The 576,716-nt window shown below is 41.9% G+C and overlaps 1 protein-coding gene across 4 annotated transcripts; it reads right to left on the bottom strand.

Moving 5' to 3' along the window:
• Positions 1-5,207: 5,207 nt before the first annotated feature.
• LOC138755087 (ephrin type-A receptor 5-like) lies at positions 5,208-311,570 on the bottom strand. Of its 4 annotated transcripts, XM_069920384.1 has the most exons (17): positions 311,392-311,570; positions 296,406-296,470; positions 242,698-243,361; positions 145,742-145,897; positions 143,583-143,918; positions 73,176-73,300; positions 69,536-69,695; positions 66,543-66,645; positions 62,485-62,552; positions 48,051-48,176; positions 47,764-47,949; positions 37,736-37,797; positions 35,392-35,601; positions 25,226-25,375; positions 20,334-20,527; positions 10,319-10,474; positions 5,208-5,714 (listed from the first exon to the last, which is right to left on the bottom strand). In XM_069920384.1, exons 1-17 carry the CDS (start codon positions 311,516-311,518, stop codon positions 5,609-5,611), a joined length of 2,994 nt encoding a protein of 997 aa, XP_069776485.1. In that variant the 5' UTR covers positions 311,519-311,570; the 3' UTR covers positions 5,208-5,608. The 4 variants fall into 4 exon arrangements, with proteins under 4 accessions (XP_069776485.1, XP_069776458.1, XP_069776469.1 ...); XM_069920357.1 differs by lacking the exon at positions 311,392-311,570 and having other exon boundaries at positions 296,406-296,466; XM_069920368.1 differs by lacking the exons at positions 242,698-243,361; positions 296,406-296,470; positions 311,392-311,570 and adding an exon at positions 175,450-175,526.
• Between the last annotated feature and the right edge of the window lie 265,146 nt (positions 311,571-576,716).

Genomic DNA, 576,716 nt, shown 5'->3' on the forward strand with positions numbered 1-576,716 from the left:
TACCATCTGCAATGAAAGTTTCCCTCCACTAACCATTAAAAATACAGTAGGTCAAACATCAGAGGGGTGGCCCAGAAGAGCCATGGAGAGGTTTTTGTAGCATCTCTGCTTTATCTCATTTAAACCACTCATATTTCTGTGAGGATCTACATACTGCAGCTAGAGCCAATGTATAACCATAGATCACCATGATCCATCTTGTGCAATTATTTCACTCTCTCACTTTCACTCACTTTCTCACTTTACGTCTCTCTCACGCTCGCAGACACATTCCCACTCTTTGTTTCTCTATAATAATCTTTAGAATTCTTTATTCCTTGGATCCTGGAACCTAGTTCCCTGTGGCTCTTCAAGAGGGGCCAGACACATTTTGAAAGAGAGGCAGTCTTGGTTAGATCAGCCATGGGGCAGGATTGAGGAGTCATGGCCTCCTCCTGCTTCTATTTCCTTGCTGTCTTGTGATGCTGCACTGATTTATCTTCCAATCTCAACCCGAACCCACACTTCCAATCCACACTATTTGCCCAGTCGAGGAACTTTTGTGCATTACTCTAATAACTGCAGCAGCTGCAGACTTTCCTGTCTAACTGATGGTATGTTATTATGTTTCCTAGTTAGGGAAGTGAAAAGTATTATCTTGCTTATTTTTTCTATTGATAAACACATTGAGATTCACAAATGCTGATATAAAAATTTATTTTTTTTATGAAAATATAAAATTTCATATCTTACACTACAAAAAACATGTACACACACACAAATACACCCACAATGTCAGGATACAGCTCTGAAAATAAATAAAGCGTGCTAACGGTTGTTAAAGTTTCACTTATTGTAAACAGCTGAAAGCAATATGTTAACTTTCATAGCATTTGTGTGCTTGCTTATTACCCAGTAACAGGAAGCTTCAGGTGTTTTTGATTGGATTACTAGGCCCCATTCTTAACACTTCTGCTGAATGCGAATCTGCTCTGTAGATAGTTTCAGTTCACATGTTCTCTAAAATAGTAACCTACATTTCATTAAAAATCCCTGGACTTCTCCAGTAACATTGACATAAACTTAATGCACAATTCAAAATGATCACGTCAGCATTAGATGTAGTTTCACATTAAACAGCAGGAAATCTCCCAATAATCAAACACAACATCCTTTTCCCACATCAGTCTCACAATCTGCTTTCATTACAAATGCATATCTTGTTGATTGTAAACTGGATAATTTCTACCAAATTGCCATTGATCAGGGTTATGGGTTTGAGGCTGAGAAAAACAGCTTGTTGTGGAGTAGGTCGACAGAGATTGGTACATCATGGGCTGAACGGCATGACTGTGGCCATGTTCTATATTTTAATTGAACTGAATGGTGCGCATTACACCATGACAAACTGCACCAGCCTTCTCCAGGTGGCTGGACCACTTGCATTATGGAGACGGCAGTGCTGGTTGGACCCTGGGAAAACATTTTCCTGGTTGACCCACCACTCCCAATGTGGACAAATAGCCCTTCCAATTTCAAGCTTTCTCTCCAGAGGTACATTTGTCTGCAGATGAAGTGCCAACCTTCCAAACCTGTGACCAGATGCAGTCATGTCCTTTGGACTGAACAAAGAAGACAGGAAACTCCACCGGATCAAACATTTTGGTTATCATATAAATTGTGAATTACAAATGGAATCTTGGAATTTGAAATGCCCTTCAGCTTTCTCCACCTGGAACTAGTATTAATTTACACAGGCTCAATAGGGTTAATGTAGGCATAGTTGCTTGAACAGGTGCTCATATGAAGGAAAGGTTTGTGTGTTTTTAATGAAGAATAAGGGATAAGGACCAAATGAACTTGCCTAAAACATATTTTTCAGATGATGATAAATTGGGTCAACCAATTTACTACCCACGATATGGTTGGTCTGGTGTTACACTGACAAGTAGATACATGCCTGCCTGTGTTAGATGTGCCATACACAATTCAAAGGTCCGCAATCTACACAGGACCAGGAATGTCATGTCAGCTGCTCGTGGCACTATCTCCCTTCTGGTGAACTTCAGTGGCAATAAAGTGGCAACAGAGGCTTTGTAAGGACAAGTTTTTAATTACTTTTTTGTTAAAGTTGGTGGACCATAACAATATCTGAGTAACTCATAGCTCCTTACAAAAAAAAAACTTGCCAACCGCTATGCCATCGTTGGATATTGAATGCAGACCCTAACCTGCATTTGGTCGGTTGTCCATCCTGACCCACAGCTGGATGGTTGTATTAAATGGGGCTCCTAAGTCCTTTACTGATGAAAGGGCTAGATTTCCAGCATGCCCCTTCAGTGATCCCTTAGAAAGGTCAAAGCAACCTCAGTGCTAATGGCTGAAAATGTAAACTACTTTGAATCGTACCTCTGACAATACAGGCAGTTGGACATATTGAAACTTCTCTGTCACTAATCTGGCCTATTTTTTAATTATAAATCTTGCCAGCATATCTGTATACGTTTAGTAGGAAAGAATGTTCAAAAGCATGTTTAGTATAATATCAGTGGTGAACATAAATGCTTGCTTTGCAAAATAAGGTGAAAACAGAGGCAACTTTGATCATGCTTGAGTTCTTTCAATTCATTTTAGTTGAAAATCAATGCTAATAAACTGTCTTTGCTTTCTTTAATTAGATGTTGTCTTTTTTACAGTAAGTCAAGAATTAACTAATAGCCTACTTATTGTTCTTCAGGAGCCTCTGGACAGCCAACCTGTTTTGGCAGAAATTAATTAAATGATTTTTGCAATTTCAAATTTCTAGTCAATAATTTATACAATCATTAAATAAAGACAATCATTCTACATGTAGATGGATAAACACAGAAACAAGAGCAGGTTGTCTAATCCCTTGAGTTTGTTCTGCAAACCAATGCCATAATGGCTGATTTGTACTTTAAATTCATCTGGCTGTCTCATTCTATACTACTTAATAATCGTGAGCAACAAAAGCTATTGATCTTGCATTTAAAGTGATTAATTGAAATAGTATTAGCAGAAAGTTCCACATCTTGAACTTCCTTTGAAAGTTAACTTTTCCTTCAATGCTGTGATGTTAAGGTGTGTTCCTTTATTCCAGAATACGCAGAGCAGAAACTTACTGTCTCTCTGCCAATCTGATCAAATTCTAGAAAAATCGCTAGAATAAATCTAGCACAATCTAACTTCAATATCAGGGAATGATTTTACTTGAATTCTTTCAATTCATTTTAGTTGAAAACCAGGTTATGATCTAAACCTTAGAACTTTGATAGGTTTCTGCTGAATCTGTTCTACATCCTTTCAAAGGCCTGAATCATTCATGATCTTACAGAGTGAGAGAGCCAGCTTGAAGGAGTGAAACCTTCCTCATTGTTAGAATTCTCTGTTCTTATGCTCAAAGCTGCAATACCCAGAACTACACATAAATCTGAAATAGAAGCAGAAAATACTGGAAACACTAAGCAGGTCAGGCAGCATCTGCGGAGAGAGAAACACAATGTTTCAGAGCATGAAAAACAAGTGAGCTGATGAAGGGCCCAACATTCTCCAGCATTTTCTGGGTTTTTTTTAATTTCATATTTCCAATATATAACCATATAACCATATAACCGTTTACAGCACGGAAACAGGCCATGTCGGCCCTTCAAGTCCGTACCGGTTCACTTGAACAACTCCACTAGCTCCTCCGCAAATTCCTGAAGAAGGTGCAGTTTGTTACTGATTGACATCTATTTGAAACAGGAGGGTACCATGCCCTGCCAGAGTGAGATATTGAAGATATCCATGAATACATTGGTAAGTATGCAGCAGTTTGATTTTCATTTACTGTACTCCAAAGTGGTCGAGTCTGGATTTTATCGGGAAAGTTACCCACTGTTGGGGAGATTGCATAACCTAGGTTGCTGTACGTGGAAACAAAATAAATGTTGCTGAAGATTAAATCTTGTCAATTTCAGTCCGGGTGTCACTTTAACAGTGTAGGAAGTACTGCCACACTAACCCTCTGGTTTCAAAGAATTATTGCAGGTCAGACAGCACCCTTGGGTTAAATGGACAGTCAGAATTTTGAGTCAAAATCCTTTAAGAATCGTGGATAGGTTTGGACTCAAAATGTTACGATGATGTCTACCCATGTATGCTATCTGACCTGCTGAGTTCCTTCAGCAATTGTTGGCCTGCAGCTTTTGTGTTTCTCTAAACCCCCTTATTTATTTGCAAGTAATTTCCACTTTTGAAGTGACACAAACATAATGCCATAAAGTTGCAAATACAATGTCCCATGGAGATTTTTTTAAAAATTTATATATGTGTTTTCTATCTTTAATAAACCAATATTTTATTCTAACTCTTCATTTCTCATTCTGTACTTGCATTGTTTGAAATTAGCCAGACTAACGTGCATGTCCTTCCCAGTCCATGCCTATTTAAGGTTTCACTCCTTCAATCTCCTTGGATAATAAATACAAAGTAATTTGACCGATTCCCTGAATGCCCATGTGCTGCTCTCTGCACCATGCTTCGACCATGTATTCAGCAACCTGGCATGTTCAAAACTAAGGTGCAAGCCCTCCTGGAGGAGGCAGTGTTACTTCAGGGCTCATCTCTCTACAATGCACTCTATCACCAGCCCAGATTACACAACACTATTTCATAAAGGCAAAGGAGGAAAAACCCAACACCCAACCCAAACCAACCAATTTTCCCCTGCAACCGCTGCAACCGTGTCTGCCTGTCCCGCATCGGACTTGTCAGCCACAAACGAGCCTGCAGCTGACGTGGACATTTACCCCCTCCATAAATCTTCGTCCGCGAAGCCAAGCCAAAGAAGAATTTCATAACAGCTTCACACCATGGAAAACCAAAGCAGGGTTGTCAAGTCAAAATATTAAAGAAATGTCACTCATTTTAGTCATATTATACAGTTAATTTGTTACACAGATAAAATACAATACCCTGCAGTAGCAAACTGTACATTATATACACATGAAAATTCAAATATAACAAGAGCAAAGTGAATGTTTTCAAATAACTTTTCATTAAGCGCTAACTTTTTTAATTAATAAATACATACTGATCAAGACGGTCAAGCAAAGACTTTATATACTACGTACTATATAACTTATTAAATATAGCATATTATAAATGCACTTATAATTTACAAAACAACTTACTACAAAGTAGTAAACTTAATGATATTGCTCTTCAATACATAACTCTTGGTCATTAAAATTGATACAGGAAATGTACGTAAACTATTATGGATCTACCATCATTTTTTGATCAATTTTCAAGAATTAGAGTCTGGAAATGCAGGAAATATGTTAATAATCCCAATGCCACCTGAAAGGGAACAACTGTGCCAAGGTGTTCAGTACTACTTGGTGTGGGAGTAAGGGGATGCATAATACCCCTTTCTGCATGTGTCATTTTCAGTGATGATGGTGTAGTGATTTGTGCATTCAAACACAGAACTAGTCGAGGTGAGCATTGATTCTTTTTCTCCTGCTCCAGGTGCTTCCCCCTCCCCCACCCTTTTACACATTGGAATAAACCCAGGAGAAACCAAAGTGCTGAATAGCTGGTGGCTACTCCAGCAGTTACAGTGTCACACAGGCATCATGCTGTTCACACACTGAACCCGCAGCTCCTGAATGCTGTTCATTATCTTCTTCTGGTGACCAGCAAGACACACCCCGATTCTCTTCAAATCTCTGCAGGAACAGAAACCACCGATTTTTCAAGTAAAATGCAAAGTGTATGTTCAACTGTCACCACCTAAAATAGACACCAAAGGAAAGGATGGAAAGCATCAAAATCAGGACTGTCAGGCTGGGGATCAGCTTCTTCTCGCAAGCTGTGATATTGATGAACAGTATCTTGTAGCCGTGTAAATCATCCCAAGTGTGTGTGTGTGTGTGTGTGTGTGTGTGTGTGTGTGTGTGTGTGTGTGTGTGTGTGTGTGTGTGTGTGTGTGTGTGTGTGTGTGTTTTGATTATTTATGTGATCATAATGTACTGTGTATTGTGTGTTTTTGTCCATGGTCCAGAGAGAAGCTGTTTCATCATGTTGTACAAATACAATCAGATGATAATGAACATGAACCTGATTTATCCCTGAAGGTTATTCCAGTACAGTAGTGAGATAACTAGCTACCAATCTTTGATAAGTAACTCCAAGTTAATAACAGCCAGCCAGCTTACATTTTATAAATTACCAGTTTTATTGTCAAGTTACCAGAAGGCTTAAAAGTGTGAAAGAATGCAACAGCTTGAAGACATTTTATTCCCTTCACTGAATGAACAGTGCTCTCATGCTGCCCTTACTTGGTACTAATTTGTTCTTTCTTTTTATTGTAATCCTAACTCTGTAAATTGTGCTCTTTAAGGATCTGATTGAATGTTAGAGAGAGCCTGCTAGTTTGCTAGCAGAGTAACTTTCTCACTATGCTAGGTACATTTTGAGAAGGGTGGAGCAGTTAGTGCCACATTATTACAGTGCCAGTGACCCTGGTTCAAATCTGGTGCTGTCGGTAAAGAGTTGGTACATTCTCCTCATGACCTATGTGGGTTTTTTTCCCAGATGCTCCAGCTTCCTTTCACACCCTCCAAAAACTTGCAGGGTTGCAGATTAATTGGGTGTAATGGGTGGCACGGGTCTCAATGGCCGGAATCCACTTCTACCGTGTTGTAAATAAAAACAATAAGTAAACTTGAACTTAAAGAAAATTTTGCAAATGTGTAATCATATGGCAAAACACTTCTCATTATAATCAGACATGCTTGGTCCACGTTGTTGCCAAAATTAGCTTTCCTGTAATTCCAGTAGCCCCTAGAGGAGCTGTGAAGGTGGAGAGTGCAGGTAGACTTAATAGGGTGGGGGTAATGTTTGTGCTTGGTACCACTGATAACCCATCCTTGGCCAGAATCTGCATGAGAATGGAGAGGTTCAAGGGTTCATCCATGGTGTAGTAAGGAGATCAGCTCCGAGTGGGGCCAAAAGGACAGGATCACCTCTCTACTTCATCTTCTTGGTGCTATCAATTTGGAAAGTAGAGAACAGTCAAGCCAAAGTTTAGCCTTCATGGGAGGAAATTGAATCAGTCTCAGTGATAATAAATTCAAGGGAGCTGGTAATTAGTGCAAACATGGCAATATTACAGCATGGTCTTTGAATGTGACATTAGAATGACATTGAACACCTCTGATTTGAAAGAAAGCTGTCCACAAATATTTGCTACTCTCATGATCTTCATAGAAAGGATTCCATCAGTAGCTGTCAGACACCAACTCCAAAGCATTTCTGGCCCACAAGCTCAGCGATGACACTAAGTAGGTGGACTACCAATTGAACTATAGAACATTACAGCGCAGAAAACAAGCTCATTAGCCCTTCTAGTCTGTGGCAAACTATTTTTCTGCCTTATCCCACTGGCCTGCACCTGGAACATATCCCTCCATACCCTTCCCAACTTTTCTTAAATGTCAAAATTGAGCCCATATTTACCACTTCAATTGACTTCTTGTACCATACACTCACCACTCTCTGGGTGCAGAAATTTTCCCTAATGTTCCCCTGAAACTTCTTCCTTTCACCCTTAACCCATGTCCTCTGGTTTGCATCCCACCTAACCTAAGTGGAGAAAGCCTACTAGCATTTGCTCCATCTATATCCATCATAATTTCAAATACATCTATCAAATCTCCCCTCATTCTTCTATGTTTCAGTGAATAAAGTCTCAAGCTAGTTAACCTTTCCCTGAAACTCAGTTCCTCATGTTCTGGCAACATCTTTGTAAATCTTCTCTGCACTCTTTCAATTTAATTGGTATTATGCCTGTCATTAAGTGGTGAAAACTGCACACATTACTCCAAATTTAGCCCTATCAATGTTTTATACAACTTCACCACAACATCATCATTCCTATTCTCAGTACTTTGATTTATGAAGGCCAATGTGCCATAACCAATCTATCTGTGACGTCACTTTCAGCCATTTTGCATTGAAGAATTCCCACAAACAAACCAGAGATAAAAAGCACAATTTGTAACTAATCTTTCAAATATTTTACAGAACATAAATTAAAAGCACATGTGGCATTTTGAGTTTGAAATATCAACACTTTTGAAAAGGCATGTAAATTTTAAAATGATTGAGTGATGTTTGATCATGAGTCAGTGCAGTTAAGAAATGCCAATGGCTTAGGATGGCTTCGAAAACACACTTAAATTTTGTAAAAAAAATATAATTTCTTACAGAATTTTTTTTTCAGTGAGGACAGTTGAAAATAGATATTTGGACAAGCATTCTAAATTATGCATACATTGGCATTTGGATAATGTATTCTGCTTCTAAAATTCAGCTCCATATTGTTTATATTACAACTACATTTCAGATGCAGATTACAAAACATATATCTTGCTGTTTAGGGCATACAGTAAAAACATTTGGAGGTTACAAGTCTACCTCTTACATTCTCCAATTTCACTGATTTATATTGGATCATATCAAACGACATGAATCACTGTCCACTACTTGTGGGCTTCTACATTTACCTACATGTGTGTACTTCTGAACTAGCTGTCATCTATCCTGGATTATTAATAGTGAATGCTGATAGCCTCAGGCATTGACTATCTACAGCATAATGGTAAATCAATGACCCACTAGCTACGCTGGGAGTTGAAAACCCAAAGAATGGGCAATTGGACAAATCTCAATTGCATAACGTGTTCCTTTGAGTAGGGCGACTCAAAGAATCAAGGTACAGGAATCATACACTAATCCCATGGTCAAACATCAACTCTTTATGTAGCTGAGTTACAGGGAGGTTAAACAGGTTAGGACTTTCTTCCCTGAAGCAGAGAATGAGGGGAGGTTTGATAGAAGTAAACAAACAATTATGATGGGTAGAAATAGAGTAAATGAAAGCAGGCATTTTCCACTGAGGTTGGTGAGACAAGAACTAGAGGACATGGGTTAAGGATGAAAGGAGAGATGTTCAGGGGAACGTTAGAGGAAACTTCTTCACACAGAAAGTGGTGAGAGTATGGAAAGAGCTTCCAGCTGAATTAGTAAATGTGGGCATAATTTTGACATTTAAGAAAAATTTAGACAAGTACATGGATGGGAGGGGTATGGAGGGCTATGGTTCGGATGCACATCAATAGGACTATGTGGAATAATAATTTGGCAGAACGAGATGGGCCAAAGAGCCCATTTCTGTGTTGCGCTGTTCTATGGTTTTCCGACATAGTAATACAATCCCAAAATCTAAATTTAGAATTCTATAAACTGAACAGCACTTGAGCAAGGGAAAGAGGAGAAATGTCGGAGGGGAAGGACACAACTTCACTGCAGAACTTCACTGTGAAACAATTACTCCACCATCTGCTTGTGTGCACCTTGATAAATGCTTCACAAACTGTTTGGTAGGATTCAGGAGTCCAGGAGTATTCACTGATAACTTTTTTTTAGCAGGACTTGTGTGCAACTGCCTGTCCTTGACAATGAATGTGAAAGAGTTTGTGATTAAGATATGTCATGAGTTAATCCACATGTGGTCCATAATACAGAACCAAAATCCTGCAGGTAAATCCAGAGCACTATGGTGGGACATTCATACTAAAGACTCCAAGTAGACCTGTGAAGGCTGTACAGCAAAAAACATTTTGCATTTCCTAAAGATTACATCTGATGGGCATGAATGCAAATATTTGAGTTGGTTATGTAGATATGAGAATGGGTACTACACTTAAAATGTTGATGATCAAATAAACCATCTCTTATGGACAAAGGCAATGAGATTGCTAAATGGGTATTCCTAGTTCTTCAACCTACCTTGACAAAGGGCTCAGGCCCAAAACATTGGTTACATATCTTTGCCTCCCATGGACGCTGCAGGACCTGCTGAGTTTCTCTTGCAATTCTGTGTTTTTTTATCCTTGGTTCTACGCCTTATATTCTGATGAAAAGTCACATACCTGAAGCATTAACTGTGTCTCCCTCTCCACGGGTGTTGCCTCACCTGCACCATTGCATGTGTGTTATTTCTTTAACTGCAGTCATTAGTGTTAAAATAATGTTTTGAGAGATGCATGACAATTGACTCGACTGTATGAAATGCAGGGGGGGGCGGGATATAGGTTCAGTGTAATTAGTATGACAATCAGTTAGGAACGCGGGTTGAACTTAACTCCTTGTTCAATGGATTGCACTTTCCTGAAGTCAGGAAGTAATCTGTGAACACGTGACAAGGGGTAACACCAAGCCTATTCATTAGGGCATAAGCAGCATCACTGAATAGGAAGTTACTTACTCCAAAGTTACTTTGGTAACCACATCCAATGAAGTGTATCCGCTTTCATTGAAGTTTTCCGTGTACTGACCCATCTTCAGTGACTCCAGCCATTCTCCCACAGACCGGTACGCACCGAGACCCATTGTGTTGTGCTCCACTAGCAGATTAGACCCTCTAGAACAAAGAAGAACTGTGTAAATGTCCTTGTAAAGCTGAAGTCTTTGAAAAACTAATTTGCTTCTTAGTGTACCAATGTAAAGTGCAATGAAGTTAATTTCTTCCATTTATGTTGGAGGGAATCCTTGGATATTCAAGTTCAAGTTGATAATAGTACAATAAACACTTGAAATACTCCTCAGTTTAGTCAACTGCATTTGATTTTTTTTAGGCGTACACCACGTTAACAGGCACTTGCGGCCCATGAGCCCAATTGACCTACAACCCTGGTATGTTTTTCGAATGTGCAGAGGAAACCGGAGCCCCTGGGGAAAGCTCACACAGACACGGGGATAATGTGTGAACTCCTTACATACAGCGTGGGATACAAACCCTGCTCTCGATCAGCGTTAACAGCGTTACGCTAACCCCTGCCAACCTGTATCTATCCATACTTCAGATAAGGACTCACCAGAAAATCATTCTGACTTTGAAGCTTGCTTATTTTCTTTCACAGATGAGTTCATTATTTCACTTTATTCCCAGGACATTCTGCAGAACCTGCTTCAACACTTTATCATCTCTTCAGCAACCCCCCCCCCCCACTTCTTCGATGTTAAACGTCTGTCATCAGCAAAGGTCTTGCCTTCATATCATTATGTTCACACTTCAACAAATTCCATGGCTGCATGATGCTGAAGACCTGTCCTACTGCCTGGTTCTTTAAATAAGATTTCCAACACCCACCCTTCTCCCTCGCCAACCACTAATGATTCTTTTATTTGTCTCCAATTGTCCACCTTCTCTTGAACAACCCCTCCAACAAGTTTCCTGCACTTGATCTTTTCATCCCCTGTTGCCAATGGGACATTCTCCACCCACTCACCCCCCCTAACCTCAGCACCCTGTCCCCCTGATCTTGCTGTTCTCCACTCTCTCCGTATCAACCCCAACCTCACCACCAATCCGACAGACTAGGGAGGCGTATTTGTGGCCGGGCACGCTGACCTCTATGTCACTGAAGCCAGACGTCAGATCTTGGTTGCCTTCTCAGACCTACCCCTAGATGAAGACCCCCACCAACCACCGTCCATTATCATGGGAGGCCAAACATAAACACAAGGAATAACACATCATATTCCTCTGAACCTGTGTGAACCAACCGGTTGTATATTTTGCAGATATTTCCAACCCCTTGTTTCAGAGGTCAAAGGCCATTCGGTAATGGCGGTGTGCAAGAAGAGCAAAGTGACCTGCCTCAATGACTGTTGGCCAGTGGCTCTGACGTCTACCCTGATGAAGTGCTGTTACGGGTTGGTTATGAAGCAAATTAACTCCTGCCTCAGGTGGGACTTGGACCCACTTCAAGTCACCTATGATCACAATAGGTCAACAGGAGGCCTCCCCTTGCTGGCTTCAAGGACTGGAGTCAGTGGACTGGGCCAGATTCTAGGAACCAGTAGCAGATCTGAATGAAGGTGTCACAGTGATCACCAAATTTAACAGAAAATGCATGGATGAGTGTGCCCCAACTGAGACTGTCTGGGTATATTCAAATTAGAAACCACGGATAAACCAAGAAATCTGTTATCTTTGAAAGACCAGGTCTGTGGTATTTAGGTCTGGAGATTCAGGAACATTCAGAAAGACCAGGTACAACTTGTGCAGCATGGTTAGTGCAAAGCTATTTCAGCGCCAGTGTCCTGGGTTCGAATCTGCTGTTATCTGTAAGGAGTTTGTATGTTTTCCCCGCGTCTGCGTAGGCTCCCTAAGTGCTCTGGTTTTCTCCCTCCCTTCAAAACGTACAGGGATTGTAGGTTAAATGGGGCAGCACGGGGTCATGGGCTGGAAAGGCCTGTTACTGTGCTGGATGTCTACATTTTAAAATTTTGAAGGCCAATACCAACACAAAGAGACAATTCCGGATTAAGCTGGAGTATTGGACCGGCACTTGACAGCGGTGGTAGGGCTTGCAGCCCATCACATCCATCAAAAGGGAAAATGATGAACCCTCATCTGTCTCCACAGCCCCCAGTCTCCGAGGCAGAGGGAAACATAACCTTCAGGAGTGTGAGTCCTCAGAGGGAATCCAGTCCAGAGCATCTGGCTGTGCCTCCGCTACGATTATTGTGAAAATTTATTATACACATATACCTTTTTTTTATTTATTGTACCTATTTAATTCAAATTATGTCTACTATTGTAGCCTTTCTTATGAAGTACCTGTTCAGCTGCAGAAAGTAAGAATTTTGCTTCATATGAATATTGAAAAATGGGTATGACAATGAACTCATTGTGTGGTGGTTTTTATCCCAGCGAGCATTAAACCAAATAATATAAAGATTGATGTTTTCTAAGTGTAGTTATCTCCCACCTCTATCTGGTTGCACTGTTTCCATTGTTTCTTCAACTCCTTCCATTCTTCCTTTCCTCTCTAACATTCCCAGCGCTCTCTCCCTTTACTTGTCTGTCTGCTCCCCAATACTGTTTCACTTCAGATCACACACACACACACACACACACACACACACACACACACACACACACACACACACACACACACACACACACACACACACACACACACACACACACAGAGATTGACTGACCATGTCTGACCAGCTGGGTTCCTCCAGCAGTTCATTGTTTGCTTGAGATACATCATGCTGCAGGTTTTCTAATAGATTCAACAATCAATGGAGACATTACTAACTCCAAGTCCAACCAATATCAAGGGGAGTATTCGATATTCAGAATGGTTTAGCTGGGAATTCCAAGATTTATTGAGATATTTAAATCTTAAGAATTCAATGAGATTTAATGTCAAGAATAATGTTCTCCCATTCGAAAACCTTCTCATGGTATTGAGTATTTTCATAATATTTAATTGAGAGATTTATTAATGAACATGACAGAAAAATAGTTGCTGCTTTTTGCAATTATGATACAGTGTGAAAGGAGAGCCTGACTATTTTTCATCTGGTTTGTCGTCCAAGAGTTGTTGCACATTTTGAAGGCAGCATCAGTGGAACTTTTGTGACCAGCCTCATTGTTCTGTTGGCAGGAGCTACAGAGGTGGACAGTGAGGTCACATTTGTCAGCCTGCCATCTGGCCAAATACCCACTGTTCCTGAAAACAAGCTGCAATTACTGCATTACTTGATAACATTAATTAATGTATGCAGAGAATGAGTTATTGATGCCAAACAACTTAGGACCAGAAACAACTTCTATAGGCAAGTTTTGGAGAAGGAGGCAGAGATTTTCGCCAGATGCATCTATCTGACCACTTGAATTGCCAACTTGTTGAAGGCTGTGGACTTAGTACCAGTAATGGGATTAGTGTAGATAGGTACTTGATGATCAAAATGGGCATGAAAAACATGCATGACTCTATGATTTGTTGTGCCCCAACAAAAGATACAGACCACCTCCTGTAGCAACACATAATATAGTTTTGTGTATAAGTATGAGACTGGTTTGTAAGTGCCTGGTACTTTAATCATTGATTAGGCCACACAACCTCTGGAGACTTTTGAATTACTGATAGCAGCCTTGGAATTTTAATGCTGTATTATACATGTGTGGAAGCCCCAAAGTAATTGCCAGCTTCACCTCGTAATGACAGCAAATGCTGATGGTTTTACTATTACCACTTGGGCTTTAAGACAAGGTCTTTATTTAAAGAACAGCCTTTGAACTTTCAGTCTCTAATTTTAATTTAGATTCTGTCTCACCTTTTCTCTCTATGAAAAGGCTCATGGGCTGAAATGCATTCATGCTGTTATGCATTCCAACTATATATAGAGTGGTGTGGACGGACAGTGGAATTCATTGGATTGCGTCTCCATTACCCATAAAAACACATTCTTCCAGAATAAAGGGAACAATTATCAATTTCATGATGAAGAGATGTCAAGGAAATCTTACAACACTCACATAATAGCAGATAGGCAGAACACAAGGGTGTGAAGTTAATTAGAAAGGGATTTGGGAAAAATGTAATCGGGTAAAACCAGTACAATGATTTTATCTGTTCTCCTCTCCCTTCACAGGATCAGTGATCTTGAAGAAATGGTTTTATTCTATCCAGAAATAAAATTAATTCATAGTAAAAATATATACAAAGGAAAATAGTGCAAAGTCTTTTCACATTATTTGTGTCATATTGGTTTATATTTCATTCTTGCAAGTTGTAGTGTTAACCATTATTTTTACTACATAGCGCCATTACAACAAATATTCCATGAAGTAACTCCCCCCACCCCGTCGTTTGAGGGGCTTCCCTTCAATCTCAACCCCTCAATGCTCTGTAGCAGAAGGACTCTAGACTGTGGTCCTTCCACACAACACACTTGCATTGGTTGCACCAAGCATCAACGCATCCTTCAGCCCATAAATCAGAGAGTTCTCTGTCATGCTGCTGTTGATGAACCTCACCGCATACTCCTATACCGTGCAATGTGCCAATCAGCACCATTCCCTCACTGATGTCATGGTGTTCTGAAAGAGCAACACATTTTGGCAGACCAAATGGCATCTTTCACTAAGTAGATGATCTTCGAGCAGCTCTGGATGTCAATCTCTGCATGGATCCTGGAAAGAGCTCATAAATCATCACACAGTTGCTGGGGATGAACCATGACAAGGTCTCTTGCATCCTTCTCCACACATCTCAGCAAATCCACATTCTGCAAAGAGGCCAACAATTGTCTCCATTGCACCATGGTCATCTCATGAACAATATACATCATGGGTGATGTTTCAGTTGTAAAGGAAGCATCGGACTGGGATGGTTCCTCTCACTGCCAGCTAGGCTGGTGCTTAGCATTGAGCACCGGCAATGAGGCATTCTGCCAGATAACATGGACGGTTGACTTCGGGAACCACCTCACCGTGTTCATCAAATCCTTGACTCTCGGTGTTTTCTGACCACAACTTGATCACCTTGTGGTCAAAGATGTTGGACTGGAAAAATTGTTCCATGAAGGATAGGTAATGTGGCACTGTCTTGCTTCCTGGGACCTTGTGTGGCAACGGGGCCCGGCCCATCCTTCACAACATGTGGGACAGGTAAAACATTAGCACATAGCAGCATTTGCTGCCATCATACCTTGATTCTAAGCACAGCCTGATGCAGACTCATGAAGGCAGTCATCAGGATGCGGGCCACATTGGGTACGTCCTTTCCCCTGAGGTCAGGTGGCTTATACCCTCATGTATAATTACTCTGCAATTATCTGATGAAATTTTGGAAAATGTTGAGAAGGCCACAGGGAACCAAGTACAAGGCTCAATAATGAGTTGAGCAGGTAGACACTAAGAGAATGATATGTTTTCCTCTCCCTTTACTCATGACAAATAAAACGTAAAACATTATAGCACACTACAGGTCCTTCGGCCAATGATGTTGTGCCAACCTATATAAAACTACTCCACAACAATCTAATCCTTCCCTATCTCACACCGATGCCCCTCTATTTTTCTTACATCCTGATCCACTCAAGAGTCTTTCAAATGCCCTATTGTACCAGCCTCCATCACCATCCCTGTCAATGCATTCCAGGCACCCACCACTCTATGTGTAAAATAACTACCCCTGCACTTTCCTCCACAGATGTCTTGCCCTGGGAAAAAGATTTTGTTTGTCCACCCTATCTAAGTCTAACGTAATCTTAAAGACCTTTATTAGGTCACCTTTCATGCTTCGCCAATCCAAAGAGAAAAGTTCACGGTTTGTTAACCTTGCTCCATATGGCATGTTCTCCATTCCAGGCAATGTGAGATTGACATTAAGTATTTTCATGCACAGTCCCAACAACGCTATGTAACTCTCAACTATTTATGATTTCTGAATACTTATCAACATTTTTTGAGTTTATTCATTTGTTTACAGCAATACATTCATCATGTTTGCTTTCATTAGTGATCACCCTTTCTAAAAAAAATTGTTCAGCATAAGGAAAATAGAAATAACACAATTAAAATGGTATATCCAAGTCTACAAAGTACAAGTATCATATATAAATTCTAAAGAGTGAAAATGTTAGAAATAATTCTCCTAACAAAGAAAAGGGATCACCCTTTGTTGCCGGGAATACAAATGACATTTGGACACATGAAGGTAAAGGAAGATGTGGGAACTGTAACAGGATACAGATAGGCCTTTTATTTAGTTGTTGTACAGACCTCTTTGATGCAATCAGCCCTTTGCTGGAACTGGACAGTTGGACCTAATGCCCAGATTCAGTTTTATTGTCATAGTACATACATGATATCACATACAACCCTGAGATTCTTTTTTCCTGAAGTCCAGGCATTATTAACACTTATTGGTAGTGCAAAAAAAACTGTACTCAACGTGCACATGTAAACAAATAAACAAATGTAAACAACTGGCTGTGCAATTGAGAGAGAAAAAAATGAAATAAACAATAAAGTGCAAAAGTAAGAATCCTTCAATGTGTCCCCTCATTGAGCTAGTTACTGAGGAGTCTGATGGTGGAGGGGTAGCAGCTGTTCCTGAACCAGGTGGCGCAAGTCTTGTGACCCCTATACCTGTTTCCTGATGGCAGCAGCGAGAACAGAGTGTGTGCTGGGTGGTGTGGATCCTTGATGATTGCTGCTGCTCTCCAACGGTAGTGTTCCCTGTGGACACTGATGCTGGGGATGGCTGTGTCCACTACATTTTATGGGGCTTTGATGTCCCCATACAAGCAGCCAGTCAGCACACTTTCACCACACATCTGTTGAAATTTGCCGAGGTTTCCGATGCTATACCAAACCTCAGCAAACTCCTGAGGAAGTAAGGTGCTGACCTGATTTCTTCACGATGCCATTGGTGTGTTGGGTCCAGGAAAGATCCTCTGAGGTTATGATTCCCAATAACTTAAATTTGCCCACCCTCTCCACCTTGGATCCTACACCTCTGGTTTTCCCCTCCTGAAGGCAACAATGATTTTGGTGAAATTGAGTGCAAGGCTGTTGGGGCACTATTCAGCCAAGTTTTCAGTCTCCATCCTGATTGATTACTTATTGCCTCTTTTTTATATTTTATTTATGATTTTCCAGACTCAAACTCAGTTATCAACATTATCAGTATCAACTTTAACATAATCAGCATTGATGACAATTTACAATTGTCCCTTTTATACAATTTGTGCAGTTTTATCTCCCTTCCTCCACAACCCCCATATTCAACAATAGATGTTTAACTAATCACAATTACACTGGACACTAAAGTCATTCACAACAAAGGGGCAAAACATATGTGAAGTAGACAAAGACGATGTGGTCAAACAATAATCATGGCTTTTATTAGCAGAAACTCATGGTACAATAATGAAAGACAATAGGTGCATATACAGTTATATCCAAGGGGAGTGTCCTTAACTGTAGAGATAATGCACAGCCAATGTTAGTATAGCAAGGCTCGCCAGAGGGGAGACAGGCAGCTTGGCTGACATTCACCACAATATGTCAAGATTTTGTGGGATTGTCACAGCATGACAGGCTGTTTTCTTTACTTGACTTTACTTTGTTGGGATGAGTTGGGCCCCCCATTCTCCTCCCCCCCACAAATGACTGAGGAGTAGGTAGCTAAGGCAGGGCAGCGAGACATGAAATTTAAATATGGTTGCCAAATTTTTTTGAAAATATTGGTTTTTTTTTCCACCCTTTTAGGTAGGTCAAGTCCTAGGGAAAAAAAATCACAGACAAAGTATTTCCACAAGACCCTGAGTGGTTCCTGTTGGGAAACATAATGGACATAAGACTTACAAAGAAGCTGTCCAAATTCCAAATTCAATTTGTGATGATCTCTTTGGCAGTGGCCAGGAAGGGTATAGCAGTTACCTGGAAATCTGACTCCTGCCTGAGCATTATGGGTCAGAACACGGAGGAGCAAAGTTGTGTTCCCTGGTGAAAATCACTTACAACTTCTTGCCTCTTTTTATACAACCCATTACCCTGGTATCGTCTGCAAACTTGTAGATCGTGTTTTTGTTATCACACCGAGCCACACAGTCATAGATGTAAAGTGAGTAGAGCAGGGGGCTAAGAACACAGCCTGTGGTCCTCTGATACTGATGGACATTGTGGCGGTGATGTTTTACCAGTCTTCACTTGTGATCTGTAGATGAGAAAATCAAAGATCCAATTACACAGTGGGGCGTTGAGTCACAGGTCTTGGAGTTTTGAGGGGTTGATGGTGTTAACTGCTGAACTGTAGTTGATAAAGAGCATCCTGATGTATGCAGCTTTATTGTCCAGGTGTTCCAGGGCTTTGTGTTGAGCCAGTGAGAAGGCATCCACTGTAGACCTGTAGCTACAATAGACAAACTGGAATGTATCCATGTTGTCGCTCAGACAGGAGCTGATATGCTTTAACCATAGCCTTTCATGACTGTTGATGTGAGTGCCACTGGTCAATAGTCATTTAGGTAGGTTACCACATTTTTCTTGGGCACCGGTATGATTGACATCTATTTGAAACAGGAGGGTACCATGCCCTGCCAGAGTGAGATATTGAAGATATCCGTGAATACATTGGTAAGTTGGTCAGCACAGAGTTTTAATACTCAGCTGGGTACTTCATCCAGACTAGAAACTTTCCTCGAATTCACTCTCCTAAAGGCAGCCTGCGCATCATCCTTGGAAACAGACAGGATGGGGACATCAGGGGACTTGGGGGTGTGCAGTGGTCTTGGCCTTTCCTTGTGATTGGATCAATCTTGCAAGTACCAAGGGTACGTTTGTATCCCCGTTGACCAGCTGTGCAAGTCAGGAAGCTACAGTGGTCCTCTCAACAAAAGGTCATCGTCTAAAGGGTGAGTAGCAGTACACCTGCCATAGATAAGGCACAGGGAATAGATGATGCTTCCCAACTGAACTTGATGACCTTGAGTTAAGTGATGGTGTATTTTCTCGGCAAAGGCGCGATGGGTTCTTTTTCGGACTCCTGAAACATACTTGTAAGAGGTGAGACAATGGAAGTTGTTGGTGCTCAATAATCAGGCAGATTATTAAGGAATCACTATGAGATTAGTGGTTAGCACAATGCTATTATAGAACCAGTGACCCAGGTTCTATTCTGCTGCTGTCTCTACGGAGTTTGTACATTTTCCCCGTGTCCTGCTTGGATTTTCCCCAGTGCTCCGGTTTCCTCCCATATTCCAAAACGTACAGGATTGGGTAGGTTAATTGGGTGTAATTGGTCTGCACTGTGTTCATGGGCCAGAGAGCCTTCTACTGTGTCTGTATAATTTTCATTTGTTAAAAAATTAAGAATCAGCTGAAAACAGCATTGTGTACTACAGCATTTAATGTACTCTCGCTGGACAATTTATTGAAAGAAAACTTGGAACAATAACATTCACAAAATGGGACAGATCTCGAAACAGCATTTGAAAGGAAGTACTGTAGTCCTCTCTCTCACACTTTCTCCTGAAACCTGTAATTATTGACGACACAGTTAGCACAGCTCCGCGAAGCCAAGCCAAAGAAAAAAAAAGAAAAAAATTGCAGTGCTGGCCACCTGGGTTTGAATCTGCTGCTGTCTGTTAGAGTTTGTATGTTTTCCCTATGACCGTGGGTTTTTACCAGTGTTCCAGTTTCCTCTCAGGTTCCAAAGATATACGTTATTAGTTGGTTAATTGGTCATATGGGTGTAATTGGCCTGTGTAGGCTCATAGGGCCTGTGACCGTGCTGTATTTCTAGATTTTGACAAGAATAGCAGCCACATCCCTTTAAAATGGAACAAGCTTCAATAAGGTAATTCAGATCAGATAAAAAGAACTCCTCTCCATAAACAGCCACCCACCCCTCCTTTAGCCAGTTAGTCCTGAAGTAATTGGAAATGAACAGTGTTCAACAAACCTTGTGGAGGCGTTCACCAACATCTTCAAGCTGCATGGATTGCGAATCATTTTATCCAAGATGCTAACTATTTCTTCAAATTTGGGCCTGCTGTTGCGATCCTTCTGCCAACAGTCCAGCATTAACTGGTAAAGGGTGACAGGACAGTCCATGGGAGTTGGCAAGCGGTAGCCTTCATCCACAGCCTTGATCACCTGCTCCAAACAAAAGCCACACTGATCGAGTGCCAGCAGGAGATTCCAACTCAGTCTTCCTCTAATTCCAGGGATATTCACCTCATCTCCAGCCAAACTTTGTCACACCTCTGGATCAGACACCATCAAAAGATATCATGCTGCCCTTGTTTGGTGCTAATTGATCCTTCTTTTCAATTAATTGCACTTTTTGCACATCTCTATGAAGGCTGGAGACAACCTGTTGGTTTGCTCACAGAAGAACCTTTCTCATTCTGGGAGGATTAAAGCTCTCAGACTTTAAAAAATATTTATTGGGTAACCCAAATGAAGTTTGTCACTTCCCTCTTTGACGGAGGAGACAAGTCTTCTTGGGTAAAATTGGAACTGGTTGGTGGGAAGATGGTAGAACATTTTCTATATTAATGGAATTCTAAATTACTACCTCGTCCTAAGGAAGCCCCCTAACTAAAACATACTATTACCATTTGGAATAAACTCAATGGTATTTCAAAGTAAATTGGGCTAAAGTGAAATTTTGCCAATTTGTAAAGGTGATTATTCAGTATATAAAAATATTACAAAATTGAAGTGGACTACACAAATTAAATATTTAGGAATTAATGTTAATACGGAATTTCAAGAATTATATTCAATTAATTATTTTCCTTTAATAAAAAGGATTAAATTAGATTTGATTAGGTGGATGGATCTACCTTTGGGTTTACTAGGGAGGATTAATACCATAAAAATGAATATTTTTCCTAGAATACAATATTTGTTTCAATCAATTCCTTTTATTTTTAAAGTTTTTTTAAGGACTTATATAAAGCGATTAGAAAATTCTTATGGAAGGGAAAATTTCGGAGAGTGGCAATGAGAAAATTGATGTGGGATTTTCAATTTGGAGGTTTAAGATTACCGAATTTTCAGCATTATTATGAAGCAGCTCAATTCAAATTTCTTAGTGCATTAATGAATATGGACGACCCACCTAGTTGGGTAAAAATAGAAATGGCGGTTATTTTAGAAAAATTTCCTAATGAGTTTTTGTTTCGATGGAATAAAAATTTATTACGAACTTATGATGTGCCAATATTGAAACATTTATTGAATTTATGGACAAGTAAACTTAAAAAATTGGGACTTAAAAATATATATTCTGGAAGATTGCCATTATATAATAATCAACTTGTTCCTTTTATGGTCTCCAATGCCACTTTGAAACAATTGGAAAAGAAGGGAATAAAAAATTTATCTGATTGTTTTTCTGAGGGTTGTTTTTGTTCCTTTGACGAATTACAAAGGAAATATGGTATTAGTGCAAATTCCATATTTGAATATTATCAATTAAGATCTTTTGTAAAACAGTTATGTGGTCGACATATGATTTTATTGCCTGAATCTAGTTTTGAAGAATATGTACTTTCAATACCAAAAAAGGGATATATATCTGATTTGTATTGTATTTTACAAGAAATTGATAGTAAAAAAGACTGGGATAAAGATAAGTTGAAATGGGAAAAAAGATTTAGGACATAAAATAGCTGAAGAAGCTTGGATGGAAATTTGTCAGAATAGTATTCGGAAATTAATTAATGCTAGACTAGCGATGATTAATTATAATTTTATTCATCAGCTATATTTAATGCCGGAGAAATTAAAAAAATTTGGTCTTAGTAAGTTGGATTCTTGTTTTCGATGTGATCAGACGGCCAATACTTTTTTGCATACTGTTTGGCTTTGTGATCGATTGCAACAGTTTTGGAAAGGTATTCAATCTGTTTTTAACAGTTTATATAATATCCATCTTGTATTAGATCCCGATATATTTTTATTAGGGAACATGCAATCATTAATTGATTTAGGTTTAGAGGATTATCAGATTTCATTTATCTATTTAGCTTTAATTGTGGCTAAGAAATGTATAGCACTTACTTGGAAAGATAGAGATATACTAACTTTAGATAAGTGGTATTTGGAAATGAAATTTTGTTTGACTATGGAAAGGATATCTTTTTCAATTCAGGATAAGATGTATTTTTATAAGTTAAAGTGGACTCCGTTTGCTAATTATATGCATTTAAGTTTGATTTAAATATATGTTTAAGCGTGATATTTTAGTATTGACAATTTTTTTTTGTTGTTGTTAGAATTTTTTTTAGGTTAAGTTTTATCTCTTTTTTTTGTAAGTGGGTATTTTTTTCTATATATAATATTGTCAATTTTATTAACTCTTCACTCTTTATTTTGGGGGGAGGGTTAGACTAATTTTAAGTTAGACTATTAATATTGTGTTACAATTAACGGGGGGGTTATTTTGTGTAATTTTCTGATGTAATATTGTAATCATACCTTTTTTTATTTTTTTTCTATTTTTATTTAAATGTAATTCTCTATTGTATTCATGTTATAAAATTTTAAATAAAGTCTTCAAAAAAAAAGGAATAAACTCAATAGTCAAATTGGTGTTGGGGGGGACCTCTCACCCAAAACACCCCGGGCTCAAAATAAATTCATTCCATTAATAATTGATAATAAAATTCTAGAAACTTGGTCCCAGGGTGGGATCAAATATATCGAAGATTGTTTTGAGCAGGGAAAATTTATGACATTTGAACAAATCAGGAATAAATTTGGAGTTTTAAATACATAATTTTTTATGCTATCTTCAGCTAAGATCTTATTTAAGGGATAAATTAGGTCCAGCACTGGACTTACCGCAATGTACTGAAATAGAGTCTCTGGTTCAAAAGGGGATTACAAGTAAATTTATCTCTAAAAAGTATTTTTTACTTCAGGCAGAAGCCCCTAAACAAGGGATTGATAAGTCAGGAGAGATGGGACTATGTCGGGATAGCATGAACAATACAATTAATTTAAGGTATTGGCTGTTGCAATATAATATTTTCCATCAACTGTACCTTACTCTGCAAAAATCAATTAAATTGAAATCTGAATTATCCAATTTATGTTTTGGATGTGGTCAAGATATAGGGACCATTTTGTATTCGACCTGGTCATGCCTTAAAGTGAGATCCTTCTGGGAAGATTTGGGGAATCTCCTGGAACAAATTACCAGAATTCAATACCCTCAGGTGTCAGAATTGTTTTTATTGAGGAAATTAGCATAGGAAGGGAATTGAGGTCTATGGTCCGGATACTGGTCAATGGGACAAGACAGAACATAGTTCAGCACAGACTAGATGGTTCTAAAATTGGAATCTGGAACACACTTCCTGAGTGGGCAGTGAAGGCAGGGACTCCACAAGATGAGTACGAACCACCAACGGGTAGAAGTCTATGGCCCAAGTTCTACTAAATGGGATTAAGAGAGATGGGCACTTTACAGGCAGCAAGATTGATGGATCAAAGTCTTTGTTCTTGTGTTGTACGATTGTATGAGGCATTCGAACATATTGTTTCATAACAACTCTCTGCTCTACAAAATGTTAAACAAGGAAGTGTGCAGATGCTTGAGTCAAGGGTAATACACACATGTACTGGAGATTGCTGCTGAGTTTCTCCAGCACATTCAAGGTCCCTGGAGTGTATTTAACTTTGCCATGATTGGCTGATTGTGCACTGTTCCTGTCACCCACTCATCAGTTAAACAGGAAAGTCTGCAGACGCTGGGGTCAAATGCAATGCACAAATATGCGGGAGGAACTCAGCAGGCCATGCAGCATTTATTGGAAATAAAGGGCGACAAAGGGCCCAGGCCTTTACTTCCTATGGAGGCTGTGCAACCTGCTGAGTTTCTCCCACATATTTTTATGTTGCACTTCAAGCTTTCTTCAGTGCATTCAACTTTGCTTCCATGTACTGATTTCGTACTGATCAAGTGACCTGCCCCTATTACCCAGTGACCATCTACATCAGCATGTCGCTGGCTGGCATCTCACTGACGAACCAGCCACCAAGGCTCACTTAAGTGTCTGCTCCTCAAGCAACAGTGAGGAACCACCAGTTCCTCAACTGGCCTCCTTGGCTGACACAAAAGAAGAATTTAAGAGGCTTCTATATAGAAACAAGGATATGCAAGAGATAGATGAATAGGGATCATGTGCTGGCAGCAGAATTTTAGTCTAATTTGTTCAGTGTAAACATTGTGGACCAGTACTGTTCTATGTTCTGTGTTCTAAACTAAGATCAGAAATCTGCTGGTTCCAACAGCTGTAAATGAGTTTAATTATTTTGAACTGTCATTTACATAAAACATCTATGGGACATTGAAATAAATAGTGAAAGTAATAAAATATATATTTTAAAAATCTAACTCAACTTTGCTGTTGTCTCCCTAATTTTCAATTGCGGTTGAAATCAACATGGTCTCTCATTGGGTGTTGGGTCTGACTTGGTGCGAGATCCACGGAATGGAAAAACCTCAGCAGGTGTGTGGGCATACGGGGCATCTGTGCAACACTGACACATGCAGTGGTCCCATCATGATATAAGATTGGGTGCCGATAATGTTTGAAATCCTTTTCTTTGTTCCAGAACTGAATCCCAGATGGCTTGCCTTCTTAACCAATGCCAAAGCATTGAAATGTAAATTTTGCTCCATTCACTTTTTCATTTTGTCATATCAGCCACGATCTTATTGAATGGCAGAGCAGGCTCTCATTTCTTGTGTTCTATTATTGATTGAGGAGGCTTAACTTTTGATAGACACGTTATAAACTCAGCTCAAAACTTCTGGTGCTCAAGAGTACTTACATCTTGATTAGTCATTTCCCAGTAAGGTCGCTCTCCGTATGACATCACCTCCCACATGACAATTCCATAACTCCAAACATCACTGGCGGAGGTGAACTTTCGGTACGCAATCGCCTCAGGAGCCGTCCACCTGATTGGGATCTTCCCTCCCTATCCAGAACATGGGAAGAAATTATTATCAGTGTCTTAGAATATTGGCCTTTTCATAAGCGGCACGGAATTAAAATGTAGGACCTGCAGCTAAATGGAACTGACAGAAACCAGATGAACTCCAGAGCAAAGCCCTCAGATGGCTGACTGACTGCTAATTGGCTGCCTGATTCTGTGCTCTTATCCCCAGCCTATGAGAGTTTACACATTGATTAACCTAACTCAAGATAAGCCTAGAACAGGGCACACAGAAATATACTTTTCTCATTCAAAATCCACGTTTGTAACATTGTGTGAAAGGCCAAAACAACAGAAAGCCATGGAAGGATACAGTCCAAAACCATATAACCATAAAACCAAAAGTCAAATGGGATGAATGTGTTGGCTAATGACTATAGCACTTGAGTCCTGAAGCAACTGCAAAATTGGATGACAGTATCTCGACACGTGGTCCTGTTTCCCCAATGAGTTGATAGAGTTAATTTTAAAAAATTTAGACATACAGCACAGTAACAGGCCATTTCAGCCCAGGAGTCCATGCCTCCCAATTTACACCCCATTAACCTTCTCCCCTTGTATGCTTTGAATGGTGGGAGGAAACCGGAGCCCCCAGAGAAAACCCATGCAGACATTGGGAGAATATACAAATTCCTTACAGACTGCTTGGAATTCAAATCCCGGTCCACTCCCAATTGCTTGCGCTGTAAAGGCGTTGTGCTAATCTCTACATCCAAATAAAGTCTATAAGCAAATTCCTCAATCCACATATGGCAAACGCTCAAGGTTGTGTTTCAAAAATGGATCCAATATTTGTGTAGCATTTCTTAATGCATTCAAAAATGGCATTGCCTGTTAAAAGTTTGATTTTCCATGAGATAGGATGGAAAATCCTATTTAGTCGTCATATTTTTGTGTATTTCACATTACGAAGAAACACAGGGGTCTTGGAGCTCAGGTCCACAGATCCATCAAGATTGCTGGGCCAGTTGACAGGGTGGTTAAAAAGGCCTTTAGTATGCTGACCCTCATTAGTTGGGAGATTGGACATGTTGGATTGGAGAAGCAAGGCTGACAGAGCTGGTGTTTCTCTTTATGGAGCGATGAACCATGAGAGATGACTTAATAGAGGTCGAGTAAAGCCCCTGGAATTGGTAGATGCCGGATAAGGGAATTTTCTAGTTGCTTGAGATTGCGTGTTGTGTGAAACGGCAAGGCATGCCAACTTTAAACTTGTTCATTTTTTACCTATTTATTTTTCTTGATTTTCTGGCCAGTTGCTTGAATTCTGGATACCAGGGGCATAGATAGGGTGAACAGTCAAACCTTTTTCCTAGATCAACAATAGCAAATACCAGAGGTCATCTAGGTAAGGTGTAAGGAGATAAGTTTTGGGGAGACATCAGAAGTAAGTTTTTACACAGAGAGTGGTGGGTGCCTGGAATGCATTGCCAGAGATGGTGGTGGAGGTGGGTACAATAGGGATATTCAAAAGACTCTGAGACAGACACATGGATGGATTAAAAAAAATAGGGTTATGGGTATGAAGAAAGAATTAGATTATTGTGGAATTGGTCTTCACAATTCATAGGCTGAAGGGCCTGTACTGTGCTGTAATGTTCTATGCTTCATGAAATTGCTTTTCATTAAATAATTAAAGTCTAACCCTTAATGTAAAAGCAATGGAGCAGTTAGTGCTGTGTGCAGCACGCAGATGTTAAATTGTATGAGGTTATGAAGAAACTCTCTGATCTGCCATGGTACCTTTTCTGCCAAGCTGAGATGATAGACAGAGCCTTGGTTCAATATAATATCTGAAAGTCTCTCCACAGTCTTCCTTGCTCCAAAACATCAACCCAGATAATGAGAGATCAGCTCAGCTGTAAGTCTAATTAGCAGCAGACCCAAAATTTGGAGTCAAGCCTTTTGTCGACTCCTGTGGTTCTGCTAATGTGTGGTCCGTGTGTGAATTTATGAACAATGAGGTTTCCTCTTGCAGATATTTATCAAGGCTGACATCCACACAGAAGTGAAAAAATGTCTGATTCATCTCCAATACAGCCTTGAGCACAAAGATCTAAGCTGACCATTATATACATTGCTGGTGAATTGCTGCCCTCATGGAGAGACAGCCTTCTGAGGAAATGCTGAACCAAAATTCTTCTGCTCTTTGCATTAGATGTAATAGATTGCTTGGGACTACTTTGAGAAACAATAGCAGAGATATCCATACCTGTTATGCCTTGCTCAATCAACATTATGAAAATAAATTATCTGGTCATTATCTTGGTGCTGGGAAGTGCTATGAGAATTGGGTCTGGTTTTCTATGATATTACATTGCTTACATTTCTAAAATATTTCAGGAATTACAAAAGGGTTTGGCCAATCCAATGTGAAACATTGAAATCTAAAATCTTGTTTTCTTTCAAATTGCACCCAGGGAATGTTCCATTAATCCTTCAGATGTCATTGAGGGGATGTGTATAATAAACGGAAGCAGGTCACTGGGAATAAATCAACGTTCCTTGCCAATGTTAAAATGCAGCATCGGTGACAAATGCAAATATAACTTATTTTGAGAAACATGGTGGAACCTCTGGAGACAGTTAAAGGGGGTGGAACCAGATCTGCAAATGCTGACGGCAAGTACAATGCACAAATGTGTCGGAGAAACTCAGCAGGTCACACAGCATCCATGGGAAGTAAAGGATAATCAACATTTCGGGCCTGAGCTCTTCATCAGGTATACGCTAAAACATGCTCCCCACCCCTTTCCTTTCTTTCCCCTATCGGAAAGCTGTCCATTTGTATTCCTTTTCCCTCTCCTCTTCACCTCACCCTCTTTCTCTCCTATCATCTCACCTTTATCCACCTATGACCTGTTAGCCTGTGCTCCTCCCCCTACCCTTCCTCCCTCTCCCCACCATTCTCCCACTTTTTTAATTCAGGTGCCTACTTGCTATTCCTTAGACCCGAGGAAGGGCTCAGGCCCAAAACTCTACTTTCCATGGTTCCTGCATGACCTGCTGAGTCTCCTCAGGACCTTTATATATTGGAATTAGATTGAATAGAGCTCCTTCTCATTTCCATAATACATTTTTAAATGAAGCCTAAAGACTCCAGCCTCTTCTCCGAAATCATCAGACAGGGAAAAAATAATTTTTAAGTGAAGAAAATATTTACATACATGACATTGCATTTTTAATTCTGGAACACAAATTTATAACTTTCCTTTTGGATTAACATAGTGACAAATAATTGTATCAGCATCTGATACATATCCAGTCAGGCTATCCATAAGGGTGAAGCCTTTGTGGATTTATACAATTCACTGTGAGTGAACAATTGAAAAATATTGCACAGGTTCTTCATGATGTCTCAGTAAAAAACAGTTGGTAATTATGTCCACCCACTTACTTACAGATCTCAGTCCCCTCTCCAAAGAAAACTTATCCAAGAAATCAAGGTTGTCTTATCAATGTCAATGTCAATAGACCATGGAGCATTACAACATAGACCAGTGAGGCATGGTCAGTACAGCAGTTAGCACAACGCCGTTACAACGCATCGAATCCAGTGCTGCCTGCAAGGAGTTTGTATGTTTTCCATGTCTGCATGGGTTTCCTCTGGCTTCTCCAGTTTCCTCCCATCTTCCAGAAAAATTTATGGCATTTGTAGGTTATTTTGGCATCGCAGGCTTGTAGGTGGGAAGGGCTTATATGTCTAAATTTTTTAAAACAGGACTTTCGGCCAATGTTGCTATTCCAATCCATGCAAGCCTATTCCACGACTGCCTCAACCTTCCCTACCTTACACCAATTGCTCTATTTTCCTCAAATCTATGTGTTTATTGAAGTCTTCTGAATGACCCAATTGTATCAGACTCCACCACTACCCCCGGCAATTCATTCCATGCACCCATCATTCTCTGTGTTGAAATCTTACCTTTGACATTTCCTCTAAACTTTCTTCCACTCACCTTAAAAGGATACCTCTGGTAATTACTATTGCTGCCCCGGGAAAATGGTGCTGGCTGTCCACCCTGTCTAGGTCCTCATAATCTTGTATATTAATTAACCTCTCATCCTTCATCGCTCCAATGAGTAAAGCCCTAGCTCTGTCCACCATTCTTCATGAGACACGTTCTCTAATCCTGGAAAAGCTCTTCTGCACCAGCTCTAAAGCATCTATATCCTTCCTGTAATAAGGCCACCAGAACTGAACATTATATTCTAATTGTGGGCTAACCAGAGTTTTATCGATCTGCAACATTACCTCACGGCTTTTGAACTTAATTCCCTGGCTAATGAAGCTAGCACACAATATGCCTTCTTATTCATCCTATTAACTTATGCGGCAAACTTGAGAGACTTGTGGGCCTCGACTCCAAACTCTCTCTGTTCCTCCACACTGTTAAGAATCCTGCCATTAACTATGTACTGCACCTTCAAGTTCAATCTTTCAAAGGGCATCAGCACACTAATCCAGATTGAACTCCATCTGCCACTTCTCTGCCCAACTCTGTTTTCTGTTGTAGCCTACGACAATGGAGCTATCTCCCACATTTCCTCCATCTCTTGGAGATATGCTCTTACCTCCCTCCCTCCAGACAGAACAGGAATCTAATTCCTCTTCTCCTCACCTTTCACTCCACCAACCTCCTTATTCAGTATATATCGTCCATCGTTATTGTAGCCTGACACATCGGGATCCCACCACCAGATACATATCTGCCTTCCACAAGGATCACTTTTCCCTTGTCCACTCATCCCTCCCCCACCCCACCTTTCTTTGATTCCGGGTACTTTCCCTTGCAAGCACAAGAAGTGAACATTTGCTCTTACACCTCCTTCCTCACCACCATCCAGGGTCCCGATCACCCCCTTCCTCATGAGGCAATGATTCATATGCACTTTCTCCAACCTCCTCTACATTTATGAGACCAAACACAGACTTGAGCGCCTTACAGTCTGTCTGCAGTGACCATCCTGCATTCCTGGTCACAGCCATATCAACTTCCGTTCTCATTCCCACCCCAACCTATCTGTCTGGGACTTCTCCACTGCCAGAGTGAAGTCCAATGTGAACCAGAGGAACAACACCTCCTATTCCTCCTGGGTAGTCTATAGCCCAATGATTTGTATTGAATTTTTAAATTTCAGGTAACATGTCCCCTCTACCTCTATTATTTCCCCCAATTCCCTCACTTACACTGGAGCCGTTTTGTTATAATAATTGAAGAAGTGCAAAACCTTCATTGTCATTAAAATGGAAAATGCTGGAAATTATCAGCAGGTATAGACCAAGAGCCAGAGATAAGATTCTAAGACCTTAAATGTTAACTCAGTTTCCCTCTCCTCTGATGCACCTGACCCACTGAGAGCTACCAGCAGTGAAAATTATTTCAGACTTCCAAAATCTGCACGTCATTGCATTCCTTCTCCACTGCCATTGGTGCCCTTTGTCATCAGAAAGGTGGAGAGCCAAGGATATAAATCATTTTATTTCCTCTATGCTGTACAACAGAATATCACAGTCAAATTTTGTTTACAAAATCTACAAAAAAATTACAGAACACTAACTAGATATATTCACCATTAAAGCGGATCAACCTTCCAAATTTTCATAGAAAATAAACATCATTATTCTTTCTTGTAATGCTTTGTTGTAAAAGAGGTTAGTTATACAGTAGTGATTATATTGTCAGCATTCCTTCCTGGCAATAGGCTGAGATTCAGACTCATGAGGATGAAGGTCAGCAAATGTCTATTTAAATCAGCAACATGTGTGCTGTGCATGGAATGGATTAATGCAAAAGAAATGTCCCCTGTGAGGCAATGAAAAACGCTGTACACGGGTATCACTGCTGAATGCTTCCCTTCAATGGATGGAATTAGCTGCTGGCCACTGAGGTGGTACCAACAGATGAGAAATAGCGATAGGTACATTAGGCATCCATGATTGCGGAAGCGGTAGGTGATCATGAGGCGAGCCCTGTTCTTATGGTGCCTCGGTGTGATTGGGGGATCAGGGCAGATGAGGGGGGGAACGGGGAAATACAGGAGATGCAGGTGAGGCCTGAGTCAATGGCAGTGGAGGGGAAGCCATGTTTCTGAAGGAGAACATCTCAGATGATCTCCCTGTCCTGGGAGAAGATGTATTGGAGTCGAAGGAATTGAGAGAAAGGAAAACAGGGTGGGAAGAGGTATAGTCGGGTAACTGTGGGAGTTAGTGGGTTTGTAAAAGACAGATTGCAGTATGGTAGTGGATTTCAGTATGGTAGACTACCATAATGCAATCCACTGAAGAGGTACTGGGCTTCTCCTCCAGGAAAAACAAGGACTGGTTTGACGAAAACAGCCAGGAAATCCAGGAGCTGCTGGCAAAGAAGCGAGCTGCCCACCAGGCTCACCTTACAAAGCCGTCCTGTCCAGAGAAGAAACAAGCCTTCCGTCGCGCATGCAGCCATCTTCAGCGCAAACTCCGGGAGATCCAAAATGAGTGGTGGACTAGCCTCGCCAAACGAACCCAGCTCAGCGCGGACTTTGGCGACTTCAGGCGTTTCTACGAGGCTCTAAAGGCTGTGTACGGCCCCTCACCCCAAGTCCAAAGCCCGCTGCGCAGCTCAGACGGAAAAGTCCTCCTCAGCGACAAGATCTCCATCCTCAACCGATGGTCAGAACACTTCCAATCTCTTTTCAGTGCCAACCGCTCAGTCCATGATTCCGCCCTGCTCCAGCTCCCTCAACAGCCCCTAAGGCTAGAGCTGGATGAGGTTCCCACCCTGGATGAGACATATAAGGCAATCGAACAACTGAAAAGTGGCAAAGCAGCAGGTATGGATGGAATCCCCCCAGAAGTCTGGAAGGCTGGCGGCAAAACTCTGCATGCCAAACTGCATGAGTTTTTCAAGCTTTGTTGGGACCAAGGTAAACTGCCTCAGGATCTTCGTGATGCCACCATCATCACCCTGTACAAAAACAAAGGCGAGAAATCAGACTGCTCAAACTACAGGGGAATCACGTTGCTCTCCATTGCAGGCAAAATCTTCGCTAGGATTCTACTAAATAGAATAATACCTAGTGTCGCCGAGAATATTCACCCAGAATCACAGTGCGGCTTTCGCGCAAACAGAGGAACCACTGACATGGTCTTTGCCCTCAGACAGCTCCAAGAAAAGTGCAGAGAACAAAACAAAGGACTCTACATCACCTTTGTTGACCTCACCAAAGCCTTCGACACCGTGAGCAGGAAAGGGCTTTGGCAAATACTAGAGCGCATCGGATGTCCCCCAAAGTTCCTCAACATGATTATCCAACTGCACGAAAACCAACAAGGTTGGGTCAGATACAGCAATGAGCTCTCTGAACCCTTCTCCATTAACAATGGCGTGAAGCAAGGCTGTGTTCTCGCACCAACCCTCTTTTCAATCTTCTTCAGCATGATGCTGAACCAAGCCATGAAAGACCCCAACAATGAAGACGCTGTTTACATCCGGTACCGCACGGATGGCAGTCTCTTCAATCTGAGGCGCCTGCAAGCTCACACCAAGACACAAGAGAAACTTGTCCGTGAACTACTCTTTGCAGATGATGCCGCTTTAGTTGCCCATTCAGAGCCAGCTCTTCAGCGCTTGATGTCCTGTTTTGCGGAAACTGCCAAAATGTTTGGCCTGGAAGTCAGCCTGAAGAAAACTGAGGTCCGCCATCAGCCAGCTCCCCACCATGACTACCAGCCCCCCCACATCTCCATCGGGCACACAAAACTCAAAACGGTCAACCAGTTTACCTATCTCGGCTGCACCATTTCATCAGATGCAAGGATCGACAATGAGCTAGACAACAGACTCGCCAAGGCAAATAGCGCCTTTGGAAGACTACACAAAAGAGTCTTGAAAAACAACCAACTGAAAAACCTCACAAAGATAAGCGTATACAGAGCCGTTGTCATACCCACACTCCTGTTTGGCACCGAATCATGGGTCCTCTACCGGCACCACCTACGGCTCCTAGAACGCTTCCACCAGCGTTGTCTCCGCTCCATCCTCAACATCCATTGGAGCGCTTACACCCCTAACGTCGAAGTACTCGAGATGGCAGAGGTCGACAGCATCGAGTCCACGCTGCTGAAGATCCAGCTGCGCTGGATGGGTCACGTCTCCAGAATGGAGGACCATCGCCTTCCCAAGATCGTGTTATATGGCGAGCTCTCCACTGGCCACCGTGACAGAGGTGCACCAAAGAAAAGGTACAAGGACTGCCTAAAGAAATCTCTTGGTGCCTGCCACATTGACCACCGCCAGTGGGCTGATAACGCCTCAAACCGTGCATCTTGGCGCCTCACAGTTTGGCGGGCAGCAACCTCCTTTGAAGAAGACCGCAGAGCCAACCTCACTGACAAAAGGCAAAGGAGGAAAAACCCAACACCCAACCCCAACCAACCAATTGCAACCGCTGCAATCGTGTCTGCCTGTCCCGCATCGGACTTGTCAGCCACAAACGAGCCTGCAGCTGACGTGGACTTTTTACCCCCTCCATAAATCTTCGTCCGCGAAGCCAAGCCAAAGAAGAAAAAAAGACAGATTACACAAAAATACTGGAGAAACCCAGCATTCTTCATATAAAGATACACAACCTGAGGCCTTCATCGTTACTACATAAAGGATGCTGTGTGACTTGATGAGTTTTTTCAGAATTTTTGTGCAGAATTTCTAGTTTAACTCAGCAAAGAGTTTGTTTCCCAAGATGGAGACTGAGATCAAGAATGGAAAGAATGTTGCCAGAGATAGGCAAAGTGAATCTAATGTCTAGGTGAAAGTTGGAAGGAAAGTTAATGAAGTCCACAAGCTCATCATGGTTGCAGGAGACAGCAACAATGTAGTCTTTGAAGTAGTGGAGGAACAGTTGAGGAGCCTTGTCTCTGTCAGCTTGTAGCACAGATTGCTCCACATAAACAACAAAAAGGCAGGCACAGCTGGGACACATAAGGGTACCCATGGCTACCCATTTGAATTGGAGAAAGTGAGATGGGTCAAAGGAGAAGTTATTGAGAGTAGAAACAAATTCTGGCAGATGGTGGAGGAGAGTGGTGGAGGGGGCAGAGTGCATGGATTACAAAGTCAAAACAGCCTTCCAAGCTCCATCTTATCTCAGGTCAACTTCATCCTTGGTTATGTCATATTTTTGACTAGACTCTTGTGCGATGTTAGCTGACCATGTCATATAACTGCAAATCCTTGTTATAAGCACTGTTTCAAAACAATCTTGGCAAATTTTCCACTTCTGTACTTGCTAAATTCACTTGCCTCCCAAACTACTGGAACACTACTAGTGAAATCTAAGTTCCTGTTTTCATTTCTTGACTCGATCTTAAACCTCCATCTTATTACTAGGAACTAAGGAAAATAATCTAACTTTCTTCTGCCTTACCATAAACAACTAAGAATATTTATTTATCATTTAATAATGATTCTCTTTTTATGATAATTTGATTTTCACTATTGTAGTTGATGTATCTTACATGCCTGTTTGGCTGAAGCGAGTAAGAATTTCATTGCATCTGTACATTGTACTGACGTTTATGATAATAAATTTAAATTGAACAATTATCTTTTCTCCCTCCCTGACCAGTAGGTGAAGCAGAATGCATGAAAAGTAAATACAGAACGATGTCAGCCATAGGCAAATTCCAATATGTATCCCATCTATGCTGTTGCAATTTTTGTCATGCTCTATAGCGAGGGCAGTACAGCTACTGCAACACTATTATAGCTCCAGTGACCTGGGGTGAAATCTACTGCTGTTTGTAATGAGCTTGTATATTCTCCCCATGTTTGCGTGGGTTTTCTCCTGGTGCTCCAGTTTCCTCCTACATTCCAAGGATACACGGGGTTCATAGGTTAACTGGACACATGGATGTATTTCGATGCCATGGGCCAGAAGGGCCTGTTACCATGCTGTATCTCTAAATGTGAAAAAAATTAAACTATGAAGACAGAGAACACAGTAGTCCCACACACCTTTGTTGTATAAGCAGCTTCTGGATCATCCTCCAGCACTCTGGAAAGACCGAAATCAGAAACCTTACTGACCAGGTTACTGTTAACCAAGATGTTTCGAGCAGCCAGATCTCGGTGGACGTAACCCATGTCTGAAAGATACCTCATTCCTGAGGCAATTCCTCTCAACATTCCCACCAGCTGGATCACTGTAAATTTCCCGTCGTTCTTCTAAAGGAAGATTAAAGAATTGGTCAGGTGGTATCCTCAGCAACAAAATGCAATTTCATAGAGAAAAGCAAAGTTCAGTAATATTTCAGAGACCAGCATGAAATGACTATTTATATCACAAAACCTAAGGTAGGGTTGGGGAGATTTAAAGAGGACATTTTTTTTGCATGTGCATACACATAGACTCCTTGAAAATCAGCCAAAGCTCATTTATTGCTTCACGGCAACTAGCAATATCGCTCCCCTCAAAAAATTATCATTTGTGCAGACCTTATCATTTCTCTTGAAAGCACTTCACTTGGAGCAGGAAAGAACACCATGCTATGAAGGATTAAAAGAACCACTGAATGTTGAAAGTGCACCATTTGTGCAGCATCTGGGATGAACTTCTCATAATAAAGTTGACATCTACAGTGGCCTATTCAAATGAATGCTAACCTATTTGCTCCATTACCATGAACAAATCTTCCATCTGAGTTTCAGAGCATGTGAGTTAAGAAGTTGACTAATGCTGCCATTCATTCTCCTACCTTCCTATTCTCCCCACTGGTGAGTTCACAGAGATGTCACTCATCCCTCACATCCATAGCCAATCAGCATGTTTCCTTAGCTCTCAGCTGAAACAGCCACTTTCATCCTTAATCAAATTGGGACTACTTTGCTTCACTGAACACACTCCAATGAACAACTGCCACGTCCCAACTCCCACTAAAGCACAGAACTCACATGCTTTGCAAATAACCTGTTTCAATTCAAATACATCATTCACATAAGCTGGACAAATAAAGAGGAGTAGATTGTTTTCCACTCTCTCAAGAACCTGATTTACTAAGGAAGAATTACACGGGCATAATAAATATTCCAGTTTCACACCTTATCTGACCATGTCAGGATACACTGACATGCTTTCACTTTCTCGACCTTTGACACAGTTGACCACCATCTCCTTCCCCATCATCCAGGTGAGGGGATGAAAGTTTAGGGGAAACATCGGGGGTAAGTGGTTAACACAGACAGTAGTAGGTGCCTGGAATAGTACGTTGAGTAGGTTCATGTAGATCGGCGCAACATTGTGGGCCGAAGATGCCTGTACTGTACTGTAATGTTCTCGGTTCAGATCAGCACACAGTCACACAACCAGAGCTACTCGAGCAGTTGCAGATCAGTGTATGGGTTGATGATGGACTAAACCATAGCTTTTCTTAATCCCATAATTTGAACGGATTGAAATTTGTGGATTGCCTGCTGTTTTTCAATATGTACTGCTAAGATTTTCTTACATCAAGCTCATTAGGAACTCTCAGCGCTTTGGAAGAATTGTCATATTTTCATTATTGGTGCCATTCCTTCAACACGATGAATTAGTTCACTTGGAATGAAAGCCTGCACATTACACCTTGTGCACCAATTTATGAGAAGGACTTATGTTTGAAGTTGGCACTCCGCTGATACAATTTAAAAATATACTTTAAAGCTGGGAGCAACACACCAAGTGCTTGAGGAACTCAGAGGGTCAGGTAACATCCGTGGAAGCCAGTAAGCAGTCAACATTTTGAGACAAAACCCTTTATCAGGAACGATAGTTGACATTTCGGGATGAAAACCCTTCATCAGGAATCCATTGCTTGCCACGGATGATGCCTGACCTGCTTAGTTCTTCCAGCACATTGAATGTTGCTCCAATTTTCCAACATCTGAAGACTTCTTGTTTATCTTTGAAGCTAAGATTCGATTTTTGTCTGCCTTGTGGAAGACAAAGGTTGAAGTGTAGCATGCAGATAACATTTTTAATAAAAGGTGACAGTCAAGGAACCTTGATTTAAAACACTATTACAATGTAAAGCACATGGAATAAGGGAGCAGAAAACCATGTGCATTGATTGGTCTTTTAATATCTGTGATTGTCCTGTCATCATTTCAAACATATGCTCCATGTAGAAAGCACTAATAGATCAATAATCTGTAGTGAACTGCATCTTAAACCTGAAAACCATGAATAAAGTTTGATATGACATCATATTATATCATATCATATTACATCATTCAATATTACATCCATTAATAATTTGAAATATTTAAACATATGAATTACCAATTGATTAATAAACTAATTTCTGAAATATGAAAAATTTACCTTTAAAAAAGTATCAAGAGAGCCATTCTCCATATATTCTGTCACTATCATAACTGGTTTACCTTAAAATATATATAAGAAGGAAGTTATTTATTCAAATTGTTGCAGAAATATTAAGCATGTAGAAATGTTAAACAATTGCAGGGAACAAATATCAAGAAACAGACAATTTGCAGGTTGTGGAGTTTAATCGATGAATTTTAATTTACAGAAAATCATTTGCTCACCGTGGGAGTTCTGGGCAATAAATCAGATCAATAATTTCCAATGAAAGTGTGACACCCTAACAGGTACAATGCAATTGTGATCAGCAAGAAAATCTGTTTAAAATGTTTTTAAAATCCAACTGTACTTTTAGCTACTTCCATGGGTTTGTTCGTAACTTGCATTATATTAAGGCAGTGACTTTCAATTTTTTTATTTCCACTCACATACCACCTTAAGCAATCCCTTACTAATGACTGTGGCATAGGTGCTCTGTGATTAGTAACGGATTGCTTAAGGTGGTATGTGGGTGTAAAGAAAAAATTTGCAAACCATTGTTTTAATTGTACCCAATTGACTCGCTATGTGCACAGTTTCATAACTCCAATGGAAATGGGTCTTTTCTTTTCCAATCTTTTTATTATTATTATAATTTATAAACACATACAGTTCAAAGAGATATGAAAAATACATAGTAAATAACGAATTAATACAGAGATATTAAACAATAATATTGCAGAATAAAAATATATCATAAAAACATTTTTTTAGATCAGTTTAGAGTATGAACTATCTCTAAAAAAAGATGATATAATTCATAAAAATATATATAAAAAAGAGAGAAAAAAAAGTCCCAAAAAGGAAGAAAAAACAAATCTGAATTAAAAACTTAAAAAACCTACCGATATAGCTAAACCACGCCGATCACTCCGATCTCATCTAACAGCCCAATTATCATACATAAAGTTGTTCATAGAGCTCATATGTCTAAAGATAAACTCCATCGCTTTTATTTTCATATCGATCCTATATGTGATAAATGTCAATTGGAAATAGCTTCCCTTACACATATGTTTTGGTCCTGTCCCTCTTTACAGAATTATTGGAAGGAAATTTTTTCCATTATATCTACCATTTTGAATATTGATTTACAATGGAAATGGGTCAATGACAATTTTTCTCAAACAAAATATTTCAGTAACAATTGGGTCTAGAACAGTGGTTCTCAATCTTTTTTCCCCACTCACATATCACTTTATGCAATCCCTTACTAACCACAGAGCACTTACTGGCATAGGGATTACTTAAGGTGGTACATAAGTAGAATGAAAAAGTTTGAAAATCACTGCATTAGGAGATACTTGTAACTATAACCAACCAGCTTCTGTTGAGATTTACCTTGATTTGCAAAGGTTAGCAAGAAATACTTGAGAATGTCTATTTATTTACTTCCCAGATTCCACAACAATTTTGTGCATTTGTTTGTGTGGTGATTGGCTTTCAGAGTGCATTTTCACAAAGGAATTAATTATGGACTCACTGAACACATAACAACCTAGTGTTTCGGATCAACACCACCAACGTTTGACACAAACACTGCTGAAAATGACCTTGTGGACAAAAATCAAGTCCTCCTTCAGGAAGAGTTTCTGTTCTGTTGACCCAATGTTGCCTGTGAGTAACATAAATTCTGCACCAGCTGATACATCCCTGGAAGCTTTAAACCCTAAAATGATGGGCAATACTGATACATGCTTCATGTGAAGTGAGGCATTCCATTGTGCTGTACCTTGACACAATATTTCACCCCTCAGTGCTCGAATTATTAATTCAGAAAATCAACACATAATTTTATTATAATCACATCAGATGCATAATCTTTAAATGAAAAATTAATTTGGTCATAACAATTATTTTTTCCATATTTATTAGGCAAATATAAGTGCTAACCATTCAATTGTTTCATATGAGCCTAACTGTAGTCTTATTATATTATATTATCGTATTATATGGCGAGCTCTCCACTGGCCACCGTGACAGAGGTGCACCAAAGAAAAGGTACAAGGACTGCCTAAAGAAATCTCTTGGTGCCTGCCACATTGACCACCGCCAGTGGGCTGATAACGCCTCAAACCGTGCATCTTGGCGCCTCACAGTTCGGCGGGCAGCAGCCTCCTTTGAAGAAGACCGCAGAGCCCACCTCACTGACAAAAGGCAAAGGAGGAAAAACCCAACACCCAACCCCAACCCACCAATTTTCCCTTGCAACCGCTGCAATCGTGTCTGCCTGTCCCGCATCGGACTGGTCAGCCACAAACGAGCCTGCAGCTGACGTGGACTTTTTACCCCCTCCATAAATCTTCGTCCGCGAAGCCAAGCCAAAGAAAAGAAACTGTAGTCTTCACCTGAAGCCAGATAAAAAGCTTGGGTATTTTAAAGTCACACATTAAGTGCTTAACTGCAAATAATGCTTATATAAAAGTGAGGATTTGGGAGGCAAGAAAGAAAAATGCTGAGCAAGACTGATATACAGACCGTAGAACCAGGGGAACAAAACGGGACCCCTCAGGAATGTGTAGATCCACAAGAGATGGGCAAGGTCCGCAGAGAGTACTTCTGTGCTTTTACTGTGAGAAAGACAATGAGGGCTGGGGAACTTGGGGCAGTCAATAGTATTGTCTTCAGATTAGCTAGTATTACAGTTGAGGAGGTGCTGAAGGTTCAGATGCATATGAAGGAAGGCAGATCTCCCAAGGCTGATCAGATATATACAAGGACACCTTAGGAAACTAGAGAGGAAATTGCAGGTGCCCTGTCTGAGATTTTTGAGTCATTATTAAGTCCAGGTGAGGTACATGAACACTGAAGTGTAGCAAATGTTGTGCCTCTATCTATTTAAGAAAGGCTACAGTGAAAAGCCTGGGAACTACAGGTCAATGAGCCTAAGATCCGTGGTTGGTATACTGTAGAGTATTCTGAGGGAGAAGATATACCTGCACATGGTTGGACAAAAAGTGATTTTGGAGAGCATGGTTTTGTAGTTGGGCCATTATGACAAATCTGATTGAGTATTTTCAAGATGTGATGAAAAGGTTAATGAGGAAGAAAGATATTTGATAAGGCTCCGCATGGTAGGTTGCTCTGGGAGGTTAGATCGCATTGGATCCAAGGAGATACAGCAGAATGAGTAGAACATTAGCTTAATGGTAGAGAGCAGGGGGTAATGGTGGAAAGTTATTTTTTTGTTCTGGGGACCTGTGAATAGTGGTGTACCATGGATTTCAGTAATTAGACCCATTGCTGTTTGTCATCTATATCAATGATTTAGATAAAAAAACATAGATGGCATGATTAGCAAGTTTGCAGATGACACTAAAGTGTCTGTTATTGTAGACAGTGAAGAATGTTGCCAAAGATTGCAGCCAGATCTTAATCAGTTGAGCAGGTGGGCAGAGGAATGGTTAGATATACAGCACAGTAACGGGTCCTTTGGGCACACGATCCCCACAAATATACCAATTAACCTACAATCCCCATATATTTTTGAAAGGTAGAAGGAAACCAAAGCATCTGTAGGAAATCCATCCAACATGGGGGAACGTACAAAATCCTTACAGACAACACGGGATTCGAACCATGGTCACTGTTGCTATAATAGCGATGCACTATTTTAATACAGAAAAATTGAGGTGTTGCATTTTTAGAGGTCTAACATGGGTAGGACCAATAGAGAGAATGGTAGGGATTTGGGGAGTGTTGTAGAGCAGAGGGATCAAGGAGTACAGATTCAGAGTCCCTTGGAAGTGATATCACAAATAGGTAGGATGGTCAAAAGGCTTTCAGCATATTGGCCTTCGTCAGTCAGAGTATTGAGTGTAGAGTTCAGAGATAATGTTGCAGTTATATAAGACATTGATGACACCCCATTTGGAGTATTGTATTCAGTTTAAGTCACCATGCTCTTGAAAAAATGTTCTCAAGCTGGAGAGGGCGCAGAGAAGATGCACAAGGATGTTGATGTAGGAAGAGGACAATTTTTTTAGTGAGGGTAAGTTGGGCCAAAGTGCCAGTTCCATGCCATATGATTGCTAAACTTCGCCACTACATTCCTGTAACTGTTGATAGAGAGTGTGAAAATCTTTCTTTGGTCATTTTTGTAATAAATGCCGAAATATCTGTCAATAGATTTTAATGGAAAAGTAAATAATTTGGGTTTAAAAAATCCAGTTCTAAATACAGGAATTGCAATTATCACCTCTGCAGATAGTCAGTGGTTCAGAAGCAAAAAGTATTTTGAAAGGGAAAGGGACATTGTTGTGGGAACTAAGATATAAGCCAATATTAACAGATTGTGAATTGGCTGGTGCTATATTTCTGTCAACTTTTTATATTCATTTTTTTGATTAAGCTTTAAGATGAACACAATGACATATCAAAAGAAAGGATGTAAATGCAAGTTGTATAAAAAACGTATTATTTAATAAAATATAAAAACCTGAATGAGGGACATGACCATTTTGCCCTTACTTGGTGCTAACTGATCATCTTATCCATTGTAATCTATACTCTGAATGAATAGAATCACAGAACCATAGAACACTACAGCACTTTGGCTCATCTAGTCTGTGTTAATCTGTTATTCTGCTGACTCCCATTGACCATATCTGGACCCGAGCCCTCCACACCCCTTTCATCCATGTGCCTATCCAATTTTTTTTAAATGTCAAAATGGAGCCTGGAAGCCAGTTCCACACTCTCTGCATGTAGTTCCCCCTAATGTTCCCCTTTAACATTTCACCCTTAACTCATGTCCTCTAGTTCCTGGCTTACCCAACCTCACTGGAAAAATTCTGCTTACATTTACTCTATTCATACCCCTCATGCTAGAGATATGTACAGAATGTTAGCGATAACCTATCGATACCCCTCATAATTTTATATACATACCTCTATCAAATTTCCCTTCATTCACTTGCACTCCAGTGAATAAAGTCCTAACTTGTTTAACCTTTCTCAGCAGCTCTGTTTCTCAAATCCCAGTAACATGCTTGTAAATCTTCTTTGCACCTTTTCAATCTTATTGATATTTTTCCTGTGGTTCAGTGACCAAAATTGCACACAATACTCCAAATTTGGCCTCATCAATGTCTTGGACAACTTCAACATAGCATCCCAACTCCTGCATGCAAATGACATTAATGTGCTCAAAGCTTTCCTCTACCTGTGACGCCACTTTCAAGGAATTATATATCTGTATTCCCAGATCCCTCTGTTGTACTGTGTTACTCAGTGCCCTGCCATTTACTGTGTATGTCCTACCTTGGATAGTCTTCCTAAGATGCAACATCTCACTCATATTCGCATTAAATTCCATCTGCCATTTTGCAGACCATTTTTCTAGCTGTTCCAGATCCTGCTGCAAGTTTTGAATGCTTTCCTCATGCACTACACCTCCAATTTTTGTCTCATCTACAAACTTGCTGATCCAGTTTGCCATATTATCATCTAGATCGTTGATAGATTTCTTGTGAAAGACCAATCACAGCCATTTGCCGATGAAGTATTTTCAACAGCTTAGTTCTATGCCATTGATGTGGCGTGAATTCAGACTCCAACCCCCAACCTCAGAGATTAACCTTGTTAATAAAATTACAAAATAATAATTTCACAGAGGAATTATTTTACAGAACTGGAAAAGGGGGTAGAAAAAGCAAGAAGAGGAAAACAAAACATGAAAATGAGAGTGTTTGATAAAATAGTGAAAGGTTCGCTGTAACCATTGTCATTTTCTGTGTCACGCACAATGATGAATTGTTTATTGTTTAAAGAACCATGGCAGCAGTTGACTGCTTCTGTGTCACCCTCAATGGTAACACTCGGAGAAAGTAAATCAAAGTTCAGTTACAGGAAGGAAAATTAACCTGTCACTGAGCTACCTGTATCAGTTAACAAACTGCATCTGCTGGAGCTATTAACACAGAGTCAGACAACTTTTATTTTTACAAATCCAACAATTTTCTCATCATTCCAAGACACTTCAATAGACAAGATCCCTCATATTTTTTATTCCTGTCTCACTACACCTTATAGACGACACTTTCCAAGTTCTAATATTTCCCAATTTCAAAACGTGTCATCTTCAAGGAAATGTGAACAATGATATTCTGAATTTCTATCTTATTAATCCAATAAACCAAACTTTGTTGTGATGAAGCATTAAGTGTAGCGGTGTGAGCAGTGGAAGAAACATATACACCACATTGAGGGTCGTTAACGACTGTTTTTGTTCATATTCAGCGTGCCCCTTTAAGGGCAGCATGAGCTCAGTCACCTGGTGCATTGTTGCATCATAATCGCTGCACAGGGTGCGCGCTGGAACCACAGAAAGATGCACCAGATCTGATGTTATCCCCGCACGAAGTTCACTTTGGAGAAAACTCGTGCAGTGTGGAGGTTGGCAGAGAAGTCCTGTATGTGGGGCATCGGGTACCTGTTGGGGGTGGTTGCATCGTTCAACCGACGGTAATCCCCGCACGGTCTACAGCCCCCGGACGATTTTGGGACCATATGGAGCGGCAATGCCCAGGTGCTGTCTGAGCGCTGGATGATTCCCAGTTCCTTGAGCCTGGAGAACTCCTCCTTTGCCTCCTGGAGCTTCTCAGGCAGCAGCTGTCTGGGTCTAGCATGCAGTGGGGGGCCCTGTGTGGCAATGTGGTAGAAAACCCCATGCTGGGGCTGGGCACCATTGAACCGTGGCTCTAAAATGGTGGGGAATTCATGGAGGATCTCGTCGAACTCGTCCCTGGTGGCGGCTACGGTGGCGATTTCAGGTCTGCAGGCTTCTGCTGTGTCCAGTCGGATGGAGTGGAACATTTGGGTGTTGACCAGCCTTTTGTCCTTCATGTCAACCAGTAGGCCGTGAGCTCTGAGGAAGTCAGCCCCTAACAGCGCGGTGCCCACTGAGGCTAGGACGAACCTCCAGTGGAACTTCTCCTTCCCGATCTGGATCTGTACCCTGTGGGTGCTGTAGGTCCTGAGGGTGGAGCCATTGGCCGCCCGCAGGGTTGGACCTAGAGATCGGGTGTGAGTCTCTAATGCTGTGGCGGGAAGGACGCTGAGCTCAGCCCGTGCCCACCACGAATCGGCAGCCGGTGGATCTATCCGTCACATGAGGAGACTGTTTGTGTGGCCAGCCATCACAGCCATCAACGGCGGCTGGCCTGGTCGTTTCCCTGAAACCCAGAGGGCTGGCGGCACTTACGGGCTTGCGCTCCCCAGCGCTGGTGGTAGAAACACCAGGTTGACTGGCCATCCTCTGGCTTGGTCTTAGGAGCGGCTTCCAGTTGGCTGGCTCCTGGTCATGTCACCTGGTTGAAGGCTGCCTCATTCTCCCTCTTCGAGCACCAGAGGGCATCCGCATGGGCTGCTGTTCTTCTCGGGCTTGAGAAGTCTTCATCTGTGAGGAGCAGCTGGATGTCCTTCAGCATCTGTTCCAGGAATATCTGGCAGAAGAGAAAACAAAGCTTGTGGTCTTGCGCCAGGGCCACCATTTCTTCCATCAGCACCGATGGACTACGGTCCCCAAGCCCATCTAGGTGAAGGAGCCTGGAAGCCCGTTGCTGGGGAGTTAGCCTGAAAGTTTCAAGCAGCAGGTCTTTGTACTTGCCCGTAGCCGGGGGGGGGGGGGGGTTGTGGATGATGTCAGCCTCCCTCGCTGCCGTATCTTGGTCTAGAGCGCTCACGACATGATAGAACATCGTGGCATCTGAGGAGATGTTGCGGAGTTGAAATTGTGCTTCCGCCTGCCCGAACCATGTTCTCGGTCGGTGGATCCAAAAGGGGAGAAGCTTGATGGAGACTGCATTAACCTCTGCTGAATCCATGGTGGTTTGAGTCCAGAAAAAAATCTGGGCTTGCCGGGGTCACCACTGTGGCGATGTGAGTAGTGGAAGAAACACAGCCACCACGTTGAGGGTCGTAAACGACTGTTTTTATTCAAATTCAGCGTACCCCTTTAAGAGCAGCATGAACTCAGTCACCTGGTGCATTGTGACGACATAATCACTGCCCAGGGTGCGCGCTGGAAGGGATGCTGAAGTCAGAGAGAAACCTCTGTCGACACCATTTCCCCATGGCTGCCCCCCCCCCCCCCCCCCCCCCAACCATGTAGCGATACAAGCGGGGCTGGTTCACCATGAGGATGTGCACCGCCACATAAATAGCTTTAATTTGTTGATAAAATAAATGTCCGATTTCTTGCATAACTTCACACTGAGATTTTCATAATGATGAATAAACAAAGCATACTGTATAATAATATAATTATATTCAACTTTAAACAGATAAAAGAAATAAGATAATAAGAAGAATTAAGATGAATTGAAAGAAAATATCAAGAGCTTATGTCTCCTTCATTATTCTTTGAAGAATGAGATGCAAGCTCTTGCTCCACTCGGATATCATGACATATGATGTCATAGTCACTATGGTAACACCACGAACAATGCTTTCCTAAAGGGATAGGCACAAAATTAACTACAAATCAAAAACACAAGATTTTAACCTTCACACACCCTTCAGAACAAAAACAATGCTGTGATTCACTTTCTTTATAAAGGGTGGCCAGTTACATTCCATAAAATAAAGGACTGCAGAGTCCCCAGAAAATGTGTAAGAGTGTGGTACATGGATAATGCAAGCAGTTCAGTTTGGCTGGATTGTACGTCATGACCATTTACTTGTCTACCCGGTCTAACCCCAAACCCTAAATCTAATCTTACCCAGATAACGATGAACTCCCCACCCCTCCAAAACCCCCACCTACAAGCATTGCTTGGGGCTCAGAAGGCAGGTCCTGATGCTCCATCTCCTGGAACATGCTGATGGTCTTTTAACAGCTTAGGTGTGCAGGGCTCTGACCCTAAATTGCTGACCATCCCACCGGCTTCATGGATATTTCCTGACCCACAGAGTTCCTCCATTAGTTTAGCTTCTTTCCAGATCCCACCATCTGCAGTCTTTCATATCTTTGTTCATTGATTCCTCCAACAATATTGTATGTAAAGCAAAGGCCCAGGATGCACGATGCAGCTAGAACTCCAGCCAAACATTCCACACTCAGCTGTTGGACTCGAGTTTGAGAACAAAATGTAAGACACATCTGCATTCAACCTTCAGCTCTTCCCTGACTCCCATGATGGGACGAGTGGATTTGCAAGTTAAACTTAAGCCAATGGAACAGCTCAGTTTTCAACGGGTCTACCACGCTCCATGTCAGTTCAATTCCATCCATTGACACTTGTACAGAACATTTCTGTGTATAAAATGCCAACCCAAGACAATGGAAGGATGTGTCTTCATTTATGGCTGGCAGCAAAATTTGCTGGTGGATCAGTTTAAGGACAATAATTTCCAAACATGTGGCTTTGAGGATGATATGAAGAACACTCTACAAAATACTTTGGACGTGAAATTTGTTCCTCAAAAGCCTATACTTCAAGCAGAAGGACAGCAACACTGGTGTATCACAATGCCATTTCATAACTAACAGAGATCCAATCAGAATCCTTTTTGATTTAAATAAAATCATGCAATGTTTGTTAATCTGTATGATGTCTAATTTCTTGTCTTACAAAGGTTCAGCAATGCGAACACAGACCCAGGGTTTTACTTGATAATTCATACTTTATTGAAAAGCAGTCATCATTAACACACCTGACGGTTTTGTCAGAAGTATTGATTTCAACACACAGGATTGTTAGTGAGAACCAAAAAATAAAATTTATTTATATAAAGAATACCTGATTCTTCTATGGAAATATATTAATGTTTTGAATGAAAATAGGCTTTAAACATAATAGTTAATGATTTACATTTATAACAGCTTCAAATCTACAACTTTTCCACATGGATATATTTGGGTGGTGTGGACTTGTCAGCCAGAAGTGCCTTTTACTGTGCTGTATCTCTAAATGAAAATGTTAACTTCCTAGTACTACATCCAACTCACTTGTTTAACAAATAAAATATGGAAGGTTACGTACTTTTAGTGACTACTCCCTCAAGGTGGATGATGTTTGGATGGTCAAACTGTCCCATAATACTGGCCTCACTGAGGAAATCCCTGCGCTGCTTGTCCGTATACCCAACTTTGAGGGTTTTGATGGCAACTGGAAATTCTCTTTTCCCGGGTAACTTCAGTCGGCCACTGCATACCTCACCAAATTCACCTTTAACAAGGAAGAAGATATTGCGACGTTAACTGTCTCTAGTCTTCACCATCGCACGTGAACTAACCAAGGAGCAGGGGTTTTTTTATCATTTAACTCACCTGCTCCAATGACTCTTTCAATTGTTATGCAAGAGGCATCAATTTCCTTGGCAAACTCATGAACAGCTTGGCTTGGATCTTCATAGGTATGAGGGTCAATGTATGTTCTTATACCTGGCAACTTAACTGTTTGATAAAAATAAATGATGAAGATGTTAGTTTTGTTTAATGTCACTGCTCTGAAAAGTACTGTCGAGACAGACACAATCTATTTTTAAAAATTTCTACGCACGATCTGTCCTGGAAAAGCAGACCAGTGCAAGAAATTTCTCTTCATATTTTTGGTGAATTGTTTTCCACAATTTAATGGTAATTTATCCTTTTGGAGCTTCACCCTATCTCCATCATCCACAACACCCAACAAATTCGAATGGTAGTGGAAAACCAGTTGCTATTGCAATCCTAAAATGATTGCAGCTGTGGTATCAGCCATTGGCTCTGGGATCTATTGGCTACTGTGCAAACGCTAAGCATCTTCCCCTCTATCAGTGATCACGTTGGTCCCAATGGTTTGTCCCAAAGCCTTTCTTGGTGATGTTTGAGAGATTGCACCCAGCAAAGACTCAAGGAACTGTATGGAGGAAGACCTTGCAAACATTTGTCCTCCTCACCAGTTTGGCACTTCCATCCTTCCATCCAAGCAAGTCACCATTTCTCTGGAGCAAAGTACTGCCATTTTAAAATTAAGAATCACATACTGTGGTAAAGTATGCTGTTCAGACACAAAATACTCAGCAAGTCAGGCAGCACGTGTGAAGAAAGACAAGTACCATTGCATTTCAGTGACCAAAAATCAGCTCTGATGAAAGGACCACACATCAAAACATTTGCAAGGTTTCTCCCTCCACAGATGCTGCCTGACCAGCTGAGTTTTTTTCATCATATGATGCCAAAATCCCTTGTAGTTTTATTTCACCTTCTCTCAACTTTGATCCTTTGAGATATGGAACCTCCAAATTCTTCTCCCCAGAATAACAATCTGCTGAAATCAAGGACAATTGATCCACTTATTCTTATTATTCTCATGATGTTACAAGTCTGGAGTTAAATAAATATGTCTGCAGATGCTGGATTCGAGTGCTGGAGATACTCAGCAGATTCCACAGCAACCATAGGAAATAACAGGTAATCAAGGTTTTGGGCCTGGGCCCTTTGACAGGGTTAAGAGAAAAAACAGACAAGTGTCTGAATAAAAAGATGTGGAGAGGTGGAGGAGGAGAAGACAGGAGGGAGGAGAGGGGAGGAGCAGGATCACAGGCTAACAGGTAAGAGGTCACAGGTGGATACAGGTGGGAGGGTAGAAGAGAAAGAAGCTTTGGGGGAGAGAGCAAAGGGCTACAAAGGGTACCTCTCATGGGAGAAGGAAGGGAAGGGAGTGGAGAGCTGGTGGAAGTGAGATAGAGGGATAGGGAAATGGAAATTGGAGGTTGATATTTCTTCAACTAGACAGCATTGCTATCCACCTTTTTATTCATGTGTTTGCCTTTCTTTTTCTTATCCCTGGTGAAGGGCCCAGGCCCGAAACTTTGGTTACTCTTTACTTCTTGATGCTACGTGACCTGCTGAGTTTCTCCTGCACTTTTGTGTGTTACAGTATGGAACTATCTTTTTTTTTTCATTAGATTTGGGTGTCTTTAAAACCTTGGTTAGTCATGGTCTGAATGTTACTTCTTGGTATAAAACAATCTGATGTAGAAAAATATTGTGAGATAGGTCACCAAGAAATTATCCAATTAAAACAGAGGAAAATCAAAGGAAAAAATGTTAAGTAAGTGTAGCATCACAAACATGGTTTTACAATGTGTTTTGTCAGAGAGGTTAAAGAATTTAAAGAGGTGTAATCCTTTTCCCAAGCAGGCCCTTAAGATGAAAGATCATTTCTTCCACCCAAGATTGTGGGTTCTTAGGTGGCCATTGTGGCCAGTACAGGAACCAGAGACCCTTACCCAGATGGGGCAAGAAGTGCCTGTTGTGTGGGTAGAGGTGCTATCTGTCTGCCATCCACTGCTTGTTCTGCTCCTGATGTATGGCTTCCAGGATCTCAATAGCATCCTGAATTGCATCTATTCTAGGAAGCTTTCAACATTCCCTTCTCTTGGAGTTGGCCAGGCTGGTGATTCCACCCAGCAAAGACAGGAACTGTAAGGAGGAAGATATTGCAAACTTTTCTCCACCTCACCTCTTTGGCATTTCCATCCTACTGTCTAAGCAGGTCACCGTTTCTCTGGAGAAAAGTCCTGCTGTTTTAAAATCACCGAGACTCACATACCGTGGTTAAATATGAACTGTTCAGACACAAAATACTTAGCAGGTCATGCAGCGACCGTAGGAATGAAAAGGTAACCAACATTTTGGGTCTGGATCCTTCATCAGGAATCAATCAGGCATCTGAATAAAAAGGTGGGGAGAGGGGGTAGAGAAGAAGAGAGGAGGGAGGAAGGGGAAAGGGGAAGGAACAAAGGCTAACAGGTGAGAGGTCATACAGGTGGGAAGGTAGAAGCTAAGAAGTAGCTAAGAAGTGATGGACTTTGCCCACCTGGCAATCTTCTCCAGATGCTGCTCAACTTGCTGACTTCCCAGGCAGCTTGTTTTTCTTTAGCTCCAGATTCCAGCATCTGTAGCCTCTTGTGCTCCAAAGCTTGACCAGTGTCTGTTTCACAAGTCTGGTGATATTCCAGGACGTGTAGAAGCAAACAGTTAGCATAGCGGATAGCGCAACACCATTACAGCACCAGTGACCCAGGTTTGATTCCAATGCTGTCTGTAAAGAGTTTGTACGTTTCCCCCGTGACCTGTATGGGTTTCCTCCAGGTGCTCCATGTTCCAAAGATGAACAGGGTTGGTAGGTTAATTGGAGACATGGGTGTAGTTGGGCAGCGCATGCTCATGGGCTGGAAGGGCCTATTCACGTGCTGTATCCCTACAACTAAAGAAATTAAAACAAAATGACTGGCGGTGGGGTAGAAGTGATGGTGTACATTGATCTAAGGACATTATTGGTTGGGAGAGGATCACAGAGAGCATAGGAATTCTCGTGTCTGGAAACAAATCTAGAAACAGAAAGACTTTCAGTGGTTGAAATCTAGCTTCATGACCAATACAACCTGATCTTGTGATAACATTCAATGTAATAAGTAAAAGAAGCCACCTGTGGAGAAATCAATCAATGCACTAAACATGCAATATCATGTTTCATGATAACTGCGAATATTTATCTTTTGCACTCATTGTCTCTTTTTAATTTAATTATGTACACTATTGTAGTTGATTTATTTTTAAATAAAGTACCTTTGCAGCTGCAGCAAGTAAGAATCTTGGTGCACATGCACATTGTGCAATGTGCATGACAATAAACTAAATTTTTTTCACCTGCATTAAATTCTGAATTGAATTGATTTCATTGGATCTGCTTGTGCAGACTTGGATAATTTAATTCTTATTGAAGACATTGAGCTTGTTGGCGCATTGTGTTTTTATTATTAAGAACAATTTTGTCCAAAGTTGCTATTGAATTTAAAAGGAGGTAAAAATACAAAGCTGGAGAAACTCAGCAGGACAAACATTGTTACCTTATGTAGCAAAGATAATGATACATAACCAATGCTTCTAGCTTGAGCCCTTCAACAAGGCATGAAAAATTGTAGGCAGGCACCAGAACAAAATGGTGGGGGTGGCGGGGGGGAAGAAGAACATGGTCCCACAGGCAGAAGGTAATAGATAGATAAGGGAGGGAGGAGACATCAGCAAGTAGGAGAGGAGGGATGGCTCTGTGAATGGAGAGGGAAGGGATGGAGAGCTAGAGGGAAGAAGACAAAGGGAAAGGGGAGGGAGGGCGAACACATCAGCAAGTAGGGGAGGAGGGATGGCTCTGTGAATGGAGAGAGACGGGGTGGAGAGCTAGAGGGAAGAAGACAAAGGGAAAGGGGAGGGAGGGCGAACACATCAGCAAGTAGGGGAGGAGGGATGGCTCTGTGAATGGAGAGGGAAGGGATGGAGAGCTAGAGGGAAGAAGACAAAGGGAAAGGGGAGGGAGGGCGAACACATCAGCAAGTAGGGGAGGAGGGATGGCTCTGTGAATGGAGAGGGAAGGGGTGGAGAGCTAGAGGGAAGAAGACAAAGGGAAAGGGGAGGGAGGGCGAACACATCAGCAAGGAGGGGAGGAGGGATGGCTCTGTGAATGGAGAGGGAAGGGGTGGAGAGCTAGAGGGAAGAAGACAAAGGGAAAGGGGAGGGAGGGAGAACAGTGAGCATGTTCGCATAAAACCGGAGAAGTCGAAGCTAATGCGTCCAGTTGGAGTGTGCCCAGATGGAAAATCAGCTGTTGCTCCTCCAATTTACGGATGGTTTTCATTTGACTGTACATGAGGCCTTGGACAGACAAGTAAGCATGGGATTGGCGGTAATTTAATCACAGTTTCCCTGAGGTTTGCAATAGATGCAGACTTGGTACAATCATAAATTGTGCCTAAGGGGGAATTAGAAAAAAAATGGCAGCACTGCTGGAGCTGCTACAATGACAGCATTGCCACTGAGGCAGATCTGGGAAAGCAGGAAGTGGAGATAAGGCACTGTATCACAGGGCTCTACTGCTCAGTCCTGATGCTAATGGCTCCATACAAGCTCTAAATGACCTGTTAAACCATACAAGGCTTTTTTTTTTAAAAATACTGCAACTACAAGTCTATGCCCAAGATAGAGGCAGCTGTGCTTGGCAGTGAACCTTGAGGGGTTGCATACTCTGGGGAGCAGTGGACTGGCACAGGGAACAAGAAATGGGGAGAACAGCCCCTGTTGAAAAGAAGAAACATGGGAGACAACTCCGCAGGAAGGTGACCACTGCAGTGGACCAGGTTAAAGGCTGTTGCCAACTTGTAGGCAAGGGAGTCAGCAGGATGCAGGCTGCAGGCTAATTGCTGTCAAAGGATTTACACAGGCTGTGGGCAGCTGGAGACTGCCTCACAGGAACCAGGATTAAAAAGGGTGCATGTGGACAAGAAGGGTTCCCGAAGGGCCTTGGGCTCTGAAAATTTACTGATCGTATCAAAAGTTTGGATCTGCAGTTTGGGCTGCCAATGGTTTGAACTGGACTCTCTGTGGTTTAGAGTCTGTGGGAGTGCTGGAGATTAATCCATGTACACTCAGGGTCTCTGAAGGGGCTCTCTTTTGTTTCTCTTTTTTACAGCAGACAAAAGTTGAAGTAGATCATGTATATTACATTTCAATGTATATTTCAACCTTTTAACTACAAGGCACTGTGGACTTGTAGAAAATGTACTTTAATCTTGACTCCAAAGGATTAGGCCAAAAAATTTAAAAGTTCATAAGTTTGGAAAGAGAAGTCAGGCTTTTTGGATTTGCTGGATCATCCATCATGGACAGATTTGGAATTGAAATCTATACAGCTGTATTCAGTGGCCTCTTTATCAGGTACCTCTCTTCCATTTAGTTTTTCAAAGATCAATAAAGATATATCTAATCCAAAACTCAAAACATACATTGCAAATCTGGTTCTAATTTAGGATTATTTTAAATGTAAAATAACTGTATTATCTAGTGATATCTCTATTTTTGACCATCAATACTTGATCAATCATTCTCTATATGGAAAATCAAAGTTACTATTTATTTTGCAAATTTATTTAAGAAAGGTTGTTTAATGTGTTCTGCACAGCTGGCAAGTAAATATGACTCTCCAAATATTCATTTTTTAGATATTTACAGATTAGAAGTTTCTTGAATACCATATTACCGGACTTTCCATTTGTATATCCACCAAATCTAGTTGATAATATTTTTGAATTTAATCCTTCTCAGAAAGGATTAATTGGAATTATATATGATAGATTATTGAAATTATGTCCATTACTTCATGACTCGACAGGCTTGGGAATTGGAACTTGCAAGACCCTTCCTTATTGGAGGATCTATGGGATAAGTTTCTTAAATTAGTTAATACATTTTCAATATGCGCCTGACATTCATTACTCCAATTCAAAGTGGTGTATTGTGTCCAAAGATAAACTGGCTTGTATCTTTTCTAATATTAACCCTACTTGTGACAGATGCAAATCTGATATTGCTTCATTGACACAAATATTTTGATCTTGTCCATGTTTAGAAATCTATTGGAAAGAATTTTTAATATCTTTTTGGTAATATTGAACTAGATGTAGAGCGTTTTCCTGTACCTGTGCAAAGGGTTGTGGCCTTCTCTAAGTTATTAACTAGAAGAGCCATCTTATTCAAATGGAAAGACTCTAGATCTCCAACAGTGTTTTAATGGTTCTCTCATATTATGTCCTGTTTAAGTTAAAAAAAAATAGTTTCATGTATTTGATTCATTGGTGAAATGTGAAGATACATGGTGACCTTTCACGGTATGAATCAAAAGCTACAAAATATATGTAACCCTTAGGATAAGCTGCTCAGTTTTTTTTGGTTACTTTTCTTTTTTTTTAATAGAGTAGGTTAGGAGTGGGTATATATATATTTTTGTGACTTTTCTGTCTTCACCCAGTGCAGTTGGAGTGGTGGGGGGTGGGGTGGGGGGGGGGGGGGGGGTGGCGCGGACTGAGTTAATACAATTTGCAGTTTTATTTTGATATATGTGACATTGTATTTTCAGTTTCATTCCCTGTTCTGTATTTATTATAAAAACCAATAAAACAGATTGAAAAAGAGCAGTCAGCCAAAGCAATTCAACCCAAAGGAGGATTTTATTTGAGGAAGAAATTTTGAAGTGATGGTTCCTGACTTGGAATGTAAATGGCGAGAAGGCATGATTCTATAAATGGCCTAAGTTTAAATAATGAGACACCAAACAGGCAAAATGTAATCCTACTGAGCCCCATTAATGAACAAGGGCCAGGAAAACTATGGTAGGACACAGAGCCTATTGGAAAGGTTGCTGAATAGCCTGGATAAAAGGGAAATTGGCAAAATCCTGAAAAGAGCAAAGAATCACATTTGTTGCTGGTTAGTATCTATCTATTTAGGGACAGAAGCAGTAAATTGCTTCTGTCTTGCTTTACTCTGTTATTCCCATTGGCTCGTGGTCCTCTGTGTAGAGTCCTCTCTTGTTGCCGCAACATATAGTGTCCAAGGTGGTTTCTGTGTCAGATCCCCCACACTAACACCGTGCCACGTTTCAGAATTTGATATTTTAGTGGAATGGGAGCAAGGAGAGTTTATAGGAACAGGAGAGTAAAGATCTCCCACACCTTCAGTGGCTGCTGTCCATTCACTGGCAGTATGTGAATTCAACCAGAATGAGGACAGTTAGAACTTGAAAGGGCTGTTTGAGGGCAATTTACACAGTCTTGGTACTACCATATATATCATACACAGACTTGGTACTACCATATATATCAAAGGATCCAAAAGCACAAACTTCACAGTCTGGTACAAGGTTATTGATGGACAGAGTGCAATTCAAAAAGAACATGGAACCTTGGCCTACATATTTTGTTCAACCAACTGAACCAACACTATATCCAATGACCTATCACTTTACTCCTTCCTTATTGCATTTCAGGCAATCCACAGGCAAGTTATCCTTCCACACTTTCACGTGTGTCCACCCTGTTTCCTTTGTTCAACCCCCTCCCCCACAACCTGGTTCCATCTGCCCATCATATCCTACCCCATCTGGTTCCCCCAATCACCTACTTGCCTCCATTCCACCTTCCCCACCATGTGCTGCTATCTCCTGGCAATCTGTCCTCTTACCTCTCAGCCATGTTGTATCATCTTTCATCCTTTGCCTCCACAGATGCTGTTGTCCATTTGCCACCCACTGTTGCCATTTATTTGGGTGCTGTTGGATCTGACGAGACTAAAGAACTTTAATCCTCAGCCCTGTCACTGTGGCTACTGGGTCATCATAGCATGGTATTTCCACAGCTGAGCTATTTTCCCAACAGATCTCCTTTAAATCTCCCTCCTCTTTATTTAAGCCAACCTTCTCTAGCTTAAGCCATCTCTATGATCCCATTAATTCTGTTGGAATACTGGTTCATCAATGATAAGGGAACAACAGTCGGTTACAACCAACTTTGATCTGAACATATGAAACTGTGCATTTTGGAAAGACAAGCCAAGAAAGAACATACACGGTAAATGGTACATAATTCCCTGAAAGTGGTGTTCCAGGTGGACAGGGTTGTAATGAGAGCTTTTGTCATATTGGACTTCATAAATCAAAGTATTGAATATAGGAGTTGGGATGTCATGGTAGGGTCGCTGCCAAGTGGTGGGGGGAGCATCTGCAGGCATTGACCCCCAAATGAGGTGGTTTCCCCCCCTCCATATGGTCAAGAACATCCCTGGCCTTCAGACCTAACCCACTCCCTCCCACGTCAGTAGTGTCTATAGTGTCTAGGTTGATGCATGCGAGCAACTCCTCCCATCCCCAACCACGTCACTAGCGTGTGTCAAGCGCCAATAGCATCTAGTGATGCTTGATGCAATCAAAAGAGCACACTCCTATCTTACATTGGAGGGATGACATCAAAGTCAGGTATATTCCTGCCCCCCCCCCCCCACCCTGTTGACAGGTCAGATCCAGCCAGCAATCCCCCACCATGTCACAAGTCGGATCCTCCCAGAAAGCCCCCCCACCCCACAACAAGTTGATCCTCCCAGCACTCCTGCTCTAACTTACTAATGCTCCCCTCTAAAATAAGTTCTGGCGCTGTCCCTGTGTTATGGTAAATTTGCATAAGACATTGGTGAGGCCAAATGTGCAATGAGATAGAGTATGGAGAAGATTTACTAGAATGCTGCCCAGACTTTAGGAATTGAGCTACAGAGAAAGAGTAAACAGGTTAGGACTTTATTCCCTGGAATGCAGAAGAATGAGGGGAGATTTGAAAGAGGTATTTAAAATTATGAGGGGGATAGACAGAGTAAATGTTGATAGGGTTTTTCCATTGTGGGTATGTGAGATATAAACCAGAGGACATGGTTTAAAGAGTGAAAGGGGTAAAGTTTACAGGGAACATGAGGGGGGAACCTCTTCACACAGAGAGTGGTGGGAGTGTGGAATGAGCTGTCAGCTGAAGTGATGAATGTGGGTTTGATTTTAACATTTAAGAAAAATTTGGACAAGTACATGGACGGAAACGGTATGGAGGACTATGGACTGGGTGCAGGTCAGTGGGACTAGGCAAAACAATGGTTTGGCACAGACAAGAACAGTGGTTTTCAAACATTTCTTCCACTCACCTACCACTTTAAGTAATCCCTATGCCATAGGTGCTCTGTGATTAGTAAGGTGGTATGTGGGTGAAAAAATAAGGTTGAACACCACTGTTTTAATCATACCTAATTGACTCGTTATGTGCATGGTTTCATAACTCCAAAGAAAATAGGCCAATGACAATTTTTCTCAAGCAAAATATTTCAATAACAATTGGGTCTAGAGCAGCGATTCTCAACCTTCCTTTCCCACTCACATACTACCTCAAGTAATCCCTTAATAATCACAGAGCACCGATGGTATAGAGATTACTTAAGGTGGTATGTGAGTGGAAAGAAAATGTTCAAAATCCACTGGACTAGAAGGTCCGAAGGGCCTGTTTCTGTGCTGTTATGTTCTATGGTACTGGAGTCAATACTGAGTTGTCCCATGCCATCAATGAGGCACAATCTCAATCCACTCAAGATACAGGGCTTATCAAGGGTTCGCAATGAGATTCAAATGTTCAAAATTTCCTCAGAGAGAGAGTATGCATAAGTGTGTGCGTATTGGGAGTGAGGATAACGTCAGGATGGAGTTGCTCAGGTAACCTCCTGAAAGCACCGTTTCCAATATTTGAAGGAGCCAGGAGAAGAATTATAAAATGCAAAGATAATCTTATGAAAGGTTGAACTAACCAACATTTATTGAAAAGTAGTTAAATTACATTCAACTAAGAGATCATATTTTTCATTTTAAATTGGGCAATGCAGATTTTAGAATGACTGATTAGTAATTAGGTTCAAGGATAATCGTCCAGTTATGAATGCTGGGTATCTGAAATGCTGAAGGAAGGGGGTAACACACATTTGAAGGAGATCAAAACAAGAGCAGATCATGTTGCAAATATGTTGCGTGGCCAGCAACTTAAAGTGCGTCCTTGGCAATGTGTGTGTGAAGTTGAGGAGTTCTGAAATTAAGAATAACACACAGAGGATTCTAAAAAAAAGAGATTTATGTTTTCAATGCCCTGCATTAGACGAGGGTTGAGAGAACATTTAGGATGATACATCAGGAGACAGTACGAGAACAAGGGGTTATTACAGATGCCCATCCTACACTAATTTAAAAAATAAAGTTAAAAAAACTAAATATTCAGTCAATATCAGATTTGTACTTGTGAGGGACCCCTGAGTGGTGGCCATATTTCCAACAGTATTTCATGGAAGTTGCTCTTTGAATGTAAAGTGCTTCAGAATGCCCTCAGTGTGAAGGTAGGACGTGAAACAATCATCTCTCTCTCTCAGTCTAAATTCAGACTCTGGCCTTGATGGAAGCAAAGCACCAGCTTGCTTGAGTATGTTTAGAATTTTCTCATCACTCATTTAGAATACGTTTTCTCCCGGACAACATTGAACTTCTTAAAACATATGTTTACATTAAAGCTGAAAATTGAGAACAAAATTTTACCAGCAGGTGATTTGGACAAAAGAGGTTGTGCCTGTCAGGTGATCTTAGTCTCCAGATCAGCACTTTGCAATGAAACAGGAGCACTCACATCTGGTTTGTCCACAACAAGGTCTCACACACAGCAAAATGAATTAACGATCAGAAATTCTAGACCGAAAGTGAAAGAAATAAAGATTGACCAGAGCCCAGGAGAACTTGGTGGGATATTTTCCATCCACCTGAGAAAGCAAAAGAAACTTTATCTGAACTAGCACCACACTCTCATTACTGCGGTGAATTACTGTCCTGGATTTCCTGCAGCAGGCATTATCTACAAACAGATGAACATATGGATTAGAAGTAGAGGAGACCTCCCAGACTCTCTAACCTGTACTACCATGATTATGGCTGATCTGATTGAATCCACATTCTCCACATTCCCACCTACAGTATGTTCAATAACCTTTGCCCAATAACTTTGTAGCACACAAATGAATCAAGGCGAGAACCCCAATCAATATTTTCCTTAACTCGTGCAAAAATAAGGACAAATTACAATCAGAGAGTAATCCATTTTATTTCATGTTTTTGTTGAGTGTTGGCAATAACATTAGACTGCAGATAAAAATAAACTTAATCAGAGTTTGATATTTTTGAAAGGAAGGAAAGAGGCTGCAACAATAAATTGAGAGAGAAAGAGAAGGAGAGAGAAAGAGAGAAGACACATTTCCACAGGATATCAGACTGGGAAATTCCCAGATAGCAAACAAAACAGGATTACATCATCATATATGATTCAATCAAATCATTGTTTGATGAATGGAGATATAGCTAGATGCGAAAATAGATCAGGGAACATAAGATCATGGCTTGCCTCAGCATCACATTTTTTGTGAAAGTCTATAAACACCAGTAAAATGAAAAGTGAGTATCTAAGTGGATAAAATAAAAGGAATTTTAGCATGAAAGGTGAAATATCTTTATGACTGCACCATTGACCTTGTACTCAGTTGGTGCTGTCTCATAGACCCATGATAAGCTCGTCAACTTCATTCACTTAGTTGCCAACTTTCACCTAGACCTCAAATTCACTTAGTCCACCTCCAGTGACCATCTCCCCTTTCTTGATCTCTCTGTCTCCATTTGGGAGACAAGCTTTCCACAGACATTTTTTATAAATCTATCAACACACACAACTACCTCGACTACCCTTCTTTACACCCTGCAAGGATTCTGTCCCTTTCTCTCAATTTCTCCATCTCTGTCACATCTGTTCCCAAGGTGAGGTCTAGATAATCTGGCATGTTCTCCTTTTTCCAAAAATGTGGCTTCCCCTCCACCACCATCAACTCAGCCTTCACCCACATCTCCTCCATCTCCCATTCATCTGCCCTGGCCCCCTCTGCCCCCATATGCAACAAAAACAGATTCCCCTTATCCTCACCTACCACCAAACCAGGCTCTGCATCCAATAATTTCTGCCACCTGCAAAGTGTTCCCACCACCAGAAATATCTTCCCTTCTCCTCCCCTCTCCACCTTCCCCGGAGACCGCTTCCTCTGTGACTCCATCATCTACTCATCCCTTCCTATTAATCACCCCCTTGGCACCTTTCCTTGCACCCACAGGAAGTGCCTCCACCCTCACCACCATTCAGGGCCCCAAACAGTCATTTCAAATGAGGCCACACCTGTGTATCCGCAGGAGTCACCTAATGCATCCAGTGCTCCTGTAGTGGCCTCCTCTACATCGGAGAGATTGGGTGCAGACTGGGAGATTGCTGAACCCTTTCACTCTGTCTGCATCAGTGACAGGGATCTCCCAGTGGCCAACCATTTCAATTCTGCGCCTCACTCCCATGCTGACATGTCCATCCATGGCCTCGTGTACTTTCAAATGAAGAGCACCTGTAAATTGGAGGAGCACACCTAATTTTCTAACTGGGCACACTCCAACCAGATGGCAATACCATCGACTTCTATGATTTCTGCTAGCCTACTCCCCATTCTCCCTCCCTTCTCTTTTCCTGTGCCCTTCCTCCAGCTCTCCACCCCTTCCCTCTCCATTCACAGAGCCATCTCCCTCCTCCTATTTACTGGTGTGCCCTCCCTCCCTTATCCACCTATTACCTCCTGCCTGCGACATCTGTGTTTCTCCCTCTGCCCCTTACCCTATCATTTTTTTAAAGCACCTGCCTACATTTTGTCCATACCTTGATGAAGGGCTCAAGCCCAAAACATTGGTTTGTACCTTTATCTTTGCTGTATAAAGGACACTGTTTTTCCTGTTGAGTTTCACTAGCATTCTGTTTTCACTCAGTAATCATGAATGAGTGGTTTAAACTGCAAACAGTGCTTATGCATTTTATATAGCCTCTGCACATCAGAAAAACCAAACAACCTCACTGGGAACCCCTCTGCACTCAGTCTTCAGGAGTGACCCTAAGTTTCCTGCTGCCCATCTCCTCGGTTCTCCACTCCCACTTCCACTCTGATCTCTTTGTCCTTGCCCCTGCACAATGAGGACCAATATAAGCTCGAGGACCAACACCTCATCTTCCATATGGGCCTGTGGCAGCCTTCCACACTCAATTCTCCAGCTAACTCACTCTTTCTTTCTGACTGTATCACTGACTGCCATTTCTGCCAGTTGTTATCTGTTCCAGATGTATAGCTATCTGCTATAGCTAAAAAACAGAGTCATGGGAAAGTGTACCTGTTCATTCGGGACCTGGAACATCTGGTGCTGATATATCCAAAAGGGAGATAACCATAATCATTATTTTTTTTCTTAATTGAGAAATACATCATGGTAACAGGCTCTTCTGGCCCACGAGCCTGTGCCACCCAAGTACACCAATTAACCTACAAGCCCCGAAAGTCTTTGAAGGTTGGGAGGAAACTGGAGCACCCAGAGGAAACCCATGCAGACACAGGTAGAACGTACAAGCTCCTTACAGACAGTGACGGATTTGAATCCGGGACACTGGTGCTGTAACTGCCGCATTAACCGTGCTTCCCCGTTTATTTGTTGGTATTAATAAACACGCCTTTATTTAAGGGCCTTAACAGTCTATTGGATATGTGTTAGGTGCAGAGCATGGTATCTCATCCCAGTTTTCTGCCCTCCAGAAGATGGTTAAAGATGTAGATCATAAAGAGCAATGCTTAAAAACACAATGAGACACTTTTTCAGAAGTCTACTCCTGGATCCAGTGCCTTATTTGGAGTTGCAGCATACATTGTCTGGTGTTCGATGAGAAAGGACCTCCATGGAAGCTCAGGCAATAAACCTTCTTGCAAAACTACTCTCATCTTATTTGGGATTGTTTTCAAGCAAATTGTTGCTATTGTGGCAGCAAGATTTATGTTGGAACTGCTAACAGTATTTCAGAGTTTATGAGTTGAAGCCTCAGCTTGACTTTTGACTGTGACACATGCATTGGAATTGGAATTAAGCCCGCATCTTTGTAGCTGGAGAACCAAACTTCAGTCACACAAGCACACCCTGAATAGAATATGCTTTACCAGCACTGCAGCTCCTGATTTGCTCACTATAAAGATTTCAGTACCACACCAGGATAGGATTATTCTGTGACACAAGAATTATTCTGACATGCCATCCACAAGCTGTTAAAAAAAAATCCTTTTAAAGTCAGCAGATACTCTGAAAGAATAGAACTGTTTCTTTCATTTGAAGCCAAATGCATGGTGTTGAACTTTAAATGAACTTCTCCAGATGTCATTTTTTTTCTCTCTCTCCCTCAGCCCTGTAATTCACACTGTAGCTAGCTAATATTTGACTCACTGTGACCATTGTGGAAGTGCATCTTCTCCTCTTCCGGATCCTGCTTTGCTTTACTGTACCCACATCGCCTGGTTTAAAGCAAACAACATTCATCAATTATCCATTTCGCAGTTCCATTCCTACTTCGGACAAAAACTAGATGCGGGTAGCATTTGCAATCAAACCCCTTCTCGTTTTATCAATCTGGATTTTAATGTCAAAGTCAGCCACAGAGGGGTCTCAGGAGATCCTTCTGTGTAAAAAGCTGCAGCTGTTTAAGAAATCATAGCCACACTCGAAACATATCCTCACCAGTAAAATTCATGTCAGTGAGCACACACAACAAAATCTTTACAGCAACATAAACTCACAGCAGAGATGGAATGTCGCTGCTCTCTGTTTAGTCTTTATTCACAGAGCATGGACCAAACATTTCACTTGAAGGTCAAACACTGAGGTTCTCTCCTGTTTCAAATCAATTATTTTGGGACTTCTTTTATTTCTGAGGTTTCAGAGAATAAGGATGATTTTATTGCCTATCCATATATGAAATTATAATTAGAACCATTGAACCACAGAGCACTACAGCTAAGAAGCAGGCCCTTCAGCCCATCAAGTCTGTGCTGAGCTATTATCCCGCTGTCCTATTGCCCCTAAATCGAGCTCGCTGACAGCTCATTAAAAATGTGAACTACATTTTTATAAAAGGCCTTGTTATATGAGATGATCAAATAGAAATGTCAATGTGGTATTATTTCTTCAAAAGTTGCAAAGATGTAGGTTTTATAAACCATACAGTAAAGCTGGTCGATATCACATATTTGTTTCTATTATAATTACATGCATGAGATTTTTTTTTCCCCACAGGCTTAATGAAGTTGGCAATTAGATAGCATAGAAGATAATAAGAGAAGTAAAGCCATTCGAAACAAACTTTATTGGACCAGGTGTATGATGAATTACCACCTGAACCTTTCATTTCTAATCCAACAAGATAAATGACTCTTCTGAATTATTTCACTTCATTTATCACAGTGATTCATGATTACATATTACTTGGTGCATTCTATATTACATTGGAAGGCAGCAAAAGTTTAAAAAGGCTAAATTAGTTCATTGAGGATCATTAATATCTGTTCCATTAAATCTATTATTAATTATTGGAAGAGGAGAGAGGGAGAGTGGATCATAAGCCATCAGTCACTCTGCAGACAAAGGTCAGAGACACTTAGGGAAAAGGATACATGATGAGCTCCCCCTCTCCCTTCCCCACCCACAAAGGAAAACTTTTAAAAGATAAGCACCACGTTAAAAAACATTTGTCGCTGCAATACCGTGCTCATAAAAGATTTGTTTAGAATGTCGAAACAATGAAACACAAGATTCATATGTCTGGTGAATCAGTCAAATTTATTCTATAGGCAGGGCATCAATTAAAGTCAACATCCTGTTCCTGCAAAAGGAAAACCATTTCAGTGGGAAGTTTTCGGATATCATCAGTGTTTCTGGGTACAGCCACAGGAAAGGCTTGCAATCTGTAAGTGCAAAATTACCCACAAATCAATCCATCTGTCACTCAACCATCTTAACATTCCAGTTCAGTATCCACTGCATTGCATGAAGGACAACAACTAAGCTCACATTTTTCTGCGTAACCTATATTTTGGGAATTGTTAGTCCATCTGTTTTATTCCATTTTCCTGTAATCAACACCTGGTGCACTTTTGTTTTATTGCTTCTTTGCTCTCTGTTATTGGATTGCAAAAAAACACTCTCAGAAATGAACCGTTTCAATGAGTCTCTCTGAGATCATAAATGGATATTTCGTTGTGTCTCGAAGCATTCACTTCTGCAGTTTTATGATCAGCCCACAATAAACCAAGCTGATGGACAGTTGAGATGCAGAAAGAAAGACATAGCACAGGATTAATTGGAAATAGACCTGCTCGAAAGATGGAGAAGGAATACTGCTGCTACATTGCTGTTGAGAAATAGAAATATTTAAAATTTTAGCTGATAAATATGCAATGTTTTGGCATTAACTTAATGAACCAACATTCTTCTATCTTATACATGGCAGGGATAAAAAGACATGCCTCAGAAGTTTCAGTCACTGAACATGGGAGAAATGTGGTATTCATTATCACAAGGATTAACTCCCAAGCAGAAGAGATTAATAAGTGTACAAGGTATTCAACATCAGCAGTCAACCATGCAGGTGTAGAGATTATCATTTAAAGGGTCAAAAATTGATGTTGGATTACAATGTGTGGCTAACTCCCTCCGATTGAAAGAAATGCAGTACACCAGCCTTGAGCTGCCTGAATATTTCAATTCTTGCAGTAACCAGAGAGTATGAATCCAAATATTCTTTAGCTAAACATACCAACAGAGTGCAAACATCATAAATAAGCGTGTGTCTGCTGGAAATAATGCGCTCCAGGAAATAATGTCCAGTTAGCGCCCATTATAAGGGAGGTAGACGGTGGCTGGGGCAGTGCTTGTGTAGTGCAAGAGCCCTGTTTGTATCGTTAAGTGGATCCTCCAGTCTCTTCTCCTTGCTCAAATCTCCAGCAATTTTGCAAGAAAATCATGGGACACATAGGAGACTCCAGACGCTGGAATCTGAATCCAAACACACTCTGTCGGAGGAACTCAGCAGGTCGAGCAGCACCAGAGGGAGAAAAAGGAAGGTCTTGATGAAGGGTCCGGACCCAAATGGTCAACCATTCATTTTGGTCGCTGATGCTGCTCGACCGGCTGAGATCCTCCCATAGATTGCTTAATTGCAGGAGAATCAACTATTTTTACCAACTTAGAGAAAGGGAACTAACATTCCATCTTACATCTGGGTTTTAAGATCAGGGTCCCTGTGATCACTGGCATCAGCTTGAATGGAGCACAACCACGGGCACACAGCACTACCTCCTGTAGTGTGTGTGAATGATATCGCTGCTCACTTTGCAGTTCAGCAGTGAATTTTAGAAATAATAAGTCCTTAATTGAGTGCCTGTATCAGCATCTAATTTAACTTGTTGCATGCACCTTACTCTATTGAGCATTTCTCAATGTAATTTTCTCCAGTTATAAGTCTTTTCATGAAGGTTTATATCGGTTACATCACCACAGCTGTATGTAACATTTATTGACCTATGCCCTTTGGTTTCCATGAATGGTGAGATCAAGCAGAATGACAGTGCGGAGGTGATTTGGGAAAACATTTGACAAATACTCTGGCTGACCAATGCAAATATTGGAACTAATATTCTGTCCGTTTTCAGATCACGAGTTTCCTAGAACCAAAGTAAATCTCAATTTGGATTCCTAAACATGTATTGATCATACCACTCTCTGTCTGTGGCCTTCTCCACTGAGATGATGAGAGCTAACACAAGCTCAAGGAGCAGCACACTCTGAACACTTTGCAACCTTCTTGAATTCTGCCACTTCAGGTAACTTGATTTCTCGGAGTGTATCAGTCGTCCATCCTGGGTTATTGGCTCAGCTTGTTGATTTCCCCCATTTCTTTTCCTGGAGGATTTCCATCATTGCTCATACATCCAGCATGTTGAAGTGCTTGCAGTTGAAACCAGTCAATAACTAGTCCAAATGCACAACCTGTTTGGAGAGGCGATCCATTGAACAGTTATAAGTTAGACTCAGTGCAGTGGGGACCGAAGTCAATGCATTTGGGAAACCCAAACTTTCTTGCTCTTCATGTTAATTTGAGGAACTGAATCACCAGCAGGACGATTATGTGGAAGACTTTGGTTATCATAGGAAGTATAACAGTGTGGAAACAGGTGCTCAACTAGAATCCACCCATACAAACATTAATCTGTTCCTTTTGTGAGTGGAATCTCAAAAAAAAGGCAAATACATTTCAGGGTAATTACTTTTCTTTGAAATTGGTCATTGGCAACATTTTTTCCTCAAAATAAACTTAAGCAACAAAGATATTTGATAGAGAAACACAAAGACTGCAGATGCTTGATAGGTGTTTGATAATTTTTCAGCTATGCTTGGTAAATGTCAACTATGTTCACTTTGGTCAGGGATGAATGAGATCATTTCCATACCTTCCACTGAGCAGCAGGCCAGACACCACAGCCACCAGGATCATACCCACTGTCACAGAAACCCCAATGATCGGCATCTGACTCTGGTCACCCGCAGGCAAGGCTGAAAACATCACAGAACACAGCAAATCTCACAAGACCAATCTTGCCTCTCAACCACCATCACCTTCTTGAACCCACCCCCCCCCCCCCACATACCTTGATACATTAATCAAGGACTGTTCCATCCCCACAAAAGAACTGCCTCTACTATTGTGAGGCCACATTTTTTTTGCACTGGAGTTACTGTTAATATTTATTATCAATCTATTTTCTGTACTTATTGCCTTTCTAATTCAATTAAGCAGTGTATTATACTGTACTTTTACAAATACTTGTTCAGCTGTGGCAAGGAAAAATGTTGGTACATTTGTGCTTTGTGCAACATATATGACAATAAACTCACTATTATGAGAATGTGGATACAGTTTGGACATGCTCAAAGCTATGAAGATTTGTAGGGAATAGAATAATTTACACTCTTGCCAGAAGAAAATTCTAGATCATGGATAAGATGTATACATTTTAGACACATCACAGAGTACTTGATTGCAATGGTGGTGGTGTGTTATATCTGAGAGAGATTTATCACAGAAACAGGCTCTTTAGGCCATTGAGACCATCATCTACCATTAACATTGTTCCTACATTCATTCCTTCTTTTATTCTTCATCAAATAATCATTTGGTTTCCAGACATGAGGCTTGAAATCCCAAGCATTCACAATGTCATAATTTTTTTTTTTAATTTAGGCATACAGGCCAATTCGGCCCTATGGGTCCATGCCACCCAACTTACACCCCATTAAACTATACTCCGGTATATTTTTGAAGGGAGGCCCTGGAGAAAACCCACGCAGACATGGGGAGAACATACAAACTCCTTACAGACAGCGTGGGACCATGCCACCCAATTTACACTCCATTAAACTAAACTCCGGTATATTTTTGAAGGGAGCCCCCAGAAAAAACCACACAGACACGGGGAGAACATACAAACTCTTTACAGACAGTGTGGGATTCAATCCCACGTCCAGTCCTGATTGCTGACGCTGTAAAGGTGTTGTGCTAACCACGAAGCCAACTGTGCTGCCCTGTGTATTACATCTAGATGTGTGCAGGTGATTCAGTTTTGCAAGCTTGCACAACATAGGCTATCCACTTGAATGCAGGAGAAAAAATGGGACTGAACAACTTAAAAGAGAATTGAATGTAATATAGTCATAGCTCTCAGCCTAAAATGGCAGTGTCTGTGCTCTGAAGTTGCTATAAGGGGTTGCAGACTCCGAGGAGCAGCAGAAACAGGGAGATCAGCCTACCCCTCCATCCCCCAAGTTGAGGAGAAGCAGGGAAGATGAGCCTACAGGATGGTAACCATGGCGGAAGAGCAGCATAGGGCTCAGCAGCTGAGGGACACACACAGGCTGCGCGTGACTTTCTATCATGCAAGGGTTGCTGGAGACTGGCTCATGGGAACCAGGCATCAGAGCTGGGATTTGAGAGGGTGGAGACAGCTAGGAGGGCTTCCAGAGGACCCAATGCACTGAACACTTCCTGATTGTGTTGAAGATTTGGATTCTGAGCTCAGGTTGCTGAAGGATCGAACAGGAGTCTGTGCTGCTTCTGAGGCAACAGGAGCGCTGGACGTGAATCCACGAACATTCAGTGACTTTAAGGATCCCTCTTTTGCTTCTCTTTTTCATGTACTGTAAGGGATGCTGGGTAACACCAATGGTGACTCTTTGTCTGCCATACAGCAGCCAGAAGGCAATTTTGAGTAATATGTTCCGTACAATAAAGGAATCTTGAATCCTCTTATAGATTACCCACCTTCAGAGTTTCTGCTTGCCCTTGTTATGACTCTAAAAGCAACTGTAAGACTTAATCTGATGCACATGATGCCTAGGGTATCTTGAACAATCGAAGTATCGCTGCATGTGTCCCCTCCACAACAAATGGCCATGAGTCCCCGATGCGCCACTGGCTTGATTAATCTTTTGTGTGAGGACCTATTTATCTCCCACCTGCTGTCCCTAACATGAAGCAGAGCACCAGGACCCTAGACAGCTGTGACTGAAGCTAGGTCTCTCTCCACCATGCACAAGCACCCAACAGTGTCTTTGTGTACCCTAAAACTGACCGATCACTAGAATACCTGGATTCTGATGCACTTGAGCAAAATGAAATTCTCAGTTGAATAAGGTGATTGGAATGATCCCAAACATACTCACTTGGACTTGTTTTCACAGCCAAATGCTAACATTAACTTCTGCTGTTTCCATTAGCCCCCAACCCTCATTTATCATCTTTATTTCTCCTTTCCTCTAGCTCTGTCTGTTTCTCTCTCTTGCTCTCTTTCCTTTTACCTCCAGTTCCTTTCCTCCAGAATTCAGTGCCACCCCCTCCCACAATCAATTCTCACAATTCCTCTCTGGTCTTCCCACCCATCTAATGATCCCCTTTCTGACTGTGCTCCTCTCCCTCCCCTTTCTTTCCTTCTTTTAATTCAGATGCATGCTGCCTTTTCACTCATAGCTTGAAGGGCTCAAATCTAGAAATTTGGTTACATATCTTTACCTCCCATGGATTCTCTGAGAACAGCAATTTTGTGTTTTGACTTTAACACAACTTGACATGAAGCCTTATATAAATAGCCCCATTTCTCAGTTCTCATTGGAGGAACCACTTTTGTCTATTTATTACCACCCTCACATTTCTCTCACCAATTAGTAAATGAATGTTTAAAGTGACAATCTCCTTAGGTTAGATATTTAATCTTTGTACCTGGGCTTTTGTTCAACAGTGGATGATTTCACTGTCCATTTATAGTCCAGGAAGGGATTTCCTGAATGTTAAGAGAACACCAGAGACTGCAGAGAATACCCAGTCTACATTCATCAGCAAAGATTTTATTTTGGGAACTGTCAAGCTTAACAGAAAGTTAAAATAACTTACAGACAGGGCTGGTTTCAAATTCAAATTTCCGACTATAGCCCCCATATCCTGCGGCAGTGCGTGCTCGGATCTGGAAGATGTATACTGTGGTGGGTTTCAGACCATCAACCACTATCTCGGTCTCTTTGGATTTAATGATGGTGTAGCTGATCTCCTGGTCCTTGGGAGGTAATGGAATACACAAGTGATGACATAATGGGATGCACAATGAACACAGAATCTGCTGTAACTTTATACTGACATTGAGCTTGCTGAATGCTATTCTAATTAGTACACCAGCAAAGCTTCCAAACTCACTGGAGAACAATAGCATTGCGGAGAACATTTCTTTAACAGTAATTGAGTAGGTATTTTCTTCACAGCACCGACTATTCCTTCAGGGCTCTTTATTATATTCAAAACAATTTTTGGTCTCCTCAACATGGCACGGTTGGCGTAGCAGTTAGCGCAATGCTATTTCAGTGCCAGCGACCCGGGTTCGTATCTGCCACTGTCTGTCAAGACTTTGTACATTCTCCTCGTCTCTGTGTAGGTTTTCCTAAGGTGTTCTGGTTTCCTCCCACGTTTTAAAACATATGGGGTTGGTAGGTTAGTTGGGTGGATTGGGCAGCGCGGGTTTCATGCACCAGAAGGGCCTTCTACTGTGGTGTGTTGTGAAAATTTAAAAAATAAATCAACAATACAGGTACACAATCCTTTATCCGGACATCTAAAATCCAGAAAGCTCCAAAATCTGGCAAGTGGGGCGAGAGACCGGCAGCACGAGTCGGGTGGGCAAGGGGGAGAGACTGGCAGTGCGAGTTGGGCGGGCGAGGGGGAGAGACCAGCAGCGGGAGTCGGGCGGGCAAGGGGGGGACCAGCAGCTCAACTCGGGCGGCCAAGGGGGTTGGGGGGAGATGGCAGCGCGTTGGAAGGGGGGTGGGAAGTAGAGACGGCAGCACAATTCAGGTGGGCTTAAATCTGACTTTCCAAAATCTGGAAAAATCTGAAATTCAGAACACACTGTTCCCTAAGGAACAATCCCTAAGGATTGTGTACCTGTAATAAATAATTGATGGCATATCAAGAAGCAATCACACCCCAGTCAACACCATTCCTGGTAATCATTTCTTCTTCCTCATTTATCTTTCATGAGGTAGCTTGGTTGCCACATGCTAATTCCTCATTTTCTGTCCCCAATCCTACTGCTGATTTATGACCCTCTCCCAAGGAACTTCCCTGTGCCTTGCTTCACTGTGACCTGTCCCTGCCTTCTGATCACAAGGCCAAAGGCCCAGACTCAGCAGGCACACTGTGCAAAGAGTTTAGTTCATTGTCACCTATACTAAGACACAGTGAAAAGCTTATTTTTCCGTGCTATCCAGGCATCGCAAAGAAAATTCATTGCACTTCTGCGCAGTTTTGGATTTTAAATTCATGGAAGACCATTCAGTAAAAGTATGATGAACGAGATGAATTGAGACACTGGTCAAACTGAGATTTTGGTGTTTTAACAAAACCAGCAAATATCTTTTTTTCCCACAAGATATAGGAGCCATTCAGCCCATCGAGTCTGTTCAACCATTCAAATTATAGCTGATGTATTTTATTCTTTCAATCTCATTCTCCTGCCTCTCCCTCTATCATTTGATACCATTCCCAATCAAGAATCTATCAACCTTTGCTGTAAATCTACCCAATGATGGCCTCCACAGCCATCCGTGGCAATGAATTCCAGAGGTTCACCACCCTCTGGCTGAAGAAATTTCTCCTCATCTCTGTTTTAAAGGGACATCCTTTGATGTTCCATGAAGCTGCTATGCTCAATAGTGTATCCTGATCCCACTGATCCAATGGGAGTACACATTCACTCCTCTTGTATTTAATTAGCAACTCGCACTATAGTTTATTTTACTGGATGTTACATGAAAACTGGGGACACACAGGAGAGACTGCAGATGTGGGAATGTGGAACAAAAAGCAATCTGCTGGATGAACTCAACAGGTCGAGCAGCATCAGGGCGAGAATAAGTTTTGTCAATGTTATGGGCTGGAACCCTTCATCAGGACTGAGAGTGGGGAGGAGAGAGAGAGTTGGTGTAATGTCAGGGTAGGAGAGAGGTCCTTTTATTCTGAGGTTGTGCCCTATGGTCCCAGTCTCTCCCATTTACTCCCATTGCAGGAGTCGCATGTGGGGATACCACTTGATCTATCTCTCCATCCCGGTGAGAGTGGCCCCAGTATCACCCCAGCTCCAGTACAACCTGAGTATTTGTGAACGTCCTTCCATAATGCTCTGCTGGTTCAATTTTATTCCTGCCACAAGGCAGATTTTCCATATGGCATGTCAGTGATCTAAGCAGCTGTTGCCGGATGTGGATGCCCTTCCAAAGAGGAGGGCTATCAGCCTCCATTTTGATTATATTTTACAAGACCATAAACGAGAGTGTCCTGTCTGGCTGCACACTGTGTGGTATGGAAGCTGCAAAACGTCGGACCAGTCAATACAAAGGATCATCAAATGGCAAAGAAGATCAGTGGGGTCTCCCTTTCCTCTAATAATGACATTCTCTGGGAGTGTTGCTTAAATAGGGCTCAAAGAATTATTGAGGATCCTTTCCATCCAGCACACATTACCTTTGACCCACATCTTTATGCTGCATAATGTGTGTGTGATGGTGAACACTGTGGTCTGGAGAAACACACTTTCAACTGGTTGTACAAGTACAGTCAGATGATAATAAACATCAACTTGGTATCTTGTTGCTCTGTCCATCCATAATCTACAAACAGTGCCCATCCAGACAAAGACCACCACCCAATGACAATAGGAGAGGGGGGTGCTCAGGATTCTGAGTGGCGGCAGTGAAGACAGATATTGACTCTTTGATCTTTTGACCCTGTTCAAAACTGGGTCCTGTTGATGGGCAGCTGGTGTTTCATTCACCCATTTTATGAATTAATATTGCTCAGTGATTAGTGATATGGAGAAGCACATGCTATTAATCAAGAAGGCTGACCTGAGCTATGCTGAGATTAATTCAAATGTAAAACAAGAGAAATACTGATGTTTATTTTTTATTATCTACAGCAGCAGTGAAAGGTAGTCTTGAATTTTTTTTCTAAAGCCTTGTCTCAATTTTGACCCTGTTGTCAGAGTATGTGGGATGGGAGGGATATGTTTGATGGGTGAGTCAAACATTTTTGTAAGAAAACTCCAAGTGATGGAATCTTAAGTAAACTAGAGGGACTCAATAGGTCAGGCATAGTCCTTGGAGAGAGATGGGTTTTGGGTTGGGACCCTTTCTTGCAGTGGAGGTGGGAATGGGAGATGGAAAACACAAAAAAAGGAAGGGTGTGGGAGGTGCCCGAGAAGAGATGGAACACTTGATAAATGAATGTGGTAGGAGGGGCAGAGTGGAGAGGACATCACAGCAGGGAATAAGATGTACAGGCTGAAATGGGATGGGAAAACAGGGAAAGGTAAAGGATAGATAGAAACAGTGGAACCAGATCAGAATGGGAAAATTCAATGCTCATGACATTGAGTTGGAGTCTACCCAGGTGAAATATGATCACTATTTCAAAAAATCCACACTAGCATTCTCAATGAAGGTAACAGCAGTGAAGAGCCAGGTTTATTTCAGTCATCAGTCATTACCTTTTCAAAATACTTGATCTCATACTCCAATATAATGCCATTAGGTCGGTTTGGTTCCTCCCATGTCAAGGAGATGGTATTTTTGGCTATTTTCTTCTTTTTGACCACGCTGATTGGTGAAGGCGCTGCAAAAACGAAAGTGCATCAGTGTTGAAAGAATAGAGTTCCAAGCAAAATCAAACAAGAGAGACCACAGATGTTGTAAAATTGGAGCAACACATAAAGTGCTGGTGGAACAGGAGGGGTAGTGTGGTTAGTAGAGTGGTTTGAATCTGGTGCCATAAGTTTGTACAGGTACACAATCCTTGATCTAGACATCTAAAATCCGGAAAGCACCAAAAACCGGCATTTTTTTCCTGATGCTGGTACAGCGGAGGGAGAGAGAGAGAGAGAGAGAGAGAGAGAGAGAGAGAGAGAGAGAGAGAGAGAGAGAGAGAGAGAGAATAACAGCAGCACGACTAGGTTGGGCGGGGGGAGCGAGTGAAGAGACAGCAGCGCGACTTGGGTGGGCGAGAGGGGAGATAGACAGCAGCGTGGCTTGGGCAGGCGGGGGGTGGAGAGAGACGGCAGTACAACTTGTGTGGGCGAGTGGGGAGAGAGATGGCATCACGACTCAGGTGGGTGAAGGGGGAGAGATCGCAGCACGACTCAGGTGGGGGTGGGGGAGAGAAACACCAGCGCAACTGGAAGGGGGTGGATACGGCAGCACAATTCGGGTGGGCTTAAATCTGGGGCAGCTGGCTTTTGTTCTGAAATCTGGAAAAATCCAAAATTCGGAACACACTGTCCCCCAGGGGTTCAAGATAAACGATTATGTACCTGCACATCCTCCCCATGATCTGGGTGGGTTTCCTACCACCCTTAAAAGATGTGTGGGGTTTGTAGGTTAATTAATATGCTTGACCTGTTGCCAAGCTGAATAACAAAAATTGTTTTAAGGATCACGCAACATCCATGGAAGGCAATAAATAGGTTGTCGACATTTGAAGCCAATGACAAACCCTGGTAGAATGCTTTGGCCCAAAACACCGAATGTCTATTGCCATCCATGGATGATGCCTGACCCGCTGAGTTCCTCACAAAGCTAAGGGTCTGATTGTTTTCAATTCATCACTTTCCCTCAACAGCACAATGTACCTACTGAAGTAACAAAAGGTCAGGTCCACACTCCGCTCTGAAATATGAGCAAATAAATATATTTGCAGTAACTATTATCTATATTAAATGACAAAATTGTATTTATTCTCAGAATATAATGAGAATAATCCTGTAACAATCTTTTTTGTGCACATAGTAACATCTGGAGTGGTGTGTGGTGGAATATTGGTCAATTCCTGAAAGGAGAAAGGAACAGTAAAAGTCCTGTAAGCTTTTAAAGTGTGGACCATGGCAGGCCATGTGACCCAGTGAGCTTGTGGAGGGCCTCTGAACCTCTCTGCCTGGAATCTAGTCGTCACATCATCTGCAAATCAAAGTTGGACTCTACCCACCCATTCATGCACATGTGACCATTGTCCCCTTTAATCACCTAGTGATTGTCTGGACCACACCCTCCATTTTACTGAAGTATAAAGCCAACCATGTGCAGTAGCTCTTCCTGTTTTGATCTTCAGCTCTTAGTGGATAATGCTGGAAGAGTTATTGGTAAGTTAAGCACTACATTGGGATTGTTGTAGCTATTCCTAATATTTGAGCTATGCCAATGTTAAACAAGGAATGGTAGGTAGTGTATTGTAGTCTTTGGTTGTGATAAGTCTGTATAAAGAATTGCTTGTATCAGTAGTTTTAAGTCTGATGTGACTGGGTTGTTCTGTGCTTGTAAGAGTAAATAGTTGTTGCTATCAGTAGTGTTAAGTTTGATGTGACTGCTTGCACTTTGTTGTGTGATTGAGAATATGTGTTTGTCATCCCCTGTTGTAATCCCTTGTGCATCTTTCAATAAAGATTTCTGCATTCAGCTTGTGCCCAGACCTGCTATTCTTTGAACCCATTGAACTTGTTTTGCTTCTCACAGCAGCTTTCCTCTGTAACTGCAAAGTGAACCCCATATGCATGTCACATGGGAGGGAATGCTCTGGATGTGTGCTGGTGGGTTGAATGTCAAGACAAACACTGATTGGAACGAATACACCATATAAAATAAGTGGAAATTCAGCCTGGCCTGCAGGAAAAAGAATCCCTCGGGGGTTTTAGCTAATATCATACTGACCATAAATTTGACTTTTGACTATCCAAGAACTGTGATACCAGTAGCCACAATCAAAGCTTCAAGCAAGAATCAAAGGATCCATCTTATCATCCCTTTTATCCTCAGCATCTAGACTGCAAAACTAATCCAACAAAATATCAACATGCATGAACATATGCTTAAATTTGTCTTTTTGCTACGGCATGGTAGAAGGCCCATAAAACCAGTGCTGCCCAATCTCATCCAATTAATGTAATAACCTTGTACATCTTTAGAATATGGGAGGAAAATGGAGCACCTGGAGGGAACCCATGCAGACACTAGGAGAATGCTGCTGGTTGGGTCTGTGGTGACCTGCTGACCATTCCACCCAACATGTTGCAGAGTAGTGCCTCATCTCCACTTCCATTGCTTTGTACTTGAGGGAAACCAATCAGGAAATAAATAATGAATGCTTGATGCCTGCTGTGTGGGAACCCAGAGATGAGTCTTGAGTCAAATCCTATAATACAAGAGAGCTAGTGATTCCCTAGAAAACTCAAGCCAACTGCATGCTAGTTATTGTTGACCTGCAGCTTGGGATCATGGAACATACCCCATGCAAATGCTTCAGAACTCCTCCTCTCTTCCTAGGATTACCACTGAGCTTAAGGAAATTGTGTAACTTAATGAGCTGACCAACTTGGCCACACATCATTGCTGGCACCTCAGCTGAAGGCTAGGTATAGGACCCAGCTTGGTCAAACTCATTGGAATCAGTCACTGATTTTCATTGGAAATGCTAAGTTTACTTGCCACCAAAAGAGATCACTGATAGACCATATCTCTACTGTATGGTGATGAGGGGGGAAATCTCATTGAGGTGTAAAACATCAACTGATCTATTCCTCCCATGATATTGTACACACTCTGAGATCACAGGCAGAGAATCTTTTGCCTAGAGTAGGGGAATTGGTAATCCAAGACATGGGTTTAAGGTGTGGGGGGGGGGGGGGGGGGGGCCAGAGGTAGAAAAAGAAAAGTTTTCACCAGAACCTGAACTTTTTACACACAGGAGGGTGTATGGAACAGGCTGGCAGAGGTACCCTTTTAATCTTTAAGAAAATAATTGGATGGGTTCAGAGAGATATGGACCAAATGCAGGTTGGAGTGGACAAGTTGAGCCAAAGGGCCTGTTTCTCCAATAATCTTATAAATTGTTCACATTTTACCAGTTTAAAGCACTAATTGAGAGTGAGAATAATAGCTGATGAAAAGATCAAAGAAATTGTTTTTTTAAAATGTTTGCATTCAACTGTAATTGTGCTTGAGTGTCATGGGAAGCAGGAATCAGTCGAGATTGATCATGCTTTCACACATTGGGGGGGAGGATCTAGAGAAGTGGTTTTCAAACTTTTCCCTACTCAATAACTTAAGTAATCCCTATGCCAGAACCACTGCTTGAGACCTAATTGTTACTGAAATATTTTCCTTGAGAAAAATGATCCTTTGGCGATATGAAATGGTGCCCATAACGAGTCAATTAGGTACAATGAAAGCAATGGTTTCCAAACATTTTCTTTCAAGATTAAAATGATTGTCATAGTAATAAAACAATGTCATATTACATGAAATGTCTTTTTGCCTGCTGCAAGGCAGGGAGGCTGGCATCATAGATTTAGTTCCAGTGTTCCTTTAGCCACACAGTCCAGTCCAAATCTTTGGCAACCCAGGCTCCAGATCCGAACCTCTGACGTGGTCAGGCAACCTTGGCACCTCCTTGCATCCCAGTTCTGATTCCTGATACCCCTCCAGCCAGTCTCCAGCAGCCTACAGCTTCCACTCACATACCACCTTAAGTAATGCCTTACTAATCACAGGGCACCTATGGCAGGGATTACTTAAGGTGGTATGTGAGTGAAAAAGTTTGAAAACCACTGATCGAGAGGAAACTGCAGCCATATTGCAGTTTAACATCCTGCAAGGTGACCCTGAGAAACAGCTTAGTTTGCAGCTGCCTTGGTACTCACTGATACTTGTGCTGTGTAAAGGCAGTGTCACTCCTCAAACAACAAAGGGAAGAAGACTGGTCTTATTTTGCAGCGTTTACAGGCACATTCTCTGTCACAGACTGGGACATGGAAATGGGATACAGGCATGCTCAAGGTCGTTACACAAAACAATGAGCAAGGCTGTTAGCATATTGTAGAGCAGCTGGTCAAAGAGAAAGAAAAGTGTGTCCTCAAGCCTCTTAAATAACTAATTAGAGTTTCAATTACACTGCATTTTCACTTCATTGGCTTTCACTGACTAATTACAATTAGTAGGGCAGCACCAATCCAACAGAATTATGTGCTTAAAGCTATTTTAATTCTTAATTTGTGTACCTTCTAAATAAATGAAGTCACACAAGAGGGTGCACCACAGTGCTGCACATATTTTGCTTGTTCTGCCATGTACATCACAATTTTATTGCATTGGAGATTTCTGCATTTGTCCTGACAAAAATATCATGACCAGCCCTGAGATGGGTTGAGGTTGGTTGCCTGAATTATAATTGTCCAATTTCATGCTTCATTGGGAAGTAATGGGAGAGGGGGCGAGGGTTAATAAGGTGTGTGTCTGTCTGGAAATGTGGAGTGCCTGTCACTTGGGAGTTGGAGTACTTACTACTGCTTTCTCTTGATCACAAAAAGCAGGGTTGAGAGTTTGAGACCAGGACTTTATTTTGTTGCCAAACTGTTAACCCAGTGTTAAGTAGCTCCCCAACACTTGGTGGAAGTCCCATAAACAGCAGGGCCTTTAATCGCAGAAGCCCTATATTTGTAATGCCAGGATTTTCTGTCCAAATCTGTATTGGGGGACAATGCAACATACAAACTTGCTGGAGAAACTCAGCTGGTCACACAGCATCCATGGGAAGTAAAGGGTAACCAAAGTTTTGGACATTCCAGCTCACACTTCTTGTTTGACCTTATCTTCTTTGGCTTGGCTTCGCGGACGAAGATTTATGGAAGGGGTGAAAAGTCCACGTCAGCTGCAGGCTCGTTTGTGGCTGACAAGTCCGATGCGGGACAGGCAGACACGATTGCAGCGGTTGCAGGGGAAAATTGGTTGGTTGGGGTTGGGTGTTGGGTTTTTCCTCCTTTGCCTTTTGTCAGTGAGGTGGGCTCTGCGGTCTTCTTCAAAGTTTGACCTTGTAACCATATAACAATTACAGCATGGAAACAGGCCAATTTAGCCCTTCTAGTCTGCACTGATCCAAGTACCCTCCTCTAATCCCACTTACCAGCACTCTGCCCATATCCCTCCACCCCCTCCCCTCCATATACTTATCCAACTCTTTCTTAATTGACAAAATTGACCCTGTCTCCACCACCTTTCCCGGAAACCCATTCCACACAGTAACCACTCTCCGAATAAAGAAGTTCCCCCTCATGTTACTCCTAAACCTTTGCCTGTCAACTCTCAACCCATGACCTCTTGTATCCATCTCTCCTACTCTCAATGGGAAAAGCCTTTCCACATCAACTCTATCTATCCCACTCATTATCTTAAACACCTCTATCAAATCCCCTCTCAGCTTTCTACATTCCAAGGAATAAAGACCTAATTTGCTCACTCTTTCCTTGTATTCCAGATGCTGAAACCCAGGCAACATTTTTGTAAATCTTCTCTGTACTCTCTCTAACTTGTTAATATCTTTCCTATAAATCAGTGACCAGAACTGCACACATTACTCGAAATTTGGCCTCACCAATGCCTTGTACAGTTTCATCATTACTTCCCAAATATAGAGTATAGGCAAGCATACTAAAGGCCTGATTTATAGGCAAGCATACTTAAGGCCTTCTTCACCACCCTATCCACATACGCTCCTACCTTTAGGGAACAATGCACTGTTATTCCTAGATCTTTCTGCTCCATTGCATTCGTCAATGCCCTCACATTTACCATGTCTTGCTTTGATTATTCTTTCCAAAATGAAGCACCTCATACTTATCAGCATTAAACTCCATCTGCCATCATTCCTCCCACTCCTCTAAGCAGTTTAAATTCCTCTGCAATCTTTGAAAACCCTCTTCTTCATCCACAATTCCTTCTATTTTAGTATCCTCTGCATTTTTACTAATCTAATTTACCACCCCATCCTCCAGATCATTAATATATGTGACAAAGAGCAACATTCCCAATACTGAACCCTGAGGTACACCATTTGTCACTGGCCTCCATCCTGACAAACAATGATCTACTACTACTACTCTCTGGCACCTTCCTTCCAGCCACTGTTGAATCCATTTGACTATCTTCAAATTAATACCCAAGGACTTGGCCTTTCTAACTAATCTCCCATGTGGAATCTTATTGAAGGCCTTACAGAAGTCCATATAGACAACATCCACTGCTCTACCCTCATCAACATTCCTAGTCACCTCTTCAAAAAATTCAACAAGATTGGTCAAACACGACCTTCCATGCACAAATCTGTGTTAAGTATCCCTGATCAGACCCTGTCCCTCCATACATTTATATATACTATCTCTAAGAATCCTTTCCATCAATTTACCTCCCACTTGCAGGCTCATAATTGCTAGGTTTGCACCTCAACCCTTTTTAAACAAAGGAACCACATGCGCAACACGCCAATCCTCCAGCACTATACCCATCTCTAATGACATTTGAAAAATCACTGCCAGAGCCTCCTCTATTTCCTCACTAACTTCTCTCAAGGTCCTGGGGAAAATCCTGTCAGGACCTTGATCTCTTCAATTAGAAAATTGGTTTTGTTATTCCATTCTACAGGCTTGTGTTTGAAATAATTATTTTGAGTTACAAAAAAGGATATACAGAACTTTGAGAAACCAAAACTATTAGTATATATTCTTTGGCTTGGCTTCGCGGACGAAGATTTATGGAGGGGGTAAAAAGTCCACGTCAGCTGCAGGCTCGTTTGTGGCTGACAAGTCCGACGCGGGACAGGCGGACACGGTTGCAGCGGTTGCAGGGGAAAATTGGTGGGTTGGGGTTGGGTGTTGGGTTTTTCCTCCTTTGCCTTTTGTCAACCTGAATAAATAGCATGAGCCTGGCTAGACATTCTGGGAGAATGCTATAAGCAAACAGCGGGCACAGTTTATGATTCACCTAATGAATGAGTCATGTTTGAATGCAAGCAGCAGGAGGCAACATTTGTGCTAATATTATTCAAGTTCTTAAGTTGACCCTGATAAAATTATCAATTTGTTTGACTGCCCAACCCATTATTGTTGCTCAATGATATTGTAACCTATTGTATTTAACGGGGTCCCAGAAATTGCAGGAAAATCAAAGGATCAAAAGAGAATAATAGTTGTAAAATATATAGCGTATAACCATATAACAATTTACAATTACGGAAACAGGCCATATCGGCTCTTCTAGTCTGCACCGATTTACATAAAGTCCACTAGTTCCACTTACCCACTCCCATAACTCTCCAACCCCTTTACATCCATGTACTCATCCAGCCTCCTCTTAAATAACAGAATTGACCCAGCCGCAACTACTTCTTCTGGTAGATCATTTCACTCAGCCACTACTTTCTGAGTGAAGGGGCATCCTCTTGTATTACTCCTAAAGTTTTGCCCCCTAACCCTTAACTTATGACCCCTTGTTCCAATCTCACCTACCCTCAGGGGAAAGAGCCTATTCACATCTACTCTATCTATTCCCTTCATAATTTTAAATACCTCTATCAAATCCCCTCTCCACCTTCTATGCTCTAATGAATAAAGTCTCAATCTACTCAGTCTTTCTCTGTATTCAAGATACTGCAATCCAGGCGACATTTCTGTAAGCCTTCTTTGCACCCTCTCTACCTTATTTATATCATTCCTATAATTTGGAGTTCAGAACTGCACACAATACTCCAAATGTGGCCTCACCAATGCCATAAACCAGGGGTGTCAAACTCAAATTCACAGAGGGCCAAAATTAAAAACTTGGACTAAGTCGTGGGCCAAACTAAATATTTATTGAAAATTTTCAACAACATCTGCATGTTTTCTCTTCTTTCAACATATGTAATGTTAAACTTTTTCTTATTAAAATAAATGTTTAATAATAGTTTTGGTTAAACTCTTTCCAGAAGAAGCATTAACAAATGAGAAATAAATTATTCAATAAATAATATTTCTCTATAGCCTTTAAGCTCCTTTTAAATGTTTTTTTTCACAAGCCAACAAGTTTAAAAAAAAATAACAACTTGCTTCAATGAAAATCCAATCTTTCAACTATGAACAGTCCAAAGTTGACCAAAGAAAATATGAATCCAAGCTTAGCTTGCAACACTGATTTACTCTGATGCACCTGGGACTAAACCAGATACTTGGCATCTTTTCTTAGATGCAAGTTCATCAAACTCTGGGGTCAGAGTTTGCCTCCCACCTGTCTTGAAAGGTCCTGTTTTCTGTCTTTCGTTTGGCCATTTTTCGTAAGGGGTTTATGTGAGTTAGGCAACAGGTCGCAGATTCTAATGAAAGTAAAGAGAGGAGGTGGGGGTGATTAACGCAGCCCCAATGCATTTGCAAACATTCTGGGATTTGTAGTATTAGCTGTGCATGCGCTATACTGGGGCGGCGGCCAGCGGGCCAGCTCTAATACAAATTTGATATGATCTTGCAGGCCAAATATAATTTATATCACGGGCCAAATTTGGCCCGCGGGCCTGAGTTTGATGTGTGCTTTAAACAGTCTCAACATCACCTTGCAGCTCCTATATTCTATGTTATGATTTATAAAGGTCAGTATACCAAAAGCCTTCTTCACCACCCTATCTACATGGGAATCAACCTTCAAGAAACCATTATTCCAAGATCCCTCTGTTCCTCTTCATTCCTCAATGCCTTCCCCTTCACTGCATATGTCCTATTTTGGTTATTCCTCCCAAAATGAAGCATCTCACACTTATCTACATTAAACTCCATCTACCACCTTTCAGCCCACCTTTCCAAATAGTCCAAATCCTTCTGTAGTCCAAAAAAACACTCCTCACTATCCACAACTCCCCCTCCCAACTCCTGCATATTTTGTGGAGGTTTTCAGTTGCCAGCACTGAATGAGGCAGCAGTAATCTCAGTAGAGTGTTTTTAAGGGACGGAAAGCAATGTGCTGAAAGAACTCAATCTAACAGCATCAGTGGGGAAGGGGGGGGGGGGGGGAAGGAGGAGGAACAGTTGATGTTTCAGGCCAGAACTCCTCATTGAGATAATGAGCATGGAGGAGAGATGCTCAGTAAAATGAGGACAGGGTGGGAAGGATTGGACAAAGGGCACTAGGGGATCAGTGAACCAGGGAGAGGTGAAGGACGATGGACAGAGGCAATCTACATTTTTACATTTGCATTTTTAAACATTTATTTACCACATGGTAGAAGCTGATTCTGGCCATTTAAATCTGTGCTGCCTAATTACACCCAAATTAACCAGCATCCCATATGTTTTGAAGGGGGAGGGGGGGAGAAACTGGAGCACTTGAGAAAACCCACATACAGGGAGAACATACAAACTCCTTAGTGGTGGATTCTAATCTGGGTTGCTGGTATTGTAATAGCGTTATACTGATTGCTACACTAACTGTAGGCTCTTTCAGGTGGCCAGAATACCCCAATGTAAAGCCGCATATTCTACCCCATGTGGCTCTTGGGGTACCCAGTAGAAGGTGCCTCTGAGGCGCACTTCTTGCATATTTTTACACTTCCACTTCTCAGATCTCATCCCACTGGAGAAATATGCCTCCAATCATTTGCTCTCCCTGTGTGGCTCATCTTCCTTCACCTCACCCCTTTGTTCTCCTTGCTGCTTTCACTTTTTGACTATCAACTCCCCTTCTAGGAAGGGTTGCAGCCTGAAACGCTCACCATATTTATTCTCTCACTGATGCTGCTCGACCTGTTGAGTTCCTCCAGCAGATTGTTTTTTGCTCCACATTCCCACATCTGCAGTCTCTCTTGTGTCCCCAGTTTTCGTGTGACATCCAGTAAAATGAACAGTGGTGTGACATGCTAATGAAATACTGTATAACAGGAGGAGTGGGTGCATGTGCTCCCATAGGATTAGAGGGATCTCGATACACTGTTCAGCACAAAGCCTTAATGGAATGGTGTTCACAGATATCCTGTCTTAACTCAGAAGGGTGAAAGAGCATAAGACTACAAGATATTGGAGCAGAATTGGCCCATTCAGCCCTTCTTTTCTGCTCTGCCATCCAAATCTTGGCTGATGCATTTTTTATCTCAACCCAATTTTTCTGTCTTCTCCACATAACTACTAATATTCTTACTAATAAAGAACCTATCAATCTCCACTTTAACTATACCTAATAACCTGGCCTCTACAAGCATTCCACAGATTTGCCACCCTCTGGCTGAAGAAATTTCTTTGCATCTCTGTTCTAAGCAGATGTCCTTCAATCCTGAAGTTGTGCCCTCTTGTCCCAGTCTCTTTCCCCCAGGAACCCATATTCCTATATTTTTACTGTCCATTCTTTTCAACATTAAAAATCTTTTAATGAAATTCTCTGCTCATTTTCCTAAATTTCAATGAGTACAGACCAAGCTGTCAAATGCTCCTTGTATGATAACCATTTCATTTCCAGAATCATCCTTGTGAACCTTCTCTGAACCCTTTCAAATATCAGCACAGTTTCTTAAATTGGAGCCCAAAACTGTTCATAATTATGGATTTATCTTCAATTAGCTGGCTCACAAAGTGACAAGGTGGTTATAAGTTCACAGGAAAGCTGATGTTTGCTCAGATTAGCTAGGCACATGGTTCTGACTTGTGAATGATGCACATTTCCCAACCATCGCAATCCTTAATTATATGGAAGACTAATTATAAGAAACACTTGACAAGATATTTTCTCCGCATAAATCAAGTAGGTGCTGTGGAAAAGTATAAGGGGAGACCTAAGTAGTAGGATGACCAGAAATATATGGAGAGACAGATTCCTCAAATGAGTCTTAATTTTTTTATTTAAAAAAAAAAATCAGACATGCAGCATGGTAATGGGCTCTTCTGTCCCATGAGCCCATGCGACTCAATTACATTAATTGACCTAAAAACCCTGTACGTTTTTGGAGGGTGGGATCTCCCAGAGGAAACCCATACAGATACAGAAGAACAAACAAAATCCTTATGGACAACATCAGATTCAACCCTGGGTTACTGATGCAGCAATTGTGTTGTGCTAACTGCTATATTATATTGAGTCAATGCAACAACATTGTTGCTCAAAGGACAAGATATCTCTTCTGACATGCAAAATATGATTTAATTTTGCCCCACTGCCAACATCCCAAGTTTTATTTTCCATTTCTCTCACTTTTGTTTTCCTTCATTGCTTTGTGCATGGAGTCGTCTTCCTGACATTCAGCATCTGGAGCTGGGCATAGATAGAAGTAAAGAGGTTCTCAAAAGGGAATATAGGGAGTTGGGTAGAAAGTTGAGACAGGACCTGGAGGGTGGTAATCCCTGGATTGCTGCCTGTGCCATGAGCTAGAAGGTACAATAGGAAGTTATGGCAGATGAATGTGTAGCTAAAAAAAATTGGTGTGGGGGCAGGGATTTATATTCTTAGATCATTGGGATCACTTCTGGGGAAGGTCAGACCTCTTTAAAAGGGATGGGCTGCACTTGAACTGGAAAGGACCAATATCCTGGCAGGAAGGTAGGAAATCAAAATGAAAGCAAAGAGAATAGGATAATAGCAAGGCAGGGAGTTGGAACGCAGGTAGAAATTGATAGTAAAGAAGTGGTCAATAATGACATGAATGAATGGCAGATGAGCAGATGGGAGAAAGATGTTCAAAAGGAATATAGCACAAACATCGATAACGGGCTTATGGACACTATACTTTAATGTATGTAGCATCAGAAACAAAGTAGATGACCTGGTCACTCAGATTCAACAAAAAAGGTATGACATTGTAGCCATTACTGAAACATGGCTCAATAAGATGTGCGATTGGGAGCTCAATATCCAAGGATACAGTCTATAGGAAAGATAGGCAGGAGGATAGAGGTGGAGGGGTGGCTCTGATGAGTAATGACATTAAATCCTTAAAAAGAAAGGACATGGGGTCTAAAGCAATAAAATCAGTATGGGTTGAATTAATAAATGCTAAGAGCAAAAAACATTATATTGGCAGTTATATACAGGCCCCCAAACACCAGCCAAGAAGTGGACTATGACTTACAGAAATGCAATGGGCATGTCGCAAAGATAATATCAAAATAATTGTGGGAGATTTTAACATGGCAGGGGATTGGGAAAAACAGGAATTTACTAGAACGCAGGAGAGTGAGTTTGTGGAAAACCTAAGAGATGGATTTTTTTTTGAACAGCTTAAGAAGCCCACCAGGAGATCCACAGTTCTTGATTGGGTCATGTGCAATGAACCTGAGGTCGTTAGGGAGTTGAAGGTTTTAAAACCTCAAAGAGGCAGTGACCATAACATGGTCAAATTCAATTTCAAATGTGAAAAGGAAAAAATGTTATCAGATGTATAAATTTTTCAGTGGAATAAAATGAACTATGATGGTACGAAGAAAGAACTGGCTCAGGTCGACTGGAAAAGCAAACTAGTCGGAGGAACAGAGCAGGATTGGAAGATATTTTTGCAAATAATAAAAGGCATGTAGGATCAATATTTTCCAAGGAAAAGGAAATTAGTCAAAGGAAAGGTGATGCCAATATGTCTAACAAAAGAAATCAAGGCCAAGATGAAAGCAAAGAGGAGGGTATACAAGGAAGCTAAATCAGAGGACTGGGTTTCCTTTAGAAACTTGTAGAAAGAAAGTCATAAGGAAAGAGGAGTTATGAAAGGAGATTGGTAAACAATATAGAAAAATATAGTTTTTAAAATATATAAAGAATAAAAGAAACATGTGTTGACAGGACTGAGGAAAACAATGATGGGAAAATTATAATGGGTTACAAAGATAGGGCAGAAGAATTAAATTAATATTTTGCATCTGTATTCACTGTGGAAGACATTGGTGATATCCCTGTCAGACAGGGGCTTCAGGGAGTAGAGTTGGATACAGTTAAGATTACTTGAGAAATTGTGCGAGGTAAATTGAATGGATTAAAGATAGTTAAATCTCCACATCCGTATGAGGTACACTCACGGGTTTTGAAAGAGGTGGTTTTGGAGATCGTAGATCCATTGGTGACAATCTTCCAGAAATCAATGGTCTCTGGTGTGGTTCCATTGAATAAGAAAGGTGGGAAACAGAAAAAAGGAAGGAAACTATAGATCTACAAGTCTGATGTTTATGGTTGGGAAAATATTAAGAATCAATCCTTAAGGATGAAGTTATGAAATACCTGGAATTGCATGACAGGATTTATCCCAGTCAGCATGCCTGACTAACCTATTAGTTTTTTTGAAGAAATCTCAGTAGGATAGACAAAGGGGAGGCTGTAGATGTTATATATTTGGATTTTCAAAAGTCTTTCAATAAGGTGCAGCATGTTAGGCTGATAAATAAGATGAAGGTCCATGGAATTACAGGGTTGCTATTTGACTGGATAGAAAATTGGCTGATAGACAGAAAGCAAAGTGTTGAAATTAAGGGATCCCATTCAGGATGGCATCCCATTCAGGATGGCTGCCTGTAACAAGTGGTGGTCTGTAGGGGTTGGTCTTGGGGCCACTGTTTACAATTTATATTAACAATTTGGATTGTAGAATGAATGGTTTTGTAGCCAAATTTGCGGATGACACTAAGATGGGTGGCGGAGCAGGAACTGTTGAAGAAACTAAAATTGCAGAAGGATACAGACAGATTGGGAGACTATACTTCATCTGTCATATTTTTGCCCAATTTGAGAAGTGTTCGGTTCTACATTTTGGCAGTGGAAATAAACAGGCAGAGTACTCTCTGGATGGAGAGAAAATTCAATCCTCAGAGATGCAAAGAGACCTGAGCATCCTTGTGCAGTGTGTTCCAAAAGTTAATACCCAGGTGGAATTGGTAGTGAAGGTGAATGCTATGCTAGAATTAATTTTAATAATAGTGTGTGATAGTGTGTGTGTGGGGGGTGAGGGGGCGTGGTGGGGGGGGGGCGGGTGCGGAATGAGAGTGTGTGTGTGATAAGACTATGGGGCACATTTTTGCTCCCCCATCTTAGAAAAGATGTGATGTTGCTGGAGAGGGTGCAGAGGAGATTTACTAGGATGATTTCTGGAATGCAAGGGCTGGCGATTGGGGAGTGTTTGACGGCGATTGGAGAGCATTTGATAGCTCTTGCGTTGTATTTGTTGGGGTATTGGAGAATGGGGGGGGGAATCTCATAGAGACCTTTCAAATATTGAGAGGTTTCTTGATAGTGAATGTGGATAAGATGTTTCCCTTGATGAAGTTGTCCAATTAGAATAGAGAGAAGGAAGAACTTCTTTACTCAGGGGGTCATGGATCTGTGGAACTCACTACTGCACAAAGCAGTGAAGGCCAGATTACTGGGAGTATTGAAACAGGAAATTGATAAGTATCTTATTAAGGATATCAAGGGATTTGGGGGAAAAGGCTGGAAATTGGAATAAGGTGTGAGCATAATTTAGCTTGGTGTAGAATCCTGGAACAGACTGAGTGAGGACCTTGTGCAGAGTGTATATATTTTGGGCATGGAGAGAATAAGTTCAACCAAAGGATCAGTCCTCATCACTGATCAAGTATTTGCCTCTTTATTCTCTCACTGTACATCTGGGTTACCTCTCTTGTGCAGAGTGTATATATTTTGGGCATGGAGAGAATAAGTTCAACCAAAGGATCATTCCTCATCACTGATCAAGTATTTGCCTCTTTATTCTCTCGCTGTACATCTGTGTTACCTCTCTAGTGCAGCCACGTGGGGGAGATACACTGTCCAAGATAGTCAGAATACCTTTTTACATTGAAAGCCATGTTATTGCCATGTACATGATCCATCTCTGGTAGCTGGCTTGTTCACACAGAACAGAAGAAAATCAGAGTTGGTGAATTCTTTTACACAGCAAGCAGACATCCTGAAGCAAAAGGTGAGACAGGTAGTACAGCCCTGCTTAGCAATGCTCCACCTCTGAGACTATCTACTTTAGTGGATAAAAGCTGGGTAAGTTCAGACTCTTGGCCCAGCCCACAAATCCACCTTCAATGCATTCACACAGGTAGGCAAAGCATTTGAAAGGCAGATAATACCCAGCTTGAATCCTTTGTGGGGGGGGGGAAAAATGGGTAAGAGTTCTTCAGCATGCAAACAGGCCCTTTGGTCCACCTTGTCCATGAACACCAAACTTATCCCATTTGCTTGTGTTTAGCCCAAATTTCTCTCAACCTCTCCCATCCATGCACCAGTCTTATGAATATCCCTGCTTCTACCCTACACTGGCAGCTCATTCCATATACCCACCACTCTCTGTGACAAAGGTACCCTCATGATTTTATCAACTTCTAAAGTCACCTCCACTCCAAGGTAAAATGTCCCAGCCTATCTATCATCTCTTTATAACTCAATTCCTCTAGACCCAGCAAGATCCCAATGGATCTCCTCTGCACCCTTCCATATTATTACCATCTGTCTTCTAGCTGTGCAACAGAGTTGCTAAGTTTGGTCTCATTAATGCCTTACACAGCTGCATCAAAATGTCCCAATGTTTGCACATGATACTCCACCCAATGAAGACAAACATGCCAAATCCTTTCTTCACCATCCTGTTCCTCTGTCACTACTTCCTGGTTCCTGCATCAGGGACACAAGAGGTCCTGCATGAGTTTAGAAGGATGGTACTGGCTCTAAACATCCAGCTGACTGCAGTAGAGGATAGTGGGTCCCAAACTGGCCTCCTTAATAATCTCCAAAGCCAAAGGCCTGGAGTAGAAACAAAACTGCAGAAACCAAGAATGAATTGCAAACACCTAAATAATGCACACAATATTTTTTTCATAAAGCTGATGATTTAATTTCACACTCATGTTCAGATTCTTTCACTTTTTAAAGGTATTTCTGCAGATGGAAAAAGAGGCTTTTCAAATCTTGGAAGAGCAAGTCCTGACTTGAATTTTGTAATGGTGCTTTGGGCAAAATTCAGGGACAAATGATTCTCAATCCAACTTTCTCTCTCAACCTAGTAACTAGCATCAGCCACACACTTACTGTGTCAAAGTAAGGTGGATTGACCCATTTATGTTCATGGATAAAGCATTTGATTGACATTTTGAGTTGTACCTTGGGTCACTGGCAGACTTCAGTCCATAAAGTCCAACTCCCACTGATGGCTGATTTATTTTAGACCGGTCTCTCATGTACTTTCACAGTTAAGTGTGGAGGGTAGATGATATGTCCCTGAAAGTACTTCTGAAGACCACTTCAACTCAAATATTCAAAGACCCATGAAATATTCTTTACCTAGAATCCAGTTAACATTGTGCCTTGAATATGTGAATGATAAAATGTGAAATGGAGGTTAATACTTCCTGACATGTAAAGGGAAGAAAATTTTGTTAACCGTCTTGGAGATTCATCCTTCATTGGAACTGGCCTAGTTACAAACATCCATAACAAACAAAGAAACTGGAGGGACTTGATGAGTCAGACAGCATCTGTGGGGAGAAATGGTCAGTTAACATTTCATGTGGGGACTCTTTCTCAAGATGCAAGTCCTAACCCAAAATATTGACTGGTGCTTCCTGACTCACCAAGTTATTCTAGTTTTTCATTGCTCATAGATTCCAACATCTACAATATTTGTTTCTCTAACTCTGCTTGTGTCCACTGACTCCCACAACGACAGAACTCAACTATGCCCTATTCTGCCTCCAATAAGGGACTCTAGTCCATTCTCATTGCAGGATGAGAATCCACTTTGTGACAAAAGCAAGAAGACAGATACTTAACAGAAAGGTAACAAATTAGGAAAAGGGGAGTTGCAACAAGATCAGTCATTGAAGGTTGAAATGCAGGTACAACAGGCGGTGAGGAAAGCAAATGGCATGTTGGCTTTTATTGAGAGGTTTTAAATGTGGAAGCAGGAAGATCTCACTGCAGTTGTGTAGGGCCTTAGGGAGGCCACACCTTAAGTATTGTATTTTTGGTTGAAACTGAGGAAGGGCATTCTTGCTATTGACGAAGCACACCAAAGGCTCACCAGACTGGTTCCTGGGCTGACAGGACTGATGTATGAAGAAAGATTGGATAGACAAGGTTATATTCATTAGAATGAGAGAGGATTTCACAGAAACGTGCAAAATTCTGACAGTTCTAGAGAAGTTGGATGCAGGAAGAATGTTCCCAATATTGGGGAAGTCCACAAAAAGGGATCTCTATAAAAGGATAAGTGGTATTCCATTTAGGGCAGATGAGGAGCATTTGGGAGGCAGAGGGTGTGAGTGACACTCTCACCTAGGATGCAGGTGGAGGGTATATGGATAACAGTCAGAAAAGGCAAGGGGAACAGGCAGGGCACCCCTGTGGGCATTCCCCTGAATAACAAATATACCATTTTGGATGCTGTTTGGTGGGTGGGGGGGGGGGTGGGGGGGGGGTGGGTGGGTGGGTGGGGGGGGGGGGCGGTTGCTGACCTACCAGGCACAAGCCACAGAGATCATTCTGGCACAGTGTCCCTTCCCAAGAAGGGAAAGGAGAAGATGCAAGCTGTAGTGTAGGGAATTCAATAGCTAAGGAGACAGATGAGATGTGGCAGAGATAGTATCCTAGATAGTATGTTGCCTCCCTGGTGCCAGGGTCCAAGATAACTCCAAGTTCAAGGCATCCTCAGGAGAAAAGGTGAGCTGCCAGATGTTGTAGTCCATGTAGGGACAAATTATGTGAGTAGGAAAGGTGAGGAGTTCCTGCAAGGAGAGCTCAGGGAGTTAACCATATAACCACTTAGAACAGGCCAGTTCGGCCCTACTAGTCCATGCCATAACAAATCTCCACCCTCCTAGTCCCACTGACCTCCACCTGGTCCATACCCCTCCAGTCCTCTCCTCTCCATGTAACTATCCAGTCTATCCTTAAATGTAACCAATGATCCCGCCTCAACTACGTCTGCAGGAAGCTCATTCCACATCCCTACCACCCTTTGCGTAAAGAAATTTCCCCTCATGTTCTCCTTATAATTTTCCCCCTTCAATCTTAAACCATGCCCTCTAGTTTGAATCTCCCCCACTCTTAATTGAAAAAGCCTATCTGCATTTACTCTGTCCCTTTTAAAATCTTAACACCTCTATCAAGTCTCCCCTCAATCTTCTATGCTCCAGAGAAAAAAGCCCTAGTCTGCATAACCTTTCCCTATAACTCAAACCTTGAAATCCTGTCAACATTCTCGTGAACCTCCTGTGGGGAACTTTGTCAAAAGCTTTACTAAAGTCTAAATAGACAACATCCACAGCTTTCCCTTCAACCTTTTTTGTAACCCCCTCGAAAAACTCAATCAGGTTTGTCAAGCATGATCTACCCCTGACAAAACCATGCTGATTACACCCTATCAATCCCTGTACCTCCAAATATTTGTAAATACCATCCCTCAGAACACTTTCCATCAACTTACCCACCACAGACGTCAGACTCACGGGCTTATAATTCTCAAGTTTACATTTGGACCCTTTCTTAAACAGCGGAACGACATGCGCCACCCTCCAATCCTTTGGCACTACCCCTGTGACCAGTGACATTCTAAATATCTCTGTTAATGGCCCCACTATCTGTCCACAAGCCTCCCTCAGTGTCCTTTGGCATATTTTGTCTGGTCCTGGAGATTTATCCACCTTTATCTTTTTCAACAGAGTCATCACTACCTCCCCAGTTATCCTTATGCTTCATGACCTCCCCACTATTTTTCTTTACTTCAACTGGTTCACTATTTTTTCCCTAGTGAATACTGGGGCAAAGAAATCATTCAAAATTTCCCCCATTTCCTTTGACTTCTCACTCAGCCTACCTTTGCTATCTACAAGGTGTCCAATTTTATCCTTCACTAATCTTTTACTTTTAATGTACCTATAGAAACCCTTTGGATTTATTTTTACTCTGTCTGCCAAAGCCTCTTCATGCCTTTTTTGGCCTTTCTACTTTCTTTCTTAAGATTCCTTTTACACTCCTTGTAGTCCTCCTTCAAACTCTCAGCTCCCTGCTCTTTATACCTCTTGTACATCTCCTTTTTTCTCCTAACCAAATTTTCAATATTCCTCGAAAACCAAGCCTCCCTATGACTTCCAGCCTTTCCTTTGATCCTCACTGGGACATATCTACTCTGTACCCTCAAAATTTCTTTTTTGAATATCCTCCATTTTTCATTTACATCCTTACCTGAAAATATCCTGTCCCACTCAATACTCCCCAAATCCCTTCTTATTCCTTCAAAATTTGCTCTTCTCCAATCCAGAATCTCAATTTTAGGCCCCTCCTTGCTCTTCCATAAAACTACCCGAAAACTAACAGAGTTATGATCACTAGACCCAATTTGTTCACCAGCATTAATGTCTGATACCTGACCTAGCTCATTCCCCAACAGGAGATCTAGTATTACACCTTCCCGAGTTGGTTCTTCTACTAATCGATTTAGAAAACAATCTTGAACACCTTTAACGAACTCTAGCCCATCCAGCCCTCTAACTGTATGGGTATCCCAATCAATGTGAGGGAAGTTAAAATCTCCCATGATCACTACCTTATGATTCTCACACATATACGTTATCTCCCTACAAATTTGTTCCTCTAATTTTCTTGGCCCATTTGGTGATCTGTAATACATCCCTATTAGCACCCTCATGCCTCCTTCACCCCTCAATTCCACCCAAACAGCCTCACTGGATGATCCCTCCAGACCATCCTGCCACCTCACGGCAGTAATGTCCTCCTTAACAAGCAGAGCAACTCCCTTTTTTTTACCCCCTGCTCTATCACATCTGAAACAAATGTATCCTGGAATATTAAGTTGCCAGTCCTGCCCCTCCTGTAGCCAGGTCTCACTAATTGCCACAATATCATGACCTCAAGTATCTGTCCATGCTCTAAGCTCATCTACCTTGTTCACTATGCTTCTTGCATTAAAATATATGCATTTCAGAGAATGACCCTCACCTATATTCTCTTTTTTACCTTTTACCCTAATCTCCATCCTACGTTTGTTATCATTATTCCTATCTAGGTGGCCATGCTCCCTTGACACTGGATTCACACTGTTTCCCACGATAAGTTGAAGGAAAAGACCTCCAGGGTAGTGATCTCAGGATTTTTACCCATGCTACATGTTGGTGAGGGTAGAAAGAGCAGGATAATGCAGGTTAACATGTGGCTAAAGACATGGTGCAGGAGGGAGACCTTCAGGTTTCTGGATCATTGGGCTCTCTTCCAGGGAAGGTAGGACATGTTCTGACAGAAAGGTTTGCATCTGAACTGAAACGCAACTAATATCCTTGCTGATGCTGCTTCAGTGGGTTTAAAATAGATTTGTAGGGGAGGGGAACCAGAGTGCCAAAGCAGATGGAGGAGGGAAATTATGTGAAAATTGGATGCACTATTAGAAGTCAACAGGTTAAACATGGTGGAAATGTTCTCTGGTAGATCTATTTCAATGCAAGGAGTATTGAAGGAAAGGCAGATAAGCTTAGAGTGTGGATTGGCATATGGGATTTTGACACTGGCATTAGTGAAACTTGGTTGTAGGAGGGTCAAAACTGCAGCTCAATTTTCTGGGCTTCTGTTGCTTTGGATGTGATTGAAAGGGGGAAGAATGGGATTGCTCATCAGGGAAAATATCACAGCTGTGATTGGGCAGGACAGACCAGAGGGGTTGTCCACTGAGGCTATATGGGGTGGAATTGAGGAATAGAAAAGGTATAACCACATTAATGGGGTTGTATTATCAATGGCACAATAGTCAACTGGAATTGGAGGAGCAAATCTGTAGAGAGCTAGCAGACTGTTGCAGGAAATAGTGTGATGGGAGACTAACTTTCCACATATTGACTGGGACTCCCATACTGTGAAAGGGCTGCATGGATTGAAGTTTGTAAAATGTGTTCAGGCAAGTTTTCTACATCAATATATAGAGGTATCAACTAGAGAGAGTGGAATACTGGATCTTGTATTGGGGAAATGAGACTGGATGGGTGACAGAAGTATGATTATGGGAACATGTTAGCTCCAATGATCATAATGCCATTAGTTTCATTAATTATGGAAAATGTTATGTCTGTGCCTCAGGTTGAGATTCTAAATTGGAGGAAGGCTAATTTTGAGGAAATGAGAAAGGATCTAGAATATGTAGAATGGGATAAGTTGTTTTCCAGCAATGATGTGCAAGGCAAGTTCATCTTCTAAGGAGAAATGTTGAGAGTTTCTATGTTCCTGTTAAGATCAAAGGCAAGATTTGGAAGGTTTTGGTAACCTTTGTTTTTGAGGGATATTTGGGATCTGGTTTGAAAGAAGAGGCGTCTAGCAGGTAGAGGCAACATGGAGCAGATAAGGTACTTGAGATCCATTAGTTTGCACACCACTGACGTAAGACTCACTGGTCTATAATTCCTTGGATTCTCCCTGTTATCTTTTTAAATAAGCAGTCTACATTTTCCATTCTCCCATCCTCCAGCACCTCTCTTGCAGCTAAAGAGGATTCAAAGATCATATTTACTGTCCCAGCTACCTCCTTCCTCATTTCCCAAAGAAACATGGGTATTTTCTTTTTTTTTTTGTTTGAACAAGCCTTTCCTATGGAACTAATTTTTCTCTCATATAGCAGGGTATTTTTTTTTGTTTACAGCTTCCAAGAGAAATGTATGAACTTCTTTAATCACTGAATTTCTTAATACAATTCAAACCTTCTCTTTAAAGGAACAATCACATCCTTCCCCATAGTTCTTGGTGCCCATGAGCCTTGTAGCTGGTGTGGGAAATATTCTTCCTTGCCAAAGCATGGTAAAGCAATTATAGGCTCTGATATTTTTTTTGCAGAGTGGCCTAGATTTAGACAAAATACCACAAACTATTACTTGATGGTCTTTTAAGTTACCATTCACTAATAGGGAAAGTTTGCTGAACATCTATTTCAGTGATGTGGACAAGTATTGAAAGGGATACAAGGAATGCCTCAAAAGACCTGAGAAAGGACAGCTTCTTGGTCTCCTCCTTTCCCTTCTCTCCTCTCCTCCATTTCACTCCTCCACTCCCCTTGAATCCCTGCTCCCTTCCTCCCCTTCACTCTCACACCTGTAAAATAGGTGATGCACAACTAATTGCAACTGAAGTTTCTTTACCAGGCACCTGCTTAATTGTACCTCAGGAATGATGTTTACATTTGGCTCCAGCATCATTGAAGTAGATTCTTGAGGTAACTGGAGATTCCATGTCAGTTCAAAAGATTTCTGTTGGGTCAAGATACCAAGAAATGTGGAGCAAGGCTTCAGTAATCACATGAAGTCGAGGTTCAACTCATCCTTATTCAGAGTTGGTTGGTTACTCTTTTAATGACTCCTTTGCAGAGTACATGTGATAGAACAGAACAGCACAGGATTGGTCCTTTGGCACACCATGCCTGCACCAAATACAGTGCTAAATTCAAACTAAATCCCTTCTGTCTGTGTATGATCCATATCCCTTCACTTCCTGCAGATTTGTGTATCTGTCTTGCAGCCTTTTCAATGCTATTGTTGTATCTGCCTGCATTGCTACTCCTGTTTCAGGCATTCACCACTCTATTTATATATTTTTTAAAAACTCCTTTAAATTCTCCTTTCTCACCTTCAATGCATGTCGTCTAGTTCTCGACAATTTACTTGTGGTGGGGAAGAGGGAGAAAGATTCTGCCTGTCTACAATAGCTATTCCTCTCATAATTATTTCCTAAATCTCTCAGGTCTTCCCTCAAACCTCATATGCTCTAGAAAAAACAACCCAAGTTTGTCCAGCCTCTCCCCATTGCTTATACCAGTGGTTCTCAACCTTTGTCTTTCTATTCACATACCACTTTGTTATCCCTATGCCAGAAGTGCTCTGTGATAAGGGACTGCTTAAAATGGTATGTGAAGGGAAGGTTGAGAATCACTGCTCTAGACCCAATTGTTACTGAAATATTTTGCTTGAGAAAAATGGTCATTGGCCCATTTCCTTTGGAGTTATGAAACTGTGCACCGAATGAGTCAATAGGTATGATTAAAACAGTGGTTTTCAAACTTTTTATTTCCACCTACAGAGCACCTATGGCATAGGGAATACTTAGTGGTATGTGAGTGGAAAGAAAAAGTTAAAAACCACTGGCTTATACCCTCTAATTCAAGAAGCATCCTAGTAAATCTCTTCTGTGGCCTTTCCAAAGCCTATAAATCCTTCCTGTAATGGGGTGACCAAAAATGCACACAACACTCTCAAGTGTAGTCTATCCAAAGTTTTGTATAGCTCCAATATGACTTCCTCACTCTTATGCTCAATACCCTGTGTGGTCATTCAGTTGTTAACATTCAGTCAAGTTAAGAATCTTAAAAATGGTATCATTCTTGCTGTTTACATGCTCAACATTTATAGTAGATGAGTCAAGTATTCATGATTCTGTAAATGCTCTCTTTGAACAAGCGTCTTTTCTTCCATTAACCAATTCTTTGGATTGTGAGGACAGTGCTCCCTTCTCCAGGGGTGTGGCTCCTCACACACACTTTACATGATTTTGGTTGAGAAATCCTCCAAAGTTGTGCAGGCTCCATCACTAAGTACCCCAATACACTACTGAGAAGACTTGCCTGAGGTCACATCTGTAGGATGAGGGCAGAGCTCAGGGTGTTTTGGCCTGCACTCCACTTCTACTCACTTCAGCTCAGAGATCTCTGCTTCATGGAAGGAAGGGAAAGAGGAACATTCACACAGCACTGATCATATCCTTAAGGTCTCAAAAGCTAGCAAGTACTTTGAAAGCATTGTCAGCACTGCAATGGAGGAAACTCCTGGTGCACAAAAGTCCCTACAGTCAACAAATAAATACCACTGTCAACAAATAAATATTGTGGGATACAATTTATCCCTTGTCATTTGAGGATTAACAGTTCTTCAACTGTTGCTAAGGAATTTTTCACTGAATGCAGATTCAAACTGATTTACCAATTTATGCTCAGAAATTCAGATGAGGCTGCAAAGCCATCCTGCGCATCTCGCAGCCAAGAAAGTATAATCGTATCTTTACCTCTTTAGCCAGCTTCTGAGGCAGAAGCAAAAGTACTTTTCTTAACTTGTATAACTAAAGCAGAGTTGAAGATTCAAGGTTCCTTTACTCTCATAAACAAATGCAGAAGATTTGTTTCCCATGTTTGCCCTACACAGGCACACAGAGGTGCTGCTAATCAAGTTCCTCTATCAAGATAAGAAGCAAAAGAATCTCTTCAGAGACATCAGATATCTATGGATTCTGCCATCTCTGATGCTGCTGCCTCTCTCCTCTGTTCTAGTAACCTCCCTAGCTGCATGACCTCCTATCCATTCCACCGGTGAACTCAAGCTCCAGGCATTTGAATCTTCTCTGCCACTCGTTCTCAACCACCCGATATGATCAGGGAACTGTTGATGCCCAAGGTCATTCAAAACCTGTGCTCACCATCAGCACCCTCAGATTCTGGTCTCTACCTGTTTGCCATGAGCCAATCTCCAGTTGCCCACATCCTGGGTTGAGTCCCTCGCCTTCTATTTCCCTTGCTGGTATGCTGTTTTGGTCTCCCACCCTGTAGGCTCCACTCCCAGGCTTCTCCTGGGTGGGTGGGGGGGGGGGGGGGGGGGTGGTGGTGTTCTGCTCTGGTGTCCTGCGCCAATCTGCTGCTTACCCCAGAGCCAGCAACCATTGTGGTCTGGGCTGTTGAGTATGGGTGCTGCTATCTTAGGCACAAACATCTGTGTTTTAAGATATAAATAGGACTGCTGCCCACCCATTCTGCACAAAACTTTTTTATGCTTTTGTTCATTGCCATAGATCTGGTTCCCAACCTTTTACTTCCTACTCATACCACTTGAAGTATCCCCTATGCCTTAAGTCTTCTGTGATTAGTAGGGGATTCCTTAAGGTGATATGTGAGTAGGAAGGGAAGGTTGAGAACCACTGCTCTAGACCCAATTATTACTGAAATATTTTGCTTGAGAAAAATTGTCATTGACCCATTTCCTTTGGAGTTCTGAAAATGTGCACGCGCCGCTTGTGCACGCACCGCATCACATCACATTCAACCCCTCAAGGTCCACACAACCCACGAGATATGTCCGGTGATTCAAATGTTTGGAAAGCAAGCAGCTCCAGTGCAGTGAAAACCACTGTTTTAACAATTCCGTGCACGCGCCGCGTTCGCACGTGCCGCGTGTGCACGGAATTGTTAAAACAGTGGTTTTCAACCTTTCTTTCCACCCACATACCACCTTAAGCAATCCCTTATTAAAGTGGTATGTGAGTGGAAAGTGAAAGGTTGAGAACCACTGCCATAGATTCTCAGAATGTACCTGACCCAGGAATGGATCTGTCCACCTGCATATCCAAGCATCATTTTAAAAGCCAACTGCATGATTAAGTGCTTGGCATCCTCTGCTCTAATTCAAGTTTCCCCTTTGGCTTGGCTTCGCGGACGAAGATTTATGGAGGGGGTGAAAAGTCCACGTCAGCTGCAGGCTCGTTTGTGGCTGACAAGTCCGATGCGGGACAGGCAGACACGATTGCAGCGGTTGCAGGGGAAAATTGGTTGGTTGGGGTTGGGTGTTGGGTTTTTCCTCCTTGGCCTTTTGTCAGTGAGGTGGGCTCTGCGGCCTTCTTCAAAGGAGGTTGCTGCCCGCCAAACTGTGAGGCGCCAAGATGCACGGTTTGAGGCGTTATCAGCCCACTGGCGGTGGTCAATGTGGCAGGCACCAAGAGATTTCTTTAGGCAGTCCTTGTACCTTTTCTTTGGTGCACCTCTCTCACGGTGGCCAGTGGAGAGCTCGCCATATAACACAATCTTGGGAAGGCGATGGTCCTCCATTCTGGAGACGTGACCCATCCAGCGCAGCTGGATCTTCAGCAGCGTGGACTCGATGCTGTCGACCTCTGCCATCTCGAGTACTTCGACGTTAGGGATGTAAGCGCTCCAATGGATGTTGAGGATGGAGCGGAGACAACGCTGGTGGAAGCGTTCTAGGAGCCGTAGGTGGTGCCGGTAGAGGACCCATGATTCGGAGCCGAACAGGAGTGTGGGTATGACAACGGCTCTGTATACGCTTATCTTTGTGAGGTTTTTCAGTTGGTTGTTTTTCCAGACTCTTTTGTGTAGTCTTCCAAAGGTGCTATTTGCCTTGGCGAGTCTGTTGTCTATCTCATTGTCGATCCTTGCATCTGATGAAATGGTGCAGCCGAGATAGGTAAACTGGTTGACCGTTTTGAGTTTTGTGTGCCCGATGGAGATGTGGGGGGGCTGGTAATCATGGTGGGGAGCTGGCTGATGGAGGACCTCAGTTTTCTTCAGGCTGACTTCCAGGCCAAACATTTTGGCAGTTTCCGCAAAGCAGGACGTCAAGCGCTGAAGAGCTGGCTCTGAATGGGCAACTAAAGCGGCATCGTCTGCAAAGAGTAGTTCACGGATAAGTTTCTCTTGTGTCTTGGTGTGAGCTTGCAGGCGCCTCAGATTGAAGAGACTGCCATCCGTGCGGTACCGGATGTAAACAGCGTCTTCATTGTTGGGGTCTTTCATGGCTTGGTTCAGCATCATGCTGAAGAAGATTGAAAAGAGGGTTGGTGCGAGAACACAGCCTTGCTTCTCTCCATTGCAGGCAAAATCTTCGCTAGGATTCTACTAAATAGAATAATACCTAGTGTCGCCGAGAATATTCTCCCAGAATCACAGTGCGGCTTTCGCGCAAACAGAGGAACTACTGACATGGTCTTTGCCCTCAGACAGCTCCAAGAAAAGTGCAGAGAACAAAACGAAGGACTCTACATCACCTTTGTTGACCTCACCAAAGCCTTCGACACCGTGAGCAGGAAAGGGCTTTGGCAAATACTAGAGCGCATCGGATGTCCCCCAAAGTTCCTCAACATGATTATCCAACTGCACGAAAACCAACAAGGTCGGGTCAGATACAGCAATGAGCTCTCTGAACCCTTCTCCAATTCAAGTTTACAGCACAGGAAAACCACTTCAACAGGCAAAGTAAATTCAAATGCACACCCTGTTAGTTTACTTCCCTCCTCCCCACAAATCCACAAGGTGCTGAAATATCTCCATCAGAGTACTTTCTGGAATCCTACCATGTTTATGTTCATGTTGGCAAGGTTCAGTAACTAAAATGTTCATTATAATTTGCCACTTCATAATTTAAGATAATGCAATGGGCTAGTGTGGAGGAAGAGTGCAAAGATTCAACCTCTGAGATTAAATTGATAAATACTCAGTTACTCTAGGTGGGGCACAAGGTCTCATTTGCATTACAAATACAGTCAATCCTTCCTCTGCTTTATGTCAGACATTAGGATCTAGAGCCCTGCAATCTTTACAAATTATAGGTCTTCTGTGAAAGCTGTGTGAATCTGACAGAGTTCACTTGCAATAGGGTCGGGAGCCACTAATGTTGTTTGTTGCATAGCCATAGAGGGCACCAGAGAGACATTTGTTGCTCCTGACACAGACGGCAGGTATTTTTTAAGACTTGTTCTTGCAAAGATGGTCACATGAGAATCTGCTCAAATAAATGCTTGTCAATTGAGTTTCAATATATGGCATTTAAATCAGTCAGAATATTATGATTATAAGGCATGGAAGAAATGGTTGAAAATGACAAGAATAAATGTAAAATAAAAGAGGGTTAGGGGTGTGAGGTCAGAAAATTAGGTTGTTGATGACCAGGTTTACATAGGTTGGCACCAAATGTACTGTGCTGTAATCTATAAATACAGATGTCTGTGCTGCATTTTAAACATTAAGACTTTGAATCTTAAGAGGTAGCTAAATCTAGAGGCTAATATGGCAAACTTGATACTGTTGTTTGGAAGTAGTAAAAATAGAACAATGAACATTACAGCATGGTACAGGCCATTTGGCCCACAAATATGTGCTGACCTATATAAATCTCAACAATCTAAATCTTCCTTACCACATACCATAACCCTCTATTTTTCTTGCATCTATGTGCCTGCCTAAGTGATACCCTTATTGTACCAGCTTCCACCACCCCTGGCGACACATTCCAAGCAATCACTATAACTATATATATATTTTTAAATATATTTTTATATTTATATTTTTATATATTTTTATTTTTAAAAACACCCTTGATGTCTGCCCTATACTTTCCTCCCTCACCTTGTATCGGTGTCCTCTGTTATTTGTTACTGTTACCTGGGAAAAACTGGCTGTCCATTCTAACTATACCTCTCACCCTGGATTTGATCCAATAAAGGAACAACCTGCTCAACTGGTGTTGAAGGTGCTCTTCACAGGTTTTTCAAAACTAAGCCATTCTGGAGTGAAAGCACTTAAAAAAAAAAAAGGCATAAATGGTTAGCACAACACTATTATAGCACTAACAATCCTGGTTCAAATCCAGCACTGTCTGTAAGGAGATTGTACGTTCTCCCTGCAATCTGTGTGGATTTCCTCCAGGTGCTCTGGTTTCTTCCCACATTCAAACATGAGGAGTTAGCAAATTGATTGGTTCTACAGGTGTATTTGGGTGGTGTGGGCTGGAAGGGCATGTTACTGCACTCTCTAAAGGGCTGAAGCATTTCACCTATGGTTCCCAAATTAGGATTGCTATGGCGACTAGAAGTACAACAAACTAGAGGGTTAGTAAGAAAACCTTTGAGGCCCTTTATATTCAGATCTTTTAGCTTCAGGTCAAATCAAAACACTTCTTGCTAAAATCACTCATTACACCATTCAGCTGGTGAATCAATAATCTACCATGGAAGAAGTGGAGAGCATAGTAAAGGCACAGAACTTCCTGGGCAATAAGTTATAACTTTATAACATTGCCATTAAAGGCTGGAACATGAACAGCATGACTATTAGACTGTCTGAACCAAGTGGTGAAGGAATTGAGTCAGCCCAAAGTTTACTTCCAAGACAATATTGGCAGAAGAGACCATCACACAGTCCTTGTGGAGATTAATTTCTATCCTTGTAATGCTAACACTTTCCCCCCACTGTGGGATTAACACCAGCCTAAACAGGACAGATTTGGATCAGATTTGGCAACTCAAAACTGAGCATTTAGAAGCATCAGATGATGGAGGATTGTGTTGCCACAATTTGCAATTTAATTGGCCAGCACATCTGGCACCAATCCATTCACATCAACCCAGGTCACCAAGAGAATGTGGGCTGTGAGTTACTGCCCCTGTCTAAAGCAACAGCTGGCATTGAGGACTCCCAGTAAAATTGGTGCCAAAAAGTAATTGGAGGGAACATTTCTTGGCTTGATTATTTCCCTACACAATAAAATATGTCCATGACTGTGAGAAGCCAGTCATCCTTATTCCAGATCATCACTGCAGAAGTTTCTCAGCACACTGTCTTCCAATGCTTCCTCAGTGCAAATGAATGATCACCATTCTCGATATTCACTTCCATGCAGAACACCTTGCATGAAATAAGCTGTCTGTGTCTGTATTTTAATTTTAACACTACAGCATGCAAGAAGGCCCTTTTGGTCCCTGAAACCCATGTCAGCTAATTATACCCAATTAATCTACCAACCCTGTACATCTTTAGAATATGGGAGAAAACTGGAACACCCGGAGGAAACCCACATGGTCCCGGGGAAATCAGACAAACTCCTTACAGATTTGAAACTGGGTCGCTGGGGCTGTAATAGCATTGCAATAACTGCTACACTGATTCCCTGCTTGCAACTTTACTACCTATCCAACACCTGCATTTCTTCTATTTCCTGTTTACATGAGTTCAACTCTAACGTGTTCATTGATTATAACAGATTTTCAATTAGCTCTATTTTGGGAGCTGCTCTCCCTTTTACTCTTACTAAATTATATCAACAAATTGATAATCCAATGGCTAAACATACACTACGTATATGGTTTCAATTCCAGAGATTTTTTGGCCTAACTCATTTTATCTTGGAAACTCCTATTGTACTAAATTTCCTTTTTCATCCCTCTCTAATTGATCAAGCCTTTTTACTCTGGAAAGTTAGGTATAACATGCTTTTCGGATTTATTCTTGGATAACTCTTTCATGTCATTTGAACAATTATCCATGAAATATGATTTACCTCGATCTCATTTCTTTTGATATTTGCAGATTAGGAGTTTCTTAGTTTCGACTTTACCCTCTTTTCCCAATCGGGAGACTACGACTGTTTTAGAGGATATACTATATTCAAAATTCCCTCCAAAAGGTGAGATATCTGATTATAACAGATTAGAACAAAGTAGCCCACCACCCACTTAATATTCATTCCATTCATTCCTGCAGCACAACTGCAGGATGTACAACATACAAGAAATCACACCAACTCTGCGCTGTCACCAGTAAGGGTCATACAAGAGATGCAAGATGCTGGAATCTGGAGCAACAAACTATCTGGTGGAGTAGCATCAGATCCTTGGCCATACGAGTATAATGTTGCTTATAGATAGCTAACGCTACAAGGTACAATAACAATGTACAAACAAACGTGCCACTATGAATGAGGCCCTAATTATGAGCCCTGAGATATTCCCATGTTATATTTCGCTCTGGTTTGAGTCATTCGTCCATTCTTTGCTACCTGTCCCTTGTTCATACTGACATTGCAGTTTCTTCAATCCTAAAGGTTCTAGTTTTCCAAATGAATCTATTATGTGGTGATCTATGCATTTCCATGACGCATTTGAGAAACCATATCTGCGTATGAAGGCTAACCGTACACTTCCTGCAGGTAAATGTTGCCCATATTAAGATGATTAAATCTGACAAAAGCTAAAATAGTAATTTTCCATGTTTTACAAGAATGTCGCACCACTTTTAAGTTGTTCTCAAACAACATTTAATGGGTTATGCTAGCAAAGCGATTAGCACCACGCTATTACAACATCAGCAACCCAAGTTCGAATCTGCTGCTGTCTGTAAGGAGTTTGTACGTTCTCCCTGTGCCTGTGTGTCTTCTGTGTGTCGCTCTCCTGATATCATGTGGATTTCCTCTGTGTGGTCTGAGGGGCGCACAGTGATAGATTGCTTCATGACGGGGGGGGGGGGGGGGGTGTTTGGATGACAAGCTCATGGGCCAGAAGGGCCTGCCATGCTATGCCATTTTAAAAAAAAATCCATTATTCTGTCTAATTTTTGCATCTCACTTTGGTCCTGGGTTCCACAGCATGAAATAGGTCAGGAAGCCTATGGTCTCAGTCCTAGATCTTTGAAGTAATCCCTCTCCCTGAACTATCTGCTGAGTGCTGCAAATACAAACTGCTTTCATGAACTATATCAGACAGGAAATTTTGGATCACAAGATTTAGTGGCAAAAGCATCTACCTCTGGAATAACTCCTAAATTGAGGACATTTTGGCCATAAGCCATCTCAAATGCAGTCGCTGGAGGAAAACAAGCTAGCTATTCAAACCATACAAATATGGCCTATCAGTTGTCAGGTCACTCCAATGTTTTTTGTTTAAACACTGTTGGCATAGCAGTTAGCGCAACGCCAACAATTGGGACTGGACCGGGGTTTGAATTCCACACTGTCTGGAAGGAGTTTGTATGTTCTCCCTGTGCCTGTGTGTGTCTTCTCTGGGGACTTCAGTTTCCTCCTAGCGTTCAAAATTTACTGGGGTGTAAATTGGGTGGCACAGACTCGTGGGCTCAAATGGCATGTTGCTGTGCTGTTTTTAAAAAAAAAAAAAACAACAGCTTCTTTAGGGCAGGTGTATGCCATTTCAATTGGAGATCATGTCATCTCTTTATGGATTTTGCAATAAAGGTTAACCTGTAAAAAGTTAATATTTTATCCAGACCTTGCCTCAAGTTATTAATTTAGAAGCTTCCTATTTCTGTGTGGCTTTATTATTGCGAGGAGTTTCTATTTAAAACACTGGATTTCTGCCAGACACACAAAATTACATCTGAGGTCAGGGTTTCAATACAGTAATGGCACTATGCCACATAGATCCAAGGGACCAGACAAGAATGTTGATCTTGACCAACAGAGAAAAGAAATCAGCCCAGGAGGTCCAATGTCTGGAAAAGTGACTGACAGTTCCTGTAAAGGGATGTCATCCCTGTTTTCTCATCCTTTACTCCTTATTCTCTCTTCCTTTAGTTCTCCTTGATTTTGGAATTTTACAAAGTTTATAAACCTGCCAATCATGCCTTTTACAAGATTAATGGTTTCAGGGTAGTGATTTAACTTTCAAAATGTAATATGTGCTACACAAATTCCTACATACTGTAAAAGTTGCCAGTTTTTAGCTTGGAACTGATAAAAATAAATGAGGCAATATGAATTGTTCTTTCCCATTTTATATTCTGATCCATGAACAGGTTATTAATTACGCAAAAGTACATGTGCTATTTGTTTTGCACTGAGATGGCAACCTGAGTTTGAAATTCACTGGTGTCATCGTTTACCAATCACTTAACATGTCACCTGGTATACTTGAATTGGGATCACTTTATACATGCCTGCAATTTTTTTCCAAAATTCACCCCTTTGCCTCCTGTACTCCAGGGACAAAAATGTCTTCGCCTGTCTTTTTCTATAATTCAACGTCTCCAGTTCTGATAACATCCTTGAGCATTCCTTTTGTACCTTTTCTATTTAATGACTCTTTTCTTGCAACAAGACGACCAAAACAGTGTACAGTATTTCAAATATGGCCTTATGAAATTCTTTACAGCTTCTTTAAAAAAAATCAATTTGTGTTCAATGCTCAAGTGTGCCAAACTACACCCTGTCCACGTGCTTTGCTCCCTTCAGGGAATTATGGTCCTGGATTTCTCTCTCTCCTACAATACATCCCAGGAATTTGCCATTTACTGTTCAAGTCCTGCCCTGGTTTAGCCTTCAAAAATGCTACACTTTGCACTCATCCAAATTAAACTGTCTGCATTTCTCAGCCCACTAACTCATTTGAATGAAATCCCATTTGAACTTTTGTCATTGTCCACTATACCAGCATTCTCAACAATTTTTGGCTATGATCCCCTTAGGACTCTGTACAAAGTTTACGGGCCCCTTCCCTGTGAAGCAATCATTTATTTGCTTGCTTCCATACTTGAACTGACTACACATCAAAAAAAATTGATTTCAGTCTGTGGTCCCCAGGTGAGGCTGTATGGCCCCCATTGAAAATGGCTACACTACACTATCAATTATAGTTATCTGCAAACTTACTAACCATACTCATCAAGATCACAAATATAGATGACAAACAATACCAGACCTAGCACCGAATGCTGGTCGTAGGCCTCCATCTGCAAAACAATCCTCCAGCGCCAGGTTCTAAAGTAATTTAGTATCCAATTGATCAGCCTATCTTGGATGGTATATGATCTGACCTTGCAGACAAGCCTACCCTGTGGAACCCTGTCAAAGGGCTCTGCACTGGAGCTGCTTGCTTTCCAAACATTTGAATCACCGGACATATCTCGTGGGTTGTGTGGACCTTGAGGGGTTGAATGTGATACTGCAAAAAAAATCAATGATCTCACACACGTGGTCAAGTTTAGTGGATCAGCCTTCAAATGCTATCCCACCAATTGCCTCATACACATTCGAAGGAATAAGATAAACTGGACCACGCTATCAAAGGTGAAATCCGAAAATGTGGCAGTCTCAGGAGTTCACGAGCAAAGAGGTCACACTTCAAGCCTTTCATTAGTAATGGAAGGCCTTCACACCAGGCCATAGGCTATTGGAGACTAGCTCGTGGGAACCAGGTATCAGAACTGGGATTCGTCGGATGCCGATGTCGAACAGGGCTTCTGAATGGCCTCAGGCCCTGACCTAATTGCATCAGGGGTTCAAATCCAAGGGTGAAGGGTCACTTGGATGCCTGGAGCTCAGGTTCACAGCTAGACTGGACAGGACATTCCACGTCTCTTAAGGGACTCCCTTTTGCTTCTCTTCTGGCCTTGATAGGGGTGCTGAAATAGTGGCATTTCTTTGTGTCTTTACAGACAAATAATGGAAAGCAAATGTTGTGTATTGTGTACATCTCAACAAAGGAATATTAATATTGAGAGATATTGGTCTGAATGTTTAAAGCCGTTTATCTTGTCAATAGCACCACTTGATCTGTGGAGTTTTTTTTATCAACTTTTATCTCATTTCCAAAGTCCTTGGTATTTTGCATTCACTCTCCTGTAGGGCAGGCAAGGCCACAATGAACTGAATAACTTCCTCTTGTTTCTGACCATTCAAATGATTCTCAGCATGAACCACTCTGTCATCATGGAATTTCTCCAAGGGATATTTGTTATCATAAATTCTGGCAATTCTTTGAACTGCTTAGTGAACAACCATCCTCTTAAGTATTTTCTATATTTGTTTTAGAAGTTCAAGGGAAATATTAGGGGGAATTATTTGCCACAGATTGGTGGGAGTGGGGAACCTAAGAAAAATATGCACTGGTACTTGGATGGGAGGTATATGGAATGGGTGCAGGTCTGTGGGATGAGGCAGAATAATATTTTGGTACAGACTAGAAGGGCCAAAGGCCCTGTCTCTGTGCAGTAATGTTCTCTGGTTCTATTATCCCAAGGTGAGCAAAAAAATGTTAACAGTGGAGTTTATTGCAATTCTATAAAACTCCACCTGATGTGAAATGGCTAACACAAGGTCAGTTGAGCATGTACACTCTTCAAGTTGTCTCAGACAGACAACTCTGTGAAAAAAAAAAAAAAAAAATCTGACTTCCTTTCCATTGTCTGGGTCTCAGATGGGCTGCTCAATGCATCTTTGCTCTTTTCTCAACCATAAACCAGTTTGACCACCAAATTCGTTATCTCTTTTTGGCCTAGTGGAGATTGCATTGAGAATGAATTGCTGAAGCAAACCCAGGATTCTGGCATGTGATCTATTGGCCTCTGAGCCAGAAGAGGAGAAAGGCTAAACTGGAAAATTTCTTTCCGTTCAACTCTTCATCCTGGGGGAGATGATCGAGGAAGCTGCTTCCCACCTGAGAGGTCAAGCTCAGCATGTTGCAGGATCTCGCCAGTCACCAATCCCACAAGAAGCTTTGACAGATACTGCAGCCACACATCCAAAATGAAACAGCTGTGTAAGCTATCAAACAATTCTTGTGATCTTCACCAACCATCAACTCCTGACACTCACAAATATTCGCAAGCAATGACAAAAGTTAAAGCATGTTTTAATGTTCATTTTTAAATAAAAGTTAAAATATTCTTAAAACTTAAATGTACGAAAACACATTTAAAAAAAACAAAAACAACCCATAAAATTAAGGAATGGGAAATGGAATTTCACTCTGAGAAATGAGGGGTTGCACTTTGGTAGGTTAAACAAGGATTAAACAATGAATGATAGGGAACTGGGGTCTCTTGCAGAACAAAATATCTGGGGTAGTTCTATGAACACAGTGACACAAGTTGGAGAAGAATGTCCTTGACACACTTGCCTTCATTGGTCAGGGTACTGAGTATCAGAGCAGGGACATCAGGATACAGCAGTACAAGAAATCTGTGGCCATATTTGGAGTATTGTGCGTGGTTTTGGTTACCCATCCACAGGAAGGATATCAAGTTCTAATTTATTGTAACATTGACCAAATGTAGCGATCAAAATTGTTTTGTGATCAGACCAGTAGACATCTCATTCGAAGTACAAGTACAATATATATTGCAGTGACAGAGATCAGTTCATATGGTGTAAAGGTAAATTAATTTTACTGTTTTGAAGTTCAATCAGGAGTCAGTTAATAGCAGGAAAGAAACTGTCCTTAAACCTGTTGGTGTGTAATCTCATGCTTAGGAATTTTCTTCCTGATGGGAGGGGGAGAAGAGAGTGTGGCCAGGTGGGACGAGTCTTTAAATATGTTGACTGCTTTTCCAAAGCAGTAGGAGTTATGAATGGAGTCAATAGAGGGGAAGGGATGTGTGTGATGCTTTGAGCCATGTTCACAGCACTCTGCAGTTTCTTGCAGTCTTGGGTGGAGCAGGTCCTGTACCACAGTGATGCACCCAGACAGAATTCTTTCAGTCGAAGTTTGCTGATGAGTGGAAAAGCATGCTGTGTAGAGGATGCAGAGAATCTGCAGAAGGATAGTGTACATGCAAACATCTGGCAGATGGAGAACGATGTTGGTAAATGCGAGGTCATCCACTTTGGAGGAAAAAATAGGTGATCCGATTAATATTTAAATGATGAAAACTACAGCTCATTGCCTCTCTATTCTGGAGAGTGCAGGTGCATGAATCACAAATGGTTGATTTGCAGGTGCAACAGTTAATCAAGAAGGCAAATGGAATGTTGGCCTTCATTGCTGGAAGGATTGAATTTAAAAGCAGGCTTTTCTCTGGGTGCACTGGTTTCCTCTCACCCTTCAAAACGTACTGGTGGTTGTAGGTTAATTGGGCAGCAAGGACTTGTGGGCCAAATTGGCCTATTACCATGTTAAATTTAAATAGATTCAGGTAGATCATATGATTTCATCTTATTTTTTAATGTTTGAATGATTATTAGTTTTTATTTAAACCATTATATTTCCAAGCTCTGAATCCAGTCACATGTTGAAGCTCTGACACTTTTCCCTGGTGACAATGCTGATATCAAGGATTTCCAGCAAAGGATACTTGGCCCAGCTCATTGATTCACCCATGTCATTCAATCCCACTGTCCCAGGTCATGGCAGAGCTGGTTAGCTCTGGGGCAGCATGGAATGCTTTATGGACCAGGTAAAGCTTTTCCAGTTTAAAAAAAAACTAACAATGTTGGTACAGGCTACAGTGAAAAATCTGGTCCATAAATCAGAACAAAATTTCTCTCGCCATGCCACGTGGCAGCACGGATAGCCCAGTGGTTGGTGCAACACTATTACAGCACGAGCAACCTGGGTTCAAATTTGGTGCAGCCTGAAAGATGTTTGAACACTCTTCCTCCCCATCTCTGGTTTCCAATGGGTGCTCCGGTTTCCTCTCTCACATCAATAATGTACAGAGATTGTAGGTTAACTGGTGTATTTGTGGGAGGCAAAAGCTCATAGGGAAGAAGGTCCTGTTAATGTGCTGTATTTCTAATTTTAAATTTAAAACAGAAGTTAAACAAAAAATGTTTTCTGATTTCATTGTGCTTATGCATGATTGCTCTGAGTGGCTTCCCTCAACTAAAAGAGCCAGGGAAATGGGGCAGTCCCCCTCAGGAAGGTAGTTTCAAGGCTGGTAATAGATGGGCTTGAGGCAGACTTGCCCTCACTCGTGGCCTGCCCTGCAAAGTGTCTTTAAAAATCTAACGCTGTGACAAAATAATTAAGAGCTTCTACATCATATTAAAATTGAATATTAATGGGAATACCAACCTCCCTTAATCCCCACACTAATTAAGTACAAAAACATTCAAAGCTGATGTGATGAGCCTCAAGGGCAAAGTTCATGGTGAACCCATATCTGGGGTATCTTGTGTCAAATCCATTATCCAGGTACCTCAATGACGTTGGCTCAGAAAATGCAGAAAATACACAGGAGGTGAGGTGGCATCTGTCTCCCCAGAATAGGAATGTCACATAATGGAGGATGTGCTCTTGGGGGCAGTTTAAAGATATGTGGGGAAAATTTTAATGCAGAGATTGGTGGGTGCCTGGAATGGGCTGCCAGGAAGCAGATACAACAGTAGCATTTAAGTGACTTCTACAGAGGACATTCCTCTAGAACGGAGGAGGAAAAATTTCTTTAGCCAGAGGGCAGTGTATCTGTGGGATTCATTGCCACGGCCTCCTCTGGAGGCCAAGACATTGGGTATATTTAAAGAAGAGTTTGATAGGTTCGTGATTAGTAAGGGAGTCAAATGTTATGGGGAGAAAACAAGAGAACGGGGTTGAGAAGAACAAGCATCAGCAAATGGCAGATGAGACCCGATGGGTTGAATGGCTGAATTCTGCTCCTACATCTTATGGTCTTGATGAAATACTCAGCCAGTCAGGCAGCACCTGCGGAAGGAGAAACCTAGCAAATGTTTCAAAGCATGGACTTTTCGTCAGAGCAAATGTTTGGTCATTGAACTGCAATGTTGATTGTTTTTCTTCCATTACATATGCTACCGGGCATGCTGATTATTTTCTATTTCAAATGACTGACAACTGCAGTATTTTGTGTCTGGACAGTATTTATTTTATCACAGTATGGGAGTCTCAATGATTTTAATGTGGCAGGACTTCACTCCAGAGAAATTATAACCTGCTTAGTTGAACATCTCCCTCCGTACAGTTCCTTCAGTCTTTACTGGGTGGAATCCCTCGACATCACCAGCCTGCACAACTCCAAGGATACTTTGGGGTAAACCATGGGACCAATTTGATCAGTGATAGATGGGAAGATGCTTAGTGTTTGCCCAGCAACCAGTAGATCCCAGACACTGTTGCAGGTATGCTGGCACTTCATGGTCTTCTTGATACAAGAATATTCAGGTACTGGAGAGATGCACACCAGGTTCAAGCAGCAAATAGCTTGAGTAAAACAGGCACCTGTCTACATTTTGCTCAAGCCTTGAAGAGGCAGGCCCGAAACTATGGTTATGCATCTTTGTTTGCTATATAAAGTATACTGTTTGACCTGCTGAGCTTTTCCAGAATTATGTTTTTACTTAAAGTAATAGCTTGAATTGGGCATCATATTCAGAATGGACATGTGTGCCAAAGGGCCAGTTTCTATGCTGTATTGTTCAGTGTTTCATATTCTGCCTGTGAGAAGAAAAAAAAGTATATATAAAAAAAACTGGAGGATCTCACCCAATCTCTCAGCCTCCCTAGGAGGTAAAGATTTATTTCTAAGCCTGACCCCTCCTTCAAGGTATAAGTAGGAAGGCATCTGAATAAAGACTGAAGAATGGGAGGGGGAGGAGTCCAGACTAATGGCCAAAAGGTGTTAATTGGATAGGATGAGATGAAAGGTGAGAATGGATTTTGTCTCTGAAAGGAGACACAGAAGGGAAAAGGAAAGAGACACAGCTGGGAGAATGCTGGAGCAGTCGATGTTAATGTCATAGTTTCAGGCCAAGGACCCTTCAGTAGAATATCGCCAGTAAGACCTTCGACCAGAAACATTAATTCTGTTTCTCTACCTATCAAAACTGCCTGATGAGTTTAGTATTCCAGGGATTTGGTGTTTTTATTTTTTTGTTTCCTGTACCTGTTGTTGCTTATTTTCACTTGCCTCAATATCAAATGCATTAGCACAGCAAATATTTTGTATGCTCAGAGCCGGTTTTCTTTAAAGTATCAATTGAGAGCAGCGATATAGACAAAAGTCACGCCATGAGGTATTCATGAAATTCTTCAACCTCTCCCTTTCTTATTAAACTTATCTCAGGCACAGTTAGTGTTGGGCTTCATCACTATGCCTAGTACAACACCAGTGACCCAGGTTCAAAGCTGCCAGTATCTCACAGATGTTCTCCCTGTGCCTGCGTGGGTTTCCTCTGAGAGCTCCAACTTCCACCCACTTTACAAAAACGTGAGGGGGTTAAGTCCGATAATTGGTCATATAGGTGTAATTGGGCACCACAGGCTCGTGGGCCAGAAGGGCTGTTACCGTGCTGTAACTTTAATTAAATTAAAATTAAATACTGAAGTTTAAGTAAAAGTTACTGCAGCATGAAGACTTGAGAAATTTATCCTGTCATAAAGATAATACGTGCCTAATAACAAATCAAGTGGGCCAGCTCTATTCAGGAGTTGATCTGCTTTGCACGTCTTTCAGCTCCATAGAAAGTCAAACAAAAATGTGCCATTCCTGAAATTCAAACCAAGCAATTAAATCTAAGCTGGATCCAATCTCTTGAATGATTTATTAGACACTGCTGGCCTTTTATCCTGCAGCATCATGAATATGTGACTTAAGTGAGTGGGCAGACTCTAAATGATGTTCAAGTGTTTGCACCACTCTCAGTTATTAGCAAGGTGGAGGTAATTCTGGGTTAGCTTGGGTTTCCTGGTTACAAGTGTTTCTGTTACAGGAGCTTAACATTTGACGGGCATGTGTTAAGCTTGCCATGGCTCTAACTAAATGAGATTTTTCTTGCCTTTTATTCGCTGGTGTTTCAACATTGTTTCACACTGTCTTTGTGCTAGAAAGACTTACTGATGTAATGCCATTGCTGTTAAACAATGTCAAGCAGTAATGATGGAGGATTTTCCAAACTCCTTTTATTCTTTTGTTGGTCTATGCTTCTGTAGTTTTCTGTGGAATAGTCAAATATAGCAAAATCTTGTTGTATCTTTCAATATTTTCTGCTGTCACATAGCTGTATGGCTGAGTACCCCATCATATGCAGATTTTCTTGTTTAACTCCATTGACTGTGCACAAGGTCTGTTCAAGGTTTATTACACCTTCAATCATTGCCTCTCTGAATAGAATCACAAAAACGTGAATACAGTCACTTTTACAGCACGGAAACAGCTTCTTCAGCCCAACTTCTTTGTGCCCCATCTCCCTGCATTTGGACCATATCTCTAAACTTTTCCAATCCATGTACCTGTCAAAATGTCTTTCAAATGTTAAAATTATTCTCTCCTCTTCCAGTCACACCATTTCACCATCACCCTCTGTGCAATGAGTGTGCCCCTCAGTTCCCCTTTTAATTCTTTCCCCTCTCACCTTAAATCTATGCCTGCTTGTTTTAGATTGCCCTACACTGGCAAAGAGACTGACAAATTGGGTCATGGAGGAAGCGGTTATCGTCAGAGTGGTAGGGCTTTGGCTCAACAGGCTTCGGTGAGAACAGGTAAGGGGCAAGAGATGGCAAGAGTTGAAGTAAGAAAGGGACATCCTATTCAAGGAGCAAAAAGGTAAGGGCAGGTTTTGTTCCTCTAACCATACAGTGGAATGAGCAGCCAAGGCAGGGTCATCAGGGAAGTCAGAAGTATCCCTGATGACTTTATCTGCAAGAAGAGCATCCAGCTGCAGCTCCCAACAAGCTGAATTAAGGAATTGGTCCTGGAGTTGGATAAGTCCTGGATCAATCAGAAGGTTGAGGGGTGATACAAGAGTTGCAGGGATGCTATCACATCTAGGAAGCAAGTGGAGGGTTGATGGATGACAGTCAGGAGAGGGAAAGGGAATGGGCAGGTAGTGCCCTTCCCCTCAATAATAAGTATTGTGGGGGGGGGGGGGGGAAGAAGAGAGATGACCTACCAGGGACAAGCCACAGGAAATTGGTCTCTGGTACGGAGTCTGGTCCTGTTGTTAGGAAGGGAGACAAGGTGAGCTGTAGTGATAGACAATCCCATAGATGGTGGGGGAGGGGGAGAGGGGAGAGAGATAAAATCTTCTGGTGCCAGGATCCAAGATATCTCCAACTAAGTTCATGGCATTCTCAGGAGGGAGGATGACCAGTCAGATGTCTTGGTCCATGTAGAGACCAATGACAAGGGTGAGAAGGATGAGGAGGTCCTGCAAGGAGATTTAAAGGAGCTGATGCTAGGTTGAAGGTTGGAACCTACAGGATTGCTTCCCATGCCACATGCTAGTGAGGTTAGAATTGGGAGGATAATGCAGCTTGGCTAAAGACTTGGTACAGGAGGGAGGTCTTCAGGTTTCTGGATCATTGGCCTCTCTTCCAGGGAAGATGGATCTGTTCAGAAGGAACAGGATATTCAGAAATATCCTTGCAGGTAGATTTGCTAGAGCTGCTCCAGTAGGTTTAAACTAGATTTGCAAGACATAGGAATCAGAGTGCCTGAGCAGATAGAGGAGTGGAGGAGGGAAAGAATGATGTGATAATTGCATGCACCATCAGAAGTCTATGGATTATACATGGTGGAAATTTTATAAGATGCATCTATTTCAATGCAAGGAGTATTGTGGGAAAAAAGACTAATTTAGAGGGTGGATTGGCACATGGAATTATGATGTGGCCATTAGTGAAACTTGGACACAGGAGGGGCAGGGCTGGCAGCTCAATGTTCCAGGCTTCTTTTGCTTCAGATGCGATAGAAAGAGGGCGGGGGAGTAAAAGGGGAGGAGTAGCATTACTCATCAAGGAAAATGGCAAAGCTGTGCTAAGGTAGGATAGATCTTGTCTACTGAGGCTATATGGGAGGAGCTGGGAACAGGAAAGGTGTGCCAAATAGGTCAATGAGAATTGGAGGAGCAAATCTGTAGAGAGACAGCAAACAGCTCTAGGAAACATAAGGTTGTGATAGGAGATTTTAACTTTCCACATATTGACTGGGACTCTCATAATGCAAAAGGGCTGGATGGATTGGAGTTTATCAAATGTGTTCAGGAAAACTTTCTAAATCAATATATAGAGTTTAAAATTAGAGAGTGCAATACTGGATTTCCTATTAGGGAACAAGACAAGACAGGTGACAGAAGTGTGTGTAGAGAAATATTTTGGGTCCAATGATCACGATGCCATTAGTTTCAAGTTAATTATGGAGAAGGATAGATTTGGGCCTTGGGTTGAAATTCTAAATTAGAGAGAGGCTAATTTTGAGGAAATTAGAATCTTGAATGCATGGATTGGGATAAGTTGTTTTCAGCAAAGACGTGTGAGGTATGTGGAGGACATTTAAAGGTAAAATCTTGTATGTTTGTATGTTCCTGTCAGGATTAAAGGCAAGGTTAGCAGGAATAGGGAATATTGGTTTTCAAAGGAAATTGGGGATCTGGTTCAGAAGAAGAGAGAAGTGTATAACTGGTATAGGGAACATGGAGCAAATGAGGTTCTTGAGGAGTATAAAAAATGCAAGAAAAAACTCAAAGAAATCATGAAGGCCAAAAGAAGACATGAGGTTGCTTTGGTAGACAATGTGAAGGAAAATCCTAAGGGTTTCTACAGATATATTAAGAGCAAAGGGAGAGCAAGGGACAAAATTAGTCCCATTGAAGATGAGTGGTTGGCTTTGTATGGAGCTGAAGGAGATGGGGGAGATCTTAAATGGTATGTTTCATCAGTATTTACTCAGGAAACTGGCACAGTCATGGGATGCAAGGAAAACAAGCAGTGAGGTCATGGAACCAATACAGTTTAAAGAGGAGGAGGTGCTTGCTGTCTTAAAGCAAATAACGGTGGATAAATCCCAAAGGCCTGACAAGATTTTCCGATGGACCTTGAGAAAGGCTAGTGTAGAAATTGCAGGGGTTCTCACAGAAATGTTTAAAATGTCCTTAGCCGTGGGTGTGGTGGCAGAGGATTGAAGGGTAACTCTTGTTGTCCCTTTTTTAAAAAATAAAAAATAAAAAAATCCAGAAGTAACCCTGCAATTTATAGGCTGGTGAGCCTGACATCAGTCATGGGTAAATTATTGGGAAGTGTTCTACGAGATCAGAAATACAATTATTTGGATAGCCAGAAACTGATTAGGGATAGTCAACATGGCTTTGTGCAAGGTAGGTCATGTTTAACCAAGTTTTTTGAGGAGATTACCAGGAAAGTTGATGAAGAAAAATAGACTATGGATGTTGTCTACATGGAACTTAGTAAAGCTTCTGACAAGGACTAACATGGGAGGTTAGTCATGAAAGTTCAAATGCTGGGTATCCATGGTGAAGTACTGAACTGGACTGGACAAGGGCTGGACAGGAGAAGCCAGAGTAGTGGTGGATGATTGCTTCTCAGACTGGAGGACTGTGACTAATGGCGGTGCCTCAAGGATTGGTGCTGAGATCATTGTTGTTTGTCATCTACATCAATGATCTGGATGATAATATGGTAAATTGGACCAGCAAGTTTGCAGATGCAACTAAGATTGGAGGTGTTGTGGACAGCAAAGAATGCTTTCAAAGCTTGCAGAGAGATCTGGATCAGCTGGAAAAATGAAGTAGAAAAATGGCAGATGGATTTTAATGTAGGCAAGAGTGAGATGTGGCATTTTGAAAGGATAAACCAAGAAGGGACTCTGGGGAGTATGGTAGAACAGAGGTATCTGGGAATGCATATACATAATTGCCCGAAAGTTGTGTCACGGGTATATAGGGTTGTAAAGGGAGCTTTTGCATATCAGCCTTCATAAATCTAAGTATTGAGTAGAGGGGTTGTTGGGATGTAATGGTAAAGTTGAATTAGACATTGGTGAGGCCAAACTTGGAGTATTATATGCAGTTTTGGACACCGTAAAGATATCAATAGGATAGAAAGAGTGCAGAAAAGATTTACTAGGTTGTTGACTGGACTTAGAGTGAAAGATTACATAGGTTAGGATTTTATTCCCTGGAGCATTGAAGAATGAGGGGAGATTTGATAAGATAATTAAAATTAAGGGGGATAGACAGAGTGGATGTAGATAGGTTTTTTCAACTGAGAAACCAGAAAGCATGGGTTATGAGTGAAAGGGAAAATGTTTATGGGAACTTCACACAGAGTGTTGTATAAGCTGCCATCTGAGCTGGTGGATGCAGACTCCATTTTAACATTTAAGAAGAATTTGGACAGGTTCATGAATGGGTGAGGTATTGAGGGCTATGGACTGGATGTAGGTCAGTGGTATTAGACAAAAAATGGTTTGGCATAGACTAGAAGGGCCAAAAGGGCTTGTTTCTGTGCTGTAGTGTTCTATTGTACTTGTCTATTTCCCTCATGATTTTATAAACCTTAACAAGCCTCCCCTCCCCCCCACCCCCCAGGTTTCCAGTACTTATGTGAGAAAAGTCCCATCTTATCATGCCTTATAATTCAAGCTCTCCAGTTGTGGAACATAAGAGAGCACACATCTGTCTGTACTGAACAGGATGCCTCGATTAATCTAAAATTCTGCTGCCTGCAAATATCCATATCCCTCCATCCCCTGCACATCCACATGTCTATCTGGAGACCTTTTAAATGCTACTAATGTATCTGCTTCCACACTACCCCAGCAGCATGTTCCAGACCCCACACATCTCCCTTAAACTCCCCTCCCCCGCACCTTGAACACTGCCTGGCTACTGTACCAGTTAGCACAATGCTATTACAGGACCTGGGTTCAAATCCTCCGCTGACTGTAGGGAGTTTGGATGTTCTCCCTGTGACCTCCAGTTTTCTCCCACCCTTCAAAATCACATGGAGTTTCAGAATCCAGTTTATTGTACCATGAAATTTGTTTTGTGGTAGCTGAATTGTGCATTTACAGATGCAAAATTGTTATAAATTACAATTACATAAATTTGTAGGTTAATTTGTCACATGGATGGCGCAGGATCATGGGCTGGAAGGACTTGTTTTTTTCTAAATTAATTAAAAATAAATTGTCATTTTTATCCTGGGATACAGATGCTGATTCTCCACTTAGTCAGTGCCTCTCAGTTTCATAAACTTTTATCAGGTCTCCCCTCAGCCTCTGACGCTCCAGAGAAAACTACCCAAGTTAGTCTAACCTCTCCCCGTAGTTCATACCCTCTAATCCAGGTAACATCTGGATATCCAGTGTGTTGAGGGGGCCCTGAATGGAGGCAAGCCCTCAGCAACCAGTTCCTGACAACCAACCACCACTTTCCATTGCTCAAAATAACTTTGGATCTCATTCTAAATGTTTCTGATAATGACTGGACATTTAAAAATAAATGCACCAATAGCATTAATTCTGGAGACTTCCCCCCCCCGCCCCCCGCCACCTTCAAATAACTGGAACCTTGTTGGATACACTATCTGACCTGGCCATAAAGCCAGATGTGAAGTGGTGATTGGAACCCATCAAGACCGGCCACTGATTGACAGCACATCTCCAGCTTTCACTGCTGGTGATCAAATCACACTACCTCCTCATTGCTTGTGAAGAACCCAACCATCTATGTCTCCTGCGATAATTTTTTAAATGATAACCAGCTCATTATTGTTGGGATTCTGAAAATTCTGGCTTGCTGAATAAACCCAGAAAGTTACCAATCAGTCAGACTCTGAGCTATGTTGAATGGTTTGTCGTGACCTTAAAACAAATGAGGCAGTGAATCTCTCTGTCAAGCTATCGGCAATTTTTTCCTCACCCATCTTCTTCAGTATGCTTCTGTCAACAGTTTGAGATTGGACTACAGCGGACGATCTATCAGCTAATCTGTCAGCTCAAAAGGTCCCACGAGCATTCTCGCCTTCAATTCCTGCTGCCTGACCAGAAGCTGAACAAATCTACCAGCAACCACATTAGCCAGCATGCCCCAGCCCCCAACCCTGCTCACCTCATCATTCCAAGGGGAGTTCCCAGGGGAGTTCTCCTGGCAAACTCGAAGGAACTGCCGACTTGAAAAACATGATAAAGGAAATCTGCAGACAGTGGTGTATAATGCAAGATGCAAAAGTGCTGGAAATACTCCAGCAGGTCCTGCTGTATCCATAGGAAGTAAAAGGAGGTCATGTTTTGGGCCTGAGGTTTAGGTAGATGCCTGAATAAAAATGTGGGGTAAGGGGAGGAAAGATGGGAAGAAGAGGTAGGGGGAGGAGCAGAGGCTAACAGGTCAGAGGTGGATGCAGGATGGAAAGCTGAAGAGAAAAGTTGAGAAGAGATAGGAGAAGGCAGAAGACAAAGAAGGGAAATTCTCTGGTAGGAGAATAAAGGGAAAAGGGGAAATGGTCCTGGTGTAGGTCAATTGGACTATGCAGAAAAATAGTTCAGTACAGACTAGAAGAGCCTGCTTCTGTGCTGTGACCTGCAGTTCTACAGGTGGGGAGCTAGAGAAAAGGAGACCAGAAAAGGGGCTCAACAGAAATGGAGAGGTCGATATTAACTTTAAGTTGGAAACTGCTGAGAAAGAGGATGTAAGGTACTGTTCCTCCAATTTGTGGATGACCTCAGTACATGAGGCCATGGTCAAACTTAAGAGTGTGGCAATTGGGTTGTGGAATTAATTCAATGCACCACGATGACATGAGGACACAACTGTTCTGATAAAGCATTTGTGCCTCTCTCTAGAGAGAGCATGAAAGTTAAAATGATAACATGAAGATCTAGAATGTGATTGTAATGCAATGTAAAATGTGCTGTCCTTCATCTGAAAATGATGATGTATGCGAACAGCCCCCCACCCACCCCCCAAGTTGTAGATAGTGGTATTTCACATTTTGTTCAGTAAAGTTAATTTTGCAAATATATTTTTGATTTTTTTCTTGCAATCTGATTATTTCAAAATGTTGAGGCCCAAAATTTCTGTTGAGTAATATGTGATGGAATTTCTAAAAGATGGAGAGAAGATAACTAGTGCATTCAAAATCATGAGAGGAATAGATAAGGTGAATCTTTTTCCCCAGCAGAGGGTGAGGGGGAGAGATTTAACAACAACTTGAGGTAATTTTTTTATATAGAGGGTGGTGGATATATCAATTGGGCTCTTAGATGAGGTGATACTCATTGGAAGATTAACTACCACCCAGGCCCTAGGCTGATCTTTAGAAAGGGCCCCCAACCTCATGGGCTCCACCTTTTGTCATGGTGTTGAAACAGACTGGCCTTGGCAAGAATGGAGAGATAATAAGGGGTTACAAGCTGTAATTTAACGAGCGGTCATTTCACTGGCGATAAGAATTTTCTATAAAGAATGTAGTAAATAGTTATCGCAGTTCATTGTTATTTCCCAGGTCTTGGCCTATAACTACAGAAAGTTTAGGGTTTATTCCAGTCCCATCACAGTGCCCTCGAAGAATGGAAAAGTAATCTCTGTTCTCTCTGTGACTGCAAGATTATGCCCCACCATTGTAACCGACTCTGTCCCTCCCACCTCACATGGACCTCTCAACATTGTGCACAAATGTTGAATTAAACAAAGTGCTGGAAATGCCCAAAAGCTCCTGTGAAGAGAAGGATAAAGGGGAGAGGAGGGAGAGAAAGTTGACGTTTGCTCCAAACTAACTGTTGCACCTTGATAACACTCCTGCTTTGATGCTTCCCTTTACTGGTAGGCACTGCAATGCCACAAATTCCAAGGTTTGGTCACTTTCCTGATAAAAGATGCCTCTTCATCTTCCCAACAAAGATTGCCTCTCCTCCTCTTGCCCTTGACCCCATCCCACTTGGCAGGGAGAGGACGTCATCCCCTGCCATTCTGCTGAGCCGCAGTTATTACAGCGACAGTGTCCCAGGTTTGCACCCAGTACTCTCTGCAAGGGGTATGTTCGTTCTCCCCATGTCTACATAGGTGTTCTCTGGGTGCTCCAATTTCCTCCCAACTTTCAAAACTAACTGGGTTCTTGGTTAATTGTGTGGCACTGGCTCAAGGACTGGAAGGGACTTTTACTGTGTTGTGTGTCTACATTTTAAACTTTGTTTTTAAAAAAAAAAATTAAAAATTGAATTAACTTCGATGGAAAACAAATCTCTCTCATACAATTATTCCAAGGACAGAGAACAAAATATCTCTCACACTCTGCCCACATTCACAGACAATGGTTTGTATTTTGCATCTATCTGTTCAAAATGTAAATGACTCCTTGTGCAATGGTGATAACCATCCCCTCTGTTAATGTGAAGGATTTATGGTTGTTCCAATTGATATTAGTTAAAAGCTTGCCACACAAAACCACATGAGCTGAATGAGCCTGCATCATTGATCTTTCTCCAAGACATTTGAAATGCCTGACTGATGGTTAGCTCCTTCTTGTCAATGGCAAACCTGGGAGAGGTCATCCATAGTACCAATTAACCCCCAATGGTTCTCATCCAATTTTGCACAGTCGACCAATGTCTCAGAGCTGCTGGGCCATTGGTCTTGTTGACTTGTGCTCACCAGCTCTTGTATCTTATACAGCAAATCTAAATGATACCAACGTCTCTGGATTTAACTGTCCTTCAGCTCAGATCCACAGGCACTGAAACCATAGGATTTTATTTGTAGATGGAGGGATGGTTGATATGGAAAGGAAATAAAATCCAGTTATTTCCTTTAATCCTTCTGAATGATGTTCCATATAACAAAATCATTGCATTGTACGTTATCATGACTAGGCACTCTACAACTGTACAAAACTAAATAATGAAGAAAGGAAGATAAGATTATTTGTGTGCATTTTTAATATCAAAATATATATATATGGTGGTGAAGCAGTTAGCACAGCACCTTTACAGTGCCAGCAATCAGGAATGGGATTCTAATCCCACGGCTCCACGGGTTTTCCCCGGAGGCTCCGGTTTCCTCCCACCATTTGTAGGTTAATTGGGCAACCTGGAATTGTGTGCTGAATTGGCCTGTACTGTGCTATATGTCTAAATTTGAAAGATTTACATGATAATGCACATTTGCTCTTAATAACCTTAGTTATAAAAGTATACAATTTTCTTTAGGTCATACAATGAGAACCATTATCTTAAACAATCACCCCAGATTTTCAAGTGATGTTTCGATCCTTGTATTATCATCCATAGCACTGGCTTTTTAACCATGTAATGGCATGTGTATCATCATTTTAACAGGCAAGGACAATATTGGAGGGAGAGGATAATCCAGTGTAACTATTCCCTGCTTCACAACTAGTGATGCTTTTGCCTGTACAGTGTCAAACCTATTCTGGTGATAGTGTGATAAATAGTGATTAACCTAACAAAGTGGTGAACTGCAACTCACAAATCCCTGACAGAGGAGGTGAACAAGGGCAGAAAGCACTGGGGCTACTTCCTAGTGCACTGACAATAGAAGTGTGGATGCTAGGTTATTAAGCTTAACAGCGATGGTCTGAGTTCATAGCCCAAAGTGTGTCCAACACCAAGGTCAGAAAAAGGTAATCAATTAGATTTTTCAGGGAAGAACATGTGAGATACTGCCAAAGCTTTGCCCATCAAGGGGATTCCCACCTGATGTGTGAGTTCACATTCCCAGTGTGGAAATAGAGGTTGCAGGCATTTCTTGCCTCTCATTACCAGGCAACAAGCATGAACTGCATTCCACAGGAACTGTTCCCATTCATTGCAGAGGTTTACGTACCTAGCAAGTTGAGAAGGGGGGTTCTGCAAGCAGACTAAAAGATCATCTCTAACATTCATACAGCTATGTAAAGAGCACAATTTAAAGAGTGTAGGATCAGAATGAAAATAAAAATCGGTTCCTACCAAACAAGGGCAGCATGATAGCACTGTTATGGGGATCATTCAGGAGCCTGATGGCTGTGGGGAAGAAACTGTCTTTAAGCCTGTTGGTGTTTACTTTCACTCTCTAAGCCTTCTCCCTGACTGGAGGAGGGACAAGAGAGTGTGTCCAGGATATGATGCGTCCTTCAGTATGTTGGCTGCCTTTCCTGCAGAGATTGCAAGGGACCAAGGTCAGCAATGCAAAATTTATAGCATTCTGAACTGTGCATTTAAATGGTTCCATCTCTGTACATTGTTACATTCATTTCTATTTACACCATTCCCAGCACTATGGCATCTTGTTACTACACCCCCTGCCTCTGTTGTTAAGGGGCATTCCCTCAGTCTCAGCCCCTCAATGCCCAGTAATGGAAGGACTCTACACTGTGGTCTTGCTCCACAGAGCCATCACGTTGGCTGTGCCAAGCTTCAGTGCATTCCTCAGCATGTATTCCTGCAACCTGGAAAGTGCCAGACGGCAGCATTCCCACAATGACATCTCCATATGCTGAAAGACCAATAGGTTTCAAGCAGACCAAAGTGTCTTTCCGACAACAGGTGGAAAGAGAGTTTCCTAGGAGTCCAAGGTGTTCAGTTTTTTGGTGAGCACCAGCCCTCTCAACGGTGACACAGAAACTTTGACCACAGGTTAACCTTTGTCCTGGTGGTATGGTAAGCCTCTCAAGCCATTTCCCACTGTTTATTGGAGCAAAGCAAAACATTGTTCATATCGTTATGTTTCAAAAACCAGAAATGATTTTCTTTTCAAGATTTGACAAGTGCACGTGATTGCCATTATAATGATTTCATTATACCTTTTTTGTGAAATTTCTTTGTTCCATTTTGGAGTTGTGGCCTCTCTCATTGTTGTACGCAACCAAACAAGATCCCCTCTGGGCATTTCTTTCTTGCTGTAATGCCCAGAGGAAATCAGAAATACTGATTCTATTATTACCCTTCAGGAGAACAGGAGGCTGCATGAACAGACGTATGATGCAAAGGAATTTGATCTTTACAAACCAAGGAAACAGATGAAATTGAACAATGTGTCAGAGATTATAAATAAAGCCTGCATTTATATGAATCACCTTGCATATCTTCAGGTATCTTAAATAACCTCAATTCCCAATCTATTCCAGTTTCCACCTCAACTTCACCTACCAGGAGTCATTTTTTCACTCATTCTCAACTTTTCTTCCCCATCCCCCACCACTTGTATGTCTCTTCACCTCTCACACTTTCTGTCCTATCACCTTTGGGTCCTTCCCCCAGCTTCTTTCTTTCTTCCTTTTACATATGTAATTTTACCCATTGCATCTTGGTTCTGATGAGAGTTAAAAACCCAAATATTGACTAACCCTTTCTATTCACGGATGCTGTCTGATCTGAATCCCTCCAGCAGTATCTTTGTCTGCTCAAGATTCCAGCATTTGCTGATTTTTGTGTTCCTCAATTGTAGATGCCATATGGCCTATTGAGTTCCTCCAGTTCTGTGTACTGCACTTCAGGGGAGGGTCCTTGGAAGCCTTTCTGCTACTTCAGACTGACAGTGGATAATTCAGGAAGCCATGGGGAGATTGCCCATGGAAGAAGGGAGCGAGAGCTCAACCAAGAGGAGCAAGAGTTCATCCAAGAAGAGATTAAGTATTGGAATAAGTAATAAAATTAGAATAAGGTTTGCTGGTAGTGTATCACAAATTTTAGAGATCTCCTGGAGCTCTGCTTGACTGCAATTAGGGAGTCGAGGAGGAATTTTGTAGTTTTTTTCTGCAATTGGCCAAAACAGGTTTTTTTTTCTTGTTTCCCCCCCACCTTTCCCCCCCTCCCCCTGATCTATATTACCAGCATACTAGGGCAGAGAATTGTAGTAAATTCATAAGGAACAATGATATGAAGATAATTAGATAATTGGATATGGCAGCCAAGGCAGGGGAATTGCTCCTCTTGCAGGATGTGGGTTGTCAGGGAAGCCAGCAATATCCCTTACAACTTCATCTGTGAAAAGTGCATATGAATTGGAGTTGGAGTTAGTTATACTCCGGAACATTCGGGAGGCAGAGGGGATGACTGATTGGAGTTATAGGGACATTACTACATCTGGGAGGCAAGAGGAGGGTAGATGGGTAACGGTCAGGAGAGGGAATGGGAACAGGCAGGCAATACAGGGCACCCCTGTGGGCATTCCCCTGAAAACAAGAATACCATTTTGGATACTGTTAAGGGGGAAGACCTACCAGGCACAAGCCACGAGCAGTCAAGTCTTTTGCATGGAGACTGGTTCTGTGGCTAAGAACAGAAGACATGAGAAGAGGTGAGCTGCAGTGAAAGGGGAATTCCATAGTTTGGGGGACGGATGAGAGGTTCTGTGGATGGGATAAAGTATCCCAAAAGGAATGTTGCTTCCCTAATGCCAGCATCCAAGATGGCTCAGATAGAGTTCACGGTGTTCTCGGGAGGGTGAGGAGGTCTTGAAAGGAGAGGTCAGGGAGTTAGGGACAAGGTTGAAGGTCAGGACTTCCAAGGTAGTGATCTAAGGAATGCTACCCATGTCACGTGCTAATGAGTCTAGAAATAGGAGGATAATGCAGTTAACATGTGACTAAAGACATGGTGTAGGAAAGAGGGATTCAGTTTTCTGGATCTTTGGGCTCTCTTCCAGGGAATATGGGACCTATTCTGACAGGAAGGTTTGCATCTGAACTGGAGGGGGACAAATATCCTTGCAGGCAGGTTTGCTAGTGCTGTTCTGGTGGGTTATAGGGGGAAGAAAACTAGAGTGTTAGACCAGATAGAGAGATGGAGGAGAATAAACGTCAACCAATGACTGCATGTTTAGACAAAACCAAAGGTTTGTGAGTGATAGAAATGTTCTTGAGTGTATTTATTTCAATGCAAGGAGTATTGTCAGGAAAGCAGATAAGCTCAGGGTATGGATTGGCATGTGGGATTACGGCATTATTGCTATTAGTGAGACTTGTTTGCAGGAGGGTCATGATTGGCATCTTCGTTTTCTCAGTTCTGTTGCTTCATATGTGATACAGGGGGCGGGAAGGGAGGGGGCGGGAAGGGAGGGGGCGGGAAGGGAGGGGGCGGGAAGGGAGGGGGCGGGAAGGGAGGGGGCGGGAAGGGAGGGGGCGGGAAGGGAGGGGGCGGGAAGGGAGGGGGCGGGAAGGGAGGGGGCGGGAAGGGAGGGGGCGGGAAGGGAGGGGGCGGGAAGGGAGGGGGCGGGAAGGGAGGGGGCGGGAAGGGAGGGGGCGGGAAGGGAGGGGGCGGGAAGGGAGGGGGCGGGAAGGGAGGGGGCGGGAAGGGAGGGGGCGGGAAGGGAGGGGGCGGGAAGGGAGGGGGCGGGAAGGGAGGGGGCGGGAAGGGAGGGGGCGGGAAGGGAGGGGGCGGGAAGGGAGGGGGCGGGAAGGGAGGGGGCGGGAAGGGAGGGGGCGGGAAGGGAGGGGGCGGGAAGGGAGGGGGCGGGAAGGGAGGGGGCGGGAAGGGAGGGGGCGGGAAGGGAGGGGGCGGGAAGGGAGGGGGCGGGAAGGGAGGGGGCGGGAAGGGAGGGGGCGGGAAGGGAGGGGGCGGGAAGGGAGGGGGCGGGAAGGGAGGGGGCGGGAAGGGAGGGGGCGGGAAGGGAGGGGGCGGGAAGGGAGGGGGCGGGAAGGGAGGGGGCGGGAAGGGAGGGGGCGGGAAGGGAGGGGGCGGGAAGGGAGGGGGCGGGAAGGGAGGGGGCGGGAAGGGAGGGGGCGGGAAGGGAGGGGGCGGGAAGGGAGGGGGCGGGAAGGGAGGGGGCGGGAAGGGAGGGGGCGGGAAGGGAGGGGGCGGGAAGGGAGGGGGCGGGAAGGGAGGGGGCGGGAAGGGAGGGGGCGGGAAGGGAGGGGGCGGGAAGGGAGGGGGCGGGAAGGGAGGGGGCGGGAAGGGAGGGGGCGGGAAGGGAGGGGGCGGGAAGGGAGGGGGCGGGAAGGGAGGGGGCGGGAAGGGAGGGGGCGGGAAGGGAGGGGGCGGGAAGGGAGGGGGCGGGAAGGGAGGGGGCGGGAAGGGAGGGGGCGGGAAGGGAGGGGGCGGGAAGGGAGGGGGCGGGAAGGGAGGGGGCGGGAAGGGAGGGGGCGGGAAGGGAGGGGGCGGGAAGGGAGGGGGCGGGAAGGGAGGGGGCGGGAAGGGAGGGGGCGGGAAGGGAGGGGGCGGGAAGGGAGGGGGCGGGAAGGGAGGGGGCGGGAAGGGAGGGGGCGGGAAGGGAGGGGGCGGGAAGGGAGGGGGCGGGAAGGGAGGGGGCGGGAAGGGAGGGGGCGGGAAGGGAGGGGGCGGGAAGGGAGGGGGCGGGAAGGGAGGGGGCGGGAAGGGAGGGGGCGGGAAAATATCACAATTGCACTTAGATGGGACAGCCCAGAAGGCTTGGCTAGAGGCCATATGGATGGAGCTCAGGAACAGGAAAGGTGTGATCAGACTAATACAGTTGTATTACAGACCGCCCAATAGTCAGAGGGAATTGGAGGAATAAATCTGTAGAGAGATTGCAGATTGATATAAGAAACAAAGTTGTGATAGTAGGAGATTATAACTTTCCATATATTGACTGGGACTCCCATACTGTAAAAGGTCTGGATGGATTGGAATTTGTAAAATGTGTTCAGGAAGGATTTCTAAATCAATAAATAGAGGTACCAATGAGGGATGATGCAATACTCGATCTCCTATTAGTGAACCAGACAGGTCAGGTGACAGAAGTGTGTGTAGGTGAACATTTTGGGTCCAAAGACCAGAATGTCATTAGTTTAAAGTTAATTATGGATAAGGATAGGTCTGGACCTCAATTTGAGATTCTAAATTGGAGAAAGGCCAATTTTGTGGAAATGAGAAAGGATCTAGGAAGAGTGGATTGGGTTAAGTTGTTTTCTGGCAAGGATGTGTTCAGTAAGTGGATGGCCTTCAAATGTGATATTTTGAGAGTGCAGAGTTTGCACGTTTCTATCAGGATTAAAGGCAAAGTTAACAGCCATATAGAACCTTGGCTTTCAAGGGATACTGGTGATCTGGTTAAGGGGCGGGGGGAAGAGGGGGAGAGTGTATAGGTAACAAGGAGAAAATGAGGTACTAAAAGTGTATAAAAATTTAAGAAAATACTTAAAGGAAATCTGGAAGGAAAATAGATAAGGTTGCTTTGACAGATAATGTGAAGGTCAACTCAGAATTTCAAGTACGTTAAGAGTAAAAGATAGTAAGGGACAAAATTGGTCCCTAAGAAGATCCGAGTGGTTATCTGTGTGAAGCCTCATGAGATGGGGGTAGATATTAAACAGTATTTTTGCATCAGTATTTATTCAGGAAACTGGCATAATGTATAAGGAAGGGAAACAAGCAGCAGTAGCATGGAACATATAGAGATTAAAGAAAAGAAGGTGCTTGCTGCACTACAGCGAATAAAGGTAGATAAATCCCCCAGGCTGGACATGATATTCCCCAGACCTTGAGTGAGTGAGAGAGACTAGTGTAGAAAATTGCAGGGGCTCTGGCAGAAATATTTAAAATATCCTTATCCATGGGCGAGGTACTGGAGGATTGGAAGGAAACTCATGTTGCTTAAAATAGGCTCCAAAAGTAAAGCAGGAAATTACAGGCCAGTGAGCCTGACATCAGTAGTAGGTAAATTATTGGAGGGTGTTCAACGATCAGGTTTGCAAGTATTTGGACAGCCAAAGGCTGATTAAGGATAGTCACCATGGTTTTGTGCGTGGTAAGTCATGTTTAATTAATTATAGTTTTTTGAGGAAGTTATCAAGAAAGTAGATGAAGGAAAGGCCGTGGATGTTGTCTTCATTGACTTTAGTAAAGCCTTGGACAAGGTCCCAGACAGGATAGGTTGTAAACTGGATTTGAAATTGGCTGAATGGGAGAAGACAGAAGTGGTAATGGATGATTCCTTTTTAGATTGGAGGCCTCTGACTCAGGGATTGGTGCTGGGACCATTGTTATTTGTGGTCTATATCAATGATCTGGATGATAATGTAGTAAATGGGATTAGCAAGAAGGATCTGAACCAACTGTAAAAATGAGTTAGAAAGTAGAAAATTGAATTTAATGCAGAAAAATGTGAGGTGTTGCATTTTGGAAGTATAAACCAAAGTTGGACATGCACAGTAAATGGTAAGACACTGAGGAGTGCAGAGGAACAAAGGGATCTAGGAATACAGATAGATAATTCCCTGAAAGTGGCATCACAGGAAGAAAGGGTTGGAAAGAAAGCTTTTGTCATCTGGGCCTTCATAAATCAAAGTATTGAGTACAGGAATTTGAATATTATGGCCAGGTTGCAGAATGCATTAGTAAGGCTAAATTTGGATTATTGCTTGCAGTTCTGGTTGCCAAATTACAAGGATATCAATAAGATTGAAAGAGTGCAGAGAAGATTTACAAGGATGCTGCTGGGTCTTCAGGAATTGAGTTATAGTGAAAGCCTAAACAGGTTAAAACTTTATTCCTTGCAGCTTGGAAGATTTGATAGAGGTTTACAAAATCATGAAGTATAAACAGAATAAATACAAGTAGTCTCTTTCCACTTGGATTGGGAGAGATAAATATGAGAGGACATGGCTTTAGGGGGAAAGGAGAAAGGTTTAGGGGAACTTCTTCACTCAGAGCGGTGGGAGTGTGGAACCAGCTGTCACTTGCATGGTAAATGTGGGCTCACTCTTAAGTTCTAAAAATAGGATAGATATATGGATGGGAGAGGTCTGGAGGGTTATGGAATTGGTGCAGGTCAGTGGGACGAATGGTATGATGCTTTTGGCATGGACCAGATTGGCTTGTTTTCTGTTCTGTATTATTCTTTGGTTCTATGGCTCTCTGAACCCTTCTCCATTAACAATGGCGTGAAGCAAGGCTGCGTTCTCGCACCAACCCTCTTTACAATCTTCTTCAGCATGATGCTGAACCAAGCCATGAAAGACCTCAACAATGAAGATGCTGTTACATCCGGTACCGTACGGATGGCAGTCTCTTCAATCTGAGGCGTCTGCAAGCTCACACCAAGACACAAGAGAAACTTGTCCGTGAACTACTCTTTGCAGACGATGCCGCTTTAGTTGCCCATTCAGAGCCAGCTCTTCAGCGCTTGACGTCCTGTTTTGCGGAAACTGCCAAAATGTTTGGCCTGGAAGTCAGCCTGAAGAAGACTGAGGTCCTCCATCAGCCAGCTCCCCACCATGACTACCAGCCCCCCAACATCTCCATCGGGCACACAAAACTCAAAACGGTCAACCAGTTTACCTATCTCGGCTGCACCATTTCATCAGATGCAAGGATCGACAATGAGTTAGACAACAGACTCGCCAAGGCAAATAGCGCCTTTGGAAGACTACACAAAAGAGTCTGGAAAAACAACCAACTGAAAAACCTCACAAAGATAAGCGTATACAGAGCCGTTGTCATACCCACACTCCTGTTCGGCTCCGAATCATGGGTCCTCTACCGGCATCACCTACGGCTCCTAGAACGCTTCCACCAGCGTTGTCTCCGCTCCATCCTCAACATTCATTGGAGCGACTTCATCCCTAACATCGAGGTACTCGAGATGGCAGAGGCCGACAGCATTAAATCCACGTTGTTGAATATCCAACTGCGCTGGGTAGGTCACGTCTCCAGAATGGAGGACCATCGCCTTCCCAAGATCGTGTTATATGGCGAGCTCTCCACTGGCCATCATGTCAGAGGTGCACCAAAGAAGAGGTACAAGGACTGCCTAAAGAAATCTCTTGGTGCCTGCCACATTGACCACCGCCAGTGGGCTGATATCGCCTCAAACCGTGCATCTTGGCGCCTCACAGTTCGGCGGGCAGCAACCTCCTTTGAAGAAGACCGCAGAGCCCAACTCACTGACAAAAGACAAAGGAGGAAAAACCCAACACCCAACCCCAACCAACAAATTTTTCCCTGCAACCTTGTCTGCCTGTCCCGCATCGGACTTGTCAGCCACAAACGAGCCTGCAGCTGACGTGGACATTTACTCCTCCATAAATCTTCATCCGCGAAGCCAAGCCAAAGAAGAATAAAAGATTATTCTATGGTTCTACATTAATAGTTTTGAAAAATGAGCAATGTTTCAATGCAGGATTTGGCTGAAAATAGTTCAGAGCCTTGGTAAATTAATGGTAAATAGAGAGAAAATTGTAATTCATAATATTTAAAAAAAAAAATCTCACTGATACAGTACAAAACTGTGCCACCCAGTTACATTCAATTAACCTATCAGCCCCCTTGATTTTTGGAGGGAGGGAGAAAATTGGAGCACCCAGGGAAAACTCACATGATCATAGGGAGGTTGTACAAATTCCTTACAGCACTAGATTCATACCCAGGTTGCTCACCCGGGTAGTGGTTACACTAGCCATACCATCCAATGATTGGTGTTGAAAACCAAAATTGTTGATGAATTGTTTGTTACTGCATGTTGTTAAAGGTTCAGGGTAGGTCAAAAACAATGACTAATGATTCATCCAGGAATTAAAGAACAGAATTACTGGGGTATTTTGCATGTAACATGCTTACTGCTGGTCAGTCAGACCAGAACTTCAAATGTGGGCAAATTGAACTGTTTACTGTTTCACCTCTGTTAAGTGATAACAGTTTATTAACAGGAATGTTCAACTGTTTGCCTTGAGCTCGGTGCAAATGAGAGTAAAAACCTGAGGAACATCAAATGACCTGGATGAAGAAAGAATGAAATGCCACACAGGTCACAGCTACATTCAGAAGCCCCATTAGAAATTAAACCATCATTTATACTTTGGAATTATTTGTAGAAATGATCAATTGAGTTTTAACATTATATCATTAGCTTCTATTGATTGAGCCTTTCACTTTGAGGTAATTGAACAATATACTTCTTGGGAACCATTAACTTTGTCCTTGAAAGCTAGGAGAAAAAAAAACGAGAAATTGAAATCCACTCAATGGGCTGAATGGCCCAGCTCTGCTCCTATGTCTTGTGGTTTTTACAACAGTTCAATGCCCACTGTTGAAGTCATCTAAATATTATTGAAGTCATTGGGTATACTTTGAGGAGGTTGAGAGGTTCTTGATGAGTAAGGGTGTCAAAAGTTATGGGGAGAAGGCAGGAGAATAGGGTTGAGAGGAGACCTACATTAGCCATGATTTGAATGACAGAACAGACTCCATAGGCTGAATGGCCTAATTCTATTCGTTTGTCAAATGAAGAAATGTGGACCAACCAAATGTTTTCATTCATTACATAGACTATGTCCATGAAATGTTGGATAACTGGGTAACAGGTCAATTATATATCTGACTGAGAAACAGAGAGTGCAAGTGCATTATGCCTCCAAATTGTGTTGATGCAAATGACCACACCATTTTAAAACTGTCTGTCTCTCTTTCCCACCCGCCCCCCCCCCCCCCCCCCACTACAAAACCAAATCTTGGACCGTTAATCTGAGCTTCAGGTTAAGACCTCAAGTATGCAATTCTGTTGGTTCAATTCAATTCAGATGTAAAATTAAACTCAGAACTTTGAACAGAGCATGAAAAAAAGATTGTGATTGTGGTGTTCCAATCCAAATTATGAGAAGATTTTGTCTTAATTCTCAAGAGTCCTGTATTTTCATTTTTTAAATGATTTTTTTATCTCACTAATATAAGCTACAGTAAAAATTGAAATTGTCCCACAGGTACTTGTTTGGTAACTCACCATCTGTATATGACTTGCATCTAATGGGACTTCCTTGATTCCGACACCTATTTAAGCACAACATGGGGGAGTCCAGCAAAGCAAAGTTGTGAGAAATGCCAAGTTGGTCTCACAGGTGAGGCAGATACCTGCCTCTCACCTTGGCCCTCATCCCCCAACAACCATCTCCAACCCACAACCTGCTCAAGGCCTTTGCTTGAATTGCATTCCTGATCTCTGATTGAACCCACCCAGCAACCACTAATTTCCCTTCTCAGACATCAAACTTCAGACACAGCCTGATCCTCAGCAGTTGAACATCACCATTGGCACTCTCCAGACCTTTGCCCTAACCCCTCCATCCACCAAACCTGTCTATGTATCACATTAATGATCAAGTTTTTCATCTCTTCCTAGTTTCTCTCCCCATGCATTTCCCAGCACAATGTCTTGGGTTCAGCTTCTTCATCATGCCTTTTGATATTGGGGAGGCTTGCAGAAGCAAAATTTTTTTCCTCTTGAAAGATGTTAGTAAAGGACTGTCAAAAGCAACTTTCATTCTGAAACAACACAACCAAATGAACATTTTTCAAATTCAAAACAAAATTCTTTAATTCCAGAAGGGAAAAAAAATCCAATTGCATTTCCCCTGAAATGTCAGCTCATTTGGAAATAGCTCTAAGGAAAAAATTCAAAAATTTTCCACTGACCCTTGTGTGTCTGGAGCAGAGGTTTCATCTGCAAATTGGACAACACAGCCCAAGCATTGATTAAAAAGTGTCAAAGAAATGGAAGTCCTTTGTCCTTAATGGCAACTCCTGCATACAGATATGGATCACAATGAGCACTGAACCCAGACTCAGATATTGCATTGCAGCAATATGTTGGGTACATGGAACCTTTCCTTTTCATAGTTTCCCCTGCAGCTAGTATAGTATCCTGGTCCTTTAATGGCAATGCATTGGCTCAGACTAGACGTAAGTGACTTGTGTTATATGAAAGGGATGTGAAAATGGGGGAACATTTTGAAAAATAGAATCTGGGTTGGAACACTGAGGAGTGGCTACTGATCTGAAAGAATGAGCACCAGGAATCTCTGACATTGCACTGGGAGTCTTGGTTGAAAGAGGAAGTCATATTTCACAGGTTAAGGTAAGTCTGGTTCACCACTCATTACAATCAAGTCTGATCATATGGTGTCAGTACCCAATTCCTGCTTTCTCTCCATGATCTTTAATCCCTTTATCCACAAAAGGCCTCATCCAACTGCCTTTTCAGTCTATCTAATGAATTGGCTTCAACTTTCTGTGAGAAGATATTCCACAAGTTCACTATGCTCTGAGTGAAGAAGTTTTCCATCATTTCAGTCCAAAATTGCTTAACTCTGATGCTTATACCCCCTTATTCTGGACTTCCCCAACGTCAGAAACATTCTTCGTGCATCTAGCCTATCTAGTCCTGTCAGTATGTCTCAATGAGATCTTCTCTCATTCTTCTGAACTCCAATGAGTATAACCCTGGTCTATCCAGTCTTTCTTCATCTGTCAGTCCTGCCACTGCAGGATTCAGTTTGGCGAACCTTTCATTTACCGCCTCAACAGGATTGATTTCATATTCCTCTATTGCTTGTCCATTCAAGTACTTGTCCAGCTGCCCCTTAAGTATTGTTCTTGTACCTGTTCCTGCCTCCAGCATCACCCCTGGCAGTTCACTTCAGATATCACCTACTCTTTCAATGAAAACATCAGCCCTTTGATTCCTTTAAATCCTCCTGCATCTCACCTCAAACTGATGCCTTGTAGATTTAACTGCTCTGTGCAAAACAAACTGTGGCTTTCTTCCCTATCTATGCCTCTCATCATTGGATATACCAATTTCATGTCACCTCTCAAGCTCCTTCATTCCATGGAAAACAGACCCAGCCCACCAATCCCTCTTGATATTTAAGTCCTTTAATTCAAGTAACATCCAGATGAAGACATAAATGCATGCAGATACTGAAATCTCGAGCAAAAGACAATGATCTAGTGGAACTCAGAGTCCAGAAGCATTAGTGAGGAAAGGAATGAATTAGTGAGGTTTCAGGTTTTTTAAAAAATCTTCACTAACTTAATCCCATCCTTCTATCATGTGGCACCCAAAACTGCACTCATTATTTCTGGTGCATTCAAAAAAGCATTTTCTCTAACTGTAACAGGATCTCCCACTTTTGTGCTTGATGCCTTGTACGAGGAAGGCAGCATGCTATCTATCTTACCACCTGTCTCTATTTGTGTTCCCATGTACCTGAGGTCTCGCTATTCAACAATATTCTCCAAGGCTCTGCCATTCACTGTATGTCCATCCAAAAACTTCCCATTTGTCCACCATTCCTTGGCCAACCTCTCAAATTGATCTGAATCCTGTTGTAAACTTAGATAATCTTCTTCACTGTCCACTGTATCACCAGTTTCACACAGCAACTTGCTCATCAGGAAGGCCTAACAGTGACTTGGAAATCTGAGTCGGGCAAGGCTACTGGCCTCCATTCTATCAACTTTCTACAGGAGCTCTACTGAACGCGTCCAGGCCGGCTGCATCACAATGTGGTACGGTGGCTGTGGAGCATTGGATCGGAGGTCAAAGCATCAGAGAGAAAATACTGAGGTCTCCCTCCCCACCCTCCACCAATCAATATGATTTACTAGGATTGTTGGTTAAAGAGGGCTCATAAAGTCAGTGAGGACCCCAACCACTCCATATGTGGCACCTTCCAGCTACTCTCATCAGGAAAGAGATACAGAAGTATTAGAGCAAGAACCATCAGGCTAAGGAACATCTTCCCATGGGCAGTGAGATTTACTGCAGAACTGCTAAAACAACTGAGACTCCACTATTTAATAATAGTATTTATTTGAAATAGATATTAATAAGTATATATGTACTGTACATGTCTGTGTGCCCAGTTTTGCACTGTGGACTGCAGAATGCTGATTCATTGGGTTCTACTGGTACAATCAGATGATACTTACTAACAACATCACTTACCTTCTCATCCTGTTCATTAATAAGTTCAAACAACAGTGGTCCCAGAACCAATTGCTGTGGCACTCCACTGGTCACAACCCTCCAATTTGGAAAACAACCTCTGGGTCCTACAACTAAGCCTCTTCTGATTGTAATTTGCCAGCTCATCCTAGATCCCATGTGATCTGACTTTCGAGGTCAGTCTACCATGTGGGACCTTGTCAATGACCTTGCTAAAGTCCGTGTGGACAACCTCTATTTAACTGCTCTCATCAATCTGCTTGGGGATGCCTTCAAATTCAAAATAAATCCAATTTTATTCTCCCAACTTCTCAGCAACCCATTTACCCCAGGTTCTATCATACATCTACCAATGGGTGGGGTGGGGGGGGGGGGGTGCAATTTATAATTAAACTGCATATCTTTCTGGTACAAGAAGAGACTGCAGGGCCTGGAGAGACCCACTGGGTGACAGAGAATAAGCAAACTCGAGACCAACAATACCAGAGATGAGGATCGGACATATTTTACTATGGCAGTGAGGCAACAGCTAAGCCAGGGTGATGTCCAAAAGGCATGTACACTCCATTGCACCTCAGTCCACTTAAAGCCTTAATGTATAGCATATGACTAAGTGCATACAGCACATCATCAAAGTTTGTGCTTTCCTGGAACCACATATTGCAATGTTTTGCTGAGAGTAAAAAGCCTGGAATGGGAGAACAGTGCCCAATTTGACTCACTCTTCTAACCAGAAAAATGACATGGATCAGAATGTCTGCAAGTCAGCTTCACACAAGTCAACCCAACAAGTGTTCCAGTCTCTAAGATTTTCTCAATTGCTTTTAAAAGAGTTTTCTTTCATGATTATCAGAACTGGAAAAATTATCTTTGAAAACATAACATTCTGCATGAAATTTCTTGTGGACATTGATCAATTTGAGTGATGTATTTACAGGATAAGTGGAACATTTAAATGCAAGTAGACTTTTTCCACTGAGCTTGGGTTTGACAATGAGGCAGAGAGGACAAGGGTTTTATTTTAGGAATCTTTACCATTTAATCTATTGAGCTGTTTTTGCAAATCCTTTTGCTTGACAAATGATCTCCAGGCGATGAAATCAGACTGCTGCAAGTGTGAGCCACAAGGTGATGGGTTCTACACCAGCTTCTTGGATTGGAGTGGGTTATTTTTGTAATTTTTTTTATTTATGAGCGGACAAGGGATGAAGATTAAATGTTTAAGGTGAACATTGGGGGGACCTTCACACAGATGATGGTGAGAGTGTGGAACAAGCTGCCAGCTGAGGTGGTGGATGCAGGTTCAATTTCAACACTTAACAGGAAGCTTGGATAGATGTATGGATGGGAGGGGTATGGAGGGCTATGGATTGGGTGCAGGCCAATGGAGGTAGGAGGAATAAACAGCTTATCATATGCTAGATGGACTGAAGGGCCTGTTTCAATGTTCTATGGTTCTAGCCCATTTATTAATTTGATTTTTCAAAACAACAATTATGTTTATTCAGTATTTTACAACATTTTATTGATAACTGTGTTAAGATGTGTCAAGCTGACGATATATATCGTAGATCATTATCCACCTTTGGAATAACTTCCTTTCCCCTTGCTGACTGTCCAAGAACTGAATGTTACACAAAGAATGTCATCAGAAGGGCCTTCATTCACCAGATGTGCAGCACGTATGATTTATTTAAATAGACTGTTCTACTGTGCCAGTCAAGGATGCATTTTATACAAACTTCGACACATGGCCTAATCATGGTTTTGAATAAATAAAGTAAGTGGGGTTTCTGCTTGATGTTCTGTAGACCAATTCATAAGATTATACAGTAACTGAATATGTTTGACCAGGAATTAAAAATATATATATATATACTAGACCCCAGCATCTGCTGATTTTTTTATCTGATAAGATTATAAGAAGTTATCAAAGTTGCACCAATAGATCGACAAAGCAATCTGTAACTTTAATTAAATAAATAAACCTCTGGAGAAACTCAGCGGGTCAGGTAGCATTCCTGGAAGGAAATGAGCAGTCGATGTTTTGGGTCAAGACCCTTCAACTGCTGCCGTCTCACCAGAGATTTAAGGAGCTGCAACATTACCTCACAACTCCTGACTAATGAAGTCCAGTGTACCATAGACATCCTTAACTAACCTATCAACCTGCGTGGCAATCTTGAGACATCCATGGATTTCGACCCCATGTTCCCCTCTGTTCTTCCACAATGTTAAGTTGTTCATCTAGAGCAGGGGTGTCAAACTCAAATTCACGGAGGGCCAAAATTAAAAACTTGGACTAAGTCGAGGGCCGAACTAAATATTTATTGAAAATTTTCAACAACTTCTGCATGTTTTCTCTTCTTTCAACATATGTAATGTTAAACATTTCTTATTAAAATAAATGTTTAATAATAGTTTTGGATAAACTCTTTCCAGAAGCATTAACAAATGAGAAATAAAATATTCAATAAATAATATTTCTCTATAGAGGATTTGTCAAATGTTGCTAGTGTGCTGCCGAATAGTAAAATCTGAGGGCTATTGAGAATGTGGGAGAATAACATGATTCCTGAAACAATCAAATGGGTGACTGATTGTGGGTATGAACTCTAGCAGGGTTATTTGCCATGCCCTTTTTCCAGTGGTACAGATATCCTTTGATTTACACACTTTTCAAGTTTTATGCCTAATGAGCTTGCATCCAGGTGCAGGACCATTTTTAACCAGGAATATATTTATCACTGTGACATGAAACTATTGGAAGATCGTTTTATCCTGAGATTAAAGTTCATAATACTTACTCAGGCCTGTGTGCGGGAGGGCGGGGTTTGCGGGCAATCGGGTTGGAAAACGACAGTGCGGGGGCATCGGCTCTCGCTGCAGGGCGGCATCTCGGCGGATCAGCGGCCCCGTCACCGTGAGTCGCAGGTCGGCCTGCGGCAGGGAGGGTGAGTGGGCAATGGTCCTGGCGAGGTCAGGCCCCCCCCTGAGTTTCTCCCGGACCCCCCTTGACCTGCTGAGTTTCTCCCGGACCTCCCTTGACCTACTGAGTTTCTCCCGGACCCCCCTTGACCTGCTGAGTTTCTCCCAGACCCCCTTTGACCTGCTGAGTTTCTCCCGGACCTCCCTTGACCTGCTGAGTTTCTCCCGGACTTCCCTTGACCTGCTGAGTTTCTCCCGGACCCCCTTTGACCTGCTGAGTTTCTCCCGGACCCCCTTTGACCTGCTGAGTTTCTCCCTTCTGGTGTTTTTACGAGAACCACAGACTTTCACTCATACATTGATGAGGGGGATCAAGGGCCAAATATTGTCAGGTACCTCTCTGCTGGATAAAGGATACGGTTTAACCCGCTGAGTTTCTCCAGTGTTGGGTTTTCACGAGGTAGAGTCAAAGGGCCGAAGGGCCTGTTTCTGATCTGTAATGTTCTACGGACCCTGCTCTTCTTTCCGTGCCGGTGTCCCAGGACCTTTCCAGGGCAGTCTCCGCGCTCAGGACCGCGCTGGGATCCCGGTCAGCGGTGGAGGAGCAGGTGAGCACGGCTAATCCCAATCCAGCCCACGCCACTCCCGAGATTGGCGGGGGGTTCCACCCTACCTGCCCGACCAGCCTCGCTCTCCACGTGTACTCCGGGCACCCACCGCTGGTCCGGTGGGAAGGCGCAGAGCAGCAGGCGGCCGGCGCCCCCATCGCCCGGTGGGGAGCCCCAATCTTCCCTCCAGCGTCCCGACTCCATCTGCAGCTCCAAGAAACGCTGTGCCACTGGGGTTCCGGGCGCTGGGAAGCGGCCTTGGCTTTCCTTGACACCGGCCAGGCCATGCTGCGGTGGGGGGGTGGGCGGGGGGACACCACAGCGTGATTATAAAACCACCCACCACTACTTTTCAAGGACCAGGATTTTTCTCTCTCTCTCTCACCCTGGGACACAGCAGTTACTGTGCATGCGCTATACTGACGCGGTGGCCAGCGGGCCACCTCTAATACATTTTTGATATGATCTTGCGGGCCAAATATAATTATATCATGGGCCAAATTTGGCCCGCGGGCCAGAGTTTGACATGTGTGATCTAGAGGATCCAATGGTAAGATACAGCAGTGCACTTTCATGTTTACAACCTTGGAATTATATCCCAAAGATCCCAATTACCCAGAAATTTGTCCAGAAAATTAGGAGGGGATGTTAGAGTGTGGCTGACCGATAGGTTGCTTTCCTATTAGGGCAGGGTTGTTCAAGTTAGGCTTAGCCTTAGGGTTAGGGTGAATTTGGGAACTGCTTGACTGGATGAAGTGGCCAGGTATCGCACTTCCAGGTAGCAGACTCTGGGGAACTGAAGTAAAGCAGCACAGGATTAGAAGCACTGTTTCTGTGCTCCACACACAAACTTTTGCTCCTATCCAGATTGCCAAATGAGTCTCAATTTAGGATGAAAACACTCTGCCGGTGCCAATTAGCAATCAACATTAGACAAGTTGGTTATCTCCCTGCAGGCTCATGTAGTGAGAACTGCATTTTATACCACATTGTTTTCCTTCTCATTTCATGTGAATGATGACAGAACTGAGAACAGATGGCAGGCTTTAAAAAAAATCACACCATCAAAACCATCTGCAAAGCATACATCAATCTAGCCCCCATTGCAAAGTAGAATCTGCATCTAATTTTTGGTTTCATTCTTATTTGGCATGTGCCAGCAAGAAATTTCATAATATTGTTGCCCATGGATTAAAGCCCACTTGGAGATCGTAGCCCTGGGGATATTCTTTACCTTGCAGGATCTATCCTTGAATTTTCTTTGAGAATGCATCACCACATCTTCTCAGCAGTCTTTACGGTTTTAGTAATAGAGAATTTGTTTTCAGTTTCAATGATTGCATGTTTAAAATTAATCTAAAGGGTTTTATTCAGTTTGCATTAATATACTGGATATCCATGTTCTGAGGAAATTGATATTTGAAAAACTGAATATTATGAGAAGCAAAACTAATTTGTGTTACCATTTAAAAACAAACATTAAAAATTTTGGAAATATTCCTGTCTTATTTGGTATTACTTTTGGCTGGGTCTGTTTGTATCTCTTGGCCTATTAGTCCTTGTAATTATTTCAACAGAACACAATTTAGTCTTTACTAGTCGAGTGCAGGGTAGCACATAGATACACAATCACACATTTGATTTATTGGAAAGGACTGATTCTTAAAATTTGTGGGTTCCTTTTGGTGAAAGGGGCAACTTCATGCAGTTACTGGAATGCCAGGAGAATACATAACAAAATAAATCACTGCTTCAATTTCTTTTCTCTAAGGGGATGAAGAAAAGAGAGCAAATGGAAATGGATACAATAATCCAAAAGAAAATTGCATGTGTGCATGTATGAAATAAAAATATTAGACTACAGACCAAGTGCCAGTAGATACAGATGGTTGGAACAGGCAGGGTGGACTGAATGGGGGCAAACAAGAGAGAATGCAGAGGCTGGAAAACTGGAACAACATACAAAGTGCTGAAGGAACCCTGGGGGCAGGCAGCATCTGTGGAGGGTGAATGATCGTCAGGGCTGAGAAGAAAGAGGGGAGATGCCTGAATAAAGGGACTGTTTCTGTCCTGTATAACATTTCAAGTGAAAAGCTTTCATCATGAAACATTGACTTACTTACTCTCCACATAGTTCTCATCTGCCCTGCTGAATTCATTGTGCATTTACTGTTTTTGATTGAAGAATTTATACAGTTTTTTGGGATGTATGACTATATTTTCTTGTAAAACTGTAATCCTACCTCAACTTTATTGGGTAAGGAGTTCCTGATACTGGGAACACATCAAGTGTGCTGATATGCATTTAGATGAAGTGACTTCTATGGATAGCATGCAAGACGATACTTTTACTGTTCCTCAGTACATGTAACAATAGACAACTCAATTCAATTCAGATTAATTTCACACATGACATAGTTTTACCCGTTTACTGTGGTTAATATGACTTTGGACAATACTGAAGAAAGTGTGCAATGTAGTCCTATTAAAAGGCAACAGATTGTTTTGATCCCACTTCACATGGCAGCAGTTAGATTGTAACATTTCACAAGTGTGCACAGATTTTCACATTTGAATAGTTAGGAATCAGACAATCACATGTAGCTCTGGTGAAGCAAATACACTTTGGACATTTCAGGCATTGTAAAAGGAAAGAGCTCAATATCTCATCCTCATCCTTCCAACGACACGGCACACCTTCACCATTTGTTAAATCAGCGTTAGAGTAATCCTTGCCAAAATATTAGCAGTTTGATGCTGGGAAATACCCTATTAATATAATGACTACATTTCAGTCGAAACTGGTTATAATTGAACTGGACAATTAAGATTTTGGTTCCTGAACACTTTTGGGTGTATTTTATGGACTTTGGGCTATGGATCATAAAAATCACCTTAAAAATTTCCTATCATATAACCTATTTTTGTAATTTCTTGTCATATTTTATGTCTACTTCAAGCAAGCCATGAAGTTCAACATGTCACTGAAAACGTATTTTCTGCATTCGCACTTGGATTTCTTCCCTGCTTATCTTGGTGCAGTCAGTGTTGAATATAGTGAAATGTTTCACCAGGACATTATGACCGTGGAAAAGAAGTATCAGGGCAACTGGAATCCATCAATGCTGCCTGACAATGACACAAGAGGCATCAGATGCTGAGTACGAACAAAAATCAGCGGTAAAATTTTTTAGGTAGGTTAAACTAATGCAACGTGTCAGAATCATTACGTGAGTAAACATGCTAAATTCAATAAAAGTTAATGTTTCTCCAACTTCCTATGTGATTCAGCAAATCATGAAATTATCTTTGTATTCAGTGCAAACCTTTTGAAAAAAAATTGTTGTCCAGTGTTACCAGATATCTTGCATCTTAAGATATTTTCAGTTCAATGTAATTAAAACCATGAACAATGAACTCTGATGAGCAATGCAGCATTTATCGTGCTTCATCTGCCACATCAAACCTCTCTCCTCTGATTTTCTCTTACATCAACCTACAACAGATTTCTCACAGAATCCCTGGAGTTCATTCAAGAATTGTTGAAGGGAAGTAGGCATATCCCAGTTCTCTGTGACCTGTTCCAGACCCCAATGAGCTATTCCTGAAGTTCATTGTCAAGGAAGATCATTTTTAAAGCCAAAAAATACAATAAAACCATGAGTTCCATCCTAACTGCACAAAAGCAAATGCACATATTTTCAATCACACTGCTTTTCAACTGATGTGATCATTTGAAATCTAAATGATCTTTAGATATATTTTATATATTTTGAAATTGATTTGTGTTCCTTTTGTGATGAAAACTAAAAATCTCATTTCAAGCTCGAGAGGTCAATCTCAATCCATCTTCCCTAAGGGCACTTACCTGCTTGATTTGTCGTGACATTTACGGACACAAACTGCCTGGGGATGGGACTGAGCTCTGACACTCCATTCACTGCTTCAATCTCAAAGGTGTAATTGGTGTGAGCTAGGAGATCCACCACCATCACTGAAGTGTTCTTGAGTCCCGTCTCCTGTGGGATATATCGGACACCGCTGCCACACTCATCGCATTCAATCAAGTCCACGCTGCACCTCTTGCAGACCACCAGGTACATCACGTCCTTCCTTCCTCCAGCATCAGCAGGGGGACTCCAATCAAGGATCACACTGGTGTTGTTGATGTTGGAGATGACATTTTGTGGGGCTGTGGGTGGTCCTGGAATCAATGACAAGAACAATGAAACTTGGACATGGTGTGTACATTCTTCAGCCAAAAGTTGAATTTAGATTAACATCTTACGTGGAATTCCCTCTTCTCGTACATCTGGCAACACATCTCAAATCTCAAAACTCCTCTTGATTTTACCTGCAGCAGAAACCCATTGGAATAGAGAACCACAGGAAAGGTTCTTAATACATCCACAAGATTCTTGAGCAGAAAAAGAAGTAATTTTAGTTTATCACTGCCTCATCCCCCCCAATTATAGTGCACAGTTATATCTGTGTCATTGTATCAGCTGGATCATCACCTCACAATTAACAAAACACACTAATTGCTTTAAAGTCTTGGAACTTAACCTTTTCGCATTCATAACATTCAATGATGACTTGCCTATTTAATTTGCCTTTCCTTTATCAGTCAGTAGCAGTGCTGTTTGGGCAGTAGCTCTTGCCATGGATAAGGTAGGATATGGTTGGAGACAAATCATGAGTAGTTTCAGACTTGGAAGGCCTGGTCGGAGCTGTCCAATCATAGACTCAGAGTCATACAGCACGGGAACAGGCCACCCAGGCCGCAAATTCTGTACAAACCCACCAGCAGCCATCCAAGTTTATTGTCATCTGATTGTACATTAAATGTACATATGCATATAACCCAATGAAACTGCGCATCTCCGGACTGCAGTACACACACACACACACACACACACACATACACAGCCACCCACCCACCATATATACATAGTGATCCAAAATGCTAATCCCATCTCCCAGAACTTGGCCTGCAGCAAAACTTGAGCTGGGTGACTCGTGTTTGCCAAGACAACTCTTAAATGCTGTCATAGACCCAACTTCAACCATTCTCTCTGGCAGCATACTCACCATTAACTGGGTAAATACCCCTTACCCTAAATTCTACTTTTTCTGCTTTTATCCACTGCAGAAAAGGAGAAAAGATTCCTACAGTCTCCCTTATCATGACTCCTCTTACAGACCTCTACTCCAGGGACAACAGACTTGATTTCTCCATTCTTTGTCTTCACTAAAATGCTTTATCACAAGCAACATCCTGGTGAATCTCCTTTGCTACCTCTCCAATGTTATTACATTTGTTCTACACTGTGGTGACTGCATCTGCATGCAGTATTCCAGCTGGGGTCTGTCCAAGGTTTTATAAATTTGAAGCATTACCTCCCAGTCCTTGTAATCTGACTAGTGAAGGCCAGTGTCCCATATACCTCCTTAGCCATGTTATACTGCTCTACCACCTTCAAAGACCTTTGGATGCACACCAAGGTCCACCTGTTCCTCAATGATCCCCTACATTCAACCATTCATGGCCTATGCCTGAGGCTCATCAGCTCTCCCAAAAAGCATCACTTCATAATTACCTGGATTAAACTCCACTCCAGCCCCCATTTCACCACTTCATTATCACCCTGTTCCCACAGACCACCGTCCACACCATCAGCAACTCCCCCATTCCTCAAGTCATCTGTGTCCATTCATAAGTGATCAGCATCTTGATCAGTGAACTGTGGGGTAAGTGTTACATAGAGAATGCCAAGGGTGAAGGAGAGGTTATTACTCTATACTTGTGTTGCCAATCCCCTGGGCACAAGCAGAAACGGCTTGAAACCTGGCAGAGGTATGATTGGTGAGTTGTTGTTCATGTCTCCAGTCCACTAATCTCAGGTTGCAACCCATTTGCAGCAATCTGCAGCCTGCGGTTTGTTCAGTGATTTCCTCTCTTGTTCCATTTTAGGCTGTAAAATAACTAACTGTGGAATAATTTCACTGGAAGCAATGTTGACTTACTTGTGCAGGCCATCGAAGGCGGGTCATTGTCTCTTCTGAAGTAGTTGTCCAGACATTGACACAAAGCGGATCCCTTGTCATAGGTATAACTGTAAGGAGGACACTTACTGCAGTAACGACTGTACGGAGAAGCCTTAAAGAATCCTGGTTGGCAAACTGCAGAAGTGAAACAAAAAATCCACATTTCAATGAGCTGAACCAGACCTTTACCTAAAACAATAAATGGATCAATTCCATCTCGTTTTAAATGGTTGCTATATCTGGTATCTGTACTGTTGCTGTATCGTAACATTTGTAAAATGATGCCTGGTTTCTGAAACGCTGACAAAGCTCTGATTAGCTAGTTCACCCTGACGCTCAAGGTTACATTGGATGGGATACAGGGTAAGCTGATCAATTGGATACCAAATTGGCTTGGTGAAAGGAGTCAGGGGTAGGAGGGAGGGGGGATTTTTTTTTTTCTGATTCGTGGCCAGTGGTGTGTGTGTGTGGCAGGGATCGGTGTTCTTGGCTGTTTGTCATAAAGCTTGACAACCTGGATGAGAATGTTTTTTTTTATTTTTCACACTGTGAACCATATCAATCAGATGAGAATGTTGATGATGTGATAAACAGCGAAGATGTGCAGCCAGACAAACAATAGTACCCCAGCCCGCCCTGCGGATTTTGACTGATTATGTAAAATTTTACAAGTAAAACAATCAGATCTGTATTATTTGGGGCCAATTTAAAGTAAAATGGTTAGCGTAGTGGTTTGCGCAAAGCTATTACAGTGACGCAGGTTCGAATCCACCACTGTCTGTAAGGAGTTTGTACGTTCTCTCCGTGTGTTTCCTCTGGGTGCTCCAGTTTTCACCATTCAAAATGTACAGGGGTTGTAGGTTAATTGGGGTATTTATTAGGTAGCACAAACGTGTGAGCGGAAGGGCCTGTTACTGTGCTCTATGTCCAAATTAAAAATATTTAAAAATTGACATGTATTCCAGGTTGTTACTTTAATTTTTGCAACCCCTGAATTTGAGAATACACAAATTTCAAAAACATGTAAAACTCATGAATAGAAGATGAAATCTAACATTTTATCCTCTGACACAGAGCATTTTAATTCATATCTAGTACAAAGTGAACAAACCTAGTCTTCCTATACGCTACTCCAGCTACATTAACTCGCAAACCACAAATAGATTCCAAGTACTACCACCATGGAGGTGCCCCCTCCCCACCTCAACACGGAGGAACTTTCATCCCTATTTTAATGCCACCTGTTCTTCTATCCTGATTGCTCTTTTCTCAAAGAGAGAAAACATAAAATCAAGACTGCACCTTGGCTCAATAATACCACCAAAGCCCTGAGGAGGGAGTGCAGGATAGCCAAACTTACGACGAAGTGAGGCAAACTACAAATTTCCCTCAAAATTCTGAAAAACAACCTGCACATATACCAAGAAACAGGAAAGGCCGAAGGAACTCCCCTCCTAAGGGTCAACGACAATGGCACGACCCTGAACTGGTTTAAATCTTATCTTACTAATAGGAATTTCTCTGTCAACATGGATGAATTTTCATCCTCCTCTGCTACCCTTTCCTGTAGGGTCTGACAAGGGTCTATTCTGGGCACCATTCTCTTCTCCTTGTATATGCTTCTCCTCGGCCATATCATCCAAAAGTACAGCATCTCCTTCCATTGCTACACTGATGATACTCAGCTCTATCTCCCCCTGAAGCTCAACGATCAAGCAAAGGTAACCAGCCTCAACGACTGTCTGGAGGATATGAAGTGTTGGATGGCTCCAAAGTTCCTGCAGCTAAATGAAGGCAAATCCAAAATTATCCTATTTGGCCCCCTAGCTCCACCAAAATTATCTCCAATACCTTTGGTAATTGATCCACCCTCATCAAACCTCAAGTCAAATCCCTTGGTGTTATATTCAATTGCACTTTCAAGTTTGATGAACAAGTCGATGCAGTAGTAAAACCTTTTTCCAGCTCCGCACTATTGCCAAATCGAATCATTCCTGTCACTGAAAGACCTCGAGAAAGTTATTAACACCCTCATTTTTTTCCCATTTGGACAACTCTAACTCTCTCTATATGGGAATTAGTCAGTCATCTTTATCCTGTCTGCAACTTATGCAGAATGCTGCAGCAATGCTCCTGACAGGAGCCAAGAAGAGGGAACATACCAGCCCTATTCTGGACTCCCTTCACTGGCTGCCAGTACAGCTCAGGATAGATTTTAAAGTTCTCCAGTTTATTTACAAAGCCATTAATGGACTAGCCCCCTCCAACATCACCGATCTCCTAACACCCTTCTCCACATCAAGACCTTCAGATCGACCAATTTAGGGTGCTTGGTTGCTCTGCGTTCAAACCGCAAACTCAAGGGAGATTGTGCCTTCGTTATTGCACCCGCCCGCCCCCCCCCCCCCCAAACTGTGGAGCAACATTCCTCCCTCCATCAAATCCAGGCTGAAGTTTTATTTGTACTCACAAGTGTTTTGAGGTGATTACTGATTGTTACCATGTTGTAGGTACAATTCTAAATTTCGGGTACTGCACTTTAAATAGCTGCTTAAGTTAAGATGTAATTTATGATCTGTACAACACTTTAGTCAATGTGAGTTATTTTAAATGTACTATATAAATAAAATTAACTAAACAAAACTAAATATGACAGTTACTTTGAACAAGTACTTATGATATTCTTTCCTTGCAGCATTATTTGTTTTGGTAACGAAAGCTTAATAGATAATGCAGAAGTGGCCAAGGCTCTGAACAACTATTTTGTGTCAATCTTCAGACCAGATGTTAAGGAGGCCATGAGAGGCAAGTACCTCAACACAATCACTATTACTAAAGAGAAAGGGCGGATCAAGATTTTTACAAGATGTCCAGGTACGATCTGTTGAAGGCCATCTCTGATGGAAAGTGGCAATTCCAGAAGAAGCTAGAGACAAATACATGCTAGCTATGGCAGGGAGTGCAGGTCATTCAGCCGACAAAGCAAAGGCAAACACTATAGATGGCTTTTAACTACCTGATGAGTTGAACACCTCTATGTCTGCTTCGAGAAGAACCAAAGAGTGCCTACTAGAATCCCTGAAAAGGCTGAGGACCCTGTGATATCTGTCTCAGAAGATGAGGTCAAGAGGGTGAAACCTTGCGAGGTGTCAGGCCCTGATGGCATACCAGGCAGGATAACCAACTAGCCGGAGCGTTCAAGGACATTTTCAACCTCTTATTGTGACAGTCAGAGGTTCCCATCTACTTCAAAAGGGCATCAACACAAGAATAGTAGCGTGGGCTGCCTCAACGACTACCATACAATACCACTAACTTCTACTGTGATGAAATGCTTCAAATGGATGGTCATGGCCAGAATTAACATGTACCTAAGTAAAGGATCTGGAACCACTGCAATTCACCCATCATCACAATCGCTCCACAGCAGATGTAATATCACTGGCTTGCCACTCAGCTCTGGATCACCTCAAAAACAGCAACTCATACATACAGCTGCTCTTCATAGTCTACAGTTCGGCCTTCAATACCATTATTCCCTCTGCAACTGCATACTTGACTTTCTCATTGGAAAATTATAGTCAGTATGAATTGGAAGCAATGTCTCCTCCTCACAGATCATCAACACAGGTGCACCCCAAGGACGCATGCTTAGCCCATTGCTCTACTTGTTATACACCTATGACTGTGTGGCCAGGCACAATTCCAATGCCATCTACAAGTTTTTGTCGGCAGAATCACAAATGGCAATGAAGAAGCGTGCAGGAGGGAGATAGATCAGCTCGTTGAATGATGTAACAACAACAACCTTGCGCTCAATGTCAGCAAAACCAAGGAGATGGTCATAGGAAAATTAAGGGTTATGGAGAAAAAGAAGGCAAATCCATGTCCAGATCAGGCATGATCGTATTGAATGGCGGGGGAGGCTCAACAGACCAGAAGGCCAATTCCTGCTTCTATTTCTTATGTTTGTATTTGTTGAAAAATAAGAGGAATTTCTCAAAAGGTTTCAGCCTTATTGGTTGCTTCCCATTGTCTATCATTAAAGTACATACAAGGTGCATCCTGGTAGTAAATTAATAGTTCTATTGCAGTATGGAATCGTAGTAGAGAAATACAGCAGGTGACAGAGCATCCATAGGAAATAAAGGACAACCAAAGCTTTGGGCCTGGGCCCCTCATCAGGAATAGGCAAAAACAGGCGGGCACCTGAGTAAAAAGGTGGGGGGGGGGGAGGGGGAGGAAAAGAAGGGAGAAAGGGGAGATAGGAGCAAAGGCTAACAGGTAAGAGGTCACAAGTAGATGCAGATGGAAGGGGAGAAGAGAAAAAAGCTGAGAAATGATAGGCGGAGAGGGAAGAGAAGGAAGAAAGGAGACAATGGGAGAGGGTAAAACAGTGACCCGGGAGAGAGAGGATTCACGGAAACTGGTGAATTTGATGTTAGTACCATCTGGCTGCAGGGTGACCAGACGGAATTTAAGATGGTGTTTCTCCAATTTGTGGGAAGCCTCAGTTTGTCAGTGCGAGACCATAGACAGACACGCCAGTATGACATTTGGGTGTGGATTTGAAACAGTTGGTCACTGAGATGTCTTTGTTATTGTGTCACCTGGATCTGTCCGTACGGAAACTACTTTTGAAAGTGGGGGAAAATAAATGAATGACAAGTACAGCAGTCAAGTAAATCTGTTCCTTTAAATTATAGCAATGCCTGCCTTTTGATAAGCATTCACACTGAAAAAAATCTATTGTGAAAGCTGTTCACCCATTGAAACAAAAAGTCCAGGAACATCTTACTTTTCCTGAACAGACACAGGTTGGCCTTCACATACATCCAGCACAGAAACGAACTTATTTTGAAAAATTCTGCAGTGAACTCTCTCCTGAGTATACTTATAAAATCCACTGTTGCCTCAAGGTCCACACTCAAGACTTATTCAGATCAATATTAACCTGTTTGAAAGGAAGGCCAGACTCAAGCCTTTGACTAAAAGGAAGAGCTATTGACTGTCCTGTGCCTCACATTAAGACAAGTCCATAATGGTGAATTAAACCACATGACTTCATAGCTGACCTGTAACTTAGATTAGACTGGCAAGCACATTATTTTTTAATTACAATCCTGGGGGAAAAATGAATCAGTGTATTAAAGCCAATGCTGAAGAGATATTGTATTTTGATGAGTTACATAATTAGAAATAGCTCAGCCATTTAGGTTCATTGAAGAGGTCATTTAATTAGACTTCATTCATTTGATGCTGCATTCCTGCAAGCCTCCATATTCATTGTAATCCGTCTGTAGACTCTTTCAATTGCCAGAAATGGTACATAATTTGGGTAATTTATCAGATGGTTTCATGTGCCGTTTGCACCAACACCAATGGTCTGAAGTAACAACAAGCAGAGATCTTTACACTCTCAGAGCTTTGATACCACGGCTATAAGGGCATCATACATAAAGGAATAAAGACACAAAAATCATTGGAAAAACTCAGCCCATCTTGCAGCTTTCATAGGAGGTAACGATATATAACCAAAGTTTTGGGCCTGAGCCCTTCATCAGGGGATGATTTAAAAAGCAGACAGGCTCAAGCCCAAAATATTGGTTATATATCTTTGCCTCATATGGATGTTGAGGGAGCTGTTGGGTTCCTCCCGCATTTCTGTGTATTTACTACATTCACATCATCTGCACATTTTCTAATTTCATTGCATAAAGGGAAGATTTGATTGAATTATTCTCAATTTACTGTTGAGAATGGTATCAATTGAACAAAGTCACAATCCTGAAATTCTGCTGAACATTTCCAAAATATGGCATCTGTTGCGTTATATAAAGTTTAGTGAGTCATAAAATATGTTTGACTTCAGGTAACTCAAGGATGAAAGATCATTTTAATGCCAACTATAACACAGAAACTTAGTTATTAAGTTATTATGAAAGCCTTGGCTTCAAATATATCATCCCACTCAAATAGATCACGTAATTCCCATTGGAAAAATTGTCATTTCTGTCTTATTGTCGGAGGTTTGGATCTAGGGTTGTTGATTGAATTGAACAGGAGTCGTGAGACTGAAGAGGCTGTGGGAGCACTAGATACAAATCCACAGACACTCAGTGACTCTGAAGGTATTCTCTTTTGCTTCTTATTGCAACTGCAAGGGGTGCCAGGTGACACTAATGGTGACTCTCTGCCTTACGGCAAGCAGAGGACATTTTCATGTAATATTACATGTTCTGTATTACATGACAATAAAGGATCTTAAAGCACAATTTGTTGTCATGAGATATAGTCGAACAAAGAGAACAATGAATGCTGAGTTTTCACACCCAACCTCTTTTCTTCCACCCCACTCCAATTTCCTAGCTAAATATGTTTCATTATTTTAATAGTGATTAACACCAAATATTCTTGTAAAATTTAATCTGAAAGTTAACTCAGTAAGTGGTAGGTGTCAGAATCATTCCGGAGAGAGGTGGAGTGATGACTCGGCAATTAGAGGGTGTCAGGACTGGGGCTTTGTCCAACTAGGTTAATAAAAGAAGCAGAGCAGGGAATTGGCCACTGGTAAATATCAGGACCACGGCAGAGAAAGGACTCAGCAACGAGAGAGTGTCAGGACCAGGGCTTTGTCCAAGTAAGTTATAAAAGAATGGAGGACAGTTTTAATGTTAAACAGAGCAGTGATTGGTTGAGGTAAGTGCTACAGATAAAGGGCAGTAACAAATAAAATGAAGGGAAGCTCAAGTGGAGCGCCAGTGCAGAGCACCCAGTGTGTGAGAGCAGGAGTGCGACTTTGTGGCTTTGGCTCAAGAGGCTTCTGCGAGGAGACACAAGTGAAGAACAAGTAAGGCTTTTTTTTGTAGTGGTTATATAAAAGTCACCAAGCTAGAGGTAATTAAATAAAGTAGGCATACAGGATCAGGTGATGTGTTGCAGCTGAATGATGTGAAAGCAGCTGGACCCCATTGTGCATGACTAGCCTCAGTCCATGATCTTGCCTGACAAGACCATTATCCTTACTTCTTGTGTGGTTACAAATGGGGGCAGCAGGAAGAATGACCAATCCAACCATAGCACCGTGGTTCAGGAAGCAATTCAAATAGGGGGGAGAGAAGGGATATGTAGTGGTAATCAGGGATAGTTTAGTTAGATCAATAGGCAAAGTTCTCTGTCGCAGGGATAGAGCATCGTGAAGACTGTGTGGCCTGCCTTGTGCCTGAATTCGGGACATTTTATCTGACCTGCAGAGGAAGAGGAAAGAGCCAGTTGTCGTGGTACATGTGTCTACCAATGACGTAGGTGAAACCAGGAGAGAAGGTCTGCTAAGGGAATTTGAGGTCTCGGGACCAAATTAAAAATTAGAACCAAAAAGGTGGATTACTTTGTGAACTATGTGCAAATTAGCACCGGGTCTGGAAGATTAGAGAGCAAAAATGAGTGACTCAAGGATTGATGTTGGAGAATTGGGTTCCGATTCATAGGAAATTGGCACCAGTATTGGGGAAGGAAGGAACTATTCAAAGGCCACAGGTTCCATCTGAAATATGATGGGACTTGGATCCTGGCGAATCACATAACTAGGACAGGACTTTAAACTGAATAGTGGCGGGGGCGGGGGGGGGGGGTGGTTCAAAAGATTGGAGAGGTTTGGATAGAGTGTGAATAAAGTAAAAGCAAAAGTTAAAAAAAAAGAGAAAGCTAAGAGTGCAGGAGATAAAAGTTAAGTGTAAAAGAGGCAAAGGTTTACTGGATTTTTAAATGCACAATGGGTATAAGAGCAATTTATCTCAATGCCCAAGAGCATTTCAGCTGAATGCCGTAGTATTCGAAACAAGGTTAGTGAACTTGTAGCACAAATCAATACAAAGGGGTATGATGTAGTGGTCATTACAGAAATGTGGTTACAGGCTAGAGGATTGGGAATTAAATATCCAAGGATATTAGATCATTAGGAAGGAAAGGCAGGAAGGTAAGGGAGATGGGGTAGCACTCTTAGTTAAGGATGAGATCAAGTCAATAGTGAGAGATGATGTAAGATCTAAGGAGCAAAAATGTTGAGTCCATTTGGGTAGAGTTTAGGAATAGTAAAGTGAAAAAAAATTACTAGTGGGATTTGTCTATAGGCTATCCATTAATAACATTACACTGGCATAGGCAATAAACCGAGAAATTTCAGAAGCACGTCAGGATAGAACAGCAGTTATCATGGATTACTTTAACATGCACACAGACCGGGTAAAACAGGTTGGTAGAGGTAACGTTGAAGAGGACTTCAGAGAACGCATATTTGATGGCTACCTTGATCAAGCATGTTACTGAAACTAAAAGGGAACATGCTATCTTGGATCTGGTCCTGTAAAATGAGACAGGAAAAATTAGCCATCTTGTAGTTAGGGATCCTCTTGGAAAGAGTGATCACTGTACGATCGAGTTTATCATACAAATGGAGGGTACAATAGCTCGAACAAAACAAAGTGTGTTTTGTCTAACCAAGGGAAACCATGAGCGGATGAGGGAGGAGTTGGCCAGGGTAGTTTGGGAATGCAGGCTAGATGGAGGGATGCTTGAGGAACAGTGGAGGGCTTTCAGATTTTCACAGTGCTCACAAAAGTATACGCCAGTTAAAAGCAAGGTCAGTGAGGGTGGGGACAACCAACCTTGGATAACAAAGGAAATAGAGAAAGGCAATAACTCAAAATGCTAAGAGCAGTGGGAAAATAGAAGATTGTGAAAACTTTGAAAGGCAACAAAAAAAAATACAAAGCGAGCAATAAATGGATGATGAGAAAAGATTACCACAAAATATAAAAACGTAATTTTTTTGTAATCATATAAAGTGGCTAAAGGGAAGGTTGATGCCTTGGAAGATGTGAAGGGGGTATTGATATTGGGTAATGAGGAAATGACTAAGGCTCTGAATGACTATTTTGTGTCTGTCTTCACAGTGAAGGACATGTCAAACATGCCAAAGACATATGGATGTGATGGAAGATGAAGAACTGGATGTAATAGCTATCACTAAAGAGGTTGTACTCCCAAAACTTGATAGATAAATCCCCTCCATCCCATGGTACTGAAAGAAATGGCAGAAGTTATGGTCAAGGCTTTGGTGATAATTTGCCAACATTCCATGGTGTCTGGGTAGGTCCTGGTGAATTGGAAGCTGGCAAATGTCACACCACTATTCAAAAAAGGATGTAGTCAAAAGGCAGGGAAATATAAGCCAATTGATTTAAGTCAAATCAACTCAAGTTTATTGACATCTGATTGTACAAGCACAACATGACAAAACAGCGTTCTCAGGTCCTCGGTACAAAACATGTAGATGCATAACCAGACGTAGCACACACTTAGACAAATAATATATATGCAGGACAAGTATTTTATCTATAAAATTAAATATTGTTTTTTTACAAATGAGAGGCTTGGATATTTAGTGTGAGTAGGTCTTTAGGTCGTGCCAGTGGGAAGTAGCTGTTCCTCAGCCTGGTGGTGCTGGCTCTGATACTCATGTATCTCTTCCCCGATGGGAGCAGCTGAAAGATGCTGTGTGCAGGGTGGAAGGGGTCCTCAATGATTTTGCATGCCTTCTTCAGACAATTATCGCAGTAGATTATGTTGATGATTGGCGGGGGGGGGGGGGGGGGGGGAGGTGGGGGGTGGGGAGAGAGACTCCAGTGATTCTCTCTGCCACTCATTGGACTGACCTCCAATCCATTTCTCTGCAGCAACATACCACACTGTGATGCAGCCAGCCAGGATACTTTGATAGAGTTTCTGTAGAAGGTTGACATAATGGTGGCTGGTAACCTTGCTCGATTCAATCTTCTCAGGAAGTGCAGTTGCTGTTGTGCCTTCCTGACAAGTGAAGAGATATTGAGTGTCCGTGATAGGTCACTAGTTAAGTGAACTCCAAGGAACTTGGCGCTCTCCACTCTCTCTACTACAGAGTTGTTGATGAGTAGTGAAGGATGGTCGTTCCTGATCCTCCTGAAGTCCATGAATATCTCCTTCATCTTATCCATTTTGACACTCAGGATGTTACTCTCAAACCATTTCACAAGATTTTCCATCTCTTCTCTGTAATGTGACTTATCATTGTTGCTGATGAGGCCGCCTACTATTGTCTTATCTGCAAACTTGATGACACTGCTAGAGCTGGATCTGGCGATGTAGTCGTGGGTCTGTAATATGAACAGGAGTGGGCAGAGCACACAGCCTGAGGTGTGCCAGTGCACAGCATGATGGTGCTCGATATTCTCCTATTGACCTGGAGAGATTATAGACATTCTGTTAGGAAGTCCAGGATCCAGTTACAGAGAGGGGTGTTGAGTCCCAGCGAGGACAGCTTCTCCACCAGCCTCTGGGGAATGACAGTATTAAATGTAGGTTGGGGTTTTTTTTTAAACTGAGGGTAGGCCAGATTCAAACCAGAGGACATGGCTTAAGGGTGAAAGGGGAAAGATTTAGGGGGAACTTCTTCACACAGAGAGTGGTGGGAATGTGGAATGAGCTGCCAGCTGGAGTGGTGAATGTGGGCTCAATTTTAACATTTAAGAAGGATTTGGACAGGTAACTGGATGAGAGAGGTATGGAGGGCTATGGACTGGGTGCAGGACAGTGGGACTAGGCCAAAAAAATGGTTCAGAACAGACTACAAGGACCACAGGATCCTGTTTCTGTGCTGTAATGTTTTATGGTTGTAGAGGGGATACAGAGCTGTTTTTTATTTTGGTTGGCAATCAGTGGTGAGCAGGGTGCCGCAGTGGCCGGTGCTGGGCCCACAACTGTTCATGATGCATAAATGATCTGGTAGAAGGGACAGAGTGTTGTGTATCTAAATTTGCTGATGACACAAAATTGAGTGGAAAAGCAAATTGTGCAGAGGATACGGAGAGTCTGCAGAGAAATATAGATCGGTTAAATAAGTGGGCAGTGGTCTGGCAGATGGAGTACAATGTCGGTAAAAGTGAGCTTATCCACTTTGGAAGGAAAAATGGCAAGCAATTGCAACAGGCTGCCATGCAAAAGGCCTTGTGCATGAATCACAAAAGGATGTTTTACAGGTGCAGCAGCTATCAAGAAGGCAAATGGAATGCTAGCCTTCATTGCTAGAGGGATTGAGTTTAGAAGCAGGGAGGTTATGCTGCACCTGTACATGGTACTTGTGAGGCCACATCTGGTGTACTGTGTGCAGTTCTGATCTCCTTACTAGAGGAAGGATGTATGCTTTGGATACCGGGCAGAGCACGTTCACAGGTTGATTCCAGAGATGAGGGGGTTACCAATGAGGAGAGATTGAGTCATCTGGGACTGCTCACTGGAATTTAGCCAAATGAGAGGGCATGTTATAGAAACATATAAAATTATGAAAGGCATAGATAAGACAGAGATGTAAGTTGTTACCACTGGAAGGTAAGACTAGAACTAAGGGGCATTGCCTTGTTAGTAGATTTAGGATGGAGATGAGGCAGAACTACTTTTCCCAGAGAATGGTGAATCTATGGAATTCTTTGTCCATTGAAGCAGTGGAGGCTACCTAAGTAAATATATTTAAGATTTTTTTTCATCGTAGAAGAATTAAGAGGTATGGTGAAAAGGCGCGAAGGTGGAGATGAGCCTATCATCAGTTGAGCCATGATCACATTGAATGACAGAGCAGGCTTGATGGGCCAGATGGGCTCCTCCTGCTCCTATTTCTTATGTTCTTATATACCTGATATGTATATCAAGTGATAATGGATCCATGATTTGGGCTGGAGGACGCCACTAGTTGTTGATTTTATGCAAATACCACATAGGAGATTTGACCACAGTCACAAGAAGGCAGAAAGTGTGATGTTATTTGGCCTCTGAATTTCAAAACCATTGATTTTAATTGAACTACCTTATGGAAGTAGGAAAGAGCGTCAGTGCCCCACTATATCTATGTAGCCGTGTGGAATGATCTTCCGGGAGAAATAGTGGCGGCGGAGTCAATTGTATTATTTAAGAAAAGGTTGGACAGGTATATGGATGAGAAGAAGATGGAGGGTTATGGGCATTGTGCAGGGAGGTGGGACTAGAAAGGGGTGTTTGGTTCGGTGCGGACTAGAAGGGCCTAATGGCCTGTTTCCGTGCTGTAATTGTTATGTTATGTTATGTTATGTTTAGTATGTCACTAAAGGCAAATCTCTGTCTTAAGAGGAGAACAGCAGTGTATGTACATATTCAGAAGAATGTGATTGTGCAGTTATACCATCAGAGTTAGTAATTGAAGCAGGCACCACATTGTTAGCCTAGTGCAGACATTCTCAACCTTTTCTTGGTTATGCTCCCCTTCGGACTCCACTCAAAGTCTATGGGCCCTTTTCCTTGTAAAACTATCAAGTTTAGTTGATTTCTTCCATACTTCTCTCCATAATTTTTTTTAAATTATGATTTCCGTATCTTCCCCCCCCCCAAAAAAAAATGTGCCATGGCCCCCAAGGTAACAGTGAAGCCCCTGTTGAGAATTGCTTTTGTAAAACATAGGAAATTAAAAGACACGAGACCAGAATCCACAGATATATTTATGAATACTGTTTGTGTTTAGCATAACCACTGATGTAGGCTGGTTAAAGATACTGGATGTGGCCCTAATGGTTCACATTGTCATGGAGCATGAAGAGAATGCAGGAATAGGGTAGCGAGGTCACATAATCAGCCATGAATGTTTTGAATGGGATGACAAAATGAAGGGCTGAATGGCCTCCTCCTGCATCTAAATTCTATGATTCCATGAAGCAGGCTGCTCCATTTTCATTCAATTCCCTTCTCAACATGAAGAACTTTTCCAGCACACAAAGCGCCATGTTTTAAAGCTTGCTTCCTTAACCTTGCTTCTTCATCACCTCCATTTACTCCTTCATGACCTTCCCACTGTTGTATCTCCATTGCCAAGTGTTTGGTTATCTTCCCATTTATTCCCTCTGAAACTCAGTCACATCCTGCTCCATAACACCATGGGGAAATTAGTTTGAACATGCTGTTCAATTAAAGATGCAGTGACTGGCCATCCAATCACCACAACCATCCACCATAGGACCAAAAGATATAGGAGCAGAATTAGGCTATTTAGTCCATCAAATCCACCCAGCTATTTCATCATGGCTGATTTACTACCCTTCTCAACCCCAATCTTCTGCTTTTTCCCTGTGACCCTTGATTCGCTTCCTGATCAACAATGTATCAACCTCCTTCTTAGATCCGCCCAATGACTTGGCCTCCACAGGCAACGAATTCCACAATCACCACCCCTCTGGGTAAAGAAATTCCTCCTCATCTCTGTTGTAAAGGGACATGTTTGTATTCTGAGGCTGAGCCTTCTGGTCCCAGAATCCTTCACCATAGGAAACATTGTCTCCACATCCACTCTATTCAGGCTTTTCAATATTTGAAAGGTTTCAATGAGATCTCCGCTCATTCTTCTAAACTCTAGTGAATACAGTCCCGGAGCCATTAAATGCTCCTCCTGTGATAACCCTTTTGTCCAGGAATCAAACTTGTGAACCTCCTCTGTACCCTATCCAATGCCAACACATCCTTCCCGAGATGAGGGCCAAAAACTGCTCCCATTACTCCAGATGAAGTCTGACCAATGCCTTATAAGGCCTCAACATTACATCCCTGCTTTTAGATTTGATCCCTCTCAACCTAACCATAGCTCTGCTTAAATTAGCCACTCACCTTTGTAAGGTAAAACATCATGAGATGGGAATGTGTAGGGAGTTACCCGGTACAGGGCTGTAACAAGAAGGGGAGGTGTCCTTGTACTCCTGTTAGGTAAAACATCATGAGATGGGAATGTGCAGGGCTGTAACAAGATGTGAATGCATCCTTGTACTTACAAGATAAGAGAGACATTGATGGATTGAGAGGCAGGAAGCTAGCAGGGAAAGGATAGCAACAGTTTTAGTCATTGGACAAGTAATGATATGATGATGTTCTAAGCACATATCCAAGGGTATAAAAAATCACCATTTTGCTGATAACGGCAGAATGCATTCTCCGACTAACATGTTTAGTCGCAAGTGTTACAATCCGGTAATAAAGAACAAAGAACCCTGATTTCGACTCAGCCTGGTGTTTGTCTCACTCATTCATGAACAAAGCAGACCTAACACCTTGGGAGATTATTTTGACCTTGAAGGAAATTCTAAATGATTTTTTTGGCTGAAAACTACCAACAAAATATCCTACCAGATGCATCCTAGAAACTTTAAGAAGAAAATAGATGCAGGAAACTCCATAAATCCTGATGTGTAAGCAGAGGCAAACAGGAAATGTTTATCTCAAGTCAAAGAGGAGCAAGGTTAGAACCCAAGTAGTTGGCCTGACACTAACATGGGGAAAAAAATACTTGATAACAATGCAAAAGAAATGTTAAAGTTGACAAGGATTTCCCAAAGTGATTCAAAGAGAAATCACAATATGTGTTGAAATGTTTTGAAAAGAGCTAAATAAATCTACAGATAATAAGTGGCCTTGTTTACATGTAAACATTAAATGTAAGTAGATAAGTTATTAATTAGGAAGGGAATCAAGGGTTCGAGGGAGAAGGCAGGAGAATGGGGTAGAAAATAATAGATAGTAAATTAGCCAAGATGGAATGGCAAGTGATCTTGATGGGCCAAATGGTCTAATTCTGTTCCAAAGTCTTTGTGTAAGTTTGTAAAATTCCTTGTACAATTCTTTTGTAGAAAAGTAAAGTCTGTACACCAAAATGCAGAGTGAAGTGGCAAAGATAATGACATAAAATTGTCCAGAGGAAATTGCAGCTGGAAGACTAAGGATTCTACCATGGTATTCATTACAATGACACAAAGAGATATTTTTCCTTGGAAGTAAATTTGATTTTTGACCCTCTCATTGAAAGTGTCCTGTCAGCAAACAAATGTGTTCAGCTAAGTTTTAAAAAATGCTAGAGGAATTTTTATGGCATTTAACTGAACAAATTCCTCTAAACTTCGGTATGTCACTGAAATCTCTGGAAAATGTCTACAGGTGGACCGTGGAAAGGATTCTGGCTGGTTGCATATGGAACCGGTATGGTCTTGTATGGAGGTGCCAATCCTCAGGGCAAGAAAAAACTCCAGATGGTGTTAACTCAGCCTGCAACACTTGGCTTCACTCCATCAAGAACATCTACAAGAGGATTGTGCCTTAAGAAAATAGCCTCTATCCCCAACACCCAGGCCATGCCCTATTCACTCTGCTAACATCAGGAAAAAGGTACAGGAGCCTAAAGATGAGCACTTAGCGGCACAAGGACAGCTTCTTCCCCACCGCCTGAATGATCAATGAGCAAAAGACACTGCCTTACTTTGACATTTTGTGCACTCTTTTTATTTTTTTTGTAAGGTGGTTTACATGAATGTTTCCACTATCGTGCTGGCACAAAACAATGGATTTGGTAACTTGTTCATGACAATAAATTCTGATTCTTATTCTAAACTATAAAATCAGGTTTCAAGCTTGGATCATATATTTTATCAGAATTCTTCTGCCAACCTTGTAACTGAAATCCAACCAAGTAGAGTAACTTAGTATCTATTACCGTGTCTTAACAATACGAAATTGCAAAGAGTGTCAGACCATGATTATTGGCTGATCATACCAAGTAACATGGTCCATGAAAAAAAAGACTGTGCAGATGAGTAGAATTCATTATGTTCTTCACAATAAAGCAGATAGATTTTAATATCAACATTCAAAGACATTCAAATTATGGAATGATTTGAAAATGTTTGCAGATTCTAAAGATCTGGCCTTTTAGAAAGAGAAGAAACAGTAAGAACCTGAATGTGAATATTGATCATTCAGAGAAAGCCACCAATCAATACAAAGCTATTTGTAATAAAGCTAATAAAATGCTTAGATTTATCTTCAGGGCAATTATCCAAATTTCAAGTACACTGTTCTAACCCAAGAGAGGTCATCGGCAGAGACATTATTTGGAATATTTTGCACAACGTGCACAATGACGGAGAAGACCATCTTAAAACTCTCAGAACAGAAAAGGGGCACAAATTATTCTTAAAAATGATGAGAAGATCAGATCAAGCCAACCCAAGCTGTGGTAGAAAATGAGTTTGGCTATTCAACATGAAATGAAATTTATTTTGCACTTTTCTGCAGCCTAATTAATGTATGAATTTAAAATTAAAGTAAATAGTTGTTGCTATCATGCACAGTAAACAAAATACAATTTGGATATAAATTACGTTCTTATGTAGCAAAGCACAATACTCCAACACTTGAGGAAGATGGTGGATTATCTGTTTTCTTGATGATTGGATTTTGCTCACATTTTAATGATTCCACAAGTCTAAGATGAAATATTATCTCCATGTCCACCCATGTGTGTGCAAGATCAATCTCACTTTTCTAAGTTTCATCAGACACAATCGTAGCCTGCCTGACCTTTCTTCATAAGAATGCCCGGCTACCAGGTGTTTCTCCAGTGAACCATCATCTAATGAATGTACATCCTTCCTTAAATAACATCAACACACTACACATTACTCCACATAGGATCTCACTGATGGCCTGTGTAAATGAAGCATAATCTTCCTACTTCAAATCTCCCAGCAATAAACAATAATACATATTTACAAATGTGATTAGCTTCATTCTGTTCCTTTGTCATCCTTTATTAATCTTTCTTTGTTGTTTTATTTCACATATTCTGTCCAATCTTCCAAAATGCCATAGATGTAACTTCCATTTAGTGAACTTCATTTAGACATTTCAATTCAATTAGCATTATGGCTTATTTCCAAGAAACAGAAATGGGAAGAGATGTTCTACTAGAACAGTTGATTAATCCATGAATTTGACCAACATGTCAGATTTCTTGAGACCAGGAGTATTAACCAGAAGTATTGTGGGCAATTTTGATCTCTGTAACAGGCAAAAATTAAACCTGCAATGGATAGAGTGTAGCAGAGATTCACTGGGTCATTTCCAGGGATGGTGGGTTGCAAATAAGGAGAGATTGAATAAACAACATTTCATTGAAGCTTTATAAACTTCTGACAGGGTCTCACAGGCTGTATAAATGGAGGATATATCCCCTGGTTCTAGGCTCAAGAGTCTAGAGCTTAGGGTTGTATTCTAGCAGTAGAATATAGGACAGCGCAGGAAGAGGCCCTTCACTTCTTGGCTGCACCATACCCAATGCCCAAATTAAACTAAGACTCTGGTTGCATTCTATATGAAACCCCTATTCCCTGCATTGTCATATCTAGAAGTCTCTGAAACATTATTATTGTATCTGCTCCCACCATGACTCCTGACAGCCCATTCAAGGCACCCAGCACTCTCAGTGTAAAAAAAACAATTCCCTTCCTCACCTTAAATGCATGTCCTTTTGTAAGTTATTTTTTTACCCTGGGAAAAGCAATGATTCAGACTGTCTACCTTATCTACGTTTTTTATCATTTTATAGACTTCAGATCATTTGGAGCTGAGTTGTGGAGATATTTATTTATGCAGAGGTTGGTGAATATTTGGAGTTCCCCAGCAGAGAGGATGGTGAAGGTTGAGTTATTGAGTTCATTCAAGTCAGAGATCAAAATCTATCTATTAAGAGAATCAGGGGAAAATGGGACAGTAAAGAAAAAGGGTGTTAAGAGTGGAAGATCACCTGATCTTGATGATTGCAAAGCAAGTTATTAAACCATTCAGACCTTACATATATCAATTAAGTGACTTCTCATTATAGTGTACACAAGCCAAGCTTGTCCAACGTTTCCTCATAAAACATTCCACCTCTATCAGTTATCACTCCAGTGGACCTTCTCTGAGATGCTTCCAATGAATTCACATTCTTCCTTAAATAAGAAGACCACATGCACCCATTTTTTTAATTTTTATGGATCCAATCCACCTTTTATTTTATTTATAAATTTAGAACCACACAAATAATACACATAATTAAAAATAATACAAATGCATGCAGCATATAAAAAGATAAAAGAGGAAAAAGACCATATACCACCCTCTCCCCCCTTGTAAAGAAGAAAATGAAAGGGACAAGAGACCCTCAACAGAAGTACCTACTGCTTTAAAGTTTCTTATAGTATGCTGAGACCTTAATGAGAATGGGAATGTCAGAATTTCATTTAAATATTTACACCCATATTTTGTAAATATGGGCTCCATATCTTGCAAAATATATAGTGTTTGTCTGTTAAATTATAAGTAATTTTCTCAAGTGGTATACAACTCCAAACTTCAGCATGCCATCATTCTATACCAAAATCCATGTCAGACTTCCAAGTTATGGCAATACATTTTCTTCCTATTGCTAAAGCAGTTTGAATAAACTTCTTTTGATACATACTTAATTTCAACGTGTGTTCAACACCCTTAACATCACTCAGTAAAAATAACACTGGATCTGGTGGGAACTTGATACCCATTATTCATTCCAATAAGTTACTGATTTCTAACCAAAAAAGTTTAATTTTAGGACACTTCCAAGTAGAATATAAAAATGTACCAATTTGCTGTCCACATTTAAAACATAAATCCAATAGCATATAATTGATTTTTTTAAAACTTAGATGGTGTTAAATATAATTGATGAATAAAGTTATATTGAACCATTCTATTTCTCACATTTATTGTACTTTTCATATTTTCTGTACATATCCCAATCCAATCATGTTCATCTATTTGTTTATTCAAGTCTACTTCCCATCTTTGTCTAGATTTAGTTAAATTCAAAGCACCTGAAAATACTAGATTTTGTCACAATCAGGTTAACCTATGTGACTGTCATGAACAGTTTGAGACAGAATTAGAATTATTGTTATGTAATGGAAATATAAAGAAACTTATTTCAATGATATATAGGTTAATACAAAAGAGAACACAAAAAATGGGTTTTCATAAATCAAGTCCACAACCTTGATGAAAACTTAGCTTTAACAGTGCTCTGGTGAGAAGACGGAAATGAATCATGAACATGTGTCGCTTCCCATTTTTGTTTGCTTATCAGTAATCATTCCACTACAACTTCTATTTCTGACTCAAAGCTTGGCATAAGATAAAATGCTGTGTTGCTTTATTGAATGGGTAAGGAATATCAGTCAGAATTCAGCTATTCAAATGCATGCATGAAGGTTGCATCACATGAGACAAACGATAATATTTTCTTATTCACTTATAGAATCTTAAAATGTAGACTTCTAATTAGAGGAGAGTAAAAATATAGCCCTGGCAAGTAGCCAAAATCTAACTGAAAACTAATCCTAATGATCTCCTCAATCATATTTAGTATCTGTAAACAAAATTACTTTAAATGCAATGCCTTTTGAACCCATAGCAGCCAAAATAACAGAAGGTATACCATTAATAGCCACATGCTGGTTCACATCACTGACATAGAATTCCTTGCATGTCATCCAAGTCACATGTATTCTGGGGAGGTTTGGAAGTAATAAACTACTGTGGTCAATAAAATAGTCTGTGGTGTGACACATTTAGTATCGAAGTTAGTGCAACACTATTAGAGCACGAGCAACACAGTTTGATTCCATTGCTGTCTGTAAGGAGTTTGTTGGACTGTTATTTTGCTATTATTTTATATCATCTATCATTCCCTCACTAATAATGTCTAGCTTTGATGTTACTGGAATTGCAAATGTTCAACGGTTTTCTAAATTAAATCCACAATTTACTGCAATTTTTGAATGAAATCTCACACACTTGCTCGTAATTTTCAGCATCGGTCATAGTAAATCTGCCTAAGTGCAAGAATGATGGTAAAATGGCTTGAATATTTATCCTTGTAATTCAAGGGGTGTATTTGTATTTCAGGAGATATGGAGATTGTGGATTTCATAGGATAGTTGGGTGCTTCCTTGGTCATGATTTACTTCTACTCTTTCTTTCTGATTTCGGCTGACGTTAAACTCAGAAAAAGGCACCGTGCAGTTGGTAGAATGTGTACATTCTTACTGTGACCAAACGAGTTGCTCTGGTTTCCTCCCACATTTCAAAGATGGTTAATCAGAACACAGGGTGAAGGAGGGTGGCAAAAGCTAGGAGGACTGATGAGAATGTAGGGAGAGTAAAGCATGGTTTTAGATGCAAGGAGATTAGTTGAGGCAGATGCTTGATGGTTAGTGTGGACAAGAAAGGCCAGTTTCTGTGCTGTTTTGGCATCTGGAAGGGTGCTGGGATACAGCAGGTCCAAGTAAAAACCTTTATAAACAAGAGAGGAAGGACAAAATTGTCATTAGAACAAGATACATTTTGGAAGATTTGATTGATTTTGGATTTAAATCATTTTAGACAGTGCCTGATGAAGCCAGAAAGCAAATTGAAAGTCTCTGGCTGAACTGGGAGAATATCCTCCCTCACTTTCCAACAACTGCAAAATTGCATTGTGAGACAGAACTCTGAAACCTATCCAGTGAGGGGAAATTGCGCACATCATTTCAAGCAGAGGAAGCTCACAAACTGTACATTAGGCTTCCCTAAGTATGGTACAGCATTCTGTGAGTCATTTGAAATATAGGCACCAACAGCCTGTCAGTGCACACCAACTGTTGTCTGATTAAGCACTCTGGAAGCTCAACTTCAGCAAGAAAAGACACTTCCAACTTATTTGTAATACTCCAAAATGCTGTCTATACAGGACTTTAAAAAGATCAACTGAAGGTAAATAGTTAACTTTAAGTTCATTGTCACATGCATGTACCAAGGTGCTGTGAAAAAGTGTGTTTTACGAGCAGTCCAGCTATACACAGTACAAGTAAAACACAGCACAGAAGTGAACTGTTACAGAAAGAGGTAACTTAGTACAGAACAAAGGCAACATAAATTTGCTTGTGTGAGGTTCATTCAGGAGTTTGATAATGGCAGGAATGAAACTATTCTTGGATCTGGTAATGCATGATCTCACACTCATTAATCTTCTTCCTGATGGCAATGGGATGAAGAGAGTGTGGCTGGGGTAGGATGAGGCTTTGAAATATTGGATGATTTTCCAAAGCAGCAGGATATATACAGATGATCCTCAACATACAATCGGGTTAATCCCAGCAAACCCATCGTAAGTCGAAAAAAATTGTAAGTTAAAAAAGAGTACAGGTAACACCGACAGCGATGTGTCAGTCTTCATACTGATCCCATAGCCCCGCTCTCCCCACAACCCTTTATCATTCTCAACACTGATCCCACTGCCCAGCTCTCCCCTGACAGTGCTACATCAGTTCCCACACTGATCCTACTGCGCCGGTCTCTCCCCACAGTCCTGTATCAGTCCCTGAAAGTTTTCCGACAGAACTAAAAGTGATTAACCAAGGAGGCTACAAAAAATTCACCTTGGAGGAATTATCAACTTTAATTGGAAAAATCAACGATGCTTGAAAATAAATAATGAGGGTCATGCCATTGTACCATCGTAACTTCAAAAAGTCATAAGTCAGACCTTCATAAGTAGGGGAGCACCTGTAGATGGAGTTGATGGAGTGTGTGAGATGGCCTGAAGTTCACCTGCAGGTTCTTACAGTCGAGGGCGGAGCAGTTCCCGTCCCACACAGTGATGCACCCTGACAGGATGCATTCATTGGTGCACCTGTAGATATTATTGAAGACAATCACCTCGAGGTTCAAGAACATTTTTTTTCTCAGTAACTACCAGGCTCTTGAATCTCCCCCTACTTCTCTAACCATAGCCATAAACTATTCTGGGTCCATCTGCTGCCTTTCTGCTTTTCCACCAAAAGGCGTTTGCATTATTGAAACATCACTTTTCTTCCTGCACTCACTGCAACTGTGAATATTTATTGATCGACCTTTATTATTTATTATCTATTTTACTCTCTTGGCATATTGTAATTTAACTAATGTACCTGTGTGGCCACAGCAAGTAAGAATTTCAGTGCACCTGAACTTATGACAATACACACTTATCATCATCACAATTTGTTGGTCTCGATAAAGGGTCCTGACCCAAGGCATTGACTCTTTCCCCCCACAGATGCTGCCTGACCCACTGAGTCCCTCTACCTTCTCTTTATACATTTAAGATTCCAGCATCAGCAGACTTTTGCGTTTCTCCATTATTTGTTGTTGTTTTGTGCGATCTGTGAAAGGAGTTTTTGCAATTGAAAATTTATTTTAATCAAATCCTTGAATCACTGAATTTCACTTACTCTCTACCTCTCAGTTGTATACATCACTCTGGCTGCCCATCACACGGGCCATCTGAGGTTAATGCAGAACCGTAAGCAATGAGGGCCATAGGTAATTAATAGTCCTGGCTAGAGTTACCACAACCTGTTGTTTTCTCCTGCTGTTGTTTTAGATTGCTGTATTCCCTTGTCTTGTTTCAGATTTCTTTATTTAAAACAAACTCACCCCATGTCTGCAATGTAACATCGTTATCACCTCTAATGAAGACTTCTAGGTCAGCGAGACTAATTTAGTGGGGCTAAAGCTTCATCCTGGCTGATCCCAAAAGGTCAATCAGTTCCATGGCCAACACATGGAACCATTGAAGGTGAGGAAGAGATAAATCCCAGCCACTGCACCCCAGCTGCCACGAGACCACATCTCAGCAACCTCCTCATAACCCAAGCAGGATTATGGAAAATCTGAAATCTTTTTACATATAAAGTGCAGGAGGGTGTTCAGGAATCTTTGGAAACAAAGAGCATAGAGCCAAAGCACATCGGCGAGGGCTTAAAGGGACATTCTTGTATGCAGTGAAGAGAGACGTAACTGGAGAAGGTGTGGGAGCATTGGGAAGGGGTGGAGTGGATAGGTTGGAGTTATCATTGCAAAATTAAAGGTGCATAGACCCCCAAGGACCTTAGCAGATAAAGCTCAGGACATCATGAGAGGCAGGTGTAGAGCATTGTGTTCAGACCTCAATGCCTCCCTATGGGAAAGATGTGGTAGTTTTAGAGAGGGTACAGAGGAGATTTACCAAGATGCTGCCTGGATCGGAGAATATCCAGTGAAGGTTGAAATCTGGGGAATTTCTCTTTGGAATGATGAAGGATAAGAGGTGACTTAACAGAGATGCATAAGAGAGGCATAGATCAGGTGGACAGCCAGCAACTTTTCCCAGGGTGGAAATGTCCAACACTAGATGACAGGTGAGGGGAGGAAAATTTAGGGGAGTCATTAGAGGTAGGTGTTTTACATAGAGAGTGGTGGGTGCTGGAAATGCATTGCTGGTGTTGGTGGTAAAGGCTCATTCAGGAGAGGCATTTAAAAAAACTGTTAGTTATATAGATGTAAGAAAAATGAAGGTTATGGACCATGAGGAAGGGAAGGATTAGATGGATGTAGAGTGGGTTTATATTGGTCAACACATTGTGGGATGAACTGTACTGTAATGCTCTATATTCAAGGGAGAAGATTACTGGTGCCTTGATAAGGGCGGAAAATATGATATCTTTATTCAAGAAAGAGATCAGGAATTAGCCAGATAACCACAGGCAAGCAAGTCTGATGTTGGTGGTGAGGAAGTTAGGCAGTGCAATGGCAGATAATCCTGGTAAGTGTGAGATGGTGCACCTTGGGAGGATTAACACATGCAGAACATAAGCATAAATATGAGGGCTTTGGAACATATCGAGAAACAAAAGTATCTTTTGGTACAAGTCCAAGTGTCTCTGAAGTTGGGGTAAGATGACAAAAAGTATACTTGCCTTCATTATCTGGGATACAGAATAGAGGAGCAGGAAGATTCGGGTGCAACTTTATAAGATTTTGTTTAGGCCACAGTTAGAGCACTACATTCAGTTCTGGTCACAGTACTATGCTTGCAAGAATATGTGCAGAAGAGATTCATCAGAATCTCAGGTGCCTGAGAGAGGGCCTCGAGGTTATGAGGAAAGAACTGATAGGGTTTGGTTGTGTTCCTTGGACTGGATCAAGATCAGGAGGGACCTGAATGAGGTGCACCTTCCCTCATCACCCAGGGTTTAGGGCTTGGGGAAGGAGATTTGGTGTGGGTGTGAGGAAGAATCTTTTATACCCAGAGGGTGATTGGAAACTGGAGCATCCTGCTAGACAGGATGTTAGAGGGCAAGAGTCTTGCAACATTTAAGAGGTATCAGGACAACCACTTGAATCAGCAAGATGAAGAAGACCATACACCAAGGGCTGGTAAATGGGATTAGTATAGCTATGTATTTGATGGTTGTTGTGGACATTATGGTTGAAAAGGATTGTTTCCATGCTGTTTCGATTTTACTCATTAGGCCCTTTTGTACAGCCTCTTCAAGGTGGGAATATTGCACTTTTATTGCGCCACGATATTCTGTGTAAAAGGTACGAATACGGAATGGGGGAGGGGGGGTTCATTGTAGTCCCATCTGTAAGCTGGCAGCGGAGGTAGTCACGGCACAGAATCGCATTATGCTGCCGTTGTTTGATTCAGTATAAAAAAGCAAAGCTGGCTTAATGATGGGCCTTCTTTACGACAGTATTGCAGTGTAAAAAGGACTATTGTCTCTTTTTAATTCAATTAAGTGGATTACTATAATTTTTAAAACAGACTTATTGCATGAGCAGCATCCTCAGTCTTACAGTTGTAAGTAAAAATGTTTTCAGTGACGTGCGAAAGATTGCAGATGCTGGAATCTGGAGCAACAAAATCTGCTGAAGGAACTCAGCAGATCAAGCAGCATCAAGAATGGCTAATACTGTGGGCCAGAGCCCTTCATCATGAACGCATTAATTCCTGCCTTCCTGTCATCATAGAACCATAGAAAATTACACCACAGAAAACAGACCCTTTTGCCCTTTTAGTCTGTGCCAAACTATTATTCTGCCTAGCCCTTCAGACCTGCACCCTTGAGAATTTTTTTCAGACTGCAATTCGGCTGAACTTCACCTACAATTTCGACAAATGCGTCTTCCGGACCACTCGGCTCGCAATTCTAGGTTGCGTTGTGGAGAACACGGTTGTCATGCTGACCGCATGTGTCCCCTCATGGACTACCCCCTCCCCACCCCCCACACCCAGAAGGCACTCAGACACTGCCTGGGCTTTTTCGTCTACTATGCCCAATAGGTTCCACACTATGCCGACAAGGCACAGCCTCTCATCAAGACCCCCTCCTTCCCCCTGTCAACCGAAGCCAGAGCGGCCTTCAGCCATATCAAATCAGACATCGCCGCTGCAACACTGCATGCCATCGACGAGTCCATCCTGTTCCAAGTCGAGGGTGATGCATCCGACTTTACACTGGCAGCCACTTTGAACCAGGCTGGATGGCCGGTTGCCTTCTTCTCCAGAACCCTCCAGGGTCCTGAGAGCCAACACTCCTCTGTCGAGAAGGAGGCCAGGCCATAGTTGAAGGAGTACATCATTGGAGACAATACCTCACTGGCAGGTGCTTTACACTGCTGACCAACCAACGCACGGTCACCTTCATGTTTAGCAATACCCAGCGAGGTAAGATAAAGTATGACAAAATCACCAGGTGGAGAATCGAACTCTCCACCTTTAATTATGACATACTGTATTGGCCTGGTAAACTCAACGACCCGCCAGATGCGCTCTCCAGGTGGACTTGCGCCAACATATAACTGGACAGGCTGCAGACACTTCACGAGGAGCTCTGTCATCCAGGGGTCACTAGGTTCGCACACTTTGTCAAAGCTCACAACCTGCCCTACACGGTCTCTGCACCCCTACCATCCATCCACCTGTCCAAAAATCACCTTAACTGCTAAAATTGAGCTGCATTTACCACTTCAGCTGGCAGCTCATTACATATTCCCTCTGCTCTTTGGGTGAAGATGTTCCCCAAAACTTTTCCCTTTTGACCCTTAACCCATTACCTCTAGTTTGTATCTCACCTCACCTCAGTGGGAAAAAGCTTAGTTGTATTTACTTGGTCTATACCCCTGTAATTGTGAATCACAAAGGTCTGCAGAGACTGTGATTGTAGTAGAAACACACAGAAATATATTTTACAGGGCACAGTCAAGACTGTCCTGTCTGGCTGCATCGTTGCATGGTATGATAGCTGCAAAGCTAAATGGCTGAGAAGATCACAAGGGTTTCACTTTCCTCTATTGACAACATTCACCAGGACCATTGCTTAAATAGGGCTCAAAGAATTATTGAGAATCCTTTCCATCTAGTACAAAGTATCATTGACCCATACCATTCAGAAAGAGGTACAGTCCATTAAAATCAGGCTGGGAAATAGCTTCTTCCCACAGACTGTAAGATTAATGAACAGTATCCTGTGATAGAGTAAATCATTCTAAAATATATATATACATATATAAATATATTTATTTTAAATTATATCTTTATTTATCAATATGATTATTATATACTGTATATGTGCATCCAGCATGGTCTGGAGAAACGCCGTTTCATCAGGTTGTATATGTACAGTCATATGATCATATCTTGAACTTGATAGCATGGAAAAGAGAGATGGTACAATGAGGTCATGGTGGGAGAGGTGGGATCAGGGACAGTGGGGGAATTGGTGAACCAGGGAGGGGAGAGAGCTGTGAGAAAATATTTTCACTCTCAGGACTGAAAAGCTCCTTTGTTGATGACCACACAGAGCCAGCATCATTGTTTGATCATTAAAGTCACCTTCTCTCCTATCCCAGCAAGATCAGTACTTTGAAATTTGACATGTCTAAAGACAGCAAGTTTACACAAAGAGCTATTTTCCTTATCCCAGCAGATGAACAGTCAGACCTTTCTGACCATTCGAGAGTAAAATCCTCTTTGGCAATTGATTTTGCAGTTGTGCCAAAAAAAAAAGTGATAGAAGTCCAGTGAAAAATTATGATCTTTCACCACCTGATCTGGTGTTCAATCATCCACATTGCCTGCTGAATTCTATAAACTTCCACATAATTGCAATTATTTTCTCAAAAATATATTTTGACACATGCATTCGTTGAAGACAATCTTTTTTCTTTGGCTTGGCTTCGCGGACGAAGATTTATGGAGGGGGTAAAAAGTCCACGTCAGCTGCAGGCTCGTTTGTGGCTGACCAGTCCGATGCGGGACAGGCAGACACGATTGCAGCGGTTGCAAGGGAAAATTGGTTGGTTGGGGTTGGGTGTTGGGTTTTTCCTCCTTTGCCTTTTGTCAGTGAGGTGGGCTCTGCGGTCTTCTTCAAAGGAGGCTGCTGCCCGCCAAACTGTGAGGCGCCAAGATGCACGGTTTGAGGCGTTATCAGCCCACTGGCGGTGGTCAATGTGGCAGGCACCAAGAGATTTCTTTAGGCAGTCCTTGTACCTTTTCTTTGGTGCACCTCTGTCACGGTGGCCAGTGGAGAGCTCGCCATATAATACGATCTTGGGAAGGCGATGGTCCTCCATTCTGGAGACGTGACCCATCCAGCGCAGCTGGATCTTCAGCAGCGTGGACTCGATGCTGTCGACCTCTGCCATCTCGAGTACCTCGACGTTAGGGGTGTGAGCGCTCCAATGGATGTTGAGGATGGAGCGGAGACAACGCTGGTGGAAGCGTTCTAGGAGCCGTAGGTGGTGCCGGTAGAGGACCCATGATTCGGAGCCGAACAGGAGTGTGGGTATGACAACGGCTCTGTATACGCTTATCTTTGTGAGGTTTTTCAGTTGGTTGTTTTTCCAGACTCTTTTGTGTAGTCTTCCAAAGGCGCTATTTGCCTTGGCGAGTCTGTTGTCTATCTCATTGTAAATCAATGAGAATGAGATTGAAGACAATCATTGAGTGGATAAATATAGTGATCAGCTTCCAGGCCACTTGAGTCATTGATCTTATTGGAGATCCAGCAGAGTAGCAGGCCCTTCTGGCCCATGAGGTTACGCCACTCAAATACACACATGTGACCAATTAACCTACTAACCCCCATACCTCTTTGGAACGTGGGAGGAAACCAGAGCACTCAGAGGAAACTTATACAGTCAATGGTGAATTCGAACACGGCTTGTTGGTGCTGCTATAGTGTGGTGCTAACCATTACGTTAACTACGCCATCTTGTGCAGTGGTGTGACTTTTCAATGGAGAGTGGTCTTACACAACCCATACTTTATGATGCTGAAAACTATCATTCCTTGCAAGTTTCAAAGAAAGTAGTTTGCTAGCTAATGTCAATTACATTTAGGTTGTTAAATATTTCTGTGTTATTTTAGGGAATCCTTGCTGTCAGAACTTTGTAGGGAATTTTATATTTGAGCACAAAGAAGATGACCTTAGTGGAATCCACATTTTGTTATCCATAGGTCAACCATGTGAATGAAGAAGGATATCTAAGTTTAGAGCAGGATCTAGATCAGCTGACTTGGTGGACCAATGAGTGGAAAATGGAATTTAACTCTGACGTGTGTGAGATGTTGTATTTTGGTCAGTTAAACCATGGCAGGCCTTGGATTGTGAATGTTATGGCCCAGGAGAGTGTTGTGGAATAGAGTCCAATGGGCACAGGTACATCATTCCATGAAAGTGAATAGTTCAACTCAGATAAATAACTTAGTGAAGAAAGCTTGGCTTCATTGGGCAGGTATGAGTAGATAAGTTGGGGCCTCTTGATTCAGCTATGCAAGATGTTGGTGAAACTACACAGAGTACAGTGTGCAGTTCTAGTTGCCCAGCAATAAATTGGAAGGGGTACAGATCAGATTCGCCGAGATGTTGCCAGGACTAGAGAGGTTGAGTTACTGGTATAAATTCAGTAGGCTGGGTCTTTATTCCTTGGAACGAAGGGGTCTGAGCAGAGATCTCATCGAGGTTAGAAAATCAAGAGCAGCATCAAGAAAGTTAATGCTCAGTCTTTTTTTCCCCAGGGTAGGTGATTCTAGAACTGAAGTGTATAGGTTTAAGTTGAGAGGGGAAAGATTTAAGAGGGGCACCTTTTTCATTCAGAGGGTGGTCCATATCTGGAAGGAGCTGCTGAGGAAACTGTAGAAGATGGTGCAATTACAACATTCGAAAGACATTTGGACAGATTTATAGGCAGGAGGAGCTTAGATGGATATGGACCAAATGCATGCAAATAGGTTCAGCACAGTTGGTTGGCATGAACCAGTTGGGCCAAAGGACTCTACATCACTGTCCCCCATGGATAACAGGGATTGAGTGCTTTCAACATTTGGATTTGTTGTTGATACAAGTTTAAAAAGGAAATGAAGAGGGAAATGGGATTACTCTTTGGCTGCCTCAAACAATTGATTTATATTTATATTTCAAATTCAGAAATATTTGCCATCTCAATTTTGGCCCAACTAGGAGGCCATTCCAAATCCATCAATGAACTAATAAATTTAAGTTGGGCTGCTTCATAATAATTTTGAAAATGTGGTAAACATAATCCCCCTAACTCATATTTCCAAGTTAATTTATTCAAAGGATTTATATGTTTTTTTTTGGTTTTTTTTAAATTTTGAACTCCAAAGGGGTGGACAGAAGAAATGATGATGAAAACTTTTGCAGATAACTAACAGCCCTATATTTACTGTCCGCAGGGACCTAATTATACATGTGAATGTCATTAATTATGAAGCCCAGGGCTGCAGCCTCTTTTCACCAATGAAGCCTGCTTCATGTACTAAAAGCCCAGCAATGATGCAAATACCTCATTTGTATCATGATAGTTCAGCAACATGGTTAGCGTAACACTATTCCAGTGAATCTGGCACTGTCTGTATAAGGAATTTGTACCTTCTCCCTGTGTCTGCATGTGTTTCCTCCAGGTGCTCCTGTTTCCTCCCACCCTTCAAAACATACGGGGTTTGTAGGTTAATTGGGTATAATTGGGCGACATGGGTGCTATATGTCTAAAAAAAAACAAGATGTATTTATCTTGCATGTCATCCAAGTGAGGTCACAGAGGAATATTCAGTGAAAAATGGACCTGAGCCAAAAATCAAAGCTTGCTCAGGGCAACTAGTTTTCAGTAAAATATGAAAGGAGGAAGGGGGCTTTATAGATGATAATGTATGGTCCTAGACAATTAAAGCACATCCACAAATGGTGATTGAAGGATGAGAAGAGATTTCACATGAGGAGAATAGGGATAAACCATAGTGAACGTAAAATAATGACTTTTCATTACCAGTTTTGGAGAGTTGTTTAGGCAAGGTAAAGGGAACTTGGTCATGTGATGCCCATAGAATTTTGAATTAGCTGAAGTTAAAGAATTTTGCTGATGGTTGGCCAGCCAGGAGTACAATGACAAAATTCCTCCCAGATTGGCTGGACTTGGGTCTCTTATTAAAGAAAATGGGTAAATTATTCCTGAATATTTATAATTATTATATTTCTTTGTCTGTATGTGATTATTATGTGTGCTGTGAGAGAAATATATTGTGTGTGTTAGGCACCATAATCTGCAGAAACACTGTTTCATCTAGTTGTAAATGTAGTTAGATGATGAATTTGAATTATGCCCACATAATTGGCATCATTGCACTAAAGCAAAACTGAGCAATTTGACCAGAAGCAAGGATAACCAGGAAGTTTAGGTAAGACTGTCCCTTATAATCCACACCTTACAACTGACTGTGCTACATCTACCTTGTAAACAGCAGAAAGATAGCTTGAAGGTACAACAGTTCATTTGTTTTGCAGAAGTGAGAGTAAATTTTCAGAGGCAGGTGATGGGGATGGGGATTTAGAAAGAGAACATTCAATGTTTTTTTAGCATAAGCCAGGAAGCATAGTTTGATGGTGAGCATTTAGATAGGATTCTGGAGACCTTGACAAACAACAGGGCTCTCAAGGCACGGGTCAGATCCCACCAATATAGTCTCCAAAAATATCTGCCAAATCTATTGGAAATTGAAGAGAAACACCATCAATGTCCTCTCCCAGTCTAATATCCCCAGCATAGGGACAAGGTCAGCTTCATGAACAGTCCAGTTCCAGTGAAGGGGCTTTTGAACGAGCATAGGGAGGCATAGCGGTTAGAGTAACACTGTTACAGTTCCAGCGGCCTGTGTTCAAATTCGCCCTCTCTCTAAGGAGTTTGTACATTCTCCCATGTCTGCGTGGGTTTCCTCTGGTTCTCTCCCACCCTTCAAAATGTATAGGGGTTTTATGTTGGGCGGGCCAAGCTTGACAGAAGGGCCTATTACCATGCTGCATGTCTAAATTTTAAAAATAATAATTTAATTTAAAAATAGCATGGATTCTTCATCCTACCAGTCATTGCAACCATATTGATCATTTAAACTTTTCAAGCTTAAGCACCATATCGTCATAGTCCACCCAGATTCAGTTGTTTATATGAGCAGAAATCTTGAGGCATCCCCAGATCTTGATTAAATGCAATGCTGCAGGGACTTATGGAAAGGAACCTCGCAACTGTAAGTCAGTCCAGACACACAGGACAAAGCTATCACATCCTAATAGCATCTGAATGAAGCAGCAACAGTGATTTCTATGCTCACTGCAATCAAATAGATGTCAAATTATTACTCCAAACACAACCAAAAATAGTCTGAGGCTTCCAGTAAGAAGGAGATAAAGCTAAACCCCATGCTCTGGCAAACTTTGATGGCCTTTGATTATCTGGAATCTGGCATCTCCAGCTGCCCTTGAACAACGAGTCAGTTCCAGATGCTGAGATGGTTCAGCACTGTTGAAAGAAGTTAAGGAAAGCATAATGACCCACAGGAAGTATCCAGCGATAAAACCTGCAATTTGAGCTGACTTTGATACTCTTAGCAGACTTGAATACAGCCAACAAGTCTTGCAGCTTACAGTGTCTGATTGCACCCTTAGTGTCATATCCACATCATCCATTACTCCACATTGTTGCATTCATTCTCCATTTAATATTCAGCCCTATTGTCACCACTGTCACCCCCTGTAGTTTCTCTTATTTCCATTGTTTGAAGGGCTTCCTCTCCAGTCTCAGCCCCTCAGTGCTGGGTATCAGGACTCCAGACTGTGGCCTTCCCCTCAAAGCCTTCACAAAGGCTGTGCCAAGCCTCAGTGCATCCCTCAGCATGGAATGTGCCAGTTGGCAGCATTGCCTCACCAATTTCTCCATGTGCTGGAAGATCAACAAAAGGCCTCTTTCACTGAGTTGATGATCTTCCAGCAGCTCTGGGTGTCTGTCTCTGCATGCAAACTGGGAACAGCTCATAAATCAGAGAGTCCTCTATTATGCTGCTACTGGAGATGAATTGTGACAAGGACCCTTGCATCCTTCTCCCCACACTCTCAGCGAATCCCTATTCTGAAAAGAGGTGGGCGATTGTCTCCTCTCCTCCAGTCATGTTGGATGTAATCTTTCACAACTCAGCTTCTGTCAAATAGACTTGCTTCATTTGTTCATGAAATGGTGACCAGAAGTTTGGGTGACTGGTTATGGCATTTTAATGTTTCTTTCAATTTCAGGTGGATAACTATTACCATTCTTCTTCAGTAATAATTCCATCAACACAATCCACAATTAAAATACCTCTTGGAGGAAGATGCTTAATGTTATTGTTCTCAACAATTGAGTCATCCTCATCCCGACTCATTAATGGTCCACAGTGGCCTGCTCAAACTTATGAGCAAACAAAGAACTACTGGAGGAACTCAATAGATCAGACAGCATCCATGCGTAGAAATGATAGTTCAACGTTTTGGGTCTTGACCCCTTCATGGCTCTGTCTCAATAAAGGGTTCCAACTCAAAATGCTGACTGACCATTGGATCCTGACTGACCTGCTGAGTTCCTCCCACAATTCTTTGTTTGCTCAGGATTCCACCATTGGCTACCTTCCTGGTTCCCTATTGCTCAACTTTAATCTGGTTATTTCATTTTGAGGCAGAAGGTGGATGGACTTTCCCATTTGGGACATCCAACTGCTTAAATGATGGCATTTTATTATTGCATTGTGTAGTTCGCCAACAAATGTGCCTTTCAATCTGATCACATGAACATTCTTCCAAAGGGATTGAAAGAAATAGACTGAGAAAATAAAAAGCAATTTCTGAGGTTTTAATGAATTTATTCAGCATTTGAGGATGTGTACATCATTGAAAAAGCTATCAATCTGTCCAAATTGGCTGTGAGATGGTGGTGGTGAGAAACTTTAAAAAAAAATGCTCCAATGCTTTTTATGATCATTTTATAATGCCACAGTGTTCAGACTTCCTGGAATTTGAACCAACAGGAATGGTCAACACCATAGTTCCAAGAAAACAGCACTCAGGAAGTTTGATTCCCTACCTCTTGCACTCACTCCACCACCAAAGCACAGTCGAAGCAGCATGTACTACCGACAGGACGCACTGCAACATGGCTCAGTTAGTGTAGTAGTTAGCACCATGCTATTACAGTGCAAGCGACCTGGGTTCAAATCCAGCGCTAAAGAGTCTGTAAAGAGTTTGTCTGTTTTCTCCTGTCCATGTGGGTTTCCTCCAGGTGCTCTGGTTTGCTCTCACCCTTCAAAAACCTACAGGGTTAATAGGTTCAAAGTTCAAATGTATTGTCAGAGTACATACATTACATGAGAGATTTTTTTTTCCTGTGGGCCAGTAACTGTAAATTGTACTCAAAGAAAGAAAGAATTGTAAACCAAGAAATGTAGGCAAGCTAACTGTGCAAATACAGAAATAAATAATGAGCAAAGAGTGATTTAATTGGCCATATGGCTTAGGGGCCAGAAGGATCAGTTATTCTTCTGTAGCTCAAAGTTAACATTAAATTAACTCACCAAACAGCATAAACTAGTGGTTCTCAACCGTTTTCTTTCCACTCACATACCACTTTAAGTATTCCCTATGCCATCAGTGCTCTGTGGTTAGTAAGGGATCGCTTAAGGTGGCATGTGGGTGGAAAGAATAAGTTTGAAAACCACTGTTTTAATTGTACCTAATTGACTCGTTATGTGCATGGTTTCATAACTTCAAAGGAAATGGGCCAAAGACAACTTTTCTCAAGCAAAATATTTCAGTACCATTGGGTCTAGAAAAATGATTTCCTTGCCTTCCCACTCACCTACCACCTTAAGCAACCACCTTAACAACACTGTGGTAACACTCACACCTCAATGCCCATTCAAAGAGACAGCTCACGGGATAGGCGATTATGCACTGGCCCAGCCCAGCATTCTTATCCCTTCAATGAATGAAAAATATACCAAGATAATGCGTAACAGAGGGTAACCAGCAGGTAGTGAGAAAACATAGAACTTCACTGCAAAGTACAAGCCCATCAGCCCATGATGTTGCGCCGGCTTATGTAAACCTATTCAACAAATTAAACTTGCCCTACCTCACACCCGTAACCTTCTATTTTTATTGCACCCACATGCCTGACTAAGGGTATTTTAAGTGTCCCAGGACACCAGCCTCCACCACCATCACTGGCAATGCATTCCAGGCACCCACAACTGTGCGTAAAAAAAACACTCCTGTTGTTTCCCCTAAACTTTTATCCTCTCAACTAGTACAGATGTCCTCTGGTGTTTGCTAGTCTTGCCCCAGGAAAAAGCTGCTGGCTGTCTACCCTGTCCATGCTTCTTATCATCTTGTAGTCCTCTTTTAAGTCACCTCTCATCCTTCTCCACGAGAAAAGCACTAGCTATGTCAACCTCCAATCCAGGCAACATCCTTAAATCTCCTCTCCAAAGTTTCCACAGAGGTGATGTTCCTTCCTGCCCTTGTCATTCATGCTGGTGGGTTTGGAAGGTGTTCCTGGAGCAGCCAAGGGAAGTAACTGAAGTTGTCAGTGGTTCTCTCCACAATGAAGAGGATCAAGGTTCAAGGTCAACAGGGACAAGTTGGGCTGAAGGGCCTGTTCTATGCTGTATGACACTATAACATAAAAAGTTATGCAACATTACAATGCTCTTCTGTTGATTTTTTTAATGTTCGAAGATAACAAAATCATCAATAATATAAACAACAGTGTTTTTCCACTTAAACTCCAATGTGGCACCACACAGGAATAATTTTTACTTGAAGAAAAACACCAACACTAGTGACCTTGTGGAATTAATACATTTTAAAATTTATTTCCTCCAATGGAAAGGATGAATTCTAACCAAGGTGTAACCAAGGTGTAACAGGTGTAACAAGGGCAATGGGGGAAGAAGACATGGGTCTTCTTTCAAGTCAAAAGTGAAAAATCAACCTCCTTCTTGTGAATCTTTCCTTTGACTAGTGCAATGCCATGCTGAAGAAATAACCTCCGAAATATCCTGAAGCAGGCACGGCCCATTCATCATAAGGGAAAGGACCACAAGTGCAAAAGGCCTGCCTCAAGCCCAGGCATTCACTTTGTATCGTCCTGCCCTGTGGTCTTACCATATCGAACAGACATTCAAATGGGATTTAAACCTCATGGTTCCCTCTCAGAATCATGAACATCTAGCATAAGGTGACATAGAAAGTAAGGAATGAGCAAACAGAGCAAAGCTGGAGTGACAAAGTAAATCCATGGAGAGAAATGAACAGTCAGCACTATGGGCCTGAACCCTCTTAAATCAGCCCTTCTCAACAGAGGCCATATGGCCACCCTGGGGATCAAAACACATTGAAGGAGATCATAAAATAATTTTTATGTAGTCAACAGGAGAGAGCTGCAAAGAAACCAAATGAACTTGACTACTTCACAGGCAAGGGGACCCATAAACTGATCAGAGTTCTAAGAGATCATAGCCATAAAAGAGTTGAGAATAATTGCTCTAGAGCACACATGTGAAACTCAGGCCTACGTGCCAAATTTAGCCCATGATATAATTATATTTGGCCCGCAAGATCAGATCAAATATGTATTAGAGCTTTGCAAATGCATTGGCGCCGGACCGTCAGCCCACTAATCGCCCCCACCTCCTCTCTTTACTTTCATTAGCATCTGCGACCTGTCGCCCAACTCACATGTAATAAACCCCTTACGAAAAATGGCAAATGAAAGACAGAAAACAGGACCTTTCAAGACAGGTGGGAGACAAACTCTGACCCCAGAGTTTGATGAACTTGCATCTAAGAAGAGATGCCAAGTATCTCGTTTAGACCCAGGTGCATCAGAGTAAATCACAGTGGACTTGAGCAAAATCAAGTTAAGATTGGATTAATATTTTCTTTGGTTTACTTTGGACTGTTCATAGTTGAAAGATTGGATTTTCATTGAAGCAAGTTGTTATTTTTTTGACTTGTTGGCTTGTGAAAAAAAAACATTTAAAAGGAGCTTAAAGGCTATAGAGAAATATTATTTATTGAATATTTTATTTCTCATTTGTTAATGCTTCTTCTGGAAAGAGTTTAACCAAAACTATTATTAAACATTTATTTTAATAAGAAAAAGTTTAACATTACATATGTTGTAAGAAGAGAAAACATGCAGATGTTGTTGAAAATTTTCAATAAATATTTAGTTTGGCCCACGACTTAGTCCAAGTTTTTAATTTTGGCCCTCTGTGAATTTGAGTTTGACACCCCTGCTCTAGAGCCTCAAAAAATGGTTCCATCAGGAAATGTTGACTCTCCAAGAAAATTCCCTGAACTAAGTCCCTGCAACTTCTCGTTGTCTGCTCTAAATCCCAGCATCTGCAGTTCATGTGTTTCTTCAGAAAGCAAATTCACAAATATTAATTAACCTTTGCTTGTAAACAAGTTCAATAGTCAATTCAGCAATTTGAATTACAAAGAACCAGAGGAGACATTAACTTGCACAAATTAAATTCAATTCAATCTGACAGATCAAGTGAACATTCTGTGCATTGTTAACTGAAACGGTTTGGACATGAAACATGTTTTGCACACTCCTAAATGTTTCTTTATTCTACTCATTTGTGGGTGTGATGTGCCCTCACCTACCCATTGAAATGAATCCCAATGACTAGCATTCGTATAGGTCCATACAATTTTGCATGTATATACATCATGCAGATCTGACAGAAGAGCAAGAATGTGATACTGAGACTTTATAAGGCTGTAAGGTCTCACTTGGGTACAGTTTGAATCCACAGAGGCTCTAGGCTGCAGGAGACTGCACTTAAGGGTTTCACACCAAGCTGCAGACTTCTGGAGACTAGCTGAAGGGGTAGCATATATTGGAACTGGGATGCAAGAGGATGTCGAGGGCACTAAAGGGTTCCTGATTGTGCCAGAGGTTCGGATCTTGAGCTTGGGGTGCTTATGGTTTGGACTGGACTCTGTGTGTCTCCGGAAGCAGTAGGGGCGCATCCACAGACACTCTCTCTTGCTTCTTTTTCTCTGATTGTAAGAGGCACTTCAGGCCATTTCTGCTTATGGAGAATCTGTCTGCTTTATGGAAGACAAAAACAAATTTTGTGTAGTATTGCACTATCTTTATTACATGTCAATAAATTGAACCCTGAATCCTAAATCCTGAGTTATGGGCTCTTTGTTTAAGAAAGGATGGGAGGATTCAAAGAATGGTTCCAGGAATGAACAGATCAGCATATGAGGAATATTTGATGGCTCTTGGACTGCAAACCTGGAAGCTCAGAAGAATAAGAACATTTTGAATGTTGAAAGGCCTGGACAGAATAGATGTGGCAAAGTTGTTTTCCACGGTAGGGGAGTCTTAGATAAGACGGCACAACTTCAGGATTGAAGGGTGTCCATTTAAAACAGAAATACAGAGGAATTTCTTTAGCCAGAGAATGGTGAACCTGTGGAATTTGCTACCACAGGCAGATGTGGAGCCCAAGTCATTGTGTGTATTTAAAGAAGAGATGATAGTTATCCGAGTAGTCAGGGTATCAAAGGCTATTGGAGAGGCAGGGGAGTGGGGTTGAGTGGGAGAATGGATCAGCTCATGATGGAATGGTGGAGCAGACTTGATGGGCCAAATGGCCTACTTCTGCTACTACTTATATCTTATAGCTAAAGATGCAAATTCAAGACCAAGAATTGTGCAGCTATTCCAGAGATGAGAAAAATTGTCATAACCTTCTAATGAATTTGTAAACTATAAATAGAGTTAGGATCATTATGGCTTTTTCATTGGAGAATAATAAATACCTGATAATCATTTAGTTCCTGTCATGTAGTTTTGCACAGAGGACCAAAGAATATTGTTTCATCCAGTTGTTCGTGTACAATTATATGACAATAATAAACTTGAACTTGTCAAATATGTTCATGAAAATTTCTGAAATCCATATGGAGGTCTCAATTAGAGAAAGTGCATTACTGGATGAGACAGGGCCGGCGTCAGAAGTTTAAGTAAGTGGTCATAATGCCATTAATTTCAAGACAATTATGAAAATGGATGGATCTGGTTGAAATTCTAAATTGGAGAAAGGCCAAATTTGAGAATCTTGAAATGGAACTGGCAAGTGTGGATTGGCACAGGCTGTTTTGTGGCAAAGATATGATTGGTAAGGGGAAGGTTGAATAGGTTAAGAATTTATACCCTGCAGTTTCAGAGAATGAGGGGAGATTTGATATGCACAATTATGAGGGCCACAGGCGGGATAAATGCAAACAGGCTTTTCTCGCTGAGGTTAGGTGAGATAAAACTAGGTTTTTCACCGATGGGTTATGGGTGAATTGTTTAAAGGGAACATTAGAGGGAATGCCGTCACCTAGCAGAAGTGGTGGGTTTCGACATTAAAGAAAAATTTGGATAGGTACATGGGAAGGAGTGTATGGAAGACTACAGTCTGGGTGTAGGTCAATGGGACTAATATGTATAGAAGGGCCGAAAAGTCTATTTCTGGGCTATAGTGGTTCTATGATTTTAATAACTAAGCCACCTGTCAGAGCTGAGGGAACATTTCAAATATTACAGTAAATGACAATCAACAAAAAACCTGCAAGTGCTAGAATTCTAGCATAAAGATTTTTTTTAATGTAGAGATACAGCACAGTAACAGGACCTTCCAATCTACAAGCTCATGACACCAAATACACCCACAATGTATAGATTAACCCACAAACCCTGCACTTCTATGGAATGTGGGAAGAAACCTGGACACACAGAGGAAACCCACGCAGTCATAGGGTGAATGTACAAACTCCTTGCAGACAGCAGCAGTTTTGATCCTGGGTCACTGAACCTGAAGTATTGTTTATTTCCTCTCCACAGATGCTGCCTGACCTGCTGAGTGTTTTCCGCACTTATTGTTTCTGCTCTCCTACTGTCTGTGACACAGGGAGCTGATCACTTCCAACAGTGAGATCTTTGCACAGTTACAACTAAAGTACTAAAACCTCAGTTGTTCAATTTCATGTCTGTTCAATTCTCGGGCATGTTGCCGATCTCATAATTTCTGGACCATACAAAAAGGGTCAATCAGTCAACTGGTGAAGCAAGGAAATGCTGAACCCACTCTGTAATATTGAGAAAGCAAGTGTTTATACATTAGATCTTAATTCACTGTTGACATCCACTGAAATACTAGCTTGTGAAAATACCACAGCAGCAATTGAATGAATATATCCAGAGCTGTTAATATGACTTTCTCCACTTGGTATTTAGAACTCCAACACTGTAGTGTCAACTGACAATTTCTTTGCTCTTCAATGTAATATTTATTTTGTGCAGAATTTGAAATCCATCAAAATTCAGCTGTCGTCAATGCAAACCATTGCTGACTGATATGCTTGGTTAAGAATAGGAACAAAGTCATTGGATTCCTGAATGGTTCCAAGGAAACAAAGATTATCCTTGGTTTTTGATCCAGCTGATTAACTGGTGATTACAGATACAGGTTGTTTAGAAAAGTCTACTATGGTTTTGACAAATTTATAAAAGGAGAAACTTGCTTCTGTATCCTCCTTCCTCCGGGTAACATCTACTACATAGGGATCACCTTGTCTTGCAAGAGAGAAGGTTGTGAGTAAATGCCATCCAACCTAACATAACAGTCTAGCAGCAGAGATGAGAAAAAGAAGTGGGGCAATGCGGATGTCAGCTATATCTAAACTGATAGCAATCATTGCTGTTTCAGCAATGGGCATGTGGTATACTGTACAGTGCCCTATTTCACAACTGGTGAGGGAAGGCTACAGAGCTGTTGACATATATTATTCATGGCAGATCACTAGATCTGCCTCCATCCCTTCAGAGATCCTCAGCGTGTATGCATGCACTGCGAACGTACCGGATTGGCCTTTTCATCTCCTGAAGAGATGGAAGGATTTTGCCAATCCTTCGTAAGTGTTTCAGAAGAGTGATAAAATCCCTCCATAATAATGGCACAATGTCCACAGTGAGATCGATGACCAGGGTTAATACACATCAAAATCTTTGTGCTTATAATTAGACACTGAAGAATTTTTCAACATAGACTGAAAATAAATGATCTCAATATTTTAAGATAGGGTATCAGAACCTTTTGTCAAGGTATCCAAGGTTATGGGGAGAAGGCAGGGGAGTGAGGCTGAGTGGGAGAATGGATCAGCTCATGATGGAATGGTGGAGCTGGTTCAATGGGCCAAATGGCCCACTTCTGATCTTATATCACAGAAGAGGGTGTCTAAAAAATACTGATACTAAATTTGAAACAGACAAATTTCTAGAAAACTCCAATGGCAGGCAGTTATTTGTGGAAAGAGGAATGTTTAATAGATTGTCCGTGAAGTCTAGAAGAAGTTGCAAGGTCCAACATGATGGTACTATTTAGAAACACGGTTGACCTTTAGAGGTAGTTTAATGTAAATGTAATCTGTTGGCCAGCATGTTCTCATCACAGACATTAAGTCTCTCAACATTCAATGATAGCACTCAGCAAAGCATCACTTCTCTTAAGCGACTCACTTTTTGGGAATTGGGATAGCAACTTCCTCTTATCCTTGCCTTAACTCGGTGACTCTATCTTGTGTGAAAACATCAAAAACAGAACTGGTCCTTCAGCCTCGTGGATGCTCCTCCATTCGATAGATTGGGGCACTATATCATATCTTGACTAAGAGCTTAGACCCAAAAGGTTGATTATATATCTTTGCCTCCTATGGATGTTGCAAGACCTGCTGAGTTTCTCCAGCACTTTTGTATATTAACTACAATCACGTCTGCAGACTTTCTTGTTTCACTCTATCACTTCAGTGTGTGTTTCCTACTCTCACCACATATCCTTCATTCCGTTAAACTGTGCAACGCATATTCTGGGTGGTTCTTGTAAACTGATTCATGAGTTACCAACCAGTGCCATCCAAGCATATGTTAAAATGCCAATCTAATTCTCACAGCCCAGAAATCAGTTTAGGCATTTTTTGGTGTGAAATATATGCTGCCTATAGATTTGTGGATTGTTACAACAGGGAAGTGAGCAATTTGGTCTCCCACATCCATGACACCCATCTGTATTGATCCTCTCTTCCAGCACCCGATCACTACATTAATGCGTACCTGATTCAGTGGCTGTTCCAACACCTCTTCGATGCTATTGGAGACTCTACTTCTACTGCTCCCTCTGTCCAAGGCATATTGATGCTGAATTTGCAGCCATTAAACAAATTATGAAACTGAAAATGTCTCCATTTTGAAGTTGTTAACATCATTAGGTTCTTCTTGGGGGTATTCAAATCAGTCTTGATGAAGGGTCCTGATTCGACATGTTGACTGATCATTTCTCTCCACGGATGCTGCCTGATCTAAGGAGTCCCTCCACCTTCTCATTGTTTGTTTATACATTCCAGCATCTCCAGTTCTAGTGCTTTTCTGACCACACATTACAATGGGACATGCAATTCACGAGCTTGCCAAAGGCAGCTGGGTCATTGATTTTCAAGGGATCTCCCCTGCTGGGTGAATGGAAAAACAGTATTGGTATTGGATAATAATGCATTGCTCTCCTGGCACAGACTTCCTCCTGACTATGGTATGGACTCAATCGCACCCAGTGGCTCTGCAATCAGTGGCCATGTTGAGTTCACAATCCGAGTGGTCTGTGCTTACGAGTTCATTCTGCATGATCTTCACAGCGAGCTGTTGATATCAGTAATTATTACAAGGGACACTACTGTCTTAGTTCATTCCTTATTTCAGTCTATTATGCATGGTCATAAGTCATAACCTCTTCATTAATTAAAAAGACCTTGTACACTGATGACATAATCATATGCAAAAGACAGAACTTAATCTGACATTAGGCTGAATTGCAATACAAAGTACCCTGTCTAAGCATCCCATTTAAAAAAAATGTTAACAGCACGATAACACTCTTCTGGCCCACAAACTTGAGCCACCCAAATGCACTCATATGATTTATTAACCTACCAACCCTGTTGCTTTGAACGGTGGGAGGAAACCCACACAAACAGAGAGAATGGGGAGAATGTACTAATTCCCTACACAATGGCAGATCTGAACCCCAGGAACTGGTGCTGTAATAGTGTTGCACCAAGCACGCTGCCTTCGCTAACTGCTTCAACAGGAAATGGGTAAGAACATTTCAAAACAGGTGGCAAATTGTTTATGCATCATTCCCAGAAGAATGGGCATGAATGACTCCAACTTCCACATCATTATCTATGATGATCTAATTTTTCAACTCGACATTGAATTAGTTTGAAAGCAGCCGTCCCTTTCCACATCTTATAACCATATAACAATTACAACATCCAATCAGGCTAACTTGGCTCTTCTAAGTGTCCATGCTGAACACTTACTCTCACATCCTCCACTCTTCTAAATCTAGTCTGTTTTTCCAAGTATCACCTTCCTTCTTAGCATAACCTGTCTCCATGACCAACAGAGCACTCCTTAAATAATTGGAATAGCCACTTCTCTTTCAGTATCTGAAAGCTGTGCCAAGTTACGTCGGTTAATTTGTAAATTTTTAACTTCACGTCCTTTGGAAAAATTCATTGCATTATGCCCACCGTATTAGAATGGCTGCAATCTAATCACAGAGGAACATTGCTTACCTCTGAACTTAATGGTTGATATTTTTGGTTATATCTCTAATTCTTGAATCACTAATCCAAGTCTATTTTAATCCTTCAGAACGCTAACATTTTTTACTCATAGATCTCCCATGCACCACATTATCTAAACCAGCCATTCTCAACCTTTTTTCGCCTCTGCCCCCCAGCACCCGCCCCCCCCCCCCCCCCATCCCCACTCAACTCAAGGGCCCCTTTCAAACCAGCTACAAAAAAAGAAGTTACATGAGGTGAATAGAAGACCTATTTAAATGTGCTGTGTCTCCTGCATTGTTCTAGGGAACCCTCACTGAGAATGGCAGATCTACATTTTCCAGAGGGTGTTTTCAAGCCAACATGATCTTTAAACAGACCACTCATCTTTTCTTATGATTCCTTACACATTGAAGAGCTTTAAATCCACTATATGCTGATGTGCTGCTCAGAGATTCTTGCTGGTGGTGAACATGGCTGAAGTTTCTGTTTGTTAAAGATCTATTGGTTTGGCAAGTATAGATCTTGACTCTTCAAGTTATGCTCATCATTTTGCACACACCCTATATTTTAAGATTAATTAGTTATAAGATTGTTAGATAAGATCCCAGAGATTCAGAGGCAAATAACCATGTGAGGGAACTGAGTTAACTTTAAACTTAGGTCACCAATTGCTGATGTATCTTTCCCTTGCTTATTGCATGACTTCTTTTTGAAATATCCAGTCCAGTGTACACCCCTACCCAGTTTGTCTTGAACACATTCATCGGTACATCAGTAAAATATCATATTACAAATCTGTACATGGAATCTTTTGTCTTGAATTCTCATTTTGAACCAGGACACTGATATTGAGATCACCTTTTATAAAAACCCATTCATTCATAATTGCTCAGATTTAAAATGATTAGTGCAAATCATAATGAACTATTTATATTAATTTCTTTCACATCAATTTATTATATTTTATCTCTTTTGCAGCCAGAGAGTTATGAAAGCAGTAACTAAAAACACACATTTCTACTGAGTGACAGAAAGACAGGAAACATTCCACAACTGGGCAATTATTTGACCAACCTCGAGAAATTTCTATTCCTCTTGTTAGTTTTTTTATGCCACCCAACTCCTCCAATTTACTCACAACTCCTATAGATCTTCAAGGGTCGGAGAAAACAGGAGCACCCAGAGAAAATCTTTGCAGACACGGGGAGAAGGTGCAAACTCCTTGAAGACTGTGGCGGATTCAAATCAAGGTCATTGGCGCTGTACTAGTGTTGTGCTGTCCGCTACTCGAATCGTGTCGCCCTGACGTCAAACCTTTATCAGTTTTATTTCAATATATCAAACTCTGGATCATCCCTCAAATATGGATGTCACCACAGCCATTCAAACAGAAGATGTTGTAAGAGATTTTTCTGATAGAGCAAATAATAGAAAATGTACTTGTTCATTATAATCATTTGTCAATAGCTGACAGATCAATTACTGACAAGATTTATAGTTTTTCAAAATTATGAAAGAATAACAGACCAAAGGTAGTTTGTTTTTAAAATATCACATCTTGAAACTCCTGCACCATCTTTGGTTCAAGGGCAGAGAGAAGGATCAGAGTTTAGACAGAAATGTTCTAAAATGCACGGTGAGGAATCTCCACCTTGCATCACATGATCAATTAATCCTCTGCTGACTGTTGGACATGAATGACAGCTTCAGAAAATCTGCTGTTGATACAGAAAGAGCTTTGTGATCTGTGTGCTGCAAGCTTTGAGTGAAGATGATTCCAAAGTAAATCTGAATAAATATAATGAAGTAAATGGGAAAGATTAAATTGTCCAACCTTGCTGAAAACTCATCCTGAGCAATGAGCAGAGACACTGAGACAGTTGGTGGAACCACATTGTGTAAGGTGTGTTGCTCGGCAGTCAATTGCAATTTTTTTCAGTTCCTGTCCATCAAAATGCTCTGTCATTTTTAAACACATTATTAGTTGGGGGATTCCTTTGACAAGCACCTTCTTTCCATCCACTGCAACAACCAGGATCTCCTGGCAGCCAGCCACTTTAGTTCCACTTCCCATTCCCACACTAATATGTCTGTCATAGCCTACTGTGCTGCAAAGTTGAGGCCACACACAAAATGGAGGAACAGCCCATTGTATTCTATCTGGCAGTCTCCAACCAGAGAGCAGGAACTTCTCCAGTTTCTGGTAGCCTCCCCCCTTTTTTCTCCTATCCCCTCCCTTTCCCTTGATCGCTCTGGCCCCACTCTCCTTCACTGCTTTCCCGCCCTCTAGACCTGACGGTCACCCACACTTCCTTCCTTCCCCACCTCTTTTCTGTGATCTAATGTCCTCCTAACAGAGTGGATCTTCCTCAATCCTCTTGCTTACTTTTTCCCCCATCTTCTTTCCCCTTCCCATCTATTGTCGCTTGTCAGTTCCTTCCCCCACCCCTCCCCTTTATTTAGTCTTCCACCCTCTTTCTTGCCAGTCCTGACATAGAATTTTGACCTGATTATCCATTGCCTTCCACAGACGCTGCTTGACCTGTTGAGTTCCTCCCGCACTTTGTGTTGCTCATTTCATACGTTACCCATGATTCTTATAAAAAGTCTAATCTGCCAAATCCATATTATTAATGATCAATTAAAGTGGATTAATTTTACATTAAGGAAACTTCTGTCATAAATTTCTCCCTGCTTTTCATTAGCTTGATCAATGACTGATAATTAATCAGCTCATCATTCTCAGGAGGAAAACTCACATGATCAGCAAACCCGCAGCCAACAGATTACATAATTCCATCCATTAACTTCAACATGATGAACCAAATTCAAGGAAATATATGTACCTTCTGAGTACTATGAAGAGAGAAACATGGTTAATGGTTTACACCAAGGATCTTTCCTAAAAATTGCAATATATGGTAAATATAAAATATATTAAAATTCAGAGAAAGTGGGAAAAGACAAAAAAAATGGTAGGATGGGATACAGAAAAAATGAATTGAAAACTGAGGTGGTAATGCAATGACAAAGTAAATGTTAATGGTGCAAGTAATGAAACACAAGATGGGTCCAGATAGGTGAAAAAGCAAGAGTAATACTGTATGCAGCAGCTGGTGTCTGAATATTTGGAGCCAACAATCCGGATCGATGTCAGAGAAAGACCAAAGCTGTAGATGTGGGAGGAACTCATCAGGTCAGAGAGCATCCATGGGTAGAAAAAGTCAGTCAGTGTTTTAGGTCTGAGTCCTTTATCTAAATTAATAGACAACAGTGAAATTACATGTATAAATGGGGGAAAAAGCTGGGGGAGAGGCCCAGAGGTGATGGGGCAGAAGGTGTGAGAGGTGGAGTGAGAGGTAGAGGAAGAGATCACGATAAGATGGGGGAGAGGGAACAAAAGCTAGAGAGAGAAAATAATTGATCCCAGGATGAGCCTAACACTGGTGGTTGGGAAGTTGTTGGACTTAGTTATCAAAGACGACAAGATAGGACAAAGGCACCATGATTTCCTTAAGGGAAGATCTTGCCCGACAAACCTACTGCAAATTTTTAAGCATGCTAGACAAAGGAGATGATGCGCAAGCTGTGTATTTGGACTTTCAGAAGGTCATTGACAAGGTTCCACACATGAGACTTCCGAACAAGATAAAAGCGCATGGAATTACAGGAAAGCTATTAGCAAGGGTAAAGCATTGGCTGAGTGACAGGAAACAGAGAGTGGGAATAAAGGGGTCCTATTCTGGTTGGTTACTAATGGTGTTCCACGGGGGTCAGTATTGGGGCCACCTCTTTTTACCTTAAATGTTAATGTTTGGATTGTGGAATAAATGGCTTTGTGGTATAAATGGCTAAGTTGGTAAATGATACAAAGATAGGTGGAGGGGCAGGTAGCGATGAGGAAATGGAAAAGCTGCAGAGAATTTTGAATATATTAGGATAATAGAAAAAGAAGAGGTAAATGAAATATAATGTTAGAAAGTTTACGGTTATGCACTTTGGTAGAAGGAATAAAAGGGAAGACTATTATTTGAATGGGAGAAAATTAAAAATTCAGAGGTGCAAAGGGACTTGGGAGACCTTGTGCAGGATACCTTAAAGGTTAACTTCCATATTAAGTCAGTGGTGAAGAAGACAAGTGCAATGCTGGCATTAATATCTAGAGGAATAGGATACAAGAGCAGGGATGTGATGTTCAGGCTTCATAATGTGAGGCTACATTTGGAGTACAGGTTCAATTTTGGGCTTGTTATTTATGGATGGATGTGCTGGCATTGGAGAAGATTTTAAGAATATTCTCAATAATTATTTCTGGAATAAAGGGATTAGAAAATGAGGAATGATTGACAGCTCTTGGACTATAAAGGCAGTCCCCGAGTTATGAACATCCAAGTTATGAACAACTCGTACTTACGAACAGGCTGTTCCCTAATTCACACATGTGCATAATGTTACTTCACAAATGCTAAATAATAACCATAAGTACCTGTTCCGCCTTATGTATAAGTTCAACTTACGGAATTCACTCATAACCTGTGGACTTCCTGTACTCCTTGAAGGGTTTCAGTTTCTGGTTCTCTTCCAGGAAACATGGGACCTGCTCTGATGGGACAGTTTGCATCTGAACTAGAGGGGGACCAATATCCTTGCAGGAAGGTTACCTGGTGGTGCTCAGGGGGATTTTGAAGGAGGATGTGAACCAGAGTGGCAGACTAGATAGGGAAGTACAGGAGGGAAAGAGATAATGTGAAAATTGCATGTAATATTAGAAGTCAATAGGTTGTACATGGTGGAAATTTTCTCAGGCGCACCTATTTCAAAGCAAGAAGTATTACAGGAAAGCCAGATGGGCCTAGAGCATGGATTGGGATGTGGAATTACGACACTGTGGTCATCAGTGGAACTTGGTCCCAGGAGGGGCAGGACTGGCAGTTCAATGTCCTGGGCTTTCACTGCTATAGAAGAAATGGTGGGGAGTTGGGGGTAGGGGGGGTGGTGCAGTGGGATGAAAGGGAAAGCAATGGCATTGCTCAGTCAGGTCAGATGAGAGGGCTCGTCTACTGAGGCTATATGGGTGGAGGTGAGGAACGGGAAAGGTAAGAGCACACTCATGGGGTTATATTATGGACTGCCCAATAGTCAACAAGAATTGGAGGAGCAAATAGAGAGATAGCAGACAGATTCAGGAAACAAAAAGGTTGTGAGAGTAGGAGATTTTACTTTCCACAAATTGACTGGGACTTCCATATCGTAAAAGGGCTGGATGACTTGGAGTTTGTCAAATAAGTTCAGGAAAGTTTTCTAAATCAATATAAAGTTGTCCCAACTAGAAATAATGCAATAGTGGATCTCCTATCAGGGAATGAGACAGGACAGGACAGTGTGTGTATGGGAACATTTTGGGTCCAGTGATCATAATGTCAAATTAATTATGGAGAAGAATAGGTCTGGGCCTCGGGTTGAGGTTCTCAATTGGAGAAAGGGCAATTTTGAGGAAATGAGAATGTGTGGATTGGGATAAGTCATTTTCTGGCAAGGATATGCAAAATAAGTAGGAGACCTTCAAAGGTGAAATGTTGAGAGTTCAAAATTTGTTTGCTACTGTCAGGTTTGAAGGCAAAGTTGGGAACATTGGTTTTTTGAGGGATATTGGGGATCTGGTTCGGAAGAAGAGAGAGGTACATAGCAGGTATAAGCAACACAGCAATTGAGGTACTTGAGGAGTGTAGAAAATGCAAGAAAAATCTTAAGAAAGAAATCAGAAAGGATAAAGACATGAGGTTGCTTTGGCAGATGAGGTGAAGGAAAATCTGAAGGGTTTTTACAGGTATATTAAAAGCAAAAGGATGGTAAGGGACAAAATTGGTTCCCTTAGAGATCAGAGTGGTCAGCCAAATGGAGCCAAAAGAGATAGATCTTGTATGGATTTTTTGCATCAGAATTTATTCAGGAAACTGGCACAGAGTCAAGGGAAATTAGGAAAATAAGCAGTGAGGTCATGGAAACTGATTGAGGAGGAGGTGCTTGCTGTCTTAAAGCAAATAAGAGTGGATGAATCCATAAGGCCTGACAAGATATTCCCTCAGTCCCTGAGGAAGGCAAGTGTAGAAATTGCAGGGGCTCTGGCAGAATATTTGAAATTTTGTTAGCCACAGGTGTGGTGCAAAAGGATTGGCGTGTAGCTCATTTTGTTCCATTGTTTTAAAAAAGGCTCCAAAGTAATCCTGTAAATTATAAACTGGTGAGCTTGACATCAATAGTGGGTAAATTATTGGAAGGTGTTTTAAGAGGTCAGATGTACAAGTATTTGGATACCCAAGGTTTAGGATAGTTAAAATAGTTTTGTGCATGGTAGGTCATGTTTAACCAATCTGATATAGTTTTTGTGAAGGTTACCAGGAAAGTTGATGAAGGAAAGGCTGTGGATCTTTAGGAAAGCCTTTGACAAGGACCCACATGGGAGGATAGTCAGGAAGGTTCAGACCCTAGGTATTCATGGTGAAGTCTTCTTTCTTTCTTTGGCTTGGCTTCGCGGACGAAGATTTATGGAGGGGTAATGTCCATGTCAGCTGCAGGCTCGTTTATGGCTGACAAGTCCGATGCGGGACAGGCAAACGGGAAGTAGCAAACTGGATTTAGCATTGGTCCTGCAGGAGAAGCCGGAGAGTGGTGGGGGATGATTGGTTCTCAGATTGCAGACCTGTGACTAATGTCGGTGCTGGGAAAATTGTTGTTTGTTATCTATATCAAAGATCTGGATGATAATGTAGTAAATTGGATCAGCAAGTTTGCAGATGACACAAAGATTGGAGGTGGTCTGGACAGCGAGGAATGTTTTCAAAGCTTGCTGTTGAATCTGGACCATCTGGAAAAATAGACTGAAAAATGGCAGATTGAGTTTAATGCAGGCAAGTGTGACATGTTGTATTTTGAAAGGATATACCAGGAAAGGACATACACACTAAATAGTCAGTCACTGAGGAGTGTGGTAGAAGAGGGACCTCGGAATACAGATACATAGTTCCCTGAATGTGGTGTCACAGGTATATCAGATTGCAAAGAGAGTTTTTAGCATATTGGCCTTCATAAATCAAAGTATATGAGTTGGGATGTTATGGTAAAGCTGTATAAGGCATTGGTAAAACTAAATTTGTGGTAATGGTCACCTAACTACAGGAAAGATATCTGTAAGATAGAAAGAGTGCAGAGAAGATTTACTAGCATGCTGCCTGTATTTCTCAACTGAGTTACAGAGAAAAGTTAAACAGATTAGGACATTTTTCCCTTGACCTTAGAAGAATGAGGGGAGATTTTATAGAGGTATTTAAATTCATGAGAGAGATAGACAGATTAAATGTAGATAGGCTCTTTCCACTGAGGGTAGGTGTGATAGAAACCAGATGACATGGATGTAGAGCTCGTCGAAAGAACCAAAGACTTGTTGATCCAAACCAAGGCTTTTATTAGCAAAAGACCGGAGCTCTTCACAGGTGGCCGACCAGTCCGGAATGATCCGACCTGGCTAGGGACACAACCCTTTAAGGCCCAAACAATAGGTGTGGCTTAGCTCTCAGCCAATCGCTGTAAGCACAGTCTAGATACAGTAACTATATACACTATGTACATTGGTGATAGATCTGTACTATCACATTCACCCCTTCTTGGAGAATTGACCCTGGGAAAAAAAAAACAAAAACGAGGGAGAAAATGAAAAGGAAGGGGTAGGTCAAGGACTGTAGCGGTCAGGGGGTCTGACCATCCGGCGTGACCGCCGTGGTGCCGGGATTGGGGTCGCTGGAGTGGTGTCGCCAGCAGGCTCATCAGGTGCGACTGCTCCGTCGCTCAATTCCCCAGTCGTTTTGTCGGCAGGGTGGCCCGAGTCATTGGGGTGCTGTTGGTCCTTCTGTTGCGGCACGGGGCCTGGAGCATAAGGAGTTGGGGGGTTTGCTGGGTCTACCGCGTCCTGAGCTAGGTCCCGCACCGAAACAGTGTCCTCCCGCCCGTCTGGGAACTCCACGTATGCGTAATGTGGGTTCGCGTGGAGTAGAGTCACTCGGTCGACCAAGGGGTCGTTCTTTGAGTGCCGGACGTGGCGTCGCAAAAGGACGGGGCCAGGGACGGTGAGCCATGCCGGTACAGTGGTTCCCGATTCGGATTTCCTCGGGAAAAGGAACATCCTTTCGTGGGGGGTGGCATTTGTTGCAGTACATAGGAGGGAGCGGATGGAGTGTAAGGCACTAGTGAGAACCTCCTGCCAGTGAGAGGTGGGGAGACCTTTAGACCGGAGAGCCAGTGTAACCGCTCTCCATATGGTGGCATTCTCCCTCTCGACCTGGCCATTACCGCGTGGGTTATAGCTCGTGGTCCTGCTTGAAGCAATACCACACTCCAGAAGGTACTGTTGCAGCTCTGCACTCATGAATGAGGACCCCCTATCACTGTGGATGGAATTGGGGTACCCGAAGATGGTGAAAATACTGTGAAGGGCCTGTATCACTGAGGTGGCAGTGGTGTCTGGGCAGGCCACAGCGAATGGGAAGCGGGAGTATTCGTCGATGTCCGTAAGGATGTAGGTATTACGGTTGGTCGACGGTAGGGCTTGGTTTGGATCAACAAGTCTTTGGTTCTTTCGACGAGCTCTACAATTTTATTAGCAAAAGACCGGAGCTCTTCACAGGTGGCCGACCAGTCCGGAATGATCCGACCTGGCTAGGGACACAACCCTTTAAGGCCCAAACAATAGGTGTGGCTTAGCTCTCAGCCAATCGCTGTAAGCACAGTCTAGATACAGTAACTATATACACTATGTACATTGGTGATAGATCTGTACTATCACAATGGATTAAGGGTGAAAGGGGAAAAGTTTGGGGGGAACATGAGGGGAAAGTTCTTGACACAGAATGGTGGGGGTGTGGAACAAGCTGCCAGCTGAAGTGGTGAATTTGGGCTCAATTTTAACATTTAAGAATAATTGGACAAGTACATGGATGGGAAGGTTATGAAGGCTATGGACTGGATGTAGGTCAGTGGGACTAGGTAGAAAAATAGTTCAGCACACAAGAAGAGCAATAAGGCCTGTTTCTGTGCTGTAATGTCCTGTAGTTCTATGCTTCTATTCAGAAGAATAAGGTGGGGGCGGGGGGTCCTCATAGAGCCATGTTGAATGTTGAAAGGTCAGGACAGAGTAGATATAGAAAAGTTGTTTCCCATGGTAGAGGAGTCAAGGACAAGAGGACACAACTTCAGAATTGAAGGGTGCCCATTTAAAACAGAGATGCAGAGGAATTTTTTGCCAGAGAATGGTGAATCTCTGTAATTTGCTTCCATGGGTGGCTGTGGAGACCTTTGTTGGATGTATTTAAGGCAGAGATTGATAGATATCTAAATAGGGTTTCAAATGCTAGGGGAACTGCTGGTGAGTGGGAGAATGGATCAGCTCATGACAGAATGGCATGCAGACTCAATGGGCTGAATGGCCTGCTTCTACTCCTATATCTGGTCTTACTGTCTTTCCCTTTGGAACTTCAAGAAATATCTTCATGTAACTCCCAAACTTTCCCAAAATTTGCTTGACAAATTGTCCTAATGGCTTTTGATCACAACATCCCTCATCTCTTAATTCCCACAAAGCTTCAGCAATCAAACTATTTTCCTCCTTTTCAGCCACATCTTTGATGAATTCTGGACAATTGCTCTTAGGTTGGATATGTCAAATTTTTGTTTAATAAATTCCTGTGAGGTCTATTGCTGTTGGCTGTTTTGTGTAACGTACGTTGTTACAACAATAACTATACTTAAAGCTTTGATGCTTTGAATTGTCCTGGGCTAGAGAAAAGCACAATTTAAACAGAAGCTATTTCTTTATCTTCAAGACCCTTTTATATCCTAATTTTATTCCATCTGCGTATAATTAGAGACTCTTTTTGCTCTCTATGCAATATTTCACATTTTTTTGGTATTAAATTCTAGTTACAATACATAATTTCATAACTGATTTAAATCCTTTCATAAATCATTAACTGCATCAATTACATTTTTGCTTCAATGTCAAAGATAGAAGGAAGAAGAATTAATTTAATCTGCATTACCCTTCCATAATTGAGTTTAACATTAATTTTTAAGAATACGGTCTTATCCTGTTGCATACAGTGGCCCACTGCAGTCTTGCCCTAGAGATTCCATATTCAACTGTCCAACGAATTCCCTTCCAAATCACAGAAATGCAATTCCAATGAGAAATCTTCCTGAATGCAAGCACCTTCAGGCACTTACCACAATGCTGGTGTTTATCATTTCTCTTCAAACAATATCTCCATGATGTACATGACTGTTTTACTTCCAAATCAGTCACCATGCATTCACTGTGCAGTCGCAGACCAGAAGACATGGCCTTTGAGGACCACGGCTGCTATTTCCTTTTGATTTACCAAGGGTGCTCCTATTTTAGCTGAGAGTCTTAGAGTCACAGAATTATGAGGTGTTTTTTTTAAATATAGACATATAGCACAGTAACAGGTCCTTCCAGATCACAAGCCCATGCTGCCCACATAAATAAATTAACCTGCCTGCTAACCTCGTATGACTGTGTAAATTGGCAGGAAACCCACGCAGGCATGGGAAGAACATACAAACTCCTTACAAGTAGTGCCGGATTCAAACCCAGGTCACGATTGTGCTAGCCAGTGCATTAACTGTGCTGCCCTATGTACAGCAAGGATGTGGGTCCTTCGGCCTACCAAGTTGATGTAGACCTTTGTGCACATCTGCACAAATCCCTATTGCCCACGATAGGACTACACCCTTCTCTGCCTTGCCTTTTTACCTGAATGGTAACAAGGTAATTCTACCTGATTCAACTGTCTCCTCTGGCAGCAAGTTCAAGATATCATCTTCTCTCTGTGTAAAAAGATTCCCTTTTCATTTCCTTCTTCTCACCTTAAAAGTATCCCCTCTTGATTTTGATACCCCGTCCATGGCAAAATGATTTTGACTGAACACTGGTTAATTTCTGTTACAATTTGGCAGGAAGAATGATCCTGATTTTGCACAAGTCAAGAACAAGGGGGTCACAGTCTAAGGAAGGTCATTTATGACTAAGATGAGGAGAAACTTCTTTATTCAGAGTGTAGTAAACTTGTGGAACTTCCTCCCACAGAAACAGGCTGATGCATTAGATACATTCAAAAAGGAGTTAGATGTGGTTCTTGTCGCCATTATCTTGGTGAATTTCTTTTGTTGCTGGGGTTTCTTTTGTCCTTTGGGCTCATAACAGAAAGGTGTCAGTGGTAAGCTTTTGACTCAGAGACTGGTGGATGCCTAGAATGCATTGTTGTGGTGGTGGAGACTGGTGCAATAGGGCCATTCAAAAGACTCTTACATAGATGTAAGAAAAATAGAGGGTTATGGGTGTGAAGGAGAGAAAGGTTGGATTAATGGTGGAATAGCTTTAAAAAGGTCAGCACAACACTATGGGCTGAAAGGCCTGTTCTGTGCCATTCTATTTCCTATCATCCTATACATTTTTCAAGGCACCATCTGTCTCCCTCAATCCAGGGAATTAAAGCCCAACCTTTCCACTATCTCTCTATAACCAAATAGCTCCAGTTTCGAAGACATCCTAGTGAATCCTCTCCTTCTACAAGCAGTCTGGCACCTACAGCTGCATAGAAAAGCTTCAAAATGGTTATCAAGTGAAGCACTTGAGTTGCACTTCTAATCTGGGACTTTTCCAAATTTCTATCATCAGTCTAAGTCCATGGCTCTCTTTTATTTCAATCACAGGGAGAGAGGAAAAAGGTCTGCATTTGGAAGGCCCACAATTCACAAAAGCCTCACTGGCAGATCATTTCGGCCTTGACAAAAGTATTTTACTGCAATGCATGCGCTGCATGTCAAAACTCTGGAGGTTCCCCTATTATCAGTCCACCCCCAGCAATTTACATCTAATCTTAATGCTGACCTTCAGCAGCAGCGGGAAAACTTTTCCAGACAGTCCCTGCAAAATAAGGAGGTGAATGGAGGGTAATTGTGGTGGAGAGTGAAATATCAGAGAATATGTGACCTTTCTGACATTTGTGACAAAGCCTTGGCCTTGCTTGCATTCCAATCTTCAGCATCAAACGTACAAATGTGTTTGTCATATATCCAATCCACATTTTCATTACAAACCCTGTTGCCTCTTTATGCACGAGGACAGAGGCATCTCATAAGGTAGCAGTGATCAGCTGCACTCCAGGCAGTCAATTGCCCTCCTTCACCCCTTCAGGGAAAAAAAAGGCAAGCAATCTATCATTTTAATCCAACTTCTTCAGATCCTCTGCAGGAGAAAAGTCTTTCACCAGCACTCCCACTCATCATTCTTTACTGACTGATAATCCAGCAACTGCTCTGAACTTCCCAGGGAAAAAAAAATTGATCTGCAACTTTTTTTGCAAAAAAATACTCCTTTTGAGGAAATAACTGGAATTAATGTTGATAATAGTAACCCAATTGTAAATTTTAGGAGATACCCATCAAGGAGTGATGAATGACTCAATTAGGAATTATGTCAATAGACAGGGTTAATGAGTGTCACAGGCATCAATGAGCTACGTGCCCTGTGTCATGACTGGTTATTCTTTCATGGTGGACTGTTTAAATTAGTCATATCAGATATTTAAACAGAGCATCCAACCTACCCCATTAAAGCTGTTGCTTCAGGATAACATTACAGGTGATAATATCAAGCACCATGCCCCCAAAGCTGAGTAAACTCAGCATTCTATGCAATTCCATTCACTTTTTCTTTGAGGATTATCTCCTAAAATTTAATCAAGCATCGCAGAATCTCCTTCCAGAACAAAATTTGAAAAACACACAGCTTGAAAACAGAAGACTAGATTCAAGAAAACTTTCTTGAACAGGCTCTTGAACTTCCCCTTGTTACACTAATTAGGGATGGCTCTGACACCACAAAAGAACTTGTCCACATTATTGTAACAATTTATTTTCTTACACTGGTAACTGGAAATTTTTATTATCTATCTTTTGTATTTCTTTATCTATTCTTAAGGTATACTAATTTGTCACACTTTTACCTAAAGCATCTGGTTAGCTGCAGCGTAAGAATTTCACTCCATATGTACGTTGTTCAACTTATATGACAATAAACTCGTTTTTGCTATCATTATTTTTTTTTGGTGGTAGGATAATGAGATGTGAAGGAAAGAGAAAAGAAGAATGAACAAAACTATCTGTATTTATTTAACAACTTGCTCTTCCTTGTTCGGAAACCTCATACCCAATGAAGCACTTTGCCAGCTCCCACAAGCAATGTTAAAGTAATGCTGCACCTCCATACAACTCTAGTTAGCCCACGCTTGGAATATTGTGTTCACTTTTGGTCGTCTCGTTACATGAAGGATGTGGAAGCTTCACAGAAGGGTGTAGAGGAGATTGACCAGGATGTTGCCTGGATTGAAAGAATGCGAGAGAATTAACAGAGCTAAGGCTTTTCTCTGTGGATCGAAAAAGGATGCGAGGCAACTTAATAGAGGTTTAAAAGATTATGAGAGGCATAGATAGCATGGACAGCTATCTGAGAAAGGGAGAAAGAAAAAGGAGTGGGGGGCTGGGTAAGGGCTAAATTATGATAGGGTATTGGACAGACAGTGGGAAAGGTGGAGAGACAGGTAGAGGGAGGGATAGAGTGAAATGTTAGAGTGGGTATAGGTTAAGAAGAGATGGAAACCATAGAACCAGATAGAGGTCGGGGGTGGTGGGGGGGGGGTTCCAAAAATTAGAAAAATCTATGTTCATACCTTTGGGTTTAAGGCTCCCTGGAGGAATATGATGTGTGAATCTTCAAGTTTATGTTTGGCCTCACCCTGGTGATAGAAAAGGCCAGGAACAGTCATGTCTGTGTGGGATTGGTGAGGGGAATTTAAATAGTTGGCTTCTGCTCAAATCTATAGAGGGATGCTTGGTCCTTTAACCTTCTGTCTCATCACCAAATCACAGCTGACAAAGCTGGCAAAGAAAGGAAGGGGTTAAATTGAGCTGACAAAGGCCATGCATGAGACAAGGAACAAATTATGACAAGATGATAGATAGATTGATAGATTCAGAAAGAAGTCAGGGGAACATGACCCAGTCCTCACTGAGGGCTCAGTCGTGGAGAGGGTCAAGAACTTAAAATTCCTGGGTGTCAAAATCTCTGAGCATCTGTCCTGGAGCCTCCATGTTGATGCAATCATAAAGAAGGCTCGCCAGCAGCTATACTTTGTGAGCTGTCTGAGGAGATTCAGTATGTCACTGAAGACTCTTGTAAACTTCTACAGGTGTACCATGGAGAGCATTCTGGCTGTTTGTATCACTGCCTGGTATGAAAGTGCCAACTCTCAGACAAGAATAAACTCCAGAAGGTTGTTAACTCAGCCTGTGGCATCACAGACTTCACTCCCATCGAGGACACCTACACTGAGGCAGCCGCTTTCCTCAAAGACCTCCACCACCCAGGCCATGCCCTCTTTAATCTGCTACCATTGGGGAAAAGGAGCCTAAAGACAAGCACTCGGTAGCACAAGGACAGCTTCTTTCCCACCGCCATCAGATTCCTGAATAATCAATGAACCAAAGGCACTGCCTCACTTTTCGTGCGCTATTATTTTTATTATCGTAATGTCGTAAGATGGTTATAATATATATATGTTTACTCTATGAAGCTACTGCACAACACTGAATTTCATGACCTGTTCATGACAATAAATCCTGATTCTGATAATGGGAACATTGCAAGAACCTATAAATTGCTTTATCGACAGAATTGTGTCTCAAGTATAATTGGCAAATCGATCAGGAGGGATACAATTTGCAAAAGGAATTCTTTTCAAGCCTTCACAATTATTATTACCCATTTAACATAGGTGACACAGTTGGTGTAGTGGTTAGCACAATGCTATTACACCGCCAGTTACCTGGATTTGAAACCGTTATCTCGGGCGCTGTCAGTAAGGTGTTTGTACACATATCTATCTGTGTCCTCCAGGTGGTTTAGTTTCCCCCCCACCTTCCAAACACATAATGGGGTTTGTAGGTCAATTGGTGTATTTGGCTGGCACAGGCTCATAGGCCAGAGGTGCCTGTTGACCATGCTAAATGTCAGGAAAAAAAAAGCATCAGCTTCATTTTTGTTCCATTCAGTTCCTTTCCAATTGCCCTGGTATATATTTTCTGAGATGTAGTTTGAATTGGCTAAGAGCAGTTTTGATGAAGGGACCCGAAAATTCAACAATTCTCCCCTAATGCTGCTCGACCTGCTGATTCCTCCAGCTCATTGTTTGTTTTTTTTTGCTTGAGAACAGTTCAACATTAGCATCTCACTTTCAACTATTAAAAGGTGATCAAATTGAAACCAAATACTCCAGATATTGGCAGAACAGAGAACATAAAATCATGCAGGAATCCATCTCAAACCAACAAAGACAATCAAATTCTATTCCAGTTTTTCATGGGCAGTGTTCAGTTGACCTGCCTCTTTCAGCATGGATTTTAAAGACCACTGCCATTATTTCCAGTAAAACATGCACCATAAAATTGGAAAATCAGATAATTTTTATGGTCTGTTCTGCCCTTTCTGTCAATGCAATTCAATTTTGCCACGCCTGATGACTGCTACTCATTTGGCATTCAAACTGAGCCCTGAGCCTTGACCTCATCGAAAAGTAGAGCTCCGGATGCATCTCCAGTGATGAGAAAGGAAAGGGCATTTGAAACACATCACAGGAAGGCTAATTGGTAATTAATCCCATGCCATGACAACAAGTGAATTTTAGTTAATTACAGAGTCAATAAAGGTCAAATTTGATATCAATTAATTATCTAATGCACTCCCATTTAAAATGTAATATATTCTTATCTATTCCATGGTTAAATGGAGCTCAAGTTCATTAATGGAGTGAATCTGTTTCATATTAAACCATTCCGTTCTTCCAACACTTTTTTTCAGCAAAATTGATCAGCATAATTTTGAATACTTAACAAACTACCTAAAGAAACACCAAAAGCAAATATCATCCCTACTCCCACTGAGAAGTGGGATCCAACACAATTACACTGCTCCTTCAGCTTTCACAGTGGCGACCAGTCACGCAGAGCATCCCCTGATCCAATGCATTCCTGCAACCAACTGTGCTAATTTACAGGGAATAAAACAAATCATTTGGAGGAACTCAGTGGATCGATCAGCATCAGTGGGAGAAAAGCAATGTTTCAGGTCAGGACCCTTCATGAGGACTCCCGACAATCTCTTGATGAAGGGTTCTGACCTGAAATACCCACCATACTTTTTCTCCTACTGCTGTTACTTTTGTTTTTCACACTGTGAACCATATCAATCAAAATACAAAGAAACATTTCCCTCTTAAATATACACAGTGGCATTTTATCTCCTTTTTCCCCCCTACCTTCCCTCCCCCCTCCATATCCATTAAACATTCAACATATACAATACAATAAAACCATTAAACAATGTCATCACACAATGAAAATAAACAAGAAAATTGTGTCATCTACTTTTACACACAGGATCAAGTCATTTTGTCTTCTTATCATTTTAGGGGGGGTGGAGGTCCGAGGCAAGCCCTCTCTGTTGTGTTCCATATATGGCTCCCAAATTTGTTCAAATAATGTGACTTTATTTTTTAAATTATATGCTTTTTTTTCCAATGGAATACATTTATTCATTTCCATGTACCATTGCTGTATTCTCAGGCTCTCTTCTGATTTCCAAGTTGACATTATACATTTTTTTGCTACAGCTAAGGCTATCATAATAAATCTTTTTTGCGCTTCATCCAGTTCGAGGCCTAATTCTTTACTTCTTATATTACTTAGAAGAACGATCTCTGGATTTTTTGGTATGTTGCTTTTTGTGATTTTATTTAATACCTGATTTAGATCTTCCCAAAAATTTTCCACTTTCTCACATGCCCATGTTGTTCCCATTTCCTTCTTTCAGCAAAAACATCTACCTGATAATGTTGGATCCCATTTCTTTTAACTTTTGGGGCGTGATATATATAACCTGTGTAACCAATTATATTGTATCATGCATAATCTTGTGTTTATTATATTCTTCATAGTTCCAGAGCATAACTTTTCCCATGTTTCATTTTTTATCTTTATGTTTAAATCTTTTTCCCACTTTTGTTTGGTTTTATAGCTTATTTCATCATTTTCCTTCTCTTGCAGCTTAATATACATGTTCATTATAAATCTTTTTATTATCATTGTTTCTGTAATCACATATTCAAAGCTGCTTCCTTCTGGTAATCTCAGTCTGCTTCCCAATTTATTCTTTAAGTAGGTTTTCAGTTGATGATATGCAAACATTGTGCCATGAGTTATTCCATATTTGTACTTCATTTGTTCAAATGATAATAAATTATTTCCCAAAAAACAATTTTCTATTCTTTTAATTCCTTTTCTCTCCCATTCTCTAAAGGAAAGGTTATTTATTGTAAAAGGGATTAGCTGATTTTGCGTCAATAATAATTTTGGTATTTGGTCATTTGTTTTTTTTTTCCTTTCTAAGTGAATCTTCTTCCATATATTGAGTAAATGATGCAGTACTGGTGAGCTTTTATATTCTATCAGATTTTCATCCCACTTATAAAGTATATGTTCCGGTACCTTCTCCCCTATTTTATCTATCTCTATCTTAGTCCAATTTGGTTTTTCCCTTGTCTGATAAAAATCTGATAAATACCTTAATTGTGCTGCTCTATAATAATTTTTGAAGTTTGGGAACTGCAAACCACCTTGTTTGTACCATTCTGTTAATTTATCTAACGTTATCCTCGGTTTACCCCCTTTCCAAAGATTTCCTTATTATTCTCTTTAGCTCATTGAAGAATTTCTCTGTTAAGGGAATTGGTAACGATTGAAATAAGTATTGTATCCTTGGGAACACGTTCATTTTAATGCAGTTTACCCTCCCTATCAACGTTAGCGGTAATTCTTTCCAATGTTCTAAGACTTCCTGCAACTTCTTTGTTGTACAGGTGGCTTAAATTATTATCTAGTCTAATGTCTAGGTATCAGATTGCTTGTGTTTGCCATTTAAATGGTGATTCTTTTTTAAATTCTGCATAATCTGCATCACTCATTGGCATCGCTACTACTGATGCTACCTAACCTCAGGGGTAAAATCTCAGGAGGGGGTGTTATGGACTAATGACTGACCTTTTGGACTGTGGACTGTCATCATAAAGAATGGAATTCTGCTGGGACCTCTGTGTCACTTGTGGTGCAGCTGGGTTGAGCTGTGCAGACAGAGAGAGAATGGAACATTCAGAACAGCAGTTGGAGAGGCAAATGGAGCAGCAGAACTGCAGTTGGAGCGGCTGTGTGAAAGCCACATGCCTCATAAGTTAATGAAGGGTTGAAAACCACAATTTGAGCATCAAGGGAAGTCATCCAAGGAGGCCTTGAAAAAGGATTTGTAAGTTTACAGCAAGTCAACATCAGACATTTCTTTCTCCAACGTTCAATATGACGTCCTTTTGTTATCTAGTTAATGAACTGAATTTGGACATTGATCTTTGGGATTGAATTCTGTGGACTGTGTTTTTGGACTGACTTACTTGAGTGACTGACCTGTGTTTGTTTGGAGGGGATTTTTCTCCTTTTGAACATTGGGCACAGACTGAAATGTTTGAGCTTTTTTACATACACGATGTTTATTTATAAAGATATGATATCTGTATACTTGTTATGGATACTTATATTGGATTAAGACATTATATTGTTAGAGATAAAATTTAACCCTTTTGAATTGCATCTTGTGCTGTTGGCTGGTTTGAGGCGTAACAGGGGAGTAATGGTTATTCAAGGGAATATGGGGAAAATAAAATGGATAGAGGAGGCGTTTAAAAATGGGTAGTTGGGGAAGCATGGGTTCTGCGGGCTGAAAGGCCTATTTCCATGCTACATCTCTCCAAGTTTTCATACTCTCTTATACAGGGAAAAAGTTTAAAGTGCCTTTGTTTTCAAACTACACTGAGAGTGTCATGCACCTCACACCTGCTTAGAAGATTGGACCCTTTGGTCCACAATGTCATGCCAACCTAATAAACCTACTCCATATCAATCTAACCTTCCCTGCTTCACAAATATAACCTTCATTTTTCTTATATCCATGCGCCTATAAGAATATTTTGGATGTCCCTACTGTGCCAACCTCCACCACCACTGGCGGCAATGCATTCAAGGTACCCACCACTCTCTGAATTAAAAAGAAAACTTACCTCTGACATCTCCCCTAAACTTTCTTCCACTCACTTTCAATAGATGTCCTCTGGTACTTGTTTCTGTCATCCCAGGAAAAGGTTATTGGCTATTCACCCCATCTGTACCTCTCTCTCATAATCTTGTATAGTTCTATTAAGTCACCTCTCATCTTTTGTCTCTCCAAAGAGAAAAGCCTAAGTTCGGTCAACCTTTCTTCACAGGGCATGTTCTGTAATCCAGGCAACTTTCTGGTAAATCTCCTCTTTCTTCTTTCTTTGGCTTGGCTTCGCGGACGAAGATTTATGGAGGGGGTAAAAAGTCCACGTCAGCTGCAGGCTCGTTTGTGGCTGACCAGTCCGATGCGGGACAGGCAGACACGATTGCAGCGGTTGCAAGGGAAAATTGGTTGGTTGGGGTTGGGTGTTGGGTTTTTCCTCCTTTGCCTTTTGTCAGTGAGGTGGGCTCTGCGGTCTTCTTCAAAGGAGGCTGCTGCCCGCCAAACTGTGAGGCGCCAAGATGCACGGTTTGAGGCGTTATCAGCCCACTGGCGGTGGTCAATGTGGCAGGCACCAAGAGATTTCTTTAGGCAGTCCTTGTACCTTTTCTTTGGTGCACCTCTGTCACGGTGGCCAGTGGAGAGCTCGCCATATAATACGATCTTGGGAAGGCGATGGTCCTCCATTCTGGAGACGTGACCCATCCAGCGCAGCTGGATCTTCAGCAGCGTGGACTCGATGCTGTCGACCTCTGCCATCTCGAGTACCTCGACGTTAGGGGTGTGAGCGCTCCAATGGATGTTGAGGATGGAGCGGAGACAACGCTGGTGGAAGCGTTCTAGGAGCCGTAGGTGGTGCCGGTAGAGGACCCATGATTCGGAGCCGAACAGGAGTGTGGGTATGACAACGGCTCTGTATACGCTTATCTTTGTGAGGTTTTTCAGTTGGTTGTTTTTCCAGACTCTTTTGTGTAGTCTTCCAAAGGCGCTATTTGCCTTGGCGAGTCTGTTGTCTATCTCATTGTCGATCCTTGCATCTGATGAAATGGTGCAGCCGAGATAGGTAAACTGGTTGACCGTTTTGAGTTTTGTGTGCCCGATGGAGATGTGGGGGGGCTGGTAGTCATGGTGGGGAGCTGGCTGATGGAGGACCTCAGTTTTCTTCAGGCTGACTTCCAGGCCAAACATTTTGGCAGTTTCCGCAAAGCAGGACGTCAAGCGCTGAAGAGCTGGCTCTGAATGGGCAACTAAAGCGGCATCATCTGCAAAGAGTAGTTCACGGACAAGTTTCTCTTGTGTCTTGGTGTGAGCTTGCAGGCGCCTCAGATTGAAGAGACTGCCATCCGTGCGGTACCGGATGTAAACAGCGTCTTCATTGTTGGGGTCTTTCATGGCTTGGTAAATCTCCTCTACACCCTCTCCAAACATCCTTCCTGAATTGAGGCAACGAGAACTGCACATAATACTCCAAGTAAATTTTTCCTGCGTGATCACCTCAACTAAAGGAGACTGTGTCTTGCACACAATTATCTATAGTCAGAGCTTTACATGCACTGAGAGACCATCCGTCAGTTTTATGATTGCAATTCATTGGCTCTGAATAGAAGAGTGCAGTTAGCTTCCCCATTCATCTGTCACCATCACACGTGCTGCCCAACCTCTCGTGGATCAAGGGTCCTAGTACTTGCAGGAAGTCAGTTCTTGCCTGCAGCAGTATTGGGGAATGACTGTAACTGCAGTCTTTCACAAATTAGCAGCATGGTTAACATCACAGTTTAGCGCCATGCTACTAAAGCACCAGTGATCCAGGTTCCAATCTGTAAGGAGTTTGTACATTCCCTCCATGTCTGTGTGGGTTTCCTTTGGGTGCTTTGGTTTCCTTCCACCCTTCAAGTCGTACAGGGGTTGTAACTTAATTGTGGTATTTTGGCCACACGGGCTCATGGGCCAAAAGGGTCTGTTCCCACGCTATATGTCTAAATTCAACTTTTAAATCTACTGCATAAAAATGCAAAACATTCGCGATTTAAGACTCCTTAAGTGGCAGGAGCTCCTCTATAGCAAGCTTTGCTTACTAACACCTGTCATACGAGTTAGGGGAGCTGCAATCAATTTTAAGTCGCTATCTAACCAAGCAAAAAATTAAGCCAAGGTTTCTGGAACAGAACTCATGTAATTATAACCAGTTCGAACTAGAAAGAGACACTTCACCAGAATATTTAGGCATTTGTGGAAGTTATTTCAACTATTATTTCACTATTTTTGGAAAATTGAGGCTTGAAGACCAAGCTAATAGGTTTAATGACTTTTACCAAGATATATTGTGTGCTCTGGGATTAGCAGAAAGAGTCCTAATTAAGATTGGCCCAATTTAATTTATTTCTTATTTAATCAATGCTACAAGATTCATAAACGCACTGTCTATTAATACAGGTTAACACATTATCTATTTCTGGTATAATAAATGCCTTCATGCCCATTCACAGCCACAAACATTGGTGAGATTGCAAACTCATTAAAATGTGGTAATGAGACCAAGCTTTGGGCAAAAGGACATAAATACATTACAAGTGGCAGCAGGATTACACCATTCACCCCCTTGAGCTTGATCTGCTAGTCGACTGAATGGTTACTCAGCAGTCTCCATTCGAAACGAAGGTTTGGTATGAATTTACTAATTAAACTGATCATTCCCAGCACTCTCAATATGCCTTTTTTTGTCTGTGGGTCTGGGCATCTCTAAAATTGGTTTCACCTTGCTCTTGTCTGACTCCACACCTGCCTCTCCTAGAAAGGTGATTTCCTTCACACCAAACTGGCATTTTTATGTTTAACTTTAATCCACACGTCTGGATGTAACATTTTGATGAGCCTCTTGTTATCTTGTTTCTGTGTCTATCCCCATAGGATCATGTCATCTATATACTTATGTACCCCATTTATGTCTTCTATGATGTCTTCCTGTGAAACTCTTCCAGAGATAAGGAAATTCCAAAAGGCTTCCTCAAACAGGAGTATCGACCAAAAAGTGTATTAAATGTACAGTGTTTTTTTGCTATCTTCATGCAGTTTTATTTACCAGATGCCCTGGGATAAATCCAATTTAGTGAAAAACTTTGCACTGGCCATCTTGCTTGTAATTTCATCTCTGGTCGGAATCTGATAATGTTCTCTCTTTATATTGGCATTCAAGTATTTTGGGTCCAAGCACATGCTTAGGTCACCGTTCTTCATTTTGACACACACCATTGAATTCACCCATTCTGTGGGCTCCTCCATTTTCTTTATGACGCTTCGTGATGTAATTCGGTTGAGTTCCTGCTTGAGCTATTTTTTGAGTGGTGCCTCAGGGCATGCACTACTGGCTGTACATCCTCCATTAACTGCATCTTATAGGTGAATAGTAGAACTCTAAACATCTTGAAGATGTCTGGAAATTGATCCACTATTTCCCCTACAAGGTTTGTCTATTGTTACTGTTAATGTAGTACACACTCTAGGTTTGGGTTTTCATGTGCTTTGACACCAGGCAATGATTCATGTCCACCTGGGACTATTGTGAACCTCAGGTAGTGTTCTTTATCTTTCTTTCTCTATGAGTTTACCTGTACCTTTCATGTTGATGTTCTGCCACTGTAGACTTTGAGCAGATCAGGATTTGCATGGATGTATAGCTTTATCTTCATTGCCCTGATGTCACGATCACAGATCAAATTGATCTTTGCCCCTGTGTCCAGCTTAAAAGGAATATTTGTTCCATTTGTTTGTAATGACACAGCCCATTTGCCCTGCTTGACTCTGCTCATGCTTGGCCATTCATTGTTTGTCAGTTTATAATCTTCATCCACTACCATGCAACGAAGAGTGAATCACTGAGAGCAGTTTCTTCTATAGTGTGCACGCTTTCACTTCTGTTTTGTTTCCCTTTGTAAAAACATTGCTTTGTGTAATTATTCTGTCCTTTGCACTCATTACAGACATTTCCATAAACTGGGCATTGTTTTGGTCCATGTTTAGTGCCATATCGCTTACACTTTAATGTCTTTCCATCTTTTTGTTGTTTCTTATATCTCATTCCTATATCTGTTTATGTGTGTGTCCAGACACTGTGGCTACTGCTATACCTCATTTTCACTAGTTTTTACACTCTCACCGAACTTGTTTGTGTGCTGCAGAGCTAATTTACTGGCATGTCCCATCTTCACACCTCCAGTTAAGATAAGTTCTGTCTCTCGCCACAACCTCAATTCATTATCAAATTTGTTATGTTCTTATGAAGAGCAAGAACAGGGCAGAAGTTTGAGGGGAAGGAGCACAGAATGGCAGGAGAATACAAGTGAGAGGAGTCGAGAAAGAAGAATCAGAAGTGCCTGCACATTTCCACCATTTAAACTGGTCTTCCCTACACCCCAGGTGCTGTCTGCTGTACCAAACATCCTTTACTAGGACCAGCAATTATGACCAATCAGTGGGGATCCTCCAGTCCTGAATGATTTTCTCCAATCACCTGACAGACTATGAAATAGATTACCCTTCTTGCATTCTGGTGTTGAGCAGACAAAAGCAACACGGGAGTAAATGAGAGTTAACTGGGTGTAATGAAGGTGCCATTGTGGGGGACATTGACATTGGTCACTGCCAGTATGCTTGGATGATTTGATGGACTCCAAAGTGCACTAATAAGAGTCATTAAATGAGTCCTTGATTGAGTTTGTTGTTGAGGAGTCTGATGGTGGAGGGATAGCAACTCTTCCTGAACCTGGTGGTACGAGTCTCGTGACACCTATATCTCCTTCCTGAAAGTAGCAGTGAGAGCAGAGCGTACGCTGGATGGTGTGGAGCCTTGAATATTGCTACTGCTCTCCGACGGTAGCGTTTCTGCATATGTTCTCAAAGGTTGGGAGGGTTGATCCGGACTGTGTCCGCTACCCTTTGGAGGGCTTTACACTCAGGGTTATTGGTGTCCCCAAAGCAGACCATACCTCTGTAGAACCTTGTCAGGGTTTCCAATGTCATACCAAACCTCTGCAAACTTCTGAGGAAGTAGAGACATTGACATGACTTCTTCATGATGCCATTAGTGTGTTTGGTCCAGGAAAAATACTCAAAGATAGTGATTCCTAAGAACTTAAATTTGCTCACCCTTTCCACTTCTGATTCCCTAATGATCATGGAATCGTATACCTTTAGTTTTCCCTTCCTGAAGTCAACAAACAGCTCCTTGGTTTAGGTGACATTGAGTGCAAGGTTGTTGTTGGTGCTCCATTCAGCCATGTTTTCAATCTCCCTCCTGTATGCTCACTCATCGCCTCTTTTTATTTTATATACAACTCTCTACCATGGAATAATTGACAAATTTGTAGATGGTGTCATTGTTATACCGAGCCCATAGTTATAGGTGTAAAGTGAGTAGAGCAGGAGGCTATGAACAGAGCCCTGTGGTGCTCCAGTACTGATGGAGATTATGGAGATGTTCTGACCAATCCTCACAGATTGTGGTCTGAAACTGAGAAAATCCATGATCCAATTACACAGTGAGATGTTTAGACCCAGGTCTTGGAGTTTGCTGATCGGTTTTGAGGGGATGATGGTGTTAAATACCAAACTGTAGTTGATAAAAAAGCATCCTGATGTAGGCCTATTTGCTGTCCAGGTGTTCCAGGACTTTTTTTTTAGAGCCAGTGATCTATGGCATCCTCCATAGATCTATTGCTACGATAAGAAAATTGGAATGGATCAATTTCACTGCCCAGACAGAAGCTGATCTGATTCCACTATGATTGATGCCCATTTGAAACAAATGGTTACCAATCCCTGCCAGAGTGTGATGTTGAAGATATCCGTGAATACATTGGTGAGTTGATCAGCCTAGATTTTTAATACTTGGTCAGGTAATCCATCCGTACCGGATGCTTTCCTCAAATTCACTCTGCTGCAGGCAACTGGCACACCATCCTTAGATACGGACAGGAGAGGATCATCAGGGAACTTGGATGTGTTGAGGGGTAGTTGTTCCCTATTACTGTGGTCAAATCAGGCGTAAAAGGCATTGAGTTCCTATGCAAGTGAAGCTTTGGCATCTGCTACTGCAACCGACTTGATTTTGCAGCAAGTTTGTTGCTCCAGATTCCAGCATCTGCAGTCTCCTGTGCTTCGAGAGCTAATTTATATTTGTTTTGTAAAGTAATCATTCAAAAACTACATGTAATATACAATGACGTTGGAGAAACTCAGCAGGCCAGGCAGCATTCATCGGAAGTAAAGGGTAACCAACGTTTCAGCCATGAGTCCTTTAAATAAGCCCTGTTGTTCTTATTCCTGATCAAACACAGTCAATGTGCAATTGCTTAATTGGATAGTAGTTCCCAAATGTTCTATGCCTGTGATGTTTCAAATAGTGTTCACAAGCTCCATAATTTCATGGTCAAAATCCCATTTTTAATGTCAACTCCATGCCATTGTTTCAAATGCCGTACAAAAAATTATCCAAAAGAGCTATCTAAATGAAAATACTTTATCCTAAGATTTGAAATGATCCACATCTTTATGAATTAAAGTCAAATGTACCATGTTTCACATAAATGCAAGATAATCAATGCAATCTGAAGGAAATTTCAGAATTTCCTTCAGGTTTGGAGTAAAGATGTTTTGATTCAATTCTGAAACTGATTAAATAAGATTAACAATGTCAGTCTGTGTCTTGAGCACCTTCAGCAAAAGAGTTCACTTTCTGACATGCCACAGAAAGAAACTGATTCATGATTTGTTTCCAACTACTTAATAAGCCCCTTTCACACCGCCAAATAAAGTGGGTTGAACCAGCCAATTTAGCAGGTCTGTAACGGGTAATCTGGTGGTGTAAAAGGTCCCAACTGGGCAGGGAGGGTAAAAGTCAACCAGGCTCTGATACTTGGTAGGGACTAGAACCAAAGCCTGGCCAAGTTAACTCGTTAACTGTGGTGGTGTGACTGCTCAGCCAGCTCTATCAGGTACCATTAGCAACGTTAATGCCTGTGTATGTGCATTAGTCTGGTAGCATTATAAGTTATCTTGAGATGATTTAAAGCACAGGTACATGCTGACAGCTCCACCAGCCACCCTGTGAAATATAATTCCACAGTAATATTTCACAGGGTGGCCGGTGGAGCTGTCACAGGGAAACCAGCGGGACTGTCAGCACATGGCCAATGGAGTTGTCAGCGTGTACCTGTGCTTTAAATCATCTCAAGATTACTTATACCTAATAAAATGTAATGCTATGTTATACTCTATTGTTTAGGAAATAATGACAAGCTGGTTTGTCCTAATTTTAAATAGTCTGAAGCCCACTGCAGTCGATTTTTCCACAGTGTTATGCACATTGAGCACGTACATCTTATTAAATTGTGTGCATTTTTTCCCCACTGTCTTTTAAACATTGAGCGTGTATGTGCTTTATTCCCGCAACAATTTCACTGCCCTGAAAGTATGAATATGTCACTCGTGACATCACCACTGAAGGTGGGACCCCCTCCCTTAGATCCAAGAGATCTAAGGTAAATCATGGTCAAGTGTGAATGGTTTACCGGATTCTGCATGCCTGTAAGTTTATCTGCCTCCTAGGAGGGTTGACGGTGTGAAAGGTTTCCTGAGGTAAACTCACAATGCAGTGTATTCACAGCAATTTCACAGGCAATTCATTCTGAATGAACACCAATTCTAACCTCCTTACAATGTCACCCGTACTAAATGACCAGACTTGAAAAAGGATGCATTGTGAACAGTTTCAGCAAATTCCAACCACAACTTACTTTCAGACTGGAAGTGCAAGCTAGCAATTACGAGTTCTTGTACAGTCTCTCCAACAGAGATAAAAGTGGCTCATGTTAACATCCTATCACATTTGACAGAAAGGAAATACTTCCCATTCTATATTTACTCTACTTACATCATTAAACTCTCATATAGTCTCTTTCACATCCTATTGTTTTCAATTTAAAAATAATTTCTCATGATGAATGCAAAGTAACTGTCGCAGCAATATTCACATTGGTGTGAACTTTCACCATCCTTTTCCCCAATGTGATACATTTAATTCCAGTTCATTAAGCTTGATATCAAAATGCTATTTCTGCTTCTATTGACTTTTGATTTATCATTTCCCTTTTTGCCTTTAAATATCATCTCACTAATTATTGGGCTAATTCATTCAGTCAGTAGTTTAAGAATATTTGCACTATTCAATTATGAATGAGAGGAAAACATTTTAGTAAATACAATAACCTGCAAATAGCTTAGTGTTTTAAGTCCAGAATATATTTAGCTGATGCTTAATTCATTCAGTACTTTCTGGCATGATAGAAAGATAGGTGAAAATTTGCATCAATGTTGGATGCATGTTAATATATGCAAATAAGTTAACAAAACGGAATCAACTGCAATCTATGTGAAAATGTGGACTGTCCAACTTCGCTAGACGATTACAGAGAGGCATAGACTGGCTGTACTATGCAACTAACTGTTCCCTGGTGTGTCGAGTTTTATTTTAGACATACTGCAGGGTAACAAGCCATTTCTGTCCACAAACCCGTGCTGCCCAATCACATCCAATTAACCTGCCACCCCCAGTACATTTCGAATGGTGGGAAGAAACCAGAATGCCCAGGGAAAACCCACACAGACAAAGGCAGAACGTACAAACTCCTTACAGGCAAGAGTGGGATTCAAACCCCGGTCCTGATCTCTGGCGATGTAATAGCGTTATGCTAACCATTACACTAACCGTGCCGCTCATTCCATTTTTATTGTGAAGCACCAACTCTAAAGAAACAGCCTTCAGTGAGCCTTCCCCTTGCCTTTTGATCAAGTTCATCCAACTGCCATTTAGAGTGTGAAACAGAATAAATTATCATGAAATGCAGAAACTTCCAAGTCTAATTACAATATCCATCTATTTGTTTCAAAACCGAATAGATAATCATTTCATATCATCGGCCATAAGATATAGGAGCAGGTAGGGCACTCAGCCCATCAAGTCCATTCCACCATTCCATCATGAGCAGATGTATTCTCCCACTCAGCCCCACTCCCCCGCCTTACCTTCATAACTTTTAATACTCTGATTAGTCACATACATATCAATATCTGCTTTAAATACATCCAATGACCCGGCCTCCACAGCTGCCCATGGCAGCAAATCCCAGAGGTTAACCACTCTCTGGCTAAAGAAATTCCTCCCTATCTCTGCTTTAAATGGGTGCCCATCAATCCTGAAGCTGACCCCTCTTGTCCTGGACTCCCCCACAGTGGGAAACAACTTTGCCACATCTACTCTGTCCAGGCCTTTCAACATTCAAAATGTTTCTACGAGATCATTCTTCTGAACTCCAAGGTGTACAATCCAAGAGCCATCAAACATTTGTCAGATGGTAATCCCTTCATTCCACGAATCATTCTTGTGAATTTGCTATCAAACCTCTCCAATGCCAACACATCCTTTCTTAAATAAGGAGCCCAAAACTGTGCCCCATACTCCAAGGGAGGCCTCCCCAGTGCTTCATAAAGCCTGCTCTTACATCCTATTCCTCTAGATATGAATGACTAAATTGCATTCACCTTCTTCACCACTGACTTAACCTTTCAGGTATCCTACACAAGGACTCCCAAATCCCTTTGCACCTCCAAATTTTGAATTTTCCCCCCACCCCCATCCAAATAATAGTCTGCCCTTTTATTTTTTTTCTACCCAAGTCCATGACCAGACACTTTCAAACATTGGATTTCATTTACCACTTCTTTACCCATTCTCCTAATCAATCTATATCTCAATTATGGTTTTTAGACTGCAGGCATGAAATGGTACAATCGAGGAGTTTTGCCGCTACATAGGCAGTCTAAAAAGGAATGTGCAGGAATGTTTGAGTCAATTCCTGCACCACGATTCATCCTGCAGGACCTCTACAGTTTTTTGGAGGAAGCCTGCAGTATAAATTGTACCAGAAAAACTCACTCAGTCATTCACTCTACTGCACGTCCATCCATCGGAACTGTGGCACTCAGGTACTTGCAGTCTAAAAAGGCACCCAGTGTGAACGACCACAGGGGCAGTAATTATGTTAATTTTTTTCAGCGATTTTCCCGGCATTGCAGTCGGAAAAAAAAATTCTGTAGCCTCTCCAGTTCCACCTACCTTTGTATCATCCACAAACATAGCTAGAAAACTATTTATTCCGCAATCCAAATCATTAACATGCAACATAAAAAGAAGTGGCCCCAACACCAACCCTTGTGGAACACCACTGGTAAATGGCAGAATTCAATCTCTGTATCTCGATGATCAGTCAATGGTCTTCCCGTGCTAATATCGTTCCTGTAATCCCATGGGCTCTCATCTTGTTAAGAAGCCTCATGTGCCACACCTTGTCAAAGACTTCTTGAAAATCCAAATATGCAACATCCACTGCATCTCCTTTGTCCAGCCTGCTTCTGGATTCCTAAAAAAAAATTGCACTAGATTTGTCAGGCAAGATTGTCCCTTAAGGAAATCATGTCGACTTTGACCCATCTTGTCATGCACCTCCTTAAACATCCTTGATAATTGACTCCAACAACTTAGGCTAATAACTGTATAATTACCTTTCTGCTGCCTCCCTCCCTTGTTAAATCAGGTCTGACTTTGCAACTTTCCAGTTATCTAGAACCATGCTAGGAATCTCTCGATTCTGGAAAATCATTACATTAATTCTTAGACAGTCTCCACCACTTTCTCAATAAAGCTTCAGTTTACTGTAAGGCAGTGGTTCTCAACCTTTTCCACTCACATACCACCTTAGGTAATCCCTTACCAACCACAGAGCACCTATGGCATCAATTTATCTCAGAAGGTTTATGTTATAATAAGGACCGAGTTCATTTAAATGTTTACACAAGATTTTTTTTTAATTGACTGTTCTATTTTTAAAACTGCCTACATACAAAGAGGCTTTACACTAGCTGCAGGCCTAAACTTCATGCAGAGATTGTGGGAAAAGAACTGTTGGGATATGTGATACTTACAATAGTCTTTTGCTAATGGGTGCCTTGATATGGTGAGTGGCCCAAGATAGGAGATCAGTGGCAAAATACGTTCAGCATTTGAGGTGGGTAAAGAGGCCAAAAATCTTGATTTGTGTGGCCTTTAATGCCTTTACCCTTTGAAAAACCAAGAATCTTCTGCAGTTAGTGCAGAAGTTCACATCTTAATGGGTAAGAATAACATCTGATGTGAATTGCTCCCATCATTAGCCAACATTTACTAATTATCCAGCAACTCAATTCCAAATCCTCTATTATCCTCTGGAAAAGAAAGGAATTGTTTCAATACTTTGTAGTCTTCTGACCAATTATTCCATGCAAGAGTGAATGCAGGGGCATTTTAGTCTTTTAAAATTATGTTTGACATTCCTGATAGTTGTGGATGTCAGATATGAAGATAAAGAGAGATCACACACTTTTCACAGCAGTCACAGCACCAAGATCAGGCAATTTTCTGCATTTTTCCTGACTATAATCCTGAGAGATGGTGCTCAGCTACATTCACAGCAGTCAGCTCAGGCTCACCATCCTTAAGGCATTTAAGTGACTGGAAGAAACTTCCAATTAACCACGGCCAGTCACGTCAATCATCACTCTGCTGGAAACGGCATCCTCCCCTTGTTCAAAGACTGCCTGAATTAGTCAGTAACATCAAGTGAGAGGAAACAGCTGAATCACAAACTTTTCTCCCACCAGAGTGGAGCTACCCATTTGACCTTCTATTCCAGCTCTCTGCTTGCAGCAAGAACTACTTTTCCAACTTTGATATTATTGTCTAGAAAAACACATACTGTTGATTTTTTAATTAGACAAATTGCTGATGGCTCCACCTATATTTCAGTGATAATTTAGCCTGAATAAGAATAGGAACATGGGAAATGAGACCCATCAGACCCTCAAGCATGTTGGGTCATCACATCAAACAGGATTGATGTGCCCTTCATTAACATTCCATTGCCTCATGTGCACTAATACTTTCATGGAACAAAGGTCCATCAAAGGATTTAAGTTTTCAACTGAATAGGTTTTTCCACATACTTGGGTGGGAACTCTGCAAACTGCTGCAGATAATGCATTTGTTTAGCAGTTAGGCAGGATGAGTCATGTCTTCAACCATGTGACTATGTGGTGACTCATTCCCAGGTCAGCAGAGCATGTGATTTGGAGGATTTGTGTGCCCAGCTGCCTTTATTTTGCCAGGTGGTCCAAGGTGAAGGTTTAGGGGGTGGTGAGACAGGACAGACACCAGAAGCTAGAACCTGGAGCTAAACAAAAATCTGCTGGCAGAATTCAGCTGGCAGAATACAGAAAAAGAATAGTCAACGGTTCGAGGCAGAACCCTTCATCGAGACCAAGCATGCAGAGGGGGAGATAGCTAGCATGATGTGGAAGGGGTTGCACAGGAGCCGGGGAGGGAGGAGGGGGGCAGTCAGAGGCAGCAGACAAGCAGGTGCCTGACAAAAGGGAGACAGAAGCAAGGTGGCAGCTTGAATTATTTTGTGGGCATTTTGTTTACCTGGCCAAAAAAAACACACCCAAACCTTTATGAAAATCGAGACACAAAAAACTGCAGGTGCTAGAATCTGGAGCAAAGCATAATCTACTGGGGAAATGTAGCAAGTCATGCAGAATCAGTAAGAATTTTAAAAAGTCATTATTTTGGAACCTTTGACCAAGTGTGGCCAATGAAACTTACATGCAAAAAAGTATTGAGCAGAGAAAGAAAGCTTTTGATCACGGATCACAGATGGAGCATTCTCAGGAATATTGGAGCTTGGGTGGGCCATTCAGTTCCCCATTTGATGGGATCATGGCTAATCTTAGACTACTTTTAGTGATATACAAATCAGTAGTAACTTTTAAGGATAAAAAAAATCTTTCCCAACTTCATTTCTGAAAGACCTGCCCTTAAATTTTAAGTGCCATTCCTGAGTTCTTTGCTCCCCAAATCTTGGGGAAAAAAATTCTCCCTCATTATTCACCAAACATTTCCCTTTAACATCCTGCCTGGTAGACCCCTCCGGGTGACACGGGCAAAAATGCAAAAAAGTCACACTCTTCGAACTTGTTTCGTGTCGCATTCATCAGATATATGGGAGAATAATCCACCAGGTTAGAAGTTATCATTATTTTTCTGTCTGTGGAATTGCATTACTATGCCTTTGAAAATGTTAGGTATTGAGGGAAGACTGCTAAGGGGTAATTTCCGCTGTGTCTGCAATGGATTAGAAATAGCATTTCTCAGGGCTTTCTGCAGGGAGGCACGTTAGGAAAGAGAGCAGGATATTTAATAATGTTTTTCTCCATCTCAATACGGAGATCACAAGAACAAGTGCCTTCATAAAAGAGCATTCAGCAAGAGTCAACTGTGGTGTGCACCCAACACCTGAAGTCAATCTCCAAAACTGCAAAATTGTTTGCAGCCCCTTCAGGAAAAAAAAGCGAAGCATTTGCAATCCATGGATTTAAAATGTGGACTTGTACCTGGAAATTGCCTGCAAAATAATTATCTATCAAGAGATGAACGAATTCTCTTTTCAGCTGATGATTAAATGCTTTCACGCTGCAAGTAAGAAGTGAAATCCTTCTCAGTCAATAGGGTTTCTGAGTGTTACAATGTTTGACGTTTTCACATGCTTGATTGATTTTTAAAAATTATGCAGTTTACTCAGCTGTGACAGATCTATACCTTCTTTATTTAGTAAATGCCATCCAAACATGAAGAGTATTGGCTAAACAAAAGGAAATAGCAGAATAAACATGAGTATAGGCTAATGAACTAGTGAAGGCAGTTCATTCATCACTATCTCACACACACACACACACACACACACACACACACACACACACACACACACACACACACACACACACACACACACACACACACGTGTAGGTGTGTTCACAGCGGAACCTCAAGCTCATCACACTGAGCATTGGTGTACCTCAGTGCCATGTGCTCACCCTGCTACTGTTCACACTGCTAACTGACAAGTACACTGCCAGATTCAGTTCTAATAGAATTATCAGATTTGCAAATGATACAATAGCAGTTGGCCTCATCAGCAACAATGAAAAGTTGCATTACAGAAAAATTGAAAGGCACATAAAGGAGTACGAGAAGAACAACCTGATTCTCAACGTGGACAAGAGAAAAGGGAAGATTGTGGACTTCAAGAGCACAAAGATCGTCCATTCTCTGTCCTGGAGAGAGTGGATAGCAAAAAATTCCTTGGTGTGCATTCAAAAAGACGAGCTATCCTGGACTCACACCACCTCCTGATGAGACAGGAAGGTACAACAGCAACTACACTTCCTAAGGAGGTTGAGGAGGGCAAGGTTACCGTTCCCCATCTTGACAATATCTTAGTGAGGATGTCTTGTCTGGGTACATCATTGTGTGGAATGATAGATGCAATGCATCAGACCGAAAGCTCATACAGGGATTCATTAAAATAGCTGTGAGGATCACAGAGGTCTCCCTTTCCTCTGTAGATGACATTTTCTAGGAGTGCTGTGTAAATAGGGTTCAATAAATTATAGAAGACCTTTTCCATCCAGTGTACAGCATCTTCAAACCACTAACATCAAGAAGGAGATACAGCAGCATCAAAATCAGTACTGCCAAGCTGGGAAATAGCTTCTTCCTGCAGGATAAGACTGATGAACACTATCCTGTAACTTTGTAAATCATCCCAAATTTTTACACTTATTTATGCAATCATAAAGTAGAGTGTATTCCATGTGTTTTTCTATGTGCATTGTGGTCTGGAGAGACACTGTTTCATCAGATTGTATTTGCAGTCAGATGATAATAAACTTGAACTTGTTTATTTACTATATAAACACTGTGTGTGTGTGTGTGTGTGTGTGTGTGTGTGTGTGTGTGTGTGTGTGTGTGTGTGTGTGTGTGTGTGTGTGTGTGTGTGTGTGTGTGTGTGTGTGTGTGTGTGTGTGTGTGTGTATGCGTTCTCCTGACTTCATCCTGAAGACCTCAGTCACCCCCTTTGTTTAGCTAACATTGACTGCAAGGTGGCTGGTGTGACACTTCTCAACCAGCTGAACTATCTCACTCCTGTACGCTTCCTCATTGCTGTTTGTCATTCTACCAACAACCATGGTGTCATCAGTAAATTCTTATATAGCTTTGGAATTGTGACTGGGCACACAATGAGTACAGCAGTGGGCTAAGCACGCATCTTTGAGGAGGAGACATTGTTTCATATTCATACTGATTGTGGTTTCCAGGTGAGGAAGTCAAGGATCCAGTTGCAGAGGCCCAGGTTTTGGAGCTTCTTGACCAGCACTGAGGGAATAATGATGTTGAAGACTGAGCTGTAGTTGATGAAGAGCAGCTGTATGTATGAGTTGTTGTTTTTGAGGTGATCCAGAGCTGAGTGGAGGGCCAGCGATATTGCGTCTGCTGTGAAGCGATTATGATGATGGGCCTTTGAGCGGGTCCAGTCCTTTGCTTAGGTATGTGTTAATTCTGGTCATGATCAGCCTCTCAAAACATTCAATTGTAGTAGATGCTCGTGCCACTGAGCAGTAACTGTTGAGTCAGCTCTTCCTGGGCATCAGGATGATTGATGTACTTTTGAAGCAGGTGGGAACATTAGAAGTTCAAGCCACTTGTACATCATCATTTCATCTTGTGATTGATATCTATCCCTTAGACCTTTTTATCCTCAGTTCTCCGAATATCATTCCAAAACCATTTTACTTCTCATTGATGGCGTTCCTTAAACAGTTGATTTCTAGAAAGCCTAACACTGCAAAATTCACCTGGCTTCACTGTGTTATGATCTCAATATAACACCTCCTCCCATCTTTCCCTTTTCCCTCATTTCTCAGTCTCCCTTCCTTCAGCTCCCCATCCCCTCTCTTCCTTCTCCAATCAGTGGGTTTTCTTTCTTAGCACTTTGCTGCCTTCCTCTTTCATTTTGGAGCTTCTTTCTACTCCCCCCACCCCCACCTGTATCCACCTATACCTCTTACCGTTAGCTTGCTGATTTATAATCAGGTACTTTGAGATTTGATTTTACAAATGAAGATGTTCATTCATCAGATGAGCAGCCAGAGGTCAAGGTCCATATGGGGACCAATGACATAGAAGTGAGGATGAGGTCCTGAAGAAGGAATATAGGGAGTTAGGTAAGGAGTTAAAAAGCATGATTGCTGCCTGTGCCATGTGCTAGATAGGGTAGGAATAGAAAGATAGAAACATAGAAGATAGGAGCAGGAGTACGTCATTCGACCCTTCGAGCCTGCTCCGCCATTCAACGAGATCATGGCTGATCTTAAAGTTCAGTACCCCGTCCCCGCCTTCTCTCCGTAACCTTTAATACCCTTATACTGAAGAAATAGATCTAATTCCCTCTTAAATATATTTAATGAACCTGCCTCTACTGCCCTCTGTGGCAATGAATTCCACAGATTCACCACCCTCTGATAATAAATGCATAGCTAAAGAGTTGATGTAAGGGGCAGGGGAGGTTAGTGTACAAATGATGGGGGGTTTGACAGAAATAATTAAAATTTCATTTGCCATGGGGGAGGTACCAGAGGATTGGATGGTAGCTCATGTTGTTCCACTGTTTAAAAATTTCTAAAAGTAAACCTGGTAATTATTGGCCTGTACGTCTGATGTCAGTGGTAGGTAAATTAATAGAGAATGTTCTTAGAGATGGCATATACAATTATTTGGATAGACAGGGATTGATTAGGAGTAGTCAACATGGTTTTGTGCATGGTAGATCATGTTTAACGAATCATAGAGTTTTTTGAGGAGGTTACTAAGAAGGTTAACGGCGCGGGGGGGGAAGGCTGTGGATGTTGTCTATATGGACTTTAGTAAGGCTTTTGACAAGGTCCTGCATAAGAGGTGAGTTAGGAAGGTTCAATCACTAGGTGTTCATGTTGAAGTAGTGAAATAGATTCAACAACGGTTGGATGGGAGATACCAGATGATAGTGGCGGCAAATGGTTTGTCAACTTGGAGGCTGGTGACTAGTGGAGAGCCTCTGGGATCAGGACTGGGTCCATTGTTGTTTGTCATATATATTAATGATCTGGATAATAGTGATAAATTGGATTAGTAAGTATGCAGATGATATGAAAATTGGTGGTGCGATGGACAGTGAAGAAGATTTTCAAAACTTCCAGTGGGATATATGACAGTTAGAAGAGTGGGTCGAAAGATGGTAGATGGAGTTTAATACTGATCAGTGTGAAGTGCTACATTTTGGTAGGACTAATCAGTAAAGGTCATACATGTTAAATGGTAGACAAGTGAGGAATGCAGAAGAACAAAGGGATTTAGGAATTCTGGTACATAATTCCCTGAAAGTGGAGTCACGTGTAGATAGGGTAGTGAAGAAAGCATTTGGTATGTTGACTTTCATAAATCAGAGTAGAATACAGGAGTTGGGATGTAATGTTGAAGTTGTATAAGGCATTGGTGAGGCCAAATTTGGAATATTGTGTGCAGTTTTAGTCACTGAATTATAGAAAGATATAAACAGAATAGAGAGAGTGCAGAGAAGATTTACAAGAATGTTACCTGGATTTTAGGGTTTGACTTACAGGGAAAGGTAAAACAGGCTGGGACTTTTTTCGCTGGAGTGTAGAAGATTGAGGGGTGATTTGATAGAGGTATTTAAAATTATGAGGGGGATAGATAGAGTCAATGTGTATAGGCTTTTTCCATTGAGAGTGGGGGAGATTCAAACAAAAGGACATGGATTAAGATTGAAGGGGGAAAAGTTTAGGGGAAACATGAGGGGGAATTTCTTCACTCAGAGGTTGGTGGGAGTGTGGAATGAGCTTCCAGCCGAAATAGTAGATGAGGGCTCGCTTTTAATATTTAACGAATAGTTGGATAGGTATATAGACGAGATGGGTATGGAAGGTTATGGGCTGGGTATGGGTTAATAGGACTAGGTGGGAGAAGGTGTTTGGCATGGACTAGAAGGGCCAAACTGGTCTGTTTCGGTCCTGCAATTGTTATATGCTTATATCATAGCCTAAACAAAGTATCCTTCCCTATAGCTATTCTAGCTCAGTAACACTATTGTGGTAATTACTATAATGATTAAAAATCCATAACTATTCATATCAATACAAAGACCATCACTTCAGATTTAAATTCAAGTTTAAACATAAAGCATTGTTATGGGCCCTATTGGCCCACAAGCCCATGCTGCCAAAATACACCCAATTGACCTGTAACCCCTGCAAGATTTTTGAATGGAGGGAGAAAAACCAAGCACCAGGAGGAAACCCATGAAGACACGGGGAGAAAGTACAAACTCCTTACAGACAATGCAGGTTTTGAACCCCGGTCCCAGTCGATTGCACTGAAACAACGTTGCACTAACCGCTGCGCCAACCGTGCTGCCCTCTGTGGAACTTTTGTGTTTCTATGGAATATTCTCCACTTATCCTCTTCCTAACTATAAGGCATCTTTATTTATTGCCAGAAAAGTTTAGAGTTCTCTGCAGCTGCTACAATGTCTAGCCAGTTCCAGCTGCAGAAGGTTATCAATTCACAGAACCTGCTCCCTTACAAAACACCAACAAAAGAGCCCACTGTGCTCTCACCAACACCACTGATATCTTGTGTGTGTGAAATTCATTATGACCCTTGCAAATCTGGTCCATCACTAGAACTCATCCGCCATTCCTTGACTTTGCACACATTTTCAATCCACACTCCTACACATTTAGTTCTTCTTCCACAGAATATTAAACCAGTTAATCCAGTGAAGTCTTGAAAAAAAAATCAAAATATAATTTTATTTAATACATCGATGAATTAGCTGGAAATAACTATTATAAAGAGACGGATGAAAATCTGATAATAGATGGGACTATAAAGAGTAAATAACTGTAGTATGCTGTTGAGCAGAGAAGGTTGACAGAACATTATCTACCTGATATCACATTCCATGCATTGCAACCATACCAGCCAGCACATCTGACCGCCACCCTGCCCCTGGACACGCCGCTGGATCTAGCAGTGGCTCCAGAATGTACTGAGCTGCATGAACAGATGTGTGTCACAGCTGGAACTTGATGTCCTGCATTAAAATGCAAGCTCAGTTCAGCCTTTTTGTATACCATATGCTACACACGCCAGCACCACCTCCCTCACCACCATTCGGGGCTTCAAGTAGTCCTTTCAAATGAACCAACATTTCACTCAGAAATGTGCAGGGCTCATCTACTGCATTGATGCTCCCATTGTGGCCTCCTCTATCTCGGGGAGACTGGATGCAGACGGGGTGATCGTTTGGTTGAGCACCTTCAATTTGGCCGATGAAGTAGCCAGGACCTCCCAGTCACCAACCATTTCAATTTTGCACCCTCCTCCCACACGAACATACCTGTAAATTCATGCACTGTCAAACTGAGGCCACACACAAGTTGGAGTAACAACACCTAATGTTCCAACCGGGCATTAACATCCATTTTTCTTGTTTCCACTGGGCCCCTCCCCTAGCACCCTCTCTCCCTATCCCTCTGTCTCTGGTGCCCATATCCACTAATTACCTCTTGCCTGTTGGCCTGTTCTCTTCCCCTTCCATTTTATTCAGGCACTTGCCTGCTTTTTGCTCATACCTTGACAAAGGATTCAGGCCTGAAACATTGGTTACAAATCTTTGCTACATAAAGAACACTGCATGACCTGCTGAGTTTCTCCAGCACTTCTGTGTCATGAACTTCAATCACAGAATCTGCAGACGTGCTTGTTTAACAAGGTTTTCATATAAATAAAGTTTTCTTTATTTTTTCATTAAATTTATAGTAGCTTAATGTACATCAATTGAACTAATAATTTTTCACTGTTTTCTATTTTATAATTGTTTAAATCAATTAAAGGGTTTTTCTGTTTTTAAATAGTTTTGAAGTATCTCTGAGTTGTAAAGCTAGCACACAATTTAAGGTGTTGCAAGCTGTGAAAGACCACTTGGGCAGTTCTGGAGACTGGCGTCATTTCCCAAGCCTTAGTCACAACTCTAACTTGCAACCTTGCAGTGAAATGTGAAATGAGAAGTACTGTGCAATGGGTCAGCTGTACAACAGCTGATTTGGATCTGGAGCTTGGATTGACGATGAATCGATAAAAAGTCTGTGCAGCTGCAGAGGCTGAAGGGGTGCTGGAGATGAATCCACAGACATTCAATGTCTCTAAAGGGACTCTCTTTTGCTTCTCTTTAGGTGCTTTCAGGTGGCCAGAATACCAGAATGTAAAGCCACCTAAAATACCCGAATGCAGCTGTCGGGAGGCAACCTGAAAGTGGAGAACCCAGCCCCGAGGAATACTAACCTAACCCTCCTCGGGGAGGTATATTCTCCGGCTCGGAGCGCTCCCCATTGGCACCTGAAAGTAACTCTGGGCAAAGTGGCTAGCAGCATTCAGGTGCCTAGCAGAGGGCGGGGTGTTGACAGTCAGCTGGCGAGCCACTGACAGCCACCCTCCTCGCTACCGACAGCTACCCTCCCCACTGCAAACAGTGTGGGACAGGAGTCCCCTGCTACCAACACCTACCCTCCCCACTGGCAACATCTTGCTGCTGCAAGATGCTCCATAAACAAGCCGTGACTATGGCCACAGGAGCCTGCGTTAGTTCGGACGCGGCTCTCCTTCAGCCGGCATATTTGGGTGACAGAAAGGCGTCTTCTCCACAGCCACCTGAATGTCCCAGCTGCACTCCCCCAGCAACGTCTGCCAGCACATTATCTTTGTCCGAACACCTGAAAGCGGTTTTTCTCTCTCACTGTAAGTGGTGCTGGGCAATATCAATGCTGATTCTGTCCTTACAGCAGAGAAAAGTTAAAAGTTTATCATGCATGTTACATTTTTAATTATTATAATAAAATGAACCTTTTAGCTTTATAATCTTGGGTAGTTTGGCTGCAGAATTATTGCAGAAAATAATTGTGGTCATTGAGACAGATTGACAGCTCTGCAGTCTGCACACTGTACCAAAAATAAAGTATGATTTTTGTCTCCCCTTTCCCTTCCCATCCCCACCTTTTTATTCAGGCATCTGTCTGTTTTTTGGTGCCCTTAAAGTAGGGCTCAACCCCCGAAACAATGCCTGCCTTTTATTTCCTCTGAAGGCTGTGTAACCTGCTGAGTTTTTTCAGCACCCATGTGAATGTTTTTTTTGTTTTGCAGTGGCAGAGCTTAAAAACAGGATGATTTTGCTTTCCTCGCTTCAATTATAACTTTATAATCCCCAGCTATTATTTATCTGTGCTCAGTTCAGCAAATTCCAACCACGACTGCCTGCCCAGAGGAAGCAGTTAAGCCCGCACACATATCTGACCTCCACCGAGCAGGGATCTATAGGACACATTTTGACCTTTAAAAAATAGGCAGAGAATTTAACTTGGCATAGGGAATAACACACCAAAAAAAATCATAGTTGGTCACTGAAGATTAATTCATCTTTGCAATTCCACAACATAAACTGGTAATGTTACATTCATTCCTGAACCAGTTTTTCAAATCTTTATAGCCATACAAAATGGAATGTAACAATATTTAGTAGCAATTTGCAACAATTTTCAGAATCAAGTTCCTCCCACCAGTTTATTAAGGCACCTGCCTGCTTTTTGCTCATACTTTGACAAAGAGCTCAGGTTATGTATCTTTTTCTTTGCCACTATGAACAGAATATGTGGAGGTGTTTGGGAGATAAATTGGGAAAGGTTTGTCAGAGCAGGTCACACACAAACACTTTAAAACACAGATTTTTTGACGGAGATTTTGCAAGAGTGGTGGGACTCAGGATGGACTGGCATTTGAAAAAGGGCAACAAATGTAACAACAGGCAGTAGCCACTTTGTCTGGAAAAGAGCATTTACTGTCTGGAAGGTCAGGTGATCTTTGCAGGCAGAGAGCAGAGGGAAAAAAACAGGTTTTGCTCTCAAAGAGGAGGGAGAGAGAGAGAGGAGAGACAAAAGCCGCTTTCAGGTGGAATAGCTGGGAGAATGCGGCTCCGGAGCCGGCTGCAGGTGTGTGCAAAGCGGCATTCAGGTGACAGCGTTGAAGGCACTGTTCTGGCACCTGAAAGCGGGGAGAGGCGCCACAGAGCAAACGCCGGCTCCTGACTGTGGCCGTAGTCGTGCCCATTTTCAGGTACCGAGGGGAGTGCTCGGAAGCAGAGAATACACCTCCCCTGGATTGTATTCGCTCAAGTTCAGAAGAATGAGAGGAGACCTTATAGAAACATATAGGATTATGAATGGTATGGATAGGATAGATGTAAGAAGGTTTTTTGAGCTGATTTTATTTGCTTCAAAGATTCAGCAAATCAGGCAAAATCAGCGCAAACATCCATGACACCAAATTTTCAGAGCTCAACTACCCAAACGTTTATACTCCTTTCTCAATGGATACTGCCACCCTCGTGGAAATTTCCTGTATTTTCTGCTTTTATTTCAGATTTCCATTATATTTTGTTCTGCTTTTATGTTGCTTTCTACTTTCCACAGATTGAGCCTTGTATATTACACAGGAAAAGTAGCAGGATTTTAGTATTTATTCTGTGAAACTTCTTTTATTATCACTTAATGACACATAAAAAGACATAAGCATGATACTCTTCAGCTTTTGCCTGTCATATGGCAAAGAGTCACCATGAGCCTTGCCCGACACCCATCACATGAAGAGAAAGAGAAGCAAAAGAGAGTCACTTCGGAGACACTGAGTGATCATGGATTCACCTCTGTAGCCTCAGAGACTCCTGCTCAAGCTATTAGCTGCCAAGCTCCAGATCCAAACATCTGATGCTACCCGAGGCCCTTTGAGAACCATTTTTATTCTTATCAATTGATAACTGTCCAGTTTTATTTATTTAAAAGTTCTCACTCTACCTTAAAGAAAATACATGTTACCACTGTGGTTTAATTGAATCCCTTTCTAGGTTAGATATTTACCACAGCAATTCTGATGATCATTGTTTGTTTTTGAATCCCGGTACCAATACCTGATTCTAATGGGCCAGTTTCCAGCATCCTGTGTGAGTCCCCCTCAACAACAGTCTGTGTGGGTCCTTACCCACTGAGTGCCTCACCAGTCTGTGCTTCAGTCATCTTTCCTTTAGGGTGTTCTCCTTCTCAACAGGGGGGTGTTCTTCGATTTCTGGTGCCTTGCATTTGTCCACTGCTCCCCTGGAATCTGCAGCCCCTCAAGGCTGCTGTCCTGCACAAGCTCTGCCATCTTGGTCAGACCTCTGTGGTTGCAGGAAGTTAATAGGACCAGGTAGTAAGTCCCTGCAGAACAGCGATGTTTCTCTGCTTCCCGCTCTTCCTGGTCCATACCTAATGTTACAGCAGCTCTGGCAGATCCACCATTTTTTCCCCGCAGAAAAAGAAAGGATTTTAATATTTTTTTCTGTTTATGTATCAACAAATACATAAACAAGATTATAACTTCACACAGTCAGTCTGACAATCAAATTAATGTTTGGCAAATAATTTGTTAACCTATTAATAGCCTCTTGTATCACAGCATTTTTATACTAATATGCTACAAAAATAGGATCCTTAAATTACCCCACAGTACATGTTTTGTAGGCCTGATAAATGCAAGGCATTTGACTGAGAAACATCAATTTTTCATGAAAGAAGTTATCGTATTTTGACCTTTGCAGATTTACTGTGAATTACATTGCTGCAGGGTGCAAGGATAATTGAATGATCCAAGGAAATATATTGCTCTATTTATTTCTAATTGAGGTCATACCATTAAATAATCCCAAGAATTATTTATTTGTAAAGTTAAAAAGACAAATAGGGTGGGGAAAAAAGAGAGAGCTTGGAAGTCTGCATCTTGCAGACTGTGAGATTGAGCTCTAAGAGTCCTTGAACCAGAATACTACCAGTGCAGATGTGATTTGAAATCCGTGTGCAAATTTCTACATGTTTTTAGCTTGATGCATGACGAAGCAGAAAAATTTATAGATTCTCATATCAATCTTCCTGCAATGCTGAAAACATCCCAGAGTTGCAAATCTGCACTGCAAAGATGAAAGTTTAGGAGTTGTCCAAGGCCACTGGAGTGCATTACCAGGGGTGGTAGTGAAGGCTGGTACAATAGGGACATTCAGAAGACTCCTGGATCGGCAGATGGATGTAAGAAAATAGAGGGTTATGGGTGTGAGATGGGGAAAGTTTAGACTGCTGTGGAGTAAATTACATTAATCTACACAACATTGTGGGTTGAAGGTCCTGAACTGTGCTGTAATATTCCATGATCAAAAATTCAACCAATCCCCTATATGTCTGAAGAGACACTTTCTCCATCATTCTCCTGTTAATGTCTGTCATATTCTGCAGACACACCAGCTCCTGCACAACAGGGACAGAGCTGCAATATATGAATATGCAGGAGAAACTCAGCAGGTCACACAGCATCTACAGGAAGAGAAGGGCAGACTAACTTTTCAGGCTTGGGTTTCATCAGGAATCAGAATTAAACAGAGCTGGTGCACACTCAACTTCCAGCTCTTGCCAGGCCAATCAGCAGATGATTGTTGCATTACAGAGTGTAGAGCTCGTCGAAAGAACCAAAGACTTGTTGATCCAAACCAAGGCTTTTATTAGCAAAAGACCAGAGCTCTTCACAGGTGGCCGACCAGTCCGGAATGATCCGACCTGGCTAGGCACACAGCCCTTTAAGGCCCAGGTAATGGGTGTGGCTTAGCTCTCAGCCAATCGCTATAAGCACAGTCTAGATACAGTAACTATATACACTACTATATACACTATGTACATTGGTGATAGATATGTACTATCACACAGAGCAACAGGACAGGCAAAGCATTGAAGGCAAAAGGATGATGTTGATCGTAAAATGCAGAGCTGTGCCTTGGTGTGCTGTGCTCCAAGACCTGGTGATGATGTGGCAGCCAGATAAAGAAAAGGTTGAGGAAACTCAGCAGAATAAAAGGCCCCTTCCAGCCATATTCACAGGGGGAGATTGATAGAATTGTACTTTTAATAAAATGGGATACACAACATGCTGGAGAAACTCAGAAGGTCATGCAACATCCATAGGAAGTAATAGGTGCACCAACACTTCAGGCCTGAGTCATTCATCAGATATAAGATAGCACAGACAGGTGCCCAAATAAAAAGGTGAGGGAGAGGAGGAACGAAGGGAGGAAAGGGTACTTCTCAGGAAGCCCAGATTTAATCTCATGCCAACATATAGCAACACCCAGATAACATTTAGAAATGGACTGATAAATTCCATTGACCACATGGGAACATTCCTTCCCCCTCCCCCCACATCCACACTCAAAAGACCCTCAATGAAGTGTTTGGAGTGTGATGGAATACTCTCCCGCTGTCCAAGAAGTGACGATCCAACAGAACCCTGGAAACTGATATTAACCAAGATGAAGCAACCAGTTGGATTGGGGCCGTCTCCATTGCCCTGAACATCCCTCGTCTCACCACCATGCACCGCAGTTATGATGGGAAACATTTGCACAATTTCCACAAGCCTTCCCTCCATAATCATCTCAGTCCTCTCCTGTCCACTTTTAATAAACAGAAGGACAAACAAAAATCAACCTTCCAAACATTATGAGTGCATAATGTTGAGTTTATCATCTTCCTCTTGGCTTACTGCACCTTAACCAATGCATCCCTTCCCCTTCCAGATTGAAGATTGCCACACTATAATTGTGTCCTCCTGCCAGTGAAGACATGAAGCTTCATCACTGGAAAGAGGGCAAAGTTAAAATCTGACATGTTTATACAGATACCTCTCATTACAAATGCAGGCATGGACATCAGTAAGGAAACACCAAAATAAGAACAAAATGAATGCCTTACATGAGGAAAAGAATTATGTTTTCATGCCCTGGTCTTACACTCTTTAATATTCTGTCATGCTGAAAACTCCAGTCAATTTTGTACTCCATCAATTGATAACTGCCCAGTTTTATTTATTTAAAAGTTCTCACTCTACCTTAAAGAAAATACATGTTACCACTGTGGTTTAATTGAATCCCTTTCTAGGTTAGATATTTACCACAGCAATTCTGATGATCATTGTTTGTTTATAAATGTTATTCTCCCTTTCCAGAATCCATGCTGACTTGTCATCCTTTGCAGCCAAATTGAATCAAAAGATTAAAACCTGCCTGTTTTCTCCCCACCTTCCATCGTCATCAGTTGGTCTAAATATTATTTTGCCAGTATTGCTACCCAATAGCAACTTTGGAACCAGGGAGTCAAAGATTCACTCCATCTGCCATGAACATCAAGTGCCCTCTTCCATTAATCCTCTTTCATTCTTCCCATGTCAACTCCCTGGATTCTACTTCTCCCCTACACACTAGTGGCATCTAGAGTCAGTTAAGCGATCAACCAGCTTGTCACTGATAGGAAGCTAGACTACTACTCAGTGGAAACCCATATAGGGGATACAGGTAGAACGCCACACAGACAGCACCTGAGGTCAGAACAGAAACCAGATGATGCAGCTGCCCCAGCCACTGTGCTTTTTTCATTGGCTGCCAATCTGCAGGTTTCCCTGCAGGTTCACTGACTGCAGTTTTGCATTCATTCCCTGTCACACTGTAGTTTTTCTCACATGGCCTTTCTCAGTGGCAGCTCTTGTCCAGTCACTATTATGATGAAGTGCTTCATGCATGGACAACTACAGAGAAATGATTGGATGTCTGTGCAGCCACCCTGCAAAGCTCGTTACTCATTCGCTGCCATGTCTTTGTGCACCGCAACTTCTATATGCAGCAGGACAGGAAAAATTGAGACAATAATTACATAATAGTTTCTGAAGGAATGCAAGAGTAGTGAAAGTGGGAAGTGAGATCACTTGGTGTGTCCATACATTCTATTGCTATTTCATGTATTTACACATAAAATCCTTGGATTTCCATTTTTAACATGTTCAATGATCAAGAAGAGTTTATTGTCATATGCATAAGTACAAGATAAGATGCACCAAAATTCTTATTTGCAGCAGGCGAACAGGCACGCAAGATACACCAACTACAATAGCATACATTAAATAACCACCACACAAAACAGATAAAGAGATAATAAATATCAGGAGGGATAAATCAATATTCAGTGTTGCAAAAAAAGTAATGTTTCAGGTATTCAGACAGATCTTTTGAGGGCTCTGAAGTAGTTTATATATGATGCATTGGACAATATATATGTTAGAAATCACAGTGCTCTCAGCATAAACACACTGGGTCCTCCACCTTAAGCAGGGTGGGTTCTCCACAGTGCTCTCACCGTAAGCAGAGTGGGTCCTCCACAGTGAACTCAGAATAAGCAGAGTGGGTCCTCCACAGTGCCACCAGCTTAAGCCGAGTGGATCCTCCACAGTGCCATCAGCTTAAGCACAGTGGGTCCTCCACAGTGCCACCAGCTTAAGCACAGTGGGTCCTCCACAGTGAACTCAGAATAAGCAGAGTGGGTCCTCCACAGTGCCATCAGCTTAAGCAGAGTGGGTCCTCCACAGTGCTCTCACTGTAAGCAGAGTGAGTCCTCCACAGTGCTTTAGAGTGGGTCCTCCACAGTGCTCTAAAGTGGGTCCTCCACAGTGCTCTAAAGTGGGTCCTCCACAGTGCTCTAGAGTGGGTCCTCCCCAGTACTCTAGAGTGGGTCCTCCCCAGTGCTCTAGAGTGGATCCTCCACAGTGCTCTAGAGTGGGTCCTCCACAGTGCTCTAAAGTGGGTCCTCCCCAGTGCTCTAAAGTGGGTCCTCCCCAGTGCTCTACAGTGGGTCCTCCCCAGTGCTCTACAGTGGGTCCTCCCCAGTGCTCTACAGTGGGTCCTCCCCAGTGCTCTAGAGTGGGTCCTCCACAGTGCTCTAGAGTGGGTCCTCCACAGTGCTCTAGAGTGGGTCCTCCACAGTGCTCTAGAGTGGGTCCTCCACAGTGCTCTAAAGTGGGTCCTCCACAGTGCTCTAGAGTGGGTCCTCCCCAGTGCTCTAGAGTGGGTCCTCCCCAGTGCTCTAGAGTGGGTCCTCCCCAGTGCTCTAGAGTGGGTCCTCCCCAGTGCTCTAGAGTGGGTCCTCCCCAGTGCTCTAGAGTGGGTCCTCCACAGTGCTCTAAAGTGGGTCCTCCCCAGTGCTCTAGAGTGGGTCCTCCCCAGTGCTCTAGAGTGGGTCCTCCACAGTGCTCTAGAGTGGGTCCTCCCCAGTGCTCTAGAGTGGGTCCTCCCCAGTGCTCTAGAGTGGGTCCTCCCCAGTGCTCTAGAGTGGGTCCTCCCCAGTGCTCTAGAGTGGGTCCTCCCCAGTGCTCTAGAGTGGGTCCTCCACAGTGCTCTAGAGTGGGTCATCCACAGTGCTCTAGAGTGGGTCCTCCACAGTGCTCTAGAGTGGGTCCTCCCCAGTGCTCTAGAGTGGGTCCTCCCCAGTGCTCTAGAGTGGGTCCTCCCCAGTGCTCTAGAGTGGGTCCTCCCCAATGTGCTCTAGAGTGGGTCCTCCACAGTGCTCTAGAGTGGGTCCTCCCCAGTGCTCTAGAGTGGGTCCTCCCCAGTGCTCTAGAGTGGGTCCTCCCCAGTGCTCTAGAGTGGGTCCTCCCCAGTGCTCTAGAGTGGGTCCTCCCCAGTGCTCTAGAGTGGGTCCTCCCCAGTGCTCTAGAGTGGGTCCTCCCCAGTGCTCTAGAGTGGGTCCTCCCCAGTGCTCTAGAGTGGGTCCTCCACAGTGCTCTAGAGTGGGTCCTCCCCAGTGCTCTAGAGTGGGTCCTCCACAGTGCTCTAGAGTGGGTCCTCCCCAGTGCTCTAGAGTGGGTCCTCCCCAGTGCTCTAGAGTGGGTCCTCCCCAGTGCTCTAGAGTGGGTCCTCCCCAGTGCTCTAGAGTGGGTCCTCCCCAGTGCTCTAGAGTGGGTCCTCCCCAGTGCTCTAGAGTGGGCCTTCCCCAGTGCTCTAGAGTGGGTCCTCCCCAGTGCTCTAGAGTGGGTCCTCCCCAGTGCTCTAGAGTGGGTCCTCCCCAGTGCTCTAGAGTGGGTCCTCCCCAGTGCTCTAGAGTGGGTCCTCCCCAGTGCTCTAGAGTGGGTCCTCCCCAGTGCTCTAGAGTGGGCCTTCCCCAGTGCTCTAGAGTGGGTCCTCCCCAGTGCTCTAGAGTGGGTCCTCCCCAGTGCTCTAGAGTGGGTCCTCCCCAGTGCTCTACAGTGGGTCCTCCCCAGTGCTCTAGAGTGGGTCCTCCACAGTGCTCTAGAGTGGGTCCTCCACAGTGCTCTAGAGTGGGTCCTCCACAGTGCTCTAGAGTGGGTCCTCCACAGTGCTCTAAAGTGGGTCCTCCACAGTGCTCTAGAGTGGGTCCTCCCCAGTGCTCTAGAGTGGGTCCTCCCCAGTGCTCTAGAGTGGGTCCTCCCCAGTGCTCTAGAGTGGGTCCTCCCCAGTGCTCTAGAGTGGGTCCTCCCCAGTGCTCTAGAGTGGGTCCTCCCCAGTGCTCTAGAGTGGGTCCTCCACAGTGCTCTCAACGTAAGCAGTAGATTCTGACTGATTTGCTGATTCCCTCCAGTTTCTCGTTATTTGTCATCTCTTCCCTTATCACCTGCCGTCCATTTTCTCTTTTAAGCTAGTTTATCAGTTATCTTCCACATCCCAAACTAAATGCCCAGATACTGTTTTCAATCTCTGCTTCTAACATCATGAAGTATTTCCTCCTTTTATACTTCAAATACTTCAAATATGTGAATGGGAAGAAACATATATCACCCTGTACATTTGTGTTTTAGTTGCTTGTTGATGCCACACAAATTCCATTGGCTCTCGAGAAGCTAACAACTTCTCAAAATATATAAATAGATCAGAAATCTGTTCATTTATATTGTGAAAGAAATCCAGTCAAACGCCCAGAGTCCATAAACATCTGATATCTAAATGTTGTTGGTAAAGCAACTCTTTGTGAAGTATTTATAAATGATAATGACATATGAAGTACATAAATAGATAAATTTTACAGTTTCCTTATGATTATAACATGCAAATAACATTTACAATTCGATTGGGTGAACTCTGACCAAAAATCCAAAAGCTGTTCAGTCACAGTAAATGTTGATTATAGATTCTACATTTTCCTGATGGAAATTAAAACCCCACATTTACAGATTTGGAGATTCAAATATGAACCCACAGGCCACTCTGCCACAATACTGTATGCTGGGTTAAAATCCAGGATTGAGATGTTCGGGTTATGGAGCTCTGCTAGATCGAAGCATTTTCTTTTGCTTTCTTAGCTTTTTGGATTATGCTACTAATTAGGATAATTCTGCAATCCTCTGCTTCTGCAGGGAACATTCTCACAGGGTGTGAAGGGTGGAAATTAGAACCACAGTGGTGCAAGCATCACTTTAAAATGTGTTTTGGGTTATGTTTCCCAAGTATCCAAGAATCAGCACTTATTCCTGTTATAAAGCTATGGCTTGTAACAATCTCTTGTCAATGATCATATGTCATAAACAATTTCACAGATTGGAATATGGGAGAGCCAGGATTAGTTAGCAAAATCCCAGTAATAATAATCTAAAGGTGAGAGTTTGAATCTGGAAAAAGTTATGAAATGTTCTCACCATCCGAGAACATGAAGTTATTGGGCCGCAATAAAAACTTGTTAAAAAATCAAATGAACAACTAAAATAGCTAAAGATATACAAAATCTTGGAAATACTCAGCGGGTCACAACGCACCCAGTGGGAAGAAAAAGAGAATCAATATTTCCGGTCAAAGGCCTTTCGTCAGAACTACGAAGAAGACAAAAAAGCTCTAAAGGCTTTGGGGAGGGTGTGTCTCTGACCGGGTAAAACTGAGGGTAACCTGGGGACATTTTCCACTCTATGATATTGGCTCGGCTGCTTTGTTTTGTTTTTGCTCTGGGAGTGGATGGCTGGCCCAGTATAACCTGTAGGAATAGATTCTCGGTCTGTATTTGATTACCTCTGTTTTTCAAACATAGAGCATCAATCATTACACCACAGAAAAGGACCTTCAACCCACAACATCGTGCCATCCTATGTAACACAACTCCAAAACAATCTCATCCATCTCCACCTCACGGGCATAACCGTCTATTTTTCCTACATATATGTGCTCATTGAGGAGTCCTTCGAACTTGCATTGTATCAGCCTCCACCACCAATTCCTGGCAATTCACTCCTTTCTGTGTAAAATACTTATTTGACATCTCCCCCAAACTTTCTTCCACTCCTCTTAAACAGCTGTCCTCTGGCGTTTGCTATTGTCAGCCCAGGAGAAAGGTGCTGGCTAAGCCCCTCATAATGTTATGAACCTCTATCAGTCACTTCTCTAAACGCTCTAAAATGAAAAGCCTGAGTTCAATCAATCTTGCTTCACAAATTATTTTGTCCATCTTCCCACTCTCTGACTGCTCCTATTCACTCATCAGCCATATTACCTTGTTTGGAGCTTCTACCCCAGAGTCAACTGTGTTTTCCCTTGTCAAAAACATCCTGCTTCCCCCACCTTCCCTTCAGTTTAACAAGCTTCTTTTGTGTCCTTTCCAGTGCCGACAAGAAGTTTTCTATCTGTGACATTCACTCTGATTCTCTTCCCACAGAAGCTGACAGACCTAATGAGTATTTCTGGTGTTTTCTCCTTTTTGCAGATAGTGAGTGAGTCTGCTCAGAGCTCTCAGCTTTGCTGGGCTCCACCCAGCACCAACCAAGAGATAGGGAGAGAAGGTGTACAGAAATGCCCCATTCCCACTCATGAGAAGTTGCCTGTAACCCTAGACCAGCTGGCAACTCCATCCCAATCCACCTCACCAGTCTCCCAAACTCTCCTTCATATGTCTATAAGCTGGGTGTTACAACCAAGAGAAGTGCACCAGATATGCTACTTTCTCAGAAATTCCATGTTCCTAAACTCTCTTAGCAACTTTTGCAGGTGCATCATAGCAAGTGTGCTGCCTGGATGCATCACAGTTTGGTACAGGATCTGCCCTTCCTAGCTCAGCCCCTCACACAAACCAACCTTCCTCCTTTAACTCCGAGTGTACCTCCTGCTGACCCATCCTACCTCTCTAACAGGCAGAAGACACAGGAGCTCAAGAACACAAACCTCTAAATGCAAGGTAATTTTTTAACTTTTATTATCAGACTCTTAAAAGAGTCTCTCATGGGGAAAAGATAATGCCCTTGTACTGCTTCTAACTGGACTTTTCTCTATACCTGCATTCTACCTGTACTTTACAACCTGTACTCTTCAACGTACTGTAATATTACTCCTTACACTGTTTTTTTTTATTTATTTACTTACTTGTTATTATTGCACAACCTGCTGTATGAGTTGATTTGCCTGGATAGCAAGCAAAACAAAGTTTCATGCTGTATCTCAGTATATCTGGCAATAAATCCATTTTTAGTGGATTAGTTGTGATCATTCTCTCTTCCACAAGATACACTCAAACCTTCATCACCTGATCTAGTACTCATTCTGTTTCTTGAGGTACAAAGGATAAGAAACTTTTAAAAAAAAATTAGCTTCTACTTTGTATCTTCCTTTTATTTTTAAATGGGATTGGGTTTCAAAAGTAGATCCCCAGTAGCAGATGGAACCACTAATGTATATTAGAAATAAAGGGCAAAAATTACAGCATGGGAAATATGCCAATTTTCCTGGTTAGAATTGTTTTCCAGGAGCCATGGGAATGAAGTTAGAAACTACCCCATGTGTATTTTTAAACTGAGTTAAATGTACGCAGAATTTTCTGATTAGCGATTAGTTTTTTTTTTACATATCCCCCACATCAATAGTAAAAAATAAGCAGGATTAGGAAAATAAGCTTCAGGGCCAGATTTTAAGATATCATAATAAGAAAGGGTGCAGTGTAAATGAGCAAATGCTCTGTCACTAGAACATTTTTGATCTACATCTCCCACTGCATTGGAAAGATAGCTAACATACTGAAGGACCCATCATACCCCTGATGCACTCTCTTCTCCTTTCTCCCATGGGGGAGAAGAATCAAGAGGGTGAAAGCGCACACTGACAGGCTTAAACATAGTTTCTCCCCTGTAGTTATTGGGCTCTTGAATGAACCCCACAACAGTGTCATCATGCTCCCCTTGCTTGATGCTAATTAATCTTTCTTCCATTGTAACTCGATTCTCTGTAAATTGTGCTCTTCTCCTTATACAGCTATATAAACTGCAGAAACATAGAATATTACAGCACAGAAAATGGGGCCTTTGGCTCTTCTATGCCAAACTACAGTATTATTCAGTTTAGTCCTGCTGATCTGCACCCAGTCCATACCCTCCAATCCTTCCCATCCATATACTGTATCTGTCCAAATTTTTCTTAAATTTTAAAATTGAGCCTGCATTCACCACATCAGCTGGCAACTCGGTCGACACACCCACCACTCTCTATGCGAAGATATTTCCCCTATTGTTTCCCTTGAACTTATCCTGTTTCACCCTTAATCCATGTCCTCTGTTTTGTATCTCATCTAACATCAGTGGGTAAAGCCTGCTTTACTCTATCAATACCCATCATAATTTTGTATATCACTATCAAATCTCCCCTCATTCTTCTATGTTTCAGGGATAAAAGTCCTATCATGTTTAACTTTTCCCTGTAACTCAGTTCCTGAAGAACTGGCAACATCCTAGTAAATCTCCTCTGCACTCTAACAATATTATTGATATATTTCCTGTAGTTGGATGACCCAAACTGCATGCAATACTCCAAATTTGGCCTCACCAATGTCTTGTATAACTTTACCATAACATCCCATGTCCTATACTCAATAATTTGATTTATGAAGGCCAATGTGCCAAAAGCTCTCTTTACAACTCTATCTACCTGTGATGTCACCTTCAGGGAATTATGTATCTATATTCCCAGATTCTGCCATACTACTCAGTACTCTACCATTCATCATGTACATCCTTTCTTGATTTGTCCTTGCCACATGCAAGGACATACTTGTCTACGTTAAACTCCATCTGCTATTTTTCAGTCCATATTTCCAGTGCCAAGTCCTTATGCAAGCCTTGAAAGCCTTCCTCACTATCCTCTACACCTCAAATTTTGTGTCACCTGCAAACTTGCTGATCCAATTTACTACAAGTATCATCTAGATCATGGTTATACGGTGGATGATAAACAACAACAGACCCAGCTCTGATCCTTGAGGCACACCACTAGTCACAGACCTCTAGTCAGAAAGACAATTATCCACCGGTACTCTGACTTCTCCATAAAGCCAATGTCGAATCCAATTTACTACCTCACCATGAATACCCAGTGACTGAATCTTCCTGACTAACTTCCAATGTGGGATCTTGTCAAAGGCCTGACTAAAGTCCATGTCGACAACATCCATAGCCTGTTCAGAACTACTCTCAAAGGAACAAATAAACAAATTTGTCACATGGATGGATGGATAGACTCAAAAAATGTCATAAAGACCACCGCATACAAACTGAACTGAAGAATGTTAGAGAAACTACCGCCTTTTGATACCATGATGATGCTGTGCCAAACACATGTCAATTAAAATCAACTTAAGCACTAAGGAGAGGGATGCCAGCAAGCTTTGGCAAGCTCTGGGCATGTGTCATTCTGCTTTAGTTACTTCCTTGGACCAATCTATGAGCTTGTAAAACACTGCACAAAAAGCACATACAGAAAGCAGGCCATGGCACAGGGAATCTCCAGAGCCAACCTTGAGAATGCATTTCTTTTACATTATTGTTAATTGCATGCTGCATGTACCATTCTGATTGCTATATTCTCTGATTGTAGCAGCACCAAACAAGTCACAGTTTAATTTACCTTGGCATCTGTTGTCTCGTTCTTCATAGCCTTCCTTGCACATGCACCTTCCAATGGGAACTAACCACTCCCCATCAACACTGCAGTACATTTTTGGAGTGTCATCTTTCATTGAATTGTTGACACATGTACCCGGCACTTCCACCAGTGAAGATGAATCAGCTCCTGTTATGGTATCTTCAAAGAGGGCAAGGTTGCGGAATGTTGAAGGACATTTCTTGTAGTACACTCGGACAGATACCAAAGCAATACAGGCACCAACATCCTGAAAGGCCAGGTAGAATCCCTTCTTAGACAGGGGGCCAACCTCTCGCACCTCCGTGTTTAACTTCATGACTCGATCCCCAAGATCGAGCTCTGTGAAACTTTCGTCTGCGGCTATTGTATCAATCTTCGTGTATTGGTTCTCTCTGATGTACCTCCCGTCTTCATGATCCGATTCAAAATGATACACATTAAATGTCTCTTTACAAGTCCCGAGACCTCCTGGGAGACTGTTGCAGTCCCGCAGGGTAAACTTTAGCTCGATGAAAATACGGTTAGCCCCTTCATTGGAGATCCAGTTAGTCTGCAACCAGTTATTCTGGTTTTGCTCCATAATATTGCACACCTGGTATGTGTGAATGGGACTGTAATTCTCATCAACCTCACTGATTTCTTCCCACTGCATGAAGCAAAGAAAAGTACAGTTAGATAAATCCTGGGCAGAGAATGTTAAAGGATTATAGCTGGATAAGTACATTTGTAGTAAAAAACATAATATCAGAGTTGCATTCAGTTGAATGAAACCTGTAATATGCAAGAGCATTCTTTTATTTTCCATGTTGACATTCTCTTCTCTTTTTAATTGCTCTCACTGTTTAACTTTCTTTAATACTCTTTGAAGTTAACTCTTATTTATTCTTCACTTCTGCCTTTTACTGCTTACCACCACCACTCCTTTCTTTCCCAAGTAAATTTCTCTCACTCTCCCTTTCAAACGACTTTCAACCCCACCATTTCCACATAGAACCACAGACCTCTACAGCACAGAAACAGGCTCTTTGGCCCATCTAATCCAAACCTAGTCCCATCAACCTGCACCCAGACCTTATCCCTCTATACCCACCCATCTAAGTACTTATCCAAATTTCTCTTAAATGTTGATATCAAACCTACATTCACCACTTCCACTGGCAGCTCGTTCCACAGTCTCACCACCACTTGAGTGAACAAGTTCCCCCTAATGTTACCCTTACACATTTCACCATTAATCCATGTCCCCTAGTTTTTGTTTCACCCAATCTGATTCATCTTCTCAGAGTGCAACACCTCACACTGATCTTCAATAAATTCCATCTGCCATTTTGCAGTCCTTTTTTCCAACTGATCTAGATCATGCTGCAAGCTTTGAAAGCCTTCCTCTTAGTCCACTACACCTCCAATCTTTGTGTCCTCTGCAAATTTGCTGATCCAATTACCATGTTGATATCCATGATAATCCACACTGGACCCAGCACCAATCTCTGAAGCACACCACTATCCTTTCACTATTCCTCACTTGTCCCTTGGTCCTTACACTCTTTCTGTCTCTTTCCCTTCATGGTTTTCTCTCCCAGCTCTTTTCTTTCCCCCTTCACATTGGCTTGTTCTGTTCCTTCACTTCTATCTCTCAATTTCCTTATTCTTTTCTCTCCCGATGTATCCTTCCCTAGCCATCTTTCTTCCTCTTGCTTGCCCTCTCTCCCCAGATCTTTTAGTCACCTTCTCCTCTCACCTCCCTTTCTCTCTCTATTTCCTCCTTCTTCTTACCACTTTCTCCCTCATCTCACTCTCCTTATCCCTCTCCCACCCTTTCTCACTCCACCCCCAACCTTATCTCCACTTTGTTTTACTTAATTTAGTTCACTGTTTCCATCATTCTGCCTTTTCTTCGGCATTTTTCTTTCTTCTTTATTTTTATTTCTTCCCCTAACTTCACTTAAATTTTGTTTCCCTTTCCCACTTCCTTTGCAGGGCTTTCCTCATTTGTTTATTCACAGTCATGCTGTTTCCTTCACTCCCTTTCACTAATTATTGGCACAAACCACATTTTGGGAAGTAAAATGAGAAAATTTCCAGAGGCTGTGTCTGTAGTTCACACAAAAATGCTGGAGAAACTCAATAAGTCATGCAGCAAAGATAAAGATGCATAACCAATATTTCAGACTGAGCCCTTCATCAAGGTATGAGCAAAAAAGCAGGTAAGTGCCTGAATAAAATAGGGGTGGGAGGGGCAGAGGAAGGAGCACAGGGGCACAGGGAAGAGGTGGATATAGGAAGGACGGCAGAAGAGAAAAAAGCTGAGAAGGGATGGGGAGGGTTTATCTCTCTGATTGGGGAGGGAAGGGGGTAGAGAGCTGAAGGAAAGAAGACAGAGGGATGGGAAAGAGAACTTTTTGGGAACTTTGTCACTAGAACCATTGTGAGCAAGGAGACAAATGGGTGTCCATGGAGAAAGAAGCAGAGAACTGGGAGCCGGCCAGACAGAGAAGGAAGTTGCACGGGGACTGAGTTGGGAAGAGCCAGAGTCAAGACTTGGCTTGCAATGTAACTGGATCACAGGGACACCATTGGGAAATGGGAGCTTCCCACCTTGACTGTAATGAGGATGCAATCATCACATGGGATAGACATATTCCTGGTTTTCCTGAATGTAGGTGGATGGTTGCCACAGGGAAAACTAACAGTGCATAAGTCAACACAAACAAGTCTTAAATCACTGAAATATGCAAGTGAAAGAGCGAACACATTTTGGCCATGTCCTATGTTTTATCTGTCCGTATGCCAATGAGTGGATAAACAAGATCTCATCGAGAGTGTACCTCCTGCCACCAGTTCGATTTGATTATATATCAATTGGTGTGAACCACTGCTTCATGCTCCCAATTGCCCTTTTCATCTTTAAAATGTTAAATTTATGTGTTCATCCAAGTGTGCAGCCTCAACTACAACCTCATCAATATAGACCACTTGTAGTGTGATATGTTGGCTGCTGTGGCATGCTCACACATGATATTTGGACATACATATTTTGAAGAGTGAACTCTGCAATGAACCACATATTTTTGTTTGTTTGAGATCAGGAGGAAATCCCACCCACTCAATCGACAGCCACAGTGCCAAACACTCAAGTTCCATTATTAGGAATTCCCTCTCTAAATCACTCTCCATCCTTGAGATCCTTTTATTTCGCATCTTTGCATCGACATCTTATACATCTATCTGTCTCAAGCTTTCAGATACTTTCAAACAGGAAGGTGGGCAGGATAACTGAAGGAACAGGAGATTCTGGGGTTTGATTAATTGGAGAAGGTCACAGATCTATGGAGGGAAGGAAGGATTTGATGATAGCTTTAAATTGAAGCTGAAGTCAATACTCACGGATGTGAAAGAGGAATATGGTGCAAAATGGGAGACAGGGTGCAGACAAACAAAAGTTTCCTTTGAGGGGAAGGTTTAGAATCTTTAAGATAAAAAATGCATTGATAAGGCAGATGAGGTGTGACACAGGCAGATACAACCACATTATAAAGCTAAATGTTTGGACATTTATTAATGGAAAGGCAGAACGATTAGTGTAGAGGTTAGCGCAATGCTGTTAGAGTGGCCTGTCTGTAAAGAGTTTGTACATTCTCCCTGTGACCTCCATGGGATATATATGTTATTAGGTGTATTTGGCCAGTATGGGCTCATGGGTCAGAAGTGCCTGTTGCAGTGCTGTATCTCTACATTAAAATAAATTGGCTCATGGGTCAGAAGTGCCTGTTGCAGTGCTGTATCTCTACATTAAAATAAATTATAATTAGAACAAGTATGAATTTAGGAGCTGAATCCAAGGTCAAATAGGATTGGTGACTCTGACTGGATCATCAGCTTGAGGGAATGTGTGTGGTGGACTATTTAATCAGCAGTTGGAGGTTGCAAGAACAGAGGACATGAACTGTTCCTGAATAGATGGATTAGCTTCCTCTTCCCTATCTCTCACATGGTTCACACACAGCAGAGAATGTTTACTCTATTCCCCCACACCTTGAGGGAGACAAGTGCTGAGAAAGCAGGACCTCTGACAGATATATTCTAAATATCCTTAGTAACTGGGTGTAGAGCTCGTCGAAGGAACCAAAGACTTGTTGATCCAAACCAAGGCTTTTATTAGCAAAAGACAGGAGCTCTTCACAGGTGGCCGACCAGTCCGGAATGATCTGACCTGGCTAGGGACACAACCCTTTAAGGCCCAGACAATAGGCGTGGGTTAGCTCTCAGCCAATCGCTGTAAGCACAGTCTAGATACAGTAACGATATACACTATGTACACTGGTGATAGATCTGTACTATCACACTGGGGCGGGGGGGGGGGGGGGTGGTGGAGTGCTGGAGAATTGGAGAGTAGCTCATGTTGTCCTGCTGTTTAAGAAGGGGTCCAAAATTAAACCAGACAATCTTGGGCCAGTAAGCCTGAAGAATGTAAATTATTTGAATGATTTCTGAGAGATAGGATATATAGATATTTGGACCGTGTGGTAGGTCATGTTTCACAAATCTTGTAGTTTTTTTTTGAGGAAGTTACCAAGAAGGTTGATGAGGGAAAGGCTGTGGATGTTGTTTATATGGACTTTCGTAAGGCTTTTGACAAGGTTCCACATGAGAGGTTGGTTCAGTAGGTTAGAACACTAGGTATACCTAGAATTTGCAAACTGGATTCGAAATTGGCTTGGTTGAAGAAAACAGAGAGTGGTGGTGGATGGTTGCTTCTTGGATTGGAGGTCTGTGCCGTGTGGTGTGCCTCAGGGATCTGCGTTGGGACCATTATTGTTTGTTGACTATTTAAATGACCTAGATGATAACGTGGTGAATTAGCTCAACAAGTTTCCTGATGATACAAAGGTAAAAGGTGTAGTGGACTGTGAGGAAGATTTTCAAAATTTTCAGAAGGATCTGGACCAGCTTGAAAATTGGGCCAGTAAATGGCTGATGGAATTTAATGCAGATAAGTGTGAGGTGTTGCACTTTGCATGAGCGAATCAAGGTAGGGTGTACTCAGTAAATGGAAGACCACAGAGGAGTGCGGAGGAGCGAAGAGATCTGGAAATAAATATGCATTGTTCCCTTAATGTGGTGTTGCATGTGGACAGGGCTGTAAATCAAAATATTGAGTATAGATATGGGGATGTTATGTTGAAGTTATTCAGATCATTGGTGAGGCCACACTTAAAATATTGTGTGCAATTCTGGTCGCCCACCAGCAGGAAAGCTATCAATAAGATTGAAAGAAACAGAGAAGATTTACTAAGATGTTGCTGGTTCTTTAGGAGTTGAGTTACTGGGAAAGATTAAATAGGTTATGACTATATTCCTTGGAATGAACAAGAATGAGGGGAGACTTGATAGAAGTTTATAAAATTATGAAGGGGTATAGACAGTAGATGTGAGTAGGGTGTTTCCACTTAGATTGAAGGGAGATAAATACGAGAGGTCATAGCTTTAGGCTGAAGGGGAGAAATACAAGGGGAACATTAGAGGAAAGTTTTTCATGCAAAGTAGGAGTGTGGAATCAGCTGCCATCTGATGTAGTGAATACGGATTCAATCTTGAGTTTTAAAAATAAATTGGTTAAATGCATGGATAGGAGTGGGTTGGAGGGTTGTGGAATGAGAAATAGATCAGTGGGACTAGCTAGTTTTATTGGTCGGCACACACAGAGAGGTTCAAATGGATTGTTTTTCTGTGCTGTATCGTTCTACGGTTCTGTGACCCATTGTAAAGCAATTAATTTTTTTTTAGCCATACAGCACAGTAACAGGCCATTTCAGCCCATGAGTCTGTGCTGTCTAATTTACACCCCATTAACCTACATTCTCGGTACATTTTGAAATGGTGGGAGGAAACTCTCCCATCCATGTCTCTGCCCAAATTTATCTTAAATGTTAAAATTGACCCTGCATTCACCACTTCAGCTGACAGTTCGTTCCACACTCACACTCCTCTCTGTGTGAAGAAATTCCCACTAATGTTGCCCCTAAACTACTCCCCTTTCACTCTTAACCCATGACCTCTGGTTTATATTTCATACAACCTCAGTGGAAAAAGCCTCTTTACATTTACTCTTATCTAAACCCATCATAATTTTGTATCCTTAGAGCTCACCTCTGCCTTTCTGATGGAAAGCAAGGTAGATATATATAAGCTCTGACCTCAGATTCAATAATGAAGGTTTCAAGAGCAGATAAGGTGAGACACAGGCGGAGACCACCACATTATAAATGTAAACGTAGAATATCTATTAATGGAATGAATAATGTTCAGAAGTTGAACCCAAGGTCAAATGGGATTGTTGGGTTACAGGATAAAACAAGCACAAAGCCCTGCAATGAAGTGGCACTGATACACAAGCTAAGGTGTCCAAACAGGGAAATTTTGACCACAAACTCTGCTACCTGCCGCATTTGCACTGCATTCTTTTGCCCCGGCATTTTACCACCTCTTTGCTATGCCAGGCACCATGTACTCTTCAGCAGTTGAAAGCTGCCCAAGGCATGAAGACATTGTTGGGTTTGATTACGGTGGATGGGGTCAGTTGGTAGTGTGCATGCACATTTGTGGGGGGGGGGGGGTGTGGGGGGTGCCTCTTCCTCACACTAGAGCCTTAAAGCAGCTGTGCTGCGGGACAGTGGGCTTTAGGACCTGACTCAATTCTCAGTGCCAGACAGGAAAAGGCATGAAGCCTGGAGCTGCCAGTAAAGCCACAGATACTGTTTCAGGGATCATGTCATGTTTGTGCTGGGAATTTATTATCACATGTTTGGGTATGAGCACTTCCAGGTATTACCTGTTTACAGACAGATATTAAAATCCAAAGTGAACTAGATCAATGGATACTGTTGTTGATACTACTTTCATTTATTTTGCCTTGCAGTAGCCCTTAAGCACAGCAACAAGGGCAGGTCTTTCTAAAAGTGCTGGAGAAATTCAGCAGGTCACGCAGCATCCACAGAGAGTCGACATTTCGGGCATATGCCCTTCTTCAGGAGCGCTGAAAATCAGGCTGATGCCTGAATAAGAAATAATGGGAGAGGGAGGAGCACTGACTGGCGTGTGATAGGTGGATACAGGAGGGAGGGGGAAGCAGAGGAAGGAGCTGAGAGGTGATGGGAAGGAGGCTGTCCAATTTTTTTCTCTGAAAAAAATGTTAGGGTATGGCAGCTTCTAGTACAAATAAATTTAATGATAGGTTGTATCGCCTTAATATTCAAATCTGTGTATAAACTCAAATCCCTGCTTGCTAATTTTAAAAGACAAATTTAGTCTAATTAAATGGAACAGCCTTGATCTTCACTGAACTGTTACATATTCACTGTTCATCCTAAGTAGGATATCATTCTCAGATGTCTAAATGACTTAGTAACCGAAACCTACAGTTGTGCAGCCACATGCAGAGTAGTCTCATATCCAACTCCCCAGATGCTAATCCATCTGCACAGATAAAATTACATTTGCAGCCTCATCTCACCAACCACATATGTAAATCAAGATCACTCCAGCTTTAATCATCTATCTGTAATCAAGGGCTGCTCAGGCCACATTTAAATCTCACTCCTGCTGGCCAAATAGTCATTTCAGTCCTTTGAAGCTTATTCAACCTTCCATTATTATATTCTCTAACAAACATGACAATGCTCTCAGTTTGAACTCTACAAGTTGCATTATTGTTCTTTACCAACAGAAGGTCCAAGAATAAATCAGTATTGTAACATTAAAGATTCACAAGGCCTCACACGTGGAGGAGTTTTTTTTTCTAATGCCCACTTACAATGTCCTTGACATAATCAGACACGTGTTGTCCAAACTCCAAGAGCAGATGGAATCAGTTTGTTAATTCCAGTGAATCCCCGGAGTGTTATAGCACTGGACCAAAATTAATCATTCAAAGAACTTAGCTGTTCTTTTGTTTATCTACTACCTTTCCAATGAGCATTTATCAAAACATAATCAGTCATTATACATATGACAAGCTCTGCACATAGAACACACACACACACACACACACACACACACACACACACACACACACACACACACACACACTCTAAATATAACTCATCTAATGAGCACATATAAATGAATTTTCACTCAATATACATGAGAAAACCAGATTACAAAAATCCTCAATTAAAGTTGCTCAGGAGTCATTCAGCTGAATGGACCAGAGCTGATTAGTCGCACGTAAGAAGGATGATCTACCCTCAGCTGTTAGTCAAACAGGTCTCATATTCAATAGCCCTTGTGCAATGGGAAATAAATTTCTCTATCTGAAGATTAAACAATAGGTGCTTAATAATTGCAAAAAAAAGCCTCATGTTGAAAACATTGGTTAACTATTTAGTGAAAGATATGTGAGTGCGTTTATCATTAACATTACCCCTCCATAAATCTTCGTCCGCAAAGCCAAGCCAAAGAAAGAGTGTCAGAGGAACCATGCTATAAGCCAAAAGGGCTCAGGGCGATAATGTAAATTCCCCCAACTACACAAGACGTGCACCATCTCTGGGTGTTAATGTGGCGTCATATATCTCATAATAACCTGTAAGGAGAAAAGGATGTTTGGCTTTCAGATCTGCATCATTTAGAGCCTGCAAATGATCAATGTATTTTTAACTTCTCTCCCCATCATGTGTTAATGCCTTATTTAGATCCTTTGCCCATTTCTCCTGAGACCACGAATCACGTTGTACTACCAAAAACACTGCAGGCTTACAAACTGTGGCTGCTCGGGGCCCATGCTTCCTACCAGTTTTGTGGACCCCTGCAGCCCCTTACACACTTGCCTCCAAATTGGTCAGTCGAACGGTGACCGGCCAATTTAAGGGAGATCCTGCCCTTTGGATGAGGCGGGTGAGTGACGCGTCGCGCACCTGCCAGAAGTCACCAATAACCCTGCCGGAAGTCGTTAAAAGTGATCTATATTCATTTTATGGGCATGTCTTGATTAGCACAGCAACCTAACCTGAGATCCTCACTCTCCACACTTGAACCTCCCGCAAACATGTCACTGATGACGCACATGCAAGCACTGATGTCATCTTCCACCCAGGCAGCCATCTATCAATTACAGATTGAGCAGCACTAGCTTTGTGGTATGTCTAAAAAATGGGTCGGCAATCCACCTCCAAGGTGGTTTACACACTAATTGGTTTGTACACTGGTAGATAACCGGTCAAATTGGCTGGATAAACTCGTGTTACAATCCAATTTGTAAATCTTAACTGTTCTTTTCCTTTGGGTTGACAATTCAGCAGATATTAATCTGCTTTGTTTTCAAATATATCACTTGGAAATATGTTCAACTATCCACTGCCCAGTGGTGGAGAGGGTACAACAAAACAATCCTGGTGCATTTCAAACTGGGGACAAGCCCAGTTTGATCATTATTTTGATCGTCTAAAAGAGCCCCAAAGAATGATGAAGGGGAACAAACAGTACATAGGACAACTTTATCTCACATTGAAGATGACAAAATGTGTTGAGGAAGATGGTGTTACTCCTGTTATGCTCTGGGACTCACCAAAGACTTTTGACAAGACGGACATTAACAAAAACAAAGGCCAAGGATAGGGATTTAAGTTAAACTAAGGGAGCAGATAGGATGGTGAGCAGCTGTTTGTCAGAATGGTGAGAAATGTAGGTTTCAGCTCCTCAGGGGTCAGTGTTTAGATAACCAATTAGCTGAGTGGTTGGCTTAACAGTATTACAGCACCCTGGTTCAAATCTGGCGCTCTCTGTAAGGAGCTTGTATGTTCTCCCCATGACCGTATAGCTTTTCCTCTGGGTGCTCCAATTTCCTTCGACATTCCAAAGACATATGGAGATAGCAGGTGTGGTACGCTGTCGGTCAGAAGCAAACACAAAACCAAAAGACTGTACAACAGGCTTTATTCGACGTAAACTTCCACAGAGGCAGCTGTGAGGAGAGTTGCTGTAAACTCTGAGTGTATATTCGAAAGGCTGGCTCAGGCTTGTATCCCGGAGGGTGATTGACACCCAACCAGGTGGGGCTTGGTCTATTCAGGTCGGCTGATTGACAGCCGGCCAGGTGTGGTCTTGTCCCCATGCTCTTCTGCAGGTACAGAGGTTTCCCCCTGTAGTAGGCCAGTGGTGTACCACCACAGCAGGTAAATTAGTCACATCGGTGTATTTGGGCATTGAGGGCTTGTGAGCCAGCAGAGCCCATTAGTGTACTGTATCTCTAAATGTAAAGCTTTTAAAATTTGTTCTATAATTATGACCTTTACTTTGACTCGAGAGAAAGGTTTGCCAACGACAAGATTTAGAAATGTACAGAGTGAGAATAGTTACACACTTTAAGAGGTAGCAGACAGTCAGGGTGATGGGCAGATTTCTGGGAGGTGAACTTTAAAGCAGAGACCTTTTGCTAATGTGTTTTGGAAGATACAACATGAATTTTATGCTGAATTGGGGAGCAAAAATAGAGATTTTCACAAGGCAAATACACAAATACCTGAAGGTGACAGAACAATTGCAGAAGCAGTTGAAAATACAATAGGGTCCTTGGCACTCTTGCCTGAATTTGTCAGGATACCAAGTACAGGAGCAGGGACGTCACATTCCAACTGAACAGGAAGTTAGTGATACCGCATGTGTTCTGTGGGTCCAATAATAGGAATAATGTCATGAAGCTAGAAAGGTTACGGAAAAGCTTCACGAAAATGTTACAGCCCGTGTATAGGCATCCAACCTCATCAGTAACTTGCTTTGTGTTAAAACCAGTTGAAATATTTACAAGTGCAAGATTCTCGGTTCATCACTGCTCCATAGGATTTACTTTTCCTGCAAGCTGCAATGACAATTTGAAGTAAATCAATCCAAAGTTAACAATTTATTTTGGTGCACGCATTGTTGTTTGCCCACATTCCTTGTTAACTTTGGGGGGATGTGGAGGGGAATGGCAATCATGTTTACTCAAAGAAGACCCATCGAGGCTCATATGACAGAGTCTGCTCACTTCAGTTTTTGAATTTGTGTCTAGATGTAATAAACCTGAAGACAGAAGGACATTTTGGAATACACAGGATGGCTAACACAGGATTTAGCCACCTAAAATCAATGGGAGTTCATTGTCAAATACTTAAGTACGATGTAAATATTTTATTTAAATGTTCAGCACAGAAACAGGCCCTTACAGCCCATGAGCTTGTGACCCCCAAATACACCAATTAATCTACCACCCCCATAAGTTTTAAAGATTGGAGCTCCTGGATGGAACCCCAGCCAACATGGGTAGAAAGTTCAAATTCCTTACAGACAGTGCCAGATTCGAACTCGGGTTGATGGGATTGTAATAGCATAACTTTAACCACTACATTAACTGTGCAGTTTGAAATTCTTTCTTGCTCTAGCCAAACAGGACCACAACATACACCAACAACAACAACAGTATAAACTTAAATTACCACAATATGCTCAGCCAGAAAAACAACAAGTATCAAAGGATAGATTAAAAAATATTCTCATTTGCAGTAGTGATGGAGAAAAATCTGAAGCTTCAGTAGTGCGGACAGATCTTTTGGTGGTTCAGAAGTATCTTACTGTTCGGATTACAAAGGCGAGGTTCAAGAGCCTGATAGCCCTTGATTTTAAAAAATGTAATGGTGCACAGCCAAATAAAGAGGAAAGAGGAAAATATTGTCCTGGTTTAAAATAAAACTGAAAATAATTGTGAAGTGATTTGGGGACTGAGTGCAGTGGATAAGAGATAGAACAGCTGAGGAGCAAGGTAAAACTCGGTGATTGAGCTCTTCGGTGTCTCTCCTGTGCATACTGGGTCAAAGAGTGGTTACGCCTCCATGCCAGAATGATTTGCCCAAGCCGTCATTCAGGGGTGCGCCCTTGGAAAAGCGGCTGGTACATGATTCGTGCCAGGAGATGCATTGAGGTTTAGCACAAAGGGAACAGGTGCATGACACAGCAGACATGCAGGAACCTGGCATTGACAGCAGTACACGCACCAAAGTTCCTGATGATGACTCTGCACCATTATTAAACGGCTCTATGGCAGACTCAGAATCTCTTGCACCAAGGAATTGACTGTTGATGCCCATTATCTATTTTATGTGATAGCACAACTTGGGACTATTGCAAACAAAATCTTACACTACCTAGCACCTGTCACAGCCTCCATTCACCAACAGTGTGTTTCACAGTCAAAATAATACTATAATGCAGGGTGCACAATAAGCTCTCACACACATAAATGTTATAATGAACAAGATAACCTATTCTTGTAGTTTTGATTAAGGATGAACATTGACCAGCCCACTGGGGATAACTCACCTCCCTTCTCCTGAAAAATACCATGGCACCTCATACATCCACCTGCAGATCACATCATATCTGACAGACACCCCCTCCAACTGTGCAAGAACAATTGAAGTACATGCCAGCTGGATTCTGTAATCTCTCAGAAACTCCAATATAGTTCTTCCCATCCTTCAGAAGTGATATATATTCCAGTGAACCAAGGCCAGTTGTCAACCAACAGGCTGGTTTATTTTACATGTCCTATCTGAACGAACAGAATGCAATTCTCATTGAAATTCAATCTAATTCCTGCTGCTACTTGTAACATCAAAAAAAATCATAAATTATGCAGACTTGGCCTTTGATGCAGAGAATCTTCCTGGGGATGGGTCACCTGACTGCTAGCTTCCACTGGTTCAATTGAATGAGATCATTCCAACATCATGTGTGAATGTTACTCAAATATATCAACCAGCTGAAATAATTTTTATATCCAGGTTACCGAGCTAAATACCCTTTTCTCAGTGTGCTATGTATGGGTAACAATGCTCACAGAATGAGCTGCCTGAATATCTATCACCCAGCAGCAATCACATCTACTGCGATAAAATGCTTTGAGAGGTTGGTCATGGCCAGAATTAACCCATACCTAAATAAAGATCTGGACCCACTGCAATTCGCCAACCATCAAAATTGCTCCACAGCATATGCAATATGACTGGTTCTCCATTCAGCTCTGGATCACCTAGAACACAGTTACATGTACATCAGCTGTAGTTGATGAATATTCATGAATTACAGCACTGCATTCAACACCATCTTACCCTCAGTACAGGTGAAAAGCTCTAAAACCTTGACTTCTACATTGGTAGGTCATGGTCAGTACGAATCGGAAACGTGTTCTTTTCCCTGACAATCAACACAGGTGCGCCTCAAGGATGCGTGCTTAGCCTGCTGCCCTACTCACTATACGCCCATTACTGTGTGGCTAGGCCCAATTTAAATGCCATATACAAATTTGCCGATTACACCATATTCGTCAGAAACGAGAAAATGTACAGGAGGGAGATAGATAAGCTAGTTGAGTGATATCACAACAACAACCTTGCACTCAACTTTAGCAAAACTAAGGAACTGATTGTGGACCTCAAAGGATATCAAGACAACACAAACCAGTACTCACCAAGGGGTCAGCAGTGGAAAGGGGTAAGAAATTCCTGGGTGTCAAAATCTCTAAAGACCTGTCCTCTAGGGCCTCCATGTCAATGTAATCTCGAAAAAGGCTTGACCGCCCCAGATTTGGTATGTCACCAAAGACTCCTGCAAATTTCTACAGGTGTACCGTGGACAGCATTCTGACTGATTGCATCACTGTCTGGTATGGAGGTGCCAATGCACAGGACAGAAAAAGACTAGAGAGGGTTGTAAACTTGGCCTGGACTTTCTTGAGCATCAATCTTCATTCCATCAAGGATATTTACAAGAGGCGGTGTCTTAAAAAAGCAGCCTCTCTCCTGAAGGGCCCTGACCACCCAGGCTATGTCTTCTTCACACCGCTACGATCAGGAGAGGTGTTCAGGAGCCTGAAGATGAACACCCAGTGACACAAAAACAGCTTCTTCCCCCTCATCCATCATATTTCTGAACGGACACAACCTCACTTTCTCTTCTTTTTGCATTAATTTATTTTTAAATATAACATAGCAATATTTGCATCTGTAATTAAATCACAAAACAATGAATTTTGTGTTATGTCCATGACAATAAATCTGATTCTTGTATTCGGTAGCAATTTTCACCAACAAAGCCTTATGTAATATAGGGAAAGCAAATAAAATGACAGCTTGGGAAAGATGTGGAAGAAGAAATAATGTGTCAATCTTGTAGAAATGAAATTTCCATGGAACAAATTCAGTGTAGTCACATAGACTAATTACGGGAATTGTGATTTTTTTTTTAAACTATTCCTGTTAAAACTTGCTCAATTTAGAGCGTGGATTGGCATGTGGAATTAGGACATTGTGACCATCAGTGAAACTTGGATGGAGAAGGGACAGGCCTAGCAGCTCAATGTTCTGGGCTTCTGATGCTTCAGACGCGATAGAATGAGGGGGATGAAATGGGGTGGAGTGCCAATGCTTATCAGGGAAAATATCACAGCTTAGCACAGACAGGACAGAGCAGCTGGATCATCTACTGAGTCTATGTGAGTGGAGCTAAGGAATGGGAAAGGTATGACCACACATGGGGTTGTATTATAGACCACCCAATAGTCAACAAGAATTGGAGGAGCAAATCTACTGAGAGGTAGCAGACAGCTGCAGGAAACAAAAGGTTGTGATAGTAGGAGATTTTAACTTTCCACATATTGACTGTAAAAGGGCTGGATGGCATGTGTTCAGGAAAGTTTACTAATATATAGAGGAACCAACTAGAGAGAGTGCAATACTGGATCTCCTATCAAGGAATGAGATAGGACAGGTAATGAGAAAGGATCTAGAATGCATGGAATGATACAAGTTGTTTTGGGCAAGGATGTGTGAGGTAAGTGGAAGACCTTCAAAAATGAAATTTTGAGAGTACATAATTTGCACATTCCTGTCAGGATTAAAGGCAAAGTTAGCAGGCAGAGGGAACCTTGGTTTTTGAGGGATATTGGAGATCTAGTTGGGAAGAAGAGAGAGGTGTATAACAGGTTTAGGCAACACAGAGCAAATGATGTAGTTGAGTATAAAAAAAAATGAAAGTAAAATTTTAAGAAAGAAATCAGGAAATCTAAAAGAAGACAGGAGGTTGTTTTGGCAGATAATGTGAAGGAAATTCCTAAGGGTTTGTACAGGTATATTAAGTGCAAAAGGACATTAAGGACAAAATTGGTCACCTTGAATGTCAGAGTGGTCAGCCATTTGGGAGATCTTAAATGTTTTTTTTTCCATCAGAATTCACTTAGGGAACTGGCATAGAGTAAGGAAGTTAAGGGAAACAAGTAGTGAGGTAATGAAGAGGAGGAAGTATTTGCTGTCTTAAAGCAAATAAGGGTGGATAAATCCCCAGGCCTGACAAGATATTGCCTCAGATCTAAGGGAGGCAAGTGTAGAAATTGCAGGGGCTCAGGCAGAAATATTTAAAATTTCATTAGCCATGGTTGTGCTGCCTTATAATTGGAGGGCAACTCACATTGTTCCGTTATTTAAAAAAAGGATCCAAAAGTAATCCTGGAAATTATAGGCCAGTGAGCCTTATGTCAGTGGTAGGTACATTTTTGGAAGGTGTTCTATGAGATCAGATATACAAGTACAGGTATTCCCTGCTATCCAAAAGCCAAAATGGCGTAAAGAGAAGAAGCAGTTACCATGAATTTATATGGGAAAATTTTTGAGCGTTCCCAGACCCACTGCCCCGCCCTCTCCAGACAGCCCACTGTCAGTCTCCACACTGATCCCACTACCCCGCGCTCTCCTGACAGCCTACTGAATGCTATTTTTGCTTTTTGCCTTTCTTCATAAAGGTGAAAGTCCTCTTCAGATTTATTTTGGTCAGTGGAAAAAGGTATTAATGTAGGTCTTCCGTAAAAGTGAAGTGACCAAAAGCGGGGGATACCTGTATTTGTACAGCCAGGGATTGATTAAGGATAGTCAACATGGCTTTGTCCATGGTAAGTAAACAAAGAAAAGGCTGTGGATGCTGTCTACATGGACAGTGAAGCCTTTGACAAGGTCCCACATGGGATGCTAGTCAGTAAAGTTCAGATGCTCCAAATTCATGGTGAAGTAAGTAAACTGGATTTGACAATGACTGGAGAGCGAAACCAGGGATTAGTGGTGGATGATGGCTTCTCAGACTGAAGGCCTGTGACTAGTGGTTTGCCTCAAGGATCGGAGCTGGGAACATTATTGTTTGTCATCTATATCAATGATAATGTAGTAAAATGAATCAGCAAGTTTTCAGATGACTCCAAGATTGGAGGTGGTATGCACAGCTACGAAGGCTTTCAGAGTGAAAACACAATGCTGGAGAAACTCAGCAGGTCAAGCAGTGTCCTTTATATAGACAAAGGTAAAAATACACAACCAACATTTTAGGCTTGAGCCCTTCATCAAGGTGTGGAAAAATGTCGACAGGTGTTCGAACACAAGAGATGGGGGGGGGGGGGGGGGAGGTGTGGTCGCAAAGGCAGGAGGTGATAGGTGGAGAAGGGAGGAAGGGGACAACAGCGATCAATGGGAGGAGGGTTGGCTAGGTGAATAGAGAGGGAAGGGGGATAAGAACTGGAAAGGGGAAGGGAAGGGGCGGAGGGGTAAGAGGAGGGAGAGACAACAGCAGGTTAGCAGAAAACAAAAAAAGTTGATGTTAATGCCATCTGGCTAGAGCCCAGAAAGAAAATCAGGTGTTGTTCCTCCAATTTGCAGGTGGTCTTGGTGGGATAGTACACAAGGCCATGGACAGATATGATAAGTGTGATACAGAACCGAAATGGTTGGCTACTGGGAGGTCTCTGTCATTGGTGCGGATGGAACGAAGGTGCCTAGCGAAGTGATCTCCAAATCTGCACCCAATTTCTCTGATATAGAGAAAGCCACAAGGGGAGCACCAGATGGAGTAAATCAGTCCTGTAGATACACAAGAGAAGTGTTGCTTCACTTAAAAGGTCTGTTTCAGGCCTTGAACTATGGAGAGGGAGGAGGTGTGGGCTCAAGTGAGGCACCTTCTGCAGCCACAGGGGAAGGTCCCAGGGTTGGGGTGGGGTGGGTTGGTGTTTTTGAGAAGTCACCAGAAAAAGTGAAGAACTTTGGAATTTGGCTTTGTTTTGACTTTCATCGTGGAACTCATAACATGTACTGGAAGTACAGACACCTAACCACTGCTGGCGTTGTCACCCTGTTTTACCAGGGTATGGGAGCACACCACCACACTCATGCTCTGAACAATTACACCGTGCGTGACCAATACAGCATTCCAATGTACAAAACCTTTTGGAAAACCTCCATGTATTTGCAAAAACAGATCTAGTACGTGCTGATGATCAGATTCCAGTTGAGCCTTCTGATATCGTGAAGACGGCAGTAATTACCCCCTTCAGTGTATCATTAAATCAACTTTCTTTAATTATTCACTATACACAAAATTGCATCTTCAACTCCCCAAACACCACCTAGCTAAACTTCTTTGATCTTCTCATTGGCCACACAGGTGATCCTGAAGCTCTCGCTCTCTTCCTTCTGCATCTGAGAATCATCACCTGTATACTGACACTTAACACACCAACTCGTGTACGTTTTTACCCCCGCACATTGTATCACTTACATCATCAGTGGAAGTCAGTACCGCTCCCAACAAAGTTAAGTATGCGACCACAACAATGGTTCAGCTTGGACTAGAAGAGCCAGAAGTGCTGCCACAAACCCCAGATATAAACACTTAATTTGATGGTTCAAGCCATGTAAAATCAGACACTGTGGCATCCAAAATAATACAACGTAATCAGCGGATGCACAGCTCAGTCAAAAGAGATCATAACACAGACAAAACAGGGACATAGGAAGCATTGTAAGGAAGACATTCTAAAGGTGTGTTGAAAGAGATGGCAGTGTTAACTGCTATAGTGACTTAATTCCAGCTCCCGTAGCCAGTGTTTCAGTATGCCAGCTTTTGCCTCTATTGGAACACCAAAAAGATAAAAGTTCCCTTTCAGATGTCAGAGTCACACAGCATTAGGGTGGCCGGATGTCTGGTATTAAGCTGGAGAGTCCGGCTTTTGATCCCTCTGTCCTCCATCTGGCACCACCACGAGCTGGGTGTTAATTTGTCTTCCATTTGGGGGTGTAGACCCTACATCCCCAAATAAAGGACAAATCAAGTGGAAGAAAAGGCACTTACCTGTTGAACGTGGCATGCGTGGCCATGTTTCTTCTCGTGCACACCGCAGTGAAGGGGAAGTGTGATGGCCACTCCTCCTCCCTCTGCCCTGAGAGAGTTTATAATGTTGACCCTGCATGTCCTCCGTTTTTATGAGTTTGAAATGGCCACCTTACACAGCATGGACAGGCCCTTCTGCCCAACTCATCCATGATGACCAAGTGACATTCAGGCCTCATCCCATTTTTCTGTATTTGGACTGTATCCTTCTATGCTTCAAGTCTTAAGAAAACTCTGCCCATGTACCCTCCTGAACCAGAGATCCCTTATCACTGCTACATTAAGATAAGGAAAACCTATCATTCTTTCCTGAGACCACATTTTGGCAAGTTAGATCACTGGTGGTGCTCCTTCATAAAGACAGACCCTAAAAAGAGAGGCTCCAGAGATCAGGAGAGCCAGGAGGTGGTCACAGGAGGCTGAAGAATGGTTACAGGACTGGTTTCGAGACAGTGGATTGGACAGTGTTCAAGGACACAGCTGAGGATGTGAATGATTACGCCAGGGTCATTACAGACTTTATCAAAACAGCTGAGGGTGAGTGTGCCCCTATCAAATCATTCAGGATTTTCCACAACCAGAATCCATGAAAGAACATTGAATCCTGGAACATGGTAAGTGCCAGATAACAGGCATTTAAGTCCACAGATCCAGAACACCATACAAGGTGTCAGTACAACCTACCTCGCAGGTGAAGTGAAGATTCTGGATGAGAATGGAAACTGCAAGAGATACCCGACAGCTGTGGCAGGAGCCCAGTGACATAATCGGCTACAAAACCAAATCTGGTGCAATCGGAGATACCAATTCTTCACTCCCAGATAAGCTCAATGCCTTTTTATGCCCAATTTGACCACCAGAACAAGGAAGAACCACTGCTCACACCCACATCTCCTGATGATTCCTCACTGTCAGTATCGAAAGATGCTGCCTTCCAGGAGAGTGAATCCAAGCAAAGCATCTGGGTCCAGACAGAGTACCCAGCCAAGTAACACCTGAGCTGAGCAACTCGCCAATGTATTAATGGACATTTTCAACATCTCACTCCGACAGAGTGTGGGACCCACCTGTTTCAAACAAGCATCAATCGTACCGGTGCCCAAGAAGAGTGTGGTAACCTGCCTAAATGACTACATACAGGTGACACTCACATCCACCATGATGAAATGTTTTGAGAGGCCTAGTGTAAAAGCATATCAGCTCCTGTCTGAGCAGTGACATGGATTCATTCCAGCAATAGGACTACAGCAGAGGCTGTCTCACTGGCTCTCCACCAGGGGTGTCAAACTCAAATTCACAGAGGGCCAAAATTAAAAACTTGGACCAAGTCGTGGGCCAAACTAAATATTTATTGAAAATTTTCAACAACATCTGCATGTTTTCTCTTCTTTCAACATACGTAATGTTAATCTTTTTCTTATTAAAATAAATGTTTAATAATAGTTTTGGTTAAACTCTTTCCAGAAAGAAGCATTAACAAATGAGAAATAAAATATTCAATAAATAACATTTCTCTATAGCCTTTAAGCTCCTTTTAAATGTATTTTTTTTCACAAGCCAACAAGTCAAAAAAATAACAACTTCAATGAAAATCCAATCTTTCAACTATGAAGAGTCCAAAGTTAACCAAAGAAAATATGAATCCAAGCTTAGCTTGCAACACTGTGATTTACTCTGATGCACCTGGGTCTAAACCAGATACTTGGCATCTCTTCTTAGATGCAAGTTCATCAAACTCTGGGGTCAGAGTCTGCCTCCCGCCTGTCTTGAAAGGTCCTGTTTTCTGTCTTTCGTTTGGCCATTTTTCGTAAGGGGTTTATTACCTGTGAGTTAGGCGACAGGTCGCAGATTCTAATGGAAGTAAAGAGAGGAGGTGGGGGCGATTAGCACGGTGCCAATGCATTTGCAAAGCATTCTGGGATTTGTATTATTAGCTGTGCATGCGCTATACCGGCGGGCCAGCTCTAATACATATTTGATATGATCTTGCGGGCCAAATATAATTATATCACAGGCCAAATTTGGCCCGCGGGCCTGAGTTTGACGTGTGTGCTCTACCCAAAGCCTTGGAACACTGGGCAGCAAAGACTCATACATCAGGATGCTCTTTATTGACTACAGTTCAGCTTCCAACATCATCACCCCCTCAAAACTAATCAGCAAACTCCAAAACCTGGGCCTTAATATCCCACTGTATAATTGGATGCTGGATTTCCTCATGTCTCGACCCCAATCGATGCGGATTAACAAAAACATCGCCATAATCTCCATCAGCACCGGAGCACTACATAGTTGCATGCCTAGCCCCCAGCTCTGCTCGTTTTACACCTATGTCTCCATAGCTCAATATGACAACAACACCATCTACAAAATTGCTCATGATGCCAGGGCAATGGGCTACAAAATAAGGGTCAATGAGTCAACATACGGGAGGGAGATAGAAAACTTGGCTGACTGGCTCACTCAACGTCAGCAAGACCAAGGAGCTGTTGTGTACTTTAGGAAAGGAAAACCAGAGATCTACGATCCAGTGATCATTCAGGGATTGGAAGTGGAGAGGGATAGCAAATTTAAATTCCTTGGAGTCACCATCTCGGTGGACCCTTTCTGAACCCAACATACTAATGTCAACACCTCTACTTCCTCAGGAATTTGTGGAGGTTTGGTAGGACATTTGAAATCTTTCCAAACTTCTACAGATGTGTAGTGGAATGTGTGCTGAACCAGCTGCATCACGGCCTGATACCTGAGCAGAAAGCCTTGCAAAACAGTACATATATAAAACTCTCCCACCATTGACGATATCTGCATGGAACTCTGCTATCAGAGAGCAGCAGCAGTCATTAAGGATCCACACCATGCAGAACATTCTCTGTTCTTGCAGCGGTCATCAGGAAAGAGGTATAGGTTCAACAGGACTGTAGGACCAGGTTCAGGAATAGTTGCTAGACCTCCACCAACAGACTCCGAATCAATAGACTCAGAGACTCATTTACAGGCTCTTACTATGCACATTATTTATTACTGAATATTTTTTTTTGGTTTTGCAGTCAGTTTGTTTTCATTTCTTTCTTTGCTTATATTTCTTTCATGTATACATATCTTTCTTCTTGAGTACAGTTTACAGTTACCATTAAGTAGAAATTCTGCCTGGCCTGCAGGAAAAAGAATGTAATGTCATGTATGTACCCTGACAATAAATTTAAACTTTGATGTCCCTCCTCTCTGTAAATCTGTCCTAATTACTTAGAATGTCAGAATTCTGCCTACATCTAAAGGTTCCTCTGACTGCTCTAAGAGCCACCCTCGGAGTGAAAAAGTCACCCCTCGTCCCTTTTAAATCTCTCCGCTATCACATTAAACATATGCCCTCTAATTGGGAGAAAGACTGAGCTTCACTTTATTGATGCCTCCCATGATTTTATAAACTTGCAGAGGGTCACCCCTCAGCCTCCTTCTCCATAGGAAACAAACACCCAGTCTATCTAACCTCTCCCTATAACTCAACCCCTCCAATCCCAGCAACATCCTGGTGAGTCTCCTCTGCCACCACTCCAATACATTCTTCCTTTTTCTGGGTGACCAGAATTGCATACAAATGTGGTCTCACCAAAGCTTTGTACAGTTATGTCATGAGCTCTGAACATTTGTACTCAATACCCTGCCCATGAAGGCAAGTGTGTCAAACACCTTCTTCACCACCTTATCCACCTATGTCACCACCTTTACGGAATTTTGCATCTGGTCTCTCTTCTACAACACTTCCAGACCCCTACAATTCATCATGCAAGTCCTACCTTGTCTCACTTACCAAAGTGAAACCCCTCACACTTGTCAAAATTAAATTCCATTTGCCTTTCCTTGGCCCACTTTCCAATCGATCTCGATCCTGTAATAAACTTAGAAATCCTTCCTCACTATCCATTAGGCACACTAATTTTGGTGCATATTTTTTTATCAACCTATATAATTTCCTGTACTCCCACAGTTCTTGTATTCATCAAGGGATTTGTTTGATCTGAACTGCTTCAGTCTGACGCATCTCTCAATGTTTCTCCTGACCAGAGCCACAATATCCTTCATCAGCCAGAGTTCCTTAAACTTATAAGCCTCACCATTCATTCATTATTCTATTCTGAGCAGCAGCATGCAGTGCCTGAACTCTTGCTATGTCGCCTTTAAAAACACCTCACTTTTCAGCCATCCCGTTATAACTCTAACAACTTCTGTAAATTCCTGCCTAATTACACTAAAATCAGCCTTGCTCCAATTTAGGGCCAGTCTCACCTTCCTCCATAATTATTTAAAAATTAATTTTGTTCTGATATCTGGAGCCAAAGTGCGTCTCCACTGTCACTTCGGTCACTTGCCCTGTCTCCTCTCAGCTTTGGTCAGTGTTGCACCCCCTCTAGAAGTGCCCTCAAAACACTTAAATTCCACCCCATCCAAGCCCTTTATACTAGGAGGGCCCCAGGCAATATTAGGGAAGTTAAAGTCTCCCAGTGATACTATCCTATTATTCTTTGAACTCCCTGCAATTTCCCATGTAACTGCTCTTCCAACTCCAGTTGACTATTTTTGTTTTTGTTCAGTCTATATCACTTCACCATCTTCCAAGAATATCATCTCTAAGCACTGTTCATAGGTCTTCCCTTAACAAAAACTCAACCCCTCCCTCTTACCTGCACCTCTATTACACCTGTATCCTGGAACAATGAGTTCCAGTCTTGCACTTCCTTCAGCCATGTTTCTATTTTGGTTATAACATCCCAAACTCCTGAACCAATCCGTACCAAGCTTGTCTGCTTTGCCTGTTATACCTCGTACTGATACAAATGCACTTTGTTCTATTCTTGCCTATCTGGTTATGTACATGTTCTCTTTGAGTACTGCATTAGCCCACCCAGCTTCTCATCTGCCTCATCTCTGCACTAAGCTCCAATGACCTGACAATTTGATTGAAACCTTCCAAGAAGATCTAACACATCTCGCTGGAAGAATATTGGTCCCACTTAAGTTCAGATGAATCCAGTCTCCTTTGTCAGTCACTTCTGCCCCAAAAGAGATTCCAATGATACAAAAACCTGAATCCCTCCTCCCTGCATCATCCTCATTCATTGTTTGAGAGAAAGGGTGTTTGAAGATCAAGACCTCAATCCTAGCAGAAATCTCATAGGCAATATTGCACAGAACTAGAAGATATGGGTTAAGGGTGAAAGGTCAGAGGTTTAGGGATACATAAGGATGAGAGTGTGGAATGAATGCAGATCCCTAAAGTGGTGAATGTGAGCTCCATTTTTATATTTAAGAAAAATTGGATAGGTACATGGATGGAAAGGGTATGGTCCAGGTACAGATCAATGGGACAAGGCCGAAGAACTTGTTTCTGTGCAATATAGAAAATAAATATTCAATAATAAAATAATATGCAAAGCAAAAGTCCTTAAATGAGTCTCTGATTGAGTTTGTTAATAGAAGTCTGATGGTGGAGAGGTAGCAACTGTACTGAACCTAGTGGTATGAGTCTTGTGGCACTTACTCCTCTTTCCCAAATTGACCCAGAATAAGTGGAGAGTTTTGACATCTTCTGTCTCCACTGACAAGCTTCTGAATGATTCACATACTCCCATATTTTCAAGTTATTATCTTATTTAAAATATTCAAACAAATATGTTAAATGCAAATAAAAGATACAACATTTATGGTTAAATGCAAATAAAAGATGCAACATTTATGGTTAAATGCAAATAAAAGATGCAACCTTTAATGTTAAATGCAAATAAAAGATGCAACATTTATGGTTAGTTCCACATTATTACAGTGCCAGTGACACGAGTTCAAATCTGGTGCTGTCTGTAAAAAGTTTGTACTTTTTCCCTGGGTCTACATGGGTTTTCTCTGGGTGCTACAGTTTCTTCCCACCTTCCAAAAAAAATGAATGTAGTTTGTAGGTTAAAGGGGTTATTTTTATCAGCACAGGCTAGTGGGCCAGAAGGGCCTGTTACTGTGCTGTAGGTCTAAATTAATTTTTTTTAAAGTAAAATAAATTCCAACAGTTTTAAACAAAACTTAATCATGTTAACCATTTCCACACTGCCCTGCAGCTTTCTGCTCCTTTGATGACAGTGGAGTTGAGCTCCATGGCCCAGGTCTATCCTTGGGCTGTTTCCTCCTTCAGGTTCCAATGGCAGCACTAACACCTGTCATTGCAGCATCAGCCAAGTCGAAGGGATGCTCCCGAACACCAAGCAGCAAATTGGGGACTTTCGCAAGCATACCTGTGTTGTCTAAAATTTTGTTCCTGCTGGCAGGAATGTCCACAGCTTGCACTTGCTGACAGTTCCCCATGTAATCTAAGCTAATATTTGTATTTCTACACTCCCAGCCTTTAACATTGTGGATGACTTGCCTCAGTCCTTTTTGTCATGGTCACGTTTGCATTTGTGCCACTGAGATAAAATCTAGTTAAACAAAAAAATCTGCAGAATCTTGGGTTGAGTGCAATACACAAACATGCTGGAGAAACTCAGCAGGACACTCATCATCCACGCAGAGTAAAGGTTGAGGCTAACCAACGTTTTGGGCCTGGCCCCTACGTCAGGAATGAAATCTACTTGCCTGTCATCCCATCCATCAAGGTCAGGAGACAGACTGTCAACTGGGTTCTGGGAAGTTCATTCTGCCATGTGCTAACAAGAAGCAGCGATGCTTTATCCATATCTAACATAGAAAGCTCACTGAAGGCCTAGTAAGGGACTTGATTAATGGCAACTGGTGCAGCCTCAATAGGGAAGCATCCTGAAAAAGTGAGCCAGTACTGGAATGTGCTGTTAACACAAAAGTGGAATGCAGCAAATGAGGCTTGACCTCCAAATGGCTCAGGCCTCTTGCTGGTAAGATGGGGCCAGTGAGAAATTGCTTTAATCATCAGCCCCATGGGGTACAAAGAGGTCTTCAACCCTGTTGGATAGAGAATGTAAGAACTTTGCAATCCAAAACAGTTCTAAATGGATCAATATAACTGGTCATTCCTTTTCCTGCCTTAAATCACCGTACAAGCCTGTGCCATTTTCTGCAGTGCATTTCAATCCAAACAGAGAGAAAAGCTAGTAATAAGACTAATACCAAGATAAAGGAATGCCCCCTCTCCTGACACGGTCGCGTGGTAATGACTGATCCCATAATGGTCTATTCCCTCTCTGATACTGTGCAGTGGTAATAGCTGATGAATGGGCTGCATCTTCTCTTGACATTGTTTAGTGGTAATGGGTGGATCAGGCTCTCACAATGTGTGAGAGGGGATTTAAAGTAACCTATGCTGGCTTGAACACAGAATCAAGCAGTAAAACAGAACGTAGGAGGTTCTTGTTGAGAGCCACGAGAGGCTTGCCACTACCCAGGTCTCTCCACCAGCTTGAGAAGAGTGGTCAGATCCCAAGGTACCTTCCCAAACCCGGACCACTATGGGACAAAACACTCAGGAGAGGGTCACAGCATTTGGAGTAATCCCCTCCGCATCTGCCCTGATGGAATCAATCACTATATGATTGGTCCACTCCACCAAGATCTTGAAGCTTACAAAGAGGAGAGAAATTGCTGGGGATGACCCTGAGCTCAGTTGAAGAAAACAGGGAAGAGGCAAAGGTCAACTGGTGATAAGCTTCCATTTTACTGAATGTTTAAAAGCCAACAATGTTGGGAGAGGGGTGTTAGTGTTAGAGTGGAGACCCTGGAATTGATCACCAGTTTCAGCATCCAATGATGGCCATTGTTCCATTTACCTCCATAGTACCTGGCATGGTTCAACAGTAGGGTTGCAATGGATGCAAGGGATAAATCTGTCTCCCTGATATGAATTAAGCACATAAAGGCCCAGAAAAATTCTCCCATGTGCATAATTTCATTAGGAAATGATCACTATTGCAACTCAATAGTGGTAAAAATTCTGCTCTGTGCCATTTTTGGATGAAAAATGGATGCTTATGCATGCAATTTCTAGTTCTATGCTTCTACTTAATCTGTGCAGACCTTCAGAGCATCAGCTTGTCAATGTTCTTAGCTCAGTAAAAATGAGATGCAATTACCACTAATACCACTGTAGCAGTCATTAGAACTGTACACTATCTATCTGGTTCAGTCTGTCTTTAAGATGGAGCACTCCAGGACCAACTCTCACAACAAGCCATCAGAACCCAGCAACAATCCCATTATTACAACTTTCAGCTGTTTAATCAGCAAATCTGCCCAAATCTTTTATCAGCCTGGAACAGAAACCAAAAGAATTTCACCTGCATGAAGACTCCCTCATGTTCTGATATCCCTGAAGCTACAGCAAGTATCCACTTCAGAAGTTCAGCATTAACTGACTACTACAACAATCACACAAAGTAAGACATAATAGGAACCTGAGGGGAAACTTTTATTACACAGAGGCCAGTGGTTGCAGGGAAAAGGCTGATGGAGGAGGTGGTTGAACGGGCTACTATTGCAACGTTCAAGAAACATTTAGACAGATATATGGATCAGTTGGGTTTAGACCAACTGCAACCCATCACCCATTTTTAAGAGGTCCAGGGTGAATTTTAACAATAAAATGGAATATGGCCTGTTAGAACATATTCTCTGACAATAAATTGCACTGTATGTATATTGCACTTCTTAGTTTCAACACTAGATGCCGCTGCCATTTTGAACAACAACTAGACAGACTATTAAAATGTTACTCATCAATGAAACCAATCATCTTAGTTTTTTTTAAAATGTTTACCTCAGTTGATTAAACTGAAAAGATGTAAAATAGCAAGGGAATGCTGAAAATTTCAGACATGGTGGGAAAATGAATACTTTTTTCACACAAGTCAAGAAGTGTGTTTGCTTGATTTACAAGGTATCTGTTAACTTTAATAGCCTATCTTTAATAGCCTATTTATAGATTATGCACATTGCATCACAATCATTAAGGTGGACACTTGGGCCATGAACTGTATTCACTAGAGACTTGGAGGAATGTTGGAAACTGCATTGACTCTTTCTTTTTTTATTATTATTTTATTTAAAGATTTTGTGTGTTGTCAAATCTTTTTTTAAAATACAATATACAAGTAGACAAATTTATGCTGCATGATGGTGTAACCGAAACCCTCCAACCTTACCCCAACCCCCACCCAAAAGGCCCTGAAGAAAGAGGTGCGAGAAGAGAAAAAGAGAAAGAAAAAAAAATAGAGTGGAAAATTTCAATTCATTGTTTAACTAGTTGTTTTCTTTGAAGTTAAACATAGACGTGAGACTAGAAGAATCTCAACTAAAAAGCATGGCCCTTTCTTGATCTTTTTTCCTGTTCTTATTTTGTACCCAGCTTTTTATTTTGCACTGATTTTTGAATGAGAATTTTAAAGAGTTTTATTGTATTCATTTAAATTCAAGAGCTACAGAAACAGAAATGTCTGTATATGAACACATCAAAAAACTACTGTCATGTCAATAGCTAAACTGTCCAGTAATGTCTTATAGTTATTTTGACAGAAAATGAATTTTTGATGGCACAGGGGTTTTCTGATCTAAAAAAAACAGTTTTTCTTGTGGTGTAATTGATTGGAAGTGCCAGACTTAATATTGTTTGGCCCGTGACTCCTTATATTTTTCTATATATGGCCCAAAACCAAATATTTGGTTTAGAGGGATATGGATCAAACCCAAGCAGGTGGGATATTTTGGTTGGCATGGGCAGGTTGGGCCAAAAGACATGTTTAAATGCTGTATGACTATGAACCAGCACTAACACCAAGTTAATAACCAGCAACATGCTAAAATAATTCCAAGTTTAACTTTGGTTATTAAAATTGGATAGCTTGAAGGAGGAAAATTAATTGGCATCTTTATCAACCCCAGGCCATGCCAGAACAAGATCAATGAAGTCCTACGGAAAGATTAGACTTGTACTGGAGAGGATACAGCAATCAATTTCCACATGGCATGATCCCAAAAACAGTCTGCACTTAGCCTATTGTCTTTGATCTCTTTTATACATTTTGCCATTGTAGTAATTTAAATTTTTATCCTTCCGGTTGGTTTATCATATGGTTGCAGCAAGCAAGAATTTTGGTGCATCTGTACATTGTACTTTTGTATGTGATAATCAATTTTTTTTGAATATTGAAAGATAAATATTGTCAGGATATGGGGAAAATTCCTGTGTTGTTTAATTTTTTTTAAATTTAGACTGCATGGTAACAGGCCATTTCGGCCCATGAGCCTGTACCACCCTAATACACCCATTAACCTACAACCCTCGAATGTTTTGAAAGGTGAGAAGAAACCAGATTTCCCCCCCCCCAGGGAAAACCAATACAGACACAAGCAGAACATATCCTTACAGTCAGTGCACCCCAGTCCTGATTGCTCACGTTTTAACAGTGTTTCGCTGACCGCTACACTAACCATGTCACCCCCAGTCAGTGAGCTTGTCTGTTTGATGTCCTGGTGATACAAACTGCAGTGTCAGTTAATATTTTGCTGTTGTGATTGATGAGATGACATGGATTGACACAGCAGCAAAGAACACTACAGCACAGGAAAAGATTCTTCAGCCCACCTAGTCTCATCCACCAGCTCCCGACCACAGCCCTCCATGCACCCTCCACCCACCCCCCCCATTAATACACTGATCTAAATTTATTTCAAATGTTGTTATCAAACCTGCATCCACCATTTCCACTGGCAGCTCATTCCACACTCGCCACCCTCTGAGAGAAGTTGTTCTTCCTAACATTTCCGTTAAACATTTCCCCTTTCATTCTTAACCCATCGTCCAGTTCTGGTCTCATCTAACCTTAATGAAGAAAGCCTGCATTCATTTATTCTACCTCCACTCTACAAATCTCCTCTCATTCTCCAACACTCCAGAGAATATAGTCCGAACCTGTTTAACCTTTCCCTGTAACTCAGCTCCTCAAGTCTCAGCAACATTCTTGTAAATTTTCTCCACACTTTTCATCTTTCCTGAAGGTTGGTGACCGAAACTGCACACAAGAGATGAGATGATATGAAAATGTATTCTCATACACATGTAAAATAGACAGATACACCAAAATTCTTGCTGCAGTCGTACATGTACACAATTTACCTGAACTAAAGTAGCATAAATTAAATTACCACAATATGCTAAGGCAGAAAAAGAGATTATAAATATCAAAGGATAGATAAACATACTTTTGCAGTTGCTGTTTGTGCAAGAAAAAAAAGTGACGCTTCAGTCACGCAAACAGATCTTTCTGGTCCTGGGGTAGTTTATGGTTAGAGTTAGGATTGGTGGGGAGGTGTGTTGACGTGATCACACATAGGATAGTGTGGCACAGAAGAATGCACATGCTGTTTCCAGCATGAGGTGCAAGCAGTTTGAGGTTCTACCAGCCCCTCTCCTGAGGGTGAGGAAACCTGTTCTCCAGCCTTTCCGGAGTACAAGTTACAGGGAATTAGCCATGATCTGGATACTCTCTTGCATGCTTGAATCCAGATGCTACATATCGAGGGACTTCGGTGAGCAGGGGCTGAGAAGGAGCTCCTTGTGTGGAAAGGTATCTTTGAAACGACATATTTACCCCGCTGGGGTAGTCAAGTGCTCCAGTTGTGGGATGTAGCACAGCTGTTTCTGATGACACACCTGCAAAAGGTGCATCCAATTGCATATAATGAGTGACCGTGTTAGGGAGTTGAGCTGCAGTTGGATGAACTGAGGATCATAAGGGAAGCAGAGGCAGTGATAGAGAAGAGTTACAGGGAGACAGTCACCCCTAAAAGGCAGGAGTCAGGGAATTGGGTGACTGTGAGGAAAGGAGAGAGAGTGCCTGTGCAGAGTACCTCTGTGGAAGTGCCACTCAGCAACATGTATTCTGCATTGGATACTGCTGGGGGGAACAGCCTAACAGGGACAAGTCGTGGGGGTCAAGTCTCTGGCACGGGGGCTGCCCCTGAGCTTCAGAAGGGAAGGAGGGATAAGAACAGGATACTTGTAGTTGGAGACTCATTAGTCAGAGGGACAGATAGAAGGTTTGTGGGATGAGATCGGGGATCCAGGTTGGTCTGTTGCCTCCCTGGTGCCAAGGTCAAGGATATCTCTGATCGAGTTCACTGCATTCTGCAAGGGGAAGGAGAACAGCCAGAAGTCGTGGTCCATGTGGGGACCAATGACTTAGTTAGAAGTGGGGATGAGGTCCTGAAACAGGATTATGTGGAATTAGGAAGGAAGTTAAAAAACAGGACTTCCAAGGTAGTAATCTCTGGATTGATGCCAGTGCCACGCGCTAGTGAGGGTAGAAATAGGAGGATGTGGAGGATGAATGCATGGCTAAAGAGATGGAGCAGGGGGCAAGGGATAAAATTTCTGGATCATTGGGATCTCTTCTGGGAAGGTCGGACCAGTACAAAAGGGACGGACTCCACTTGAACTGGAGGGGGACCAATGTGCTGGCAAGCAGATTTGCTAGAGCTGTGGGGGAAGGTTTAAACTAGTTTGGCAGGGGGGTGGGGAACAGAGTGTGAGAGCAGTGTCAAGGGAGCATGGCCACCTAGATAGCAATAATAAATGATAACAAAGGTAGGATGGAGATTAGGGTAAAAGGTAAAAAAGAGAATATAAGTGAGGGTCATTCTATGAAATGCATATATTTTAATGCAAGAAGCATAGTGAACAAGGTAGATGAGCTTAGAGCATGGACAGATACTTGGGGTCATGATATTGTGGCAATTAGTGAGACCTAGCTACAGGAGGGGCATGACTGACAACTTAATATTCCAGGATACATTTGTTTTAGATGTGATAGATCAGGGGGTAAAAAAGGGGGAGAAGTTGCTCTGCTTGTTAAGGAGGACATTACTGCCATGAGGTGGCAGGATGGTCTGAAAGGATCATCCAGTGAAGCTGTTTGGGTGGAATTGAGGGGTGAAGGAGGCATGAGGGTGCTAATAGAGGTGTATTACAGACCACCAAATGGGCCAAGAAAATTAGAGGATCAAATTTGTAGGGAGATAACGTATATGTATGAGAACCATAAGGTAGTGATCATGGGAGATTTTAACTACCCTCACATTGATTGGGATACCATACAGTTAGAGGGCTGGATGGGCTAGAGCTCGTTAAATGTGTTCCAGATTGTTTTCTAAATCAATTAGTAGAAGAACCGACTCGGGACGGTGTAATACTGGATCTCCTGTTAGGGAACGAGCTAGGTCAGGTATCCGACATTAATGCTGGAGAACAAATTGGGTCTAGTGATCATAACTCTGTTAGTTTTAGGGTAGTTTTAGGGAAGAGCAAGGAGGGGCCTAAAGTTGAGGTTCTGGATTGGAGAAGAGCAAATTTCAAAGGAATAAGAAGGGATTTGGGGGGTATTGAGTGGGACAGGATATTTTCAGGTAAGGATGTAAATGAAAAATGGAGGATATTCAAAAAATAAATTTTGAGGGTACAGATTAGATCTGTCTCAGTGAGGATCAAAGGAAAGGCTGGAAGTCATAGGGAGGCTTGGTTTTCGAGGAATATTGGAAATTTGGTTAGGAGAAAAAGGGAGGTGTACAAGAGGTATAAAGAGCAGGGAGCTGAAAAGTTGAAGGAGGACTACAAGGAGTATAGAAGGATCTTAAGAAAGAAATTAGAAAGGCTAAAAAAAGGCACAAAGAGGCTTTGGCAGACAGAGTAAAAATAAATCCAAAGGGTTTCTATAGGTACATTAAAAGTAAAAGATTAGTGAGGGATAAAATTGGACCCCTTGTAGATAGCGAGGGTAGGCTGAGTGAGAAGTCAGAGGAAATGGGGGAAATTTTGAATGATTTCTTTACCTCAGTATTCACTAGAGAAAAAAAATATTGAACCAGTTGAAGTAAAGAAAAAGTGGGAAGGTCATGAAGCATACAAGGATAACCGAGGAGGTAGTGATGGCTGTGTTGAAAAAGATAAAGGTGGATAAATCACTGGGACCAGACAAAATATTCCCAAGGACACTCAGGGAGGCTTGTGGACAGATAGTGGGGCCATTAACAGAGATATTTAGGATGTCACTGGTCACGGGGGTAGTGCCAAAGGATTGGAGGGTTCCGCTGTTTAAGAAAGGGTCCAAATGTAAACCTGGGAATTATAGCCCCGTGAGTCTGACGTCTGCGGTGGGCAAGTTGATGGAAAGTGTTCTGAGGGTTGGTATTTACAAATATTTGGAGGTACAGGGATTGATAGGGAGTAATCAGCATGGTTTTGTCAGGGGTAGATTATGCTTGACAAACCTGATTGAGTTTTTCGAGGGGGTTACAAAAAAAAGTTGATGAAGGAAAGCTGTGGATGTTGTCTATTTAGACTTTGGCATTTTCTTGCAAATAATGGGAAGGCAATGCTAGAAGTGCTGTACAAAGTTCACCAGAGGAGGTTAGGAAAAAAGGTGGAGGCATTAGGTATAAATAAGGAGGTAGTGAAATGGATTCAGCAATGTTTGGATGGGAGGTGTCAGAGAGTAGTGGTAAAAAATTGTTTGTCCAATTGGAGGCCGGTGACTAGTGGAGTTCCTCAGGGATCGGTCCTGGGTCCACTATTGTTTGTTATATATATTAACGATCTGGAAGTTGGGGTGGAGAATTGGATAAGCAAGTTTGCGGATGATACAAAGATTGGTGGTGTTGTGGACAGTGATGAAGATTACCGTAGATTAAAAGGTGATTTAGGAAGGCTGGAGGTGTGGGCTGAGAAATGGCTGATGGAATTTAATACTGATAAGTGCGAGGTGTTACATTTTGGAAAGGCAAATCTAAATAGGTCATATGCATTAAATGGTAGGCTATTGAGATGTGCAGAGCAACAAAGGGATTTAGGAGTGATGGTAAATAGTACCCTCAAGGCTGATACTCAGGTAGATGGTGTGGTGAAGAAGGCATTTGGAATGTTGGCCTTCATAAATCGGAGTATTGAATTCAAGAGTAGGGAGGTTATGATGAAATTGTACAAGGCATTGGTGAGCCCAAATTTGGAATACTGTGTACAGTTTTGGTCACCAAATTATAGGAAAGATATAAACAAAATAGAGAGAGTGCAGAGAAGGTTCACGAGAATGTTGACAGGATTTCAAGGTTTGAGTTACAGGGAAAGGTTGTGCAGACTAGGGCTTTTTTTCTCTGAAGCGTAGAAGATTGAGGGGGGCCTTGATAGAGGTGTTTAAGATTTTAAAAGGGACAGACAGAGTAAATGTGGATAGGGTTTTTCAATTAAGAGTGGGGGAGATTCAAACTAGAGGGCATGGTTTAAGATTGAAGGGGGAAAATTATAAGGGGAACATGAGGGGAAATTTCTTTACGCAAAGGGTGGTGGGGATGTGGAATGAGCTTCCGGAAGACGTGGTTGACGTGGGATCATTGGTTACATTTAAGAATAGACTGGATAGTTACATGGAGAGGAGAGGACTGGAGGGGTATGGACCGGGTGCTGGTCAGTGGGACTAGGAGGGTGGGGATTTGTTACGGCATGGACTAGTAGGGCCGAACTGGCCTGTTCAATGCTGTAAGTGGTTATATGGTTATATCACGCTCCGTATATTAAACTAAAATAAAATATTCCAAAATGTCCCTTTGATGATAACATGTAATTTACCATTGTTGGACAAGGTAGTTCAAGAGAGAAACACGAAGAATGCAGATGCTTGCATCTTGAGTAAACAAAGAATTACTGGAGGAACTCAATGGGTCAGACAGCATCCATGGGTAGAAATGGTTAGTCAACATTTGGTGTCTGAACCCTTTACAAGACTAAAGGGAAATGGGGGTGATAATAAAGGAGGGAGAAGTTTGGGGAGGGGCCAAGAAATTGATAGGGTTTAGGGCAGAAGATGTGAGAGGTGGAGAGACAGATAGAGGGAGAGCACTTCAAGGCAGAAGAGGAAAAAATAAAAACAGAAAAAAAAGTACAGCACTTCTAGCATTGCCTTCCCATTATTTGCAAGAAAATGCCAAAGGATATAAAGATGTACGGTGACTGACAAATCCAAACAGAGCAAGATCGATTTACCCATCCCAAGTTCAAGTTCAGCTTTATTGGTACATGAATTGAGGTATAGTGAGTAAGTTTGCTTTGCCAGGCGTCCTTTAAGATGCAAGAGCATAATTAGGCCATTCAGAAATTGAATCTATCATGACTAATTTCCTATCCTTTTCCACCCCATTCTCCTGCCTTCTCCCTGCAACCTTTCTGACCAAGAACCCATCTGCTCTGTCTTAAATCTTCCCAATGACGGCCTTCACCGCAACAAATTCCACAGATTCATCACCATCTGGGTGAAGAAATTCCTCCTCAACTCTGCTCTAAAGGGACTTTGCATTCTGAGCTTGTGTCCTCTGGTCCCAGCCTCCACCACCATTGGAAGTATTCTCTCCACATCCATTCCACCCAGGCCTTTGAGTATTCAATAGGTTTCAATGAGATTCCCCTTAATTCTTCTCCAGAGAGTACAGTCCCAGAACCATTAAACACTCCTCCTGTGATAACCATTTCATTCCTGGGATCATGTGAAAACCTTTTCATTCTGGGAATCATTCTGGACCTTCTCCAATGACAGCACATCCTTCCTGAGGAAAAGAGCCCAAAACTGTTCAGAGCACTCCAAGTGCAGACTGTCACACTACATCTCTTTTATATTCTAACTCTCTTGAAATGATTGTTCGCATTGCATTTGCCTTCCTTACCACTGATTCGACATGCAAATTAACTTTTAGGGAATTTTGCACAAGGACTCCAAGTCCTTCTCCACCTCTGATTTTTGAGAACTCTTGCTGTTTAGAAGATAGTCTGCCCCTTTATTCATTCCACTAAAGTGTACGATCATAAAATATTTTTAAAAATTGTAGACATACAACATGGTCACAGGCCCTTTTGGCCCTCGAGCCTATTATGCCCAGTTGACCAACAACTCCAGTACATTTTGAAAAGTGGGAGGAAACCGGAACACGCAAACTTCCCTACACTGTATTCCATTTGCCATTTCCTTGCCCAATCTCCTAACCTATCTAAGGCCTTCTACTTCCTCAATACTACCTGCCCTATTTCCTATCTTTGTATCATTTGCATACTTGGTCAGAAAGCCATCCATTTCTGCTGCTCAACAGGAATGGGCTTGCATTTCTACAGCACCTTTAATAACCTTGGGACATCTCAAGACATGGGGAATGAAGTACTGCAGAGAAATCAAATGTGTACCACAGGGAACACAGGAACTAATTTCCACAAGACACAATCACACAAACAGTACTACTGTTTTCACTCTCTTTTGAAACTTCAGGATAATCTTTTAAGATCTAAATATTGAAAAATATGGATTTATACAAAAAAACCAAGCCAGTCTAAATAACTGGCCAGATCTTTGAACACAGACTTGTGTAGTATTGAAGTAGACCCACCACATCCATACCAACCAACAGCAATTTAATTTACCAACACCTGGGACATAACCACCTCTGTTGTTGTCTGTTGCTCTGGCAACTCAAGACACATGTATTGGTCACTTTGTGATCATGCATGTAATCTTTCATATTACAACCTATAGAGCAACACCGAATCCAATCTGAAGACATTCAAACATTCTAATGCCTTTGCAGCAATTCCCTCTCAATTTATACAACACCAAACATTCAAGAGAGAAATGTGCAAAGATCTTCAGACAGGTACTGGATTACCTCAAAAAATAAGCAAACAAAATATAATTTTGTTACATGGACAATCTTTGTTTTGGATTAATGAGACAACATTTGATCTCCAAACACTTGGGCGGTTCGATTAACATAGCAGTTAGCAAAATGACGTTATCTTGCCAGTGTCCTGGGTTCAAATCCAGCACTGTCTGTAAGGAGTTCATCTATTCTCTCCGTGTCTGTGTGCGTTGCCTCCAGATGGTCCAGTTTCCATCCACTTTTCAAAATGTACCGGGGTTGTCAGTCATTTGGGGAGTAATTGGCCGGCACGGGCTTGTGGGCCAAAAGGGCCTGTTACCATGCTGTATGTCTATTTTTTTTTTTTAAATGATTATTTATGCTCAACTGCATGTAAAAATGTTTAGTTCATTGGGCATTACATGATAAAATATAGTACTGTTAGATGCCTGTGAACCAGTGATTAAATCAATCTTTCTGAATGATGCATCTTGCCAGAGTTCAATGAAAGCATGAGAAACTAATTACAAAGAGGAACAGTATAAAGTCAGTCCACAGCTGGCATGCACTAAATTACACCAGCTGAAAAACACACATCACTAAAATTCATGAGATGTGCTTAGTCTTCATTCTACTTCTGTGGGATTGATCTTTTTTGGCCTCATCAGTTTTGAGAGCCACTGTACACTCCATAATTCAGATTCAATCTGAATTTGTGGGAAGAATTCCAATAATGTGAGGATCAATGTCTATCAGCAAAACCTTAGCATTTACAGCCAAAAATGTGGACTGTCTATTGCCTTCCTCGGATGTTGCCTGACCACCGAGTTCCTCCAGCATTTTGTGGTTTGCTCCAGTTATTTAGTCAGCAAGATTTCTTTTCAAATCTGACAACCTTGTGGCACTGCACTTACTGTAGGAAGTGGCCTCGATCACCCTTTGAACATTTCAGGAGAAAGTTGATGCACCAAAAATTGTGGACTCAAACATTCATCATATGATGTCTATTTTGCTCTGTGCATCTTTATTTCGCCTTCATAACATTGCCCGAAAGTAAGGTGGGCAGCACAGTTAGTGAAATGCTATTGGAGTGCCAGTGACCTGGGTTCCAATCCGACGATGTCTGTAAGGAGTTTGCACGTTCTCCCTGTGTCTGCGTGGGGTTCCTCCAGGTGCTCGGATTTCCTCCCACCCTCCAAAATGTTTGGAGTTTTAGGTTAATTTGTGTATTTGGGTAGCACGGGCTCATTCTAAATTTTAAAAAAAATAAGTGTAAAAACTAAGAAAGTGCCTGGTAAAGGATGCATAGCTGACTCATTTTGGGTGCAGGGTAATGCCTTTTGACCAACAATGCAGGCCTTCACTTTATGAACCCTAGCACGAGAGTCCTAACATCGTCATATTCCCTTGAACTGTCAAATAACAAATTGATTACTGATGCACTCATCTTGCATGAAAAATGTACAACAAGAGTGGAAATGTCAAACCCTAGAGAGCATAGGTCAAAGGTGAGAAGTGGAGAAAGGTTAGAGGAGATTTGCGAGACACATTTTTGAACACAGAGTGAGGTGAGCACTCAGATAGTTTGTCAAGGCAAGGCAGTAGAAGTAGATACAATTGGAACATTTAAGAAGCATTTTGACAGAGACATGAACATTCAGGGAATGGAGGGATACACATGCAGGCAATTGGGTCCAGATAAAACCCAATAGTCCGAGGGCATATTTAGCATAGTGGGTAGCACAATGCTCTTACAGCGTCGGTGACCCAAGTTTGAATCCAGGGCTGTCTGTAAGGAGCTTGTACATTCTCCCCATGGGTTTTCTCTCAGTTCTCGATTTCCTCCAACCCTTCAAAACATACAGGGAATGTAGGTTAATTGGGAGTCTTTGGGTAGCATTGGCTCATGTGCCGGAAGGGCATGTTACCATGTTGTATGTCTAAATTTAAATTTTAAATTAGCACCATGGTCGGCACAGATGTCCTGTTCTATATTTACAGAATCATAGAATAATGGAAAATTAGTGCAGGAGAAGATGTGGTGGAACCACTGTTAATACTGCCTGTATGTGTATGGCTGTCCTGCCCCACAGCTCCTCCCCCTTGATTCCTCTAATAAAGGAGGCAACGCCATAACCCATTCCCCAGAACAAGCTTGGGTCAGCAACACGAGACGTGCCTTCTGTTTATCGGAATGAAATCCTATCAGTCAGGTGACTTCTAGCCCTTTGCGTTATTGATAGTGCATCAGGAGGCCATTAACGATGATCGTGGATGATCATGTGACCTCAATCCCCTATTCCTGATTTATCTCGATACCCCTTGATCCCTTTATATTTCAGGGCCACTCCCTTTGGCCCCAACAAGTTTTTTTTTTACCTTTCTAATATAATTAATGTTCCAAAACTAAATGGCAGTCACTGTGTGGAACTTCAGAAGAGCATTTGATTCACATTTTCTCCACAATAATTAAAATGTTCAGTTAAGACTTTTTGAACAAGTCAGAGGTGTGAGTTAAGGACTGGAGTCAACAATCAGGTTTCTAACTTCCCCATTCCACAGGGTCTGAACAATTGCCCTCCCCCACCAAGAGCTCCAGGCACAGACTAGAGTCCATTGACATAACAGACCTAAAACTGATGACAGACTGAAGTGGATGTCCCACTGGGCAGTAGACATTCCCCACAGACATCGGGCACTTGGAAAATATAAATTTGCAATGTCAAAGAAACATTTCTAAATGTCGGCAAAGGCAAATCCAAAACATTTTGAGATGGCAGAGTCCTAAGATAAATCTGTTACAGATGGCAGGAATTTCTTTTAGCAGGAGGGTAAGGAAACACTAGAACTCTCTACCCCTGTGGGGTCCATGGAGGTAGGATCACCAGACATATTTATAAATCAGCAATGTTATTGAATGGGGCAGGTTAGAGTGAGCAAGTGGCCTTTTCCTGCTTATCTTTATATTCTGGCTTCAATTTTTAAAAATTTGATCAGGTAGCCAAAGTTGGAACATTTCTACTAAAACAGACAGACAACTTTATCATTCAAAATTGTTTGAAAATGTGGATTGAGACATTATATTTCCAAAATCTATCACTGCTCTCCTCAAAGAATTGACACAGAGATGGAGTGGAGAAATATGCTGTAAGGTTGCATCATTGCGTGGGACAGGAACTGCTCTGCCCAAGACCACAAGAAACTGCAGGGGATTGTGCACATGGCTCAGACCATCACACATAACCCCCCCCGCCTCCCTCCCCTCCACTGACTCCATCTATAACTCTTGCTGCTGCCTTGGAAAAGCAACCAGCATATCAAAAGACTCATCCCACCCCAGAAACACACTCTTCATCTGCCTCTCCTCAGGAAGAAGATTCAGAAGTGTGAGATCACAAACCACTAGATTCAAAGACAAATTTCTTGCCCACCATCGTCAGACTCGTGAAAAAAAGCCCAAATCAGGAAAGTTATGTTGCCTTTGCTCCAAGCCAACCAATCTCTCTATAATTCTCCACTTCTATACTGTGTCTTACAGTGTGATACTAAGAATACTGGTCTGCAGGGAAAAAACATTGGGATACATGTGTCAATAAACGAACTTGAGAAAGGTTGGGACAAGCCTTGCAGGGTGTAATTAGGAAAGATGCAAGGTATCTGCCAAGGGAATGATGATGCAGTCCTTAACACTGACGTCTGCCCCAAGAATGCCTGAAGAAATCAGGAGCCTGGATAAAATGGATCTCCTGTTTCAGTAATTCATGTTGAAATTTTGGAATACCAACATTTGAAGCCTGTGCTTTATTCTGCTCTGTCCACATCTGTCAGCAGTAGCCAGTGAAGGGAATTTTTGGACTAATAATCACCAGGAAAATAATAATGTATTCAAATGGTTTGGTGCTCTAAATTAACCATTCTCAATGGGGCCATACAGCCCCTCTAGGGGCCATAGCACATGTCAGGGCGGCACGCACTGAAATCATTAAAAAAAATGTTTTCATGTGGTCAGCAGGAGAGAAGTACAAAAGAAAACAAAATAAACTTGACTGCTACACAGGGAAGGGTGCCCATAAACTTTGAGATAATCTGAAGGATGGAATAGCATTAAAAAAGGTTGAGAATGGCTGCTCTAAATAATTTAAACATTGTAATTTGAATTATAATGATTCTTATTTTTTTAGCCATTTGCCAATTTTTTTGTCATAGATTTACATAAAGTCATGGTTTAATGCTGTGGGGTTTCAACCACATGGGCAATCTAATTGACCATCTCTTCCCAGACCGCAAACATCTTCATGATATCATTTGAGAATTCCCTTGGTAGTTGTGAAATCAGGAATGCAATTTTCAAGCTGCTCCCACAGATTTATAACAACTATCATAATCCAATGATGTACTGGTTTACAGTGATAAGAGTGAGGGAAAACACTCACACACAAACAAACGCATTGAGGGGAAACAAGAAAATGTGCAGTTGCTGGGGCCTAGTGTAGTACACACACATGCTGGAGACCCTCAGCATCCACAGAAAGTAAAAGGCAGTTGATATTTGGGGCCTGCGGCATCAGGAACATCAAAACTGAGGCAGGTGCCTAAATAACATTTTTGACGTTCCTGTCGAGGGGCTCTGCCCCAAAATGTTGATATCTATCTTTTTATTTTATACAGATGCTGCGTGACCTGCTGAACTTCTTCATCGCTTTTGTGTTCTTCACACAATGCTTTGGCAAGCATTGGGAGATGTCGGCAACCTCGCGACGTCTTTTAGCATACTCGAGATATCAACCTGCATCAGTTTGGAAGCAAGCAACCAGCTGGAGATCAGGCACAAGTGCATCCGACCTGCACTCCCTGAACTCCCTAACGAGTTTGGGGCCAGCCTGACAACTGAGCTGTGGACCCAAATCCAGTTCACATCCGGCTCCAGCTTTAAACCAGCCACAGCCCAGTTCCATTCAACTGGGCCATTGAAACTAGTTATAAAACAAAGTTAACTCTATATCTTTTCTTTGGCTTGGCTTCGCGGACGAAGATTTATGGAGGGGTAAAAGTCCACGTCAGCTGCAGGCTCGTTTGTGGCTGACAAGTCCGATGCGGGACAGGCAGACACGGTTGCAGGGGAAAATTTGTTGGTTGGGGTTGGGTGTTGGGTTTTTCCTCCTTTGTCTTTTGTCAGTGAGGTTACGTTGTTAATTAACTGTACACTAATCTATTTGAAATGATTTTTATTTTCTCTTCATTTTACCATTTTATAGTGATTTAAATTGAGTTAACTATCTTTGAGCATCTCTGATTGTCAGAAACATTTAAAACAAATCAGTTTTTGACTCCGAAAGTTATTGCCCTCTCTGTGACAAAGGGAGTCTGCATTCATCCACAAAACATAGAAAAATTAGTCCATTCAGCTCATCACATCTGCTCCACCATTTGAATCATAACTGATGTATTTTCCCTCTCAACCCTTCTGCCTTTGCCCCATAACCTTCGAATCCCTTACTAATCAAGAACTATCAAAGTCTGCTTTAAATCTACTCAATGACTTGGCCTCCACAGCTGTCTGTGGCAACCAATTCTACATTTTCACCACCATTTGGCTGAGGTCTTTGGATAAAAAGTGACAGTGGAATTAGGCCACTGAGCCCATCTAGTCCATTATGACAGATTCACTACCCCTTTCATCATCATTCTCCTGTCTTCCTAATGAAGAACCTATCTACCTCTGCTTTAAATACACCCACAGCCATAGATTGACCAACCTCCGGCTGAAGAAATTTCTCCTAATTTCTGTTCCAATAGGATGTCCTTTTACTCTGAGGTTGTGCCATCTGGTTCTAGACTCTCCCACTACTGGAGACATTTTTTCCATGTCCACTGTATCAAGTCAATTTCCCCCACCATGCCACACTCAACTCATGGTCCCTGAAGTGTTCCCATCACATTGCACTCTGCTTCTCAGCTCCAGCACATTCCCAATTACCATCTTAGGAAAACAGTGGAGCTCTGAACGTTCAGCTGCAGAGTATGATAGTAGGATTGTGGTGCAAGTGACTGGGTGAGTATGTGCAACATGACCATGTTGACCAATGTAAATGCTCCTTCCTGACAGCGAGATACAATAGACACCTTACACCACCCATACTGAGCAACCTGACGCTGGAGGAACACCACAAGGTGGAGTTGAGCCAACAGTGACTTTGAGAAAATTTCCTCTTCTCTCATAGAGCACACATGAAGATCATTTGAAATTCGTGGCTAATGACATACGGAATTCAAGGACTGCAGAGATATTTGAACCCTAAAGAGAGAAAAATAAAAGAAAGGCAGGTACTGCACCAGGGTATCATTATTCTGTAGGGAATGGCAGTGAAGAATTCCTCACATCTCTCCTCACTATCACAAAGCTCATCCAGCTTTGATCTCCGGTCATCTTGGCATTCAGTAAGGTAGGTGGTGGTTCTAATGGAACATCCTGAGCCAGCTACATGATCTGACATCATCAACAGAGACCTGAACAGGGATGTTCCAATCCCTATGGTGTGAACTGATTGCATCAAACATGACCCCAATGATGCAGAGAGCTTGTTGATCATCTCCACTGCTGTATCCAGCAATACTTGGGTAACTGCATTTCAGCAAGTGTGAGCTATACTCCACTGTACTTCTCCTTTGGATCACATGGATAAATTACAAGGAAAAATTATTCTTTAGAGCACAAGTTTGCATTGATTTTGTAATTACATTTACAGATCCGGTTATAGATTGTGTGAAGGTCAAATATAATATGTCACCAGAAGTCAAAATAATGTATTTCTGACAAAGCTGGTTTATACTGCTGTCCTCTCTGGAGGATGTGAAAGATTTTGCAGTATGCTGGCAGCTATCAGAGTGCATTCAAGAAATGTGGGGGCCAATCAAGATATTGGGTTGCTACAGCATCATGTGTAAAGCTGTATAACACATATCCCTGGAGAGCTGGGAACCTGGTGTCAACCGTCCTCTTCATCATTATCACAGGCAGAAAAGCTGCCTGTGAGGGCCAGTGTTGGTCAGTCTGCCTGTGAGGGCTGGTGTTGTGCAAACCGCCTTTTGAGGGCCTGTGTTGGACAGGGCCAGGAGAAGCTTTCAGCCATGAATGTCTTTGGATATTGAGGAAGAATGGGAAGGAAAGTGCTGGAGCCTTAACAGAGTTCTTTGTATCCTCTTTAGAACAAGGTCCCAAAAAACTAGAGAGTAGTCAATGTTGTTCCTTTGTTTAAGGGCAACAGGGATATTCCAACAAATTATAGTTGGGAAGGGATTTTATCAAAAAGATTCTTTGGAACACTTAAGGAAAAAAATTGATTACATATTTAAAAATGTATTAGAGATACCCAGCATGGATTTGCGCAGAGAAGGTGAAGTCATGCAAATTTGATTTTGTTTTTGAGGAGATGATTGATGAGGTTAGTGCAGTGAATGTTATTTTCATGCTCTTCAGTGAAGTATTTGACTAGGTCACCCCTTGTAGGTTGGTCCAGAACTTCATGTCACTGGAGACCCAGGGTGAGTTGATAAGTTGAACATAAAATTGGCTTGGCCATAGAACACAGAATACAGTTTTGCAGGGGTGTTATTCTAAGTGGAGGTCATTGATTAGTGGTGTTTCACTGGGATCATTGCTAGGACCTCCATTGTTAGTCACACCCAGATAAAACACACATCTATTTATTACACACAGTCATGTGCCACATAATGTTTTAACATTCTTTCGGGCAATGTCCGGCTGCATATACATTCATGGTTGGAATGTAGCAGACGTATATGGAACAAGGACCAGAATCCAGGTCACCTCTATGCTTCAAAAGGTATTTGGAAAGGAACATGGAAGAGGGAGGGTTCATGGCTGGTCGGCATGATGAAGCAGGACTGCTGAACAATATGGTTCAGTGTGGCGGTGGCGGGTGAAGGACGATGAGAGCAACAGTAATGGGAATTGCGGTACTGAAGAAAATCTGCAATTAGCTGAAGACGATGTGCAAACGGGAAAATGAACATAAACAGAGACAGCTTTGTGAGGTGGTAAATGTGGAAAAGAAAATCAATGTCCAATAACAAGGAGTTTAAAGTCCTGGGGCACAATTATACACAATTATACCTGAATGGAAGGAATGAGCTGAACTGGGACTGTCCAAGGGCAAGGACCAGACTCACTGCCAGATACATTAGCTGAAATATAGTTCTGATCATATACAGTATCTTGGCTATTTAGTCAATACAGGTATCTATAGTATCCCATATAGCTTTGCTATATAATATGGTGTTCGCACAACGTCCACCTCACACAACGTCCTACTTCACAGAATATATCGTGGACATTAAGCGACTTATGTATAATGATTTTGATGGTAATTTGTGTCATTTTGCAGATGACATGAAAATTTGTGGAATTTTGGTGGATGAAGAAGATTGTTGACCAATACAGCGAAATATAAACCAATAGGAAATTTTGAGTGGAGAAATCACAGATGGAGTTTAATACAGACGAGTGTCAGATGTTACCAATTGGAAGGTCAAATTTAAGAGGAAATTCTACGGTAAATGACAGAACCTTCATATATAGAGGGAGGGGTCCTAGTTAGGTTCATAGCCCCCTGATACTAGAACTCGAGTAAATAGGGTTGTGCTTTCATTGGTCAAGCATGGTGTCATGCCAGCAAAACATATTGCAGTTATGGAAAATTTAGATGAGGAAGGATGTGGAGGCTTTGGAAAAGGTGCAGAATAGAATGTTACCTGGATTTTAAAGTAATAGCTCTAAAGAGAGTTTGGGCAAACATGAATTGTCTTTTTTGGAGTACTGGAAGCTGATCTGATAGAACGTTAGGGCATTTTGAGAGGAGTAGATGGGAGTAGAGTCAGATTGGGTTTCTCAGGGCAGAAATGATAAATATTTGAGGGTACAGGTTTAAGGTAACAGTAAAAATGTCTAATTGAGATAGGTGAGCCATTTAAAAAAAAATCTACCTTAAAAATTCTGATGGTCAAACATCGAAATTCAGATCAAACTGGACTTACATTTCTGTATCATTAAAGCTTCTTTTTGGATTCCTTGGCAAAACATTTCACGGTGTGACAAAATGCCTCTTGGAAGTGCAAAATAGTGTCTGGTACACAATCAGGAAGTAGCAAAGTTAAGGTGATCCTTCATCCGCGGAACGTGCATTTGAATTCGACCCATAGTGACTGCAATTAACCTTCATGAGAACCAAAGTTGATTCAGATACACAAATATTCTTCCCTTGCTGAAGAAATAATCAAGTAGCATTAGAGGCAGTCCAGAGGAGATGCAGCGGGCTAATTACTGGGATGAGAGGGTTGACCTATTGAGAGAGGCCGGGCAATTTAGTTCGATATTCTTTGGAGTTTGGCAGAATAAGGTATGCTCTTACTGACATGCAAGATCCTTGGACAGTTCGACACAGTAGATGTGGAGATGATTCTACCAGTGGGAGAATCTCAAACAAAACATATAAGGAGTCACTCATTTAAACATAAAAGGAGTCACTCATTTAAAACCAAATTACGTAGAAGTGTCTTCCCGCAGAAGGTGATATAGCTGTAGGATGCTCTGGCCAGGAGAATGGTGGAGGTGCTATCAGCAGATATATTTAAAGTGGTGGTAAATGCTTGAAAGGTCAGTGTATTGAGAGCTATGGGGAACTGGCACAGAGGAAGTGTTGAGACCAATGTGATCACATTGAATAGTGGGACAGGCCGAGTGGCCTCCCGCTGTGTTCCTATAAAGGGTATTTATTGGTGGCATTCGCCCATGTTCCAAAAGTACCTATGGTTTGAAGCAAAATAGGAATCTTCCCAAGGAGGGGACATCAGAAAGGAATGTAGGGATGAGGTGATTCAAAGATTTTGTACTATTCTATGTTCTACAGCTTGGAAAGTGGTAGATTAGACAGCAGCACCTATACTTCCTAAGGAGGCTGAGGAGGGCTAGGCTACTGGCCCCCATCTCAACAACCTTTTACAATTGAGAATGTCCTGTCTGGCTGTATCATTGTGTTGTATGGTAGCTGCAGAGCATTGGACTGGAAGTGAATACATGGGATCACCAAAAGGCAACGAAGATCACTGGTGCCTCCCTTTCCTCTATTGACATTTACTGGGAATGTCATTTAAATAGGGCTCAAGGAATTATAGAAAACCCTTTCAATTCACCTTATAGTATCTTCAACCCACTCCCATCAAGGAGGTACAGGAGCATCAAAATCAGAACTGCCAGGCTGGAAAAAAGCTTCTTCCTGCAGGCTATGAGATTGATGAACAATTATTTATGTGATCATTGTGTATTGTGTGTTTTTGCATGTTCACCATGGTCTGGAGAGAAATGCTGTTTGATCAGGTTGTATTTATACAATCAGATTATAATAAACTTGAATGAAGTCGAATTTGATTGATGCTGTATTAGGTTTACATAGGTCGGCACAACATCATGGGCTGAAGGACTGAATTGTTCTCTATGGTTCTACAGGTTGGGAAAGGTTAAATTGATATGGAATAGCTTTACATAGGTTGGCACAACATCATGGGCTAAAGGGCCCGTACTGTGTTGCAATTTTCTATGTTCTATTGCATGGTGGATGAAGTGAAAAATCCACAGAAAAGATAGAGCCATTCGGCATTACAAGTGCAAAAGTGATCCACAGAATGAAGATAGGCCACGTTAAAGTACAATCAGGGAAAAGCAGGGTTGCGGAATGCCAAGAACCATGGAGGACTTTACCACAAGGCCCAATGAGCTGCAGGTGACTGCCGTGAATAAACAGGGGAAGGTGGAATTGCAAACGTGAATGGAGTGTATGGAATTCATGCTGAGGAAGATCAGTGACAGCTCCCAAGTTGATAAACACTGATTAGAGTGTCACTCATGGTCACAGGCAAGTAACAGGAATGATCAACTTTAACCTATCTAATTCAGAAGGAAATATTTGAAAGCCGGTCAGATTATATGGTCACGAACATGTTGCTTAATGCCCCAAAAACTCACAGATTAATGAGCTATTGTTTTAATCTTCACAAAAGCTGCTCAAATTCACGTCATAAGCATCTTAGCAAGGGCAAAATTATAAAACCTGATTTTATATATTTTAGAAATTTTACAATAATGCACAAGGGATCATTTTCATCTGTCTAGAATTAAAATTTGTGGAAGTCTACCATCCATCAACATTCCTCAGGTAGACGCTGACATCAGCGCAGCTACAAAAAAAAGAATTGGGTGGCAGCCCCGAGAAGTTTGTTTCATCCCCTTTGTTCAAGTGAAATTCAGGATTTCCAGCTGGTGACAAAGTGTGTCCAATGCAGGATGATTATCAGGCACTTTTTAAAAAAAAACTTTCATTCAAGGACCACAGGAACATTGATGCTGCTTCCATCACCTGGATACTCCATTCCCAATAATTGTTATCAGATCGAGTTAACAGCATTCTGGAGGGGGAGCGTGAGAAGCCGGATGTTGTGGACCACGTGGGGACCAATGACATAGATAGGAGTAGGAATGAGGTCCAGAAAAGGGAATATAGAGAGTTACGAAAGAAGTTAAAAAGTAGGACCTCAGGGGTGGTAATCTCAGGATTGCTGTCTGTGCCACATGCCAGAGAGGGCAGAAACAGGAAGTTGTGACAGATGAATGCATGACTGAAGAGTTAGAGCAGGGGGAAGAGGTTCAGATTTGTGGATTATTGGGACCCCTTCTGGGGAAGGTCTGACCTGAACAAAAAGGATGGGCTACACATGAACTGGAAAGGGACCAATATCCTGGCGGACAGGTTTACTAAAGCTGTTGGAGAGGGTTTAAACTAGTTTGGCACGTCAGTGGGAATCAGAATGTGAGTCCAGAGAATAGGGTAGAAGGACAAAGGCATGATGCTATGTGCTCTGAATTGGTGAGGAAGGACAGGCAGAGGACAAACAAATGTATTCAGTTACAGGGGTAGAAATGTGTTTAATTCAATACTAGGAATATTAGGAATAAAGGGGATGAACTTAGAGCATAGATCAGTATGTGGAACTATGACATTGTGGCCATTACTGAAACTGGAAGTGCAAGATTGGCTGATGCAGGTACCGGGGGTTTAGGTATTTTAAAAGGAATAGGATGGGAGATAGAAAAGGGGGAATAGCATTACTGGTCAGGGACTGTACCATGGCTATAGAAAGGAAGAACACTGCAGAGGGAGTGTCCACTGAGTCAGAGTGGGTGGAAGTGAGAAATTGGAAGGGAGATATCACTGTGCTGGTAGTAGTCCATAGGCCCCTAAATAGCCCTCAGGGCACTAAGGTTGTAGTTATGGGTGACTTCAACTTCCCTAATATTGACTGGCTCCTCCTGACTGCCAGAGTGATGGATGGAGCTGAGTTTGTCAGGTGTGTCCAGAAAGGATTCCTGACACAGTAGGTGGACCGGCTGACGAGAGGAGAGACAGTCCTGGATCTAGTTCTGGGGAATGAACCTGGTCAGGTAGCAGAATTCTCGGTGGGGGAGCATTTTGGTGAGAGTGACCCTAACTCCTTTAGCTTCAGCATGGGTATCGTAAAGAATAAAAACAGACAAAATGGGAAAGTGCCTAACTGGGGAAGGGCTAATTATGAAGGGATGAGGCAGGAACTAGCGAGAGTAGATTTCAAATATATATTTAAGGGTGAAAGCACAGAAGTAATTTGGAGGAAGTTTAGGGGCCACTTGTGCAGGGTTCAGATAAGTGTTGTTCCACTGGGACAAGGAAAATATGGTAGGAAAAGAGAATTGTGGCTGATGAAACAGATGAGGCAACTAGTCGAGAGAAAGAAGGAAGCATATATTAGATATAGGAAGCAGGAAACAGGAAGGGCTCATGAGAACTAGCCAGGAAGGAGCTTAAGAAAGGACTTAGGAAAGCTCAAAGGGGGCATGAGAAGGCCTTGGCATATAAGATTAAGGAAAACCCCAAGGCGTTCTATATCTATGTGAAGGACAGAAGAATGATGAGAATGAAGGTGGGGCCACTAAAGGATAAAGGAGGCAACATATGCCTGGAGGCGGAGGAGGTCCAAAATGAATACTTCGCTTCCGTATTCACAGAGAAAAGGCCCTTGATCAGGGTGAGGTTGAAATAGAGCAGACCTGTGTGCTGGACAACGTAGAGATTAAGTAAGAGGAAGAGTTGGATCTTCTTAAAAACATTAAGATTGAAAAGTCCCTGAGGCCAGATTCTATATACCTCAGGTTGCTGTGGGAAGTGAGAGAAGAGATAGCTGGGGCAGTAGCTATGATTTTTGAATCCTCTTTGGGCGCAGGGGAGGTGCCAGAGAATTGGAGAATGGCAAATGTAATCACCTTGTTTAAAAAAGGTAATAAAGAGAACCCTGGGAATTATAGACAGGTGAGTCTTGTGTCAGTGGTGTGCAAACCACTGGAGAGGATTCTTAAGGATAGGATCTATGAGCATTTAGAGAAGTACAGTCTACTCAAGGATAATCAGCATGATCTTAATTCAGATTTTTGAGGAGTTACAAAAGAAATTGATGGGGGTAGGATGGTAGATGTTGGTCTACATGGATTTTAGTAAGGCATTTGACAAGGTCTCCCATGAGAGACTCACCCAAAAGGTCATGAGACATGGGATCAGTGGAACCTTGTCTGTGTGGATAAAATAATTGGCTTGTAGGAATAAAGCAGAGAATAGTAGTGGAAGGAAAGTATTCTGCCTGGAGGTTGGTAACTAGTGGAGTGCCACAAGGATCTGTTCTGGGACCCCTGCTCTGCTCTTTGTAATTTTTATAAATAACCTGGATGAAGAGGCAGAAGGTTGGGTAAGCAAGTTTGTGGATGATACAAAGTTTGGAAGAGTTGTCTAAGATATTAGAGGAATAGACTGGAAGCAAAGATGGGCAGAAAAGTGGCAGATGGAGTTCAATCCGGATAAGTGTCAGGTGATGCATTTTGGAAGGACAAACCAAAATCTGAGTACAGAGTCAGTTACTTAAGAGTGTGGATGAACAGAGGGTCCCTGGGGTTCAAATCCATACATCCCTCAAGGTCACAGTAAAGGTTGATAGGTTAGTTAGTAAGGCCTATGGGATGCTGAGCTTCATAAATAGGGGGATTGTGTTCAGGAGTAGAGAGGTCATGTTGCAACTCTACAAATCTCTGGTAAGATCACACTTAGTATTGTGTTCAGTTCTAGTCACCTCATTATAAGAAGCTATGGAGAGGGTGCTGAAGAAATTTACCAGGAAATTGCCTGGATTGGAAAATAAGTCTTATGAGGCTAGGTTAGCAGAGCTGGAACATTTCTCTTTGGATCGCAGAAGGATGAAAGGAGACTTGATAGAGGTTTACAAGATTATGAGAGGCATAGTTAGGGTGGACAGCCAGCACTGGTTTCCCAGGGCAGGAATAGCAAATACCAGAGGACACAAGTACAAAGTGAAGGGAGAAAAGTTTAGGGGAGACATCAGTGGTAAGTTTTTTTTATATAAACACAGAGAGTTGTGAGTGCCTGGAATGCCTAGAAGGTGCTAGAGGGTGAAAAATTAGGGGCATTTAAGAGACTTTTAGACAGGCACATAGATGGCATAAAAATAGAGGGTTACAGGGTAGGGTGGGTTTAATATTTTTTTTAGGAAAAGCAATACATGGGTCAGCACAGCATCGAGGGCCAAAGAGCTTGTGCTGTTCTGCAACGTTCTAGCAAATACTGATACCTTGCAATCAAATGTAGGCAAGGCTTGACCATGGTTTGACCTTGTATGGCCAATCCAATACTGCATTGGTCTGAGAATACTAAAACAGGCCACATCACTTCGCCATCCACATACATGATTGTTTTAGTTTTAAAAAGTAAAATTTAGTGGTTGACTATTAATAAACAGTGATAACTCCTGTCTGTATGGAACTTGTGTATATTCTCCTGACCAACAGGTTGAAGTTTCCTCACTGGTCATCTTAAATTCTCCTTGCATTGGAGTATCAAAGAGGTTGAAAATATGTTTTCTCATGTATTTTACTGAATTGCATGACATTCAGTATTAAATTTAGTTAAAAAAACTGGTGGTTATCAGAAATACATATTCTATTCCAACATATTCTATTCGAGTATATTTGAGAAGCATGTACCAAGCAAGACAGCTATTGTTTTAAGCCATGCATTTATCCTAAGTGGCAAGACAGTGCAAGTTTGAAAAACCCAAGAACTGCCCATGAGAATAATGTTGACCTTATCGTGATTGGAAACCATCCATTACTGACTCCCAGCAACATTGGAAACAAGATCTCTACCAAACTATAAACAGCGTTGTCTTTTAGTTTATAAATTGAAAGTTATATGCCATCTTTCAAACTGCAAACACAATTTTTATGTTGCACACAATTGGTCCAGATTGGTTCCTACTGAAGCAAAGTCTGACTTCAAAAGAATCCATTGCTGACTGTAAGTTCATTCGTTCTCCCCGTTACCTATGTGGGTTTCCTCTGGGTGCTCTGGTTTTGTCCCACACCCCTAAAAATGGATGGGCTTGGGGTGGTAGGTTAATTAGGTGTCATTGGGCAAAATGGGTTTCAAGGGCCAGAAGGGCCTTCTACCTTGTAAAAATGTGTGAAAAAGAAAAAGTGTACATCATGGCTATTGTGATTTATGGTGTGAAAAATAAAAGATTTATTAAAAAAAAAAATAAGCTTAATCCTCAAGCCCAACAGCTCTTGAGTCTCCTTTCCTCAGTGTTAATTCCTTGCTGTCATAAGCTACAGAGAACATGTGAAACAGAGCAGGAATCTCATCTGCAGACTGAGCAGCTTATTGCACTGAAGATTTCTCAAGGAAAGAAAAATGAAAATTGAAGTTCCAATACCTCAAAGTTCAAGTTCAAATTGATTATCACAGCACATATACGACATCACAAACAACCCTGAGATTCTATTTCCTGTGGGCCAGGAAGAATTTCTACTCATCTGTAAAATCTTATCAGTAATACTTGAGAAATATCTGAAATGTTTTTGCAGAAACAAAATAAATATTGTGGCATGCTAATGAATATTTATAAAGTGTGGGAATGATGGAATCATTATTGGAGGGAAGCATTCTAGAATTAAAACCAGTGAGTTTGCCAATTGATAAAACTTTTATCATAGCTCATTCACAATTCTAGAAAATTTCCCGTTCACATTTGGATTGAATGGGAAACAGTTTATATTCACAACAATGAAGAAACTTCTCCTGACCATGGCCAACAATTTTCTACAAATTCAATTTTACTTCTAGCTCAGTATTAGAAAGTCCCTGTCGTTGCTAATCATGGCTCCTTACATTTTAAATATTATTATTACTTGTAAATGATATTTTATTTAAATAGCAACTGTAATTTTTCAAAATAGTCAGAAATTAAGCATTTCGATATGAAACTCCCACAACCAGAATCGAGGCAAGTTTCAAGGGATTTGATCGCAAAACTAGCAGGCCAGAATCATGAATAATTGCAAGTTAATAATATTATTATTGACTATATTTATATTCATATTATAATTCAAAATTAAAATATTGTCAATTGAATTTGTAATAAAGACAAAATACATTTACTGAGCACCTTTACAGGAGCAAAAATCACTTCAGAATTAATATTAGATGGACGTTATTGCAAAGTCATGATACAATGTGGATTTATGCACTTTTCTTCAACATTAATAAGCTAACAGGTGACCAAATGCTTGCTCAAAAAGATCAGTTTAAATACTGTTTAAAAGGAGGAAAAGGCAAGGAAGCAGAGAGGTTTGGAGGAAGTTTCAGCTGTTGGTGCTCTGAGAGCGGATGGCAAGACCAGCCGTACCAGGTGAATGAAGTGGGGATGAGCAAATGGGCAAATGCAGACAAACCCTGGAGGCTGGAAGAGGTCACACAGAAGGGACAATGGGAAAGTGAAACGTGGTAGTGGGCAGTTCAGGTCTATTTACTTAAGAGAGAGTAAACTGGCCTCACAGGCATGCAGAGAAAGTTCACCTGTTGATCTGGAGATCAGGAGCTGATGCAGATTAGCTGTTTAGCCGATGAGGAGAAATTAAGTTGTCTGGGACTATGCTCACTGGAATTCAGAAGAATTACAAAAGGGATAGATAAGATAGAAACAGGAAGGTTGTTTCCACTGGCAGGTGAGGTGAGAACCGGGAGACATAGCTTCAATGTTAGAGGGAGTAGAAATAGGGTGGAGACGAGGACAAATTGCTTTTCCCAGTAGAGGCTGCCTCATTTAATGTATTTAAGACATTTTTGAAGAATATGGGAATTAAGGTTATGGGGAGCAGGTGGGTAAGGGGAGCTGAATCCACAGTAGGTCAACCCTATTGAATGGCAGAGCAGGCTTGATGAGCCACATGGCCTGCTCCAGTTTCTTATGTATTAAGGATGTGAATTATAAAACGAAGGTGATGGTAGTCTGAGAGCCAATGTGGATTAGTGAGTACAAGTATGGCTTGAGGAGATCAATGCCATTTAGGCAGCCATCCTATTGAGCACAATAAGGTTTCATGTGTGCCTTCTGTATTTTCGTACCATCTTGGAGATGCAGCAAAAGGGTTAAAGCTGAATCTTTGCTGAATTGAATTTGGTCTTTTGTACATATGCACTAGCTGACAATTATTTCACAGAACAAATCCATTTTGTTTTAATCTTGGCAAAGAATGCCTCCAGGGAATTTCAGACCTTGAAATGTACCCTTAATGCATGGGCTGCTATTGCAGCTTGTAGCAAAGAAGGTGATGAAAGACTTACCCCATTCTTTGGATAGGCTATCCAACCTAAGTCTCCCATTACAGCTCTGGAGTCCAGTAAATTAACTGTAAAAGCAAGTTTTTAAAAAAAAACAATCAGCCAAGTTTGCATTAATCCACACCACAAACAAATTCAACTGCAAATAACTTAGGACAGCCAGAAATAAAAAAGCTAACATTCATCTGAAAGAAGATGCATCCCTCTGACCCAGGCTTACGAATTTACTTTTAGAATATTTAATCAAACACCAACTTACAGCATTTTGGTTAACAACGCATTTTTTTTTTTTTTTTTATAAAAAGAGAAGAGCTAAATAATCATGCAAAATCTTGAACGTCCTTCCCCAAATGTCTGAGCATAATAATCGCCTATTATACTGATATGAATGGAGTTTTCTTATTGCTACCAAGAGCATGGAGATCAGTAGAATCAAGGTGCAGATAAACAGATCCATTTGAAGGACAGGATCTGCTGTTCTGTATTCTTAGCCATTTAAGTTAGACTATTATAACAGTACTCCAAAATGCAGCATCTCAGTCTGTTTACTTTTAATTACATTCAGTTTGACATTTTTTTTAAATCAGAGCTCGATATTGCTACTGTATTTATTTATTTTCTGCAAATGTGCTATTTATTTCTCAGAAACCAGTGTTGCCAAACTTATTCCTTTTAATTAATAACACAAATTAACAAGAGAAAAAGACCAAGCTGATTTATCTTTTAATAGTTATATATCAAATGTGCAAGTTACTGCAAGTATGAATAAATGTGTTCTGAGTGCTTTGTAGTATCGCACACCATCTCAGAGGCTTGAAGAAGCACGGACACACAAGACAGTTATGAGTACATCAGCAGCTGTGCATCATTCTGTTGTTGGCGACAGGCATCAATGTGTGTACACAAAGACAGGAATTTCTCGGCACTACCAGTCAGTGTAAAAACTTTAAATGATATTCTAAATAAATCAGACACACCATGCAAAACTTTCACCACAAGGATCAGTTCATTTAGAGGATTACTGGGGAAATGTATAAAATAGAGGTTTCAGGCACTAGACGGTTTGCTATGTCCATAAATTAACTTTGTCATGCTTTTAAAGAGACCTGAACAAACAATTAAATTATAAATTGTCAGTGGTACAATATGCAGGTTTCTAATAATTAATTCAAGACTGAAAATTAATGATTTGAAATTGACTTTACAGATCTTGCTGCTCTGTTCAGGCCTTTCAATGGACTGATTTTCTTTACCAAACAATCCAGAAGACTGCCCTATATCCAGCATGCTATGGCTTTTTAATTTGAGGAGTATTCTTTGAGTTAATTATAGTATCTATTTCAACTGAAGGCGTTTTCTGTATAAAGTTGGAGAGACAGGAGATTGCAGCAAAAAATAATCTGCTGCAGGAACTTCTTGGTTTAGTTTTGAATAAAGGTTCCAACCCAAAACATCAAAAATTATTTTTCCCCCACTAATGATGCTCAACCCACTGAGTTCCTCCAGCAGATGTTTTTTTTTTGTTTGCTATGTACTTTCCATTCAATAGAGGACGACATCTGGTTTTTATTCACAGGTTTTGACTCTTGCTTATGACACCTGCATATGTTAAATTCTAGAACCTTCTCTGAGCGGCTGTCAATAATGGCCTTTCTGCTTTCTCATTTACTTCTATCATTGACTGACGGTCAATCGCAAGCATTTCACCGTATGATTGTTAGTGAGTGATATCATTCACACACATTTTGATGGATAAGGTGACATTCAGATAAGATGAGACCCCAATTTCCGTCTGAATTTCATTGTTTTAGCGCATATCGGTGGCATAGGACGACCCCCAAACGCGTGTTCAGTAGGTGGGTGAAGCACCGCCACAAAGTGATTCATGGTTCAGTTTGTTGCCAGCTTCAGTCTTAACCAATTTAAAAATCTTTCAATAAGTGCAATATCTCTAGTGCAATGGATGGTATGGAGGATGATTTATTCTGGGACACTGACGACGAAGCTGAAGTCGTCTCACCAGATTTTGACAGGGAACTCTATGATGACAGTGTAAACATTGAGACTCCGGAAGTACTTGCTGAGTTCTTTGCCTCAGTCGATGAAGCTAGTGATTTTCAAGTATTTTAAATGAGGGTGATGTGTTTTTTTTTTAAATTTTACAATTCTTTTATTGGTTTAACACCAGATTAGTAATGGATTTTAGAGCAAAATAAAAATTGTGTAACTACAGCAGCAGCTTGATTTTTTTAAATATACCAGACTGTTAAAAATTTGTAATAGGGTGGGATGTGAGTGGGTTATGGAACCAATCAAGTGGCATTTTAAGGTCACTTACTGTTTTTGTATCTGGCCTATATGACAACCCCTTTTTTGAGGGGTGTTTTTTGGGTGCTTCAAGTATCGTCTTATCCACCAAAATATATGGTAATATTAACAGTGTCACATACCTTTTCATACAAGGTCATCCAGAAGCGCAATGCCCGAGTAAAAATTATAATTGTCTTGTTTCTCATATTATAGATTCACAATATTTGATCTATTTTAATTGTCCATTTTGGTGACTTCCTCAAATTGTTTCACATTCACACTTTTCAATCATTAATGAGCATCAGAAGAATATTAACAATGCCCCTGTGTGTTGCCACATTGTCCGGAACTAGTTTATTAGCTTCCACAGCAGTATCCATTCTATCACTCAGGAGAGAATGAAGAAAGCACTGCGTAGCTCTGAAGTCTGATGTAAGTGATGTGGGTTCTGTGCCAAATGCCTGTGAAACGACAAGTGTATATAACTCAGATAAGGTAAAGACTAGGAAAAGAATTTTCCACTGAACTTGTGTAAAACAGCCTGCATGTTTCACAGATACAAGGGGGTGCATTTGTAATCACAGCTTTTGACAATGGACTACATGCTCAAAAGCATACATCATGTATGAAAGACATTGCACCACTTGACAACATGCAGTGTCCCCAAAAAATAAAAACTCACACCCTTGGAACATCACACAAAAGCAGCCAATTCCCCTGGTTGAAAATAAATGCAGCATCACAAAACTAAATGTTGTGTCGCTTCTTAATATACACAGTCTTCTGTGACAGAGTGCAGCATCTGGTGCATGCGCATCTCAGAGATGTTTCTGCAGGTGGGGTTGGTTGGGCTGTGGGGGGGGGGGGGGGAAGAAACACTTCAGCTGCTTTTAAACTTTGCATAAAACAGAAGATCTATGCAGTTTCAAAGTTTCTGAACTCCTTTGCTTTCTTTGTGTGTGCCTGGTCCTTTGGGCTGATACCGACTCTCATATGGTGCTTGCATGTGAGGCACACAGGGATCGAACATCAAACAGAAAGATGTACTGCAGGGGCGATGTTGTGCAGTGATGACTGTGATTCACCTCGACACACGTTGTGTACTTTCTTCAAGATGCAAAATAACTAACCGCAATACATCAAGATTCACGGTTATTTTATCGTCATGTAATAATACACATCAAAGATGTAACATATGATATAATTGAACTTTTACCTGCCATAAGACAGACAAAGAATTATCATTAATATTGCCATGCATCCGGTGCAGTAAGAGAGAGAAGCAAAGGAGAGTCCCTTCAGATTCACTAACTGTCCGTGCTCCCACAGCCATGGGGATCAAGTTCAGTGACAGGATAAACAGCACATTTAAGTTACATTACACACTAGTCTCTGTTTGCATTGTCATTTAGAACATAATTACTAGAGGCCATCTGAGAGCCAGAAATATACTGAGAAATAACATATTGGAGCTAACTCCCTCTAAGATAAACAGTATTCTTGCTTGCAAAAAGCTTGCAATTTTGGACTCAAAATATATAGTTATAATTAGCTTAATCAAATGAAACATTTCATCTGGATCTTACTGTAAATGTCAATAATGCACTTCAATGCAAAAATCCAACATCACCACATAACCCAACCAATCATTAAATTGTTTTCTTAAATTGTTATTTCAAATTCCAAAATGAAAACAAGTTGAAAACAAATAATTTAACCTCTAGTTAGATCTGAGAATTTAGTCATGGAGTTTTATACTTAATAGTGTAAACATTAACTGAGACTGAAATCATAAAAGTCCATTTAAATGGACTAAATTCAAATCCATGTTTTATACCTGTTGCCGAGAAGGAATGAGTCACATATTTTAGAAACCCAGCTCAGCGTTTACCAGAAATAGAATGTACATGATTTTTATTTTTCACTCAGCTCTGCTCTTGAAATGGGGCTGAATTATTTCAGGCTCCTTAACCAACATGCTGGCAGATCACCCTCAGGAGGTTATAACCCACACATGGGGTTTTCTTGGTGCAAAATTTTATGAAGGTCGTGCCTGAAATTCGTGGCCAGTGATTCAGGGACTGCTGCTGACCTTGGGGGGGAAAAAAACTGCAAACAAAGTTTCATAATATTTTTGCCAAGGATTTCCCCTTTTTTTAAAAAAACTGTTTGTTCCACAAGTTCTCAGGCATTAAGCAAACTGATGTGAACAATAAAATGATGTCCTCAAGCAGACTGGGCAACCAGTCACAATGGAGAATTATTAATCACTATAAACCAGGAAGGGAAAAACATTTTTTTTTTTATTTTAATTTGGACCAGTGGCTTTCAAACATCTTTCCACTCACATACTACCTATGCCATCGGTGGGTGCTCTGTGATTAGTAAGGGATTGCTTAAGGTGGCACGCGGGTGGAAAGTTTGAAAATCACTGCTTTCATCGTACCTTATTGGCTCGTTATGTGCACGGTTTCATAACTCCAAAGGAAATGGGCCAATGACAATTTTTCTCAAGTAAAATATTTCAGTAACAATTGGATCTAGAGCAGTGGCTCTCAACCTTTTTTCCCCCTACTCACATACCACCTTAAGCAATCCCTTTCTAATCACAGAGCACCTATGGCATAGGGATTACTTAAGGTGGTATGTGAGTGAAAAGAAAAAGTTTGAAAACTACTGATTTAGACATACGGCACAGTGACAGGCCCATCCAACCAACAAGCTCATTCCCCCCCCCACCTCCCAAATACTCCAATTAACCCACAACCCCCTACATTTTGAAAGGTGCGAGGAAACCTGAACACCTGGAGGAAACCCAGACAGATGGAGAATGCACAAACTCCTTACATACAGCAATGGATTCGAACCCAGGTCACTAGTGCTGTAATGGTGTTATGCTAACCATTACACTAACAATGCTGCTCTTCTTATTTTATCTATCCTAACTCCTTATAATTTTATCCACCTCAATGCATACTCAAAGAAAGCAATCGCAACATTTCCTCTTGGCTATTTCCATTTCAGTCCTGACTAACCTGCACCATCCTCCACACTGTAAAGTGGTGGCCAGAACTGTAACCAGTACACTACACAAATACGCTAGAGAAACACAGCAGGACACGCAGCATCCATCAGAAGCAAAGGTTTTGGCCTTTTTGGCAAAAAAAATAGGCAGGTTCTTGGTAAAAAAGGTGGGGGAGGGGAGGAGATAAGGAGAGGGAGATAGGGGTGGGGGAGGAACACAGGCTAACAGGTGTGAGGTCACAAGTGGATACAGTGGATGGGTGGAAGAGGATAAAGCTGAAGAGAAGGGGAGGGGAGCTCTGAGAGGAGAGGAATGGGATTGTGGAGCTGGAAAAAAGGAGAGAGAGAAAGAGATTAAAAAATGATCTTAACCTGTGTTTTTCCCTCTGCCCCTCTCCTCCCTGCCCCCTCCCCCCCACTTCGTTTTTATTCAGGCACCTGCCTGTTATTTGCTCATCCCTTGACAAAGGTGCTCAGGCCCAAAACATTGGTTACCTTTTACTTCTTATAGATGCTGTGTGACCTATTGAGTCTCTTCAGCATACTTGTGTATCGCATTCAACCTCAGCATCTGCAGACATATTTGTTTAACTGTAACCAGTACTTAAGCTTTGATTATATTGTATTGAATGCATCTCAGAAAATGACAAGGCATGACAGAATTATGATTAATTATGGATTACTATGCCATAAAAATCTTATGCAATGATACATGATGTTTTCAAAGTATCAACAATAAGTTTATAAAAGCCTGGAATTTTTGTTCTGTTTTCATATGATTACCCTGTATAAGGATTACAGAAATGCTCATTCCATGGAAAACAAGGACATCACACAGTGAACTTTGAAAGTTTATTTAATTGAACTTATGAATTCTTTGGAGATTGCTGTCAGTTTTTGATATGCAATGAAACTGAAATTTCACTGTCATTAACATGACAAAATCTGACTTGAAAACACTTTAAAAATGTTTGTAAAGGTGAAGATTGGGACATATACTTGAGGTTAAAATAACAAACTATAAAAGAAATATTTTAATTCTTTTAAAACCATCCAATTTGTAAATATAATTCTTAAATTATAGCTTTCCTTACATACAAAATTCACATTGACAGTTCAAAAGTAATAAGGAAAATATTTAAAACTATTAACAACTCGTAAACTCCTGATTAAATGAGGCTTAATATTTTCAACAGTTTATGCAGTGATAATGAAAACAAAAATTGTCTAGTCCTGTCAAATCACCAGCTCGCCATGCATGTCCTGATATCAGTGGTTGTCCGTATTACAGATCAGTAATGGCAAATTTTATTGTCGTTCAACACAGATTCCAGGATTTGGAAATGTCCCATTACAAGTTGTGTGATTTTCCTTATATTTCAAATAATACTGAATGGTATCCCCTTTATACACAGACATTTTAGTATCATAAGGATATAATAATTCTCCAAGGCTGAAGCAAGTTGTAAATAGAGCAAAGATAATTTCATCGGACTCTTCATCTGTCACCTGAAAGGCCAAACCAGTGGTTCTAAATAATAAATATTTTAGAACAATAAAGGACCATGAAAAGTTCAATAAAAACTAAACCTAAGGGCAGTTTCGGTTGCATTCACTAATGCTTTGTAACACTCAATGATGTATGTCATTGCCAAAGTACTATTAGTCCATATAAATTAATTCTTTAATGCAGGATAGTAATATTCAGCAGATATTTTACTCAATAATTAATTGTTCTCAATCACTCCCAGTAATTGCTTTTTTTTTTCTTCCAAGTATGCAGGGAGCAAAATCGGCTCTGAAGGCTTATTGTAACCTTTCCAGAGGCCTGCAGAAAGAATTCCATAAACAAAGCCCATTCCATCATTTCACAACATCCCAAAATCTTTAACAGACAATGACAGTGAAGCTCCAACAGTCGTCTGCGTGCAGGAGCTTGGTGGAGCTGAATCAACAGACTTTTCAATCTTTTGGATGTTATTCAACTTGAAGCCCTAACACAGGTTTAAATTCACCTTTTTTTTGGACATTACACAGTGGAATAAAGGTATTCAGTAAACTTGATCAATTTAAAATTAAATTGAGAACGAGGATCCCACTGTGAAAGGGAGCGCAGACGCCAGGGTCCCCGCTGTGAAAGAGAGCGCAGACGCCAGGGTCCCCGCTGTGAAAGAGAGCGCAGACGCCAGGGTCCCCGCTGTGAAAGAGAGCGCAGACGCCAGGGTCCCCGCTGTGAAAGAGAGCGCAGACGCCAGGGTCCCCGCTGTGAAAGAGAGCGCAGACGCCAGGGTCCTCGCTGTGAAAGAGAGCGTAGACGCCAGGGTCCCCGCTGTGAAAGAGAGTGCAGGACCCCATGCCTCAGTGTGAAAGGGAAAGCAGGACCCAGTGTCCTCGAGTGTGAAAGTCCAGAGGCCAAGCCTGGATTCCTTTCAGATTGAACAATGATTCTGTTCAGACAAATGTTCACATCCCCAAAGTCTTCCTGATTCAACACAAGACTAAAAAACTTAGCAACATAACTAGTTTATTTGGTCTATCAAGTCTCTCCATCATTTAAATGATGACTGATGTATATTTCCTTCCAACCCCATTCTCCTGCCTTCCTCAGCACCCTTATAATTAAGGACCTATAAATCTAAAAATCTACCCAATGGCCTCCACAGCCATCTGAGGTAACAAATTCCATAGATTCACCACCCTCTGGCTGAAGAAATTTCTCATCATGTTCTAACAGGACATCCTTGTATTCTGAGGCTGTGCCCTCTAGTCCAAGACTTCCCACTAATGGAAACATCTTCTCCATGACCACTCTATCCAGCTCTTTCAATATTAAAGACAAGATTTTCTCCCCCACCCTCATCTTTCTAAACTCCACCAAGTACAGGCCCAGAGTTATTAAGCACACCTCTTATGTTTATCCTCTCATCCCTGGAATCATATTTTAAATGCTCCTCTGGACCCTCTCCAATGCCAGCATATCTTTCCTTTGATATGGAGCCCAAAACTGCTTCCAATATTCCAAATGTGATTTGACCGATACCTTATAAAGCATCACCATTGCACCCTTCCCTTTAATATTCAGTCCTCTCTAAATGAATGGTATCATTGTATTTGTCTTCCTTTCTACTCTCGCAGCCAGCAAGTTAACCTTCAGGGAATCCCAAGACCCTTTGGCCCTACACTTTCCGAATTAACTGCCCATTTAGAAATTAGTCTACACCTTTATTCCTTCTACCAACGTCCATGACCATACACTTCCCTGTACTGTATTCTATCTGCCACTTCTTTGCCCATTCTCCCAATATGTTCAAGTCCCCCTGCATTCTCCCTGTTTCCTCAACACTACCTGCCCCTCCATGTCTCTTCTTTCTGGCCAATGGACAGCACAACCTTGGCTAACAATGTCAATCTCTGTGCAGGCTCAACATATTTGAAGCTTACTCGCTATTTATTATAACTTAAATATGGCTTTTTGATTGAACAAGCAGGTGCCCAAAAGCTTTTTTTTTTTAAATATAGATATAAAATGAGCTCTTGGGCTGAGTTATTTGGTTGGAAGCAAAGGAAAAGGCAGAAATACTACAGGGAGCACGGAACCGTGGGCTGCAGAAAAACCAAGTGCTTTACATTTGTGGTGAGGTGACAGTTTGGCACCTGTCACATTAGTTTTCATACCCTCTCACTCCCACACACATCAACACCCCATTAACACTCACCCATTGGAGTCTACACTTATCGCTGGGCTCATTAATGGAGAATGGTCACACGGAAACACAGAACGTTACAGCACAGTACATTGTGCTGACCAACATAAACCTACTCCTCAACAATCTTAATTTTCCATAACACTCACCCATTGGAGTCTACACTTATCGCTGGGCTCATTAATGGAGAATGGTCACACGGAAACACAGAACGTTACAGCACAGTACATTGTGCTGACCAACATAAACCTACTCCTCAACAATCTTAATTTTCCAAACCTTACCCATGTCTCTCTATTTTTCATACATCCATGAATCTTACGATTGTCTCCAGTGTGTCAGTCTCTACCACCCACCCCCAGAAATACATTACAGGCACCCACCATCCTGTGTGAAAACCTTCCTCTTGACATCTCCCCTAAACTGTCCTTCACTCGCCCTAAACACATGTCTTCTGTCATTTGTCCTTGTTGCCCCTGGGCCAAAAATAAATGTGCCAGCTATCGGAACCACGTCCCCAGCCTGACACATTGTTTTTAGGAGATAAAGGTAGACAGCAGGGATAAAAAGGGTACACCTGGCTCACCATCCCAGCTGGAACTCCTGATTTCCACCTCTGCCTCAGAAGGTTATGAGCTGCAGACTCAACCAAATCTTAGGCGAATCTGCAGCGCGGTCAGGTGTAATCTCTTGAGGTCAGGTGTAATCTCTTGAGAGGTAAAACTAATGAACAATTTGCCTTCGCAACAGATTCCTTGTACTTATTTGCAAGTTGCCTTCCAATAATTAATCCTCATCTAATGCAGGGAAAGACAGTTTGCTCACGAGGATGTTTGTGGGATTGTGCGGGGCAGATCCCGGGGTCTCCTATTCCAGCAAACCCAACCTGCCGAGTAATCGACAGAAATATCCTGTGAGTCAAAGGCTGAGACAAAAAACCGAATCCCTCGAATGGCTTTATCAAGTTATGGAGAACCCTAAACGTTGTTGTTAAAAGAAATCGAGTAAAAGATGCCACAAAAATCACAGGGTCCGTGGTGTGATTGGAGACGAGGTGATACCATCACTTGGACTGAACTTCCAAAGAAATATTGACTCTTTGTGAAATTCGTGTCTTTATTTAAAAGGGGTAATTGTGGATTGATGGCGTAACTGGGAAATTAAATAGGTTCTGAAGCAAATACAGTAAGAGATGGGCATTCAGTCACAAGGTCAGCAATTGGGGAACTCCCGGAGTGACTGATTATCTCCACTGATACCAGTAAAACATTCCCACGCTCCGCGACGATTTCAGCAAAAGTTACCGCGTTTGTTTTATCTTGATGTTCACAGTCCCCCCCCCCCCCCCCCACCCCCCCCTGGAAACGTAAGCTAGCAGCATTTAACGTCGATGCAGGAGCTCAACGCGCCGCTCCATTGGGACAGAGAGAGAGAGAGAAGAGAGAGAGAGAGGAGAGAGAGAGAGAGGAGAGAGAGAGAGAATTATTGCAGACGACCTGCCGAGCTGGTTACGTTTTACTTTGATTAGTCCACGTGATGGTGAAGCAACGGAATGTGTTTTCTTAAAGAAGGCGAGCAGACGGTCCAATTGTGTGAGTCGGGAGTAAAATAATCAACGAACTAAATCGTTCACCTTAACAGCACGGATCCGAATTCCACATATCTCAAACAGTGGTTCTCAACCTTTTTCTTTCCACTCACCGACCACTTTAAGTATTCCCTATGCCATGGGTGATCTGTGATTCGTCAGGGATTGCTTAAGGTGGTCGGTGGGTGAAAAGAAAAAAGGTTGAAAACCACTGTTTTAATCGTACCTCATGAACTCGTTATGTGCACGGTTTCATGACTCCGAAAGAAATGGGCCAATGACCATTTTTATCAAGCCAAATATTTCAGTAACAATCGGGTCCAGGACAGTGATTCTCAACCTTCCCCTTCCCACTCACATCCCACCTTCAGCAATCACAGAGAACTGATGGCAGAGGGATTACTTAAAGTGGTATGTGAGTGGAAAGAAAAAGGTTGAGAACCAGTGATCTATAGATTTTGACCCAAACCCTCAGCCCTCTCTCTGGTTCGCTAGAATTTCCCTTTAGTTCTGTCCCTGCAAAGGTACCTTTACAGAAATTCAGTGACCTTCATAAGTATACAAATCCAAAAGAGGCTCGTCGACATCCTGTTGTGAGCCAGAATTTGCAATGCTTTTGTTTCAAGGAAGTTGCCACTCACGTTCGATGATGTTAAAATATGAGCATGCTTGAACCAGCAGCGGACATCGCACGGACTGCGAGATTGCAGGTTACAAGGTATTGCATTTATCCTGTCAGATATACTTTCCTGGAAATGATTAACCACTGCAGGCTGAATATTTGACGTTGCTTACAAATGGAATATCAACTTAAATATCATATTTTGACTTGTACCTTTAAAACACACACAACTCTGTCTTTAATCTGACAGTTTTTTTTTCCTATATGAGGAATTAAATTCGCTTTACATTTGTGGCTTATTCGTTCTGCCTCAAGGTTTGAAAAAATCAACACCCCCTCAATGCACAAAAGTGCTTCCGATGTGGTTTCTCGGACCACCGTGCAGCCACTGACGATATTCCTCTTGGGCAAGACAGAAACATATTGAATTTGATGGTGGGGCTACATTTTATGAGAAGATAGTCTATGTTAGGAGCTAATACGGGTTCTTCATGCTTAACGGGCATCATCATATCTCAGAAGACGGGGAAGAAGTCAGGTCCCTGTCGGCACAGAAGGGAAAGAGTAGAGCTTCAAGTTATTTGGAATAATCATCTTCACTGACCTGACCTTGAACAAACACGATGACATGACGGTCAAGAAAGCGCACCGATGCCTCGACTTTTTCAGAAGGCTAAGGATGGGGGTGTCCACCTCCAAGTTTTACAGGTGCACCATTAAAATCATCAGTGTGGTACAGAAAACTGCTCTACCCGAAGTCGGAAGTTACAGAAGATGGTGAATGCAGCTCAGAATATCTCGCAAACTCCCCTCCCCGCCATGAACTCCATCTACGTCCCCTACTGTCCAAGAAAAAGCAGTCGACATGTTACAGAATCTCACCTCAGACACAGTTAAGGCTTAAGATTGTGAAAGTGTGCCCCAACAGTTTCTTCAATGCAGCCATCGGGCTCCTGAACGAACCCCACAGTAGGGCTCTCATTCTGCCTTTGCTTGGTGCCCTTTCTTATACCCTGTCAATTGTCCTTTTTACGCGGCTGTATGAATGTTAGAGACAGCCTGTTAGACAGCTCGCTATATTCGCGCTAATGTGACAAATAAACTTAAACATTGAACATGCAAAAATTAAAATACGATAATGATCGTGAGTTTTTGTACAAATCCAGTGAAATTCGTATTTCCTGCAACTAAACAGGTTCCTGGGATACCCCAACTACGATAATACAAATTAAATTACCACGATATAGAAAGAGAGGATAAATGTAAAAGATAGATATATTCATATTCACAATTCCTATAAAACATTGAACTGAAGGTTGAGAGTCAATCAGCTCTGTGGGGTCCATTAGATTTAAAGTGCCCTTGTATCAGGGATGCGGAACCGAACTTCTCGGGTCAAAAACCAGGGTCCTTGGTGCGGCCACTGGCCGCTATGTCTGCGTTGGAGAAGCCTCCGGGGTTTTTTTTGGTTACTGTAGATGCTGTTTTGGGAATGTCTCGGTTTTGCAGTCTGGTCAGCGGAGGCGGCAATGTTCCCTCTCCAAAAGAAACCGTCTTGGCTGAAAATCGAAAGGACAACTCTCAAGGAGATAAATGTCGCGCCATTACCGACTGTATCGTTGATCGGGACAACCTACAACCTCATGAGAGTATAATTTTCAGTCATTCTGCTGCTTGAGGTACTTCATGGGCTAGTTTTACCCTTTTACTGTAAAATGTGTGTTGTTTCCGTTAAGTTCCACTACTCTTTGTCGCGAAACCAATACGAATTAGCAAACCAGAACCATGATTTTAAATGGAGGAAATAAATACTTTGAACAGTCAATAATAAAACGTCAGCTTCGTTGGGTTGGCCAATTTCTATAAAATTGCTGGTTTAACCCGTTAATCGTGACGATGTAGGTTCAATTTTCTGGAGGTGGCTCCAGATGCTGAGCCTCTGCTCTCCCCACACCCACTGCACCTACACACAGCACCCTCGCAGCACAGATCCAAACATGAGGGTATGAAACAGAAATGGCATTGACTTTTTCATTGTAAAATAATTTACGTGTCATTCTCTCAAATGTTTCGTGCGCAGGGGCTTTAGTGACATCCAAGATTGTTTCAATTTGCGTCGTTTTAAATACGGGTGCGAAATGTTCGGTTGTTTCCAACTCCACAATCAAACAGGATTAAAACTCACTGCTCAAAATACGCGGGTTTCTTTTTCCTGATACGCGTGGTAATGATCAAAATGACGATTTAAACTAGATATTCCAGTTACTAATTGTGCGGGTACTTTTAACTAAAATAAAATTGTTTACAAATTCTTCGGCTCTGAGGGACAGTTTGTTTCCGTAACCAATGTCAAACCTCATGACCACCACGTCGCATTTTCAGATTTACAGTTTTATAACGCATTATTTTCACTCGGTGGGCTAGAATTGGGAGGGGTGCCTAATGCAATTGCTTGGTAACCTGCAAGAATGAAAGGCTGATCGAGATTTGCATTGTCCCGCAAATGACGGTGCTCCGATGCCAGGTGGACATCGCTTTCTACACAAGGCCGTTGCAGTTAAAACTCCCAAAGTTGCTTTCGTTTTATTTGTTTTAAATGGTTTAGTATGAATTTCCGAAAAGCAACCACAGGTTTGCATCAAGACTCGTCGTGATTCACCAAAATTACGAACAAATGTACATCAAATGTGCAATGATGTGGTAGTACTTTTATCTCCGATGAACTCTGCGAAACCTGTCGAGTTCCTCCACCATTTCTGTGTCTTTACTACACTGGAGATTTTCGTTCGTGTTCCCTTCAATTGCCCTGGATCACACCATCAGCTAGTTACTCAGATCAGACCCAATACCCTTTGCAAAGTTCAGGTCGATGATATATCATTTCAGACGGCGGATTACAGAGAAACAAAAATATCTTGAGTCAGTAAACTTTGCAAGCAACGCCACCTTGTATTCATGGTTCATTCCGCCATCAAGGTCAAAATAACTATTTCGGATCCCTGAGAATCCAGATGTAGTGCAAAGTCTACTCAACTGGAGACTCAAGGAGGAAGCTCGCCGACCCAGTGGCCAGGTCAAGAAATCTTCCCCATTTCAATTCCAAACACGTTGTAGGTGACAATAAAATGCCGTTTAATGTGAAGTTCGCGCCCATATCTTGGTAAAATTCCTCTCACTCCGGCCCTTTCTCCCCCGCAGTGAGTGTGAACGATGCACCGTGCTGATCCCGGTGACAGGGTCAAAACAGAGCACTTCCCCAGAGCCGAAACAGCGGGGGCGAAGGATGATTTGTGGCGTGAGAAAGTGATATGTCCTCTACCCGGGGAGGAGGGTGGAAGCGGAAAGTTCAGGTTGGAGAGGAGGCAGATCAATTGAGATTTAAAATTTAATTCAAGAAAAACGCATCTGTTCCCAACTCCCAGTCGCACCCGCTTGTTGAGAGGAGACAGAAAGAGAAAGGGAGAGGTTAAATTCGGGACTGCGAGTCGGAGTCTCGGCGCCAGCTGCCAGGAGTTAATGTCTGGGTCAAGGTCTGAGGTCCAGAATCCAGCATCAGTGAGTGTCCTGGAATCTCGGAACGGAGTCAAGGCCACGAGGGTGAGGGCCTCAGGGGTCGAGGGGCTGGTCCAGGATCCAGAGTGGAGGGCGCGTTTTCAGGGCTGGGGTGGTAGGGCGAGGTCAGGAGTTCCCGGGACGGACTGGTCGGCGGAGTGATGTTGAGCGGGTTGACACTGGCCTTACCTTGGTTGTGTCCCGTGGCTCCGCTGCAGCCTTCTAGCGCCCAGCAGACCAGGCAGCAGAAGTAGGGAGATGTCCGGTAGAGAAGCGCCACCGGGAGGAGAGCGGCCGCGCTCCGCCGCCGCTCCATGGCTCGGACCGGGCGGGAGAAGAGAGTGCGCGCCTGGCACTCGGCTTCGGAGAGCTTCTGACAGTCTGGCAGTGACCCAGAGAGAGAGAGAGACAGAGGGGAAGGGGAGGGAAGAAAGGAGATGGGGACCCGCACCTCAGCGTGCGGCGGGACGGAGGAAGGTGTAGGCACTGCACCAGACACATACATAGGGGGAGGTTCCGACTCTGCGGCGCACTCTCCCCCCCCCCCCCCCCCCCCACCCCCACACACGCGCACTTGGGAAGGTGCAGGGGAGGATGGGCTGGAGGCAAGGTCGGGGTCCTCGTCTTCGCACCGCCTCGCTCCCCAATGCGCCTCCGCGCCGGACCCTGCACCGCTCCTTCCTCGCCACACTGCTTCACGCGAGGGGAAATTGAACCATTCCACTGCCACACATACTTACAGGGAGCTGGGGGGAGTGGGAGGTGGAGGGAGGAAGGAGGAGGAGGGGCCACTCGGCGCAAACCCAGGCAGTGCAGTGTCAATCACCCTCAAGCAAGCCCAGGCGAGGCAGAAGTTAGGAGATGCGACAAGCGCCCTCCAACCCGGCGAGCGCTGACCCGGGGTCCTGCCTATCATCCGCCCCACTCACTGAAGTCCCCACAACACCCACCATAGACAAAGGTTGGCAATGAGGAATATATGTCTCCTCCCATATCATGTGCATGTGATATGGAATTATATAACCATCAGTCCACGTGAAACGTTCGTGGAGGACACGCGGTGCCCCAAAATTGTTCCTCAACTTTGTTTCCCTGGCTCGGGGTACTTCTATTTTTCGATAACGTATTTAAACGATTAATACTGGTAATTAATGCGATTCTATGTCAAAGCACACAAGCCCCTGAATTGGCTTCTGATCGAAAAATAATTTCAGAACGTTTCGTTTAAGAAAATAGGAGAAAGGAGGTTGACGTTAGATTTCACAAAAAGTAGCGGCCCTCAAGAAATGTCTCTCGAAAGCCCCTTTCCCCGAGCTGTGAACGCTGAACCCCACTGCCAGGATGTCCGTTTGAAGCAGTTAGACTTTGTTCATTTCCAAACACACTCACTGTTCAGATCCGCCGCAACCCTGCGCTCGCTGGCGCCGAGTGCAGAACACAAATGCCTGGAGAAACTCGGTAGGTAATGCAACATCCACAGGCAGTGAAGGGTCATCAACGTTTTGGGGCGGAGGATTCCTGCCCAAGGGCTCAGACGAGAGATGTTGGTTGCCCTTTGTTTCCTATGGATGCTGCCTGACCTGAGCTGGCCGACTTTTAAACAGCTGTTGGCGTAAAAACGCCAACAGGTCCATCCATAGGCGGTAAAGATATCTAACCGACATTTCGGACCTGAGCCCTTCAATGTGCGAGGCAGGCGCCCGAATTAAAAGAGTGGGCAGCAGGTGGATAATGCGCCTCTCTCCGGGTCCTGGCCACGTTCGCAACCCGCTGCTGACCCCGATTGGCAGGGAGAAGGTCCCACTCCAACACTTTGCCCACTCTGCCGGGCAATCTCAATACATCAGATCTTTCCAGCCATGTCACAACGTAACAGCGGCGCCCACCGGGATCATCCCTCGGGTTCCGACTGCGGACAGAAATGTGGACTGAAAACGAGACACATCAACAGAATGGAGTCAAACAGGAGAGTCTGCCACGCTGGGGTTCAGGGCAAGACACGAAAGTGCTGGAGAGGCCGAGCAGAAACATCTACGACCCTTTGCTTCCTGTAGATGTATTTAGTGTATTGCGGACCTGGTCGATGAAAGGCGTGACCCCGAATGGTAACGTTAAGGCGACGCTGGGTCACTTTTTACTCTCTTTCTCAGCAGTGAGGCTGAGGATCCACGTTTACTGGATTTGCCACAAGGAGTGGGTCCCGAAATACTGTGGCAGCGCAGAGATTCGCATCACGTTCGCGGGCAGGTATTCCCCGACCTGATCACTTCCCCGGACTCCGGCTATCTCTGTTGTACCAGCTGATTTGTATTCTGAGGGCGTGGCAGCGAAGGTCGGACCCCAAACGACACAGGAGAAAATCCAACCTGATCGTTCACACGTTGGAAGCTCGAGTTCGTTCAATCATTCATTGACTGACAAGCCTAACATTCTGACGGAGACCTGGAACGCTGCAAAACTTCACCCCGCAATGCCTGGCATAGTCTGTGAAACAGGATTCCGCAGAGGAAAGTTTAACTCCTTTTTCTGTCTATTTATTGTTTGAAAAGCTCTGTGCACTACCGAGAACCTCGTTCCGATTTATAGTTGATGAAATCGGCGACAGATTAAATCAATTCAGCCTCTCTACCGCACAAGAAGACGGACTAACTCGTCTCTCAACTCGACTGGGTTGGAAAGGAATCATTAAGGATTGTGCAAGGCGGGCCTTGATCATCGGCAAACGGTTAAGGAATTTGGGATATTGTAATTCTGGTGTGAACAATAGTATTTCGACATGGAACAGTGCCAAACAGAAACGGTGACTGCGCCCAACGTGATGTTCTATTATCTAAAGTAAATCTCTACAGCTTGCTCGTTACCTCTAACCCTACACGTTCACGTGTCTATCCAGAAATGTGCTTCCACCACTACCCCTGGCAGCCCCTTCCGGGCTCCCTGTGTAAAAATCTTGCCCTGCACATCTCTTTAAAGGAGATGCCCTCCGTCTCCCCGCGACCTTCCCTCTCCTGTATGACCCTTGACCCTGGGGGGAAAGATTCTGATTGTCTACCCTATCAATGCCCTCATAATTCTACAATCTTCTATCAAGTCATCCCTCAGCTTCCAATGCTCCAGAGAAAATAGCCCAAGTTTGCCTAACCTTTCCCAATAGCTCATATCCTCTACACCCAGTGAATACACAAGTGTGCAGATTGCAAGCGTTTCTCTAGTACTTTGCATTCAACGCCAGCATCTGCCGGCTTCCCTGTTTAACAACATCGTGGTAAATCTCTTCTGTGCTCTTTCCAGATGCTCATACTCAGTGCCCTGACCAATGAAGGCAAGCGAGAAAAAAAAATTCAATCAAATTGATGAGACAAGACCTGCCTCACAAAAGTCAAGCAGACTGTCCCTAATCTGATCCTGGCTTTCCAGATGTGCAAAAATCCTTTCCCTAATTCTTTTCTCCAAATAATTTCCCGTCCACTGGTGTGAGGCACATTGGCCAATAATTTCCTGGATTATCACTATTTCCCCCTTGAACAAAAGTACAACAAATGCAATTCTCCAGTCCTCTGGCATCTCATTAGTTGGTAGTGGTGACACATGAAGGCCCCAGTGATCTCCTCACTTACGTCTTCCAATAAACTGGGATATATCGCATCAATTAGGAATTTTTGTGCATATGTACATTGTACAATGTGTATGACAATAAACTCATCATTATTAGGCTTCAGGGACATAGTCACGTTCATGCTCTTCAAATCAAAAAATGACGGCATCTCTTTCTTGATCTAAAAATGTCCTTTCATATGCTAGCATTCTAGATTGGTAACAATCTGAATTGATAACATCCAGAAGCTAATGCGGTTTTGGACTAGGTACAGTTATATTTAAAGACACAGGTACATACATTAAAAATAACGAACCAATGTTGTTATGTGGATAATACTATTTTAATTCAAGCATTTTGTCAAAGAGCCATTAAGCATGTTCAAATGTGGCAGACAGGTGTTTGGCCAACAAAGGAATCAAATAATTCCGTAAAACCACAAAACATTACAGCTTAGAAACAGGCCCCTTTGGCACTTGTAGTCTGTGCCGAAACATTTTTCTTTATCTAGTTCCAATGACCTGCACCCAGTCCATTGCCCTTCATACCTCTCCTATCATGTTTAAATTCTTCTTAAATATTAAAATTGAGCCTGCATTCATCACCTCAGCTGGCAGCACATTCCACACACCAACCACTCTCTATGTGAAGAAGTTCCTTCTCACTTTCCCCCTAAACATTTCCCTTCACTTTTAACCCATGTCCTCTGGTTTGAATCTCACCTATCCTCAGTGGAAAGAGCCTGTCTACATTTGCTTTGTCTATCCCCCTCATCATTTTAAATACCTCTAACAAATCTCCCCTCATTATTCTAGGGTCCAGGAAATAAAGTCATAACCTGTTTAACCTTTTCCTATAACTCAGTTCCTGAAGTTCAGGCAACATCCTAGTAAATCTTCTCACATGCTTTCTATCTTATTGATATCTTTCCTGTAGTTAGGTGACCAAAACTACACACAATACTTAATATTTGGCCTCACCAATGTCCTGTACAACTTTACCATAGCAACTCAACTGGTATGCTCAATACTTTGATTTATGAGGGCCAATATGGAAAAAGCTCTGGTTACAACTCTATCCACCTGTAATGCGATTTTTAGAGAATCATGTATCTGCATTCCCAGCTCCCTTTGTTCCGCTGCACTCCTTAGTGACCCACCATTCACTGTGTACATTCTTTCTTTGTTTCTACTTCCAAAATGCAACACTTCACGCTTGTCTGAATTTTTAGCCCATTTTTCCAGCTGGTCCAGATCCCTCTGCAAGCTTTGAAAACCTTCTTCACTGTCCACTACACCTCCAAACTTAGAGTCATCTGCAAACTTGATTATCCATTTTACCACATTATTATCCAGATCATAGATGACAAACAACAAGGGTCCCTGAGGCACACCACTAGTCACAGTCCTCCAGTCTGAAAAGCAATTATCCACACTACTCCCCCATCCAGTCATTGTCCAATCCAGTTCACTATTTCACCATGAATACCTAGCGTCTGAAACTTCCTGACTAACCTCCCATGTGGGACCTTGTCCAAGGCTTTACTAAAGTCCATGTCGACAATATTCATAACCTTTCCTTCTTCAACTTTCCTAGTAACCTCTTCTGTAAGATTGGTTAAACACAACCTACCATGCACAAATTTGTCTGGCCTATCTGAAGTGCCAGTTGATGATGTAGACAAAGACGATGTGGCTTTTATTGGCAGAAACTAATGGTACAATAATGAAAGACAATGGGTGCATACACAGTTTGAGCCATTGGGAGTGTCTTTAATAGTAGAGAAAATGCACAGCCAATGTTAGTACAGCAAGGCTAGCTGAAGGAAGACAGACAGCTTGGCAGACATTCACCACACTATCACTCCCATCTAATTTGTTTCACTTTCTTGCTACAAATTATACTATTGCACTCTGTTGTTTACTGATTTTTAAAGTAGACAATGGCTCAGAAGCAATGATCAGTTAAAACTATAGTGGAGTAGTTTATGCCAGGCACTTAGCATTCTGCATGACAAAAAATATCACCTGGTTTCCCTTCAATGCTATGATAAATACAAAATACAATATTGGAGTTGTTGGGTAACCCAAGAAAACAATCTCTGTCAGTTAGTCCCCAATAACCTGAAATAAGGAATTGATGGGGGAGTTTCTGAGAAGCAAGGGTCCAAAGTCATCCATTCTTTCAATGCCCAAGTAAAAGATCACACATCACCAGATTCAAGGACATGTGGCGGTACACCATTAGGCAGGCGAATTGGCCCTGCTTGTCATGCACGTGGCAGGGCAGCCGGCCAAAATGGTGCCATCGGGGGTTTCCTCCCAATCTCGGGACCAGGCTCAGAAGCCCGCGCTTGGCAACCAACATGACGCCCCAGTGTCGTCAGTGCCCCCCAGCACAGTTCGCAGCCAGGTCCGGGCTGGAAGTATAAGACCAGCCAGGCAGCCTGCAATAAATCAGTTTTGGTCACTGGACTCAACCCGTCTGGTTGTGCGATCCTTCAGTTAGCAGTGTAGCCGCTGCTACAATTGGTGACCCCAACAGGTTCAAACGTCTTTGAACCCGACATGAATGACCATTCGATCAGCGCTATAGCTATCAAGCTTCCTGACTTCAGGGTTCAGGAGCCAGAGACTTGGTTCAGCCACACAGAGGCTCAGTTTCACCTCCGGCAGATTTCATTGGATTCTACCAAGTTCTACCATGTGGTTGCTGCCCTGGATCAGGCCATCGCCAAATGAGTGCTGCACCTCATTCAGCATCCACCCACGTAAGACAAGTACGGGACCATCAAGTGGGTGCTCACCGGCTCCCTCGGCCTCTCCAGGTGCCAGCATGCCGCTCGGATGCTGCACCTCGATGCCTTGGGTGATAGAACAATTAAGTTGATGGACAAGATGTTCATGCTCATGGGCGATCACACCAACTGCCCGCTCTTTGAGCGCATTTTCCTTGACCATCTGCCTGAAGACATCTGGCCATTGCTGTCCCAGGAAAGCTTGATTGACCCTAGGAAAGTTGCTCAAAAGGCTCAGGAGCTATGGCTCAAACGATTCCCGGAGGACTCAGCAGTCCAGCAGGTTATGAGTCAGGGGCATGACCACGCCAAGCCTTCCTCTAGTGCTGTGGTGGAACAACCGACCCCTGCAGGGGCCTCAAAGAGCATCGCCAGAAACAAGCCATCCACTTCAAACCTCTGCTTCTTCCACCAGCGCTGGGGAGCCAAGGCTCAGAAGTGTCGTCAACCCTACTCATTCCAGGGAGATGAGCAGGCCGGCCGCTGTTAATGGCTGCGGCGGCTGGCCAAGAACACAGCCTTCCCTACCTGTGTGATTCAGTCGGAGGCCGACGCTTCCTTGTCAACACCAGGGCCCAGATCAGCGTCACCCAGCCACAGCCACTGAGTCCTGGAACCGGCTTCAAAGACCTCCCCTCCTTGCAGCCAATTCAATGGAGATCTGAACATACGGAGACAAGACTATCCACTTCCAGATCGGCCAGTGGAAGTTCTCGTGGAGGTTCACCATTTCGTCCATCCTACCCGCCATCCTGGGTGTCGACTTCCTCCTTGCCCACAGAGTCCTGATCGACATTTGAGATAGGCGGACTGGTAGATGCCCGTACCTTCCAATCCGTTCACCTCAACACCTCCCGCTCAGAACAGTCACAGATGGCCATGGTCAGCATGCCCAAGGACAAATTTCAGCATATCCTGGATGAGTTCCCATCCCTCCTCAAGCCGCAGTTCTCCACTGCCTCACCATGCCACGGGATGTTTCATTACATCCCCACCCAATGCCCACCAGTCCATGCCAAGGCACGCTGGCTCCCACTGGATAAGCTCCAGATAGTGAAGGAAGAGTTCTCACATCTGCAGGAGCTGGGGATCATTCGACGGTCCGACAGTCCTTGGGGCCCACCACTCCACCTGGTCCCGAAAGCCTCCGGCGGCTGGTGCCCCTGCAGAGATTATCAATGACTTAACGATGCAACAGTACCTTACCGTTACCCAATCCCTCACATCCAGGACTTTACGGCCAACCTGCATGGCGCAAGGGTATTCTCCAAGGTCGACTTGGTATCACCAAATCTCGGTGCACCCCGAGGACATACCCAAGACGGCCATCATCATCCACTTTGGCTTGTTCAAGTTCCTAAGCATGCCATTCGGGCTCAAGTGCGCCGCCCAGACCTTCCAGTGCATCATGGATACAATGGGCAGAGATTTGAATTTCATATTTATTTAACTGGATGACATTCTTGTCGCCAGCAGAGACTGGACACAACACGTCTCACCTGTGCACCCTCTTCTCCTGACTGGCCAACTTTATCTTAACGATCAATCCGGCCAAATGCCAGTTCGGGAAAGAGACCATGCAATTCCTGGGCCATACCATCACTACGAAGGTCACTGCAGTCAGGGAGTTCCCACACCCGGACAACCTCAAGGGGCGACAGGATTACGTGGGTATGGTCAATTTCTATAACCGCTTCATTCCAGGTGCTGCACGCATCATGCAGCTGGTCTTCGCCCTCATCGCGACCAAAGACAAGACACTTGCCTGGACTCCAGAGGCCAGCAGAGCATTCGAAGCCATGAAAGATGCCCTCGCGAAGGCTACCCTGCCCATCCACCCACGCATCGACCTGCATATGGCACTCTCTGTCGATGCCTCTGCCACAGCCATTGGCGCCATCCTGGAGCAACAGGTGAACGGACAGTGGAAACCACTGGCATTCTTTAGCCGACTTCTTCACCCACCAGAGGGCAAGTATAGCGCTTTTGATCGTGAGTTGCTGGGCATGTATCTGGCAGTGTGTCATTTCCGCTATTTCTTGGAGGGGAGGCCTTTTACCATTTTTACCGACCACAAACCCCTCCCTCAGGCACTCGCTATGGCAAGAATTCCCTGGTCGGCCCACCAACAGCGTCAACTCTCCTTCGTGTTGGAGTTCACCACCGACATTCAGCACAAGGTGGGGAAAGACAACGTGGTCGCCAACGCACTCTCACGACCGGCCATATGCGCACTGACACCCAGCCTCAACTTTGACCAGCTTACCCAGGACCAGAAGTCTGATGAGGAGACGCGGGCCTTCAGGACTGCCATCACGGGCCTGCGGTTACAGGACCTCCCGACTCCTCACGGTGAGGGCACCATCCTGTGTGATGTCTCCATGGGCACCCCACATCCAGTGGTTCCCCAGCAGTAGTGCAGACATGTCTTCCACCATATCCATGACCTTTCCCACCCTGCCAATAGGTCCACGGTCCCTATGGTGGCAGAACGTTTCATCTGGCACGGGCTTCAGAAGCAGATTGCGGACTGGGCCAGAACCTGCACCCATTGCCAGCTTTCCAAAGTACACAGGCACACCAGAGTGCCCGTACAAGATTTTGAGCACGTCCAGGAATGGTTCAGCCACATACATGTGAACATTGTCGGACCCTTACCTGTTTCCCAAGGTAACCATTACCTTTTCACAGTGGTAGACCACACCACTCGTTGGCCCGAGGCGATCCTGATGCCAAATGCCTCCATGGACTCCTGCTCCTGAGCACTTTTGAACGGTTGGGTTGCCTGGTTCGACGTCCTGAACCACCTCACCAGTGATTGGGGCACCCAGTTCACCTCTGTACTCTGGGCAACGCTCGCCAACAGGCTGGGAATTGAGCTACATCAAACCACGGCCTCTCACCCATAGGCCAATGGGCTAGTCGTGCAATTGCACCGCCATCTTAAGTCGGCACTAATGGCCCGCCTCACCAGCCCCAACTGGGTGGACGAGCTGCCTTAGGTGCTCCTAGGCATCCACTCGACACCCAAAGAAGACCTACAGGCATCATCAGCCGAGCTGCTCTATGGTGCACCACTAGCCCTACTCAGTGAGTTCGTCAGTGCACCTCACAACCCCCAGCAGTCACTGCATGGTCTACTTCCCTGCCTCTGGGCCCAGTTGGACTCCTTCACACCCCCACCGCTGCCCAGTCATGGCACATGGGCCTCTTATGTCCCCAGTGAGCTGTATTCCACAGAGTAAGTTTTTATCAGGTGGGGCCCTTCCACAGCACCTCAACAAAGACCACACAAAGGGCTGTACAAAGTCATCCAGCATTCAGGATCCACTTTCACACTAGACATCGGTGGTAAGAGGGAACTGTTTACGGTGGACAGATTACAGCCAACCCACCTCGACCCCACCGAGCCAGTAGTTGTGGCCCAACCAAAGAAGCGAGGCCGCCCAGCAAAAAAGAACATTTGAGTCAGTTCTGGGGGGAGGCTGTGTGGCAATATGCCATTAGGCAGGTGAACCAGCCCTGCTTGTCATGCACACGGCGAGGCAGCTGGCCAAAATGGCGCCGTCGGGGGTTCCCTCCCAACCTCGGCACTGGGCTTAGAAGCCCGTGTTTGGTGACCCACGTGACGCCCCGGTGACATCGCGGTTCTCAGCCAGGCCCGGGCTTGGAGTATAAGACCAGGCAGGCAGCCTGCAATAAATCAGTTTTGCTCACAGAACTCAACCTGTCTGGTTGTGCGATCCTTCAGTTAACAGTGTAGCCGCCACTACAGACAGTTACTTTCCTATCATTATCAAAATCTGGAATGAACATCAAAATAGTAAAATTAATGCATCATCTGATCTCTTGCTGTATCTCTGCACTTCTGTGTTTTACTTATTCGACAATACATGACATGTCTAATTGGTCTGTTCGTAAAACCAGGTCTAACAATGCATCTTGTAAGATGGAAGGGAAATTTGCAAATGAAGCATCAACATAGCCAAAAATATTATTTCCTTGAAGATATCCATATGATTGAAGAGTCACTTGATGGAGTAGTGGCCGGTCAGGAAAATAGGAAAAAAGTTAGAAAAAAGCAAAGCATAACAAAAATAAAATATAAGAAATAGAAGATAAAGATACAGAGAAGAGAAAGAAGATGGCTTCAAAGAAGGAGAAAGTAAAAACAACTGGAAAATAAGAAGTAAAAAGAAGAAGGCCTTACCTGCACGAAGGATCAGGATGCTGTGGTGGTGAGAAGCGTCCGGCCCTCGAGGTCAGTGCCTGCCCTGCGGAGTGCCGACCCACCAGCCAGTTGTAAGGTAAAAACATCATGAGATGGGACCGGAGAAGGAGTCACCCAGTACTAAGGAGTAACAGAATGCAGATGTGACCTTGTACACTCAAGATGAGCTTTGCACTAACAAGAATGATGTGCAGCAGACTAACAGAGAAGGACAGCAACAGTTTATTCATTGGACAATGTCATGGTATGATAATTTACTAAGTACGTATCCTGAGGTATAAAAAAAAACACCACTTGCTGATAACTGCAGAATGCGCCTTCTCCAACTAACACTGTTAGTTGCAAGTGTTACAATCCGGCAATAAAGAACAAAGAACCTTGATTTCGACTCAGTCTGGTGTTTGACTCACTCATTCATGAACAAAGCAGACCTAACACAGTGCACTACAAAAATGGCTCTCAGAGTGAAACAAAAGTGTGCAATCAAAGGAGAAAGAGGACACCGGCGGGAGGGGGGCTCAGCAGAGGAGCGGGCTGTCACAGAGCGAACAGCTGAGGGATGCCCAACACCAGGGCGCTCAGCTGGAGGACGAGGATAGCAGCAGAAGAGGGAGCGATGAAACAGACAAGGGAAATAGATGGAAGGATGACCGACAAGACGATCATCGTCAGGAAGCACAATAGACGAGCAGCCCAGGAAGGGAGGACCTGCATCAAGAGGCCCAGCAAGAAGAGGCCCGGCAAAGAGATACAAGCAGCTCATCAGGAAAAACAGAAGAAATACAAACACAAAGAAGAGAAGAAGTCACAAACACAGATACAGACACAGAAGAAGAGGAAGAGGAAGACCAAGATCTTCACAGAGAAATAGAAGGTAAAACTGATGGACAAAGAGAAATAAAAGGTGGAAGAGTGGGAAATGGCTGTAGAAATGGAAGTAAACGACTTAAGAGAAAAATTGGAAGAAAGTGACAAAAAAATTAAAGAGACACAAGAGTTGTTATCTCAGAAAATTGATATGTTGGAAAATTAGAGTAGGCAAAACAACATAGAAATAGTGGGCCTAAAGGTGGGTGAAGAAGGCACAGATATGAAGAAATTTATAAAAGGATGGATCCCGAAGGTCCTGGGAAATGCAGGAAGAAATGGAAATAGAAAAGGCACGCAGAGCATTAGCTCTGAAACCACAGACACATCAAACCCCAAGATCCATCTTAGTAAAATTTTTGAGGTACACGACAAGAGAAAATATACTGAAACGGGCAAGGAATAAAGTTAGAGAAGATAATAAACCATTGGAATACAAGGGGCAAAAAATAATTCTTTACCCAGACATAAAGTTTGAACTCTTAAAGAGGAGGAAGGAGTTTAATACAGCAAAATCGATTTTATGGAAAAGAGGTTACAAATTCATATTAAGACATCCAGCCGTGCTTAAAATATTTATACCCTGGGAGCAAAACAGACTGTTCTCAGATCCGGAGAAAGCGCAAGAATTCGCAGAACATTTGCAGGACAGGAGAAGAGATGAAGAGATGTAACAAGAATGAAGAACGGCGATAAAGTATATATAAAGATGTAAAAACAATGTATATGTAAAGAGCTAAAGAGGGAAAAGAAAAGGGAAGGAAGGGAATAAGGGGGAAAAAAAGAGAGAGCTTTGTTATAAAAAAGTGTTTTCTGTAGAGGGCTGGGTAGAGGGAGGAATAACCGTCATTGCAAAATCAGTTGATGCTGCGAACGAGATCGCAATCCAAATGAAAAGGGGAGTTGTGGTTGCCCGGCAAGGGATAAGGGGCAACTCAGAGAGCAAGGGAAATTTTGTGGTTAAGGTATTAGTGGATGTGGGAACTGTGGGTGTACTTTATGTCCTAAATGTGTTGTCGTACATTAAGTGTAATAAGAGAAAACTAAGAGATGAAAATGGGGAAAAGGGGGATTGAGGTGGCGAAAAGGTGGAAAAGAGGTATATGCAAGATATAAGATGGTCATGTTGAACTATATGAATATAGACATTAATGGAATACATAACCAAATTAAAAGGAAGAGGCTACTAAATTTATTGAAGAAGGAAAAAATAGATATAGCATTTGTGCAGGAAACACATCTAACTGAAGTGGAACATAACAAACTAAAGAGAGACTGGGCAGGACACGTAACGGCAGCATCCTATAATTCAAAAGCTAGTGGTGTAGCCACTACTAGTTAACAAAAATGTACCAATCAAAATAGAGGAGGAAATAATAGATCCGGCAGGGAGGTATGAAATGATAAAGTGTCAGATATACTCAGAATTTTGGAATTTGCTCAATATGTATGCACCTAACGAGGAGGATCGAAAGTTTATGCAGGATATTTTTTTGAAGACTGTAGACACACAAGGAAATATATTGATAGGAGGGGATTTTAACCTTAATTTGGACCCAATGTTGGATATAAATGGACAAAAGACAAGTAAAAAGGATAAAGTAGTCACATTTATGGTTCAATCAATGCAGGAAATGAAACTTACGGATATATGGAGGAGGAAACACCTAAGAGAGAATGAATTTTCATATTATTCGAGTAGGCACAAAACTTACTCAAGGATTTATGTTTTTGTTGTCAGCCCATATTCAAGGGAGAGTTAGGAACACTTAGACTACTATCAGATCATTCACCCCTATTGTTAGCAATAGAACTGGAGGACATCCCACCAAGAACTTATAGATGGAGGTTAAACTCCATGCTACTTAAAAGACAGGAATTTAGGGAGTTTATTGAATGCCAAATTAAAACATATTTTGAAATAGACACAGGATCAGTGAAAGATAAATTTATATTATGGGATGCAATGAAAGCCTTCATTAGAGGGCAGATAAAAAGTTGTGTGACTAAGATGAAAAAGGATTACAATCAACAAATAGAGCAGTTGGAAAAGGAGATAGTAGGTACAGAAAAGGAATTAGTAAAAAGGGATGATATAACAAAAAGGAGAGAATTGGCAGACAAAAAAATTAAATATGAAACATTACAAACGTACAAGGTGGAGAAGAACATAATGAAAACAAAGCAAAAGTATTACGAACTGGGAGAAAAAACACATAAAATATTAGCCTGGCAACTTAAAATAGAACAAGCTAAAAGAACAATACTGGCATCAAGGAAAAAGGACAAACAAGTTACATATAATCCAACAGAGATTAATGGAAATTTTAAGGAATTTTATGAACAATTGTATCAAACTGAGAACGAGGGGAAAGATGATAAAACAGAGGAATTTTTAGCTAAAATTGAACTGCCAAAATTGCAAGAAGAGAAACAAAACAAACGAATAAAACCATTTGAAATAGAGGAAGTACAGGATATATTAAAATGCTGCTGAACAATAAAACACCAGGAGAAGATGGATTTCCAATAGAATTTTATAAAACATTTAAAGAGTTATTAATTCCTCCTCTCCTGGAAGTAAAGAACCAGATAGAAGAAACACAAAACTTGTTAGATTCATGTAAGACAGCAATAATTACAGTAATACCAAAGACAGGGAAGGATCCATTAACACCAGCATCATATAGACCAATATCTCTACTTAACTCAGACTATCTTCTTTGGCTTGGCTTCGCGGACGAAGATTTATGGAGGGGGTAAAAAGTCCACGTCAGCTGCAGGCTCGTTTGTGGCTGACAAGTCCGATGCGGGACAGGCAGACACGATTGCAGCGGTTGCAAGGGAAAATTGGTGGGTTGGGGTTGGATGTTGGGTTTTTCCTCCTTTGCCTTTTGTCAGTGAGGTGGGCTCTGCGGTCTTCTTCAAAGGAGGTTGCTGCCCGCCAAACTGTGAGGCGCCAAGATGCACGGTTTGAGGCGTTATCAGCCCACTGGCGGTGGTCAATGTGGCAGGCACCAAGAGATTTCTTTAGGCAGTCCTTGTACCTTTTCTTTGGTGCACCTCTGTCACGGTGGCCAGTGGAGAGCTCGCCATATAACACGATCTTGGGAAGGCGATGGTCCTCCATTCTGGAGACGTGACCCATCCAGCGCAGCTGGATCTTCAGCAGCATGGACTCGATGCTGTCGACCTCTGCCATCTCGAGTACTTCGACGTTAGGGGTGTAAGCGCTCCAATGGATGTTGAGGATGGAGCTCAGACTATAAGATCAGACTCAGACTATAAGATAACAGCAAAATTATTAGCAAACAGATTGGCCGATTATGTACCAAAAATAGTAAAACAAGATCAAACTGGATTTATTAAGAAAAGATGAACAGAGGACAATGACTGCAAACTTATTAATCTAATCCATGCAGTTCAAGGAAATAAGAAACCAACAGTGGCTGTTGCTTTAGTTGCAGAAAAAGCCTTTGACAGAGTAGAGTGGAATTATTTATTTAAAGTATTACAGAAGTACAATCTACCAGAAAAATATATTAATTGGATTAAAGCATTGTATAATGGACTGTTGGCAAAGGTAACAGTAAATGGATATGTATCGAGTCACTCTAAATTAAGTAGGTCAACTAGACAGGGATGTCCACTATCCCCCTCATTGTTCGCCTTAGCATAGAAGCTTTGGCAGAACTGATAAGAATAGAAAATAAAATAAAAGGGATAAAAAAATAAAGGAGAAGGAGTATAAAATCAGCTTATTCGCAGATGACATCATAGTAAACCAAACAGAACCAGAGGTATCAGTAAAAGAATTACATAAGAAATTGAAGGAATATGGAGAAATATCGGGGTACAAGATCAACGCAAATAAAAGTGAAGTGATGCCAATGAGTAACGTGGACTATACAGAATTTAATAAAGAATCACCATTTAAATGGCAAGCACAAGCAATCCGATACCTAGGGATCAGGTTAGATAATAACTTAAGCCACTTGTACAAACTAAATTATCAGCCACTAAAAAAGAAATTGCAGGAAGACTTAGAACATTGGAAAGAATTACCACTAACATTGATAGGGAGGGTAAATTGCATTAAAATGAACGTGTTCCCAAGGATAAAATACTTATTTCAAACATTACCAATTCCTTTAACAGAAAAATTTTTTAAGGAACTAAAAAGAATAATAAGGAAATTCTTGTGGAAAGGGAGGAATCCAAGGGTAGGATTAGATAAATTAGCAGAGAGGTATAATCAAGGTGGCTTGCAGTTGCCAAATTTTAGAAATGATTATAGAGCCGCACAATTAAGGTATTTATCAGATTTTTACCAGACAAGGGAAAAACCAGACTGGACTAAGATAGAACTAGATAAAATAGAGGAGAAGGTCCCGGAACATATAATTTATAAGTGAGATGAAAAGCTGGTGCAATATAAAAACTCACCAGTACTGCATCATTTACTTAATACATGGAAGAAGATCCACTTAGAAAGGAAAAAAACAAATTATCAAATACCAAAATTACTATTGACACAAAATCCGGTAATCCCTTTTTTAATAGACAACCTTTCCTTTAGAGAATGGGAGAGAAAAGGAATCAAAAGATTAGAAAACTGTTTTTTGGGAAATAATTTATTAACATTTGAACAGTGGAAGTACAAATATGGAATAACTCATGGTACAATGTTTGCATATGATCAATTGAAAGCTTATTTAAAGGATAAATTGGGAAACAGCTTGAGATTACCTGAAGGAAGCAGCTTGGAATACATGATTACAGACACAATGACAATTAAAAGATTTATAACCAACATGTACATTAAGCTGCAAGAGAAGGAAAATAAAATAAACTATAAACCTAAGCAAAAGTGGGAAAAGCATCTAAACATAAAGATAAAAAATGAAATATGGGAAAAGTTATGCTCTGGAACTATGAAGAATACAATAAAATCAAGGTTATGCATGATACAGTAAAATTGGTTACACAGGGAATATATTACTCCTCAAAAATTAAAAAATGGGATTCAACATTATTGGATAGATGTTTTCACTGTAAGAAGGAAACAGGAAGAACATTACATGCAACTTGGGCATGTACGAAAGTAAATACGTTTGGGAAGAATTAAAACAGATACTAAATAAAATTACAAAAAATAACATACCAAAAAAAGAGATATTTCTTTTAAGTAACATAAGAAGTAGAGAATTAGACCTCAAGTTGGATAAAAAAATTCATTATGATAGCCTTAGCGATAGCAAAAAAATGTAAAATGTCAACATGGAAAATGGAAGAGAGCATGAGTATACAGCAATGGTACATGGAAATGAATAAATGTATTCCATTGGAAAAAATGACATATCATTTAAAAATAAAGTCACAATGTTTGAACAAATTTGGGAACCATACATGGAACATATTAGAGAGAGCTTGCCTACGACTTCCATCCCCAAAATGAGAATGAAAATGATAAGAAGACAAAACGACTAGATTCAGTGTGTAATAAATAGATGATGTATTTTTCTTGTTTATTTTCCTTTGTGTGAAGATATTGTTTTATGGTTTTTTTTGTATTGTATATATTGAATATTTATGGATTTTGGAGGGGGGTGGGTAGAGGGGAGGGAGGGAAAGAGGGGGAAAAAAAGGGGAGAAAAGACCACTGTGTAAATTTAATGAGAGACGTTTGTACGTATTTTGGTTGATATGGTTCATAGTGTGAAAAATAAAAAATTATAATAAAAAAAGAAGATATCCATATGATTTATATCTGAAGGAATGAATGTCAACAGCTCCAAACATCTCACTGGAGAATCAGTTGCATAGATTGGTGAATCACTCACTCAAATTAGTGCAGACTTCCATCAAACTGTGTCCCCACTCTTCTGAACCTGGTGAGACAGTGCACCATTATCTAATTCTTTCAGATTCTAAAGAGCAACATCCACACTGCCCATCATTATGGTGACAAACTTCCCATTTTCAGAATCAAATGATCCATCACTCATTCAGTCTTTCTGTATGTGGTCAAAGGCTGTAATTATTCTTCCAGTGGAGTTCTGTGAAAGTTTCTTTCACTGTCCCCACTCTATTACCCCCCTTGCTCTCAAGGACTACAATCAAGTGATCATACAGACTAATTTCCACAGCGTCCTTCCACCTACCAGCCTATGCTCCCCCCGCTTCCTGCCAGTCTACCCTTTGATTCAGACTTCTGCCCATTTCTTGCTATTCCTGATGGAGAGTTATGGCCCGAAACATTGACTATCTATTCATTTATGAATACATTTATTCATTCCATGCTACCTGACCCTCTGGGATCCTCCAGCATTTTGTGTGTTGCTCTAGTTTTCCACCATTTTCAGTCTCTCTTGTTTACATTTATTTGTACACCATGTTCTTGGTCAAATTAAATTTATAATTTACCAAGTGCCAGATTTACTTTGATTAATGCATCAACTTGACCCTATTTAATACATTCTGTTTTGCTTCATCACTAATGCTTCATGTTGCAGCTAATACTGGTAGTTATTTTTGGTTGGATTTCTGTAACTGTCCTTTTGTGTCCATCATTTCTATCTTTACACCAGTTTTATGACACATTGGCCCTCAGTTGAGACACTTTTCCGTTGTTTGTCTGCCCAGTTCCCAGGTTTATTCATATGCTTCTGTAGTTAATCTCATTCATGTTTGCAGTACAAAAACCTCAGCAGCAGCATCGCATGTGCAGTTTTAGTCAATGAGCTCAGGATTCTGAATCCCAGATCATACATGAGGATTTTAAGCAAAAAAGAGCCCAACAGAGACAGATGATTGTCCCTGGATCACTATTGGTTTCTGTTGATGAATTAGTTACATATATATGTTGCAATATATTTCTACTGCTCTTTTTTATTTCAAATGCCAGCTTTTCCTGAAGTACATCAAAGATCCTGTCAATATCCAAATAACTATCAGATCCACAGTTTTACCCCTATCAAGTTCCCTCATTACCTTCTTAAAGTAAAACAGAAAGCTACAACAGCAAAGATTTATAGTCATGAAAACAGAATAATTATACCTGACAACATTTTTTTTTTAAAGTTTGTTTCTTTAAAAAAATTGGAGATTATGATAGACAACTTCAAACTGAACACTAATATAATTTCAGATTTGCTGTATCACGTAGGAAGTGGGAGAAACATTAAATTAACTTTTATAGAATTTAGCATGTTTAATTGCATAATGATACTGACACATTGTGTTTGTTCAACTGACCTAAAAATATTTTGGCTGATTTGTACTCAACATCTGTATCAGTGTCTAACAATAGTCGACCAGCATTGATGGATTCCAGTGGCCCTGATAACACTTTTCCATGGTCGCAATCTCCTGGTGAAACCTCCCCCCATGTTTGTCACTGACTGCAAAAAGATCAGAAGGAAAGAAGTCTAAGTGCGAATGTAAAAACAGAATTTTCAATGATGTGTTTCATTTCATGGCTTTGTTTGCTTTAAGTTCTGTAGACTTAAAAATTGACAGGAAATCACAAAAATATGTTATATCTAAGAAACAGTACGTGATAAGAAACTTTTGAGGTGATTTTCATGATCAACAGCCCAAAATCCATAAAATACAAAAGTGTTCAGGAAGCAAAATCTTTGTTGTTGAGTGTTATTTATCAGAAGGTGCTTACTATTAACAGGGTCGCCATAACTTTGTAGTGAATGGCAAACACAACTGCCTACAGTTGCCATGGAAGACGTCTCCTTATATTTATAAGATTGTGAATCACATCTGATCCACAGTCATTTTCTGTTAGTCAATAACGATTGGGAAATTTGTGTCAGAGAATGAGCTCTTCCTTCTCTTTCAAAGACCATTGGACTCAACACATTCAGACCCTGGAGATAATCCACCTTAAAATTGTATATTTCACAGCCCGGAATTCTCTAGTTACTATTCTGATCAAATAATCTACCCCCATCCTCTTTGGTGAGGCCATAATATTTCATTCAGGATTTACATAATTCATAAAATTCATTGCTACTCATCTTCTCCTTCCCATTGTTAATAGAATAAATAGACTTCAAGCTATGGCACACAATGCAAGGAGTGATTATATGACTGATATTTTGACATACATTGGAATGGTATTCCAGTTATTTTCTTATCTTTTATATTCTATACTTGTAAATTATAAAACATATCTTAATGTGGATTACTCAACAGTAATTAATCCCAGGGATGTGGAAAATGAACAAAAGTACTTAAACAAAAGTAATTTTTAATTATATTTGAACAAGAAAACAGAATTAAACTTTAACTTATTTCTATCAACTTACTTAACCTACTTAATCCCCCCTCTAATACTAGCGCAGGTATGTGTAATGTACATATAAGCTTAGGAAAGTTCTTTGGATCACCGTCCAATCTCACTGATTGCAGGCAATTCTTGTGCTGTGCACAGAAGTTAGAATTAACCAAGTTCACCTGTCTTTGGTGCTTAACGGGCAAATGGTTACCACTCAGGAGGGTTCTTGTTGGCCTTCAGAGAGAGATTCCTTTTGTTCCAAGAAATCTGCACCTGATTCCTGTTTAATCAGTCTTGCTAACGAAACTTGCACCCTTCATGGTTCTCCAGATGATCCTCCTTTTTTCAGGTCACCTTTCAGACAGCCAGTCTTCTCCTTTGACCAGGAAATCTTCCAAAAGTTTGCCAGCTTTGTCTTTCTGGAACTGATTTCTGTCTCCTCTCTCTCTGTTTCACACCCTCCCTCTCTGAGAGCAAAACTGTTCTGTCTCTGCCTGCAAAAATCACATGCTCTCCCAGGCAAGCTGTATCCTGCAACTTTGTTGCTCTTTTTGCAAAAAGCACTCTGCAAAAGTCCTGCAAATATGCTGTATTTGAAAATGTTTGTGTGCAACTTGCTCTAACAATTCCTCCCAAACCACCTCTAAATACTCTGTCACACTACTAACCAATGATCATCTTGAGGATACATCTCTGAGCCAGTGTTGCCATTTGTTCTGTTATCAGCCAGTCTTTCCTACTTTTCACATCTAATGCTAAATGCTGTCAAATCCCTTTTGCAAACATCCTGAGAATGGAACTTTGGCTGTCCTAATAGAAGCCTTTTAACCCCATGCAATAAGTCCGTGGAGATGTGACCCTTGTTCTTTCAGGCAGAGATTGAAGTTAACACCTCACTGATATCTTTCCCATGCCTAAAATATAGGCTCCCTCATTATCAGGTGAATGAAATCATGGAATTAGATGATGAGCAGACACAGTAATTCCATTGGAAGCAGTCAACATATTTTGTGCACCATTGTGACCATTTCTCTCAATGTCTGTGTCCATTAAAAAGTAAAGAAGTTACATTCTTGACTCCAGATTACCTCAAACCGTTCAAGGAGGTATGATCTAATTCTGAAGTATATTTACTGTAAAAGATAGTTTGCATGCAGGAAAATCTGACAAATGTTGACACTTTAAAAAAAAATACATTTGAAGTTTTTTAACACATTGGTAGAAGTTAAATATTAAAATTAGTCTTTGAATAATATTGCTGAATCTTTTTACAATTTTCATAATTTCTCTCATCTAGAATAAATATCACAGCTGAGTTTCAAAAGCTATTTGTGATTCTCCTCATGGAACTTTTCCAATAAAGAGTGATCAGTGCAAGAGACTAGAATTTTAATAAAAAATACAGTAAAACTCCTGGTATCCGGCAGCTATGGGATTGGTACATGCCGAAGACTAAATTTTCCGGTTGCTTGAGATTGCATGGTGCATGATCGAGAAACTGACCACTAGGGGGTCCCAATTTTAAACCTGTATTTTTTTTTTACCTATTTATTTTCTGTGATTTTTTTTTTGCCAGTTGCTTGAGGCTGCTGGTTGTTTCAATTCTGTATAACAGGGGTTTTACTGTCTTGCATTATAAGCCCTCAAAATTGACCGTGGCCCAAGTCTGAATTAATCACCATCAGAAATTTTCAATATTTACCTTCATTTACAGTAAACCTTTAGGCACATGGATATTAATGATTGATTTTGAAAGGTTTTGTTTGTTATTTTAAGGATTGAGAAGCCTTTTATTTAAAAAGATTAATTTTCAATTCATTTGAAATTGGGTCAATCAAAAATAGTGTCTGACAGAAAGATTTAAGATGCTTTATTAAAACATGGCCAATAATTTTGGCTTCCAAGGTCAAACTTTTGCCAGATGCCACTCTTAAATATCTCAGGGAATATATTCAACATGATGTCAGGTGAAGGTTTCTCAGGGAATAAAGATTCTCAGTGCTTTCTCAACAGGTGTGTCCTGTGTCAACAATGTCCCAGTTCCAGAGAGCTCAAACATTTTGTAGATATTAGATTATGCTTGAAAGGCTGGTTGATCTAGGAATGTCATCAGCTATATCTCTTTATAGTTCACCTCATGGATTAAAAACCTCAGAAAAGCTGCCTCATTGAAAATTGCACATTGAAAATATAATCACGACATAAAGGTTAAACAAGCATTAGAAATAACAGTTAAAAGCTAACAGCTCAAACCACTGAGCAAAGAATTTCTGGAGGAGCTCAATGGGTCAGACAACACCTATGGGTAGAAATGTTCAGTCAATATTTTGAGTCAAAGCACTTCATCAACCTAGGATAACAAGGTAGATATTTATGTGAAGGTGCAAAAAAAGATGGGAGAACGGGCCCAGAGGTGATAGGTCAGAAGGTATGGGAAGTGAATAGACAGGTAGAGAGAGAAACATTAGGAGAGGGAGGGGGATGGTGGAAGAAAAGTTAGAAAGAGGGAAAAGAATTGAGTCGAGGAGTAGGTAAAGATAAGGCAGAAACAGTGGAATCAGGTGGGGATAATTTTAAAAATTGGAAAACTCAGTGCCATTAGGTTTAAGGCAGTCCAGAAGGAATAGAACATGTTGTTCCTCACAATGAATAAAGCTAAGGTTAGACATGTCACTGTAGGAATTGTCGGCTCCAGGAAGCTCAACTTTTGATCCATACGCTGAGTGTAGGTGTTCAGAAAAATGATCACCAATATGTGTTATGATTTAAAGAATTTGCTCCATCATCTTCAAAATTCTGGTCGAGCGAGCATACAGGAGAGTGTGTAGGGGTTAATTGGTAAAAGGCCAATAAATAAGAGGGACAGCGAGCGAGTGGCCCAGCGAGTGAGTGGCCCAGTGAAGGAGTGGGACTTCCAGGCTTTGGCTCATCAGGCTCAGTGAAGGAGTGGGACTTCCAGGCTTTGGCTCATCAGGCTCAGTGAAGGAGTGGGACTTCCAGGCTTTGGCTCATCAGGCTTCGGCGAAAGCAGGCGGAGAGAAAGCTAAGATAGTCTTTATTACTACTTCATTGGGGTAAGGGATGAGTGTTAAGGCTGTGTGTTGTCGGGAGTGCCGGATGTAGGAGGTCCTGGAGTCTTCCAGACTCCCGGATGTCCATATCTGCACAAGGTGTGTCGAGTTGCAGATTGTCAGGGACCGTGTTAGGGAACTAGAGCTGCAGCTCGATGACCTCAGGCTGGTTAGGGAAACAAAGGTAGTCATAGACAGGAGGTACAGCCAGGTGGTCACGCCAGGACCACGGGAGGATGAAAGGTGGGTAACTGTTAGGAGAGGGACAAAAGAACGTAAGGTGCCAGAGACGAGCCCTGTGAATGTAACCCTCAGCAATAAGTGCACCTCTTTGAGCACTGTTGAGGGGGACATCAAGGTTGGGGGGAGTGACAGTGGCTGTGCCTCCGGCACGAGGTCGGCCCCTGTAGCTCAGAAAGGGAGGGAAAGGAAGAGGAGGGCAATTGTGGTAGGAGACTCCATAGTTAAGAGGACAGATAGGGGATTCTGCGGACGCAGCAAGGAGAACCGGATGGTGGTTTGCCTCCCTGGTGCCAGGGTCCGAGATGTTGCTGCTCGTGTCCCAGATATCCTAAAGTGGGAGGGACAGGAGCCAGAGGTCGTGGTACATGTAGGTACCAATGACATAGGGAGAATTAGAGAAGAGGTCCTAAAAAGTGAGTACAGGCAGTTAGGTAGGGAGTTAAAAAGAAGGACCGCAAAGGGGGTAATCTCTGGATTACTCCCTGTGCCACGTGACAGTGTGAATAGAAATAGAATGAGGTGGAGGATTAACACGTGGCTGAAGGGGTGGAGTAAGGGGCAGGGTTTTAAGTTTCTGGATAACTGGGACCTTTTTTGAGGGAGATGTCACCTGTACAGTAAGGACGGGTTACACTTAAATCCCAGGGGGACCAGAATCCTGGCAGAGGTATTTGCTAGGGCTACTCAGGATCCTTTAAACTAGAATGGTTGGGGGGAGGGAACAAAATAGTACAGAGCAGTAAGGAGAAGGTTAGAATGCAAACAAAGAAAGTTTGTAGTAAGTATTTGAATATGGATGGGCAGGTGATAGAGAAGGGAAATGCTCTGGAAGAAGATGAAGGGCAATTGGCAGGAAAAGTAAATAATGTTGTTATTAAAGATGAGGGAAAACAGGGATTAAAAATTGGGAAATCTCTGAAATTCATATATTTTAATGCCAGGAGTATTGTAAAAAAGGTGGATGAGCTGAAGGTGTGGATTGATACTTGGAAGTATGATGTGGTAGCGATTAGTGAGACATGGTTGCAGGAGGGATGTGATTGGCAACTGAATATCCCTGGGTTTCGTTGTTTTAGGTGTGATAGAGTCGGAGGGGCAAGAGGAGGTGGGGTTGCATTGCTTGTCAGGGAAAATATTACAGCGGTGCCTAGGAAGGATAGATTAGAGGGCACATCCACGGAGGCTATTTGGGTGGAACTGAGGAGTAGGAAAGGAGAGGTTACACTTGTAGGGGTGTATTATAGACCACCCGGAGGGGACCGAGACCTAGAGGAGCAAATCTGTGGGGAGATAGTAGATATTTGTGATAAGCACAGGGTTGTAATTATGGGAGATTTTAATTTTCCACATATAGACTGGGAAACACATTCTGTGAAAGGACTGGATGGGTTAGAGTTTGTGAAATGTGTGCAAGATAGTTTTTTACAACAATATGTAGAGGTGCCGACCAGAGAAGGAGCAGTGTTAGATCTACTGTTGGCAAATGGGATGGGTCAAGTGACGGAGGTTAGTGTTGGTGAGCACTTCGGGTCCAGTGATCATAATGCCATCAGCTTCAATGTCATTATGGAAAGAGAGAAATCAGGGCCAAGGATTGAGGTTTTTGAATGGAGAAAAGCTAGATTTGAGGAGATGCGAAAGGACTTGCAGGGTGTGCATTGGGACAATTTGTTTTATGGGCAGGATGTAGTAGAGAGATGGAAGTCTTTTAAAGATCAGATTTTGAGAGTGCAAAAGCTTTATGTTCCTGTTAGGTTAAAAGGAGGGGCAAAAGGTTTGAGAGAGCCGTGGTTTTCAAGGAATATTGGAAACTTGGTTCGAAGAAATAGGGAGGCGTACATTAGATATAAGAAGCATGGAGTTAAGGAGATGTTTGAAAGATACATTGAATGTAAGAGGAATCTTAAGAGAGGAATTAGGAAAGCTAAAAGAAGGTACAAGAAAACTATGGCAAGCAGGGTGAAAACTAATCCAAAAGAGTTCTACAAATATGTTAATGGTAAGAGGAAAGCTAGAGACAAAATTGGTCCCTTCGAAAATCAGAGCGGAAAACTGTGTGTGGAGCCTAGAGAAATGGGGGAGATATTGAACAGTTTCTTTTCTTCGGTATTCACTAAGGAGAAGGATATTGGGAGATGTGAGATAAAAAAAGCAAATTGGGTAAATATGGGGAATATAGAGATTACAAAAGGTGTAGTTTTAAGGCTTTTGAAGAATATAAAGGTGGATAAGTCTCCGGGACCAGACGGGATCTTCCCCAGGACATTGAGAGAAGTGAAGGAGGAAATAGCAGAGGCTCTGGCGGTAATTTTCCAAATGTCATTAGATATGGGGATAGTGCCGGAGGATTGGCGCATTGCGCATGTGGTTCCGTTATTTAAAAAGGGTTCAAGGAGGAAGCCTGGCAACTATCGGCCTGTAAGTTTGACGTCTGTGGTAGGTAAATTAATGGAGAAAATTCTTAGAGATAGTACTTATAAACATCTGGATAGACAGGGTCTGATCAGGAGCACTCAACATGGATTTGTGGGAGGAAGGTCATGTTTGACCAATCTGATTGAATTTTTTGAAGAGGTGACTAGGAATGTGGATGAGGGTAGTGCAGTGGATGTTGTCTATATGGACTTCAGTAAGGCCTTTGATAAGGTACCACATGGAAGGTTAGTTAGGAAGGTGCAGTCTTTAGGTATAAATTTGAAGATAGTCAAATGGATTGAACATTGGCTGAAAGGGAGAGGCCAGAGAGTGGTAGTGGATAATTGTCTGTCAGGTTGGAGGCCGGTGACCAGTGGTGTGCCTCAAGGATCTGTATTGGGCCCATTGTTGTTCGTTATATACATTAATGATCTAGATGATGGGGTGGTGAATTGGATTAGTAAATATGCAGACGATACTAAGATAGGTGGAATAGTGGATAATGAAGAAGGTTTTCAAGGATTGCAGAGGGATTTGGGCTGCTTAGAAAAGTGGGCTGAAAAATGGCAGATGGAATTTAATGCTGATAAGTGTGAGGTGCTTCATTTTGGTAAGAAGAATCAGAATAGGACATACGTGGTAAATGGGAGAGCATTGAGGAATACAGAAGAGCAGAAAGATTTAGGAGTGACGGTACATCGTTCCCTGAAGGTAGAAACTCACGTGAATAGGGTGGTGAAGAAGGCTTTTAGTATGCTGGCCTTTATCGATCATTGCATGGAATATAGGAGTCGGGAGGTGATGTTGAGATTGTATAAGACATTGGTGCGGCCTAATTTGGAGTTATGTGTGCAGTTCTGGTCGCCTAATTATAGGAAGGATATAAACAGAGTGGAGAGAGTGCAGAGAAGGTTTACCAGAATGTTACCTGGGTTTAAGCATCTAGAGTATAGGGAGAGATTGGACAGATTAGGTCTTTATTCTTTGGAGCGTAGAAGGTTGAGAGGGGATTTGATAGAAGTATTTAAGATTATGAAAGGGATAGACAGAGTGGATGTGGATAGACTATTTCTGTTAAGAGGAGGAAAGATTAAAACAAGAGGACATGAGTTAAGAATTAAGGGGCAGAGGTTTAGAGGTAACATGAGGGGGAATTTCTTTACTCAGAGAGTGGTAGCCGTGTGGAATTATCTTCCGGGAGAAATAGTGGCGGCGGAGTCGATTGTATTATTTAAGAAAAGGTTGGACAGGTATATGGATGAGAAGAAGATGGAGGGTTATGGGCATTGTGCAGGGAGGTGGGACTAGAAAGGGGTGTTTGGTTCGGTGTGGACTAGAAGGGCCTAATGGCCTGTTTCCGTGCTGTAATTGTTATGTTATGTTATGTTATGTTAAATTAAAACCCACTCTCCATTAATCTATTCCCACGTCAGCATTACATATCGACAAATTGCAATACCTTGCCGTCAGTCTCCTCACTAAATGCTGGTGTTCCGCACCAATGCAGTGAAAGGTAAAGTATGTGATGCACTAAGCAACGGATACCAGAATATTTCGCTGCCCACTTTGTTGTTGGACCCAGTGAAGAAAGTGGATTAAAGAGAGGGTCCTGATGTGCTTTTGTGTGGGGTGTTCGTTTTGGTACAGGAGATTATGATTGATAAATTTACATTGATCTTTCAATATTCACTGTTGTGTCACGACAGAGCATTGGTGTTGAGAAATGCCGCAGTGATACAACAGAATTTAAAATAGATGATTTGGGACAAATTTGTGATAGTTATGAAATTCGTGGAATCAGGTCTAGTTGCATGCAGAATGCAACCAGAACAGCATTATTTGTCTGACTTTTGTCATGGAGATCAGTGACAGGGAAAATGCAGTTCCTTTGCATGAGAAAAATCACTGACCATTCTAGATTATTTTTTCAAAGCCTCACTGTTCACAGATTAAAGGGCCACTCTGGAATTTGCCTATTTAAATAAAATATAGAATAGTCCAGCACAGGAACAGGCCCTACAGCCCATGTGTCTGTGCCAAACATTATGTCCAAATCAGACTAATAATCTGCTGCTTGCACCTGGTAGATATTCCTCCATCCACTTCCAGATGCTCCTCAAACACTAGTTATATCTACTTTCACCATTACTTCTGATAGCCAGGAACCTACCTCTCCCTGTTTAAAAAAAATTGTCCAGTACATCTCTCTTAAAGTTCCTTCCCCTCATCTTAACAACATGTTCTTTGGTGTGTGATGGGAAATGTTTCTGACTGTCCACCTTATCAATGCCACATAATTTTATATGCCTCCATCAGATCTTTCCTCAGACTCCTTCACTCTAGAGAAAACAACCTAAGTGTTTGCAGTGAATGGAGGCAGATTTTCTATACTGCTGTGAGCTTGGGTCCAGTACAGTTTGTATTTCTTGATCATGGGTGATCTTACAATAGTCCCAGTAGGGGAACTGCATCCTTGGAAACACTGAGGTCAACATGAACAGAACTGAGGTCTCTAAGTAATGGAAGAAAGGTTCTTGTCTTAGATTCTAACCCAAAAAATTGCTCTGAAGTTCTATGTACTATACTAAGAGATGACAGTGGTCTCGGCAATTGTGAAAATGATTTGTGGCCTTCTATGGGTAGATCTCTAGCTGCGAACCCATACTTAGGCTGCTCTCCCTGTGGATGTAATGTAACTGGGGGAATGATGTAACTGTGAGAATGATGTAACTGGGGGAATGATATAACTGGGGAACTGATGTAACTGGATTGTGGCATAATCAATGACCATCTGCAGACATAAAGTAGTCAAAGGCTTTATTAACCAGAAAACCTCGGCATGCCTCTACATGCTGCTGGCTCATGTATGGAGGGAGGAGACTAAGGCTATCACCCTTTATTAGGGGTCTTACGGGGAGGAGCTACAGGTACAGAAGATGGGCCAGCCTGCCCAGCCCAGTGAGGACATGCCCACAGTACCATGCTTCTCCATATTCACCCCTCCTTTTTTTGAATGAAGTCCAGCAGGGTGACATGGGGCAATATTCATTGGCACTGGTCGTGTAGTCCATAACAGTTCATAGGTTCAGCTGAAATGGTGGTTTTATCTGGCACTGCATTCGCTGCAGCACTGGCTGTGTCATTGGTTCCTGTGAAACAGTGGCTTGTTCAGCAAGCGGAGGGTTGAACTGTGTCTGTGTGTATCGGTTCTGAGGGGGATGGGGGACTTGATTGTAGGGGTGGGGGTCAGCAGCCTGATGTCACTTTGTCACTTGTTGGTGTGGTCTCTGGGACCGACTGACCGGGGCTGCTGGGTTAACCTCCTGTGCTGGAGTCTCAGCTCGAGCCAGGTCCTGGATGGACACTGTGTCGTCCCATCGTCCGAGAACCACACAAAGGCATACAGTGGGTTAGACTGCAGGAGGTGCACTTCTTTGACCAGCGGGTCCACCTTGTGGGTCCTAACATGCTTACGGAGAAGCACCGGCTCTGGGGTCGTCGACCAGATTGTCAGCGAAGGAGGCACAGGCTAAAGTGGAGGCCGTGCATCACTGGAGGCACTATTTGACCAACTGACCGTTCACCCTGCTGATGGACCAGAGAGCTGTCACTTTTATGTTTAATAATAAACAGCAGGGGAAAATCAAAAATCACAACGCCGACGTACTAGGAAAGGAGAATAAATTTCCATGTGGGGTGGTATTATTTGCAGTGCAAAGTAGGGACCTGGTGGTGTGCAGTGCTTCTGGAAGGACCTCTTGCCACTGGGAGATGGGCATCCCTTTCGACTTGATGGTTAAAAGGACTGCCTTCCAGATCATGCCATTCTCCCTCTCTACCTGTCTGTTCCCGGGGGGGTTATAGCTGGTGGTTCTACGCCTCGCTATGACCTTGGAAACAAAATATTGCCAAAATTCCTCACTCATGAATGAGGACCCCCAATCACTAGCACCGTAACTGGGGTATCCAAACAGTGTAATGATGTTACGGTGAGCTCTAATGATCATGGATGTGGTCATGTCGGGGCAAGGGATGGCGAATGGGAAGTGTGATTACTCGTCCACGATATGCAGGAAGTACATGTTCTGATTTCTGGACGGGAGGGGCCCTTTTAATCCATTCTGAGATTTTCAAAGGGGTGAATGGCCTTGATGAGCTGGGCTCTCTGGTCAGTAAAAATGCAGCTTGCATTCTGTGCAGACCAAACAATTGCGAGTCAGCTCCCTGACCTCCAATACTGAATAGAGGAGATTATGGACCCTCACAGAATGGTAGAACCTTGTGACCCTAGGGTGGCAGAGGCTATCATGGAGGAGATGGAGATGATCTTCTTGTGCCCTGGCGCAGGTTCCCCTGGACAGGGTGTCATGTGTATCATTGAGCTTGCCCGGCCAATACAAGATCTCATAATTACAGCTCAATTCTCCAACGCATGATCTTGTCATTTTTGATTTTCCCCTGCTGTTTATTATTAAACATAAAAGCGACAGCTCTCTGATTCATCAGCAGGGTGAATGGTCAGTTGGTCAAATAGTGCCTCCAGTGGCGCACGGCCTCCTCTATAGCCTGTGCCTCCTTCGCTGACGGTCTGGATGACAACTCCCCAAGGCCGGTACTTCTCCATAAGTATGTTAGGACCCACAAGGTGGACCTGCTGATCGAGGAAGTGCACCTACTGCTAACCAACTGTACGCCCTGGTGTGGTACCCGGACAGATGGGATGACACAGTGTCCATCCAGGACCTGGCTCAAGCTGGGGCTCCAGCATCAGAGGTGCATCCAGGAGCCGCCATCAGTGACCAGTCAGCCCCAGGAACCGCCCAGACAAGTGATGAAGTGAACCCACCACCACAACCCATCAGGCTGCTGTCCCCCTCACCCCTACAAACAGTTCCCCATCCCCTTGGAACCGGTACACACAGACACTATTCACCCCTCCAACACTCAGCCTCTCTCTATCAGGATGGCCGCTCCAGAACAGTGTGAAGTGTTCCTCACAGATAGAGCACTGCCAGTGAGCCAAGTCTTGGTGATGGTGGAGGTGTCAATGCCCAGACGAGAGAGTTCCAGATCGATGATATCAGACTTCCATGGGGAGGTGGCAACTACGTCCGAGTTGGCACCTAGACACCAAATGTTCCAGATGGAAATAATTGTAAGGGCAGTAGAAGAATGACGACCTAGTCGCTCCTGCCGGACACGATGACATGTAGAGGCATGTGATGTTTTCTGTTTAATAAATTGTGGCACTATCAATGACCACCTACAGACAGGAAGCAAGTAGTCAAAGGCTTCATCAACTAAAAATCCTTGACATGCTGCTGGCTCATGTCCAAGGCAGGTATGAAGGGAGGAGACTAGGGCTATCAGCCTTTATTAGGGATCTTACAGGGAGGAGCTACAGGTATGGAAGGTGGGCCAGCCTGCCCAGTCCAGCGAGGTTATGCCAGTAATATCGCGTTCACCACATGTAACCCAGGGAACGATGTAAATGGGGTAATGATGTATCTAGATGAATGATGTAACAGAGGGACAGATGTAACTGGGGAATGATGTAACCAGGGTGAACGATGTAACCCGGTGGAACAATGAAACTGGGGGAATGGTGAAGCAGGCTGGGGAGGGGAGGAACAATGACACTGGGGGAGATGATGTGACCGGGGCAACAATGTAACTGGGTGAATGATGTAACTGAGAGAGTGATGTAACAGCGTACGATGTAACTAGGGGGACTGATGTATCCAGGGTAACATTGTGTGACAGAATATGGATATGTATTTGAGAGATAAATTGGGGCAGGGTTTTTAGTGTAGGTCAGATACAAACACTTTAAAACAGATCTTATTTAAAATACTGGAGCTCTGCTAATGCTAGACTTATCAGCCCCAGAACCTTTGCAGAAGTGTGCCCAAGAGACTTCACTAATGGATTGTTGTTTTCAAAAAGGCAACAGATGAAAGAACTTGTCGGAGCCGCATTCTGTCTGGAGTGGAACTTTCTATTCTAGGAGGGTCATGTGGTTGTTGCAAGCAGAGAGAGTAAAACAGGTTTCTCTCTGACAGAGAGAGAGAGAGAGAGAGAGAGATCAGTTCTAAATTGATACAAGCAGCAGCAGCAACTGGGACAGGAACAGGATAAGCTGGCAAGCTTGTGAAAAACACCATTTGGAAGACAGGTTGTGAGAGCTTGGTTCAGCCTGGTCACAGCCCTTGTGGTTCCTGCAAGAGGACAGGACTGGCTATCTAATGTTTCACTTGAAATAAGAGAAACAAAAAGGAACTCTGTGGTGACCTGAAAGAAAGAGGTTACCATCTGGAGAACCCTGAGGGGGCAAGTTTCTTTGGCAAGACACTGAAGTGGCTGATTAAAAAAGGAATCAGTTGTGGGTGTCAGCGTAAAATGAATCTCTCTCTGAAAACCGACAAGAACTTTCCTGAGTGCTAACCATTTACCTTTCAAGCACCAAAGCCTGGTGAACTTAATAAATGTTAAATTCTGTGCACAGTATAAAAATTGCCTTCAACCAGTGAATTTGGAGGAATGAGAAGTGAAATTTGACTGAAAATATAGAACTTTTCTGAACTTACACACACATTACATACACGTGCGTTTAGAATTAGAAGGGGGTTAAGTTGGGTTAGTTAAGTCAATAGGGTTAAGTTAAAGTGTGATACTTTTTTATGTTTAAAGATAATTAAAAGTGGCTTTTGTTTAAGTAACCATTTGTCTTGGTGAATATCTATTGCTGCAGGGTTTTGGGGTTCTCTGGGCTCGTAACACTTGTAACTGGGAAATCAACACAACTCGAGACTTACCATTGCGTAATTCCTCCAATGCCCTCTAAAGCTGCCAAGAAGCACCAGATCCTGAGCAGTTAATTAATAAGTGCTGCCCTTTCCAGATACCAAAAAACAATACCTCTGCAGAGTGTCCTATCGCATTGTTTCCTCATTATTTTCTTGCTGAGTGGGCTGGTCTCCAATGTTTCCAGTTCATCTCTCCAGTCTTGGCATAGAATCCCTGGAGAAAACCGCCATAGTCACAGGGAGAACGTGCAAATTCCATGCAGTCAGCTCCCAATGTCAGGATTGAACCCAGGGCATTTCAGACAGCATTTCTCCCCACCGCACCACTTGGTTATTCTAACCTTTTGTTCCTCTGTTGCCATTTATTTATTCTACGAAGAAACCATAAACTATCACATTTTCTTTAAAATCTATTATTTCTACAGTTGAGCTATTCATTATAACTAGCCTCCTTGTCTAAGAATCTGAGCATTTCACCATTTTTGTTTCTTGGTGTTCAAATACTGTCTTCCCATGGTTGCTTGAAGCACGTCCGGGTAATTTGTTGCATTAAAGTGTTACACACACTTCTCTGTTTCTGCTATGTGATCATTTGGTGAAAAAGCTATCCATTTGGAACACTTCTTTCTCACTTACTCTTGAAAATCTTTTCGATTCAACTATATTTAAATTATTTTAGAAAATAAAGACTGATGCAATTTATATCACAGTTAGAGGCAGTAAATTCATTGGTTTACAGAGAAATGTTCTTCCTCGAACATTGACCTGAAGAGTCTCACACAATGATTGACCCAAAACTGTGCTTGAGGAATGACAGCTGGCAATTTCAGAAAAAAATTAAAAAAAAAACACTTGTTGCTGAACTTTTTTCAAATTGGTCAATGTAATCTTATGCCTATGTAGATGTTTCTGGAATTTCTGAAATATTACAGCTATTAGTCTAATTTAATTTTTTAATAGATTTTGGTTCTTTCTGCTTATACATTCTAAAATCTTCAACACAATTGATTTGGGACTGACAATGAACTTTTGCTGTAAATGTATATACAAAATTTAATTAATTATTACATTCTGTCATTTCTAATGGAATAATAAACTATATTGCTTTGTCACACATGAAAATTAACATATGGTTCGTGTTGAAAAAGTTTACAGAGCTCTGTAAAAAATATATAAATTACATGTCCCGTCCACAGAAATACATTCAATTATTTGTCAATGACACCAATGTCCATTGTATGATCAAAATGCTTTATATAAAGCAGATCGAGTTTCTGGAGTCCATTGGACATAGGAGAAGAATTAGCCAATCGAATCTGTTCCACCATTTGGATCATGGCTGATGTATTTTTCCTTTTCACCTCATTCTCCTGCCTTCTTTCCGTAGCCTTTGACATCCTTACTAATCAAGAACTTATCAACCAATACACCCAATGCCTTAGCCTTCACAACTGTTTGTGGCAAAAATAACCTACTGATTCACCACCCTCTGGTTAGCCTATAGGTGAAAGCTGACAGAAATGAGGATACACTTCTGAGATGAAGTCCCTCCAGATCTCAGAACATTTAAATAATTTTATAACTGCAAACGTTTTTTGAGTTGTAGGGAACCCCGATTAGCATAGCAGTTGGTGCAACACTGTTACAGAGCCAGCGATCGGGACCAGGGTTCCAATCCCGTGCTGTCTGTAAGGAGTTTTTATATTCTCCCCGTGTTTGTGTGGGTTTTCCCCAGGGACTCCAATTTCCTCCTACTGTTCAAAACACACTAGAGGGTTGTAGGTCAGTTAGGTATGATTGGGCGGCACGAGCTTGTCAGCTGAAAGAGACTGTTAGCATGGTGTATGTCTAAATTTTTACTTTAAAAAAAATTAACATTGGAAACATTGTAACTCTTTTAAACCAGCAAGGAATTTCAGCAAATTAGATTGCACAACCTAACAACCTCTTGTAACAACGGTCAGAGGTCCCCACCTGCTTCTAAAGGATATTCATTATGCTGGTGTCCCAGAAAAGCAAGAGGACATGTCTCCATAACTATTGGATGGTGATTATGCCTGCCATGATGATATGATTTGAGAGGTTGGTTATGGAGCAGATCAACTCATGTCTCAGGAAGAACCTGGACCCACTTTAGTTTATCTGTCATCATAATAGATCAACTGCAGACACGATCTTGCTGACTCTCCGCTCTAAATTAGATCTCCAGGGCAACAGAAATGCATACATAATTGACCACCGCTCAGCATTCAACACTATCGTACTGACAAAACTTCAAGACCAGTCTAAACTCATTAGCTGGAACTCTGTTCATCCCTCTGCAATTGGATGCTCAACTCCATTGATTTTAAAAGTTCATGACGGGATGCTTAGTCCCCTGCTCTATTCATTGTACAGTCATAACTGAGTAACCAGGTTTGCTGATGACACTACCATTGCTAACCAAACTATTGGAAATGATGAGTCAGAATGTAGGATGGAGATTGAGAATCTGGCTGAATGGTGCCCAATCAATAGTCTTGTTCTCAACATCACCAAGACCAAGGAGCTTATTGTTGATATTAGGAAGGGGAGGCCGAGGGTCTAAGCACCTGTCCACATTGATGGAGCAGCGGTGGAGAGGGTGAGACCTTCAAGTTGCTGGGAGTCCATATGACCTCTCCTGAAGCCAGCACATCGAGGCTACCATAAAGAAAGCACAACAATGTTTCCACCTCTTAAGGAGCCTGAGGAGATTAAGCACATCATCAGATATTCTATCAGACTTCCAAGGGTGTACAGTGGAAAGAATATTGGCAGGCTTCACTGATTTGGTCATTCATGTTTGTTGAAGGTTATTAACATGGCCAGGTTCATCACAGGATTCACCCTCCCATCCACTGAAGACATCAGTGTGAGGCGCTGCATCAAGGAGGCAGCCAACAACAGAAAGGACACCCATCACCCAGGTCACAAACTTTTCTCATTGCTAATTCAGGCAGAGGTACAGAAGTTAGCACTTCCAGTTTCAAGGACACTTTATTTCCAACACCTATCAGATTCTTGAGCCTCCCCTCGTTGCACTAATCATGGACTGCTCCAAAACAACAAAACGGCTGACTGTAAAGTTACTTATTTTTGCGCTCAGCTAAATGTGAATACAGGTACTCGCTGACTCATGTCCATCCACACATACGACTGAGTTAAGGACGTCAGGGTACTTATCTCCTGTGCATGCGCCAACCAAACTCCAATATGCAAACCTACGCTGCATGAGCCAACTGAAGACTCGCACACGTGCACAGGAATCAAGAAGCCTATGGACCTTGGAATGCTGACTAACAAAATAAGTTCACATATTTTGTCTCTTACATGCCCTGTATCCCTGCTATAACTTGTTAAATACAACATTTGATTAAAAAGTTTGCTTTAAGACTTCAGTACTCCACGCACTGAGGCAAAATTCTGACTCTTAGTCCATTTCGAGATACGTCCGATTCTACAATCCCAATTACAGTCGTAAGTTGGAGAGCACCTGTATTATTTAACTATCTGATTTTTGTATAGATTGCCTGTTTTTTTATTCAATTACGTATACTATGGTTATCTTCTTTTAAAAGACTGTTTGGATATAGCAAGTAAAAATGTAAGTGCCTATGTACATTGTATGATGTATATGATAATAAACATTACTATAATCTCAAAAATATTTATTTGATATTGCTTATTGTTTTTATCTGTGTCATTGTTACAGATAAAATATTAGTGCATTCTACTTAAGGATGAAACAGGGAAGTTTTGTCTTTATAAATCACAATCTCTGGATTTACTAGGAAAGTGGCCATGGTAACTGTTTTTAACATGGCTATAAATCACGAAAGGATAGCTTTTTACAGCTGTGTGGTAGTTAACCTATGGACAATGGACAGAAATATATCGTCAAATTAAATGCACTTTATTTCCACTCGTGAATAACACGAAGCATGCCTGCACATAATGTGACCACAGAATTACTTACTGTCAGCTGCTATTATTGATGTCGGATCCTTCCAACCAACAGGTCACTCTCCTCCAAGCATCTTCTCTCCTCCTTCAAAATGTTTGCCACAGATATTTTGCCTGATTAATATCCATTTGAAAACCTGTAATTTCTCCCATTACATGCCATTCTCACTAATTCCTCCTATGCAGATGCTCTGTAAGTTCCTGGATATTTAGTGCAAATATTTTATCTTCTTCAATTTGGAAACATTTGCTTAACACCCCTCCCAAATTTACCAGTTGTCACATTATAGGCTAAGAACAGAAGGATTCCGGGAACAGGAGTGAATCAACCAGCCTACTCAGCAAAAACCTTGTTGTTCGATCTATTTAATGATTTAATAGTATGCAACTCCTTCAGAACAATGCAAGGACTAATCCAAGGGGTAATGACAGGTTGTGAGAGTTCAAATCTGCCACTGGTTTTTTTTTTTTTTAAATTTTTTATTTTTCACACCATAAATCACATTAGCCATGATATACACTATTTCTTTAAATCTGCCACTGTTGAGGTAATAATAGGCTTCAGGATGCAGGATAGCAGCAGATGGAATGGTGAATCTCCAGAAATATTGGTTGAAAATTTGGTGAAGGAGAAATGTTTCAGCTTACATGAAAAATCAGCACGGTGACCCGAGTTCAATCCTGACCTTGGGCACAGTGCGCGTGGAGCTTTTACATCCTCCCCTTGACCATGGGGATCTCCCCAAGGCTCTCTTCTATGTCTGAAAACACATGTTGGTAATTTTATTGGCTACTGTACATTAATCAAGACAGCCATCATCATCATCCCAGTATGCAAGAGATAGAAAAATAATACGCCTCAATCACTATGGCCCTGTGACAATGTCCTCCACCATTATGAAATGCTTCAAGTGTCTGAAAACACATGTTGGTAATTTTATTGGCTACTGTACATTAATCAAGACAGCCATCGTCACCCAGTATGCAAGAGGTAGAAAAATAATAGGCCTCAATTGCTATGGCTCTGTGACAATGTCCTCCACCATTATGAAATGCTTCAAGTGTCTGGTGATGGAACACATCAAAGCACACTTCCCAAGGAAACTGCACCCATTTTAATTTGCTGATAGAAGAAACCATTCCACAGATGATGCTATAGCCTTGTCCCTTCACTCTGTCCTTACAAACCTGGAGAATGATGCCTCATACACCAGGTGGGGCTGTTCATAGACAAGCTCAGTGTTTAACACAATCATTCTCCAGGGGCTGGTGGAGAAGGTGTCCTTGCAGAGACTCAACAACTCTCTCTGTAACTTGATTCTGGACTTCCTAATAGAAAGACCACAGTCTGCCTGGGTTGGTAGCAGAACGTCGAGCACCATCATGCTGAACACTGGCCCACCTCACCCCCTGTTCACACTAATGACCACAATGAAAGGATTGCCAGATCCAGCTCCAACAATGTCATCACGTTTACAGATGACATAACAGTAGTGGCTTCATCATAAATAGCAGAGTTACACTACAGAGAAGAGGTGGAAAATCTTGTGGCATGGTGCGAGTGTAACAACCTGAGTCTCAACATGGACAAGACAAAGGAGGTGATCATAGAATTTAGAATGACCAGGCATGACCACCCTCTACTACACATCAATAACATAGTGGAGAGAATGGAGAGCACCAACTTGCTTGGAGTTCATGTAACTAATGTCCTATTGTGGACACATATCTCCTCGGTTGTCAGGAAGACACAACAGCAATTGCATTTCCTGAGAAGACTGAACCAGGCAGAGCTACCAGCCATCATCATTATCACCCTTCTACAGGAGCTCTATCAAGAGCATCCTGGCCTGCTGCATCATGGTTGCTGCAGAGAAACAAACTGGAGGTCAATCCATAGGATCATATTGTGGCAGAGAGGATCACTAGAGACTCCCTTTTCCATACTCCCACCCCCCCCCCCCCCCATCGATGTGATCTACCTGAAGAGGATGCACAAAATCTTTGAGGGCACTGTTTTCCTTGCACACAACATCTTCCAGCAGCTCCCGTTGGGAAAGAGATACAGGAGTATCAGAGCCAGGGCCACCAAGCTGAGAAACAGCTTCTTCCCACAGGCAGTGAGAAAGCTGAATGACTTAAATAATAAGGAAATATATTGACCCCCGAGGATTAGCTTCAGATCCAAACCTCTATTTGTCATAAGTTGCTGGCCTGGATTTGGGTAAAGGAACATTATTTCAAAGCTTGAAACTGGTACAAAGTTGGTAAATCTGGAAAGCAAGGAGACATATGATAACAGACTCAGAAAAGCACAGACAGATTGATCAAATGGGCATACTAATAATCTGAGACTCTCATACTTGTGAAACTATACTTGTTCAATTTTTGTACATATGAATTCTTGTCTTGCGTGTGTTATGTGTGTGTTATGTCTGGTTGTGTGTCTACGTGTTTTGAACCGAGGACTGGAAAATATTGCTTCATCAGGTTGTACTTGTGCAATCAGATGACAAAAAACATAATGTGACTTTACTTGATTAATCCAGATGAACCAAATGGCAAATGAATCAAAGAAGAGATGATTGGTATATGCGACTGAGAACTAAGAAGAGGAGGCATGGGATTCATGGGAATAATATAATTTATGGATTTGATGGAAAAGATTGATTTGAAAGGTTTGGGAGATTGATGAATGTTGATGGTTGAAAGGATTAATGTAGTGGTTCTCAACCTTTTTGTTTCCATTCACATACCAATTTAAGTATTCCTTATGCCTTCAGTGCTCTGTGATTAGTAAGGGATTGCTTAAGGTGGTATGTGAGTGGGAAAGGAAAGTTGAGAATCACTGCTCTAGACCCAATTGTTACTGAAATATTTTTATTGACAAAAATTGTCATTGGCCCATTTCCTTTGGAGTTATGAAACCGTGCGCATAATGAGTCAATTAGGTGCAATTAAAACAGTGGTTTTCAAACTTTTTATTTCCACCGACATACCACCTTAAGCAATTCCTTACTAATCACAGAGCACCTACAGCATAGGGAATACTTAAGTAGTATGTAAGTGGAAACAAAAAGGTTGAGAATCACTGGATTGATTGGAATTGATGGATTTATGCCATTGATGGGAATTGATGGATTGAGGGATTGATATGGATTTTTTGGGGATTGATAAATGGTTGATGGTTGAAAATATTAATGGATTATTGGGGATTGATGGGAAGAAAGAGGGAAGATGTTACAAAGCAGAGAATGTTGGATCATTAGTCATTTTCACCGTAGAAAAAGGGAGTGGTTCGAATGCAGACTTTGGAATTAGCACATAATTTTTAAACACCAATGTTTCACTATAAAGTAAATAATGTTAGTAAATGAGTAGCTTTTAGATTAATAAGGATGTAATGCATAATATGTGGCACATTTTCACCGCATGGGGTGAAAGAGACAATCTACTTTTGACATTGAATAAGAGGTAAAGCAGATGTTCAAATAATGAGGAAATATCTTGACGCCGAGGATTAGCTTCAGATCCAAACCTCTATTTGTCATTAATTGCTGGCCTGGATTTGGGTAAAGGGACATTATTTCAAAGCTTGAAACTGGTACAAAGTTGGTAAATCTGGAAAGCAAGGAGATGTATGATAACAGACTTCAGAAAAGCACAGACAGATTGATCAAATGGGCAATTAGCTGATGAAATGTTATCCAGTAATGTGTGAAGTACGGCATCTTGTAAAGGAGGAAAGTAAGGTAAATTGTTCAACAGAGAACAGAGAGATGTACACAACCCTCAAGGTGTCAGAATAAGTGTGATAAACATATGGGTCTTTCAGAAGGCAAAAGCCGACTACAGAGTAAAGTCAACATTTTGGATCGAGGAAGGGCCTAGCCTACGGAGTTCCTCCAGCAACTTAAGTTTTGATGTCCATGCCTCAAAGAAAGTAAAAGAAACAGATTTAAGTTAATTGGCAAAATTATTGGGATGGAAGTTTCTAACTGGGATAGTCATATGGATAATCTTTTCAATTAAATTCATTTGTATTGATTGGGTTGGTCATGTTCTTCCTGATACACTGTCCCTGCAGACTTAATATCACCATCATAAATGTACCAGAGGAAAGATGAGATTAAAGTAGATTGACACCACAAATACTATATATTGATGACTTGGATTGCGATTGTCTAAAAAAATAGTGGAATATACAGTAATTCACTGGTAATTTTGCAAAGAGGACAGTTCTCCACCCTTGAAATGGAAAACAATACAATCGCAGAAGGAAGATCATACAGTGGGATCAATTCTCTTTTAAAAGACCAGCACTCTCTCAATCAGCTAAGCAAGCAGTGTCACTACTGCAAAAATATTCTCTTCAATGGAATCAATGACTTCAGGAAAATACCCACATTTTAGAGTTTTTTTAAACACATCTATACAGTTTCCTTCACGTGGTGCAGCAGATTTCAAAAGTGAATTTTCCTTGATTTTTTTTTCTAAACATAGAGCAGAAAAATAGGTTCTTTTATTTTGGTGGTAAATAGGATGCAGGTCAAAATGCTCCCACCAATCCAAGGCAATGATAGGAGAAAGGATACAAGTCTGATTTTAAAATCTATCCTTTTTCATCCACCTAAAGGGATGTGTAATTACTTAAGTAATTACACAAGGATGGAGCAAGGTGGGCAAGGTCAGTGACATCAAATGTCAATCACTATTTACCATGTTAATTAGAACTGGGGCACAGGGGTTCAGGCATCATGTGTCAATCATTATGCAGAGATGAATCCAAGCAGGGTAAAAGGGCAAGAACTGTCAATCATTGTCCAAAGTTTTAGGGCTGTTAAATGATCAAAATGATATCATCTATCAATCAGTCATGTTAACAACTAAGGAAAGGTTTTTAATGTTCATAGCTAAACAGACTTGCTTAACATAAATGTGTTTTGTTCTCCCCAGGGATTGAAATAGGCAGCTGTTTATTAACCCTGTCCAAACAGATAGGATTTCTATTTCTATGAGTTAGATCTATGTACACAATGTGATGTAAATCAAGTTATCCTTCAGTCAAGCTTTTTTTTTGGTGTGTAACAGGTTTATGTTCAACTTGAATGAATTTCCATATTTTTGCCAAAAGCATTTAAATTTGTAATACAGTACATATTGCCAAATTAGAAGGGAATTAAGATGAAATAATACTAGATCACCCATTTTTGATCTTTGAATAATTAATTCTGGTGTTGGCCACTAGCTGCACTTAGTTCATTTGGAAGCTAACTCTTGATCCTACAGCAGCAGGTGCAGTCGTTCCCCAGGCATAATCCACACAAATCTGTTGTGTACCAGCAGTACACCTGTTGGTGACTGTGGTAGTAAAGGAAGCAGAAAGCAAGCCAGGAATAAGGTCAGGTTGTGTTACTGAACAATTTTGTTGAAGCTTTCCTTGCTCCATAGATAATTATTTGAGATATAATGTAAGTGTTGATAAAATATTGTCATAGCCAAAAAATCATAAATTGTGCCCATATTCTCGACCTGTTTCTTTATCAGATTATGTGTCAATTTAAAAAAGGAGAGGGGAAAAGAGGATTGTAAAATTGCCAAGATAGATGAATTTTTTAATGTAATTCCATTTCTACCCAAGAAGGTGCAGTTCTCTTGTTTATCAAAATGTAACAATAAAAATAAATTACGTATGTTAACTGCCCAGTAGTAAAATATAAGATTTGGAAAGAATAATTCCCTGTTCCATTTAACCTTATGGGGGTATAATTTTTTTAATTTTGAGCTCTATATATATATATATAAATATATATATATATATATATATATATATATAATTTTTTGGCTATAATAGCTTCTTTCTTGCATGTCCTATTATAGATAACTGTCTTTTTCAACCTTCTTTGTTAGATGCAGATTTTAAAGAATGGTTTAGATTAGGTATCAAAAGTTATAGAGATCTTTTTACTTGAAAGTAGTTTGCTTCTTTTGAACAATTGAAAGCCAGACTTAAACTTCCTAATAGACATTCCTTGAGATATTTACAAGTTAGGCACTTTGTTCAGTCTAAGCTTCCTGATTTTCATAGAATCTAGGAGAAAAAAAATTCTTGATTTACTTCTTGATTTGCAGTTCTTTCAGCATGGATTAATTTCAATTATTTATAATAACTTATAAGAGCAGCCTCAATTATTGGAATTAACAATGATTGGGAATGCAATTTGAATATATCATTTTCAGACCGTGATTGGATTTTCACTCTTAACTTGATTAATGATTCCTCATTTTGTGCACAATATTGTTTGTTACAATTTAAGGTGGTGCATAGGATGCACATGTCCAAAGTCAAATGATCTCATTTTTACATGGATTGTCTATGCGATAAGTGTAAAATCTTTGAAGCCTCATTGATTCATATGTTTTGGGAGTGGCCTAATTTAAAAAAAATTATTTAGTTTCACATATGCATTAAAACTCATGCATAAATTTCTTGTTCAAAAACATTAAAAATGAATAAATAGTGATCTTAAAAATTCCCCCATACTCCCCCGCCCCAACCCAAACAGCAGCCTGATATCATGGAGACAAGAATGTCCATTGTCATCTTCATTATTTATTTTAGCAATAGATCCTTTGGCAAATTAATTAGACTTGATAATGATATTAAAGGTTTTAAAGTAGATAGGAAAGAACATAAGATTAGTTTATTTGCAGATGATGCTATAATATATTTGACTGAACCAGAAAGGTCATTAAGTAAATTGTATTCAAGATTAAAAGAATATGGTGTAATATCTAGTTACAAAATAAATTGTGATAAAAGTGAAATAATACCTATAGTAGTGATAGATTATAAGCAATGTAAAATGGAAAATCAGTTTAAATAGCAGAGAGATGCAATTAAATATCTAGGTATTAAAATTGACAATAATTTACATAACATTTAAATTGGGAGTGCCCTAATTTTGAAACATTTTGGAATTATATTCTCAGACTTCATCAAAGACTCTAAGGATCAAATTAGATCCATACTCTCTCATTGCTTTGTTTGTTTTATTCTCAAGAAGAAAAATTTAGCTTTTACCTCATTGATACCTAGATAAGCTATTTTAATGAAATGGTAAGCTGATTCTCCATCCACTCATGCCCAGAGGTTAAATGACACTATGTCTTCTTTAAATTTGGAGAAAATTAGATGAAATATTAAAGATATAAAGTTTCAATTTGACAAGATTTGGGATCCATTCAAAGAATACTGTCATAATTGAAAGATTTAAGAAGTTTGGATGCTCCGGAGACACTCTGTCTGGTGTCTGAAGTTCACTATTCAATCCATATCTTTACAATTTTACAAATTAACCTTGTTTAGAGAGAAGGTTAGATAAGTCACTGGATCTTTTGTTTTTTTTTTAAATTTTTACTTATTTTAGATTAATTAGTTAAACATGGGTTTGAATATGGTTTATCATAGATCATATCATTAATTAAGATAGAATGTACCCTGTGTTAATAATTAATTATTAATTTTGTCTTATTTTTCTTCTATCCAGAATTATACTGGGATATATTAGGAGAAAGGGATTAACTTGAGAATTATTAAGAGAGTCAGCAATTAGAGCACTTGTCTTGTAAACCAGGGGTTGCGAGTTTGTCCCTTGCTGGGGCCTTATTTCTGTCAGGGGGCACTTCACAAAGTGGCGACTCACTTATGATTGACAAAGTTAAAGGATTTCATGTATGTTACATTCTAAATGTAGTATTATATGACAATAATGAAACCTTTACTAACAGTTAAATTTCATATTTATAGAATTTGATGTATTAAAGAAAACCTCAAATAGCCAATTATGGATAAGTTTTTGATTTATGTTATATGTTTATTATGTTGATATGTATATGATGTTATTATTAGATGACTTTGTATGTAGGATTTATATATTAAACTCAATTTAAAAAATTTAGAAAAGAAAAGATAAAATGTTTTGTTCGTGGTTTGAAAATGGAATGGCCTGTAACATTTATGGTTTTGACATGACAGAGAACCTTGCTTTGAGTAAACGAGTGTCAGAAGTCCAATATGCCTCTGTGAATAACGCAGCCAATAAGGGGTCTGTCTCAGAGGTAACACCATATACTCCAGGTCTCTGTTGAAAAGGAAAGGGATCATCTCCTGTCATCCCTGAGCAAAAATGTATGTGCAGATGTCCCAGAGGCAAAGTGAAAAATTGCATTCAATAAATCTGTCAAGTTGTGAGCTGTCAGCAGGGAAACCAAACACTTTGCAATGAGTTATACTCATATATCGACCCAAATGATTCACTAAAGTCTGTCTTGCTGCTCGTGGCTACACGTGCTGCTCCTTCCAGGTCTGGTCAACATGAGACTGCAGGCCTGCCGACTATCATTGATGATCATGAGGCCTTTCTTGCCCTAGTTTATTTCACCATTCACTTTTACAATGAAGACTGTACATCATAAGTACATTGTTGACACTGAAGTGCTTTGGGACATCCCGAAGTCAAGAAGAATGCTATATAAATAGAACAAATTCCCACCTCCGTTGTGTACTTTGTGTATATGACAGTAAATGGAATCTTGAATCTCAATGCTTTACGGAATAATAGAGCTGGCCCACAGACAAAACCATGATCCCATTCTCTGGTAATAGAAAACATTGAAACTGTCACGTCACCACACGATTAGTTAACTTGGACTGGAAAACGATATGGCTGCCAAATCATTTTGAAGACCATAATGTGATTAATCACAGGAGATGATAAATGAGAGACAAAACATGCCTGAAGAATAAAAGTCAATTTGCATTAGAACATAAGAAATATGAGCAGAGGTTGGCCATCTGACCTATTGAGCCTGCTCCACTTACCTGCCTTTTTATCATAACTCTTAGTTCCACTATTCTTAAAAAAATGAATCTATTTGTGCTTTACAAACATTCAATGAGACAATCTCCCCTGCTTATTTGGGCAGAGAATTCCATAGATTCACTCCTCTCTGGGGGAAGTGGTTCCTCCTCATCTCTGTCCTGAATCTACTCTTCTGAATCTTGAATCCACCGAGTTCTCATTTCACCATTCAGTGGAAACAATTTTCCTGCTTCTATCTTATCTATTTCTTTCATAATTTTCTGTTTCCATAAGATTCCCCCTTCATGTTTCTAAATTCCAATGAGTATAATCCCAGGCTACTCAATCTCTCCTTTAGAATCAAACTTCAAAGTTAGTATATCAATTTCTTAAGGAAGAGGATCAGAACAGCACATCAAATTTGAGGTGTGGGCTCACCAGTACCCTATACATTTGTAGCTAAACCTCCCTGCTCTTAAATACAGTCCTCTAGAACTGAAGGCCAACATCCTATAAGTCTTCTTGATTACCTGCTGCACCTGCTATTCATCCCCAAACATTCCCAGGACTCTGCAAAAAAGCATGATGCAATCTTTCACTATCAAGTATAGGATTTGGGATGTTATGGTAAAGTTACATAATACAGTGGTGAGGCCATATTTGGAGTATTATGTGCAGTTTTGGTCACCTTACTACAGGAAAGATATCAATAAGATAGAAAGAGTGTGAGAAGATTTACTAGGATGTTGCCTAAACTTCAGGAACTGAGTAACAGGGAAAGGTTAAACAAGTTAGGACTTTATTCCCTGGAGCATGGAAGAATGAGGGGAGATTTGATAGAGGTATTAAAATTATGAGGGGGCTAGACAGAGTAAATGTAGATAGGCTTTTTCCACTGAGGATAGGTGAGATACAAACCAAAGGACATGGGTTCAGGATGAAAGGGGAAAAGTTCAGAGGGAACAGGAGGGGGGAACTCCTTCACACAGAGAGTGGTGGGAGCATGAAATGAGCTGCCAGCTGAAGTGGTGAATGCAGACTCAATTTTAACATTTAAGAAGAATTTGATCAGACACATGAATGGGAGAGGTATGGAGGGCTATGGACTGGGTGCAGGTTGTGGTGGAACACGATAGTGCAGGTATGACCTCACTCGACTGTATAGGCTGACCCATCTCCGACCATGTAACTCCTCCCCATAAGATTCCCAATAAAAGCTGATACCCCTAGTCTCCTCCCTCTATACCAGCCTTGTATCTGGGCTAGAAGCATGTAGAGACGAACCTGATGTTTCAGGACATTAAAGCCTTTAAACACTTGCTTTGAGTCTGCTTATGGTTATTGATTGTCCTACATTTTATACTTACCATGGACAAGGCGATTAGAGTGGAGAAGCTGGCGACGGACCCAAAGGCCTCCGTCAAGTATTTTTATGTGGCTACACTGCTTAAAGGCCTACATGAGGCACCATGATATCTCCTCAGACAAAGACAAGTACGACCTGCTCTTTTCATCAGTGGGCCACCGAGCTTACCAAATAATACGGGACTGCAAAAAGTACAATGACGCAATGACCCTGCTGAGGCCGCAATATGGTGCTCCCTTGAACTCTATGTATGCACGTTACCTGCTGGTCTCCCAACGCCAGGGGCCCGGTGAGTTTGTGGACAACTTTGTGAGGGCCATGAGGGAGCTGGGATTACCTTGTTGATGCATAAATGTGACCGCGGTGGTCTATCAAGAGGAGCTCATCTGTAATGGGTTAATGGCTGGCTTCCACTTGAACCACATTCGTGAGCAACTCTTGGAAGTTGTACAGCTGGCTCGATCGCTTGTGTCAGCCCAGAAGGACACAGAGTCCTACTCTACTAGCTACGTGGCCACCAAGTGGGGAGCACGACTGCTGCCATCTTGGGACTTGGGGACCCTGACTGCTGTTGCCACCGCTGAGCACGAGGTGCAACTACTGCGGCCAGAGGAAATACTGCCCGGTCCGTAGTGTGACCTGCTCGAACTGCAGGAGGAAGGGCCACTGAGCCAAGGTATGCCATTCTAAACCTTCCTCCAGCAACGCCGCATGCAGACTGCAACCTGCATCACCATCCTGGATCGACCCACTTCCGGAGGTACTTCCAGTGGCCGAGAACCGAACAGCAGGAAGACGACATACAATGACATCACATCTGGTGCCTCTTCTGACCTCCACCACGTGCTATCCATGGGGGTGGCAATCTTTGGGATCTCCAGAGTGCCTATCTTGGTGGCAGTCGTCTCAACACTACAGCAGTAGTGACTCCGACAATGAGTTAACTCTGGCCTCCATCAGAACGGGGCACACAAACTGAGATGATCCATGATGGCTATTGAGGTAAATGGTCGCACCACGAACTGCCTATTCAACATAGGGAGCACTGAAAGTTTTATATACCTGGGCACAATCCAACACTATTCCCTTGCGCTGTCCCCTGCAAAGTTTAAGGTAACTCTAGTGTCCAAATCCCAGCCCACAGAAATCCACGAGTGCTGCACAGTGGCCCTAACTGTGAGGGGCACGAAATATAAAAATTTCAAACTGCTAAATGATCCCCATCTCTGTGGGCCAGTCACACTGGGGCTGGATTTCCAGTGCCAGCTTAAGAGCATACTGATGCAGTTTGATGGGCCCCATTCTCCTCTCACGGTCAGAAACAACCAATTCCTGAATGGTCCACCCACCTCTCTGAATGTGGCCATTCAGACATCAGAATGCTGTCCAGGGTACCTGACCTGTGGTCTGGCCACCCTCCAGTTCCCTCTGCCCTTCCTTTTCCAAAATCTCAACCCTGACTGCAAACTGGTCGCCACAAAAAGAAGGCGATACAGCCTCGGGGACAGAGAGTTTATAAAAGCTGAAGTCATGCAACTGCTAGTGGAGGGTATTATAGAACCCAGCAACAGTCCCTGGAGGGCACGTGCCAGTGGTTAAGAGTGGAGAGAAGCACCAGATGGTTATCGATTACAGTCAGACCATCAATAGGTTCACCTTATTGGACACATAACCCTTCACCTGCATAGCCAACATGGTAAATGAGATCGCCCAGTGCTGGGTCTTTTCCATCGATCTCAAGTCAGTGTATCACCAGATCCTGATCCACCCAGAGGACCATCCATACACGGCGTTTGAGGCCCCAACACCCCCATACCCTCTGGAACCCACTTGGACCAGCACAGTTCAGTCTCTGGACATTAAGCCCACAACACGGTGACCGTCCCGCAGGAGCCGATAACAATGCAATAAGTGCTGTAATGGATAAAGTCACTGGACCAACTGATCTATCAGCTATTAAAGATTGCACGACCGGTAATGATGAATGTTGTCCCACTTCACCCTCCCCAGACTCTATCTAAAAAGAAGGGGTGAGTGTGGTGGAACACGGTAGTGCAGGTGTGACCTCCCTCCTCTGTACAGGCTGGCCCATCTCCAACCCTGTAAATCCTCCCCGTAAGATTCCCAATAAAGGCTGATAGCCTAGTCTCCTCCCTCCATTCCAGCCTTGGATCCGGGTCAACATCATGTAACGATGTGCTTGATGCTTCAGGATATTAAAGCCTTTAATCACTCACTTTGAATCTGCTTGTGGTTATTGATTGCACTACACAGCTCAGTGGGACTAGGCAAAAGAAATGGTTCAGTACAGATTAGAAGAGCTGAAGGGGCCTGTTTCTGTGCTGTAATGTTCTATGGTTCTATCTAAATAATAGTCTGATATTTTTTATTTCCAAATTGAATGACATTTATCAATATTGTACTCCATCTGCCAGACCTTTGGCCACTCACTTAATCTATCTATATCCCTCTGCAGACACACTGTGTCCTCTACACAATTTGCTTTTCATCTCAATTTAATGTTGTCATCAAACAGAGGTGATTGGCCTTTCATCAAATCAATTATGTACATTATGAAGTTGTGGGCCCAGCATCAATCCCTATGACACTCCACTAACCACTGATAGCTATCCAGGAATTATTCTAACTCTCTGCCTTTGTTGGATAACCAATCCTCTTTCCATACCAATACATTACCCCGATTCTGTGCACCTTTATCTTCTGCAGTGGTCTTTTGTGAAGCACCTTATTGAACATCTTCTGAAAATCAAAATATACCACATCTACAAACTCTATCCACTTTATCCTTAAAGAACTCCAGTGAATTAGTTAAATCTGACCTGTCCTTCATGAATCCATGCTGTGTTTTCCTCGTGGAACAATTTTTAACCTGATGTCTTCCTTAAATGATAGCTTCAAACTTTTTTTTAAATTATCTGGACTCGTTTCTATCCTTTTTTAAACAGTGGTGCTATATTTGCTTCCAATCCACTGAGACCTACCCAATTTGAAAAAAATACCATAAACTCATCCACTAGAACATTTCTTTCAGTCCCTTGATACATTCCATCAGGACCAGGGAAGGGGCTTATCTATCTTCAGGCCCACTGGTATACTCTTTAATGGTAGTGATTATACCAAGGTCCTCACCTCCCATTGCCTCCTTGATCTCATTTTTGGTCAAATAGTTGTTCAGGGCCTCAGCCATTACCTCATTGCCAATTCTTAATTCCTACCTCATCTTCAAATTGGCTAACATTTACTTTACTACTTTATATATTTTTTAAACTTTTACCACTTGTTTTTATAATTTGTGCTAATTTGCCTTCAAGGTCCACCTTTCCTTTGTTTATTGCTTTCTTCATGTTGCTGCTGTTTCAGCTTTTCCCTGTCTTCTAGTTTTCCTTGTCTACTTTGAATCCATTAACCCATAAAATGCTTAATACTTCAAATGGTAATAAGTCTTACAACAGATCACATAGAATATTCTGGTAATGATGTGTATTGCTGATGAGAGAGAGAGAATGTGGTGCTACCACTATGTGTATCTATATATATATATATATATATATTGACTGGCCACCCCTTAAACCTGTGACTCCTCCTGCCAGATATTCCCATAAAGGCTGCCACGCCCAAACCCCTCCCTCATCACCTGCCTTGGAACTGGGCCAGCAACATGCAAGCTGTTCTGACACTTTAAGGTGATTAAAGCCTATTAATCACAATTCTCTGTCTGATTGTGGTTGATTGGTAGTACAGAGTAGAAAAATAATTTGGAAGCTATGCATTTGTGATGGTGTTCAGGGTCTAAAGATCCCAAAGACTTCTACAGAAAAGTTATGGAGATGGTAGATGAGTTGTTCAAAAGACTAAGAAAATTCTCCATCTGAGCTCAATATATTGTTCCTGCTCTAAATCAATATTAATCATGAAGGATGATGTTTTAAGGAACAGTTAATGGAGCAGCACAGTTAGTGTAACACTGTTATAGTGCCAGCGACCCAGGTTCAAATCTGGTTCTGTCTTTAAGGAGTTTGTACGTTCTCCCTGTGTCTGTGTGGGTTTCCTTTGGGTGCTCTGGTTTCCTCCCACTCTTCAAAACATATGGGGATTGTAGATTAATTGGGTGGTGTGGGCTGGAAGGGCTTGTTACCATGCTGTACGTCTCAATTCTAAAAATTCAACATCATAGATGAGATAGATGACGACAACTATTCTGATTTAGATGAGGAAAAATGATCATCTGTTCTTAAAATTTTCAAGTCACGTCCACCAGTGGAATAATTATTAGAACCAATAAAAACACTTGCCTTTGAGAAGTGATGAGCAAAATTAAACATGGTTACCAGGACCATTCTAAAACCATTGTGCTTAAAACTCCTAATTTGAACAGAAATTATTCAAAGGTGTAATGCACCTTCAGTTTATTTTATAGCTTGAGTATGGGTGCAGGTAAAGTAAACTTGGTTTTACAAGAATGGAAATTTTCAGTTGACAGAGGTCCTCAAAGCTGTTTTTTTTTTGTGGAAAAAGCAGCAGCAATTAATAAACTGGCTATTCAGGTGTGAAGTCAAGGTGAGCATTGTGTATTATGAGACCTGATTCGATCAAGCAGCCACAAAAAAATGGCACAGCCCTGTTGAATATAACAACAGCCTTGGGCTCTTGATTCAAATCAACAGCAAGATTCCCTTGAAACAAATGCCGTTTCCTTTCATGTTATTCCTCTGCATTGTTATCAATTTTATTAACCATTAAACTGGTAATAGCTCAATCCTTGCATGGCAATTTCCAGCCTTCTGCTGCACCCATCACATATTGAAATGGATATGCCATTTAAAATTATGATCACCAATTCTGAAGCATCATCACCTGATTTGACTTGTTCTTCACACACAATAAAAAGGAAGCTGTCATTCATGATCTTCATTAAAAATACATTAATAATATTCATTAATTTTTGACTTTAAGAATAAGTTCTCTTTTCCAAATAAGAGTGTGGGTTAAACAAAAATACCTTGGTCTTTGAAAAGTAAGATATTCTGTGCAGATGATTCAACTCCTTTTATGCAAATAGGATGCTATTATTACCCAATGAATCAGCTAATTACTTCCCATGAGATCTGAGTGAATTAGGTTAACTGCTCCCATTTCCTATTTTTCCTTCTTAAATGTTAAATCCTATTGCTGTTACTTTAGTCAGGTTATTAAAGTACACCTAAATCAATTCTTCTCCTTTAATACCAATGATTGCTTTAATTCAAAGTAACCACACAAGCAAGTCCTGAACAACATCTGTCCATATTATTTGAAATGGAAAGTTCAAAAGACTCAGTGTAGCACAATTTCTAAGATGTGATTTAGTGCAATGGGAATTAGGGTCAACAACCAATTATTTCAATAATTGGGTGAAACTCAATCTTTTTCCTCTTTTAAAAGGAAAGGAGCAAATGAACATGTTGAAAATCTGTATTTGTTTTAAAAGGTAGTAAATGTCTCCTCATATTGAAGTCATGATGCAGACATGAACAGGTTCCCAAAAATGTTTCAGAGCTTTGGTTCAAATTTACTAAAAATAGCAGAGAGATCACCACTCTCTGATTAAACTTTCATTTCCATGCTTCAGAAACTGATTGATTCTCAATTCAGCTTGAGAAAGATATTTTATTTTCCACAATCTATAATGGAAAAAAACTGGTAAGATCAGACAAAGATTTGAGATGGGTCATGCAAATAAACATACACCAGTCACTCATACTTATTTACATGGTAATTTTTTGAGACTAGGGCCAGGAGAAAGGAGCTGATTGGATTTTCTCTCCGCTTCCTTCAGCTGAAAAGTACCGACTGTTCAGGTATGCCTCCATTCTAGCTGTAAGTCATGCTTGCTCTAATACTTCATGGAAAGTAATTAATGTGTTCTGACAACATCACTGAATTGCATATTTAATTAGATTAGGCATCTGATGTACCACAAGCATCTGCAATAAAGAAATTATATCCTGTATGGAAAATCTTATCAGCAAAGTCACAGGAATGTCGATCCCTGACAATCTTCATTTGCAACAAGATAATATCATATTATTTTGTTGTTTCTTCCCTAGTTGATTCCTTGCCCTGTTGTTTATATTTTCTTCCTTCTTTTCTTTACTCAACATTGGATGGAATTTATGGCACTAATTCAGCTCAACATGTAGCGCCAGTGGTTATATGGTACGTGAGCTATTTCTAGTCTGATATGTCTGTCATTATTACCTCTGCCAGATTCCCACTACATCATCCCTCAGTTTAGTACGCAGCAATCCAGAGACCTACATTCAAACCTCACTGTAGCAGCTGTGGCATTTGAATCCAGTTAATTACTTGAATAAAGGAAAATTAATCATCGATAATGATGACCACAAAGCCATCGAATTGTCATAAAAACCCAGCTGGTGCTACCATCAGTGGCAGAAACCTTTCATCCTCACAGGGTCTGGTTCTCATATGACTCGATTCCACCAGATTTATCAAGTTCCAACAAGTTCAAGTGTATTGTCACAAGTACCAAGATGCAGCAACAGATGTTGTTTTGTGAGCAGGTGAATAAGATATCTCAGACAAAGTGCAACAAGTATGATACAAATCAAAATTGCAGAGCTACAAAGAGAGATCAGTCAGTATGGAGCAGAGGCAATATTGATGTTCATACAGGAGTCTGATAATGGCAGGAAATAAACTTTTCTTGAATCAGGTAGTGGGTGATCGCACCCTCATTCATCTTCCCGACATTTGAACACCAGCAATTCACATTCATATCATCCATTCAATGTAATAAAATACCCCAAAGAGCTTCACAGGAGTATATTCATCTGGTACTGAGTCAGACTTGCCAATGGCTTGGGGGAGGAGTTGGAATCAGGGATATACATAAGGCTGAAATTGGAAAGTCTTGGAGAAGGTTTGTGAGAAAGAAACAAGGCCATTGAGTGGTGAGATGAGGAAGTTTCCAAACCAAAATGCTGAACCAAGCAAGAGAAGATCTTTCCATTCATGAACACCAATTACTGAAAAGATCTCTGAAGGTAGATCTTTTGATGGACTCATCCTAGACATGCAAGTGCAGAAGTCACAAATGTATGTCAGGTTGGGCCTGATGCAGAGACAGCTTCTTCATTCAATACTCTTCAAAAAAACAAATTCAACTTTCTTGAGAACACACCGTATGTATGGCTACTCTGGAATCCCATGGGTCAACTTTTGTCCTTTACAATGCACACAGAAGATACTTGTAAACAATATAAGAACCATGTGATGATGATATCATACAACCAGAAAGCAGGTGTAAGTTCCTTAAAAATTAATGGACTAAAATTTAAATGAACTGCAAATTGTAACAATTATATTACATAGAGGAAAACAAGATGTTTAAGCAGGAAGTAATGATCGCCTGCGAGCTATATCATGGCAGGTGTGAATCATTAAACAGTGGAAACTTTCATGTGTTTATAGCTGTAGTGTGAACTCAAGAACACATGAAGATATTCCAGCAATCCATCTGTTTTTATGTTTTTTTCAAAGGTCAGAGCAGTGACAGAAATCCAACAAAGAGCTACTTCAACTTCAGGCAGCAGTTAGGATTCCCTGAACACTGACATATGTACACTTTGCATTGGAGATATTATGATGGATTGGTAGCAAATCCCAACAAATGAAGAGGGCAGACCATTAAACTGCAAAGGGAACAGTGTGGTGGAACACAGTATTGTGGGTGTGTCCGGGCATGTCCTCACTGGATTGGGCAGGCTGGCCTGCCTTCTGTTCTTGTAGGGTGTAGGTTGATCATTTCCGGGCTGTCCACGACAGCCTCTCCCACCCCGGGGTCACAAGGCTCTACCATTTTGTAAGGGCCCGTAACCTCCCCTACTCAGTGGAGGAAGTCAGGGAGCTGACTCACAATTGCCCGGTTTGTGCAGAAAGCAAGCTACAATTTTACAGACCAGAGAAACCCCAATTCATCAAGGCTTCTTGTCCCTTTGAACATCTCAACATGGACTTCAAGGGGCCCCTCCCGTCCATGAATCTGAACATCTACTATCATGGACGAGTACTCACGTTACCCACTCGCCATCCCCTGCCCCGACATGACCACATCCACGGTTATTAAAGCACTTCACACACAGTATTATCACTGTTTGGGTACCCCAGTTATGTTCATAGAGACTGGGGATCCATCTTCATGAGTGAGGAGTTGCGGCAATATTTCCTTTCCAGGGGCATAGCTATGAGTAGAACCACCAGTTCCAACCCCCGTGGGAATGGGCAGGTAAAGAGAAAGACTAGTATGATCTGGAAGGCAGTCCTTTTGTCCCTCAAGTCAAAAGGGATGCCTGTATCCCAGTGGCAAGAGGTCTTTCCTGAAGCGCTGCATTCCACCAGAACCCTACTTTGCACGGAAACTAATGCAACGCCATATGAAAAATTGTTCTCCTTCTCTAGAAGGCCAGCATCGGGAACCACGCTGTCAGTCTGGCTGATGACCCTGAGGCCGGTGCTTCTTGAAAGCATGTTAGAACTTACAAGGTGGACCCACTGGTCGAGCATGTGCACCTCCTGCATGTGAACTCCCGGTATGCGCTGGTTAGTTACCCGGATGGATGAGACGATACTGTGTCCATCTGGGACATGGCATGAGCGGGGCCCCCAGCACGGGAGGTACACTCGATATCCCAGGGCAGTGACCAGTCAGCTCAAAGGATCACCCTGACAAATGACGTAGTGATCCCACCTCCAACATGGGCCCCTGAGTATTCTCCCCCACTGGAGTTTCTCCCCCCCACCACTGTTATAAACAAATTCCCCACCCACTATGGACCCGGTAGACACAGACACCATTCAGCTCTCCAACATCCAGCTGAGCGAACAAGCCACTGTTTCGCTGCAACCAATGATACAGCCAGCAGTACTTTGGAGATCTCAGCGCCAAATAAAACCGCCACAGCGGCTGAACCTTTGAACTGTACCTGTGCTTATGGACATTGTCCCGCACCACCCCACCAGACTTCATTCAAAAAAGGAGGGGTGAATGTGGTGGAACATGGTACTGTGGACATGGCCGGGCATGTCCTCACTGGACTGGGCAGGATGGCCAGCCTTCTGTACCTGTAGCTCCTCCCCGTAAGATCCCATAATAAAGGCTGAGAGCCCTAGTCTCCTCCTTCCATACCTGCCTTGGACGTGAGCCAGCAGCATGTAGAGGCATGTCTGGGTCTTCTGATCAATAAAGCCTTTGACTCTTGCTTCATGTCTGTGAGTGGTCATTGATCGCACCACAAACAGGAAGGTATGTAACCATGGCACTGTTAGCATAGCAATTAGCAGATTGATATTACAGCGGCAGCAACCAGGGTTCGAATCCGGTGCCGTCTGTAAGGAGTTTGTATGTTCTCCCCATGTCTGCTTGGGTTTCTTCTGAGTGCTTCGGTTTCCTCCCACTCTTCAAAACATATGGGGGTTGTAGGTTAATTGATGTTATTTGGACAGCACAGGCTTGTGGACCAGAAGGGCCTGCTACTGTGCTGTATGTCTAAATTTAAATTTGAACATCCAAGGACCAATGATTCCTGTGATATCAGGAAATAACTGAGTGCACTGACCACCACAAATCAGATCACATCTGTCAATCTGTACCACTGAAAACCCTGCTGCAGGCTCAGCTGAGGTTGCTCCAATACACTTGTAAAATTGTCTAATTGTTCTGAAAACAAAAAGCAGGATTCCTTCAAGCCAAATGGCCTCCCCATCAATTTGTATTTGATTGGTGGAAAGTATGGTCACAAGTACTGCCAGATAGCACTTGCGCACCAATAACACATTGCAGAGCAGATTCCATCATGAACACTCAGAGCTCATTAAAACATTGGTCCAGACATGTCAAATTACCTGAATTCTAATGTGAAGTGAGAGTGGCCAAGTGTAGAATCAGGAAGCCCTTGTGATATTGAGGTCAAGAAGGGAGGAACTTCCTGCAGACTGGGGAGCACAAAGAAGATGGCCATGGTTTCATGAAGTCAATCGTCTGTTTCCCATGCCATGATGCAAAGTTCTACATAGCCAGGTTCAAACCCAAAACATGTTCTTCATCAGTGCCCTTTTCTTGATCATACAGCCAGACAATACCAAAGCAACACTTATACTTTCAGACAACGAAAAACAATGTTCAATTACAAGTTGTTGCTTTCACATCCACAAAGAGAACCTGACACATGACTGCTTCTAATGAATGACCTCTCTCCTCAGAATTCAGTGAAGTTAATATCACAGAATCTCACAGCATCACTTCAATTGGACCAGACAATAAACTGGTCATTACAAGACCCAGTAAAAGGCTGGATGTTCTGTGGCAAGAGATTTTTCCTGAGTTCCAAAGACAAATGTGATTGAATTCTCACTACTTTCCCAATGGCTTGCAACCTCATTGAGGCTCTGCAGTATTCAGGTCAAGACATATTGTTTAATTGGCTCTCCATCCATCAATTCTTTCCTCTCCCACAGGTGAACCATGGCTACAGTGCCTACCATTGACAGGATTCATTGTGCTATAACCATTCTCATTTCCCTAGTTCATGACTTTCACCTCCCAGGTAAACAAAGCCAGCAGGTTTGTGACAATCCAACCACAGAAACTAATCCTTGATCTGCCTCAATTCCATGACGAAGAATCAGATCACAGTCTTGATGAAGCATGCCAGCCTGACTGGCACTGCTCGACCTGCTGACTTCCTCCAGCTGATGGTTTGTTGCTCCAGATTCCAAGTTCAAGTTTATTGTCACATACTGAAATGCAGTGGTAAAGGTTGTTTTGTGAGCAAACCAGTATATTTAATACATTGCACAACAAGCAAGACATTACAGGTACAAAGTTACTGAGAGAAATCAGTGGGTATGGAGCAAAGTGAACATCATTTTTTTATAGTTTGGGGTTCATTCAGGATGCAGATAACAGCAAGAAAGAAACTTTCCTTGAATCTGGTGGTCTCACACTCATGAGACTTCTTTCCAATGAGAAAGGTTGAAGAGAGTGTGGTGGGGTGGAATGAGCTTTTTAATACATTTGCTGCTTTTCCAGGGCAGTGGGCGTTAAAGATGGACTCGCTGGAGGGGAAGGGTGTAATGGCCTGAACTGCACTCACAACCCTCTCCAATTTCTTGCAGTCTTGGTCAGAGCAGTTCCCATCCCACACAGTAATGCACCCTGACAGGATGCTTTCAACAGTGCTCCTGTAGAAATTGTTTGAGGGATACAGGTGGCATGTCAAATTTCCTCAGTCTTCTGAGGAAGTGGAGGCACTGGTGATTTTCCATGGCCATTGCATCCACATGGGTGCACCAGGACAAGTAGTGGAGATGGATAGCTTTCGACTATCTCCACCTTACACTCTTGATGTGGACCAAGGAGTGAGCTCCACTCTTCCTCCAGAAGAATATTACCAGCTCTATGATCCAGCATTTTCCGTCTCCGGTATGTCTCATATTTACACTCATTTAAGTGGGATCTACTGCAAATCATGTTTATCTAAATTTAATCCTTCAGAGGAGATTGTTTATCTATTGATTAATGTTCTCACATTTAGCATACAACTGTCTTCATTCAGAACAGCAGTACATGGTAAAATGCAGTACAATTTATGGAGGTGACAAAGGATCTTAAATATTTATTCTTTTTGTTCCTGCATCCTTGATTCAGTACAGAATGAGCTGAGGAAATAATTTCCAGATATTAATGCTCTGATCACACATTTTAAGACTCCTCAAGAGAATGTTAAAATTAATAAATAAAGTTTCGAAAAAAAAAAGACTCCTCAAGAGGCATTGCTTTGATATTCTGATGCATTTACATGTCTGTGCACTAATGAAATTAGCAAATTAATGATGGCTTCATCCAATTACTCCATTGCATTTCATTGAAAAGGACAATTTGTTCATACTCAAAAATAAAGTGTAAAATGCAGTGCAAACTTCAGCAGCAGATGTTATGAAACAGCAATGAGTTATCACAAACCTCAGTGCATATCTTTTCATGGAAGGGATCAAAGCCAATTATATTTGGTCTATTTTTGAAGGCTGTTCCACGAGGACCTGTGAATTTGGGTTTCTTATACAATTTGGTGCTTGTGATTAATTTCACCTGTGTATTTGGTGAGAGCTTTTTGCTTGAGAATGGAATATTTTGGAGTTTTAAGGCAGAAGTATTTATTTTTCAAACGATATAAAAAAGATTGTGACTCCTCCTGCCATTTGTTACAGTGAACAAATACTCTGGATGAGAAGAAGGACTTGCAGAAATTAACTCAGATTGCAGTCAATCTATAAAAGCATTCAGTACTTAATAATGCTACAATATCAAATATAATTATTTTATCATTCACAGTCAACGGGATTTAAATGTGCTCTTAAAGACCTTAGGTAGCGCCAGCATGTGCTATTTTATTTACTGAACTGGGCCACATTAACCAGCGGATCACACAGTTCAGCTGAACACTTTAGAGGTGATTCTTTTCATACAGCTGAAGAAATTTCAGAATTATCACCTCTGGGATGCTGCAATTATAACATAACAAGTTTGCAGGTACTTAGCAGACTGGAGATGCTAGAACTTGGAGCAAAAGACAATCTGCTGCAGGAAAGGATTGGTCAACATTTAGGGTATGTTATGATGAAGGATGTGACCCCAAAATATCAACCTGTAGTCTTCGCACTCTCTGAGCGTGAAGAAGAATGACACGCCCATCAAAACCTTGGAAAACGAGATGGGTTTATTGTTTTGGCTCGTCATGCTTATGTGGGCCCCAGGCACTGATGTCAGGGTCCCACATCATCGGAGCACTGGCCTGGGATTGGCCGGCATTCCCACCAGAGTTCCCCATCTTCCTACCGTGCTGAGGTCACCTGGGATGACAGCCGGTATCACCCTGCGCCACCCAGGTCCACGCGGTCATCACGATCTTGGCCATTTTGTGGGATGGTCCATGTCTCCACGTGTGGGCTGCTACACAAACACCCCCCCTCCCCAGAACCGGGGACTGGGCCATGGTCCATAGCCTTGGGTGATCTGCCCCTGCGTTGCAGAATGGAGACCAGCTCATCACAGTCCAGATATACCAGTTTTAGGTGGTCGATGGTAAAAGTCTCCTCCTTACTGCCGATGTCAAGGATGAAGGTGGAACCGTTGTCTCTGATAACCATGTAGGATCCCTTGTAGTGCAGTTGTAAGGGTGGCCAGTGTGCGCCGCTTCTCACGAATACATACTGAAGGTCTTTAAGTCCTGGGGGCGTTATGTTTGGGCTGGCCATATGGAGGGGGTTGCCGCAGGTCCAAGGATCCCAGTTTTCGCTGCAAGTTCTTGAGAGTCACTGAGGGAGAGGTCTTCCGGGCACTTATTGGGGGCCAGCAATTCCCCAGGGATGATCAAAGGTGTGCCATAAACCATCTCTGCCACCAAGGCATTGAAGTCCTCCTTCGGCCCGGTATGAATCCCCAAATGGGCCAAAGGTAGTTTGTCCACCCAGTTGGGACCCTTGAGCCGGGCCATCAAGGCTCCCTTGAGGTGCCTGTGAAAGTGCTCCATCAACCTGTTGGCCTGAGGGTGATACGCAATGGTGTGGTGGAGCTGTGTCCCCAGAAGGTTAGCCAGTGCTGCTCAGAGCCCAGAGGTGAATTGTATCTCACTGTTTGAGGTTAGGTGCTCTGGGACACTGAATTGGGACACCCTTGTGTCAATGAGTGCCCTGGTAAAGGTTTCTGTGGTAGTATCAGCCAGCAAGACCGCCTCTAGCCACATCGTGGCGTGGTCAACCATGGTCAAGAGGTATCTCGCCTCACGGGAGGGTGGTGTTGGTCAGTGCATCTTTGGCATTCTGGAATGCCCTAGAGAATTCCTTGTCACAACTAATGTCTTTTGACTTGCCTGCCATCAGTGCAAAGAGTGGGTGCATGTTAACGTGCTGCTGCCAGTATGAACCTGTAGTAAGGGTTTATCATATTGGTGAATTCCTGCAGCCCTTTTACTGTGAGTGGCTTAGCGAAGTGCTGGAACTCCTCAACCTTCTCAGGGATGGGTATAGCCCCGTGCCTGTTAATCCTGTGCCCCAGATAATCGAAGGTGTCCAGACCGAACTGGTATTTTGTGGGGTTGATCGTCAACCCAAATACCCCACAGTTGTCTCAGGTGGGCAACGTGGCCTTTGAGGCTGCTGCTGGCAAAGAGCATATCGTCCAAATAGATGAATGCAAATGGTCTCGGCCTACTGCACCCATCAGCCACTGAAAAGTTTGTTCTGCATTCTTTAGACCCAAGGGCAAGCAGAGAAATTCAAACAAGCCAATTTTGGGTATGATTGCAGTCGTGGGGATGTCCTGGGGGTGGACTAGGATTTGGTGGTACCCTTGGATAAGGTTCTCCTTAGAAAACACCCGTGCCACATTCAGGTTGGCGGCAAAGTCTTGGATGTGGGACACAGGATATCTGTCGGCCATATTGGCCTCATTGAGGCAGTAGTAATCACCACATCATCTCCAGCCCGCCTTGGAGATTTTGGCACCATATGGAGTGCCATACAGTCCCCAGTTCCTTGATTTTCTTAAACTCTTCCTTCACTAGGCTGAGCGTTTTGGGAGAGAGTCAGCACACCCAGACATGGAGCAGGGGGCCTTCAGTCAAAATGTGGTGCCATACCCCATGCTTTGGCTTGGCCACAGAGAACTGTGGCACAACTATCAAGGAGAACTTTGCCAACATGCAGGCGATTTCATTGTCCAAGAGTGTTATAGAGTCCAGGTGGGGGACGGGTAGCTTGGCTCTCTCCAGAGGCAGAGTTAGAAATGTTTTGGTGTGCACCAAGCAACATCCTTTGAGGTCAGCAAGCAAGCAGTGGGCCCGAAGGAAGTTGGTCCCCAGGAGCGGTTGCGTCATTGTTGTGAGGGTGAGGTCCGTGTAAAGCGGCTGTTGCCAAAACAAAGGGGGATGGTATTCGTCCCAAAAGTCTGAATGGAGGAGCTGTTGTTGCCCTCAGTGCTGAGCCCTGCTTGCCTTTGCGGGTATTGAGATCTGCGGGGGGTGGGGGGGTGCGTAGGACACTTATCTCAGCACCTGTGTCGACCAGGAAATCCCTGCCCCTGACAGTGAGTCCCAGATGTAGAGGAGGCTCTCACGTGGGCCAATCGCCATAGCCATTAATGACAGTTGGCCAAGGTGTTTCCTGGAAATCAGCAGAGTGGGTGGGATCAATGGGCCTCTGCACTCCATCACTGATTATAGTAGCATAGCTGTCCCAGGGTACTCACTTGCTTCTCTGCTGCCCTTGATCTCACTGGGGGTTGTTTGTGGGGCTTGCTGATGTGGTCTATCATGGTGCTGGTGCCCTTCTTTGCTCTTCAGAGCATCTGCCTGAGCTGCGACCCTCCAAGGGTCACTCAAATCCTCATCTGTGAGCAAGAGCTATTTATCCTCAGGGAGCTATTCCAGAAAGATCTGCGTAAAGAGCAGGTAAGGCTTGTGGCCCTTGGTTAGTGCAAGCATCTTGCTCATTAGGGCGGACGGGGCCCTGTCCCCCAGTCCATCCATAGGCAGCAATCAGGCGGCACATTCACACCAGGAGAGCCCGAAGGTGCAGGTTAGTAGCTCTTTTAGGGTCACATATTTGCCTTGTTCCGGAGGCTGCCATAGGAAATCTACGATCCTTGCTGCTGTGTCCTGATCGGGGGCGCTCATGATGTAGAAGTAACTGGTGTTGTCGTCGGTGATGTGGCAAAACTGGAAGTGAACCTTGGCCTGCCCAAACCACACGTGTGGCTGCGACACCTAAAACGTTGGGAGCCCAAAAGAGACCTCATGGATAGTTGCTGGCTCTGCTTGATCTGTCATCTTCGGGTCCAACTGTTGGTTGGACCTGTCGGGATCACCAGTGTAGCATACACGCAACATGAGCTTGAGAAGAACGACATGCACACCAAAGCCTTGGAAATGAGACTGGTTTATTGCTCTGGCCATCACACCTATATGGGCACCAGGAGCTGACGTCAAGTCCCCACATCATCAGATTGGGATTGGTCAGCATTCCCACCAGAATTCCCCACCTTCCCACCATGTGGAGGTCACCTAGGATGACGGCCAGTATCACCCCCAGATCCGCGTGGCTGCCACATTTGTCATTCATTTTGCAGGCCGGTCTGTGTCTCTGCACACGGGCCGCTACAAACCTTTCTTTCTTTCCCACTGATGCTGCTCAACATGCTGAGTTCTTCCAGCAATTGATTTCTAAAACAGTTTTGCTCTGTTTAAATGTAGATGTAGGAATTTATCATATGGAAAAATTGACACAAATGTCGTCTGTGAGAAGTTTGAAAATAGGCACATGCTCACCTGCATTCTTCGCACATCAATCAGGGTGAATAATGCACATATTTAGCAATAAATGGAAAAAGTGAAATTGCAACCAATTTGGTTGACACTTGCCACAAGTATATTGAGGATCTTTATTTTATTGGTAATGACTTTGACACCTTTCTGCCAACTTGGAAACCAGTGGGTAATGGAGTGGGGGAGAAGGTGTAGTTGGTGATTCCCATTATTAACTAGATATTTAAGTCAATGCCTCCAAAACATAGTGAAAGCAGGATAAATTTGGTTTTGATTATTAAGTTTATAATTCCCCAGTCAAGTTATATACACAGACCAATAAATATGTTGATGATCATTTTGCTTAATTAACTGGTATTTGATTACCATGGGGTGGTGGTGGAACCTGGTGCAATAGGGCCCTTTAAAAGACTCTGGATGCAAGAAAAATAAAGGGTCATGCGTGTGAGGTTGGGAAGGTTTGGTTTGTGAGTAGGCGTATAAAGGTGACCCACAATGTGGTGTTGACCTATATTGTGCTATATTCTATACATAAGTGTGATATGGAGAGACAAAGATACACCAACTACAATAATAAAATAAAATTACCAGAAAATAACAACATTGAAAACAAGATCATAAATATAGATATTTAAAAGGAATCACAGTTGCGGTTAATACAAGAAAAAAGTGTTGTTTCAATTGTGCTGACAGATCTTTTGGAAGATGGGGCTAGGGTAGTACAGGGAGGCTAAGAAGCCTGATAGTTGTGTAACAAAAATCTGTTCTTGAACTTGGAGGTGCTGGACTTCTGCCTGGAGCAGTGAGAAGAGGTTGTGACCTGGGTAATGGGTTCCTTTATGATATTGGCTGCCTTCTTGAGGCGACATCTCACATAAATGTCTGCCATGGAGGAGAAGTAAAGCGCAGAATTCCATGAATACTGTGGTTGAAGTAAAAACACACAATGCTGGAGGGACACAGCAGGTCAAACAGTCCCCTTTATGTAGCAAAGGGAGAGATACAGAACTTACATTTTCGGCTTTGAGGAGAGGTCAGAGGCCTCTTTCTGCATTGCTGGACACTCAACTTTTCAAACCCATGTGTATACCAACATAAAAAATAGTCAACATGACACACTCTGTCACTTAGTGGTTCCTTTTACTTAAGCAGCTAGTTGTCCCAGGCTCAGGACAGAATTTTTCTCCCTCACCAGAAGCCTCCTTAAATCGCTCTGTCCGATGAACACTGTGGCTTTTCGTAATGTGCTTTAAAAACCTCCCTCTCAATGTGGCAGATATGCTGTTACTTTTTATCTAAAATAATCCAAGCATTTTAGCAACACATTTGTAAAAGGTACACTTTTAAAAATCCAGACTAATACAAATCCCTTATTTAGTCTCGCAGAAGCAATTTCATTTTAACCACTTTTTTTGTCTCAATATCCATCTTAAGACCCAGCGTTTACAGACCAAAAGTCTAGGAACATGTCACTGATTTGTGGAGAGAATTTGAGCTGAGCCTCTTGACTTTTTTTTAATTATTTCCAAATATCTGCAACTTGAGCCATTTACCAGCACATCTGCATTCCAACCCTAACTTTTCCAAAGGAAATGACTGGCAGGGACTTCAACCCATAAAACCACCTGAAAAATACCTCCAGGTTTTTGAAAGGCTCTCCCTGCAACATAGAAAATGCAAATTGCTCCTCAAAGGAAACCCATCCACCAGAGTTATTGTTTACCCCCTAACTGATCACTCCGGTCTTTAGTTTGTGCCTTATGTCTTAATTTACAAATGGTCAAAGAAGGTTCAGGTGATATTTTGTATTTTTCAGGAGGAGGTATCTTTTGTTTGTCAAGATGTAATTTCAAGATGATATTGCATACTACAGAAAAAATAATTACAGTATGAGGGACTGATTTACACGAGTTGTTAATTTATGATCTTCCCCTGCAGGGTACAATGGTTTACCATTGCTAAACCAGACGGTAGTGTGGAGACTGTTTTTCAAAATGTGTCAAAATAATAATGCTGTGTTGGAATTCAGCTTTTTATATGTAGGCTTTAAGTCAATTTCTAAACATGGGCCTAGATGTTGTAGTTCTAACGATAGTGAAATTTAACAGCATTTTCTTTCATTACAAGGTGAATGTAACCATATTTTCTGAAGTCTGCTCGTGTGCAGTAAAATAGAGAAACTTCGAGGTTTCTATGCCTGATTGCCTGTTACTCTGTTACTCGAGGAATTTATCAATGGAAATCTTTTTTGAAGCCATTGCGTTAACAATAATTTCTGTTTCTTATGAATTATTTTCACTGAAAATACATTTGGAAAACGTTCACCTCTGATCTGAGACAGTGAGCGTGTTTATTTAGTTGTGTCAGCACATTGCCACAGCATACAAGGTGCTGATGTGACAATATAGCACGTTCACCTCGACCAACTGAGGTGACATCCAGGATAGACATGTTTTATTGCCTGCATTGTTATTGAATTGTAACCAATATATTAAGCACTAATCACTACTAAACTACCTCTACAACCTTGAAAAGTGCTTTTACATTTGAAATCTCATGCTGATAGGATAATATATCAAAATTCCATGGTTTTAAAACAAATTAAATACCATTCTTTAGGGTGCATGGTTAGGGTAGTGGTTAGCACAACATCATTACAACACCAGCGACTTGGGTTTGAATAGGTCACTGTCTGCAAGGAGTTTGTACGTTCTCCCCGTATCCATGTGGCTTTCCTCTGGGTGCTCCTGTTTCCTCCCACCCTCCAAAAATGTACAGAGTTTGTCGGTTAATCGATATAATTGGGTGACCCAGGCTCATGGGCCAGAATGGCCTGTTGTTGTGCTATACCTCAGAATTTAAAATGTAAGATTTATTGTCATAATGCTATGTGCATGTGCCAATCTTCAATCTCAGAAAAAGTTGAAATGTTGTGCTTTTAACGTCTTCGTTTCAGTCAACGAGACACTGAAATCCAGATTACCTGCTGACATCACTGTGGCAGGGTAAGAGAGGCTCTGGAGCTAAAACTAAACATGTGAGGTCCCATCATTAAGGCTGCAGAAAGACTGAGGTATCCTGAGTCATGTCACTTCTCCATGAAGGCTACAACAGGCCTGTTATCTGCAAAGCAAACTAAGTTCCAGCAGCCTAATATCAAACATTTCATTAAATTTCCATTGGCTGTAAAGGGTTCTGGCAGTTCCAGAATTGATAAATTAAATGTCTTTCCTTTTTGCTTCTGTGAACATATTGCAGCATTCTTTAATTTTATGCTACAGCACCACCAAAAATAAAGGCCTACTGTTGGTGAAAAAAGACAAATGCAAACTAAAATCTTGGTGATGACAAAATTTTGCATAAACTTTAACACAGAGAACATCAGAAGAGATGCAGATTATGGTTCAATGTAAAAATAAATGTTTTGCACAGTTCTAAACTCATCTTCATTGTGGTCATCTTCCTGGTAAATATTTCCTCTGCACAAGAGAAGCAAAGACTTCACTCATTTATGTACATCATTTCCTCTGTTCACTTGAGAGCCCAATGCAAGGTTTGCACCATTTTTCCATTGTTTATTTGACTTCAAATGGTCAAGAATCTAGGCAGCTTACAGATGAAGCACCTAGCTTCCACAAAGAGGCAAAATTCCTTGTACAGCAGGAGGTGCAAGAGAGATCAGCATACACCCTCAAGGAAGTCTTTGGTGACTGTTACTACTCTGTCTTTAACTACCTTTCCTCTGATGCCCTGTTGCAATCCCTGTTTGCTGACCCATCCATGTCGTGGAAGTGAGTATCCTGCCTATTGAGATTCAAGAGGGTGCCAAGGGCAAGAACGGCTCCTGAAGGGCCTTGGACACTGAGGCTTCCTGATCACATCAGAGGTTTAGATCTGGAGCATGGGCTGCCAATTGTTTGAACAGTGGTCTGTGGGACTACAGAGGCTGTGGAAGCACCAGAGGTAAATCCATGGACACTCTGAAGGGACTCCCTTTTGCTTCTCTTTCTCCTCTTGTTAGGAACGCCATGGTCTCTGTTTGCTTTATGACAGAGAAAGGTTGAAGGATATTATGTCAATAAAATTTTTATGTATTATTACTTGACAATAAAAGGAACCTTCAACCTTGAATCCACAGAATTCTTTATCCCACAGAATTACCCTGGGGGTTCTTGGTTGTAGCCTTTTGTGCCTGAAAATGGGTATATACTGGATGGGAGACATAGGATAAAGAAGGTGAAGATGTGCTATGATAAATTTGCCAAGAAGGCTGTTTGCATGGTTCTTATCAGCCCTCTGAGTTATGTGTGTTCTTAACAGCCATTACCTATCTCCATATTATCCACAAAGACAGGACATGGCTTTCATTGGAAAGAAAAAAAGGCCCATTGGTGGAAATTCTCCATTCAAATGTATGAACAATAGAGGATTATGGTGTGAAGGTCATAAAAATTAGATTGTTCTGGAGTAGGTTTACATAGGTCAACATAACATCATGGGCTGAAGGGCCTGTATTGTGCTGTAATATTCTTTGTTGAAACCAATCTCTCCCCATTTTCCTGCATTCAGCCCATATCTCTCTAAGACATTCCTCTCAATCTACTTGTCTAAATGTTTTTTTAAAAATCTTACTATTGTCTCTCCTTATACCTCTTCCACCTCTTTGTTCTACAACCCTCCCATTAACTGCGTAGACCCTGCTATAGTTTAACCTAATTAAATGCTACTCCTCACACTTGTTCTTGTTAAATTTCATCTGCTGTATCTTGTTCCACTTTCACAGTTCACCTAGATTATGGTTCTCCAACGTGGTCAATATCAACCCCTGGGGGTCAATTGGACTATCGAAAAATGCCAGAGGGGTTGATAAATAGCAGGGGGTGGGGGGGGGATCGATTTAACTTTTAGAGTCGAAAAAATCGTAGAGCCCAAGGTCCCTGATCCTGCCTTGGAGCCCAGAGTGACTTCTTCAATGCGGACGGCACTGCACCTCATCTTGAGAATGGAGTCACCAACATTGACTCCGGCTGCAGCCAAAGCTGAAGACTTGGACCCAGCTCAGTTTGGCATCTTTCTGACCAGAAGCAAAGGTTTTTTTTTACAGTTATTGTAATCACTTGCTTGCTTGTTGTAAAGCCATAGCTTTGTTTTCAAGTATGTATGCAAATCTACTTAATTATTATCATTTTTTGTACATGCCTGGGGGTCTATTAGGGATCAAGGATTCCATGAAGGGGTCAGTGGTCTAAAATATTTGGGGACCCCTGACCAAGATCCTGTTGTAAAATCTTCAAATTTGTGATACACAATTTCTCATCACAAAGCCTTTTCTTTGAAACTAATCAGTTTATTATTTTTAAATTATTATCAAATTTTATTTTTTTATGTGTGTGTGTGTGTGTGTGTGTGTGTGTGTGTGTATTTCCTTCTGGCTATCCATCCCACAGGACGATAATGGTTCCTTTCAGTCAGTTTGTGGGGTTTGATATGAGGATACACTCCACCTCAGAAAGGTACAGCATGTGCGTGTGGATTTAGGTGAATAGGGGTTTTCACAGATCTAGACCCACCCTCTCAACATCTCCTCCTGGATCCAGTGCCATGGTGAGGTCCAAGATGGCTGGGAGAAGTTCTGTTGCAGTGAATGGCCAGAACAAGTTTCAATGCAAGGGATGTCCTTTCCACACTTCATGGCACGTTTACTAGATGGCCATTGACCCTACGAGAGAGTTCGTCTGCCCTTTGACAGGTTTTATTTTTCATCCTGCAGGGTGTCTAGCCATCCTCTGCACCATCCACGCGACCATGCAACAGGTAGTATTGGGTTACATGGTACCAGTAGCACTCTGGTATTCACGCAAACAGCCTTCTTGGCAAATACATATTTTAAATTTAAAAGTAAAAATTATAATTTATTAGTAAGAAAAACATTAATATTCAAATAATTCAATCCTTGCTTTTTCAGCTTTAAGTAGATCTTTTCTCTTGGAGTCCCCTTTAGAAACTTACCCATGGCTGTCGTTAAACTAATCTGCTTGAAGTTCCCTGGTTTTTCCTTAGAACCATTTTTAACTAAAGGCACAGCTTTAGCCACTCTCCAGTCTTTTGCCACCATACTCCTGCACAATGATGACACAAATATCTCTGCCAGGACTCCTGCCATTCTTCCCTAGCTTCCCATAACATTCTAGAATACACTTGATCAGGCCATGGGCATTTAAATGTAAACAAGAAGTCTGCAGATGCTGAGGTCCAATTCAGTACACACACTTGCTGAAGAAATGGAGCACTGGTCTCAAGTACTCCCCTACTGACCCATTAGTCACTTGCCCTGCCACATTTCCCAAGAGAAGGTGGAGTGCTGCATCCTCTCTAGTCGGGCCATCTACATGTTGCTTGAGAAAATTCTTTTAGGTACACTTAATTAATTCCTCTGCATCCAAGCTCTTTGGATTGAGAATCCCAGTCAAGGTAAGGGAAGGTGAAATTACTCTACTATTGCCCTGTTATTCCTACAGCTACCAGTGATCTCCCAACAGGTTCACTCCAGGTTTCCTTCTGTCATCTGCTCATTTATGACGGTACTTGGCAACCTGCTCCTGACCAGTGCTGAGTCATCGAGTTCCAGCTGTCGCCATGTAGCACATCAAGCAGCTGTTGTTACAGACCTGTGGATTATCATGGAAACAATTTAGCCTGACTTCCTGCTCCAGAGCATGTTTCTGGAAAAGTGCTTAAGTTAAAATGACAGAAGAGGGCAGGATTATGCAGGGCACTGATAGTTCACAACAATGGATTGCCTTTCAACCCACCTGATAAAATGGGTTAATGACAGCCATTGAGATCAAAGTATTGTAGAAATAAACCTGAACTTCTTTTTGAGACAAACTGCAGTGTGGGTAAAGATCTATTAAATGAAATCACAGGATATTTTAGAATATGTAGCAGTAGAGCTTATAGAATCCTGAATATACTTCCAAGGCTGAAGTTAAACATGTGTAAAATGTACCTTCCGTCTCCCAAAGGGGGAGATGACGAGTGTCATATTGCAGTATAGATCCATTAGCTACACATACCATCTAACCACAAAGCACTAGCCAATGCCATGCAAACCATTTTAGACTGGAATGTTCTTTTTCAAATTCTCTGAGGAGGGTTGAGTACCATTTCTGTAATAGGAGTGAGCTGCAGCGGCAGATGGATTTAAAAAATTTAGAGCACGAAGTTGCAAATAATTTTAATTGATTTTGTTGATTGTCTTTGTGAAGGAATTGCCTTGTATGGGTTCGTCTGATGATAACCTGGAAAGATATACTTGACTGACTTGAGTACACCAACTTGTACTGATGTAAAATTAAGTTCTCAAAACTCTTCAGAGAAGGAAAATCAAAGACAATGGATGCTTGGATGCTTTGCAAAAGCTAGAAGGAGATTAACTGAGTTTAAATCAGGAAATCATTTGACCTAATATTTCCTTCTTAAGCTCAGCTTCATCTGTTTGTGACTGCATCTTTGAAGGGCTCTAAGGATTTTATTTTACATCATACAATTCAATTGGAAGGTGTTGCAATTGTCACAAAAATATTATGTAACCCCACTTTCCACAGGCTGATCTGAGTCAAGTCTTGAACAAATAATGTCAAAATAAAATGTTAAAATTAAAAAATTAAATCGCATCCACTGCTGAAGCTCCTGGCTGTTAAAGAAGAGGAGGAAGGTTATTTGCATGGGGCGACAGAGCTTAGCCAATGAAGACATGGGAGAAGAGCAGGAAGAGAAGATGTTGAATTGTAAGGAGAGTGTCAGGTTGGATGAATAGATAGGCTGGTCACCATCTATCAAGATCGCTTCTGCTGAATTTCATTGCAGTTCCTCAATGTTTGACATCTTTCTTCCCACAAGAAGGAAACCTATTTTATTTCAATAAAGAGTGATCATGTGCACTTGAAATTGTCAGAGGGAAATGACTGAGCAGCTCAAAAAGTACAATTTGCATGATGTGAAAATTGTTTTGAGAAAATAATTACAAGTCTGAAATAAAGACAGAATAGGCTGGACTGATGCTCCAGAGGCTCAACTGTTGAAAGCAGGCTTGTGTTCCAACCAGATCCACCCATTACCTTGCTTTCTTCCTGCAGAAGTTGACTGACGTTCCAGTCTTAGATCCAATTATTGCCCTACTCTGAATAATTAATAATCCATTGTCTTATAAATTCCTGGTTAACTGATTTTCAATTGATTCTCCTCTACACCAACAATGGCACCAAGGTTAGCTCTTCCACTCATAAAGAAGCAGAACAAATATAAAAGGTGCAATGGGAAGTCAGAAAGAGAATCATTGTTCATAATATTCATTTCCTCGAACCCTCAGCCTTCTCAAGGGAGACAATAAATAGCTAATACAAAGAAAGTGGAAAATTAATATTTATCATAATTATAACACCATAATTTTAAAAAAATATTTCCTGCTGTTAACAGATTCTCTCACTCACAATAAAAATTGATGCCTTTGCACTGCTTTTAACTGTACCTCTCCTTACTCTATACTCAAGTTGGGCCGAAGAACCTGTTCACACCCTATATTTATCGAACACGACTTCTTGCACTGTTGTTTATTTACTTGTTGTTATTGCATTACCATTTTATATGAGTTGACTTGCCTGGAGACCACACAAAATGAAGCTTCTGGTACACGTGTCAAAAACAAATCAAATCAATTCAGTTATTGTTGGTTTTCCATCCAGAAGTGAGCCTAACCTTTTTGCACCTTGTATTCCAGGAGAAAGGCTCTATGACTATGCTCAACATGTTCAATTATGATCTCTGTTCTTTGGTATCCCGATAAAGAAAGCAGTGTGGTGGCACACATCATGACGTAGGTGAACCAGTCCCATGTTTGTCATGGCCGCAGCAGTGGAGCAGCCACGTCAAGATGGCACCACCGGGTTTTGCTTCCCTCGTGGGCAGAGGGGTCGCACACGCGCACTCGGCTGCACCGTTACGTCAGCACCAATGCAGAGGCGGGACTTGATGGCCACCTTATAAGGCGCAGCGCAGGCTTTTTCAAATAAACCATTGGAAACAGAACTGACTCCAGCGCGTAGTCTCTTTTCTCGTTTCTTCCTCGTAGCTACCGCTACAGCAGAATGATAATACAAGATGCAATTGCAAGGGAAGCTTTCCTCAGCTTTAGAAATCTCAGCCTTCATAAGAGAGACAATAAAATCAGCAATATCAAATGAAAAGGTACAAGGTTGTAGAAAGATTTCACATGGAGGTTTAGTTCAATGCTGGGAGATTCAAGTTCAATATTTCCTTTGAATATTTTTTTACCTTGTGAGCATTTTACAGGTCAGCTTTGTTTTAATGAAGCTGAACTTTTCCCCAATTTGACTTCAGAAAGATGATACCACGTTGTCAAAATACTTTGAAACTGGTGTGTATGCAAATATGAGACTGGAGTGTCAGGATCAGGATGTTCAGCCTGTGCAGATGGCCTGGGACCTTCTGAATCCCATTCCCTCAAAGAGGTAAATCTATTCATCAACAATTTAAATCAGTGCCTTCCCTATTTTTAAAAAATATTATATTATTTAAAGTGACAACATTTAATCCTGCTTTATTAAAAAAAACAGCAGATATATAAGCTCTATGTAAAATATAATCACTCTTTATTTAAAAATAACGCACCATGATGGCTGTGATTTAATTTTTAAGTGTAGTCATTCAGCACAGTAACAGGCCCTTCCATCCCACCAGCCTCTGCCACCCAATTACATCCAATTGATTTGCAATCCCATACATTTTGAAGGGTGGAAAGAAACAGGAGCACCTGAAGGAAATCCATGAAGACATGGGGAGAACAGGCCCAGATTTGAACCCCAGTCACTGGCACTGTAACTGTGTTGAGTTAACCATTACACTAACCATATTGGTTAATGTAAGTCTTTCCACAAAGCAAATGACTACTGCTGGAATCATGTGGGGACTCTTGCATCCAGAGCAAAATCTCACCCTTAAATGCCCTTTCTGGAGTCCTGTATAACTCAAACCACAACAAGGAAAATTGGGCCAACACAATTAAATCCATCTCAAAAAGCAGATCCGACTTCTGGCTGGCTATCGCATGGAGCAACAGCAGTAGTTAGGTGCTCTTGCTTTTTTTTGAAACTTTTCCCATCTAAGCACCTTTAAATTCAACCAAAGTGTTTTATTTTGCTCCTTTAATAATTAATATTGCTGTGTACTTTGATATGATGGCTACCAGAAGTAAAGTAACCAAAAACAGCAAAGAAGGCAAAATGGATGAAGATACAGCCATTTTAACTACAGTCTTCATTTCTGACCTGCTGAACAAATACACACAAGATACAACTGCAGCACTTAAAAAGACAATGGGAAATCACTTTGGCACTTGAAAAGGTTCAACAATCAACTTCAGCAATTGACGCCCATTTGGGAAGTGTGGAGGCTGATTTGGAGTCATTAATGAATGTGTTGATGATCGAGACACTCTGCTAACATCTCCAGGTTAGCTTCAAAAATGGTTGATTTGGAGGATAGAAACAGGCATCAAAATATACGGATCCTGGGCTTAAAAGAAGACACCAAAACTGGCCAGCTGACCAACTTCTTTTCCGATTTACTTTTGGAAATTTTCGAAACAGAGTTGTTTTCTAATAAGCCTGAGCTTGAGAGAGCACATCGGTCTTTAGCTCCCAAGCCAACTTCTAGAAAAAGACCACGGTCGATAATCCTCTGGTTCTATCATTATCAAGTTAAGGATCATGTCGTTTGAGAGGCTTGTCAGAAGAGAAATCTGAACTACCTCCGGCAAAAATTACTCTTGTGGATGATCTCTGTCCTGAAGTTATGAAGATGTGAAAAGAATACAAAGAAGTCATGGCTGAGCTGTACAAGAAAGGTTTTAAGCTTGCTCATCTACAGATCATCCACAAGGATGGTTGTCAGGAATTTCTGCAATCGGTGGCAGAGGCACGAAGAGTTATGAATGACACTTCTTTAACTTCAAGTTTAATAACAACATGAACTATTGTTGCTGTCTGAAGTTTTTTTTGTGGTTGAGAATTTATTTTTACTTTATTTTGAGCAAGAGAAGCCTGGCTGTTTTCTTTTTGTTTAATTGAGGGGATAATATTTTTTGCAAATGGTTTAATTAATATTACTTAAATAATTCATGTTGACAGTAATTATCCACTTTGCTTACTCAGTTATTAAATGTGCAATAATTTAGTAGGTTTCGTTTATTTTTTGACCATGGGAAATAGGGTCATGTGCTTACTTTGTTATACAACCATGGGAAAATAGGGTTAACATTAAAAAAAAATATATATATATATGTATAGTTTATTCTAAGTATGGGGAATTTTACATTGATCACATATAGATTCTAGATATTTGTTCTTTTGAGTTTGAAAAGTATTTACTGGATCTTTATATTTTGGGGTTTTTTTAAAACTATTAATGCAATGATATTATTTTGATTGCTTGTTGTCTAGAAGCTTTGACTTTTTTAATTTTCACTTTAGTTATATTCTTTTCTATAATTTTTCATTGTCTGGGAAAAATCATTAATTACTTTTTAAAATAAGGAGCGCAATAATTTTGAGCTAAGATTCTTCAGCAGAAGAGTAAGGATTTAAAATATATTTCTTGGAGTTTGTTGTTTAGTAACTTTCAGTGCTGGGAGGTTTGGAGGGGTGAGTGTTTGGGTATAAGGAGCAGAGTTTGGAAAGTTGTTTGGTCTTCATGGTTTTTACAATCTGTGCTAGTGCATGGATTCAAGGTGACTGCTTGGAGAATGGCAACAAACTATGCCGGATTGCTTTCATAACATTAATTAAGACTCATGATGAATCTAACCAGACTTATCTCTTGGAACATTAGAGGGTTCAATAGTCAAATTAAATGTAGAAGAGTGTTTGCTCAAGTTTAATAACAATGTGACAATATGAACTACTGTTATTAAAGGCAGAAATTGTTTTTCTTCAAGAAAGTCGTATCAGAAATTGTGATAATACCCCTTTTTTTCAAAATGGAAAGGACAATGTTTTCATTCTTCTTCTGATGCAAAGGTCATGGGAGTTTCTATTTTAATTAACCAGAACATCCCTTTTGTACATTATAACATTTTATCAAATATGGTCATTATATTATTCTTACAGGTTAAATTTATAACAAAATGGTAATTTTTGTTCATGTACATGCTCCTAACATTTCTGATCCAGAATTTTTGGAAATATTTTTCTCAGCCCAAGCAGATTTAAGTCACTACTCACTGCTATTAGGGGGAGATTTTAACTGTTGGCTAAATACTGTTCTGGATCATTCATCCCATAAACCTGCCACTTTGAGTAAATCTGCTGCTGTAATTCATTCCTTCAGATGTTTGATGTCTTTTTCATCCTAACAGTATAGTGCTCTTAATTTTCTCTAGTGTTCACAGTTCTTATTCTCTGATCATTTTTTAGAACCTAATAAATTGATTGCTTTGACAAAATCATGTGAAAATCAAGGAAAAGTGACATCTGACCATGCTCCTATTTTTTGTCTTTGAATTTTCGTGACTTTCTTCTATAAAGAGGTACTGGTGTTTTAATTCTACCTCACTTTCAGACAATAATTTTTTGAAATGCATGGATGACCTATTTATTTATTTATTTTATTTTTCACACTCTGAACCATATTGACCAAAATGCACATAAACATTTCTCCCCTTTTCCCCCCTCCCTCCTTAATTAATTTTTTCTTTAATACAAATTCTTCTTCATCTTGATTGTCTGGGACACAATGAAAGCATATCTTAGAGGACAAGTTATTTCTTATACAGCTAATATAAAGAAGAAGACTGATAAAGAAAGATTAGATTTAATCAATCAGATTAAACAAATTGACTTACAGTATGAGCAAGTTAAAAACCCTGAATTATATATAAAGAGAGTTGAACTTGAGACTAAATTTGATCTTCTTTCTACTTATCCCATTGAACAGGAACTTCTGAGAGTAAAAGTCAATTTTACATTCATGCTGAAAAATCTGATGAGCTTTTGGCCAACAAATTGAAAGGAATGGCTGCTAAGAGACAAATTACTAAGATTCAGATGGATGACGGTTTGGACACTACAGATCATTCTAAAATTAATGATACTGTTAGAAAATTTTACTCCAGACCATATACTTCTGAATCTAATAATGATAATAGCTTGATGATGGACTTTTTGGACATCTTAAATTTTCCTACACTTTCCCAGAATAAACATACAAGTCTGGAGGCACCTATTTCCCAAGAGGAAGTACTTCTTGCGATTTCTTCTTTATAATCAGGTAAATCTCCAGGACCTAATGGGTACCCTGTTGAATTTTAAAAATCTTTTTCTAAAATGCTCAAACCCCAACTAAGCTCTATGCTTAATGACTCATTTAAACAAGGGAATCTTCCAGCATCTTTTAATAAAGCTTGTATTTCTCTTATTCTGGATAAAGGGGAAGGATCCACTTGAATATGTTTCTTTATAGGCCTATTTCTTAACTTAATCTTGATATGAAGATTTTGGCTAAAGTATTGGCCCATAGTGTGGAGAATATTTTACTATCAATCATCACTGAAGATCAAACTGGTTTTATTAGAAATAGTTATTTTATTGTAATATACACAGTTTATTGAATATTTTATATTTATACCCCACTCCTGTCTCTGAATGTGCTCTTTCTTTAGATGTAGAGAAAGCTTTTGATTGGATAGAGTGAGCCTGTGACCCTGGAAATTTTTAATTTTGGGCCATGTTTTATTAAATTATTATATTTATGCCCTACTGCTTCAAATATTACTAATCTACAAGAATCATATCATTTTAATCTTCAACAGGCTATTCGTCAAAGCTATCCTTCAAGTCCATTACTCTTTGCCACCTATACAAATTAAATTATCTGCCATTAATGAAGAAATCACAGGAAAACTTAGAACATTGGAAAGAATTGCCACTAACATTGATAGGGAGGGTAAATTGCATTAAAATGAATGTCTTCCCAATGATACAATACCTATTTAAATCATTACCAATTCCCTTAACAGAGAAATTCTTCAATGAACTAAAGAGAATAATAAGGAAATTCTTATGGAAAGGGGGGAAACCGAGGATAGCGTTAGATAAATTAACAGAGTGGTACAAACAAGGTGGTTTGCAGTTACCAAACTTTAAAAATTATTATAGAGCAACACAACTAAGATATTTATCAGATTTTTATCAGACAAGGGGAAAACCAGATTGGACTAAAACAGAGCTAGATAAAATAGGGGAGAAGGTACCGGAACATATACTTTATAAGTGGGATGAAAAGCTGATGCAATATAAAAGTTCACCAGTAATGCATCATTTACTCAATATATGAAAGAAGATTCACTTAGAAAGGAAAAAACAAATTACCAACTACCAAAATTATTATTGACACAAAATCAACTAATCCCTTTCACAATAGATAACCTTTCCTTTAGAGAATGGGAGAGAAAAGGAATTAAAAGAATAGAAAATTGTTTTTTGGGAAATAATTTATTAACATTTGAACAAATGAAGTACAAATATGGAATAAATCATGGTACAATGTTTGCATACCACCAACTGAAAGCCTACTTAAAGGACAAATTGGGAAGCAGACTGAGATTACCAGAAGGAATCAGCTTTGAATATGTGATTATAGAAACAACGATAATAAAAAGATTTATAACGAAAATATACATCAAGCTGCAAGAGGAAAATTATGAAATAAGCTATAAACCCAAACAAAAGTGGGAAAAAGATTTAAACATAGATAAAAAATGAAATATGGGAAAAGTTATGCTCTTGAACTATGAAGAATATAATAAACATGAGGTTACGCATGATACAATATAATTGGTTACACAGGTTATATATCATGCACCAAAAGTTTAAAAAATGGGATCCAACATTATCAGATAGATGTTTTCACTGTAAGAAAGAAATGGGAACAATAGTACATGCAATTTGGGCATGTGAGAATGTGGAAAATTTTTGGGAAGATCTAAATCAGGTATTAAGTAAAATCACAAAAAGCAACATACCAAAAAATCCAGAGATCTTTCTTCTAAGTAATATAAGAAGTAAAGAATTAGGCCTCAAACTGGATGAAGTGCAAAAAAGATTTATTATGATAGCCTTAGCTGTAACAAAAAAATGTATAATGTCAACTTGGAAATCAGATGAGAGCCTGAGAGTACAGCAATGGTACATAGAAATGAATAAATGTATTCCATTGGAAAAAATAACATATAATTTAAAAAATAAAGTCACATTATTTGAACAAATTTGGGAACCGTATATGGAACATAATAGAGAGGGCTTGCCTCGGACCTCCACCCCCTAAAATTATAAAATGATAAAAAGACAAAATGACTTGATCCAGTGTGCAAAAGTAGATGACACAGTTTTCTTGTTTATTTTCATTGTGTGATGACATGGTTTAATAGTTTTATTATATTGTATATGTTGAATGTTAAATGGGTTTGGAGGGGGGTGGGAAAGGGGGAGGGAAGGTAGGGGGGAAAAAAGGGGAGAAAATGCCACTGTGTATATTTAAGAGGGAAATGTTTGTGTGTATTTTGATTGCTATGGTTCACAGAGTGAAAAATAAAAAAAATAAAAATAAAAATAAAAAGTCCATTACTCTTTGATTTGGTACTAGAACCATTATGAATTGCCCTTTGGAAATGTAGAGATTTTACAGGGATTTACAGGAAGGACATGGAACATAAGGTTTCCTTATATCCAGATGAGTTTTTGCTTTTTGGAGCTATTCCATTGTTATTTCAATTTCAATTTCAATTTAGCCAATTTTCAGGATATAAGTTGAATCTACAGAAGAGTGAATTTTTACCTCTAAATGGCCCTTTACCATTGAACTTTAATTTTAGTTTTAAAATTGTGAAGGATCAATTTATTTATCCTGGTATTACAATTACTAGGAGTGATAAACAAGTTTATTTTTCTATTTCATTTAATCATGTTAAATTCTTCTTATCGAGGTGGTCACCTTTACCTATTTCCATGATTTGCCGTATCTATTCAATTAAAGTGAACAGTTTACCTAAATTTTTGTATCTTTTCCAATCAATTCCAATTTTCATTCCTAAATCTTTTTTTGATTCTCTTGATTCACTCATATCTTCTTATATATGGCAAAGAAAACACCCCCAATTAAATAAAGTTCATCTTCAAAAAGCTAAAAGGAAGATAAGTTTGGCATTTATTAATTTTAGATTTTATTTTTCTGGGCGGTTAATATACGTAACCTTATGCTTTTGCTACAATTTGATATTTGTGTTGACCGCCCCACATGGGTAGAAATGGAACTTAATTTTGTTAAGAATACTTCCTTGTTGGCAGTTCGAGGGTCTTCCTTATTTTCTTCATTATATAAACTAATTGATATCCTGAATTAAAAATAGTTTGAGAATATGGGCTCAATTTAGGTTTTTTGGATTTCAAAGCTTTTTTCTTGCCAGCCCTATTATATCCAATTACCTTATTCTACCTTTTTTACAAGACACTGCTTTCAATGACTAGTACAGTTTGGGTATTAAATGTTTTAAAGATCTTTTTATTGGCAACAATTTTGCATCTTCCAAACAATTGGTGGTAAAATTTAATTTACCCAAAACTCTTCTTTTGTTAGATATTTATAAAGTAGACCCTTTGTTCCTAGAATCTCTGAGGTGACTGTTCTTGACACCTTTTTTGATCTATAATCTTCCCATAAAGACTTAATATCTCTTATTTATGATAATTTGACTGATCTAAGTCTAGCCCCCTAGTTAAAAGCAAGAACGCCTGAGAACAGGATTTGAATCTTTCATTATCTGATGAGGTTAGCGACTCCATTTTTAATTTGATTAATACTACTTCCTTTTGTGCACGGCATTGTTTACTGCAATTTAAAGTGATACATGGAGCACATATGTCTGAAGTTAAATCATCTCATTTCTATCCAGACATAAATCCTCTATGTGACAAATATAAAATAGGTGATGCTTCTTTAGATCATGTGTTCTAGACCTGCCCCGGCTTAGAAGCATTTTGAAAAGATATTTTTCACATACTATCTGTAATTCTTAAGTTAAAATTGGAGCCTTGTCTTTAATTGCTCTTTTTGGATGTTGATGTATTACTGGCTTCAATTCAAAGCCGAATTTTATCTTTTACATCATTGTTAGCCAGATGTGCAATTTTGATTAAATGGAAAGATAACACTCCACCTTCACATGCACAATGGCTAAGAGATATTATGGCTTGTTTAACTCTAGAAAAATTAGATACGCTATTAAGGATTCAAATGTTAAGTTCCAAAAGACATGGGGGCCATTTATGGACTATTCCCAAAATCTTAAGGTTGTTCTTGAATGTTGTCCCTCTCCAAGTTAGTGTCACTGGATTTATACATGTCAACTTTCAACCTTGCTAGGAGGAAGGGGTTTTGAAATTTTTCCTTTTGTTTTTTTTTGTTGTTAAATCTTGTTTTATTATTATGATTGTGCCCTAAATTTCCTTATTATGAGAATATTGTATAATTTTTAATTCTTTTTTATTTTTTCCAAATCTTGTAGCAGATTGTATAGTTGAACTGTTCAATCATTTATATATAAAACATTAATAAAAGTATTTTGAAAAGGAAAAGAAAAAACAGCCCCTCTCGAAAGGCTTGCTGAAGGACCTTCTCCACATTAGGACCAATATGTCCCTTGACCTACCTGTCTCCCACAGGCTTTACCATGGTGTGCCACCTCTCAAACATCTTACCATACCAGTGAATCATGGCATCAGTTCGTCTTGACCACATTTTGTTGCAACTTTTATTTCTGCAAGAACCACATCCTGTGCGTCCTCCATAATCAATTCTCAGTCTTTAAATTCCAAGGGATCACTACCTTGGATCTGGCTTGGAACCATCATATTAATGCTATTGCAAAGAAAGTATGACAGTGCCTCTACTTCCTCGGGAGTTTGTGAAGATGTTATATGACATTGGAAACCTTGGCAAACATCTACAGATATGCAGTGAAGTCTGACTGCATCACATCCTGCATCAGGTGATGGACTCAGCCCAGTGCATCACAGGCAAAACTCTCCTCACCTTCGAGACTACCTGCATGGAACATTGCTATCGGAGAGTAGCAGCAACCATCAAGGATCCAGTACATGCTTTGCTCTCACTGCTGCCATCAGGTTAGAGGTCTAGGTGCCACAAGACTCATCCCACCAGGTTCAGGAACAGCTGTTACCCCTCCACCATCAAACCTCTCAACAGCAAACTCAATAAGAGACTTGTTGAAGGACTCTTAGTTTGAGCATTTTTAATTGCAGAATACTTTTTTTTCTGTATTGCACAGTCAGTTTGTTGACATCTCTTTATTTATTTATTTTTCTTGAGTACAATTTCCAGTTACTGTTAAGTAGAAATTCTGCTGGGCACACAGGGAATAAAAAACCACTTCGGGGCTGTATGTGATGTCATGTATGTACTCTGAACATAAATTTGACCTTTGACATTTGTTTGGCTGCACTGCGTATATGCAGAATGTGCATTGCCGCATTGAAGAATTATATTTGGTGGATGCTTTGAACACCTGCCTTTGCAATAGAAGCAATGGCAAAATGAGCAACCAATGAGAAAATGGAGGGACTCGACCACTCAGGCAGCATCTCCGCGGGTGCTGCTTGACCTATGAGTCCCTCCAGCTTTTCATTGTTTGCTTAAAATTCCAACATCAGCAGTTCTTGTGTATCTTGAGCAATAGCAAAATGGCGTTAAGTACATCAGGCTGCGGAAGGAGTTCCAGTTTAATTACAGTATCGATGCTGAAGCTGATTCACCCCGTAACATTCAGTCTTGGAAAGACACACAGAATTGTTTTCTTGGTGCTGAAAAATTTAATCAAATCATGCATGAGGAAAAAAAATAAAGTAATATATCATCTTTATTCCTTAAACGAGCTTTTTTTGAATTCTACTTGCATGAATCCCTCTTTGTCCTCACATAATATACAGCAAATCAAGATAGTACATCTTTTGTACAATGGCGTTGACAGGAATGTTTGATTCCTGAAAGTATCCTACTTCAAGGGTAATGTATGTAAAATCCATCTCTGATTGTAAGGAGTGAAAACTAATCTGTTCAAATTAAATCACTCTTAAACACTGTCAAAGCTGATGTTCCAGAATGCCACGTTTATAAAGTGAAGTCAATGAACTTGTTTCTTCCTTAATGTTAAAAAGCTCAGTCAGGGCCTTGAAAAGGGATGTTTTAAGGTAGAGAACCTCTCCATTAATTTCAGTGCACCCGATCTTCAAAAAAGCTTTTCAACCAAAGCTCATTATTTCTACCTCTCCCTTACTAAAATATACCTTTTTTTTTTGCAATAATGTTGTGACTGATAACTCAGGCTCTTTTGTACCCCAGACTATATACATTAAGCAAATTAAATGAAATAGTAATGTGGAAAATGTAGTCCTTTACATTTCTCTAATTGGAGCCTGGGATTTTAAATGTTTCCCCACGACGGCAAGAAATGCTGTGCAATAGAATGGGCCAGCAATGTTTATACAAGCTGAGCACTTCAACCCACATGAACATGAGGTTGCTCTGCTAGTTAACTCGATTATCACTTTAATTGTCAGTTTTCAGTTCCATTTAGCTGCCTTTGAATCCAAACAAATTCTCCAAACAGAAAACACCTGCATGTATCATTAATCTGAAATTAAAACTTAAAATGCAGAAACACTCACTGGGTCAGGCAGTGGGGAATGGAATTTTAATTTTGTCCTCCATGCTTTGGATTTCCCTCACTTTTCCCATTTCAAACATCTCCAATAGATTATCTTGTAGTCTTCTGAACTCGGGAATTCAAGCCAAGTTTATGGGACTAGTCCTTATATTCAGGCCCTACATCATCCCCATTTTTGAACCACACATTTCCGAGAAATTCTCTTGTGGAGTAATGTCCCAAACTGAAAACAGTTCTTCAGATGGGATTGACTGAGATTCTGTCTGAACTGGACTATTATTTCTTGCCTCTTGTGTTATAGTCTCATTGAGGTAAAGGCTACCTTGCCATCACACCTTTTGACAAATTTTGCATGACATTATTGTCAACACTATTACAGCACCAGCAAACCTAGGTTCAAATCTGGCACAGTCTGTCAGGAGTCTGTATCTGTGTCTGCATGAGTTTTCCTCAGGTGTTCTGGTTTCCTCCCACCCTTTAAAATGGGGGCTGTAGGTTAATTGGGGCATGTGGGCGGCATGGCCGAGGTGCTCTTTGTCGAATTAAATTGTTTTTAATTACTTTAACGGACACGATCACCTATTAAATTGGTTAAAGTTTCTGGCAAAACAGCAATATGAAATCTGTTAGGAGTTAATCGAGCAAGTCTTCAGACACTGGGGTTGAGTGCAATGCTCAAATGTGCTGGAGAATCTCAGCAGGTCATGCAGCATCCACAGAAAGTAAAGGCTAACTGATGTTTCAGGCCTGAGGGTTCCTGATAAAAGGCTCAGGCCCAAAATATGGGTTATCCTTTACTTCCTGTAGATGTTGCGTGACCTGCTGAGATTCTCCAGCACATTTGTGTATTGCATATAAATATTTTATGTGGGTTCTGTTATTTCTTTTTCCCTTTCAGATTTTAGCCCTTGGAGAAAAATTTGATTTGGATCATCAATGGCTAGCAACTTGAAATGTTAAAAATATCATTTAAATAAAGAAACAAAATAACAAATTTGAAGTCTTTTGAGTTTTAATTGTCCTGCATTTATAAGACATTTGGTGATGCAAATGTCATGTGCTGGTGTTAGGCCATTCCTGGATAGAGAAACAACCAAATTAAACCATTTAATCCTTATTTTACACCCTCCCATTCTGGGAGCGCTGGCATAACTGGAGACTGTCCCGAAGAGCCATCAAGGTATTGATAGTGAGTAGGAAATGCTCATGTTCAATGAAACCTCAATATATAATGAAACAGCAGAACAGGATAGATAGGTGAATACCTATGAAAACCCTCAAATGAAAATTTTAATATTCATTATTTATTCTGGTCACTGATGTCTGGTCACCGATGTGATCTAATGCAACACCTCCCCAGTGATTCAAGCCAAAGAATAACTGTGGCACTCTCAAAAGTACCCTTAATGATTATTAGAGAAGGTTTCACAATTACGTTTCATTAACAATATTGTTGTAAAATGGTTGCAAAATTGTGACAGAAAATCAAGGTTCCAGATGTTTTGGCCTGGATATAGATTTGCATTTTGGATGTGTCAGTCGTTTTTTGTTCTTTTGGTGAACCGACAATCAAATTCTGAGGGAGTTTTTGTAACAGACAATTTGCCAGATTGCGTTGTGATTTTTCCCAAATTAGCCACCTTGACATTAGTTGCTCTGTGTCATTTTGAACAAGAGTGGCTAATGTCCATGACATTCATTTTGTACTTGTTGATTTATCAAGAGTGCTTAAACATTTTAATACCCTTTTGCGGCAATACAAGTCATCGGCATGATTAAACATCAATGTTGCAAGGTCTTTTTGTGTATCACATTCTCTCTTCAGCGAGATGCACAGCCCCAGTAAATAACAAAACAGTCACATTTTATTTGTCTCTTGGTGAGGGAATGACAGATTTAATAAGGCACCAAGGATGAAGCTCTTCCTTAACCAATGAAAAATGGCATCAAATCATTGATAAAAGTGGTCTTTGTTTTATTCTTTTACTGAATGAATGTAATTTCTCCTCACCCTTATGTAATTTAATCTTTTCCCAATTCCAGAATAATGGTCTCTTCCCAGCTCAAGGTAACCTGGGATGAATCTGCCTGCTTCATTCTCTGGACAGGCAGTCAGCTGCTATGTGAGATCACCTAGACTTGCCCTTGCCTTTTACCTTCCTCGCCTTTGACCTTCATGGGTTTCTGAAACAGTTCCCTTTTTAATGCACTGATCCATTTTCAATCAAAGCCAGTTCAAAGTTAAAAACCTAGCGTGTACAATTGTCCCTCTTACCCCAAACACTACACTCCACTATTGACAGTCATTTTTTTCCAGGAGTCTCACTGTCATAAAATCTTAAACCCTGCTGCCAATATGGATCACTTCCTGTGGGCGCACACAGGAGATTGCAGATGCTGGAATCTGCAGCCAGGCACAGTCTGCCAAAGGAACTCAGCAGGTTGAGCAGCATCAATCTTGAAGGGCACCGACCTTTTCTCTTGCACAGATGATGCTTGACCCCTGAATTCCTCCAGAAGATTGCGTTTAGCTTTGGTCACTTCCAAAATCTAATTTAAACTGCAACCAAGAATTGCAATTGAAACTCTGGTAGCCTTAATTGTTGTTATAAACAGATGCTCAATGATAACTATATAATTCTAAATCAAAACAACTGTACGACAATTCATAATCAACATGTTCTAGGACAGATTAACTCATAATTATACTAACAATTTTAATTTTTGTGGTTATCTTCTCACCTCTTTTCTGAGACTGGATTTCAATCAAACTTGAAACAAAATGGTTCCTACATCATCTCTCTCTCTCTCCCCCTCTCTTCTTTTCCCTGTCTTGCTTCCCTTTAAAGGACTGCAGCAAAAATCGTTAGAGCAGCCTTTTCCCGTTTCTGACAGCGTCTGTGCTTATAAGCACATAATTGTGTTTAATTAGCTACTTATTCCCCAATAACCTTCTATGCGATGAGGATGTTTAGATGGGAATACAATACTGGTGGATGGGAAGATGCATGATTAGGGTTATAGCTCTGGTTCAATGTTGCAGCAACGATGACGAGGGAGATGTATCCAACTTATTCTGCCCCTGACACAGGGATTTGCAATGCTGTCGCTGGTTGAAAAGTGAAAAACTCATTCCATTCTCCCAAACTGTCATCCCTTACCTTGATGTCCAGACTTACTGCCCTTTCCCATAGGAACTGAAGATGCCTGCATGAACCTGATTATTAAAATCATGATTTTGTCTAATGTAAATTTGTTTTCAAAATGAAAACTCTGAAAATATGTGCAGTTTCTTTCTTCTAGAGTCATTGGCTTAATTTTAAATTAATAACTTCTGATGTGTAGAAGGTGTGACCAACTTCTGCGGTCGAAGGAAGTCTTAGAAGTAATTAAAAAATAAGGTTTAAGAAGAAAGCAAGTATGGAAATTCAGCTTAAATTTGAACCCCTTTTTGCAGCTTTAAGTTCAGCTCAATAAAATTTCCTGTTTGGTGTAACGTGTTTACAAATGCTTGAATGATTTGTGACAGGCCGTGAAAACCTTTCTAAACAAAGGTTAAGGCTGATGCTGGCAGGTCGAGCGTTGCATTTTCAACAGAAGTCAGTGCGCAGGATGTTCCCATGATTCTGAGCAAATGTCCCTTGGCCAGTCCACTGCAGAAAGGGAGAAGAATGCAGGGTCAGCCTAGGTCATGACCATTCACCACATCTTGCCACAGCAGCCTGATGTCCATCCCATTAAATATGAAAATCCACTCATTGTCTAAATACTGATTGTTTCTTGTCAAGTCAGCTTGGTCACAGTGTAGCCATGGCAACCGTAATGAGACACGGCATGGCAGAGAACATCATTAGCCGACCTTGAGCTCTACAACCAAGGAACATTCGTAACGCCATCAAAATGGTGGTCTCAGAGCTTCGTCCAAAATTACAAAATGAATATTATTATCACCTCCCTCCTCCTGCACACAATTACACGTGTATATTATGTAAAGATAGACTTGCTTTTGTTAAAAACTACACTAGGTCTATGTGGGAGCAGTTTTAGCAGCAAATAGATTGTAGACATCTTCATCAATTCTGCTCCCAGCGGCAAAATATTTGATCTACTCTCTTCGACTGTCTCCAATTTCAGAGGAGTGGAAGGGTGCAGGATGGGGGATGGGAAATCCACCCATTTTGTTCAGGTTTAAAGGGATGAGTCTTCCTTCCCGTCTGTTGGTCTCCCAAACCAGAAGTGACAGCGAAATGGGGTCAGAATTGTATTCACAGAGGTCCCTTTCAGAGGGAGGCTAGACCATCTCTTTTGACTCTGATGGCAAGAGGTACAATATTTCGGAATGCAAGTTCACTCCGAGACTGCTCAATGTTAGCAAATCTAACCAGGGGACAGCTCAGTGGCACTGCTGGATCTAAACACAGTGCTGTATCCGCTGCTGTTACAGAGAACCACAATGGATATTGGCATGACCTTAATCCCACACAGAAAAGCAACTTCATCTGGAAGAGTTGAAAGGTAAGGAAATGTGATTTTCTTTTAAAAATTAAAATTGCATTTACTTTAGGTAGAAAGTGCAAACTAATATTTGGCAGGAATGAAATTTCAAAACAAGAAAGATAAGGTTTTCCATTAATCAGTTTCGCCAAGAGTGAGTCCATTATGAAATGGAAGTGGATTGGTTAAGATCAATGTTGAGGGTGTCAAGGAAATGTAATGTTTTTTGAAATCCTTTTAGTCATGTTTTAATGGAGGAGAGACTTTAGCAATATGGTGGACCAATTTTTCTCCTTCTATCATTCATAAAGTTATATGCTAGTTTAATTATTTCCCATCGTTGAATTTGCCACCATATAAGGTTTAATTTCCAAAATGAAGCAACACATTTCCACATCCCTAAACCATGCTATGAAATGTCTTTGTCATTTGCGTTTTCAGCTGATGGTCTTTGTTAAGGGGGTGAAATCACATGGATAAACAGATAAACAATTTAGCATTGCATTTTTAAACTCACATAGATATCACATCCAGAAATCAAAGTTTCCCCAAAATATAAAACACAAGCCAAAAAAACTGAGAGTATATTTGGGTGCCTTTATAGGGAAAACAAAAGAAAGATATTAGTCTATTTTGTGCAAGTGACAATCTTGAAAATGCGAGAGTTGCAATAAACAATTCCACCACCATCTCTGAGACATTGAATGTACAATATGGTTAACTGCAGTCCCATGTTGTCTGCAGAGCGGGCAAAAGTTTCAAGCCTTCATCTTGGCAGTTAGCCTTTTGCTTAGAATTAACAAACCTTAAAGAACAGTAATTTTAGATTGTAACGATGGAAGAAATAATATAAATTTCTGGCTCTTTCACAGCTAAAGGGAATGGTGATAGTCTTTCTTGTGAATGTTGTTAATATTGCTTTCTGATTCTCTGTACCAATATTAAACTTCAGTGCTACTTTCGTGGCTAGAATCAGCCCGTTATACTTGGGATCTCTACATTTATCCAGGTTTTGATCCAATGCTGCATTGATTAAGGACAGAAATATAACAAACCTGATGGGTTTTACAGGCATCAGAAACACTGACAGATTCACTCCAATGATGAGTCATACACCTAAAACATTAACATGTTCTCACTCTCTCTCTCCACCACTTTCTGTTTTCAATGTAGATGAGTGAATGTCATCTAATGTATTTATTCATATATCTTTCCATTACTTGGGTAATAATTGTGAAGAAAGCCAGTTTTCATTTGGATTCTTCAGGGGGCATGGTCTTGGGTATCATCAAATCTGGTGACTTCTTGATGTAATTTGGAGGGAGCCAAACTGACCTCCCCTGCTCTATCATGGTTCAGGATGTCCAGAGAACCATTTCCTCCTTTCAGTAGCCGAATGTCGAATCAACTGTTTGAAAATGACACTTTGGGGTCACAATGGCCTTCCATGACCCATTAGTTGTAGGAAAATTTTGTTCGGTTGATACAAAACCAGATATGCTGGGAAAATGAAATACAAGTAGAGAGTGCTGGATATATTCAGCATCTATCAGCATCTGCAAAGAGGAAAGGCAATATTGTTGCATGTTGATGACCATGATCATGTGCAGAGTACTCAAGGAGCCTCCTGTGGAAGGAAGCCACTTTATTCCAAGTGTGCCTGATATTTCTTCTGACATGTACTTCTGATGAAGCAGTAATGGTCCTGTAAATTTAAGGTTAAAATTGTGCTGGACAATGAATTTACAGATTATACAGCCTCCAGAAGCTAAGACTTGAAACACTTCAGAAATTATTTTGAATTTACCATAAGTTTGGAGTAAATGAAAAATGTAAAGTAATTTGAACCATAATGTTTATTTTCATAGCTTCTCTTCATTCTGGAGAATCCAAGCTGGTTCCAGTTTTTGTTTTAACTTTCTTTTATATACTGAAAATTTTCATTGCTCTTCCATAGTTAGATTATAGTTTAGATCACATTTTAAGACATTGACTATAGCACTTGGCACTGCAGCTGAAGAAAGATGTTGACCTTTGAAGGAACACAGCACTGTTTCACCAGATTGTTACTGGGCCCTGCCTCTGTTAGATTTCTTAAGGGTAAAAAAAATTATTATATACTCCACGCTTGTGTTCCCTGGATTAAAGAAGGTTAGGCGATTGGAGTTAGAACCTAAACATCAGAATCAGAACATTTTTCCATTAAAAAAATATAGAAATGTGGAGTTTTGTTCCTCAAAATACTACCCTAACTAGAAAGTACTCCAGCACTTGTGCACATTATTGAAATACCTCTTTTTTTCTCGCATACAATGGTAAATATTTGTTATCTTTTTAATTTATTATCTTCTTCCATTCTGGAGTAATTTAATGTGTATTAATATTTATTTATTTTTTAATTTAGAGATTCCACATAGTTTCAGGCCTTTTCAACCCAGGACCCCATCATGCCCAAATACAACAATTAACCTACAAACCTCGGACTTTTCATTTGGAGGGTGGGAAGAAACTAAAGGACCCAAGGAAATCCATGCAGATCACAGGGAGAATATATCATCTCCTTCCAGACAATGCCACATTTGTACCCGGGGACACTGGTGCTGTTACAACATTGTGCTAACGGGGTATGCTAACCGTGCCACCCTCTGTAGTTATTTTTCTTTTCACAAGAATACCTGGGTGGTGAGAATTTTGGTGCATGTACATTATACTTATTTCTATGACAATAGATTCTTACTCAATCATTAAATGTACATTTGAGAATGGTAGATTTTTGAGAGACCTGAGTGAAAGGGAGAAAATGTCAGCAATGCTATTATCTTCAACATCCAGAATCATGGAAGGGCTGTTGTACCCGTGTTCACAACATCTTTATCCTCTGGAACCATCTCCATTGAAGCAATTTTTTTTTAAAATCTCCCAAAAAAAACCTCTTGCCTAGTTTCTATTTATGCCTGATTCTGGATCTACACAGATATTTAATGTTTAGTGATCCTGTGATGAGAGGGTGTGTATTAAATTTAGCAGGATACTTTGAAGAAGGGCTCAGGTCAGAAACATTTCTTCCTATGAACGCTGTAAGACCTGCTGAGTTCTTCTAATATTTCTAGGGTTTTTTTAAAATTATAATCAGAGCGTCTGCAGAATTTTGTGTTTCACAATATTAAATTTAGTCTAAGTTTTACCAGAACTAAATCATTTTGCATTGCTACCAAATGCTTTGTATATACTACGATTTTGTTCCTCTCAAGAGCATACATTTTGTAAACCCATCTAATTATTTATATCTTCATAATTTCATTGAATTTGTAATTTCTCAGCCTGGTTTGAAGATGAGGCCCAGTTTATTTGATCGTTGTCCCTCTTCGCTGGTTCCTTCATTTAAATGACTGGAAATGTCATCGATAACGATGTCAGTGGTTTTGCACCAACCGACTGAGTCGAGTATCCATTTTTTTTTGCACTGACTTTCAGAAATGCAAAAAGAAAAGGTTAAGTCAATGTTGTGCTGTCCGTTTTAAAATCCTAAGACTTAATCAACAACATTTTTTTTCACTTATGTAGTACCTCTAATGCAATAAATCGTCCAGATGTTTCACGGGAGAGCAGCCAAACTGAAAATTAACCGTATTTGTGTTAAGGAGACACGTAGCTTTTAAGAGACATTTTAAAGCAATGGTAGGATGTTGTTCTGCCTGAAACTGGATTCTGAGCATTCGTCTCAAATTAAAGGCTGAGAGATTTCTTTCCGTATTTATTCAATGCCGCACTAGACGCACGTTAGATACAGGACAACGAACGGGCATCAACTAGAGGGTTGTGGACAAAGATACCGCAACCAGCAGGAGATGCAGCAGTAACAAGATTGCAGAAGAGAAAGCTCGGATGGGAACAGAGCGGAGTCCCGGCATTTGGGGATCACGAGTCGTTCAGGCCAACCTGAGCGGGAGTTGGGCTCCAAATTATCCGGCGTGTTTGGATGACTTGAATGAGGACATGGTTTGCGGGAACATTTGATTCACATCTTTGATTGCCTCAAGTTGAATGTATTCTTATCACGAACTAGTGTTTCTTTCCCCCGCACAGTAGCCGTGGTGTAAATAGTTTAGGAATTGAATTAATAATAATATTGAAGAAGGGCATTGGCATGAGAGCGTCTAGTCACCCCTGAATCTAGAATTATATGTGCGAGGATATATTTTTTTACCATGACAGCCAAATGCTTTGGAAATGGACACTGCGAGTCTTCTGTCGCGCAATAAACTCTGAGATTGGTACTGCGGTGTCTTCTTTGAGGGATTTAACGAAAGGAACGGGGATTTGAACGGATCGTTGAGCGGGCGACCCCCTCAAAGGGGTAGCTCTATCCCATAGCAGAATGGAACAGTGAATACATTCGCAAGGCAGGCGACGAAAAAGACTTGGGCCATGATGATCTTGAATGTGGTCTGATCGATTTCTCTCACCCTCTCCCAGTTTCTTGGGTGTTCTGGTGCAACGTGGGAGCCAGTTCTACTTTCCTCAAGGAAAAACGAGAAGTTGCTTCCCCGCCAGAAATACAAAAACCCTTCGCCTCTTGAATATTCAGATATCATATTTTCTTTTTTTTTAATGCATTTACTAGAAAGAGTCCGAAACTACCAGGCAGTGGGAGTTGTTGGCCTGCTTTCAATGCTCTCGTCTGGCACAGACATTGACTTAACCTTTTCTTTTTGCATTTCGGAAAGTCAGTGCAAAAGAAATTGATATTCGCATCAGTCGGTTTGTCTCCCCGCTCGCAATCCATGATTTTTCTAAACGCCAGTCCAATCAAAAGATGAGAGCAGCAAAAATAAAGAACAGCCATTCATAATTTAGGTATTATGATTTAAAAGTAAATACAGATAAAGTTGAAAATAAACATTTTGTTTTAAAATTGAACGGGTTGCCTGCTTTCCATAGAATAAGAAAAAAATCTGCAGGCGCAAAGCCGAACGGCGAATCAATTCTGGATAAAAACTGCGGGGGAGGGAATCTGAGCGATTGATTGACTTGACCTGTGTGTTATCTCCTTGACATTTACACCTGCCTCGTTTCACAGCAGTGACCGCTGGCGTTTGTATTGATCGCAAAAGTGAAGCGAGGTGAAGCTTCCCATTCCGAAGCAGGTGAAAGTTCAGGGGAAAGACGAATGCAATCTTCGTTAACAAAAGCGCTTGGCGACCACAGCGGGAGATTACATTTTATCTGAAGGCGGGAGACTTGAAAATATTTAACATTTTCAATCATGTTAAATGAGTCCGGTTGCGATATTTTATCTCAGTATTTGTTAAATTTTTGGAGATGCCATAAGCTACAATGCCCAGCAACGTAATGACCGCTGTAATTTCGATTAGAGCAAAATTGACACGGAGACGGAGCGGTCTCTTGGGCTTCCGATTCAGAAATATTATAATGTAGAATTGGAGTTCAACGAGTACAGTCGCTGTAACAAATTCTGTTTGTGGGTTATTTCGGGATCTGTTTATTCCGAACCCATTGATTGCAGAACTTAGACCACATGAAATATAACCCCAAAGCATGCTTTAAGGAATCAGAGATCACTCTAAAGTGCAAGGCAGACTGTTATTTTGGGTTATTCCCCAATCCTTGGGGATCTGGAGGTGTGGGGATTCAATGCCGTGAGTCAGAGATCTGGAGCCGTTAACCAAATTCTTGCTCTGGTGACGTTCGTTCAGGTTGACGTTACGAGCTCTGGTGGTGTGACAAAGAACACAAAAACACTGCAGGGTCTGAGGGCAAGAACAGCTGGAAAGGCTGGGCAGGACGGTCAACAGCTGTGTGGAGAGGACGTAGACGAGGCTTCGGGGCAATGACCTCTCATCCAAGAGGGATCATGCTGAAATGTGACCGTGCAGGTCCAGTGGCCGGGGGAGCGATGTGACAAAAGGAATTAAAACAAAAGAAGGCTTTTTATTAGCATTATTTGAAACAAAACAAAATATTCCGCAATACTCTAACGCGCTGGCATACTATGTACATGTTAGGGAGACGATGAAATGCCTGGGGAATTTTGCGCAGAGCTTCACCATGGAGAACTGAATCCCACACTCCGCATTCGCATCCAGGGTTCTGCCTGACACGAACTGTTTAGCGGATTCACTAAACAGCTTTGTTAGGTGTTTGTCGCGACTCCCACCCATTCAAAGTGGAGAGCGGTGTTCAGGCGATGCCTTGCAGACAGCGCAGTGTTCCCGAGGCCGACACAATGTCCCAGTTCATCTGCATAATCCCCGGGTCCAGGCAGCGAGGAAAGGAGCGGCGACCAAGCACGTCAGCCTTGACAGCTTCATTAAACTGGAAAGCTTCGCTCGCTCACTGGTTCGTCCAGAGATCTGCCACCGATCCTGCCGGTCTGCAGCCCCACTAGTCTTTTCATCGCGATTCAATCAAGCGCACAATGCAGGAGCTTTAACCGTCCTAATAGATAGGTTCAACTTGTCAACGTTCCTCAATGTCTTACGTTATATTTGGGACTCGCGAGCAGTCGATTGTGCAAATCCAGATGTTTGGGGTTTAAAAGCATCGCCCAGGAAGGTTTCGGGCAGATGACTGAGCGCGTGGATAAAATAGTTTAATTCCCCCCAAAACTGAGAATCACCAACTTAGATCGGCAGAAATGAACTGCCTGGCGCTGACTTGGAAGGAATTTTCTGTGACAACTAGATCCGAGAGAGGGTCACTTTTAAAGCAACAGGCTCATTCGGTCCGAATCAAGGAATCCGCCTCTCCCTGGTCAATGAAATGTCGTCCCGATCCCAGACTGAAATCCCAGACTCCGTACAGTTCTAGTCATGAAGCTGTACTCTCAGTTAAACTCTGGCACGAGTTCAAAGAAAACTTGTGTTTGCTACATGGTAACTGACACAATAAAGCGCGGGTCTCTCACCAGGACCATTTTAGCAAGGCCTCTGCCGACCGAGGTGACATTGTGATAAAAGGGGCATTGATGCAACGCAGACATCGATCATGAGTCACCCCGTGTAACGTTTAAAATGACGGTGTCCTTTGTCCACCGAAGAACTTTTATCCTGGAACATCACAGCCATGCCAGTACTGTACAAAGAGCTCGCGTTAAATCCCTCTGGGCAGGGATTCTGAAAAAGTTACTTTTAAGTAACTAAGGAATATGAAAATGTTCTGATTATTCATGCTTTTAACTCCAAAGCAAAGGTGAGAAGTCTGTTCCCAGCCAATAACGCCCCAGAGGACATCAGATCAAAATCATCACAAGCTGACAGCCCAGTCAACTTCTGGCCATCAGCTGGATCTGAATGGAATCCTGCGCCATGCGCTCAGTACCCTAACCTCGTCTCGCTGTACCCAGGAAACCAATCTCATCACCTCTCCCTGCGAGGAGGAATGAACCGTCCGTTACAAAAGGGGTATTCATTATCAGAATAACCTAGCACATACAGAAGTAAAATCAGTGGGGGGGAAAAAAAAAATTGTTTCGTGGGTGACAGGACACCGAAGCAGGAGATCCCTAATGACGGGAGATGGAGGGTCCCCAGTGACAGGAGATGGGAGGGTCCCCAGTGACGGGAGATGGGAAGTCCCTAGTGACGGGAGATGGGAGGGTCCCCAGTGAGGGGAGATGGGAGGGTCCCCAATGACAGGAGATGGGAGGACCCCAGTGACGGGAGTTGGAGGGTCCCAGTAACAGGAGATGGGAAGTCCCCAGTGACAGGAGTTGGGAGGTTCCCAGTGACGGGAGATGGGAAATCCCCAGTGACGGGAGATGGGAAGTCCCTAGTGACGGGAGATGGGAGGGTCCCCAGTGAGGGGAGATGGGAGGGTCCCCAATGACAGGAGATGGGAGGACCCCAGTGACGGGAGTTGGAGGGTCCCAGTAACAGGAGATGGGAAGTCCCCAGTGACAGGAGTTGGGAGGTTCCCAGTGACGGGAGATGGGAAATCCCCAGTGACGGGAGATGGGAGGGTCCCCAGTGACAGGAGTTGGGAGATTCCCAGTGACAGGAGATGGGAGGACCCCAGTGACAGGAGTTGGTAGGTTCCCAGTGACGGGAGATGGGAGGACCCCAGTGAAGGGAGATGGGAGGGTCCCTAGTGACAGGAGTTGGGAGATTCCCAGTGATAGGAGATGGGAGGTTCCCCAGTGAAGGGAGATGGGAGGGTCCCCAGTGAAGGGAGATGGGAGGGTCCCCAGTGACAGGAGATGGGAGGTTCCCAGTGTCGGGAGATGGGAGATTCTCGGTGACTGGAGAAGGAAACAGAAGTGAAAGAGTAAGAAGGCAGCAGGCGTTCTGTGTTACACTATACCTAGTTGTCTCTAACCATTCTGATTGATGGTTTCTGATGATTAGGAGTAAAACAATAATATGGTCGATTTCACCAACAATTCCCTGGCAATGCTTTATTACATGAACGTCATCATTTGTCACTTTGCATGAATACCACAGATGTAGTCAGTCTAAACACTAAAACTTGGTCGTCAGCGGCAAGATTATATGCCCCAAACCATTGCCTATTTTAAGAATCTAATGTATATTTTGAAGCTTCCAATTCATGTTGCCATTTGTAAAGCTCCCCCCCCCCCCTCAAAAAGCTAACTCTCATTCATGCCAGGCAATAGAGCTAATAGGTCATGAGTTCAATTCCCAGCCAGTCTCCCATCTGAATTGATGCTGAATAAATCATGAATGTCCATGGAACTTTCATGAATTTTCATGGGCGATGGCACCTGAACATGCATAAAAGTGTGCTGAGTAGCTCTTGGTCCCTCATATGCATCCATGGCCACTAAATAGCATTTTTACAGTGTGTAGAAAATAGTAAGCAAACCAGCATGCACAGTTCATCAAATTCCATGAAGATAGAGTTTCAAACAAGCTGAATTTCATTCATTTCTGACAGAGGCAGCACGTGCTTGCCCGTGAGCACAATAGTTTATAGAGAAACACTGCAAACCTTGGAGCTCAAAGCAATAATAGTTCTTCTTCATTTCAAATGAAAGGTCCAAGATGCTATTTTTAAAATGGCCTGAGATTTGAAAGAAACAAAGCAAAGCAGGAAATTATCCTCAAAATAAAACCCTGCTATCAATAGTTTACACCTCTGGGCAGTTCAGTAACAGAAGTCCAACAGATTGAGTGATTTTCCTACTGGTCACTGTTTAGGAATCAGAGTTTGACAGCAATTTGCAGTTGAACTAGAGAGTAGGGGACAAAAAGTAGAGGGGAGGTTTACTTTTAGCCCTTATAAATTAAACATGGATTTCTTTTTTATACTAGCTATGAGGAGGAGGAATTTTCATTCCCTCGTTCACTTAGCAGTGAAAATATTTCAGTGGAATCAGGGTTTGTTGTGTTAACAACCATTTTGACAAGTTATTAGCACACTCCAAGCAACCTGCGAGGTCGAGCAGCATGGTCGAATCAATCAATTCATTTCAACCAAAGCAACCAAGCTTGTTCCAAACCAGTAACAGATTCTTCAAAGAAGAATACCCTCCCATGAAACACAAACCTAAATCATCCATCCAGCAGGACTTGCATCATTTCATTCTGCCTCAGTGATAACCTATTGTTTCTAGACAGCATGGAAACAGGCCTTTCTGCTTAACTTGCCCACGTCGACCAAAATGTCCTACCACATCAGTTCCACCAGCCTGCATTTAATCCATATCCATCTGAAGCTCAATGGTTCCATCACAGAGATGGCATAATGTTCCTTGGTGTGAATACAACAGATTACCTATCCTGGTATCACAACACCTCCTCATTAGTCAGGAAGGTGCAGCAGTGCTGCACCTCCTAAGGAGGTTGAGGAGGGCAAGGATACCAGCCCCAATCTAGACAACATTTTACAGGAGCACCATTGAGAGTGTCCTGCCTGACTATATCATTGTGTGGCATGGTAGGTGCAAAGCATCAGTCTGGAAGTCAATACAGAAGATCATCAAAATGTCCCGGAAGATCACTGCAGTCTCCCTTTCCTCTATTGATGGCATTTACCAGGAGTGTTGCTCAAAGAATTGCTGAAGATCCTTTCCATCCAGCACACTATATCTTTGACCCACTTCTAACAAGGAGATGATACAGGAGCTGCCAAACTGGGAAATAGTTCCTTCCTGCACGTTGTGAGATTGATAACATTTAGATTTAGATAATTTAGAGATACAGCACAGTAACAAGCATATATGTCATTTGTCTATAGGATGTTGTGGGTGGGGCAGGTGGCGGGGGGGGGGGTGCACATGCACACCTTGGTCCAGAGAAATGCTGTTTTGTCCGGTTGTATGTGTACAGTCAGCTGATAATAAAATTGAACTTGAACTATATGACCCATTTATTCTGAACATTGCATTGTACCTGCCTTAACCACCTTCTCCAGCAGCTCATTCCAGACACCCACCACCCTCTGTGTAGAAATATTATGCTCCAGGTTCCTGTAAATCTCTCCCCACTCACTTTAAACCTGTGTCGTCTGGTTATTGACAAAAGTAAATGCAAAGTTTTGTTGAGATTTCCTCTCATTCTCTAAACTTTGAGGAATGTCATCACAGTTTACTCACTCTTCTCAAAACTAGAAGAATTAGTCAGCAAGAAAAGAGGGCAAAATGAAGGAGGGAAGAGAGGGCATGGTGACAGGGATAAGAAAGGTCGAGTAAGTGGACAACACAGAAATGATGGACAGAACAGTTTTTTGTGTTTTGTTCCATGATAAGATTCACAAGAAAGAATAGAAGAGAAAACTATAAGCAGAATGAAGAGAAAGAAGAATAATTGACAGAGTTTTGTATAATATGAGAGGAGGAGAAGAGTGAGAAAGGACAAATAGAATATGTATGTGTAGTTTCAGAGAGGTGACGAGAGAGAGGTGGAGAGAAACAAGAGAGGATGGAGAGAAAATTATAGAGGGACAGAGAAAGAGAGAGAGAGACAGAAAGAGGGTGTGGTAGAGGGGAGAAGCCTTTGTGAAAGTGAGGGTGTGAGTGTGTATATCTGAAAATGAGAGAGTGGACCATTTTAAAGAGGGCATGGAAGTGAGACTACAGAAAGAAAGGAAAAGGGTAGCTTAAGAAAACAAGTCCATTGAAAGGAGAGTGAGAGAGACATGAGTTCACTTTATGAGGGGGAGGATAGGATAATATGATCATTTGGAGTACTAAAAATGGCCTGCATTGGAAGAAAATGAGAATAGTGTGGGAGGAAATGGACAGGGTGAGAGAGAGAAAATGAAGTATGGGAGAGGGAGAGAGGAAAAGGAGAAAAAGAGAGAGAGAGGGAATGAGAGACTGAGATGATGAAATAAGGAAAGTGTACAAAACAAGTAGTAAAAAGAACAACCTTGACATGAGTTTGGTTGAGAATTGGAGAGAATTGGGCAGTGTGTGTCAATGGAAGAGAAAGGGAGAGAGGGAATACAGGGAGAACCTGGTCAGTGTTCTTGAGTGGGAGAGTGAGGCAATATGAGGAAGGGAGTGACATGGGACAATCAGCAATATAAAAGGGAGGCTGAGGAGAGAGGAGGGTGAAAGGGAAAGGTGGAGAATGTGCAGCAAGATATTCAAGATTCTTTTATTGTCATGGACACAATATGTGTTCCCTTTTTTTGTCTTGCAAGGACACAAAGAGGTGCCACTAGTCTGGTGTCCCCACCAAGAAGAGAAGGAAAAGAGAGCTCCTTTGGTGACAATGAGTGTCCGTGGATCCAGCCACCTCCTCGAATGTCGCCGTCTCTTGCACTCCTGTAACCTCCATAGCCATATGGCCTGCCGTCCGTTCCAGCAGTGAACCTAAGGTCCAGGCATCTGATTCAGCCTCTTGGGCCCCTGGTTCCCAACCCCCAATACAATCAGGAAGCTGTCAGTGCCTGAGACCCTTCGAGACCCCTGTTCACCATTGGCACACTCACCTATCCCAGGCCTGATCATCTGAGTGCCACGAGTCAGAATGGTATGAGTCTTTCAACTCTGGAGCTCATCATTGTAATGCTGCTGTGTTCTCCCAACCTGTAGTGTCCTCTCCCAGGCTTATTTTTCTTTGGGTGTCAGATTGAGAGGGAAGGTGAGAGATTTAGAGTGAGAGACTGACCAGTTTGAAAGATTAGGGCACTGAGGGTTTGAGTGTTCCTTGTCAGAGAGTGAGTGGCAACTGAGACAGTAATAGGAGAGTAAGAGAAGGACAAAAAGAGCAGAATGAGAGAGGTATAGGCAGAATCAGTGGGAAGAAGAGAGAGAGAGAGAGAAGGGGCATGGACAGATATAAAGAGAACTCTCTGTATGACCTCCTCAGTAAACCTGCCTTTTTAAAACTACCTTACATAGTTTCCATATATGTAGTATATATAATCCATATACATCCATCATTTTAATACAGGTTGTTATTGACTACAAAACCAAAATATACCCCCTCTCTTTAAAATTAATCCCTCCTTAAACCCAGCTCCCCCCAAAAACAAATCAATAATTTCTTATACATATTAATAACATATAATAGCATACTATTATATGTCAGGAGAATAATACCAATAATGGATTGTAGAAGGGCAGGTCAGAAAGCACAGAGCACTAACTATCATGTATCATCTATAATACCTGGCGAGGTCATAAGAGAAGGTGAGGAAAGACTAACCCACATTATCTATATAGGCTCCATATTTATAACTACGTATTATATTTATTCCTTAAATTATGTAACTTTTTCCAATGGGACGGATTTTTGTATTCCAACATGTAATCTATCTATACCCAAGTAAGAGTTTGACTTCCAAGTAACTGCAATATATTTTCTTGCCACTGCCAGTACTATTTTCATAAATTACTGATGAGTTGGTGAAAGGACTAGTTTAGGTGTAGTTCCTTCAATGTTCCCTAACAAAAATAAATCAGGATTTTGCAGATATACAATATTAATAATTTGTTCCAATAAATCCCATACTTTTACCCAAAACAGTCTTACTTTTGGACACGTCCATGTTGAGTGCAAAAATACCACATCTAAAACATTTATCTGATAAATTCGGTTTTATTTTATGTAATTTATATGGTGTAATATATAGTTGATGTAAAACATCATATTGTACCAAGCTATATCACACATTAATTGTATTTGTCATACAGTCTCTACACAAATCCATCCACTATTGTTCATCAATTGTAATACTGAGATCCTATCTCTATTTTGGTTTTGATTTGTACAGTCCTGGTTTAGGTGTTGCTCTCTGTGATAAGAACATTGCAGAAGTAAATTTCTGTACAGGCCCTCGTCAAATAAGTTTCCACATCATTACATGGTGGTAGTAAATTTCTGATCCCAACATATCCCTTAAAAATTGATTTGTTTGAAAATAACAAAAGAGTTATTTCTAGATATTCCATATTTATCCCTCAATTGAATAAAATACATTAAACTGACATTTTTCATAACAATCATCTATTACCTTAATTGCCTTCATTAAGAGTATATCTTTAATTTTGGACATCAATCTTTATAAAGAAATATCCAAGATAACTTCTCTCCAATTTTCTCTATTTCCATATTGATCCATGTCGGAGTAATTCCCTCCTCAAAAAGTGATGCAATGAAATGCATTTGAGCTGATTTATAGCAATTGTAAAAATTGGAAATTGTAATCTCCCCATTTCATATTTCCATGTTAATTTCTGGATGGATTCTCTGGACATTTTGCCCTTACTTAAAAATTTCCAAATTAATTTATTTAAAAAAAAAATATTGGGGTACCAAAATAGGTAATGTTTCAAAGAGATATGAATTCTTGGAAAAATATTAATATTTATACAATTAACTCTTCTTATCAAAGTTATGGGTAACATCCTTTTCTTTAAATTCTCTTCAACTTTACAAAGCACAGGTAAATCATTTAATTTATATAAATTCTTTAAATTGTTATTTATTCTGACCCCTAAATATTTAATTTCATTTTTTGGCCATCTAAATTGGGTATTTCACTGGCAAGTTGTATAATTCCCTTTTGTGAGTAAACCTGTCTTGAGTTGCTGTTAGTTACTGCCCTTCACATGTCTGTCACCTGACTCTGGCCGCTCCTTTCTCAACACATCTGCTGCCAAAAAGCTCAGCCAGATCCTGAGATCCAAACATTCCACTGCATTCCTGATTGACCTTTTCAACCTCCCCACTACAAAGTTGAGGTCATGGGAAACTCTGCTCAACATATCCCACAATAAGATCCCGTCACTCACACCCCATGTACCCATTGACACAGGCTCCTAATTAAGCCATGTCTCAACTTGGTGGAATTATGAATGAGGTTATAGATCACCATAAGTAATAATTAACAAGGAGTGATTTAAAGTAAAATAATACAGTTTATTGGACTGGTGAGAAGGAATGACATCACACTCATTTCCATATGTTTACATCACATTAAAATGGATTCAGTATGAAGGATCCTGTGAAGTAAATTGGACCCTGTTGTTAAAGTGTCTTTATTCATGGTTGAGTGTGTTTCTGGCAAGGTTTTGTTCATTCCAAGCAGAAGGTTGTGATGAACACATTTTGAACTGTGTACTCAATGTAGTGAAGGTGACAGGGTGCTGCAGAACCTAGCCAGCAACACTGAAGGATTGCTGATGTATTTCTAAGTCAGCAAGGTGCACAACTAGGAAGGAAGTTTGCAAGGAAGTAATGTCAAGTAACTTCAAGTTTATTTATCATCTGACTGTACATATACAACTAGATGAAAGAGTGTTTCTCTGGATCATGATCACACACACACACACACACACACACACACACACACACACACACACACACACACACACACACACACACACACACACACACACACACCCCTTTCACACTGACACCTTGTCCCAGTAATTAACGACCAATCTACCGGTTAAAAGTCCAGTGTGAAAATGAATCAATTGACATGCAGTCGTCAAATCACATTAGGGATTGATGGCCTTGGCCCCTACTCACATCCCCGGCGTGCTGATTAACCCACTGTGAAAAGGATAAGTTGTATCCAGGACAAAAATTATGCACATTTTTGGGTGAGCACGTTCAACCAGATGTTGAAGTGTGTTGAAGCAGTTTGCTGGAGTCCTGAGGTACGGCAAATGGTGGCTTATCTTCTCCTCAATTGGGAGTGTAATTAAAAAGATTGAAGTTTAAAAATTCAGCATGCAGTACAAAAAAAGTGTCGTATAAAAATTTGTTGTAAAGTATAAAAAGTTTAGATTTAAAAAATCACTTTGAATTATGGCTGCAAACTGGGGGTTAAGGAGGTGCTAGAGCTCCTCTCACTGTGGTTGGAGGAGGCTGTAGGATATGATTTAATGGTCATTATTAAAGATGGCCAGTTTTATGAGTGAGTAGCGTTCAAGCTTAGGGCAATGGGGTTTAATAGGGACAAGTCCCAGGTCATAAATAAGATGAAGACATTTTGGAGGAGGTTTCATCAGGTTATGGACCACAACAGGAGAAGTGGAAAGGACCGTTTGGACAGGCCTTATTTCGACCAGGCATATAAAATCTGGGGTACCAGCAAACAAGCTGAGCCACTCTCCTTGTTACCCATCCTTCAGCCTGGTGAGGGGGCTGCTGCACAATCTCCTGAACCCAATTTGCAACCAGAGGAGGAGGAGGTGGAGGAACCAGATGCCCCGTGTACCTCATCTTGCCCCAGATCCCCCAACTACTCCTGGTTCCTCATCTTCCCCACTGGCAGTTCCCCACCCCACCACCCCCCCACCCCCGCCCTGGACCACAATCTCTCACTCTACTTCATGCACTGCCAGTACCTCAGCCACCCAGCAGACCTCAACTGTTCAGAAAAAAGGGACCTCATCTGCTGCTGCACCAGAATCGTATTTCTTCTGTTCATTATTTCTTTTCTCTTTGAGTTCATAGACATGAAGTGGCATCTAAATCTCATATTATGTTGCATTGCTAACCAGGAACCAAAGGGAGGAAGAAGCGTAGGAAGCCCACAAAAAGGCAGGAGGTGAAAACGGAACTCAGAGGGCTCCTATATGATATAGACCTGGTGGGCCAGGAAAAAGAATGCGAGTGTAGGTGGAGGCAGGCAGAGATGGTGGAGGGGCAGATGCAGGTGCAGTTGCAGGCGGAGAGTTAGGAATGTAATGCTGATAGGCAGGAGCACCAGTTAGATTCGGCAGGAGATGACGGCCCAGATAAGTGTGATGAGGAACCTGGCCTCATCAATTGATGTAATTGCCCACATCCAGCCTTGGCCCTCCACCTTCAGCCTTCTGCATCCTCCCTCCAACCAGCTTCCTCCTCCCTGCAGCTATATGCCTCATTCAATAGCCATCCATCCGCTCACCACCACCAGCCATCCCCATACAATTCTCTTTCATCCTAATGCCTTCCACAGCCTGCCCCCTACCAAAATCCTTCCCCCTCCCAATCTGCCCTTGTAAACCTCACCTACATGCCCACCACCATAAGCCCCTCAAAAAGGACACACCCATTACAGGTGATGACGAGGGTTCGTCAGATAACTCCTTCATTTACCCTTTCCCCTCATCTTGCATCCATTTTCTGAGGAAGAGGATGAGGGATGAGAATGCCCAGCAAAAAAGTTGCACATGATCTGCCAGATAATCAGATGTTTATTTCCAAAGTCAGAATGTTTATATTTATTCATAGTTTTAATCCTTGGTGTGCAGTTCAAAATGCTAACATTCTTTATTCTTGACTTATGCAAACTTTGTGTTCATTACTTTTAAATGTTCATGCAGACTTCAGGGATTTGTAAGATGCAAACATTGTGTTCAATGTTAATTCCAGAAATTATAGATGTATTGCTTTTATTGACACTTTATATCGATGTTTACACATGTTATACATGACTTTCCTATGGTCATTCAAAATGTTATTCTTAGATTAACAAGTTGTTGATCATTAGCCACACGAATAACAATAGCGGGCGGGAACATTCTATGTGAATACCCTTCTTCCCCAGACTGTTACTGATCTGTTAGCTGGGAGCTTGACCAGTGCTATTTTAGGGCTGCTGGTCTTGTACTGCTCCAGCTTTCAACCGTGCCGGTTCGGTGTGTTAAAGGATGTGCTACAGTGTGTTATGCTGCTGTTTACTACCGCACGCTGTGTGATGTGCCGGCTCGATCTCCACGGTGGCAGGGTGCCACAGAATATTCAATAGTCAATGTATATTATAATAAGAGTAATTTTTTTTATTATTAAGCCAGTTTGGTCTGAATCTATAAGGTTTGGTAAAATTCGTTCAAATCTTCATATCACCATTAAATAATGATAGAGGTCTATAAGAATTACATTCTATTGGCTCTTTCCTTTTTTTAAAAATAAGAGAAATGCAAGCCTCATTGTCTGATAAAGGTATTCTATAAATGAGTCAGCCAGTACCAAGGAAAAGTGAGGAATAAGTTGTTTAGAGAAGCATTTATAAAATTCTGCAGGAAATCCATCTGGTCCAGGACATTACCTGATTGAGTGAGGAAATAGCAAAAGCTATACTGTCCTGTGAAATAAGTTTCTCCATACTAACCTGTTTTTCTTGAGAAAGTACAGGTAAATTCTATTGATCCAAGATAGCCAACATTGAAATATAATCATTCCTAAATTCAGAAGAATAAAGGTTGGCATAAAATTCTCTGAAGGTCTCATTAATTTTAAAATGGTCATTGCTCATACAAATGCCATTGCTCATACAAATCTTGTTTTTTTTTTGGTTTTTAATTGATCAGCGAGTAACTTGCTAGATTTTTCCCCTTAGCGATAAAAAAGATTTCCATTTCTTAACAATTGCTGCTCAATTGGAGAAGTTGAAAGTAGATCAAATTTATTTTTAAATTTAACTTTTATAAAAATCAAGATTTTTGTTTTGAGTAAATTGTAAGTCAATTTGTTTGATCTGATTAATTAAATCTAGCCTTTCCTTATTTTTGTTTTTTTCTTGATGTTGGCCATATAGAAAATAATTTGCCCTCTTAACTGCTTTCATTGTATCCCAAACAATCAAGTTAGACATTGTTGGGAAAGAATTTGAAGCAAAAAAGAACTGAATTTGCTGCTCCATAATATCTAACGATTCTCTGTCGGCAAATAGAGTAGTATTATATCTCTATTGGTTTTTAATAGGAGAGTTATCATAAATATTCAATGATACAATAACTTGCATGAGCTCAGCTTGTAGTTAAATTTGCACTTGTTGTCTGAACCCCTTCATTAACCATTTTGGATAGGCTGGGTCGCCAATCAAATGTGTATGGTTTTCCACTCCATCAACACTTTTGGAAACCTGTGGGCAACGCAATAAGAAGGTACGGGTCATGTAGTGCAAGGCATCAAAAACTGTCCAAACTCACATTCATTATAGTGCATGGTACAAATCAAGGGTCAGAATAGCTACACACTGATTTACACAGAAGAAAATACTTGAGGCCTTTATCTAACACTTGAGAGGATTACATATTCATATTAAATGCCTCATCATACACTGTAATATTCACTTATGTCACAAGGGAATAGATAACTGCCTGCATCCTCAGCCATTCTGTAAATGAGAGATTTGATAAGAACTCAAGAATCATGGGTGTGACCAGGCCAACCCACATACACATCTATGAAACTGGAGACACTAAAGGACAATGCATAGAGTGACATAAGGCTTATATTATGAAGTGAGGACAACCAATATTAATGGATTCATCATCTTTATTGGCAGTTGTGGTTGACAACAGGTTGCTGAAGAATGGAGGACCACTCTTTGCAAGTGTAGTAGGAAGATGGATCATCGTGTGGGATGATTGCTATCGATGGCACCAGCAAACTTTGGATATCCTCTTTTTTTAAATGCATCATCTGTCTCCTGAAGAAGATCTTCGCTCAGCAGCTCAATGAAATGTTTCATGTGAAGCTTTTTCACCGTGACAGTCACTTGTCTCACCATCGTGAATGCAGTGGAGATACCCACACCGAACAGGACAGTGATGGAATGATGCTCAAGGAGTAAACACCACCACAAAGCAACTGCAAGACTGATCTGAGGTTCCAGAGGCTTTTGGCAGTTGGTGATCTTACGCCTCAACTGTGGCTCAAAGATCCCCGCAATAATATCACAAGTACCATGAGACATTCCAAGATTCTCATGCCACTGTTCATTATCGTATTTGTCCAGGACTTCATTCCAGAACATGGGTCCCTGAGGTCTCCCTCTTCCACATTCTTCAGCTACTGTACCTTTTCAAAATACCACATTACAACCAGGCATTTTCTCCGGTGGCTTCTCAGCACAGCCAACTCTCCTCCTCAAATCCCTCCCAGGTTATCCACAATATACCGATAACATACTTCCACCTAAGAGCAGGTAAATGGATTCAATTAGGCTCTGTTTTCATTTGAACCAACTTGCAGATAAGGAGACTGATAAGACCTGACTGTCTGATGATAGATTCACACATTTTCAGGATGTCCAAAGTGACCTATCTGATGCCCGCCACGGTAAAGAAGATGATGTCACTTCCTGCTATTGTGTGTTACATCACATGAGATGTTTCCAGTTGACGACACACTCTTATCCCCAGGGATGACTTGTAGTCAATGTCCTGGTTAAAATTTGCCCAGTGTGAACAGCAAAAACGGCTTCTTTAACTGGGACACTGAACGTCCAATTTACAGGGATGCCAATGTGAAAAGGGCTACACAAACACACACACACATATATAATACACAGCATATAATAATCACATATATACATGAAAATAAAATTTTAAATAAATATATTAAAAGATACAGCAAGGTTTTTTGTTTGAAAATTTTATTTATCATTTGCATCAATACAAACATTAACAATAAAAATAACTTGTAACAACATATAATACAAAATGATACAATAAATTTTTCTATTTTCTCCCAACTCCCCTACCCCCAAAGAAAGAAGAAAAAAAGGAAAAACACCTAAATCTATACTTCAATTATGATAATATTTACTAACAATTTGTTATTAATTATTAGCTGAGAGGGGCCAGTAAAAGGTGGATGATGTGGATGGGACTTTTATTCATAAAAACATATACGGTTCCCAAATCTTATAAACTCTCCCAATCTGATTCCTTAAGCTATAAGTAATGTTTTATAATGATATAATTTTGCATTTCAGTATTCCATCTGTCTATTGTTACAAAATTCTCTGTTTTCCATGTTATTGCTACACATTTCTTTCCTGTTGCTGTACTCAAAAATGTTTCTTGATATTTATCCAACTTCAGTTTTCTATCTGCTTCATATATATTTCCAAGAAGAAAAAATCTTGGATCTTTTTATATCTTTATCTTCATAATTTGTCCTAGTAATATATTCAATTCTTTCCAGAACCCTTCCACTTTTACATAGGACCAAACCGAATATAGAAAAAAAAGTCCTTATTTCCTTATTACATCAGAAACACTTAACAGAATAATTGGAATTAAGTCCATTTAATTTATATGGAGTGTAATTTAATTGATGTAAAAAATTATATTGCACCATTTGATATCTAACATAAATCATATTTGTCACACTCCCTCAACACAATCTAGACCATATTTCCTCTTGAATTTGTATATTTGAATCTTTTTCCCCATCATTGTTTTGGTTTCTTTCTTTCCTTTTTTTCCCCCATAGTATCTTGAAATTTTATGTACATATTAGTAATAGATTTCTTCCTAAAGGTATTGATAATTAAATATGCAAATTGATTTTGTTCTGGAAATCTCAAATTTGCACCCAATTTCTCTTTTAAATATGATTTAAGTTGATGATAGCAAAAATTGTATTATTTTGTATGTCATATTTCTCTTTTAATTGTTCAAAAGTAAAATCAAATCCTAAAACAATCTTTTCTCCTCTGTAAACCTTTACTGCACCAACGATCAAATAAAGAATGATTCATAGTAAAAGGAACAAGTTGATTATGTCTTAACATCATTTTGGGAATTTGATCATTTTTAATTCTTCTCTCCACATGGATCCTGTTCCATACCTTCAACAAATACTTTAAAATTGGTACTTCTATTTTCCCTTTCAACAATTCACTAATCCACTTATACAGAAAATGTTCAGGGATAATTTCTCCAATTTTATTCATCTCAATCTAAACCCAAACTGTTTCCTCACCAATTTGATAACAGAAGGACAAAAATCTTAATTGAGCTGCTTTATAATAATTTTTAAAATTTGGTAATCTTATTCCTCCTTGTTCAAGTTTCCAAGTTAGTTTTTCCAAAGCAATTCTTAGCAATTTACCTTTCCAGATAAATTCTCATATATTTTTATTCAAAGTTTGGAAAAAATTTTCCAGTACAGAAATAGGTAACAATTGAAACAAATATTGTATTCTTGGGAAAATACTCATCTTAATACAATTTACCCATCCTATTAAACATATTGGTAAATATTTCCATCTCTTTAAATCCTCATCTATCTTTTTTAATAGCAGTAAATAATTAAACTTAAATAAATTATTTAAATTTCTATCAATTTTATTCCTAAATATTTAATTGCTTCTTTTTGCCACTTCATCATTTTTTACATTGCAACCATGTCAACCATAGGCATCACTTCACTTTTATCAACATTATTTTATAACCAGATACTAATCCATACTTTGCTAATCTTACATTCAATTTATTCAACAATATTTTTTGGACTTGTAAATACACTAAAACATCATCTGTGAACAAACTAATTTTATGTTCTTTATTATCTATCTCAAAACCTTTAATTTCTTCTGCCAATGCAAACAAAAATTGTGATAATTGACATCCTTGTCTAGATGATCTTTCTAATAAAAAAGGGTTTGTTACATGTCTATTTGTAGCCACTTTAGCTTTTGGTTGATTATCCAATTTATAAAAGCATGGGGAATCCCAAATATATTTAATACTCTAAATAAAAATCCATTCAAATTTATCAAATGCTTTTTTTTTGCATCTTATGCGGCCACTACTATTGCTTTCTTTCCATTCTGGGCTACATTTATTAAACTCATAAATTTACCTATATTTTCTGTCACTCATCTATTTTTAATAAAATCAGTTTGGTCCAAATATATTAATTTTGGTAAATATTTAGCTAATCGATTAGCTAGTAATTTAGATACAATTTTATAATCAGTATTCAACAAAAATATAGGTCTATACAAAAAAGGTTGTAAATGAACTTTTCCTTTTTTGGAATAACTATTATTAATGCTGTTTTAAAAGATTCTGGCACAACATGTACCTTTTTCATTTGATCTAATACACCCATTAATACAGAAATTAATAATTCCTTAAATTCTTCATGAAATTTCAGTGGGAAACCATCTTCTCCTGGAGCTTTATTGTTCTGTAGTGTCATTAAAGTCTCATAAACATCTGTCTCAGAAAATGAATTAGATAACTCTAATTTTTCATATAAATCTAACATAGTCAGTTGAACTTGTTGTAAACATTGCTCTGCATCGTCTGCAAAGAGTAGTTCACGGACAAGTTTCTCTTGTGTCTTGGTGTGAGCTTGCAGGCGCCTCAGATTGAAGAGACTGCCATCCGTGCGGTACCGGATGTAAACAGCGTCTTCATTGTTGGGGTCTTTCATGGCTTGGTTCAGCATCATGCTGAAGAAGATTGAAAAGAGGGTTGGTGCGAGAACACAGCCTTGCTTCACGCCATTGTTAATGGAGAAGGGTTCAGAGAGCTCATTGCTGTATCTGACCCGACCTTGTTGGTTTTCGTGCAGTTGGATAATCATGTTGAGGAACTTTGGGGGACATCCGATGCGCTCTAGTATTTGCCAAAGCCCTTTCCTGCTCACGGTGTCGAAGGCTTTGGTGAGGTCAACAAAGGTGATGTAGAGTCCTTTGTTTTGTTCTCTGCACTTTTCTTGGAGCTGTCTGAGGGCAAAGACCATGTCAGTAGTTCCTCTGTTTGCGCGAAAGCCGCACTGTGATTCTGGGAGAATATTCTCGGCGACACTAGGTATTATTCTATTTAGTAGAATCCTAGCGAAGATTTTGCCTGCAATGGATAGCAGCGTGATTCCCCTGTAGTTTGAGCAGTCTAATTTCTCGCCTTTGTTTTTGTACAGGGTGATGATGGTGGCATCACGAAGATCCTGAGGCAGTTTTCCTTGGTCCCAACAAAGCTTGAAAAACTCATGCAGTTTGGCATGCAGAGTTTTGCCGCCAGCCTTCCAGACCTCTGGGGGGGGATTTCATCCATACCTGCTGCTTTGCCACTTTTCAGTTGTTCGATTGCCTTATATGTCTCATCCAGGGTGAGGACCTCATCCAGCTCTAGCCTTAGGGGCTGTTGAGGGAGCTGGAGCAGGGCGGAATCTTGGACTGAGCGGTTGGCACTGAAAAGAGATTGGAAGTGTTCTGACCATCGGTTGAGGATGGAGATCTTGTCGCTGAGGAGGACTTTGCCATCTGAGCTGCGCAGCGGGCTTTGGATTTGGGGTGAGGGGCCGTACACAGCCTTTAGACCCACGTAGAAACCCCTGAAGTCGCCAATGTCCGCGCTGAGCTGGGTTCGTTTGGCGAGGCTAGTCCACCACTCATTTTGGATCTCCCGGAGTTTGCGCTGAAGATGGCTGCATGCGTGACGGAAGGCTTGTTTCTTCTCTGGACAGGACGGCTTTGTAAGGTGAGCCTGGTGGGCAGCTCGCTTCTTTGCCAGCAGCTCCTGGATTTCCTGGCTGTTTTCGTCAAACCAGTCCTTGTTTTTCCTGGAGGAGAAGCCCAGTACCTCTTCAGTGGATTGCAGTATGGTAGTCTTCAACTGATCCCAGAGGGTTTCAGGGGACGGGTCCGTGAGGCGGGTTGCATCGTCAAGCTTTGCTTTGAGGTTTGCCTGGAAGTTTCCTCTCGCTTCGTCTGACTGCAGGTTTCCAACATTGAACCTCTTTCTGGGGGTTTTACTGTTCCTGGGCTTTGGCTTGAAGTGAAGGTTGCCCATTCAGAGCCAGCTCTTCAGCGCTTGACGTCCTGCTTTGCGGAAACTGCCAAAATGTTTGGCCTGGAAGTCAGCCTGAAGAAAACTGAGGTCCTCCATCAGCCAGCTCCCCACCATGACTACCAGCCCCCCCACATCTCCATCGGGCACACAAAACTCAAAACGGTCAACCAGTTTACCTATCTCGGCTGCACCATTTCATCAGATGCAAGGATCGACAATGAGATAGACAACAGACCAAATAGCGCCTTTGGAAGACTACACAAAAGAGTCTGGAAAAACAACCAACTGAAAAACCTCACAAAGATAAGCGTATACAGAGCCGTTGTCATACCCACACTCCTGTTCGGCTCCGAATCATGGGTCCTCTACCGGCATCACCTACGGCTCCTAGAACGCTTCCACCAGCGTTGTCTCCGCTCCATCCTCAACATCCATTGGAGCGCTTTCATCCCTAATGTCGAAGTACTCGAGATGGCAGAGGTCGACAGCATCGAGTCCATGCTGCTGAAGATCCAGCTGCGCTGGGTGTGTCACGTCTCCAGAATGGAGGACCATCGCCTTCCCAAGATCGTGTTATATGGCGAGCTCTCCACTGGCCACCGTGACAGAGGTGCACCAAAGAAGAGGTACAAGGACTGCCTAAAGAAATCTCTTGGTGCCTGCTACATTGACCACCGCCAGTGGGCTGATATCGCCTCAAACCGTGCATCTTGGCGCCTCACAGTTTGGCGGGCAGCAACCTCCTTTGAAGAAGACCGCAGAGCCCACCTCACTGACAAAAGGCAAAGGAGGAAAAACCCAACACCCAACCCCAACCAACCAATTTTCCCCTGCAGCCGCTGCAACCGTGTCTGCCTGTCCCGCATCGGACTTGTCAGCCACAAACGAGCCTGCAGCTGACGTGGACTTTTACCCCCTCCATAAATCTTCGTCCGCGAAGCCAAGCCAAAGAAGAAGAAGAAGAAAGAAATATTGCTCTCTTTTATTTTAATCTTTCAAAGATTCTGATTGACATTTTGCATAAAAATTCTTAAAATCATCATTTATTTCCTGCATTTTATGTTACTTGACTATTTTCTTTCTTCATTGCAATAATTGTTCTAGAAACTTGCTCAGCTTTTAATTGCCATGCTAATACTTTATGAGCTCTCTCCTCAATTCACAGAACTTCTGTCGTGTCCTTATTATATCCCTTTTTCCCCTATAAGTTTGTATCATATTAAATCTCTTTTTTTTCTCATCAGTTTTTTGCAGATGTAATTCCTTCTCTAATTTCAATCTTTATTTTTCTAACTGGTCTACCTCTTTCATATGTCTTTTTCTTTATTTTAAAAGTGTAACATATTATCTGACTTCTTAAATATTCCTTCATAGTGTCCCATATTACAAACTTACTCGTTACTGAATTTCCATTAGTTTCAAGAAAAACTTGTCTCTCTCTTTCAGGCAACAAATCTGCAAACACTTTTGCCTCATTAAGCTCTGTCAAAAAATTGTTTTTCCATCTAGAACAAAAACCTTCAAAACCACTGGATACCTTAAGACAAAGGCATAACCTTTCTTCCATAAAACATTTTTAACTGCATTGAATTATTTTCTCTTTTTCAACAAATCAAAACTTGTATCAGGGTAAAAGAAAATCTTATCTCCATTATAAATTAATGGTGATTGTCTTTCTTTCTCTTGTTTAGCTGCCAGTTCCAGAATCTTCTCTCTCACTTCATAACACAAAAATTTAACCAATATTGGTCATGGTCTCTGATCTGGTCATGGTTTCGGCCATAAGGCTGGATGGGCTCTCTCAATCTCAATGTCTCCTTGAAATTTAGTTGTGGAATCCGACACTGTAAAAACTTCTTCATATCTTGACCTTCATCGCCTTCTTTAAATCCAACAATTTTTGCTATTCCTTTTACTAAAATTTTCTAAAATGTCAATTTTTTGAGTTAACTGATCTTTTGTTGCAGCCTCTTCAGTTTAAAATTTCTTCACCTGTTCCTTAATATTCTGTATCTCAAATTCATTCACTTTAAATTTTTTCTTCCATAACTTCAAATTTTTTATCTACTTGTTGCATAATTTTTTCCACCTTCTTTGTAAAATTCTTATTTTCAACTATACTCTCTCCACATTTTTTAGCTTCTTCCGTTAATAACATCAATAATTGCTGGAAATTCTCCACATAGCTTTTCATTTCAGCTGTAAATGCATAAGGCTTTTTCATTTTCCCCACATTTTTTTTCCTTGTTCTAAACATTTCTTGTTCTTCTTACCTCTCTTCTTGTTCACTGGAGCTGGAACCATCTAATGTCTTTTTAAAAATTGCCTCCAATTTTAGCGGGTGGCCATTTTACAGGGAGTCTTTGTACAGCAATGTCTAAGGTCTCCCCAGCTCCTGGCTTGTGTCCACATGACATTACCTTCCGGACAGCTCCAGGATCCTTCTTCAAGGTAGGCCTGACTTTCTTATCTTGTTCAGCTTCTAGTGTAGTTACAGCTGGGGTTTATTTTTCTTTGGTGCCATTTTAAATTACTTTCCAAGTCTTCCAACACTTTACACTTTTTCCCTTTTTTAAAAATCTTCTTCAACCTTTTTTAAGTCATTTTTTGGCCTTTTTCTAACCCCATGTCATCACATGGCTCACGCCCCCTCCCCCCAAATCACAGCAAGGTTAGTGAAGTGGTTTGTACAACACTAATTCAGCACCAGAAATATGGATTTGAATCCAGCAACATGGATTTGAATCCAGGAGTTTGTACATTCCCCCCATGTCCACTTAGTTGCCTCCAGGTTCTCAGGTTTCCTCACACATTTCAAAAGCTTATGGGGTTAGTAGTTTAATTAGTCACATGAGTGTATTTGGGCAGCATGGGATCATGAGATGGAAGGGTTGTGCTGTTTATCTAAATTTTTAAAAAATCTCACAGCATGCAGCAACAAGTTATTTCCCAGCCTGCAGTCCAGATTTTGAAGCTCCTGCACCCCCTTCTTGATGGTAGTGTAATGATAGAAATCATGTTTGCATAGCCACTAGCAATGCCTAGTTTGATTACACTTGGTTTCCAACAGGGGGCTGAGACTACAGTATGCTGGATCTGTAATGGAGGCTTGGAGCCTCATGGCATGTGTCATGTGCTGTTTACAACAACTTTAAAGTAAAGAACCTCTTACTTCATCCATGTGTTGTCTTACAACCTCACACATTAAATACAAGATGAAACATGATGTCAGAAGTGGGATGAAGGAAATTAGAATGAAATACTTTAAAAGTAAAATCTAAAGTCAGTGAAGAGAAGCGAACAAAGTAAAAAAAAATGGAAGGATTACATCCACCAGTGAAACTTCAGCTGACAGGTTATGTGGATGAAAATTGGAACAGATTTAAACAGAATTTTGGGTTGCATTTAGTGGCAGTCGGAGCTGACGAGAAAGATGATAAAGTGAAAGCATCAGTTTTCTTACATGTCATGGGTGATGAAGCCCTGAAGGTGTATAGTAACTTCACATTTGCTGCTGAAGGAGACAAAATGAAACTGGAATAAATAATTGAACAGTTTAAGACATACTGCATACCTAAATGTAACATGATGTTTGAGAGGCACAGATTATTCATGTGTACAGAAAACGTAAGAAAGTATTGATCAGTATGTAACTAAATTGAGAGTAGAAGCAAAACATATGAATTTGGTGGACTGACTGACTCGCTGATAAAAGACCGACTTGTGTATGGTATTCCAGATAATAGTCTAAGGGAAAGACAGCTAAGAGAGCAAAATGTAGACCTGGAAAAAGCCATAGCACTCTGTAAGGCTACAGAAACTGTAAAAATGCAGGAAAAACAGCTGTTTAGTGAAACTAGCTGCAACATGGATGCAATGAGCAAGAACAGACATAAACTCTTTAACAAAAAGCACATCAAAGTGGAAAGAGAGGCATGGCCAGCAAACAAAAATGAAAGGGACAATCAAAAGCCATGTTGTCAATGCGGTACACAACAGCTACCAAAAAAGTGTCCAGCATATGGTAAAACATGCTATATGTGCAACAAAAGCAACCATTATTCCTGTTGCTGTAGGAACTAAGTGTAGCAAAGCAAGGTTTATGAGTAGATGAAAGGGAGACAAAGGAATTCTAAGTAGATGTTGTGACTCAAAACAAGAAAGAAAACAAAGACTGGATGTTAAGATTAAAAGTGAATTACATATACATTTCAATTAAATGGAATACTAGGGCACAAATTAATGTAATATCAGAGAGTGATTTTAAGAAGATTAGACCCAGACCAAAGATGTATGGAACAAAAGTGAAGGTGATAGGATATTTAGCTACCAATATACCAGTGCAAGGAGAATGCATGGTCAAAGTGAAACACAAGGACAAAGAGCACATGCTAGCATTTATCATGGTACCAAAGGATGTATAGGCCATACAAGGTTTAACAGCCTGTGAGAAACTGAACCTGGTAAAAACAGTCCTTGTTGTGGAAAGTGAAGGAGAAACAGTCTATGATAAACTCATGGAAGAGTACAATGACCTATTTCAGGTCTAGGCTACCTTTCAGGAGAACACATGTTCAGAGTGAATAAACATGTGCTACTGATAATACATCCATGCAGAAAAGTTCCATTTGTGCTTCAAAAGCAACTAAAGAGTTAGACAGAATGGAAAGCCTGAACATGATTCAGAAGATAGATGAATCAATGGAGTAGGTGAGTTCACTCATCATTGTGGACAAAAAGAATGGAAAGCTTAGTATTTTCCTGGATCCAAGAGATCTAAACAGAGCAATAAAGAGAGAACACTTTAAGCTTCCAATGTGTGAAAAAATCATGTCACAGTTTCCAAATGCAAAGTTTTTCAGCAAGTTCGATGCATCATCAGGATTTTGGCAGTTAAAATTGGATGAAGCAAGTTCAAGACTGTGCACGTTCAATAGTCCATTTGGCAGATACAGAGTCCTAAGGTTACCATTCGGAATTGCCTCAGCTCCTGAAGTGTATCACAAAACTATCCATATGGTCTATGAGCACCTGGGCGAAGTTGATACAGGTACACGATCTTTTATCCGGACATCTAAAATCCAGAAAGCTCCAAAATCCGGCAAGTGGGGACCGGCAGTCAGGGGAGGCGGCCGCTGGACAGTCGGTCGGGGGAGACTACCAGGCGGCCAGCAGCTGAGAGATCAGTGGCCAGGGGAGATTGCTGGGCGGCCGAGAGACCAGCAGTCGGGGGAGACAGCAGGGGAAGATTGCTGGGTGGCTGAGGAACATGGTTGGGGGAGACTACCGGGTGGCTGAGGGACTGATGGTCGGGGGAGACGCCTGAGGGACTGCGGTCGGGGGAGACTGCCGGGCGTCCGAATGACCGGTGGTCGAGGGAGACAGCTGAGGGACTGCGGTAGGGGGAGACTGCCAGGCGGCCGAGGGACTGCGGTTGGGGGAGGCGGCCGAGAGACTATGGTTGGGGGAGATGTCTGGGTGGCGAGGGACTGGCGGTCGGGGGAGCTGGCTGGGTGACTAGAAAGGGGTGGGGGTGGATATGGTAGCACAATTCAGGTGGGCTTTCCGAAATCTGGAAAAATCTGAAATACGGAATACACTGTCCCCCAAGGGTTCCGGATAAAGGATTGTGTACCTGTACTTCAATGGATAACATCATAGTATGGGGAACCACAAGAATGGAGCATGATAAGATACTAAGGAAAGTGCTGGAAGCAACAAGGAAAGCAAACCTGAAGCTGAAGAGAGAAATACCAGCTCAGAGTGACAGAACTAACATTTGTAGGAGATATTATTGGTAGTGAGGGCATCAGACCAGATCCCAGAGAGGTGTCTGCCATTGGGCACAAGCGAAGGTCACAATGCAAAAAAAGATGTACAGAGGTTTAATGGAGTGACCAACTCTATGGGTAAATTCATATCCAACCTCTCAGAAAAGATGGCTCCATTGAGAAGACGAACAGAAAGAACATTGAATGGAAATGGAATCATGAGCAAGAAAAGTCATGGAAGGAACTAAAGAAACTGCTCACAGAGGAACCAGTTCCGAGGTTTTACAATCTAGCAAGATCCATCCAGATATCATCAGACACATCACATAGTGGGTTTGGTGTAGTTCTTCTGCAAAAATATAATGACTGGCAACCCACTGCACATGCATCACGCTCAATGACAGACGCAGAGACGTGATATCACAAGTGCACTGCCCATATCAGATGCAAAAATGGAGCTCATAAAGTCAGCGTCAAACAAAGATGAAACACTGAGACAACTGAGAGAAAACCTCTTGGATGGATGGCCCAACATGAAGCAGGACTGCTCACTTGATGTTTCAGAGTACTGGAACTGCAGGACAGAACTATCAGAGGTTGAAGACATCACCTACAAAGGAAGCAAAATCCTTATCCCAAAGAGTCTGAGAAAAGAGATGCTAAAAAGGATCCATGGAGGACATCTCAGAATTGAAAAGTGTAAGAAAAGAGTACGAGAGGTGATGAACTGGCCAAGAATCAACAATGATATAACAAATGAAGTGTCAAACTGTACAATATGCCAGAAATACCAAGCAAGCAATCCTGCGGAACAACTAAAGCCACACCCAGCACCTTACAGACCTTACCAGAAGGTTGGCACTGACCTATTCGAATGTCAATGGAAGGGCTATCTTTAAGTCATAGACTATTACTCCCTGTATCCAGAGGTGTGTAGATTGAACAGCACCACTGCAGATATGAAAGCCATATTCTCCAGATATGACATGGCAAGCAAGGTCTTCACAGACAATGGACCCCAGTTTTGCAATTTAAAGTTCTGTCATTTTACCAAAAAGTGAGACTTTGTACACACCACATCAAATCCTCATTTTCAAAAGTCAATGGTCTAGTGGAAAAATCGGTACAGGCAATAAAAAAGACTGACGAACAAGGCAAAGACAGTGGAACAGATTTCTATCAGAGCTTTCTAGAATACTGCACAATGCCGCTCGAGTGTGGTATGTCACCAGCACAACTCCTTATGGGAGATAGGCTACAATCAAACCTACCCATTCTGGAGAACCTCCTAAAAAGAAAAGAGGAGGAGAAAGTGAGGAAATTCAAAGAACAACAGAAAGAAAAGCAAAAGTATTATTTGACAGAGTAACAAAAAATCTACTAGAACTCTACAGTGGTGACCAAGTAAGGCTAAAAGACAAAACAAACTTATGGACTCAGAAGGGAAATGTCCTTAGTGAAGTCCAATCAAGATTATACACCATTCTGATAGGTCAAGGTGCTGTTCTGCAAAGAAATTGTCGAGATCTTCAAATTGGACCAGCCACAGTAGATAGAAAGACGGATACTTTTGAAGCACCTGAATACACAGCTGAGAAGACATCATCTGAGGCAACAGCTCAGATTCAAGTACAATCAATCAGGAGATCGTCATGAGACTCATTGAACAAATTTAAAGACTCCTGTTATAGAATGAAGAAGTGCTATCTTATTCATTCTTCAAGTTTTAGTGTATGTAAATGTGAACACACAAAACAATTAAAAAATGTTAACAATGTTGATAATAATTGAAAATGTAATTTTCTGGTGTTAAAGTTATAATTGCAGAGTTATACAAAGAAAACATGTTAGTTAAAAGTAAGCAACTTTTGTTTTAAGGAAAGGAGGTTTAACAATAGTGATCATGGTTGCAATGCAACTAGCAATGCCTTAAGGATTCTTTCTCCTGTGTGATTATACTTGGCTGCCAGCAGGGGCTGACAGAGCAGGAGACTGCAGTATGTAAGATCTATAATGGAGGCTTGCAGCCTCATAGCATGGTTCATGGGCTGTTAACATTAACTTTAAAGTAAAGAAACTTTTCCTTCACCAACATATGTCTAAGAACACACACATACGAAAACACGATGAAACAACAGGCTCACCCCCAGTTCCCACAGGACCCGCATATATACTCGTCCACTGACTCACCAGATGCTTGTCTACGATGGCCCAGAAGGTACCTGGCATAGATGACATTCGCTGGGGTACAGTACTGTCTCTTCAGGAGCTCCATAGCAGCCTAGAAAGTACTAGTCTATTCGAGCCTTATTGGTTTTTTTTGTTGGTTTTTGAAAGCTAGCCAGCTTCTTCCTAATTTTTGCAATACTGTATGCCCTCTCTTTACCTTTCATGCTGTCTTTGATTTCCATTGTCAGCCATGTGACCTCACCTTCCCTATAGAAGGCTGCTTTTTCTTTGGGATGAAACAACCTTGCATCCTTTGAATTACTCCCAGAAACCCCTGCCATTGCTGCTCCACTGCCACCTTCAATTTTCTTTATGAAGCACCAGTTTGGCTCCAGCAATTAATAATTTTGGTGCTTATGTACATTATGCAATGTATAGAAGATGGTGGTCTTGGAATTGATGGGCTGAAGGACCTGTTTTTGTGCAGTTCAATTCTATTGCTCTGTGTAAAAGGCAAGTAATATCCCTGGTTAGTGAGTGATGAGCTTTTCAACACTTTTTATACTCTGTTTCCTCTATCACCTCTTGCTATATTCAAATTGAAACTTGCTCATGGTAATCAGGCTCTGGATGAGTTTGCAGTGCAATGCTTAGACACCAGCTCTTCATTCTGAAAACCTTAGCTCTCTGAGAAGAGAATGAATTAAAATGGGGAATTCTGGTGCTAATCAATCAAGCCTAACATGGATTTAACTGGATCGCTAGAAGTCAGTATTTGTGTTGCTTGGGATGCCATTGAGCAGAGGTCTATGGCTCTGTAGTGATACATCTTCTTCATTATAAAACCATCTTGTATCAAATGGAGAAACCCCTTTCTGAATCCACACATAACAAAGACCAGGCTCTGACAGACCTGCCAGCTGAGGAGTGCTCAGTCCCTTGGAGTAGGCAATTACAAGATCGAATGAAGCTGCAATAATATTTTCTCCAGCCTGGATTTTGACTGACAGCAAATTGACACTGAAAGGAACATTGAATATACAAGAAGTTATTGAAGCCATGGGCATCAGACATACAAGATTCACTTGGATTTTACTGCAATTGGCAGGCTTGAATAACAAGTAGAGGCTGGATAGGCTGGGTCTTTTCTCCCTGGTGTGTTGGAGGCTGAGGGATGATCTTAAAGAGGTTTATAAACTCATGAGGAGTGTACATAATGTAACACATCATTGCCTTTTTCCCAGGATAGGGAAGACTAAAATGAGAGGGAATAGATTTAAAGAGTGAAAGAAAAGATTACAAAGGGACCCGAGGGGCACCTTTTTCACAGAGGGCGGAGGGTTTGTAGAATGAACCACCAGAAGAAGTGGTAGTGGCAAAAACAATTGTAACATTCAGGTAGGCAACTTGTTTGGCATTTCCCCTGCTGTAGAATCCCACAACATTTAAACAAATATATTTGCATAAAAATATTCATTTAGCAATGCTCTTTTTTTCTAATTTGAACATAATATCAAGCCTTATTCTCAAACGTTGCTATGTGAAGATTTCTTTGGTGCTACCCTTTTCAGGGCTCAAGCCATGTAATCTGGTCCTATCCAGAAGTCCTGCTCCAATGTTCCACGCTCATAGGCTTGAAACTCAGGATAAATTGGGGAACTGAAGCTCCATGTTGCCCTTTCAAGGGGATATGAAATATGTGTGGTATATTGGCTGACATTTATTCCTTGACCTTGAACAGAATAGCCATTAGCACAGTGCCTTTACAACACCTTCACCATTCAGACTGAGGTTCCAATCCTGCACTGTCCATAAGGAGTTTGTATATTCTCCCTGTATCTGCATGGGTTTTCATTTGGAGCTCCAGTTTCCTCTCACCATTCAAAATGTACTGGGGGGTGGGGGGGGGGGGGTGTAGGTTAATAGGGTGTAAATTGGATCGAAATAGCCTGTTACCATGCTTTACGTCAACATTTTTTTAAAAATCCACCCAGAAATTGTAGTTCACCGACTTCTGTTGAGCTGGACATAAGCTGGGTATCAGACAGACATTCATTCTCACCCACACTACAGTCCTTGAATACATTCATAACTTTGGGTATTGTTTCTTATGGTATCACCATGGTGTTTTATCTAATTTACTGACAAGGGTCTGTGCATTGTAGCAGAGCCTAGAGATACTCTCTATTCCTACACTGATCATTGGACACCATGATGTCAAGAGGGGAGATAAAATGCAGGAGAAGAGCAGTGCAGCAATTTTCATTGGGTCTGAACACTTCTGTATGTAATGACCAGTTGCTGACAGAGTCCCATGATGTGAGTGGCCATAACCTTTTGACATGGCCAGTAATCACAGCAGGCAATTGCAAATATTAAAGCAAGAGACAACAAAAATAAATGTTGATATCAGCAAAGGGCCTTCATTGAATCAGGTAATTATGTGACATGGCACTAGCCATTACAAAATAATGTCTGAGATATAAACATGGAAATTGGAAAGAAAAACAGAAAATTCAGGGAACACTCAGCAGGTCAGGTAGCATCTATGGAGAAAGAAATAGTTAACATTTCAGGCCAAGGGTCCTTCATCAAACCCATTGTTCATTCTGTCATCTACAGATCCTGTTGGACCTTCTTCTGGTCTTTCGTGAGTTGGGAATGACAATGCTGGATTTCTGCAAAGATCCCCAATTTCTGCATGAACTGGACAACAGGTGCGCAGCAGAATCTGCAATTGCATTAGATGCACCACTCATATTAGCAGACACTAGCCACACTTAAGCTTATGGTATAAAAAGTATTAAAATAAAATAAAACAGGGCTTTCTTTACAATCATAGTGCAGTCTATACATTTATGGTATGTATAGGCTGATAAATCTTTGCTAGGATTCTCCTTAATAGACTAATACCTAGTGTCGCCGAAAATGTCCTCCCAGAATCAGTGTGGCTTTCGCGCAGAGGAACTACTGACATGGTCTTTGCCCTCAGACAGCTCCAAGAAAAGTGCAGAGAACAAAACAAAGGACTTTACATCACCTTTGTTGACCTTACCAAAGCCTTCGACACAGTGAGCAGGAAAGGCTTTGGCAAATACTAGAGCACCTCGGATTCCCCCCCCCAAGTTGCTCAACATGGTTATCCAACTGCACGAAAACCAACAAGGTCAGGTCAGATACAGAAATGAGCTCTTCGAACCCTTCTCCATTGACAACGGCGTGAAGCAAGGCTGCATCCTCGCACCAACCCTCTTTACTATCTTCTTCAGCATGATGCTGAAACAAGCCATGAAAGACCTCAACAATGAAGACACTGTTTACATCCGGTACTGCACTGATGGCAGTCTCTTCAATCTGAGGCACCTGAAAACTCACACCAAGACACAAGAGCAACTTGTCCATGAACTATTCTTTGAAGATGATGCCGCTTTAGTTGCCCATTCAGAGCCATCTCTCCAGTGCATGACATCCTGTTTTGCGGAAACTGCCTGAAGATAAACTGAGGTCCTCCATCAGCCAGCTCCCCACCATGACTACCAGCCCCCCCACATCTCCATTGGGCACACAGAACTCAAAACGGTCAACCAGTTTACCTACCTCGGCTGCACTATTTCATCTGATGCAAGGATTGACAAAGAGATAGACAACAGACTTGCCAAGGCAAATATTGCCTTTGGAAGACTACACAAAAGAGTCTGGAAAAACAACCACCTGAAGAAACACACAAAGATCAGCGTGTACAGAGCCATTGTCATACCCACTCTCCTGTTCAGCTCTGAATCATGGGTCCTCTACCGGCATCACCTACGGCTCCTCGAACGCTTCCATCAGCGCTGTCTCCGCTCCATCCTCAACATTCATTGGAATGACTTCATCACCAACATCGAAGTACTCGAGCTGGCAGAGTCCGCAAGCATTGAATCCATGCTGCTGAAGACCCAACTGCACTGGGTGGGTCACGTCTCCAGAATGGAGGACCATCGCCTTCCCAAGATCGTGTTCTATGGCGAGCTCTCCACTAGCCACCGAGACAGAACGGCACCAAAGAAGAGGTACAAGGACTTCTTAAAGAAATCTCTTGGTACCTGCCACATTGACCACCGCCAGTGGGCTGATATCGCCTCCAACCGTGCATCTTGGCGCCTCACAGTTCGGCGGGCAGCAACCTCCTTTGAAGAAGACCACAAAGCCCACCTCACTGACAAAAGACAAAGGAGGAAAATCCCAACACCCAACCCCAACCAACCAATTTTCCCTTGCAACCGCGCCTGCCTGTCTCGCATCAGACTTGTCAGTCACCAACAAGCCTGCAGCAGACGTGGACATACCCCTCCATAAACCTTCATCCACGAAGCCAAGCCAAAGAAAGAAAGAAAATATTTGTTGTGTCATCAAGTCAATAGATTCTATATAGAGAAGCACCAGTGCCTCTCCTGTGGCCTCTTAGAACAATGCACCATTTAAGTGTTTGCCAGGCTGTTATTGTCGGACTCTGGCTTTACCTTACTCTTAATTTAGTCTATGTGTAGTCTGAGTCCAGCGTGTTCTTTGAATGAAGTGATAGGAGAAGGTATTCGGTTCAACAGTCAATTTATTACACAGCACAAGAATAAAACTTAACAGATCTCTGGGTCACTCATTAGTTCATAGGTCACCTGCACAGTGAGCTACTCCCCAAGACTGACCCCTATTGTCCAGTTGGTTCAGTTTATATAGGTCAACCTTATCATACAGAACAAAAGTTGGCTTCCTTTACTAGATTTCATTATCATACAGAACAAAAGTTGTCTTCCTTTGCTAGATCTTTTTGCATAAGGGTTATCACAAGTCATCTCCTGTTTTGCAGATATCTGGGGTGTAGCACTCCCATCTTAATCCTCCAGGCCAGACTATCCTGTTGTGTTGATCAGAAATTAATTCATCCCCAGATATTTCTAATCACCATTCTGTTCTTGTCCGGCCAATTTCTGCTGTTCTCTTTAACACCTCCTCCTGCCTTAATCTTCCTCCTAGACTGGTTTTCCATTCCCTTTGTTTCTTGCAGGCCATTCTTTGTTCTGATCTGGCCTGTGTCTCCTGTGCTACTCACCACCTCCTTTAGTTTGAGCATTCCTCCTAAATCGTTTTATGCATTTCCTCTCCCTGTATTTTGGAGCAGACAATTTTGCTCAGCCAACTTTGCTCCATGCTGTGATTGCCACTTAATCACATTCCTTTTTCCCTGAACCATGCAGTAAATATACACTTATTAATTAATCATTTATTTCATACTGTTTTAACCCCTAGATTCCAACAGTCCCCCTTTTGGTCTCATGAAAATGAGACCAACCACCAGTTAACTTATGGGACCAAGACCTCAGGAGTTTTTGCAAGGACCGGCATCTCCGACCCCTTGTTAAACTTAACCTCACAAACTTGGCCATTATGAACACACTTCAGTTCAGTGGGGGCCCCAACACAGTGTTCAGGAACGTCAGTCCAATCCGCAAAGTACTGTTTCGGTTCATTATGGGCCTCCCAGGCTGATCATAAACACTTTGTACAGTTGTTTCCTTCTCCAGATGCTTCAAGGGCTAGGAACAACATCACCCATAGTCCCCACATAGTATTCATCTCAGCTCCCTTCATTGTTTTGATGCCAATAAATTAATTATGCCGTCAACCACTGATACACAGTCACCATAGTCCAATAGTCTCTTTAAAAAGGGTCGTTAAGTGTTCTTAGTCCGTGGTTGCTTCACAGGTTCTCAGTCACCTCCGTTCGAATCTGTTCCAGTGTCCGTGTCGGTGGGTCCGTTGCTGCACACTGACTCCAATGATACCACGTCTCGCCTTTTCCTTGTAGTCGAACCGCGTGGGACGTCCTCTCCACCACTCTGTAGGGTCCTGTCCACCTGGGCTCCGACCACTTTCTTTTGATGACCTTTAGCAGAACCCACTCCGCGACTGAAGGTATCGGTGTTTCCCCTTCTCTGTTGGGACTTGTGACCTGTTGTGAAAAATCTGACACCAGAGCCGTTAGTTTTTCATAATAAAGCTTGCATCCCATTGAGCTTACCTCATTCTTCGTTGTCTGAATTCCGGCTCCCGGTCCTGGAAACTGGTGCCCTGTTTGTAGTTCATATGGAGTAAATCCTGTCACAGAACTTACCGAACTCCTTACTGACATTAATGCCAGGGGCAACGCATCCACCCAATTTAGTTTGGTCCGTGCCTGTACTTTCCCGATCTTACCTTTTATTGTTTGGTTCATCCTCTCCACTTTCCCTTGGGATTGCGGATGGTACACCGTTCCAAAGGCATGTTTCAATCCCAATATTGCTTCTACCTCCTGTAGATCATTATTCTTAAAATGACTTCCATTATCAGACCTAATTTTTCTAGGAAGTCCGTGTCTCGGAATATACTGGTTGATCAGGAATTTACATACCGTCCTTGCATCTTCTCTTTTGGCAGGGATTGCCTCCGGCCACCCTGTGAACACATCTACTGCTACTAAGAGGTATCGATAGCCACTTACCCTCTCAGTCATGTCCGTATAATCAAGTACGATTTCCTGCCCTGGTAACTTAGGTAGCGGGAACTGACCTTCATGTGGCTTTACAGTCGCCTTTACATTGAAAGCTATACATACCTCACACTCTCTAATATGGTTCTCCACCATCGCCGGCAGGAAGGGGTGCCACCAATGTATCAAGTACCTTATCATCTGCTTCTTTCCACAGTGTGTTAGCCCATGCGCCTCCTCGAGGAGGGGTTTCATGAGTCCAGATGGTAAAACTGGCCTCCCGTCTATCGATCTCCATAGTCCTTGATCCTTGGTTGCCCCCCTTTCCTCCCATACCATCCTTTCCTGAGGTGATGCCTTTGCTTGTTCCTGTACTATTACTTCTACCCTACACGGTGGTAATAAGTCATGTGCTGTTCTGACTGCCTGTATCATAATAAACTGAGGGCCGTATCCTGCTGCCCTTTTAGCGGCCATGTCCGCTTCCTGATTTCCCCGAGCCACCATCGTATCTGTTCTATCATGTCCTTTACATTTAAGAACTGCTAATGCCCTTGGTTTCAGGAGGGCCTCAGCCAGTTTCCTAACGTCCTTGTCGTGTTTAATTGGGGTCATTGCTGCTGTTAAAAACCCACTTCTAATCCATTGACTAAGTTCGACCTGAATTGTCCCTACCACATATGCCGAGTCTGTATATATATTGACCTCCTTCCCTTCTGCCCATTCTAATGCTGCTATCATTCCCTGTAGTTCTGCGAGTTGTGCTGACTCCTTTCCTCTCACTGTCCCTGTAATGATTTCTTCAAATCCTCCTGTAGTTTTTCGTACCACTGCATAGGCAGCTTTCAATCCATCTGTGGGGTGTCTGTAACAACACCCATCTGTAAACAAGGTTTCATCTGGTTCTCTTAAGGGTGTAGCCTGTAGGTCAGGTCTTATTTTAATATCCTTCACTACCCTCTTCTCACAACAGTGTGGTTCTCCCTCTCCCATATTGTCTGCCATGTTAATGCCTTCATGGGTAAATGTAACATTTGGAGCATTCAGGATCTTTTCTAGTCTCGTCTGCCTTAGTGAAGTAATTGTAAATGCTGTCGAGCTCACAAATGCTACAATGCTATGTGTTGTTAATACCGTCAGGCCATGTCCCATTACTATGTGTGCCACCTTTTGTAAAATCTTTGCTACTCCCGCTGCATGTCTCGTACATGGTGGGTGTCTGTCTTCCGTTGGGTCTAGTGTGATACTCACATACATAAGCACACATCTTCCACCCCCTTTTTTCTGAAAAAGAACACCATCAATTGTGTGTGCTTTTTCAGAAACATCCAAAAAGAAAGGTAGTTTATAATTTGGAATCGCCAAATCTATAGCTGTTGTAAGAGCTTGCTTCAATAGAATAAAACTCATCTCAGCCTGTGCAGTCCAATCAAGTGTAGCTCCCAGGTTCCTCATCCCCTGCTCATTCACCAAAGTTCGCAGTGGATGTGTCAACTCACCATACGATGGGATAAACTGCCTACTATAACCTGACAAACCCAAAAACGAAAGCATCTCTTTAACTGTCTTTGGTTTTGTATGATGTAGTATCGCTGTTCGATGTGCAGGGGAAATCCCTGTGCCTTTCGCTGAGACCATTCTCCCTAAAAAGGTGACCACCTGCCTGCAGCATTGCAGCTTTGAGCGAGAGAATAAAGCCTGCCTTGAACAGCTGCACTAGCAGGAGACAGGTGGCCTCCAAACAGGAAGTATGATCAGGTGCTGCTAATAGGATGTCATCTACATACTGGATCAGAACTACCCCACCTGGCAGTACTAGCCCCCCCCAGCTGTTCTTTCAACACCTGATTGAAAATCCCTGGAGATAAAATAAAGCCCTGCGGAAGCCTAGTATACCGCAACTTTCTACCTCTATATGTGAACGAAAACACATCTCTTAATGGTTCTGCCAGCGGCAAGCAAAAGAAAGCATTCGCTAAATCTATGCAAGAGAACCACTTGTGGTTGGGGGTTAAAACAGTCATGGCAGTATATGGGTTTGGTACTGGAACTGTGGGTGTTCGCACAATACCATTGATGCGCCTTAAGTCATGGGCCATCTGATATTTGCCCGTGTCTTGTTTAGGAACAGGTAAGATGGGTGTATTCCAACTAGAACACAAATGTTCCAACACCCCTGAATACACAAGACCATCAATGGTATCTGCCAAACCTTCCTCAGCTTCAGGTTTGTGGGGATACTGCATCTGCCAAATAGGGGTGTAATCTGACAGTTCGAAGGTTATGGGATCAACCTGCTGACAAAAACCCACATCTGCTGGTCCCACTGACCACAGGTTCTCAGGGAGAGAATCTAGCATAGGGGCCGAGTCGGGGTGATCCATCTTCTCTCTACCATGAAAGCATTCAATCTGTCTATGCTCAAGGAGGACTCGATCATATGTCGGAGACAAAATTCTGTATGCCTGACCAGATGAGGAGAACTGCACTGTCGGTATTTGGGTGTCAGACCAGTCCCTTAGGGACTTCAAGTTCCGACACATCGGTCCCAAATCTTTTGCCTGATGAGTAGTGCCAATTGCAAGGGTGACATGAGGAATGGCCTCACCTGCCATCTCATACCATTCCAGCTGTTCAGATGTCAGTGCCACCGCAGCGGCCACTCCCTCCTTTCCTACCACTATGTAGTCCGAATTAATTTCCCATAGCATGCCCTCTACCTCTTCATAAAAGGCATGCTGATACATTTCATCCCCTTCCCTATCGTAAAAGAGGGTCATATGGGGAGGGTCCGAGGGAGGGGTATATGGGTGTAACGTCTGGATCCACGGCTTCCATTGATTATAAAGTTTTAGCAGCCCCCCCTTCTGAGGGTCCTCTGGTTGCAACAACCCCCAGTAAATGTCAGCCCATTGTCCCTCAGACGCGGATCCTCCAGCTGCCGCCAACAACATCTGAGAACTGGAATGCAGTGTAGTTAATGAACAGTTCATAGAATATCCATTTGGAAAGGTGACCTCTATTCCGCTGGGTCCACAAAGGATCGATGCTCCGCACTTGACCAACAGGTCTCTGCCCAAGAGATTGGTAGGGCACCTGGCTGACAAAATATATTGATGTGTAAAAGTCTGTCCCGCCACAGAAGTGACTAGTGGTTTAGAAAACGGCAGATTTTCTGGTGTACCCGAGAACCCTATCAGCTGGACGCTAGAGGATGATGTTTTATCTTGAAATTCAGTGCCAGTGAGTGTTGAAAATCTGGCTCCCGTATCCACTAAAAAGGATACTTCCATGTCCATAACTTTAATCTGCAGGAAAGGGTCTGCCAACCTAGCCTGCTCGTGGGTGCTCGGGCTCCGTCACTGTGGGCAATATTGCTCCTCCTCTGTCAGCAAAGGGAATTGTCTCTTTGGAGCTAAAGCCGCATGGGGTGCCTGATGTACCGGGGGTGGCACTGACAATCTCTGGGGCTGGACCCAATGCTCATTTTGTGGTGGTCCATATCCCCTTCCCCCAGTGTCCCGAGGATCCCAAGCCAGGGGGCAGTCTCTCTTCCAGTGTCCTGGCTGACCGCATACAAAACATACGGCTGGTTGCATTCGTGGAGCACCCCGACCTCTCCCTCTTACTCGGAATCCCCCCATTGGACCTCCCATTCTGGCCACAAAGGTGGGACCCGGTGCCCAATATGGGGCCGGGTGCCAACTCATATTATTCCCTTGTGGTGGCTGCTGAATCATCTGGTTCGCACCCTTTGAGGAAATCTTTTTTGCCTCGTTTGCCTTTTTTCTAGCCTCTTCCAATTGAAGCGTAAGGAGTTGCACTTGTGCCGACTCCATAGTATGTTTGTCCTCCTTTTGCTTAGCCCTGTAACGTTTCATGTGATGGGTCAAATGTTTTTCCCATTGCTCACTCGAGCAGACAGGAATATCAGGGTTATTCTCTAATGCCTCCCTAACTACAGCTGGCAGTCCACTCGTTACTGCAGCCCTAAAGAGTGTAGTCTGCAAGGGATCTGTGGCTGGGTGTACTCCAGCTTTATCAGTCCAACTCTCCTTACACTGACTCAAAAAGGTCGAGATCTCCTCATCCTCTGACTCCTTTTGTCTATTGTGAGGAGTGGGGGTGGTGTGATCCTCTGACATTCCTACCGAGAAGGCATTCTCAAGTGTCTGTTCTTGCTCTCTCTCATTTGTTTTTTCCAGTCGCATACTAGTTTCCCTCACTTTACATACACCATTCTGTATTTCCTTTGTTAACTCCTTCATTTCCTCCACCCTTTCCTGCATAATTCTCTTAAGTCTCTCCTTCGCCTCCTGGAGTTCGTGACCTGCTAATTCAGTGACATTCACTATTCCCTCATTTATCTGCATCACTGACATCTGGGGAATAGGATAAGGTGGTGGCAATGTCTCTGGTAACTTTGGATATAGCGGGGCTGACGGCTTAACCTCCCCCGTATTCTCCTTAGTGATATGGGATCCCTTTTTAATATCCTGTTGAAGGTTCGCTTCCACAGCCATGCAAGCCAATGTCATAATGTGTAAATCTGCCCTTCTCTGTTCCTTCACTTCTCTCTGTTGTTTAAGCCTTCTTCTATTCCATATAGATCCTTGTCCCTTTGCCTCATGTTCCTGTACCTCCTTGGCTGCTTCCCTCTCTGCTTCTCCTAAATACAGTACCAGCCGGATTTTTTCAAACCCTCGTGGTACCTTCCCCTGACTCTGCAGCTCTTTCCATATCTGTTCGTACCGTGCCATAGCCTGTACCTCCTCTCCCTTCGGTAATCCTCCCAGTAATTGATTCCTTGTTTTCTCCCACTGTCGGTTTACAGATGGGGGAACCCCTCTGTCTCCCCCGAGCTCTTGCCCTACATCCCTATTTACTCCTTCCATCTCCGTTCTGATCTTTAACCCTTTAGACTTCATACTTCACTGGGTCTCTCCCCTGGTAGGATTTTGACACCCTGCAATATACTTCGTCCCTTCCCACGTTATTATGAACACCAGCAGCACACTGTACACAATCCTTAAACAAATACTTATTATAAACTATTATGATACACTACACGATTCCTAAACAGATACTTATCCACTATAGAAGCAAATAACTATAAAACAATACACCTTATACAGATACTGATTATCCACTACTATGGTATACGATCCTTAATCAAATACTTATTACACACTATAAAAACAAATAACCATCACAATGCACCTTATACAGATACTTATACACTACTATGGTACACGATCCTTAATCAAATACTTATTACACACTATGAAAACAAATAACCATCACAATGCACCTTATACAGATACTTATACACTACTATGGTACACGATCCTTAATCAAATACTTATTACACACTATGAAAACAAATAACCATCACAATGCACCTTATACAGATACTTATACACTACTATGGCACACGATCCTTAATCAAATACTTATTACACACTATAGAAGCAAATAACCATCACCATACACCTTATTCTAATTGGCCAAGTGTCTAAACCTATCTCTCGAGATCGCTACGAGGGGACTCCAACCCCGTTCTACTAGGAGGACTCCAACCCCCTTTCTACTAGGAGGACTCCAACCCCCTTTCTACTAGGAGGACTCCAACCCCCTTTTTACTACAGGGGACTCCAACCCTGTTCTACTAGGAGGACTCCAACCCCCTTCTACTACAGGGGACTCCAACCCCGTTCTACTAGGAGGACTCCAACCCCCTTCTACTACAGGGGACTCTAACCCCGTTCTACTAGGGGAACTCCAACCCCCTTTTGTTTTATTCTTTGGCTTTAACGAGGGCTTTTGCAGAGTAGTGACAACACACAATTTTATCTTTGCCAATAGCAGAACTTCGTTTAAACAGGCGTCTGCTTACCTCCCTTTGTAGAATGGTCACTTGTTGTTATCACCACACAATCGACCGGTGTTTCGTATCTTTTTCTTCCGTCACTTCTCCATCTTCATCACGTCGGGGTCACCAAATTGTCGGACTCTGGCTTTACCTTACTCTTAATTTAGTCTATGTGTAGTCTGAGTCCAGCGTGTTCTTTGAATGAAGTGATAGGAGAAGGTATTCGGTTCAACAGTCAATTTATTACACAGCACAAGAATAAAACTTAACAGAGCTCTGGGTCACTCATTAGTTCATAGGTCACCTGCACAGTGAGCTACTCCCCAAGACTGACCCCTATTGTCCAGTTGGTTCAGTTTATATAGGTCAACCTTATCATACAGAACAAAAGTTGGCTTCCTTTACTAGATTTCATTATCATACAGAACAAAAGTTGTCTTCCTTTGCTAGATCTTTTTGCATAAGGGTTATCACAAGTCATCTCCTGTTTTGCAGATATCTGGGGTGTAGCACTCCCATCTTAATCCTCCAGGCCAGACTATCCTGTTGTGTTGATCAGAAATTAATTCATCCCCAGATATTTCTAATCACCATTCTGTTCTTGTCCGGCCAATTTCTGCTGTTCTCTTTAACACCTCCTCCTGCCTTAATCTTCCTCCTAGACTGGTTTTCCATTCCCTTTGTTTCTTGCAGGCCATTCTTTGTTCTGATCTGGCCTGTGTCTCCTGTGCTACTCACCACCTCCTTTAGTTTGAGCATTCCTCTTTAAATCGTTTTATGCATTTCCTCTCCCTGTATTTTGGAGCAGACAATTTTGCTCAGCCAACTTTGCTCCATGCTGTGATTGCCACTTAATCACATTCCTTTTTCCCTGAACCATGCAGTAAATATACACTTATTAATTAATCATTTATTTCATACTGTTTTAACCCCTAGATTCCAACATTATACAGGATTCTTTCTCCCTCCCTACCCCACCCCCCCTCCCCAGTGTACAGTGGTAGCAGACCCAAGACTTCAGACATCCTCTACAAAACCTTTTGAAGACTGGAAAGAGTGATCTGCTGGAAATCCATTCTGGATATTTCATTCTACTGGAAGTCCAACAGGTTTTGGGCACACCAACATGTGTCTTTCATCTAGCTGATGATCTTCCAGCACTACTGGATGTCTGCCTCTGTGTGTGGCCCTGGGAACAGCCTACAAATCAGACTCTCCTGTTATGCAGCTGCTCCGGATGAATCACTTGCATCTTGTTCCACACCTTCTTTGTAAATACACCCTCAACAAAAAGGTTTTATCCACAGCCTGGCTGTGTCAAGGGCAGGATGCATTTTGAGTTAGGCAATGTGGAGGAGATCCTAAATGAATACATCTGTACTCACCAGGAGAAGGACATAAAAGTTTACAGGTTCAGGGAGGGGTACAGGGTACCAGAGTAGGTCAATATTGAGGAGGAGGAGGTATTAGATGTCAGGGACAAATAGAATTGATAAATCCTGTTGGAATCTAGGGGTTAAAACATTATGAAATAAATGATTAATCAATAAGTTTATTTGTACTGCATGAGTCAGGGAAAGAGGAATGTGGCTAAGCGGCTGTCACAGCATGGAGCAAAGTTGGCTGAACAGAAATTGGCCGCTCCCAAGATACAGGGAGAGGATATGCATAAAACGATTTAGGAGGAATGCTCAACTGAAGGAGGTGAGAAGTAGCACAGGAGACACAGGCCAGATCAGAACAAAGAATGGCCCGCAAGAATCAAAGGGAATGGAAAACCAGTCTAGGAGGAAGATTAAGGCACGAGGAGGTGTTAAAGAGAACAGCAGAAATTGGCCAGACAGGGACCGAATGGTGATTAGAAATATCTGGGGATGAATTAATTTCAGATCTAAACAACAGGATAGTCTGGCCTGGAGGATTAACATGGGAAGGCTACACCCCAGAAATCTGCAAAACAGGAGATGACTTGTGATAACCCTTATGCAAAAAGATCTAGCAGGGAAAACAACTTTTGTTCTGTGTGATAAGATTGACCTATATAAACTGTGCCAACTGGACAATAGGGGTCAGTCTCGGGGAGTAGCTCACTGGCAGGTGACCTATGAACTAACAGACTGACCCAGAGCTCTGTTAAGTTTTATTCTTGTGCTGTGCTGTGCTGTGTGGTGTAATAAACTGACTGTTGAACCGAATACCTTCTCCTATCACTTCATTCAACGAACGCGCTGGACTCAGTTCACACATAGACTAAATTAAGAGTAAATAAATTAAAGCCAGAGTCCAACAATCCCCAAGGTCAGATGAAATCTTGTCCAGGTCGGTACAAGAAGCAAATATGGAGACTGATGGGCCCCTAATAGAATTGCTTCCAACTTCATTTATCAGAGGTGGGGTGCCAGAAGACTGGAGGTTAGCTAAAGTTGTTGGTAGCTTGGCAAACAATGAGGAAGATTATCTGAGGCTACAGAGGCTAGAGATCAGATGAAAAGTTGGAAGCAAAGGGAAATGGAATTTATTCCTGACCAGTGTGAGGTGATTATATTTGGGAAAGTCAAATGGGAGTGCAGCATATGAAGCAATGGTAAGACCATAAAGAAGGTTAATGAACAGAGGGACTTGGGGGTACATTCCCTGAAAGTACCTACACGGATAGAAAGGGAGATGAAGAGGGCATATGGAATCCTTGACTTTGAACTTAAAAGTTGAATGTGATGTTGCAACTTTACAAACTATTAGTGAGACCTATAGAGAATCACATATAGTTCACAGACAGTGTGCTGACTGATTGCATTATTGTGTGGTATGGTAACAACAAAGCATCAAACAGGAAGTCAATACAAAGAATCATCAAAGCATCCGAGATGACCATGGTCTATTGACATTTACCAGCAACGTTGCTCAAATAGGGCTCAAAGAATGATAGAGGACCCTTTCCACGCAGTACACCATGTCTTTGAACTGCTACCATCAAGGAGGTGGTACAGGACCAGTAAAATCAGGGATCTCAGGCTGGGTTTTTCCCCCCCCAGATTGTGAGATTGATGAACAGTATCCTATAATGGAGTAAATAATCACAAAATATTTATAAATACAGTAAAACCCTGTTTATGTGGAATTCAAGCATCTAGCAACTGCAAGCAACTGGCAAAAAAAATTGAGGAAAATAAATATAAAAATTAATAAGAATAAATAAAAAATAAAAGTTTAAAATTGCAAAAGTAAATGTTCTCTGAAGTAACACAAACATTTGGAGAAGATGGGAGCAACTATTCAGCTAGCAGAGTGCTTGGCTATGCTTTGCTTGCAGCTGTTGTTTGAATAGAGTTTGAATAAATATGTGATTGAATAAAAAGACATTGCCCAGGAGTAAGAGCTGGTTGAAGTAACTATTAAAAGTGTCTCTTTATCCTTGCTTAGTAAGAGTCTTTATTATTGGGGTGGGGGGGGGGGGGAAAGGAATAATTATGATGTTATTTTGGGCAGTTCCATGGAGGAGGAGAAATATGCAGATGCAACAATGGTTTTCAAGGACTGTTGGAATCTAGGGGTTAAAACAGTATGAAATAAATGATTAATTAATAAGTGTATATTTACTGCATGGTTCAGGGAAAAAGGAATGTGATTAAGTGGCAATCACAGTATGGAGCAAAGTTGGCTGAGCAAAATTGTCTGCTCCAAAATACAGGGAGAGGAAATGCATAAAACGATTTAGGAGGAATGCTCAAACTGAAGGAGGTGGTGAGTAGCACAGGAGACACAGGCCAGACCAGAACAAAGAATGGCCTGCAAGAAACAAAGGGAATGGAAAACCAGTCTAGGAGGAAGATTAAGGCATGAGGAGGTGTTAAAGAGAACAGCAGAAATTGGCCAGACAAGAACAGAATGGTGATTAGAAATATCTGGGGATGAATTAATTTCTGATCAACACAACAGGATAGTCTGGCCTGGAGGATTAAGATGGGAGTGCTACACCCCAGATATCTGCAAAACAGGAGATGACTTGTGATAACCCTTATGCAAAAAGATCTAGCAAAGGAAGCCAACTTTTGTTCTGTATGATAAGGTTGACCTATATAAACTGAACCAACTGGACAATAGGGGTCAGTCTTGGGGAGTAGCTCACTGTGCAGGTGACCTATGAACTAATGAGTGACCCAGAGCTCTGTTAAGTTTTATTCTTGTGTTGTGTAATAAATTGACTGTTGAACCGAATACCTTCTCCTATCACTTCATTCAAAGAACACGCTTAATAGACTAATTTAAGAGTAAGGTAAAGCCAGAGTCCGACAGGACTGGGACTGAAAATAAAGTAAAATGCTTTAATATTTAAATATTGATGCACGCAAAGTTTGTTCAATTTAAGTACAATATAGTATTTTTTGTCTTTTAAACTGTTTATTCTTAATGCAGGTGTATTAGATTGGCATTGCAAGGGAAAGCTTCAAGCAACCAGAAAACTTGCTTATCTGGCATTTACCAATCCCTGCAGACCTTCCAAGTGAAGCAACACTTCACTTGTGTATCCACAAGACAGATTTAATAAATCCCTTTGTGACTTTCTCTGCACTGGAGAAACTGGTCGCAGATTGGGAGATCACTTCACTGAATACCTTCACTCTCTCTGCCTCAACAGAGACCTCCCAGTAGCCAACCATTTCAATTCTGAGCCATACTCCCATACTCATATGTCTGTCCATGGTCTTATATACTATCTCACACTGACCACCCGCAGATCGGAGGAAAACCACCTTATTTTCCGTCTCGGCACTCGCCAGCCAGATGGCATTAACATCGACTTCTCAGCTTTCTCCTAATCTGCTCGTCTTTTCTTTCCCCTCCCTTCCCCCTCCACCCAGCTATCCCTCCTCCCCTGATCACTGCTGTCCCTTCCCTCCCTTCTCCACCTATTTTCTCCTGCTTTTGCGCCCCCCCCCCACTTGCCTCCCCCATCCTTTTGTTAGGACGCCTGCCAATATTTTGTCATATCTTTTTATTTTTAAATTTTTAAAATTTTTCACTCTGTAAACCATATCAATCAAAATACAAACATTTCCCTCTTAAATATACACAGTGGCATTTTCTCCCCTTTTTTTCCCCCTACCTTCCCTCCCTCCTTCCCACCCCTCTCCAAACCTATTAAATGTTCAACATATGCAATACAATAAAATCATTAAACAATGTTATCACACAATGTAAATAAACAAGAAAATTGTGTCATCTACTTTTACACACAGGGTCAGTTCATTTCGTCTTCTTCTCATTCTATCATTTTAGGGGGTGGAGTTCCGCGGTAGGCCCTCTCTGTTGTGTTCCATGTACGGTTCCCAAATTTGTTCAAATAATGTGACTTTATATCTTTAATTATATGTTATTTTTTCCAATGGAATACATTTATTCATTTCCATGTACCATTGGTCTATTCTCAGGCTCTCTTCCGATTTCCAAGTTGACATTATACATTTTTTTGCTACAGCTAAGTCTATCATAATAAATCTTTTTTGTGCTTCATCCAGTTTGAGGCTGTAGAGCTCGTCGAAAGAACCAAAGACTTGTTGATCCAAACCAAGGCTTTTATTAGCAAAAGACCGGAGCTCTTCACAGGTGGCCGACCAGTCCGGAATGATCCGACCTGGCTAGGGACACAACCCTTTAAGGCCCAAACAATAGGTGTGGCTTAGCTCTCAGCCAATCGCTGTAAGCACAGTCTAGATACAGTAACTATATACACTATGTACATTGGTGATAGATCTGTACTATCACATTCACCCCTTCTTGGAGAATTGACCCTGGGAAAAAAGAAAAAAAAAACGAGGGAGAGAATGAAAAGGAAGGGGTAGGTCAAGGACTGTAGCGGTCAGGGGGTCTGACCATCCGACGTGACCGCCGTGGTGCCGGGATTGGGGTCGCTGGAGTGGTGTCGCCAGCGGGCTCATCGGGTGCGACTGCTCTGTCGCTCAATTCCCCAGTCGTTTTGTCGGCAGGGTGGCCCGAGTCATTGGGGTGCTGTTGGTCCTTCTGTTGCGGCACGGGGCCTGGAGCATAAGGAGTTGGGGGGTTTGCTGGGTCTACCGCGTCCTGAGCTAGGTCCCGCACCGAAACAGTGTCCTCCCGCCCGTCTGGAAACTCCACGTATGCGTAATGTGGGTTCGCGTGGAGTAGAGTCACTCGGTCGACCAAGGGGTCGTTCTTTGAGTGCCGGACGTGGCGTCGCAAAAGGACGGGGCCAGGGACGGTGAGCCATGCCGGTACAGTGGTTCCCGATTTGGATTTCCTCGGGAAAAGGAACATCCTTTCGTGGGGGGTGGCATTTGTTGCAGTACATAGGAGGGAGCGGATGGAGTGTAAGGCACTAGTGAGAACCTCCTGCCAGTGAGAGGTGGGGAGACCTTTAGACCGGAGAGCCAGTGTAACCGCTCTCCATATGGTGGCATTCTCCCTCTCGACCTGGCCATTACCGCGTGGGTTATAGCTCGTGGTCCTGCTTGAAGCAATACCACACTCCAGAAGGTACTGTTGCAGCTCTGCACTCATGAATGAGGACCCCCTATCACTGTGGATGGAATTGGGGTACCCGAAGATGGTGAAAATACTGTGAAGGGCCTGTATCACTGAGGTGGCAGTGGTGTCTGGGCAGGCCACAGCGAATGGGAAGCGGGAGTATTCGTCGATGGCCGTAAGGATGTAGGTATTACGGTTGGTCGACGGTAGGGGTCCCTTAAAGTCTACGCTAAGACGCTCGAAGGGGCGGGTGGCTTTGATGACGTGGGAGTTATCCGGACGGAAGAAGTGGGGCTTGCATTCGGCGCACACCGAACAGGCTCGGGTCATGGAGCGGATCTCCTCAACTGTGTAGGGTAAGTTGCGCGCCTTGACAAAGTGAGCAAACCTAGTGACCCCTGGATGACAGAGCGCCTCATGGAGTTTCCGTAGTCTGTCCATCTGTATGCTGGCGCACGTCCCCCTGGAGAGCGCGTCAGGCGGGTCGTTGAGCTTACCAGGCCGGTACAGGATGTCATAGTTAAAGGTGGAGAGTTCGATTCTCCATCTGGCGATTTTGTCGTTTTTTATCTTACCACGCTGGGTGTTGCTGAACATGAAGGAGACCGCGCGTTGATCAGTCAACAGTGTAAAGCGCCTCCCAGCGAGGTAATGTCTCCAACGACGTACCGCTTCAACTATGGCCTGGGCCTCCTTCTCGATTGAGGAGTGTCTACTCTCCGGACCCTGGAGGGTTCTGGAGAAGAAGGCTACAGGCCGACCGGCCTGGTTCAAGGTGGCTGCCAGGGCGAAGTCGGATGCATCGCTCTCGACTTGAAACGGGACAGACTCATCGATCGCATGCAGCGTCGCAGCAGCGATGTCAGATTTGATTCGATCGAAAGCCGCTGTGGCTTCGGTCGAGAGGGGAAAAGAGGTGGTCTTGATAAGAGGACGTGCCTTGTCGGCGTAGTTTGGAACCCATTGGGCGTAATACGAGAAAAGGCCCAGGCAGCGTTTGAGAGCTTTCTGGGTATGTGGGGGGGGTAAGTCCATTAAGGGACGCATGCGGTCAGGATCTGGCATGACTATCCCGTTTTCCACCACACAACCTAGAATAGCGAGTCGTGTGGTCCGGAAAACACACTTGTCCAAATTGTAAGTCAGGTTTAGCTGACGGGCAGTTTGAAGAAATTTGTCTAGGTTGGCGTCATGGTCCTGCATGTCGTGGCCGCAGATGGTGATATTGTCCAGATACGGGAAGGTAGCGGTTAGCCCGTTCTGGTCCACCATCCTGTCCATTTCCCGCTGGAAGACCGCGACACCATTTGTGACCCCGAATGGTACCCTGAGAAATTGATATAGCCGCCCATTCGCTTCAAAGGCCGTGAATGGTCGGTCCTCGCAGCGGATCGGGAGCTGGTGGTAGGCCGAACGTAGGTCAATAGTGGAGAAAATGCGGTACTGGGCGATCTGGTTCACCACATCCGTGATGCGTGGCAGGGGGTACGCATCCAGGAGTGTGAAGCGGTTAATGGTCTGGCTATAGTCGACCACCATCCGTAGTTTTTCCCCATTCTTGACAACCACCACCTGGGCTCTCCAGGGGCTTGAACTGGGTTCGATGATGCCCTCATCCAGCAATCTACGCACCTCACTCCTAATGAATTGCCTGTTTTCGTAACTATATTGCCGACTTTTGGTGGCCACAGGCTTCCAGCCAGGGGTGAGGTTTGCGAAGAGTGCTGGCGGGGCAATCCGGAGTGTGGAAAGGCCGCAGGATTGGCCCCGGGGCACGGGGGCGGGTTGCTCGGGTGCTTCGGGAGTGGGGCGATGGCAGACCGAGAGGGGGGCGTGGGGTCCCCCAAAGTGTAGGGACACCGTTTGGAACTGACACTGGAAGTCTAATCCCAGCAACACTGGGGCGCACAATTGGGGAAGGACGAATAATTTAAAGTGGGTGACCGTCACGCCCTGTACTTCCAGCGTGGCGATGCAATACCCCTTTATCCCAGTCGAGTGCGACCTCGTCGCTAATGAGATCCTCTGGGTAGTGGGGATAATGTCAAGTCCCCAACGGAGGGCCAGATCTGGCTGGATAAAACTGTCAGTTGACCCAGAGTCAAATAAGCAATTGGTGTAGTGTCCATGCACTTTAATCAGTTCCATTGCTCTGGTGAGGGGATGAGAGCATTGCTGGTTTAATGTTATTGAAGCAGTTGACAGGCGAGTTTTGCGCGATGACGTCACGCAACGGGATGACGTCACGCAACGGGATGACGTAGTCAACGCTCGAGGAGCAGGTTGGAGAACCTCCCGGAAGTGCTGTTGTGGCGGGTGAATGGTAAGTAGTGGGGTTTGTAGTTGCTCGCGATCAGCGGTCGGGCCCTGGCGGTCGTCAGCGATGGACGCTAGGGTGAGCACCTGGTTGGCCGCAGGGGTGGCTGCGGCGGCGGTAGCGTCGGCCCCGGGGGTGTCTGTGGCGGCGGCAGCAGCGGCGGTAGCGTCGGCCCCGGGGGTGTCCGTGGCGGCGGCAGCAGCGGCGGTAGCGTCGGCCCCGGGGGTGTCCGTGGCGGCGGCGGCAGCAGCGGCGGTAGCGTCGGCCCCGGGGGTGTCCGTGGCGGCGGCAGCAGCGGCGGTAGCGTCGGCCCCGGGGGTGTCTGTGGCGGCAGCAGCAGCGGCGGTAGTGTCAAGTGTTCCGCACGGGGGCGAGAGGCAGGCCATCACCATGGTTGCGACGGTGGGTTGCCCCTTCCGGGTTCGGCGTCTCCGTGACGTCAGGCGTTGCCGTGCAGGGGAGCCCTCGCTCTCATTGGACGAGAGCTCTGGGGAAGAAGAGTTTGAATGGGATAGTGGCGATTGGGCTTCACACGAGGCACTGTGTTTGCTGGCGGCCATTTTAGACCTACAGACTGCAGCAAAGTGGCCGTTTTTAAGGCACTTCTGGCACCTGGCTTTTCTTGCTGGGCACTGGGACCTGCTGTGCTTGTCCCTCCCGCAGAAATAACATTTCGGGTTCGCAGGGGGCAGGGTAGCAGCAGCCGACAGGCCGTCAGGGGTAGGGTAGAAGGGCACTCTACTCACATCAGAACGAGGGGTCCAGTCCCTAGAGAGCTCGGTGGACTTTAAGGCTGCATCCTCCATTGTGATTGGAATCCGGGCCACGACCTCTAGTTTTTCTACCCCTTGTTCGAGCAAGCGCAGCCTCACTTCGTTCGATCGGAGCCCGGCCACATAGGCATCCCGGACGAGGTCGCTAGTGATCTCGGCAGCAGTTTTGTCCACACAGTTACAGTCCTTGCCCAATGCCTTTAATACTTGTAAATATGCCCTGCTGGACTCGCCGGGCTGTTGCTTCCTCGACGCAAGCATGAGCCGGGCATGAACTCTGTTCACCGGTTGATCATACAGTTCCTTCAGTACCTTTATGGCTGCGGTGTAAGTGGTCTCATCCTGGATGTTCTCGTAGACTCTCAAGGACACCATAGACAGCAATGCTGTTAGACGCTGGTTATCCTCCTCTACCTGAATGAATCTCAGGAAGTTTTCAAAGTTCAGCAGCCAGAACTTAAAGGCTTTGAAGGCTGTAGCTGACTGTGGGTCGATATCAAGTTTTTCTGGCCGAGTTAAACGCTCCATCCCTTTCAAAAAAAATTCTTTTTGCTAATAAAATTGTAGAGCTCGTCGAAAGAACCAAAGACTTGTTGATCCAAACCAAGGCTTTTATTAGCAAAAGACCGGAGCTCTTCACAGGTGGCCGACCAGTCCGGAATGATCCGACCTGACTAGGGACACAACCCTTTAAGGCCCAAACAATAGGTGTGGCTTAGCTCTCAGCCAATCGCTGTAAGCACAGTCTAGATACAGTAACTATATACACTATGTACATTGGTGATAGATCTGTACTATCACAGAGGCCTAATTCTTTGCTTCTTATATTACTTAGAAGAAAGATCTCTGGATTTTTTGGTATGTTTTTTTTAAATTTTTTTTCACACCTTGATGAAGGGCTCAAGCCCAAAATGTCAGTTATGTATTTTTACCTTTGTTACATAAAGAACATTGTTTGACCAGCTGAGTTTCTCCAGCATTTTGTGTTTTTACTTCAACCATGTTGTCTACCGATTTTTGTGATTTACTCTAAATGTCAGGTACCTGGAACTTTGCTGTAGTAATATTAAAATATATCTTTATGTATATATGTGATTATTATGTGCTGTGTAATATGTGTATATTTGTGTGCACAGAAGACCAGAGAAATACTGTTTCACCTGGTTGTAAATGTACAGTAAGATCATAATAAACTTGAACTTGGAAGGATGTGGTTGCACTGGAGAAATTCAGAGGTGATTCACCAGGATAGTTTCTGGATTGCAGGATTAGGAGCGCTAGAATAGACTGGGCTTGTTTACCCTGGAGGCTGAGGGGGTTTTGTGACAAGGGTATATTAAAACCAGATGTAGACAAAATCTTCTACACTTGATAGCTTTATCAAAAACAAATGGACATAGATTGCAGATGAGAGAAAGGAAATAGGTAAGGCACAGAAGGATATGCTCCTAATGAAAGCAATTTAATGTGAATGGGCTCAAAAGGTCACCATGGACAAGGTGGGATGAAAGGATTTTTTTTGCTATACAACTCCATGACTCTATTTTATCCTTTTTCACTATTGCCTTCAATTAATCTCTTAGTTGAATATTTTGATTTTTTTTTTAAAGTACAGTATAATTAGAAAAAAGAATGAACTCAGGTTTCTTGACCATGCTCTACAATTTGACATCGTTTCCAATCCTCTGACTCATCCACTTGCATATCTGAGCCACATCATCTGATTCCATTGATGTTCAAGTCTATCAGTCTTATCCCCAACTCTTCGACCCTGTGGGAGAGAAGGCTCCACAAAGTTCCAAACCTCTGTGTAAATACATTTCTCCTCATTTCAGGACTAAATGGCTGACACTTCTCCAGTCAGTAAAGCCCTTGGTCTGAATTCACCAGCTGGAGGATACAGTCCTCATGCTGCCTAATCTGTCAATCAAAACCCAATCTAACTCACATTACTGCTTATATTAATTGAAGTCTTTGAGGCATAATTAAAATTAGATTCTCCAGTATCACTAGAGCTTTCTTAGCTTAAACCTTAGTGTATCACAGTAATCATGGTGTAAAGGGAAGCAAATTATCTTTGCCTTTGAACCCTTTCAAGAAGTACATTTTGCATTTTATTCTTTGCCAATCTTTTTTTCTTCTCTAATAGAAATATGTAAGAGCAATCTAGTGCATTTTAAATCCTCTGTTGTGAGTCAGTTCCTGAGAACTAATCTTTTAGAAAAGGGCAATCCCAATTCTTCACAAATATCCTAACACCATCCGAGCAATGATTTTTATGAGAGTGGAAGCAAGCAGGCGATGTTGATGCCTTCAGTTTGAACTTGGTCTTCAAAGTTCAGTTCAAAGTTAAAATTTATTGTCATGACATCACATACGATTGTTTTCCTGCAGGCTAGGCAAAATTTCTACTTATCGGTAATGGTAAACTCTTCAAGAAAAAAGTTGCCTATAAAAAAAAGTAAAAAGGAAAGAAATGTAAACAAATTGACTGTGTTTATACGATAGTGAAAATAAATATTCACTAATAAATAATGTGCAAACTAAGAGTCCAGGAGTCTGATGGTGGAGGGGAAGCAGCTGTTCCCGAGCCTGGTGGTGTGAGTCTTGTGCCACCTATACCTCTTTCCTAATGGCAGCGGTGAGAACGGAGCATGTCCTGGATGATTGGCACAGTTCTCCAACAAGCAGCATTCCTTGTAGATTTTCTTGATGGTGGGGGAGAGTTTTGCCAGTGATGTTCTGAGCTGTGTCCACTATCTTTTGCAAGGCTTTCCACTCAGAGATATTCGTGTCCCCATAGCAGGCCATGGTGCATCTTGTCAGTACACTTTCCAAGAAACCTCTGTAGAAGTTTGCCAAGGTGTTCAATGTCATACCAAACCTCCACAAGCTCTGGACGAAGTAGAGGCGCTGACAAGCTTTCTTCACAATTTCATTAGTACGCTGGATACAAGAAAGGTCCTCCGAGATAGTGACTACCAGGAATTTAAATTGGCCCACTCTCTTCACCTTTCATCATCCAATGACTACTGGATCGTACACGTCTGGATTTCCCTTCCTAAAGTCTATAATCAGCTCTTTGGTTTTAGTGACACTGAGTGAGAGGTCATTGTAGGTACACCATATAGCCAAGTTTTCAATCTCCCTCCTGCATGCTGACTCATCGCCCTTTATAAACAGGCAATGTTGACACCTTCAGTTTGAGCTTGGTCTTCGTCATCTCCCAATGATTGAATATTTTCTGTGGTCAATAATCGCACTCAGATGTAAATTCATCATGACCTCAACCTGAAATCTGAACATTGCTGCTGACTTGCAGGTATTTCAAATGCTGCTAGTTTTACTGCATTCCCTAGATTGTATACCTAAAATGGATGAGAGGGGGGGGGCTTGGGAGGAGGGAGGGGGGGGAGAAAAAGTCACTGTATATGTATGAAAAAGAAAAAATGTATATCATGGCTAATGTGATTTATGGTGTGAAAAATAAAAAATTTAAAAAAAAAAGAATGTTGTCATTAAACTCCACTCAAAGATCAAAAGTAAATATTAAGGAATAGTTGCTTCTGTCCTGCCCGTATGCAGGCTGATTATCTCTGTTTAGCTACTGTGGTTCAGTGAAAGCATTCTGCTCTTATTTAGCAAGAGAACGTAGCAGGAAGAAACCTGACGATATGAGACACATCCTGGAGGAAAGTAATTGCAGCACAATGCAAGAATATACCAATCCCAACCATGTTTTCATCCTCTCTTGTACTGCCATACCAGCCCCAAGAGACTGCCACCAACCTGACCAATTGAAGGCAGCTAGATTGATTTAAGATGCAGTGACGCAGGAGGAAATGAGAAAAGACGCATGTGTAGATCGAACTGAGGGAAATATGATTTGATTTGTTCAGGGAAACACTCAAAAGTGCTGGAGAAACACAATAGGTCACGCAGCATCCATAAGAAGTAAAAGGTAACCAAAGTTTTGAGCCAGTGCCCTTCATTGGGAATCTGAAAAAAACAGGTAGACGCCTGAATAAAAAGGTGGGAGGAGGGAGAAGGAGAGGATAGGGAGCGCAGGAGCGCAGTGCAACTTGTAATAGGTGGACAAGTGATACAGTAGAAAGGAAAGAAGCAGACAAGTGAAAGGGGAGAAGGTAGAGAGCGAGGAAGGGTATCTCCGACCAAAGAAGGTAAAGCGGGTGGGAAGCTGCAGAAAAGGAGACAGACAGGTAAAGAAAGGGAGACCAGGGGAGGGGGGAAGGGGGGAATTAACAGAAACTGGAGGTCGATATTAATGCCATTTCAACTATTTCAATTCCACACCCTATTGCCACAGCATGTCTGAACATGGCCTTGTGCACTGCCAAACTGATGCCACCTGCAAAAGGAGGAACACCACCTTATATTCCATCTCAGAGTCTTCAACCAGGCGGCATCAATATTGACCTCCAATTTATGTTAACCCCCTCCTTCCCTCACCTCTTTGTCTCCTTGTCTCATCAAAGCTACCCTTCGTAGCCCTCTGCCCTCTCCCCATCTCTTCTCAGCTTCTTTCCCTTCTACCCTCCCACCTGTCTCCACTATGAATGACATTGTGATAGTACAGATTCTATAACCAATGTGTATATGTACATATGTACAGATGGTAATGTAGGATGACTGTGATTGGATGAGAGTGTAGTCACACTAACTGGCAGGTCTTAAAGGATTGCTCCTAGCCAGACCAGGTCATTCTGGACTGGTCAACCTACTTGTGATATGCTCCAGTCTTTTAGTTAATAAAAGTCTTGGTTTGGATCAACAAGTCTTTGGTTCTTTCGATGCGCACTACAGACATCTTACCTGTTAGCCTGTGCTCCTCCCCTTCTCCTCTCTACTCCCCACTTCCCAATCTTTATATTCAGGCATCTGCCTGTTTTTTTTTCTTATACCTGATGAAGAGCCCCAAGCCTGAAATGCTGGTTCCCCTTTACTTCCTTTGGATGCTGCGTGACCTGCTGAATTTCTGAACTCGATCCCTGCATCTGCAGATTTTCTTGTTCAACTTGCTTTATGCAGCACTGGCGATCTCCAGTTTGACTGATGAGCAAATATTATTAATGCTGTTTATGTCCAGCTCACCTTCAGCCGTTTATATGAAGTCAGTCGTAAATCATCAGTAAAATTGACGCTGCAACATCTTAAGATTTCAAGTTTCAAACAGGTTCTGAAAACATTTAAGCCAAAAGGAAGTCATTTTGCACACAGATGTAGCCTTGGAATTAGTTAACACTCACAGCGCTACAATCTTGGTTTCAGAATTCATTACCCATAAATGAGCCAACTAGCAGGACGGTGTTTCTCAAAATACTGAATCAAACTTGAAAATTAAAATGAGCGAAATGATTAAAGAGTGATCATTTGTTATTGCATCAAATAAGCAGACAACACAAGTGGTAACCTTGGTCAACGCTTTACTGTTAAACTCAAACAACACTATCTACAATGCAAATTTCAAATAATGGCGTCTGGTATCAGCCAAGCTCAGTTTTCAACTGCCGCGCCTCACAGGGACTTGCACATATGCAGTAGCACTGTGGCTAGTACGGTGGCTGCCACCCAATTGCAGTGGGTGCAGAGCAGCCATCTACAGGGACGATGCAATATTGCTCAGAACATTCACTCAAAGACAACAGGATTCTCAGAATGTATCTTCATCAAATCATGCAAAGTTTGAAGACCATGGAATTTGACACTGCTTTGAAAGAAAGTAAAAACACAAGCCATTAAAATATTGCTGGAATAATTGTATGAAATAATTATGCTGACCCTGTACATTTTGTTTTGCAAGTTCAGTGGATGTGACCGATGGTGACCTTATGACTAAATTAAGCTGATTTTCTTTGCACATTTTTCTCAGTTTTTATTGAACTATTTGAAATACATTGAAGTTTATCAGATGCAGAACCTTTGCAAGTAGAACACCCCCTGCATACTTGTATGCGCCAATTGTTTTGGCGAATAAATAAAAGATTGCATATAACTTTAATTTTAAAAATCTCAGCGTGGCTGTAACTGTAGTGATGTCATACTTCCACAGGTGCAAACAGAGCACTCCTCTGCACAGCCCAACTGTCCAGTCATCATACTAAGGCCAATTGCCAAACAGCCTGTAGAGTGAGTCCGGTGGTTTTTATTAAATTTAAGAACCCACGGAGGTCCTTAACCAAGATGGTGGAGCCCACAATCAGCATCCCAGACCTCGAGGGGGAGGGATGGGTTCCTGCGGAGCAGCAGGGCACCAGGATGAAAATGCACCCACCACCACATTCAAGAGAGTCGGGGGCAGAAGTGATTGTAGTCACCATTACTAAGGAGATGGTGCTAAGAAAGCTGAAGAGACTGAACGTGGAAGAATCACCTGGAATATACCCAGTATAGTCCATGAAAGTGGTAGCTGAAGAGACAGACAACATATTAGTAATAATCTTTTAGAAATTGCTAGAGTTGGGAATGATTCCAGAAAGTGTCATTCCACACTAGGAAATATGAGAGAACTCGCGAGAGCGCACGAGCACGAGAGAGAATGTTTCACCTAAATTCAGTTGGGGTACTTGAAATCACATGATAAAATAGGGTGAAGTCAGTACAGTGTCCTTCAGGAGAAGTCTTGCCTGACAAATTTTTGTTCTTTGAGGAAGAAACAAGCAGGACAGTCAAAGGCATCAGTGAATGTTGTTTACTTGGATATTCCGAAGGCATTTGAAAAGGTGCAGCAAATGAGGATAATAGATAAAATAGGAGCCCATGGTAATGGGGGATAGATACTGGCATGAATAGAAGTTTGGCTGACAGGAGGAAGGCAAAGAGTAGGAATAAAAAGGGCCGTTTCTGGGTGGCTGCCAGTGACTAGTGACTTTCCACCTTGTATGTAAATTTAGATGTTGAAATTGAGGGCTTGTTTATGGAGTTAGGTGGAAGGCCAAGTAGAATTCAGGAAGCAGGGAGTCTGCAGAGGGACTTGGACAGGTTGGGAGAACGGTAAAAGTAGCAGATGGAAATCAACGCAGGAACATGCATTGTCATGCACCTTGGAAGAAGGAATAAAGAAGTAAACAATTTTCTAAATGCGGAGAGAATTCAGAAAGCAGAGGTCCAAAAGGGCTTGGGAGTGCAGGTGCAGAATTCCTGTAAGGTTAACTAGCAGGCTGAGTCAGTAGTGAGGAAGGCAAAAGTGATATTAGCATTCAGACCAAGAGAATGAGAATGTAAAGCCAAAGATATAATGCTGAGGCTTTACAAGATGTTAGTCAGACCACATATGGAATATTGTATACAGTTTGGGCCTCCATTTCTAAGGAAGTATGTGCTGGCATTGGAAATGGTCAGAGGATGATCTCAGAGATGAGAGGGTTAAAGTATAAGGAGTGTTTGAGACTCTGGGCCTGTACTAGCTGGAGTTTAGAAGGATGGGGGGGGGGGGGGGGGGAATTGGTGAATTTCATTAAAACCTACCAAATATTGAAAGGGCTGGAATGGAATGAATGTGATCTTTCCAGTTGTGGGAGAGTCTTGGACCAAAGGGGACAGCTTCAGAATAAAAGGATACTCCTTTGAAATAAACATAAGGAGGTTTCTTCATCCAGAGACAAGTGAATCTGTGGAATTAATTGCCATACACGGCTCTGCGGGCCAAGTCATTGGGTAGATTTAAAGCAGAAGTCGATAGGTTCTTGATTAGTAAGGGTGAGAAAGGCTATAAGGAGAAGACATAAGAATGGGATTAAAAGGAAGAATACACCAGTCACATTTCGAATGTCAGAGCAGACTTGATAGGCTGAATGGCCTAATTCTGTTCCTAAGGTCTTAGAGGGTAGGAGAGCATGGCAGCAGTCCAGCAAGGGGCTCAAGTGGCTGAAATGACTCATACCAGGCTGGGGGATGCTGGAGACCAGTTCGTGGGAACCTGGGATCAAGACCATGATGGGAATGCCTCCCAAAGGGCCTTGGGCACTAACAGCTCTCTGATTGTATTGGAGGTTTGGATCTGGGAGCTCAAGTTCATTGCTGGAATGGACAGAAGGTTGTACTATGGGAATACGGAAGGTAATGGGATCCTCGGACACTCGATGTCTCTGAAGGAAGTGTTTTTTGCTTCTTTTTATCATCTCAGTAGACCAGTGGCACCTGTGTGTGTGTCTTTACACGGAAACAAATTAGTGGATTTTGTGGACATCACATGAAATGATCCTTGAATCATAAGTTTTGAAAGGGATGAATATAAGCTTTTCTCACACTGTTGGTGAGGTATAACAATGCAATAATAATTTACATAGTGCCTTTCACAAAGGTGGAACAGTTAACAGCATACATTATTAATCAAACTTTGTGCATTCTGAAGAGATGCTGGTTAGATAGCGACGACCAGTCCTGATCTCTGAACAATGACCAGACATGCTAGTGGAGTCCACCAGTCAAAAGGTACAGTTGGAAGCTTGTTTCAATGTCAGTGGCAAGGCCTTGCATTAGGTGTGAGTGGGTCCACAAGGGCATGGGAGGAAGAAGGAAAGCTGCCCACAAAGCAGCTGGAAACATGCTGACACATGACTTTCTTTCCACTTAGCTGACTTGTTTGTTTTATTTAAAACACTTACGGCAATTTACTCTTGCTACTGGGCTTTTTTTTTAAATGACCAATTATTTTGAAAAAAAAACATTTATCCGAAATAGACCCATTTCGGATAATCGGAGTTGTACTCCATATACATTTCCAATATATTATTACTTAACAATACAAGAAATGCTTGACCTTTAAAAAATGCCACTCATAACCACCACTGCCATGGTTAAATGCATCCGCAGCAGAAGTGTTGCATAGAACAAGTTAATCTTATCCTATTGGTCTTTGCATCAGATATTGCTATCATTGTCTGGCATCTGATTTTTTTTAAATAAAAGATACAGCACGGTTACAGGCCCTTCCAGCCCACACACCCATATGACAATTAACCTACTAACTCTGTGCATCTTTAGAATGTGGGAGGAATCCAGAGCACACAGAAGAAACCCATGTGGCATCAGGGAGAATTCCTTAAAGTCAGAGGCAGACTCAAAACCAAGTCACTGTCTCTGCAAAAGTGTTGCACTAACTGCTACGTTAACCATGCTGCATCTGTGTGTATTGGATCAGATGCAGCTCAGTCAGTGGTGATATCCAATAAACAGAATATATATCCTGCCCAAATTTTTACTTCACTAGTTCAGAGGATAGAGTAGGGGGCTATCAAGTACTTTATAGTGAAATTTGTTCAGTGGAATGTTGAAGTCACAACAAATTTCAATTACATCTACAAGTGGGTCCCAGTCCGGGAGGGGGGCAGGAACGGGAAGAGTCAGGTACTAGAGAGTAGCCCTTTGCCTGTACCCCTTGACAATAAGTACTCCTGTTTGAGTACTGCTGAGGGGAGGGGGAAAAATCATCTTTCCTGGGGGGTGCAACAGTGACCAGTGGTGGTCCTCAGGGTTCTGTTGTGCAACTTTTACTCTGTGATTTTTATAAATGACCTGGATGTGGAAGTGGAGGGATGCCACTAGCATGTCTGGTCATCTACAGTAAGTTTGCAGATGACATATGTTGAGGGTGTTGTGGATAGTGTGGAGTGTGGTCAGAGGTTGCAGCAGGACATTGATAGGATGCAAAACCGGGCTGCGAAGTGGCAGATGGAGTTCAACCCAGGTAAGTGTGAGGTGGTTCATTTTGGTAGGTCAAATATGATGGCAGAATATAGTATTAACGGTAAGACTCTTGGCAGTATGGAGGATGAGAGGGATCTTGGGGTCTGAGTCCATAAGGCACTCCAAAGCAGCTGCGCAGGTTGACTCTGGTTAAGAAGGCATATGGTGTATTGGCTTTCATTAATCGTGGAATTGAATTTAGGAGCCGAGAGGTAATGTTGCAGCTGTATAGAACCCTGGTCAGACCCCACTTGGAGTACTATGCTCAGTTCTGGTCGCCCAACTATTGAAAGGATGTGGAAGCCATAAAAAGGCTACAGGGTTATAGAAATGTTGCCTGGATTAGGGAGCATGCTTTATAAAAACTGGTTGAGTGAACTTGGCCTTTTCTCCTTGGAGCGACAGAGGATGAGAGGTAACCTGATAAGAGTTATACAAGGTGATGAGAGGCATTGATTGTGCGGATAATCAGAGACCTTTTCCCAGGGCTGAAATGGTTGCGAATTTAAGGTGCTGGGGAGTAGGTACAGAGGAGATGAGATGGGTCAATTTTTTTGTAAAAACGCTGAAAGTGGAATGGGCTGCCAGCAACGTTGTTGGAGGCAGATATGAAAGGGTCTTTTTTTCTTAGAGACTTTCAGAGCTTAGAAAAATAAAGGGCTATGGGTAAACCTAGAAATTTCTAGGGTAGGAGCCTGTTTGGCACAACATTGTAGGCTGAAGGGCCTTTTGATGTAGGTTTTCTGTTTTTAATGTGCTATATGCTGTATTGTTTAATTATTTGACATAGTTGACAGAAAGGAACCCTCGTTTTAAAATCTTGCTATCATTTAGTTAATCTGGTGTGATCTTACATGGAGAATGTATGGATTTACACCAGCAGGGAATTGTTGACAGGGTTTGAAAAATTATTTTTAAAAATGTGCTGCCAAAAGCTCCAATAATTATCTTTTACAGTAAAACTGGTCTCATGGGATTTGATTGAAAGATTTTTATTTTTAAAAGGAAATACATGTGACTACTGAGAAAACCAAATCCGTTTACTATCCGCACCAATTGTAAAAAAATTAAGTGATTTTCGAATCAAATGTCTGGTTTGCTTTTAACATAGGATCCTGCAGGGAGATTTACTCAGCCTTTTTGTGGACAGTTTCACAATACATGTGGCATTGCTATAGCTTAAAATTTCTCTTCCTTTGCCAAATTTGGGGCTGAAATTCACAGCCCCTCTTCCAACCAGTCTGACATGATAGATTTTAGTCATTGGGTAACATTTGGTGTAGAACATTGTACAATCATCATCCATCAAATCATGGGAATCAGTGCAGTGATATCCTCAGTGCTGATTTCCTCCTTTCTTTCTAAAATATTTTTATAGAGTTTAAAACCCTTTACACAAGGTGAATTAATAATAACATAAATCAAAATCATACACATATCAATTGTAAATTAGAATCATAACCATATTGTGGTGGTGCACATCGATACGCAGGCGAACCAGCTCGATGTGTCACGGTCGTGCACGCTTTTCGGCAGCGTGGCGACGTCAATGCCGGCGCCGGGCAGGGCTTGCACCTGCCTTTAAAGGCGCGTGCAAACATTTGAATAAAGTCATTTGGAACTGAAACACACATCGACCTGCGGTTTTCTTTCAATTGCGGAAGCTGTCGCTACATTGGTGCACCCTGGCGTTCTTCAGCCGACACCTGCGCCCCCCCTCCCCCCGAACTCAAATATAGCACCTTTGACAGGGAGCTCCTAGCTCTTTATCTGCCGATTAGACACTTCCGGTACTTCCTGGAAGGCAGGCCATTCAGTCTTCACAGACCACAAGCCCTCACCATGGCTAAGGACCCCTGGTCAGCACACCAGCGAAGACAATGTCATGGTGGACGCACTCTCGCGACCCACACATTTGCCCCTGACCTTGATTACACTCAACTATCACAGCCGCAAAATGGGGATAGTGAGACACAAGCATTCCACATCACAATCACCAGTCTCCGCCTCGAGAACCTCAAGTTGTCAGACAGCTCTGACATGCTGCTATGCGACATCTCCACCAGCACATCGCGTCCGGTAGTGCCACAATAGTCCAGTAAGCCTTCTGAATGGTCCACAGCCATCCATCAAAACATTGGTGCACATGGTGGCAGAGCGATTCGTGTGGCACGGCCTTAAGAAGCAGGTTACTCAGATGGTGCGCAACTGCCCCCAATGCCAAACCTCCAAAGTCCACCACCACGTAAATACCCCAGTGCAGCATTTCGACCCCCCCCCACCCCCACACCGGCGAAGCATTTTGAGCACATCCACATAGATATTGTGGGCCCCTTGCAGATGTCCAGGGATGCTCGTTACCTGCTTATGGTAGCTGACCGCATGACAAGGTGGCCGGAAGCTATCCCCCTCAAAGACACTTCCGCCGAGTCTTGTGCCAGGGATTGCCCAATGGATTGCGAGGTTCGGAGTTCCAGCCCTCATGACCAGCAACAGTGGCACCCAGTTTACATCTGCCCTCTGGACACAACTCACGACCCTTCTGGGAATAAAGCTGCATCATACCACCACCAATCACTCCCAGGCCAATGGGCTCATGGAGCGTTTCCAACGCCACCACAAATCAGCCCTCATGGTGCAGCTGGATGGTCCAAATTGGACGGACTAGCTCCCCTGGTCCAGTTAGGTTTCAGGACAGCCGCCAAGGAAGATCTGCAAGCATCATTTGCGGAATTTATTTACAGTGCTCCCCTTTCCCTACCTGGTGAGTTCCTCTGCCTGGGCGCAGACTCCAGCACCGGTAAACAGACACTACTAATGGACTTGTGGGACAAGTAGGCCATGTTAGGAGCCCCCCACCCTACCACCATGGCACCCATCCAGCTTGTATCCCTAAGGACATAGCCACCATGGACTGTGTTTATCTGATGAGGCCCAAAACCAGCCCCACACCAATGGCCCTATGAACGCCCCTACAAAGTTCTGAAATGAGCAGACAAGACATTCACCTTAGACATTGGGGGAAGAGAAGAACTGTTTACAGTGGACAGGCTGAAAGCAGCACACTTAGACCCTAGCCAACCAGTGGCTGTGGCTATGGCTCAGCCCAAAAGACGGGGACGGCCGCCCAAAGCGGCGAGACACTAAAACTGGTTCTGGGGGAAGGGTGTGTGGTGGCACATTTTGATTTGCAGGCGAAGCAGCCCCGCGTGTTTTGGGAGTGCATCACGGCCTCAGCCACAGACCGTGCTTTTCGACAACATGGTGATGTCAGTGCCAATGTGGGGCGGGGCTTGTGCCTGCCCTTGAAGGTGCGCACGGGGATTTGAATAAAGTCAGTTGGAAATGAATCTCACACTGACCTGTGGTTTTCTTTCAATTGCAGTAGCTTTCGCTACAATAACATTTTTTCATTCAAGACATCAAATTCTATAATTTTAATAATAAAACAATTAAATCATAACTCGTACTATGTCTAAGAATAATAGTGAATAAAATATTATACATGTAAAATTATTTTGTAAGATATTTTGTACTTCTCTGATGTGATCATGTTTTTCTGAGATATGATCGTAATCTGTAGTTAAACCCTTCCCCTTTACTTATTTATCTTGATAATAAAAAGAAGAAAAAGAATTATCCCTACTAATCTACCCCTTCCCTCTAAACAAGGTTAACTGTATATATTCTAAATAAGAATCTATTAACGGCCCCAACACCAGATAAGGAATCCCAGACCACTTAAATCCTCAGATTATGTTAATAAGCCATGAATAGGACCCAAATCTTATCTAATTCTATTTTTTTACCCAAAACTTAAATAAGACACGATATCATGTAACCATTGAACGTGAGGGGATGAAACATTATCTTTCCACTTCATCAAAATTGCTCATCTAGCTATTAACGAAGCAAAAGCTAAGATTCTCTTCTGAGTTGAGGACAGAGATATATCCTCTTCTAGAGAAAAAACAAATAAATCAATCAAAGAGCTTGGTTCTAATTCGCCTTAAGAATCATTGATGAAGTTTGGAAAATATTTTTCCAAAAATGTTCCAAGCTCAGATACTCCCAAAACATAACAATGAAGGCTCAAAATTTTACCCTCATCACATAATGGATCCATATCAGGATAAAAACAAGATCATTCAACTTTAAGACATATGTACTCTGTGCACCACCTTAAATTGCAACAATATCATGCACAAAATTAAGAGTTATGTCCCAATCCTAGTCCGAAAATGCTCTATTCAAATCATGCACCCAATCATTCTTAATCCTGGCCATTGAATTATTATAATCCATTAAATTATTATAAACATCTGAGATTAAAATCTTCCATGGGAAAGTTGCAAATCAAAAAATACATCAAGAATCTACACTTCAGAAATTTGAGGAAAATCAGAAAGTTTGGACTGAACAAAGTGCTGTTGGTTGTTCAAAAATAAGCAAAATTATCTCGAACGAAAAGATCTTTAAGACGTTTAATGCTTAATCTATACCATTCCTTAAAACCTGTATCAAACAAAGAGGGTTGGAAAAGATAGTTAGTTACAATAGGAATGGCAAGAGAAAAACTATGATAACCAAAAAATTTCCTAAATTGTGTCCATATCCTCAATTTATGCTTTGTTATTGGGTTCTTATTCATTTTGGAAAAAGAAAAGGGTAAAAATGAACCTGAAATAGCCAAAATATGTCTTTTTAGAAAAATTCAATTCCATTTCTACCCATGAAGGGTAACTTATCAAAATGTAACAAGAGTAAATTACATATATCGGCTGCCTAATAAAAGAATCTAAAGTTTGGTAGTGATAATTCCCCATTCCTTTTAGTCTTTCGAAGATCAGCCTTATTTATATGAGGTTGTTTTCATTGCCATATATACAACAAGATAATTGAATCCAGTGAATTAAAAAAGGATTTAGAAATAAAAATTGGTAAATATTTAAAAAATACAAAAATTTAGGTAAAACGTTAGTTTTAACCGAATTGGTGTATCCAATCATTCTAATAAATAAAGGTGACCATCTCAATAATACCAAAACAATGCTTTCAACACATTTTTGTAATTCATTTTAATTATAATCCCCAAATATCTAAATTGGTCTTTCACTATCTTGAAAAGAAAATTAGAGCATTTTGAAAATGGTCCCTTTAGAGGTAATAGTTCTCTCTTATACAAATTTAATTTATAGCTCGATAAATGACTAAATTGACCAAATAAAGTTAATATATTTGATATAGAAACTTCAGGATTTGAAATAGGGACCAGATGGATATCCTATTGAATTTAAAAAAAATCTTTTTCTAAATGGCTTTTTCTGCACTTAAGTTATGTGGTCTGATCGATGATTCATTTAAAGAAGGGAAGCTTCCATCTTCTTTCAATGAGGCTAGTGTATCTCATATTTTGAAAAAAGGACCCATTTCATTACTTAATGTAGGTATGAAGACTTTATCTAAAATTATTGCCCATAGATTAGAGAATATATTACATTTAACTTTAATGTCAAATCTAGTTTTATTAAAAATTCATTACTCTTATAATATACATCAATTATTGAATATTTTATATTTACCTTCCACTCCAGCGACTGAATGTGTTCTTTCATTAGAGATGCTGAGAAGACATTTGATCAGGTGGAATTGGAGTATTTGTATACTACTTTAAGAAAATGTAATTTCGGTTCAGATTTCATTAAATGGATTAAATATATCTAAATCCTATGGCCTCTATTCGCATGAATTCACAATAATCAAAGTCTTTTAAGCTTTATAGAGGAACTCAACAAGGATGCCCCTCAAGTTCTTTGCTCTTCGACCTGGTATTTGAACCTTTGGCAGTTGCTCTTCATGAGAATATAGAGAATAGAATTGAGAATAGAGCCTGGCCTGGTTTGGAAGCTGTACCACCTTAGACCGCAAGGCCCTGCAGAGGATAATGAAGTCAGTGGAAAAGACCATTGGGGAACCCCTTCCTAGCATGAAGGACATCTACTATAATCGATGCAGGGGGAAAGCAATAAACATTGTGAAAGACTCCACACATCCTGCATGCAAACTGTTCTCCCTTCTGCCATCTGGCAGGAGGTACTGTAGAACTTGGGCTCTTGTGTCCAGAGTGGGGAAACAACTTTTTCCCCTAAGCCATCAGGCTCCTGAACTCCCAGTACAGAAGTGGATAGTGTACCAATGACTTTTAATGTATACGCCTTAATACCTTAATATTTTAAGATGTTAACTGCTTTCCTAACTTGCATTCTACCATGTGAGCATAGTATGAATGATAGATAAAGTTGACTTGATTTTACAGGGATAATATGGTTGGAATAGAGCATAACATTTCTCTATATGCAGACGGCCTTTTTCTCTTTATTTTAAATCCCAAGGTTGAGTTCCTCTTGATATCTTATTACAGCACAATTTTTTTAAAGTTTTAATTTCAATTTTTAATTTTGAGATTCAGCACACTTACAGTCCTTTCCTGCCGATAAGCCCACACCGCCTAAATACACCCAGATGACCAATTAACCTACTAACTCCCTACGACTTTGGAGGTTGAAAAGAAACCCGAGCACCCAGTGGAAATCCACAGTCTTGGGGAGAAGGTGGAAACTGTTTTGAGAGCGGTGGATTTGAACCCAGGTCGCTGGCCCTGTAATAGTGTTGCACCAACCTCTTCACTAACCATGCCACCACTAATGTGAATAGGAATTTGGTCTTTGAAATTCTCACCTGATTGGATTCATCTAAAAAAATTTCCAGTGACTTTAGCCATCATAATATTGATTAGATGGGGAAGGGGGGAGTGTCTCTTGTTCCCTATGTCTCCCCCCACAATCTCGCTGAATGCCTGCCCCTGGGCACGCTCTCTAGGGCATGCTCTCTAGGGAAGGCAATTTTTGACTGCGAGGTCAACTGCTCGGTGATAGGGGCTGCTCAGTGTAAGGTTGGTGGTCTCTCCAAGAGTGGGATATGTTACACTGTCAAGGCTACACCCCTCAGCTCAATGCTTGTCGAAGATGTTAATATAGTTTGGTGTTTGTGAACAACTTTGATATTCAACAACAACCAGATTCTATCTAAGAATAACGACTAAAATACCTATTAATCATTAACATACTACAAAAACTAGGTCACAATTAAATAAAGCTACTGTATATCCACCAAGTTAAATCAGAAAAAAAAATAAAAGTTCATTTCTACTTTGCATTTCATCTCTAGCTACACCTTTTCATTCCCACACATTTATACACAGATACCTCAGACTAATATTGAGGCCAATCATGTATCCAAATGTGTACTGGAAATAATAACCCTTTCCACCTGAACTCCCACAGCATTTGCTACCTAGCTGATGTTTCTTGGGAAATGAGTTGGTTTTCCCTCTCTTGGAAACATCTAAATATAAACTTTCTAAAGAAACGATCTGTTCCACACACAACCAATTTCCCAACATCTTTATGCATGAAATATATGTTTGAGAACCTGCCTGAAGAACATTGGCTTTGAGGAAATGGGCTGTGAGTAATGAAACGCAGTGTACAATAGCTGAAGATAGGAAATTAGAAGGACCAGCTGTAATATCAGTTCTATTTTTGCAACAGAATAATCTGAAAGGTATCTTACTTTGTGTCTCATCATCTCATTGAGATGGTTGTGAAATTCCACTCCCAATCTCACCCACCACTTATTACCTTAGATTTAATTCCTAAACTCAATTTGAAAAACTAGTTGCCTGCAACATTCCCATTGGATCTGTATTTTGATCATAAGGTTACTGATAGTATGCCCACAAGGAAAAGTTAATAATTCATATTACAGTACTGATCTGGAAAAAGAAGTCCTTGAAGATTCTCCCAGTACATCATGAGAACATTGGCTCCTGTGAATGCTTTAAACTAGCTATTTATTGCCACTTGTCCCTTTTCTTGGGTCCTGTCCGTGCATTGAATTTTCAGCCGCCTTTAGCTTTCCATACCTTTTTTTAACCTTTTCTCGGTCTGTGCAGCCAAAAAGGCATTTTATTTTTCATATTACATCATCCATGAGGCAGCCTTTGGCTGTTTTCCATGAAGGCTTTTCATGATCTCTTAAATCCTTGGTGAGCACACCGATTTGTCTTTTTCACACCTGACTACTTTGTGCCACGTAGGTACATGGTGTTGCAATTACATCCATGTTCTGATTGGTAGATTGTGGAGTTAAAAACAAGTCCAAACATTAAATAAGATATTCCTCACTATATTCCTGACATCCTCATCTCCCCAGTAGTAACATATGTCCAAATAAATTCAAGACAAAGGTTTAATAACTGCATCACACCAATCAGAGGATAGGATCAAATATTTATCCAATCATGCTCTTATATTAGAAATATTCACATATGCCTCTTTTATACTCAAATTATGAATATTGACCAGTTTAATTATCTTTCAAGTTAATTTTTCACCTAAACCTTAGCTGGATTATTTTCTTACTCTATGTATTTTAAGTATCTTCCTTCCATGGGGTACAGTTATTCAATAAAAGTCCTAAAATCCAGATTGCTCAGGGATGGGTCAGTTCAGATTTTACAATTTTCCATATTCTCGGGCAGTACTTTTAAAATTCAAATTTAAAGAGAATAAAGAAGAGATAAACAGGTAAATTGTGACTGTATTTTATATAAAAATTTAATTAATAAACTAAGTACAAATAAACTAAATAAATATTAGTATTTCTGTGACTTCTGTGCATCTGTGGTGCTTACACATGTCCACATACAAAAGCCCGCTAGATCTAAAAAATTTGAGAGTTTGAGGTCTGGATTTTCAGGTGGTCTGTATTTCTGGCATCCAGATTTTTGGACTTTCACTGTATCTTTGATGGTGCATGCTTCCCAATATCCATTGCTACCTTAAGCTGATAATGAATAAGTTAGCACTGATTGAAAAATAAGGCAGTGTTGCATTGAGAAAAATAGGTGCCTGCCCTCAGCTGATCAAGCTTTAAATTAAATATGTGCTAATATTAAATTTCATCCGCTTAAGACACAGGAACATCATGTGCCAGTCAATGGTTTATATTATCACAGAAATTGTGAAGTTTTGGACAAGCTCTTGTAATTACTAGAACATCAATGCATCCTTCCCCCATTTACCACTTTTGACAATAAGCCACTAAAGAGTTGTGTTTGTATAAGGGGGTGATCAATTCAACCTGCAATCCTTCTATCCACATGACCTACATAGGAGAGCTGTCATGAATAATATGGTGCAAATCTCATGAATGAATCATTTTATGATGAATTATGGATTCTACAGTGGAGTGTGAGAGCAGGTTACAAACACGTTTACGGTTTGCATACTAATCACTCCTCTTTCAGTAATTGGTGCAATCAGGATAATCATCAGGAAGGATAGGGAGCTCTTAATTCAGTTCTTTCAGAATGAACTTGGAGCATTCACAAATAAATGCATTATAGACAAAATTGCCATGAAATGTTTCATAGTTAAATTAACCAAAGGCATCATGTTCTACATATTTTCAATAAATTCAGAGCAGGATAGTATTGATTTTGGTCTAATCCATTCCATCTTCAACTGTACAATGTACACAGAGTCAAAGGGTATAATGGCCTACTTCTACTCCTATGTCAGCAGCGATTTGGTCTGACATGATTTGGTCTGACATGATTTGGACATACAATTATTTGGATAGCCATGGACTGACTGAGATAGTCAATATGGCTTTGTGCATGGTGGACAGTGTTGAACTAATCTTATAAAGTTTTTCAAGGAGGTTATGAGGAAAGTGATGAGGGAAAGGCTATGATTATTGTCTTTATGGACTTTAGTAAGGCCTTTGACAAGATGTCGTATGGGAGGTTAGTCAGGAAGGATCACACGCTAGGTTTTCATTGTGAAGCAGGGAACTGGTTTCGACAGTAGCTGGACGGAAGATGACAAAAAGTAGTGATGGATGATTGGTTCTCAGACTGGAGGCCTGTATTTAGTGGTGTGCCTCAGGGATCGGTGCTGCGACCATTGATCTTTGTCATTTATACCAATGATCTGGATGATAATGAGGTTAATTGGATCAACGAGTTTGCAGATGACACTAAGATTGGAGGTGTTGTGGACAATGAAGAAGGTTTCCAAAACTTGCAGAGGGATCTGGACCAGCTGGAAAAATGGGATGAAAAGTGGCAGATGGAATTTTTATGCAGACAAGTGTGAGGTTCTGCATTTTGGAAGGAAAAACTAAGAAAGGACTCGCAAGGCAAATGATAGCACAAAGGAGTATGGTAGAACAGAGGGATCTGGGAATACAGTACAACTCCGATTACCTGAAATCGGATTCTCTGAAATCCTCAGTTATCCGGAAAAAAATTAAATTTCAGATAAATGAGGGTATCTGAAATCCTAATTTATCATAAATTTATTAATTTATTAGTTTTTTTTTAAATATTAAAGAGCCAAACTGACCATCAGGCTCCCAGTGCCGGCAGCAGGGGACTTCAGGCTCCTGGCAGTAGCAGGGCCTTGGTGGGGAGGTGTCATGTTCAGCAGTAACCAGGCATTATTATTTCGAGTGAGAATTAAACATTAATTTTATGCTTAAAAAGCCATCTCTTGATGCTTGTTGTTGGGTAAACACCGTTACAAGTGTTTTGCTTTTGTACAGACTAGAAGGGCCAAAGAGACCTATTTCTGCACTGTAGAATATTCTATAGTTATATGGATTATTGAGTGACTTTATGCGTGTTCTTAAACTGTCTGTCTGATGGAGAACTGCCATGCCAGACAAAGTACAGTACGTGCCCTGTTCTTTTGCAGCCAGACCTAATATGAACTCTGTTTCTTCATTGAACAATCACCATTAAAAGGAAAGTGCATCTAGATATTGCTAGATTTTAGCGATGATGAATTAATCACCCTGCATTGAAGGCTGGCATAGATTCAATGGGAAGAACGATCTCCTATAAGGTCGCAGAAAATAAGAGAAATTAATGTGTATTGTGGCGGCCCGCAATTGCGGAGATCGGGCCGGCACATCGCGCAGCAGCAGACGTGGACAGAGATCGCTAAAGCGACTCGCAGGACAATGAACCAGTGAGGGGCCTGCCGGCCCGCCCGCCGGCCCGCCCGCCGGCCCGCCCGCCGATTTATGTTTATGTTTCCAACATAAATTGATCCTGTGCCACAAGAAGACATTTAAAGCAGATGAATAAAGTGTTAGATTTTGGCATAACAATTGCGACAATTCTATTACTGTGCCAGTGAACCAGGTTCAAATCTGGAGCTGCCCATAAGGAGTTTGTACGTGCTTCTTTTTTTGTATGCTTGAAATTAATAAGATTGGAAAAGAAGAATTATAGAATGTGAGGATACAGATTATAAATCAAATGGATATACATCATGAACGAACAGCGATTGATTCCCCACAACTCTATTATTCAAATAATCAAAACAGTAAAAATATATAAAACAAATTAAATCTAAACTAAATAAAGTAGCCTCACCCCCTAACTTAATAGTAGAAATCAGGATGCCTTAACATAATAAAATCTGTTTGTATGTTCTTCCCATGTCTGTATGGGTTTCCTTTGGGTGCTTTGCCTTCCTCCCCACCTTCCAAAAACCTATGCGACTTGTGGAGTATCTGGAGAGCATGGGCTCCTGGGCCGGAAGGGCCTGTTATCTTGCTGTATGACTACATTTTTTTTTATATATAAAAAGTATTTAAGTTTTAAGAAGCTTTTTAAAGGAGGAGCGTGGTGGTCCACCACTGGCCTACTGCACGGGGAAACCTCTGTACCTGCAGAAGAGCATGACTATCAATCAGCCGACCTGAATAGACCAAGCCTCATCCGGTTGGGTATCAATCACCCTCCGGGATATAAACCTGAGCTGGCCCTTCAAAGACATTCTCTGAGTTTACAGCAGCTCTCCTCACAGCTGGCTCTGTGGAAGTTTATGTCAAATAAAGCCTGTTGTACAGTCTTTAGGTTTTGAGGGTTTGCTTCTGTCAGATAGTGCACCACAAGGAGGAGATGAGGAGAGAACTTCAGAGCTCAGAGCTGTGCCAGGTACAGGCAGTAGTTAAGTGGTGGAATTTAATGATGGCAAAGAATGCAGAAACTTGATGAGCTTGTGGGTAATGGGGCTGGGGAGATCAGTTTGATGAGATCACAAAAGATTTCACAAGGGTAGATTTCACAAGGGTATCTCACTCCAGAGGTACAACTAAGATTAATGATTCACTCTAGTATTGGAGGAGTGCTTTCATTCAGATGAAGTGTCAAAACTTAACCCATTTACCTTCAAGATTCTACAGCACCATTGGAATGTGAGCAAAAATCATCTAATTCCTTGACCAATATATATTTCCTTCTATCATCTGCCAATAGTTTTTTCTGCTGTTTAAAACAAGTTACTGTTGTCAGAATGGCCATTGCATCTTCTTACCCCTCAACTTTGCACTCGCAAGATCAATCATTACTGGTAAGCTGTTTACGATGGGTTTTGAAAGGAGCTGCATCAGTTTGAGGGGAGGGACATTCATACATCAAAAGTAAGCTATAGGGAGATACAGGTGGGAGAATAGAAAAAAAGCTGAGAAGTGATAGGGGAAAGGGTAGTTCTCTGATAGGAGAGAAAGGGAGAGGGTGGGGAGCTGGAGAGTAGGCAGAGGGATTGGGAAAGAGAGAGGTATGGGGGGGTGGGGTCAAAGAATTAGAGGTCGATGTTAATGCCATTTGGTTGGAGAGACCCAGACGGAATACAAGGTGTTGAACTCTGTTTACAGATGCTGGTACAGATACTGAAAGGAGTAAGGCATTGCAAAGAGGCAAAAACTAATACAAATTCAATTTGGCAAAGATTTTTGTTCTGTTCAACAGAGATAATTTGAGTTGGTGGAAGGTTGCTCTTCATTTACCAAGTCCTAGATGGAGGAAGGAACAATCAATGCCCATATCAGTGGGCATAAGTTGAATGTAAATTCCCAGCAGCTGTGATGTGAATCAAATTCATGTCTCCATGTTAATGGCCAGACCTCTGCAGATTGATTAGTAAATTAACCATTACTCCACCATTCCTTTCCTGTACACTCTGCCTCTCCCTTCAGTTCCATGAAAAGATACAATTCATAGTAAATTTAAACTGATCCATCCTGCTCATTGCTGCTCACCTTTAGCAGTTAGACCCTCAAACAGGTGACTAGCCACCTCACCTACATATGTAAAGGTTCATACCCATCTTTGATACTTTAAAATACATCTACTCAGGTTTTGATCAGATGCCATTTTCGTGTGTATTAGCCCAGAATTTATCTCTGGCTTGTTTACTTTAATACATCTTCAATTGGAATGACAATACAAAATTTCTATCTGTCTATTTAATAATTCTTTACACTGACCTGCGCAACCTCATTCAACGCACCCCTACAGCCGACAAGGTTGTCATCCTTGGCGACTTCAACGCTCGCGTCGGCAAAGACTCAGAAACCTGGCCAGGAATCCTGGGCAAGCACGGTGTCGGCAAGTGCAACGACAATGGGCGCCTCCTGTTGGAGCTCTGCGCAGAACAGCGGCTTGTCATTACAAACACCCTTTTTCAGCAGAGGGACAGCCTTAAGACCACCTGGATGCATCCCCGATCCAAACACTGGCACCTCCTGGACTACGTCCTGGTGCGAGAAAGAGACAAACAAGATGTGCTCCACACCAGGGTCATGCCCAGCACGGAATGCCACACTGACCACCGGCTGGTTCGCTGCAAGCTCAACCTTCACTTCAAGCCAAAGTCCAGGAACAGTAAAGCCCCCAGAAAGAGGTTCAATGTTGGAAACATGCAGTCAGAAGAAGTGAGAGGAAACTTCCAGGCAAACCTCAAAGCAAAGCTCGACGATGCAATCCGCCTCACGGACTCGTCCCCTGAAACCATCTGGGATCAGCTGAAGACTACCATACTGCAATCCACTGAAGAGGAACTGGGCTTCTCCTCCAGGAAAAACAAGGACTGGTTCGACGAAAACAGCCAGGAAATCCAGGAGCTGCTGGCAAAGAAGCGAGCTGCCCACCAGGCTCACCTTACAAAGCCGTCCTGGCCAGAGAAGAAACAAGCCTTCCGTCGCGCATGCAGCCATCTTCAGCGCAAACTCCGGGAGATCCAAAACGAGTGGTGGACTAGCCACGCCAAGCGAACCCAGCTCAGCGCGGACATTGGCGACTTCAGGGGTTTTTACGAGGCTCTAAAGGCTGTGTACGGCCCCTCACCTCAAGTCCAAAGCCCGCTGCGGATCTCAGACGGCAAAGTCCTCCTCAGCGACAAGATCTCCATCCTCAACCGATGGTCAGAACACTTCCAATCTCTTTTCAGTGCCAACCGCTCAGTCCAAGATTCCGCTCTGCTCCAGCTCCCTCAACAGCCCCTAAGGCTAGAGCTGGATGAGGTCTTCATCCGGGAAGAGACATATAAGGTAATTGAACAACTGAAAAGTGGCGAAGCAGCAGGTATGGATGAAATCCCCCCAGAGGTCTGGAAGGCTGGCGGCAAAACTCTGCATGTCAAACTGCATGAGTTTTTCAAGCTTTGTTGGGACCAAGGAAAACTGCCTCAGGACCTTCGTAATGCCATCATCATCACCCTGTACAAAAACAAAGGCGAGAAATCAGACTGCTCAAACTACAGGGGAATCACGTTGCTCTCCATTGCAGGCAAAATCTTTGCTAGGATTCTCCTAAATAGAATAATACCTAGCGTCGCTGAGAATGTTCTCCCAGAATCACAGTGCGGCTTTCGCGCAAACAGAGGAACTACTGACATGGTCTTTGCCCTCACACAGCTCCAAGAAAAGTGCAGAGAACAAAACAAAGGACTCTACATCACCTTTGTTGACCTCACCAAAGCCTTCGACACTGTGAGCAGGAAAGGGCTTTGGCAAATACTAGAGCGCTTCGGATGCCCCCCATAGTTCCTCAACATGGTTATCCAACTGCACGAAAACCAACAAGGTCAGGTCAGATACAGCAGTGAGCTCTCTGAACCCTTCACCATTAACAATGGCGTGAAGCAAGGCTGCGTTCTCACACCAACCCTCTTTTCAAACTTCTACAGCATGATGCTGAACCAAGCCATGAAAGACCTCAACAATGAAGACGCTATTTACATCCGGTACCACACGGATGGCAGTCTCTTCAATCTGAGGCGCCTGCAAGCTCTCACCAAGACACAAGAGCAACTTGTCCGTGAACTACTCTTTGCAGACGATGCTGCTTTAGTTGCCCATTCAGAGCCAGCTCTTCAGCACTTGACGTCCTGTTTTGCGGAAACTGCCAAAATGTTTGGCCTGGAAGTCAGCCTGAAGAAAACTGAGGTCCTCCATCAGCCAGCTCCCCACCATGACTACCAGCCCCCCCACATCTCCATCAGGCACACAAAACTCAAAACGGTCAACCAGTTTACCTATCTCGGCTGCACCATTTCATCAGATGTAAGGATCAACAACGAGATAGACAACAGACTCGCCAAGGCAAATAGCGCCTTTGGAAGACTACACAAAAGAGTCTGGGAAAACAACTAACTGAAAAACCTCACAAAGATAAGCGTATACAGAGCCGTTGTCATACCCACACTCCTGTTCGGCTCCGAATCATGGGTCCTCTACCGGCATCACCTACAGCTCCTAGAACGCTTCCACCAGCGTTGTCTCCGCTCCATCCTCAACATTCATCGGAGTGACTTCATCCCTAACATCGAAGTACTCGAGATGGCAGAGGCCGACAGCATCGAATCCACGCTGTTGAAGATCCAACTGCGCTGGGTAGGTCACGAGGTGCACCAAAGAAGAGGTACAAGGACTGCCTAAAGAAATCTCTTGGTGCCTGCCACATTGACCACCGCCAGTGGGCTGATATCGTCTCAAACCATGCATCTTGGCGCCTCACAGTTCAGCGGGCAGCAACCTCCTTTGAAGAAGACCGCAGAGCCCACCTCACTGACAAAAGACAAAGGAGGAAAAACCCAACACCCAACCCCAACCAACCAATTTTCCCCTGCAACCGCTGCAACCGTGTCTGCCTGTCCCGCATCGGACTTATCAGCCACAAATGAGCCTGCAGCTGACGTGGACATTTACCCCTTCCATAAATCTTCGTCCGTGAAGCCAAGCCAAAGATTTAAATGCAGCACAAAAACATAGCAGCTGGCAATGGAAAAGAGTGTTGGCTTGAATGTTTCTTCAAAGGCCCTTGCATCTCTACCCTTCCTTTGTTAGCTGTAATTTTTCCAATGAGCGTGATCCCAGCACCATGTTGCAAAAAAACGAAAGTCTGCAGTTGTGCAAACACAATGCTGGATCTTAGCTATATAAAGTGCACTGTTTGACCTGCTGAGTTTTTCCAGAATTATGCTTTTACAACATTGAAGCAAAAACCAATCACTGACAGTTTACTCAGCAAATAAGAGGAAAATGGAAATCCCATTGAGATTAATTTTCCAGCCATTCAATCTATTCCAGGAAGAATTTGCAACTGGATTAATTAAAAAAACTGTGCTTAATGCAGATTCTGCCAATATATCATCTTTCAGATTGTATCTTATTGACATACATTAACTAAAATAATTTGGTGAATAAGCCGAAGTTGTCAACCATTAAAACACGCAAGTGATGTTTTAGAATAAAGCATATTTATATTAGAGTTAAAGGGCTTTTTTCTTAAAACCTTGTTTTCATGCAATTAAGGTGAGAGAGGGTAGATTTTAAGGGGACCCAAGAAGCATCATTTTCCACACAGAAGGTAGTGGATATGTAGAAAGAGCTGCCAGAGGAAGTGGTAGAAGCAGGCATCATTGCAACAGTGAAAAGACATTTAGACAAGTACATGGTTGGGAAAGGTTTGGAGGTTTATGGGCCAAATGCAGGTAAACTGGTTGCCATGGACACATTGGGCTGAAGCACCCGTTTCTGCACTGTAAAACTCTATGACAATACAATATCTCTGAAATTTAAAACCATATCACAGATAAAGTGTCCCACAAGTGAACGCTGGACTCTGTAGTGCTACAAACCAAGTCATGATTTAAAAGGAATCCGTACCTCAAATCAATCACTGATAAAGTTGAAAATAAAAGAGGTGTTCAATCTGAAACATGAACTGATCGGCTTCCCATTGTTATGGACATAGACTGACCTTTTGGAATGTGGACTGTCATCTTAAAGGATGGAATTCTGCTGGGACCTCTGTGTGACCTGTGGTGCAGCAGGGTTGAGCTGTACAGACAGCAGTTGTGATGGCAGTTGGAGCAGCAAAACTACAGTTGGAGCAGCGAAAACCAACTGGAGAGCTGTGTGAAAGGCACATGCCTCATAAGTTAAGGAAAGGTTAAAAACCACAATTTGAGAACTGAGGGAAGTCATCTAAGGAGGCCTTGAAAAAGGATTTGTAAGCTTACAGCAACTCAACATTCCAACGTTCAATACAATGCCCTTTTGTTATTCAGCTGAGGGAACTGAATTCCATGGACTGTGATTTTGGACTGACTTACTTGACTGATGGGGATTTTTCTCTTTTTGAATATTTGTTACCAACTGTAATGGTCTGGGTTATTTTGTTTTTATTTTTACATACACACTGTTTATGAAGATATGATATTTGAATATTGGTTATAATTATTTATAGTGGGGTTAACTGGGTCAAGACATTATATTGTTAATAGTCATTAATAAATTTAGAGTTAAAATTTAACCCTTTTGAATTGTGTCTTCTGTTGTTGCTGGTTTCAGGCCTAACACCACTGATGCGGCCTGAGCATTCAGGCCTAACACCACTGATGCGGCCTGAGCATTCAGGCCTAACACCACTGATGCGGCCTGAGCATTCAGGCCTAACACCACCGATGCGGCCTGAGCATTTACTGCCTTTTTACATCAAATTATTATTGCAATAAAAATGATAGTTAAAGGCACTGATTTGCCTTCTGAGATTGAAAAATGTGTTTCCAGCTCTACAAATTGAAAATTAGATGAAATTGTCCTTTTTATGCTATTCAATTCGCACCAAATTTGGGCAGATTGATCCAATTCTACAGCTCACAATTATTCATTATCAAAAACTCACTCAGAGAGGCACAAGAGGTTGTCGACCAAGAAATACAACGGTTAGCACATTGCTATTACAGTGCCAGTGACCTAGGTTCGAATCCGCTGCGGTCTGTAAGGAGTTTGGACATTCTTCCCATGATCTGTGTGAGGTTTATCTGGGTGCTAAGGTTTCCTCCCACCTTTCAAAGTAGTGCAGGGCTGGTAGGTTAATTGATCATGTATCTATATTTTGGCAGCATGGGCTTGTGGGTAGGAAGGACCTGTTACCGTGATGTATCTCTAAATTTAAATGAATATTGAAAATGTAAACAGCTCACTGGATTAGCTAGAGGCATAATAGAGAGGAATATATGTTTTGACAAATGTTATCCAATGCACTTCCAATGCCGCTATGTTACATGTTAATGAGGATTTGTCCTTTATTTTGAAAATACTTAAATTAACTGAGACTAGTAATGTCATACCAATTAACAGTTCACAGCAGAAAATTTGTGCACCTCAGCAAAACTATTCCAGTCCTACGTCATTCCAATGAGATGCAGTCCTATCAATTATTTGATAGGAACTGGCCACAAAATAGGTTTCATCACTTGGCTTAAGCATACAATAAATCAGGTTGCAGCATTCAGCAAGGCCTTGGCTATTGCTAAATTGAGTGTTTGTAGGTGTAGATTTGAGCACCAATGTGTACATGCAAGTTTAAAAAATATTTGAAATGTTCCCAGTAACTGAATAATTAACTGCACCATCCAGTGCAGATCTGAGCCCATAGAATGGGAAACTGATAACGTGGCTCCCAAAGCTCTGGTGAATGAACTGTTTCTCGGTATATTTTCTGGAAATCTGTTGTCAAGCCAGGGGCAGAGTTTGGAACCTGCTAACCTGCTGAAATATGGATCCACAAGTTTATCCCTGTGAACCACGAGGAAAAGATGATTAATTTGGCTCTGATCTTCTCTGAAAGAGCTCTGACTACACATATCTTCAGGTGGCTATAGTGGATTAAGCTCAATCCTTGTGGCAGACTGCACCAAAGGAAAACACAGGCAACACAGCTTTATTCCACTCACATAAATATCTAATTGGCTGCTAGCTGTGCTCACAGTGTGATCCTAGGGAGAAAGAGAGAGCACACGTTCAGGTATTCGGCTTTATACCATAGGCCCTCTGGGCCCACCTGGTGGTCAGATGTCATTAGGCCAGGTGCCGTGACTATAGGCCACCTTTTGGCCGAGTGATGTACCACAGCGCATCATCACAATCCTCCCAGGGAATGTCAAGGGAAACTGGCCAAAACAATCAGGGGAGACAAATGTCCAGTCAACGCAATATCCCTTGAGGAGGGAGAGTCCTAAGCAGGAAATATTATCTTTCAACGACAAAACTACAGCAAAAACTCAATGTATCTGCAAACTAGAATATATCAGTACTTTAAAAAAAAAGGAGCCAAGAAACAAGATAATTTTTTTTTTTTAAATGATGCATGTTGAAGTTTTAAATTTTACTTTTCAACTGTCTAATGCTGTATATTCAGAGGTTTCAGACAGCAAAGTCCTGTTTGTGTCCTATACTGTACCAAGCTCTCTGTAAAGTGCGCATGGTTGTGAAGACCATCCCTTCCCCCACAACCCATTGAATTTGACCCAGGTTGTGTGACCCAGGTTGTGTGACCCAGGTTGTGTGACCCAGGTTGTGTGACCCAGGTTGTGTGACCCAGGTTGTGTGACCCAGGTTGTGTGACCCAGGTTGTGTGACCCAGGTTGTGTGACCCAGGGAATGGCCATAGTGAAGATGTTTGCCTACAAGCAGAGACGAGCAGGGTAAACTGGAGACACACTAGAGACTGCAGTTGTTGGAATCCAGAGTAACATACAATCTGCTGGAGGAACTCAGCAGATAGAACAGCATCACTGATGAATGGGCCGGAACCCTTCGTCAGGACTGAGTGTTTCTTGGAATTTCAATCTCACTCAACCACCCTCATGCAGAAACAGGGAGGGGGGATGTTACTCTTGTCCTCACCTTTCACCCCACCAGCTTCCACATTCAGCACATCACCCTTCATTTCAATCAGCTGCAACTTGACCCACCAGACACCCCCTCCTCCCCCTCCCCCCACCCCCCTCCCTTCAAAGACCACTCCTTTCTTGCAGCCTCTGAATGAACCTCAAAATATTATTCTCATGCTGATCTATTCAGTGTAACACCATAAACTGCTACATGCTCTTGTTCTTCCATTTTGCACTGCTGCGTGCATGTTAGAGTTGACTTGCTGGCAGCTCATGAAATGAGCTGTTCTCACTGTATCAGGTATGATGTGACAATCAACTTGAACTATATGCACTCATTTTCATCTCCTGAATCAGGAACTAATGGCTTCAAGTTCCTCCAAGTGTAAATCCAGACAATCCTTAAAATTCCTTATCAAAGTGCAGCCTTTAGATGAGACATAAATCAAAACGTTTCCATGGCATGAATCAAGAAGTAGTTTTAATTTATTTTTAGTAACAACACAGTAAAAGCCAATTCCAGCCATAGAAACCCTTACCAACCAATTACATCCAATTAATCTACAATCACTTATGATTTTTAGAACATGGGAAGAAACTGGAACACCCAGAGGAAACTGGCCCAGGTCATGGGGAGAACATACAAACTCTTTACAGAGAGCACTGGATTTGATCCCAGTTTGCTGTCTCTGTAATAGCATTCCGCTAACCGCTATACGAACCGTGCCTCCCAAGGTTCCTGTTTTCTCTCCCTGAAAATGGGGTCGGTGCATTTCCAACATGACAACTCTGCCAAATTAATTGGCTGTAAATTGGAGTAGAATATTCTAGCCCTGCAAACACACCCTCTTTCACTTTACCAAACCGGATAGGTATTTATTCATTGCAAGTCAATGATTTTCCCCATTACATTGTGGTCTGTGAAGTTTAATTTTTCATTTAAATGCTGTAGAAACTCAGCAGGTCAAACAGTGTACTTTAAATAGCAAAGATAAAGACACACAACCAACATTTTGGGCCTGAGCCCTTTGACAAGGTATATAGTACGTTGTGTGATCTGCTGAGTTTTTCTAAAGTTGTGTTTTTACTACAATCGCTGTGCCTGCAGACTTTCATGTTTCACTCTAACTTTTTTTTTGATTCAACAGAACTGCCTTCATCAGTGATTTATCTGTTCGCTCCCTCCCCCCCACACCACCATTTTGTTTTCTGTGCAACAAACCCAAGCTGCCTTCTTGAATGGTAGGGAGGTGTCCAAGTGTGGCAGAGCAGCAACCATAATCACTCCACAGGCAGCTGGTGGAGTTCAACCTCAAACATGGCTGGGGCTTGAACCTTTGAGCAAAAGGGCCTGATGGGATGCAGACGATTAGCACATTTGTAATATAATCCTCTGCATTCGACAAACTGATTCTAAAATAAGTGACTGAAATGTTCACTCTAAAACCTGCAAAATAAAGATAAAATGATAATTGATGAAGGATAGTCATTCATCAAGACAAGTCATCACCACAAACAAGTGATTGAATTATCTAGAGAAACACAAAGGGTCTCGACCCGAACCATTGACTGACTACAAACCATTACCCATGGATGCTGTCTAACCTGCTAAGTTCCTTCAGCAATTCTTTGTCTGCTCTGTGATTGAATTATTCAGGCCTTTTTGCTTAAATGGCGAAAATCCCTCACCAGCTGTTTCCTTGAAGACTATTTAATTTACAAAGCAGTTTTGGTTGATTCTCTTTCTTCCTCTGTTTCTTTCCAATGGTCTCTCTCACCCATTATTTCTCACATGGGTTAGGAGTTCTTAAATGGGGAGAGAATTTATGCATTTTTTTTTAATTGGTAAAACTAGAGAAAAATTAAAGTTCCAGAAACTTAAAGAGAAAACAGAAACTACTTGGTACAGTATCAGGTAACTTCAGAGAGGGATAGTGTTCAGATGATAGGTTATTAGTCTCAAACATTTAGATTAGTTATGGTGGCATGGTTAGCATAACAGTTAATGCAATGCTATTACAGTCCCTGTGACTCAGGTTCGAATACAGCACACTCTGTAAGGAGTGTCTGTGGGGTTTCCTCCAGGTGCTCTAGTTTCCTACCACCTTCCAAAAATGTACATGGATTGTAGGCTAATTGATATATTTGGAGGGCACGGGCTCATGGGCTGGAAGGGCCTGTTACCATGCTGTACATCTACCTTTAAAATGTAGGATTCCACTGATAAACTGTGGTTGCAGCAAGCAACGACAATGAAATAGAATAGGGTGGGTCTGTGATTAGATCAGGGCAACTTTTCAAAAAAATGCTTGATAAAATTGTAATTTTAAATACCCATGATCAAGTGAGGCAAAGGGCTCTCAGATCAATTAAAGCAGAGAATGATATTTTCACTTAGTGGAAGTACTGAAGGGGAAAAGAACTTAATTTTGTTCAGGGACATCAAGCGAGTGGAGAAAAGTTTAAAAAAATAATGACTGCAACTTAATTAATTCCAAAGGAAGGAAAGAAAAGATGAATACAAGGCAAATTATATGGTAGAGATGTAAAGTAGACACTTAAAGAATCCAGTTATCTTAGGTGGCACGAAATTAGCAAAAGAATTACAAATAAGCAGTGTGAAATCGTAAAGTTTAGTGTGGATAAACATGAAAGGAAATTTGTTCCCAAGAGGCCAAAATTGTGAATATTAAAAAACAAAGTTATTTAAATAAAGAGGAACATTACACTGACACTTTAAAAGGAGGCCATATTAACAAAATGATGTCAACGCAGATCAATGTAGCAAACCACTGCAGTTTGTGCATTTCAATTTTGCCTCTCTTTCATTTGTTGATCCTTAAATATCCTTTGATGTACGGGAGGTTTATAGTCACAAATGCAATTGGCAAGTACATTCATTATGGTTCTTTCAGATGACAGAAGGCAAGCCACAAGAGTGACCTTGCTTTGCACAGTGGTTCACACAATACGTAATTTGCAACACAAACTAAGGAACAGAGAAGACCAAGGGGTTACAGGTCATTTGGTGTCTGGAGGAGACAACAGGAGCAATGTCTGTTGCATTTGATTTGCTCTGTCATCACACAAGGCCAAACTTTTCACATTGAGTGAAATCCGTGGGACAAATGATGGGATGTGGAGCGTCTTCAATGAAAGAATGAGATACCAGAGGTCGAGGTGAGAGTGGCATAATCAGTGATAGAGTGAGATGATTTGTTAATCATCGCAAATTTGAGAAAGAGCTCTGGCAAATAATCACTATCACAGATGGAAATGGTCATCTGGAACTGGATTCTCTCCAAGATGATACCACAACCTGTTCTCCCATCATGTGAAAACACTAGCTCCTAACAGAGGCTTACCCTAAAGATATACCTGACAGATTTTAGAACTATAAAACACTGCAACCGAGAAATAAACTGTTTAGCTTATGAAGGCTTTGCCAAACTATTTATTTTATCATTCCCATTGACCTGCAGCCAGGCCATAGCCCTCCATACCCCTCTCATCCAATCTTCTCAAAATCAAACCTGTATCCACCACCGCAGCTGGCAGCTCATTCCACAATCTTACTATTCTTTGCATGAAGTTCCCCCAATATTCCCTTTAAACCGTTGATAGCCTGACCAGAGGAAAAATATTGAGGGATTTCTAGGATATTTCAGACAACTGGCAGAGATCCAATGGATCATAGATGATAACATAAAAAACATTTGTCAGGGGATGGAGTTCAAGAGTCAAAAGGTAATGTTGCAGCTCTAAACACTCTGATCAGTCCATATTTGGAATAGTGTGTTCAGTTCTGGTTGTGTCAATAAAGATATTGAAGCTCTGGAGAGGGTGCAGAGGGGATTGACCAGGATGTTGCCAGAATTGGAGAATGAGTCTTATGAGGCAAGGTTAACAGAGCTAGGGATTTCCTCTTTGGAGCGAAGAGGGATGAGAGGTGACTAATGGAGGAATACAAGATTATTCGAGGTAGAGATAGGGTGGAAACCCAATACCTTTTTCTCAGGGTGAGAGCAGCAAACGGAAGGGGACATCTGTACAAAGTGAGGGTAGAGGTCAGAGATACTTTTTAATTAAAAAGAGTAGTGGGTGCCTGTAACGTGTTGTCAGGGGTGCTGGTGGAGGCTGGTCCAATAGGATAATTTAAAAGACTTGGACAGGCAAATGGATGAAATAGAGGGTTATGAGGTGGGGAAGTTTAGTTTTTTTGAGTAGGTTTACATGGCACAACATCGGGGACTGAAGGACCTGAGCTGTGTTGCAATGTTCTATGAACAGTACAGCACAGGAATAGGCCATTTGGCCACCATCTCTGTGCTGACCATTTAAACTATGATCCATATCCTTCCAATCCCTGCTTGTTTATGTGTCAATCCAAGTGCTTCTGAAACTTTACTATTGGACCCGGTTTCCACTACATCTCTGGACTGCCTGTTCCAGGCACCTAATCATTGTGTAAAACTTGCCTCATAGCCCTCTGAACTCTCCTCCCACCCCCAATTCTCAACTTAAATCTATGCCGTCTAGAAGCTGACATTTCCACGCTGGAAAAAAAGACTCAGACTGCCCACTCCATTAATGCTTCTTGGAATTTTATGAACTTCTGTAAGGTCTCCCATCTCCCTCCAGCACTCCAGAGAAAACAACCCAAGTTTGTCTAACCTCCCCTACTCTAATTCAGGCAACATCCTGGTGAACTTCTTCTGTACCCTTTCCAAAGCCTCCAAATACTTTCTGTTATACAGTGTCTAGAAGTAGAGACAATACTCTAATTGCGGCCTGACAAAAGATATCTACAGATGTAATAGGCCTTCTCAACACATACTCAACACCTTGACAATGAAGGCATGTATGACCATCCTGTTCCTCGTGTGGCAAATTTCACCAAGCTGCAGACTTGCCCTCTAAGATTCCTCTATGCACCAATGCTTCCAAGAGTCCTGCCATTTACTGTCATTTTACATTAGCCCTCTCAAAATGCAACACCTCACATTTGTCCAGAATAAACTCTATCTGCCATTTCGCCATCCAAACTTCCAGCTGATCAGTATCCTGCTCTATCCTTTGACAGCTTTCCTCACTGTCCACAAGTCCACCAAATTCTGGTGGAAAACAAGTCTTTCAGATGCGGTAAGACTGCTGCTGCATGGAAACATGCTGGAGAAACTCAGCAGGTCACACTGTATCCACAACAAGTAAAAGGCAGTCAATGGTATGGACCGGAGTCCCTTTTTCCAGTGTTACCTTCCTTTTACTTGACCTGCTAAGTTTCTCCAGCACATTTGGGTATTGGCCAGAGAATGACCTCTTTCTGTGGCATAAGAATTATAGGCAATAATATCTACCACATCCATGTCAATGTCAGCTCTGAACATAAATATTTTGTTCTCTCCTCATCAGCGATTCATTCTTCACCATCGTATTTATCTAAAACCTGGCTGATTACACTCTAATTTGCACTGTATAAGCTGGAATCTGAATTAAACCCTGCTGGATCTCAGTGGTCGAGCAGCATCATAGGGAGAGCTTTTCTCCTGAGTCCCTTCAGCAGGTTGTGTTTAGCTTCTGTGAAGCTGCTGGCTCTTGTTCAATCCAAACATCCATTTTTAACTCCCCCCCACTCCCAGGACTCAAACGCAGGAAGAATATCAGTAAGATTGAAAGTGTAGAGGAGATTTACAAGGATGTGGCCTGGACTTGAAGAACTGAGTTACAAGGTTAAGACTTTATTCTTTGAAGCATTGATGATGAGGGGAGATTTAATAGAGGTATACAAAATTATGACAGTGTAGATAAAGTAAATTCAAGCAGGCTTTTTCCACGGAGGTTGGGTAAGATTAAAAAAAGGAACATGGGTTAAAGGGTAATAGTTTAAAGGGGACATTTGAGGGAAGAGAGAGGGAGTGTGGAACGAGCTGCCAGTTGAATTGATAAATGCAAGCCCAATTTCAAAAATTAATAAACATTTGGACAGGTACACTATATAGATGGGAATTGTATGGAGGGTTATTGTCTGGTGCAGATCATTTAGACTAGTTTGGCACAGTCTAGAAGGGCTGAAGTGCCTGTTTTAGTGCTATAGTGTTCTATAGCTCCATGAACCCCTCAATAGATGCTGGCTGAATAAGTGATAAGAAGAATGTGAAAGTGGACCCTAAGAGCTTCCTAAAGCCCCCCACTCTCATCCCCAAGATGGGATATTGAGATTATTTCAATCAAAACACAAGAGGTTGAAACAGTGCTCTGTGGTCAGTGACTCCAGTAGCACCACAGTGTGGATGCCCTCCCATTAGTGTCAAGGTTCCTGCAGGTTACTTAGCTGGGAATGAAAGCTGAACTAAAACCACATTAAAAAACCTATATGTGCATCTGCCAGGACCTGAATGAGCAAGACAGCATTGCAACCTTATGCAATTGTTTCAGAGTCTGCCAAATTAGTTGGACAAACCCCTTCTATATTGATCCAGTGAAGCAATATTGAAACATTAATGTGCATAACAATGGGTAAATGGCATCTTGTATGGGCATTATAACAGTCAGGCATTTCAGCCTGGTTTTAACTGCTGGGGCAGATCTGAAAACAATCCTTGTCACTGTGTATCAGGTTTTCAGTTCATTGGTGTTCATTGTTCAGGCTGAGCTTGCTTCCCCAAACCTTTCCAACCCCCCTGCAAAATCTGTATATTTCCATTAAATAGTTAAAACATATCTCTTCCTTTACTGGCACTCCCCACTGAACAAAATGAAACCTTTCAGTTTCACTACAAAGTTTCAGACAATTTGCAATTCATTTTCTTTGTCCTTGGAATCATTCTGTTTAATTAAATGCCATCAATTGTGTGGAAAGGAATTACAAAAAAAAAAATTTGCCATCTACAAATCATTCTCATTCATACACTCTAGCGCACTCAAAAACAAATCAAGACACAGGAGAAGATTTACTTGAACAGACATCAGAATTTGGGGGTATTTTCACAAAAACTGCTGAGATTTTCCCCTTTTGTGATACTAATGTTTTCCCTGGTGTTCCTAATCACCATGTCCTCATTAACCCTACCCCTGCCAACTGATACAATCTTGCTTGATTGGTTATTTATTTCCCGTTTTCACTTCCCTCTCAATTGGCCCTTTTTCTTGAAGAGATGGGTCATTTTTGAACATTCCAGCTTCTGTGTCTGCTTATGGACAATAATGTTTAGTTCTGGTAATCTCTTTACAGGAAGAATGTGGAAACCATGGAGAGGGTGCAGAGAAGATTTACCAGGAGGTTGCCTGGAATAGGGAACATGTTTTATGAAGCAAGGTTATGAAAGCTAGTGTTTTTCTCTTTGGAGCAAAGGAGGATGAGAGGCAACTTAATATATGAGAGGTATAGATAGAGTGGACAGCCAGCACCTTTCTCCCTGGGTGAGAATAACAAACACTAGAGGAAATTTGTACAAGGTGAGGAAAGGAAAGCTTAGGTGAGACATCAAGGGTAACGTTTTTTAAAAAATGAGTAGGGGATGCCTTGATTGAATTGCCGGGGCTGGTGCAATAGGAAAATTTAACAGATTCTTAGACAAGCACATGGATAGAAGAAAAAAAATAGAAGGTTATGGGCGTAGGTAGGGAAAGTTGTTTGTTGAGTAGGTTTACGTGGGTCAGTGCAATATTATGGGTGAATGGCCTGTACTATGCTATAATAGCCTATGTTCTGTATTCAATGTTATCTCCACAGAAGTCTGTCTCTTGTCATCTGTTTGAAGCTACTATGTCTGCACTCTTGATCACTCTAGTTTTTACTTCTTGTAAAATTTCATTCAATAAGTATGAGGAAGGTATAGATTAAGTTATACCATATGCTTCACAATCTCAGAAACTTCTCAAAGGCAACGGAGTTGCATTTGTATCGTGCTTTTCCTATCTCAAAAAACATCACCGAGTACTTTCCAACTGAAATGAAGTCACTGTTGCAATGTAGAAAAATGAAGCATTTTTGATGGGTTGTCACAGCCACAGAATAGGTAACAGGGTTAAAATTCATCCCTGCCCCTTTATTGTCGGGATATGTTACATTTATTTTCCATTTTAAGAGCTGCAGCCAAGCATCACACTGGTCATCCTCCCTGCTCACAACCCATCTCTTTTGGATTTCTACTGGTCAAACAGCCAATGAGGAATGCAGGAAGAACTAGCTGCAGAAAGGGCTGAAATCAGTTGCCAGCATGATTCTCCTTGCTTTCTCCAGCTTCACCCGATTGATCTTTTACAAAACCATGATGGTGGCGCAATTCATCCTGGAAATGAAGTTCCAGCCTAGCTGTTAATTTGCTTAGTAAAGAATGGTGATAATTAAAACATCATGCATCTTTGCTTTAAAATGGAGCCTGATAAGTTACTTTGGAGGTAACAGAGGCAATTCTACACATTGATTTAGTTCATGCCATCATCAGTGAGAATGAAATTCAAGCTACTTGGTGTCCATTGCTTAAAATGATAGTACTGTTTCCGGCCTGCTTTTTTTCCCCCATTCATTGCGTTACACACCAACATTTTACTTCTAGAGGACTCATGTCACATGCCATCTATCATGTAGTTTCCCTTTGAAAATAACCTCACTCAAGAGAAGCTGCAAGCATCTTTATTCTTGCCAAGATGGCACCAACTGAACTTTCTCTTACAATGCAACTCCATGTATATAATGTCACACACGCATGTGCATTCCCATAACACTACCCCACCAAAAAAAACTTTGTGCTTACTGGTAAATAAGTACAAAGTTAAATTTAACTATGTTAACACTACAGAGAATTGATGCATAACTTACACTAATCATGGCAGTTATAGATCCCACACCTCTATTAACTGGAAGCATACAAAGTCTTTAAGTTACAGCACATTGACTTTTAAATGTACTGAAGGGTGTCTTTCTCTCTTGGATTTCCAGAGGATGAAAAAAAAACTGAATGGAGTACATTTCAACATTTTCAGAGGTTTATTGAGGAGGTTTAATTGCCAAAGAATCCTCCCCTCACCTCAATCCACTATAAATCCTTATTGCCTGTGTGGTTAATTGCAAATGGTTATCTCCATCGTGTATTCTTGAAGATCTTCCTCTGATGACTTGCTTAGATTCCTTGTCATCCAAGTTTTTCAAACATTTCCCATCAACCTTTCCCTCTATTTCTCACCATTTCTGCCTTTCCCATTCTCTACATGGCTGATCTGGTTCCTCTCGCTGTCATTTCCTTTGCTCATGCTCCCTCTTTTTCCTTCCCTCTCATGTGTTTTCTGATTTCTTTGCTCATTTCCCTGAAGATTTAAAAGTTCATCTCATCTGCCTTAAGTGCCCTGAAGCCATTAAATTCTTTGAGTTTCTTCGTAACAGTCTTCGATTCCCATGATTCACTTCTGAAGATTTCAGCTGAACGGCTTCGATGCCTTCGTTTTTCAGAAATCTTCAACTAGTCCCATAGGTTAATTATTTGATTTCTCACCTCTGAGCACTTTACTTCATTCTGAACCCTCTTCATCTCAAGCTGTTGAAGGAATGTTTTCAGACCTATAATATTCTCATTGGACGGACAGAATGCATCTTCATACATATCTCTCTCAAAGCTAATGTCAGGCAGTTGATAGAGTTCATCCATGCACAAAACAATTTTTTTCTTCATTTCTACAAACTCAGCCCTTCTGCGTTCCTTTTCTTCATTAAGTGAAACGATGTAGTGACAAAATGCATCTAGCTGTTCAACACTGGGGACAGCATCATAATCAATGGAGTAGACTTCTGTACACAATTTTTCACAAAGCTCTTCATCTTCCTCCTTAAGGCACTTTAATTTTGGCATCCACTCTTTCTTCTCCTTCAAAACAACCTCCAACCATGTCCACAAATCTTTTTCCATCTGCAGCATTGTGCAATCTTCTTCTGGCAGACATGCATCCAAACCAAGTTCCTGACACAGTACCTGGAGCTCTTTCTGGCACACAGCAATGCTCTTTTTCAACTGGAATCATTATATCCAAAAGTCCCTTAATATGCCTTTTAACAGCTTCTGTTCTTTGCAGACTTTGATCATCTGAAAGTCCAATCTCTTCCCAAATATTCTCAAGATGGGAAAGTGACCAATTTGCTGGCTAGTGCACCACTTTTCCACACCATCCTCCATGCTGGCAGCATTCGGCCTCTGCTGTCTGGCAGCTGGCTCCAGCCATCCAGCCTCCCCTTGGGCATCTGGCCCCTAGCTGTTTGGTCCCTCACTGGGTGCTTTTTGTTGTCTTGTTTCTTCCTTTTGTCCTTCCGTTGACCACTTGCTTTCATCTCACTGCAGCTCGACGCTGCTCCTGTCGTTCATTTTTCCACCAAATTTTCACTTTCAACAATATTTTTTTTTAAAAAAGCACAAAATCCTGTAGATCCTGTCGACCAGAGTGTGGAATTTTTATTTATTTTTTTTTATCCTCATCCCCACTTTGTTATGCATTTTCTCTTTGAAAATAACCTCAGTCAAGAGAAGCTGTAAGCATCTTTATTCACGCCAAACCAAACTATCTCATACAATGCAACATCACACACACATGTGCGTTTCCATAACACCATCTCTGGAGTCTGTGACAGCATTATGATTGAAGTCTATGCCCTCTCAGACGTCTCAATGTAAAAACGAAGGAAGCACTCAGAGAAAATCTGAGAAAAACTTACATTGAACATGTCATCTGATTTTCATTCAAGCCTGTAATATATTTTTTCCACAAACACAACCAGGAAAAGCGTTAATTTGAGAATATAAAAGTCTTGGGTTTTTCTGACTGCTGATCTTACTGAGATCATTTACTTAGTAAACCAATTTAAATGTAATGAAATTGACGGATAATGATGCTTCGAATAAAGAACATTTTAAAGCTTTGTAAGAAACAATGATAAATAGCATAAAGTTTATATCGCACCAAGTGAGTTGCAGTTTCAATATATTTAGCAGTATAGTTATTATGGATTAAAATTGAGTCATGTATTGTTCAGGAATTATTCCAGTTTGATCTCTTTTTTCATACATATTCTTCTCAGTGAATTTGCCCCGCTCACTAACAAGTGAAAATTAGGTAGTTGACCTATGCAAGTGAGCTGCTCATGGTTTGACAGAGAATAATATAATCTCATTTACTGCTGGATGGCTTAATATACTCTTCGGCAGTAAGTCAGGACACAGTGGTTCATTTATCTGGGATGAACATCCTAGTGGTCAATTAAATGATCACTGATCAGTAATTGGCTGCTGCCTTTTCAAGTCTAACAGACCAACATCCAGGCAAAATAACAACTCTGCAAAACCCATCCAATCATGAGAAGTTCTGCACTTTTAGTTTCTCCTTAAGTTTAATTACATGAGATTTTATCACTTCAGCTATTGAAGACAATGATCTTATAAACCACTCCAGGAATTCCAGCATTCAATCTATATTAACACAAAGTACTAGAAACACTAAAAAACAGAAACAGACCATTTGGCCCATCTCATCTGGGCTGAACTATTATCAGCCTAGTCCCTTTGATCTGCACCCAGACCATAGCCCTCGAAACCCCTACCATCCGTGTACATATCCAAATTTTTCTTAAATGTCAACATCTAGCCCACATTTGCCACTTCTGCTGGTAGCTCGTTCCACACTCCCACCACTGTGTGTGAAGAAGTTCTACCTAATGTTCCCTTTAAATATTTTACCCTTACCCATGATCTCACCCAATCACAGTGGAGAAAGCTTGTTTGCATTTATTCCCTCTATCCTCTTCATATTTCGTATACAATAATTCTGTCAATAATTTGATTGTTTATGAAGTTCCCACCATTCAAAGCAGAAATGGCTTGGACGAATGTGGCGAGTTGATGTTCCAGTGAACCCAGCCTTGAAAGGATTCCTGGGGAAGCAGTGGCTGTGGTCATTCTCCAGCCTTGCATGTAGTCTGCACAGTAACTCAACAGAGCCTATCGAGTTGCCCGAGACCTGTGTTGCTACCTGGCACCACACAAGGGATGCTTTCGTGTTTTTGTGATGGCACAGTTACACCATTACACAGCACCAGCACTGTCTATAAGGAGTTGGTACATTCTCACACGTCTGCATTGGTTTCCCTGGTTGATTCCGTTTCTTCCCCCTCTCAAAAAACAAATAGGGGAAATTGGGCAGCGAAGGATTCAATGACTGGATTCGGCTTCGACCATGTTGTAGATAAATAACATTCAAAAAAATGTTCAAGAAGTGGTGTTTCTCAACAGGACCAAATCCCTGGAAGAGGTGGGTCTAGTTCAAGCAGAGCACATGACAGAAGGGGCATGTCTGTTTGGCATGGGTGGAGCACCTACTCTGAATTAAGCGTTTTGAGTGTGGTAGTGGATGTCAGACCCTATTGAGAACCAATTGGCTCCTGATCCTAATGATATGCAACTAGTATTGGGATTGCAGTCACACCTTTTGATTATTTCACACTCCCACTCTGTTGTGCAGTGTAATATGTACACTTTATGTAGTTCCATTTCTGGCTCAGTATCCCATCGAACCATTGCTGTTTGCATGATCTTTCTGAGCTAGACTTACCCAACACATTTACAAACATTACAGTAGTAGTGAGTACAAATGAAGAGTACCTGTTAAGATCACCCAATCGTCCAGAGAATGTGAAAGACACCATGCTAAATGAAAAGGTTCCAATATAGACTCTGCTTTCAATTCTGATTTCTGAGCAAATTAGAAGACACCTATATCTCATGCGCTCTGCCAGAAAACAGTTAGAGTAATGGTTTGTGCAATGCCATTACAGCACCAATGACCCACATTTGAATCTTCCAGTGACTGTAAGGAGATTGTATGTTCTCCCCGTATCTGTGTGGGTTTCCTCTAGGTGCACAGTTTCCTCTCAGGTTGTAAAGATATACGGGATTAGCAGATTAATTGGTTATTGGGGCAGCATGGGTCAGAAGGGCCTGAACAAGTTTATGGTTATCTGATTGTACAAAAAACATATGCACCCCAATGAAACAGCATATCTACGGACCATTGTGCACACACACACATACATGACATGCTTATTCCGGTCTTCCCATCTCATTTTCCTTGACTTAAAGTGACACCTCATCCCCGGTTTCCTCTGACACTCCTTCCACCGAGCTTAGTGATCGGAGCCACTCCGCAAGTCAAATGAGAGGTGCTGCATTGCTGGAACTGACTATGGCTCTCATTCCACAAGACACTGCCTCTTGCCAGAAGAACACAGGCACCCAATTATTCACATAGCACTTGTTGGGCTTGGCAGGTGAGCTGGAGGGAAGTGAGAAGTAGAAAGCTTCCCCATCAATGGGAGTCAAAGACACCTTTCAATGTTTTGAAACTGTAGTGTGTGGAAAACAAGTTGATTGTCATCTGATTGCACAAGTACAACCCTCGTTCTCTGGTCCTCAATGCAAACATGCAGGCACACAACCAGACGCACATATACAAACAAACAATACATGCAGAACAAGTATTCATCTAAACAAATAAATAAAGATTCATAAATATGAGAGACGAGGATGGTCAACTTGAGTAGTTTCTTTGGTTGTCCAACTGCCTGTGAGTAGAAACTCTTTCTCAGCCTAGTGGTGCGGGCTCTGATACTCCTGCACCTCTTTTCTGACAGGGGCAACCAAAAGATGCAATGGGCTGGGTGGAAAGGGTCCTCAATGATATTGTATCTTCGAAGATCACCCCGGCGGGAGGGGGGTGGGGAGATCACCCCGGCGGGAGGGGGGTGGGGAGATCACCCCGGCGGGAGGGGGGTGGGGAGATCACCCCGGCGGGAGGGGGGTGGGGAGATCACCCCGGCGGGAGGGGGGTGGGGAGATCACCCCGGCGGGAGGGGGGTGGGGAGATCACCACTTAAGGTTTGCCTTTTCACATCTATCCAATGACCCTCAAACATTTCCCAAACTACCTTGTTTCCATTCCTCACTCTCTAAATAGCAAGGAAGGATTTTAATTTCCATAACATCTGAAACTTGTAGCCTCATGCCCACATATTACAATCTGCTCATTGCGACAGGAACACCATCGCAAGGTATCGGGGGACAGGTACTAACCGCCTCTTATAGGTTAATTTAATATAGCAACAAGTCGAAGGGGAACAATAATGCAATGTCTCATTCCTGGGAGGAGATAATAGAAGACACAGTTGAACCAGCCATTTTGAAGTCAACGATGACCATTAGTCCAAAGTTCAGAATTGTCAGAGCACATTCATGATATCACAGATAACTCCATTTCATTTTCCTGTGGGCCCAGGCAGAATTTTTAATTACCAGTTACTGTAAACTCTACTCAAAGAAAGATATAAATATAAACAAAAAAGTGTAAACAAACTTACTGTGCAAATACAGATGTGTAAATATTCTGCAACAAATAATGAGCAGAGTCCTGAAATGAGTCTCAGATTGAGTTTGTTATTTAGGTGTCTGTGGTTCAGGAGTTGTATCTCTTCCTGAACTTGGTGAGAATGAGCCCTGCGACACCTGTATCTTTATCCTGAGACCACAGCACGTCCTGGATGATGTGGATCCTTGATAATTGTTCTTGACAGTAGGGAGAGTTTTTCCTATGATATACTAGGCTGTATCCACCATCTTTTACAGGGTTTTCTACTCAGGAGTATTGGTTCCCCCATAACAAGCTGTGAAGCAGACAGCCAGTGCATTTTTCACTGCACATCTGTAGAGGTTGCCAAGGTTTCTTCACAGTGGTATTAATGATAGGTCCAGAACATGTCCTCCAAGATGGTGACCCCAGGAATTTAAAGTTGCTCACCCTTTCCACCTCTGATCTCCCAATGATCATTGGATTGTACTCCTCTGGTTTTCTTTTTCTGGTCTACACTCAGTTCCTTGGTTTGGGTGACATTGGATTGTTGTTAGGCAGACATAATCACCTTGAGCACTAGAGTTTGCTGATTAGTTTTGAGGAGATGACCCTCAATCAAAATCTGTGGCTGTGTGGTACCTGATCTGGAGTCAGAGGCATATAAAATTAGACATTCACATATCTTCCCATGGCTGAAGGAAAATAGAGTGTCCGGAGTTTGACAATGGGTCCAGTCAACACAATAAGCTTCTTCATTGCTACTTTGCTGCTCTCCCAGTGTCAACAACTCCAGGCCCTATGAGAAGGTGTCAAAGTTACCTCTCCTTGAGCAGAGACACTCAATCACCTCCTTACTGCAGTGCAGCATCTGAAACAACATGTCATTGACAGGGTGGAGAGGCAGTGAAGGTCACACTTCTCTCCCTGTCAAAGTTCCTGTTATTGTTATGTGATAATATGTCAAAAGTATAATATACTTCAAACTTTGTCTGCCACAAGGCAAAAAGTCACTATAAGTATTGCCTGGTGTCTCTCACAATAGGAGAAAGCAGCAAAAGAGTCTCTTCAGAGACAGAGTGTCTGTGGACTCACCTCCAGTGCCCCCGCAGCCGCACAGTCTCCTGTTCAAATTATTGGAAATCCGAGCTTCAGGTTCAAACATCCAATATGATCAGGTCTATGTACAGTCCTATGACTTCAGCTTTTGATATGCCAGAGTTAGTGTCTCCTCAGAGGAGCAGAGCCTCAGTCGGCTTCACTCCTTCATGAGGCTCACATAAGATACCATCACTGGAAACATCGTCAGTATGACTACTATCCCTCTTCTGACAGATTCCCTTGCCCTGCAGACTGATCTTCCTCCTGTACATCAATAGTCATCAAAATCCCTTTATTGGCATGCAACAAACCACAAAATTAATAAACTTTTGCTTGCAATAGACACACAGAGGTGCCACTAGCCCAGCAAACCACCCCCCCCAACAATGAGAGAAAGCAGTGCAAATGTGAGTCCCTTCAGAGACTTTGATTAGCCATGGATTCACCTCCTCTGAGTTGCACGGCTTCCTGTCCATTCCAGCAGTGAACCCAAGCTCCCAGATCTGCCCCATAAATCTGCATGTAAATTTAACAATAATATTTATGAGTTCAGTGCTGGAATGGACAAGTCTTGGAATTCCACCTTACAAGGTTGGTAACTGCAAAGTAAAATAAGAATGCCCAACAACTGGCAGTGCCCCATTGAAAAAACAACTGATCTCAGCATGAGTGCAATGTATTCTTGTTTCTTCAGCCAAGGAAATCCTTCATCCCGTCACTCAAGCTTTTCTTTTCCATATTCTCTGAAACAGTGGTATCACACTTTTTTTGCAAATATTCAAAGTGATTTAATCTGGAGAGGATAATTTAACCTCATTAGCCACAGTGGGGAATTCAGGGATGTAACCAGCTCTTTGTTCTATTCCCCACCAACATTACTTTCTCTTGAGATCAACCAGATGTTTACCCCTCTCTAGTCTGCATTGGCTTTGACGTTTTGTTCTTCAATTCATGAAAGATAAATCTGAAACAGCTGGAGCCCAAAAATATCTCTGATTGATTACATCTACAACCCACCCACTGATTGACCTCTGTCTGACTAAGGCCAGCTCATGTGCTCCATAACATATAATTTCCCATTGACATTCAGTCAAAGAAACAAACCAGGCTAAAATCTGAAAATCACAACCCCTGGGTTGGTTTAAAAGTATCCAGTTTTGAGATAATCTAATTCAGACAACATTAAATTTAGTTGCATTTGTAAATTCTATTCATTGACCAAATATTTTAATGATAATGCAAAAAGCAGATTTCTGTACTAAAAGACATAAAACAATTGTGTTGCTAAATCATACAGGCACACCTGTAATTCCATCCTCAAGGTCAGCCAAAGCCACTCCTCAACACAAGGATTGCTTGGGTGTGGATGATCCAGCTGCAGACCCAAAAGAGACACTTTGATCCTACTCTTTATGCACCTACCACCCCAATACTAAGGTTGCATTTTTCTGTCATTAGCTCTTCATACCCAGCCAAAAAAAAAGGAATCTCACCTATTTGGTATTCCGTATCTCAGCCCAGAGCCCTGCAATCTGTAGCAAGCGCTCAGAGTTACAAGTGAAACATAAAAGTCTGCAGACACTGTGATTATAGTAAAAACCCAGAAATACTGCAGGAACTCAGCAGGTCTCACAGTATCCATTGGTGGAAAAGATGCATAGTCGACATTTCAGCTCTGAGCCCTTCCTCAAGATCATATCTTGAAGGGCTCAGGCCACATCGTGGGTTATATATCTTTATCTCCTCTAGATACAGCAAGACTTGCTAAGTTCCTCCAGCATTTCTGTGTTCTTACTTAGCTTGTACAAATACACCTGGCAAGTAACTTCAGTTTCTGTCTCCACCACCTTCTCGAGTAAATTTTAGACTATTACCAGCCATTGGCAATTTTTGACCAGAATTTCTTTTAATGCTTATGCTAATTATGACTTAATATCTGCTCTTATCAATATATTCTTATGGCCATTTCTCCTCAGAGGGATGAAGGACTCCAGATGTTAGAAACTGGAGCATAACTAAACTGAGTCCACTCATCACCTGCCTTCACTGGCTCACTATTGCCCCTTCCCACTATACACTTGCTGTCTCCCCTTCACATTCTGAGTCCTGGTGCAGAGACTTGGCCTGAATTTACTATATCACTCTCCACCAGGTTATTCTTCTTCATCCAAGATCGGCATTCCCTGATTATGAACAACTTGAATAAATTTCCTTCATACATTTTTACTGATCCCTGGCAATACAAACCTTTTCACCCTATCTAATATTAATTAACATGTCCCCCCGACCTGAGGCCCCTTCACTTCAATTTGGAAAGTTGCTGGGGAAAGAATGTCTCAACTTAAAAAGAAACAGAGCAATTACAATGGAGTTTCTTTGACAGCAACTGTAAGAAGTTTCAGTAATCGAACCATTGAGCCAACACTTCAGAATGGCCCTTCTATTCCCAGTGACCTGTACCAAGACCTCTATACATCTTTAATCCAAATACCTGTACAAATTTTACTTAAATGTCAAAATTAAGCCTGAGTTTACAAATTCATCTGGCTGCTTGTTCACTCCCACTATGCTCTGCATGAAGATGTTGTCCCAAATGCTCTCTTCAAACATATTCTCCCGTTTTTAAATCTCTCTTCAGTGGAAAGAACATACTTGCATTTATTCTATCTACATTCAACATAATCTATCAAATCCCCCATTCTTCTAGACTCCACAGAATTAAGTCCTAACCTAATTATCCTTTCCCTGTAACTTAGTTCTTCAAGTCCCAGCAACATCCTTGTAAATCTCCTCTGCACTCTTTCAATCTTATTGATATCCTTCCTGTAGTTAAGTGAACAAAACTGATTACGAAACTCCAAATTTGGCCTCACCATTGACTCATACAACTTGAGCATAATATATTCAATACTCCTATATTGAATAATTTTGATTTATGAAGACCAATGTTCTAAAAGCTCCCTTTATAACTCTATCTACCCGTGATACCCTATTTACCAGTAATTCCCAGACATCCATATTTGGCCATGCATTTCTGGAACTCATCAACACCTTAACCAAACATACTTACAGGAATTGAATAGTAATGGGGAGCTGAGAATCATGTCAACACCTTTATGATTGTTGTTTGAAATGCTGGTGGTAGAGGGCTTTTACAGCTGAATATATTGATCAGGTTCTGCTATTGCGATGCCTCTCAAATCTCCATTCCCATAGAATGAGACCACTGGAAGACTTGGCTTTGCTGGGAAACTAAATTTTAAAAGTAAAATTAAAGCTTGCTGGAAGACAACTCAAGAAGCACTTCCTCAAATAACTTTTGAAGTTTGGAATGCCTCCCTTAAAATGCCACCGATGCTTAAACACTTGAAGTGATTGAGGTCAAAATTGAAGAATTTTAATTTAATAAAAGCATCAAGTGATTTGCATCAAATGCAGGTGAATGGATTCAAGGCTCTGATTAGGCATGACCTAATTGAATGATGATCAATGTGGTTGATGATACTCTGTGTGCATGAGGCTGGAATCAGCCTGGTGGGGAGGAATTCCAGTCTTCCTTCCCTGAAGGACATTTAGGAATCAATTAATGTCTCTTAGTCTTCAGATAATTAAATAATTGTCCTGGTCTTTCTGCTTCTAGTCCACAAATTAAAAGATTTATTGAATGTGGTTTTACAACGATTCATCATTGGGATGAGAACTCACTGCCTTCAAGGCCATGAGACCAGTATCATCACCACCAGTGCATTGTCTCCTATGATACCTTGCATGCTACATTAAATTATAGCCTATTAATAATGCATGATGTGATTACGCTCTAGCAAATGGCACAATAATTTATAGAACACACTATGATGGATGGATTAGAACTTAATAACAGAATTTATGGGAAGTAATACCATCCATAGCAGGCAGATGTTAAATTCATCAACCTTTAAGTAAAATAGCATCTTCCTGACCTTACTTCTTCACATTCTCATGGCTTACTATCAGGAACTTCTCATTAAGGCTACAATCATCTCAAGACTGCAGAGTTCAGGACACAAGACAATAATGTGTCCATTTGGGCTATTAAATTTTTCTTTCCACAGATATCCCAACATCTGACCATTGCAGACTCTTAATTGGTTCTGAAATAATATATGGCTTCTGCCTCCAATTCCCTTTTGTTTTTTTTTCAATTTATTTTTCATTTTCATCAATACATACATTTAATTATTCATTATATCCTCAACCGATGGTCAGAACACTTCCAATCTCTTTTCAGTACCAACCGCTCAGTCCAAGATTCCGCCCTGCTCCAGCTCCCTCAACAGCCCCTAAGGCTAGAGCTGGATGAGGTTCCCACCCTGGATGAGACATATAAGGCAATCGAACAACTGAAAAGCGGCAAAGCAGCAGGTATGGATGGAATCCCCCCAGAAGTCTGGAAGGCTGGCGGCAAAACTCTGCATGCCAAACTGCATGAGTTTTTCAAGCTTTGTTGGGACCAAGGTAAACTGCCTCAGGATCTTCGTGATGCCACCATCATCACCCTGTACAAAAACAAAGGCGAGAAATCAGACTGCTCAAACTACAGGGGAATCACGTTGCTCTCCATTGCAGGCAAAATCTTCGCTAGGATTCTACTAAATAGAATAATACCTAGTGTCGCTGAGAATATTCTCCCAGAATCACAGTGCGGCTTTCGCGCTAACAGAGGAACCACTGACATGGTCTTTGCCCTCAGACAGCTCCAAGAAAAGTGTAGAGAACAAAACAAAGGACTCTACATCACCTTTGTTGACCTCACCAAAGCCTTCGACACCGTGAGCAGGAAAGGGCTTTGGCAAATACTAGAGCGCATCGGATGTCCCCCAAAGTTCCTCAACATGATTATCCAACTGCACGAAAACCAACAAGGTCGGGTCAGATACAGCAATGAGCTCTCTGAACCCTTCTCCATTAACAATGGCGTGAAGCAAGGCTGTGTTCTCGCACCAACCCTCTTTTCAATCTTCTTCAGCATGATGCAGAACCAAGCCATGAAAGACCCCAACAATGAAGACGCTGTTTACATCCGGTACCGCACGGATGGCAGTCTCTTCAATCTGAGGCGCCTGCAAGCTCACACCAAGACACAAGAGAAACTTGTCCGTGAACTACTCTTTGCAGATGATGCCGCTTTAGTTGCCCATTCAGAGCCAGCTCTTCAGCGCTTGACGTCCTGCTTTGCGGAAACTGCCAAAATGTTTGGCCTGGAAGTCAGCCTGAAGAAAACTGAGGTCCTCCATCAGCCAGCTCCCCACCATGACTACCAGCCCCCCCACATCTCCATCGGGCACACAAAACTCAAAACGGTCAACCAGTTTACCTATCTCGGCTGCACCATTTCATCAGATGCAAGGATCGACAATGAGATAGACAACAGACTCGCCAAGGCAAATAGCGCCTTTGGAAGACTACACAAAAGAGTCTGGAAAAACAACCAACTGAAAAACCTCACAAAGATAAGCGTATACAGAGCCGTTGTCATACCCACACTCCTGTTCGGCTCCGAATCATGGGTCCTCTACCGGCACCACCTACGGCTCCTAGAACGCTTCCACCAGCGTTGTCTCCGCTCCATCCTCAACATCCATTGGAGCGCTCACACCCCTAACGTCGAGGTACTCGAGATGGCAGAGGTCGACAGCATCGAGTCCACGCTGCTGAAGATCCAGCTGCGCTGGATGGGTCACGTCTCCAGAATGGAGGACCATCGCCTTCCCAAGATCGTATTATATGGCGAGCTCTCCACTGGCCACCGTGACAGAGGTGCACCAAAGAAAAGGTACAAGGACTGCCTAAAGAAATCTCTTGGTGCCTGCCACATTGACCACCGCCAGTGGGCTGATAACGCCTCAAACCGTGCATCTTGGCGCCTCACAGTTTGGCGGGCAGCAGCCTCCTTTGAAGAAGACCGCAGAGCCCACCTCACTGACAAAAGGCAAAGGAGGAAAAACCCAACACCCAACCCCAACCAACCAATTTTCCCTTGCAACCGCTGCAATCGTGTCTGCCTGTCCCGCATCGGACTGGTCAGCCACAAACGAGCCTGCAGCTGACGTGGACTTTTTACCCCCTCCATAAATCTTCGTCCGCGAAGCCAAGCCAAAGAAAGATATAACAATACAAAGTAATAAAAATGATACACAATTATATATTTTTTCTTTTTATCCTCTCCCTTCCCTTCCCCCAAAGAAAAAGAAAAAACACCTGAATTTATTTATCATTCACTATTCATTATTCCTAACATATTATTCTATCCTGTACATATTAATTGAGAGAATTAGGTGTTATAGATAATGTGGATGGACTCTTACTGATGAAATCCTTATATGGTTTCCAAATCATATAAAAGTTCTCAAGTTGATTTCTTAAACTATAAGTAATTTTTTTTCCATGGTATACAATTTAGAATTTCTGTATCCCATCTATCCAAACTTATAAAATTATCTGACTTCCATGTTACTGCCGTACATTTCTGTGCCACCGCTATTGCTACACTCAAAAATTTTCGCTGATATTTGTCCAATTCAATTTCGTATCAGTGTCCTATAAATCACCAAGCATAAATATTCTTTGATCTTTTGGTCTCTGTATCTTCATAATTTGTCCCAATAATATATTCAAGTCTTCTGAAAATTTTCCCACTTTTTCACAAAACCAAACTGCATGTAATAAGATTCCTGTTTTTGTTACATCTGAAACATTTGTCTGAACAATTTGAATTACGTCCACTTAATTTATAATGGAGTGTAGTATAATTGTGTAAAAAATTATATTGTACCATTTCATATATAACATTAATTGTGTTGGTTACACTCTCCTGGCACAATCTTGACCAGGCATCATCATGAATTTGTATATTTAAATCTTTTTCCCTTTTTTTGGACTTAAATATTCCCTTTTTCTGCATTGTGTCTTGTAATCAGTTGCCTTTTGTTTGAGTTTAACTGTAAGAGATAGTACTAATCTGTAGTTTTCAACTGAGATGCATTGAAAAATGTGGAAAAAAATTTACTCTAAATGTTATAAAGAATTCTCTTTTATTGAAACAAACTTAGAATCAGATGTATAACAAATAATTCAAAATTTTGATTGATATGATTTACGATAAAGATTTTATTTAACAAAACTGGTCCTTATAATTGGGGTAATGGAGACATTAATTTCAAAAGCAATTTGTTATAAGAATTAATGGTATAATTTAAATACTGTTTAGTCTTGTAATTCCTATGTGTAACCTACAAACAATTATATACTGTAAGTCAAGTCTTGCCACCTGCAGTAAGTTATTGCTCCCTTAAGATATGAAGAAATCCTACTCTCAATCAGAGTACTCTTGTAGACTAATTGCAACAGTTATATGTCAAGCAAACCGCCTCATAGTTTTCTGCCTTGTTTAGTAATTACCTCCATATGAGACCCATAATAATGGTAAGCAAATCTTTACATTGTACAGAATGTCACTTTGGAAATTGCACATTTTCAGCACCTTCTAAGGCACATTAATCAAATATGGGAACAGTGAGCAGTTCAGGTAGTTTGCGTGTAATTCAAGTTAATTTCAATATGAAACTCGCATTGAATTTTACCCCAAGGTGCCTCATCTTAACTTAGAGATACAGCACGGTAGCAGTAAATTCTGGCCCATGAACCCACGCCATCCAAATATACTTGCATGACCAATTACCCCACCAACCTGTTCCATTTTTGAAATGTGGGCACATGGAAGAAAGCCATGTAGACACGGTGAGTGTGTACAAACTCCTTACAGATTTAAACCTGGGTTGCTGCTGTTATTATAACATTTCGCTAACCACTAAGCTGACCACACCACCTTAATATTCAAAACTTTCCAGGACCATCACAGGAAATGAACTTATCAGTTCAGCTTTGTGAAGCATAAGCCTAGTCTTATCCAGGGGTGAAAGGGGTGGGGGAACTCTAGCAACCCAATATTTTTCTGAATTAAGGGATATCTGCATGGCTGTCATCAAAGATGCAATTATTATTTTTTTAATTCAGCTGCTGGTGGAACTCAGCTAATCAGGCAACATCTATGGAGGCAGAAGGATGGTCAACGTTTCGGGCCACAAAACCTCAGTCATTCCTTTGCCTCCACAGATGCTGCCTGATCAGCTGAGTTCTTTGGAATTTGATGCTTGCTCCAAATTCTAGAATCCACAATCTCTTATGTCTCAATGCATTTGGTATTCCCCTCAAAGTACTGATGGGTGGCACTCTTGCTTGAATCAGGAGGTCTTCATTTTCAAGTAAAATGTAATATTTGGTGCAAATCTGAGAAAGTTTTTCTCTGTTGGAAGTGCTGTCTTTTAGATGAGATGTGGCACGTTGCCAGGTCATTCTCTCAGGTAATAGTAAATTATTGTAAGTTACTTCCCCTGCTTTCTGTTCACATTTTATGCTTTCACCTATTGTGATAGTACAGACCTATCACCAATGTATATAGTTACAGTATCTAGAGTGTAATGACTGTGCTTACAGCGATTGGCTGAGAGCTTAGCCATGCCTACTGTCTGGGCCTTAAAGGGTTGTGTCCCTAGCCAGGTCGGCCACATGTGAAGAGCTCCTGACTTTTGCTAATAAAAGCCTTGGTTTGGATCAACAAGTCTTTGGTTCTTTAGACGAGCTCTACACCTATATAATTCAATTATCCAGTCACTTATTTCACTGGTCACTTTAGTTATCAGGAGAGATTGGATAGGCTAGGACTTTATTCCCCGGAGTGCTGGTGGCTGAGGCACAACTTATCAATGTTTATAAAATCACGAGGGGCAGAGAGTAAGTGAATGCTCACAGTATTTTTTTTCTCTCAGCATAGATGATTCTAGTACAGGAGGACATACTTTTAAGGAGAGAGGGAGAGATTTAAGAGGGATCTAAAAGTCACTTTTCTTCCTCAGAGGGGGGTTCATATCTGGACAAGCTGCCAGAGAAAATTGTAGAAGTGGGTACCATTTTGACATTCAGAACTTGGACAGATCTATGGAAAGGAAGGGTATGCATGGATAAGGGCCAGATGCAGGCAAGTAGGACCAGGCCAGAATGCTAACTTGGTCAGCAAGTATGAATTGGGCTGAAAGGCTTTTTAGAGGCTGTATAATTATCTCTGGTCATTTATAGTATCTCTCGCTGTGTAAGTTACGTTCAGATGTTATTACATTCAATTGGTTTGGCTCATTTTTCATTCATGGTTTTTGTAGTACAGATCTGACATTATTGTCAATGTTTTGTCAGTGATGTGACTATATATGGACCTATTGTTAACCTGGTGATGTGACCCCATTGATCAGAGGTAAAGTCTATTTTACAGATGTCTACCTGGGTTTAATGCTGACCCTCTTGCTTCTGCCTGAGAAGATTGTAAGTTCAATTCACTTGTCACCACACCAATATCCATTAATGTAGAATCTTTTACATATTCAAACCCAGTACATTGGAGGGTAAATTTGACATTGAACCAAATAAGGGGATATTTGGACAGATGTCTGAAACTTTGGGTAATGAAATGGCTTGTAAGGAGGAGTGAAATATAGTTTGGTGGAGGTTTTAGGGAGGGAATACCATTACTTAGGACTTGGGGAGCAATTAATTATTCACAATTAAGAAGATGGAATTGCAATATATCTCAGAGGATTAATGATGGGGTTGTCGTTGTGAGACTTGAAATAATATTTTGGAAAATAAGCTGATTGTTTTTAAGCCAGGACATTAATTAGAAATCAATGTAGATCAAAGAAACAAGAGGAGAAGACTAAATACATCTCAGCATGAGTTAGGAGATGAATTTTATGGGTCGAGGATAATTTAAATTTTTACGAATGATAGAGTAAGGGAAGCAGGATAGAAATTTAGAATTAGAAGAATGGCTTTGACAAAGGCTGGGTGAGATCCTCTGCTGGAATTGACTTGTTGCAGGGGCAGGAATAAGATTGTGATAATAATGGTCCAAAGATCATTCCCATGTCAATTTGACCCCAAGAAAGCAAAAAGCTTTCAAGACAACTGAGCCTCAGATAATCTTAACACTTCTTTAAATTGCTTTTTAAAACTAAGCTTTTAAAATAAAACTGAATGATTCTAAGTGGTTTTGTGTCAATTTTTTGTCTGATAATATTCCTGTAAAAGGCACTGAACAGCTCACCACTGAAGAGAAATGTCTGAAGAATGGGCTATTAGCAGACCAGAGGACAATCTTCTTTCTATTTTCCTCAATGAATGGTGAAAGCCTCTCCATTTGAACAGGATTACACTGGGGATCTGAAATGGCATAACAGCAAAATGGGTAGTCTCACGAGATGGAATGATGGTGGTAGTCCATCTTAGAAAAAAAATCCACCATTATTTAATAGAAATCCCAGGCAGTCACAGGCCAAATGAGCTCCTGTTCATGTTGACTTTACCGAATAGAACGCTGTGCATATCTGTGAAAAAAGAAAGTCTGAAGACGCCGTGATTGTAGTAAATACACAAAAGTGTTGGAGAAGTTCAGCAGGGCCTGCAGCATCCATAAACGTTAAAGGTATTGTACTAATATTCTGGATCTGAGCCCATCATCAAGATATTGGTGAAGGCGTCAGGTCCAAAATATTGCTTACAGTATATATCTATGCCTCCTATGTGCACTGCGGGGCCTGCTGAGTTTCTCCAGCAATTTTGTGTGTTATATCAATTACTTATGCTAGAATGATAGATACACACACTTTAATTATAAATATATTTTTAATATGTACACACACACACACACACACACACACACACACACACACACACACACACACACACACACACACACACACACACACACACACACACACACACACACACACACACACACACACACACACACACACACACACACACACACAATTGTACAAAGGAAAGGATAGGGTTCAGCAGTGTCAAATTACCAGCAATGTTCTTGTTGAACCTATGACCCACGTTGACTGATAACTTTGATCTTGTAAATAGTTGGAGTTGATAAATTAGGATTGCTGGTTCAGAATGATTCTATGGTATCGTCAGTAAAGTTGCAACTCACAAACCTGGTCCTTGACATCAATAACTACTGATCAACTGCTTTCCAATCACTATGTCTCGTGTTTATGGAGATAGGCAGTCCACCATCACAACCATTCAGGTTTTCGGGGATAATTTGCCTTTTCTTTCTGAGGAGATCTGGCATGTCATCTAACACTCTATCGAACATCCACAGGTGCATTGTGGAAAGTGAGCTGGGCCTATGAAAATGTTTTGTTTTTCTCACTAACTACAGGGATTATTTTTATTTTAAAAAAATTCTTCTGAAACACTGCACAAAAATTTTATATTCAGTGATTTTGGTGTCATTCCCTCTGATGGTGTCATCCTGTGCAGTCCACACCCACCACATCCAGAAGCATAGATATCTGCAATGGATGGGAGGTCAGAGCCTCTGATAGACCTGACTACATTTGCTACCTTGTGCAGCCGCCTGCATAGCTGGGCATTCAAATTACTAAACTTGGCAATGATGCAACCAGTCAGTATGCTTTCCACAATGCCTCTGTAGAAGTCATCATAGTCAATGAACTGTCAAATCTCCTCAGACTTCTTAGAAAATAGAGGTGTTGGAGAGCCTTCTTCATGTTTGCCTTAATGTGTGGGCTCCAGGAGAGGTCTTCCAATATGATGGCTTCCAGGATCTTGAAGGTACCAACCTGCTCCACCTCCAATCCATCAATGCAGAAAGGTGGTGGTCTCTCAGCCTTCACTTCCTAAAATCAATAATAAACTCCTTGTCTTGGTGAGAGCAAGATTGTTGCTCAGGCACCATCCAACCAGGTTCTTGATCTCTATCCTGTATTCTGATTCATCATTTCCAGTTATTTGACCAACAATGATGGTGTCATCAGCAAATTTGTAGATTTAGTTGGAGCTGAACTCAACTAGCAGTCATGGGTGTACAGGAAGTAGAGCAGAAATGAAACATGTAGTCTTGAGGTATCCCTGCATTGATGGCCAGTGAAGAGGAAGTGATGTTGTCAATCTGGACTGATTGAGGTCTGCCACTAATGATCCAGTTGCAGAAGGAGGACAGAGTTTGATCATGAGTTTTTCTGGTCAGATGGTATTGAACAACAGCAGGAAGTAGACATTCCTGTGGTCCAGATGATCTCATTCAAAGTGAGGGCCAGTGAGGTAGCATCAACTGATGACCTGTTGTGTTGATAGCTGAACCAAAATGGGCCAAGTTGATTTGCTTCATAACCATCCTCTTGGAGCACTTCATCATGTTAGATGTCAGTGCCACTGGGTTAGGGACAGTATAGGGGAAGGGTAGGAACAGGAGGAGGGGGGCATGGGAGACATGGTCATATACAGGAGGGAGAAGGGGCAGGGACAGGGAGCAGGAAAAGGGACAGGGGCAGTGGAAGGAATAGGAAAGAGTGGGGAAGGGGTGGGGTTAGGGATGGGGCAGGGATGGGGTCACACTAACCCTGCAGGCTGCTCTTCCACTCATAAATATACAGAAATCCAAAATCTAATCATGATGAGGCCGATCCTGCTTCCAACCCCACTGATTCCCACAACCACTGACCCCCCTGGAGTCTAAAACCCTTTCTCTGGCCTTCAATGTTAAATTTAAATTTAGACATACAATACGGTAACAGGCTATTTTGACCCACAAGTCCGTGCCATCCAATTTACACCCCATTAACTTCCACCCAGTATGTTTTAAATGGTGGGAAGAAACTGGGGTCCCCGGAGAAGACATACAAACTCCTTACAGACAGTGAGCGATTCGAACCCTAGTCTGGACCTGATCGCTGGCGCTGTAAAGGTTTAGTGCTAACCTCTACACCAACCATGTTACCCCTTAATTATTTATCTTTTACAATGGAATATTTTCTCACAATATCCCAAATTTAGATATAATGATTCTGCATTGCTTCATCTAAAAAGGTAACAGAGTTGTTTAAGTAAAATCTTTCCCCTGAACAAAAGGACCTGTTTACCTTCCATTTTGATTAATAGCCCGTTTAATTTGCTGAAATCACTTTCCCCTGAACACAGACCACATCTCGCAGTAAAAGTCAGTTTGGTTTAAGTGCACTGCTGTGTTTATGACTGCTCTCACTGAAGGATAGATTTTGACAGATGTGATAGTGAGAACAAATCAGCAGCTCTTTTATGTCTCTATTGATTTTAGATCCCATTGCCATCAATAAAATAAAAATGGTCAGAGATGTAAAGCAGGTGAAGCTTGGCAGCACCTGCTTAACATAAGGCCACAGAGTCCACATCTACCTCTGTGTGTGATCAAGCATCTGCTTTGTTGGGAAGTGTATCAAGTTTGGTAGGTTCACAGAGAGACAAGTCTGGACACAGTGTTATTAACTTTTATTAACACACGGGAACAAATAGGGGTGAATGCTAAATGATACACAATTATTAATTCACGTAAGCGATGATACAGACGTCACCTCAGACATCAGTTAGACTCCGACAATGGTAAACCTATATTCAACCATGCTTACACACTATAAACAGGGACTCTTTCTTACACATGCTCCCAGTTCCCTGATCAACAGGGGTGCAGCTTTACTGATTGATCAATCTCAATATAAGGCTCAGCTTCAGTGTAGTACACACCTTACCCACGACCTTTCCAGCGACGACCACAGTAGCACGTGGCATGGAGCAGTGACCAGGGCTTGGACCACGAAGCAGAGAGAGAGATAATGTGTGTGTTGGTTCTATATACAGTGTTAATCTGTGCTTCTAGCCAATAATGACCCTATGTGATTTAAATTAGCCAATGGCAAGGTGTGCATTAATGGGTGGCCGGAGTCCAACCATGATTGACAGGTGATGTAACTTCCAAATAAGTTCCAGACGTGGAGGACACATGACTACCCACAATACATACATTCCAGACAAGCAGGAAGGTCACGTTTCCTCCACACAAAACAGTATCAGTTGATCCATGGAGTCTTTGAAGACAGATACCTATAAAATTTTGCATTTGCTGCTTCAGTAAGCACTAAATCCTGTTCTGGGAAAACATTAGGTTTCACACATTTCACTTCAAGGATTTATGACAAACCCACTGACTCCCACAGCTATCTGGACTATACCGCTTCTCATTCTGTCTCCTGTAAGGATGCCATTTCTTTCTCTCAGTTCCTAATCCTAAGCTACATCTGTTCATGAGATGAGATGTTCTACTCATGGAAACACACAATGCCCTCTTTCTCCAAAAACTGACTGTCTTCCCAGCTATCATTAATAAATACTTGTGTAGGCTTGCAGCAAAAAGGCAGCATAACTGGGGCACAGGCCTCAATCTTCCTCCACTACATTGACAACTACATTGGTGCTATCTCATACACCCATGATAAGCTTGTCAACTTCATTCACTTTGCTGCTAACTTTCACTCCAACCTTAAATTCGCCTGATTCATCTCTGATGACTCTTCCCTTTGTTGATCTCTCTACCTGAATGCAAACTTTCTACAGACAATTTTTACAACCCTATCAACTCCCACAACTACCTCAAATAAACCTTCATACTCAGTCCTCTGTAAGGATTCCATTCCTTTCTCTCAATTACTTTGTCTCTGTTGCATCTGCTCTCAAGATGAAGTATTCCAGTGTAGATTATCTGAGATGTCCTCTTTCTTAAAATAATGTGGCTTTACCTCTACCACCATCAACAGCCTTAACCCGCATCTTCTCCATTTCCCACACATCTGCCTTGGCCCCCTCTGCCCCAAGATGCAACAAGATTCCCTTTGTCCTCTCCTAGCATCTCTACAGCCTCTGTATCCAATATATTATCCTCCATAATTTCTGTCACCTACAACCTGATCCTAACATCAGACACATCTTTGCCTCTCCTCTCCTCTCCACCTTCTGTAGGGACCACTCCCTCCATGACTCCCTTGTCCACTCATCTCTTCCCCCTTGTCACCTACCCCTGTGACTGCAGGAATGTCCTTTCAAATTGCAATGGATGGGGTAGATGACTCCCACAGATTCACAAGTGAAGTGTTGCATCTTTGCTCTGTCTGCATGTTCTCCTAGTGGCCAACCATTTCAATTATGTACCCCACTCACACGCCAAATGTCTGTCCATGGTCTTATGCACCTCCAAACCAAGGTCATCCATAAATTAGAGGAACAACACCTAATGTTCCATCTGGTCATTGTCAAACTGGTTGGCATCTTCCCCAGTTTCTGTTGTACCACTCCTGGTTCTCCTTCTCTTCCCTATCCCTCTGACTCCTTTCCTCCAACTCTTCACCCCATTCCAAATCCATTCACAGAACTATTTCTCCACCTCCTGTTGTGCCTTCCTTCCCTTATCCACCTGTTACCTTCTGCCTGTCGGTCTGTGTTCTCTCCCTGACACTCCTTTGCCCCCCCCCCACACCATTTTATTTAAGCATTTAAATTCCAAAGCCAGGCTCTGGTGCAACCAGTCAGTATACTTTCCACAGTCCACCTGTAGAAGTTTGCATTTTCAATCACATGCCTTGTAAATTTAAATAATGTTTGTACAACATTTCAAATCCAAATATATAAAAATGTTATCTCTTGCCACATTATTCACTGACCAGTTAATTATTTCCTCTATCTCCAACATTCATTTTGCAAGGTATCCTTTAATGCTGAAATGGTAGGCAATACTGTAGTGACACGTGTCAATCTCATCGAATCCTTCATTGGACATTTGGAAAGTCCTACTAGGAGATGCGTGATTGACTGAATAGTCTCACTCCATGTTATCTGATTATGGATAGCTCATATAGCAGAGTTCAGATGACTCCATTATGTTGAGGATATCTTTAAGCTGTTTTAACTGCTTTTTGCTTTTCCATTGCAGCCTCAACACCATTCACTTGGAGAATACAATGTGAATTGAACATGAAGGCATCACCAATGGGGGCCAGATGGTGTTCCAATGGGAAAACATGATAATTATAATTATGTTCAATGAGGGAGCCAGCAAAGGTCATATAATGTCAGCCAATATCTCCAAGGAAAACACTGAATGTAATTTCACAGTTATAAAAATAGAGATCAGGGGTTGTTGCAGTGAGCAGCAAACTACTGGGATATGTTGCTTGAACAAAGTGATGTGGATCGCTATTCAAGTAGATGTATAACTGACCATAAAACAGAGCAAAGTCTGATCTGATAAGTTCAAGTTCAAGTTCATTATCACCTGACAATACATGTACGATCAGATGAAACAGCATTTCTACGGACCACCGCACGTGCACACACACACACACACACACACACACACACACACACACACACACACACACACACACACACACACAAACATGTGATACATAGCATATAATAATCACACAAATACATAAAGATATAATATAAAATAAATGTACATAAATATTTAAATTTAAATATAATTTTTTAATTTTTTTACAAAATAAATAAATTTAGACATATAGCATGGTAACAGGCCATTTTGGCCAACGAATCTATGCCACCCAATTTGCATCCAATTAACCTACACCCAGGTACACTTTGAACCATGGGAGGAAACCCACACAAACATGAGGAGAACGGACAAACTCCTTACAGAAAGCGTGGGATTCAAACCCCGGTCTGGTTCTGATCGCTGTAAAGACGTTGTCTTAACTGCTACGCCAACCATGCCGCCCATATTTTGGAATTATTTACTCAACTTCATTTAAAAGAAACCCAAAGCTACTGGATATTGTTCATCACTCTCACAGCCTGTGGAAAGAGGCTATTTACAAGCCTGGAAGTCCTGATTTTGGTGTTCCTGTTCCTCCTTTCTGATGGTGGTGGGTCAAAGGTACTGTGTGATGAATGGTAGGGATCCTCAATAATTCTTAGTACCCAATTTAAGCCACAGTGCTGGAAAATGCCATCAATAGAGGAAAGGGAGACCCTTGTGATTTTCTTGGCCATTTTAATCTAATGCTTTGGCTGGATCTAAAAAACATTCCTGCCGTGGGAATGCAGGAGCTGAGATAAATGGATTAGCTGGAATTCTTCTTCTTCTTTGGCTTGGCTTCTCAGACGAAGATATATGGAGGGGTACGTCCACGTCTGTTGGAGGCTCGTTGGTGACTGACAAGTCCGATACGGGACAGGCAGGCACAGTTGCAGCGGTTGCAAGGGAAAATTGGTTGGTTGGGGATGAGTGTTGGGTTTTTCCTCCTTTGTCTTTTGTCAGTGAGGTGCGGTCTTCTTCAAAGGAGGTTGCTGCCCGCCGAACTGTGAGGCGCCAAGATGCACGGTTGGAGGCGATATCAGACCACTGGCGGTGGTCAATGTGGCAGGCACCAAGAGATTTCTTTAAGCAGTCCTTGTACCTCTTCTTTGGTGCACCTCTGCCTTGGTGGCCAGTGGAGAGCTCGCCATAGAACACGATCTTGGGAAGGTGATTGTCCTCCATTCTGGAGACGTGACCCACCCAGCGCAGTTGGGTCTTCAGCAGTGTGGATTCGATGCTTGCGGATTCTGCCAGCTCAAGTACTTCGATGTTGGTGATGAAGTCATTCCAATGAATGTTGAGGATGGAGCGGAGACAGCGCTGAAGGAAGCGTTCTAGGAGCCATAGGTGATGCCGGTAGAGGACCCATGATTCGGAGCCGAACAGGAGTGTGGGTATGACAACAGCTCTGTATATGCTTATCTTTGTGAGGTTTTTCAGTTGGTTGTTTTTCCAGACTCTTTTGTGTAGTCTTCCAAAGGCGCTATTTGCCTTGGCGAGTCTGTTGTCTATCTCTTTGTCGATCCTTGCATCAGATTAAATGGTGCAGCCGAGGTACGTAAACTGGTTGACTGTTTTGAGTTCTGTGTGCCCGATGGAGATGTGGGGGGCTGGTAGTCATGGTGGGGAGCTGGCTGATGGAGGACCTCAGTTTTCTTCAGGCTGACTTCCAGGCCAAACATTCAGAGCCAGCTCTCCAGCGCATTACGTCCTGTTTTGCGGAAACTGCCAAAATGTTTGGCCTGGAAGTCAGCCTGAAGAAAACTGAGGTCCTCCATCAGCCAGCTCCCCACCATGACTACCATTCACCCCCCCCCCCCCCCCCCACATCTCCATAGCTGGAATTAAGGATTGGTTAAATCACAGAAATTAAAGAGGAAAGAAGTCAATTATTTATAATCTGCATGAATGATTGAGACCAAGCCACAGACTGTATTGAGCAAATATCCAAATTTGCTCTCCTTACTGAACTGTCTGGGAAAGCAAGCCGCAAGAAGAGCAGAAGAAGTTTGCAAAGTGATGCAGTGGAGAAAAGTGAGCAAGCCAGAAGATGGAAAGTGAACTGTTAATTTATAAATTTTAAAATTTAATTCAAAAATATTGCACAGTAACTGGCCCTTCCAGGCCATGACCCCATGTCGCCCAAACACACCAATTAACCTATGAGCTCAGTATGTTTTGGGAAGGTGGGAGGAAACCCATGCAGACATGGGAAGAATATACAAACTCCTTACAGACTGTGCTAGATTTGAATCTGGGTCACTGCCCCTATCATAGGCTAACCACTACGTTAACCATGCAATAAAATTCTTCAATATTACCCATTGGCAGTGAAAGTAGAGAATCATAAAAACTTTCAAGTTTAATAAATTGGTAAAGTCAATTTCCTTATGCCAGTTAGCAAGTAGTTCTAATTTCAGAGCCACGCTGGAATTTTGATGTTAACTGTTCCAGTTTCCCCACTTTTTCAACATCACACAGCTTGCAATGTTTGGCAGATCTTACAGGACTGAGCCCTTTGTCAGGGTCCCCTGAAGAAGGTCTCTGGCCCAAAACTTCGACTGCCTATTGCTCTCTAGTGATACCACATGACCTGCTGTGCTCCTCCTGCACTTTTGTGAATTGCTTTCTTTGAGCCATATTGGACCAGAATGTTCAGTGTGCAATTCCCTGAACTGAACTGTTCAAGTTCAAGTTTATTATCATCTGACTATACATATCTTTGGCTTGGCTTCGTGGACGAAGATTTATGGAGGGGGTAAAAAGTCCACGTCAGCTGCAGGCTCGTTTGTGGCTGACCAGTCCGATGCGGGACAGGCAGACACGATTGCAGCGGTTGCAAGGGAAAATTGGTTGGTTGGGGTTGGGTGTTGGGTTTTTCCTCCTTTGCCTTTTGTCAGTGAGGTGGGCTCTGCGGTCTTCTTCAAAGGAGGCTGCTGCCCGCCAAACTGTGAGGCGCCAAGATGCACGGTTTGAGGCGTTATCAGCCCACTGGCGGTGGTCAATGTGGCAGGCACCAAGAGATTTCTTTAGGCAGTCCTTGTACCTTTTCTTTGGTGCACCTCTGTCACGGTGGCCAGTGGAGAGCTCGCCATATAATACGATCTTGGGAAGGCGATGGTCCTCCATTCTGGAGACGTGACCCATCCAGCGCAGCTGGATCTTCAGCAGCGTGGACTCGATGCTGTCGACCTCTGCCATCTCGAGTACCTCGACGTTAGGGGTGTGAGCGCTCCAATGGATGTTGAGGATGGAGCGGAGACAACGCTGGTGGAAGCGTTCTAGGAGCCGTAGGTGGTGCCGGTAGAGGACCCATGATTCGGAGCCGAACAGGAGTGTGGGTATGACAACGGCTCTGTATACGCTTATCTTTGTGAGGTTTTTCAGTTGGTTGTTTTTCCAGACTCTTTTGTGTAGTCTTCCAAAGGCGCTATTTGCCTTGGCGAGTCTGTTGTCTATCTCATTGTCGATCCTTGCATCTGATGAAATGGTGCAGCCGAGATAGGTAAACTGGTTGACCGTTTTGAGTTTTGTGTGCCCGATGGAGATGTGGGGGGGCTGGTAGTCATGGTGGGGAGCTGGCTGATGGAGGACCTCAGTTTTCTTCAGGCTGACTTCCAGGCCAAACATTTTGGCAGTTTCCGCAAAGCAGGACGTCAAGCGCTGAAGAGCTGGCTCTGAATGGGCAACTAAAGCGGCATCATCTGCAAAGAGTAGTTCACGGACAAGTTTCTCTTGTGTCTTGGTGTGAGCTTGCAGGCGCCTCAGATTGAAGAGACTGCCATCCGTGCGGTACCGGATGTAAACAGCGTCTTCATTGTTGGGGTCTTTCATGGCTTGGTTCTGCATCATGCTGAAGAAGATTGAAAAGAGGGTTGGTGCGAGAACACAGCCTTGCTTCACGCCATTGTTAATGGAGAAGGGTTCAGAGAGCTCATTGCTGTATCTGACCCGACCTTGTTGGTTTTCGTGCAGTTGGATAATCATGTTGAGGAACTTTGGGGGACATCCGATGCGCTCTAGTATTTGCCAAAGCCCTTTCCTGCTCACGGTGCATATACAGTCAGATGAATCAGCGTTTCTGTAGTGCACACACACACAAACACACACACACACACATAAACATCACATACTGTACATACTGTATTTGATGGCATATAAGACCCCCATTTCAGCAGGGAATATTAAGAATATTTAAGAATTTAAAATGTTTCAGCATACTTGTTTTAGTGTATTTACAGGTTGGCCAGGTCTTGCAGGACATGGACTTGGTGGCCACCATGCTTTATTTGGTGTTGTTTCATTGAGAGCAAATGCTAGGATAAACATGTAAATATACTTTCTGTGTCCAGGATAGAGGCAGCAGCAGTGGCGGTGGTGGCTTAGGGTTGGAGTGGCGGCGGCATTCGGGGAGTTAGGGTTAGGGATAGGAGCAGTAGTGGTGGCACCCCAGGCCCTGGGGGATCCCTCTATCCCTGATACCAGGGCCAGATGGCAATACCATGCTCTCCAAAATGCCACTTTTGCCACTTTTTAGGGCAATTTTTGGGGATAAAAGGGAGTCCTATTTGCCATCAAAAACAGTAATTTAAAATAAATATATACCAACATTTTGGAACCATTTACTCTGCTACAGGATACTGTTTGTCAATCTTACAGCCTGCGGAAATAAGCCATTTCCCAGCCTAGCAGTCCTGATTTTGATGTTACTGTGCTTCCTTCCTGATGGTAGTGGGTCAAAGATCCTGTGTGATGGATGGTAGGGATCCTCTATAAATGTTTGAGTCCTATTTAAACAACTCTCCTGGTAAATGCCATTAATAGAGGAAAGGGAGATCCTAATGATCTTCTCAGCCATTGTAATGATGCCCTGTATTGACTTTTGAACCAATATATTGCATCTACTGTACTACACGTATGAGGCAGCTAATGTGAAGAATAAGGAACCTTTACAACTCTGATCTCAGAGAAGGACCAGGACTGCATTGCTTCTTTCTATGGAGGTACAAGTGATGAAGCTCAATGCCCCACTCTCCTTCTCAGCTCCTGCTGGAGGTATTAGCAATGGCACACCCTCAGTAGTCTGCAGCTGCATATGGAAAAACTTATTTAAAAGCAGCTGGTTAAATTTCTCCTTACTTTGTCAGAAATAGATTGCTGAAGTGAATACAAGAGTTGTATCCATGTCTTCAAATTTAAAATGTTAATTTTAATTTTTTTCAGGTTCCTCTCTGATGTCTTGTTCATGCGGTGGCAATAATGCAGGAGACATCCTATGACCAGGCAACAATCACAATGAGTCAGCAGAGGTTTACTATGCCTGATTCACCACAACAGACCAGAATCCAGTAGCCAAGTGACCAGGGTTACTGTCTAATGACACTGCCTAGGACTCATGTTGCCACAGGAAATGTGACCAGGGAGACCATTAGCGTGATGAAGTAACCAATGGCCAGAATGGCTCCAGAAGGACCCAGTGTTCTTACCCAACCCCATTTACATCCAGAAGTTTAGAGTAGGGGTCCAAGTTAGAGGAGGGAAGCCATAAGACCATAACAGAAATAGGCTATGCAGACTATCAAGTTTTCCCTGCCATTCAATCATGAACTGATCCATTTTCCCACTCAGCCCCACTGTCGGCCTTCTTCCCTTAATCCTTGATGGCCTGGCTAATCAAGAACAAATCAATCTCTTCCTTACATATACCCAATGACTTGGCCTTCACAAACACCTGTGACAACAAATTCCACAGATTCATCATCCTCAGGTTAAAGAAAAATATCTCTGCATTTCTGTTCTAAGAGGATGTCTTTGAATGTTGAAGTTGTGTCCTCTTGTCCTAAAATAGTTTTGTTTCCATGTATTTATCATTAAATAATTAGTACAAAGAGAAGTTCTTCTGTGAGCAATCTGAGAGGACATTAATATTCATGTGTAAAAGGCTACAATTACAGTGTGGGATAACACCAATTCACACGAAGCAAGGTCAGCATGAGAGCACTGATCTAGGGTCCATTCCAGACCCTGATGGCTGTGGGGAAGGAACTCTCTTGAAGCCTGTCAGTGCACACTTTCATACTCTTGAAAACTTCTTCCCATGAGGGGGGAGGGAGAAGAAAGAATGTCTAGGGTGTGATGGGCCCTTCAGTATGTTGGCTGCCTTTCTGAGGCAGTGGGAGATGTGTATGGAATCAATGGAATGGGGTGGGGTGGGAGGGGAGTTTGTATAATGTCAAATTTAAAAATGAAGAGAGGCAGCAAATGAAAAATCAACCTTAGTGCCTTGTGTAATTAAAGAACAGGCTGGGGTGCTACCCCACAGCCAATAAACAGCTGATTCAGCATTCTCCACCTCCACCTCCTTTCACTGAAGACATGCAGCTTACTTAACAATCAATGAGCAAGGAGTAATCAGTCATCACAATCCCTGAATTCAATGTCAATCCAACCACTGTCCCTTTCTATTCATTTCAAAATGGAGCTGGCTGCTTCCTTTAAGAACCCAAACTATATAAGCAGGAGGTGGCCACCCAGTCATTTGAACCTGTGTTGTCCTTCAGAAGGATTAGGTTGGAACTGAAAATGAAAATCGGAAATCAAAGAAGTTCAGAGAGGGCTGCAGACACAAAATGTTACTGGTTTCCACAGATGCTGCCTGACCTGTTGAGTGTTCCCCGCATGTTCTGATTTTGTTTCAAAGTTCCACTGACCTTTGGTCTCAACTCTATTGTTTCCTGTTCAAAAATCAATCTGCAGTAGGAAGTCAAGGGGTCGAGCACCATCCATGGGAGAAAAAGAATGGTCAATGTTCGGGACTGAACCCTTCAGCAAGACTGAGGGCTCTGACCCGAAACATGGACCCATTCTTTCTCTCCCACTGATGCTGCTTGACCCATTGAGTTAGCGCAACTGGTTGTCTGTGGCCCCAGCTTTCAGCATTTGCAGTCTCCTCTGTGTGTCCCTTTCTAATTTCCCATTTTAAACTGATCTGTTTATACACTGTTGAATATTATGAGCACTGGTTTCATAATTTTTGATGGAATTGGAGGATTAGAGGATTGAATCTGAAATATTTACTTTGTACCAGTTTGCATTTGTTTAACTGTTTAAGTGCATTTTACATTATCTATTATTCCATTGCAGACTATTCTTATCTTTAGATTGTGCTATCAAAAGTGCTTGAGCTAATATTAGGGATGTTTTGCTGAACTTCAATGATTTTAAGAAGAACAGGTCAGATTGTTGGAGCTTTTTTGGATGATCTACTAAACATATTTCTTAGGCTATAGCCTGAAACTACAGGTACACGGAACATTGAAGAGTACACAGGAACATGGCCTTCAGCCATGAGCCTATTGCCAACCATTACACTAATTCCATCTGCCTCTATAGGGAGTTTGTGGGGAAGGACAGGCAGAGAGGGCAAAGTTTGCATCCATTGGGATGAATTGCAATGGAGCAAGGTCACAGGGACAAAAAAGTAACAAATATAGGGCTGAAGGTTTGTATTTAACTGTACGCAGCATAAGAAATAAAATGGATTACTTTATAATACAGCTAACATATTGGCAGGCATGATGCAGTGGTTATCACAGAGTCGTAGCTAAAGGATGGATATCCTTGGGATCTGAATGTCCAAGAACACATAGTGTATCAAAAGGACAGGCAGGTAAGCAGAGGGAGGTGGCATGCCTCTGTAGAGCCCAATGTCCCAGCTCCAGCCAGGAGCCAAAATCTCCACACCTGCCATGAGCCCAAGGCCCTCACTCCTGCTGGGAGACTGATGTCCCTATTCCGGCCGGGAGCCCAAGTCTTTGCTCTGGCTGAGAACCCGAGGTCCCCATTCCTGCCAGGAGCCCAACTACCCCACTCCTGCCAGGAGCCTGAGGTTCCCGCTTCTGCTGGGAGTCTGATGTCCTCGCTCCTGCCAGGGGCCTGAGGTTCCCATACCTGCTGTGGGCCCGAGGTCCCTACTCCTTCTTGGAGTCCGATGTCCTGGTTCCTGTTGGGCCCCCTCACTTCTTGGCCCCTAGGTTTAAACCTACTCAGCCTAATGGTTAATCTGCCGTAAGATTATGGAGGCATTGAAAATGATCTTTAAGTAATCAATAGATTCTGATATGATCCCAGAGAAATGGAAAATTTCATATGGCACCCCACTATTCAAGAAGGGAGGGAGGCCGCAGAAAGAAATTATAAACCATTTAGCCTTATGCCAGTGGTTGTGAAGATGTTGGAGTTGATTGTCAAGGATAAGGTTACAGAGTGCTTGGAGGGACATGACAAGATAGGCCAAAGGCAGCATGGTTTCCTCAAAGGAAAATTTTGCTTGACAAACATATTGGAATGATTTGAAAATGCATAAGGCTACTTAACAAGATAAGAACCCATTGAATAACAGGAAACATAACATATGATCACCCAGTGGGCACCCATTTCAATTCCTCATCCCATTCCCTTGGTAACATGTCTCATGCACTGCCAGACTGAAACTCGTAAATTGGAGGAACAACCCCTCATCTTCTGTCTGGGCATCCTCCAACCAGAGAGCATTTACGTCAACTTCTCCAGTTTCCATTAATACCCTCACCCCCACCACCATCTTTGTCCCCCTGAATCCTTTGCTCTAGTTCTCTCTTCCCTTTTCTCTCTGCATTCTTTCATGGAGCCAAAAGCAGTCCTCTTATCATATTCAATTAACATCTTTTGTTTGTTAATCTGGACTCCTCCCCCTCCCATTCTTCCCACCCCCTCCCCCTCCCATTCTTCCCACCCCCTCCCCCCATTTCTCTCCTAGTTTTATTCAGATGCCTGCCTTCTTTTTGCTAATTGATTGAAGAAGGGCTCAGAGCCGGAATGTCAATAATATATCTTTGCTTCCTATGGAGGTTGTGAGACTGGCTGGATTCCTTCAGCATTTACTATGTGTTTTTACTGCAGTCACAGTATCTGCCGACTTTCACAACATACTAGTGTGGGTAGAGCATTGGCTTCTGATGAAGGGTTCATGCCAAAACATCAGTTATGTATGATCATAGAGGATGGTACAATAGGGATATATTGGGCGGCACAGGTTTAAATGGCCTGAATTGGCTTCTATGGTGTTGTAAATAAAATACAATTTAAATGTTTAAAACACTCCTAGATGGGCACATGGATGCAAGAAAAATAGAGGGTTATGGTATGTTGTGTTTAACCAACTTTGTAGTTTTACAAAGAAGTTGTGAGAAAAGTTGAGGAAGGAAAGGCTATGGATGTCTACATGGACTTTAGTAAGGCCTTTGACAAGGTCCCACATGGGAGGTTAGTCAGAAAGGTTCAGATGCTAGGTATTCATGGTGAGATACGAAATGGATTTGACATTGGCTATGGGGGAGAAACCAGAACATAGTGGTGGATGATGGCTTCTCAGACTGGAAGCCTGTGACTAGTGGTGTGACTCAGGGATAGCTGCTGGGACCATTGTTTTTTGTTATCTATATTAATGATCTGAATGATAATGTGGTAAATTTGATCAGCAAGTTAGCAGATAACACAAAAATTGAAGGTGTTGAGGAGAGTGAGGAAGGTTTTCAAAGCTTGCAGAGGGATCTGGACCAGCTGGAAAAATGGTGGATAGAATTTAATGCAGTTAAGTGTGAGGTGTTGCATGTTTCAAGGTACAAACCAAGAAAGGAAATGCATGGTAAATGGTAGGCCACTGAGGAGTGTGGTAGAACAGAAAGATCTGGATGTACAGACACATAGTTCCCTGAAAGTGGCAACAGAGGTGGATAAGTTTGTAAAGAGAGCTTTTGGCATTTTGGCATTCATAAATCAAAGTATTATACTGAGTATAGGAGTTGGAATGTTATAGTAAAGTTGTATAAGACATTGATGATGCCAAATTTGGAGTATTGTATGCAGTTTTAGTCACCTAACTACAGGAAATATGTCAATAAGATTGAAAGAGGGCAGAGAAGATTTACTAGGATGTGGCCCAAACTTCAGGAACTGAATTACAGGGAAAGGTTAAACAAGTTAGGACTTTAATCTGTGGAGCATAGAAGAATGAGGGAAGATTTGATAGAGGTATTTAAAATTATGAGGGGGATAGAATGTAGATAAACTCCATGCAACATCATTAGGAAATAAAAGGCAGTCGATTTTTCGTGCCTAAGCCCATCCTCACATTCCTGATGAAGGGCTCAGAGCCAAAATGTGGATTGTCTTTTACTTCCTGTAGATGCTGCACGTCCTGTTGAGTTTCTCCAGCATTTTTGAGCTAATTAATCTTCCTTTACATTGTGCACTTTAAACAGCTGTATGATTGCTAAAGATAATCTGTTCATTTGTTTGCAGAAGGGCCTCAATGCGTTGGACCTTTGATGACAAATAAATGTAAACCTATGAAACCAGTGACAGTAAATGGATTATTATAAATGGGTGCAGTGGTTGTCATGCTGTTTCTGGGTGACTATGAGCTGAATACTGCATTAGAGGACAGAAGTTGTACCGGTTACAACATCAGTAAAGATGTTGAGGTGAGTCATCTAAATTAAATTTGAGAACTTACAGTAATTTAACTGGTGTGTGATCTCCATGCAGGCAACGAAATTCTGGGTGGATCTGACAGAATTTTGAAAATTAAATGGTCTCATCCTCACACTTTGTACTGGAACTCAGCAGGTCGAGCAGAATCAGTGAGAGGAAAAGAATGGTCAACATTCTGTATAGGGCCAGAACTGAGACTCTGGGAGTCTCATCTCTCTTAACCTATTTCCGTAAATCTTGAGCTTGTCTCCCTGGTTCCAGTAGTCATTTTTTTTTATGGGGAGAGTTGTGATAGGATTGCCCCCATCATATCTTTTCACACATTTACTTTTGCATTTCACCATTCTGTGCTCAACTTGTGGTTTGTCTTTTACACATTTATTTACACCCCATGAGATTTTAATTTGCAAATTCACACTTTAAATTTAACTCTGTTTGCTTTTAAATGCCACTTTATAAACTAAAACTGACAACTCAAATATAATTTAAACACTGGGCACATTCAATATATTATATTATGCACTCAACCTGACATTTTGCATTTTTAATCTGTATCCTTAAGCATTTAAAATTCAATTTTAATTAATTAATCTACTATCACATATTTAAAAAGTTAAAAAGTATTACAGTACACGATTACCCTGTACATATTTACTGGTATCAACCCAGTGCTGTCCATCTCATCATTGTGCAGGGCCAATGTACCTGCCCACCCTATTGATTCACACTACGACCTGCCACCCCACCCACCACAATCCATTGGCTCCCATCACTACCAGTCCCCCCATCACATTGGTTCCCAATGATCAATGATTCCAGTCATAGATTTAAGTTGATAGCATTGAACACCCATCCACATCCTTCAATTCAGATCAGTATAATTGTAGGTTATAGGTGTCTTTTATAGCAAAATCTATGTCCACTTTGGTGGAATAAATATGCAAAATTAGAGATTCTCTGTATGCAAAATGGAATATCGATTCTGAAAGTAATGGAATCATAATATTTCACAGATGAAAATTCATCAGCCTGAGTAAAAATCCATTTCACGCTGCTTTCCTTCTGGAAAGCTTGCAAGTTAGTTAATCTCAAGAAAATGTCCAAATGGAGATTGCTTTCAGGACCCTCTCAGGTTTTCTGAACATGATGCACATGAATAATTTACTCCTGCACCACTTCAGCATTTAAATCCAAAATCTGTGTCAGAAAGGAGATTGACCTGAATGTTATCTTGATCCAGCTTCTCTTCCTACGATGGCTCCAGAGGAGAGAGATTTGGGGAGAGATTTAAGAGGGATCTGAGGGACCACGCTTTCACTCAGACGGTGGTCCGAATCTGGAACAAGCTGCCAGAGGAAGGTATCAAAGTGAATACAAATACCGTGTTTAAAAGACATTTGAATAGGTATATATTGGAAGAGTTTAGAAAATTATGGTCCAGATACAAGCAAAAATGGCACAGTTAGAATAGTGGTTTGCACCATGTTACAAATCCGGCACTATCTGTAAGGACTATCCATGCAGGAATGTGTGTGCGTGCATATGTGTTTGTATGTGTGCTTGTGTGTGCGTATGAGTATGTTCTCCTTGTGTCTGCATGGATTTCCTCCATATGATCTGGTTTCCTCCCACCTTTTAAAATGTACAAGCTTGTAGGTTCATTTGGGTGTAATTGGGTGACATGGATTTAAATGGCCAGAATCCGCTTCTATTGTGTTGTAAATAAAAATTTTAATTTTTAATTTAAACAAGTGTAGCCCAGAAAACCTCCTTGTTCATAATGGATGAGTTGCACTGAAGGGCCCGTTCCATGCTTTTATGACTCTATGGCTCAAAGCAGGAGGGAAATGCCAGGTAATGGTCAGTGTGTTACAGATTCTCCACACTGTGGAACATCCTGAATGTTAGTTATGCTCCTGGATTTACTAGGGGCCTTCAGTAATGTGCTCACCCCAGGAGATGGGGACACCTTATCTGGCACCACAGCATTATATAAACCAATGCTAATGCATCAATTGCAACCCCTTCACTATCAATGTACGCACATTTCAGTGCTGTGATTACTAGACAGGAAAAGCACTTAACACCCCAAACACTATACATTTGAAACTTGATATTGTTCTCTGCAATATTAGTGTTTAAAATATGCCATTTCACTACAAATTTTACAGGGACACTGACCTTTATTTGAAAGAGGTAATACCACAAAAACAAAGGTAGAATAACATAGAAACACTTCCAAATATTGACCACAACAGTTTTAAGACTTCATTGTTCAATTCATTGAAGAAAGAATATGAGTCAGCTATGTGTTTGGTTTCATTTTACTTTTCTCTGTAGAAGTGACAGATGTTTTAACTGGGGCCACAATGAAGTAGTATTTGAGAGACACCTTGATGGAGGTGTGTGAGCTAGTATCTGCCTTTTGGAGGTTCAGTGTTAGAATAATTGACACCAATCATTTGATTCGACCATTGGGTCTGTACTCCATCATGCAGTGCCCTGTATCCACTTTTTCATTATAAAATTCAATTCAGCATCCATCACATATGATGGGATGGAATTCTAGATTTCCCATTTCCTATGTGTGTCATAAGGGTTGTGGACACATTGCTGGCAAATAGAATTAGTGCAGGCAAGTACTTGATGTACAGCATAGTTCTGTTGGACCAAAGGACTTTTTTTCCATTCTGTATGGCTCTATGACTGTGTAATGTACTTCTTGATTTCAATCCTGACATATTGAATAGTAAGCCAAGCAATTTGATAATTAACTTCACATCTCTCTTTGATTTTGCACCTCAAATCTCCAAGAGGTTTCCTTGCTCATAAGCAGTTGAAAAAAATGTACCTCTTAAACCTCCCTGTACTAGTAACCATAAACGTGTGGCCATTGCATTTCACCCCTTTCCCAACAACGTCCAAATAACAACTGTAAAATGGAAGTCTGCAGTTGTCTGCAGAGCGAATTAGTCACTGCACACATGATAGACTATAGAGAGTAGATTTGTGTCAGTGTAAAGAATTTATAAAAACTCACATGGGAATGACAAATATTAAGGAAAGGAGCCACTGATAAAAAAATTCTTAACCTTATAGATAGACAATTACCATTCATATAAATGAATGCAGAAAATATCATACAGGAATGTCAAACTCTAAGGGAAATTTCCTTTGGGGGTGTGTGTGTGTGTGTGTGTGTGTGTGTGTGTGTGTGTGTGTGTGTGCGTGCATGCATACGTGTTTGTATGTGAGCTTGTGTGTGCATATGAGTATGTGAGTGTGGGTGTGCATGTCTGTGTGAGTGTGTTTATATGTGAGTGCGTGAGTCCATGTATGTGTATGATGTAAGTGTGTGTATGTGTGTCTCAGTGTGTGTGTGTGCATATCTAAGTGTGAGTATGTGTGTTTGTATGTTTAAGCGTGTATGTGTGTTTGTGTGTTTGTGTGAGAGAGTCACATGTGATTATATTTACTTGCTGTGTATGTGTGTGTGCATGTGTGTTTAAGCGTGTGTGTGTGTGTGTGTGTGTGTGTTTAAGCGTGTGTGTGTGTGTGTGTGTGTGTGTGTGTGAGAGAGAGAGAGAGTCACATGTGATTATATTTACTTGCTGTGTATGTGTGTGTGTGTGTGTGTGTGTGTGTGTGTGTGTGTGTGTGAGAGAGAGAGAGAGAGTCACATGTGATTATATTTACTTGCTGTGTATGTGTGTGTGCATGTGTGTTTAAGCGTGTGTGTGTGTGTGTGTGTGTGAGAGAGAGAGAGAGAGTCACATGTGATTATATTTACTTGCTGTGTATGTGTGTGTGCATGTGTGTTTAAGCATGTGTGTGTGTGTGTGTGTGTGTGTGTTTAAGCGTGTGTGTGTGTGTGTGTGTGTGTGTGTGTGTGTGTGTGTGTGTGTGTGAGAGAGAGAGAGAGAGAGAGTCACATGTGATTATATTTACTTGCTGTGTACACTCTGTTCTGCTGCAAACAGTGGAGCTGATACTGAGAAAATATTGGAAACAGAAGCAAAAGTGGGCAATTTTCCCCCAGGAACCTGCTGTGCTGTTCAGTGAGATTGTGGACAAACAGTTACATCAGTTCTGTTTTCCTGCACTAACTGCATATCCCATAATATTCAGCAAGCTAAGGTTCACACTCGAGTGAATTACCAGTCCCACAGAACAAGTTTCTGTGAAATCAGTCTTCAGGTGGGATGTGAGGACTGTGCAGATGAACTTGTCCCTGCTCCTTTGAATGGCCAGTCATGACCGTAACAAACCCAGAGGAGGAGTGCTGTCAGATGTATCACCACTGGGCACCCTTTCACCCAGCTGTATGTTGGAGCTGGAAATGAACGGTCAACGATTCAGGCAGTTTTGCAGGAGTGCCAGCAGTCTTATCAAACCTGGGCCCCCAATATCAGCATGGTGTCTATCTAAATATTGAGTTAAAAAAATCAAAAGGATTTTCAGAGTTGTCAACAACTGAAAATTAGCAAATGGTGAAACAATGAAGCAAAATGTAAAGGGGTGATTTAAAGCAGAATATGGTTGCAAATGGCCTTCAAATACTCACAGGGTACGAGAGTGGGAGAACATCTCCACACCTCCTCTGAGAAGTTTGGGAGAAGAACCTGCAGGGTGGGAAGCCACAGCCACAGTGGACCAGTGAGGGGATTGGAGGTTTAGCGATTCACACCAGGATGTGGGCTCATGATTGGCTCATGGGAACCAGGGATGGAGACCAGGAACCACAAGGGTGCTGATAGCAAGCAGGCCTCTCAAAGGGACTCGCTGACAGCTTCCCAATTGTATCAGGGGTTGGGAACCAAAGACAAGGAGGCAGACTCAGATGCTTGGAGCTCAGATTCACCGCTGGAACCAATAGAACCCTGTGTGGCTCCAGAGGTTGCAGGAGCACAGGAGGCAAATCCACTCAGTATCTCTGAAGGGATTCTCTTTTGCTTCTCTTTCTCCTGTTGGTGGGGGTGCCAGACCAACCTTACTGCCTTCAAATGTTGACAAATTTTGTGTATATATTACATTTTGTGTATTTGTACATGACAATAAAGGAATCTTGAAATTCCAGTGTTAGACGAGGCAAATGCTCAGTCCAAGATTATGACCAGTCATGACCAGGGCAGAATCATTCTGTGTGTTGGGTGACCTCAGACTGCTCAGAGTATTGATGTCATTACCACATCACTGATCAGAATTAAAACCACTCATCCTGCACTTTGACAATTATTCACTGCCAGGAACTGACAGACATTTCAATACAGCACCAACGGAGTAGAGTACAACTCATCAGCATTACAGTCCTGGTAAAATCAGATCATTACCGACTGCTTTTAATGTCCTGAGAGCTCACTCTTAGTATTTTATGGCAGGTTTTAGAGTACAGGAAAGATGGTGTCAGTGCAACATAAACATAGTTTATGGCAGTGCCGGTAGATCTGCCAGAGAATGTCAACTTTACCTACTCATTAATTAAAAAGAGGGTTGAAACCTGTAATAAAACTGTGATTTAATGTATTTAAGAATACATTGTCAATGTATTTAAGAATAGAGAGGATGGCTTCCACTCATTGTCAAGGCTAATGTATTCCATTTTTAACACAGTTACTTCAGCCCAACATCAACAAATTTTAACTCAGTTACTTCAGCCCAACATCAACAAAAGTTTTTTTTTCCTCTCTTTAGAAAAATAATAAATTTGGATGGAGTGACGTCTTTAGAGACCATTACACCCTGGAGCTCAGATCAAAATGACAGCCCAGGTGGCAGAGAGCAGTAAAGATGGTTTATAATCCTGATTCAATGGGTAATCACATTAAACAGACAAACAGCAAGGGAGCAAGGTTTGTATACATGTGATATTAGCACAGTTCAGTGAGAACTCACAGATACACCAAGCCATTTTCATTTAAACATGTCTGGGAGCAAGTTGTGAATGTGGCTCAGACCATCATATATACCCTTCCCCTCCAATGACTTAATCTACAGCTCCCACTGCCTTGAAAAAGCAGCCAAAATATTATAAGACTGGCCACACTGACTTCACCCATCTTAAATCAGGAAGAAGTTTCACAAGGATGAGATCAGAAACAGTTTCTTTCCTGCTTTAATGACAATCTTGAATGAACCTAAAGTAAATAATGTTGCCGTTGTTCCACACTGCATTGAACTGGGATTCACTGGTAGGGTGTTGTCCTGATGGCTGGCCCCGCCTCCTGGCTCTGCCCCCATCTGCTCACATATAACCCTGGTTTTCTGCCTAAACCCAGAACTTTTCTAAAGACTACAGTGAAACCCTACCCTTAGTTATAAGCTAATAAAAGTGTTTGTTCTCCCTCCAGTCGTGAGAGCTTTTATTCGCACTACAGTTTTATTAGCTTATTCCCTAAACGATGGAAGCGCTACTCAATCCAGGTATGCTACTGATAGACCCTCTGTCCTCCGATGCAGCTGAGGAGTTCACATACTGGCTAGACTGCTTCCAGGCCTATCTGAACATGACCAGAGATGTCTTCCACACCGATGAACTCAGGAGGTCTGCACTCATTTCGAGGGTAGGAACAAAACAGTATGCAGTCATCAGGGACTGCTCTACATATGATGCTGCTATTGAGGCATTGAAGGCTCGGTATCTGAAGTCGCAGAATAAGGTCCTAGTGAGGCATTGACTCACTCTACGTTGCCAGTGGCCAGGAGAGACCATCGACGACTACCTGCTGGATCTGTGGACACTTGCCAAGTGCAGATACGAAATGGCTACAGGCCGCGTTTGTGAGGAAGAACAGATCCGGGACACTCTAGTTGCGAGGGTCCGCTCGAATACATGAGGTAGCGACTGTTCGAGTTGGGAAAGAAGTACCTGGCTAGCCACATCGAGCTGGCCAAGTTGCTGGAACAGGCCAAGCTCAAGAACGACGACCTTGAAGCCAGCAAGCTTGCTCACCCAGGTGAACCCTTCCAAGGATCGGCTGTTCCCGCTAACCCTGCCCAAACAGCTATCACTTCCCAAACTAGGGAGTACTGTTTCTGCAGCAAGAGCCAGCATCCCCGATCTCTTGCCCGGCTGTGGCAAGAAAGGGCATTGGGCGAGGGTTTGCTACGTGAGGGGAAGCCCGAAGAAATCCGCGGCCTGCACCACTCCCGAATCTGATTTTAGCCCAAAGCCGTCTGCCCCAAATTCACCTGAACCCACTTGCTGCGCTACATGCCAACGGAGGATGGCAGTGAGGAAACGGTGTGAAAATGCTAAGTGGCCATCTTGCCGTAATCCAAATTCAAACTTGGTGCCATCATCGTCGGAGGAAGAAGGAGGGCAGCCATCTTGTCACACCACATGGTCATTGCCATCTTAACCATACAGGGAAACCCAGGATGGTGGGGGCCACTCAAGTGAGGAGCTTGGAGTCTCTGGGGTCCTAACCTCGATGGTTCTAGATCAGGACAGACCTCACCAGCTCAGCAACTCCATAGTGACTGTGAAGGTAAACAAACATTCCATTAAATGTCTAATCAGCATGGGCTCTACTGAAAGATTCATAGACTCACAGATTGTGCAAAAATATAACCTGAAGATGTATCCTTCTAATTACCGCATATTTCTCGAATCTCATTCACATTCTACGTATGTTCAACAAGATTATATAGTACATTTGTCGTTTGAAGGGGGGATTTCTGTAAATTTCACTTTTATATACTTGATGAATTGTGTGCTCCGGTGTTTTTGGGTCTAGACTTCCTGTGACACCTTAAAAGCGTTACTTTGGTGTATTCTGATACCCTCCCCCCTGTAATGGTTCAGAATGGAGGGCCTCTAAAATCAGAACCCACATGCAGTCTCTCCACACTGAATATCGACCTCCCCCTCCTCCAACTTCCCGAATCTGTCCTCGGACTGCAAACCCATTGCTACCAAGAGCAGGAGGTACAGCACAGCAGACCGAGATTTTATAAAGTCTGAGACACAATGTCTGCTTGACCAAGGTATCATCGAACATAGCACCAGCTCGTTGAGAGCGCAAGTGGTAGTGGTAAAAGGGGAAAACGAGTCCAGGCTAGTAATCGACTATAGCCAAACTATTAATCGGTACACACTCCTGGACGCATACCCCCTCCCTCGAATTTCATACATGGTGAATGATACTGCACAGTAACGGGTCTATTTGACCATCGACCTGAAAGCTGCTTATCATCAGCTGTCAATCCATTCTGAGGACCATCCATATACAGCATTTGAGGTAGTCTCTATCAATTCTGGAGGGTCCCTTTTGGTATCACTAATGGGGTTTCTATCTTCCAGAGGCAGATGGACAGAATGGTGCATGAGTATGGGTTGAAGGCTACCTTCCCCTACCTCGATAACGTCACCATCTGTGGCCGCACCTTAGAAGTCCATGATGCCAACCTCCAGAGTTTTCTCCACACGGCGAAAGCCCTGAAACTCACATATAACTCTGACAAGTGCGTATTCAGGACTAAACCTCTGGCTATCCTTGGCTACATGGTGGAGAATGACATCATTGGCCCTGATCCCAATAGGATGCGCCCCATGTTGGAGCTACCCATCCCCAGGTCCACAAAGGCTTTGAGGAGATGCCTGGGGTTTTTCTCATATTACGCCCAATGGATCCCTCAATATGCTAATAAGGTTCACCCTCTCTTAAAAGTCACGAATTTCCCCATCTCGGCTAAAGCCCAAAGGGCTTTTAACTACCTTCAGAACCACATTGCGCAGGCCACCATGCATGCAGTGGACGAGAATGTTTCAAGTGGAAAGTGACGCTTCGAACATAGTCCTGGCTGTTACCCTCAAGCAGGCAGGCAGGCGGTTGCCTTTTTGTTTGTGGACATTACAAGGCCACGAGCATCGCAATCCATCAATGGAAAAGGAGGCTCAAGCTATTGTAGAAGCCATTAGGCACTGGAGTCTCTACATGGCTGGTGGAAGATTTATGCTCCTCACTAGCCAGCGCTTGGTCTCATTTATGTTTAATAATGTCAAGAATGGCAAAATCAAGAATTACATGATTACTAGGTGGAGGATCGAGTTCTCCACCTACAATTATGACATTGTCTATTGGCCACAAGCCCTTAATGGCCCTCCAGATGCCTTATCCAGAGGAAGCTGTGCCTCTGCATACACCAACCAACTGCCATCTATGCATAATGAGCTCTGCCATCCAGGGGTCACCTGAATGGCTCATTTTGTCAAGGCATGCAATCTGCCCTACTCTGTAAAAGATGTCAGGGAAATGATCAGGTCTTGCCAGGTCTGCTCATTCTCGCCGCCCTCAGTCAGGGTCTCAGGGGATCCAGTTCAGGAGAAAAGTTCTACCCCCATCCACCTTTGAGCTGGAAATCCAGCCCACCTCTCCTCCTTCACAAGGGGACTAGAAGACCCAAGGAGTACAAGGCCCCCTGGTGCTAAGGCACTCCACCAGGATCTCCAGACTCCGGAACTGCCCTAAATCTGTAAATTTGTAAATAACTTGTATATCTTTTAACCAATTGTTGCTGATCCCATGTTCTGTATCTTCATTCAAATACCTTAAATTCTACAGGAAGGGCCGAATGCAGTGAACTGGGATTCACTGATAGGGTGCTGTGCTGATGGCTGGCCCCTTTTCCCGGCTCCACTCCCATCTGCTCACATATAACCTTGGTTTCCTGCTTAAACCCAGAACCCTTCTGAAAACTACTGTTAAACCCTGCCCTTAGTTATAAGCTAAAAAAAGCATTTGTTCTCCTCAGTCATGAGAGCTTTTATTCATTCTCCGTATACCAACTGAACTCTCTGTAACTGCACTTTGTACTTATGCCTTACTTGTCCACTATATGAGATATCCACTGGTCTGCTCACAAAGCAACCCTCTGGCATGCATTTTTGATACATGCGTCCTTGAACTTGAACTTAAACTGCTTTCTCCCTGTTAAAAGCTAACAACAGCTCATTCTCTTTTTAAGCCCAGATAAATAGTATGGCCAGTAATCTGATGTCTTAAAATATTTAGGATGAAAATCAGGATAAATTAGATAAAGTTTTAGCAGAAGACTTGTGGTTCAACATTCAAGAAAGTGTCTTTTAGATGCTTATAAAAGCGGTGATATGATTCGACAATAAGCCTGTCAAAAGAGTTATATTGTTCATCAAAATAAAGTAAAAAGCAATAGCCGGGAGTATTAATCATTTTATTTTTTTTAATTGTTACATTTTGTTTATTTTTTTTTGTCCTAAAATGTTTCACAAATTTCATTCTTGGACAGAGATGAAATGGTTAGTAGGATCTGGTGATGTAGGTTAATGGGGTGTAAATTGAGCGGCACAGATTCATGGGCTGAAATGACCTGTTACCGAGCTCTATGTCGAAATTCAAGAGATCTACATTGAGTGAACTATTTTTAGAGAGTGGTTTCAGCAATGATTTAGCAATTGTGTTTGATAATGAGTGCTCAGTTTTTGCCTACAAACAGCAATATTATGATGTTATTTGAAGGATGAATACTGCCCCATATTTAAAAAACACACCAAAATGATGGAGGAACTCAGCTGGTCTTTTCAGCGTCTACTAGAGACAAAAATATAGAGATTCCAGAAGAAAAATAGCAGGATTTCCATTGCCACACTTCCACACCCTCCTCACGGACCCTCCCGGCTTGGGGAAGGAAACCGTATCAGAGTGAATCCTCAAGATGTTCAGGCCAAAGCTCCTGACCAGTGGGGAGTAGCTGTATGCCAACATCTGCTGGGAGACAGTTGAGGGGCAAGGTGGTGGAGAGGAGGGGAGGGAGAGGAGTTGAGAAGAGAAAGGGTGGATGGGGTTATGCAGGACATTGCACCACCCTCTGCTCCATCCCCTCTTACCCTCCCCACTCCATCCCTGTTCTCCCCATTCCTGTCTCTCTCTCTCTCTCTCTCTCTCTCTCTCTCTCTCTCTCTCTCTCTCTCTCTCTCCCTATTCCTCCCTCACACCATTCCCTTTTTGCCCCTGCTCCATCCCGGTTTGCTCCCCCCACCCCAGGTCTATCCCCTTTATCCCCTTCTGTTGTAACACAGTTAGTTGGAAATTTTAGTGGTTAATGAGACAAGAATTTTCAAACAAAATTTTGAAGAGCAAGTGTTGGATCATCTTAAAAACATTAAGATTGAAAACCCCAGGGCCAGACGCGGTATACTCCAGGTTGCTGTGGGAAGGGAGGGAAGTGATAGCTAGGGTGTTGGCTCCGATCTTTGCAGCCTCCTTGGCCACAGGGGAGGTGCCAGAGGATTGGAGAATGGCATATGTGGTCCCCTTGTTTAAAAAAGTTAATAGGGACAATCCTGAGAATTATAGATTGTAGAATCTAATGTCAGTGGTGAGCAAACTCCTCTAAGGACTTGATTTATGAGCATTTGGAGAAGTACAGTCTTCTCAGGGATAGTCAGCAAGGTTCCATGGTCTTAATTGAGTTTTTTGAGAAGGAAACAAAAGAAATTGATCAAGGAAGGGTGGTAGATAGTACAAAGTGAATTTACAGAAAACTCTGCTTGGAAGTGTGATTTTAGTAAGGCATTTGACAAGATCCCCCATAGGAGACTCATCCAGGAAGTCATGAAACATGGGATCCATGGAACCTTGGCTGTGTGGATTAAAAATAGGCTTGCCTGTAGAAAGCAGAGAATAGTAGTGGACGGAAAGTATTCAGCCTGGAGGTCAGTGACTAGTGGAGTTCTGTAAGGATCTGTTCTGCGACCGATGCTCTTTGCAATTTTGTTTTATGAAATGACCTAGATGACGAGTGGAAGGTTTGGTCAGTAGGTTTGTGAATGATGCAAAGGTTGGAGGAGTTGTGGATAGTGCTGAAGTTTGTCAACGTTTACAAAAGGATATAGACAGAATGTAGAATTGAGAGGAAACATGGCAGATGGAGTTCAAAGCAGATAAGCGTGAGCAATTTAAATGGTCAAACCTGAAGGCTGAGTACAGGGTTAATAGTTGGATATTTAACAGTGTGGAGGAACAGAAGGACCTTGGGGGTCCAAATCCATACATCTCTCAAGGTTGCTGTACAGGTTAATAGGATAGCTAGGAAGGCCTAATCCAGTGGTTTTCAACCTTTTTCTTTCCACTCACTCACATCCCACTTTAAGTAATCCCTATGCTGTAGGTGCTCTGTAATTAGTAATGGATTTCTTAAGGTGGGATGTGAGTGGGAAGGGAAGGTTGAGAATCACTGCTTTAGACTCAATTGTTACTGAAGTATTTTGCTTGAGAAAAATTGTCATTGTCCCATTTCCTTTGGAGTTATGAAAACGTGAACATGATGAGTCAATTAAGTACAATTAAAACAGTGGTTTTCAAACTTTTTCTTTCCACCCACAGATTACCTTAATCAATCCCTTACTAATCACAGAGCACCTATGGCATAGGGATTACTTAAAGTGGTATGTGAGTGGAAAGAAAAAAGTTGAGAACCATTGGCCTATGGGGAACTAGACTTCATTAGGCACAGATAGAATTCAAGAGTCAAGATGTCATTGTTGCAATTCCTCAAATCACTGGTATTGTGTTCATTTCTGGTCACCTCATTAAAAGAAGGATGTGGGAGCTATGGAGGGGGTGCAGAGGAGATTTACCAGGATGTTGCCTGGATTGGAAAATAAGTCTTATGAGGCAAGGTTAGCAGAGCTGGGACTTTCCTCTTTGGCGCATAAGATGAAAGGTGACTTAATAGAGGTCTACAAGATTTTGAGATGCATAGATAAGGTAGAGCCAGCACCTTTTCCCAGGGCGGGAGAAGCAAGCACCAGTGGGCATCTGTACAAAGTGAAGGGAGGAAAGTTTAGGGGAGATATCAGGGGTTTTTTTAACACAGAGAGTGTGGGGGCTTGGAATGCCTTGCCAGGGGTGGTGGTGGAGGCTTAAATATTAGGCGTACTTAAAAGACTCTTAGACAGACACATGGATGAAAGAAAAATAGAGGATTGTGAGCTAGTAAATGTTTGGGTTTTTTTGGCAGGAATATCTAGGTTGGCACAAAATCAAGGGCCAAATGAACATTCAGAAGACTTTTAGACAGGCACTTGGATATAAGAAAGATAGATAGTTATGGGTATGAGGCAGGTTTATATATGTCAGCACAACATCGGAGGACAAAGGGCATGTACTGTGCTGTTATGTTCTATGTTCTAAAATGAAAGAAAACTGATTAGGTGCATGAAAAAAAAATTAGTTGATAATGAGCAAGGCTCATTATCTAACCTCTTCATCTTGTCAGAATTCCTTCTGGTGGTAAACAGTGTGGCCTCTGTATATATCATTATTCTTGTTGGATTCCACAGTATTTATTTAAGTCTGAAACTCCCTCATATAAAACATTATCCTTCATCAGCGACAAAACCTGGTGGCCAGGTGTCATGTGGCCACTCTTGTGTGTTGGCATCATGTTGATTGATTCGTATTCCAGAGTACAGAGTATGAAAGGTGGGAATATGATTAAATGGCGGGGCAGACTTGATGGGCTGAATAACCTATTTCTGCTCCTATGTCTTATATTCCACAGTTATTAAAACTCTTTGAGATAGTGTGTAGAAATGTGACATAACACAAGCTCAACCTATTTGTAAAGTAGGTTGTCCTGCACAACCCTGCACAAGGGTGACACAGTTAGCTTAGCGATTAGTGCAATGCTATTACAGCTCCGGCAGCGCAGGTTCAAATCCATCACTGTCTGCAAGGAGTTTGTATGTTCTTTCCATGGCCGCATGGATCTCCTCCGGGTGCTCCAGTTTCCTCCCATGTTCCAAAGACGTATGAGTGATTTTGGGTGACTGGGTGCATGGGCTCATTGTCCAGAACGGTCTGTTAACAAACTGTATCTCCAAATAAAACACATTAAATGTTTGAGTGAGTATTAATATACATTTTACATGTTACTAACCAAGTCATACCAATTATACAGAGAGTTATTTTACTTTAATAATATATTCTTTGAGTGTATGTAAAGATTCATGGTGGTTTACTGTTTTCCTAAGATAATCTCTATAATTTCTTAATGATAATTCCATTGCATTTTTACTTTGAAAGATTATCCCATTGATCTTCACTTCCCCAACGTAAGATTTTTAAGCAGTTTTTTAGTGAGTTTACAAATTTCCAACATCAGGAAAGAGTTTGGTAATGCAATGCTGTTGAAACATCAGATGCCTTTCTTAATTTTTGACAGTGTGCAATCTTCTTGCTGGACCTGTGCCGGGCCAGAATGGCAAGGTACAGATCCTGCCCTGGGTCTGTACGTGCCCTTTCCACTTCCACTTTGCAATTGGGTATGTCACCTGAATAAAAAATGTACTAAGCCATGAGGAAATATGGAATTTGTGAACAGAAGTCTTCTAATTTTAATTTTACTTCATGCATTAATGCGCACCGAGAGCAAAATCATTACCCAGTGACAGAGAGTTTACCTATCAACAGGCTCAAAATTTCTAAAGCCCAGCAGATATTGCGATGTTTCAATTCCTATCAATCTCTTTCCAGAAATAATAAAAGATTTTTTTCCTATGGAGATTAGCCATTCCACAGAGATGAAGGGCAGAATTATCCTTCCCATTGATGTGCATTGTTTATCTGTATTTCAGCTCCATATAATCACTCATCTGGATAGCTTCATCTAAGACAGATACAGAACATAGAGCATTGTGTTTATATTCCATCACTGAGAAAGATAAACTAAGCAAGTGACATAATGAGGTAGGTTTGCATCTCAATATTCCACTCTGGACATTGTCTAATCACTGGATATCAAAACCAGCCCAGATTCTGCACAGCAATCAATGATGACATTATGTGTAGTCAGACTTGAATGGAGCCAACTCAATGTGCGGTGAACTGCTTGTAATGGAAGATTCTAACCTGTTTTTTTAAACTTGCAGCTCTGGGTTCTGCAAGGCTGAGAACCTGCTTGTGTTTTAGAATCAGCAGACATAAGCTAAATTCCACCAAGGGGCCAGAGATGCTGTTATCTGACGAAAGGACAACTGTGTACCAAGAACATTTAATCTTCCTGCTTGTTTTGGTCACAGACTGTCAGAGGCCTAGCCTTGATGCAAAATAAACCATTGTATTCAAAGTGATAAGCTGAAAATTATGTTATTCGTTAGAAGCCTAGCATGCTCGCTTGCTCGCTTATCTTTCTTGCTGTGCTGGGAATAGGTGCTTGGGTAAGCAGTTTTTGGGTAATATAAGCCATGGTCCCATGCTGAAGTTTGAGACTCTCCGAGAGGTGGCAACATCTCTCAGCAAGAAGAAGAAGAACTTCTAGAGTCCAGCCAACGTCCCGGTCAGGGGATGTGGAGAAGCTGCCTCTGGAGCCCTGACAACCTACTACAAGTGTGCAGTCATTGCCTTGCTTCGGGAGTTGGGACCAGTCCAAGTGTTGATAAGTATAGTTGGGAAGGGCTTGCATATTGTAGTGTGAAATCAGCTTTTGAATTTGTAATAAACATTTGTATAAACTGAACTGCTCTCGGAGTGTGTGTCTATTTTCTTTCGGTAGCTCAAACACTGTGACCAATCTAAAACGAACAAAATGAGAGGTATAAGTTTATCCAAGACACTGCTGTACATTCATTTATCTGGCTCCGCCCTGTTCTGTGACTGTACCCGTGGCTCCTCCTTCTTGACCCTGTATAATGGCTCCTAAACCATAATGCCTCCCCAGAAAGCCTATGTCACAGCACAGGACCTTCAAGTTTATTGTAAATAAAAGCCTGTCGTCCTGTAACTCTAGTCTTTTGAGTTATTGATAGTACATCACTAAGTACAGTCTTAATAATATCATTGATAATGCAAGTGACCGACATGTAAGGGAAGGGTTGCACTCAGAAAAGGCGACGGAATTGTGATTTTCAATCTTTGGCTTGGCTTCGCGGACGAAGATTTATGGAGGGGGTAAAAAGTCCACGTCAGCTGCAGGCTCGTTTGTGGCTGACCAGTCCGATGCGGGACAGGCAGACACGATTGCAGCGGTTGCAAGGGAAAATTGGTTGGTTGGGGTTGGGTGTTGGGTTTTTCCTCCTTTGCCTTTTGTCAGTGAGGTGGGCTCTGCGGTCTTCTTCAAAGGAGGCTGCTGCCCGCCAAACTGTGAGGCGCCAAGATGCACGGTTTGAGGCGTTATCAGCCCACTGGCGGTGGTCAATGTGGCAGGCACCAAGAGATTTCTTTAGGCAGTCCTTGTACCTTTTCTTTGGTGCACCTCTGTCACGGTGGCCAGTGGAGAGCTCGCCATATAATACGATCTTGGGAAGGCGATGGTCCTCCATTCTGGAGACGTGACCCATCCAGCGCAGCTGGATCTTCAGCAGCGTGGACTCGATGCTGTCGACCTCTGCCATCTCGAGTACCTCGACGTTAGGGGTGTGAGCGCTCCAATGGATGTTGAGGATGGAGCGGAGACAACGCTGGTGGAAGCGTTCTAGGAGCCGTAGGTGGTGCCGGTAGAGGACCCATGATTCGGAGCCGAACAGGAGTGTGGGTATGACAACGGCTCTGTATACGCTTATCTTTGTGAGGTTTTTCAGTTGGTTGTTTTTCCAGACTCTTTTGTGTAGTCTTCCAAAGGCGCTATTTGCCTTGGCGAGTCTGTTGTCTATCTCATTGTCGATCCTTGCATCTGATGAAATGGTGCAGCCGAGATAGGTAAACTGGTTGACCGTTTTGAGTTTTGTGTGCCCGATGGAGATGTGGGGGGGCTGGTAGTCATGGTGGGGAGCTGGCTGATGGAGGACCTCAGTTTTCTTCAGGCTGACTTCCAGGCCAAACATTTTGGCAGTTTCCGCAAAGCAGGACGTCAAGCGCTGAAGAGCTGGCTCTGAATGGGCAACTAAAGCGGCATCATCTGCAAAGAGTAGTTCATGGACAAGTTTCTCTTGTGTCTTGGTGTGAGCTTGCAGGCGCCTCAGATTGAAGAGACTGCCATCCGTGCGGTACCGGATGTAAACAGCGTCTTCATTGTTGGGGTCTTTCATGGCTTGGTTCAGCATCATGCTGAAGAAGATTGAAAAGAGGGTTGGTGCGAGAACACAGCCTTGCTTCACGCCATTGTTAATGGAGAAGGGTTCAGAGAGCTCATTGCTGTATCTGACCCGACCTTGTTGGTTTTCGTGCAGTTGGATAATCATGTTGAGGAACTTTGGGGGACATCCGATGCGCTCTAGTATTTGCCAAAGCCCTTTCCTGCTCACGGTGTCGAAGGCTTTGGTGAGGTCAACAAAGGTGATGTAGAGTCCTTTGTTTTGTTCTCTACACTTTTCTTGGAGCTGTCTGAGGGCAAAGACCATGTCAGTGGTTCCTCTGTTAGCGCGAAAGCCGCACTGTGATTCTGGGAGAATATTCTCAGCGACACTAGGTATTATTCTATTTAGTAGAATCCTAGCGAAGATTTTGCCTGCAATGGAGAGCAACGTGATTCCCCTGTAGTTTGAGCAGTCTGATTTCTCGCCTTTGTTTTTGTACAGGGTGATGATGGTGGCATCACGAAGATCCTGAGGCAGTTTACCTTGGTCCCAACAAAGCTTGAAAAACTCATGCAGTTTGGCATGCAGAGTTTTGCCGCCAGCCTTCCAGACTTCTGTGGGGATTCCATCCATACCTGCTGCTTTGCCACTTTTCAGTTGTTCGATTGCCTTATATGTCTCATCCAGGGAAATCCAGGAGCTGCTGGCAAAGAAGCGAGCTGCCCACCAGGCTCACCTTACAAAGCCGTCCTGTCCAGAGAAGAAACAAGCCTTCCGTCGCGCATGCAGCCATCTTCAGCGCAAACTCCGGGAGATCCAAAATGAGTGGTGGACTAGCCTCGCCAAACGAACACAGCTCAGCGCGGACATTGGCGACTTCAGGGGTTTCTACGAGGCTCTAAAGGCTGTGTACGGCCCCTCACCCCAAGTCCAAAGCCCGCTGCGCAGCTCAGACGGCAAAGTCCTCCTCAGCGACAAGATCTCCATCCTCAACCGATGGTCAGAACACTTCCAATCTCTTTTCAGTACCAACCGCTCAGTCCAAGATTCCGCCCTGCTCCAGCTCCCTCAACAGCCCCTAAGGCTAGAGCTGGATGAGGTTCCCACCCTGGATGAGACATATAAGGCAATCGAACAACTGAAATGTGATTTTCAATAATGCAATCCTATTCCCTCTGCACATGGATCAAGAAAGGAGAGTTAGAACTTAAAAACCGCACAGAAGCAGGCACATTCAGCCCTTCCAGACTGTGCCAAACTAATTATTTTACCTAGCCCCCTGACCTGCACCCAGTCCATAGCCCTCCATACCTCTCCCATCTGTACCTGTCAAGATTCTTCTTAAATGTTAAACTTGAGCCCACATTCACCACTTCAGCTGAAAGCTCATTCCACATTCCCAACACTCTCTGTGTGAAGAAGTTTCCCCTCATGTTCCCCCTTTTACTCTTAACCCATCCTCAGGTTTGTATCTCACCTACCCTCCATAGAAAAAGCCTATCTACATTTGTTCTGTCTGTCCACCTCGTAATTTTAAATACCTCTTTCAAATCTCCCCTCATTCTTCTACACTCCAGAGAATAAAATCCTTACCTATTTAACCTTTACCTGCAACTCAGTTCCTGAAGTCCAGGCAACATCCTAGTAAATCTTGGGGCAGCAGAGTTGCCATAGCAGTTAGTGCAATGCCTTTACAGCACCAGTGATTAGGACTGGGGTTTGAATCCAATGCAATCTGTAAGGAGTTTGTACATTCTCCCTGTGTCTGCATGTGTTTTCCCCAGGGGCTCTGGTTTCCTTCTACTATTCAAAACTTACTGGAGGTGTAGGTTAATGGGGTGTAAATTGGACGGTACAGACTCATGGTCTGAAATGGCCTGTTACCGTGTTGTATGTCTAACAAAAATTTAAATATTTTCTGCACTCTTTCTATCTTATTGATATCTCTCCTGTAGTTAGGTGACCAAAACTGCACACGATACTCCAAATTTGGCCTCATCAATGTCTTATACAACTTTAGCATAACTTCCCAACTCCTATACTCAATACTTTGATTTATGAAGGCCAATATGCAGATCATCCAGATCATTGATATAAATGACAAACAACAATGGTCCCAGCACTGATCCCTGAGGAGCACTGCTAGTCACAGGCCTCCAGTCTGAGAAGCAATCATCCACCACTAATCTCTGGGTTCTCCTGTTGAATCCAGCTCACTATTTCACCATGAATACCTAGCTCTTGAACCTTCCTGACTAACCAAAGACCTTATCAATGTCCATCTAGACAATATCCCCAGCCTTTCTTTCAAAACCAGCCTCCTCGAAAAACTAAGTTTGATTAAACATGACCCATCATGCACAAAGGCATGTTGACGACCTCTAATTAGACATGGCTATCCAAATAATTATATATCCGACATATGACACATTCCAATAATTTACCTACTATTTGATACCAGGTTCACCAGCCTATAATTTCTGGGGTAACTTTTGGAGCCTTTTTCAGACAACAGAATAACTTATTCTACCTTCCAATCCTCCAGTACCATACCCCTGCCTAAGGACACTTTAAAGATTTCTGCCAAAGCCCCTACAATTTCTAGACTAGCCTCTCTCATTGTTCGAGGGGCTATCTTGTCAGACCCTGGGGATTTATCCACCATTATTTGCTTTAAGACAGCATGCACTTCTTCCTCTTTAATCTGTATTGGTTCCATAACCTCACTGCTTGTTTTCCTTACTTTCCATGACTCTGTGCCCATTACCTCAGTCAATTTACTCAGTGCTTGGTTCACCGGGTTGCTGCTTTCTGGTGGCCAGGAACTTCTGGCGTAAACCTCATTTACTTTCTTGCGATACTGGGTCATGGCAATTTCAAAAGGAGCAAACGTAGTGTTCCATTTAATAACAATGCTTGAAATAAGGGTTTTGTTTCTCTTACATAAAAGATTGTGTCAACTTGATTTAGACAAAGGCATTTTCACCAAAAAATTGGTGAGTGTTTTATTACTTAAGACATGAAGCATAGTTAAAGGAGACTTCCAGTGAGCAAACATTATTCTGTGAAAAGGATTTCAATAAATAGCCCACAGCAAGAATTAATTCTATCATGTATCAGCATTTTCAAAACAGTCAAGGTGAATTTTGAATTCAGACAGCTTGCCACTTGTGCATTTGGTTCCATGGACTACATGGCTTGTGCCAAAGAATCAATATAATTCAGTCATTATAACAAGTGAGCCTTCCATGAATTCTTGATTTAAGTTGGCATGGTTGCGTAGTGGTTAGCGCAATGCCTTTACAGCACCAGCGATCATGACTGAAGTTTGAATTCCACGCTGTTTGAAAGGAGTTTGTTCGCTCTCCCTGTGTCTGTATGGATTTACCCTGGGTCTTCAGTTTCCTTCCACCATATCAAAGGTACCAGGGGTGTAGATTAATTGGATGTAAATTGGGCACCATTTACCAGGCTGTGTGTCTAAAAATGTTTTTAAAGTTATGCTTCATTCAATAAACTCAACAAAAATTGTTCATTAATTCTGTCTTATTCTAAATGCAATGATGCTTGTCATCACTTGGATGTATCCTGCAGGTGTTCATCAAAAAAAACCCACATTTTGTTGAATGCATGACTACATGTGATGTTTCTAAGTCAATTAATTTGTTTAAATAATTGTATGTTCTTAAGACCCTTTGACATATCACAAGTTGAATACTTTGGAAAATATTCCTATGTGACTTGATCCTGTACTTACTGGTTCACAGACAGCCTTGAGAAATGTTAACAGAAATTCATAAACAAAGGTGCAGAGCATAAAAGCGAGACATTATGTTCAAGACGTAAAATCTCTGCTTAGTCTCAGCCTGGATAATTTGTCCAATTAGTCAATTTGTCGAGCCCAGCATCAACGTTACGCAGGATGAGCAGTGACTTAATAGAGGCCTAGATAGGGTGGACAGCCGGCACCTTTTTCCCTGGTTGACAATAGCAAATAGCAGAGTACATCTGTTTAAGGTGAGTGGAGGAAAGTTTAGGGGAGATGTCAGAGGTAAGTTTTTTTACACAGGGAATGGTGGTGCTTGGAATGCATTGCGAGCAGGGCAGATTATTTTGTGCCCTAGGTAAAGCCAACTACTTGCACCCTCCCAAAAAAAATACCAACTTCGATTTTCAAACCAGATGTTTTGTAGAAAAAATGAAAAGCACAAAAATTGAAACTGCTAAATTTATTTTAAATTGCAAGGACAAGCAATATATCAATCTGTCATTATCTTTCTTAAATACAAAAGGAAATATTTTGGCACACAAATCATTTTGAACTAAAAGGCACTCGGTAGAATGCATACCTCCGCCAAGGGCAACACACTATCAAAATCTTTTAATTCACACACCTTTAAGTCTACCTACCTTCCAGAGGTCATTTTTTTCGACAAGAATGAAGCAGTATGAAAATGCCCCTTTGGCCCATCAAGTTTGTTCTGGCAAAATGTAACCATTTTTACAAATCTATGCTATTCCCTTTTTTATTTTCCCACATTTCCCCCCCAGATTCTATAACTCACTTACACATATCTTTGGCCATATCTTTGAGATTCGAGAGGAAACTGAGGCATCCAGAGGAAGCTCACGTGGACACAGGGAGAATGTGCAAACTCCTCACAGACAGGGCCAGAGTTCAGGGCAGAGGCCAGATTGCTGGAGTTGTGAGGTAGTAGCTCTATTAATTCCACCACTGTGAGAGAGTATCAACTATAGCAATAATAAAGCTGATTACATGTCTCTTTAAGAACTGCCTGGAAAGTTAGTATCTCCATATTACACCACAACAACTGGGAGAATTTGCAATACATTGATAGAAAATCCTGAGCAAAATGTAACTATATAATCTCAGCATGGTTTATAACCATATAACCATTTAGAGTGCAGAAACAGGCCATGTCAGCCCTTCGAGTACATGCTGGTTCACTTGAACAACCCCACTAGCTCCCCCCTCCCACTTTCCGCCCATCCCTCCGACCCCCTCACATCCATGTACACATCCAACCTTCTCTTAAATGTCAGAAGGGACCCTGCTGCAACTATCTCTTCTGGAAGATCATTCCATTCTGCCACCACTCTCTGAGTGAAAAAGCATCCTCTAACATTTCTCCTAAAGTTTTTCCCCCTTACTCTTAACTTATACCCTCTTGTTCCAACCTCCCCTGCCCTCAGGGGAAAGAGTCTATTTACATCTAGTCTATAATTTTAAATACCTCTATCAAATCCCCTCTCAGCCATCTATGTTCCAATGAATAAAGTACCAGTCTCCTTGATCTTTCTCCATTTTCTAGATGCTGTAAGCCAGGCAACATCCTTGTAAATCTTATCTGCACCCTCTCCACCTTATCTATATTCTTTCTATAATTTGGAGACCAGAACTGAACACAATACTCCAAACCTGGCCTCACCAATCCCTTAAACAGCTGCAGCATCACTTCCCAGCTCCTATACTCTATACTATGATTTATGAAGGTCAGCATACCATATGTCTTCTTAATCACCCTGTCTACATGGGAATCAATCCACCTTCAATGAACTCTGTACCATAACCCCCAGGTCCCTCTGTTCCTCTGCGTACTTCAATGCCCTCCCCTTAACTGCATATGTCCTATTTTGGTTATTTTTTCCAAAATGCAGCACCTCGCACTTGTCTACATTGAATTCCATCTGCTATCTTTCAGCCCACTCTTCCAAGCAAACCAAATGCTTCTGTAATCCAAGAAAACCTTCCTCACTATCCACCACTCCCCCTATTTTCATATCATCTGCATATTTGCTCACCCAGTTAACTGCACCTGCCTCCAAATCATTAATATAAATGATAAACAACAAGGGACCCAGCATCGATACCCGAGGCACCCCGCTTGTCACAGGCTTCCAACCTGACAGACAGTTGTCCACCATGACTCTCTGCTGTCCATCTTCAAGCCATCTCTGAACCCATGTCACTATCTCTCTATTAATCCCTAGTGACTGAACCTTCCTTATTAACCTTACATGCGGAACCTTATCAAAAGCCTTACTAAAATCCAAATAGATTACATCAACCGCCCTACCTTCATCCACTTTTTTTGTCACTTCCTCAAAAAACTCAACAAGGTTCGTCAAACCTTTACAAACCCAAGCTGGGTGCCTCTAATCAATCCCTGCCTATCCAGATATGCGTATATACTATCTCAAAGAATACCCTCCATACTTTCCCCACCACAGAGTCAAACTTACTGACCAATAATTACTTGGCCTGCACCTTATGCCATTTTTAAACAACGGATCTACATTTACAACCCTCCAATCCTGCAGCACCACACCCTCCTCCAGTGATCTTTGAAAAATCACTGTCAGAGCCCCCGCTATTTGTTCCCTGACCTCCCTTAACGTCCTGGGAAAAATCCCATCAGAACCAGGAGACTTATCCACTTTTATTGACCCTAGAAGCTCCAAAACCCTTGCTTTACTAATCCCTATCCTCTCCATAACTAAACCATTTGCATCACACATGGAAATTCAAGAATATTTTTCTGTTAATCTGCCTTATGAAGTTCTCATGTTTTATGAAACTTTGACAACTAGGATAAACAAAATCATTAATATAATGACAAAAACTAGCATGGAGTAATTGCTGAGTTAATTTATTTTTAAAATTTATATATTTTTATCTCTCATCTATGAATATTGATAGTTATTCTGGTATTAGAAACCAGCTAGTACCTGTCCTTAGCTATCCGTAATGAGTTACCCTTAGTCATGGACCAACTGACTTTTCTTAGATGAAGTGCTAATAAATTTCTCAAACCAGTACTAGAATTATTGGAACAATAAATGTAAATATCTCACTTATTCAAACAGCCAAATACACATTTAGGCTTACATACGGCAGTCGGCCTACAAGCACGCACCAGAGCATCTGGCGCACACTCCAAACCCTCCCCTTGCCCTACTCCACACACACACACACACACACACACACACACACACACACACACACACACACACACACACACACACACACACACACACACACACACACACACACACACACACACACACACACACACACACACACACACACACACACACCGGAGTCCAGTTTGCGTGTGCAGTAAGCTGAGGAGCTCAGGTGTCCGGAACTGCAGTCTAGGCCAAGGGGAGGGTACGGAGTCAGGCGTCAGGAGCTCGGCTCCAGATTTTAGTGCAAGAGGGCATCATTTCAGGATAAAAGAGTGTCATTTTAAAACAGAGATGCAGAAAAAATGTCTTTTGTCAAAGGATTGTGAGTCTATAGAACTTGTTGCCACAGACAGCTGTGGAAGCGAGGTCGTTGGGTGTATTTAAGGCAGAGATTGACAGGGATTTGATTAGTCAAGGCATCAAGAGTTATGGGGATAAGGCTGGGGAGTGAGGCTGAGTGGATGGATGGATCAGCTCATGATTAGAATGATGGAGCAGAGTCAAGAGGCCTACTTCTACTCTTTTATCTTATAATCTTGTGAACATCTACTGAGATTACACAGGTAACGTTCAATGTGGGTTTCCTGCTCCCTCTCAGCAAATGACATGTGCTACTCAGTCTCTTGCCTTCAGTTTGAAGATGTTCTCTCCTTCCTTCCCTTGCCATGTTTCCATGGGTATCAGGAAACCCAGGCGATTATAGTTACCAAAACTATCAAACTCCATCTCTTACTCAGTTCGGAAGCAGGTTATTGAATTCAGATTGGGGTCAAGGTTAACCTTCAGTAAGTGCCTTCCACCCATTCATATGGATATCCCTGGAATCCCAACCCATTTTCTGGTTCAGGGCTTGTTGTGATGGTGCAGTGGGAATGTAGTGTCATGAAGCCCATCTCTATTGAGCTGCCCCACCCGACCATGCTACAAGCAGCAGCACCCTCTCAGCAGTATAATGAGAGGGGATAAAAATCTTGGGCCAGTCAATAGAAAGGATAACATGACCTCCAGAAGGGGAAGTCAAGAGTGGAACAGCCGTGCCTGGGGTCTATTGACTTTCCTTGTGGCAATCATCAGGGAACAATAGAATAGCAGACAACCAGGAAAGGAATCAGTGCGAGACTCTGATCCCAGAGTGGGGAAAGGGAGACAATGGCTCTTCAGCTCATGTTCATTTCCTAGACACACCTGTTGGGATTGGGCAGATTCAAGCAGATCTACTCCCACCTCAGTCCAACAGATCATCAGATATTATTTATTATCATGTAATAAATCAGAAATGTCATATTACATGAAATTGCTTTGAGGCAGACAAAGATTTGCCCTAAGCATTGCCCAGCGCCCCTTACAGCCTAAGAAAGAAAAGGAAAAGAGAGTCCCCTCAGAGTCACTGAGAGTCCATGGATTGGCCTCCAATGCTCCTGCAACCTCTGCAGCTGCACAGACACCTGTTCCGTTCAAACACTGGCAGCCCTAGCCCAGATCCAAACCTCTAACCTGATGAGGAAGCCTTCTGCTCCAAGGAGCCTTCAGGAGTCCTTCCTGCCCTCAGCACCCTCTCAAATCTTTATTCTGATACCTGGTTCTCATAAAACAGTCTCCAGCATCCCGCAACCTGGTGTGAGTCCTTTGAACTCAAGTCGACAGCAGCCCGTGCTCTTTATGGGTTACTCGCCCACAGATCGCCAACAGTGACTTTCAGCCGCAGACCCTCTCAGTGGTCCACTACCATGGTCACCACCCTTGCAGTCATCTCCTCTCCATCTCTTTCTCAACATTACTGATGCCCTTTGCTGTTCCCCAAAGTCTGTGACCCCTTGAGCCCACTGTCGAACACAGGCACCGTCTTCTTGGGCACAGACCCTGTGGTTACAGGATTTTAAATAAAACACTGTCAGCTCATTTAACAGGCCATTTAAAGCCTGTATGGAGTCGTCGGCAGTTGGACTGAGCAGTTGAACCCGTCAGGGGAGTGCTGTGTTTCCCGCTCTACCCGTGTCCATACCAGCAGTAACACTGCCATTTTTGATCAGTTGCAACATGAAGTTCATCACCCTTTTTATCCAACAGACATGAGGCTCCTGAATCTCCCCTTATAATCCTAATGCAAACCATAAATTATTCTGGGACCACCAAATGATCTGTCTGCACTACTGGAACATCACAATTTTTATTGCACTGACTGCAACTGTGAATATTTATCTATATATTCTTTTATATTTATTATTTCTTTACTCTGTCTTGGCATATTGTTTTAATGTTTTACACTATTGTAGTTGGGTGGACCTTACGTTCTTGATTAGCTGTATCTGTGCACTTTACTTATGTATATGACAATAAAGTCTCATCTCAACTGTGATTTCCTTCTACTCAGCAGGGAGATATCGAAAATTGAAGATTAATAAATTCAGTCATCGTAGGGTTAATAGCCAAATTAATTATTGGGCTCTTTTTGATATGTGGAAGCGCAGTTTGATGAAGTAGCAAATGGTTATGAGGCGACCCTCATATCTGTCTGTACACGGGGCCCAGAGGCCAGAGAAGAAACACAGTCTCAGCTGACTTTATGTGCTCAAGGCCCGACAGTGGATGGGACGGCTTGAGGGAGTCTGACGGAAAGGACTTCATTAAAAAAACATGACCAGGATATCAAATCAGACAGTGAAAACCACTGGAGACATTGTGTATCGCTTAATTTTGCAGGCAGTGGAAGTGCTTTGGCCTGCGGTACCTTGCCAAGAGGCCATGTTTGCGTGCAAGCCTCCACTTAAGGAAATCCAGGCCGCTGAAAATGATGTTCACACGAGTGTAAACTTACAACGAGATGCATGAATCGCATGAGATGTCACGTCGCTCAAGCCAGTCATTTTCAATGGGCAGGCTAATGTTTTATTAAAGCTGCTCCTTGGAGGAGCTCTAAAAAAATCATTCAATGCCATAAAAAAAACGTGTCTGTTTTGGTTGCAGGGAATGGTTCCCAATCACAAAAAGATAAAAACATCAAAATAAGCTAATGGGGCATCAGCCTTGAAATCGCTCAGAAGGGCAAGCTGGTTTCAAAGGGAATAGAGGCAAGAGATCGTGAGCACAGACTGCGCTTGCTTGCAGAGCCTTACTGCACTCACTAGACGTAACAGGAGCAGGCAGCTACTCTTGCAGGCAGACTCAGGCAGGGGAATACTCTCACAGAATATAGCCAGCAAGCAGTTCTGCTGCAAGGGAGATTGTTCAGAGAGTTTAGAATTCTAGGTTTAAAGGAAATGTACTGCTTTTATTTGACAGCGTGTGTTTCTTTGATAAAAGGGCACGAAAACTCCCAGAACATCACATCACTCTGTAGTGTTAAATAACACCAAGAAGTCATTCCATTTCCAGAGAACTGAAACATATAATATTGGATTACTTGGGTGGGGAGTGGGGAGTGGGGGTGGTGGATGGTGATGATAATCTTAACCTTGCAATGTTCTGACAAATGGAGGAGAGTGAGTTTGATATCTAGCCCTGTTTTTATTTCCATCCATACACATAGAGAAATGTAGTAAGATCACTCCATCCTTTGCACAATTGTGGACCATATCATAAGGTCAGATTGAATCCACAAAGGCTAATCGAACCTTTTTTTTCAAGCTGCAACATTTATTAAAGAGAGGAGCCTCTGGCAATGCAGAGGCAGAATCTCTTTCACTCAATGCTCTAATGTGAAGATTCCACAGAATTCCTTTGTCTGGAGAATGTGAGGACTCCAGAGAAATTATTTGGGAAAGTGAGGTTTCACTTCACAGCTAAGGCAAGCCACAATATCTATTCATATTCATTTTTAGCAGAAACAAGCTGATGGTTCCATGTTTTCAATCCATTTAAGAGTTAAAGTTACAAAGCATGAAATAGTATTTCCACCAACTAATCCTATCTGCTCCAGGGTGTTAGATCGACGTTCCAATTCCTTCTATATTTTGTTCATTTCCATTACATTACTGGAGGTATTAGTGTGTGTTTCTACTGCACTTTAATGAATTCTTGTTTCTGGGAAAAGCTCTTGTTACTCGAATTCAGCGCAAAGGCTGAGCACGTTCTCATCACTACCTCTGGGGTGGGACTGTCAGCTGTTGCTCCAGAGACACCAGGGCAAACTAACTTGGTCGTCAGTTGATGAGGGTTGAGGAGACATCTTCAGATAAGATATTCATGTAAAACCTTACCTGCCTTCCTAGGGGGATTTATGAGCTTGGTAGGCACTTTTCAAGAGGAGACCTGACCATTCCTTCCTCAGCAGCATTGTTAAAGCTGATGATCTGGTTGCAGCCATGTTGTGGCTGAAGGGTTATGCCATGACTAAACTTCATAAGTACTTCATTGGCTGAAACAACTGAATTTGTCCAGAGATTCAGAAGTGAATTAAATCGGTACATCTTCTCTGCTTTATTCTCTGACATTTTGGCACTCCCCAATGCCACTTCAAAGCAAATGTTTGAATAGTGTACATTTTAAGTATATTTATTTGTCACAAAATACCCAGTATAGTGAGAAGGGTTCTCCTGCAGGTTATCCCTAACACTCATATAGGAGAGTAAAGAGCCCCATTTACAGAGTGTAGGATTGCAATAAAAAGGAAGGTCAACTAGCATAAAGCGTGATAGCACGTCATTCAGAAGCCAGATAGATGTGGGGAAGAAACATTCTTTAACTCTGTTGGTGCTTTCTTTCAAACTTAAAATTTCTCTCCGATAGGAGGAGGGAGAAGAGAGTGTGTCTGGAATGTGATGGACCCTCCATGGGGTCCATCTGCCTTTCCTGGGCAGATGGACCCCATGGAGGGGAGAGAATTTGCATTACCTTCTGAACTGCATTTATTCCCTTCTGTGGCTTCTTCTGATCTCCCGCCCCATGCTGTGATGCATCTGACAAGTTTACAATCCATGGTGCACCTGTGGAAGTTGCTGAGGGACAAGGGGGACATCCCAAACTACTTTATACGTCAGAGAAAGTAGAGATGCTGGTGTGCTTTCTTGTTCCTCGTGTTTGTCCTAGGCCAGGTCAGTACCGATAGATAGCTTCAATGCCAAAGAATTTGAAGCTATCTACTCTTCCCACTACAGTCCCATTATTCTGGACAGAAGTGTGGAGTCTGAGGTCAAATCTCATCTCTGTCATCCTATCGATGTTGAAAGAGAGGTTTTTATTTTGGCACCATGCCATTAGACTTTCAATCTCCTTCCTGTATTCTGTCTCATTGTTATTTGATACAAGACCCACGAGTGTGTTTTATCAGCAGATTTGAAGATGGAATAGTATTTAGCTATACACTCGAGGGTTTAGAGACAGAGTAGTAGAGGATAGAGTATGCATCCTAGAGATCCAACACAAAGATTGGTCGTTCTAATTTAATAAAGACTGCCTTCGTGCAGGACCTCAGACAGTCTTTTACATGCTATTGATGAGCCCTGAGTCATTTGTCCTCGGTCAGGACAAATGCTGCAATATTTAAAGTGCAGAGATCTGCAAATCTACAAAATCCAAGGAAATTCAACTCTCCAGGATCGATTCAGCATCTCTCTTTCTCCTCTGCCTGTCTTATCTACCACAAGCAATCAGTAGCTGAGAAAATACTCACCACTCCAGAAGTCTTGTCAGTTTTTCTGATGAGTCAAAGTTATACAGCATGAAAATGATGAAAGGTGACATAATAGAAATCGATAAGATTACAAGAGGCATGGATAGGGGGTCAGCCAGCAAGTTTTTCCCAGGGCAAGAATAGCAATCACCAGAGGGCATCATACAAGGTGAGGGGAAGAAAGTTTAGGGGAGACATCAAGGATAAGTTTTTTACACCGAGAATAGTGGATGCCTGAAATGCATTGCCATGGGTGGTGGTGGAGGCTGGTAAAATATGGACATTTAAGAGACTCTTAGACAGGCACATGGATACAAGTAAAATAGAGGTTTGTGCGTGTGAGTTAGGGAAGATGTAATGATATAAATCATGGTTGCAATGCAACTAGCAATGCCTTATTGTTTGATTAGACTTGGCTGCCAGCAGGGGGCTGACACACAGTATGTTTGATCTGCAATGGAGGTTTTCAGCCTCATGGCATGCCTCATGTGCTGCTCGTATCAACTTTAAAGTAAAGAACCTTTTCCTTCATCCATGCGTTGTCTAAGAACTCACACATGCGAATACAAGATGAAACTGAAGGTAATGCTCTATAAAACAGGCCCCTTGGCTCAACATGCCCATGGCAACCAAAATATCCTCCCACACTTGTCCCACCTGCCTGCATTTGCCTAATATCTCTCTGAACTTATCCTATCCATGTATTTGTTCAATTTTCTGTTCAATATTACAATATTGATCTGCCTCAACCACCTCCTCTGGCAGCCATTTCATACACCCACTAGCCTCTATGTAAGAAAAACTACTCCTCAGACTCCATTTATATTTATCCCACCTTATCTTAACCCTTTGAGCTCTGGTTATTGATTCCTCTTCTCTGGGAAAAAAATACTTTGCGTTCTCCATTTTCTACACAAATGCTGAGATTGTCCTAACTTAATGAATCGTTATTTATGGGAAACTGAATTAAACAATTTTGAATTAAACAAAGTAGCCTGCAGCACTAGTGGTTCTATGAGTACTAAAATCATTAACAAGAAGTTTAATTCTAATTTGTTTTGTTCCGTTGCTAGCTCAGCAGGTAAAATTGTTTCATTCTTAGGGTATGGACATCATAGGACAGGGCATGTTTTTCTTGCCCTTTTGAACGATCCTTGGAAAAGTATGATCGACTTTCTTCCTGAACGATAAAACTCCTTAGATCTCTGGGCATATCAGATCCTTTTCCTTCTGACCTGACGAACAGTCAGCATGGGTATAACGTTGGCAATCACCCCCCCAACCTTAATGCCTTTATGTAACAAGGGTGAATTATCAAACGGGTCGGGCAGGACAAAGGGGCGTTTCCATGTGCTTGCAACCTGGAGGGTCACCTGAGCACCCAGACAGAAAGCACTACCTCTATGTATATAAATGTATGTATGTGTTATATGGGCTGGCTCGCCCCCGATCCTGTGACTCCTCCCTCCCAGATATCCCCATAAAGGCAGTTTCCCCCAAACCCCTCCCTGAGTATCTGCCTTGGAACATGCAAGCTGTGCTGACACTTTAAGGTGATTAAAGCTTATTAATCATGATTCACTCTCTGATTTTGTGGTTCATAGAATATAACATATATAACAATTACAGCATGGAAAAAGGCCATTAGGCCCTTCTAGTCCGCATCGAACCAAACACTCCTCTCTAGTCCCACCTACCTGCACAATGACTATAACCCTCCACCTTCTTCTCATCCATATACCTGTCCAACTTTTTCTTAAATAATAAAATTGACTCTGCCGCCACTATTTCTCCCGGAAGCTCATTCCACACCGCTACCACTCTCTGAGTAAAGAATTGGTAGTTCAATTTAATTACCATAATTTTAGACCATGGACAAGGTAGTATGGGCAGATAGATTAGACACCTACTCTAAGGAGCCAGAGAACTAAACTAAATTCAACCCGTGGATGCACTAGCTCAATGCACTCGTGAGGCACAACGATGTGCAGAGTGAAGACAAGTTCAAGTCATCCACTGGGTTTTAAAGTGATAAGAGGCTTTGCTACTTACTCTGAAGTGATGAGTTCCTGCAGAATCAGTACCGGGCCCCGACGAACATCATACATCCACGATTCCTCCTGGGCAGCCGGAATCAAGTGCCGGATGAGTGAATTGATGAGTATATGTGGGCACTGTGACAGCTGGGGCGAGCCTGCGACTGCCAAGAAATCTCTGGAGCTGCACACCTCAAAGGCCCAATATAGGATGCGTGCGTGGCTGGGTTCAGCTCTGACTATATCATATAGAGGATCTTAGGAAAGGGTGATCGGAGCCTGCATGAAGTAATGGACTTGGCTAAATCACTAAAAACAGCACAATAAAGTGCTGAAGCATTCTCTTCAGGCAACTCAGCCGCCATTTGGGGGACGTGGGCACCACCATCTTGGGATGTGGGGTCCACATCACTGACACCACTATCAAGTGCCAGAAATGCTACTTCTGCGGGCATGGGAAGCACTCCTGGAAGAGCTGCCCAGCCCGAAGTGCCACATGCTCTGCTCACAGGATGAAAGGGCACTAAGTGAAAGTGTATGGATCCCAACCTTCCCCCAGCAGTGCCGCATGTGGCCGACAGTCATTGCCATCTTGGACCACCCCACTTGTGGCTTCACCTCATTTCCAGTGGCCAGGGATGGATCAAAGGGGTCATGGCAACTACAAGCCAGGACAGCATCACATCCGGCTCCACTGTGGGTGGCATGGGACAGCACTGGGTGCGCAACATGGGGGTGGCCATCTTGGAAAGCACACCCAAACCAAGGTAGTAGTGACTCAAACAGTGACCATACACTCGTCTCCATCATCCTCGATCAACTGGTCAAAGCCATGATGAATGGCCACCCTGTGAATTGTTTATTTGACACTGGAAGCACCGAGAACTTCATCCACCTGGGTACTGTACAGCAATACTCCCTCATGTTAACCCTGATGCAATGCAAGATCTCCTTAGCCTCCCAATCCCACTTGGCCGAGATCAGAGGCTGCTGCACCATGACGCTGACTGTGCGGGGTGCAGAGTACAGCAACTTTAAACTCCTGATCATGCGCACCTCCATGCCGGCCATACTGGGACTGGACTTCCAGAGCCAACTACGAGCATCTGAATGCAGTTCAATGGCCCCCACCCACCCCTCACGGTCTGCAACATCAACTGGCTGACCCACCTAAACACAACCTGTGGCTTCTCTGCTCTTAGGGTCTCACCACTGGCCCTGTTCAAGAACCTCATCCCTGACTGCAGGCGCGTAGCCACGAAGAGCACTCGGTACAGCCCCAGGGACAGAGCATTCATTAAAGCGGAGGTCAAACATCTCCAGCAACAGCCCATGTGGTGGTAATAAAGAGCAGAGAGAAACAACGCATGGTCATTGACTACAGTCAAACCATAAACCACTTCACCCTGCTGACACTTACCCACTTCCCCACATCACCAACATCGTCAATGAGATCACCCAGTTTCTGGTTTATCACTAGCTACCAATCTGACCGGAGGACAACCCTGACACTGCCTTTGAGGCAGATGGCTGCCACTACCATTTCCCCTGCATCCCTTTTAGAATCACCAATGGGGTTTCTGTTTTCCAGAGGGAGATGGACCACATAGTCAATGATTATGGATTCAAGGCCACATTCTATCTGACCATCTGTGGCCACGACCAGCAGAACAATGACACCAACCTCCACAAGTTACTCCAGGTGGCCAAAAGCATCAACCTCACCTATAACCAAAAGAAGTGCGTTTTTAGCACTTGATTGCTGGCCATCATGGGTTGCATGGTGGAGAATGGTGTCATTGGGCCAGACCAGGACTGCATGTGCCCCCTATTGGAACTCCCATTACCTCAGACCCTCAAGGCCCTGTAAAGGTGCTTGGGCCTCTTCTCCTATTATGCCCAGTGGGTCCCCAGTTATACGGACAAAGCCCAACCACTGGTGAAATTGGCCACTTACTCCCTGTCAGCAGAAGCATCAAGGGTGATATCACCAAGACAGTAATGCTTGCTGTAGATGAATCCATCCCCTTCCAGGTAGAGAGTGATACATCCGACTTCGCCCAGGCTACCACATTCAACAAGCTGGGCAGGCCCATGGCATTCTTTTCCAGAACCTTCCAGAGCTCTGAGTTCTGGCACTTAGCCATTGAGAAAGAGGCCCAAGCCATAATGGAAGCTATGTGCCATTGGAGGCACTACCTGCCTGGAAAACCATTCACCCTGCTGACTGACCAACGTGCAATTGCTTTTATGTTTAACAACAAACAATTGGGAAAAACTAAGAAGGACAAGATCCTGAGGTGGAAAATTGAGCTGTCCACCTACAACTACGAGATTCTGTACCAGCCCGGGAAGCTCAACAAGCCCCGCCCCCAGGGGACATGCGCCAACGTGCAGCTGGATTGTTTCCAAGTCCTCCACAACAACCTCTGCCACTCTGGAGTCACCAGGCTCTTCCATTTTGTTAGAGCCCACAACCTCCCCTAGTCAGTCGAAGACATCAGGGAGTTAACATATAACTGCCCGTTCTGCGCCAAGTGCAAACCCCAGTTCCACTGGCTGGACAAAACCCACCTTATCAAAGTGACCCGCCACTTTGAGTGGCTAAGCATAGATTTTAAAGACCACTCCCGTCCACCAACAGGAATGTATACCTTCCAAACATCGTGGACAAATACTCTCTCTTACCTTTGACATCCCTTTCCCAGATATGACCACGGCCACTATCTTCGCTCTGTTCAGATATATCCATGGTGACTGGGGGTCCTCCTTTATGAGTGATGAGCTGCACCAGTACCTGTTGGCTAAGGGCATAGCCATGAGCAGGACCATGGGCAATAACCCCCATGGGAACAGGCAAGTAGAGAGGGAAAATGCTGTTTGTTGGGCAGTTCTCTTAGCCCTTAAACTGAAAGGACTACATACCTCCTGGTGGCAAGATGCCCTCCCTAACACATTCCATGCTACCCGGTCCCTTCTCTGCATGGCCACAAACACAACACCGCATGAAAGGCTCTTTTCCTTCCCCAAGAAATCAGCATCGGGAACTACACTACCATCCTGGCTGACGAACCCTAGGCCTGTGCTGCTCCAAAGGCACATCAGACACCACAAAATTGACCCTCTGGTTGAGAAGGTCCACCTCCTCCACACCAATGTGGAGAATCAGGATGGTTGACAGGACACAGTCTCCATCCGGGACCTAGCACATGCAGGAGACAATGCGAACGACGGGCCAATCCTCTTCCCCGGTAACCTTGACCAACTGACCCCACTATGAGCACTCAAATTCGCACCCCAAACTCCAAATAACTTGAACAGCACCACAGTACCAACACCCCCTCAGCCACCAGAGGCAGCGCCTGTTGCTCAAGACACCACCCGGGAACTGAGAGCTGTGTCACAGCAGACCCTGTGACAGTTACAGTGACAGACAAGACCACCAGACAGGCTGAATCTGAAAGGGAATTTTGGAACAGCATTGAATACTAAACCACACAACCCCGCCGGACTTTGTTTAAAAAGGAGGGGTGAATGTGGTGTAACCACCATGTGTATAGATGTATATATGTTCTGAATGGGCTGGCCCACCTTCTGAACCTATGGATCCCTCCCTCCCAGATATCCCCATATAGGCTGTTACGCCCAAACCCCTCCCTTAGTAGCTGCCTTGGAACCGGGCCAGCAACATGCAAGCTGTGCTGACACTTTAAGGTGATTGAACCCTATTAATCATGATTCTCTGGTTGATTGGTAGTACACAGATCAAAAGGTCACCACCCCTGTCAATCAGCGTCACATCCAGTCACAGGAAAAGACACCTTCCAATTAGTCCTCCTAAAGTCACATGGGCCTACCTGGGCTGGCCCACTAGCCATATACAGGATTAAAATCCAGCATGTGGGCTAAGCTTACTCTCATTTCCCTTTGGAGTCATGCCTAAGCTCCACTCCAAGTTCCAAGCTGCATGTGACACTGCAAAACTAATTGGAGGCTGTGTGTTGGTGAAGAGTGGAGGGCCTATTTGTGGCATGCACCTGGAGAGACTATAAAGTAGCACACATGAAATCCTTTGACTTTTGTCTATCACAAGGCAGACAGAGTTGACACTTTGTCCAGCGCCCCTCACAGAAACCTACACTATCTGGTGTTCCTAGGTGGTCTCCCCTCCAAGTACTAACCAGGCCTGAGCCTGCTTACCCTTAGAGATCAAACAATCTCCTGTGTATTCTGGCTTCTACCTGACTGTTGTGTCTCACCCATTGTAATTTCTAGATAATTTTTCCGTAACCTTGTTAATTAGTGTGTTGTCCATACTTGTCACGTACTGTTTGTTTGAATTCTCAAAATAACATGGATATAATTTAGTTAACTTGTATCAGAACATCATTGGTTTGCATATGGGTGTCTCTCTTGTTGCTTATTTGTGTTGTATGTAAATAAATTTCACCATTTGGTATAAACACCTGTTCAGGATTGTCACTCTTTGAACTTTTTCTCCCACCACACCTTATGAATTGCCTTCTTGAGCCTGCGTGTATAGAAAAGGTACATCTACAATAATGAGCAGAACGTTAACTCACACAAGTGGGTTGATAGCAATTTAGAATGGATCATGACTTGGGAGATTTCCAAGTTGATGTTACTCCCATGAACTCCCTTGGTATCTGGTAGGGTGGCACAGTTAGTGTAGCAGTTTGCACACCACTATTACGTCAAAGCTGCCACAGTCTGTAACAAGTTTGTACGTTCTCCTCATGTCTGTATGGGTTTCCTCTGAGTGCTCCGATTTCTTACCACATCACAATGACACACAGGGTGTAAAGCTTAATTGGTCACCTGGATGTATTTTGGTGGTGTAGGGCTTATTGGCTGGAAGGGCCTGTAACTGTGCTGAATCTTGAGGAAGAGCAGCAGGGTTTGCATGTTTGGGAGGTGAGGCTGTAGAAGCTTTGATAGGTTGTTGCAATACATCCTGTGGAGGCATCACACAGCTGTCACGCCACCCTAGAGCTTTAGTCTCATGTGGCAAGTCACTCAGTGTGGAACACTGAGCTCCTGAGAGGAAAAAGATGCTGAAAATGTAAAAGAGAAACAGAAAATATTGGAACTGCTCAGGTGGTCAAGGAACATCTGTGGGAAGAGAAACTGAGTCAATGTTAGAAGTCAGAGACCCTTCGTCTCATTTAAAAAAATGCTTGTTAAACTACAGTAAGCGAGAAAAGGGGGGGGTACATATGTATACACTAGTCTCCTCCCACATCCTGAAAATGTGATCAGTCAGCTGCTGTAAAACTAGGGTGACCAGGGGGCTAAGCTGTAGAAATGTTTCTGCTCAGTGAGTGAATAGAAGTGTCGTAGTCACATCGTGTGGAAACAGGCCCCTCAACCTACCTGCCCATGCTGACAAAAATGTCCCATCTCCTGCATTTCCCTCTAAACTCTTCCTATCCATGTATCCATCCTATTTTTTTTTCTTAAACATTGCAGTTGTACCTGTCTCAACCACTTCCTCTGGCAGCCCATTCCACACTCCCAACACCCTCTGTGCTTTTTAAAAAAGTTGCCTCTCAGGTTCCTGTTAAATATCTCCCCTTAAATCTATGCCCTCCAGTTACTGATTTTCCCCCTAGTCTGGACAAAAGCCCCTCTGCATTCACCCTATCCATTCCTCCCATGACTCTGTATACCTCTGAGATCACCGCTCAAGCCCTGAGTGGTTAGAGATTGAGAAGAAAGACAGACAAAAAAGACAATAGCTGTGAAATTGAAGTCAGCCTTGACATGTCCTCTACTTTCAAAGAAAAAAAGCAAAATAAGCAGGAAAAAGCTAAGTCAATGGAACAAATGGGAAAGACTGAATGAAATTTGGGGCCTGCTGCCTCCCACCTGTTTCTTTCACCATTGAGTTTCTCCAGCAGATGGTTTTTACAAAACCACCTCAATTTGTAGAATGGGCATTTAGAGTTGGGAAAGTGGCCACCAGGGATTGGGTTGTTGGACATGTTCTGGAGGTGTTTGAGGTGTCAGGCACATATTTGTGTTTGATAGTTTTAGCCCAATGACCATTCTTTTTTTTCTCCCATTGAGTTCCTACACCCAAATGTGTTTAGCTTCAAAGTCTAGTGGGTGGCACAGATAGGGCAAAACTATTAGTGCTAGCAACCTAGGTTTGAAGCTGCTGCTATGTCAGGAATTTGTATGTTCTCTTGGAGCCTGCAAGGGTTTACTCCAGGTGCTCTGGTTTTCTCCCACCCTTTAAAAACGTATGGGGTTGGTAGATTCATTGGGCGTAATTGGACAACCGGTTTCAATGGTCAAAAAAGCTTTCTACTGTGCAAATAAATGCATTTTAATTTTTTTCAAAATCTCCAGTCACCTGTATGTCTCATCTTGTTTAGAGAGTGGGGCATCTGATCAGATACTCATGGACAGCACATGACTAGGCAATGGTCAGAGTGGTCAGAAACACAATCAGGAGATGGGGCTGATGAGTTTCTGATAATGATAATGTTTCAAAATTTATTTGGCTGTTATTTGTGATGACCTTGGTTCATGAAAGGTATGATTTAAATCCAATACTCATATTTGCCAAAGATCCCCCTTTTTAATGCTGTCCACAGGATCCATAAAAGGTCTGAGAACCCACAAATAACGATGGTAAAATAACTGTTCATGCAAATGAATGATTTTTGGTCCTTTAAAATCAAGGCACTGCTATCCTGTAACCAAAGCTAAAACGGAGATCACTTCCACTTTTGAATTGCATTTTAACCCACTTTGATCCCCATTAGGTTTAGTTTAGATTCACTGTGTAACCAACGGCTCATCTTTATCATTTATTCGAAAACAGAGGTGGTGGTAATTTCCATTCCACTGTCAGAAGCATGTCTTGAAGTTGCCATTTTGCTAAACAATATCCATTTTGTGTTTTGGAAAAGCTATTGGATTCAATATTGTTTTCGCTCACAAGCTAATGGCCTTATTCAATATTAATAGTAATTGGAAAATGATTATAATGTGTAAAATACCACAGAATTAAAAAGCCCCATTCATGACCTGATCGAATAACACGGGAGGCATAATGAACAACATTGGAGAACAGGGAGCAGAGAGAGGGCAGTCCTTTTAAATCTCTTCTTATTTTGACTTCCATTCTTTTGAATTAAAAAAAAAAGAAACACAGGCTTCTAATTTGCTAGAAAACACACACTCTAAAATGCTGGAGGAACTCATCTGGTCTTTCAGCATCCATAGGAATCAAAGATATATTGCTGACATTTTGGACCTGAGGCCTTCCTCAAGGAATAAGTAAAAGGTAGGAAATATCAGAAGACAGATGGTGCTAGTTGGGGGGGGGGGGGGAATATCCAGACCAACAAATGGTGTTCATTAGATATGATAAGGTGAGAGTGAGAATTGATTGTGCAAGAGGAGACAAGGAAAAGGAAGGTGACAGAGGAAGAAGTGAGGTGAAGTGGGGGGGGTTAATGAAAGCCAGATAAGTTGATATTAATGCCATCTGATTGCAGGATGGCTCATCAGAAGATGTGATGTTGTTCCTCCAATTTGCTGGTGGTCTCTGTCTAGCAATTCATAGAACCAGTCTTGTACCATCAGTCAATCAAATTTCCACAAGTGTGCCCTGAATCAGAATGGTGTGGATATCAAGAGCCTCAGACACAAAATCTGGGCTGACCCCAAAACACAATACTGCAGTTAATGTTAAAGGTGAAGTAAAAGTCAAAGGTGTATGAGACAGAGGTGCAGGGGGTAGTGATGCTACCTTGCAACTCCAGCTTCGATCCTGACCTTGGGCAACATCTGCATGGAGTTTGACCATTCTCCCACGTTTCCTCCTGTAAACTATGTCCAAAGACCTGCTGATCAGTCAGTTACTGTAAAATGCCCCTCGAGCCTCATCAAAATGGCAGAGGTCACTGGGGACCCCATTTCCCCTATCAACAACATTCATCAGGAGCTTTACTTAAATGGGGCTCAAAGAATAATCAAAGACATCACAGAGGATTTATCTAAAACCATCAGGGAAGAGGTACAGGAGAATGAACATCAAGACTGCAGCTGGGAAATAGCCTTTTCCCACACGCTGTGAGATTGATGAACGATATCCTGTAATCTTGGGTCTCATAAAAGAAACGAGCAATTTAGTCCAAAAAAATTACAGTCGGATGATAATGAACTTGAGTAGGTGAAAAGAGAATCAGTGGAGCAGATGATGGTCGTGAGAGAAAGACTAACAAAAATAAGCAGGTGATGTGATTAATGGGTTGGCATAGGCTCGATGAGCTAAATAGCCTCCTTCACTGTACATCAGCAGTTTGGGCAGCATCCATAAAGAGAAGCCTTCCCATATCAGATGCTGTCTCACCTGCTACTTGCACCATTTTGTTTATATTTTCATCCAATTAAATGTATGCCTATACTTCAAAGCTCGTGCTTCAAAGCAATTTTGAAGGAGTGCTACACAGTCAGAGAACTTGTCTTTCGGATGAGTCATTAAATAGAGATAACAAGGAACTCCTAGGGTCTTCCAGAAAAAAAAAGTCGTTATTTCATGATACGCAACATCATTATTGGCTCAGTATGCAAATATGCTGGAGAAACTCAGTAGGTCAGGGTCTGGACCCTTTATCAAGTTATAAGCAAAAACAAGGTAGGCCCCTCAATAAAAAGGTGAAGGGAGGAAGAGGCAGGAGAAGCCACACAGGGTCATAGGTGGATGCAGGTGGGAGGGTTGAAGAGAAGAAAGACCTGAAACATTGGTTACCCTTTATTTTGCATGGATGTTGCACAACAGTGAGTTTCTCCAGACTTCTGTGCATTACACTCAAGTCCAGCATCTGCATATTTTCTTGTGCAATAAGATTATCTGCTCTTTTGTTGCATTGTCTTTAAGAACTTGACTGGTGGATAAATTGGTTGCCACATTCCCCAACATCACAGAACCATTGGCACTACACATGTAGCTTTGGAGGTTTTGAGTTGTGAATGCAACAGGAAACAACCGGGGCCAGACTACCGTAGTAGCAAAAGTAGCATGTGCCACGGACCCCGCATTTTTTAAGGGCCCCACGCTAAATGCTTGCTCGATTACCATAGTTCTGCACTTGCTGACTTGCTCTATTACTTTATGTACTATACTGCCTTCAACTTTCATGAATTACTGGGTGTTTAACTTAAACGTTTTTGTTTTCATCTTTGTGCAGCAGGCTCTGCGATACCACACTCTCATTAATCACTGTTAATAACCCAAGTTAAAGGTGATAATTGGCTAAAATTGCTAGCATTAAACAGTAATGTTATCAGTGTTATATAATGGCTGTTTAGGTCTGGGGGAAAATTGGTGGGAAATATGAAAGCTTAAAGGGGTGGTAGTGAAAATTGTTATAAAACTTTTCATTAAGATTGTAATCGCTGAATATATGGTGATCTGAGAAAGCTAGCATCATTTGGTTAAGAATAAATTCAATTGTTTTGAAGAGGTAATAATGAGGTTGGCAAGGTTGGGTGAGTAAAAATGTTATCAATGTTGACTCAAAATAAAAATAATTGAGATTCCACACAAATGAATACTTGCAACAACAAAAAAATTTAATTGGATGAGCCACATTCTAATTATCCCTCTCTCTCCCTTCACTTGTTCTGAAGAAGCTAAACATTTTTCCCCCAAGGGAAAACAACTTATCTGCCTGCTGCCTGATAAATTTAAAGTGCATGTGCACCCCCTCACACAGCCATTCTGAAAATAAAATAGCACACTGTTGTTACGCTGCCGTCCCATGTTTAGAATAGACCACAGCAGACTTTCTCCGAGTCGCCTGAAAGCCAGGCCCAGAGGATTTATGTCCTCAAGTCACCAACCCCCACGCAAGTTTGTATCCATTCATAAAATCTGTGAGGCCGCATTTGCAATGTTTTATTGCTCTGAGTTCACCTCTCTCCACTGAATTTAGCTCCCATTTGCATTTGGTGTCCAACTTGCCCCTTCCATTCTCTTTTAAACTATTAGATATTTAATATTTGTGTATTTTTAAAATGTAGGGCCCAATTATAACATATGCTACACGCCCTCACTCTTGCTTAATCCAGCCCTGGAAACAACCTTCCCTTCTCCTATAATGCTGATGGCTTGATATTCTCTGTATTGGAAAAACCAAATGCAGACTGTAGACCACTTCACCAAATTTCTCCGTTCGTTCCATGGGGTGGCCCTGACTTAATCTGTCACTTTAATCATCCATCCCCCTTCTCACTCTAACCTCTGTGTCTCTAGCCTCCTGCATATTTAGAATGAAGCCGATCTTCTCTTCCAGCTGGGCACTTTGCAGCCCTGGACTCGATGGGGAATTCAACAGTATTTAGACCACTAGCCTTTCTCTGCTTAATCTAGTCCAAGGCTTCATGTATGACATTAAGTCTGCCTCCCTCACAGGTGCCCATGTTCCAGACTTTCTCATTTGTTTGACACATTTAGCAGTTGCTGTGCTCTTTGTGACACAGTGAGCTCCCTCTCCCATCTTTGCATTCTGCCTCTCCTACTCCACTCTCCCTTTCCCTCTCCTTCTCAACATCTGCCTCTCCCTCTGCCTATGCCCTGCCCTTCCCCTCACTCTCTCCCTCTCCCTTCTCTCTTTTCCTCTTCCTTAATTCTCAAACATTCACCAACCGAAGATTTGCACATACACACAGGAATTAAGATGGCCATACCCAGCCTATGGACCCCAGGATGCCAACTGACTAGGTAAGTATGCATATTTTGGCTCTTACGTGCCCTGTATCCCTGTTACAATTTGTCTAATACAACATAAACCACAAAAATTTTATATTTTTTTCTTATTTTAAAAAAATATTTGGTCGTATGTGTGGATTGTTGCAAGTCACATAGGTCGCTGTGATGGTACAGATTTTATCACCAATGTGTATATGTACATATGTACAGATGGTAGTGTAGGATGACTGTGATTGGCTGAGATTGTAGCCACACCTACTGGCAGGTCTTGAAGGATTGCTCCTAGCCAGACCAGCTCATTCTGGACTGGTCGACCTACTTGTGATATGCTCCAGTCTTTTAGTTGATAAAAGCCTTGGTTTGGATCAACAAGTCTTTGGTTCTTTTGATGCACACTATAATCGCAAGTCGGGAAGTACCTATACTGACTTTGGAAATGGTGCAGAGGAGGTTCACAAGATTGATTCGGGAGAAGAATGAGAAGAATGAAAGGGGACCTTATAGAAACATGAAAAAAATAGATAAAATAGAAGCAAGGAGATGGCTTTTAATGACAGATGAGGGGACGTAGCCTCAAGATACGGGGAGTATATTTAAGATTATGAGGAGGAACTGCTTTTCACAGAGAGAAATGAAACTGGAATTTTCTGCCCAAGGAAGTGATAGAGGTTGCCTTATTAAATATATTTTAAAAACAGCTAAATGGATTTTTGCATGGTAGGAAAATTAAACATGGGGAAAGGCAGTTAGGTGGAACTGAGTCAACAGCCTGATCAGCCATGATCTTTTTGAATTGCAGAGCAGCCTCGCTGGGCCAGATGGTCGACACCAGCTCCTACTCCTTCTGTTCTCATGTTATGTTCTTGCATTCTGCAAAAGCTCTGGGACCCAGTGGAGGAGAAGTGAAAAACCATGACCCCACTCACTTGTGCTCAGCATCTTGAAAAACTGGCACTCAAGGTGGGGAGTGCAGTCATTCACCTCTGAATCACAGCACACTCACCATTGTAAAGCACTGAATATTTCTGTGGGCTTCACAATGAGTTCTGTACCCTCTCCCATGTCAGGTGTCCACATCTGCTGATGAGTCACCAGCTCCTGGCACCACATCACCATTATCAGTTTCTCTCCTACCGCTCTTTGACCGACTTGAGCTAAACCTCATCCAACGAAACAGACAAAGGCTCATATGGTTCCCTGAAGTTTCATTTAAATGGGAGGTCAGGCTCAAGACAACTGTTGACCACTCAAAATATCAGATATTGGAAGCTAGCTTCTGGTTACAATGAATGAGGCTGAGCTGGGGACCAAACTTCTCCATTGAGGTTGCAGCTCGCATATGCATCTAACCACGAAGCTACATCCCTCAGTTTTAAAAAGTCAGGTGACCAGATTTTAGCAAACAGGTGACTCAGGAAGCATAGGCCATGAAAGGAAGCCTGAGGTGCAAGTAAGTATGCAGGTCAGGACAATACTGTGCACCAGGAGAAGTCCTCCAGGTGCCATAGATTGCCCACCGAACCCTCCATTCCTGCCACTGCCACCAGTTCTCCCACTGAATCCCAGCAACTCCCTCTTGAGTCCTCCTACTGCTCAATGTGTGACCTTCCTTGACTTCAATCCGTCTCCCCACCAGGAGGTTTTTAAAAGTAATGAAGGACATGGATAAAGTGAATGTTTGCTATCTTTTCCCCAAATGATTCTAGAACTACAGGGCATAGGTTTAGGTTCACCATCACTAAACCTTTCAATACCCACAACTCATCCAAAACTTTGTTGCCCTCCTTATGGCCTGAACTAATTTTTAGTTAATCACAACCTTTCTCACAGGCTGAGCTTTTGTGCACTTGTCTCCTCACATCTTGATAAAGGGTTCGAGCCCCAACGTCAACCATTCCTTTTCTCCCACTTATGCTGCTGAGTTCCTCCAGCAGATTGTATTTAGCTTCAGATTCCAGCATCTACAGTCTCTCCTGGTGTAAACTTGCACTATTGTGCATCACTCTAGCATTTTTTAAATTTGTTAAAGATGCTATATAAATGCAAGTTGTTGTTGTTCTTGATGGTGGAGAACAAATACAGCCCAATGATAGAACATGGATATATCAAATCCAAGAACATCTAAAGTAGACTGATACCATTAGATGTACAAATACAGTAAAATGTAAAGATTATATTCTCTTTGCTTCAAATGATTAAAAGTAGAACTATGGGCTCTGGAATCTCATTAAACATTCACATTATATTTACTATGAATGATCTTTAAAAGTTTTTAAAAACCTCACTATATACCAAAAGTTGCTTTGCTGCACACCACCTTGACAATATTTTGAGAATGGCTTGCTGAATATCGTCAATTACAAATTAATGATACACATTTGACTCCTTGGATGACTTGACTGATGGAAGTTAGCTGACAGGGAACTTCAGAATTTAGCCTGACTACACGCAAAAACAAAGGCACAATTGTCAAATTGTGTTCACTGGCCTCCACTTAATATTTTTAAAAGTAGAGTTAATGTATGAATTTTGAATCTTGGAATTGCTCCAACACAAAAGGAGCTCATTTGAGTAATCTATGAAGAGGAATATACTGAGCCTCCATCCCTGTTACACAGTAGCAATGCAAATTAATTCTTCTCAAGTGTAAATCCCATTCCTTTTTGAATGTCCTGATGGATTGTTTCCACCCTACCTACAGCAATGAGTTCCAGATATGCACGAAATATTTTGTTCACCCTTCATTATATGAAGGGTGTGGAGGATATACTAAAGATTTGGACTGTGTGCCGAAGAGATTCACTAGGATGTTGCCTGCATTGGGGAGTATTTGCTCTGAGGAGAGATTTGTTGCACATGGGTTGTTTTCTCTGGTGTGTTGGCAGCTGAAGGGAGACCTGACAGAAGTTCATAAAAATTATGAAGGGCATTGATAGACTATTTGGTCCAAGTGGACGTCAATACTGGAAGGCAGAGATTTAAGGCGAGAGGAGGAATGTTTAAAGGAAATTTATGAAGTGACAGTTTTACACAGAGACAGAGAGGTGGGTGCCTGAAATGGGCTGCTAGGGATAATGGTGGAAGCAGATAAAATCGCAACTTTTGAGAGCCATTTTGACAGGCACATGAACAGGCAGGGAATGACTCTGATCAGGAAGGTGGAATTAATTTAATTTGACATCATGATCTGCATAGATGTGATAGGCTAAAGCATTTGTTCCTGTGCTGCACTGCTCTATGATCAATGATTTGTGTTCCCTGGTCCATCAGTCATCCATTAGAGACCATGGCTTTTCTGTAAATAACATCTAACTTGTCCTGAAGGTATGCACCTCGATCAAATATGTTATCCACCATTGAGGTACACAAGGAAATGTGCAGATGCTGGGGTCTAGGGCAGCACAAAAGTGCTGGAGAAGCTCAGCAGGTCACGCAGCGTCCATGGAAACTAAAAGGCAGTCAATGTTTCGGGCCTGGCCCTTTGTCAGTAGGGATGGTAAATAACATGCTGAGTTTCTCCAGCACTTTTTTGCTCTGTTACCCACTTCCTATGTACCAAGGCCTCCCCATTCCAATCTTGTAGCTTAAGTTGCTCCACCTTCAAGATATTTTCATGGGCCTTTTCTGCATCTTCTCTAGGACTTTCACATCCTTTCTATTGTGTGGTGACCATGATTGGACACAACAATCCAGCTATATTTAAACCCATGCTGCTCGACTATACCCAATTAACTGACAACCCTGCACATTTTGAAGACCATGCCAGATTGGCACTGTATAGCATTGCACTAACCACTAGTGCTACCCAAGCTGTGACCTCACTCATGCTCAGCATAATGTTATATAAATATCATGGATGAAGTTCAGGATCCCATATAGTTTTTAACCAATTTGTCTCTCAGTTTGGGGGGTGTGTGTGTGTGTGTGTGTGTGTGTGTGTGTGTGTGTGTGTGTGTGTGTGTGTGTGTGTGTGTGTGTGTGTGTGTGTGTGTGTGTGTGTGTGTGTGTGTGTGTGTGTGTGTGTGTGTGTGTCTGTGTGAGAGAGATATATATACCCACCAGCATCATGGCCAGGCTGGAATCTAGGTTGCTGGGAAGTTCTAGCTGAAACCAATTGCTGTGGGGTTGGTCCCTACCCAGCAGTCACCTGGCAGACAAATGTCTATTTACTTAACCTATCAAATTATTTCAGCATTTTGAACATCAGTCAAATCACTCAACTATCAGCATCAGAAATTTAGCATTTTGGATATGATCGACTGTAGGTTCTGCACAGCTTCTTGTGGTAGATAAAATTGTAATGTTTAACAGGGAACCGTAATTTTGAAGCCAATCATCTGTCCTGAGGTTGGATTTTAAAGCGATGGACTGCATGGGTTTGGGAGTTGTGAGTGAGGGGGAGTGTTTAAATTGGGAAAGTTGACAATGTGTTAGGAAGTCAGTTCTAACCAGGCAACTTGCACATTTCACTCCACTGCATAAGGCTGCGTGCGAGCAGTTCCCTTGAGAGAGGTTGCTTGTCTATTTCAATATTTTGTCTGCTTGCTTAAAGTGATATTAACATGGTTTTTCCAATCTACTTGTGGAGCTGTGACATGAGCGTCCACAGAAATTTAAATGAGCCACTTTAGGAGGACTCTGTTTAAAATCACGCACATTGTACACAAAGCACACGCCCTTACATTAGCACAAAAGTTACAGAAGCAAGAGGTTATCCACTCCCTTATGATTGCTGTGCCTTTCAAGAAGATCATGGTAATTTTTTACCCCCACCTCAGATATTTTTAATATCTATAAAGTTTGCTCAGCCTCATCGCTCAGCAACTTCTAACCTTGCCTCCTTTGACTTAACATGAAGCTGCTCCTCCCATTTCTCCACAGTTTCTCAGAGCCCCAGCAATACCCCTGGCTGAGGGCAGTCACAACCTTTGCCCCTTCTGTCCCATAGTTAGTTTTCCCTGTACAACAACTCCAACTGCTTTAACTCGCACATTGGGGGTGTTCCTTTAAAGGTAAAGTTGGAGGGGTACCAGGCATGTTGTCCTCCTCTCTGGGCCAACTGGAAAAATAGGATGTAAAATGGCAGAAGGAATTTAACGCAGACAAGTGTGAGGTGTGGCACTTGGGTGGACTTGCATGGTAATCGGTAGGGAACTGCAGAGGATGGCAGAACAGAGGGATCTGGCAATTCCAATACATAGAAAGTGGGATCACAGGGAACTAGAGTCTTAAGAAAACTTGAGACTTTGACTTTGATAAATCAAAGTACTGAATACAGGAGTTGAGATGTTCTGGTGAAGTTGTATAAGACATTGGTGAGACCAAATTTGGAGATTGTGTGCAGTTTTGAACACCTGGTTACAGGAACAATAACAATAAGATTGAAAGAGTGCAAACCAGATTTATGAGGGTGTGGTATGGACTTGAGGAACTGAATTACGTAGAAAGGTTAAACAGGCTAGAACTTTATTTCCTGGAGCATCAGAAAATGAAGGGAGATTTAATAATCTCCTTTTGAAAGTTACTATTTAATCAACTTCAACTACCCTTTCAGGTAGTTCACTGAGATAATTACAACTTGATGTGTCATATAATTTCTTGTCATTCCCCCTTTGATTTTTCTGTCAATTATCTCTCAACTGTGCTCTCGTAATCAGCTCTGCTGACAGTGAACTGATTTCTCAGTATTTGTTCTGTCAAACAGCATTACCTTTGTCAAATCTTCTTTTTGCCTCCTTTGCTTGAAGCAGGGCAGCCCACAGCTTCTCCTGGCTCTCCTCGTAACTGAAGTCCCTGATCCCCACTGCTACTCCAGTCAATCTCCTCCAAACTCTCCCAGCAAGGGCTGAACAAGGTGTGAACAAATGTGGTTTACTTCAAGCAGATGCCAGCTAGCACGTACTCTGTGCTCAATGCGTGTGCATGAGAGACACTGAGCAACTTATGGAAAAACACAAGGTGGTGGACACTCATTGAAATGAAACTTTCCTTCCTCTTCATGTCAGATCAACATGAAAACCAATGCAATTGTGCCATTCTGCATGGACTCCCAAGAAGAATGAGTGTATTTAAATCCTCCTCAGGGACATTTCAAGATTGTTTGCCACCTTTGTCTAAGGTTTATTGATTATAATATGTGTCCCCTTCAATTCCCCTCTGGGTTGTATATAATTAATTTGCAGCTTGTTTAACATTGCACTAACATTAAAGAGTTGGCAGTAAAAGCTGAATGCATTATATTGTGAAATAATATAAAGTCAGGAAAGAGTTGCTTTTAAGATTTCTTCTCATAATATATTGTTATGTTCAAACATCATAGAAATCATTAATAATATCCAGAGAAGAAAATATGTTTATTACATTATATGTAGCATGATCTTGGGGTCATAATGTAACTTGTGTCAGAGGGATCAGGATTATCTCAAACTTCCTGCACTTCTATAAATTCCCTTCTCCCAAATGAGCCGAGGTCAATAGATTTATAATGCCAGATGGATCAATACTGGTCTGCATAATCACAGTATGGTGACATTGCCCAGGAGATGAGTGACTATTGACAGACAGAGAGCATTAAAAATGGCAGCACGGAACAAAGCCAAGGAGCCCATCTTATCTTTGATTGACCTAAATTAACTCCATTCCTTTGTTCTATTTCTGCATTAGTCTATTTGAAAGCTGTTATTAAAACTATTTCCATTGCCCTGCCAAGTACCCCACTCCAGACCATGGAAACATGTTGCATTAAATAATTTTTCATCTTTTCTCTCTCCTGATAACCCCATTGTGTTCTGAATAAGCATTGCCTTTTCCTTTCAACAATTTCAAATTATTTTAAGATATAGCACAATAGCGGGCTTTTCCAGCCCACAAGCCCCCACTGCCTAAATACACCTGTGTCCACTTAACCCACTAATCCCATATGTCTTTGGAATGTGGGAGGAAACCCATGTTGGCACAAGGAGAAAGTACAAATTCCTTACAGGTAGCAGAAGATTCAACAGCACTCCGCCCAACTTTTCAACATTGAAAATTGAGCTAACTGGTACTCATTGGCTAGAAGCAGTAAAAAGGTTGGTAATTTGATTCCTCAACTCTTATTACAAGCTATTCATCCCAAAACACCATTGACATCGTGCATGTCAACTTAACATCTTAAACTTGTGTTTGCAGAACTTCTTTGAGCTCGACGTGGCATCATTCTTTCTCCCCCACTGTCTTCCTCCAGCAGAGTACGTTCACTGTCTTCTTTCTACCTGGTCATGAGGTGAGGCAACAGAATATTATTGAATCAAATGCTAAATCTCTTGATTTCCTTTTAAAATGTTTGTGTTTTCAGATAATAAATATAAAAGGATAGGTAGAGTAAGTAAATATTCACAGTAACAGTGAGCGCAACAACAAAAGTGACATTTCAGTCCTGCAGATGTACCTTTTTGTGGTACCAGAGTAATTTATGGTTGGGGTTGGGACAGAACAGGACTGACAACTGTTGGGGGGAAAAAACTGTTCCTGAGCAGTTGGATGTTTTCAATAGATGGGAGGTCAGTGCCAGAAATGAAATTGGATAGGTTAGCCAGTTTCTGCAGCCCTCTGCTTTCCTGGACACCGTGATGCAAGCAGTACACCTGTAGAATTTTGATAGTTTTCAATAAGCATGCGAACCTCCTCAGACATACTGAAAAGTAGAAGTGTTGGCATGTTGACTTCACGGTTTCTTCAGTGTGCGGGCTTCAGGAGAGGTCATCCAATTTGGGAATCCCAGGAACTTGAAGCAACTAACCCTCTCCTCTTCTGTGCATCAATGCAGACAGGTGCCTGGTCCCTCAACTTCCCCTTCTAAAGTCCACTGTAAGCTCCTTGATCTTATTGGCATTGAGAACAAATGCTTTTTAAAACAACCTTCAAGATTGAATCATCTAGCCTTTGTTCAATTTAAAATTGTAATTTGCATTGTTTCTCCTCCTACTTCCTGCAATAATGCCTCACTCTGTGCATAACTCACTGTCGTGTGTGTCTCCCCATCTTCCTTCTGAAGTCTACTCCGATCTGCTTCACTGTCCAAGGTCATTCCTGAGGATAAAGTGGGAAATCGAGGACAACTAAACTTTACTCTTTTCCACTGAATCCAGTCAGAATCCACAAAAGATGGATGAGAACAAGTTTGTAATGACTTATAATGGAGCTAACTGGTACTCATTGGCTAGGCAGGCAATTCCACTCTCGCCCTCGAGTGAGTACAAGAAGCTAAGGAGCATCAATGGAACTTAAATAAATTTAAATCAACACCTTCAGGAGAAACGGATGAATTATCACAGCGTAAAAAAAAATTACATATGAAGGCTCTAATTAGAGAGAATCACCTCATTTTGATTGCTTTTATACTCAGCCTGAACACTGATATTTACATTTTCTGCTTCAGCATGACTTACAGATTTCAGTCTCTCTCATAGTATTACATTACTAGAACCCCAGGAGTGAAATTTCAATTTCTGTACAATGGCTTTAACTGGTTGCAGCAATTTTGCGAACAGTCCTCACCTCATGAAATTTAATCAGGGTTGGGACCAAATTCAATTACCTGGACCATGAATTAATGGAAGTCTCAAGACCAGCTCAAAAGAGCTTACAATTTAATGCTGAGCATTTTCCCATAAATACTGTGACAAATTGCTCTTTTTATTTGTTTTAATGATATTAACATTCAATGTAATTTCATTATCTAAAATCATTTTTCACCGTTAATGCAAACAGCAAGTTGGCGGAAATGGGAAGACTTGCTTTTGAATATAAACAATAATATAAACTGAAGCCTCCAGACTGATTTCAATTTTCAGCAAGGTTTTCCAGGAAGTTTTTTTTCATATCCTGTTTGAATCCAGTTTTCACCTTTCCCAGAAAGGAAATGCAGATGTAAGGATTGGGTGTGTAGATTTACCTAATAACAATGTTTCTATGTGGCAGGTCTAGAAAGTACTTTCTCTACTGACTAATTTATGTTACCAGGAGACTTCGGGCTTGGGGGAAGTGAGGAAAATCAGACTGTGATCAGCCAGCAATTGTGACAGTGGACACAGAGATTGACAAGAGTATAAGGCATCATTGATGGGATATTTGTACAGTCATTGGCCTCATTTGATAACATTGGAGAACAAAGATTTTGCTTCCTTAACACTACTGGGTACATTTTATGGATGTCGGGCTCCTGATCATGAAGAGCTCCTTAAAATTTCCTATCACGTACTATTTTAGATATAACCTATTTTTGTGATTTCCAGTCATATTTTGTATCTACTTCAAGCTTACAAACAACAAACTGCAACGTCATTGAAATTCACTTTCTGCATTTGCACTTCCCTGCTAATATTGGTGCAGGCAGTGATGAACATGGTGAAAGGTTTCACCAGGATATTGTGACCATGTGAAAGAGGTATCCAGGCAACTGGAATCCATCAATGTTGGCCGACCATTTTGGACACTAACACAGGAGGCATCAGATGCTGAAGACAAATTAAAATTAGCAGAAAAACATTTTTAGGTCAGTTGAACTAATGCAATGTGTCAGCATCATTATGCGATTAAACATACTAAATTCAGTAAAAGTTGATTTTTTTTTTCCCAATTCCTACATGATACAGCAAACCTGAAATTATCTGTGTTCAGCCTGAAGTTGTCTATCATAATCCCCAATTTTTTTTAGGAAGTAAACCTTTTAGATGCAAAAAGAATTGTTGAGTAGTGGTAAAAACAAAAATGCTGGAGAAACTCAGCAGGTTATGCAGTGACCATAGGAGGTAAAGATATATAATCAATGTTTCGGGCTTCTGCCCTTCTTCCTTGACTTCCTATGGATTCTGCAAGACCTGATGAGTTCCTCCAGCATTTTTGTG

The sequence above is a fragment of the Narcine bancroftii genome, chromosome 1 (assembly GCF_036971445.1).
Source record: "Narcine bancroftii isolate sNarBan1 chromosome 1, sNarBan1.hap1, whole genome shotgun sequence".
NCBI classification, from domain to species: domain Eukaryota; kingdom Metazoa; phylum Chordata; class Chondrichthyes; order Torpediniformes; family Narcinidae; genus Narcine; species Narcine bancroftii.

What these genes read in the sequence shown, in the direction of transcription:
- LOC138755087 (XM_069920384.1), bottom strand. Translation starts at nt 311,518, where the DNA reads ATGGAGCGGCGGCGGAGCGCGGCCGCTCTCCTCCCGGTGGCGCTTCTC. An exon ending in GCCTTCGATGGCCTGCACAA is followed by an intron (nt 143,919 to 145,741) that starts GTAAGTCAACAT and finishes CATTGATTCCAG; the next exon opens with GACCACCCACAGCCCCACAA. An exon ending in GTTACCAAAGTAACTTTGGA is followed by an intron (nt 5,715 to 10,318) that starts GTAAGTAACTTC and finishes CTGTTCCTGCAG; the next exon opens with AGATTTGAAGAGAATCGGGG.